Source organism: Macaca fascicularis, chromosome 8 (assembly GCF_037993035.2).
Source record: "Macaca fascicularis isolate 582-1 chromosome 8, T2T-MFA8v1.1".
Taxonomy (NCBI): domain Eukaryota; kingdom Metazoa; phylum Chordata; class Mammalia; order Primates; family Cercopithecidae; genus Macaca; species Macaca fascicularis.
In genome coordinates this window covers 129,990,380-130,567,095 of record NC_088382.1, presented here as the reverse complement: position 1 = coordinate 130,567,095, position 576,716 = coordinate 129,990,380, and the positions used below count along the sequence as shown (strand labels likewise).

General features: G+C 38.7%; 3 protein-coding genes and 1 pseudogene across 8 annotated transcripts; 3 read left to right on the top strand and 1 right to left on the bottom strand.

Annotated features, from left to right (window-relative positions):
- Positions 1-135,406: 135,406 nt before the first annotated feature.
- SNTB1 (syntrophin beta 1) lies at positions 135,407-412,124 on the top strand. 3 transcript variants are annotated; one of them, XM_015454815.4, is made up of 7 exons: positions 135,407-136,189; positions 252,901-253,117; positions 304,243-304,450; positions 374,978-375,117; positions 401,402-401,598; positions 405,120-405,310; positions 408,946-412,124. In XM_015454815.4, the coding sequence occupies exons 1-7, from the start codon at positions 135,610-135,612 to the stop codon at positions 409,036-409,038; spliced, it is 1,626 nt and encodes a 541-aa protein (XP_015310301.3). In that variant the 5' UTR covers positions 135,407-135,609; the 3' UTR covers positions 409,039-412,124. The 3 variants fall into 3 exon arrangements, with proteins under 3 accessions (XP_015310301.3, XP_073855461.1, XP_073855462.1); XM_073999360.1 differs by lacking the exons at positions 374,978-375,117; positions 401,402-401,598; positions 405,120-405,310; positions 408,946-412,124 and adding an exon at positions 336,521-341,091; XM_073999361.1 differs by lacking the exons at positions 304,243-304,450; positions 374,978-375,117; positions 401,402-401,598; positions 405,120-405,310; positions 408,946-412,124 and adding an exon at positions 266,321-266,565.
- LOC102128099 (condensin complex subunit 3 pseudogene) lies at positions 299,123-301,056 on the top strand (annotated as a pseudogene).
- A 12,479-nt stretch (positions 412,125-424,603) lies between the features above and the next one.
- On the bottom strand, positions 424,604-503,274 carry MTBP (MDM2 binding protein). 2 transcript variants are annotated; one of them, XR_012416620.1, is made up of 22 exons: positions 503,107-503,274; positions 502,152-502,232; positions 497,628-497,701; positions 497,382-497,533; positions 495,105-495,163; positions 493,458-493,602; positions 492,368-492,485; positions 489,262-489,396; positions 487,364-487,458; positions 484,516-484,585; positions 477,373-477,490; positions 460,640-460,813; positions 458,418-458,525; positions 449,897-450,058; positions 445,314-445,431; positions 440,595-441,248; positions 437,525-437,620; positions 431,413-431,679; positions 429,649-429,898; positions 428,940-429,053; positions 425,524-425,589; positions 424,604-424,942 (listed from the first exon to the last, which is right to left on the bottom strand). XR_012416620.1 is itself a non-coding variant. In XM_005564000.5 (22 exons), exons 1-22 carry the CDS (start codon positions 503,222-503,224, stop codon positions 424,904-424,906), a joined length of 2,715 nt encoding a protein of 904 aa, XP_005564057.2. In that variant the 5' UTR covers positions 503,225-503,274; the 3' UTR covers positions 424,604-424,903. The 2 variants fall into 2 exon arrangements, 1 of the variants encoding a protein (XP_005564057.2); XM_005564000.5 differs by having other exon boundaries at positions 441,093-441,248.
- Positions 503,275-503,545: 271 nt separating this feature from the next.
- Positions 503,546-552,991, top strand: MRPL13 (mitochondrial ribosomal protein L13). 3 transcript variants are annotated; one of them, XM_045398633.2, is made up of 7 exons: positions 503,546-503,626; positions 505,371-505,494; positions 516,519-516,612; positions 523,267-523,327; positions 528,833-528,919; positions 534,383-534,504; positions 552,711-552,991. In XM_045398633.2, exons 1-7 carry the CDS (start codon positions 503,600-503,602, stop codon positions 552,730-552,732), a joined length of 537 nt encoding a protein of 178 aa, XP_045254568.1. In that variant the 5' UTR covers positions 503,546-503,599; the 3' UTR covers positions 552,733-552,991. The 3 variants fall into 3 exon arrangements, with proteins under 3 accessions (XP_045254568.1, XP_073855460.1, XP_073855459.1); XM_073999359.1 differs by lacking the exon at positions 505,371-505,494; XM_073999358.1 differs by lacking the exon at positions 534,383-534,504 and having other exon boundaries at positions 552,711-552,775.
- Positions 552,992-576,716: the final 23,725 nt, after the last annotated feature.

The window sequence follows — 576,716 nt, the reverse complement described above, 5'->3', positions numbered from 1 at the left end:
TTCTGCTATCACAAATATCCTTTAAGTTAAAAGTAAAAACTCTCTTTTTGGCATTATTGTTTTCAGTAAGAACCTACAGCATGGAATGAAGGGAATTACTCAAATATTCAGTCCAGGATCTAATTCCTAAACATCGGATTAAACCTAAGGAGATGGACACTATGCTTTTGAATGGAAACCGTCCTCTGGATTTCCAAAGGAACACATCACGTCACTTGACAATTTCTCAGAATAACTCAGACTATATCATCTTTTATATTTAAAAAGATATCCAAAGATCCTAGAATAGTACTTTATACATACCAGCTATTTAGTATGTGCTATAATTGTTAAAATGGTGGGCAGAAGAAACACATTAACTGTGTTCCATTAAGTTTGCTTTCAGATCGAAAAACTCAAGTGTTTTGAGTAAGTTTATCAAACAATTCAGCTATTTCAACATCATAACCAAAATATTCTGCAATCAACGTTATGCAGCTATTTAACAATAAACCACAAGGAAAGTATGCAAAATTTTGAAGCACAGAATTGGTTATCCATTATAATTAATCATGGTTATAAATAGTCTTTAATTACTAATTTGCTTATTTGTAGTTTAGGCTTCCCACGACCCCTCAATCCTACCAGGAAATCCTAATTCCCATCTAGTAGCCAAATTGATGATGTGACACATGTTAAAGAGCCCTAAAAATCAAAGTGCTGGCCGAGCACGGTGGCTCACGCCTGTAATCCCAGCACTTTAGGAGGCTGAGGCGGGCGGATCATGAGGTCAGGAGATGGGACCATCCTGGCTAACACGGTGAAACCGCGTCTCTAGTAAAAATACACACAAAAATTAGCCGGGTGCGGTGGCGGGCACCTGAGGCAGGAGAATGGCGTGAACCCGGGAGGCGGAGCTTGCAGTGAGCCGAGATTGCGCCATTGCACTCCAGCCTGGGCGACAGAGCGAGACTCTGTCCCAAATAAATAATAAATAATAAATAATAAAAGTGCAACTCAGAAGAATGTTATCTATATTCAGCATCATCCACATCCCTGAGTGACAATTCATTGTCATTTTACACATTTCTGGTGTCACACAGAACTCTCAAGGTCGTTTCCTCATGACATGGTGTTGCTCTCACCCTAGTCTTCCAACATTAAAGAAACTCTCTTCAGCTGACACACGTGCTTAGATGACATTTAGAATAACACTGACTTAGAGTTATTCTTCTCAAAGATAATGGTAATTGTATTAGTTCATTTTTACACTGCTATAAGGAAATACCCAAGACTGGGTGATTTACAAAGGAAAGAGGTTTAATTGACTCACAGTTCTGCAGGGCTGGGGAGACCTCAGGAAACTTACAGTCATGGTGGAAGGGGAAGCAAACATGTCCTTCTTCACAAGGTGGCAGGAGAGAGAATTGCAGAGCAAAGGGGGAAGAGCCCCTTATAAAACCATAAGACCTTATGAGAACTCACTATCATGAGAACAGCATGGAGTAACTGCACCCATCATTTAATCACCTCCCATAAGGTCCCTCTCTTAACATGTGGGGATTACAGTTCAACATGAGATTTTGGTGGGTTCACAGAGCCAGACCATATCAGCAGTTGAGGAAATGGCCAGCTTTCCTCTCACCCCTAAAATCACACCATATAATCAGTCTCCTCCTCCTCTTAATGTAAACCTAGTCTACCTGTAAGAGCACTGGTATTCCAGGGAATAGCAAACCATCTAGGTCTTAACTTTGTCCTGTGATATGACCCAACACCATTAGATGGCAGCAATGGCAAGTGACTGTGTCGTCATGACTCAGTTTTTTAGGCGGACTAGAGCAGCACTTGGGAAAGTAAAGCAGTCTGTATGATGAAAGGTGAGTCAGGCTCCTGGAATAGTGTTTCAATAGACCTAAATTTTAATTTTCTCCTACCGTTCCCCATAAGATAGCTTGTTTTCGTATAGACCCTTCTGTTCTCTGGGAAAAAAATGCCTCTGGGTATTCAGTGTGTGACGATTCCTAAAAACAATGGAACAATAGGAGTTCTTAAAGTATTTTATTTAAGTTCAAGTGTTACTATTGAAAATGCCTCCTTCCCCTATTGTGACATGATGCTTGGCTCCATGTAAGGTGAGCAAACTTAAGTCTTGTTTCATGAAGCTATTTATGTCAAAGTTTGGTGAAATGCCTTGAGCAAAATGAATTAGTGAGTTACCTAAAATCATTACCTCACTTACCTTAAATCAAATCAGCATGATCCATTGCAACAGCGTATTTGCCCCAGTATTTTTAACTTCCAATAACGCTTGAACAATCAAAAGGCTGTGATACGGCAATGGAAGAACACTTTTACAACGTTCACTTCTACTCAGTTGGGTTGAATTCTCTTAGCCAACATTCTGCTGTAATTGACTAATTGTAGTTGTCCCTCTGAGAGAGAGAGGAGCATGCAAATAAAGCCTCCATAGAAACAGCTACACAGCTCCAGGCTCCTTCTCCTTTTTGAATGAACTAAGATCCACAGGTTGTTTCTGGCACGGAGGACAGCTCCTCCAGGCATTTGATGTGCTAAGCACTTGAATTATATTATCTCACTTGGCACTGCCAAGAACCCTATGTTATCATCCTCAGTCCATAGTTCCTGTCTAAGGAAACTAAGGCTCAGAGAGATTGAATAACATGCCCAAGATCCCATAACTACTAAGTGGTGGAGGACTGCCAGTTCCAAGGGAAGATACTCCTCCATGGCTGCAGACATGGTAAGGTGGGAAACGACTCACTGACACATGCTGAGGTCAGCCCAGGCCCCTGCCCCTGCACACACAAGGGACAGTTTCCCATCCTGCTCAGCTGATATAAAGGATCAGAAAGTAGATGGTGGGAAAATATGTGTCTTACCCCCTCCCAAAATCAACCCAGTAATTCTGCAACTACTCCCTACCTATACCCACAACAATTGGGCATGCTCCTTTCTGTATTTACAGTGGAGAAATCCATTTTTGTCCTACTACACTGTCTCCCTCATAGTATATTTGAGCCGCCTGCTGTTTATTTTCATTTTGAGCATCACACAGCAGCTACTTCCAATTCCAGGCCAAGCCTGGGATATACCCGCAGACAATGAACTTAAAGTCAACCTATACTCCAGGAACCCTTTTCTCCTGATTAGAAATAACTCCCAGTTTGCCCCTTGCACTCATGTCTGCAAAAAGGCCAAGCACTCTCCACCCCTGCTCTCCAATCCCCAACACAATCCCCCAACACCAGGCCCACATTCCTGGAATCTTATTGATGTATTTCAGGCACTAACTTATGGAAAAATGATAGATTCCTTCAACAAAACTTCTGTTGCTATTTATCCTCTTGTTTTACCAAATAATAATAATAATAAAAGGGATAAAGAATGTGGAAATCTCCAACAGCCTCTTCCTCTAGAGGTAGAAAACAGAGTCAGGGGTATGTAAGAAGGGTGTGTATGAAGGGTGAGCTATGTCTCTCAGCCACTCAAAAATCTCAAAGGTCTGTTTTTCTTTGCACCTGACAACAGGGCCTGGGCCCACACTTCATGTGTCTGTGTTGTTTATGCGTCTTAACCAGTTTTCTGGATAAGGAGGAGTTAAAATCCTACAAAATCCTCTTCTTTACCACACATCCTGGCAAGTCTATTTCTAATTTACATGAAGACACTGCATACATTTGTGAAGACAGCCAGTGATCTGGGCCAGCAAAATAGAAAAATAACAAAGATCATCTTGGCATGCCCAGGCACGTTTTCCTCGTTTTGTCCCACTCTTCTTCTTTAAAAACACTTTTTTCTCCTTCCTTCCCACGGCCACCCAAACCAGGCTGCGAGTGGTTCACCCATGCTCATAAACATAAGCCAGGGAGAAAGTTTGACCTTGAAAACAGAATTTGGGTTAAAAATAAAAAGATAAGAGCTCTAACATTCATTAAGATCTGCTATGTGTTAGAAACACAGGTGTTTTGCTTATTTTCAGTTTATACACAAAAGAACACCAGAAGATAACTCGCATTACCCATCTCCAACTTCAGCAATTTTCAAGAGCCTGCCAGTTTTATTTTGTCTATCCCTCATATTTTTTAAAACATCTCCCAGATATCACATCTTTTCAAGTCTAGATACTTGATTATGTGTCTTCAATAGGTAAGAGGTTGTTACAGAAAAACAATGATCATGTCATTATCACACATAAGATTAATAATTAATATATAAAATCATCTCATAAATAGGCCACATTCAAGTGTACCTTACTGGCTCAAAAATGCATTTTTACAGTTGGTTTGATTAAATCGAGATGCAATAAGCTTCATCCACTGCATTTGGTTGGTAGTCTCCTAAAACTCTTGTGATCCACGAGAGTTCCCTTTCTCCTACTTCCACCCAAGATTTTTATGTCATCTGTTTGCAAGTCAGGATGAGTTATTTGACTTGTAGATTGTCCTAAATTCTTTGTTGATTTATCTTTTGTCATATTGTTTAATTTACTATTCTATTACCACTTAATATAAACATGTAGTCAGGTCCAAAGGATGTATCTGTGTGTGTAATAAGAATCTATCATAGGTATTGAATACACTACCTATATAGCATATCTAGAGTCCCAGGATTCCTGACTGTGTATGTTTATTGACATTAGCACTGAATGGTGGGTTTTGGTGATATCTATCTGATCCCTTCCTTGTAGAGTTTGTCATTCAGTCCTTCACGGTTTTAGCAGCCATCGATGATCGTCTCCTGGATCCATTATTTCATTACAGTTAGCAAAACGGATATTTCCTAATTCTATCAGCCCTCCAGTATTTATTAGCTGGAACTCTTTAACAAAGAACAATTTTCCTCATCAATTGTTTATCTGAAAACAACAAAAGCCAGATTAATGCCTGATTCTTTCGTCTGTTTTCAGAATAGTGAGTTAGTGACCACACAACCTTCAAATGAACTTGTGGATTTTGTATATTTAACATGTTTCAAAACATTGTAGTCGCTATTTGTTTTTAAAGTATTCCAGGTTTTCCCAGTGGGAGCTCTTGTATTAGTCCATTCTCATGCTGCTAATAAAGACATACCTAAAACTGGGTAATTTATGAAAGAAAGAGGTTTAACTGACTCACAGTTCAGTGAAGGGGTGGCCTGCCCCTCCACACCTGTGGGCATTTCTCGTTAGGTGGAAAGAGACTTGAGAAAAGAAATGAGACACAGAGACAAAGTATAGAGAAAGGAAAAAATGGGCCCAGGGAACCGGCGCTCAGCATACAGAGGACCTGCACCAGCATGGTCTCTGAGTTCCCTCAGTATTTATTGATCATTATCTTTACCATCTTAGAAAAGGGAAGTGGCAGGATAATAGGATCCTAGTAGGGAGAAGGTCAGCAGTAAGACATATGAATAAAGATCTCTGTGACATGAATAAGTTTAAGGAAAAGTGCTGTGCCTTGATATGCATATGCAAACATCTCCATAAACCTTTTTAGTGCATAAAGAGCAGCATTGCTGCTAGTGTAGAGGACTACGTGTTCGCAAAGGAGATGTTCCAATAAGTCCTGCTCTTGCAAACGAAGCAGGGCGTTCCTTCCCTGTAAACAGGGAGGACAAAGGAGCCAGCTGCAAACAGCAGACCCTGGGGGTTTGTTTATGTGTAAACATCTTGAAAATCCAGAAAGTCAGGGAAAGGTCAGAAAAACAACAATGTGTCTTGTGACTTGGCAACATTCCACAAACGACTGTATAAAATAAAGCAGAGCGCGCCATTCGAGGCGGCTGCCATGTTTGTCTTGTCTTGTGTTGTCTTGTGTGTTTATTCCTTTGTTTAGGAAACACACGGACCCCAACAGCTAGCACATCCCACCTTCAGCCCTAAGACGGTTTTCTCCCATCTCAGTAAATAGAACATACAATTGGGTTTTACACTGAGATATTCCATTGCCCAGGGATGGGCAGGAGACAGATGCCTTTCTCTATCTCAACTGCCCAGAGGCCTTCTTTCCTCTTATACTAGTCCTCCTCAGCACAGACCCTTCACGGGTGTCGGGCTGGGGGATGATCAGGTCTTTCCCTTCCCATGGGGCCATAGTTCAGACTATCACATGGGGAGAAACCTTGGACAATACCTAGCTTTCCTAGGCAGAGGTCCCTGTGAACTTCCCCAGTGTACGTGTTCCTGGGTACTTGAGATTAAGAGAATGGTGATGACTTTTAACCAGCAAGCTGCCTTCAGGCACTTGTTTAACAAAGCACACCCTGCACAGCCCCAAATCCATTAAACCTTGAGTCACCACAGTACATGTCTCTTGCAAGGACAGGGTTGGGGGTAGGGTGACAGATTAACATCATCTCAAATACAGAACAAAATGGAGTCTCTTATGTCTACTTCTTTCCATATAGACACAGTAACAGTCTGATCTCTCTTTTCCCCACAGTTCAGCATGGCTGGGGGGCCTCACAATCATGGCAGAAGGCAAAGGAAGAACAAAGGCACATCTTAAATTGCAGCAGGCAAGAGAGAAATGAGAGCCAAGTGAAAGGAGAAACCCCTTATAAAACCATTAGGTCTCATAAGACTCATTCACTACCCTACCATGAGAACAGTATGGGGGAAACTGCCTCTATGATTCAATTATCTCCGACCTGGTCCCACCTGCAACATGTGGGAACTATGGGAGCTACAATTCAAGATGAATTTGGGTGGGGACACAGTCAAACCATATCAGCTCCTTAACCTGGCTCATCCATTTTATTTATCGGGCTCATCTCAAATACTTCCTGCTCATGCTAGAATCAGTCATTTCTCCAAGGAGACCTGGTTCCTTTAACATGGAAATGGCACTTAGATATAAACTTCTGGGTACTTGGAGTGATTATTGCTACTGAACTGATCACAGTTCTAGGCCTTGTCAGTAGACATGACTGATAAATTTGTAGTTTTAAGAAAAATAAACTATAAATTCATACCAATATTTCTAATTCAAAATAAGGATTACAGAGTTTTTAATGATTTTGTAAAGTTCATCTTTTCTTACTCTGAAAATTTTATCTCCTAAGGATAATTTAATTGTTTAATTGATTTATCCTATTTTAGCTATAATAAACTCAAAAAGAATGTAAATATCACCACTAAATCTAGCCAACAAAATTCAATCTAAGATGTCTTTGTACTTCTTTTTGTCCTTAGGATATATGCCCCTAAGGACATATAATCAAAATATGTGTTCTAAAGTCATTTAAAATAATTCTTGAGATCATTATGCCACAGAATTGATATATGCCTAAGTTCTTTGTTTTCAGTTTGTTTCAAATTTTTAGAAATTGTTATATTTTGATGTGGTTTTTCCTTTTGTTTTTAATCATGTAAAACATTTACACAATTTCAAAGTCAAAATAAAATAAGGCATGTGGAAAAGCATAGCTCTTCTGTATCTCCTACTCGCCTGCTTCCTCCATCCAACTATAGGTAAGCATTTTTTACTGATTTTTGTTTTATCTTGCTATTGCAATCATAAATATGTATTTCGTATTTCTTCGCCTTTCCTATCCACACTATAATACACTATAAATACAGTAATGCATTTTGCTTATTTTGCTTAACAATATGTCCTGGACATTATTGTATTTCAGGACATAAAGATAGGTTTCTTTCCTTTTCAGGGATATATTATATGACATTGTATAAATATCCCAATTTATTTAACTAACATCCCTTTGATAGACATTTGGGTTTCCGGCCTTTTGCTAGCTGGTCTTCTACATTTGTGTTATTTAGTCCTCCCTAGAGTTTGTCAATTTGGCTTATTATCCTCACGTTAAAAGGAGGAAACTGCTACATAAACAGTTAAAGACTTGACCAAAGTCTTGGAATTAAGCAGGGAGAAGGGGAAAGAAGAATTCCCCTGCTTCCATAATGTCTGTTATTTGCACAAGTCCATGTAATTCACACTACAATGAAAATGTCTGTTGACACCTTTATTTTAGAGTTGGAGGAGGGAGAGGTAAGCACGTGTTTTGCAGTAGATTGTGAAGAAAAATTTAGCCTTAAGTTCAAGGCTGGAATTTCAGGCCTGAGCCAGCCTGTGGGGAGGGTATCTGAGGGAACAGCTGGCCTTTCTGGCTTTGTCCCCAGCTAAAGGCATGCCAGACATCCACAAGCAGGTGTGTCTATTTTGGGCAGAGGGATCTTCTCAGTGTCTGCTAAATCACAACATGTCCATTCTATCACAGTGTGCTCTGAACCCTGGTGCTCCCCTAATAAATCCACCAAAACTCCCTTTGAAGGATAGAGAACAATCCATTCTCTACTGTGCCCCTTAACAGTGACTTCCCCCTTCTTCCTTCTTATCCTACAGACCAATGAACAATTATATATACCAAACCAAACACAGCAGCACAGTTTTGATTCAGTAAAAACCATTTTACATACTTTTTAGAGGAGAAATTAAGTGAGATTTGGAGGAAGCCTTAGGACAAAACCAAAAACTTTCATTAATTTTCCTTTTTCCACTCAGTTTTTTTTAAGGGAAAAGATTAATTCTGAGGGAAAATATGCCCCAATCATGTTGTTTTAAAATAAGCATCTCAAGCTAAGGCCTCATCTCAGAGCACTTTTAGCCCAATCTCTTCCCACATCCATCCTCCTCTCCAAAATCATCATTGAAATCATTGTAAGATATGAGGATCATTCACTTTTCAATTTCAAGATACAAATCATATTCACTGCACAGTTTTTAACCGAGGCAGAAGGAGACAGCCACTACATTTTAGAGATTTTGCAAAAGGGTTTAAACAAAGCAGCTTTCTCTTTCTGCCCCAGTAGTCACTGAATAGTCTTGTTAATAAAGGTTTTATTGTGTCATTGCTAAGCTTCTGAGACCAAACAGCATAAGCAAATTAGCCACAAGATCATCGCACCATAGACTGGGCAGCTGAGCACTTGGCTGACCATGTGGGGATCTGATTTCGTCACAGAGCTGAGTAGCTTTCCTAGCTAGCTGCACTCAGGACACTCCAAGCTCAGCTGCATGGACGTGCTCGGCAAAGCCAGTACTCCAAAACTCTGCTCTCCATCTAGTCAAAACAGGAAGTGTGGCATGTGAGTCAAAGGCTGGAAGTCCACTCACTCCACATATGTGAATTTATTTTCTGCCATCTGCCAGAGATGGAGAAGAGAATGAGATGGAGAAGACACACCACTCCCTTCTGTCTGAAAGTGATATAGATAAATAAAAATACAGAGAAATACTTACATACCAGTTAAGTGTTACTGTATAACATCGGGTATATTTTTTAAGCTCTATGGGCATTTATTTGTTCACTTGCAAACGAGGATAACAACAGTAACTACGTCAGATTGTTATAAAGAGTAAAACACTTACTATGTATCTGGCAGATGGTAGGTACTCCACAAATATTAGATACAATAATTAAGTGCCCCTCCCCTAAATTTAATTTAAAGCTAGATGTTCTCCCTCCCCTTCCTAAAGTACATTTCTGTCTCCCAGTGTTTAATTAATCCAACAAAACTTTAATTTAGATGCTACTCATATTTGAAGAAGAATGGCACAGAGCTGAATAGATTTATCCAAGTCATACACTTCATAGGAAGTAGACATGGAATGCAGATCAACTTGCATCAGTTCAGCCACAAAATTCCTTATGCTTTTAACCTGTACCTATGTCACTTTTTGTGTAAGAGTCAAAACCATTAGGCACAGAGGAGGGAGAGATTAATGTCAACAGGAGTTACTAGGAAGACGTCCTGCAGGAAAACTAGGAAGGCCTGCTGCAGGAAAACATAGGAGTATACACTCTTCTGCTAAAACCTTCATGGCGCCCCATTGCTTTAAAATAAAGTGCAAGTCTTTTACCAGAGGCGGAAATCCTCTCTTCCCTTTAGCATCCACATCTGAGTTACCAGCAAGTCCTATTAGTTATAACTACAAATTGTATTCCACTATGTACATTTTTTCTGTCTATTTCTACCGCTACCACCCTAATCCAAGGTACCATCATCCAGTGCTGGTTTTTCCTACTAATGATCTCCTGGGACCTCTTCTCGCCAACCTACAAACCATTCCCTACACAGCAGCGCGAGAAAGGTTAAAATGCAAACCAGACCATGGCACTCTCTTAAACTTTTTAAATAATTATCAGTTGTATTTAAAATTAAATTTAAACTCCTTACCATGGGTTTCTAAATATGCATGATTTGGTGCTTATCTTTTCAACTTCATCCCATCAATTTCTTCTCCTAATTCATTATACTGCATTAATAAAGACCTCCTTTATTTTGTCCAACAAAACACATTTTTTCCCAGCTCATGGCTTTGTACTTGCTGTATTCTCTGCCAAGGATGCCTGATATGAAAGAAGAAAGAAAAAACGAAAGAGGAAAGGAAAGAAAGAAAATAAAAGAGCAAAGAGGGAAAGCCTGAGCTAAGGCACAAAGGCCAGAAATAGAATGGTGTAAGTAGAAAAAGATAAGCACTTCGGTGATCGTTAAATATAAATACAACGATGATAAAAGAATGAAGAAACAAAACAGTGGTAGGCTAAGACCAGATTAAGTAAATATATATTGGCTGTTATTGCTGCACCCAGAATTTAGCAACTTAAAACAACAGTTTCAATCTCATACTTTCAATGGATCAGCAACTTGGCAGTAACATAGGTAGTTCTGGTTCAGAACTTTTTATGAGGTTTCCATTAAGACATCAGCCTGGACTTGTCATTTAAAGTCTTGAATGGGACTAGAGAGTCCACTCCCAAGTTTGCTTTTGTAGGGCATCTGAGTTTCATGCTATGTGGACCCCTCCATAGTGCGGCTTGAATGTTCTCACGAAATGACAACTGGCCTCCCCTAGAGGGGGTGATTCAAGAGAAAGAGCAAGGAGAAACCTGTAATGCCTTTCATGACCTATCCATGAAAGTCCCATACCAACACTTCTGTTATTTTCTGTTTACTGAGCCCATATAAGGGGGGGAGAATTAAACTCTCCCTATCAAAGAGAAATATCTTGGAGAATTTGTTAATAGGTTTTAAAACCACCTTATCCATTAAGCAACAAAAAGTGACTTAGGAAGTAGGAAGTTGTATTTTAGGTTAATCACCCTGGTGCTGATAAACTGATGGATTTGAAAAATAACAATATTGAAAGCAGACAGACAAATTCAAAGGATCCTGAAATAGCCCAGGGTGAGATCAAACAAACAAACAATAGAAAAATAGATGCATTTGAGAAATAGTAAAAAGATAAATTTGCTGTATGAGGCAGAAAAACGCAAAAATTTTATGTCATATTTTAAATTTGAATTAATTTTCAAGATAGAAAATCCATGAGAGACCAAGAGGTTGAGGAATAAGAGCATGAGTTCAGCATTGAATATTTTGAGTTTGAGCTCTGAGGTCTAGTGGATACTAATTTTCCACTACAGCATTTGTTCTTGCCTTACTCTGATAACAATCTCCTTTTTTTTTGAGGGGGATCTAACCACACCACAGGGCTGTACCCAGTGGTGTGCTGGTAAACAAACTTTCTAAAATTAAAAAAGCCCTAAGTTGTGATTTAAACATTCCCACCTTTTCCAACTTAATGCTACAAACAATTTAACAACCAGCTCAGAAAATACTGAAATGTAGTTAACAGGCTCACTCTAGCACACTACTGGTTATTTCCCTTGCTTAGCAATAAAGCACATGACCCAAGCCTAAGCCAGTCAGTGCATTGAATAACTTCTGGTCATGGTGATTGTTTCAGAGATGGGCAATGAGAGCCAATGAGATGCAAGGAAACTCTAGCTATACATCATGGGAAAATTCCTTTTCCTCAACACATAAACAAGAGGATGCAATGCAACTACTGCACCATGAGAAGTTAAAGGCTAGAGCCAACCCTGTAGAAAGCAGATCTGAGAGACTAAAAGAAAGTAAATCTAGATGACATTATGTAAGCCCTAAATCTAGCTATAGCTAAAACTAACTCTATTCATAGTTTTCATTTAAGTGAGCCAATAAGTTCCTTTATATTCTTTATGTTTGTGATTTATTTGGTGCAAATAAATTTTGCGTTGCCTTTCTTTTACATTCAGAGAATCTCAGCTGATACACTTTGTGATATCCAGATAATTGGTTATATGAATCTGAAGCTCAGTGGAGAAGTTCAGGATTATCCGAATTTAGTGAAAATTTAAACCATGAGAGGGACAAGCTCACCAAGACAGAGAACCACCCTGCTAATCTTAATATTCTTAAAATACTGTAGAATCAGAGAGCTTGGAGAAGCATTAGAGATGATCAAATCCAACTCCTTCATTCAGTAATTAAGAAAACTGTAGCCCTAAATGGTATAATAACTTGTCCAAGGTCATTTAACTGGTTATTTCATGACAGAGCCAGGACTGAATCCCTGATTTTCTGACTTCTATGTAGACTTTTTTCTAAGTCATCACAAGCTCCGAGTTATTAGGGTTTCGCTTAATAAATACATGTTCTGTGTATATTGTGAATAAAAAATTGTGTAACATTTTAGTTTAATGGATAGCACTTTGTTTCAAAGCACCTTTTATAATTTAATATTTTTGCCAACCTTGTAAAGTTGGTTAGGCAAGTGGTTTGGAGGTAAGAAAATCTAGGCTTAGAATACTCGAATGACTTTTCCAAGGTCAAACAGCCAGTGAGTAGCTACCAGTATAGAACACGTCTTCCAATGTTCTTCCTTCTGCCTCTTTCAATGTAACATCTCATTGCAAGTGCTAAAGGTGTAAATTAGCACAGCTTCTCAGGATTTGTGATGACTTCTCAGAAACTTTGGGAAAATACATTCCAAGATGTTTATACTCTGTACTATTTTTTCTTTTATTCATATTTTAATTGAAAAATAAAAATGTGTTTTTTAATATTTATGGTGTATAACATGATGTTTTGAAACATGTGTATTGTGGAATTACTAAATCGAACTAGTTAACACATACGCATTACCTCCATACTTATCAGTATTTTTTTGTGATAAGAACCCAATCTTCAAGGATATAAAATCTGCACTATTTCTACAGTTCTTCAGGCTGCTAATATTTAGAGTGCTTCGCAGTCACAGTGCTAACACAGATGGTTTTATAGGAGGTATATTTGTTTCTGGGGGCTGCTGCAACCAATTACCATAAATTTACTGGCTTGCAATGACGGAAATTTATTTCCTCACAATTTCCTCACCATTCTGGAGGCCAGAAGTCTACAACCAGGGTCATACTCCCCACAAAACTTTTAGGGAATAATTTGTTCCATATCTCTTCCAGTTTCTGATGCCTGCCAGCTTTCTTGGCTTGTGGCTACATCACACTAATCTCTGCCTCCATCTTCACATAGCCTTTTTCTCATTGTATCTATCCCCTGTATCTTATAAGCACATTTGCTATTGGATTTAGGACCCATCCAGATAATTTAGAATGATCGCCTCTTCTCAATAGCCTTAACTTAATGACATTTGCAAAGACACTTTTCCAAACATCACAACATTCACAGGTTCTGGGGACTAGGATATGAATATATCTTCTGAGGGACTGCCATGAAGGTCACTACAGGAGGCAAAGGAGAAGAGTTATTCATTCAAAGGTCAGGAGCTTAACAGGCGAAGTGAATCAAAGCTCTGCCAAAGTGATGACTAAGCATTCTCTTTCCCGGAGTCTTCAGTTTATCTACAAATTTTGAAAAAAGTCCAAGAGGTCAGTCTTCTGAAAAAATTCCCTACCATCAGCTTTGTCAGATAGCCATGAGTCTTGGGCTGGAGGGGGTGAGAATATATCCAAGAAGTTGGGCCTGGCTTACATGCTTGGGCACATGCCCTGTTTATATGATACCCTCTGCCAAAGTCAGCTTCATGCCAAAAGGCAAACTTGAAAAGCCACTGTCGAAACAAGAGCTCCTGTTTATCTCTGACCAGCATAGCAAGTTCTCTGCATCATTCACTCTCAGCGAGCCGGCCACTAGACTAGCCATGTTCTTCCTGCTGATCCTTTGAACAAAGCTTGATAGGTGTAGATTTCCAACTCCAGAGCTGTGCCTGTGATGTATCACAATCTGCAGAACTTACATATAAGGGACAGTCATTCAGGGACTAATGACACATCTACTGTATGATTATTCTTCCATGTGAAAGACACCTTCTTTTCCACGCTATTGGGAAGAAAACTAAGAAGGGAATTGATACTTACTGAGCACGACAAATCTGTTTAGTTTGCCCCAGATCCACTCTCAATCCTTATTTAATCTGTTTCACAATTCACTCCTGTGACCTTAATGGACTTCCTTACCAAATGGCTTCAAGTTAGGTTTAACCAATAGAAGACCCTGGAGGAAACTAGAGGGACGAAAAGAGAGGGAAGAAAGCTACACAATTCATTTCCCAGTTCCCCAGTGATTGCCAAGGGTTGGCCACATCTCTCCGCAAACGACCTCAGCACCTGTCCAATAGTTCGTCCTACACAGCCTTCTTAGGTTCTCCCTGGGTCCCAGGAAACACTTCTGCTCACATCTTCAGGCCTAAAGCTGGTGACCCCAGAATATTGTACTATATTTTGTAGTTTTCCTCTGCCCTGCCTACGCATTGTCCTGCTCTACATTTTCCTCAAGTTTTCCTAATTTGAATGGGCCATGTTTTCTGGCAGGACTCAGACTGATGAAGCCCCAGTTCTTTTATATCTGCTAGATGTTTTATTTCGATGATTACAACAGTCCTGTAGATACTCTTAACTCCATATTATAGATGAGGAAACTGAGGCAATATGGCCCTATGAGGTGATACTGTCCTACAAGAAACAGCTAGCAAGTGAGCAGTGAGAAGTCAAACCCAGATTTGTCTAACTTCAAAGCCCTTGGATTTTCAGTCATTTCTTCTCAATACTGAAGATATGTCTTACAGGATGCCTGGAGAAACAGGGAGTTTTAAGGCACAAAAAATGGCAGAATCGTTCAAATGCTTTATTCAAAGTTAACCTTTATAAAGCTATTCAGAGGCCCCAACTCTGTTTAGTATTACATGCAAAAAAACAAACAAACAAACAAAAAACAATCCTGCAGTTACAATAATTGAATGTAATTGATGTCTTTACTATAGTCTCCTAAAAAGGAGCCAGGAGTAGATTACATTTATAATGCAGGGCTAAACTTCTTAAAAGCCTCTTTCCCTCATCATTCTCCCTGTCTACATATGTCACATATGGCAGCTACCCACAAAATCAAACCTTTTTCCTAACCACCTCCGTGCTCTCAAGATCTCCAATAACATACTTTCGGCCTCCTAGTCCCTTTGTCCTTTCTTTTTGTTGTTGTTTTCCTCCTGCCAGTAACTCTCTGCCTTTTCCAACAAAAATCCCTCTTGTCGGGAGAGCATTAGGATAAATACCTAATGCATGCAGTGCTTAAACCTAGATGACGGGTTGATGCGTGCAGCAAACCACCATGGTACATGTATACCTAGGTAACAAACCTGCACGTTCAGCACATGTATCCCAGAACTTAAAGAAAAAAAAAAATTCCTTTCGTCTCTTCTAGTCTTCTCCACAATTTCTTTTGGTTCCTGTCCTCAACACACAACTGAAGAACTGCTTGATAGCTACCTGAGCAACATACGCATTTTGTTGGGAGAGTGGGAGTTTTGTTAATACACTAAACTATTTGTTAATATTTTTTCTGTGACGTAGTATAGATTTACTGTTATTTCCTCAAGAAGAAAAGGTGTTGGTGTCTCATATAAAATCTTTGCTAAGGATAAAATATATATTACAATTGCCTGAAGCAAGAGAAGGGTAGTGGGAGAGAGTGAAAGGACTCTTCAATTCACATCATATCCATTCCGTCAATGCCCCAGCAAACTATAGTGTAAATATTTGTTTGAACGCAAGTGTCTGGAACTCTGGACATATTTTATTTGAGAAACATCATTACAGACTACATTTTTTTATCCATTATAAATAGTATTTGCATTAAAATTATAACAATTAATAATATTTCCTTATCAATAAATTCACCCTCTGTCTTCTATGTCCCAATCTCTAGTGAGGCAATTACACAGTCAAGCTGAGCCAAGAGGAGCTCTATCTACTAGAAAGTGATTCTAGGAACCATTACATTTCACAGCTTTTCTTAAACACCTTAATTGGCAGAATTCAGTAAAAGGTAGAATAAGTCAGTACGAGCAATCTGCAGTAGTTTTTTTTTTTTTTTTTAAAGTAACATTTATAGTTTCAGAGCCGTTTATCCCAAAGCATTCTCTTTGTCAAGGCAAAACCGAGGGTAAAATATAAGAGGATGATTCACTCTCAGACTTGAAAGAAAGGCACTCACAGAAACATTAGACAATGAAGCCAGCTCATTCCAATTCTATCTATGGTTCATGGAGATGACAAGGATTTTCATTTTCCTGGTTTCAAAAAAGGCATCAATCAAACTGAGAAAGAGTCAGTTTGTTTTTTCACTTGGACCCTGTAGGGTCAGGAGTAGAGAAAGGTAGAGAACCAACACTTGCTAAGCACCTGCCCTGTGAGACATCACCAAGTAATTAATAACTTACCTTGTATCACAAAAATACAAAATGCAGAGGCTGGGAGCTGAAGAGTATTTATATGTTTGTTGTCAGACCTCTCCACCTCCACCCTCTTACTAAATTATAATATCTGTGGAAGCAAGCAGCTTATCAGTCTGTTGCTAAATCCCCAGAGCCTAACATTATTAAGTTTGTGCAAAAATGATTGCAATTTTTGCAATTACTTTCGATGGCAAAAACTGCAATTACTTTTGCACCAACATAACAGTACTTGGCCCATAGAAAGAGCTCAACAAGAATATACGGAATAAATGAACAAATGAATGAGTTCCTTCTGACTTCAAAGCCCAGGGTTATTCCACTTCATCTTGCTTGTAGCTGGAAAAATAAAACTCAAACAGTGGTTGTCCTTAGATTTCAAGATGTCTGCTGTGCAGTGTATTGATATCAGGATAGTATTTCTTCCTTTACAAACAAAATAGTTCCCCCTCCACGTAAGTTTGCATTGAAAAACCACGCAGTGACATCAAATTCAAAATGTAAATCACAATTTTTGTTAGCAAACAAACCTAGTTCCCTTAATGATGATTGACCACTTAACTTCTACCTCTATAGTTAATTTGGGAGCAAACTGGAAAACAAAGTTTAGCAGAAACAATTTCATTATAATGGAAATGCTGAGGAATATCTCATACTGTTTCAGGTTTGCTTTGGCTGTGTTTGCAGCCAATATTCAGTCACAGTCAATCAACCAATTGTTTCCTCTGCACTACACCAAAGGAGTGGTTGGCCTAATTTTTTTTCTGTGTCACTGAATTGATGAATTGCTTTGGCATTAGGTAGATCAGGTAGTCAGCTTTTATCTTGGGAAATAATCATCTTCTGCTGGGAGAGCTGTTCAGCTGTGTGGTAGTGCTTTATCATAGGCAGCGCATAAGTGGTGCTGTTTGCAATTTGATAAACGTGCACTGTAAGGCACAGAAGTCCCCAAACACAAGTCTCATATGTAAACACAATCAAATCACGCTGTTAACTAGGGAACTGAATTGTCATTGCGCATCCTCCTCTGTCTTTTTCACTCCTCTGTAAAACAAAATCCTCATACTTCATTCTGTACAAGCAAATTGAGAGGCATTTCTCAGTTGTGGGTAGTATTAAGATGAGCATCAAATATTTTCCATCTGCTTTAAACTGAATTGATTGGGAAATACCATATTAAAACAATTTCATAAGAAACTGGAACATGGGGAGTGTGGTAGCTCAAATCTGTAATCCCAGCACTTTGGGAGGCTGAGGTGGGCAGATCACATGAGGTCTAGAGTTCGAGACCAGCCTGGCCAAGATACCAAAACCTGGTCTCTACTAAAATTACAGAAATTAACTGGGTGTGGTGACACATACATGTAATCCCAGCTACTTAGGAGACTGAGGTAGGAGAATTACTTAAATTTGGAAGGTGGAAGTTATAGTGAGCTGAGATTATACCACTGCACTCCAGCCTGGGCAACAGAGTGAGACTGACTCCATCTCCAAAAAAAAAAAAAAAAAAAAAATACTGGAATACTGGGGAATATCTAAGAAATGCAGAAGGATAGCTAGTTTTTTAAAACTTTTCTTTCCCAAAGCCTTTGGAATCATAACACTTCAGGTTAGAAGAAATCAAATGTTGCATGTATATGCAACGCGCGCACACACACACACCTGTCTCTCTTCAGACACTAAGGACCAAAGTTAATTATTTTAATTATTGTTGACATTTGTGTAGTGGATAGTAAGTGCATTTTAAAAATTATGAAATTGAATCAGAAAAATTAAGCAACTTGCCATAGGTCCTGTATTTAGTAAGCGGAAGAATCAAAATTGGAACCCAGTTTTATCTCTATGTCTTCACTACTGCATGCACCACCACACTTCTGTAATATTCCTGCCAATGTATGCTTGAATTCCTTTTTTAAGCCAGTCCATGAACTCAGTTTATCCCATCCTCAGACATCTCTATTTGAATTGCCTGCTCTATGCAGTGAATTAAAAGTTGTCTTTCTATAACTTCTGCCTAGTGATCCTAGGACTGGCCTGAGGCCTTTCTAAGTGCAATCCCTCTTCCAAGTGACAAGCTTTTGAATATTAAAAGCTGGTAATCATGTCACCTTGAGCCTTCTTTCTGGAGGCTGGGTAAATATTTCCGAGTCCTTCAGCCATCTTCTCTATAACATGGTTTCGTTTTCTTGATTACTGTCTATCGTATATGTCTTCCTCTTAAAATGTGGCTCAGTGTTACTCATAAGATGTCAGCTTTCATCTGGCCTCCCTAAGAAGACCAGAAATCTTACGCCCTCAATCTATTAATGCTTTGATTAAATTAAAATTTCTCTCTGCCCCAACAACCCTATGTTTTTAAATCTATACTTTACGGGCATGCAGCCTTGCCTCAGAGTCCCCCAGACCCCACACAGAGTGTCAAATCTGTAACAATCCTCTTCTAAAAATGTAAAGCAAATCCTACATGAAATTAACCAGAGCACCCGATGGGACTCTATTTTATGAAACTTAATCCACTTTAGTGTCCTGCTACTTTCCCTAAAGCCTCATGGCCCAAGCATCCTCTATCTTTAAAAGGTCTATAAATCCTTAAGTGCCTGCCACAAATCCAGTTACTCTCCCAGGAAAGTACAGGCATATCTCATTTTATTGTGATTCACTTGATCGTGTACTGCATTTTTCACAAACGGGAGGTTTGTGGCAGCTCTGCTTCAAGCAAGTCTAGCAGCACAATTTTTCCAACAGCATGCGGTCACTCCATGTCTCTGTGTCACATTTGGGTAATTCTTGCAATATTTCAGATTTTTTCATTATTATATCTGTTTTGGTGACCTGTGACCAGTGATCTTTGATGTTACTACTATAACTGTTTGGGGGTGCCATGAACCACTACCATATATAACTGTGAACTTAATTGATAAAATTATGTATATTGTGACTGCTTCACTGACCAACCATTCTCCCATCTTGCCCTGTCTCCTTGGGCTTCTCTATTGCCTGAGATAGAGCAATATTAAAATTAAGCCAATTAATAACCCTACAATGGCTTCTAAGTGTCCAAGTGAAGAGTCATACATCTCTCACTTTAAATCAAAAGCCACAGATGATTTTTAGTGAGGAAGTTATGCCAAAATCAGAGATGGGCCAAAAGCTCATTCTCTTGCACCAGTCAGTGATCAACATTGTTAATGCAAAGAAAATGTTTTTGAAGGAAATTAAAAATGTTATTCCAGTGAACACATTAACGATAAGAAAGTGATATGAATAATAAGAAACAGCATTATTACCAATATGCAGAAAGCTTTAGAGATCTGGATAGATCAAACCAGACAACATTCCCTTGAGCCAAAGCTTAATCCAGAAAAAGGTCCTAATCTTCAATTCTATGAAGGCTGAAAGAGGTGAAGAATCAGCAGAAGAAAATTTGGAAGCTACCAGAGGTTGATTCATGAGGTTTAAGGAAAGAAGCTTTCTCTATAACATAAAAGCACAAGGTGAAGCAGCAAAGCTGATGCAGAAGAGTCAGCAAGTTGTACAGAAGGTCTGTTAAGATCACTGATAAAGGTGACTACTCTAAACAACAAATTTTCAATGTAGACAAAACAGTCTTAATTTGGAAGAAGATGATAGTCTCTCAAGGACTATCCTAGCTAGAGAGAAGTCAATGCCTGGCTTCGAAACTTCAAAGCACAGGCTGACTCTCTTGTTAGGAGCTAATGCAACTGGTGATTTTAAATTGAAACCAGTGTTCCGGGCCTTAAGAAATCTGCTGTGCCTGTGCTCAATGAGATTTTATTGTTTTGAACTTTATCTAAACATAATGGATGACAGCACATCTATTTACAGCATGATTTACTGAATATTTTAAGTCTACTGTCAAGACTTAATTCTCTGAAAAGAGATTTTTTAAAAAATATGGCTGCTTATTGACAATGCACATGGTCAACCAACAGCTCTGATAGAGATGTATAAGATAAATGTTATCATGCCTGCTAACACAACGTCCATTCTGCAGCCTATGAATCAAGGGGTTAATTTCAACTTTCAAGTTTTATTATTTAAGAAATACATTTTGTAAGCCAATAGCTGCCATAGATAGTAATTTTTCTGATGGGTCTGGGATACGTAAATTGAAAAACTTCTGGAAAGGATTCCCCATTTTAGATGCCATTAAGAACATTGGTAAGTAATGGATGGAGGTCAAAATATCAACATAAACCAGAGTTTTAAGAAAGTTGATTCCAATCCTCATGGATGACTTTGAAGAGTTTGAGACTTAATTGGAGGAAGTAACTTCAGGTGGGATGGAAATAACGAGAGAAATAGAAGTGACGCCTGAAGATGTTACCAAATTGCTACAATCTCATGATACAACTTGAACGGATGAGAAGTTGCTTTTTATGGATGAGCAAAGAAAGTGGTTTCTTGGGATGCAATCTACTCCTGGTAAAGATGATGTAAACACTGCTGAAATGACAAGAAAAGATTTAGTGTATTACATCAACTTAGTTGATAAAGAATGGCAGGGTTTGCGAAGATTGGCTCCAACTTTGAAAGAAGCTCTACTGGGGGTAAAATGCTACCAAAAAAAAATGCATATGTCACAGAGAACTCTTTCTTGAAATGCAGCAAACTTCATTGTTGTCTTATTATAAGAAATTGCCAGCCAGTGCAGTGGCTCACACCTGTAATCCCAGCACTTTGGGAGGCCGAGGCGGGCAGATCATAAGGTCAGGAGATCGAGACCATCCTGGCTAACATGGTGAAACCCCGTCTCTACTAAAAATACAAAAACAAAGTTAGCCAGGCATGGTGGCAGGCACCTGTAGTCCCAGCTACTCAGGAGGCTGAGGCAGGAGAATGGTGTGAACCCAGAAGGCAAAGCTTGCAGTGAGCTGAGATCATGCCATTGCACTCCAGCCTGGGCAACAGTGCAAGACTCCATCTCAAAAAAAAAAAAGCATATATATATATATATATCCACAGCCACCCCAACCTTAAGTGACCACCACCCTGATCAGTGACCATCACCCATCAACGAGGCAAGACCCTCTACCAGAAAAAAGATTATATCAGCAAAAACATTAAGATTATGCCAGCAACAGGATCACACCAGTAAAAAGATTAAGACTCAGATGATTGTTAGCAGTTTTTAGCAACAAAGTATTTTTAAATTAATTACGTACATGTTTTAGACATAATGCTATTGCACTTAATAGACTACAGTATCTTATAAACATAACTTTTACATGAACTGGGAAAGCGAAAAATTCGTCTGACTTCTTTATCATGATATTCACTTTATTGTGGTAATTTGTAACCAAGCCCATGATATCTCTGAGATATGCCTCCAAGGTATATCTCCAAGGCTTTTCTTAAGTTGTCATTACTGTTAAGAAGGTACAGTCACTCATTACCCTTGCCATTGCTGATGAGGCCAACCAGGGACAGGTGCGTGACTCGAGTGACTGCACGTGAACTGGTTACCTCCGGAGTGGCTATTATTAACTACAGAAAAAAAAAAAAAATCCTTCTTATCAAATGAGGCCAAAACAACCTCATCGTATATTCTTTAAATAAAAGAATGTTAGTCTTCAAGCTCCATTGTGTGAGAGAATTGTATTTAACTTCTGAACTTTATTCTTAGTGCGAGTCTCCATTTGACTGGGGATTAATCTCAGGTAATTCAAGGACTCCCTTCTTTGGGAGAAGTTACCTTTAGTTTAGTGGAGTTTATGGACTGCTAATGCTTTGCTGGGGAGAGGGCATCTGATTTGGGCTGTCGTTTATCCTCACCAGCATCTGTCAAATTGTCTTCCTCCTTAGGTCACCCGCCTGGTTTTTAGTCATTGCTGCACTTGGGTTTGGGATATGTCATCTCAACTGTTGAACACAGGCCTTCTTCTCTTGGCCGTTGGGGTTATTCTTCCTAAGTGCCTGGGATCTTTTTTTTTTTTTTTTTTTTTTGCACCATGCCACACAGAGCCACAAAAACTCAGTAAGGCTGTTTCTATCTCTTTCCTAATTTGCATTCTCCCAAATCTCTGGCGCACACACACCCTCTTAGGCTGCCTCTGAATTCCCAAAGTTTTGAAATACAAAAATCAAGGAAAGGCCCTTTGTTTCTCCTTTCAATGTGCCATTATTTTCTTGCAATGAGCTTAGAACCTCCTTTCTATTACCTAAATGGCAAAAAGAGATAGTAGGAATAAAAAATCATTTAAATTGTTATCCAAAAAACATTAGTCTTCTGGAAGCATAAATTCAGGGCACACACAAAGACAGGAAGATTCACTCAACTCCAATGGCTGCACCAAGTGACAATGGAGGGAATCTTCAGGTTTCACAAAAAATGTGCTTCACATACCATCTTAGGCCCTTGTAAACGACTCGACTGCTAACGTGACCTTTTCTTCTATCTCACCATCTATATTCTTGCAATAAACTCCTATCTTTGTTAACAATCTGTGCATGTCACTTCCTTGTGGCCCAGAAAAAAACCGACTGGCAGAATTAGTACACAACATTATAGACTCCATAACACCTCCACATATCCACACACATACACAAACACATACAAACACACACCCCTTTCTGCAGCAACACTGGTTGGTAACTAGATATCTGCAATAAGATCCAGTGTGAAAAGATGAACTGAACCAATCAGATTCTTGCTTTCAAAAGTTTAAACTGAGGAACAATCAACAGAATCAAATAATACTCATACCAGAAAACATGTATGGAGCAGACACTATGTGGGAAGCATTGTGCTACCTGATTTAAATGCATATTTCATTTAAACCTCACACCAATCATTTAAAGTAGGTATCATTACTATCTTTACTTCATAGGTGACCCAATTAAGACAGAGAAATTAAGTAACATGCTGAAAGTCATGTATCTAAAGCCAGGATTGGAACCCAATAATTCTGACCCCAGAGTCTAGGCTCTCAGCCACCTGTGTGACAAGGAACAGATGCAGGAAGAAAAGCCACATACAGTGTTAGGGTCATAGTAAACTAATATTATGAAGAAACAGAAAATGTATAGTGCCACAAGCTTGTGCAGTGATGGTGGGGAAAGGGAGGAAGATGTAATCTAATCAGAATCATAACTAGATCATTCTGAAGAAGTGACATTTGGGCTGAGATCAAAAGGTTATCTCGGAGCTAGCTAGTCACCACAAAGCGAGAACAGCACCGGCACAGCACCCCTGTGGGCCTGAAAGAAGCCCAGAATGGCTGGAGTAGAGAGAGAGTCAGGGAGACTGGTGAGCAATGACACTAGAAAAGAAAGCAGAAAACACATCATGCTGGGCCTTGTAAAGTATGCTAATAAATTTTACTGGTAATAGCCATCCCGCAAGAAGCAGCTCAAGTCCTGAGTTTCCATCACTTCTTACCTCAAGCAGTCATCAGGGATAAACAAACACGATTGCAAACGTACGAGGGGTAGAGAGTCTGATTTGTTCAACTTGGCTGAGGTATCTCCCGTTTATCCAATCAGCAGGAGGGGGCAGGGTCACATGGTCACCGGAGCCCATGAGTGTGAGGAAGCAAAAGTGGTTTACTACAAATATATGTATTAGACCACAGATTCCTGCATTCACCAGCATCTTTGAAATTACAAGATTCCCAGACATACTCAGATTTACCTGGGTCGCTGAGTTTTATTGTAAAGATAAAATGGGACAAAAAAACAAAAAAAAGAAAAGACACCCTGAAGCTGACTTAATAGGCTTGGAGCCAGATCTTACAGAAAAATAAGTTTATTCAGAAAACATCAGTAGCACTAACATCTACTACGTACAGCAACAGTTCTAGCCACTTGGTCCTGTGATTAACCTGGCAACAACAGTTGTCCAACTGGAATGCTCTGCCATTAAAGGTTTCTTGGTGACTCTATGGCTCTGCTTCTTCTACTTCCATTACTATGACTTCACTCTCTCTGTATCTTCTGTTCCAATTCCCTAAGAGCAAGGACTTGATGGAGTTGAACAGTTGCCCTCTGGTTTTAGGCTTCCCTGTTGAGGAGAATGCTTCTCAAGATCTCCAGGGATAACCTAAAGAGGGTTGCCATTGCTCCAGTTCTATTTTTCTCCAATCTGCTGAAGGCAACACAGTGGTGCTTTGAATAAAGGACTCAATCTTTGTGCAAGGTAACTACTGCCAACAGGAGTCTAGAACTGGCCACAGATATATTTGGTTTGACTTGCACAACGTTGGCTCACACAGTACTTATTTAATAATGTTTAACCATGAATGATTTTTGAATAGGGAAATTTCACATAAAAACTCAGATTTCCAGCTTTCCTTGAAAAATTAGAAAGTCAAGAAACACTAGCCACAGTCAACAGGCACTGAGTACTATATGAGCCATTAAAAAGCACCTGAGCTCTTCAGTTCACCAGAGTCCCTAACTTAGGCTACTGTCAAAGAGTTTCACTCCCTTGCCTGACCCTGTGGGCACTGGAGTTGGTGAACGCTAAGGTAAGGAGTGATGTGCAGTTACTTTAATCAAAAGGGAGTTTATGGGGATGCAGGCACTTGAAGAGTCACTGCCTATAGTACTTCACCAATTGTGATTCAGAAACTATGGCCAGTGTGGTTTCATCACTGCTGGCAGCTCCTAGAGCAACTTTGAGATAGCCTCTCAATGCTGCTAGCTAGTGTCCCTGCAAGCTGCTGCCTAATCAGCAATTGATCCTTTACTCATCCTGATAGCTTAACCCAGACTTGACCTAAGCATTTTTAAAAAGAGGCAGGGATAGACGAAGGAAGGCCTTCCAGCACACTGGCCCAATCCCATGTCACATCTTAGTTCATTCTTCTCTGCCCTAATAATGCCTATTACAAAACACAGTAATAATGGGGTATCCTTGCCAAGCTACATGCTTCTTCTGGTTATCAGATGACCCAGAGGGGTAGATACACCTCATGCTGGTAAAACTGGACACTCACATTTGTTGTTCTAGTACATTCATGCTTCTCTCTTGAGAAGAGATGCTACACAACGTAAGGTAAAAATCACTGTTTTACAGGGCAAATTGGTGTCCACCTATCTACCAGGCATATGACCCTGGGAAAGTCACTTAATCTGTTCCTGCTTCAATTTCTTTATCCACAAAATGTTGATAATATGTGTTTCAGTGGATACTCTGAGGATGAAATACAACGAAGGTGTACACTTACTTCTTCACCCCTTTAGGGTATAAAACAATCTCAAACTCAGCTGTTTTAAAATTTAAATTAAGTTAACTTCTCTCACCCTAGCCCTCATATTGTCATTGTGAGAAGCTTCTTGCCTTATTCAGGTTCTCACTCTCCTGAAGGCCTTCTTTAATGCAAATGCTTAGTCCTGGTTTTCCGGAGAGAATATCTGATCAGTCCTACCAGTGGCTGCATTTTTTTCAAACCTGCTGCAGCTGTCAATATATTAAGGTGAAAGCCATGTGGCCTCAGTGGTGAACTCATGACCAAAGCATCCCACCGTGCTGCCACATGCCCCTAAACTATGAAACCCAGGAGGCCCCGGAGCCTGCAGGCTGTGCCCAGCTTAGTGCAGCTGCTGTGGTCAGCAAACACGTATCATGAATGCAGGGAGAGGCCCTGTGGTCCAAGGGGTAGATACCACTATGGAAGCATCATCCTCTGCCCCTGCCTCATAGTTCAGCTTCTGATTTTACAGACTTTCAAGCTACCCAGCTCCTTTAACAGACACTCACAATCAGCCACTTTCACAAATCACATACCCAATCCAACACAGCCAAGTTTAAAAATGTTTCCCAACTCAAAGCACACGGTACCAGAACCATTCTCATGGGACAAAACGCCGAGGCCCCCAAAGGTGGAGAATGCCCCTCCTCTCCTTCTCAATTCCTTCCATCTCCCACCACTGGAGGAACTTGTTTCCTCCCTGGAAAAACAAGGAAACATGAACAGGCCCTGCCAATGCTCTTCTTCACCCTGCCTTGCGATTAAAGCCTCCCCTGTACCCCTTTTGGGGCCACATATGTTTTAGACCAGCTAGTGACTTACAGACAGGCTAAAATGGGGCTATCTGACAATATGAGTTTACATTTCTCAGCAATTATTTAGGACAGGTGTTGCTACGGTGCCCTGCCCTAAGGAAGACGGTAAAGCAGGTGAAGCGGGTAGGGCACAGGAGGAGAAAGAGTGTAGCAGCTGAGGATGGAAACTGATGACAGATCACCTGAGACCAGGCCTCAGTTGTGCCACTTCCTTGACCCTGTGATCTTGACAAGTCACTTAACCTCCCTATGCCCCAGTTTTTTCTTCTATCAAATGAGGCGATCACAAAGATTATAGGAATTAATATATGTAAAGCTCTTAGACAAGTCTCTGACATGTTAAAAAAAAAAAAAAAAAGAAAAAAAAAAGAAAAGAAAAAAAAAAAGCATAGTTACCTTTATTCCAGTTCCCAACAAGTTCCTCATCTCCATCTGAGACCACTTGAGTCTGGACTTTATTGCCCATATGACTATCAGCATTTTCGTTAAAGCTATTCAACTAGTCTCTAAGACGTTCCAAACTTTCCTACATCTTCCTGTCGTCTTCTGAGCCCTCCAAACTGTTCCAACCTCTGCCTGTTACCCAGTTCCAAAGTCACTTCCGCAGTTTCGGGTATCTTTATAGCAGCACCTCACTCTCTGTGGTACCAATTTACTGTATTAGCCCGTTTTCAGACTGCTATAAAGAACTGCCTGAGTAATTTATAAAGGAACCAGGTTTAATTGACTCACAGTTCAGCATGTCTGGGGAATCCTCAGGAAACTTAGATTCATGGTGGAAAGTGAAGGGGAAGCAAGACACCGTCCTCACAGGACGGCTGGAAAGAGAGGTACTGAGCAAAACGGGAAGAGCCCGTTTTAAAACCGTCAGATCTCGTGAGAACTCACTCACTATCATGAGAACAGCTTGGGGGAAACCAGCGCCATGATTCAATTACCTCCACCTGCTCGCTCCCTTGACACGTGGGGATTATAATTCAAGATGAGATTTGGGTGGGAACACAAAGCCTAACCATATCAGTTTGTTTCCCTCATTTGGGGAACTCTTGCTACTCCATTCCTGCAATCCCTCGCTCTCATATATAAGTGTAGAAATTTCCATGGAGAGGGACTAACATGGTAACACTGAAAACCAGGAGGACACTGCATACCTGGCAACAACTGAGAAATATGGCTTCCCAAATTACATTTTGCAGTCCATTAATATTAATATCTTGTTGCCAGTTTTTATATCTAACTATATTATTGGAATATGCTCTTTGTTGCTTGTTAATAAAGGGAACTGTTAATGGTTGTTAAAGTTAAAGGGGCCCAAAATAGTATTACCCTTTTTTGTTATCCAAGGTGAGACTCCAATGAAAGAGAAAGAGTTAGGTAAATGATGGAAAAAAAATATCAGGTTTAACTTAGCACAATGGTACATGCCTGTAGTTGCAGCTACTCCGGAGGCTATAGCAGGAGGCTTGAGCCCAGGAGTTCAAGGCCATAGTGCATTATGATCACACCTGTGAATAACCATTGCACTCCAGCCTGGGCAACAGAGCAAGACCCTATCTCTTAAAAAACAATGTCAGATGTAATACTGATAATGCTGATATAGAAATGCTGCTTAAGTATGCAGCTACACTGGGTTTACCCATACTGGATTGCACACTCCCAGTAACAGGCAGCTCTGATCTACCTTAGATAGGGCTTTTGCTGCTAAGATTATATTATGTCCCAGAGGAGACAAAAAATTGTGCTTTATTCAACCAGACAGATCCCAAAGACAATGCAGCTGTGCAGGGCTGTTTCTCCCCGACAGTCATCAATAGAATATCACCTCTCTCCACAGAGATGACATGTCTAAGGGACAGAAATAGGGACACTAATTCTATATGGAAATATATCAATGGGGAACAATGTTCCTCCTAACAATGATATTAACCTATGACCCTTCCCCTTTCCAACCATGGAAGCTCAATTGTGTTAATCTTTCTGAATTTCGTGACATTTTTAACAACAAAAATAGTTTTCAATTTGCTTCTCATGACTTTTCATTTCCTCCTTGGAATCTCTCAGAGGCTCCTCGATTTCCACAAATCTTCATGAAGGTCAGTATTTCCTGGGCCCCTGTTTTTGACCATCCTCTAACTCTAAGTAGACTTTTTAGGTGGTTTTAAAAGCTTGTGTGATTTCACAAAGTATTTCTTGCTCCAAATTTAATTTCAGTCAAGCTCCAGGATTATATAACTGATTTCTTAGTAAATAGCTCACTGTGACCATCCCGTCTGCTTCTCACAAAGGGCTAGATCATGGTGTCTGAATCTCCAAGTCCCAGGGCAGGACATGACACATAGCAGACACTCAAGAAAGAAAGAATGGAGGACGGGTAATTGAGAGAAGGGATACAATAGAGAAAGAAGGGAGAAAGAAAGAAAACATGGGGAAGGAAGGAAAAATGAAGGAAGGAGAGACTGAAAAAGGAAGCAAAGAGACCTGAGGAGCATTGCTTTCATTGGTAATGAAACAGAGAAAACATTTATAACTAGACATGGTTCCAGTGTGTAATAGCGTTCAGAATTGGGGGCAGTTAATTAAACTTTCTGAACTTCTATTTTCTCATTTATTAAAAAAAAAATTATTTCAATATATTAGTTTAAGAATTAACCAAGTTAATGTCTGTGAAAATATCTAGCACATGTAATAAACACTCAATAAATGTTGGTTACATTAAGGTATGCATTTTAAATCATCAAAGTACTGCCAACTGCTGAATTCTTTAAAGGCTGCGTTGCAGTTCCCTTCAGACTTGAAAACCCTGATTTTGAGTAACACACCTGGATTAGATCCCAAAGAGCCACCATATGGAAGAATTTCACTTGGGGCTCTTCCTACCAAACCACATCAAATATACAAATGTAGGCTGACTCCAATCTATCTTCAGCTGGGTGGGGCACCCACACTCACTGCTGCAATTATGTAGTGGAGTGGCTCAGTGCTTATCTGAAATCTTGATGATTATAAAAGGAGTCATATAGTCTTAAATAGCTTCTACAAAAACACTGCTGTAAAACAGAAGATGATAGTGTTTGCCTCAAAATAGATATCCAAACAGTTTCCCTTTCATGATTGAAAACATAATAGTAAATTTAACTTCCTGTCCTGAATTCCTCATTAAACTTCTCTGCAGTTGAGTGAGTTTTAGAATTTCTCCCAAGCTGCAAGTCTTCAGCGACAGGCCTGGAATTTGGTTTGGAGAGAAGAGAGGCTACAACCAGGACTGGGAATCCAGGTGCCTGCACTCATTTCCCTTAACCTAAAAGCTGGCTTGGTAGGAAGCAAGAGGCTCTCAGTATTATATGTTACCTTCAGAATGGCCAGAGGGTGTAACTCCTAGCAATATTTTAAAAGATTATATGGTGTATTAGTTCTTTCAGCACAATATTTTTTTATATGTATGTGTGTGTGTGTATATATAGATATATATATGTATACGTGTGTATATATACATATTTTTGTTTGTTTTTGAGATGGAGTTTTACTCTGTCGCCCAGGCTGGAGTGCAGTGGCACGATCTCGGCTCACCACAACCTCCACATCCCAGGTTGAAGCGATTCTCCTGCCTCAGCCTCCCAAGTAGCTGGGATTACAGGCGCCTGCCACCACATCGATCTAATTTTTTGTATTTTTAGTAGAGACGGGGTTTTACCATGTTGGCCACGCTGATCTTGAACTCCTGATCTCAGGTGATCCACCTGCCTCGGCCTCCCAAAGTGCTAGGATTACAGACGTGAGCCACTGCGCCCAGCCTTGTCTTAATATTTTTAAATCCTCACTCAATACCAGGCATAACTCCTGACACATTGTAGGTATAGTCATTGATCAAAGGAATAAAAGAAAAATCAATTGAAAGGAAGATTTGAAAAAATAGCTGAATGAATAATTGAATGATGAATAAATGATGAAAGACAGTTCAATAGGGCTTTTCATGGTTTTACTTTTACATTCAAGAATACATCTGCAGGTTTGTTCTATTGGTAAATTGCATGTCACAGGGATTTAGGATACAGATTATTTCATCACCCAGGTAATAAGCATAGTAACTGATAGGTAGTGTTTCTATCTTCACCCTGCTCTCACCTTCCACCTTCAAGTAGGCCTTGGTGTCTGCTGTTCTCTTCTTTGTGTCCATATGTACTCAATGTTTAGCTCCCACTTACAAGTGAGAAAATAAACTACTTAATTTTCTGTTCCTTAGGATAATAGTCTACAGCTGCATCCTTCTTGCTGCAAAGGACATGATCTTGTTCTTTTTTATGGTTGCATAATATTCCATAGTGTATACATACCATATTTATTTTATCTAGTCTACTGTTGATTGGCATTTATGTTGATTCCATGTCTTTGTTATTGTAAATAGTGCTGTGATGAACATGCGATGCATGTTCTTTATGGTAGAATGATCTATAGTTATTCGGGTATATACTCGATCATGGGATTGCTGAGTTGAATGGTAATTCTGCTTTGAGTTGTTTAAGAAATCACCAAACTGCTTTCTACAATGGCTGAACTAATTTACACTCCCACCAGCAGTGTGTAAGTGTTCCCTTTTCTCTGCAACCTCACCAGCATCTATTACTTGATGACTTTTTAATAGTCCTTCTGACTGGTGTGAGATGGTATCCCATTGTGGTTTTGATTTGAATTTCTCTAATGATTAGTGAGGTTGAGCATTTTTTCATATGCTTGTTGGTTGCATTCTTTTGAAAGGGGTATGTTCATATTCTTTGCCCACTTTTTAATGGGGTTGTTTTTTCTTGTTAATTTGTTCAAATTCCTTGTTGATTCTGGTTATTAGACCTTTGTCAGATGCATGGCTTGCAGATATTTCCTCCCACTCTGTAGATTGTTTACTCTGTTGATACTTTCTTTTGCTATGCAGAAGCTCTTTAGTTTAATTATGTCCCATTTGTTAATTTTTGTTTTTGTCGCAATTGCTTTTGGCATCTTCTCTTTGCTAAGTCAATGGGGCTTTTCAAAGTGCTTAAAGGCTTACAAAAGTGTCCAAATTTGGGCTTACATATTCAAGAACTACATTTTACATGGAGTGATGAGATGTGAGGATCTAAACCCATATTAACCTGATTCATAAATCAATGATTAATCAGTGTCAAATTACTAATTTACATGGAGAAAACTTAACTTTTAGCATTCAAAAATCCTTAGCCTAATTTCTGACTCACAGGAGGCATGCAATCATATTTACTGACTATTCATAATATTTAGCCAACTCAACAAATATTTAATGAGTGCACACAGTGATCCAGGCACTGAACTTAGCACGGGGGATACAGTGGTAAGTAAATCTATCATATCATGATCAGGCAAGCCTCTTTAATGGAAAAATCTCTATGGGAACTTGATAAAAGTAAAAAAAGTTTGCATGTTGCACATAAAATCAGAGAAAAAATCTTAATAAATAATTTTATTATCTGCTGGTTAGATGTTTATGTCTTTCTACCTTCTTACTGTAGTACGTCACCTTAAAAAGAGCTGGCACCAGGCACTTGGATCATAAATATGGTATCTCATACTGGGTATGCTCTTTTGCCATGATCTCTTTACCTTTGAGCAGAGGTTCAACACATTATCTCTTGTTTCTGCATCTTCATAAACCTCACTCAATGCTTAGTGCCTACTGGCCGTCTAGCACTTTATGAAAAACTATGAAATAGTGACCATACATTTCAGAGCGAAAGATATGCATGCTAATCAGTGTGAAAGATTTATGAGGATAGCAGCACTTTTGAAATCTTAACTGTCATTAAACTGGAAAAAAATCCAGCACAGAGCTACTAAAACCAGACAGATGCAAGGAAGGACCAGAGTGAGTTGTGATTCTACAAAGAAATGAAATGGAAAATAAGACAATGTTATGTGTATACCTGGATATCAATATCAATATATGTGCATTCATACACATCTAGGGCTTCTGTAACAACCTCATCAACTAGGTGACTTAAGCAACAGAAATTCATTGTCTCACAGTTCCTGAAGCTAGAAATCCAAAATCAAGATGTTGGCAGGGTTGTTTCCTTCTGAGGACTGTGAGGGAGAAACTGTTCCACGCCTCCCTCCTGGTTTCTGGTGGTTTGCTGGCAGTCTTTGGTGTTCTGTGGCTTATAGGAGCATCATCAAAATCTCTGCTTTCATATTCACATGGCATTCTCCCTGGGTGTGTTTGTCTCTATGTTCAAATTGCCCCTTTTTATAAGAATCCTCGTTATATTGGATTAGATTTCACCCTAATTAGCTCATTTTAAATTATCTCTGTAAAGACTTTATTTCCAAATAAGGTCACATGCTAAGGTACTGGGGGTTAGGGCTTCAACACATCTTTTGTGGGGACACTATTCCACCCATACAATAGGTTTGTCATTCATAGAAGATTTCTGCACAGTAATCAAGAAAATATAAACAGTGATATCTTCTAGGGAGTTAGACTATGAGATCAGGGGAATTTTATTTTTGGCTTTTCATCTTTGAATACTCTATAAATTTGAACCATGAGTACATAATATTGTCTTGATTTTCATTTTACACCAGTAATGCCTACTTGGGGCTTTCTTCATTATGTTATTGGAAATAAGCAACAAAGCATTTAGCAGAAAATGAATAGCTGCCCCAAACATTCCATGTCTGAAACAAATACTTCAGAGAGAAGTCTAGATTCTGTTTCCAGTGAACAGAGTGTTTTACTAAGCCATTTAATCTAGGTTGTAAGCTATCTGAGCTGGGACTAGTTTAATCACATTTTGGACACAATGCCCAGTATGTTTTTGGCCATGAACCTGGGCAAAAGGCAATGTCTGTGACCCATTTATGAGTCACCAGATCTTATTGGCTAATGCCAGACAATATCTCTTCTGTTCTTAAAAAGTGGATTAACGTGGAATTTTCTGTCTCTGCTAGCATCCCCCTAAAAGGAATGCAAACATGAAGCTAAGCATGACGATCAGAGGCACAGGCTCATTCCTGCTGCACGTGCACGTGGCAGTTTCCTCTAAGTGCTTCTGCAGTGCCAGGCCCCCAAGGCCACAAGTGTGCATCCCACAGGGCCGAGCCAAGGAACTTCAGTGCACGCCCTTTATCAGTCCCTTCAAGGCCAACACCACACAAAATTTATTTCAGCTCTCTCTCCATTCAGTTCTCACGTCTATAGAAAGGAAAGTCAGCTAATGGAAACCTTTGATTTCAGTGTCAGTATGAGATTGTGTTGAAAGAGGAGTTTTAATGTGTAAGTAGAGAGGGGCTATTTAATTAATCAATCAGCAACTTCTACTTTCTTTAAGCTTTTGCTGAGTACCTGGCATTGGGGCACCATGTGAGTGCAGTGATTAGTGACAGCGGCCTCAGAATCAGAAAGACTAGAGTCTGAGTATTGACTCTGTCAAATACTTACAGTTGAACCACATGATACTTCTAGTATTAAATCATCCTGAAATATAATTCACTCAAGGCAAGTAGAGGGCACATTCTTTCATAGGATAGCAAAACTAGATTATTATTTTATAAGAAATGAGTTCAATGTCATGTTAATAGGAAGAAAACTAATTTCTCATGAAAGATCAGAAAAGTTTTCCTGAATTAAAGTTGTTTTTTTTCCTGCCCAATACCTTTGAATGTCTACTCAATAATGTGGTTAGGGGCCAGGCTCTTTCTATCTTCTTGCCCCACCATCTTATCACATTACTCTTTCTTCATGATGGCTGGAGATCTATTGCACCTTCAATTATCACACTTGCTTTTCAAGCAAGAGGAAGGGAGGACGGTCCAAACCCCTCTGCTTAATGAAAGCCCTTCTCATCAGAAGTAAGCTTATATACCATTGGGCAGAGCTGTGGTATATCACCACTGCTGGCTAGGCTGTGACTGAGAAAAATGAGTCCTTCATCCTCTATCCCCTAGGTTAGAGAAAAGCAAAGAAGGTATTTGAGAATCTGTGTTGAGTGAGCCAATCCTTGACCAAGGCAGGGATGGAGGAGAAGATATCAGTTATATAATGAGTTATTTATTTGCAAGTTATTTTTAGCTTCACATTAGGATGAGGAATTAAGATTTAGAGAGGTTACAATTGCCCCAAATTTTGAGATAGGATTGGAGCCTCAGTCATCGTGTCTCCAAAGTTTTTGCATTTAAGAACTTTGCTTGCTTGGAACAAGAATCTAGAGTTTTCCTTTAAGCACCTTTGATAGGAGTAATGTTCTCTATTAAGATATAGAAGTAACAGTCAGGTTTGCAGTTGGCAATATACCTCCTTGACTGGCTTTAGGACATGGTGGAAAGAACAATTTAGTTGATTATTCAAGGTAGAGGCCAGCATACCCTACCAGGCCATTTTAGCTGCTGCTCTCTCAATATGGTAGGCAAATATACATCTATTTTGTAGTCACTGATAAGGTCTCCAATTGGATTTAAGTAACAGTAATTGTCTCCATCTCTTGTATTGGTTGAAATTGACAAGCTAATATACCTTTTACAATCCATTTTTAAGCTATAAGCAGAAGGATGTTTAAACTATTTTCTCAAAAAGCAAAAATATACGGTTCTCAGAACTTCTCCAAAAAGGTGATCAACAGGGCACTTATCAACTATGATTGCTAAAGAGACTGATGACAGATGGAGTTAGAAGGATTTAATTTGGTTTCCAGACACTGTAAACTGTGGATAATCTGATGCACAAAGAGTATGAAGTATGGAATGTTAAATAAAAAGTAAACCACAAGTGCAAAAGAGTCTTATGTCATTCAGTGGCAAGGTCTTCTGCTTACTCCAACGGCTGGTTATTTAGAAGAAAGGTTCATCTTCACAGTGTGTCACCTAATGATTAGGACTGTACCTTGTGGAATATAGAAATGTATCATTTCAAGATAATACCTACCTCTGCATCACAGCACTAGGTGAGTCATTTGCAAAAGCACAGCACTTATGTCCTTGAAAATGAAAACTGAATTGCATGGCATACAGAATAAGGTGTGCAGCTATAGCACTGGGAATGTAACAGAATCAGATAATCAACTTTGGAAACGGAACCACAGCAAATGACTCATTCATTCATTCCACAAACCTTTATTGATCACCTACTGAGCTAATAATCACTGTGACCCTATTTGGAATAATTAGAACACAGATTAAGGGAGATAATGTCCTGCTTTAGATTGAGGGCCTAGTTAGACCAGGCACCATCTCACTTATTAATGGCTACCTTGAAAACAAACCTATCTTATCACCGCTCTCGGGAGCAAGGGGGAAATGAGCACCCTATGACTGCGAGCATAAAAAACTAATTCTTACTATGACTTTAATGGGTTTTGAAGTCTTAAGAAGCAGGAACTTTTGTTAAATAATCAAAAAATTAAGAGATTTCTGAGAATCACACAGGGCTTATCCCAAAGTAAGCAAAAAGCTATTAGTCACCTACTGGGTTATCCAATTATTTATTCAATATGGTCTTTAAAGTAACCTAATGTGTATGAATTGAACTTTGGGAGATATTATGGCCATGGGGTATGACCTAGTGACAAATTTCCCTTAGTACTTTGCCGAATGAAGCATTTGAACTAGGCATCACATTCATGATTTCTTATGCCCCAACACCCATCTTACCCAGTAGCAAATTTTGTATTATATTGAAATTGTCTCCTAAACTCTACCATATGTTCTCTAAGGAGCTGAGAGTCTCCCTTATTCATCTGTGTATACTCAGCAGTTAACATAAAACCTGTTATATAAAAGATACTCAATTAATTTTTGAAAGTATATGAATATGTAAGCCATTTCTTTTTCAAAGGTAAGATTCACAACTGGTTAGGAGAATTATGTACATCAGAGGTATATAAATAACTATTCTTAAATTAATAAAAAGACAAAATAAATGGATGAGTAATTTTATTTGAAAACCTGTTGTCTTCTTGGAAACACAAACAAACACATAATCCCTTCATGTGTTCACATGAAGAGGAGAAATAGTGCCTAAGACAGTTTGGGATGCTATATCAGAATACCATAGACCAGGTGGCTCAAACAGCAAACATTTATTTCTTAGAGTTCTGGAGACTGGGAATTCCAAGGTCAAGGTGCAGGCAAATGTGATGTCTAGTGTGGGCATCCATCTTGGTTTGCAGACAGCTGTCTTCTTGTATTCTCACAGAGCAAAGAGCAGAGAGAGAGGGGTTATAAGTTCACTTGTGTCTCTTCTTTCATGAGCATTCATACCATCATGAGGGCTCCCATCTCATAATCTAATTACCTACAATAGCCCCACCTCCTAATACTATCACAATGGGGTTAGGATTTCCACATATGAATTTTGGGTGCACACAAACATTCAGTCCATAGCAAACAGTTTTCTAAGCTGAAGTCTTAAGTGTGGTCTTTGCTCCCGGTGACCCTAGCCATGTAGACATGATTTATAATTCACCCAATGTATAGGACCAAGTCCACAATATTTTGTTCCATTGTGTCATTGCTTATTTATTTGATTTTTATGCAGGTTCACACCATGACAATCAGGTCCTCTCAGTAGCTAATAATTGGGTGCTATTTCACACTAATGTCTGGTATTCATTTCATTGGGAAGGAACAAAACCATTTGTCTTTAAATAAAATTTATGCAGAAATAGATTCACTTACTAATTTAAATTCATGTACCACAGCGTCGAAATACTTTGGCAAAATCATTTTCTCTTCTCTGCAGTTCTTGTATCTCTTTTGTTTTCTTGTGATCCTTAATAAACAAGACACCTTCTTGGGAGGCATATTAAAGTGTGCAAAATTTAGATAATAAAGCAAATCCTGGGACACAGCATGTATCATGCGTTATTCAATTTTTAGAATTTCAACAAATTTTCAGCTATGCCTGAACATGTGAATCAAAACAACATTCAACTAATATAGGTGGGTGCTAACTAGGAGGCCCTTTTCTCTTTTTCCACTTGGGGAACCTCTCTTTTTTGGCAGCAGAAGGACTAATTAAGCCTCATAAGTTATGTGTGGTAGAAACCAGAGACCCCATAATTCTGATTTATTCTAAGGATAGACCCTCCTCATCCCCCAGTCTCTTACTGGATTCTAAGATGCTGCTTTTTGTGCATGCTTTTTTACTTCAATTAAGACTCCATAGAGATCTAAGGTAATTTCATACAGTAAAACATTAGAGCTTCAAAGGAATTGAAGAATTTTGTTCTACGATAATCTCAGCAGAAGCTTAAAGGAAAAAAAATAAAAGATGTTATCTTAAAGAGATTCATAGAGGTAACTTTTGTCTAGTGAAATGAACCCCAGTAAAATTCCCAGGACAGTCACAAAGGTTTTTAAGAAAAATGAGTTAGCAGAAATGCCACTAGCTTGGATTGAAAGGAACAGATACAGATAAAATGAAAAGAGGTCTTTGAAATCCCTGAGAAAACTGCACACCTGAAAATATGGCTACTTTTTACAAAAAAATAAAATAAAGTAAAAATAACTCAGAGACACAAAATAGAGACAAGAGCCTAGAAGGCAGAGCAAAGAGCCATAAGGAATTACTCTCAAGTCTTTAATCCTATTTAAGAAACTACTACCTGTGCCTTGATGATTTTCAGAGTGGCTATGGACTAGTGATTCCTATATACCTTCTATTTCTCCCTTTTTGAACAGGAGATTTTTTTTCTGTAAGTTATTGGGGTATTGGGGTACAGGTGGTACTTGGTTACATGAGTAAGTTTTTTAGTGGTGATTTGAGAGATTTTGGTGCACCCATCACCCAAGCAGTATACACTGCACCATATTTGTAGTCTTTTATCTCTTGCCCCTCCCACTTTTTCCCCGAATTCTCCAAAGTTCATTGTATCATTCTTATGTCTTTACGTCCTCATAGCTTAGCTCCCACATATCAGTGAGAACATACAACGTTTGGTTTTCCATTCCTGAGTTACTTCACTTACAATAATAGTCTCCAATCTCATTCAGGTCACTGCAAATGTTAATTCACTCTTTTTTATGGCTGAATAGTATTTCATCATATATATATTTCATCACATATATGATGTAGTATTTCATCATATATATATGATGCAGTATTTCATCTCATATATATACATATATATCTCACAGTTTCTTTATCCACTTATTGATTGATGGGCATTTGTGTTGGCTCCATGATTTAGCAATTGTGAATTGTGCTGCTATAAACATGCATGTGCAAGTGTCTTTTTCGAATAATGACTTTTTTTTCCTCTGGGTAGATCCCAGTAGTGGGATTGCTGGATCAAACAGTAGTTCTACTTTTAGTTCTTTAAGGAATCTCCACACTGTTTTCCATAATGGGTGTACTAGCTTACATTCCCAACAGCAGTGTAGAAGTGTTCCCTGTTGACTGTATCCACGCCAACATCTACTGTTTTTTGATTTTTTGATTATGGCCATTCTCACAGGCAAAAGGTGGTTTTGAATTGTGGTTTTGATTTGCATTTCCCTGATCATTAATGATGTTGAACAGTTTTTCATATATTTGTTGGCCATTTGTGTATCTTCTTTTGAGAATTGTCTATTCATGTCCTTAGTCCACTTTTTGATGGGATTTTTTTTTCTTACTGATTTGTTTGGGTTTGTTGTAAACCCTGGATATTAGTCTTGTGTCAGATAAATAGATTGTGAAGATTTTCTCCCATTCTGTGGGTTGTCTGTTTACTCTGCTGACTGTTCCTTTTGCCATGGAAAAGCTCTTTAGTTTAATTAGGTCTCAGCTATTTATCTTTGTTTTTATTGCATTTGCTTTTGGGTTCTTGGTCATGAAATGCTTGCCTAAGCCAATGTCTAGAAAGGTTTTTCCAATATAATCTTCTAGAATTTTTATAGTTTCAGGTTTTAAGTTTATGTCTTTAATCTATTTTGAGTTGACTTTGTATAAGGTGAGAGACGAGGATCCGGTTTTATTCTCCTACATGTGGCTAGCCAATTATCCCAGCACCATTTGTTGAAAACGGTGTTCTTTCCCCACTTTCTGTTTTTGTTTGCTTTGTTAAAGATCAGTTGGTTGTAAGCATTTGGGTTTATTTCTGGGTTCTCTATTCTGTTCCATTGGTCTATGTGCCTATTTTTATACCAGTACCTCGCTGTTCTGGTGAGTATGGCATTATACTATAGTTTGAAATCAGGTAGTGTGATGCCTCCAAATTTGTTCTTTTTGCTTAGTCTTGCTTTGGCTATTGAGGCCTTTTTTTGGTTCCATATGAATTTTAGAATTGTTTTTTCTAATTCTGTGAAGAATGATGGGGGTATTTGGTTGGGGATTGCACTGAAGCTGTAGATTGCTTTTGGCAGTATGGTCATTTTCACAATATTGATTCTACCCATCCATGGGCATGGGGTGTGTTTCCATTTGTTTGTGTCGTGAAAAGAATATGATTTGTAGTTTTCCTTGTAGAGGTCTTTTGAATCCTTTGTTAAGTATATTCCTAAGCATTTCTTTCTTTCTTTTTTTTTGGAGTTATTGTAAAAGTGGTTGAGTTCTTGATTTGATTGACTGCTTGGTTGCTGTTAGTGTATAGAAGAGCTACTTATTTGTGTACATTAATCTTGTGTCCAGAAACTTTGCTGAATTCTTTTATCAGTCCTAGGAGTTTTCTAGAGAAGCCTTTAGGGTTTTCAAGGTAAACAATCATGTTGTCAGCAAACAGTGACAGTTTGACTTCCTCTTTACTGATTTGGATGTCCTTTATTTCTTTCTCTTATCTGATTATTCCAGCTAGGACTTCTAGTACTATGTTGAAAAGGAGTGGTGAGAGTGGGCATCCTTGTCTTGTTCCAGTTCTCGGAGGGAATGCTTTCAACCTTTCCACATTCAGTATTATGTTGGCTGTGGGTTTGTCATCGATGGCTTTTATTACATTCAGGTATGTCCCTTGTATGCTGGTTTTTCTGAGAGTTTTAATCATAAAGGAATGCTGGATTTTGTCGAATGCTTTTTCTGTATCTATTGAGATGATCATGTGATTTTTGTTTTTAATTCTGTTTATGTGATGTATCACATTTATTGACTTGCCTATGTTAAATCATCCCTGGTATGAAACCCACTTGATCATGGTGGATTATCTTTTTGATATGTTGTTGGTGGATTCGGTTAGCTGGTATTTTGTTAAGGATTTTAGCATCTATGTTCATCAAGGATATTGGTCTGTCGTTTTCTTTTTTGGTTATGCCCTTTCCTGGTTTTGGTATTAGGGTGATGCTGACTTCATAGAATGAATTAGAGAGGGTTCCTTCTTTCTCTATCTTGTGGAATAGTGTCAAAAGGATTGGTACCAGTTCTTCTTTGAATGTCTGTTAGATTTCTGCTGTGAATCTGTCTGGTCCTGGACTTTTTTTGTTGGTAATTTTAAAATTACCATTTCAATCTCACTGCTTGTTATTGTCTGTTCAGGTTATTTAGTTCTTCCTGATTTAAGCTAGGAAGGTTTTATCTTTCCAGGAATTTATCCACCTCTTCTAGGTTTTCTAGTTTATGTGCATAAAGGTGTTCATAGTAGGCTCGAATGATCTTTTGTATTTCAATGATGTCAATTGTAATATCTCCTGTTTCATTTCTTAGTGAGGTTATTTGGATTTTCTCTATGCTTTTCTTGGTTAATTTTGCTCATGGTCCATAAATTTTACTTATTTTTTAAAGAATCAGTTCTGTTTCATTTATATTTTGTATTTTTTTTTGTTTCAATTTCATTTAGTTCTGCTCTGATCTTGGTTATTTCCTTTCTTCTGCTGGGTTTGGGTTTGGTTTATTCTTGTTTCTCTAGTTCCTTGAGGTGTGACTTTAGATTGTCTATTTGTGCTCTTTCAGACTTTTTGATGCAGGCATTTAGGACTATGAACTCTCCTCTTAGCACCACCTTTGCTGTATCCCACAGGTTTTGATAGGTTTTGTCATTATTGTCATTCAGTTCAAAGAATTTTTTAATTTCCATCATGAATTTATTTTTGACCCAATGCTCATTCAGGAGCGTGATTTAATTTCCATGTATTTGCATGGTTTCGAAGGTTCCCTTTGGAGTTGATTTCCAATTTTATTCCACTGTGGTCTGAGAGAGTGCTTGATATAATATCAATTTTCTTAAATTTACTAAGGCTCTTTTTAGGGCCTATCATGTGGTCTACCTTGGAGAAAGTTCCATGTGCTGTTGAATAGAATGTGTATTCTGAGGTTGTTAGATGAAAGGTTCTGTATATGTCTGTTAAGTCAATTTGTTCCAAGGTATAGTTTAAATCCATTGTTTCTTTGTTGACTTTCTGTCTTGATGACCTGTCTAGTGCTGTCAGTGAAGTATTGAAGTCCCCCACTATTACAGTGTTGCTGTCTATCCCATTTCTTAGGTCTATTAGTAATTGTTTTATCAATTTAGGAGCTCCAGTGTTAGGTGCATATATGTGTAGGATTGTGGCATTTTCTCGTCGGACGAGATCTTTTACCATTATATACTGTCCCTCTTTGTCTCTTTTAACTGCTGTTGCTTTAAAGTTTGTTTTGTCTGATATAAGAATAGCCACCCCTGCTCACTTTTGGTGTCCATTTTCATACCTTTACTTTAAGTTTATGTGAGTCTTTATGTGTTACGTGAGTCTCCTGAAGGCAGTAGATAGTCGGTTGGTGAGTTCTTATCCATTCTGCAGTTCTGTATATTTTAAGAAAGAGCATTTAGGCCATTTACATTCAATGTTAGTATTGAAATGTGAGATACTGTTGCCTCCATCACGCTCTTTGTTGCCTGTGTACTTTTGTTTGTTTGTTTTTACTTTATAACTTGTATTTTTGTTTTATAGGTCCTGTGTGCTTTATGCTTTAAAGAAGCTCTGCTTTCATATGTTTCCAGGATTTGTTTCAAGATTTGGAGCTCATTTTAGCAGTTATTGAAGTGGTGGTTTGGTAATGGTGAATTCTCTCAGCATTTGTTTGTCTGAAAACAACTGTATTTTTTCCTTCATATATGATGCTTAGTTTTGCTGGATACAAAATTCTTGGCTGATAATTGTTCTGTTTGAAGAGTGTGAAGATAGGTCCTGAATCCCTTCAAGCTTGTAGGGTTTCTGCTGAGAAATTTGCTGTTAATCTGATAACTTTTCCTTTATAAGTTACCTGGTGCTTCTGTCTCACAGCTCATAAGATTCTTTCCTTTGTCTTGACTTTGGATAACCTGATGACAATGTGCCTAGGCAAAGATCCTTTTGCGATGAATTTCCCAGGTGTTTTTTATCCTTGTATTTGGATGTCTAGGTCTCTCACAAGGCCAGGGAAGTTTTCCTTGATTATTCCTCCAAATATGTTTTTCCAGGCTTTTAGAATTATCTTCTTCCTCGGAAGAAGATTATTCTTAGGTTTGGTGGTTTATCATAATCCCAGACTTCTTGATGGCTTTGTTCATATTTTCTTATTCTTTTTTCTTTGTCTTTGTTGGATTGGTTTAATTAGAAGACCTTGTCTTTGAGCTCTGAATTTCTTTCTTCTAGTTGTTCAATTCTATTGCTGAGACTTTCCAGAGCACTTTGCATTTCTAAAAGCGTGTCCAGAGTTTCCTGAATTTTTTATTGTTTTTTCTTTAAGATATCTATTTCCATGAATATTTCTCCCTTCACTTCTTGTGTCATTTTTTGGATTTCTTTGCATTGGGCTTTGCCTTTCTCTGGTCCCTCCCTGATTATCTTAATGACTAACCTTCTGAATTCTTTTTCAGGTAAATCAGGGATTTCTTCTTGGTTTGGATCCATTGCTGGTGAACTAGCGTAATTTTTGGAGGGGTGTTGAAGAGCCTTGTTTTGTTGTATTACCAGGGTTGGTATTCTGGTTCCTTCTTATTTGAGTAGGTTCTGTCAGAGGGAAGATCTAGGGCTGAAAGCTGTTCAGATTCTTTTGGCCCATAGGGTGGTAGTACTCTCCCGCTTTTCTTATGGACGTGGCTTCCTGTGAGCCAAACTGCAGTGATTGTTGTCTCACTTCTGCGTCTAGCCACCCAGCATGTCTACCCAGCTCTGGGCTGGTCCTGGGGGTTGTCTGCACCAAGTCCTGTGATGTGAACTGTCCATGGGTCTCTCAGATATGGATACCAACTCCTGTTCCAGGGGAGGTGGTGGAGGGGACAATGGATTCTGGGAGGGCCCTTAGCTTTGATGGTTTAATGCTCTATTTTTGTGCTGATTGGTCTCCTGCCAGGAGGTGGTACTTTCCAGAAAGCATCAGCTGTAGTAGTGTGGAGAAGGACTGGTGGTGGGCAGGGCCCTAGAACTCCCAAGATTATATGCCCTTTATCTTTCATTACCAGGGTGGATAGGGAAAAACCATCAGGTGGGGATGGGGCTAGGCAGGTCTGAGCTCAGATTCTCCTTGGGCATGTCTGGCTGAGTCTGCTGTGGAGTATTCGGGTAAGATTCCCAGGTCACTGGAGTTGTGTAGGGGAGGATTATGGTTGTCTCTGCTGAGTCATGCAGGTTGTCAGGAACGTGGGGGAAAGCCACAGTCACAGGCCTCACCCAGCTCCCATGCAATCCAAAAAGCCTTTCTCACTCACACTATGCCCCTTACCAACAGCCCAGGGAGTCTGTTTCCAGGTGGAGGGTGATGGGCTTGAAAACTTGCCTGAGGTGACCTGCCTCCCAGCTGTGAGAAAAAAGGGCTTAGGTCTTCCCCTGCCTGTGAAATATACATGCCTAATTTGCACCCTCCCCCGAGTTCTGGCCAGGAGACTTCTCACCCCTGAACAGGATATTCTATAGCTACTATCTTATGGGAGTGGCATGATTCTATGTTGAGCGCGAGTAGAAGAAATAACTTAAGTTTTAGTTGACAGATCTTCAGCTTGAGAGAAAACATAAGCAAGGAAATGTTCTTAAGGAGTAACCTAGAAGCCCCATTCACATCTGGACCATTTAAATAAGGAGATTCTGGACTTTGTGTAATATTGTAATAGGGTGAGACTTTTTGGAGCCTTGTAAGTGGGTGAGTATATTTTGCACATGTGAGGGTTGTGAATCACTGGGAACCAGAGTGAAGATTATGCTTGTCAGGCTTTGACATGACCCTGAATGATTATTACCTTCTAGTGTCCATGTACTTATATAATCCTTCCCACACTGAATAAGGATGGGTTGTGTAACCAATAGACGATTGCAAAAATTATGGAACAATAACTTCAAGGCTAGGTCACAAAAGACATTGTGATTTTCTCCTTATGCTTTCTTAATTCACTCTTCTTCCCAAATGCACATGGAAAATTCATGAGGAAAGACTATATTTTAGGCAATGAAATTAGTCTCAATAAACTTTAAAAGATTGAAATAAATGAAGCCTTCTTTAATGACAATGGAATGCAGTTACAATGAATAACAACAGAAAATCTGGAAACTTCATGAATTTACAAAAATTAAACAACACATTCTTAATCAACCAATGTGTCAAAGAAGAAATCAAAGGAAAATGTCAAATATATGAAAATAAAAACACAGCATACCAAAACTGGAATGCAGTGAAAGTAGTGCTCAGAGAGAAATATGTAGCCATAAATGACCCCATTTGTAAAGAAGATTTGAAGTCAATAGCCTAGCCTTCTACTTTAAGAAGCTAGAAAAGCAATAACAAAGTAAGCCCAAAGCCAGCATAAAGAAGGAAATAATAAAGATTACAGTGGAGATAAACAAAATAAAGAGTAAAAAAGAATAGAGAATTTAACAAAACAAAAATTTAGTTCTTTCCAAACATCAACAGAATTAACAAAGCTTTACCTAAATTGACCAAGAAAAAAAGAGAATACTCAAATTCCTAAAGTTAGGAATGCAAGTGGGGACATTACTACAGACCTTACAGAAACAAAAAGATAATAAGAAATTGAATAACCTAAATGATATTGGCAAATCCTCTAAACACAAAAACTGCCAAAACATACTCAAAAAGAAATAGAAAATATAAATAGACCTATAACAACAACAAAAAAAGATTGAATTCGTAATCAAAATTTCCATTTATCACTGGAAATCCCAGTGAAGATGGTGTCACTGGTGAACTTCACCAAACACAGAAAGAAGAGTTAAAACTAATCCTTCACAAATTCTTCCAAAAAAAATAGAAGTGGAAGAAACACTTTCTCACTTATTATATCAGGCTACTATTAATAGCAAAGCCAGACAAAAACACTGCAAGAAAAGGAAACCACCAATTAATACCTCATATGAATATAGATGCAAACATCTTCAACAAAATATGAGCAAACAAAATTCAGCAGCATATTAAAATGATTATAAACCGTGACTCACTGAGAATGCAAAGTTGGATTAACATCTAAAAATAAATTAATGTAATACTCCATGTCAATAGAATAAAAGTGAAATCCATATAATTATCTCAGAAAATAGAGAAAAAGCATTTGACAAAAACTAACATCCTTTCATAATAAAAAAAATCGACTAACTAGGAACAGAAATGAACCTCATCAACCTGATAAAAGACATCTATGAAAAACCTCCCACTGACATCATACTTAATGTTAAAAACTTTGGCCCTAAAATCAAGAACAAGACAAGGATGTCCACTCTCCCCATTTCTGTTCAACATTTGACTGACAGTTCCAGTCAGAGTCAATTGGGGGCAGGGAGGAAGGAGGGAAGGTAGGTTGGCGGACAGGGTAAGCACCTACATGGGAAAGGAAGAAAGTAAGACTAGCTCTATCTACATATGAATCACATGAAAATGGACAAGCTGAAACTAAAATTCATATAGAATTGCAAGAGCCCTTGAATAGCCAAATGAATTATAAAAAAGAACTAAGTTGAAACATATAACTGCTCAACTCCAAAACTTGTTACAAAGTCACAATAGTCAAGACAGTATGTTACTGGCATAAGGATATTTATACAGATCAGTGAAATAGAACTGGGAGTTCAAAAATAAACTCATAGCTCTAAGGTCAGTTGGGCTTTGACAGAGGTTTGACTTTCCCCACACATTCAATGGGGAAAGAACAGTCTTTTCAACAAATGTTACTGAGATGATGGAATATCTGCATACACAAGAATGAATTTAGACTCCAACCACACACCATATACAAATATTAGCCCAAAAAGAATCAAAAGCCTAAATGTAAGAAATAAACTCTAAAACTCTTGGAAGAAAATATAGGGTTAAATATTTTTAACCGTAGGTTAGATAATGTTTCTTAAAAATGACACCAAAAACACAAGCAACAAAATAAAAAGATAAATTCAACTTCATCAAAAATAAAAACTTATGTACATTAAAGGACCCTAATAAATTCAACTTCATCAAAAATAAAAACTTACGTACATTAAAGGACACTACCAAGAAAGTGAAAAGACAATTTACATAATGGGAGAAAATTTTTGCAAACCATATGGCCTAGTATAAAGAATATATAAAGAACTCACAACAAGAAGTCAAATAACCCAATTAAAATTTGGATACAGAACCTAAATAGACATTTCTCCAAAGTAGATAAATAATTAGTCAATAAGGACATGAAAATATCCTCAAAATCATTGTCATTAGGCAAATGCAAATTAAAACCATAATAAGATGTCATTTTGCACCCATTAATATGGCTAGAATTTTCTTTTTAAATGGAAAATAACAAGTGTTAGTGAGAATGTAGTGAAATTGGAACTCATACATTGTTGGTGGTCTGTAAAATAGTGCAATATAGAGTATGACTATAAATACGTAAAAATGCCTCTGTCCCAGGTAAGATGGGTTTGACATAAGAATGGTCTGTTTCATGACAGGCCAGGCAGCCTCATAAGTAAGATAATATCTGTGCCCTCTGTCCCAGGATAATTGTTAGTCATACACCCTCTTCTTTCAAGAAAGTCCTAGAATGGACAACAAATTACATTGCCATCCCCCTCATGGAAAGAAACTTTACCCTAAGGAAAGACAGGATGAAGGCCCATCCCCTTTGCAAAGGGTTATGAATCATTAAAGCAGGGAAAGAGTAAATTTGAGGACAGGAGGCAGTGGACTTCTCGAATTGCCTTTCACCCTATACCTCACGACGTCCTCCAAGCTGTTGAGGATATTACACAAATATATTTAAAAATTAAAAATATATGTTGCTAATAAATTGAGATCCCAAGGAAAGTTACGTTTTTTCTATAGCTGAGCATAGCACAAGATGCTATAACACAGCATAGTACAAGAGTGTGTAAGAAGTATTTTCCCCATTTCAATGTTGGATGTTAAAGCGAGGAATAGAGATATCAATGTCCACCTCACTGGCAGCAGAGAACACTGGATATGAATATGATAGAAGTTAGGAAGTTAAGGCAAAAAATAAATTGATACCTAGAGATGCACACGTTTTCATTTATATGACAATTGCTTTTCTGTTTTAATGTATACCTGTAGAAAGAGGAAGGTGATTACAGAACTGAATAGTAGTTATTTTAAGATAAGGGGATTATAAGTGTTTTTTTCACTTTATTCAAAACTTTTTATATAGTTATTAATTTATGACTTTTTCATAAGAATAACTTTTATCAAAAATGTTACCAATTATATCAAGGCACAATCAGAGAAGCAAAACTACATATATATGTGGGTGTGTGTGTGTCTGTATCTGTGTTTCTATCTATATGCACATCCACACATATTATTTGCTACAGCAATTTGACTTCCTACAATTGTGAGAGCTGGTTAAGCAGTCACTGTGGGATGGTTGTCATCCTGTCTGATGGTGAAACTTCAAGTCCAGAAGGCAGACAGTCGGGAAGAGAAGATGAATGTTATATGGGAGTAAGCAAGATCAAGCTAGAACCACAGTCACAAGCCAGAGCCCACAAGCACAGACAGAAACCCCTGTCTGTTCTTGTTATAGTGGGTGTCCTACAGAAGCTAGGCCCTTGCCTCACAGAACTACACACACATCTAACCCAAGAGTTGCAAGAATTGGAGGAAGATCCAAGGGAAATTGAAATGGTTGTGGGCTGGCTCCAACCTCACACCATGGGTGAGCCTGCAAGTCAGTGACAATACGTATGAACTACAAAAGGGCAGCTGCATCACATCTGCCCGACATATCTCACGCCAAAATATCTCTTTTGTTCAATCCTATCCAGAAACATGCAAGAAATAGGGATTTCGGGAAATGTAGGTCACTGTAGCCAAGTTGACATGTTACAAAGCCACCACAAAGTCAAATTGTGCCTTTTGTCAAAAAACACCAGTAGTTTTCCTAACAAAAGATCATTAAAATCTGGACTAACATGAATCTCTCCTTTACCAGACTATCTTTAGTATTTATTCCTAAACATTTTATTTAATCTAATTCAATCTCTTCCCTCATCGTAAAATAGGGTTAATAATATCACCTATTTTAGAGAAGTTATTAATTATGAGCCATAGAAACTGACTCTAGGGTAGGATTTCTCAGCCTCCCAACTGTTGACACTTTGGGACAGACTCCTTTGTGACACAGGCTGCTCTGAGCACTGTAGAATGTCTCACAGCATCTCTGGCCAAGGCCAGATATATCTATATCGCCTCTACTACTTGTGGGTAGTCTTGCCTCCACCACAGCTGCAAGGCCATAGCAAGTACCCGGCTATGGTTATGGAACATCTGCTGCTCACCTAGCAGGGTGCCAAGTACTGTGTTAAATCCAAAGAAGTCAGAGTGCCTCAGCTTGAAGAGGTTACAATCAGCCCTATAAATAATCAAGATTTGACCTTTCCATGAGGGCCACATCCTTTAGCACGATCCTGTGTCCAGGGACAGCAAGGACACAGGATGGTGCTGGACTTTGGAAGACTTTTTGGCTTTGGAAGACCTTATCGCTGTTACTGAAAAGAACATTTTGGTCAGAGATAAATGATGGAATGTTTCCACTTTCTCGTTTGGAAAGCTATTTAGAAAAGAAGGAAGTGAGTGAGCAAGGGTTGGTGGTGATGTGATGGATGAGAAAAGGCTCCTCTCTATGCTGCAGTGGCCTAGAAAAGGCAACAGTCACACACGTAGTGCTTGTTAGTACTGATGGGAGTTGGGTCTGGCATCCAGAGAAGAACATGCCCTTGGAGTTGTGCTTCCCTCTGTGGACAAATTGACATTGAGGAAACCTTTGCCATAAATAATCCCTGCTATTCAAGAGAATATTTATCCCTTTGCTGCAAAGTGAAGACAAAAGAGTCAACGAAGTTTTCAGGAGGAGATCACAGACTCTGGGAGCTCTCTTTAGGAAGATTAAGAAAGGCACAACAGGCATCAGAACTGTAATGATGGATAAAACAAATAAAGAGGTGTTGAGTTGCTGAAACTTGCAATGGCTGTGTAATAGTCCGTTCACACACTGCTCTAAAGAAATATCGGAGACTGGATAGTTTATAATGAAAAAAGTTTAACTGGCTCCTGGTTCTTTAGGCTCTACAGAAAGTATAGTGGCTTCTGTTTCTGAGGAGGCCTCAGGAAATTTACAATCATGGCAGACAGAGCGGGAGCAGACATCTTACTTGGCAAGAACAGGACCGAGAGAGAAGAGGGAGGCGCTACACACTTTTAAACAACCAGATCTTACAATAACTCACTCACTATCACAAGAACAACACTGAGGGGATGATGCTAACCCATTCGTAAGAACTCAGACCCCGTGATCCAATTGTCTCCCACCAGGCCCCACGTCCAACATTGGGGATTACAAATCCACATGAGATTTGGGCAGAGACACAGATCCGCACCATATCAGGCTGTAACAGGTACATAATGCTAAATGTCCGGGTACAGAATGAAAAAATCAGTTACTATCCCTAAAACCTGTATTCTACTGCTTCGTATTTTATTTAAATAGAAAAAAAATAAAAATAAAACAATGAGTCAGGGTCAGAGTCCATTCAACTGAGCATTCTGTCCTTAGCAGTGCTATTAAAGGTATTTTGGTGAAGGGTAATGTTGGCCCATGTTACATAAGTGAATAAATAAGTGAGATAAGGGAGGATACATAAATCAATAAAGAAAAAGACTCACGGCTTTGCTCCATGCAGTCATTCGTGGACCCAGGCTCTTTCCATCTATCCTGACAGCCTTTAGAGTCCACCACTGGATCCTCTGCATTCAATCCGTAGAGAAAAGAAAAGAATGAATGCAGAGGACTTAGTGGGAAGTTTAGGGTACAGTCCTACAGGTGGTGTACATCATTTATTCTAATATCTTATTGGCAATAACTCATTCACTAGGCCACACCTCACTGCAATCATAGCCAGAAATATAATCTAGTGTGTGCTCAGAAGCAAAAGGGAAAATGGTTTGGTGAACCACAAAGTGCGTTTAATCTTGATCTGGTCCTTCTCAAACTATTTTCCAATTTGAAGAATCCTTTGCTTTTGTGTTTTTCTTACCTTGATAACATGACCACCCTTCCATGTAAATTCTCCAGCTCATTTATGCCTCTCACGACTTGAGATATCAGAATTACACACCATAGTGGAAGAAAAAGCAGAGATGAGAAGAGAGGGGATGAGAGGAGAAGAGAGAGCTTCTGAACTAAAAGGACCTGCAGGGCAACAAATCCCAAACACCTCATTTCACAAAAGAGGACACTAAGTCCCAGGGAAAAGTCACCTACCCATGGCAGTACACCTTTAAATATAAAACTGGGACTTCAGCCCAGTGCTCTTCATTTTCTTTTCAAGATTCTTACCAACAGTACCATTATTTCAAATGTGCACATGTTAAAATCTGTTACAAATGTGCAATAACTTTTCCAAGTAGTTTTTAATTCTCTGTAGCTTTATAATAATGTTTCATATTTTGTTGCTAGTTTTGACCCAAGAAGTACATATTTGATAAGCATGCCTCTAGTCCAAACTACCAACCCAGAGCTCCTTGTCTGAGCTTCTATCATTATAATTATTTTTCACTATTCATCAGAATGCATGTATGTACTGAACAAGCCTCCAAAAAGAAGTATTTGGAGACAATTTTGGTTTTGGTTTTAACTCCCCTTTTATTTGCTATATTAGGATCATTTCAATTGATAATATTGGAAAACAATTCAAAAAGCTTAATTTTCAAAATGGCATCATTGAATCATGTGTATACTGCAGGATTCAGGGATACAACCAGTATCATCAGAGTTATTCATGTCTAGCCATTTTTAATTCTCTTTCTTGGTCAGTCTGACTCCCTCTTCTTGCAGACAGGCTACTTCCACATGTTGGGAATGATGGCCACTGGCAAGGTCAGCCCTACAAGTTTTAACTTGAGATTCAAAGGGAAGAGAGAATCTTTCCCTCCAACTGCAGCAAAAAAGTCCCAGAGTGGATTCTAACTGGCCTGGCTCAGTCACCTGCTTTTCAATGAGTGGATTTAGGTATGGGAGCAGACACTATGATTGACAGCTCCACCAAAACCACAAGGAGTGGGTTAGGATTTCCTCCAGAAACCAGAAACGGGGCTACAAAACATGCTGAGCTGAGAAAAATAGCTGTTATAGTCCATTCTGCTTGTTGGCTAGGAAAATGATATTAAACATTCAAGGAATGGAATGCATTTTTAATGAACAACTAAAATTTCAGCCACCTGATACTTTGAAGTATATACCTCCAACCTAAGAGTCAACATGAAAATTCAGGACATTTTCCTTCCTCTCTTTAAGTTAAAAATATAGAACAGTAGATAGACAGTAAAAAATATTATCTCTCTGCCCAATACCTCCTGTTATGCATGGATATTCAATGGAAAGATCTCAGATTTGTAGTTAATTTGGTTACTTATGCAAAAATTAATCACTAAGATATCTCTCTTCCCACCCAGAAAAAAAATAGAGCTAAATATTGGGTTTGGAAAAGGGCTATAAACATTGTCTATTCCATCTCTTTCATTTTCTACATTGTGCTATTGAAGACTAGAGAAGTAATATAATCTAGCTAAAGTTACACAGCTTCCTATTGAATAAATCCTGGGTTAAAACTCAAATTACCTTCCAGGTAGTATAGTACTGTTTTCATTGTATACCATTATCCAAATTGTGTGCATATTACATCCTTTTTAAAGATTTTTTTAAATGTAGAAGCAAACAGACAATTGTAAACTAAAAAGGGATATTTCCAGGTCTCATAATCTTTCCATTTTTTTGCAACAACTCAAAAATCCTCCTCCATTCATATTTTCCAGTGCATAGTCCTATGATATCCAAAAAAACATGGTGACTTCTATGAATGGCAAGTTTCAAACTGAATGGAAATGCTTGCAAAATAATTACTGATAAAGTCAGAAGGATATGAATCATGAGGGTTGCCTTTCCAATTTGGCTTCTGAATTTTTTTCAAAAACATCTATCCTGCTGTGTCTTTATGCAATTATACACAGCATGATTCAATAGGGAAAGAGTCCCTAAATACCATGAACAGCTAAAATAAAGTTCTAATCAACCCACTTGATTTTTTTGTTTCAAAATACATCCTAGGTACTAACATGATAATCCTTAACTTTTCTTACTTTAGTAGAAATTAGTTCTGTTTTTCTTGACCAACAAAGTTTACTTGGGATAAACTCTAATCAGAAAATTCAACTTAAAATGAAATATTATCTTTTGCCCATCGGGTTAATAAATTACGATTGAAAGTACCTAGTTTAGCAAGAGTGTGGTAAAGGGGCCATCTCATACACTTCTAGGGCAGATGTAAGGCATTAATATTTGTTTTTCAGGCCAACTTGGAAATATGTATTAAGTATCATTAAAAATATTCATGTCTTTTAATCTAGTAATTTTGCTTCTAATAATCTATCATAAGAAAATTATCGAATACATACAGAAGTGATCACAACAGTATTTGTCACAATATTATTCGAGTTGGAATAAAAAGGATATTACTAAATATAAAAAAGCTGTGGTTAAATAAATTAGTGATAGCACATATGATGGAATATTTTCCAACCTAAATAACCAAGAATATAAGATTGGAAATAAACTAAATAATCACAATATAAGATTGGAAAATAAACTTTGGTGTGTTAGGATGATGAAATACTATGATGCCATTTTTTAAGTAGAAAGATTTTACAACAATATAATCCAATTCATGCAAATTTTGCAAATATTTTTCTATATACCTGTACACACACACACACACACACACACACACACACACACACACAGAGAGAGAGAAAGAGATACTTTAGAAGTACATATACCACACAAATATTAGCATATATACCAAAAATATTAGCTCGCTCTGGAGATAATATCTACTTCAAAATGTTACTGTTAGGATTCAATTTGTGTGTGTGTGTGTGTGTGTGTATCCCTATCAGAAGGCCTGGGAAACAGTAGATCTTCAGATAATGCTGGTCACCTTCTTGCTTGTACAACATTTTCTGTATGTGGCACCACTCCACACTATTCTGTATCTAACATGATTTGACTCCAAGAACAGGGATGGAGAAGAATCTTGGGAAGGAGGATAAATCAGGCAGAAAACTTAAAAGCATCTGGAACTCTTGGCAGCATCTCTGCATTTACCCTGTAAAACCAAAGCCTTAAGTTGACATCAGCTTTCACATGACAGCAGAATGACAGGGACTCATCTTGCGGTTCATGATCTGAAAGTCTACCTTTAGTGATGAACATAGACTAAGGGTAACCTCTTTCTCAGAAAGTGTTCTCTCATTACCTTTTAAAAGCATGAATCAGACCCAGGAAAAGCTTAGGTTCATTACTTTAAAATAACCATGTGAAGGAAGCCACAGTCACATGTGCAGGCCTAATGGATTTTGCCCCCTGAAAGAGGCCTAATTTTGGACTCTTCTTCCTGTTCCCTGTTGGGTTTCCATGGAAACAAGTGTCCGAGGGGAGGGGGTCAACTCTACTCATCTTGGGTTGGGGAGCTATTTGAATGGGTAAGATAGACAAAATCTGTCCTCTTTGGGAGCTAATTGGGTCTAACTATGGGTGTATACTTGGCCATAACAGAAAAGTGGAGGGCCCTGAGGTGATGAGGGATTTTAAGGCCAGAGCAGCAAAAGCTTCACAGAAGTCTGACATAATTTTCATCTTCTCCAAATTGCTACCTGGTAAGCTGTTCTCTGACCATCTTTAGTCTGCTTTCCCTTTTGTTCAAAAAAAAGGTGTAGATGACATCTTTTCAGGCTATTAACACAAAGGGAGAAAGGACTCCCAAACCCAATCCCACAATCTGATTTAATGAAAATGAAAGTCAAACTGAGTGAAACATCAAAGTATTGCTTCTCCATGAAATGAATTAAACTTCAAATTGCACAATCACCTCAACTACTGGTTAACTCATTGTGGCAAATGCGCATATTCCAGTATGGACCTCTACTCTCCCACAAAGCAACACTCATTATAATGGTAGGAGATGGCTGGACCATAATAAACAGAAACACAGACTCCAAAGTAATTTCTTTGACTTCAATGTGGACTTTTTGGCCTCAGTAGCAGATGTCACACACATCTACTAAGTTCCAGGGAGATACCAAAAACACCATTGGAGATGCTAGACGTAAGTAAGACAGAGGCACATTTCAAGACAGGCCAAATTCCAGCTAGAATTTTCTGGTGTAAATGCCAGTGAAAGGTTTGACTGAATCAAGTCCTAATCATACTATACATTTATGTATCATTACGGCATGACTACTCATTTTATACTGAGCCAATACAAATAAACTCTTCTTATCACTATGATATACAGTCTCTCAGGAAGAAGTGTTTGGATGAGAGAGAAAAGCTTTTCTCCTACTATCTCACCTATGAAAAGACCCTTGGGTTCTATTGTTGTTTTCTTATGTCAACTTCTGAAGAAAGAAAGAAAGAAAGAAAGAAAGAAAGAAAGAAAGAAAGAAAGAAAGAAAGAAAGAAAGAAAGAAAGAAAGAAAGAAAGGAAGGAAGGAAGGAAGGAAGGAAGGAAGGAAGGAAGGAAGGAAGGAAGGAAGGAAGGAAGGAAGGAAGGAAGGAAGGGAGAGACCCTTTTGTTAGTATCTACATATGCTAATCAGTAATGATAAGTATATCATGGTTATAAAGTCTCCGAAAATGAACAAAACAATCTTCAGTGGCCAGCTTGCATTTTGAGGGAAAGAAAACAGGAGTGGAAGGGATTAATATGTCAAACCACTCCCTTAAAGACAAGAAAACGTGACTTGGGAAGTTTTTGTTAGTCATTGTAGCCAAGTTCTTCCTATTCTGAATAACAGTTGCATTTACAATTTCTACCTTTGACCTTCATTCATTCAACAAGAATTCACTGTGTAACTGTGATGGGTCAAAGCCAAGGATTGGTACTTACTGACTGGTGACAAATTTTTCCTTATTATGTAATCAAATATCTGTTATGTTCTTTCTTCCAACAAGAGTCTATGTCTCTTGAGGACTTGAATCATGGCACACCTTTGTCTATAAAATAAAGATCTGAGTCTTCTCCCTCCATTATATTGTAACAACCCATCTTTCCAGCCCCATCCCCACCTTTCTCTTTCATTTCTCTCTATGACACACCAGCCATGCTATGCCCCATTGTGATATGAAGTCAGCACATTCCTGTTGGAATGCATTGGTTTGGGCAACCCCTTTACATGGATGCCCTTCTTCAAACTCTTTTCTTTAAAATGATACCCATTCTTTGGTGTCATTATCAGAGGCTATCCTGTCTACTAAGCCTCTGGAGGACCTCCAAAACCATAATCACTCTCTTCTTCCTCTGTGTTTCTGTAACACTTTTGTTTTGATCCTCTCTTTAGAAACTTCTCACATTCTTCTTATTTCAGAGCCAATAATGTCATGATTTCTATTAAATTTGAAGCTCATTACTTTAATAATGTCTTACTTATCACTGTACCCTCTATATTACATATAGAAGACAATTAATAAACATTTTAAATAAATTTATTGATACTAGCCCTTGCAATGAATGATAATAGCTAAGCAAACTCAGCCTGGAGATCCACTAACAAATCATGGCTGAAATAATTACTTTACATCCACAAAACAAAATACTATAAAGTCATGAAAAATGGTGACTTAGAAGAGATTTTCAGGCCATCACTCTTCTTTCATCCTTAGTAGCTGTTTCAAGCTATTTAAATCATCTCAAACCCTCAAACTCATGTTTCTTTTTACTCTCAGCAGATGACTTCACATCCTAATTCACAGAGCTAATAAAACAACCAGATTTGGGTTTTTTTTTTTTTTTAAAAAAAAACTTCGTAACACCAAGCATACATACTCACCTGTGTTTGTATCCATCCGGCCCTTCCATACAGTTACACTGAAAGAGGTTTTACTCATCTTGCTTTAAGACTAATTTCCCTCCATGTGCTCAGTGTTATCCCCCAATGTCTTTCTTCTTATACCCTTGCTGTATTGATTACCCCTTCAAATTTCTTTATCTTCAGTCACTTCCTCTCTATTGAGTCCTTCCCAAGGGCATTTTTAAGTGTTCATGTATTTGTACTTTAAAAAAAAAATCACCTCACATGACCCTGGATCCTGTGCATAAAAAACTTGATGAGGCCAGTTCTCAATCTGTTCCCTGAATTTCATCTACTGTGCATTCCCCTCACACTGAAATCTAGCTTCCTTCTCCACCACCAGATAAAAATAACAACAATACTTCATCAAAATCATCACTTGCCTACTTCTCACTAGAGCCTTTGAGTACTTCAACCTTTAAGCAGTTGCTCTATAATTTAGACAGCTCCTCTGTACAGTACATTTATCCCCAGCTGTCAACTGCACTTCACATGGCTTTGCTTCTGTCTTTCTTGGTTCCCCTTTGTGAGCTTCCCTTCCTCTGACATCCCTTAAATTTACGTATTTCTCAGAGGCTGCATCTAGGTCCTCTTCTCTTCTCATTCAAAACATTACTAATGAACATTTTCCTCCACCGTAACTTCAATTACCATCTTAGTGCTGATGACTCAGAGATGGGGCCTATGGTTTCCACCCAGATCACTCTCTTCAGCTCCCATCCCATACACCCCACTGCCTCACGGGCATCTCCATTAGGCTGTCCTACAGGCAACATTTCCCAGCATTTTCCTGAAGTGCTCCATTCTACCACACCCAGCATTCTCCTCTTCTGCTTCCTTTCTCATTAGACAGCCCCACCACCATCCAAGTAAGAAACCCAGATGACATTCTCATTACCTCCCCTCCTCACCTTCCACATCCACCCAGTCACCTTATCATGTAGAATCCACCTTCCACTATTTCTCAGGTTTACCAACTTCTCTCCAGGTCCACTGACACTACCCTACTCCAGGCCACTATCACCTCTTGCCAGGATTTCTGAAACAACGTCACAACTCATTTTTCCTGCCTCAGTCTTGCTACACTCTAATCTTTCCCTAGATTACAACAACCATGGCATTTCTAAAATGTACATTATCTGTGCATATTAGATAGACACAGAGCCCATGTCAAAGCTCTGGGGAAGATTATGTCCCTACTGAAAACTCTTTCAGTGCCATTGCCCTCAGAATAAACTACAATATTATAATGAACTCCTCATTCCAGATTGCTATAATATCTGCTTAGCTCCATGGTTTTTTGTCTCTTACATGCTACTTTTCTTCCTTCTCTATGCCCCTGCCATCCTGAAAATCTCTGAGCTCATCAAGTGAACCTTCTATTTCACATTGCTTAATCTTTGCTTACTCTGTTCACCTTACCTGTAAGATTCTCCTTTTCTCCAAGACCACACTCTCATACCTGTCAATCACACCTGCTAATGTCTACTCATACCTCAGATATTAGATGAGACATTGATTCATTCAGGTATCCTTCTCATGCCTACAAGTCCAGTTTGAGTACCTCTTCTTTGCTCTCACAGCATCTAGTAACCCTATTGTAACACCTAACCCAAGACATTACAGTTTCTGTTACTTGCCTATATCCTATATTATAAAATTCTTGAGGACAGACATTGTGTCAATACTGATTATTTATTGATTCAACAAATAGTATTGGAATACTAATTCTAGAATTGCAGTGGTGAGGAAAAACAGACATGTAGGTTCACTCATATTTCTTACAGCTAATTGAAAAAAAAAAACAGACATTAATCAAATGATCATGCACAAAATTAACTCTGGCAAATGCCACAAAGGAAAGTTAGGTTTTATGAGAGCCTGCAAAGAAGGGATTGGTTTACTCAAGACAGCCAGGGCAAAGAAGGCTTCCTTGCTTCTGGAAGATGTGATAACGAATGGGAGATCTGACACTGAAGGTAATTAAAGGACAGAAAGAAAGGAATGTGCTCCAGTTTAAGGAACAGCCTGTGTCAAAGCTCTAGAGGAGATTAAAGGAACTGAAAGAGATTCGATGTGATTGAAACACCAAGAGAAAAATTTAGGAGATTAACTGAAGACTGTACAAGTAGCTAAAGGTCCAGACATTCAAATTTGAATACTTATTCTACAGTCTTTGAAGGATTTCACACAAAAATATGATATAAGCAGATTTTTGCTCTGAAACAAATCACTCTGAGTGCAGAGCAGACAATGGATTGGGTGGACCCAGAAAGGAATGTTTGTATGTCTATGAGGAGACTGCTGCCATCATCTCAATGGCAGATGATAGTGATTTGGACTAGGTTGGTGCCATCGGCCAAGGAGAGAAAGGGAAGAATTTGGTAGATATTTAAGAGATAAAAGTAATAGTACTTAGTGATGGATTCAATGTAGTAGTTAAGGAGAAATTCCCTAGAGCAGTACCTGGCATTTAGTAGCATTATAACAAATATCTATTTATAATATCACTATGTAGTATATAATATTTTGATTCTTAAAAATATATACCTATGGACTAAGTTACAAATTTCAGTTCTTATACTTTTATACTTACTAACTTTGATCAAGTAACTTAATTTATTTTGTTTTTATAATTTTTTTTTTGAAACAGGATCTTGCTCTATCATGCAGGCTAGAATGCAGTAGTGCAATTATAGCTCACTGCTACCTTGAACTCCTGGGCTCAAGTCATTCTCCCACCTCAACCTTCCTAGTAGCTGAGACTGTAGGCATGGGCCACTGCACCCAGCTAATTTTTTTTCTTTTCTTTTTTTTTTTTTTTAGAGACAGGGTCTTGCTATGTTGCCCAGGCTGATCTCAAACTCCTGGGCTCAAGTGACCCACCTGCCTCAGCCTTCCAAAGTTTTGGGATTACAGTCATAAGCCACTGTACCCAGCCAAATAATTTAATTTCTATGTGATTAAATTTCTTCATCCATGTAATGGGGGCAGAGAAGGGAGCAGAAACATAACACAAATGTCATAGGGCATTTTTATGAAAATGAAATATAAAAATTGATATAAAGCATTTATCACAATATGTAATATACTGTAAATGTTGAATATATGTGAGTTTTAAAATATGTATATAACTCTTCTATAATATTATTACATAAACATGAAGAAAGTTTAGGAATCCTAACTTTAGCCGTAATAGAGATTAAGGAGGTAAAAATTCTGTACATTGAAAACTATTAAACAATAAAATAAATTGAAAAAGGTACAAATAAATGGAAATACATCCTGTGTTCATGGATTGAAAGAATTAATGTTGTTAAAATTTTCATATTACCCAAAGCTATCTACAGATTCAATGTAATCCTTACCAAAATTCTAATGACATATTAACAGAAATAGGAAAACAATCCTAAAATTAATATGGAACCACAAAAAACCTGAATAGCCAAGGCACTCTCCATTAAAAAGAACAAAGTTGGAGGCAACACATGACCTGACTTTAAGTTTTTACAAAGCTATAGCAATTAAAACAGCATGTATAGGCATATAAATAGAAACATCCGCCAGTGAACAAAATAGCCCAGAAATGAACCCACACATTTACAGTTAATTGATTTTGAAAAGGTGCCAATAGCATATAGTGGGAAAAGAACACTCTATTCAATAAATGATGTTGGAAAAACTGGATATTCATATGCAGAAGAATGAAATTGGACCTTTTATCTCATACTGTATATAAAAACCAACTCAAAACGTATTAAAGACTTAAATATAAGACCTGAAACTATAAAAAGACTGGAAAAAAAATAGGAGAAAAACTACACAATATTGATCTGGGCAATGATTTTTTGGATTTGGCACTCAAAGCTCAGGCAATAAAAGCAAAAATAGACAAATGGGATTATTTCAAACTGAAAGGCTTCTACACAGCAGAGGAAACAATAGAGTGCAGAAACCTATAGGTTGAGAGAAAATATTTGCAGTCAGTAATCTGATAAGGTATTAATAGCCAAAACACAAAAAACCTCAAAAAATAACTCAATATCCAAAAAAACCTTGATTTTAAAATGTGAAAATTATCTGTATAGACATTTCTCAAATTAAGACATACAAATGGCCAACAGATATATGAAAAAAATGCTAATCATCACACCAATTATTAGGGAAATGCAAATTAAAACCACAATGAGATATCACCTTATACTAGTTACAATGGCTATTATCAAAATGACAAGAGATAAATCTTGGCAAGCATGTAGTGAAAAGGCAATCCTTGTACACTGTTGATAGAAAAGTAAATTAGTACAGATATTACGGAAAACTGCATGAAGGGTTTTCAAGAAACTAAAAACAGAACTACCATATGATCCAGCAATTCCATTTCTGGGTATATATCCTAAGGAAATGAGATAAGTATGTCAAAGAGGTATCTACATTCCCATATTGATTACAGCATTACTTACAACAGCCAACTTACGGAATCAACCTAAGCCCATCAATGGATGAATGGATAAAGAAAATGTGGTATATTTACACAATAGAATACTAGTCAATCTTTAAAAAAAAAAAAAAGAAAAGGAATGTTGTCATTTGCAACAACATGGATGAATCTGGACATTATGCTGCATGAAAGAAGCCAGGAATAGAGAGGCAAATATCGTATGTTCTCACGTATATGTAGAATCTAAGAAAATCAAACTCATAGAAGCAGGGAGTAGAATGGTGGTTACCAGGGCTGCAGGGTAGGAGACATAAGAAGATGTTGTTCAAAGAGTACAAAGTTGCAGTTAAGAGGAATAAATGATAAATATTTAAAGTGATGTATAGATTAATTAGTTTGATTCAGTTATTCTACAGTATATACATATAACCTCGCTGTGTATCCTACAATAATATACTGTTATAATTTGTTAAAAAATAAAATTAAATAAAAATAATAATTTTTTTGAAAGAGCAGGGATTATTTCAGTGGTTTTATGGAGAAAGGAGAAAGCGAGAGATGGCCCAAAAGACAAAAACAACACTAAAGAATATATAGATGTGATTTGACCACATTTATAAATTGTTGTAAAATGACAAGTCTATATATACATTTTAAGACAAATGTTGAATATTTTTAGTAAAACTAAAACTCTTATTTATGAGTTTATCTCCTTTATGTATGGGTATTTTAAAAATATTTTCTCTAATACACATATATATGTATATATGATACTTATAACAAGAAAAAAATGGCCGGGCACTGTGGCTCACTCCTGTAATCCCAGCACTTTGGGAGGCTGAGGCAGGCGGATCACGAGGTCAAGCGATTGAGACCATCCTGGCTAACTCGGTGAAACTCGTCTCTACTAAAAATACAAAAAACTAGCCGGGCATGGTGGCGGGCGCCTGTAGTCCCAGCAACTCGGGAGGCTGATGCAGGAGAATGGCGGGAACCCGGGAGGCGGAGCTTGCAGTGAGCTGAGATCGCGCCACTGCACTCCAGCCTGGGCGACAGAGCGAGACTCCATCTCGGGAAAACAAAACAAAACAAAAGAAAGAAAAAATTAATTTTGAACTATATGTTTCACTTTATGAAAGTATGAAGTGATTCTGAAGCTTTATTCTCTTAAAACCTAATTCAAGGCTGGGCGCAGTGGCTCACGCTTGTAATCCCAGCCCTTTGAGAGGCCAGAGAGGGCAGATCACCTGAGGTCAGGAGTTCAACACCAGCCTGACCACCATGGGGAAACCCCATCTCTACTAAAAATGCAAAAATTAGCCAGGTGTGGTGGTTCACGCCTGTAGTCGCAGCTACTCAGGAGGCCCAGGCACAAGAATCACTTGAACCTAGCAGGCAGAGGTTGGAGTAAGTTGAGATGGCGCCACTGCACTCCAGCCTGGGCTACAGAGTGCGACTCTGTCTCAAAAATAAATAAATAAATAAATAAACCTAATTCAGCAATTGATGTCATCTTGTAATTTATAGTTTATTTCCCCAGATTTCATGGCACTAAGTTTTCCCTATAATTTTGCTTGTATTTCTGCTTTAAACGTTTAAGAGCTGAAATGCAAAAGAAATTTAAATATGTGTATGTGTCCAACCATAATGAAAGGAAAACAAAATTACTGAAGATGACCAAGAAAAGATACAAAATAAAGCAGACCTGTGTATTTAAGCTGGGTGAACTCAGATTTGAGAGCAGATAATAGTCTCAAGAACTGATTTATGTAACTAAATTAAAATGAATAGATAGTCTGTAATAATTACCCCTCTCTTCTAATCAAAAGTACTCAGACAACACTTCTCAAAAGCACAGTGGAGACTTGCTTTAATACTGTATTATAGAAATAAATGAACAAGCAGAGGGAGGAGAAAATTAGAAAACATACACTATTGGACACTTTGCATTATTCCCCAAAGTAGAGACGTTTTAGGTTCATTAAGGCACATCTAAAGATTATGAGTGCAAACAAGCTATCTGATTACAAAAACAATTTAGAAGAAAGAAAGTAAAAGATCTAACCTAAACTAAATGAAGGTCAAGAGAGACTAGAATAAAATCATCAGGCTTTTGAACTAAAAGGTTCTCTAAATGACAATAGTCATATTCTAGACATTGTAGCAAATGCATTACAAATGTTCTTTCACTTAATGCCCACATACAACCCTTCCCATTTTACTACAGAAAAATACAGAGGCAAAGAAAGGTTGAATAACACTCTAATTAGTCCAACTTTCTGAACTTCCTCTTTGCTCAGATAGTATAGGGGGCTGGGGAAGAGGAAGCAACTTACAGGTTTTGCTTGACAAAATCTATGCTTGAGTATAAAGGCAGAGATACAAAGTAGTATTTAGAAAAATCCACCTATGCCTTAAGACCAGACAACTTTTGAGTATTTTTTAATGAACAGATTTAGATAATAACTATAGCATAGTAAGTTTTGAATCCTCATTGATATTTGATTATGTTGATTGTATCAGTCAACGGACAGGCAGGCTCAAAAAGTTTAACTGAAGCCAGTTTAAAGAAAATTGTGAGTTGAGAGTAGGTTTAAAGAAAACTAAGTAGGTTTTGGTGATGACCAAAGGATGACTTCAGCCTTAACTAGTGTTCTGAAGAGCAGCCTGTTAAAGTCAAGTAAAGAATTTGGGGGAACGGGACATAATACATTAGCCATATTTTCACTGCAAATGTTTGGAGGGCTAGCAATGTCATCTGAATGGAAACAAATTTGGATTTGTTCCAAAAAGAATATCGAATTTAAAGCAGAAAGAGCAAAGGCTGTCCTTCTGGATTTTGGTAGAGACTGGTATGATAACATATGTTTTCCATGGAAAGATGATGTCTCCAAATGGTTATTGGGAGAGCGAGATGCAAGCACAATCTACCTGTGTTTGGGAATAATTGTTAAGCAGAAACATCTCAGAGATTGGATGATCTGAAGATATTAAGGGAACAGGAGCAAAACTCAGGAAATACTGAACTGGAACCTTTTCTCTACAGAAATATTCACCTACAATTTCTCATTTTGTGAATGAGTAAACTGGGGCTGAGAGAAGAAATGCTAAAGTAAAGCTAAAGACACATTCATAAAGCATGATTAGGACAAAAATATAGCTATAAGGACAGCTACCAGTCCACTATCTTTCCCATTAAACCATACTGTCATTACTGCTGTCATTTTTTCCATTGCTTAGGTACTAATATAATATTATTATTTATGATTGTCTTAATTGTCTCCAAACACACATATTACAATTACGTTGAATAAGAACTTGATCCATAAACCTGCAGCCCTTACATATTGCCTTCATCCTCATTCTCAACTACCAGAAAAGTAGCCTACTAATAAGAATACTAATAAAGATACAAAACAAAGAGGTACACCTAATAAGTCAATGGTGGAAATAGGATAAAATTATGAAAAAATGTAATGACTCCAAAAGAAGGCAGGAAGAGAGAAAAAAAAAACATGGAATGGATAGAACAAGGAGAAAAATACTAACACCACAGATTTAAATTAAAAATCAGGTAATATGTAAACACCGCCCCTCTCAAAAAAGGAAGATTGTCACATTGTGTTTAAAAATTAAAAATGACAATCCAACTGTATGTTATCTACAACAAATACTCTAAACATAGGTAAACAGAGTAAAAGAATGAAAAAGATATGTTATATAAACACTGATTAAGAAAGCTGAAGTGGCTATATTAATATTTCAGGACAAGAACTGAATATAATATAATATAGGAATATAAAATGATGTTATCTAATGATAAATTAACAAATTCATTAAGAAGGCATAACAATTCTAAATGTGTATACACCTAATAACAGATTCAATACACACAAAGAAAGGTTGTTGGACCAAAAGCATAAATAGACAAATCCACAATTATAGTTGGAGATTTTGAGATATTTCATTCAATATTTGACAGAGCAAAAATATAGGAAATTATAAGGATTTAGAAGACCTGTACAGTATATTGGTCTTAACTAGAATTTCTCCAACACTCTACCCAATAAAAGCATAGTACACATTCTTTGTAAGTACATATGAAACATTAACCAATGTATATCAGATGTTGAACCAGAAGAGATATCTCAACAGATTAATAAGAATTCGAATCATATAAATTATGTTTTCTGATTATAACAAATTAAATTAGAAATCAATAATTGAAAGATATCTGAAAAGTCTCTATTATTTGAAATCAAGCAACACATTTCCAAATAAACTATGGATCAAAAAGAACATAAGAAAGCACCTTGAATTGAATAAAAATAAAAATACAACACATAAAAATGTGTGGATATAGCTAAGACAGTGCTTAGAGGGAAGTTTATAACTTTAAATGCTTATATTAAAAAAGAGGAAAGGTCTCAAACAGAGACCTTTGTAAACAGAGAAATAAATAATAAAGGGAATGTTTAAATTGTTGAAATATAAAATATAAAAATAATAGAGAACATCAATGAAACCAAGAACTAGTTCTTTGATAGGATAAATGAAATTGATAAATCTCTGGCCAGATTGACCAAAAAAAAAAAAAAAGAGAGAGAGAGAGAAAGAGAGACAGAGAGAGGACACAATTTGCCAATATCAGTAATAGAAGCGAGAACATCACAAAAGACCCTACAGATATTTAAAAATAAGTAGGCCGGGCGCGGTGGCTCAAGCCTGTAATCCCAGCACTTTGGGAGGCCGAGACGGGCGGATCACGAGGTCAGGGGATCAAGACCATCCTGGCTAACACGGTGAAACCCGTCTCTACTAAAAATACAAAAAACTAGCCGGGCGAGGTGGCGGGCGCCGAGACTAAAATACAAAAAACTAGCCGGGCGAGTTGGCGGGCGCCTGTTAGTCCCAGCTACTCGGGAGGCTGAGGCAGGAGAATGGTGTAAACCCGGGAGGCAGAGCTTGCAGTGAGCTGAGATCCGGCCACTGCACTCCAGCCTGGGCGACAGAGCTAGACTCCGTCTAAAAAAAAATAATAATAAAAAAATAAAAAGTAAGTGAAAACTGTGAACATCTTTATGATAGTAAATTTAACAATTTAGATGTAACAGGAAAATAAATTGAAATACACATACTACCCAAAAGAAATTGATAACTCACATACCTTATATTCAAAAAATTAAATTTTTTCTCGAGAAACTTTTCATACAAAATTATCCAGCTCTACGTGGCTTCACTGGAGAATTCTACTAACTCTTAAGGAAGAAATAATAACAAGTCTACATGATATTTTTTAACAACTCATTCTATGAGGTCAGCATTACCCTGAAAATAAAATCAGCCAAAAGCACTATAAAGAAAACTAAGTATCAATATCCTTTAAGAATAGTGATGTGAATATTCTTTTAAAAATTTTAGCAAGTAGAATTCAGCAATATATGAAAAACACAATACATCATGGCCTAGTATTTATTCCAGGAATGCAAAGTTGATTTACTGTTTGAAAATCAATTAATATAATTTAACCTATGACTAGACTAAAAAAGAAAAGCACGTCATCTCAATATATGCAGAAAAAGCATTGGATAAAATTCAACACAAATGCATAACAAAAATAAAAATAAATTCTCAGCAAACTAGTAATACAGGGAAGCATTCTCAAATTAATAATGAGTATCTACAAAACACCTAAAAGTAACATCATCATTCATGGTGATGAACAGATACTTTACCCTGAAGATCAGAGCAAGGCAAAAATGCCTTCTCTCACTATATCTATTCAACATGTAATGGTGGTGCTAGCTTATGCAATGAAACAAGAAATAAAAATAAAATGCTTATGAATTGGAAAGGAAGAAGTAATTTTTTTTTAATTTGCAGAACAAATGATTATCTATGTAGAATATTCCAAAAGAATATGTTAAAACTAACGAGTGAGTTTAGTAAGGTTGTAGATAACAAACTTAACAAAGAAAAATCAGTCACAAATTCTGTATTCTTTCGACATTGAAAAGTTTAAAATAGGCTATTTGTAAAAGCATAATTTAAAATAATTAGAAATGAATTTTTTAAAAATGTAAGTCTTTTAATATAAAATGGTAAAATACCGCTGAGAAAAATTAAAGATCTAAATAATGGAAAGATACAGATTAGAAGACTAATTATTGTTGAGGTGCCAATTCTCCCCTAATTGATCTATAAATTCATTGCAATCTTATCCAAATTTTCAACACTTTTGTTAAAACTGGGAAGTTTATTCTAAAATGTACATGAAATGACAAAGTAGTATAACCCATGACACTGACAAAGAAGAACAAAATCAGAGGATTTACGCTGCTCGACTTTAAATCTTACTCCTAAGGCACAGCAATGGAAGCAGTGTAGTATTGGTGCCAAATAGATACATAGATCAATTAAATAGGAGACCTCAGAAACAGACACACACATATATAGTCAACTGATTTTTAACAAGGTAGCTAAGGCAGTTGAGTGGGGAAATATAATATTTTTTGAGAAATAATTTTTAAACAATTGGATATCCAAATTAAAAAAAAACCCTGAACCTTAAAAATTATACCATTTTTAACTTTCATTTCAAACCGTAGACCTAAGCATAAGAGCCAAAACAAGCATCAAGAAAAAAACATAAAAATCCCAGTGATTCTGAATTTAGTAGGATTAAATAGAATTAAGAACTCTAAAGAATGGAATATAAAAGAAAAAAATGGACAAATATGACTTCATTAAAATTTTAGCTTTTGCTCTTCAAAAGACACTGTTAATAAAAACATAATCACAAATGACAGAAAATACAATGCACGTAGCTAATAAAATATTTTCATCTAAAATATATAAGGAATCACAGAATACAATAATGAGGCAATGACCTAATATATATATGTACATGTGTATATATATGTGTATGTATATAAATTGCCTATATATGTATCCAAACTAAAACCATGAGATACCGTTATGCATCCATCAGAATAGCTAGAATTAAAAAGATTGACAATACCAATTATCAACAAGTACATGGAACAACCACAGCTCTCTTTCATTGCTAGTGAGAATACACACTTAAAAACAGTGGTAATTTCTACATAAGTTATACATATACTTTAACCATATACCCTGAAATTCCATTCTTAGGTATTCATCCAAGTTATGGAAATATTAGTACACACTTGTACTCAAAAAGCAGATTTATTCATAATAGCCTCAAATTTGAAAGAATTCAAATTTCCAACAACATCTGAATGGTTTAACAAAATGTGGTATATACATACAATGAAACACAACTCAGCAACTAAAAGGAATAAACTACTATAAAAGCAATAACATGAATAATATCAAGAACATTTTGCTAAGTGAAGGAAAAGACTGCATACTATACGATTTCATTCATGGAAAATTATTTAAAAGTCAAATAAATAAATAAATAAATAAATAATAAAAATTAAAAAGCAGATCAATATTTTCCAAAATTCAGGGGTTGGGGAGAGGGTATTGACTTTGTTAAAGCTAACTAACTATGGCCTGAGAAGGACTCCGTATTTCTGTATTTCAGTCCTTGTAGAGAAATTGCAACCTAACTTAATAGGCAGACAAACTGAAAGCCTAATTTAGGAGTATGTAGCAATAGCTGAGTCTCGGCCAATCCCAGCAGCCATCCATCAGCCACTCATACACTGCGGAGTGTTGGAATGAGGCAAACGCCAACCTGTAACCAATACAGCTGTTTATGTACCTCACTTCCGATTTCTGTACCTCAATTCCTTTTTTATTTCTTTTTGTTTGTTTGTTTGTCTATAAATCTTCCACCACGTGGCTGCGCTGGAGTCTCTCTGAATCTGCTGTGATTCTGGGCGCTGCCCGATTCAGTTCGCTGCTCAATTCAACTCCTTTAAGTTTAATTTCGCTGAAGTTTTTCTTTTAACAACTTTAAAGAGATATAAAGGAACTTCTTAGGATGATGAAAATATTCCATTTTATGATTACTATGGAGACGACACAATTGGTAATTGTATACAGTTACATATCCATATACAATTATCAAAACACAACAAATTATTGCACTGAAAATGAGCGTATTTTGTTGTGTGTGAATTTTACTTTAATAATGCTGATTTTAAAAAAACACTACAGACAAAAACGCCTATGACCCTAATGCTGTAATTGTCAATGGGAATTTCTTAAACTATGATAATTTAATCTTTTGCTAATTAATTAATTACATATGATCTAACACATGGTATAAAAATGAAACAGAATATTAAAAATACAGATTATTCTGAAGAGTTATGGTAGCAATGCCAACTGTTGAGGATATAAAGCAGGAAAAACCTTTATACACACTGAAGAACTGTAAATTAGGACAACTTCTTTGAAAAACTCCTTGCATTAACTTTTAATCCTAATCATATACATACCCTGTGGCCTACCAGTTCCATGAGTGAGTATGTATCCAATAAAAATAAGGTCTTGTGTCCCTTAAATAAAATATACAAGAACTTCATAGGTGCCTTATTTAGAATACTTCCAAACTGGAAACTAATAAGTGTCCAAAAACAAAAAATGGAGAAATAAATTGTGATATAGTCACAAAATAATCTGTTCAACAATAAAAAACTAACTACTGCTACCCACAACAATACAGATGAACTTTGTAGGCATCATGTTAAATAAACAACAACAAAAAGCCAGACCCCAAATTCCTTTCAAAGAATAGGCAAAACGAATCTCAGTTGATAGAATTCTGAATGGTGTTATTATTGTCAAGGAGTGGACATGAGGGAGCCTTCTGAAGGGCTGGCTATATTCTAAATCTTTTTTCTTTTTCTTTTTTTCTTTTTCTTTTTGAGTTAAGGTCTTGCTCTGTCTCCCAGACTGGAGTGCAGTGGTGTGATCATAGCTTACTGCCACCTCCAGTTCCTGGACTCCAGTGATCCTCCTGCCTCAGCCTCCTTAGTAACTAGGACTATAGGCACCAACCACTGCACCATGCAAATGTTCTATCTTGATGTGGGTGGTAGTAACATGGCTGCATACACGTTTTTGTGAAAATCCATTGAATTGCATACTTAAAATTGGTGCACTTTATGTAAATTACACCATAATTTAAAAATTTTTGAAAGTTTAAATCATGCTTTAAAAATGTGTGGAAACATTTAAGTGTGAATAAAGGTTAAAAGATCCTGACATGTAATAGTCTTAGAATATTAAATACTATTCTCGCTCTCTGGGTAAGAAGCTGGGGCAGGGAAAGGATGCTTTTAGAATATTCTCTTTATAAAAATCCCTGTGGAGTGTATGAGCGAATTCCCAGGATCAGCTAGAATAAGACTTCAAACCACATAAGAAAAAAACAACCTCTCAGTGTATTTAATTAAAATGTCGACACTTCTTCTTCACTCCTTCAGTGGTTATTTCTTCTGAGTTTCCCATAAGGGTTAACAGTGGACAGATGTGGCATGACTGGAAATCAGCAGGTTATATACTTTAAACCCAGTCTGCTTCTCAATAGTGGTGTACACTTGGGGTATTAGTTACCCTCCCTGTGATTTCAGTTTCTCAGCCAATAAAAATATTATTAATAGTTATAATAAGAATAGCTCCTGTCCACTGAATACCTATTGTGGGCTGGACACCATGCTGGCTACTTTCCATTCAGTATCTCCAACTTTATTTGGTAGGTCTTATTATGGAGAGGCAATATAAGAGTGTGTTCTCTGGAGTCAGACTTCCTGAGTTAAAAACCTGGCTCTGCTTCTTCCCAGCTATGTAAACTTGGGCCTCTGTTTCCTCATCTGTAAAATGGGAATAGAAAAATTGCTTTTCTCCCAGAATTGTTGCTAGAATTAAACAGAGATAGAAATAGAGATAGATATATATATAGACACACACACATATGTTTGTGTTTCTGTGTGTGTGTGTGTGTGTGTGTATCACTGAGAATTTCCTGGCATGTAATAAGGGCTATAAAATATTTTATAGGTAAAATGACAAAAATAAATTTGAAGGTGGAAAATGCAAGCCCACAGAGGCAGTAGCAGTAGCATATCAAGGATGAGGCAATGACAATGGTACACTCAAGTACAGACAAGGGGTGGGCGCGCATCATCTGTTGGGAATTTTTTAAATAATAAAAACAAGACATTTTACTATCATCATGCCCCAGCAACTCAAAACAATGTCAGAGATAAAAAACCTCCTCCTGGGACCAATTGCTTTCATGTCCTATCTACTTTAGACAACCTCGCATCAAGGTTAAAACATTTGCCCAAGGCCACACAACTGCAGGTGATAGAGCTGAGATTTAAACCTACAGCCATCAAATTTGAAAATCTATACTGACTAAACCTCCTTTAAGAACCATTCTAGCTCCCAAAACACATATCTTATAATTTCTATCTGCTGTATACAGTATCCATATCTTCTTCCTTGAAACCTTTATAATCCAAGAAATAAATAATAGCACTACCATGTCCTAGGTTCTGTTCTAGCTACAGAGGCTACAGGTGTCCACAAGAAAATGTAACTGCTGTTTCAGAGCTTACATTCTAGTAGAGTAAGACAAAGTAAATAACTCAAATACAAGCACATAACTTTCGGATGACTAATCCCTCAGCTACATATGGCTACTGAATACTTAAAATGTGGCTGGTTCAAACTGAAATGTGATATAAGTGTAAAACACATGGATTTCAAAGATTTAATGGGAAAAACAGAGTGTAAAAGACCTCATAAATATTTTTATATGTTTATTACATGTTGGTAAAGAAAACAGTGATAATATATAAAACAGCATATTTACCATTTCCAATGTTCTTTATTCTCTTAATTTCAAATTTTCAGCTGGTATTGTTTTCCTTCCAGATGAAAAACTTATTTTAATATCTTTTATAGTGCAACTCTGCTGCCAATGAACTCTCTTAGCTTTTGCTCATTTGAAAAAGTCTATTTTGCCTTTGTTTTTAAAGCTATTTCCACTGAATAGAGAATTCTAGGTTGGGCCGGGCACAGTGGCTCACGCGTGTAATCCCAGCACTTTGGGAGGCCGCAGCAGGCCGATCACGAAGTCAGGAGTTAGAGACCAGCCTGACCAACATGGTGAAACCCTGTTACCTACTAAAAATACAAAAATTAGCCAAGGGTGGTGGCACGTGCCTGTAATCCCAGCTACTCGAGAGGCTCAGGCAGGAGAATCTCTTGAACCTGGGAGGTGGAAGTTGCAGTGAGCCAAGATCATGCCACTGCACTCCAGCCTGGGCAACAGAGACTCTGCCTCAAAAAAAAAAAAAAAAAAAGAATTCTAGGTTGATAGTTTATTTTATTTTATTTTTTCTTTCAGGACTTTAAAGATGCCATTCTATTATCTTCTGGTCTACAATGTGTCAGACTAGGAGTCTGCCTATTATCATGGTTTACTTTGCATACAGTGCCTGGCTGCTTTCGAGATTTATTTTTTATCATAGGTTTCCAACACTTTTATTATAATATGCCTGGATGTGGTTTTCATTGTGTTTATCCTGCTTGAGGTTCTGTTGAGCATCTTGGATATATAGATTTACCATTTTCATCAAATTGGCAAAAATTTTTGCCAGTATTTCTTCTAATAATTTTATGTTTTAATTTATTTTTCCCCTTTTACTAAGCTTAAATCACACATACGTTGACATTCAATATTGTCGCCTGAGTCACTAAGGCTCTGTTTATTTTGTTCATTTTTTTCCCCCTATATGCTTCAGTTTACGTGGTTTCTATTGCTATGCTTTCAAATTCAGTAATTTTTTTTTCTTGCTTTCTTGGTGTTAATCAGTTTTAATCTTCTCCAGTGAAATTTTTCATTCGTTTATTATCCCATTTCTAGAAGTTCCAGTTTTAATCCTTCATCCCTCTCCTTATTAGGCTGTTTCCCTTTAAATTTTAAAGGTATTTGTAAAGCTCTTTTAAGGTTCTTTTCTGTCAATTCCATTGCCTTTGCCATGTTTTAAAATCTGTTTCTGATGACTGATGCTTTTTGTAATAGAATAGACTTTAATTTACATTTTAATTAAATATATTCATATACATAATATTTATGTTATTTTATTATAATATAAATTGTGATGCTTCTTGTAATCAATTAAATTGTTCTACTTCTTCAAATGCCTACTATTCTTCATTAGATTCTGGACATTGTACATGTTACACTGGTGAGAAAACATCTGCACAACCTCAGCTATCACTATTGCCTGCATCACCCTGGCTAACAAGGAGGTCTTGAGTCTGTCCACGTATCCAGTGCATTACTATTACAATCCTATTTGTAACCAAGAAATCTCAGAATCTATGGCACTACCCTCTAAGCCGCATCAGAGCTGATGCTGGTACCCACTCCTAGGAGCCTAGAGGGAACATCACATCCCTGGATTCCCTGTAAACACACACACACACACACACACACACACACACACACACACACACACACACAAATGTTCCTTTTTTTTATTCTAGCAAACTTTTAAGTTACTTGTTGATCACCTTAAGCTTTTCAAAGTTTTCGTATAAGCTTTGTTATAGCAGGTTTCAAGTGTCCTTTACTGTAGACCTAGTTTATTCACTCTGGCAAGGCATGACCCTCTAGTGTTTCCACTGAATCCCTCAAAGTTTTAACAAGGGCTCTTCACTATGGTTGACCAGAACACAAACATCTCCCAGCCCTGTGTGTACTCTAGAAACTCTTCAACTCGGTTTCTTGTTTGTTTTTTGCCCAGACTCATGGAGTCTCACCCTTCACAACTGTGGTTTAGTATTCAAGGGGGTCTTCATACAGATTTTGGAGCTCTTTCTCTGGGCAGCTCCTCAATCTCTGGTTTTACTTGTTAAATTCCAGATGGCTCACTCTTTCTAAATTCCAGTTGATCTCTTTCTATGTGCTATCTGGAAAGTGCTTCCGGACAGAAAGGCAGATGAACGTAATGTTCACTGATTTGGTTCAGCTGCATCCCCACTCAAATATCATCTTGAATTGTTGTTCCCATAAACCCCACGTGTCATGAGAGAAACCCAGTGGGAGGTAATTGAATCACGGCGGCAGTTTCCCCATTGCTATTCTCGAGATAGTGAGTAAGTTCTCACGAAATCTGATGGTTTTTTAAGGGGCTTCCCCTTCACTTGGTTCTCACTATTCTCCTTCCTGCCACCATGTAAAGAAGGATATGTTTGCTTCCCCTTCTGCTATGATTGTAAAGTTCCTGAGGCCTCCCCAGCCCTGCAGAACTGTGAGTCAATTAAACCTCTTTTCTTTATACATTACCCAAATCTTGGGTATTTCTTCATAGCAGTGTGAGAAGGAACTAATGCATTCACCTTACTTATTTCCCTTCTCTCATAAATTATAGCCCTGCACTGCCTGTTGTCTACTGTCCAGAAATAGTTGCCTTGTGTATTTCATCCAGTTATCTAGTTGTTTACTATGAGAGGATTAAGTCTCAGCACAGTTACCCCATTACAGTCAGAAGCTGAGGTAAGCATGTATGAAATTTGGCAACTTATACAAATAAAAATGTTTTCTTCTTAAAAAGTAATTTTTTTTTTCAAGATGGTAGATTGGAGGCATTGTTAGCATGCCTCTCCCACTTGGAAAGACAAAATAGTGTGTCGAGATTCATGCTCTGAAATTTTTTCCAAGAAGTAACACAGGATCTTAATAGAAAAACCTAAAGGAACTACAGACTCTTGGAAAGAAGCAGGAGGCAGTCACCTCCACCATGAACCAGGTGAAAAACTGTGCGTTTACATAGTGTGAGAAGGGGAGAGACTGCCTCTGTGACACACAGTCCCACTGGGGAGCCAGGCAGTCCAGGCCCTGGAGAAAACTTTTGACCCTATCCAGTGCTGGAGCTGATTTAGTGAGTGGTGGGGAGTATGTGAGAAGGAGCAGCATTAAGATATGCTTTGTGTGCAGTCCCAGACTCCAGCAGGGGTAGAGGGAAGCCATTCCTGATCCTGTCTCAGGGGACCTTGCAGAAGTCTGCCAGCTAACTCAGGCAGTGGTCACAGGTTGACAGAAGCTCTCAACTGATATTTGTGATATAATCTCAAGTGGGGATGAACCCTGATGGCCAGAACCAAGGGGAGAGCAGGGAGTGTGCTAAGAAATGGGCACAGGAGCTGGGTGCCTGCTTTGTGGATGGACTGGAAGGGGTATAACCTGAAAGCCACTGTTTCTGCCTCAGTTGGGTAGGCTTATAGCTGGGGCAGTTTTGAATTCTGAGTACGTGCTGCCTGGAACCCAAGTGTGAGACCTGTATTGCCAGATAAGTAGGAGCTGAGTAGCTGAGTGGGGCTTATTGCCACCTGCTATACCCTGCTTTCTGTGTGGATCTTTTTGTGCAGCAGGGGCAGCTGTGCTCCTCCCAGCAACCAGGGAATGGCCCTCTGATCTTTAATAGGGCCACTGCTTGTGTCCACACGTGGGAAGCTAGAGTATAAACTTGCCTGACTTAGGCCCTACCAGGCTCTGCCCTTCCACGTATGCTGGTAGTGTAACACAATGGAGAGGAATATTTGGAAGCTCCATGGCCTTACCCATCACTGGAGATACCAGAGTACTTCCAGTGGGTAACATAAGGCAAGTACAAATTCCACTGCTACCACTGCAGCTGGTGCTTTTTGGCAAGCACCAGCTCCTGGCTGGAGGCCAGCCAGCACAGCCCATTACAACATCTGCAGGCACAATAACACAGCACTCAGGAAGGAGAATACTTTTATGTAACCTCAGCTATCACATTGCTTGCATCAACCTGGCTAACCAGGAGGTCTTGAGTCTATCCATGTATTTAGTATATTACTATGACAAGCCTACTTACAACCAGGAAATCTCAGAGTCTATGGCACTACCCTCTGATCCCCATCAAGGCTGATGCTGTTACCCACTACTAGGAACATCACATCACTGGATCTCCTGCAGACATTCCCCAGCACCAGACTGGAGTAAGCAGCCCCACTGGGTGGCTAGACCCAGAGGAGCAGCAGGATTCACAGTAGTCTGGCCCACCAGGGACTGCTACTCCAAGGGAAGAGGAAATGCACCATGGACATCTCATGGGATGTCTCATGGGACATCTCAAGGGAGCATCCCATGAGACAAAAGAAATCAGGCTGCAAGCCCTGACTTCTTGAGCTTTCCACTTGTGGGAAGTTTCTTTCAGCAGAGGCACAGGTACACTGCTAGGCTAACTGGGAAAAGTCTAGTCTCAGATTTACCCCAATAGTCAGGCAGCCCTAGCACTCATGAAGGGTCTTGGAGAAGGGAACAAATGGAGGATCTGAATGAAAAAAAAATGTTTAACGAGATACATATATTAAAGAAAAACCAATCAGTATTTCTGGAAGTGAAAGACACGTTTAGGGAATGAAAATATGCAGTGTAAAAGTTTAACGATAGACTAGACCAAGTAGAAGAACGAACTTCAGACTTCAAAGACAAGGCTTTCAAATTAACCCAATCAGAAAAAAATAAAGAAAAATGACAATCCTAAATCTATGCACACCTAACTCCAGAGCTCTCAGATTCATAAAGCAGTTACTACTAGACCTAAGAAAAGAGATATACAGCAACACAACAATCGTGGGAAACTTCAGCACTCCACTGACAGAACTAGACAGATCATTGAGGCAAAAAGTCAACAAAGAATCACTGGACTTAAAGTGCACCCTAGAACAAATGGATGGAGCTAGTAGATATTTACAGAAAATTCTACCAGGAATGGCAGAATATACATTCTTCTCATCAGCACATGGAACATTCTCCAAGATAGACCATATGATTGGCCACAAAACAAGTCTTAAAACATTTTTGAAAATTGAAATTATATCAAGTATCTTTGCAGACTACAGCAGAATTAAACTAGAATTCAATTCCAAATGAAACCCTGAAAAATATACAAAGATATGAAAATAAAACAATCTGCCCCGAATGACTTTTGGATTAACTATGAAATCAAGATGAAAATTTAAAAATTTGTCAAAATGAATGATAACAGTTACCTTTGACCAAAACCTTTTTGAAGGTAACTTGACCAAAAGTCAAACTTTCCTCTTAGCACTGCTTTTGCTTTATAGCAAAAGCTATATAAAGTTCATAGTGCTAAATGCCTATGTAAAAAATTCTGAAAGATCACAAATTGACAACATAATGTCATACCTCTGCAAGGAGAGGTATCTACAAGGAGAACTACAAAATGCTGCTGGAAGAAATCATAGATGGCGCAAAACAAATGGAAATGCATCCCATGTTCATGGATTGAAAGAATCAATATTGTGAAAATGGCTGTACTGCCCAAAACAATCTACAGATTCAAAGCAATTTTCATCAAAATACCAACATCATTTTTCACAGAATTAGAAAAAAAGTTCTCAAATTCACATGGAACTTGAAAAGAGCTCAAATAGACAAAGCAATTTTAAGCAAAAAGAACAAATCTGAAGGCATCACATTACCTGATTTCAAATTATACTACAAGACTATAGAAACTAAGAAAGCATGGTGCTGGTATAAAAGTAGATATATAGATCATTGAAAGAGAATAGAGCACCCATACATAAAGCCAAATACTTACAACCAGCTGATCTTCAACAAAGTAGATAAAAACATAAATTGGGGAATGGACACCCCATTTAATAAATGGTGCTAGGAACATTGGATAACCACATGTAGAAGAATGAAACTGGATCCTTATCTCTCACCATATACAAAAATTAACTCAATATGGATTAGATAGTTCAATCTAAGACTTGAAACCATAAAAATACTAGAAAGAGAAAAACTAGGAAAAACTCTTCTGGACATCGTCCTATCAAAGGATTTATGACTAAGATTCCGAAAACAAATGCAACAAAAACAGTAATAAATACATGGGACCTATTAAACTAAATCTGAACAGTAAAAGAATATTCATCAGAGTAAACAAACAACCTACAGAATGGAAGAAAATATTTGCAAATTATGCATCCAACAAAGGACTAATACACAGAATCTACAAGGAATTCAAACAAATCAGCAAGAAAAAAACAAATAATTCCATTAAAAAGTGGGCAAAGGACATGAATAGACATTTCTCACAAGAAGATATACAAAGGGCCAAGAAACATATGGAAAAATGCTCAGCATCACTAATCATCAGGGAAATGCAAACTAAAACCACAATTAACCACTATTAAAAAGTCAGAAAACAATAAATGTCAGTGCAGATGTGGTGAAAAGGGAACCCTTATACAGTGCTAGTGGGAATGTAAATTAGTACAACCTCTGCAAAAAACAGTATGGAGATTTCTTAAAGAACTAAAAGTAGATCTACCATTCCATCCAACAATCCCACTACTGGGTACCTCCTCAATGGAAAATAAGTGGCTATATTAAAAAAGACACCTACATATATATGTTTATCGCAGCACAATTCACAATTGCAAAGATATGGAATCAACTTATGTGCCCATCAACAAATGAGTGAATAAAGAAAATGTGGTATGTATATACCATGGAATACTACTCAGCCAAAAAAATAAATAAAATAATGTCATTTGCGGCAACTTGGATGAAACTGGAGGCCATTATTCTAAATGTAGTAACTCAAGAATTGAAAACCAAATACTGCATGTTCTCATTTATAAATGCAAAGTAAGCTATGGGTACACAAATGCATACAGAGTGTTATAAGGGACATTGGATACTCAGAGGGGGTGAGGGTGGGAGTGGGATGAGAAATGAAAAAGTACTTCTTGGGAACAATGTACACTACTCAGGAGATAGGTACACTAAAATCCTAGATTTCCTCACTACACAATTCACCTATGTAACCGACAACCACTTGTACCCCTAAAGCTATTGAAATGGATTTTTTAAGTAAATTAATTTCAAGAGCATCTCATTATAAGAAATACCTAGCTTAGTACACTGATTTCCAAACATGTTTGCACAATGCAATAACCTGGAGCCCACTCACAGAGTTTTTGATTTGAATGGTCTGAGATGTCACTTGAGCATTAGAAATTTTAAAAGATTCCTTAGTGAGTTTATTATGCATCCAACTTTGAGAAAACCACTGGCTTGCTATACTGAAGTACTTACTGACTGATATTACACTAAAAACAGATGCATGAAGTGTGTGCGTGGGTGTGTGTGTATGTGGGGGTGGGGTGTTTGTGTACACACACCAACTGGGTATACATATATATGTGGAGTATACCCTCTACCTAGGTCTCTAGATCAGTACTTCTCAAACATTGTTATTGGAGCAGAAATATTCAAGACAAAACCTAGCAAAGGATATTTTCTAACTGTGAATGTGCCTAGCTAACTCTAAGGACAGAGCAGAGAATTATGTTCAAGTAACTGACGGCCATTAGGAACAGCTGTGTGTAAGTGGCTAAGGGGCTATATTTTATGGATTAACCATTTGATTATGTGCTCATTAATGTGATCCAGAATGGTTAGCAATGAATCCTACCAGGGAAGGCACCTGTTTGACATGCCAGGGCTTAGAGTAGAGCTCATGTCCCTTTTTTCCACCCTTCAGTTGTTACAGTTTTTCAGACCAAAGCCACACCTAGAGAGGTATTAACGGCTAATCTATGTCTACTAAATCAGGGATTGAATTGAAACACTTCATAGTGTAAACTGGATTTTTCTTCTCTGGATGTACTAAAAAAGAACAGAAATATGAAAGAAATGTACACTTATTGAGAACCAGGTTTTTTATATATGCCATCTGACCAATAGCATCAACAATCATATGGGATAAGATAGTCTCATTTTAAGAAGAAATCAAGGAAAATCTTAGGACCTTAGTTCTCATGATTTTCTTTGGTGAGCATGAAGAAAAAAGAGTGAAAAAATGAATTAAAGTATATCAGCTCTTGATGAAGTAGATGAGGAAATCTAAAGCCATCCCAATATCTCATTTGCTCCTCGTGCAAATTCCAGAGGCTTTTATGTGAAACTGCTAGGAGTCCCTTAAGCACAATGTGAAAACTACTTGCCAAGAAGGGCTATTCCAGGTCTAAAATCTCATCATCCTATAGGTTCAGCATCTTGCCCAGGGTAGGAAGTCAAGGAGTGTTTATAGCATCTATTTTTTTTCTTTATTTATCCCATAGTTGTATTCTTCTCAGCTAAGAACACTAGTTCTATAACTTTCCCATAAATATTCACACAGATTAGTGTTATGCAAAAGAAACAGACATTGGAGCACTGGACAGATCTGGGTTAAAAATCCCAGAACCAATTATTGCTAGTTGTATGAGGGTGAGTACGTTACATTAAAAATCTCTATAACTCACTTATCCCATTTACAACAAAATAAATGGCGCTTGGATCCGTCACGGTAACAGCAGGATACTGATGACACAACCAAGTTTGCTGATTGAAGAGAATTCGATTCAAGATCAATTTACAAAGACAAGAGTAGTTTTGGGGAACCAACGATGTGTAGCAATTACATCAAGGCTTGAAGGGGCAGGTGAAAGAACAGTGACTGGAAGAGAGCTGTATGGGGAAGATGGCTCAGTAGGAGTGGGACATTTTGAGAGAGGAATGCAGCCAACCCACAGTGACCCAGAAAAATAGATATTTCTGCCATATTTGTGGACTTCACTCTCCTCTCACCTTCCAGTTGCCTTCCTGTGCCATTAACTGAACTTCCCAGGAAGCCAGAGGAAAAGATGAAGAAAAAAGAAGGGTAGAGAGTAGAACGTGGATGGGGCAGGAGGGTATACAAATGGCATAGTAACTATACAACTTTACTCTGAGGACTACATGAAACAGTCAGCTATAATGGATGCATAACTTGAGGCAGTTCCTTTCCCTTTCCGTTCTGGCATTTATTCTTTCTTCCTCTCAGGCATTGCCTCCTGTCATTCTCCTCCTCTTTCCAATCTCTAGAATTCCCTGATCTAATTCTTCCAGAGGCCTGTCTCCAGCCCTGACCACTCCACCTTTACTACCTCCATCTATTCTTAAATACTTGCCACTCTTGAAGAAGTGAGTATCACATTCACTTACCTGGAGTTGAGTTTGTCCCTGGTTAAGCTTTCTTTCTAGTTCCCTAAAATACCGTAATTGAACTAAATGGGAAAATACATGAACTTTGGCAAAAGAGGAACAAATAACACCTTTATTAAAACTTGTTCTTTACTCTGTGGATATAAGACATTGGCTAAAATGTTAACTCATTCAGACGTCTGATTTTTAGGCCAAAAATATTAGCAGCAGCAAACAGGAAAGAAGAAATCAAGAAGGGAAAAGAAAGGAATGGGAGAAATGAAGGGGGAAGAAACAATGGCAAACACAGCAGAAAGAATGGTTGAAATCTAGACATAGAGGAAAGAGAGAGAGATAGAAACACTGAAGTCCTAGAAGTATATAGCAAAGTAAGGATGCCCAAACACTTGAACAAAGGTAAAATATGTTTAGAGTTATCTGGTTAAAAATGCAGAAAATAATATAATGTTCTAGCATATGATTTCTCAGAAAAGATGATGAAAATCAAAATTATATTAAGCTTTGCAGAGTATTACCTCAATTCCCTAGGGAATTTAGTTATGCAATGTCCCTCATTCTTATGAGGGGAGATACTTAGAAATCAATATACTGTCTTATATTAGTCACTGTTGTTTCTTATATTTGGTCTTGTCCCCTCTGCTTTTTGAGTGTAGCGTTCATAAGACATTTACTGAGTCCCTTCTGAGGCTGCCATAAATGTGGAGGCATGGTAAGTCTTTACAGTAAAAGAAGAAACAGATGTGGAGCCAGGGAAACTTGAGTTCAGATCCTACGACTAATAATATCAGTTGAGTCTGAATAAGATTGTTTATAAATTGGTCCAAACTGAAGGGCAGAAAGAGGAAGAAAATAAGATAAAAGCTGTTTTCACAACATGCCCTTACAACGTGCACAAGTCAACGCCTCCATTCACAGATTCATTTGACAAACCATTATTTTCATAAGGGCATCACTCATATTTAGAAGGGTTTGGCACATATTAGTCACTCAGTAAATGCTTGGGTACTTGAGGTTCAAAGACAAATATGGTGGGTCACTGTTGTGTAAAGGTCTTTGAAAAGCAATAAGTATATTGCTGGGTTACCTCCATTCTTTTTTCTAACCAGACTCCTATATCCCCATCTCTCCATTTATGCAAGGCTAAGTGCTAAGTCAGATTATCCGAGACCCATAGTTTGAAGTATCTCTAGGAAACGAGGCTGTTTCTCAGCAGCATCCTCAGCAAGGGTTTAAGTCTTCTCAGTAGTGAGTCAAGTTTCTCCTACTAATATGTGATGGGTACTTTCTACCAGTTGCTCCTATCAGTGGACAGTGCTACACATGTGTGATTATATTTAATGAGATAAAAATATGCTCTAAGAGATAAAATGGATTCTCTCCATTTTACTGATCATAAACCTAAGGCTAAGAGAGGTTAGGAATTTTTCAAAAGTCACACAAGTAGGATTGATGGAACAAAGATTCCAACCAAAATGTCTGCTTTTCAGATACTCAAAGGTTCATACTGCAGGCACACCAGAACAAACCACTAACTTCCCAGATAACCTCTGGACTTGGGATCTAGGCCAGACCCTTAGAGTCTGGACCAAGTCTCCAATACCTCTGTAGCTTACCTGAGTCTGGATGCTACATAAGACAACTAAGACAGTTATGGCAAGGGCAGATTCACTAGAGTATGTGAAGCCAAGCAAATCCCAAGGGTGGAATCATGATGTAACAGAAAGAACATTGCCATGGAGTTCAGACACCTGGCGTCTAGCCCCAACTCAATTAATGTTAAAGGGTGGATGACTGCTGCTTATTATATTTGTTAGAAAACTCACATGAGATAACCCAAAAAACAATCACAATAACCTCATAATTCCTTTATTTAAAAAAGTAATTGAAATTGAAGTCCTTTTAAGAGAAGATTTGATGGAAGAAGTTGAACCATTGATTAGAGTGACAGTTTTGATCTGTCTTTGTTTTTCACTTACCTCAGTTTTTATTTTCTGTCACTCATTGATATGAATCATTAAGGTCTAGTTCAGAGTCCTACCCAAACTTGTATATTCAGTATGGTGACAACTATATAAAAAATAAACTATTCATTTTTTAAAAGAAAGTGAAAGATCATCTACTCAAATAGTTAACAGTGATCATCACTTGAGTAATGTGAATATAGGTGATTTTTAGAACCTTCTTTCATAATGAATGTGTATTATTCTCCAAATGAAAAAATAATATGTGCTCATTTTAAGTGCTGTATCAAATGCGTATTACCTTGAAACAAATAAGAATGGAGAAATTGAACAAGTAAGGGATGTCTCAAAAAATGTTCTTATCTATAAACACATGATTTACTTGGAGATAAATCAAAGATGAAAGATGGTTACCTAATCATCACTGTAATTTTGCAAGCAATAAAACCAAGGGGTGCTACTGATACTTAACTGTAAAGACAGAGAACTCTCCACAGGCAATTTCAACAGTGTGAAATGTCTTGAACTATTATCCACACAGAGCTGTGGCCACAGAACAGAATAAGAAGTACTAGTTAGGTCTACAAAGCATAAATAGCTGAAAGTCCATCTGAGCCTGGATTTTCTCACGGCTGTTCATTGAGCTGAGTGATATCAAGTTGGAAGAGCACATATCTGAAAATTCCATGTATATATTCTTATTTCTTGGAATACAGGAAAGTATTCACAACTCAATTATGTGGACCAAGTTAAAAGAGTAGCCCCTCCTGCATTCCCACATGCACCTTTGTTTAAAATATACTCACATTGACTGATGCCCTAACAATCTTTTTGAAGTCTAGATGAGTTTCCTCGTCTACTCACCACCTTTTCATCAACTTCAAATATTTGTTCAGTTGCTGCCTTCCAGTTCAAGCTACTTTTCCAGAAGAAAAAAAAATATCAGTACTATATTTAAAACTAATTGCCAAACATTCTGAATGCTGAAGGTGGCCTAAATAAAGAAAGTTCAAAAAACAGGTAGTCATAAGGAACTGGAAACAAGCTTCAGTGATGCCACCACATTTGTAGACATCTCACCTTTCCATTGGAAATTTAATACCAACTTATCATTACTTTATGAGATATAAAGCAGTGTCACAATCAGTTGTCATTTTTTCAATTTGACAATTGGCTTATTACTTTTCCTCTGACAGTTGTGTTCTTCCTGATTATCATTTCTCGGCAATTGTTTTGAACAAAACACTGTCATCTGTTGTGGGAAAGAGAATTAAAAAAAAATCTGTTGACCCTTTCATCTTTAATTCACCCTCCTAAGAGAATGTGAAGTGCATGTGAGGCTCTTTTAGAAAGTTAGCTTTATAGTTACTGCCACAGTTCACTCCTGTTATTCCTTAATGATATTAAAAAATTGTTTTAAGTTTCACATAATGTTCTCGTTGAATACCCATAGGATTATAAAAGGTTATGTTTGATAATGTAAAATTACTATGGATGCTCAAGCCAGGCCTATATTTTTTTCATTTATTCTACAAATGTGTGAAATACTGGGGAGTTAAAGTCCTGCAGGTGAGGCTTGACCAGTCAAAGACAGGAGACATGAAGGAACCAACAGATAAATTCATTCCACAAACATGTGAGCACTATATGTGCCATATGTGCCTGTATATTCCAGGCACTGTACTTGCTTGGTGATATTACATGTACCTTTGTCATAGACCACATAGTCTTGTTTTGTTTTTTTTTTAATGGTGAAGAGGTAGTTTTCCTTCCGTTATCCTGGGAGCTACTAAAAGTTGAAGTTAACTAGAATATTAACAAAATAAAAGGGCTTGCATGTACAATATCTTTCATGAACAGCCATTTCATTTAATGATAGCAAGTTTTGGAAATCTTTTTTTTTTAAATTTTTTTATTTTACTTTAAGTTCTGGGATAAATGTGCAGAACGTGTAGGTTTGTTACATAGGTGTACATGTGCCATGGTGGTTTGCTGCACGTATCAACCCATCATCTAGGTTTTAAGCCCCGCATGCATTAGGTATTTGTCCTAATGCTCTTTCTCCCCTTGCCTCCAACCCCCCTCCACAGGACCCTGTATGTGATGTTCCCCTCCCTGTGTCCATGTTCTCATTGTTCAACTCCCACTTATGAGTAAGAACATGCAGTGTTTGGTTTTCTGTTCCTGCGTTAGTTCGCTGAGAATGATGGTTTCCAGCTTCATCCATGTCCCTGCAAAGGATATGAACTAATTCTTTTTAATGACTGCGTAGTATCCATGGTGTGTATGTGCCACATTTTCTTTATCCAGTCTATCATTTATTGGCATTTGGGTTGGTTCCAAGTCTTTGCTATTGTGAATAGTGCTGCACTAAACATACGTATGCATGTGTCTTTATAGTAGACCACCTCAGCCTGGAACTTATTGTTCATATCACTATCAGTATTTTTGTCAAACTCATTCAACAAGTCTCTAGGAGTTTCCAAACTTTTCCATATTTTCCTATCTTCTTCTGAGCCCTCCAAACTGTTCCAACCTCTGCCTCTTACCCAGTTCCAAAGTCGCTTCCACCTTTTCAGGCATATTTTCAGCAATGCCCCACTCTACCGGTACCAATTTACTGTATTAGCCCATTTTCATGCTGCTGATAAAGACATACCTGAAACTGGGGAGAAAAAGAGGCTTAATTGGACTTACAGTTCCACATGGCTGGGGAGGCCTCCAAATCATGGCAGGAGGCAAAAGGCACTTCTTACATGGGGGTGACAAGAGAAAAATGAGGAAGAAGCAAAAGAAGAAAGAAGTCGATAAACCCATCAGATCTCATGAGACTTGTTCATTATCATGAGAATAGTATGGGAAAGACTGGCCCGATGTTTCAGTTACCTTCCCCTGGGTTTCTCCCACAACACGTGGGAATCCTAGGAGGTACAATTCAAATTGAGATTTAGGTGGGGACACAGCCAAACCACATCAGGTATATACCCAGTAATGGGATTGCTGGGTTGAATGGTAGTTCTGTTTTTAGTTTTTTGAGGAATCACCACACTGCTTTCCACAGTGGTTGAACTAATTTATACTCCCACCAGCAGTATATAAGTGTTCCCTTTTCTCCTTAACTCTGCCAGCATGTGCTATTTTTACATTTTTTTAGTAATAGCCACTCTGACTGGTGTGAGGTGGTATCTCATTGTGGTTTTGATTTGTATTTCTCCAATGATTAGGGGTATTGAGTATTTTTTCATGTTTGTTAGCCACATACATGTCTTTGTTTAAAAAGTGTCTGTTCATAACCTTTGCCCACTTTTTAATGGGGTTGTTTGCTTTTTACTTGAGTCTTTTAAAGTAAACAAACATCTCATCTCCCTATAATTATAATATTAGGTGAATGTTTCTAATGTTTTTAGAAATGACTTGATCTCTAAGATTTCTTCTTCACCTAATATTATAGGTGCAACCCAGGAAACCTAGAGGTATCAATTTTCCTTTTTTTGTTGTTAATGAGAGGATTAAAAAGTAAACTCAAACTACCATTACCGTAATTTCATAACATAAATAACATTTTAACCCCAGTAGGAAAGAAATTATCTCAGAATTCTAATACTCTGTTACAAATTTGTGAAATCTCATTAAATATTCTAATTCTCATTTCACTCCCATTCTCGCTGCCCTGACACTGGACCCTCCAAAAAGCCTTAATAGGTGAACTCTGTCATAGACTCTGTTTTCTAAGAAACCCATGCCTAGACATTGCTCTTCTTTTATTCCCATTTTAGAGATTAAGATAAGTGAGACTTAATCAAATTTGTCCAATGTTACATAGCCTGTAAACTGCATGATTAGGATTCAACTCCAATTTGCGTAATATGTCTGAATGTCTGATTGTTATGTTATTTCTCAATGCCCCAATTTATCCATTCTAACACTGTCAAGTCCTTTGACTTAAAACAATGGCATAAAAATATTTCTTTCTTTCTCACATGATTATAAATTTTGAGAGATATCCCAGACAGAGGGCCAAAATGAAATGTATTAAAATAAATATAAAAAATTTAAGGTGAACATGACTAGATACCCACCCTATATTTAGCTTCCCCTTTTTCCTTACTAAGAGAACCAAGATTTGGTTCAGGGTAGCTGGCTTTGTCCCAGCTTCCATTGTGGCTAATGGTAGCTACATCACACAGTGTGGCTGAGGAGATGTAACTGGAAATCACTAAGAGGGGATTCAAGGAAAGCTCCGTAAGAAAAAGATACACTTAACTAAAATACGTGCTGTGCCCTTCACCTCTGTCCCTTATTCTATGTAGATTGTGAACTTGACACTGGAAAAGGAGCATTCATTTTACAATCACCAAACATTTTTGAAAATAAAAACCCCATGCCAAGGGAGTCTCTGTGGAAACACAGAAGAAACCTGGATTGCTGGGAGTGTTGTTCAGCTACAAAATTAAGTCCAAACTGCCCCTCTCAGCACTGCTATTTATAGGAAAGAGAAATAGATCCCTGAATTGTTAAGGAACCATATTTTCAAGTTCTCATGACATGGAGCAGAACACAATCCCTAACAAATCACCGACACAAACATATCTTTTTTAAAAACATAAAAATAAAAAATTGAAAATGTGGCTATACATGAAGAAATTATGAGAGTGTCAAGTAAAGAGTTTAAATGCCCAAGTGTAGGCACTAGGAATTGTCGAGAGAAACAGGTAGGATACCGTCCAAGGTGGAAACATAGAGCAAAAAGTAGAGATATGGAGGAAATCATGAATCAGAATGAAGAGGGGTGAAGAGATGGACCAGGTGCTAGGTATTAAACAGTTGAAAACACAGAGCTTCGGCCATCAATGCCTAGACTGAATTAACATCAGCGGCCGCATCCAAGGGCAGATGGAGGCTTCCCATCCAAGCTAAGCATCATAGAGTAGCATGAACTCTGCTGATAGTACACTCCACTGTGTAGAGTGCACCCAACTTCTCTTCACACTGACATAATGCTTAGGTTTAAACCAAACTTTCTGTGCAGCTGGTATGAAGTGGAAAGACTGGATCTGAAGTTGCCAATGAAGCTCTTAGAGAGGAGGTAGGGTCCAAAGCTAACACGACTCAGGGCTCACTCAGCCTTCCTTTTGTGACTTCTTGCTTTCATGTATTCATTCACTCATTTTTTTCAACAAACTTATGTTGAGTATCTAGTATGTTATAGGTATTGCTAGCAAAAAATGGAAATCTCTAAGTACTAGCAAAATATAATATTCAAAAGGATAAAAACATGACTCACATACAATGTATAATGATTAATTTATATTAACTTCAGAAGGAATTGGTGAAATCATAAAATATTATCAAAGAGCATTTAAGCAACAGACCATTTATAAGGATTAAAGAAAGAATATTCAAGTAAAATGTCTGGAAAGAAAGAAGGGATTAAAGAAAGAATATTCAGATAAAATATTCTATATAAAACTAGTAAACTGTCCTCTGCAGTTACATTTTCTACTAGACAGAAATTATTTGCATGTCTACTGGACAAAAACCTACAAGTTAAAATGTGACATTACAGCATCAGGGCTCTGATTTATAATAAATAAGATAGCAAACACAGGCATATTTGCCTCAATTACTAAACAGTTTTTGGGTAAGTCTATTATACAGTGCTTCAGAATGACACTGAAAGGACACACAACTGTCTTTGCCTTGTTTCTAAGTATTGAATAATTTTGGGAATAAGAAGCAGATTCTGTGGGTTGTTCTATTGAAACTACACTTCCCCAACTCCAGGAAAAGAAATAAAGAACTTAAGAGAATTAAGTCCTCAATGTAAACATATACCTGAAACTTAATATGACACTTCATTTGATTCTCACCCAACCAAGCAAGGTAATTATTATTAAACACATCTAAAATATTTTGTAAATTGAGGCTAAAAGCATTGCAATCACACACAAAAAGAAGGAGCTGATCTCAAATTTGTAAATGTCTGTTTCCAGCCTTCAAGCTCTTTCCACTTAGGCCATGTGGACTCTCATGAAATGTATAGATGTATTGAGCCATCCACTGACTGGTTAACTCAACAATACTTAGTGAGTACCACCTATACACCTAGCAATCTTACAGGCCCTGGCATTGCAGGGATGAACAATCTTTTCCTTCATGAAGCTCACATCCTAAGGGGCTCCAGACCTTCACTTTGGACGGCCATCATTGCAAGCATTTCCCCCAGATGTATGTGTATTTAATACTAATTTGAAGTGGTTCTATTAAAAAAAAAAAAAAAAAAGTGTGCTCCTCTTTCTGTTATCTCAGCCCAGCCACAGATGCCTGCCCCTTTTATCTAGTGGCCTCTGCCATTTCTTGCTCCCTTCCAAATCCATTTCATTCCCTGAGTTCAGAGCTGCAGAGCTTTTCTTGTAAGTCAGACAGACATCTCACATACTCCATTCAAAGGTTTCAGATGCCTACATGACCAGCAGCTGCTGTCGGGAAACCTGAGCCAGGAGACTGCTCATGAATGACCCTCCCCTGTGACTGCTGGTACAGGCTGGGCCTGAGATGGACAGTCAGCCCAGGATGAGGGTGGCTTTCACTTAGGATACATGACTCAGAAAGCTGCTCCTTATTACAACATGTTGCAACTTCATCCTATATGAGCATAATTCAGGCTGGCCCTCTTAGTGGTCATTCACAGTGGAGTATATCACTGGCAAAACAGAATTCAAAGCCCTCCTCCTCCTCTACCAGTGGTCCATGTGTGAGAGGGCCCCCTTAGGCATTCAGCAAGAATGCAAAACAGCAAGAGCACAGTCCCTTGCAGCCTGTGCAGACCATTTCCTTACTTGCTCAGAAATTGTGGTAAAACTCATTTCCTGCCTTTGAGTTGCAGTTATGTGTGATTGTGTAATGATTAAACAGCAGGCCATGAAATCCTAACCTTCTAGAGCTCTAAGGACTGTATATCATTGTATGCCCTACTCCTCCGCTTTCAGACAAGGCTACACCTGGGTCATTACATTCATATTGGAGAAATCCAACTGTAGCCCAAAGGAAGAGAAGGCAGAGGCTCTCACTATTGGCCTCAATCAACCATTGCAAGGTTTAAGAATAATCTGCTGCCAAACACATGTTTCCTGGTGCGTCAATGAAATCCCTCAAACCACAGCTTAATGGTCCGTCCTTCTCTTATTCTGTATTTGTAACGCTGTTGTAAGACTGGTCAGTATCCACTAAATTACAGTGTAACACATTGCAAATACAGTCTTCCCTTCTCTAAATATTTCCAACTCCCAAGTGTCTGGATCTATGTGGCTGTGGTGAGTGAGCCATAAAGTTGAAATAGAATCCACGCATTCATCACGGTGAACTCCCTGAGGGCCAGAAACAGGAGATTCTAACTACTCTGTGTAAAACGTAATTTTATTTCCTCTAGAAGGATAGCCAGGTCCGGTCTACTCTTATTATTCCTAGACCAAAGGTGACAAATTGAGGCCCACTTATTGTATTCTAAAGAGTTTACCATATATTTTAAAGGAATAAACCAAACTAACACACTCCTCATTAAAATACGTTCTATTGTCCTTCCTTGAAAAGTATACCTTCATAATGACAAAATTGGAAAAGATTTCTAACATCATTTATTTTAAATGACTGGAAGTCAGCATGATATCAATGAAAATATGAAAACTGAAATTTAATTCAACTTGGGGTGCTCTATTGGAAAGATGTCAATGTTAGGATGAGTTCTAAAGACATAAAATGTTTTAACTATTACATATTCCATTCACATAAATATTTTCTTACCTTTATTTCAGCACATAACTATGTTGTTAAAGAGATTCTCATAATTTGTGTGCAATTGGCAGTAAAGCCAAATTACATACACTTCTCTTGAGCCATTGTAGTTCTTAGTTTTTAAAAATTAATTTCAATTAGGAGAAATTCTGAGGCAATAAGCAATTGGAATTGTCAATGAATTCTTTAAACAATAGTTAGATTCAGAAATTAATTATTATTTTACATATGTTAAAATATTTTAATGAGGTCACAAACTATAACCACAGAAATATCATTAAAATTTTAATTTTATCACATAAATAAGGCACAATTGCATTTTATCACCTCTTTAAAAAATATTCAAATTCTGTAGTATTTCTTAAGATAAACATGTTTCATTTTTCTCTTCTAGTGAATCTTACAGCTATTGGAACTTAATTTAGTTGAAGGCATTTAGTCAGTATTCTCAGTGGGTATCTGAGAGTGGTTATGATGTCATACTTGATATGTTTCATTAAGACATCTCTCCTTTGCCTAAATCCAGAAAAAAATATGTATGATCTCTGAATTGATCCCAATGTCATTTCTATAGGCATAGTTGAGAAAATAAATCAAAAATATGTATCCTTCAGAGAATGGAAAATGTTTCTGTATTTCAGCTAACATTCTACTTTGACAATTTTTTTAATCTACCAGATTTGTGCCATTATCCTAGGCCTGCTGTCGGTGGTCTCTGAATTACTTCAATAAAGCTGAATATTTTTATTTAGTTTTTTTGAGAATTTGTTAAATTATATTAAATATTTTTGTAAAAATAAAATTATTTACAATTTCAGCTTTAGTACCAATGTAATGGCTGATGTAAAGAATTGGTATCATGCTTCACACTTGTTACATCCAGATCAGTGTTGTCCAGTAAAATTTTCTTCAATGATAGAAATGTTCTGGATTTGAACTGTCTAATATGGTAGTTTCTCTCCATATGCTGCAGTTAAGTATTCGAAATGTGGTATGACTAAGGACCTGAATGTTTTATTTTGTTTAATTTTAGTTCATTTAAATTTAATCAGATGCTTTTGACTAGTGGCTACTATATTGGACAGCAGAGATCTCAACTTACATTTGAACACATTTAAAAGTAATATGAATTTATCATATTGCAAAATATTTCTCTGAATTGATCTCAATGTTGCCAATATTGTAAGAATTTCTGAATATTGCCTTATCCCTACTTGGAAACCATGTCTCACTATGCAAAATCTATTGACTTCATGCTATCTGTAAAATTCATTAATTTATCTTATTCTTATGTAAGAGTTCTACTGGTCAATTTCTTTCCAGATTCTAATATCCATCTCCAATATTATCCCACCCAGGACTGAGATATGGAGGAGTGTTTGGCTGGGGCCTGAACTGTTTTTGTGCTAGGTGAAACTTTCTGATATGGAGTCCTATGACCAGGGTTCCTCTTATCCAAATCTAGGGTGAGGTATGTGGGGGAAATAAAAAATACTGAATTTAAAAAGGAAGTAAGGAGAAGAGGAAAGGAAATAGGATACAGTGATTTATCCTGCCCTCCTTACTGTCGGTACTTAGGACGCCCAAATGTGGGGATAAATGATAGTTGGCAGCTTCTGACCACAAATTTCTTACCATTAAAACGTTCACTATTCTGAAGAGGAGGCAAGACCTTATATAATCAATATGTTCAAAAAGTTTAATGAGTAATAATTGAATGAATGAACAAAGCACATATCTATATGCCGCTTCCCCCTTACAATAGAAGGGGCTTTCAATCAGCTCCCCTTTGGGGCCCAATAATTTGACACATTTAACTATAGTCCTTAGAGGACCTTGAAAAATGATATTACATCCCTAATATTCAATTTCATCTGTAAAAATTAAGAAGTTTGCATATTAAAAAAGACACTTTCTTCCTGATCTTTACTAGGATGTTTATATGTTCACTATCTAGATTTCTAACTGAATTGTCGAATCTCCCTTGTGAAATGATGACAAAAATGGTACGTCCAGGTATTCCTCATTACAGGAACACCATTTCCGGGACACTATATATTAGTTTGTTAGGGTTGCCGTAACAAAGGTCTGCAAACTGAGTGGCTTCAACAGCAGGAATTTACTGTCTTATAGCTTTGGAGTTTAGAAGCCCAAGATCAAGTATTGACAAGGCCATGCTCTTTCTGCAGGATCTGGGGAATGATTTTCTGTGGTCCTGTTTTCTAGTGTCTGGTAGTTCCTTGCCTTATGGCAGCATAAATCCAACTTTACAAAGCTATCTTCCTGCATGTGTGTTTGTCTCCAAATTTCCCCCTTTATTGAGGACACTAGTCATATTGGATTAGGGGCTCACCCTATCCCAGTAGGATTCCACCTTAACTAACTACATCTGCAGAGACCCTGTTTCCAAATGACCCTTTCGAATAAGGTCATATTCTGAGATGCTGAGGATTTAAGACTTCAATATATATACTTGGGGATAGGGTACATAATTCAACCCATCACACATACATTCCAGCTGGATTCCCCTATTTTAAGATATACTGCTACATTGCATTCACATTGTACTATTCTCTTTTTCTATATTCTTTATATTTTTTCTTGGTAGATTATGTATCATTTCCATTTTATAGATGTGAGGTAAGAAGAGCAGAAAGAACATAAGTGATATTCCTAAATTCACAATTCTGCTTGTATAGGCTCATAGGTGGAAAGTTAATACTCAGTGTCAACTTGATTGGATTGAAGGATCCTAAGTATTGTTCCTGGATATGTCTGTGAGGGTGTTACCAAGGGAGATTAACATTTGAGTCAGTGGACTGGGAAAGGCAGACCCACCCTCAATCTGGATGGGCACAATCTAATCAGCTGCCAGTGCAGCCAGAATAGAAACAGGCAGAAGAACGTGGAGAGATTAGACTGGTTTAGCCTTCTGGCCTACATCTTTCTCCTGTGCTGGATGCTTCTTGCCCTCTAACATCGGACTCCAAGCTCTTCAGTTTTGAGACTCGGACTGGCTTCCTTGCTCCTCAGCTTGCTGATGGTCTATTGTGGGACCTTACCTTGTGATTGTGTAAGGGGAGCCTTAATAAACTCCCCTTATATATACATCTTTCCTATTTGTTAAGAGTCCTGACTAATACACATTGTCTCAAATGAGAGTTTGGACTTGGACTTTTGGGTTAATGCTGGAATGAGTTAAGACTTTGAGGGACAGTTGGGAAGGCATGGTTGTGTTTTAAAATATGAGGACATGAGATTTGTACTGCATTAGTTCATTCTCATGCTGCTAATAAAGACATATCCAAGACTGGGTAATTTATCAAGAAAGACATTTCATTGACTCACACTTCAGCATGGCTGTGGAGACCTCAGAAAACTTACAATCATGGCAGAAGGGGGAGCAAACATTTCCTTCTTCACATGGCAGCAGGAAGGAGAAAAATGAGAACCAAGCGAAGGCGGGAACCCCTTATAAAACCATCAGCTCTCATGAGAACTCACTCGCTATCATGAGAATAGCATGGGGGAAACTGCTTCCATGATTCAATTACCTCCTACTGGGTCCCTCCCACAACACATGGGGATTATGGGAACTACAATTCAAGATATGATTTGGGTGAGGACACAGCCAAACCATATCAGTTACCAACGCTAGTTTCAAAGTATCCTACTCTCAAGGACAGTGATTTTATTCCAAGACTATATTTTGTTGCTTCTTCTGCATACATGATTTATTTTTCTAAAGGTGTCTTTATTACCATTCCTTTAATTCCCATGTAAACTGAATATTTAAAAGCTACTCAGTCTTGCCTGCTTTCTCCGCCCATACAAATTCCAACTTGATCCTTTGTTATTGTATTTGGTCTGAAGAACAAGATAAACCCTTAACAGAAATTGACCCTGGGTTCTGAGTCTTCTTGCAGACAAATTGAAAGGCTGTTGACCCTGGACCTCAAACTCTGAATTCCTCAGAGTCACAGGAGTATCCCAGGGCATCTAGCTGATGGAATTTCTGCACTTCCACGGGGGCAAACCAGAGAGTTGGTAGGAAAAGCCAAGAATCACAGGTCAAGCAGAACTTGGCTCCACTTGGCCATGCACTAGCTATAAGTAATATCTCAGATTTAGTAACATAATCTAATATAGTGGGACTCATCAAAATGCACATAAAACATTTTATAAATTGTAAAGCACTATACAAATACTAGTTCTTAGTGTAATGGAAAGTATATTTCACCACTCTCCCGCTGGGCACTTTAGCTACCACTTCTGGCCCTGCTACTGTCTCCAACCATTTAGGTGTTCAGGACACTCTCCTGTATTCCTCCATATCCTTCTCATGGAGGCTGTGTTGTCCACATAGAGTAGGTCAGAGGAAGACTGACTAAACGTGAGGCACAATTAGGTCCCATTCTACTGGATGACCAGTATGTGTAGAGAAGGCTGAGGGTGGGAGGACCTGTCCAGAGTAGATGTTCTGGGAACTGCAACTGGTCCCCATCCTGCTTCCTGAGGTAAGCTCTAGATGTTCCTTGCTCAGGACTGCATTGTTACTTTAATTTATCCATGCCACTCCTCCCTTCTCTTTCTTCTCTATACTATGAAATCTTCATCTAGTCTCAAGCGGGGAAGGTCTGGAGAAGTTACACTGGACCAAATAATCTTCCAGTTATTTCCAAGTTTTTCAAAGCTAAAGAGTCAAGAGTTTGAGTGCACTCTTCTCTGATCCCCTGTGTTGACATTCCTCTAGTTAACGGATAACGCATGTTTAGATGCCTGGTAATAGGAAGGGCTTCAGACCTCAGGTTCAAGGGAAATGGACTGGGGAAAAGATATATGTTGACTCTTAAAAGTATTATAACTACTTGAAGATCTGGTCGATACTTAATTCATAGTGGAGAAACTTTTGCTACATTATAAAGCAAAAATTGCAAGGTGAAACTCACTCTGTGTAGGTCATTTAATGTAAAATTAGTCAAAGAGGCTTCCAGTGGGAAGCAGAAACCTGGTACCACCTTACTCTGCTAGTACCAGCTGTGTAATCTCGGACTGATCCCTGAACACCAGTAGGTGGCTGAATAATAGCCCCCTAAGATATCAGGTCCTAATCTCTTGAACCTGTAAGAGTTACCTTGCATGAAACAAGGATCTTTGTAGGTATGATTATATTAAGGTTCTTGAGATGAGGAGTTTATCTTGGATTATCTAGGAGGACCCTAAATGCAATCACAAGTGTCTTAGTCCATTTGTGCGGAGACTGGGTAATTTATAAAGAAGAGAATTTTATTTCTCATAGTTATAGAGGATGGAAAGCCCTTGATAAAAGTGTTAGCAGATTTGATGTCTGGTGAGGGCTGCTCTCTGCCTTCAAGATAGTGCCTGTTGCTGCAACCTCCAGAGGGGACAAATGCTGTATCCTCACATGGTGGAAGGAATGGACAGGTGTGTACCCACTCCTTAAAGCCCTTTTATAAGGGCCTTTACCCCATTCATGAAGGCTCTGCCCTCATGACTTAATCACCCACTAAAGGTTCCACATCTTAATACTATCACATTGGTGATTAAGTTTTAACACATGAATTTTAGGAGACACAAACCATAGCAACACATATCTTTACGAAACAGAGGCGGGGGAGATTTCAGACACATGGAGAGAAGACGATGATGTGAAAATGGAGCAGAAAGTGATTCAAAGATGCTTACACTGCTGGCCATGAGATGAAGGAAGGGGCCACGAGATAATCAACAGTAGGAATGCTCACAGGCAGAAGCAGCTGGAAAAGGCAAGGACCCAAGTTGTCCCCTAGAGCATCTGGAGGGAGTGTAGCTGTGTAAATGCCTTGATTTTGGCCCAGTTCTGCTGATTTCAGACTTCTGGCCTCCAGAACTGAGAGAATAAATATCTGTTGTTTTAAATTTGTGGTAATTTGTTATAGCAGCCCTAGGAAACTAATACATACTTTTGAGTCCAAGTTTCCCATTTGCTGAATTGGAGGTGGAAGGGAGAATAGATCAGTAATTCTCAACTCTGTGTACACAAGAGACTCAGTGGGAGAGCTTACGAATTATTCTGATGGGGGCCACTTCCAGAGACTCTGATTTAATACCCTGGGGTGGGGCCTGAGTATCCGTACTTATAAAAGTTCTCCAAGTGGTTATAATGGTGCAGCCAGGCTTAGGAGTCACTAGACTATGTGGTTCTTCCCACATCTAACATGCCTAGTGGTCTGAATATGAGATAAGAGATTACTAGAGAAGACAAGACAAAAGAAAAAACACCCAGGATAAACCAAGAGAAGACTGAGTGGTATGTAAGAGAGCCAGAGGGCACCAGAGCAAATCTAGCTTCTCTCTTTGGTGTTTGCTAGCCTTTCTCTCCTGGGGAGGGTGTAATCATCTCCCCCAACAGTAAGGAACACTTTAGATGTACGTGACTTTCAGAAAAACTGCATCAAATGGCAAGTCAATTTACTTTTGTGCTCTGCCAGAATAGAAACGAAAGGACCAGCAGAAATTCAAAGAACTTTCTTTCTTAATAATTCATTCATCCATTCATGAAATATTTATTAGAAGGCTATTCAACATTCAATCCTTCAACAAATATGTATGAGGCATATCCTGTGTATCAGGCACCGTTCTAGGTACTTGAGATCTAATAGTAAACAAAATCCAGAAAGATTCTATTTTTCACAGGGTTCTGGGAAGAAACATTCTGTGATGAAAAATACATCGGGGGTGTAGAATAAGAAACGAGGTTGGGGGAAGGCATGGTAGTGCCCATGCTTGGACAAGAAGGCCTCACTGAAGATAAATTTCAGCACACCCCTTAAGTGGGGAAGGGCAAGAGCAATGGCCATCTGGTTAGAGAGCTTCCCAAGCACAGGGAACAGCAGCACTGATGGCCAATATTTTCAGTAAGTCTAGAGAATCTGCTATTCTCAGAACTTGATTAAAGAATCTATGTATTTCCTTTTGCTTTGCTCTATCTCAAAATGCTTTGGAAATGGAAAATGGAGCCTGTTTAACTCCAAGTAGAATGGAGCATAGGGAATACTGCTTTGATGAGGAATTGGTTCTATCAATAAGACTCTTCTTTACCCTTTTTTTTTAAACCAATAAAGGCAGGAAAGGGAAACTTTTCAAACAAATAACCCGAAACTAAAAGTTAAGCTATTGTGGGACTTTGGTCCCCAAAGGGCAAATTCCTCAACAAGAAGCTCAAGGGAGGAACAGTGACCAGGGTGGCCGAAGCCCTTGAGCTCCACATTGTTTTTCCTTGCTGTGATGTGATTTTCCTTTTACATTTTTGGACCAGTCCCCTTTCCAATTAGTGATCACAGCTGCTAAGAATAAAGTGGTATCTGTTTAACTGGCAGAAGGCACAATGGCCCACTCAGGCCATCAATGGGAGTCATTGTTCGAGAAATATTGCCATTGAGATTTTCAAAATGCTAATGAAATTACTTTCTCTTTCAATGTTGATTGTCACGCAGCTCCTTTTAGAAAAATGAAGGAGGGGTTTTAATTTTAATTATAGTGGACCAAAAACATTTCTCATGAAAATACAGATTCAGAATTTTAAAACTGCCAGGAACTTTTGATATTATTTGTGTAACCAACTCATGTATAGAGGAGAATGCAGCCCAGAAGGCTGAGACACTTGGTAACAGCAACACTGCTGCTGAATGGCAGAGTTGGAACTAGCACCCAGTCTCGTCCATCTCCATCCTGCTTTCTTTCCACTATAGCAGGCTGTGCCATCAGAAATATTTGTTAGCGACATCTGTAATTCACCATCAGATTTTCTTTGCCATGAATGAGTGCCAAGTAAGTATCTTCCTCCAGCAAATTTTCTTAGTGCTCAAACATGAAATCTAGGAAGACATCTCATGACCTTCTCCTCGCTGAATCAACACTACCTTTTCCACTCAAGCAAGGGATGTCCTTCTACACTGCCTAGGGGAATCAAAGGAATGTATTCCTTTGGGTAGCGGCATGTTTCCTGGTGGAGCATGTTCTGTGGCTTATGTGGACTTTAGGTCTCAAGACTAAAAGATTGATGAGTTCATCTTTTTCAGGTAACCTGATCAGCAGTTTGTTGCTGGAAAATCACTCCTTCCAGATAGCTGAGGGTGCTTTCAGTCATCTGAATGAAGTGCCCTGAAGACTGCACACACAATAAGCCTCTTTTTAAAAGAGGATCCCAGGCCAGGCCTCGTGCCTCACACCTGTAATCCCAGCACTTTGGGAGGCTCTCTTGAGTCCAGGAGTTCAAGAACAGCCTGGGAAACTTAGCAAGACCCTGTCTCTATAAAAGAAAAAAAATTAAAGAGAATTCCTCTAACAATCTGGAAAATAAAAGTACGATTCAGTCCCCACTTAGATTAAGCAAACTCTACTTTATCTAAATGCCCATAATTCTGCTGTGATTACCGGTAAACATGACCCTGGTTTAGACAGGCAGCTTTAGCACATAAAAAATTGCAATGAACTTGAAATGTAGATAATTTTTGTTTTTAAGTACTTCCATTCAGTCATTTATTCAACAAAAACATTAAGACCTACTAAAAGCCAAGCCCTGTACTAGGCAATAAGGAATAATCTTCAGCTAAAATAGATTTCCAGTTTTGCCATGATTTTCAGTGTGACTTTTGAAAAATTCATTTTCTCTCTTAGCTTCAGTTTCTTCATCTTTAAAGTGAGAAATTTTAATATTTACCTCGAGATCTTCACACACAAAATGTTAATACTTTACAAACTGTGAAAGCTTCAAATCAAAACAAAGATTTGTAAATACTGTATAATCAATCCTTTTGGAGGATGTTTATTAATAACAGTAAAGTGCCAGGCACTTGTACTAGTGTCTCAGCTTGCACTACTCTAACAAAATCCCACAGACTGGTTAGCTTAAATAATAGACATTTACTTCTAGTCTGGAGTCTGCAAAGCTCAATGTCAAGGTGGCAACCAATTTGACTCCTGGTTAGGGATCTCCTCCTGGCTTACAAAAGGCCACCTTCCTTCTCTGTCTTCCTGTGGCGAAGAAAGTGAGACAGCAGGGGTCTCTCTTTGTCTTCAGATGAGGACACTAATCCTATCCTGAGTCCCCACCCTCACCACCTCATCTAAACTTAATTACCTCTCAAGGACAACACGTCCAAATACTATCACACTGGGATTTAGGGCTTCAACATATAAATTTGGGGGGCACACTAGGATCATTTACCCCTTCCTGAATCCTCCCAGGTAGGCAGTATTATTTTCTTTAAACCAGCAGTAACTGAGACGTACCAAGGGGAAGTATTTGCCCAAACTCCTAATGCTAGGAGATGGAGGATCTGAGAATCAAGTCATGTCTGTTCACTGTTGACTCTGAAGGCTCTGATGTGAAAGTCATGCATATATGACTTCTACAACACAGACCTGACTGCCACCGAGCGGGAGGAAATAAATGGCACTGAACCTCTTGGAGTAAACTAACCCAACTGGTTCACAAAATTTCATGCACTTACAATGATGTACATCCCCTGCCCCCAGCAATAGAAATTGTCTCCCAAGGCCAAATGCCTTATCTCTTGATATAAATTCCAGAACCATCAAAAGAAATAATGGAAATCATATCTCCAGGTCAATCAGTCTACAAATTTGACAGCTTCATCAAGACATGTGTGGTCTTCACTATCAAAAAGATTTTTTTGTCTAGGGCCAGGACATTTTAGCATGATAAACTCAGATAAATAAAGTTTACCTGAGGCTCCTACAAATAATTTCAGGAATTGACCTTCTTTTCAGGCCTAAACACTTGTATTTTTTTTTCCTATCAAAAGCAAAAAATGAAAACAAAAGCCTGAAACACTAACAGTAAACATTTCTAATTCAATAACTTCTTTAGAACATTAAAATCCAAGAGGAATATGAGGATCCAAAACTTTTTGGGGTTTTCTCCTTTTTTTTTTAAGGTATCATCAGTGGTCCTATATGCAAAAGCTGAAATCAACCTCGCAGGCACCGTTGACTTTTGAGTAGGACATTTTGTTCAGTACTTGCCTGACAAATTAGTGGCCATACTCTTGTTCCCAAGTAATAATCTAAATCCTAACCTGGGGCCACCTTGCAATGTTAGTTCCATTATGTCTTAGGTAGCAGAGAGAGGTTAGGGGAGACAAATCAAGCTCTCAAATGTGATTTTCTGGGCACTGGCATTCTCCCGGAGCCTGAAACAAGGTCATCAAGTTAGGAACACAACAACTGAAAAGAGCAAAAAGCAAACAAAGATGGAAACAAAGGGCCAAGGCCATAGAGCAATAGTTGAACTCGGTTCCAAATAACTGTTCAGAACCAATGTTAACACTCTTTCCCAATTCTGAGAGTGACTTTGATTTAATTCATCAGAATAATTCAATTATGCCATTTTTAAAATTTCTATTTTTCAGATTGTTTGCTTTGCTTTGTGTAGTCCATCTGCCAAACTGCAGAGAGCCTCAGTCAGGCTCCCATCCTCACTTGGCCCTCACATATGCAGCATGTGTGTCGTATTTATCATGCCACATAGTCCCAAGTTGGATTTATACATGTTCATTACTGTGTTGTGAAATGTATAAAGATATCTGTATTTGCTTCTCACTCATAGTGAACCCTGTATATATTCTATCTTTTTCTGTTTAGCCTTAAAACAGCCTTGCAAAGTAGCTGGAAAAGATACCATCACTCCCATTTTACACATACAAAACTATTAATAAGGTTCAAGAGGTTCAGTGACTTGCATGATAAAGGCTAGTAAGTTTGGTGAGGTATTACAGGAAGAAGATAGACTCTGTAGCTGAGTGGACCTTGTACCTACCACCTACTTTTCCTTCCTCTCTTTTTCCATTCCTCCATTCTCCACTTTTCCCCAGCAGTCAATAACTACCAACTGTTTGAATTAAGCCAGGTAGACATTAGCTTCTGGCAAATTTGTGGTACTACTTCTTTTCCAATAATCCAAAAACAATAACCCCAAACCTGACCTGTGTCAAACTTGAAATTTTAGGTCCATTTCATCTTACCCAAAACCTGATCTTATCCTACATCTTAGCTACTACAGGTATTTTGCTGGCTATTATGAATAAATGTGTATGCTGTTCAATAGTATGGTACAATAATTTGTACCATAACTGTGACTGTCATAATCACTTGAGTATTCTTTGTCTCCAAGTAACCTTGAGAACAATGATTTAAGGAAACAATGTTTGGGGTAAATGAAAAGCTGAGCAGAGTTCCATATATGAGAATGACGCCCTGGAGCCTGAAAAAGGGAAGCGATAGCAGTTTCACCCACTTGGCTCCAGCAAGCCACCATTTTTTTCAGCTCCCTTACAATCCAACTACTGTTTTTTGTTGTTGTTGTCAGCAACAATGCCAACTCTTAACTGATGTCCTTAATCACATGGCCGCAAGCAAGCTTCTGACCCCCATATTCTTCATTCAGGAAGTGAAGAAACATACCCAGTTGCCTCAATGTAAAGGCTGAATGAGACTGTGTCTGAAAACAATCAGCATCTTTATGATTAATATCAGCAAAGGTCAGTGGGTGGGGAAGTGGGAGATGTAGAGAGATAGGAGAAGAACAAGGAGAAGCAGTAGCATGGGAAACCTACAAGAATTTATTTGTAAGTCAATTACTGATTTCCACATGTAGTTCCTCCTAGAGGAGAAAAAAATTAGTCTTTCTTAGGGTATGCAGAAAGACATGCTAGTTCTGCCAGATATTAACAAGGGTTACTAGAAAAAAAATGAGACCTATAATCCTAGCACTTTGGGAGTCCAAGGTGGGCAATTGCTTGAGCCCAGGAGTTTGAAACCAGGCTGAGTAACATTGCCAAACCCCATCTCTACAAAAGAAAAAGTTACTCAGGCATGGTGGTGCATGTGTGTAGTCCCAGTCACTAGGGAGGCTGAGGTGGGAAGATCCTTCAAGCCTGGGAAGGTCAAGTCTGCAATGGGCCATCATCATGCCACTGCACTCCAGCCTGGGAGACAGAATAAGACCCTGAAAAAAAAAAAAAGGAAAGGAAGAAAGAAAGAAAGAAAGAAAGAAAGAAAGAAAGAAAGAAAGAAAGAAAGAAAGAAAGAAAGAAAGAAAGAAAGAAAGAGAGAGAGAGAGAGAGAGAGAGAGAGAGAGGAAGGAAGGAAGGAAGGAAGGAAGGAAGGAAGGAAGGAAGGAAGGAAGGAAGGAAGGAAAGAAGGAAGGAAGGAAGGAAGGAAGGAAAAAAAAAGGTTGGGGGGTGGTGAGACAGGAGAGAGAGGGGGTTGGAAGGTCCAATGGTCAATACCCGACTAAATAAAATTTAAGAATTTCTATATATATGACCTTTAATATGTGAATGAGAATGGATAGACAAGATGACTACAGATATGTTGGATTTACCAAATGGATATGATTGTGGAAACATTTTCTCAGAATCTATCTCACAGAATGTTCTGTGGAACACAGTTTGCTCAGTTACATCTGCAAAGAAACAAAAAAGACAAGAACTTGGGACAAAATGTAGTTGAATTTCTCACGTTTATGTAGTAACTTACAGTTTATCAAATATTTCACTGATGTAATCTCAATATATGATGTTTTAGTCTCACTGTCCTTTGAATTTTACCTAATTCCATATGGTTTTCAGTTAAAGTGGCTCATGAGCTATGTAAACAACAGCAGAATCCTTTCTCAGTCTCCCCTCAATTTTTCTCATTCTTTCCATTCCTATTTTTTCTCCTTTTTCTTAAAGACTGGATACAGGACTGAAGGGAAAGCTACCTCCATCCTAGACCCCACACAGGTCCAGCACTTTTTCCTCTTCCAGTAGGATCCTAAGTAAGAGGAGTAAGGGGAGTGCTAGAAGTGCAGTTAGTCATTAGTTCAATGGATTTTTATTGAGAATACAGCATAATCAGAAATGCTGGGAGGGAAAAACAACAAACTAGGACTATGTATAAAGGTAAGTCCAAGTTAGATTAACATCTCAGTTTCACTCCTGCTACTGGACAAGAGATAGAGACAAAAGAGGAATCATCTTCTATTACTTTATATCATGAACATTGCTAGATCTGGTTTCACTGATTAAGAATAAAGTGGGTGAAAAAAAATCATCTGGTGATCTCTACATCATTTTTACTAAAGTGGCAGCTGTTTGTAGGAAATAGTATCTGTTGTTGTTTGCCTCCCAGTCTTTCTTTCTTTTTTTTGAGAACCATGCCTTCCCTTATTCCCTTAACTCTTGGTTCATATGGTTTGGAAGAACTTCATCCCCTTGGATCAGGGAGGATACACAGGCAGAGAACTCCATCCTTGGGTCAAAGGATCAGTTGAAGGATCAATACTTGATGTCAGCAGGTCAGAGAATGTCAACGTTTGCTGAATCTCTCAGGAAAAAGGAGTTTATGTTCTCTGTGATTGTGATCTCTATCTGTGAGAGTGAGGTAAACCTGGAAATTCTAGTGACCATGTTAACCATCAATTAGAAGTGGTTTCCTGAGAGTAAATCCTAAACTGAGGAAGACAGAGCTGAGAGAGAGAGAGAACTAGGCAATCTCCTGATGGCATTATTTGCACATCTGGATCTAGCCGTCCTGAAACTAGAAACACTTCTGAAGTTTTAAGGCTTTTATTGAAGGGTTCAGTCTTTACACAACGGTCTCAGCTACAATCTTTTGTTTCATGCGAGCCCATTTTCTCCTGAGCCAGTCTGTATGCCTAGCACCCTAGGTTACTAAGGCAAGAAGCCACTCACTCTAGGACTTGCACAGTTCGACGATATTGACACTCTCTTTTATAACTCTCTGGGCATCCGGTGTCTTCCCTTACTTACTGATAATATAAGTTACGCTTTCAAAAAATATAACTAGCACTATGGGGTGTTTTTGTTAGGAGAGTTTCAGGTTGTCTATTTGACGATATTTCCAGATATAAAAGTGTAACTATTTTTTTAAATTATGTTTTCTATGCTAAAATATAGATTGTCTTCTTTCTGACACAAACAGTCATTAAAAAGCTGTATTGCAACTGGTGACAACTGGCAGAGGGGAAATATAATTTTCCTATTGATCCTTCTTTGTTTCCCAATGTACTTGTGTTAAACTAGAGGTCTAAGAGCAGAGAACATATTTTTCTTTGATTTTTCTTTGAGCATTCTGAGTCATATTAATTAGCCCATGTTTTCAAAGTGCTTTTTGAGATGAAATCTTTATTCATCAGCAAAACCGGATTTTTTTTGTTATCATAATGATAACAAAAGATGCTAATTGGCCCACCTGCCATGAAAGAACAGCTTCACCTTTGCATTTAACGACTAGAAACAACATACCTAGGTATCCTATTTATTAATTCACAAGTTAAAACTTCATAGGCAAGAAATATACACTTTTACTGTTACAATAGCAGTGAAAATTCACCGCAATGAAGGAGGGCATTTTGGCAATGCCGTGTACCACCTGAAAATAGAATGTTGCTTATGTGGGTGCCACAAGGGAAAACCCATTATTCTCATTGTTTCCATGTCATTGTTTCTAAATATATGAGAAATATTTCCATATTTCTAGCAGTGTAGAACTTATTGAAGTAGTCCATTCTCAACACCTGTCCTATGAATATTGCTTTATGCCATTTCTATTCTATTTTTATAGATGGGAAAGAGTTGTTTGTATTTTTAGCATTTAAATAAAACCTGGCTCATATTAGGTTGGTGCAAAAGTAATTGCTGTCATTGCCGTTAAAATGAATCTAAGAAAAACCATCTAATAAAAACACAAATTCAAAAACAATATCAAAAGCCAGACTTAAAGAACATAAGTATTTAGCAATCTGAACAGTAATGAAAAGATTTCTCTCAGATTCTTTTCCATAACATGCAAAGAGAAAATATTATGTTCTCTGCATTATCCAAATATTCTTTGGCATTTTTCCTAAGTTATATTTTTATCCATGCTGTATTTTTTTGGATATGAGATGTTTGATAGGGCATTTGAAATGACTTAATTTTTTCCCCAGGAACTAAAATTATTTTTTATAAATTTTTCTTACAGAATCAAAACTATTTGGAAATCAACATTAATAGCCCTATCATCTGAGAAAACAGAGAGATCTGTAAAAAATCTATCATAGAGCACCAAGTATACTACAGCTCTTTAAGCTTTAAATCTAAAAATAAAATGTTCATGACACTTGTTTGGAAAGTGAGTTATAGAAATAAATTTAATTCAAATGCCTCTTTTTAAAAAATTAGTTTTGAAGCCTTTGTTCCATAATAGATGGCCCAATATATGTGCAATTCACTAGTTGCAAACATTTGGGGATTCTAGGTTACTTCTTTTGTGGACCAAGGTACCCTTGAATAAACTGAAATACTCATTCAGTAAAATGACACCCCAGAGTCAGAAGAGCTAAGGGAGCACTGAAAATCACCTACATTATTATTCTCAACCAGATTCTATTCCAGGCTAATCTATCTGGTTCATACATAGAATGAGTCTAACTGAAATCTTTGAAAGTCTGATGATATATATATAATGTTGAGAATCTGGCTTCTAAAGCAGTCTTACTTCTTAATTTTGAAAATAAAACAGGTTGGTTTATGAGTTTTTATACAATCCTATTATCCATAGTTTATCCGCTATGTCTAAATAAGGAATTTATAATAGCTGGGCAAATAAACTCTCTTCCATCAAAGAAGGAAGTTAGAAGTATTTTAGGGGACTTCACGTATGTCTGTAATTTAAGATTTGGAGTAAGGAAGAGGTGACTGTGACATGCCCTCTGCTCTCAATAGTCCCAGGTCTGAGGAGAGGTGGATGTGAATCTGCAGTTATGAAGCAGTGTAACAAGTGCAATGACAGAACACTCTTCCAAGTGCCTTGATGGCAGAAAGAAAGGAGTCATCAACTCCACTTGGGAAGCCCCGAGAAGACTTCCAGAGGAGATGTCTCCACTGAGATTGAAAGACAAGTAGGAGTTCTCTCTACAGACAAGAAGGACAAGGGGAGTCCCAGCAGAGATGTGAAATATAATGGCAGTTTGAGGGAACTGTGTACTTTCAGTAGGATTGGAGAGTTAAGTGTACTGAGGGAGGTGGTGGGAATTAAGGTTCCAAAGGCACACACGTACATATATTTACACTTTAGTATTTCAATCATTTTTAAAAATGTACAAATAAAAATAATGGTTTTCATATATTGATTTAAATTTAAAATTACAAATAAATAGATATCATTACAATTAATTTCACCTCATGTGGCTCCCACTTGGGGATTGCATTATACATTTATGTATTTTTATTAGGCAGCACTCTAGACTATGGGCTTCTCATTTCTGCACCTTCTGTGCCTAATATGGGTCCTGTCACATAGTTCAATACCACACCCATCAAGAAACAACAGAAGGAAACAGAAGAGCTATGGAGGATTCCATAATACAGTGAAGGCAGTTGTTATCAAATGATTTATCTCTCAACAGTGGTGTTCTTGGACTGATATGGCATGATCTGCTACTGAAAGATAATAATAGTCATCTTTTCTCAGTTTTGGCAGGCTGGGGGGTGTCAAATAAAAGGATTTTCTTTTTTTTTTTGTATTTTTAGTAGAGACAGGGTTTCACCGTGTTAGCCAGGATGGTCTCGATCTTCTGACCTTATGATCTGCCCACCTCGGCCTCACAAAGTGCTAGGATTACAGGCATGACCCACTGTGTCCGGCTGGATTTTGTTTAAGTAGTATTTTTTGCTCATGAATTTTTATTAAACCTTTATAAAATAAGGTAAGTAAGAAGTGTAGTCAATAAGAAAAATGGAAAAGAGCCCCCCTCTATCAAACACTGGGAGCTTCTTTAGAAGCAGTATTCCGGGTCCTTCTACAACTTATTTCTCAACCTCTTCCATTTCAGTCCAGTTGGCTCTCAGCTTCTGACCTTTGATTGCCTGCCTTGTTTGTGATCTTCTGCCCCTTGGACAGAAGTCAATATTTAGCTTTGCTAGCCTTGATGTTTGATGCTACTCTAGATCTTGATCGTCTTCCCCTTCTGGCCTTGGGTGGGGGAATCATATCCCAATTTGAGCCTCTTGGCCTTCCTAGCCAATTCTAAATTGTACCCACAGAGACATAAGGTGTTAGGCCAAGAAGACTTTATTGCTTTGAGCACTTTGCCTTTGAGAAGTGTGAATCATTCCTAATGAAATGGGCATCAGTCCCCATTGATCTGGGGATGCCACAGATAACACTGTCATGCTCCCTACAAGAAGACAGAAAAGTTTATGCCAAAAATTCATGGTGGTTACAAGCTTTGGAGAGTTATTGAGAATCCAAAAAGTAACGTGATTTCTGGTCAGAAGAGTGGGATGCTGAGGAAGAAGATTCACGTCACGTGGAATGCATAAACTAAAAACTCTAAGAAATATCAGTTCCCTTGTCTTTTTAAAATTCAGTTTAATTCTGATACTCTACCCCATTCTACCAGGCTGACAGAATATTCAATCTCGGACATTATGTGGGTGTCCTGTCTCCCAGGTTTTCATCAGGATATAATATACCTAAACGATGTCTTTAAAAAAAAGAAAAGATATGGCCTTCTAATCTTTACTTTATGTGATGACCATTGATATCTCAGAGTCCAAGCCACAATAGTCCTCCAGCCTCTCATGGTTGTTAACTCCTGTGCCTTTCAAGTGTCAGGAAACACTTTCTAAGGCTGGGTACCTTCATGATACAGGCCCCACCTCCCCACGCACTCATTATAGTCTTAACTTCTGAGTTCTGTATCCTCTTCAGGGAGTCATATAGCAGTTTATAGTATACACATCTATACTAGTCTGGAAACACATAAATCTTTCTCCCCTTTTCCATTCAAAAGAATTTCTCTCCATTTCCTTGCCTTCAAAGACTTCACTGTTTCATCTCTCCCTCTGGGACATGATCTTTTTAAATACCCATAGGATTTCACAAAAGACAAAAAGAGTTATTGACTCAAGGTTGCTTTTACAAAGGCTCTGGCTTCTACCAGATACCAGAAGCAAGATACGGTAAAAGAGGTAAGAATAGAAAATACAAGGAGAAAAAAAAGCATAAATGGATGTTTTAACCAACGAAGTTGAAAGGAGAACTATAAAAAACCACAGATTTAGACAATGGCTTCTTTGTGTTTTTACCCTATCTCCAAGAGCTAGTGTAGTACCTGCCTCAACAAATACAGATTGTATAAATGAATAATTGAGTGAGTGAATTCAACAAGATTTATATTGACCCACCTTTCCTAAGGCATACCAAATTTAAGCTATCTCCATCATTTTGTCAGGATGCCCACCTAATTTGGTCTATCAATCTGGCAACTATCTCAATATAAAAGAAACGGACCTTGTTGTTATGGTCTGAACCTTCAGTGCTGCATGTGTCAGACTAGCAAGATCCAATCTCAGACATTTAAAACATCTTTAACAAGCAAAAAGTTTGTGGGCCTATATTCTTTCCACTTCTGCATGAGGAACTTCGATGGCAAAACTGGTAAATCTCCTTCCAATTTTAATATGGAAAGAGTCTGCAAATGACTGCTAGGCCAAAAGCCCCTGCAAAATCAGCTTCCATGTAGAGAAGAATAAATGAAAAGATAAGAGAGAGTGTGAGTGAGGCTCTCATGCCTTCAACATGTCCTCAGATTGACAGGACTCAATTTTTGTCTTCACCCACTAAAAAATGATCTGCACTCATTACTATCCTTCCCTCCTTCAATCCCTCTTCCATATGAGAAATGTTTCCCCCCTTTTTGTTCGTTTTTTGTTTGCTTTTAACCTTTCCTCCGTCTCTGATTCCCCCTTTCTGAAAGCAAGCTCTTCTGTTTGGGATCTGTATTAATTATCTTTGCTATAATGTCAAACCCCCAAATTGCAGTGACCTACAATTTTAAAGTTGTACTTCTCAGTTGTGTGTGTGTCATTGGTGGGCCAGCTATGACTTGCTCTAGATTACAGCTCTACTGCACAAGTCTTCTCATTCCAGGATGCCGGCAGAGCAAGCAGACCCCAGGTAGAACACATCTTCTTCGTGGTAAGAGGGAAGAATAAGAGAACCGATGATGTATGTCAAGTTCACTCATATTCTTCTGAGTAAATCATGTCAAATGGCCAAGCCCAAAGTCAATAGGATGAAGATATACAATCCTCTTACAGGGAAGAAAGAGTGAATAATTTTGCATAATAATGCAATTTGCCATAGGATCCATCTTACTTCTTCTGGAATCCCCATTCAGGGATGGTATTCTCTACATTGTATCTCCAACTTGTCTTTCGCCTCACTCTCTTCTCTCCATAGGTAAGCAAGCTTGGGTCTTTTACACTAAAATAAACAACAATTAATCCTTCAAATTCAAGTTCCCTCTATCTATTAGCCAGTTACTCCTCTTTCCCCCCTCAAGATTCTTTTAAGAGCAATCAAAGTCTCCCATCTCTATTCCCTCTTCAACACATTGCATTGTGGCATTTCCTACCCTACCCACAAAACCCTGAAGTGGCTGTTGCCAATGTAACCAATACTCTCTTAGTTGCTAAGTTCAGGGAGCACTTTTTCAGTCTTTATCTTCCTTGACCTCTTTGCCAAGACGAAGTGCTGTTGACCACTGCCGAGGCTATCACTCTTAGTGACTTTAATATGTGCTCTCCTGACTTGCTTCCTATTTTTATGGATGCAAACTGTAAGTATCCTTTGAAAACTGTGTTTCTTCTTGTTCTGGGTTTGTGGGGGCCCCATAAATAATATTTTCTTTTCTTGTGACTGGAAGACAGACAGGAAAGTCAGGCTAGTGGAGATTAAAATGTAAGCTATATTTTTTGATGAAAGCTATACTGGAGATGTGGTTTAGTTGTGCAACGATAATGAATTTCCTACAACTAAAACTCAAGAGTAGATGTGTTTACTGAGTTGCAGGCAGTGGTGAAACCTCATAGGCCTCCTTATGGGGGCAGAAAATTTTTAATTGCTTCTCAAAGAGCTCTTTATAGGGAGGCAGATGCCAGATGGGATGGGGAAGAAAGGATTGAGCCTTCCCAGCTTTGAAAGGACAGTTCCTCCTTTCAAAGGTGCCAAACTGATAAGCAACTCCTCCGCCTTCTAATTGACAGGGCAATGAGAGGTCAGGCTTGTTACTCCAACGGAAGTACTGCAAGTCCCTAAGTGTAGAAATATGAGTCAGGGTGAAGGAGGCTCTGCCCTCACCCCACCCTCTGTCCCCCTCAACATCCATTTCTTTATCATCGGTGTTCTCCACATATCTGCCAGGCCTACCATAACAAAATACCACAGACTGGGTGGCTTCAAGCATAGAAATTTACTCTCACAATTCTGGAGGTTGGAAGTCCAAGGGCAAGGTGTCCAAAATTCGGTTTGGTTTCTCCTAAAGGTTCTCTCTTTGGCTTGCAGGTGGCTGCCTTCTTGCAGTGTCCTCACATAGTCTTCTCTCTGTGCTTGCACATCCTTGGCATCTCTTCCTCTTCCTTTAAGGACATCAGTCATATTGGGTTACAGATCACCCTAATGGCATCATTTTAACTTACTTACACTTTAAAGACCCTCGCTCCAAATATAGTCAGATGCTGAGGTGCTGAGCATTAAGGCTTCATTATACACATTTGCAGAGGACACAATCCAGTCCATAACACCAAGATTTCATTCACTACTTTCTTCTCTACTGTAGCTACATGTACTTGGCAGAATCTAATCTACTCATCCAGATTGAACTCTCACCAGACACTGATAACTCAAATAACATGAATTCATTCTCTTTGGGAGTCGGGGATATTTAAGGAAAAATATATGTGAGAAGGTGTGTTCAGGAAAGAAGACAACAGAGGGGACAATGAGCTTTCTGAAATCCAATCCAACACCAGGCCCTCGGCCTGACAAAAGGGGCTATAAATGAAAATTAAAGAATTTGTATGAGATTTTTGTTAAACCTCAGGCTCAACCAGTTTGGTGACCACTAGAGAAATGCTGGTCCTGCGTTAGGAAAACAGGCAATCTTTCCATTTCTTCAAGGGATATGCTGTGGCCTGAGGACAGTTAGGAGCATGTTGTCAATTGGTACTGCATAGCTTTGGGGATGCCCCAAGGTGTTAGGCGAGCAAGGAAGCGGCATTATCGTGATGAGGGCACACAGGATGGAGAGGCAGAACGTGACCGGTTCATCTCTCGTGAGACATTGTGGGAAATCTTAGACAATGTCACGTGGAGCACAGATCCGAGGAACCACAGAAATGCAAAGGGTGTCATGACCAAGAAATGTGGGTTTTAATTATAATGTAACTGTTTTTACACTTGTTTGGGATGAGGCCTGGAAGGATATGGGTTACACTGAAATGGCACACAGGCCCCACCTGCCTTTCCAGGATCCTCTAGCCCCATAACCCTTAGAGTCTACTGCCAGCCAGGACAAGTTATCTGGAACACCCAGAACTCACCTGGCTGCTTCTTGCTTCCATGTCATCGACAATCTGACTTTTGTAATGAATGCCCTTCCCTGTCTTCCCCCATGATTATGACTCCGTTTTCTTTTGAAATCATGCTCAGACATCACTTGGAGTGGGAAAAATTTTCTGAATGTCCATAAATTTAATATTTCCTTCTGACTAAAAGAAGGAGCATTCCACCCCTTTAATCAGAACTTCTATCTCTTTTCTTCTTTTATTGTTCTTCACTGATCCTCCCATGGGCAGGGAGAATCCATGGAAAAGGAAAGACTTTCTGCTTTTAACTTTATGTGGTCTGGTCGGGACCCAGCACTTCCACAGCAGTAGAGTTTCCAGTCAAGATTTGTTGAAGTGAACTGAAGAGAAATGAACACAAGAATCTAGAAAATTCCCTTATTTGCCTTTTAAAAAGATATCATGAGAGTTAAAAAAAAATTAAGGAAAAAAGTAAAAGAAGAAAAATATATGCAGCGAAGAAGGGTTTTTTAAAATGTGTCTGTGTGTGCATGCGTGACATATATTCTTTTATGTTAAGCAAAGCTCTGACCTTTGAAAAGATAAATGTCGGAATAATATAGAATGACATGAAGCCTTTCCCAGTATTTCCCATACAACCGCATAGCTTAGGAGACAACCTAAAGGTACCACTGATTTCCACACGGCAATGATTGCAAATTCTAAGGCACAGTGAAAAGACAGTAAGATAATGTTGAGACCTACCCCATAAGAGTCATTCATTTGACTTTTATATAAGGAGTACCCACTTGCTAAGAGGGAACACTATTCTCCACTATTTCACGTTTCCCACTAGAAAAGTCACCCTCCTGGCCGCCATCCCCACCCTGCGACCTCCTCTCCAGGAGAGTAGTGATATGTCTAACCGAGGAGTTTGGGAGAAGGGACAAGCCTGTTCTATTCCTTAACAGCTACAGGGAAAATTCTGCCTCTGTGAGGGGTGGGTGGCCTGTCTTGCTCCAGTAGTACTTGTGACTGAGTGGGAAATTCCAGAGTTCCGCATTAGGAAGCAACATCCTAGTTGTGGGATCCTCTAAAACTCCAGCCCTGCTACATCACGTTCACTGCGACAGCCATATGGTCTCCTCCCTCAAGAAACTCACGGTTCGCAGTAGGGACCAGACACATAAATATATAATGACAATATAATGTGGTGAGTAATGATTGAAATAAGCATGCGCACTGTGCAAGCACAGGAGAAAGTCACCTGATCCAGCTTGGGGAGGTCAGGGAAAGCACGAGCAGCAAGCTGAGTGTTCAATGATAACTAAAAGTTAGCCACCAAAATAGTAAACAGCAACTGCCGTTTATTGACCAAGTACCATGTTTCAGGATGCGTGGTAAGTCACTTTACATAACCTAGCTCAATGAATCCTCACAACAGTCTGTAAATACGTTCTTACTTGCATTAGAACGATGGGAAAATGAAGACTCAAAAGTTATTTTTATGAGCTCACACACTTTTAAGTGATGAGGATGGAGGTATGCATTTTTTTTGGTGCTTAAAATCAGGATTTGGCAAACTTTTTCTATAAAAGATCAGATAATATTTGCGGCTTTGTAGGTTATGTGGTCTTCATTGCAACTACTCATAATTCTGGTGCTGTGGAGTGGAAATAGCCATAAACTATACATAAATCAATAAGTATTGCTGAGTTATAATAATACTTTATTTACAGATAATGTGAATTTGAATTTCTGATTATTTTCCTGTGTCTTCCTGAAATCTTCTTCTGACTTTTTCCAACTATTTCAAAAGGTAAAAGCCATTCCCAGCTGTGCAAAAGCAGGCTGTATAACAACAGGTAGCAGGTCAGATTTGGCCCATGAGCCAGTGATTCTCTAGCTTTGCCTTGAGTCATTTTTATGCCTGAGTTTCTGATTCTTTCCTGCAGTTTTCCTCCTCAATTGTGATGGTTGAGATCTTTGTTGTCTTTGTTTTTGTTAAAGTATAAGTTATCGGATTTTCTTTGACATTTTCTAAGGTGGAAAATAATTTATTGTCTTCCTAGATTGCATTTAGCTCAAAGTAAGAACGTTATAGCTTATGAGGGTACCAATTAGAATTCATTACAGTAGGTTTGCCCTGCCATTAATCTGAAATATTTGGGAAAATTTTACCTTTTGTTCTTTCAGCCTTGAACTTTGTTTGGTTTCCATTTGGTTTTCCCCTCATTATTCGCCAGCACATCCCTCTAAGAAAGTCATCCCTTTATAGGAATGGTTTACAGATGAGAAAACCAATGACAAGTAAAATGATGACTTCAGAAAATGACCCTTCCGTTTCTTACATCGTGGAAGTGCAGTGCATCTGAGAACGTTCCTTAGTTTCCCAAAGATGAGAAGTTAAAAGCCCTTGTAGAAATTGTGGCATGGAAGCCTTCTTGTAGGAAAGGCTCTAATAAAGTAAAACTGTCAAAGCTCAAGTCTGACCCTTGGAAAAATTGTGAAGGGAGTGGAACTTACTTTCTCAGCACTTTCCATCCTTGCCTAGAGTCCCTATTCCTGCTCAGTATCTGCTTACCCACTCTGCACCCTTAGGCGCCCAGTGTCCTCAAAATACCCTTTGTCAGCTACTTAGATCAAAGTAATAAACAGAATAGTATTCTATCTTTCAACTCTATGGGATAAGAACTTTGTCTTTCTTAACACCCAGGAATGGGTCATTTTTGGCAGAATTGCTAGTTGCCTACTCTAAAATCCACTCTCCCCCACCACCCTTTTTTTAGTAATATAACCTTACATTGTTATCCAGTCAAGTGACTGTCTGAAATATATTTTCCCAGCATCCTTACCTGTGAGATTCCTTAGCTGTGAGCAAATGATTAAGTTCTACACAATGACATGTAAGGGGAACTTCTGTTTAGCAGCTTTCAAGAAGCATGTTTAGATATCTGGTATGCAGTCCCTCTTTCCTCTCTTTTTGCCCCATTCTCCCTGGAGTATGGATGCTGTGGCCAAAGCTCCCAATAGTCATTTTGACCATGAATATGAAGGACACATGCAAGGGATGGTGGATGGAGGGCTGGAAGGAAAGTTGGTCTCTGATTTCATACAGCCACCAAGTTAGCTCTGGACTACTTTAGATTTCTTTTATATAGGCAAAAACATAAAGATAAACCTCTATCTTATTTAAACAATTTGCGGGGGGTTCCTATTATATGGCTCCACCTAACTCTTAACTTGAATTTGATACAATAATCAAATTAGCCAAACCCATGTGGGGAGAAATATTATCTCTCTGGCTTTTTTGAGGCAGTTTAACTAATACACCATCAGGTATCCAGCGGCTGGTAAATATGAGCATGGAAACCTCCAAGGCTGGTTACGGCAATTTCCTGGCTCTTAGTTCTCAGTTCCAGGTCAATTCTCAGCTCAGTTCTGGACTTTGGGGTCTTCATCTTACCTAGAGAGACGAGGTAGGATAAGGGTCAAGAGCACAAACTCTAGACTTCCCTCGCCCATACCTGCTTAACCACTTCCTAGCTGTGTGTCTTGGAGTATACTAGTTCCAACCTCTTTATGCCTTAGTTCTCCAGCATAAAAAAGATGACATGAATAGTAACTACCTCATAGGATTATTGTAAGTCTTAAATAAGTAAATGTATATAACATGCTTATTATAAAACATCATCTAGCACAAAGGGACGCTACCTGAGTGTGTGCTATTATTATTAATGTTATTATCATTAGTATCTTTGACAATTTGGCCTTGATGTTGATAACAGTTGATATTCCTACTACAGGGTTTTGTTTTGTTTGTTTGTTTGTTTGTTTTTTCGAGACAGTCTCACTCTGTCACCAGACTAGAGTGCGGTGGCACGATTTTGGCTCACTGCAACCTCCACCTCCTGGGTTCAAGCTATTCTCATGCCTCAGTCTCCCAAGTAGCTGGGCTTACAGGCGTGGCCACCACGCCTGGCTAATTTTTATACTTTTTTAGTAGAGATGGGCTTTTGCCATGTTGGCCAGGCTGGTCTTGGATTCCTGATCTCAGGTAATCCACCCATCTCGGCCTCTCAAAGTGCTGGGATTACAAGCCTGAGCCACTGCGCCTGGCCGGTTTTTCTTGTTTATTTTACTGCTTTAGTAGTTTATTTAAAATATTATTTGAATTATAAAAAATAAACATTAACTGTTAAAAATATTCAAATTGGGTATAAGTCAATAAAGTAAAAACTAAAACCCCTTCCTGCACTGGTCTTCCCACTCTCACTCCCATTGGCAACCACTGTTAACTCTTGCACATGTATCCTTTCAGATATGTTTCATCCATGGAGAATCATACAGAGACATCAAGAGACAGAGAGAGAAATCCTTTGAGTGAGATATGTCTTTTTGTTGTTTTATACTAAAAATGTTCCTAGCATATGTGCTATTCTACTTCTTGCTTTTTTTGCTCAATATCATTTGGACATTTAGAAAATGTTCCCTTGGTATTAGGGAATTCCATAGGCATCATAATTGTTTCCATACTCTTAGTATTGTTAAAAATTGTTACAATGTACTTCCTTGTACAGTATCTTTGTGCACCTGTGTGAGTACATTTGTCAGAAAAATTCCCCAAAATAGAGTAGCTGGGTCAAAATGTATGTACATCATAAATGTTGCTATAAAGCTCTCCAAAAAAAGTGTGCAGTCCACTGATAGGGAGTTGGAGTTCTATCTCCCCACACTATCTTTAAGATTGGATGTTTCCAAACTTCTAAAATAGTTGCCCACCTGAGACATGAAAAATAATGCTTTTATTGTTTTAATTTTTATTACAAATAAAGCCGAGAACCTTTCTGGAAATTTATTATCACTTTTGTTTCTTTTTTTGTGGAATGTGTTTGATTTACGTTTTTCCCATATTTGAATCTTGCCATTCCCTCAAGGACTCTGGGTTTCTGTGCTCTGGGCAGCCTCACATGGAGACTCCTGCTGCATTTCTGGTTTCTGACATTGGCCAGTCAGTTGTCATCTTGGCCTGAGTGTCCTGGCTCCAAATGCTCTGTCCTAAATGGGTCAGGAGGGAATTGAGGGGGCAGATTTAGACACACCAATCCAGGATCTCTAGGTAACAGCATAAAACATTGTAGTTCCTCTTTTCCAAAGCTTTGGTTCCTTCATGAGGTTTCAGGATCAGTTATGTGGCTCCAGGCCTCTCTAAGCTGCCACGAGTCCTCACCCAAAGGTCCTGCGTCTCCAACAGCACAACATATCCTGGAGAGAAATGCTTGCTCTTTAGTGAGGACTACACAGAAAGTCCAACAAGTCCTACCATCCTACCGTCATCCCATGTCAGAATGGAATCCCTTCCGGAATGGTTGAGATGGCCAAAGTCCTCCAGGAAATAAGGTCTCCCTGGGGCCATGCATAGCTCACAAGATGGGAATCACCTTCTAGCAGCAACTGTAGCTCCAAAATATTGAGGATACAATAGACAAAGTGGAGTTCAGACAACCAGCTCCAGCTCCACCACCTGTTAGTGTCACACTTTGGCACTGGAATTTAAGACTTTGGGCTTAAATTCTACTTCTTCATCTGTGAATGAGAAAAGATTTGTCCTCTCTACTGCTGAGTTATTGTGGAGACCAAATGAGAGTGTATATTGTGAAAATATTTTATAAACTGTAAAGGACTGTACGATTTTTATGGCTATTGTATATTATTATTATTGTTAATAGTAGTAGTAGTCTTACCAGTAGCAGTAGTAGTAGAGTAGTAGTTCTTTACTCCATCTCCTTGCTTTCAAAGGCAGAAAATTTCCATTGGGATCCCTCGGGAGCACTTTTGGAGGGGAAGGACTGTATCTTATGCACCTATATATTAACGAGGGCCCAGCCTAGTGTCTTTGCCTGAACAAATGCATAATGCTTGTTGGATGACTAACTAATTGAATGCCTGAATGGATGAACAAATAAATAATTGGATGCCACTTGGTTTTCTCTCTGACCTTCTTGGAGCAACTTTAAGATATCTTTATAGTAGTATCACTAAGGTTTCTCCTTAGACCTTCTTTTCTGAACAGGAGGGAACATGCACGTCCACCTCTTTATGAGAGGAGCAGCAAACAACCTGTGGCTAATTTTAAAGGCCAGTTTTAAAATTTGATTTTTTTCCAGAGAAACTAAACAATCAATTTTTAGATGAAATTTCCCAGTTCATCAAACTATGCCAATCAAACAAAATATGTCTGTGGGCCATGATTCTGAAAGGTACAAAATTTGAATCACCTTTCAAGAATGTGTACAAAGCTTTGTGTTGTGAAACAAGTGTGTGTAACACCCTCAAGAGGCCCTTTAAACTTGCCTTCACAGTTCTCAAGGAAAGGCATGGTTTAGTTCACTCTTCCTGACTCAGGTGAGCCCCTTCACTATCCTCCCATAGATCTTGCAAAACCTTGCTTTTCCTCTATCCCAGGACATACCTGATCTCAGGAGATGAGGGCATTTGGCAAAAGCAACACATTCTCCTTCAGAACAAAGAGCACAGTTATAAATCCAGCTTCAAGAGCTCATCACTGTGCTATCCCTATAGATCTCCACCACCAGACAAGCCATCTGACCTCTGAGAACAACTGCATTACACAGTACCAACCTATTCTTCCATAATTCCTCATGATTTTCCAATCCATCCTTGACCTCCTCACCACCACCTGGTCTGCACCAATCCATGCCCACCATTACTTTCAAGCTCTAACTCAATAGCTCACTCCTCTGATCCTGCCCTTCTCTAAGAATGCCCAACTTCCACATTTTTCTGGGCATTTAAGTGTTCAGTCCCCAGCACAATGGGCTTCTGTGTGTGTTCGGTGAGTCAGAATGGCAAAGCGATACTCTCCAGAACTTTGACCCCCGGTTGAAGTGGGGTTGAATCCCATCTCTGTCATTAGGGCAAGTTACTCAATAGTTTATTCCACTGCCAGGTGAATAATCACAGTGGCCTGGGAGAGTTGCTGCAAGGATTACATCAGATGACATATGTAAAGTACTCAGTTCTCCGTTTAACACATGCTATGAGACCTACTTTCTTAGTTTTACCTCTATTTTCTGGGAGTTTCATCTAAATCTTTTCTTTTAAACTGCAAATTGCCCATTTTTTAACAACAGAAACTGAGACCTATTTTTTAATCCCAGAAAAGTGTCTAGTACAGGCTGTTTATGGATTAGTCAATAATTGTTTCTGAAATTACGAGAATGTTTATATAATATTGAAGTCAAAGTCATGAGGGACCTATGAATCAGGTTTAAAAGTTGATGGCCTTGGCTGGGTGTGGTGGCTCATGCCTGTAATCCCAGCACTTTGGGAGGCCGAGACGGGTGGATCATGAGGTCGGGAGATCGAGACCCACCCTGGCTAACACGGTGAAACCCTGTCTCTACTAAAAATACAAAAAATTAGCCAGGCGCGGTGGTGGGCACCTGTAGTCCCAGCTACATGGGAGGCTGAGGCAGGAGAATGGCATGAACCCGGGAGGTGGAGCTTGCAGTGAGTGGAGATCGCGCTACTGCACTCCAGCCTGGGGGACAGAGTAAGACTCCGTCTCAAAAAAAAAAAAAAAAAAGTTGATGGCCTCAACAGAATTGGTGCAGTATTGTGTAAAATGGTGATTCTCCAGACATTGAAGAAGAAAAAAAATAAAATAAAACACTGAAGTTTGACACAGAAAAACTGAGTTATAGTATCCTTGATAAAGTCTAACACCTTGCTAAGCTTTTATGTCCTCGTTAGAAAACCACCTGAGATGCCTGTGTTTCCAAGAATTGTTAAGGATCAACAGCCATCATAATATACTGTTTGAAATGAAAACATTTTCAAACAGAAATTAATATAATATAAAAACAAAAAGCCAGAGAATGACTGGATAACTTACACTTCTTGTACTTACCTAGGAAAGGAAGAAAGAGGAAGGCTGTTTCTCCTGGAAACTTCCCAGGTTCCCAGCATTGTTAGGATTTGAAGCCTTGAAATGCAGACATAATCTCATCCTCTCCAGGATGACCAGAGGTCAGGCTGTACTTCCCAAGGCTACTATGAGCCAGGTCTTCTTGCTTCCCAAACTCTACCCCTGCACCTGTGTTAAGCCTGCTGTGGCTAAAGCTAATTTCTAAAATATTAGAAACACTAGCAAAACCAGGTGCTTAACCAGAAATATTTTCCTCTGGGTTGACTATGTTTATAGAAAATTAAAAGTACATAGATGTATCAGTCCCTTTTCATGCTGCTGAAAAGGACATGCCTGAGACTGGGTAATTTACAAAGAAAAGAGGTTTAATGAACTCACAGTTCCACGTGGCTGGGGAGGCCTCACAATCATGGCAGAAGGTGAAGGAAGAACAAAAGCATGTCTTTCATGGTGGCAGACAAGAGAGAGTTTGTGCAGGGAAACTCCCCTTTGTAAAACCATCAGATTTCTTGAGACTTATTCACTATCACAAGAACAGCACGGGAAAGACTCGCCCGCATAATTCAATTACCACCCACCAGGTCTCTCCCGTGACACCTGGGAATTGTGGGAGCTACAGTTCAAGATGAGAGTTGGGTGGGGACACAGCCAAACCAAATCAGGAGAATTCCAGCATCTCTATAGATTAAAGTAAACCCAAATTTCATCTCTATCCAAGTACCATTTTTAAAGCTTTTTCCATAATGTTGTTTTGGTTTTCTTACATTTGATTCTACTGCTAGTCTGTGGAAGTCTTTGTCACTTGACAACTGGGTGTTCAGAAAAACGTGGAAAATTACTATCTGATAGTTGTTTCTTGCCTTTTTGAAAGAACCTAATATAAAAGCAGTTAGTCTCCCATGGAATCACATAGCAGAAAACAAACTGTCTGCCATCCTTATTTCTGTCGAGCGTTTGAGCACTGGTGCAGGTCTATGGAGCATGCTATCAAGCAGAAGGAAGGCCAATCAGCTCACTGCCGAGAAGCCTCCTTTGCAGGGTTGCATTAATTGTATGAGCAGGGACAGGTAGTCCTTGGAACTCAGGGACTTCACTGTATCAGAACATGAGACTGGATCACAGTGTTGAGGCTAGACTTGCCCTATGCAAACAGCCTGGAGACTCAGATAGAAATCCAGACCTCCAAATCACTTCACTTAAATTGAGAGGTACAGATTCATAATCTGAAGACCAAATCCAGCCTGCAAGAGTCTTTTTGGTTTGCTTGCCTTTTATTTTATTTTTGGGGCCAAATGATATTTTTTACAATTTGAGCCAATTTTTAAAAATCCTTTAAAAGTATATTTCTTGACTGTCTTAGAAAATTGGAAGATCTCACCCCTGTGCTTTCCTGAATGGCAGCAATGCTGGCTGGAGCTAAGTAGTGCTGCCCCTTTACATGAAGTTTGTGCTCCCTAGTTTTGCACATCTCTCACCATTTCTGATTATTCCCCAAATATGAGGCCATTTGTTATGTTACTTGCATTGTTTTCTTGTAATAGGGATATATCTCTCCTATAGTTATGACTCTGTCAAAATTTGGAAAACTGAATAGAAGGCTAGAAGGAAGATTGTTTCAAAATTGAAAGAGGACATATTTCCTTTTGAAGGCAAAGAATAAACTTCTGGCCAGGTGCAGTGGCTCATGCCTATAAACTCAGCACTTTGGGAGGCTGGGGTGAGCAGATTGCTTGAGTCCAGGAGTTTGAGACCAGCCTGTGAAACCTGGCAAAACCCCATCTATACACAAAATACAAAAATTAGCTGGGCATGGTGGCATGCAGCTGTAGTCCTCTGTACTCAAGAGGCTGAGTGGGGAGAATTGCTTGAGCCCAGGAGGTAGAGGCTACAGTGAGCCATGATCACGTCACTGCACTCTGGCCTGAGTGACAGAATGAGATATTGTCTCAAAAAATATAAATAAATCAATAAATAAATTCTGATATAATCACATACGTGATATATGTAAATATAACATATACCTACCGTCATTCTCCTTCGGTTACAAGCTTCCACATTTGCCAAAGAAGAATCACAATAATTTTTGCCTTGAAAGAATTTCAGAACTCACTGGTTTTAAAGGATGTTTTGTGACAAAATCTAAGTTCACTCTAAGTGGATTTTATTGTAGAAACCACAAAACAAAATGCTCCCTTTAAAAATAAAGAAAGATGATGAAAAAAAGAAAAGAGAGAGGGGTAGGAAGGGAGGGATCCCCAATATCCCCAAACAAATTTTTCAGTTGGTTAACTTTCTGGAAAGAAAATAAAAGGCAGTAAAATGTTTTGCAATCTTACTGAAATTTCTACTGCAATCTAACACTGATCTGACTCGGGGGCATTGGTGTTGGTGACCAAGAGGAACAGCCACAATTTTTTAACCTTTCAGGAAGCCTATGGGACAGAATTTAAAGCATAGCCATGTAAGGCTAACAGACTCACTCTTCAGAAGAGAAGTTAATCCTCTTGGGGGCTTCCCTTTAAAAATAATTTTAAAGGCCCTCACTCAGAGAACCTGGAATGTAAAATTGAGTTTCAATTAACTGAAGCCCAGTGGAAAGGGGACAAGATGTGGACTCTGTCAAACTTGAGTCTGAATTCCAGTCCTTCCGCCCACACTTAATGTGACCTTGAGCAGGTTTCTTCATACCTCTGTGTTCCAAATCTCCATTTTTGAAACTGGGATGACTTCTGCCTTACAGAGTTGATGTAAGGCTTGCATGAGAAGGTATGGCAAACTGGTTCATTGCAGGTCCTCTCAAATGTTGGTTCAGATTCTCTTTTTTGTTTCCTTTGTTTATAATAATGATAGCCACCATAGACTGGAATGCCTATTACAGTTATGAGCCACCTAATGACATTTCAGCCAAGGAAGGACCACATATATGACAGTGATCCCGTATAATTGTGTTATAATTGTCTAACATGCTATGTGAGTTTGTGGTCTAGAAATTAGTCCATAGCCTAGGTGTGTGGTACGCTACAGCATCTAGATTTGTTTAAGTACCATCTATGCTATTTGCACAACAAATTGCCTAACAATGCATTTCTTAATACATATCCCCATCATTAAGTGACACCTGACTGTATTTGCCAGACTGGCGCCCCTTACCCTAATTTCCAGTTTTCTCTGCTTTTAAAGTCTGTCCAGTCCCTTTCAAAGTATTTTAAGACATTGGTGCAGGTGTTATTCTTTTTTTGTAAATGGTCAAGTTAGAAATATTTTAAGCTTTGCAGGCTTTATGGTCTCTCTCAGGATTACTCAACTCTGCCTGCCATTGTAGCATGAATGGTAGCCATAGACAACATGTAAATGAATGTGTGTGGTTGTGTTCCAATGAAACTTTATGAAATTGAGTAGCTAGTCCATGGAAAATAGTTTGCCAACCTTCGCACTTTACTATTAAACTTCAGCATCCTGTACACATTGAAATTTTAACAATGCCTTAGGATAAAAATTTCAGTTTGTTTTAGGAAAGAGAGGGAGGCAAGAGAAAAGGGAGAAGAGAAATAGTTGAAGAATTCAAGGTGAATTTATATTCATTACACTATTATTGTAACTAAATATAGAGAAAATAATCTTTCCACTTGTCTTAAGCTATTTACTTTAACTAGGTTGTTTACCACTTATTAGCTCAATGCTCTCAGACCTAGTAAGACTAGTTAATATTTATTGATCACTTACTCTAGGTGAGTCCTGCGTCAAGTGCCTACATGCACGATTTTATTTAATCTTTAAAATAATCCTATGAGATAAAAATAATTTGGAAACACTGTTTTAAAGCCAGGTAAATGGAAGCTTAAAAAGATGACTTTTCCTAGTATCACAGAGTCAGTAAATTAAGTAACTGAAATTTATATCCAGGTAGTTTGACTTCACAGTTGTTTAACCTCAGTTTTATTATACATAAAAATAAATTATCAGTCTATATCTTACAGGTTTCTTGGAAAGATTACAACAGGGTAAGTATCTGAAAACACCTGGGTAACAATCATGGGGCACTAAATCAGTTCCATTCTCTTTTTCTAGTATACTAAGCATTCATAATTATCTAGCAATATTTTTTTTTAAAGAAACAGGGTCTCACTCCATCACCCAGACTGGAGTGCAGTGGTGTGATTATGGCTAACTGCAGCCTGGACATCTTGGGCTCAAGTGATCCTTTCTATTCAGCCTCCCAAGTAGCTGGGACTACAGGTTTGTGCCACCACATCCAGCTAATGTTTATTCATTTTATTTTTTTGTAGAGACAGGGTTTTGCTATTTTGCCCAGGCTGGTCTTGAACTTCTGACCTCAAGTAATCATCCTGCCTTGGCCTCCCAAAATACTGGGATTACAGACATGAGACACCATGCCCAACCATTTATTAAATATTTGTTAAGCACCCTCTATCTTCTTGGGTTTGACTGATCTAGAACCACTGATTCCTTGGTAGAGGAAGTTTTAATGTTGGCTTGGCAAAAGAAATTGTTTCTTTAGCCAAGGATATATGATCTTGAAGAGTCTTTGGCCTTGAGTTTCCATGATGTGTCTACTCAATCTTTCTTAAAATGCTATCTAATCTGCATCAGAATCCTGTTGATAAAATTTACATTTTCAGACACTAACTAAGATCACAATCATCGGAATGTTTTGGGGTGGGGCTCAGGTTTCTGCATTATTATCCCCAACTCTATTTTGAAAAAACAAAAAAAACTTTAACCTACAAAAAGTTGAATCATACAGCATAAACCCATTTATCTATCACTAGATTCTCTTATTTGGATCTCTTTCTCTTGCTGTTACATCCTCTCTCTGTTTCTGTCTCTGTATTTAAAAGTTAGTTTATAGTTTACCACATTTCCTAGAGAGTTCTTTTCTTTCTCCATTTGAAAGTCAGTTATAGACATCATGTCACCCCTAAACACATCAGCACATATATTTTAAGAGCAAAGACATTTCACAACCACAATACTATTATCACACTTAGGAAATTTAATTTACATTGATGCAATCATATTATCAAATATAGTCTATATTTAAATTTCATCACACACAAAAGTCCTTATAGTTTCTCTTTGATGATTTAATCCAAGATTTTGCCTTTTATTTGGTTTTCATGTCGCTTTAGTTTTCTTTCATTTAGAGCAATTCCACGATGTTTCTTGTCTTCCATAACTTGACATTTTTAAGAACCTAAGCCATTTGTTTTTTTGAATGTCCCATAGTCTGGATCTGCCTGTTTGCCTGTATTTAGATGGTAGATTAGATCAAGCATCTATATGGTACTTTGTGCACTTTTACTGGGATATATACTAAGAACAAAACAAACTGCAAAGAAATTTTGAAATTGTTTGGTAGTTTTGTTGTTGAAACAATAATTCTGAAACAATTTCCTTTTATACTGTAGAATACAGAAAAATGAATTAATCTATTGGCATTTTTGAAAACCAAATTTCTCACTTATTGGGAGATACAAATGTGAATAAGGAAAGGTAAGGAAGTACCTTATGATGTTAGGTTTGAATTGGCAATATGAGTATGAACGCTATCTGTCTTCCTTAGTAGCAAGAAGTTTACCTGGTCTCCAGATCTTGGTTCCTATGTGACCTTTCCTACTAAAAGGAATCAGGGATCTTTAAAGGAATGGCTGATGCCAGGACTAGGCAGATAAAATACAAGTTAATCCTGCCAGAAGGCAAAAAACAAACAAACAAAAAAATACTTAAGGACAAAGGGGACCTGTCAAAAGAACATAGGAGTCAGCTTGAAGAGGCTCATACTGGCCAAATTGTGGATATCAAAACAACAAGCAGAATAATGATAGTAGTGAATTATGGCACATTAAGGAAGAATCTATGTTGAAGTGAAATGTAAAAACAACGGCAGCAAAAATAGCCGTATATTGGAGAAAGCTCTTCATTACAGAAGTATGTCTGCTGATAAATGTAGAAGGAATTTAGATATGTTACTTACATTTTTAACATGCTCCCCATGTGGTTCTAATTCCCTCCAAAGTTTGGGAACAACTTCTAGATGTTACCTTGAAGTTCTTTAATTCTATAATAGCTATAAAACTTTAAACATAGTTCCTTCCTTGCATAAATAATATTCAATATAAACATATGAAAAACAGAGATTCTAGTTAGCCGCTGATAATTTGTTTTCTCCTTTATAATACTTCTGAAAGCATTTTTATTGACTCTTCTCTATACTGGTCAGTCTGGCTATTCCTGAAATTTGCCATTCTATTCTAGTATGGTCCTGGGAGAATTTTTTCCCCTCTTTACTTCCACTACAATTCCCTTCCTGTGGAGAAAAATATTTACACTCATGGAGATGGGAAAAGGAGGCAGCTGCCTCAGACTGTCTCCAAGCTCTGCATTTTGCTTGCTTTAGTTTTCTTTGTCCCTTCACCAGGCAGATGAGAACTTTTAGACATCCTGTTGCCTTCTTGGAGTTTAGTTCAGTGGACACTGTATGTAAAAGTAGTGTGTAGTGATACCTCAAAGGGCTTGAATTTTCATTTCAGATGTGAAATACAGCAATTGCCTTTTGCCTTTAAATGTGTGTTCTTCCTCTTGGCCTCCAAGTTTTACATCTAAGTAAATGATACTGTCTTAATCTGTTTGTGCTGCTAGAACAAAATATTTGAGACTGGGTAATTTATAAATAATAGAAATTTTTTTTTTTTTCACAGCTCCAGAGGCTGGGAAGTCCAAGATCAAGGCAGTAGCAGGTTTGGCACCTAGTGAGGGACCAGTTTCTTCTTCCAAGATGGCACCTTGTTGCTGAATCTTCCAGAAGGGACAAATGTTGTGTCCTCATATGGCAGAAGAGATAGAAAGGCAAAAGGGGCTACCTAGTTCCTTCTAGCCCTTTCATAATATTGCCAGTTGCATTATGAGGCCTCTACTCTCATGACTTAATCAACTCCCAAAGGTTCCACCTGTTAATACTATCATATTGGGTCTTATGTTCTGACATGAGTTTTGGGGGAACACATACATTCAAACCTTAACAGATACCTAAATGCCCTTATCTAGGCCCTCAACTATAATGCCTTTAGGCCACAACCTGTTTCATGTTCCACTATTCCCTCAAACTTGACAAATCTAAAATGAACTAACATCACCTCCTGACAAGTCCTTCCACACTCTTTCTGACTACCTAAGTTCGTGCCTAGTATATTGTAACAGTTATGAGCATAAGTTTGAAGAAAAACAGATCTAAGTTAGACTAGGTTTGAACCCCAACTCAAATGCTTATAGAAAGTGTGAACCTGTTGAGTGCAACATTCTCATCTGTAATATGTGGATGATATTACCTACCTCAAATAATTTCTGTCAGGAATCAATGGTATATGTTAAGTACACACAGAATCTAACACCTTGTAAAGGTTTAATAAAAACTAATTGTTATTTCATTGGCTTCTCCTCCTTTTCCTAGTTCTTTATCCAATAAATCATCACAAGCTGTTCAATCTTTTTTTAAAACCATCTCTTTTATTTCCACACAAATACTGATTTTTAGCCATCCTGCCTAAGCTATTGAACAATCTCCCTAAGTCGTTTTCCTGCTTCAGTTTGCCAAAGGCTTGTATTCCTATTGTGTGCAAGGAATCATGCTAAAGCATCTCAGTCTTGCCCAACTACTTAATCCTCAATCTGTCACCAGTATCTGTTTTGATAATACCTCTCTTTTGATTAGCAGGAATGAATGGCTTCTCAGTGCTTTTAGATAAATTCTATAGTAAGTTTCCAACATATCTATAGTGAAGAGCTATCATTTAGCCTGGCCCAGTCTGCTTCCAGATGTATTCTAGTGAACACATGCCTTTCTTTTGGTGACTTGCTTATCACCCCCACTCTAGCCATGAGGCTTTGGCTGTCAATCATGTTCTCTGTCTGTGTTCAGAAGGATAGAAATGTAACCCAAGCTGAGTCACCTGACTCCTCTCTTTGCTTGAAAGTTTTCTCGAATTGAGTTTAGGAGAGAAGGGTCCTTTCCTTCCTGGAAGCCAAGCTGAGTGCCATGAACCTGGAAGCTGCCAGTGGCCATGGTTTAGCCTTGTATAACCTAAGAAAATGCAGTGTGCTGGTATCACGTTCTAGCTGTACTTGAGGCTCGTTTTTCCCTTGATCTTCTAGCAGATTGGCTACGTGAACCAATGCTTTTTCCCACTGGCATTTAGTGTCAGTTGAAATGCCATCATTTGGAGCCAAGTATTCTGACTAATAACACTATCTTTTCACCAGATCACTGTCTTATTTCTTTCCCAAACCCATCCAAGCTGGTCAACCCACTGCTCAGTGAAGAAAATGCACATCCTTTTTCTTCTTGCCTTTGACCAAGTTGATCTCCCTGCTAGGAATGTTTTCTCTTATGCTCCAAAGTCTGTAATTTATTTAAGACTCAGCTCAAAGCCTACCTTTTCCATGAAACTCAATTCTTTTGCCATAAGCACAAGTCGAACATCTAAAGTTTAGATTCTAAAGTCTGAAAGTACTGAAATCATCTCATATGATTTCTAATTATTAGGTCATTAATTCTTGGATGTCTTTCCTTTCTACCAAATTATAATCAAAATTATGGGTTCAATGAAACCATCAAATCAAATTCTATCATTTTATAGTCAAGAAACCAAAGTCAAGAAGTGAAAAGAGATAGTTCCAAATCACAAAGCCACTCTAAGTAAATTAGAATTTACTTAAAGATACTCATGTATGACTGATAATAGTGAAGAATTCACTGAAAAGGAAAAGCATGTGCCAGTAGCTTAAGTCACTGCAAAATGTCTATGTTGTTAGAAGAGTGGGGGGAAAGATGAAAAATAATTTAAAGAAAGTGCTACAGTTTGTTCAATGATGAAAAATGAAAGGCCCTAAATATTCCATGATCTGGAAATATTTCTAGGCAGAAAAACTCTTGGTTTACCTTTAAGAGATTCCCAGAGCAGTAGAAGAATTTGAGGCCCTTGCCAGAGAAGGCAGTGGGATAAGGATGTGGTATTTGGGGACTATTCCAAGTTTCAGTTATAGTTAAAGAATAGAAGGAAGAGATATCCATTTAGGATATAAGAGAATTTGCGCTAGTCATACTGATGGCCTAAGAGTCCAGTACAAAGAGGTAACCAGGGGCGGGGCAGGGGTGTCTGGAAGGAAACTGCTGGAGCAGAGAGGAGTGGGTCAGGTGAGTTATAAACAAAAGTGAACTAGCAAGTTTTGATACAGAGTAAGAAAAGAAATTTGCCATTTCTCATGAATCAACGGAGGGACACAGAAATGATTCCATAAAGGAAGTAGATATGGTGGAGAAGGGATGAAGAGGTCTCCTTACATATAGACCCCGATGGCAAATGTTCTCCTAGTAATTGAATAACCAATCTCCTTTGCAATCTGAAGAGTATTAATAGTTTAGCAAGGCCCTGAAACAGTTATTTCAAATTTCTTTTCATATTATTTTAAAGATGCATATGGGTGAAACTTTGATTTCTTATTCCTTTTTACTTCCCACATCTGATATACCTACTTAGGTCCATTTGCTGAAGTTTCTAGTATGTAGTGGGATAGCTTGCTATTAGGATTTTACAGATCTGTTATGTTTGACATATCTGCCAAATGGAATCTATCATTCCACAGTTTCAAATGTATAATCCCTGAGGAAAAATGACAAATTTACACCATAGATATTAAAATACTAGTATAAAGTTTGTTTCAACAGTAGATTGTTATAGAAGAGAAGTAAAAAGAGCAGAAATCAATAACAGATGATGAAGGATAAACAACTAATTACTTTACAACTCTGCCTTAGGCTAAGCCTGAAAACGTCCTCACAATCAAATTCTAAACATAGTGAGCAGTCAAATAACTCTCACCTGACTGACTGGTTGGCTGAGAGTCTGGGTGATTGTCTATCTAGTTTACCAAGGACTTGCCCAGGTCTATGCAGGTATATGCAATAGAGGGAGTTTCCCAATCCTTTTAAAATGGTGACATATCTGCTAGCCAACTGGGGCACACCAGAGAAGAAAGAAACCACTCAGCCTTCTAATCATGTGCCATCTCCCATTCTCAGTGCTTTACCTTTAAAATAAGAATCACTAGTCTAGCACTGGGATTTGGAATCTGGAGGCTGGCTGCTTCCAGACTCATTTCAGTCTCAGCACTGCAGCTACCTAATTCTCCCTGTGGGCTCTTTGTGTACATGTCTTCTTCCTGTCTTGATCATCTTTGCATCCCTGGGAGTACCTGTCTCCAGCACCTACCTAAGTTATTTACCAAAGTATATGCTCAGAAAGTGTTGGTTGATACCTGTTTAAATAGGTAGGCCTCATCTTGGGAGTTTTGCATCTCAAGAGCCCCTCCTGCTCCGCTTTCATTCTGGTCTCTAACATACCCATAGATATCAAAGAGCTCTCCACTTCCTCTTCTCCAGTATTCACATTGTATTACTCTCCATTCTATATGCATCGGAAAAACCCCCTTTAAGATGCTTAATCTGTTATTCATGAAACACTATCAAAAGCACAGTGATCATATTTTCCAAACTGAAATATTGGAGCACATATTCTAATCAGTAGAAATTTACTTAGCAGGTAATTGAAAGTAAGTTTTAAAAACAGGACTGTTCTTCAAAACCCAAAACATATGGTTGTTGAAACTCAAAGAGGACAAGGAAGATGGTCTGTGTTATGATCCTCCAAGGCCCTAAGCTGAGGCCTGGTCCAACCTATCTCTCTGATCTCCTCTCTCACCTCTTTTTTCCTCCCATGGACTGCCCCAGCCACATTGACCTCCTTTGGGTCTTTTGAACCAGACCAGCTTGGTTCTGTGTCGGGTACTTTGCACTGGCTTTTCCTTCTCCCTGGGACCCTCTTTCCTAGGTCTTTCCAAGGCTTGCCTCTTATTATTCATGTCTCAGTCTAAATGTCACCTTTTCACAAAGGCTTTCCTTAATAGCCAACACCTCCAGTAGCTGGTCCTCAGCAGCTCTCAATTTTATGACTGTTTTTTCTTCCCAGCATTTACTTCTACATGAAAGTATGTGATGTGTTTATAGTCCGTCTCCACTTCCACCCTACCCTACAGTGCAAGCTTCACAGAGAGAGTCTTTGCTGGTATGTCCACTCCCGTATCCCAGCACCAAGAACATGGTTGGGGCACAACGAAATTTTACAGAATAAACAGAACATGGTTCTTTCTCCACGTGATACTCTTCTGTTATGTATCTGTGGCTACTGTGGGGCTGAAGATTGTGTGACCTGCTCTTCCAAGGCTAAATCCATCCAAATATCTGTAGGAAAATGCATATCTCATGGGAAAGAGCAACAGAAGGATCTCCATTTGGACTGGGTGGACAATGGAAGTCAAAGTTAGGACTGGAAGAAGATACAGAACAGGGGACAGAGCTCAGTGAAAGAAATCGGGTACAAAGGGGACTTTAGGTATAATTTCCAGAATCCTGAAGTTGGACTGTTCCCAGACTCAGCTTTGACACAAACTTATAGTGTGGCCTTGGATCCTTCTTTGCTCTGCTCTGAGCTTCAAATGCCACATCTATGAGTAAGCAAGCTGGAGGTCGCTTCAGACCATTCCAGTGACCATTCTCTGAAAGGGGACACCTAAGAGAGTACATGCTTTCCTAATTACACGCAGTATGGCCGCAGTGCAGTTGTCCCGGCCTTACTGAACTAAAAAATGAGGTCAATAAGGTATACCTTTGAGAGTCAGCATTAGCAATCAGAGGCCAGATATGTGGAGTTGTCTGAGAGGAAAACAACAAACACCCAGGCCTACTTGAGGGTACAGGATGGGAGGAGGGTGAGGATTGAAAAACTACCTATTAGGTACTACGCTTATTATATGAGTGACAAAATAATTACACCAAACCCCGTGACATGCAATTTACCTATACAAAACACCTGTACATATACCCCTGAACCTAAAATTAAAAAGCTTTTTGTTTTTTGTGGGTTTTTTTGAGACAGAGTCTCGCTCTGTCACCCAGACTAGAGTGCACTGGCACAATCTCTGCTCACTACAACCTCCGCCTCCTGGGTTCAAGCAACTCTCCTGCCTAAGTCCCCCAAGTAGCTGGAACTACAGGTGCCCACCACCACACCCAGGTAACGATTGTATTTTTAGTAGAGACGGGGTTTCACTATCTTAGCCAGGCTGGTCTCAAACTCCTGACCTCAGGTGATCTGCCTGCCTCAGCTTCCCAAAGTGCTGGAAGTACAGGCATGACCCACTGCACCTCACCATCAGTTTTTTTTTTTTTTTAAAGACAGAGTGAAGTATAACAAGACCACAACAGTCACCAGTTTCAACTTGTTAACATGTCTATAGAAAAAAATGTGTCGACTGGGGGAGGGCAGGGTGTTCTCCAACCTTGGAAAGAAGGAAAGGCCAGAGGCACCAGCTGGTTCCACCCTTCTCCATATGGTCTAGGGGAAGGGCCTTCCTCCTCAGTGTCTCCCTCCCAGTGGAAAGGCTGGCTTCAGTGTGCAGATGAACACAGGGGCTGTAGCTAACAGGCTTTGAAGATTTTCAAGAGTGTAAGGGCAACGGTTAGACTCTCGCAGCTTTAAATCCTGACTCTGCCATTTACTAATTACATGACAGGGGCAGCTTATGAAACCTGAACCTCCCCTTCTTCACCTGTGAAATGGGAATGACGGTAATAGTAAATATCCTCAAGAATTGCTGGGATGATTAGGTTAATATGTGTAAAGAACTTAGAATAGCAGCTGTAATTATGATTCCACTGGAAAGGGCATCTCTGGCTAACATACATGCCTCAGGCCTAATAACTATCTCCTCTCATTCCGATGCAACTTTCAAAAACCAACATACTCCTTCCCATGTAGGTTTGCTTACACAGAAAAAAAAAAAATGTGCTTATCACAGAGATTCTGAGAAATTCCCATCCCAGAGCCTACAGTTTCTTCTGGCAAATCGATATATTATCTGTGGTTGTGCCTGGGCCTCCCACATTGTTTGGCCACAGAGGCAAGATGCAGGCATGATGTTGATGCAGGATTTCTGGTCCAGGAGTCAATCTGTCTTGATTTGTAAATCTTCACACTGGCACTCTGTTGCCTATCTCAACCTTAGTGTATCTGGATTTCAACGCAGATACTCAGGCTCTGGTTTCACTGAAGAATGATGCACATGAGTCAGTCTCTAAAGCAAGGGGCTAGCCCCAGCTGCTTTTCGGTCCTGAGAGTGGATGGTGATACCACCTGTGTTAGCTCCTTGTCTGATTCTGCATGTCACAAAGGGCTGGAGAGCCCCTGAGGCTGCCGTCCCTGCTGTGGCCACCTTTGCATGAAAGAGTAAAGAGCTTTTTGCAAAATGGGTGAGTTAAAAATATAGGAAGAGGGAGAGCTACAAGCAGAAGCATCAATCCAGGGCACCTTCTCACCTGCAATGACTCCACCTTCTCAAGAAAACGTCCAAATGTTTTCATTTCATTCTTTGACCTGGTTGGGACTCCACTCTTTAGGGAGTCATCTGAGCTTTTAAGCCTCCTTGATTAAGTGTGAGTTATTCTAAAAGACTTAGAGAACTTTCAACGATGATACACATCAATGGGAATGTGTTCAATAAGATTTATTTCAACACCTTGCTGGGTTGGGGTTACTTCAGGAATTAACAGAACTGTGTGTTTTGTTTTGTCTTGTGTTTGGAGACAGGGTAGACCGCAGTGGGAAGGGTACATAATGGAGAATCACGAAATACCTTGAGCGGACCCTGAGACCTGCTTAGAGTTAGGGGAAAACTGGAGAGGTTCAAGGATAGAAGAACTCAGGGTTGTTCAGGTGTGACATGGGTTACGTGGGCATTTCTGGATTGCTCTGGGAAGGTAAACAACCATTATAATATTGTTACCCTGGAAAAATGCAACTTGAAATCCAAATAACTAACTTGCAAAGTAACTTTTGAAATATCACCCATTCCAACTGAATTCTTAAATGGGAGGCTTCTTATATGGGAACTCAGGAAGAAAGAGAGATCCCCAGGCAGCATTTGGTGTGGCACTGGGAAAACAAAGATAGGTCAAAAGCTTAAAGCATAGAATGAGTTACAGCTGGAAGAACATTTGTCCCTGGGGTCCGAGGCAGGCATGACCTGTTGAAAACCCCAGGCCAGCAAAGACACCTGTCCAGGGCTCCATAAAAAATATTTCCTGCATTTAAGGAGAGGAGGTTTAAGGCACTCGGGCTATGTTGAGTCTTCATTCTAGAATCTTGGGACAGCGTATTCCCTTTTAACTCCTGGGGAGTCCAGGGCCTTGGTCTGAGTTTAGCTTCCTCCTAGGAACCCGGGTGGAAAGGAGAGACAGGTAAGAACTCCGCAGAGTCAGGGAAGCCTGGGTTTGAGGAAGCAGAGGGAGGAGACCTGGATCTAGTTACAAAGGAGTTGTAAGACCCAGGGACAATTCTACGTGCTGGGTGTGAAAGGGGAGGGGGCTCAGGAGGACCGAGTGAGGGCACTGAGGCAGGACGCACGCACCCGGCGAAGGTGCGGTGTGGGCGCCCACGGAGTGGGGGAGCTGGGACGAAAGGGGGACTGCGGTGGGCTGGAGAGAAGCGGGACGGGGAAGGCGCTCGGGAAGCTGTCCCCTCGGCGTCGTGCGCTCCGGGGACGGAGGCGGGGAGGTCTGGGCGGGCGAGCGGCGTGTGACCGCCAAGGCTGGGGCGGCTGGAACAGGTGAGCGGCCGCTGGGTTGTGGGTCCCCGCCCTTCACCGCCAGCGTGCCTCCTCCCACGGACTCTCCCCAGCGCTGAGCTGCTCCGCGGCTCCCCTTGGTTTGGGGTTTTGCAACTGGCTGCTGGCTTTTTTCCCCTCCCCTGTCTCGGTCTCTCCTTCTTCTTTTAGGTTGCTCCACCCCGCCCAGGATCAGGAGAGGGGGAACCAGCCTGACTGCGGCTGCCAACTCCCGCCGAGTGCGTCTGCGAACTCCCGGAGCGGAGTCCCGCGTGCCGCCACCTCCTCACGGGGCGCACTCTCCTCGCTCCCCCGGGCCCCGCGTCCTCCCCCCGGCCACCCTTCCCCACTTTTCCCCCCTTTTCCAATCACATGGCATTTTAAGAATGCCGGAAAGATGGCGGTAGCGGCGGCGGCGGCGGCGGCGGCGGCGGCTGGGCCGGCAGGCGGGGGAGGCGGCCGGGCGCAGCGGAGCGGGCTGCTGGAAGTTTTGGTGCGGGATCGCTGGCACAAAGTTCTGGTGAACTTGAGCGAGGACGCCCTGGTTCTGAGCAGCGAGGAGGGCGCTGCGGCGTACAACGGCATTGGGACCGCCACCAATGGCTCGTTCTGCAGGGGCGCCGGGGCTGGGCACACGGGCGCGGGCGGCGCGCAGCCCCCGGACTCGCCCGCCGGGGTCCGCACCGCCTTCACCGACCTGCCGGAGCAGGTGCCCGAGTCCATCTCGAACCAAAAGCGCGGCGTGAAGGTGCTGAAGCAGGAGCTAGGCGGGTTGGGGATCAGCATCAAGGGGGGCAAGGAGAACAAGATGCCCATCCTCATCAGCAAGATCTTCAAGGGGCTGGCGGCGGACCAGACCCAAGCCCTGTACGTGGGCGACGCCATCCTGTCCGTGAACGGAGCCGACCTGCGGGACGCCACCCACGACGAGGCGGTGCAGGCGCTAAAGCGCGCGGGCAAGGAAGTGCTGCTGGAAGGTAAGGGGTTAACCGCGCGCGGGCAGCGCCGGGCGCGCACACACCTGCTCGGCTTCCCACCCGCACGCTCACACTCACACCACACTCGACCACGTGCCGACACACCCCAGGGGGCCGAATGTGTGTGTGTGGGTGGGGGAGAGGGCGGAGGAATTGGCAGCATAGAGTTTTGTCAACTTTTACCCACCCTGGGGGCAATTAGTCTCCAGTCCGCAGGGTTGGCTTTAACCCAGGAGGGGTGTATGGAAAAGCGAGGCTAGCAGGGTTTCCCAGCCGGATTGCTGCTTAGTATACGTTGTTTCATTTTTGTCTGCGAGTAATCCTAGTAGAGTGTAGGGATTGGGATATGGAATCGAGAATGAAGGGTGAACTTAGAATATTCCTACATCCAACGTTGCCAAGCAGGGCTACTGCGTAATTGCAACTCATAGTTTTCCGCTTTGGCAAAATTTCCCACTCTAAAGCCTGGGCAACCCAGCAGAAGAGGATTGACTCATAAAGGGGTGAGAGAGAGGTGGCAATATTGTGAATGCTAAAACTCCGACTATCCTTCTGGACGTTCCCCCTGCAAATGGGGGACTAGGGTTATGCCTGGAGAGTTGTGTCAGGGGCCGGGAAATTCGTTGCAGTTTTGGGGAAAATTCACTTTCCCTGCCGGGCATCTGGCCGGTCAGTCTGGATTCCAGGTTCCTCTGGGTGGAGAGCTGGTGAAGTGGTTTTTCTGGCTGCGTTTTCTGGAGCCCTTTCTGAGTGGTGTGGAAACAACTTTGCATTTGTAAACAGTTCCCCCTGCGTGTGAGGAGCCTAGAAACTACTCTCTGTCTCTCGAGATCTGATGTCCCCAGTCCCCTCATTATTGAATGTGAATAGAATAGGAACCACCTATTTACAGTTTTGCACTGTTCATGGCTATGTTGAGTTATGTCGGGGAGAAGGGCATATTGGTAGTAAACTGAATTCTCCTGTTTGGCTACAGCTGCATTTCTCACTTGTTTCTCTTCTCTTTAGTGCTGTGTACATACCTCTGTCAGCACTAATAACGTGTAATTATTTTATCTATTTACTCAGCCTAGCCTACCTATAGATTGCGGTATCTGGAGTCTTTTATTTAGCGGTGGATCTCTCTTGGAGCTTAGTTGCTCCATGTCATACATACTGAGTAAATGAATAAATGAACCTATAGCTATTGAAATAGACTATTTCATCTGAGACCATGTAATATGGTGATTGATTTAAGCCCTAAAGACGTAAGTCAATTTCCTGCTTACTTAGTCGTGGCACTGGTGTGTGAAACTGAGAAAGTTTAAAGCAAGGGTGCCAGCATCACTAGTGTGTGACAGCTGATGCAACTCCCTGGTATGTCATGGCCCACCTCCTGGCCCACAATACAGAGAAGTTCTCCCCCACCAACCTTGTTTGTCTAGAGGATTTGCGATGTCTTCATAGTCAATTACCACCCTGGACCCAGACAGTGGAAAGCTATTTGCTTTGGCTTGATGATTAACATAACAGGAAAAAAAAGTTTTCTTGACTCCAGTGTGTGTTGGTTTGTGTGACAAGGGTCAGGTGGGATCTGGGGCAAGTGTTATTTGGAATATAAACTGTTGGGCACCTGCTCAGTTTGCAATACTTACTGTAAATACCGGGGTAGGGGTTGGGGGTGGGGCGGAAGGCGGGTCATTTTATTTTAGGTACTATCCTTTATTATGTCCCTACTTTTCTTCCTCTGCTTGCTTTCAATTTAACGAATAATTACTTGGCAAAGAGGTAAAAAATATCTCTCACCCAAAAAGAGGAAGAAATTTCTCTGCAATTGAAAATAAACTTAGAGAAAGAAAAAAAATCAAGCAATTATGTGACTTTCAGTTTCTTGAAACAGAAACTGAAAAGTGAGTTTGGTAAAAACCTCTAACATGACATTCTTAGAACACTTTGTCATTTGTCATAGGCAGGACCTCTGGAGAAACACTGTGGGTCTCCTAGATATGAACATTTTTGGCTCAGTGTAGCAGCCTTATCCTCAGCCCAAGTTTTTCAAAATCAGCTGCTGTTAAGGGAAGCGGAGGCCCTCCTCAGAACAGTGTCTCTTATTCTGAGCCAAAGTGTTCGTTCTCAATGCAATGGTAGTCATCAAATACCATCAAGTCAAATATCACAATCCTCTCTTTTGTAGCTTAGCCTAATACTGGGATTCCCAGTTGAAGGGGCTTATTAGGACCACTTCAAGGGCTTTTTAAAAAGACATACCTACTTCTTCATATTCTAACATGCAGTGTGGATTCCAGAGTTTCTACATAGGAGAGGTTTTGAAGATGTAATCTGGTTACATGACAGGGCAAAGGGAAATGTTTTGAAGGTACATTTGTATAGCAAGTACACCCTTTTTTCCGGCTAGATTCCTTTTTGTTTGTTTATTGGGGGAGTAAATGGAGATTAGTTTAGTACTCCAACCACCGCCCACACGCACCCCACTGCATGACATGCGCCCCCTGGTGGAGAGCTACTACCTCTACGAGTGGAACACCCTGTAAAGTGAAACCCTGGAAAAGTTTCAATGCCTGCATTCTAGGCATAGATTCCGCCACAGAATTAACATAACCTCCCTAAGTCTCAGCGTATTCATCCATGAGATGGGAATAAGGAAACCTGCTGGACCTGCTTACTTTACAGGACTGCTGTATGGAAGAACACATTGAGAATGAAAGGTGTGTATCAAATATCTGCTGCAAGTAGTTTTACAGTTCAAATGAAATGAACATAAAACTGTCCCTTCTCAAGGACAGTCCTATCTTTTTCCTTTACTGGAGTTTATATTTCTCATTTTTATAACACTTTTTTTTTTGTACTATGGTGTAATGCTGGGAGACCATTCCTGTGGGACCACAGGAGTTAAACAGAACTGGAGAAAGAGAATCATATCAATAGCTAACATTTCTTGAGCACTTAATATGTGCCAGGCTTTACCTGTTACACTTATAGTAACTGAGGCCAGTACTATTGTTATTGTTTATTTTACTGATGAGGAAATTAAAGCTTACAGACATTAAGTTTTTTGCATAAAGTAACATAGTGGCCAGCGCAGTAGCTCATGCCCGTAATCCCAGCACTTTGGGAAGCTGAGGTGGGCAGATCACAAGGTCATGAGTTCAAGACCAGCCTGGCCAAAATAGTGAAATCCTGTCTCTACTAAAAATACAAAAATTAGCTGGGCATGGTGCCCCATACCTTTAATCCCAGCTACTGGGGAGGCTGAGGCAGGAGAATCTCTTGGATCCAAAAGGCGGGGGTTGCAGTGAACTGAGATCATGCCATTGCACTCCAACCTGGGCAACAGAGCAAGACTCCATCTCAAAAAAATAAAAAATAAAAAATATAAATATAAATAATGTAACATAGCCAGGAGCATTCCAAATCTATCTGACATAAAAGCTTATACTTTTAACCTCTAGGCAATACTGATGCTCTGAGCTTCCACTTGGAACTGTGTACTTGAACCGGTTGGAGTTATTGGGTTCAAAGCATTCTTCCGCCCCACTCCTGAAGTGCTGGGGACAAATCAGCAGGAAACAGCAATTGTGTGGGCCACTCAAAAGGGAGAGACGGGAAGGAGAAGTGAATCTTAAAAACCTAATGCACCAAGTGTCTACTGTCAAAACGAAGCTGCTGTAACATGACCCAGCCCTACCATGGTTAAACACATGGCCAGCAAGGAGACTAAATGTAATCCAAACGTGAATAAACTCTGCCAGTTAAGCCAGTGTTTAGCCAATATTCATTAAAGTTAAGATCAGAAATCTTCACACCACAAGCTCATTTCTCATTTTAAGGGGTATGGGCAGGGGCTGCACATCCAGCCATGCAGGTATTGTACCTGTAATTCCAGCAACAGCATTCACATAGACCATAGTGTCAGTGGCACCCTCTGGAGCTGGGCACAGTGCACCTGCACAAATGTCCTTGGCAGCTCCAGGTCAGGAGGGACAGAGGAGTTTTTTGCTCTTAGATTGATAGTAAAACAGTATTTTGAAATAGGTCAACTTTTTGTAACTGAAGCTGCAAGGAAATTAATTTATCCATAACTTTGTTGAGATCAAGAAGTTCAGAATCTTCTGGAAGACTCATGTTGGAGTATGGAGGTGGGGGTGGACTGAATAATCCCTTGATCCCAAAGGTCTCCTATGGAACTGGACTGGAAAAAGTGGAAACTCAAAGAAGAAAGTCAAGGACAGTTGTTGACATTACCCCTGTCCATTAGAGCTTCCCCTTCAGCAATGCTCCCCTGGAATGTTTGCCTGAGATGGTCTGGAACGTCACTGTCACAGTCACTTTCTCCAACGGTGGAAGTGGGAGTGATCAAGGAGGAAGATGGGAGCAAGGGAGGGGCAGTGATTTTCTGGAGTAAAATATCAGGATTGGAAGAAAATTAGAATTTTAAGGAATCTTACTTTATTTAGGATGTACAGATTCTTGAAGAATACCCAATACCCTGAGATTCGCGTCTTGAAACCTAGGTTTTTATCTTCTACTAGTTTCACTTTTACAAGAAATTTCATCTTTTTAGGACTTAGTTTTCTTTACTGGGAAGCATAAGGAGCTGGGTTAAGCCATCTCTAAACCTTATTCTGTCTTAAATCCTATAAACTCAGACCCGGTGCACATCACTAATAACAAAATTTTAACACCCCTCTTATTATTGTAAAGTGAATTTCACAAATAACATAGCCTAACTCTAATTTAAGTTTAAACATCCATAGAATGCCCTACTAGTAATATAAAGGAGAAATAAAATAAATTGTTAAAACAAAAACTATATTTCAATAGATAAATGCATGGACACAACTACACCAGAGGTCATAATGAAAGAGTTAGATGCTCGCACCTTTATGTTAAATCACTACCAATGCACAGCTGCACATGAAGATGAGTAGGGCTGTGTGGTATCACTTAGGAGCTAGACAAGCCTTTCACTGTGAAGGACTGCCCCAGGTGTTCCAGGATGTCCAGCTTCCCTAGCTTCCTTCAATAAATGCCAGCAGTGTGACACCCCTTCTGTACTTCATCGCTAAAAAGCCTTTGTAAGTTTCTGAACTGCCACTGGGAGGGAGGTGTGGACCCCCCACCTTCTTGAGAACTGGTGTCCTGTAAGAATGCTAATTCTGCCTCATCACTTTGTAGTGCCTAACCTTTTGCAAACTCTTTTTCGAATGTAATAATAGCGAACACATGCAAAACACTGTACCACATGCTGTTTTAAGCACTTTACACGGATCAGCTCCCTGGATCCCAATGCTATTAGTATCCCTCTTTTACACACAAGAAAACTGAGGCAGAGAGTTTAAGTCACTTGCCAAAAACACACCATGAATAAGTGCGGAGTCTTAGGTTCAAGCCAGGTCTTATAGCTTTTAATCCTCATAAATGGGCCTAGGAGATAAATAGATAAGGGATACTTATCCCCAATTTGTTGATCAGGAAAGGGAAGCTCCAAAGGTTGGAATGATTTGTCATCATTGGTCTTCTGTTTTCTTATCTGGTGTACTGGTTTTCTATTGCTGCTATAACAAATTATTAGAAACCCTAGTAAATGGAAACAACACACATTTATTACAGTTTTTAAAGTCAGAAGGCTGACACAGGTCTCACTGAACTAACGTCATTAGCAAATCTTTATTCCTTTCTGGATGTCTAAGGGAGAACCCCCCCTTTTTAAAAATCTTTTCCAGAAGATCTTAGAGACCACCCACATGCCTTGGCTATTGGTCCCATTCCATTTCTAAAGCCTGCAATAGCACCCTAAATCCTTCTCATATCAAATCACTCCAGCCTCTTTTCTGCTTCCCTTTCATTTTTAAGGACTCTTGTGATTACTTTGGTCACTAACAAACACACCGGATAATTCTCTATTTTAATGTTATCTCATTAGCAACCTTAATTCTTCTCTATTTTAATGTTATCTCATTAGCAACCTTAATTCTATCTTCAACCCTAATTCCCCTTTGCCACATAAGTTAACATATTCACAGGATCTGGAGAAGACTAGGATGTGGGTGTCTTTGGAGGGGGGGGTGGGCATTCTTCTGCCTACTAAATCTAGTTTGCTGAAGTTGTAATGGTAAGAAATGTCCAGGGTAGTCATTAGATGATGAACCGCACCTTTATAAACAATCACTTCCTCTCTCATTGCAAGAGAGTTTCTCATTGATTTACATATTTGCTCTTTTATCAAGTAATTTATTGAGTGTCTTCTATGTACTATGAACTCTACACTACTAGGATATTGCCCTCGAGAAGCAACATTCTACTGACAGATGCAGATAAGCACCATGCAGATACCTATAAGAGGGAGGAAAAATGGCTACATTACGGGTATTAGGAGATGCTGTGGTAGCCCGTGGGAAGGGTATCTGGTCTGTTCTTGGACAGGGCAGTATAGAAGGCAAATGTCTTCAGGCAGCCCAAGAAAGAGCTTGGGCCTCATCTGTAGCTCAGTGTGGCTAATGGGGCAGAATGTGACCTTCAGACTTTGCTGAGGGGGAAGAGTGGGGGAAAAAAAAGTAAGGAATTGAGGACCATGCCTTGGAGGGCTTATTACAGAATTGGATTTCAGATTGAGGGTAAAGTGTTTTAAGCAGGGAAATGTCATGCTCAGTTTTGCATTTAAGGCAGATTTCCCTCTAGATTAACATGAGGTTGGTAAGGCCCTAGTGAAATGGAAGTGCCAGAGAATAGGAAGTCACCTACTAGGTGACTAGTCACTACGTGACTTCCTACTCTCTGGCACTTCCATTTTACTAAGCCTTTCCAAACAGAAGCTGGAAATCGGGTGATCTAACACCTCATCAGGCCCATCCTGCTGTATACTACACAAACTGAAGACACTGTGAGGTGGACAAAAGGAAGTTAAAGAGGTATAAGGCGTGGCTTCTGGTTTTAGGGAGCTTCAAGTAATTGAGGAGGTAGGGCATTTGAGGCTGACTATGAAGTACTTGAGCCGGTGATGAGCGATACATGTTAGCCTTTAGCACAGTGCTTGGCACATATTAGGCTGTTAAAATGTGTTAGAAAGGAAAAAATGCTAAAGGATGGATGAATGGATGGGTGGAAGGAAAGAGGAAGGAATAAAGGGAGGGAGAAAGGGAAGGAGAGAAGGAAGGAAAGGAAAGGGGAAGGGAGAAAGAAGAGGAGGAGGGAAGGGAGAGAAAGAATTGGAAGATTAGTTGCTCGTTTTATGACTCCCATCATCCACCACTCGTACTACTGGACTATGGTGGTAAACATTAGACGTGGTATAATGAAAGCTATACCTTGCTCTGTAGAGGAGTAAAGAGTGACTTTATAGACCTAGGAAACATTTAATGTAAGCCAATTTTGAAAGATGGTTGACGAAAGAGGAGCCAGACATGATTACAAAAGGTATAGGTAATGTAATTATCCTTTTTAATGTTATACAGTATTTATAACCACCTTTCTTTTGAACCCCTATGGCTCAGGGACCCGCCAGTCTGAATATGTAAGAACACTTTCTACCTGAGGAGATGAAAACTGTCTGCTTAGATATTTTAATTGCTTCTTTTTTAAGCGTAGGTAGCAATGTGAGAATTCAGACCATTTTCCTTCCTTGAAGCTCATCAGAACAGCCCTTCAATTCCTTATTTCTGCTGTGGTTGGGTAACGCTCTTCATGTTCAGTGGTGCATTTTAGCAGTCACCACATGGAGTGTGTATTAAAAATAACTCACTCTGCATGGCTCCATATTTGTGAAAAGCTTCTAGCTGAACCTACCAGTGGTCTGGTGAAGGAAAATTATTCTGTGGTAGCTACTGGCCTACTAGGCGTTCCATTTCAAATGATGCACTTCAAAGCTGTTAATGTTTTCTAAAAGCCACAAGTTCCCCTGCATTTATATCAAGTGTTTTATATACCAAACCTCATTACCCACTTCACTGGCCTTGACCTTTAATGATGCTTGCCTTTAGCTCTGGCCTGCAGAGTTAAGACTTAAGACAAAAATATGTAATACCCACCACAAAATCGGTGCCCAAACAGACTTGTGCAAGGGAGCACCACTCTCAAATAGGGATAGACAAGATGAAAAAGCTTATGATTAATAGTGATTATGATGGAAATTAAAATGACGACCCATACTTTTTAGCTCGATATGTTTTTAAAAACGACTACTTCTACCTGTGGTTTGAAGCATCGTTCTTTGCATGTTGGTGAGTGTGGAAAGATATATCTAAACTGACTGGTTGGTGAGTATCACTGCATTTGATATATCCTGTTTATTTGCATTGCTGTTCAAACTGCCATTGTTTCTTCCTGTCACAGTTTTTATTTATTTATTTATTTATTTATTTATTTATTTATTTATTTATTTATTTTTCTCTTCTCAAAGCAGGTTAGTGCAGTGGTTTAGAGGACGGGTGTTAAATTTACTCTGCCTGGGCTTAAATTCCTATTCCATTATTTCTAACTGTGTGCAAATTACTTAACTACAACTCTCAATTTCTTAATCAGTAAAGTAACTTTCCTCTTCATAGGCTTATTCTGAGGAGTAAGGGGATTATGTACGTAAAACAGTTAACTCGTTGCCCAGAATTTAGTAAGTCCTAAGTTATATAATATGTCACATCTCATGCTTAGCTAAGTATTATTTTCCAATAGAGTTCAATCATATAAATTATAGGCTTTAATCGTATGTTATATAAAGTCGTTTTGGGGTGCAAGGAACAATTTGGGATTTGCCATATAGGGAATGGAACAGTGTAACGAATGACCAAGGCGAGGTTGTTTGCTTTGTGGGGTGAGAGTTATGATTCCACACGGGTGTTTTTTGTTGATGATTTTTAAGCAGTATCAGATGTTTTCCATCAACCAGACCACAGTGTAGGCTGCTGTGGATTTTGGTGGGCAAATATGAAATCTGTATTAAAATGCTGGTTGTGCAGAAACATACAGGAAACTGTTTTGTAAAGGGAAAGCCAACACATAAGGATTTAACCTACACAGCAAAATTCAAACTTCTTTGTAAGTTTGCATTTTCGATTACTTCAGTCTTCCAATAATTATGGAAATGTGGAAATATTATTAACCAAAAAAAACCAAAATGTTTCTTTTATTAAGACTGTTAATTTATAAAACTTCTTTCTATAAATTTACATAAGTGTAATAACATTATTGTTATTAAACCAACTTTAGTTTTTTGTTCTCTATTTAGTTCTGTGCTTCATGAAATCCCAGAGGCCATCCAGTGGAAGACAGATCATTGTTTATGTACCTTTAAGAAAGAAAAAACTGTCTTCAGTGGGGAATCTAATAAGATAGCTGATTAAAATTGGGACACCAAAGGGTTCTCTCTCCAATGCGGGGAAATGTGAGAAATAGGCTCATCACTCAGACAGGCAACTTGCAACACAGAAACTTGTAGGTCTCAAATTTGGTCCCGGTAGAAGGAAAGACAAACATCTTCCCTGAGATTTTGATTTTACAATGTCATTGTAAATTTTTTAAACAATGTTCGGATAGTGCATTTAATGTAAAGTGGTCTCAGGTGGGGAGGCCCCTGAACAAATGATAGGAGCAGCTGTGAATACTCTCTGGAAGAACTCTAGCTCCATCCAAGTCTCCAGGGATTTTAAGACGTCAGCAATTTTCAAGGACATTCTCAAAATCAGAGATGATAAAATATGAAAAAATTGGACAGATTGAATTGATTATATACGGTGCATAATAGTCATACAATATTGTGACAATTGTGAATTTTGACAATATTTGTAAGGTGAGATCTTGTTGATAGATTGAAGCAAAATTTTCTTTCCATTACAGGAATGAAATTAAACTCCTTTCCTTCTAAAATATAACAGTCTGGAGGACAGACAGGTGTAGAGTAATACATTACATTATATAAGTTACAAATAGATTTTATAAAACAATAATAAATTATAAAGGAATGAATGTTGCCACAGAACTTACAGAATGACCAGATAAGTCATTATGGATATCTGAAATTGAATGGAATGTTTCACAGAAGAGGTGAGTGACTTACATAGTAGAGTTACATTAGCTATGTAATGTAATGTAAGTGAAACTTAAAATATAGGCAATTATTTGGCTCTTTTAGGCCTTGCATTTCAAATACTTTCATCTGAAACATTCTTTCATCTGCAATGAAAATCAAGGTTAATGATTTTTTCTTGCTTGCTTGTAATATTCCTATATTTTCCTCTGTTCTCTACTTCATTTTTAGAATTTTTCTAAATCAAAATAACATATGATTATAGCATTTCTTTGCATACCTTGCTCCACACCCTCTTCTGCCAAGAATATTAGACTATATATATTCCAGAATACAAAACTTAGAATATTAAAATGTATATTCAAATATTAAAACATATATTCTAATATTTTAACCTATATTCATATTAGAATATATTTTAATATTCTAAGTAATATGCTTATACTGCTTTTTCTTGATATATCAATTCTAGGCATTATTAACTAAATCAGTCTATGTTTACAAAATTATGACCATGACAATATCATTCCATTTTTTAGCCAAGTAATATCTAGGATTAAATTTCTTGCAGTTATTAACCACTTCTTATTTTTCTGTTTGCTTAGTTTTTTTGTACTTATCCCAATTTTTTTTCTTTTGAATACAACAATAGATTTATTAAGTTTCCAGCAGTAATTTTACTTTTTTAATGTTCATGCATATCCAACAATCCACAATTTTTTTAACAAAAAAAATTAAAATTCTGGATAATTTTTTTTCCTGGAGCCCTGCTACTCTGGACTGGTCCCATCTAGGTCTGATGCATGACCATCCTCCTTGAGCTGTCCTTGGCTTTCTCCTGTGTCTATTTTCCTGGATCCATTGTTACTTTTTCTCTGAATTCCCTAGTTTCGCTGGAGCACATTTTTCAGTGACTTCCTGAGAAAGATTTTGGTGGGTAAGTATCTGAAAATGTCTTTAATCTCTCACTGGATGGATAATTTGAGTATAATATCCTAAATTAGCTGTTGCTTTCCTTCAGCACTTTCCAGAGTTGCTGATGAGGAGTTGTATGGCATTTTCATTCTCTTTTAATAACCTTTTTTTAAATCACTAATTGTCTAAGTTGTGTAAAGTTGGCATGGGGCTCTTATTAATCAATTTGCTAAGCATGTGATAGACACTAATAAGCTAAAGCCATGACTCTTACACTATGTGTGGAGGTTCCCCTGGGTACATAGGGTGCCCCAATGAACTTGCCAGGATGCCAGGGACTGTTTTACAATTTCAAGGAAGATGTAGCAAGATCTTTTGGACACCAGATAACCATAAGTTGAGTTTCAACATAAGATTGCTACATTCCTTCAATGATGTGATATATTTTAACTGAGTTTTCTGCAGTACTGTGATTTTTCAAAAAGTCATGAAAATTAGCATGGAATAGGAAATGAGAGTGGTAATATCTATTATAGTATAATTTCAAGGTTTGAAAAGTTGCATAATGCCCAGTAGGTGTCAAGTTTTTGGTACATAAATACTTACTGTTGTTTGGGCCTAAGTACTTAATAAATAGACTCATTAGGTATTTCTTTGGGCCTCAAGCGTGTCATGAAAAAATCACTAAGACATTACGGACCGTTTACCAAAAAAGTTGGGACCTCTGAACTGAAGACTCTTACACTATCTGCATGTAGAAATCCTATTAACTGAATGTTGGGCTCTCCATATTGACCCACTAATAAACTGCTTTTTGTTGCTATCTCATCGTTTCTCCAATTTTCCTTCATTTTTGTTCATTCTGGAGAATTATTAGATTTTTATCTACAACTCTTGTATTGATTTTTCATTCCATCTATCATATATCTAAGTTCCCAAACCATTTTCTTGTTCTTTCATTGTTCCTTTTTTATGTAGCATCCTCTTGTTGTTTTGTAGACACATTATCTTTGCTTGTCTGTCTGAGCATATTAATAATAGTTTTTTGAAGAATTTTTTGTACCAGTATTGACTCAGATGTCTCCAAGTTCGTTTTTCTCTACTTCATTTTTGAGTGTGCTATGCATATCTGATAATTTCATCTATTTTGGGATTTGTTCCATCTTTGTGTACCCCAAGAGACAGAATCTGAAATGAGGATCTAAGTGCAAGAAGTTATTTGGGATGTAATTCTAGGAAACACTGGTAGTAAAGTGCACACATGAGACAGTGAAGGGAATGAACCAATAACGGCCCTACTGTTAGTTGCTCAGTCCCTCTAGAGCTCAGCATGTCCCAACTGAAAGTGAGTGAGAAAGCCGGTAAAGTGGATTTACCAACTCTCCAACCATCTTTGCGTTAGGGGTTGCTTCTGGGACATTAACTCCCTGGCCAGCATCTCCATGAGGGCTGTGTGCACTCCCAACAAAAAGATGCCCTCAGGGAGAGAACTGAAGGTATTTTCTGTAAGCAAGCTTCGGCCTGTGGAGTTGAATGCAGAGGAGACATAACATGCTAACGTTAGGCTTCATCATAATCACATTCCTTATTCTAAAAGAGTTCAGAGGAAATCATGGTGGAAGGTGTATTGCACGCAGCCCTAGACACATTTTCATCTCAAATCTTTTATAAAAAGCTGGTTCAGACATGACCAAGATTGAATACATTATCCTTAGGAAGACTTGCAAGACAATATTTTGGGCCACCTATACCAGATTTTTAAAAACTTCTTGGAATGCATGGCTAGCAGAGTGTTTGTGAAATCCAGCCGATTGCCGATTGCACAGTTCCTGTGAGTACATTATGTACAAGTTAGATTCATTGAACTAAACAGGAGTACTGTGTACATCAAGGTTTCTCAACTTCGGAGACAGTGACATTTTGGACCAGATAGTTCTTTATTGTGGAGGCTGTCCTTTGTATTATAGGATGTTTAGCAGCATCTCTAGCCTCTACTCACTAGGTGCAAGTAGCATTATCTTTTTCTAGTTGTATTAAACAAAAGTGTCTTCAGACATTGACAAGTGTTTTCTGGAGGGCAGAAAGTCCCCATTTGAGAGGCATTGGTGTACAGCCTACAGCTGTGGTTCTCAAACTTCGCCACATATTATGGACACTTGGGAAGCTTTCAAAACCCTCATGATTGGATCCTTCCCCAAGAGGTCCTGATTTTAATAGTTTGGGGCCTTAGAAGGTTTAAAAGTTCCCCAGGTGATTCTAATCTACAATCAAGGCTGGTCATTAACTGTAGGGCAGCGAAACTTGCGGAGTGTAAGATAATCAGATATGGTGGGGCCTGTGTTAACCTGGGCATCTTGTTGCCATATAGAAGAGATTTTCACCTCTTACGGATTTATTTCTCTTTATTTGTGCTTTGTAGCAAACATAAGACATTTTTAGCACACCTCTCTTTTAATAGTACTATTCTGGTATGACAAGAAAACTATTGAGCCACAGAGTGATGATAAAAGCTAGGTGTGGAATAAAGGTGTACAGACCAGCTTTGTGACCTTGTGCAATCACTGCATCTGCCTGGCCTCAGTTTTCTCATTGATAACATAAGAATAGCAATAATGCTTTCCTTATAGTGCTGAGGTGACAATTAAGAGTTAATACAGAACTTAGTACAGTATCTGGTGCACAGAGGTCAGCATGTGTTGACTCTTATTACGAACTGTTTGTCTTCCTCCACTTGAATGTATCCTCCTAAGAGATCAGGTCTTATCCATCTTAAAACTTCAGTGAACTGAGCAAAATTAACCCATTGGCAATTGTCTTTTTGTCATTAGCCATGGCCTTCACATAGAAGGATTAGGACAAAAAAAAAAAAAAAAAAAAAGAAAAGAAAAACGAGTTGCTTTGGTTAATGATATTTACTGGCTGTAAAATAATGTGCATTAGTTTGGGTCAACAACTACTCGAAAATGTTGCCAGGCCATGGGCTTTTGTTATATCAACCCCTGATTGAATATCAACCCCTGAATAACAAAGCCAAAAAACTATCCCGGTCCTTACTTCTAAAGTAGAAAAACGTTAGAAATGGATTTACTGCTTTTCAAATATTATAAACACTTTACAATTTTTATACAGGTACGCTTTATTTAAAATCTTAACGTGTCACAGGATCAGTATTTCTCATTTTGTTAGAAAATGTATTCTCTGCAAATTTATCTTTGCCTCAGATATGAAATGACAGGAGACCATGTTTTTGTATGGTGTGTTTATCAATCTGTATTTATCAGGGAGAAAATAAATATAAGTTTCTACAGCTATTCCAAATGCTGAATTAAATCGTATATCCCTTGAAAATGGCCGTAGGCCTGGGAGAGCTATCTGAAAGAAACTTTTTAAAGAAGGAATCTTAGAAAATGGTTTGTAAAATTCCATTCTCAGCTACTGTATTTTGAAAAAATGTATACCTCTTTATAGATTAGTATTTGTGTGCATATAATGTAAGACATGCACACAAAATATACTTTGGGAAGGTTGAAACTTTTTCTTTTAAAGCTGTACAGAAAGAGCATACATATAAAACATACATAACACTATATGACAGCTTTGCCACATGAATGTTCAAATACTAAATGCCATACACATAGACTGAGGGAAGAATCATGAGACTTAGGAACGGGAAGGAATGCTCTCTTGCAGAGCCAGGGCCAAAAGTGGATGCAAAATAATTCATTCCTGTCTGCCCCTGCCTATTTTCATGCTGTGTGAAAACAGCATGCTTTCCCTGCAAAGCGGCTTTCATATAAGTCTCCTCATCAGCCTTTTCCCACCAGGTCATAATAGTTAGACTCTCAGGAGCACGTCCCAGGCACTGGGAACCTCCCTCTTCAAATGGACTTTCTTTCAGTTTTAAATTCCAGACCTGTGTTGTTGATTTCTGGCTCTCCTCTCCAGGCTTTCTACTTTTGCATTTTTTAATCCCTATTTTTTTGATTAACTGTATCACCCCAAAATTCATAGGCTGAAGTCCTAACCGCCAGTACCGCACACGTGATCTTATTTGGAGATAGGGTCTTTATAGAAGTAATCAAGTGTGTTAGTCCATTCTCGCACTGCTATAAACAAATACCTGAAACTGGTATTTCTTTATAAAGAAAAGAGGTTTAATTGGCTCATGATTCTGCAGGCTGTACAGGAATCCTGGCTGTGGAGGCCTTGGGAAACTCACAATTATGGCAGAAGAAGGAGGGGAAGCAGGCATGTCTTACCGTGGTGGCAGGAGAGAGAGAGAGCTCAGGGGGAGGTGCTGCACACTTTGAAACAACCTCTTGAAAACTCACTCACTATCGTAAGAACAGCAAGGGGGAAATCTACCCCCAAGATCTAATCACTTCCCACCAGGACCCTAGTCTAACCTCGGGGATTACAAATTGACATGAGATTTGGGCGGTGACACAGATTCAAACTATATCATCAAGTTAAAGTGAGGTCATTAGCGGGGGTGGTAATCCAGTAAGACTGGGGCTTTATAAAAAGGGGGAAATTTGGAAACATTCATGCACACAGGGAGGGGCCATATGAACATGAAGGCAGGGATGGGGACGATGCATCTACAAGCCGAGGAACACCAAGGATTGCCAGCAAACACCAGAAACTAGGAGCAGGGCACGGAAGAGAGTCTCCCTCACAGTCTTCGGAAGGAACCAACCTTGCTGATAACCTGGATCTTGGACTTTTAACCTTCAGAACTGTGAGACAATGACCTCCTGTTGTCTAAGCCATCCAGTTGGTGATACTTCATTATAGCAGGCCTAGGAAACTAACATCCACTGTAGGAGGATTTAGAATAAATTTCATTAGAAGTTAATAGGGAGTGTATGAAATGAGTAAATAGTAACTAAATTCTAGCATTCTAGATATTTTTTCTCTTTGTCAAATATCTAATGACACCACCTGTCTTTACTAAGTGTTCAGATAAATTCTTGATCACCTCTAGGTGTGTGGTCAGGACAGAGAATGCTGAGCAATGGCGAAGGTTGTTCAGATTTATTTGTATTTATTAAATAGGTGGGACCAGGTCCCCTGGTACATACAGCACCACTAAATTTTGCTCTCATGCATGCCAGCCTTGCTATGAGTACAGTTACCAGAGAGTAACTTCTCCACTTTCTAAAAGAGTCAAAATCTGATACCTATGCAACTGCACTAATTAACAGGTTTCCTAAAATCTTTACACGTATCATTGCTGAATAAAAAAGTTATTTGATACAAATAAATGTTAAATGTATAAGTATTTCACAAATATTGCCTGGGACATACTTATGATGAAAAATATTTGTCATTCATCTGAAAGTTAAATTCAACTGCATTTTTCTTTGCTAAATCTGGCAACCTTATTTACGTGACTTTCAAAATTATAGCCTTTCAACCAGTCTGAGACTCTGGTTTGCAGCAAACCAGGAGTCACTAGAGATAGACTAACCAGCAAGTAGAGGGTTTTAAAATGGTTTGTAAAGATAATGGTAAACCAAGAAGCTCTTCAGAAGGTATGGCCGTGGTCCTTCTCAGAAGACTGAAGAACAGCTGGTGGAAGGTGTGGTTCCTTCTCTGAAGCCCTGTCTCCTCTCACCAATTTTAGAGGAACCAGAGCTTGGAGCAGCAACTAAGAAATGGGGCAAAGGGGTAAGGAATAAGATGGCAGTAAATCTTCAATCAGTACTGACTGAATTACTAATAAAAACTAATATTACCAGCGTAACCTAAAGCACTTACCAAGTGAAAATCAAAGAATTGGTCTCTTGATGCTGTTGTAAAACTAATCAACAAGATTATCACTAATAACAGCCCCTCTTTATATATTTACCTTGTACATCGTAGTACATATTTTTATATACTTGAGTGTGTGTGTGTGTATATATATATAATAGTACATATACTACTTATATATTGAATAGTTTTCTCTAAGTAATGCAGACTTTACAGAAGTCCCTCTAGTTAGTCATTTGAAAGAAGTGAAGGAAGGGGCTTACCTTCTGAGTTTTGTATGTGAAGGTCTGAGAAATTTTAACGCTGTCATAAATTAACTTGAGCTGATGGGAGCTGGGAATACTGGTGCGGGAAGTTTAGAGAGGGAAATATACTTTAAAAAATTTCAGTATTCTAGCTGAGCGTGGTGGTTCACGCCTGTAATCCCAGCACTTTGGAAGGCCGAGGCGGGCGGATCACAAGGTCAGGAGATCGAGACCATCCTGGCTAACATGGTGAAACCCTGTCTCTACTAAAAATACAGAAAAACAAAAATAGCCAGGCATGGCCGCATGTACCTGTAGACCCAGCTTCTCAGGAGGCTGAGACAGGAGAATGGCGTGAACCTGGGAGGTGGAGCTTGCAGTGAGATGAGATCGTGCCACTCCACTCCAGCCTGGGCGACAGAGTAAGACTCCATCTCAAAAAAAAATAAAAAAAAAAATTCAGTATTCCATTCCAAGTTACTGGGTTGCGTCCTCCTTCAGAATATTGTATGGTCTAAAGAACTTCTCGAAGTCTCTGCAGTTTCTCGCTGACTGGTAGTGGAGCTTACCTTCTTAATACTGAATTTGCCATCTCTGCCCATTCCTTCAGTTTGTCTATGAAGGGGAAGGGAGCCATATGGAAAGAAAGCCTCATTTTCTGATCTCACCCTATTATTGTCATAACTAAACCAAGTGCAGGATTTTTTTTCCTTCTACAGTATAAAAAAATTTTATCACGCTTGACCTATGTTAAAAAATAAGCTGAGGCATATTTTATCATTGAGAAAGACACTGTGAGCTAGTCACACTTATAAAAGTTCTTTCATATGCTTCGAATAACAAATATATGAATATTTCAAAAACTCTTAATAATTTTGGGGTGTTCTGGCAGCAATATTAAAATTCAGATTAATTCTTGAATTGTTAATGTGCTCTAGAATCTTGTATTAAATAAATAGGATTTTTAAAATCACCTTAGGAAAACCTGTATTTGACTAGTTAGAACAATGTAGAGTTTTAAGTTTAATAGGCTGATCGGCAGTTACACAACTCCTTAGACCCCAACCACCCAAATCTTCATAATTCCGGTTCTCAGAAACCCAGGACACTGGATGGAAGAAAAAAATATTTTTAGCGGAGCTGCTTCCTTGAGTGAAACACTTAATAGACTGTATCCTGATAGATCACATTTGGGAACAGCGTTTCTTCGCGGGCAACCTGTGTCCTCTTTCTTAGATCTCAACTTGCTTTATCTCTTTAGCAGCTTGATTAGAAGTAGTTACTGCAACTGCCGTGGAAAAATCCACCAGGAGGTTATCGTATTTAATGTTTCAGAAAACTTGCATTTGAAGGCGATAACAGTATTTCTTAATCACTGTGCCTTTGGGCAAAGCACAGATGTGTTGCATACTGTTAAATCACTCTCTTCTTAGGACGCAATGTTGTTCTTTGAAAGTATTTGGTTCTCCTTCCACCTCTCTTTCCCCTGCCCTCTCATTATGCCAGATAAGGCACATTTCACAGACTTACTCTCCACACCCAGCAAGGTATTCCTTCAGAAATCCTGAATGGTTTTTTTTTTTTTTTTTTTTTTTTTTTTTTAGCTCATTCCATCCCAGTTGCATCTCCAAGCTCATGATACATGTTTCTTATTCATTTTAGGTGTGCACAGATTGAGCACCTCTTAGTATGGAGCCCTAGAGTAGATTCCAAAGATAGAAATGTATTAACAAAGCACCAACACACAGACCTATAGAGAGGCCACCTTCTTTTCTCTTCTTTCGATAGAGTTTGCCTTGAATTAGAGTCAGGGAGAATCATAATATAATAGACACTTCAATCTCAGTAACAAAAAAGGTTGAAATTATATTTCAGTGAATGTTGATTCCATTAAAAGTATAAGTCTTGAAAGGGAAATAATGGAGAAGCAGAGGACTTCTTATGTGAATCAGCTAGTGTACAACATTCTGTACAACCAGCTACCTTTTTATAAAATAAAATCCCAAACCTTTGAAATACCATCAAAACTTGCTACAATTTTAGCTTCAACCCAATTTTCCAATTTCCTAGGTTAACACTATACTTTAGCTAAATCATTCCACTTACCATCTAAAAACACTGTAAGATATGGGATTTGCCACAGTACTTGGCTAGCAGCAAGCAATTAGTTTATATTTGGAGAAGAATGAATGAATGAATGAATGACTATGAATGTATTTCTTCTGCCATTGCCATTAAAAAAGATTTAAAAGCTTTAGGGGTACAAGTAGATTTTTGTTATATGGATGAATTTTACAGTGGTGAAGTCTGGGATTTTAGTGCACCCATCACACAACTAGTGTACATTGTACCCAATAGATAGGTTTGCATCACTTACCGCCACCCACCCTCCCCTTTTTTGAGTCTCCAATATCCATTATACCTCTCTGTATGCATTTATGTACCCATAGCTTAGCCTTCACTTATGAGAACATATTTAGTTTTCAATTCCTGAGTTACTTCACTTAGAATAATGGCCTCTAGTTTCATCCAAGTTGCTGCAAATGACATTATTTTGTTCTTTTTTATGGTTGAGTAGTATTCCATGGTGTGCGTGTGTGTGCTTGTGTGCTTCTTTAGTACTCATATATATATGAGTGGTACCCACTCCTTGGTTGATGAGCATTCAGTCATTTCTATATCTTTGCAATTGTGAATCACGCTGTGATAAACATACCCATGCAGGTGTCATTTTAATATAGTTAATGTTTTCCTTTGGGTAAATACTCAGTAGTGGGATTGCTGGATCCAATGGTAGATCTACTTTGAGAAATCTCCATACTGTTTTCCATAGAGGTGTACTAATTTACATTCCCACCAGCAGTGTATAAATGTTCCATTTTCAGAACATCCACACCACCATCTATTGTGTGGGTTTAAAAAAAAAATTAATTATGTTTATTCTGATTGGGGTAAGGTAGTATCTCATTGTAATTTTAATTTGCATTTCCCTGATGATGTTGAGCATTTTTTCATGTTTGTTGGAATTTGTATATCTTCTTTTGAGAAATTCATGGCTTCAAGTATTCATGATATTTGCCCAACTTTCAATGGGATTATTTGGATTTTTTCTTGATGATTTGTTTGAGTTCCTTGTAGATTCTGGATATTAGTCTTTTGTCAGTAGTATAATTTGAAGTCAGGTAATATGTTGCCTCCAGATTTTTTTTTTTTTTTTTTTGCTTAGGATTGCCTTGGCTATTTGGGCTCTTTTTAAGTTCCATAGGAATTTGAGGATGATTTTTTTGAATTCTTTAATAAATGATGTTGGCATTTTGATAGAAATTGAATTGAATCTGTAGATTGCTTTGGGCCGTATGTCCATTTTCATGATACCAATTCTTCCTATCCATGAGCATGAGATGTATTTCCATTTGTTTGTATCATCTCTGATTTCTTTCTGCAGTGTTTTGCAGTTGTCCTGGTAGACATCTTTTGCTTCCTTGGTTAAGTAAATTCCTAAGTATTTTATTTTATTTTTTGCTATTGTAAAAGGGATTGTGTTCTTGATTTTATTCTCATCTTGGTTGTTGTTGGTGTATAGCAGTGCTGCTGATTTGTATACACTGATTTGGTAACCTGAGACTTTACTGAATTAATTTATCAGATCTAGGAATCTCTTGGAAGAGTTATTAGGGATTTCTGTTTATAAGATTATATCATTGACAAACAGAAAATCTGACTTCCTCTTTTCCAATTTGGATGCCCTTTATTTCTTTCTCTTGCCTGATTGTTCTGTCTAGGATTTCCAGTACTATGTTGAATAGGAGTGGTGAAAGAGGTTATCCTTGTCTTGTTCCAGTTCTTAGGAGCAATGCTTTCAATTTTTTCCCATTCAGTATGATGTTGGCTATGGGTTTGTCATATATGGATTTTATTATTTTGAGGTATATTCCTTGTAGGTCTAGTTTTTTGATGGTTTGTATCATAAAAGGATGCTGGATTTTATTGAATGCTTTTTCTGTGTCTATTGAGATGTTCATAAGGCTTTTGTTTTTAACTGTTTTTGTGATAAATCTCATTTATTGACTTGCATATGTTGAAACATGCCTCCATCCCTGGGATAAAACCCACCTGATTATGGTGAATTACTTTTTTGATGTGCTGTTGGATTTGGTTTGCTAGAATTTTGTACAGGATTTTTGTATCTGTATTCATCAAACACATTGGTCTGCAGCTTTCTCTTTGTTGTATTCTTTCCTGGCTTTGGTATCAGGGTGATACTGGCTTTGCAGAATGAGTTAGGGAGGATTCTCTCCTTCTCAATCTTTGGAATAGTTTCAGTATAATTGGTACCAATTCTCCTTTGAATGTCTGGTAGAATTTGACTGAGAATCTGTCTGGCCTTGGGCTATTTTTTGTTGGCAGCTTTTTAAAAATTACTGATTCAATCTCATTGCTTTTTATTGATCTGTTCAGGATGTCTATTTCTTCCTGATTCAAGCAAGGGGTAGAGGTTATATGTTTTCAGGAATGTATCCAATTTCTCTAGGTTTTTTTGTCTGTGTGCATAGAGTTGTTCATAGTAGTCTCAAATGATATTCTGTATTTCTGTAGTGTCAGTTGTGATGTCTCCATTTTCCCTCCTAATTGAGCTTATTTGAATTTCTTCTCTGCTTGGTTAATCTAGCAAGTGGCTTTTCAATTTCATTAATCTTTTCAAAGAACCAGCTTTTTGTTTCATTGACTTTTTTTTTCTTTTGGTTTCAATTTCATTAGATTCTGCTCTGATCCTTTTTATTTCTTTTTACATGCTAGCTTTGGGTTTGGTTTGTTCTTTTTTTTCTAGTTCCTTGAGGGATGACATTAGATTATCAATTTTTCATCCTTCAAACTCTCTGATAGAGGCACTTTGTGCTATAAGCTTTCTTCTTAGCACAGCATTTGCTATATCCCAGAGGTTTTGATAATTTGTGTCACTGTGATCATTCATTTCAGAAAATTCTTAAATTTTCATCTTTATTTTGTTGTTAACACAAAAATAATTCTGGAGCAGATTTGTTTAATCACTATGTATTTGCATGGTTTGAAGGTTACTTTTGGAATTGATTTCTAATTTTATTCTGCTGTGCTCTGAGAAGATACTTGATACTGTTTTGATAATTTAAAATTTATTGAGACTTGTTTTGTGGCCTGTCATATAGTCTATCTTGGTGAATGTTTTGTGTGCTGATGAAAAGAATGTGTATTCTGAAGTTCTTGGGTAGAATGTTCTATAAGGGTCTTTTAGATCCATTTGAGCTAGAGTACAGTTTAAGTCCAGTGTTTCTTTGTTGATTTTCTGCCTCAGTGATCTGTCTAGTGCGGTCAGTGGAGTGTTGAAGTCCCCCACTATTATTGTGCTGCTGACTATTTCTTTTCATATATCTAATAGTAACTGCTTTATGAATCTGGAAGCTTCAGAGTTAGCTGCATATGTATCTAGAATTGGTATATCTTCTTATTGAATTGATCATTTTGTCATTATGTAATGACCTTCTTTGTCTTTTCCTTATGCTGTTTTTGCTTTAACATCTGTTTTATCTGATATAGAATTGCTACTACTGCTTGATTTTGGTTTCCATTTGCATGAAATATCTTTTTCCACCCCCCTACCTTGGGTCTATAAGAATCCTTACATGTTAGCAGTATCTCTTGAAGACAGCAGATATTTGGTTTATGATTTTTAATCAGTTATTCCAATCTGTGTATCTTAGTTGGACCATTTAGACCATTTACATTCAACATTAATATGGAGATGTGAATGTGAATGACAGTTCTAGTCATCATTTAAAGGTTACCTAGTGACTTGTTTTCTTACTTGTCTTAGTGTTTTATAAACCCTGTTAATTTTAAACTTTCAGGAATGTCTATTCCAATGTGTAACAGCCTTTTGTTTCAAGATTTAGAACTCCTTTTAGCCTTTCTGGTAGGGCTGGTCTAATACTGACAAATTCCCGCAGCCTTTGCTCACCTAAGAAAGACTTTACTTCTTCCTCATTTATAAAATTTAGTTTTGCTGGATACAAAATTCTTGGCTGACAGTTATTCTATTTAAGGAGACTAAAGATAGGAGCCCAGTCCCTTCTAGACATCAGGTTTCTACTCAGAAGTCCCCTGTTAGTCTGATAGATTTTCCTTTACAGGTTACCTGATGCTTTTGTCTCACTGCTGTTGGAATTATTTCTTTCAGGTTGAGTTTAGATAGCCTGATGACTATATATCTTGATGATTTTCTTTGTACAATTAATCTTCCAGGAATTATTTCAGCATCTTTTATTTGGATGTCTAAATCCCTAGCAAGACAAGGGAAGCTTTCCTTCATCATTCCCTCAAATAGGTTTCCCAAACTTTTTGCTTTTTCTTCTCCTCAGGAACCCCTATGATTCATAGGTTTGGCCATTTTACATAATCCCATATTTCTTAGAGACTTTATTCCTTTCTTTTAATTTTTTTTGGTCATTTTTGTCTGATTTGGTTAATTCAAAAGCCTTGTCCTCAGCCTCTGAAATTCTTCTACTTGATCTAGTCTATTGTTAAAGCTTTCTTCTTCATTTTATAGTTCCCTAAATATGTCTTTCATTTCCAATAATTCTGATGGTCTTTCTTTAAAATATGTATTTCTTTAGAAAACTTTTCATTCGTATCCTGAGTTGTTTTTGAAATTTGCTTATGCTGTTTTTTTACCTTTCTCCTGTATCTCCATTAGTGACTTAATAATCAACCTTTTGAATTTTTTATCTGGTATTTCAAAGATTGCATTTGGGTTTAGATCCACTGCTGTAGAATTAGTGTACTCTTCTGGGGGTATTCTTTGCATATTGCCTGAATTATTTTTCTCATTTTTTCTTTTTTAGGTTGACTATTTCATCTAATTATTTTAAAATTTATTTTTGATTCAACTTTTGTAAAAAATTTTTTTCTCTTGAGGATGTGACTTTAATGTTTCTAGGTTATTGTCACCTAGCTTCAGCTCTGGGTGTTTTCCATGGTGAATACTCTGTATGAGTTTCTTGTTTATAGAGAATCCTTGTGTAATGGCTTTCTCAGATGCTGGTTGTAATAGTGATGTGTTAGGTATGTGAGCAAGTTCACCATCTCCTGTTAGGCTGGAATGGCAGAAGTCTCATGAAGCTTATCTTATTCCCCAGTGGTATGCATTTAAAAAATTTTTTTTTCCTTCGTACTTTCTTCATTGGGTTGAACAGTTTAGGCTTCAGGCGAGTGGGAGATGGCTATGGGTAAAATCTGGCTATGGCTAAAGTGGGTGGACAAACATATTACCCTAATAGTGTGCCAAGGTCACAGACTCGACAGAGGTAGGTGGGGAAGCTTTCAGTGAAACGCGCTGAAGTATTTCGGGGGAATGGAAGGAGCCACCACAGCCTCCATTCCAAGCCAGCAGGAAAGCAATCCTTCCAGTCACACTCTTGACCTGGTATTCTGGCTATTCAGATCAGACCAGTACCTCTTTTCATCTGTAGGAATGCTGATGTTTTATGTAGGGAGGGATTGTGACTCTATCTCTCATGCAAGCCTGAACCTGGAGGGTACTCCTCCTGCAGATGCAGTCACCCTGAAGTGTTCCAGAAAGGCTGTCTACAGATGTACCCATGCTGAACTCCTGTGGTAAAAGCCCCAGCTGTGTCTGCAGTGGTGGGAAAGGGGGAGAAGTCCCTTCTCTAAGACCCTTCATGAGCACCAGGGCTGCCTGACCATTGGGCTAGAGCTCCAGACTTTTCTCACTGAACCCAGCACTGCACCTGTACCTCTGCTGAAACAGACTTCCCTTAAGTAGAAAGTGCAGGGATGCAAAGCCTGAAGCCTGATTTCTTTTGCCTCACAGGGTGCTCCCTTAATGTGGTGCATGCCCTCTTCCCTAGGAGTAGCAATCCCTGAGAGTCAGACTACTGGAAATCCCTCTGCTCCTCTTAGTCTAGCCACCCAGTGGGGTTTCTGCACCCCAGAATGTTGCTGGGGAATATCTGCAGACAGTTCAGTGGTGTAACCTGTCCTCTAGTCTCCCAGCAGCAGGTACTGCGTCAACTCTGATGGGAGTAGGAGGGAAGTCACGTAGATTGTGTGAGATTTCCTTAGTTATAAATAGCCTTAGTGTATTGGCTTTCTCAAATTTCTCAAGTGCCAGCTGTAGTAGTAATGTACTGGGCACATGGACAGACTGAAGACCTCCTGGTTAGCCAGCATAATGCAGGAAATGGCAATAGCTGAGGTTGTGCAAGTTTTTCCTTCCTGAGTGCCGTGTTATTGTGCCTGCAGATGTTGTAAGGGGCTGGGATGGCTGGCTTCCAGCCAGCAGGTGGTGCTTGCAAAAGAGCGCCAGCTGTGGTAGTAACAGTGGGATTTGTGCTTGCCTTGTGTTTCCCAGAGTAGGTACTCTGGGGTCTCAGGCAGTGGGCAGGGTCATGGAGAACCCAAAATTCCCTGTTAATTGTGTTTCACTAGCAGGGTGGGTGGAGGGGCAAAGCCACATGGGGGCCAGGTCAGGCAAGTCCATGCACTGGCTTCTCATGTGTGGGCTCAAGCAGCAGCCCCAATGGGGATCAGAGGGCAGTTCTCTGGCTGCTGCAGTAGTGTTCCAGTGAGGAGCAAAGCTGCCTCCACTGTACCAAATGATCTACGTGGAGCGTGGGGAATAGCAGGTGGCAGTAAGCTGCACTCAGCTCCCACGCATTTGGCAAGGGAGGTCCGACACCCACAGTGTTCTGCTAGCAGCAGCTAGCTAGGTTCCGGGCAGCCTGTACTCAGAACCCAAAACTGCCCTGGGCCATAACCCTTCTTGACTGAGACAGAAATCATGGCTTTCAGGCCATACCCCTCCTGGTTCACCCAGGAAACAGAAATGCCCAACTTCTGTGCCCATGGCTGTAGCACACTTCCTGCTCTCTCAGTGGTTCTGGTCATAGGGGTTCGTTCCTACTCAAGATTATATCATGAATCTCAGCTGGGGGTTTCTCTAAACCTGTGACCATTGCCTGAATTAGCTGGCAGACTTCTGCAAGGTTCCCTGTGAGGTGGAATCAAGAATGGTTTCCCTCCATCCCTGCTGGAGTCTTGATGCCACTCCTTCTCATATATTCCCCAGCACTCACTAAATCAGCTCCAGCACTTAGTAGGGTTGAGGCCTTCCCCTTGGCCTGGACTCCCCAGTGTGGGGTTGTGTCACGGAGGCAGTCTCTCTCCTCCTTAAACTCTGCAGACTCAGTTTTTCTCCTGGTTCACAGTGTAGGCTGCTGCCCACTGCTTCTTTCCAAGAGTCTGTGGTTTCTTTCTGTTTTTCTTTTAAATTCCTGTGTTGCTTCCTGGAAAACTGTTGACAGCATGAATCTCAATACACTATTTTGTCTTTTCAAGTGGAAGAGGCATGCTTACAATGCCTCCAATCCACCATCTTGGAAAGAAAAAGCTGTTATTGCCATTTTTAGCATCATTTTTCCACAGCATTCCACACCAAGAATATTCCAATTCCAAATGATCTGATTAGTGTGGCTTGGGTCAGGTGTCTCTCCTTTGTCCAGACAGCTGTGTCCAGGAAATCAGGCCATGTGGCTAGATGCCCACTCAGCCAGGACTCTGAGCACACTTTCTGAGAAGTGGCTCATGGTTATGACCTGCCACATCATGGAGTAGCTTATGAAATGCAATTTATTGAGATATTATAGGGGATCCAGTACAGTCATCCCTCTGTATCTGAGGTGGATTGGTTCCAGGACTCCCTTGGATACCATAATCATTGGATACTCAAATCCCTTTAATAAAAATGGTGCAGGCTGGGCGCAGTGCCTCACACCTGTAATCCCAGCACTTTGGGAGGCCGAGGCAGGTGGATCATTTGAGATCAGGAGTTCAAAACCAGCCTGGCCAACATGGTGAAACCAGTCTCTACTAAAAGTACAAAAATTAGCTGGGCGTGATGGTGGGTGCCTGTAATCCCCACTACTTGGGAGGCTGAGGCAGGAGAATTGCTTGAACCCAGGAGGTGGAGGTTGCAGTGAGCACTAATCACGCCATTGCACTCCAACCTGGGCAACAGAGCAAGACTCTGTCCAAAAAAAAAAAACAAAAACAAAAAAAACCTGGAGTATTTGCATATAACCTACACACATTTTCCCATATACTTTAAATCATTTCTAGATGACTTATAGTACCTAATATAATCTAAATGCTATGTAACTTGTTGTTATACTGTATTGTTATTTACTTGCATTTTTAAAAAATAATTTTATTGGTAAAAAATGTTTGTTTTACCTATTTTGAATATTTTCACCTGCAGTTGGTTGAATCTTTGTATGCAGAACATACAGTTAGGAAGGACCAACTGAATCTGGAAGGGGTAGTAGGTAGGGAACAGAGTCTACTGATTGTTCTTCTTTGCCCTTGAAGTTGGACAGAGATTGAAGAAGCAGTTTCTAGAATTGGAAAGGACTAAAAGGGTTTACAAAGTGGTATTTTCAGGGGAAAGCCAAGACTCTATCAGGGCAAGTTGGAGGAGGAGAAGGGAGAATTTGAAAAAAGATGAAAAATAAGGAGAAAGGTTTCTTCCATAAGAAAACATTTCATATATTTTTAGGTTTTGTTTAGGGGTATTGACATTATTTTCTTTCATCTCATGATTAAATATGCATTTATTGAATGCATATGTGTATTCAATACAATATTCAATGTGTATTCTACATGTGTAATATTACTTTCATTTTAAACAATGCATTCCAAGTCCAAGCAGCAGTATTATAAATTTTAAAAAAGCAACCCACATTTAGATTGAGATATTCCCATGATTGTTGAATGATTCAGTAAAAGTGAGTGAGTAGGTGAAATGAGTTAGTGAAAACCAACCAACTTAAGAGTGAGAAGTAGGTGTATTTGGAAAATATCAGTGATATATAATTTATATAATTTACTTCCATGAGAAATACTTGCTATTCTGTTAGATTGCTAGCAGAACTTGTGTTCAAAGTTAACCAGAATAGTTAAGCCAAGTTAAACATATTTGCAGAAGCTTTTTAGGTTAGTATACAATTGCATATTGTAGAGGAACTATTGATTAGACACACTTGTTAAGAGACACTTTTTCTCTCTTAAACTTCCTGTGAAGATATACGTTCTTAGTATAAAGACCAGTGCATGAAGAGCTGACTGGAAATCAAAGAGAAACTTGTTATCCTTGTTTTTCTTTCTGAGTGAAAAGCAAAAGGTAAATATCATGGTCAAATGGGAAAGTAAATTGGATTTTAAATTTTCATGTGAGTTTTCCCAGTTTGAGGTGCTCAGATTTCATTTAGTGGTTCAGTTATAATTGACAAGACCTCTTAAAATGTGACATATCCACTTGAGGGTTGAACTTTTTCATGTACTGTTAGGTGAATGCTTTTACATTATTGAATGGTAACTCTGTTATATAACATTTGTTATGTTTAGTATAACATTTTACATATATATATGTGTAGGTATGTATGTATACATATTTATCCATAATTTAAATTATTATTACATTCTAGGAGATAATGTTGTGGTTTCTTTCTCCATTTTATTTAATAGAGTTTTTAAAAATAGGTAAATGTGCAGTAAATCTCTAACCAATAAATGTTGTATTTCAATTGATTTTAACTTTTAAAAAACTTTTTTAAAAAACACACTCTAAATGTTTCAGGGGAAGGCTTCAAGGATTTTGTTGTTTCCTGGTTTCGTGGGTTGAACTGTGTCTCCTCAAAATTCATATACTGAAATCTTAATCCCCAGTATCTCAAAAGGTGACTGCATTTGAAAATAGGATTGTTGCAAATATAATTAGCTAAAATGAGGTTATATTGGAGTAGGATGAGCCCCTAGTCCAGTATCACTGATATTCTTATAAAAAGGGGAAATTTGAACACACAGGCATGCATGGAGGGAAGACCATGCAAAGACACACAGCAAGAAGATGGTCTACCAGCAAGCCATGGAGAGAGGCCCAGGACAGTTCCTTCTCTCACAGCTCCTTAGAGGGAACCAATCCTGCTCACACCGTGATTTTGGACTTCTTGTCTCCAGAATAATGAGACAGTAAAATTCCATTGTTTAAGCCACTTGGCTTGTGATCATTTATTATGACCGCCCTAGCAAACTAATACATCTGGCTGTATGTCAGTAGTGGCTGCCATATGGAATGATATGATCTCTCCCATGCTAGAGACAGACTTTTTGTTAGAAATTCCAACTCCATGCCCCAGCTCCTAGGACTTTCCTTGTTCTTCTCTTTAACATTAGACATTTCTAATGTCTACTGAGGTTGAGCTGTGATATAATTTTCCAGGAGGACCTGTAGAATCATCTGAAAATTCCTGAATAAGAATGAGTCCATTCTCTGTTTTGTGAAATTCATAAAAAGAGGTAGGCTGGCCACACACGTATAATACACAGACCTAGTAGGAATGCTGGGCTCTTGCTTTGACTGTATGTTCCATGGCCTTGGGTCACTCACTTAACTTGTCTGAGTCTCAGTCTTTTTATTTGTAAGACAGAAGTTAGTCTTTTTGTGACATTGTGAGTCTAAATTCAAATATCTATTACATAAGCCAAAGTAAGTGAATATATAGTAATAACACTTAATAGTTTTCATGGTTCTTTTTCTCGCCATTTTCATGTATTATCCAAGTGAAAAATATCTTTGGTTAAAAAAAAAATGGCAAAGTACAGGATGTCTTATAATGCAAAGCACAGTGTCTGCTTCAGCCCTCCCCAGCCTCCTCAATGCCTAGCTTACTTCCCAGAGGAAACCACTTTTAACAGTTTCCATATTTAGCTCTTTTAGTGGTTACCACCCTGACTTTAATAATATGCTTATGCTACATTTCCTTGATGATCAACTCTAGACATTATCTCTTTGCTCCCCACCACTTACTACTTTTAAAGTGAAGAATCACTGATTCAGCAGACATTCCCGATTGCCTACAGGTCCACCGACCTCTTTTGGAGTCTCATTCTCTATGGATCTAATTTGAGCAAAGAACTTTCGCTTCACTCAAAGGAAACCAGGGATTAGATGATCATGGGGCATAGCACAGGACAAGAAGGCGTTTGGCTTAATTACTCAACGTCAAATTGGGCCTGAGTTGTAATGAGTTTGCTCTTAATATTTTTCTGTCTGACCACATTTATTTTAAATAAAATTAAAACAAAAGGTGAACTTAAAATATTGTATGTTACTTTTACAAAAAGGGAAATTATCTACCCTGATAACTCATTACTTTAAGAAGTACCACTTATTAAGAGATACTTAACAGGTATGGTGCTTTATTCTTCAATTTTAAACATGAACTAAACTGCCATGAAGATGTCAGTTGATCATCTGTGGTGCCAGTTTGATTTGGTTTTGCACCCTTCCCCTTCCAGAAATTTGCTACTGGTTATCCAAAGAGTAAGATATAAGAGGGAAAACAGAGTTGAAATCATTACTGTTTCTTGGAAACATGGCATTTCTGCAATTCAGATTTTTCTGGAAATGCTATAAAGTAAATGACTTTGACTTATAATTTCAAAAACCTCATTATCATCCATAATGTCAGGAAAACATATTTTAGAAAAGTTTACACGTTGACCATTTTGGGTTTCTTTGAGCACTGCTCAAAGAATGTGACACATCTGTTGCTCATTTCTAACTCCCGATTACGTTGAATGACTCACCAAAGTGGAGTCAGAAAACCTTGATGTTAATGGAGTTTCATATTTAGCTATTATATATGCCATAGTCACAGATACATATTAAAGCGTAGCTTAAGAGGAGATATTCAAGGATATGTCTGCAAATGGGGCAATCCAATTTGGCGGTGGGGTGAAAAGAAATGTAGAAGGGGTTGTGTTTTCAGCACTTCCTGCTGCATACCAGCCCTCTTTCTGGAAATTCTTTCTTGCCTTGTTGGCATCACAATAGCACTCTTTCCTGGTTCTTCTGCTCTGACACAGATCTTTATTTTTTTCTTTTCTTTTTTTTTTTTTTTTTTAACTAGATCATCATTCCTCGTATGTCTTCAATAGGCTTTTAATAAGGTGTCGTCCACTGTTACTTTTTTGCAACACATCCGCCACTTTTTCATTGGCCCCCACTGGTCTTTACTCAATGTAATATATCCAGAGCCCTACGTGGATATATTATGTTGTTTTTTGCAGACAACCCTCACATCCCTTTCTCTAGCCCTTGCCTCTATCCTGAGCTACAGGCACGTCCACTGGATGTTCCTACATGGACAACCCAGAAATCTCTCAGATGTAACACACCTCAAACCAAAACTATCATCTTTCACTCTCCTGTCAAACTCCCTTCTAGGTAACAGCCTCATGCTTTATCTATTAACACAAGCCAGAAAACTAACACTTCGGCTCCGTCCCTTCCTATCTCTCAGAGTTCATTTTACCCACAGCTTGCAAATGTTTAGTCCTCTTTTTATGACCTCTTCCCTTGTCCTAGCCAGATCTTACCCTGTTTCTAGATTACAGCAATGTCTTCTATAGTTGGGCTCTCGGTCATCAGCTTTTCTAACTCTCCACTTTAAAATTTTATTTTATTTTATTTCATTTTATTTTGAGACAGAGTCTCACTCTGTCGCCAGGCTGGAATGCAGTGGCACAATCTGGGCTCACTGCAGCCTCCGCCTCCCAGGTTCAAGCGATTCTCTTGCCTTAGCCTCCCGAGTGGCTGGGACTACAAGTGCACACCACCACACTCAGCTAATGTTTATATTTTTAGCAGAGACAGGGTTTCACCATGTTGACCAGGATGATCTCAAGCTCCTGACCTTGTGATCCGCCCACCTCGGCCTCCCAAAGTGCTGGGATTACAGGCATGAGCCATCACGCCCAGCCTTACATTTTATTTTTGGCCAGAGCTATTTTACTTAATAGAGGTGGTAATCATGTCATTTGCCTGCTCGAAAATCCTTGATTAGATCCTATGACTATCAGGATACGACTGAAACTTCATAGCCTGACATCCAATACTTTTTCCTCTGTGCCTACTGGCCTTTACTCAATATAATATATCCAGGGCCCCACGTGGAGCGTAACATACTGCAGAGGCCTGATAAATAAATGAATAAATGAACAAATGAATGATGGAGTGGATAAATGAATAAATTACTCACCAGGCATTGAGCCTGCCAAACAGGTGCATGCATCATGCTGCCAAGAAAGCTATTCCCCTCCTTCTGATGCGGGTGAAATCCTATTCAATATGTCATTTTTTTAAGTTATTTTAGACTATTCCAGTCTCAATCAATTGCTTCTCCACTTGTGATTCTGAGACATTTTATTCATGCTACAGTTGTAGCAGTTAATATATGTCAAGGTTATTTATATGTGTGTTGGGTGTTCACAGAGACAGGGACTCTTGATGGCAGTGAAGACTCAGCTGCTAGCAAAAAGCCTGATGCACTTCGGAAATCAATCCGTGTTTGAATTCCCACCACCACTAATTTCTTTCAGTCATATTATATCTTTCCTGAAGTCCTACAATAGCTTTGTAAGTGTTTTCCCTACCTCCATTCTCATCCTAAAATCTACTCCTCATTGTCCTACTAGACGAATCCTTTTGTTCTGAAAATGAAAAGTTTGCAGAAATGCCAGAGCATTGATGAAATTAGAGGTCAAGATTCCTGATTTAGAGGTCATTGTCTTCTTAAATGCATCCAAAGTTTCCACCTTTTTTGGTGACTAAAGTTGTTTTAGAGTTTTAGGCGCCCTGGGTTGCGAAATAAATAGAATATCATTTTGTGGCGTAGTAGAGATCTTTCTGTAAGTTTTTAGCTGCTTAGCCATTTCACATTATTTGTACTGCGTGAGTAAATATAGAGTCAGGAAGAAATGTTCCTGGGAACAGGAAAGAGACATATCTAAGCCTGAAGTGAACTTTATGACTTTGTGTTTTCCCTGCTAACAAGAGCCTTGGAACCCACCTGGGTTGTATCAAATAATACAATTATTGCAGTTCAACTAGGTCATGTTTGTGCGCACACAAAGTTTGGATGTGGCAAAAGTAAATGACCAGACATTGTTAACAGAGCTGTAGTTTGCAAAACAGCAAAGGTTTTCAGACTTGAGAAAGGGAGCGAGTTCAGAGAAACATCAGTCTAACCAAAGTGTTTCTGCTGCTGCTGCAGATGCCACTGTTAATTGGAATTGCTTATTACTTCAGTTACTTTCAATAGTGCTTTGGGGGATACTCTTGCCCTCATATTGTCTAAATCTGTCCCTGTCACTAGTGACTGGATAACCCAGGGCATTTTAAAAGGCATCCTATTACCTGACAGTAGGCATCCAGTTTCCCGTATTAGAAGTAGACATTTCTCCTGGGATTTAACCTTCTGTTCAAAGCTTGAACTGCTTTGGTAGGAAAAATGTGGTCCTAATAATGTTTTCCAGTCACCTGTGGCTTGCAAAGTACTTAATGCTTATTAACTCATTAATCCTCTTCATGAATCCAGTGAGGAAGGTAGATGTCAAGTTATGTTTTCCTCTTTCTAAGGGCTGTGAATGTGAAGCACAGACTTGCACAGACTGTTTGGGACATATCCGTGGCAAATTGGGAGAAAGGGACCTATCATTTTGAGATGTTCATACCCAAAATCTAGCAGCTAATTTTTAAAAATTGTAACTTCAAGGTGGCTCTCCCCTCTGTAGCTATCAATCAGAAATCCTCGGTGGGTAAATCTAGCAGGAGGCATTGGCTGAAAAATGAAGCTTTGAGAGCAATAACATCTGCTCAGTTGGGTGGGGAACAGATACTTGTAGTGTCAAGATTGTGATGCATGGTCTTGGGATTTTTCCAAGTTCAACATGTTTGTCAGTCTTTTGAGGCCCCTATGTATCCATGGGGTAAGGATTTGTTTAACCAACTATTTCCTCCTAATCCTTGCAAAAACATATATGAAGCACACAACAGCAGATGAAACCATAGTAGGAATTCTTTCAAAGGACCCAGTCTATGGTTTCTATCCTTCCCCATTCTGAATCTGAGTGGTAGAAATGTATCCTAGTGAAAGATTGGTATTAGATGCTTACTACTAAAACTAGAATGTGAATTCCTACTTCTAATTAAAAGCCCTCATTGCTGTTCCTTAGATCTATTGGTTAGGTGATTTCTTGGGTTCTGGCCAACCATAGAGGGGAACTTTAATCTGCATGCTTCTTAGAGAGCCCTGTTGCCACCTTATTATTTTCCTAATGAAGTATGCAGAGCCCAAGGACATGTAGATTGTTTATTCATCCATGTGTGCACTTACTCATTTAGGAAGTACTTTTTCATTATTCACCATGTGACAACCATGTGCCAAGCTCCTGGGGGTACTGATATGACCAGGCTTATGTGGGGGAAGCAGGTGGGCCATTTAGCAGGAGGCCTCATATTCATGAAAGGCCTCACATTAAGACTCTTGACATTGCTCCCAAATGAAGTTTTATTTTGGTTGTAAATAAGGGCTATTTGCAAAATACAAGCATTTAAAAATATGTGAGAGTTTTGGGAATCCTGCTTTGGCATTTTATAACATCAAAACGTGTCCACAGGTTTCAAAAGTAGAAGTGACCTGGGCTGGTTAGAACCTCTTGGAGTCTGTAGAAATGGTTCAGACACCCTCCTTGTGTCTCGTTACTCTGTAGGAGATCAGGCATCCTTCTCCCCAAAAAATAATGCAGATGGTACCCCAGAATAAGAGAACATCCGGAAGCAGCCATGGAATGTAAATGTTAGACAGCTGAAAGAAGCCACAGAGAGCCCCCAGTGCTTATGTGTCAGTCAAGGAAACTGACCTGAAAGAGGTGTCGGGAGATATCCCTAAGACCCACAGGCAGTTCACAGCACAGTGAGACTAGAATGGAGGACTGGTAATCTGAGGAGCTCTGCTGTTTCCTCCATAGAATTGGGCCCTTGATAAACATACGTGTGCATGTGTCTTTATAGCAGCATGATTTATAATCCTTTGGGTATATACCCAGTAATGAGATGGCTGGGTCAGATGGAATCTCTAGTTCTAGATCCCTGAGGAATCGCCACACTGTCTTTCACAATGGTTGAACTAGTTTACAGTTAATGGGTGCAGCAAACCACCATGGCAGTGTATACATATGTAAAAAACCTGCACATTGTGTACATGTACCCTAGAACTTAAAGTATAATAAAAAAAAGAGAGAGGCTGAGCGAGGTGGCTCACGCCTGTAATCCCAGCACTTTGGGAGGCCGAGGCGGGTGGATCACCTGAGGTCAAGAGTTCGAGACCGACCTGACTAACATGAAGAAACCCCGTCTGTACTAAAAATACAAAAATTAGCTGGGTGTGGTAGCTTATACCTGTAATCCCAGCTACTCAGGAGACAGGCAGGAGAATCACTTGAACCTGGGAGGCGGAGGTTGCGGTGAGCTGAGATCACGCCATTGCACTCCAGCCTGGGCAATAAGAGCGAAACTCCGTCCCAAAAAAAAAAAAAAAAAAAAAGAGAGAGAGAGAGAGAGAGGGAAAGAATTGGGCCCTTGACAAAAGAGTGGCACTTATACTGTGCTTTACCCTGTTACATGGTCCTCTGCACCACTCCCTAGGCATGGGCTGATGTCAGCTTCTTTCTGTTCCTTCCTTCCTTCCTTCCTTCCTTCCTTCCTTCCTTCCTTCCTTCTTTTGTTCCTTCCTCCTTCCCTCCCTTCCTCCTTCCCTCCCTTCCTCCCTTCCTCCCCTCCTTCCCTCCTTCCCTCCCTCCCTTCCTCCCTCCTTCCTTCCCTCCCTAGGCATGGGCTGATGTCAGCTTCTTTCCCTCCCTTCCTCCCTCCCTCCCTTCCTTCCTTCCTTCCTTCCTTCCTTCCTTCCTTCCTTCCTTCCTTCCTTCCTTCTTTCTTTTGTTCTTCCTTTCTTTGTCTACCCCCATCCTCATCACTCTCTTTTTTCTTTCTCTCTCTGTCTTTTAAATTGAGTGCATCCTGGTTTTATACTTACTGCCAGTGTCTTTTTGCTATACTCCTCCCTTGTTCCTACCAGCAATGGAGGTTGGCCCACATCAAAAGCAGAAAGTTTGGTTTTAATCAGAACAATATTTGCATTGTGAGCTTTGATCTTGACTTCTCCTGCCTGGGGCCAGAGCAGGACTTCACCGCAACAGTGAACTCAAGTCTCCATGTTCTCCTCTCTGAAGCTGGGATCACCAGGATGTGGTTAGCATGTTGCGGAATGAGTGTCGCTGGGATTCAAAGCCTGCAATGAGTTTTTTTTCAGTAAGTCCCAACTATATGAGAAAGAGAGAGAGGGAAAAATCCCATATAAAGTAAGCATCTCCCTTCTCCCCTCAAAACACAAAGAAGACAAGCTAGACCAGATTGACTATTTTCCTGTTTCATCCTGTTCTTATTCCTTTTCTTTGAGTTTTAGACAAGTATGTTATGACAAAAATTTAACTCCATATTTTCCCTGGAGTTTCAAAATTCTTTGAGCCGCCTCATGGATAGTACTGCTCAATGTGCCAAAGACTTCAAACTCAACATGACAAGCCCGAACTTAACATTTTCCCCTAGAAACCCGCTCTTCTGGCTGGGCGCGGTGGCTCATGCCTGTAATCTCAGCACTTGGGGAGGCTAAGGCAGGTGGATCACTTGAGGTCAGGAATTTGAGACCAGCCTGGCCAACATGGTGAAACCCCGTCTCTACTAAAAATACAAAAATTAGCAGGGCGTGGTGGTGTGTGCCTGTAGTTCCAGCTACTTGGGAGGTTGAGGCAGGAGAATGGCTTGAACCCAGAGGCAGAGGTTGCAGTGAGCCAAGGTCGTGCCACTGCACTCCAGCCTGGGCGAGAGAGCGAGACCCATCTCAAAACAAACAAACAAACAAACAAACAAGCAAACCCTGCTCTTCTTTGGTTTTTGTAATCTGCCACCAGGCTCCCCAGCTGGAAACCTTGAATTCATCTTACATGCCTCTCTCATTCACCACGTGCTGTCAATTCTGCCACCTAAACAAATCCAATTACTGCCTGCCTTCCACTCCATACGCCACACAGCTGCCAGGGAGATCTGTCTAAAATGCAAATCTGATTGTGCCATCCTCCTCCTTGAAAAGCTCTGTGCATTCCCCGGACTGAGCCACACATGCACACTCTTAAGCATGAGACAGCCACATGGCTCTGGCTGCAGCTTAACGAGGTAGCCCTGCTATAACCCATGCTGCAGCCACACTGGATGTCTGACCACACCTTCATGGGGCGTGCTCAAGAATGCCTCCTGCATCTTTGCTCCAGTTAATCACACCACCTGCAATATTCTTTCTCTTTCTTCCACAACTGGTCACATTTTGTTCTTTCTTCTAGATGCAGCTCACTCTCCCCACATTTAAGTCTTCCACGGCCTCTCAGGTACTTGGTTACGTCATCCTCCCACTTGGATTTGATTTACTGGAAGGAACATGGGCTTTGGAGTTTCACAAACAAGACTTAAGAACCTGTCCCACTCCGAATGTCATTGCTTCAACCATAACATAGACACAGTGCCAACTTCACAGAACTATTGAGGGAATTAAACAAAGAAGCATTTGGCTTCTGATAAATATCAGTTTCCTTTCTATAGAAAATTTTACATAGAAAATTGCATAGTGGTTAAGAGACTGTGGCCCTCAATCCAGAAGATGTGGCTTTAAAGCCTAGCTCCACCTCGTACTTACGTGAGTGACCTTGAATGATTACATTTGCTTGAGCAAATTATTCTCCTTTCAATGTCCTTATCTCTATAATAATAGTACCCACTTGATAGGGTGCTTGGGAATATTAAATGAGATAAATACAAGGTTATTGTATTTGGCACACAGTAATCACACAGTGGGTTTTGGCGGTAGTCTTTTTTTTCCCATACTTGCCCTGCGGTATCATAATTATTTGTTTACACATTGTTTTCCCTATTAACCTAAGGATTCCTAAAAGGACCAGATGGTGCCTTACTCAGACTTGTATCCTCAGCTGTTGCCGTGGAACACAGTGTAAGTGTTCGGAAGTTACTTCTTCAAATGGATAAGGCCTGGCACGTTTCATATGAAGTTTTACTTCTGGACTGTGGTCAGCAACACAATCCGAAATTCTTCTAGGGTACTACCCCATACTCACATCCATGCCAATCTCTATTTTTATTATTTATGTATTTATTTTTAATAGAAATGGGGTCTTACTATGTTGCCCAGGCTGGTCCCAAACTCTGGGCTTAAGCAATCATCCTACCTCAGCCTTCCGAAGTGCTGAGATTACAGACATGAACCATCGTGCCCGGCCTCAACCTCTCTTTAAAACCCACTTCAAAGTAGGCTTCTCTAAGAATATTTCCTCCATGTTACCCCAAGTTCATTCAGAGCTCTCTTTCAAATCTCAGTTCCAGTTGCTTTACTGATTTTTTAAAAATTATTATTTCACACGTATGTCCTCAGTGGGCTTTTTTTTTTTCAGTTCTTAAATTATTTCATTTGTTTATTTTTAATTTTAATTTTGGGGGCTACATAGTTGACATGTAAATGGTAGGGGACTGGACTACCTCCTTTCTGTGATCTGTGAGTGGTCTTGCTGCCACCAACAGTAGCACAGTTGTTGTGGGGCTTTCCATGAATAGTGTTACCTGGTCGGGTTGCCTCTCATGGTAGCATCTTTTTTCCCCATCTTCTTTTCTTTTTCTTCTCTTTCTGTTCTCTCCAAGGGCCCCTCCAGCCTTGAATGAGTGTTGTGATCCCTGTTTTAGACTAGAGGAACTTCCATTCCTGCCCTGGATCCCAGAATCCATCCATTTAAAACCTGTTCTCTCCTCTTTCCTATCTGTGGCAGGCATATACCATGTGGGTTGTTTCTCACCCTTCTCATTTCAGCTTAGCTGACTCCAGTGGTATTGGATGCCAGGAGACATCCTCCTCCTTTGCTTGTTTATTTTACACACATACACAAACACACACATACATTTTAAAAGTGTGCCCCTTGCCGGGCGTGGTGGCTCACACCTGTAATCCCAGCGCTTTCGGAGGCTGAGGTGGGTGGATCACTTGAAGTCAGGAGTTCAAGACTAGCCTGGCCAACATGGTGAAACCCCGTCCAACACAAATAATTAGCTGGGTGTGATCGTGTGTGCCTATAATCCTGGCTACTCAGGAGGCTGAGGCAGGAGAATGGTTTGAACCCAGGAGGCAGCGGGTGCAGTGAGCCGAGATCACGCCACTGCACTCCAGCCTAGGTGACATAGTAAGACTCTGTCTCCAAAAAAAAGAAAAAAACAATTGTGTCACCCTAATCCCGTATGTGAGAGACGATCTAGAGGGTTCTATACAGGAGAGACATAAAACAGATACAAGTCGGGCACAGCGGCTCATGCCTGTAATCCCAGCACTTTGGGAGGCCAAGGCGGGTGGATCACTTGAGGTCAGGAGTTCAAGACCAGCCTGACCAACATGGTGAAACCTCATCTCTACTAAAAATACAAAAATTAGCCTGGTGTGGTGGCGCATGCCTGTAGACCCAGTTACTCGGGAGGCTGAGGCAGGAGGGTCGCTTGAGCCCTGGAGGTGGAGGTTGTTGTGAGCCAAGTGTGCGCCACTGTACTCCAGCCTGGGCAAGGGGAGTGAAACCCTGTCTCAAAATAAATAAATAAATAAATAAATAATAAATAAATAAAATAAAATAAAACAGATACCAAATATGTGCTGAAACACTGTTACCCAACAGAATTCTTAAGAGCAGTATATTTTAGATTTCAGTTAGTAGGGCTAAATTCTATTACAAAGATGCTCAGAGAGCTTGATGTAAATTAAAGCTCTCTGTTTGGGTTTAAGTTTCAAAAAACAATGAGGCATGGTTTGGCTTTGTTTTAAGCATGTTTTTCTATTGTCTTCATGTTACACCCTCGAGCTGAAAGTGATTCTTGATTAGGGAGAAGACAGAAACCAATTAAGGGCTTCTCCAGTCCAAATGGAGTGATTACTAGAAAAAAGCTGCAGCGTACTCCACTTGCATTTACACAATCTTAATGCATTTGTTTTCTTAGAAAAGAAATTTAAACACTTGTGATGCAATGGAACAGAATTTTTTTTTTTTTTTTTTTTTTTGAGACAGAATCTTGTTCTGTCCCCAGGCCAGAGTGCGGTGGTGCAATCTCTACTCACTGCAAGCTCCGCCTCCCGGGTTCACACCATTCTCCTGCCTCAGCCTCCCGAGGAGCTGGGACTACAGGCACCTGCCACCACGCCTGGCTAATTTTTTGTATTTTTAGTAGAGACGGGGTTTCACCGCGTTAGCCAGGATGGTCTTAATCTCCTGACCTCGTGATCCGCCCGCCTCAGCCTCCAAAGTGCTGGAATTACAGGCTTGAGCCACTGCGAACAGAAATTTTTTAATACATTTTTCCTAAATCTTTTTCTTTATTTTCATATGGAAACAGAAATTTGTCAGGTGCGTTTTTCTTCAGAATAATTATTTTTCTGCTCTTCAGGTGACAGAAATGGTAGAAATGAAAAGAGCACACACATCTAGCATTTTCTTCCATTCTATAAATTTGGATCTTTTATCTCATTCTCTGGATTCGGATATTCTAATTATTGTCTGGGTCCCTGGACTTTTCTCTTTTCCCAAAACCTTGTTCACCTCCCTCTGGGACAGAGCAGTTTCCCTTCCTGGGATACTGAGCTGCTAGTTTTATTCTATTCCGCCCACAAATCCAGTGTTGCTGCATCTGTAAAGTCTCCTTGATCTCCTCCCACGTAATAACTTATTTTACCCTTCCACTGAGTGATCAACCTCCTGAGTAAAAAATGACAATCCAGGAAATAGATGATCCAAAGTGACTCTTCTTGTTATAGTATTATGAGATCATTATTTCGCACCTCTACCCATTCCCTAGCCTAATTAAAATGTCTGGAAACATGGGTACCAGAAATAAACTGCATAAGAAAATAAGCACAGACCATTGAAATTAGATGGTTCCATCATTAAAGGTCTGTACTTTTTGAAAAAATTTTTTGAGACAGAGTTTTGCTCTTGTTGACCAGGCTGTCCCCTTTATGAAGCTCTCAAGATATGGGCTGCCATGCACCAATCACTACTGGCTGTAGGGCGCTGGCACATCGCTGAAGTTCTGGTGCTGGTGTAGATTCACTGGGACTTGAACAGCATGAGGTCAATGCATTCCATAGGAGACTGTGGTAACATTGTGTGCAGGTGGGATAAGTCTCTTTTCCAGGTAAGATGTTCCTGGCTTAGCTGCTGTTTTCTGTGACAAGTTTTGTGGACAGGAGCAATTGCCTGCCTTTCCAGCAGTGCACTTAGAACCTCAAAAAAAACTGGCTCTTGGGCAGATCAACAACCCATTGAATGCAGTTGCAATTTAAAAATCTGAGCCACAGAAAGATACTGTTCCTTGGCTGGGTTGTGACTATCTTCCCTGGGTAATCCCTGCAGGACTTTTGAGGGGAAGAAAGAAGTGGCATCTCCCATTTCATCCATCAGAATCATCATTTAGGAATTATCAAGAATGAGAGAGAGTGAGTCTTAGAATATGCAGAAAGGTATACATGGCAGTTACTAGTGTATTAATAAAAATGTCACTGTGCTGAAGAAACAACCGAGCATGATAAAAGACTACTATGGAAAGAATTTTTCATTGTGGCACTCTTGCTATGGCTTTAGGTGTCTGATTGCATTTAAGGCTCAGAACAACCCTCTAAGGAATGATAATCTCCATTTCACAGATGAGGAGGAAGAAGAACAAAGAGGCTAAGTGATTTGCCCAAGGTCTCACAGTAATAAGTGTCAGAATCCAGATTTGAACCAAGACAGTCTGGCTGTAGAGCCTATGTTCTAAATAGCTATACCACCAGATCCTTCTACTACCTTTTTGGTTTTTTGTTGTTAACATATTCAAGGTCTAAAGAGTGTATAAGCAAGCCAACTAACTTGCACACTCTTTGTGTTATTGAAATATATATGCATGGTGTGTGTATGAACACTTTTTATACACAGTGTACAATTATAAAGTACTTTGGAGTAGGAGAGGGTTTAGAAGTTTATTTCAGCTTCCCACCCAGTGCAGGGGTCCCCAGAGAATCATCATTCAGCTTTGCTTGAACTTTAAGGTCAGATGAATAAAAATACTAAGGGTCAACATAAGCGCTGATGCTAATAATTGTTGTAACTATGGAAACAAACTAGAATACAAAGGACAAAAAAAGGTTCTTAAGAGAGAATTTTAAAAAGACAACTGAAATCCACCATAAACACACAAAGTAGTGACTAGGCTGGGAACCCAAATAAATAAATAAACACTGGAAAATGGAGGAGAGTAGGGTGAGAGAAGTATAAGCACTAGATTTCTGGCCATCTGTAAAACATAGTTAAACACTTCGTTTCCTTTGATTAAATAAATATTTTTGTGTTTGTGAAAAAAACTCTGGGATAATCATTCATATAATTAGAAACAAGATGCCTGCCTTCTAAATGGATATAGAATATAAAACATAGCCTATTTAGGAAAAGAAATAGTGGAAAAGAAACAGTAAGAAAACAAATGAACAATAGCAATGAACCCCAATGTGTAAGCTCCATGGCAAATACATAGCTTTACATTGTCCTATTAAAACATAAAATACACCAAAGTAGATTTAACAATGATATGCATGATTTGCATTCATTACCCAATGACTAAAAATATTCTAGCCAATTATAGTGCTGTACAGTATTTTGTTGGTTAACATCTTCTCTAATTACTTGGAAGATAAACTATGCCTTATTCAATTTGGTATTGCCAATGTATAATTGTTGTATGATTGGTGCTCAGATATATGTTAAATGATTTAATGAATTTTTAAAAAATGAGTGGATAACAATATAAGGAAAAAGTATTTAATGAAAAAATATTATATATAGAAGAGTGGGTGATTATAAATGTATAATTAATAGTGAAGACATAATGAAATGGAAACCCTATGTGCCAAACAGCATTGCTATAAACTACTTGGGGCAAAAACTGTTGGAAATACAAAGATAATTGGTGGTAAGAGTGTGGGCTTTGTAATCGGTCATACCTGGGTTTGAATCATGGCTCTGATATTTAGTAGGTTGGCCAATTATTTATCCTTTCTGAATCTTATTTTCATCATCTACAAAAATGAGACTAACCTCATTGTGAGGATTAAGTGAGGAAATGTAGGTAAAAGTGAAGGAAGGAGAGATGTATCCTGTTCTCAGTGGTTATGCAGCATTTGGTCAATAAATATCCCGAGAATGAGAACCCTCTTCTAGTCATTTTCACAGTTCTTTCGTGCCAGTATAATGCCTTGTTCTATTAAACATTCAAATAGATGCTGAGTATAGAATAATTTTAAAAAGAAGATCAGCATAAACTCTGCTTCCTTGCTTAAAAACAGAAATCTAACTGTAGTGGCTTTACAAATTAGAGGTTTGCTTTCTTACATAAAGCTCAGACATAGGTGATGAAGTGTGGCTCCATGAAGTTATGAAGGACTCAACCCCCTTCTCTCCTTCAGTTCAACCAACCTTAGCACTTTCTTTCCATGTTCCAGGTCACAGAATGGCTTCTGAAACTCTAACTATCATGGCCACTGCCGTGACTTGAATGTGCTCCTCAAAAAAAAAAAATGTGTTTTGGAAAGTTAATACCCAGTTCAACAGTGTTGGGAGGTGGGATCCAGTGGGAGGTGTTTAGGTGATAAGGGCTTCATCCTCATGAATGCATTAATGCCAATTATTAAAGAGTTTGAGGCTGTGAGTTCCATTTCTTGCTCTCTTGCATGCATGCTTTTTTTTTTTTTTTTTGCCTGTCTGTCTCCCACCATAGGATGATGCAGCAAGAAGGCCCTCACCAGATGCCAGCACCTTGACATTGGATTTCTTGGCCTCCAGAACCATGGAAAATAAGTGTCCTTTCTTAAAAATCACCCAGTCTGTGATATACTGTTACAGAAGTATGAAACGGACTCAGACAACCACAGTCTAGGTTATAGGAAGAGGAATGGCAACAGTCAAGGACATTTCTTCCACTTCACTTATCTCTCACAAAAACTCTCCTGGAATCCCTACCCACAAATTCTACTTATCTCTTATACCATCCATTACTCCCTATAAAGAAGATAGAGAAATGTGAATTTTTTAGTTTTTTCGGTTTTATTTTGTTTTGTTTTGTTTTTGAGACAGAGTCTTGCTCTGTCACCCAGGCTGGAGTGCAGTGGCATGATCTTGGCTCACTGCAAGCTCCGCCTCCCGGGTTCAAGCGATTCTTATGCCTCAGTTTCCCCAGTAGCTGGGACTACAGGCGCCTGCCCCCACGTCCGTCTAATTTTTTTGTATTTTTAGTAGAGATGGGGTTTCACCATGCTGGTTAGGCTGGTCTCAAACTCCTGACCTCAGGCGATCCTCCCGCCTCTGCCTCCCACAGTGCTAGGATTATAGGCATGAGCCACTGCGCCCGGCCGTGAGTTTTTTTTAAGCTGGAATCTTAGCTATCCCATATACAATAGAGGTTCTAATGTTAGGGAAGAAAGGAAGAATTGATATTAGGGAGGCAACAAAGAATCTGTCAAAATGATTGATGGTTTTCTTGGATGGGAACTTCTTGCATCACTTATTAAACTCTACACTTATGTATTTAATAATTTTCTGTCTAGTGGGTTTACTTCAACTGAGCAGGGCCTGGGGTGGGGTCCTAAAGTAACTGATAGAGCTTTCCTTTGTGAGTTTTATCTGATATATATTCTCTGAGAGATTGAATTTAGAAAGTAGGGCAATTGAAAATGGCTAGGGATTCCTGAAGGGTATTTATTAATTTATTTGACTGGTAAGACATACACCAAAAAAATCAACAGGGGCAAAACAAATACAACTAAAAAGTAATTTTTCTTCACCCTTGGTTCTCAGTTATTCAGCCCCTGTTTTTGGAAGTAACCACTGTGACTAACCACTATTTAAATTTTGTGTAGACTTCTGGATGAAGTCACTGCATATAATGCATATATGGGTATGTAATCTAGTTTTTTTTTTTTTTTAAGCAAATGAGACCATATCAGACATACTTCTGTGCACATGGAATATTTCACTTAAGAGTATTTCTTGGATATCTTTCCAAGTCATACTTGAGAAGCTGCCTCATTGTTTTTAACAGCTGGCTAGTATATCATTGCATGGATATATACCATTATTTATTCTCTTGATGAACTTTATATATACCATAATTTATTTGGCTGAACATTTTGAAGAGTCCAATATTTTGCTGTTATAAATAAGACTATAATGAATAACCTTGGAAATATGTCATTTTGTGTATGTGTAAAAGTATTCCAAGAATTAGAATTTATTCTGAGTCAAAAGGCATTTGACCTTATGACTTTGAGAACATTGCCAAATTACTCTCCATAAGTATCGTGGCAGTTTTTACTCCACTAACAGTGTACTGAGAATACATTTTTGCTCATTACATTGTGTGACCAAACACTTGGTCTTCTTGGAAAGGCCAAGGCAGGAGAATCGTTTGACCCCAGGAGTTCCAGACCAGCCTGGACAACATAGCAAGACCCCATCTCTATAAAACAAACAAACATTTTGGTGTTTGCTCATATAATAGACAAAAAAAAAATCGTAGGTTGAGTATCATATTGTAAATTAAGAGCTAAAAAGAATTCTATTTATATTCTTTGCCCATTTTTCTTTTGGGTTGGTAATTCTTACAGGTTGTCTTTATAGTTTAAGGAAATTAGCCTCTTATTAGTTGCAAATGTTTCCAATTTGGTTTTTACTTTGTTTATGGTATTTTTCATGCAGAAAAAATTTTTTAACTATTATATAGTCAAGTTTATTGACTTTTAAATGGCATGCAGATTTTACATCATATGTAGAAAAGTTAAGATCTCACATTAAGATTGTTTTAATAGGTCAATTTTTTCCTAGTTTTGTTTTTCCAAAGGGTAGCACAAAGACCAGTGTAACTACATGGTACCAGGAAGCCAATTTCAGCTCCTCCTGGAAGGAAGAACTTTTAAACAATTAGTCCAACAGTGGAATCATCCCCTTCTTGTTGTAGTTTTCTTCAGGGTTTGGTAAGCTAACCATTTCTAAGAGTATTCCGGGGAGCCTGTATTTCTTATTTCTGCAGTCCTCTATCTTCTTTCCAAGAAGAAATTTACATTTTACAATGGGCATCATTACCAGGCAGTTCTTGGAAAATAAGCACATTTAGTAATGGGATATATAAGACTCGTGATATCTATTAATACATAGCAGAAGAAATGTAATGGAAATCATATAAATTGTTCTAGAGGAAGAAGTTTTTTGACATAGTTCAGTACAGTGGTGACAGACTGAGCTTCCAAGTCAGAAAGAGTAGTTCAGATCCAAATCTGTGCCTGGCTGTGAACCTCTGAGCCTCAGTTTCCCCATCTTTAAAATGGAGATAGTAATACTACCTACTACATAGGTTCTTGTCAGGCACTCTTAAAAGTCCGAAAGTTCTATGCGTTTTTTAAAACTTTAAGTGTTCAATAAATATTAGCTATTTTGTTATTACTCTATTTGGATGCAATTCCATTGCCTAGTATTTTTTTTTTTATTTCAGCAAGCATTTATTTAGTGCACACTGTGTACTAAACACTGTACTGGATTCTGGGGCATAAACAAGAGTAAATAAGGTACCTGTTCCCAAAGACCATAGCCTTAGGTTTTACAGGGGTAAGGAGGCAGGATAATAATAAAATTTACTTATTAAATCGATAAGACCCCAAAGCACCATGCATTTGTAATCTAGAGTATGAACGGCACATATGGCAAAGTAACATGTTGGCAACGAGCCTATGAATAAATAGCAGCTGGATTGCAAAATCAAGGCGAAGCTTTTCCCCTGCCCTCCGAACCCAAACAATCCCCTTCTTTCATCAGGTAACAAGAGATGACAGCACAGGGATCACGTCCTAATGCACAGCCTTTCATGGCTCCAGTCCTGCTTTTCATTCTGATTAGAGGATAAAGGAAATGGGTTTCCTGGCTGGTCTCATCCTGGTAAACATTTTGCCTGCTTTGCAGAACCGCCACCCTATTTAAGTGCAATTTGCTGGACCTGCAGTTGGTTGAAAACAGCAGGGCCTTTGTCAGTGAATAGAGCTGTAGTGACAGGGAGGACATTTATAAAAATGCTGGTGTGTCTCATGCCCTGTGCCAGCTGGTGCTATTAGTGCTCTTTTATGTGCCTCTTGAAATACACTATAATAAATCTTTAAAGGAAAGCCAGGGCATAATGAGTAATCAAATTCAGTCGTCTGGAATGCTTTGCAGTGGTGGCTTCTAAACGTGCATATTGCCCCATCAGAAATGGAGAACTGAGAAGTTAAGCAAAACAGGTTGTTCTTGAAAGTGTATCAGAGACATTTTTGGTAAAGAATCATAGTGGCCCTCTTCCAGTGGCTTTATTTTTATTAAGAACTAGCAATCCATGAGCTGAAATACACAGACTGCTGGAACCCAGCCTTGATGTGAATCCTGCATCTTAGTCTGAGTTACTATTTTAATAAAAAAGAAACACTTCTATTAAAAGTCTCTGGGTGCTCCACCAAGTATTCTCTATCTATTCAATGTTATAATCATAGAGCTTATACCACAGTGTAGGAAAATGTCTGGGAAGTGATGACTGAAAAAAGCAGTTTTCTTCCAGCTGGTATCTACCTGATGATCACCCCATATGTATACGGTCAAGGTGCGGAAAGATCTCTCCAATTAAAAATACTTGATACATTTGGGTAATACAACGTGTTCCAAGTTTTCTCTTTTTCTTTTTCATTTTTATTGCTGTAGAATAATTTAAAATGATCAAAAATGAAAGAACTGTGGTTAGGTATGTATGTCTACAGACCACCCATTATTCTCCCTTCTGGGCAAAGTCTAGATCAATTTTTCCATTTGAGCTGGAGCTTCCTATTTGCAACTATAGAGATTAGTGTCGAATGCTTGGACCTGCTAACGTAGGAGTTGGTTAACTGTGGCTTGTGGGTCAAATCCAGCTTACCATCTCTTTTTTGTTTATTTGCCTAGAAGTTAGTCTGTGTTTATTGTTTGCTGTAACTGTAGGTGTCAGAGGCTGAAATTTCTGCTGGTGTCCTTGTTTTTGGGGGGTCCCTGTTGTCTTGGGTTTCCCTAAAGACTCCTCTATAAATAGAATCTGAGCCTTGCAGTTCTTTTCAGCTATCATCCTCTGTTATACTGGAATCCTATTGACGTGGCGCTAAAATGGAGGTGGTGGTAAAGGGGAAGCACTCAATAACCCTACGATTTGTCTCAGTCTTCAGTGACTCCATCATTATAGATTTAAGAACCTTTTAATTCCTTTCCTTGTTTATAGTCTTGCTCATTTTCCTGTTGGGTTACTTAACTTTTGCATGTGTTCTTTATAGTTTTAAGAAATTCACCTCTTGTTAGTTGCAAATCTGTTTCCTATTTGTCTTTTGACTTTGTTTATGGTATTTTTTCATGCAGAAAAATTTTTTAATATTAATAAATTTTACTATATAAAATTCTTCACAAGGTCTTCAGGTTTTTTTTCCCCACCCCTTAATAAGTGAGATGGGAAGGCTAGATGGGGCTGGAGTTGGGTATTTCCCTTCTCCCAGGTCAACTGGGCTCTCTCTGATAAAATCTTACTAGGTTAGGCTCTGGTAAAATGGTTTCCCTCGAAGACAGGTTGTGTTAAGGAGAACAGAACAATCTGGGTGTATTTAAAAATGGTTACTTTTCCCCTCCCCCTGCAGGAAGGATGAGGGGATTTTTCTTTGACCTTTACAGTGCAAACCTAGTTAAGCTTCAGCAGGTAAAACTCATACAGATGTGCCTCCCCCACCTCCCTCAGGCTGGGTCTCCAGGAGTTTTTAATCTCTGAAGCTAGGCCAGGCTCAGTCTCCAGTAATTAGTAAATTATCCTTTAAATGTGTCTACCCAATGTTGGCTCCAGTATTTCTGCCCCAACTAAGATACAATTCTTTGTATCTACGCCTCTTTTCGGTTTTAGCAGTGGTGATTTGATCTGTGACCTCACTTCTCTGATAGACCTAAGAAGAATTGTTGATTTTCAGGGTGTTTTTTGGCTTGTTTCTTATTGTGAGGACAGGAGTGACAAATACCATGATTATTTACAGAGCCAGAAACCAAAGTCTACCACCTGTGTTTGTATAGCTTGTGAGCTAAGCATGTTTTTTGGCATTACCAAATGGTTGAAAAAAATTTAAATAATTTTTTTGTGACATGTAAAAATTATATCAAATTCAAACTTTAATACTGTGTTCGTAAATAAAATTCTGTTGAAACATGGCCACTCTCATTCATTTATGTAGTCTATAGCAGATTGAGTATTTGTGACAGAGACCAGCAAAACTTAAGTTATTTATCATCTGGCCCTTTACAGAAATGGCTGCTTTTTAGTACACTCTAGACATAGGTCCTGGTTAAGTTTGAATCCCTTGACACTGTGCTTGAGTTGAAAATCAAATGATTGGGCACATGTCAAGGGCTGGAGAGGATCTTCACATTTAGAGATGAGCGAAGACATAGGCCTCCTCTCAAGAAGACTCTAGGCTTGCGGGGAACACTAGAGGGCCAACCAAATAAGAATTTAACTGGAGCAGTTCAGAATGAAAGGCTATGAAGTTCGTCTTGGGCCGTAGGGAGTCATTGGAGTCCATCCTATTTGGTAGAACAGGAACTTCTTGATGATGGGCCAAGGGCTGGATCTTTTCAGGAGTGCCAAGCTCAGGTGGACATTGATGTATTGTGCTTTCTGAGAACTGAGAAGTTTCAGCCCCAATCTTTCCAACAGTAATGGCTACTGTGGCCACTTCCGTACTATAATGCCGCTTTCAAACGCATGTTTGATTTTTTTATTTTTAATTTTACCATTGTGATTTTTTTATTCTTCAGTTACCAAGAATTATGCTAATTTGAGGAAAGAATGGACTTATGTATCAGAAAAGTATTCAAAGCAAACCATCAACCTAATTTCAGAAAGTAGAGACCAGTGAAAGTCCTAAACATTTATAAAGGGTAGAATGCTTGGACATTTCTGGGTTGATTGTGAACTCTGCCAGTAGTGTTTATCCATTTGCTCTGCCCTCTGAAGCCTGCTTAGATTTCGAGTAACGAAACCACTAAACGGTTTTTGATAAACCACAAACCATTTAGTTCATGTATATCCTATAATACATGTATGTTATTATCTCTGTAGATAATAGGAGAACTTCAGAACTTTGTCTATGGCCTGGATGGAAATTCTTTCAGTTCCTGTTGTATATTTACAACAGCTATAAGATGTCATAAATGCCTCCTTAGCTGAAGTGGGTTGGGGCCGGGCAAGGTGGTTTATGCCTGTAATCCTTGTGCTTTGGGAGGCTGAGGCAGGAGGATTGCTTGAGCCCAGGAGTTCAAGACCAGCCTAGGCAACATGGCAAGAAACTGTCTCTATAAAATAACAATAATAAATAAATAAATAAGTTGGTTGATGCTGAGGAGGGTCCATGCTGGACTTATATGATAGGACGGATGCAGAAAACGAGGAGATACACAATATGGAGTTCCTTATTAATCACACCTTCCCTGAGGTCCAGATTCCTCAGAAAAGTTAGGTGACCACTCTTGGGCCACCTGTGTTGGCCACAGTGTATTAAGATGTGCCTAGTCTGCAAATTGAGTAGTGTCCTTGAGTCTTTCTGGCTACGTCCCCAAACTGCAATTCTGACTGTACACTATGTTGTGGTTTGGCCCGGAAACAGGTATATTCCCTTGCTGCCTTATACTTTTTATCAGAGTGATTGTGAAATCCACCCAGCAGCTCTTGTCCGTGGGGCATCAGCATATTACATTGCATGTTAATGGAGCTGGAGAAATAGTGAAGCAAATAACCCATGCAAAAGTAACTAAAGCACAAATAAGGAACATGATATTGACTCTCTTGAATCTCTCACAGAGTGTAGATTTGATGAGGACCTCTAACTCAATGTAAAGTTTGCCTTAATGAAATCTGTCTCTTACTATCGTCATCCAGGCCCTTACTGAATATGTCCGGAGGTGAGGAACTCATATCCTCCCCTCAACCCATGTATGTCAGTGTTAGACACTGCATTAGTCAGGGATCTGGGGGTTGCAAGTGACACATCAATTTGTTTAAGCAAAAAACAAGATTTATTAGGTCTCTTGACAAAATTTGAAAAGGGCACATTTCAAAAGTGAATATAAATAAGGTTTAAATATTGGAAATCAATAATGAATTTTTCATCTCTTTCCCTCCTTCCTTTTCTCTTTCATATACATATATGTAAAGCTATTACAACATCACCTGGAACACAGTAAGTGCCCAATATGTATTACTTGTTGTTACCTTTATTACTTCATAGGGTTAGCAGAAGCAATAAATGAGATAATGCGTTTAGCATGGTTCCTGGTATCACCACCACCACCACCACCGCTGTTACTACTTCTCTTTCCAATTTTCTCTGTTCTTCTCCTTTAATCTTTCAGAGTCTTTCCCACTTAGTGGAAAACATGGCCATCAGTAACTTTCAAACTCACATGTCCCTGCTTCACAATTAGAAAGCATTTGGGATTTCTTCTTTCTGTTTCTTACGTTCCCCATGTTAGGGAGAAATCTGATTAGCTTAACTTTAATCCAGTGTGCATACCTCTGTGGTCACAGTGGCCAGGAAGGAAGGATGCCCTCACTAGAACAGTACAGTTGGACTAGAGGGAAGTTTTTCACAGAAGAAGGGAAGACTTGTTAAGCTGACACAACTAGAAAGCTGTTAGAGACATCTGGGGTGATTAGGAGGGCTTTCATAAATTTAAACGGAATACTTGTACTTCCGTTTAAGAGTAGTTTGCTCTTCTCCTGAAACACGAAATGAATCAGTTCTTTCTCCTTTGTGACCTTTCAGATATTTAAACGCAGCTGCCATGTCTGACTACTTGGCACATTACAACATTCTACTGACCCAGGTCTCCTGTCTCTGAGTTACTTTTACTCCAATTTTCAGCTCTGACAGGACCCTTGTAGACTTCTTGTTTCCTCCTTTTCTTTAACCTCTGTAATCGCCTTGCCATCTCTCACCCTGCTCTAGTCCCCATAGTTCCCCTTAATCGTTGCTCAGCTAGCCTGGCCTTTGCAGACCAATCACCCAGTATCATGTAGGAATGCAGTCCTTTCAGCAGCAAACAGGTTGGGGAACCCGATAGATCTGTTTTGATGCCTGTGTCTCTCCTACTGAGTAAAAGTATGACCTTGAGAAATTGACTCAGCCTCTTGCAGTGTTGTTGTAAGGATTAGGGACCAGTTATACACAGTCCTTAGCCCAAGGCCTGGCATATAGCAGATATACAATAAACAGTAGCTGTGGTTACCGTCATCATTATTCTTATATCAATTGCTGGCATCCCATAGTAAAGGAACATGTGGTTAGAGAATTTATACTCCACCCCGTGCCCATGAAGCAAAAGGCCAGGTTCTTCCTATCCTGGCAAAGCCAGCATGAAGAGGTGACTGGACCACATAGGTAAAAATTGGACCTTGGGACTTCAATTTCTTTTTCTTGCAGGCCTTAGGTGTCAGTCCCAGCACTTAGGCCACTGGGAATGTAGCAATGGCTTTTCTCTTGTTTTCTACCTCAAGTTTTAAGCCAATTGTCTTGAGGGATATAAAAGCCCCGTTATCCCAAGCTAGGGAATTAGAATGTTGATTCTGTCCAGGTCAGCTCTTAGAGGCTACATAGGTAGAGATGACTCCTGTCTGGGGGCTTTACCAAAAGTGCTAGCTCAACTCATTCAACTCCATCGAAGAAACATAGTTTTCATATTCTTACTCTGGCTAAATGTCTTGGCATTTGAGGTTCCCTACATTTTGACTGTAGTCTACTTTTCCAGCTTTAACTCCCCTTACTCTGTTGTACTCACCTTCTACCCATCCAGAACAGGTTAATTCCCCCTCCCAAAGCCCACTCTGTGAATAAGCACATCTGAATATTTTATCACATTGTTAGCCCAGTGAGTGACCTGCACCAAACTAAATAAATCCTACCCATCTTTACCACCTTAGCTGTCCATTCATTGCTTTACATCTATCCATCCATCCATTGAAGAAAATTGCTATTTTAGGCATCGAGGATACAGATGTAAACAAGACCAAGTCCCTGGCCTCATGGAATTTACATTCCAGTGTAAGAAACAGACAACAAAGATATAAATAGATGCTCTAATGCCAGGTGTATTAAGTGTTGTACTAAAAATTAAAAACAAATAAGGAAAGAGAAAATGATGTTAGAGTTAGGAAGGGTAGAGATTGACTATGTTGGATATGCTCATTATGGTTCATAGAAGGGAAAGTCATCTTGTCCAAAATGCTCCAATACCTCTGAAGGACAGCAATCCACGGAGACAATGCACTGTTGATCTTAAGAGCACAGGCCCTGGAGCTGGATTGACCTTGGTTTGAATTCCAGCTCAACCACTTGCTGGAATTCAGCTCAATGATGTGACCTTGGCTGACTGACTTACCATCTTAGAGGCTTCTTATTCCTTATCTGGCAAATGGGGATTAGAATAGCACTATTTGTTCCAGCTGTTGGTTGCTGGGAGGATTAAATGAAGTTATGTCTGTAAAGCTATTACAACATAACTTGGAACATAGTGCTTAATATGTGTTACCTGTTGTTACCTTTATTACTTCATATAGTTAGCATAAGCAACAAGTGAGATAATGTATTTGGCATGGTTCCTGGTATCACCACCATCACTACTACTACTACTATTGTGATTGTTATTTTTATTATTGTTTTCTAGTGACAGAAGACTTTTAAGATGGGAAGTTCCTTGTCTTATGAGTTTCCTTTTTTGACAGTCTGTTCACCAAATTGCCCCTTTTCATGTTGAACCCGAACGTACTTCACATAAATATTTAGTTTGTGGTCCCAGATAACCTCCAGAGCTAAGCATCCAGACCAACATAGTTTGGCTCTCCCTGATCATGACAGCCCATGGCATGCTCTCCTCCTCTGAAATCCCCAAGCCACTTTTGTTAATACCACTCACTTGACCTTACCCTTTATTGTTCTGATAGCTATTGCCTTATTATGTTAGTATTTAGTTCAATCTATACCCAGAACAAAAGTGCTCTAGGGCAGGATATTGTCCTACCTTTTCTTTTTATAATCCCCTTGGATGGAACCCCCTCTCTCTTTCTTTTCTCTCTCTCTCTCTCTCTCACACACACACACAACACACCACAGCGTAGCATAGACTCAACATTTACACAGCGTCAAGGCCACTGTGTCACTACTGTGTGAAGAACACTGCAACCACACTGGGTGACATGAGAACCAACACCATTGCCTCGGATACAAAGGTTGCTTGTGTTTCGCTGGAGCATCTATTATTATGCCAGTTTCTTCCATGTGCAAGTCAAAATTGAGTCTTTTTAAAATGTTCCTGCTGACTCATAATCTTGCTTGTCGTCTTTTCCTCCTCATTTACTGGACTCTACAATCCATAATGTTTTAAATGATGCAAGATCGCGGCCTAATATTAGGGAAGAAAAGTAGTAATTGAATTCTTAAACTCATGCACCTTTCTGTAGCCTTTGCTTATGATGTTGTTTTTGCCCTGGGCACAGACAGTACATTGAAGGACTGGCCTTCAAACCAGCTTCTCCCATTGCTTTTCTAATGATAAGAGTGAGTAACATTTATTAAACATTCACTTTGCCTTCGTATATTCTCTGCATCTACACTTCACATGCATGATGTCATTTAATCTTCAGAATCACCCTCTGAATTTGGAACAATTCTTATCCCCACTTTAGGGATAAGAAAATTGAGACTTAGACAAGGAATCTCAATCCCAGAACTAGATTTCTTTTTCTTCTTCTTTCTTTTTTGAGACAGGGTCTCACTCTGTTGCCCAGGTTGGAGTACAGTGGCACAATCATAGCTCACTATATAGCTCAAGCGATCCTCCTACCTCAACTTCCCCAGTAACTGGTACTACAGGCATATGCCACCACACCCAGCTAATATTTTTCTTGACTTTTTTTTTTTTTTTTTGTACAGACCTTTTTTCACCATGTTGCCCAGGCTGGTCTCAAACTCCTGGACTCAAGCAATCCAGCAATCCACCCGCCTTGGCCTCCCAAAGTGTTGGGATTACAGGTGTGAGCCACAGTGCCAGGCCCAAGAACTATATTTCTTAACTACTCCCCCGTATGATTCCATCAGGACCTGTGTGACAGTGAGATAATTTTTCAGGTTCTTTTCTCTGTGATGCAGCCTCTGGCCATGTGTTCATTTATAGTTTCAAGTAGAAAGTGAGTTACTGTCAGCAGGCCAGAAATAGAAGACTTTGGGAAATTTCTTTTATCTATGATATTAGTTTACAAAGTTTAGACCCTGATTTGAGTAGGCATCATACTCCCAAATTAAGATTGATGAGACAAATTAGAACAAATATATCTATGATTGCAGGATCAGTCATAGGGTTTCCTTGATACAAAAATTCTCTCCTATCTTTTGATAGTTCAGTTTGATTAGGAAAAATTCATTGCATACAAAAATTTTTAGGCATATTTCTAAGGCATAAGATAAGATATATATGTGGATCCACTGGTTAAAACATTAAATGTGTGGCTTGTTTCATCATTAAAGTCCCTCTAATACGCATTTTTTTGCTTCCCAGAAGAATTTGATCTGATCGTTGTTCTGCCAACCGCACACACCTGATGCTTCTCTGATCTTATCTGCTGCTACTCGCTGCCTTGCTTATTCTCCCCTTACTGTTCACAGGGAAAATGTACCAAGCACTGTGGGACTGAAGTTCTGTTCCTGCCCTCAGGGAACTTCCCATTTTGTTGAGGTGACAAGATTATACATACGGGATTGTTTGACAATTTGGAGCTACACAGTAGTGCTATTGAGAAATAGGGCAGGTCTTAAGAGGAGGATTTAGAGTAGACTTTTCAGAGGAGATGAAGGACTTGAACTGGAGATTGGATTTGGTTGGTGGAGTAAATGAATGGGTTTACAAGTCTGGGAGGTGGAGTAGGCATTGGAAGACCAAAGACAGCATAAAGGAAGAACTTTTTAAAGTTATCCAATTATATCCTACTATGTTTCAAACCATCTTGAAGGCATGATGCTGGGAGGAACCTAGCATGTGGGTGGACTGGTCTGATACACTTACCATTTTTCCTTGGTGTATATTATATGAGTTTCAAACAGTAGTTTAATGTGGCGCCTCAGGATTGACACAGGTGATTTCTATTCCCACACTGCCAGTGATGGCCCAACTGTGATGTTCCTCCAGGGCCTCTGAAACACCCTGTGCCATCAGGCTTAGCAACCCCAAGGAAAACCTTGGAAGGGAGCACATATTGCTTCTTTTCCAGTAAAAACAAGTCTGTTTTTTTTTTTTTTCCTTCCAACTTTTATTTTAGGCTCAGGGAGTGCATATCCAGGTTTGTTACAGGGGGAAATTGCATATTGCTGCGGTTTTGTGTACAAATTATTTCATTACCCAGGTAGCGAGTATAGTACCCAATAGGTAGTTTACCAATCCTCACCCTCCTCCCATCCTCCATCCTCAAGTAGGCCCCTGTGTCTTTTGTTCCTTTATTTATGTCCACGTGTGCTCAGTGTTTAGCTCTCAATTATAAGTGAGAACATGTGGTATTTTGTTTTCTGTTCCTGCATTAATTAGCTTAGGGTAATAGCCTCCAGCTGCATCCATGTTGCTACAAAGAACATGATTTCCTTCTTATTATGGCTGTGTAGTATTCCATGGTGTGTATGGAATAACATTGTATCACAGTTTCTTTATCCAGTTCTCCATTGATGAGTTTCTAGGTTGATTTCATTTATTTGCTACTGTGAATGGTGCTACAATGAACATAGCTGTGTGTGTGTCTTTTTCCTAGAACGATTGATATTCCTTTAGGTATATACTCAGTAATGAAACTGATGGATCAGATTCTTATGAGGATGGTCAGGGAAGTTATTCTCACTTTACTGAAGAGGAAATTGATGTTCATGTGCTAAGACACAAAGATGTGATTTTTAAAATATTACATATATAATAGGTATGAAACAATATATATTATATATGCATATATACACACACAGAGATATATTATAATGTGCTAACTTCAGCATTTCTGCAAGCTTTAACCTAGCCAAGGTGCCTGATCTGAGATCAAATTGGATTTTCATTACCTTTTGGCCTAATGAACCACATACACCTGCCCTTCTCTTAGACTTGGCTCTTGCTAATTATCTCTCTCAATTTGATGTTCTTCTCTTCTCACTGTGTATGTCATTTTTAATGAGACAAACCAGTGTTTGGGAGAGGTTTATGGGCAAGAAGAAAAATAAGACGATCACTAACAACTGGCAGCAGGTTATAATGCCAAGATCGTCTACAACATTTTAAATGACATGCTGAACTGTGTGCTGAATTGCACCATTTTCCATTAATTGCTTTCAGCTAGAACAAGATGAACAAGTAAGAATGGGTTGAGAAAGCGACCTGATCATAATGTCTGCTATTTATTGGGCACCCATTGTGTGCAGACACTGTACTCAATCCTTACATATTTTTTTTTCATTTAAACCTCATACTATTATTATCACCATTTTACAGAAAAATAAATGGAAGCCTGTAGAGGTTAAGTAGGTGGCTCAAGAAGATATAACTAGTAAGTGATGGAGCTGGTGGTCAGGAATTTATATATATAAATGTATATATAAGAGTTCACTGGAAGAAAGCTTTCATCACGAGTCAAATGCTTATGGGTAAAGAAAAATTGGAGACCAGCTGTAAGACCAGACATTTACTTCCAGTGCCAATCAATATTGTCACCATAGCAGGTATAGAAATGATTGTGGGGACAGATTTCTTGCACCAAAAAAAAAGTATCTTTTAAGATTTAATTTGTATGGCTATTTGAATGTGCAGTAATAAAAAGAAGTAGAAATACACACATAGAAGAAGTAACTTCAGAGCCTTCACAAAACCCTCCTGTCTGAAAGGATATCCTCTACCCAGTTGTCATGTCAGAAATTCTTTCCTTAGTAATTAATATCCTTGCATAGTTTTTTTTAGGTGTCATCTTAATGTGGACAACATTCATCACATATCAGATTTTGTCACATATCAGATTTCATCAAAATTGAGTTTGTCTTTTCACATTTACTCCCCCTTCTTCCCTCTCCTGAGATAACTCCACTCTTTACTTAAGCACTGAATCTCACTTCATTATCTCTCTTTCATCAGCACTTCTCCATTCTGTGACTCTCTGTTCCTTGATACCTTGTTCTCTAAAGCTGACAGTGGGTGATCACAGGTCAGTTATCAGAAGGAATCCTTTAGCCGTAGATGATATGATTTTTCTGCTTCTTAGAAGACAGTGTCATGATAGTTAAGCAGCAGGCTGATTGCATGTGTTTTCATCACCTGAATTGTAGTATATCCAGATGGAGGGTAGTTTGGGGGAGGGGGATTCTTTTAGATTCTGCAGGAGCTTTTCCCCATACTTAAATCACGGTTTCCCTTCCTAATGCATAAAGCTGATTCTGTTTGGAAGAGGGAAGCCGGCCTTTTATTTTCCACCTGACACCTCATGATAGATGGAAATGTCCCTTCCTCTTCTCTTTCTTATCTCTCAGCATCCTTCTTCTCTGAACAAATGAGCATTCGTGACCCTTGGTGAGTCAATTTCATTTAAACAGAAGGCCAGATACACCCCAGTGTATTCAATTATTTTATCATCAATTCCCTTTTCGGCAGCATCTTTCTCCCAAGAGTCAGAGATCACTTTACAAACTGTATTGGCAACATTATTGCAAGTCAGAGCGCAGTGACCTGCATCTGAGGACAGTGATTTAAGAGACAGTGAATATGAAAAGACAAATTTGATTTTGATGAATGAATGATAAGAATTTTGTGTGTTATCAACATACGGGGACACCTAGAGAAACCAGTTCAACAAGTACATCACCAGTGAAGGAATTTCAGGCAAGTCAGTTGGTGTTGGGGCAGTTAGGAGCTCAGCAATTCATTTCACACTCTCCATCAAATGATTAATTATATAAATGCACTAATTCAAGATACTTGTTGAGCTTTGGCTATCGCCAGAACCCTGGGCACAGGGTGCTGGAGATACAAAGGTTTAAGTGAATAAATGAAGGAAGCTGGCAATGGTGAAAAGGAAGGAATGAAGGAAGGGAGGGAGGGAAGTAAGGAGGGAGGGAAGGAGGGACGAAAGGAGGGAGGGAGGGATTGTTAGCTTTAGTAATTGAATAATTTGTCTCTGACAGGAAGGGTTGGCCTTGCAAGCTGAACCAAGCTTTCTTAGTACTTCTCAATAATTAAAATAATTGAGCTGTATGACTAAAAATTTGCAAGTGGAAATTTCTGTTCATGTTCTGTGATTGCTATAGGTTTATAAAGCAAAAATTTTAAAACTTAGAAAGAACCATGTTATGGCTTTGAGTCAAAGACTTGGACAGTTTTTCACCTGAAAAAACAGAATCTAGACTCATGAGGAGTTAGGTAAGTTCACAGGAATTAGCAGACAGGAATTCCAAGAGCAGCACAGACCTTTCTGTACTAATGTTTCAAGCCAACCCACATATTGCAGTTGCTGAGCCGCCTAGACTTTCAGCGGAAATGTAAAGACGAGAAAGATATTTGGCTTCTAACTTCCCCTGAGTCTGTTTCAGTTTCCTTTTTTGCAAACGTTTATCAACAGTTGTTCATAAGACTTTCTCAATAACCAAAAAACGCAACAGGCAGCCAGAAGAGATGGCCTCTTCACAGCATACAGACACAAGATACCACCAGAAAAAAATACAATAAGATACATCAGGTAGATGCATAGAGGGGCTGTAGTGGTTTATGCAGAGTACATTGATCCAACTCCTAGACATGCAAAAATCCACATATTTAAGTAGCCTCCTTAAAATAAGTTGACTTTTCAGTAAGCAGTTTGGCCAACTGCTAGCATACAGTGAAAGGAATAATTTAAGATTTAACCTTGGCCACAACTTGATTCTGCAAACATGTACAGAAGAAACAGAATGCTTTCCCTTTCCTTTTTACTGCCTCCTGCAATCAGTGGTTTGCCCAAGCAAATTTTAAAAATTGGAAAAAACGGGTCTTTGGAAGAACTAGCTAGAAATAGGCTACAGCCAGACCTCCTAACTAATCCGTTGAAGGATGTCTTCTCATTCTTTTCCAGGCTTTCCTTTGATTCAGTGTTTGAAAAATCAGGCAAACTAGAAGATTATTATTATAACCACTGTTATAAGTCATTATAATTGTTTATAATTTAGATTTACATGATTACTGATTCACTTGTATTATGTTCTTATTGGGTGCCAGGTGTCGTACTGCCTGTTGCCTGTATAATTACTAACAATAACAAAAATCACTGCAAGGTTGGTAGTATTCTTCCTATAATTTGTAGAAGAGAAACATTTAGACTCAGACAAGTGCAAATGACTTACTCGAAGTCCCACAGCTGTGAAGTTGCATGGCCAGGGACTTAAATGCGTGAGTCTGTCTGGCTGCAATGCCTGGGCTATTTCTTACCACACCATGTTTAATGAAACTAGAACACTGCCCTACACAATAAAACAAGGATATATCTTTAGTGCCATTCTAGTCTTTTGCTGGGTAATGAAGCATTAACAGCATAACCCCGGAAGAAATTTCCATTTTTTATTTTCCTTTGGAATTATCTGCCTTGAAGGTCCATAGTTAAATTGAAGGGCTTACACGTTTCTTCTTCTATGGGCAGATTTATAACATACATATTTTGCATGTTATATATATTATATACTGTATTCTGGGTCCTGTGAAGTCAAAGGCCCCCTGATCCATGAATCTGGCTTTTCCAGACAGCAAATAACTTCACCATCCCTTTCCCTCTAGTCTTTACAATTCCTGCATGAGCCAGATGCTTTAGAAAACAGATCCTTTGTATTGAATTTCCACACTGCAGTTCCCAGACCACGGAAGGATGAAGACCAAATTTTTTGTATTTTGTCATCTCTATTTATGTGGATAGATATATATTTAGAACACGTTAAAAAGGAGGGAGGAAAAAAAAAAAAGCCCACTCCAAAACAAACGACTTCCTGATCTAATACAGAGGATGCAGGAGACTTTGCCGTCAGTAGAATGGACAGGATGTCCACTGTTGCCACAACAGAGCTTATTTGAGTAGAGTCAAACTAATTTATCTGAGAGGATGCCTGGTTGCACAAGAGAAAGGGGAGTGAAAGGTTTGAGTTATTTAGAAAAGCAAACAGTTATTCTTTAGCAGGCATCAAACACTTTAACTCTGGCAAACAAGTCCATTCAAGAGCTCATCACATAGAAAATAACTAGCAATGCATAATGTATCTTTTCTATGAGGAAACAGTAGAGGAAGAAAGAAGAAAAAAATAATTTTTATATCTACCCAGAGACAACCATGTTTAAAAATTAGTACATTGTTCTAGATTATTTTGTGTGTATGCACATATGTGTGTATGGGTATGCCTTTTTTTATATTTTAATTTTAAATTTATGTTAAGTTCATGCGTGCATAGGCAGGTTTGTTTTATAGGTAAACTTGTGTCATGGGGTTTGTTGTATAGATTATTTCTTCACCCAGGTGAAGCCTAGTAACCTAGTAACCATTAGTTACCTAGTAACCTAGTAAGCCTAGTAACCATTAGTTACTTTTTCTGACCCTCTCCTTCCTCCCACTCTCCACCCTCCCAAAGGCCCCAGTATGTGCTGTTCTCCTCTGTGTGTCCATGTGTTCTCATTTAGTTCCCATTTACAAGTGAGAACATGGGCTGGGTGTGATGGCTCATGCCTGTAATCCCCGCACTTTCGGAGGCTGAGGTGGGTGGATCAATTGAGGTCAGCAGTTTGAGACCAGCTTGGCCAACATGGCGAAACCCCATCTCTCCTAAAAATACAAGAATGAGCCAGGCATGGTGGTGCACACCTGTAGTCCTAGCTACTCAGGAGGCTGAGGTATGAGAGTCGCTTGAACCCAGGAGACGGAGGTTGCAGTGAGCCAAGATTGTGCCACTGCACTCCAGCCTGTGTGACAGAGCAAGACCCTGTCTCGAAAATAAATCAATAAATAAGTGAGAACATGCAGTATTTGGTTTTCTGTTCCTGCATTAGTTTGCTAAGGATAATGGCCTTCAACTCCATCCATGTCCCTGCAAGGGACATGATCTCATTCTTTTTTATGGCTGCATAGTATTCCATGGTATATATGGGGTATGCCTATTTTAAAAATAATAATAAATAAGACCATATGATATATTCTGTATTTTAACCTGCCTTTTTTTTCTTTTTACTTAAAAATACACCATGGACATTTTTCTCTGAAAAAACAATTCATTGCTTCTGAGTATTCTGTGCCTAGATCTACAACAATTGTTGCTATGCATGTTGCTTCCTATTACAAACCATTCATAATGGCATCCGTGTGACTGACTGAACCCTTGTTCACTGCACTCCAGCCTGAGTCCACTGACTTCCTTAGGATAAATTAATTAAAGCTGCAAGAATGGACTAAACACCATGCATATTTTCAAGATGATTAAACTGTCGCTGGAAACAAGGTTTCAGTCTATAGCCTGAATATAGGAAATACCATTTCTCCCATCTCCAGTAATACTGAATGTTTATGATACTGAATAACAGAAAGAAATCATTATTTTGAAAGCTGCCTGTCTATTCATCTTGATATCATAGTAAATGGCACAATTAATCTTAAGGAAAGACTGTAAGTTTTATTTAGAAAAATGCCCACTTGGCTTATTTAGATGTGAAAAGCTAAAGCTGGGGTAGGTAAATTTTTTCCGTAAAGAGCCAAAGAGTAAATATTTTAGGCTTTGTGGGTTATAAGATCTCTGTTGCAGCCACAGTTGATCCTTGAACAACATGGGGCTTGGGGCAGTGATCTCTGCACTATTGAAAATTCACATGTAACTTTTGACTTCCCACTCACTTAACCACTAATAGCCTACTGTTGACCAAAGCCTTACCAATAGCATAATCAATTAACATTTATTTTGTATGTTATATATATTATATACTGTATTTTTACAATGAAGTAAGCTAGAGAAAAAAATGTTATTAAGAAAATCATATGGAAGAGAAAATATATTTACTATCATTAAATGAAAGTAGATCATCATGCAGGTCTTCATCCTCGTCATCTTCATGTTGAGTAGGCTGACGAGAAGGAGGAAGAAGAGGGGTTGGTGTTGCTGTATTGGGGTGGCAGAGATGAAAGAAAGTCCAAGTATAAGTGAACTTATGCATTTCAAACCTATGTCAAGGCTCAACTCTGCTCAACTCTGCAGTGGCACCAAGCCTTCGTGAATAATGAGTGTGCCTGTGTTCCAATAAAACTTTATTTACAAACACAGGTGGATTGAACCCACAGAGCTGGGGTGCACCAACCCCTGGGATAGACCACTGGGCATGGTCTGTAAGGATTAGATTCAGACCAAAACAGAGCAATATTAGGATACATGATGGAGTAACTCTTGGGAGGAGAGGCAGCAGTTAGAGGCAGTAAAGATATGGGGGCAGTGGGACAGGACTTTGGGGTGAGAGAGAGAGTGTCCAGCGTCATGGCAGCTGGTAAGGATTACAGAAAAAACCTTCCAGAGAGAAATTCCCTATGGTGTGGGTGGGTGGCTGAAGAAATTCAGCTGAGGAATTGCATCATGTCTAAAATTAATTTCAAGATATTTCCTGTTTTGCTCCAAATAGGAGTTCTCTTCCACGTTTCTAAAGCCTTCAGTAAAATGTTACTGACGAATGAGGGAGCTAGGAAGGGCTCCTCCCATGGAGTAGGTGGAAAGAGAAACATCCCCAGGAGGCGTCATGGTGAATGGAGTGTCTGAGAATTAATCTAGGTGAGGGAATCCAGACAAACTGTGACAGGAGAATGTAATTCTGCTTCTCTTCTGGAATTTTCGGAAGTCCCCCGGGGAATGCTGGCTTCTCTTCATCTGTAGGATGGGGCTATAGCGGGCAAGGTTCTGGCAGGAAATGGATGGAGTGCTGGAGTAGAGGTGTGACCCAGGTTAGGTAACCAACCACGATGGGGATGATGTCAGGGACTAGTGGCAGTGGGGAGCCATCAGCACCCCAAGCATGGGAGGCCAGAGAGGGAGATGCATCACCAGGGGCTGATGAAAGCTGCAGGCAGCAAAGACTCTCCACTCTGCCCCACTGCTAACACGTGTAGCTCTGTGCAGCCAAGACCAGAGAGGACACGTCGCTGGGAAGGACAGTTAAAATAACCACTGAGACCTCTTTTTATTCCACGTTAGTTCTTCTGCCTATGGTCCTAATGTCTGGACCAAACAGAAGTCAGAGGACAAGTGAGACTGGTTAATGGAGCCCACAGAGGTCAGTCTCTTAGGACATCAAGAAAGACGATGGATTTTGGGGCAAGAAGTTGTCATGGAGAGCAACCAGCCATTTTATTTGGATAATAAAAGAAAGCTGTGGAACTTGGGATATCTATATTATTAAAATCTACCAAATTATGGTATTATATTATTTCATGTAATATATGATTGCATTATTATTTTTAATGTGGCAACAATATTAGGTGCTTTGGACATAGAGGAAGAGACAGCGATACAAATACAAATCATACAAATGTGATTTGCAGTTGCCGCTTGTTTTGGTTTTAGGAGTCTGAAATATTCTCCAGTTTAATCCATGTGTAGTATCTATTCAAAGTTTCTTTTGTCCAGAAAAACCCTACCAACACTTAAAAATAATAAAATATTAAAATAGAAGGAAAAATGATTCCCACTGAGTTCCTCTGCAATTATAGCAATGCGTCATATTCACTGGTAAAAATGAAGTTGAATTTATGCCACGTCAAACATACTAAGAGTAACTGAAAGGTTTGCATTTGTATTCTGAGGGGGTGAGAATGATCCATCTTCTGCAGATGAATCAGCTTCCAGGGTTGGTAGAGGGGCCAAGACAAATGACAGCTCGTGATTGTTTTCTTGTGGAGCTCAAGGAATCTTTGTACATTTTTCTGTTGCAGCAAATTGCATTGCTAACATTGACCTTCATTTGCTTAAATGGATGCATTAGTTTTTAGAAGGAAATGAGAGGTGCTAGTTAATTTTTAGTGTAAGAGATGTAGATGCACTCTTCCAAGGATTGATTTAATCAGCTTCTCTTCCCAGTGGAACTGGAAATAAATCGAAGTGAAGACCTGATTTCCCCATCCCATTACCTTCTTGTATGAGAGATTCCCTTGCAAAAAAGGGTCACCCAGGCTGGAGTGCAGTGGCACAATCATAGCTCACTGCAGCCTCAAACTGCTGGGCTAGAGCGATCCTCCTGCCTCAGCCTCCCAAGTAACTGGGACCACAAGCATATGTCACCATGGCCGGCTAACTAATTTTTATTTTGTGTAGAGACAAAGTATCCTATGTTGCCCAGGCTGGTCTTGAACTCCTGGCTTCAAGCGATCCTCCTGCCTCATCTTCCCAACCTGTTAGGATTATAGGCATGGGCCACTGCACCCAGCCCCAAATTAAATTTGTATTAAAAAAAAATGACGTTTTCTTGTATTGGGCCCTGTGATATAATGGTAGTGGGCTCTGTACTTTAGTGTGAGACACACAAGTTTAGGAAAAGATTTAGGCTATTTCATTGCCACCTGCCAACACTGTAATGATGACACCCAAAAAAACCCCACACCTCTAAAAGTGCCTCTGTCATTAGACCACCTGCTTTTTACTGAATGTTTTATTCATAGCTTGAAAGGGGGTTTTACTTTATCAGGAAACAGGGAATTACTACTTCTACCTTTGCTGCAAACCAAACTCCATTAGATTTTCATCTTCCTTCACTGATGCCCAACCCTTTAAACACAGGTCTTTGCATGACCCTTTACTCAGCTTTCCATTAATATAGTCCAATCACACCCGCCTGCATTGCAGATATCAGTTAACACGAGTAATGCTGGCCACGTATCAAGAATGTCAATCAAGAAACCAAGGAAAGGGTGTTTGGTAGTTACGAAACCGTGTTTTATAATTACCTCTGTGCTATGTGCAATTTCCTGACCCCAAATGATAATAAAACACAGTCATCCAATTACACAGTCAGCCAGTCTACGAGATCTGTGTCCTTTGAAGATGTAACTTCACTAGGATTGTCCTCACATATTTGGGCCCTACCAATCAGAAGTTTCCTTGTGGAACAACTGAGCAGAAAAACCCATAAAGAAGAATTTCTGTTCTATAGTAGTCACTGACTTGCTTTCAGAGAAATGGTAGTCCCTGTGGTGGCCTCTAAAGGTCTTCCAGAGAGCGCCCTGTAGTAGACTCCTACCTCACTTCACTTTTTTCTAAAAATCTTACTTTTGCACACTTGAAAGTCTCTGTACCTCTTCTCTTCTCATTTTCAAAAATATGAATTTTTGAAATTCATATCTGGCTTTTTGCTGGTCCCCAGGAATCACTACTGGTTTCACTTGTCCCTCCCCAACACTCCCAAGGTGTGAGTTGATCTGTCCTCCCCACTGAGACCCAGAAGAGAGCCCTGGTTTAGTGTTTGGAGATGCATGCAGTGTTTAGAACCTTCTTTGTGTAAACTTCCGTATCTAAAAAATAACCTATCAGTCTGTTAATTTCTGGAAAGAGGAAGGAAATGTCTTACTATAAAGAGGCATATTCATGATTCCAATCTGTAAAGGGACCATTTAAATAAAGCTCCTGAGAGGAACAGCTGAATGAAACACTGCGCATACATCTTAGAAGAGTTCACCAACGTGAAAGGTGGAGAACTTATGCTGTACCCTCAACTGTAGGAGGAAGCTCAGCAAGCAGTCCTGAGCTGAGACAGGGATGCTCAGGTGCCATCCTGTGACTCGATCTTTTTGCTTCCCGTAAGAAATAAATCATAAATAAATCGCCTCAGACAAATCTGATGCTTTCAGTTGCTTACATCCTCCAGAACAGGCGAGCCAGTCTCCTGCCTCAGTAACTTATCCCTGAGTCATTCTGGGTTGGTACACTTTTACTGATATTTCATGAAAATCCTTTTTATTGCTTTTTGAATCAATGGAACACAACATCCAAGATAATCAAGAAAGTCTTTTTGAAAGGTACAACTTTCCACCTCAAATTTTTTTTTTTTTTTTTTTTTTTGAGACAGAGTCTCGCTCTGTCACCCAGTCTGGAGCGTAGTGGCGGGATTTCAGCTCACTGCAAGCTCCGCCTCCCAGGTTTACGCCATTCTCCTGCCTCAGCCTCCCGAGTAGCTGGGACTACAGGCGCCCGCCACTTCGCCCGGCTAGTTTTTTGTATTTTTTAGTAGAGACGGGGTTTCACCGTGTTAGCCAGGATGGTCTCGATCTCCTGACCTCGTGATCCGCCCGTCTCGGCCTCCCAAAGTGCTGGGATTACAGGCTTGAGCCACCGCGCCCGGCCTCTCAAAATGGTTTTACTTAAGCCAGGGGCCATAAGGTGGCAGGCAGTGCTTTGCTTGGCTGTCAGAGGAATTGACTTTTCTTTTTAAGTTGAATGTCTTTGCTTCTGTTCTCCTGTTTTCATGGGCCCTATTATTTCCTACAGTTGTTCATCCAGACCATTCACATGTGTATTCTACCTGCCCATCCCCTATGGATTAAACTTTTACTCTCTCAACTTTGTTTATAAAACACAATATTTACATGGCTATTTCTGTATGCCTTACACATACCCTACCTCAATACTGACCCTGGAATACTTTGGAGAATAGAGTTGAAGGCTTTGCGTATCACATACCGTCTTTACGGCATACTCCACCTCCTTCTCCCCACTTTCTCCTCTTCCTTCTCTATTTCTCCTCCTTCTCCTTATTTTTCTTTTTTACAACCTTTAAAAATGTAAAAACTATTCTTAGCATGTAGGTCCTACAAAACTAGGCCAAGAGCTGAATTGGCTATAGTTTGCTGACCACTGATACAGAGAAATGAAAGTTGAGAAGACACTTAGATTCATGTTTTAAAAAATTAGGAGGAGGTAAAATACCATACTTCTTGGGTGTTTGTGTGTGTGTGTGTGTGTGTGTTTGTTCTGAGAGGGAGTCTGGCTCTGTCACCCAGGCGGGAGTGCAGTGGCGTGATCTCAGCTCACTGCAACCTCTGCCTCCCAAGTTCAAGCAATTCTCCCACCTCAACCCCCCCGAGTAGCTGGGACTACAGGGGCTCGCCACTGGACCCAGCTAATTTTGTATTTTTAGTAGAGACAGGGTTTCACCATGTTGGCCGGTCTGGTCTTGAACTCCCAACCCCAGGTGATTTGCCCACCTCGGCCTCCCACAGTGCTGGGATTACAGGTGTGAGCCACCACAACTGGCCACAAAACACTATACTTCTAACCACATATATCTGAGTCTGAATTCACAGAACATGAATCAAAGTTGCCTAGAAATGCTTAAAACAAAGAAAGAAAATCAGTGACTAGTTGCCATGAAGACTTAGTAAACCTGGACATGAATCTCTGATATGATCATGTGAGGTTAATGTTTCATCCAAAAGGAAGAGAGCTGTATAAAGTAGAAGTGGATACATCGGACACCAAGAAGATGCATCCTTCTGTGCAAACACTGCCTGACATTAGGGTGTGGACAGGACTGATGTGATGTTATCGTGCTAGTGATTAAAATCGCGGGCTGTGGGATCAAATCCTTGCTCAACCACTGGCTAGCTGGGATGTAACCAGTCTTAAGCTCTCTGGGCTTCAGTTTCCACATCTGTGAAATGACTGTCATCATTGTAACCACTTCCTAGTGGTTGTGTGCTGTTGAGAAGATTAAAAATGCTTGATACGTTTGGGTAATAGAATGTGTTAAAGTTTTTTCTTTTTCTTTTTCAATTTTATGTGCTGTAAAAAAAAATAATAAAAAGTGATTTAAAAAAAAAAGAAGAAAAGAACTGTGTTTGGATGTGCCTACAGGCCGCCCATCATTCTCCCTTCCGGACAAAGTCTAAATCAGTTTTTCCATTTGGGCCCGAGCTTCCTATTTGCTGCTATGGAGACTGTTGTGGAATGCCTGGAGCTGCTTAACATAAGGCTTAATTACCTATGGCCTGTGAGCCAGTTCCAGTTCCCCACCTCTTTTTTCTTTATTTGCCTGGGAGTTAGGCTGTGTTGATTGTTTGCTGTAACTGTAGATGTCAGAAGCTAAAATTTCTTCTGGCGCCCTCTTTTCTTCTACCTCAAGTGCTTAAAATATGCCTGACAGATGGAAATGCTCCGTAAATATTAGTTATTATTATTGTGATTACTCTTTTTGTTTTACTGCAAAATCAATGAAAGGAAATTGATAATTTTCTTCTGAGAGATCATATTCTAGAAGAAAGATGCCATGGTGATGGAGGATCTGAACCTGGATGCTTCATTCTGTATAAAATATAACATGTACCAAGTTCTTGACTGTGTCAGCTTCATGGCTCAGAAGGTGGAGGAAGTGATGAGGGCAGCAGCTGCTATGGACCATCTTGTCTTCAGCCGAATACATAAGAGGTGCATCACTTTTCTTCCAGCTGTCCTCCCGTCACTAAAATTAAAGAATCTAAGTATCCACCCTCTGGCAAAAACAGATCATGGAAAAGAAGCACGTAACTGCTTTCCTACTCAATTTCTCTTAGGGCCATTGACTGATTTCCCCTGGGTATAGATGGGTTACTCCAAGAACATGGGGTCATGTATGGCTGTGTCATTTTTAATCATGCCAGCTCTGACTCTTCCATTAAGTTTGTAATTTGAATATGCCACATGGTATTTATGATCCTCCTCTTCCTCACCAATAAAATGGGAGTAATAGCGACACTTCCCCACCTGGGCAGAAGGGTTAAAAATGTAAAGAAGAGTTAAAAAGCACTCCCCAAGCCCAAGTGCTTTGTAAATATTTAATACTTACTGAGTAGTTAAGGTAAATGTCAGGAGAGTGTGGAGCCCACCATGAATCTTTTTGTTATGACAGCTCTTTAGATGTGTTTAATTCCCCAGTCCAAACACAGGGAACCCTGAACTTTTCTGACCACTTCCTCTTGTCTTATTTTCCTGCTTCTACTATGCCCAAATATTTCCCATCTACCATTAAATGACAGTTCATTCGAATTCCTCTACAAAAGATACTTTTAGTTTATTAGGATCCTTGATGGGCTGCTCTCCACTTTGAGTTCCTAAATGCTTGTACAGAAAAACTTAGGTTTCTTGGGAAATTCCCTTTCTGGACAAAAACACCTCTTTGTATTTGAAGAGGACTGAATGCCATTGTCTGAGAACAACCCCCATTGTTGGAAGTCCTCGCTTCTCATTAGCTAGCTCATTTCCACAGAAAGGCTCAAATAATTTTCTTTCAACTTCACAACCCTACTGGGCCCTTGAAACTAAGCAGATTTTATACTGTTCCCCTGATGAAGGTTTGCTGGTTGATAGGAGGGGTCTAGGTAAATTGAGTATAAATAAATGGGTGAAAAAAAAAGCCTTTTAAATAATGCATTGGGGTTTTTCCAGAGTAACTCTGTTTTCTCTTGAAATTACTAGAGTTTTTCAGTAAACATTTGCCTGGATACATTTTCACAGAGGAGTTTGCCACATGCTGAGGACCTCATTGGCTCCCACTGTTCATTGCTATGCCCATCTCACACCCACTTCAGCTGTCAAACAGAAGAACAATTCTTATTAATAGTGATTTGCTTTGCAGTTTTAGTTTATTTCTAAATTGCAGACATGGTTAATGACTGAAGTTGTTTTAGTGACTGTTTATTGGAACAGAGCAGAGAATAGATTCAGGAATTCTTGAGGCTGCCATGTGTATGGTGAAAAATAGAAATAAAAACCATGCCATTTCGCTTAAAAAGAAAAATCCCCAGAAACCTTAATGGTGATACATGCAATCTGAGGTTAGATAGCTTATATTTGTATTGTGCTTTGCAATTTTCTTAGGACTTTTTTGTCTTCTCAGCTTTAAAGTACTGGTTTTGAGGTTTTTGGTTGATGACCTCCAGTAATAGCTGTAGAAGATAGAGCTAGGATGGATGATTGTGAGTTATAGGGAGGAACATTGTTACATTAGGAAGGAAGGAAGGAAGGAAGGAAGGAAGGAAGGAAGGAAGGAAGGAAGGAAGGAAGGAAGGAAGGAAGGAAAGAAGGAAGGGAGGGAGGGAGGGAGGGAGGGAGGATGGGAGGGAGGGAAAAGTTCAATCACTCAGCCTCTCTAAGACTTGCTTTCCTTTTATAAAACATGAAGATAATAATAATTCTTATCCTATCTGTCCCATAAGGTCTTGGATTACCTGCAGTAGACTCCACATTAAAGTATTGCTTCATCCAAAGAATACTTTAGAAGTTTTAGTGGGTGTTATTGCTTACATTATTATGACTCAGGAAAAGTTTATGTCTTCATCTGTTCAAGATGTCCTAACAAAGTATCATAAACTGTGTAGCTTATGTACAACAGAAGTTTGTTTCTCATGATTCTGGAGGCCGTGAAGTCCAAGGCAGATTTGGTGTCTGGTGAGGGCCCACTTACAGTTTATAGAAGGTGTCTTCTTGCTGTGTCCTCATAGAAGGGGGAAGCACTCTCTCTCAGGCCTCTTTTATAACAGTACTAATCTCATTCATGAGGGTTCTGTCCCTATGACCTAGTCAACTCTCAAAGGCCTCCTTTTCTACTACTATCACCCTGGGAGTTAGGATTTCAATATATGAATTTGGGGAGGACACAAACATTCAGACCATAGCAGTTGGTCCACTCAAGATTGTTTCATTCACTGGTCTACTGTGCTATAAAGTTCCCACTTTGGGAAGATAACACACGAACTCTATAGCATTTATGGACATATTAACTGGATTGGCTCAGCCACTTACGTATTGCCTTCTTAGGAGACCTAATAAAAGTGAAAAACAGGATTATATATTATGACAATTGAAAGGGGTGGATAAAAGCTCTGAATTGGAGGATAACAGAAAAGAAATGAGGATTGCATTGCAAGGTAGGTGGAGAGTATGCTGAAGCCAGACTTGACCAAGACATACCTTGACATAGCTGGCCCCAGGTTTGCCCTCGGCCATACAAATCAATAGCTGCTGTGTTCTCCTAAGTGACTTCTGAACTCTAAGCTCTGCATATTGCTTGTGATTAGATCTTTCTGAGCTTGTTTTGGTTTTCATTTTCTTCTGTCAAAAATTGCTAGTTCATAAGATATGTCAGAGTTGTACACAGATTGCTTTTCTTTCCTCTCTTAGAAAATGCCAATAGAAGGAACATACGCTACGCAGTCATGAGATTTCTTTGAACTGAGAACAAATATCTAGCTGTCTATCACTTCTTTGGTGCTTCATAGTTGACAAAGTTATTTTTCATGCTGTATATAATTTATTTAGTGCATTAACTCTGAAGTAGGTAACCCCAGTATTTTTAGGAAAATGAAGGTAATACATACCTACCTTGCAAGGTTGAGAGGATTAAATGAGACATTTGTAAGCAACTTTTCACAGCCCCCTGGCATAGAGAAAAGTCTTATTTTTAATACCCATATTTTATGGATGAAGAAACAAATTCAAAGGATGTGTGATATGTTCAAGGTCACCGAACAAGTTGAAGATGGATCTATCACTTGGACTGCCGCTCCACCGTGCTAACATCATGTTGATGAACAGTCAAACAATTTGATACTTAAGTTTAAATTCCATGTTTCAAATTGTTGAGAAAGAAAGTGAGAGAAAGAAGGAAAGAGAGAGAGAGAGAGATGGAGAGAGAGGAGTTTAAGAACATTGATGGGCTAAGACACAGGTAAGACATGTTGAATACCTCACCCGGGGTGATTAGGATATCACGTAAAAATGATGTGTGCCCGTGGCTCAGGTGTGGTTATGTAATCGAAAGGGCTGTGGGAATGAAATGCATTTAATTTTCCTCCAGCTCCCTGCTTCTAAGGCTTCAGTGTTTGAGTTCTGCCACACCAGCCTTTGCATATTAATAGATGCTTGGCTATCCCTGGGGAGCTCAGGGTGAGGGAGAGGTCCTCTGCAATAAAATCCAAGCTGATTCAGTTGAAGGTATTTGTGAAGCCTTTTTTATATCTACTTTGCTTCTAGACCTCCCAGCATACATCACGGAAATGTTATTTCCAGCAACTGAAGCTTTGATCTCCAGCAATACCAGCTCTTGATAGAATTCGGCAGTAAGAAGGTTTATGGTCATTGGCTCCTTGTTATTCTTTTTGGCCTCCTTGCCATACTTTTAGTTCTCTTCACTGATATCTGCCAGTTGCAGAGACTTATCTAAGGTCTCTTCAGAGTATCAACTTTTGTCCTGGGCCTTAGGTATTGTATCTCCAATTTTCCATGATTCACCAGTTGAGGGGTAAATGGTTAGGCTTTGTGTCCCCACCCAAATCTCATCTTGAATGGTAATCCCCATAATCCCCACATGTCAAAGGAGAGGCCAGGTAGAGGTAATTGAATCATGGGGACAGTTTCCCCCATGCTGTTTTCATGATAGTGAGTGAGTTCTCACCAGATCTGATGGTTTTTATGAGAGGCTCTTCCCATTGTCACTCAGCACTTCTCCTTCCTGCCGCCTTGTGAAGAAGGTGCCTTGCTTCCCCTTTGCCTTCCACCATGATTGAAAATTTCCTGAAGCCTCTCCAACCATGCTGAACTGTGAGTCAATTAAACCTCTTTCTTTTATAAATGACCCAGTCTTGGGGAGTTCTTTATAGCAGTATGAAAACAGACTAATAGAAGGGGATACTTTCAAAAGAACATAGTTTACAGTAAAAATACTTGGCGAACTATTGTGAGTCACCCATGGAGCTGCTTGAACCAACCTCTTCCTGCCTCCTGCCTCTTCTTCCTCCTTCTTCGGAGAATCCAAAGATGGCTCATTCGTTCCCTGGTGTGTTAGTTTGCCAAGGCTACCAAAAAAAAAAAAATGCCACAGTCTGTGTGACTTGACCAGCAGACATTTATTTTCTCATGGTTCTGGAGGCTAGAAGTCTAAGGTCAAGATCTGGTTTCTTCTGTGGTCTCTCTCCTTGGCTATAGATGGCTGCCTTCTTCCTGTGTCTTCACATGGCCTTTCTCTGTGCACATGTAACCTTGGTGTTTCTTTTATGTGTGTCCTAATAACCCCTTATAATAAGGAAACCAACCACTCAGATTAGGGACCACCCTAATGACCTCGTTTTAACTTAATCACCTCTTTAAAGAGGCTGTCTATCTCCAAATACAGTTCAGTTCCATGGTCCTCGGGGTTAGGGCTTCAACATATAAATTTTGTAAGAGGTAGCAGAGTTCAGCCCATAACATCTCATCACCTTGCTCCCTTCATGTCTTGCTGCCTCCCTTTTCGGTTTCTTTGGTGTCTTGTTTTCCATTCTTCTGGTCTTATAAGGCTCCAGGGTCCCCTTATGGAAGTCCCTTGTGTCATCCTCCAAGCCACTCTCCTACTCTCCTGCAAAAATTTGCTGACATTCAAGCTGTCTTTGGGGTTTGTGTAAACTTTGTGGCATTGACCTTGGGTTGTCACATGGCCATAGCCTCATCTGCTGACTTGGGCTGCAGCCCTCTTCCACCAGAGCAACGACGCTTTTCTGAAGACACAAAATGGACAGACTTGTATTCTCTTTCTTTAATGCCCCTAAGTAGTTTGACTGCTTTTCCTGACTCATTATTTCTATTTTATGTCCTCTCCCTCTTAGAACTTCACAAGTTCTTTTATGGGCTGGTTTGAAAAACAGTCGAGATGTGTTCACTTCCAAAGCTTTCTTATCCACTTATAGCCAGTCATCCTTTAACTATCTGGACCCTCTCAGAAATCTCTAGGCTGGAGGGCTCTTTTACCTCTCAAGACTTTGCAGACAGTTAAAAGGCAGCCATCATCCGGTTTGGTGCAGGCCACATGACCTAGATGCCGCAATTATGCTCTCTTTCTGGAGGAGACTCCAACAACCTGTGTTTCAGCATGCATCGTAGGGCTTCATCCTTCTGGTTCGGGGGTAAATCCGAGGTTGAACCCTAGAATTGCCACTTAATTGTTCAATAACCCAGGAGCATTATTTTCATCGGTCTTAGACTCTTCATCTATAAAATGGTGATAATGACACCTACTTCTTAGTCTTGCTGTCAGACATGAAGTAAGGTGGCATAAAGCCTGGTACATAGCAAACATTCAATAAATGTTAGCTTTCATGACCATTTTGCAAATAAAACTTTTTTTTTTTTTTTTGAGACAGAATCTCGATCTGTCCCTCAGACTGGAGTGCAATGCTACAATCTCGGCTCACTGCAACCTCTGCCTCCCGGGTTCAAGCGATTCTCTTGCCTCAGCCTCCTGAGTAGCTGGGATTATAGGTGCCCACCACTGTGCCTGGCTACAATTTTTTGTATTTTTAGTAGAGACAGGGTTTCACACTATGGGCCAGGCTGGTCTCAAACTCCTCAAACTCAAACTGCCCACCTCAGCCTCCCAAAGTGCTGGGATTACAGGCATGAACCACCATGCCAGGCCTGCAAATAAAACTTTGTGACAGGCTGGAACTTCTTCGGTTATAAGCTTTCCTTCTCCTGTTTGTGCTCCTTTATTATTTGTATTAAACAAAGTATTTATTGAATATCTGTTATGTTCTAAGTACTGCATTAAGTTCTTTACATTTGTTGATCTTATTTAATTCCTCACAATAAGCCTTAAGGTTGATACTGTTACTAACAGAACTTTACAATCCTGGGAATATAGCCTTGAACAAGACAGATATTATACACTCCTGTCAGATCTTACATTACAGTGAGAAACTCAGATGTTAAACTAATAATTACAATACAATAATTATAGCAGCCTACTCTTCCTTGAGGCAGTACCTACTTCCCTCTAGTTATTACTGGATCTTGGAGTTTAAGTAGAGTTTGCCTTACTATTGCTAAGCACTCCATGTTGTGAAATTATATAATAATCAACTTTTCGCATTCCTTAGGAGTCTTATCAATGAAAACCTTGAAATCTTAGAGATGGAAAGAAATGGAAGGGATATGGTTGTTTGTATTTGTTAAGTCAGAGCTAATTATTTGTAATTACCTCATAAGCAGGAGATGCATATTCATGTTTTGTTCCTTCTTTTAGAAGGGACCAAATAGTTTGGAAATCTCAGACAACATCCTGATGAAAGGCAGTTGAAGAAAGAGAAATATTACTTGGTTGGCTTAATGGGAGTTTGGAAAAGATCTATTGCTTGGAGTTCTAGAATCACTGAGCCTGGGCCCTGTAATTCCACAGAGCAGTGTGCTGATCATAAAACCAATGTTGTATGGAGGAAAATGACACAGATGCCTATGCGTGGACCACTAACTGCCGGCCAAGGATACCTTTCGGCGCCCTCAATTAAAAACCACAGCCAGATTTTTAACATGGATAGACCTTCTTATTCATACAAAGTGAAGCCTCAAGTGTGATGACTCACTCTAGGAAGAGGAAAGAAACAGACTACTCAATGCTTTTGAAATAAATTATTGTAATATTTTTACCATTTTGTGAGTGTTTGTTAGAAAGGCTTTTGTCTACCTCATACTTGGCATATACATGATTTGTACTCCCAGTCAGGGCCTGTTGAATGAAATTAGTTTCCTTTATCAATCATCCCTATGATGTCTGTTACATGGACTGGCATTCTGGATACTATCTAATAGTAACAGTTCTAATGAACATGCTCTAATAACATTGCTCCTTGCAACAGATGTGTTTTACCCCAAAGTATAAATTCCTTAAAGCATAGACAGGCAGAGTTGGCTCATGCCTGTTATTTAGCCTATCATGTCCTTTCTTTTATTTCTTTCATTTTATTTATTTATTTATTTTAATTTTAATTTTTTTTTTTTTTTGAGATGGTGTCTCATTCTGTCACCCAGGCTGAGCTGGAGTGCAGCAGCATGATCTCAGCTCACTGCAACCTCCGCCTCCCGGGTTCAAATGATTCTCCTGCCTCAGCTTCCCAAGTAGCTGGGATTACAGGCATGCGCCAACATGCCCAGCTAATTTTTTGTATTTTTAGTAGAGACAGGTTTTCCCTATGTTGGCCAGGCTGGTCTTAAACTCCTGGTCTCAAGTGATTCACCTACCTTGGTCTCCCAAAGTCTATCATGCCCTTTCTATTGAGTAGCCTGCAAGTGTCTCAAATAAATATTTGTTAACTACTTATAGAATATTTCTTTGTTCAAAATAGAAACGATTAACTCTTAACTGAAGGAAATGATATAATTATCTGAAGAACAGAAGGGAAACCTTTCACGCTTAAGAAGGCAGAACCCACATCCTCAGAGTGAGGTTTCTGCTTTTCTGGTTAAACATGAGTATTAACTGGAAAAGTCTACTTTAAAGCATCAGCTCTGGTAGGTACAGCTAACATCATTTTGGACACCTTCGCTTTTTTTAAATCATGAACTGTAATGCTGTCTTCCTCTTGATGGTTCAACATTACAGAAATGAGTAGAGTTAACCTACAAGTTGTAGGAAGCCATTTGATGACAGAAAGACACTTGAAAAAGTAGCTGATTTACCCACAAGTCATATCAGCACTTTGAAGAAACAAACACTGCCACAGTACCCTGTTAAAAGTGTCAGTCATAAAGCTCTTTACAAAGGTATTGTGCCTCCAACTTTTAATTTTCATACCCTCATGGAGAGATAAGCATTTTCAAAAGAGCCCAATTGCCTTATAGGGCTTTCAAAGGAAGCTTCAGTTTTGAAACACTGCTCACTGCTTCTACATTCCTCCCATTTTCGTGAAATAAAATTGGCATACTAGTCCCCTTTGCAGAAGTTATACAGCATTTGGGAATACTGAATGTTTTCTGTTGAAGTTCATCTTAGAGAACTTAAAAATTCAACAAGTCATAATCATAACCCAGAATTAAGCCCATGGTATACAGCAACAGCTGGGGTCTGGGTGATAGAGAGGAATGAGTTCTGCCATAGACATCTGCAGGTTTGGCTTCTGGGTCTGGGTCTGGTACTTACTTGCTAGGTGATTCAGGGCCAGTCTTCTCTCAATGAGCCCCAGTTTCCTGCCCCTGCCATGTAAAATGAGCCTGATATCTACATGATCACCAAGCTCTTTTCCTGCACTGACATCCTATGACTCCTGGAAAGGCAGGGGAGCTCACTTTTTCTAATGAAATATTAAGCAATCAGGACTAGACGCCTTGGAAGTCATCTCTTCAAGCCCAGTCCTCGCAGGCTTTCATCAGCTGGCCCAGAGAGGTGATACTGTTCCTATTGATCCTGTTTCTAATGTTTCGCCATTGACTAGCTTTCACATCGTTCACTCTCTCTGAGTCTGAAAGTAAAGAGCTGCTGCCCCTTTCTACAGAACGTGTGTGTTTCCTGTATATTGTGGTTGTACACTGTCCTTGCTCTGACTTGTGAAAAGAAAAAAAAGAGAGAGCTAAGCATTCTTTTTCTTTTCTTTCTTCTTGAGCAAGCTGAAATAGGCAGGGTATAATTTCACTTGGGTTTATAAAATGGCAGTTTATTTATTTAACTGAGAAATACCTGTACTTTTTCTTCTTAGTTATTATTTATTTATTTGTTTAATTTTTTATTACTATATTTTTTTGAGACAAAGTCTCACTCTGTTGCCCAGGCTGGAGTGCCGTAGTGCAATCTTGGCTCACTGCAACCTCTGCCTTCCAGATTCAAGCAATTCTCCTGCCTCAGCCTCCCGAGTAGCTGGAATTACAGGTGCCCACCACCACACCCGGCTAATTTTTATATTTTTAGTAGAGACCAGGATTTCACCATGTTGGCCACGGTGGTCTCAAACTCCTGACCTCAACTGATCTGCCTGTCTCGGCCTCCCAAAGTGCTGGGATTACAGGCGTGAGTCACTGCGCCCGGCCGCTATTATTTATTAAGCAAACCCATGGTAGGCACTGTGCTAAACTCTTTCTCTCTAAAGATATAATATTTAAAAGGTTTAAATCACCATGAAAAATAGGTGTTGTTCAAAAATATTAAGTGACTTGCTTATGGTTACTAAGTGATGGACCTGAGATTCCGATTCATCCCAAAGATCCTAATCGCAACATGTTTAAATTATTTTGAAGAGACATAAGAAGGTGTAATGCTTCCATTTATAAAACAGTTTGTTGTAAAATCAAACTCATTTTGAGGTATGTTTTAAGCTTACCACTTGAATATTTAAATTTCATTAGAACTGGGCCTGGTGCAGTGGTGGATCACCTGAGGTCCAGGAGTTCAATACCCAGCCTGGCCAACATAGCGAAACTTTACTAAAAGTACCAAATACTCTACAAAATTACTAAAAATACAAAAATTAGCCAGGCATGGTGGTGTGCACCTGTAATCCCAGCTAATCGGGAGGCTGAGACAGGAGAATCACTTGAACCCAGGAGGCTAAGGTGGCAGTGAGTTGAGATTGAGCCACTGCATTTCAGCCTAGGTGACAGAGCAAGACTCTGTCTCAAAACACAATAAGAATAAAAATAAATAAATAAATAAATAAATAAATAAATAAATAAATAAATAAAATTTCATTAGAACTGTTCCTGGCATAGAATAGGTGGGTACTTAATTTGGTTGAACAGATACTTGGATTTATAAAAATGCGATTTATGTGCGGGACATCACTAAGGGGTTGTTGGCAGAATTAGCAGTGCATCTGTTGTATGTTGAGTGAGACAACTGCTTTTGCAGGCTCTGTGTTTGCAGTTGACCTGATGCCACAGTCATGTGCATGGTGGCTGTAGGGGCAGTGGTTCTGGTAAAGTCTTGGGACACACTCTGTCCTTAAAATTCACACTCTGTCCTTAAAAATACATTAGTGAAAAGACTGCATCTAACAAACTGAATGTCCTTTTGACATGTTTTTCAGTGGCATCACTATCCTGTGAGGTTGGTGGTAAATTAGGCATAGTCCCTGTTCTGCTGTATCAGCCGCTCTGAAAGCAACAGGACTCTCATTTTGGGCTCTTAGACAAACTTGGATTCATGTAGGCAGAGCATAGAGCTATTAATCAAAATTGATAGCAATTGTAATTAGAGCTACATAGGGAAATATTATTTTTAAGGTTAATTTTGAATAATCAATGCATACATGGAATAGAGAATTCAACAAGTACCAAAACTCTCACCCTCAACCCTCACTTCCATTCACCCAGTCTCTTCCAGAAGATTTCAGAGATATCTAGACATATACAAGCACATATATATTCATACATTATTTTTTCTCACAAAGAGTAATAACATATTTGAACAATTCTGTACATTGCTTGGAAAATAAGATTTTCTTTAAAGAGTGTCCAGCACATAGAGACCAGTTAATAAATATTTTGTCAAAACCACAGTGAAATACCATCTCACATCAGTCAGAATGGCTATTATTAAAAAGTCAGGCCAGGTGTGGTGGCTCATGTCTATAATCCCAGCACTTTGAGAGACCAAGGTGGGCGGATTACTTGAGACCAGAAGTTAGAGACCAACCTGGGCAACATGACTGTAGAAACCACGTCTCTAAAACAAAGTACAAATATTAGCCGGGTCTAATGGGCTTGTGTCTGAAGTCCCAGCTACTTGTAAGGCTGAGGTGGGAGGATCACTTGAGCCCAGGAGGCAGAGGTTGCAGTGAGGCAAGATAGCACCAGTGCACTCCAGCCTGGGGACAGGGTGAGACCCCATTTGAAAAAAAAAAAAAGGATCAGTAAACAACAGATGCTGGAGAGGCTGTGGAGAAAAGGTAACATTTATACACTGTTTGTGGGAATGTAAATTAGTTCAGGTGCTGTGAAAAGTAGTTTGGAGATTTTTTAAATAACTTAAAACAGAACTACCATTTGACCCAGCAGTCCCACTACTAGGTATATCTCCAACAGAAAACAAAATGTTCTACCAAAAAGGCACATGCACTCATATGTTCATTGCAGCATTATTCAATAGCTAACATATGGAATCAACCTAGGTGCCCATGGATGGTGGACAGGATAAAGAAAATGTGGTGCATATACATCATGGAATACTATGCAGTCGTAAAAAAAAATGAAATCATGTCCTTTGCAGCAACATGGATGCAGCTGGAGGCCATTATCCTAAGTGAATTAATGCAGGAACAGAAAACCAAATGCTGCATGTTCTCACTTACAAGACTTATAAGCGGGAGCTAAATATTGGGTGCTTTTGGACATAAAGATGGCAACAATAGACAATGGGGACTACTAGCCATGGGAGGGAGGGAGTGGGGACAAGGGTATGCTCAGTACCTGGGTGACAGGATCATTTATATCCCAAACCTCAGCATCACACAATATACCCAGGTAACAAGCCTGCCTGTGTACCCCCTGAATATAAAACAAATGTTGAAAGAGGAGAAAAAATAATAAATATTTTGTTTTGTTTAAAAAATAATTCACGGCTGCACACAGTGGCTCATGCCTGTAATCCCAGCACTTTGGAAGGCTGAAGTGGGCAGATGGCTTGAGCTCAGAAGTTCAAAACCAGCCCAGGCAACATGGTGAAACCCCATCTCTACCAAAAATATACCCCTATAGTCCCAGCTACTCAGAAGGCTGGGGTGGAAGAATCACTTGAGCCTGGGAGGTGGAGGTTGCAGTAAGCCAAGACTATGCCACTGCACTCCAGCCTGGACGACAGAGCAAAACCCTATCTCAGAAAAAGAGAAAAAATAATAAATTAAAGAAAAATAAAAAATAATTCACAAAAGCAACATGCAAGAGGGAAAGGGTGGGAGAAGGAATATCTGCATAGTAATACCATACCACAGTTACACTCAGAAACACTCGCCTAGGAAGCCAGGGTTCTAATCTTTCATGAATTCTTCTGGTCTAGAAGGAAGCTATATGGTATAGCAAAAAAACCATAGGGCTTGGAGTCAAACTCACACAGAATGTGTTCCATATTTATTAGCCCAGCAGTCAATGAACTGAAAATTCTCACAGGGAACCACACAGCCTGGTGCTGGGCACATGGTAGATTTTACACAGCAATGATAAAAGCTTCTGCTCTTTCATGAATCTTATCTACAGTCGTTTGGCTCAATTTCAACTTGGGTCTTGTTGCAATAGTCTATGTATGATGAAAAAAACACCTGGTGGTAGTTTTCCTCTTCTCTGAAAGCAATGGCTAGCATTTATGGAGTATTACTATTGCCAGGCACCGTACGAAGCACTGTGCCAATGTGATCACATTTAATACTCATCACGACCCTACAAGGTAGTAACTATTCTTGCTATTATCTTTAGACAAGAAACTGAAGAGAAACATAAGATAACTTACTCACTGTTTCCTCAGGTAAACAGACTCTCAGCTGGCTGACCCCAATGTGCCTGCTCCTCACAGTCCTTGCCTGCCTCTTGTCTGCATCAAATGGTCTTATTCTCCGTAGACATAACCCTTGGACACCCCAGAAGAGAAACGGAGTTGTTACCACCTCAGCTCAGTTCTGGCACACACCCCCAAAGCTGGAGGCAGCTTTTTAATGTATTACAACTACAAAGCACAGGACAAGGCAGCCTTTGACCCCACATGTCAGAGATCCCATATTATTCTTTTCTGTGTTGGCCAGCCGGCAAGAGTTTTTATTGAGGTGCATTTTCTGGCTTCTCTTACTTCTGCCTCCCAACCAAACTATCCCTGAGAACATCCTTGCCTTCTAGTCGCTTGCCATCACAGCAGGCTTCCTATAATTCCTGCAGCGTAATGCAAAAAGAAAGGGGGGGAAAGTGTTGACTGAGATTCCTGGCAAACATTATTTAAGCTGAAGAAGAGCACTGCAGATTGACTATTAGACACTATTAGACGATTAGTGCTGGTAATGCCAGGATGCTTTCTTGTCAGCATTCCAGTCTGAGATTTTTATGACTGTTTAATTACCAACACTCTCCCCCATTGCCAGGATGTGCCTCTCCAAAACCCTACTGGAAGTTCAGTGTCGATTACAACCAGCTACATGCACTTCCTACATTGCAGATCTTTAATAGCTTGCTTTATTCTGGGGCACTAGCAGAAATCATCCAGATAATGGCTCCAAATTTCCCTTTTAAATCTTGTATTTTTTCCCATGTACCATGAAAATAGAACTGTTTTCTTTCTGCTGAAGAGTAATTTTCCTGGTAATGATATTTAAGAAGGAGTCTATTTCAAAATGTCCACATTCATCTTACATGTTATCTGGAGATTCATTCGTGATTTTGTTTAGCCATTTGAATAATTGTGGGAATTACATATTTGATGTCAATGTTGAAAGAGGAGTTTAATCTACAGAGGGTGAGTTTGTCAAGAAAATGGCATTGCTACAGAAATAGGCGGTTGTTTTATAGAGAAACAAATTGAATCCTTATCCCAAAAACAGTATACTCATCAGTCAACAATGTCTCTGACAATGTCTAGGAAACTAGAGAAGACAATCTTAGTGCTAAAATAATATTCAGGTTTTTAAATGGTAGCTAACGATTTTTTAGAAATCTATGTGTACAAAAATAGATTTTTCAAAACTGAATAAACATAGTTCTTAAACAATGATGAGCAAAATAGTTTTGCTTATACGGCACCAGCAAATGGGGAAAACTTTAGTTCTTGTTGAATACATGGGAGAAACAGAAATCCTCATTGAGGCGGGAAGGGAGAGAGGCAGTCATTTCAATATATCGAGCCCTGAACACCCAGCCTTACCTCCCACATGGTTATCTGTCAGATTGATCAGATTGGTTTGTATAAAGTCAACAGGCGCGGTGGCTCACGCCTGTAATCCCTGCACTTTGGGAGGCCGAGGCGGGCGGATCACGAGGTCAGGAGATCGAGACCATCCTGGCTAACACGGTGAAACCCCGTCTCTACTAAAATACAAAAATCTAGCCGGGCGCGGTGGCAGGTGCCTGTAGTCCCAGCTACTCGGGAGGCTGAGGCAGGAGAATGGCGCGAACCCGGGAGGCGGAGCTTGCAGTGAGCCGAGATCGCGCCACTGCACTCCAGCCTGGGCGACAGAGTGAAGACTCCGCCTCAAAAAAAAAAAAAAAAAAAGTCAACAGTGATAACTTTATGTTTATGGTGGCAGTGTTCTAATTTATTATCAGTACTAATGATAATTATCAACTTCATACAGTTTGTAATGATATTGAGAATTTTTCGAATAGCAACTCTTAAGAAAGCTCTCCTGTCTGGGGAGATGAAGGAGCTGCCTTAAGATAAGAATACAGACTAGACAGTATCTTAAAAGTCCTTTTGGCCCTGTGTTATGATGATGAATATTGTGTATGGTGGAACTTTTCCACGGGCATAATTTAATCTGTCCTTTCTCTGTTGTAGATACTGCTGCTACCAACTCATTTCCTTCAATCCTCTTTTATTAGGTTGGTGCAAAATTAATTGTGGATTTGCCATTACTTTCAAAAACAAAAACAAAAGTGGCTTCCAAAGCTCAAATCTCACAGTAGATTAGAGCTTTGTACACAACATTGTGAGCTAATTTGAAGCTGAAGCTTTAAAACTTGGTGCTTCCTTTCCATCAAATTACTCGAAGTTTAGGTTCCCCTAAAAGCAGAGTCTATTTGAGACAAGGACCTAGGTACAGGTAGTTGATTTCAGAGATGATCTCAAGAAGTGGAATGAAGGGCCGAGAGATTAATTCAGGGAAGAATGGAGAGTCCTTAAAGAATGAATAGTGAGCTGGTTACCACTTTGGGCAACTGGGGAGGAATCTGACTGGGGATAATTTGAGGAATTATTCAGAATGCACTTAAAATAATGATACCCCCCACCTCCCATAAGTTTGAAGGCTGGAGCATTATCCAACAACCCCTCACCCCTCCTCTCTCCACTTACCTCCTCCTTCCCAGCCTCACATTAACTCCTCCATACTTGGCCGAGTGGGTTCTGCAGTTTTGCAGAAAGTTCTGAAGCAGAGGAGCTGAGGAGCCTTAAGACAGGAAGTCCTCACTGGTTAAAGGAACTGCTCATCACATCTGCCATTAAAATCAGATGTGGTTCAAGTCAGGAGTAGTCAAAGACTTGGGCCATGGAATCCCATTAGCAGCTGCCACATTTTTTAATTGCTTGTACTCCCCTGCCCTGCATCTCCACCTCCCAGCCCACTTCCCTCCTGCTCACACTCTGCCTTGTGCTTTTCACCCACAGTCTTCCATGGCCCCTGTAAGTCAGCTTGCCTCTCTCCTCATTCCCAGCTCCCTCTCCCTCCTGCATGCCTAGTTCAACTGTGCGATTCTGCCACCCTGGCTTTTCTTCCTTCCTCTCGAGCTAAAATCATCTTTGTTTAGGAGCCTCATCTTTCTTATCTGGCTTTCCATTTCATTAAAACAACAAAAACAAACATAGTTTCCAAAGCTCAAATCTTACATTAGATTAGAGATTTGTACACAACACTGTGAGCTAATTTGCAGCTGAATCTTTAAAATCTGGTGCTTCCTTTCCATCAAATTACTCAAACCTTCTTCCCCACTCCATGTTCCCTAAAAGGGAATCTCAACTAAAAATAGCTTTCAGTGTTTGAAAGCAGTAATGTGGTGTGGGCTGAGGAGCTCAACTTGTGCATGTGTGGAGAGAACTTTATTCTGAGAGTCTCAGGAGACACATATCCCTTACCTGGCAGGTGACACAAGATGAAGGGACTCTGTGTTCTCTTGCAGCACTGAAGTCATGTAATGGAACTAATTAAAGCAGGCAGGCCTGGGCCCATGGCTGTCACTCATCTCAAAGCCCAGACTTTGTCAGAGTGTACAAGAGCTCTGACTGGCCATATTACCCATGTGTTGGGCAGGGTCCCCTGAAACAGGGCTCCTTTGCAGAGTACCCAGGTTGAACCTATAGCAAAAAGGCTGGCACACCTCCAAAGCCTTCTGCTGTCTTCCATGGGTTTCCTCTGTAGCTTCAGAGACCGAAAAGATCTTGGCAGAGCCTGAAGTAATCTTTTTCTTTCATGGAGAATAAGCCTGAGTTTCAGACCCTCTAGCTCTAACTCCATTAAACATGCCTCTCTTGAGTTCCCAACACATTGTCTTTGCTTCAGTTGCATTGCTAATTGCGATGTAGTATAGTTCATCTTCAAATGTCTGCTGCCTTCCCCACTAGACTGGAAACACCCTGTGGCAGGAGCCATTTCCTAGCAATAACAATAGCTGCCATTTACTGGACATTCAGTATGTGCTAGGTATTGTCTTAGGGTTCTAAACATATTTCATGTTCTTTATGGTAGTATTGCTGGGCAGATATTATCATCCTCTTTTGTAAATCAGAAAATTTGAGAGAGGTCAAATATGCCCAGGGATATACAGCTTTTCAAGGACATAAGAGGAACTTGGGCCCAGCCGTCTATCTATCTGAGCCAGTGCAACTAACTGGTGAGCTGTACAGCCCCCTCACTGCTTCAGTATATGTGTCTCCTGGTCAAGAAACCAACTAGGAGTGAATGAAGGGATATACAGAGTGGGCTTAGCAAACTCAGCAAACTCTAGGCTCATCTCACACATTTATTTACTTTGTCCATTTGGAAATAATGCCAATCACACTCATCCATCTACACTGAAGAAATGCCATGTTTTTTGCCTTCTAAAAATAACTTTAATTGGCTTTTTGTATAGTTCGTAGCACTGGAGTATTGACTTTTAGTCTTTTCTAAGTATAAATCATATGTAGTATATATATGTATGTATGAATATGCAATATATATATATGTCATATATAGCTCCTTTGAACCTGCTTTGTTCATATAGCAACAACATAACACCATGAGTATTCTCCCTATTAAAGTATCATTGCTGCAACGTAGTCGGAACAAGTGTTGTGACTGGATAATCAGATTGGAAGGGAATTTTGAGGTCATTACCCAGCTTTATCTAAACTAATGGTCTCCAATGGAACAGAACAGAGGCCTCAGAAATAATACCACATATCTACAACCATCTGATCTTTGACAAACCTGACAAAAACAAGAAATGGGGAAAGGATTCCCTATTTCATAAATGGTGCTGGGAAAACTGGCTAGCCATTTGTAGAAAGCTGAAACTGGATCCCTTCCTTACACTTTATACAAAAAGTAATTCAAGATGGATTAGAGACTTAAATGTTAGACCTAAAACCAAAAAAACCATAGAAGAAAACCTAGGCAATACCATTCAGGACGTAGATGTGGGCAAGAACTTCATGACTAAAACACCAAAAGCAATGGCAACAAAAGCCAAAATTGACAGATGGGATCTAATTAAACTAAAGAGCTTCTGCACAGCAAAAGAAACTGCCATCAGGGTGAACAGGCAATCTACAGAATGGGAGAAAATTTTGCAATCTACCCATCTGACAAAGGGCTAATATCCAGAATCTATAGAGAACTTTAACAAATTTACAAGAAAAAAATCAAACAACCCCATCAAAAGGTGGGCAAAGGATATGAACAGACACTTCTCAAAAGAAGACATTTATGCAGCCAACAGACGTATGAAAAAATGCTCATTATCACTGGTCATCAGAGAAATGCAAATCAAAACCACAATGAGATACCATCTCATACCAGTTAGAATGGCAATCATTAAAAAGTCAGGAAACAACAGGTGCTGGAGAGGATGTGGAGAAATAGGAACACTTTTACACTGTTGGTGGGACCGTAAACGAGTTCAACCATTGTGGAAGACAGTGTGGTGATTCCTCAAGGATCTAGAGCTAGAAATACCATTTGACCCAGCAATCCCATTACTGGGTATATGCCCAAAGGATTATAAATCATGCTACTATAAAGACACATGTGCACGGATGTTTATTGTGGCACTATTCACAGTAGCAAAGACTTGGAACCAACCCAAATGTCCATCAGTGATAGACTGGATTAAGAAAATGTGGCACATATACACCATGGAATACTATGCAGCCATAAAAAGGATGATATCCATGCAGGGACGTGGATGAAGCTGGAAACCATCATTCTCAGCAAACTATCACAAGGACAGGAAACCAAACACCGCATGTTCTCACTCATAAGTGGGAATTTAACAATGAAAACACTTGGTCACAGGGTGGGGAACATCACACACCAGGACCTGTCATGGGGTGGGGGACGTGGGGAGGGATAGCACTGGGAGAAATACCTTATGTAAATGATGGGTTGATGGGTGCAGCGGGCCAGCATGGCACATGTATACCTATGTAATGAGCCTGCACGTTGTGCACATGTACCCTAGAACTTAAAGTATAATAAATAAATAAATAAATAAATAATTTAAAAATGAAAAAAAATAAATGAATGGTCTCAAAGTTATTTTTAACTATGACTCATTTTTTTCCTCAGGAAATCTATATAAAACATCAATAGGTAGCATAAATAAAAACTGGAATTATGGTTATATTTATATGAATTTATTTTGTAAGTACAGCTTTGTCACATTTACTCATTAAAAAGCCAGCCAATTAGAGTAATAAGGCTCGTTCAACCAGGCAGCAATGTTTAATTGGAAGTTAAGGTTGACATCTGAGGTTTTATGTAAGCCTCAGTATCTTGTCTTCATTGCATAGGAGTTGGGGGGTCATGGTCCACACAGGTATTTGTAACATCATCGTTTAACAGATGCCCCTGGAATTAGCTAAATACAGGCTACAGGAGAAGCCTGATTTCAAGTCTGCACAAAAATGAGTTAACCTTGTAGCAGCATCCAAACTTTGGTGTTCCAGCATATCCAAGTTTTATATAAGACACATTTAAATGCACAGGTGCCACTTTTTCTTACCATTTTTTAAATAGTCAAAAGTAAATTCTCATTAAAAAGTGAAATCTTACACAAATATGTGTATAATCCCTTAAAGCGCACTTTATAGAAGTCTAGGATTCCCTGACACCCTAGGGTTTTCTGAAATTCAGCTAGGAAATCACTGATTTAGCTTTCCCTAAAAGTCTAACACATTAATAAAAGCTGCAAAAGAAGGAGGCTACCTAGGCTGCCTCAGGAATACACCCAAGTATTTAAATCCCCTAATGATGGTCAGAAAATTCCTTCTCATGCCTGACTTAAGTTTCCTAAGCTGGTGCCTAAGCTTAGCATAGTATATAGAAGGCTCTTTGAAAAGACTTGTTGACTGACAGATGGAGGCTCCTGTGGAAGGGTAAGGTAGGTGATTGGCCACTCTTCTTCTCACCAAATAACTATGATCTAGTCTCCCACTCACTCCTGACTTGGTACTGTGATTACCACGATTAGGCAGCATCATTTTCTGATTAGCCCAACATCCTGCCAAAACAGTAATGACTTCTTCGAGTCACCTCTGCATAGAAAACATTTGGCTTGATACATTTTTACAGTGTGGGTTTGCAAAAGATATTGATCAATGTCTTCATAGCACTTATGTGAAGCTCTAATACTTCTCGTCAAAACTCAGTATAGGATAGAGGTCATTGCACTGGGTCAGGCAGAAAGGAAAAGTCAGTAATTCGAGTTGTCCACTTGAGCCAGTAATTGAATGTTCAATAGTTGTCTGGGGAGCTGGATTCATTTGCAGCAGATAAAAACAGGAGACGGTAGGCAGATCTGAGGCATACGGAAAAGACCCAGTTATCAGAATAGGGTCACGGGGCCCGAGAGTCAGGAGGACTTGATACTCACTGGCCATGCATTGTGCTGATGGCACATAAATCTATCCTTTCTGGCCCACATGAGACTCATGTGAGAACAGGGAGGATACTGGGCCCTCAGACAGGGGCCAAGGAGGGAGCTGGAGGGAGAGGAGAGCCTCACTGTCTGGGGTGCCAGAGAAGGTCTAATATGCTCAGGATTGGGCTGCCCCAAAGTACATATGGGAATTTTCTCCACAGTCTTATGATATAGGTTATTTATGTTGGATAGTGAGCTTTTCCTCATCTTGCTACCAGCCCCTTTGCCCTAACCCATGTACTTACTGCATCACCGATCACGGGAAGGTTTGATGGCTACCCAGGCATTTAAGAGAATTTGGAAGCTGTGCTCTAATCCTGGAAGGAAGTATAAAATTTTAATTGAACTATGTAGACAGTTTGAAATCATTTTACAAATAGGAGGGCAAGGCTTTTTGAGCCTTGTCCGCCATTCATGTAAGTGGAATTCTTCATGAGACACAGAAAGGTTAGGCTCATTCCATGGCATGAGGAATGATGTGAGCAAAGGTGAAATCTGGGAGAGTAAGTGTAGTGAGTAGAGCAGACACCAGCACACTATGTTGGCTTTTCTGTCTTCCCTGTCTCTCTTTCCCTACATCCTGGTTTGTGCTTCCTGGATTCACCTCTCAAATAAACCTCCAGCACTCACGTCCTTGTCTTGGGTTCTGCTTCTGGGGGAAGGCAAACTAAGACAGCGAGTTCAACCTTCTTCAACTGAACGTCATAGCTTTGGGGGAGAATTACATGGAGCAATGATGGATGGCAAGGATACCCACCAGATCAGCCATCTCCACCTGGGCAAGCTAGACAGACTTGGACCAACCAATCGTCCATGCCTCTAAGAAACTAGGAGTGTGCCTGAATAGATAAGGGAGTTTATTCAGTAGTATTAACTCATACAATCACAAGGTCCCATAAAAGGCTGTCTGCAAGATGAGGAGCAAGGAAGCCAGTCCAAGTCCCAAAGCTGAAGAACTTGAAGTCCAATGTTTGAGGGCAGGAAGCATCCAGCACTGGAGATAGATGTAGGCTGGGAGGCTAGGCCAGTCTGACCTTTTCACGTTTCTCTGGCTGCTTTATATTCTAGCGACACTGGCAGCTGATGAGATGGTGCCCACCCAGATTAAGGGTGGGTCTGCCTTTCTCAGTCCACTGACTCAAATGTTAATCTCCTTTGGCAACACCCTCACAGACACACCCAGGATCAATACTTTGCATCCTTCAATCCAATCAAACTGACACTCAATATTAGCCATCACACCAGGTTAATGAGTTCCTTCTCTATTCAATCCCTCTGCTGTTGGACAAACCTTTTACCTTGCTGTTTGCTTCCGAGATGGTGAGAGAGTTTGGGTTTGAAGCAGATGCTGATCAGTGACCTTCACCACACTTTCCTAGTCACAGTATCATAGTTGTTCTGAACCTACCAAGTCAAGCCAAGAGACAGCATCCTTCCTTTGTGTGTGTGTGTAGAATTGACACTCTTGCCTTCGCTCTTGTAACATTTGGAGTTTATAGGGAACCACAGAGAGAAAACATCCTCTATTTTGATTTCTTCCTGGTAGTTTTACTTTCTCTAAACTTTTTGTTTGGTTCTAGTGGCTCCACAGTGCCTCCTACTCAGCCCTCCAAAACCCAAACTTCCCACCTGTCAAACCACCCTAAGTCCTTATTTCCCTTCCCCTTCCAGAAGCAGTTAGGAGGAAGGGGGTGTGGTCAGAACCATACCCACTTCTAACATTTTCAGAGCCCAAAACATGAGTATGAATGGAGGTCCATATACTATAGGTCTAAATATGTTAACATTATCAATCAAATTTACAAACACGCAATAAAATATATTTGGCCACCTTCTTTGCCAAAGCCTAATGAAGAGAAGCTGGTGGGAGACCACGGGGAGAAGTGGCCCTGGCCTGAAGTCCATCCCCTCTTCTCTTCCCACCCCTGGTTCCACAGGCACTGCAACATGAATCCTGCTCACATGTGTGGACAGCCCAGCATGCAAGCTATATCCATGCCCTGCCCCTGTAAACGTGGCTCCCTTTGCCCTCCTGGAGCCTAGAGGTTTTATGAAAGCAGTGGCACAGTGACCCTCAGGAGGACAGGCAGGGAGGACAGATGCTCACAGGCCCTGGGCCCAAGCTTGGAGCCTTTGCATCCTTCAGTCCAATTAAATTGACACTCAGTATTAGCCATCACACCAATTAGACAATTCCAGGGTCCAGAAGGGAACATAGGCTCTAATTGGGCCTATCCCCTTGGCCTGGAGGACTCTCCCTTACATGGGAAGAAAGACAGCCAGCAAAATACCAGAGCACAGCCCTCTAAGAATAAAAGGGATGAAGGCCTCCCTAGCCTGGTTCAAAGGGCAGGACTGCTCAGGGCTGATGGACAAGACACATCTAGTACCTCTTTTCTTCCATCTCAAACCTGTCCGTGGCACTACTGAATGGCTCTTTTTTGAGGAAAGAGGGCTTTGTTTTTCATTTTATTTTTGCTTTCTCTAAATATGCCCTGCAGATCTTTCCTTTAACAGTGTGGGGACTGAACAAGCAGCTTCTGGCCCTGGCCCTGTTTCTGTATCTGGAGCAACACAATAGAACATTTGCCTTGACCCGGACTGCCTTCCATTCTGCACATCATTTCCCATCTGTGCCAGGAGAGGGGTGAAGCTGTCAATACATATCAACTGTATGGACTCCTGCCCGTTCTCTGCTACACGGGCTGGAAGCTTCCCTGTGATGAAGAAAGGCAACCTCAGTGCTTCGGAGGCTTAGCACTATTTGCCCACCCAAGAATCCATCAGGAAAACTGAAATTATAGAGTACATTGTGGTGAAGTTGTAACAAAACAGCAACTGATGAATATGAGTTTTTGTCACATTCCCTAGGCCACTGGAGTCACCCAATCATTCCTTCAGCTTCGGCTGACTCTGCAAAGGGCTCTGTGTTCTAGCTCTCGACTTGTGCAGTGGGAGAAGAGTCTTAGTATAGAGTGGCCCATTTGAGCGGGGTTCAATGGGCTGCACCACAGACTCTGGGATAGCAGGTGATATTTCGTATCGCCTAGGCAGTACTGAAAGGAACATTAAGCTGCATTTCCATTATCAGTGAGGTCCGTAGTGTCCTGAGGATCAGAATCCCAGCATTCTAATCAGTCTGCCTAATATTTTCCGGGGCAGCCTCCTAAAATCCTATGATTGGTTTGCATAGGAAGTCTGAACCACCTTTCTTAAGGGAAAACTGATCTACAAGAATGCCCGGAGCATGATGAGCCGAGGAGAGATTCAGTGACAGGTTAAAGAGCCTTGTACTATGAACAAAAGGATCACTTCTGGGGAACCTAAGGATTTCTGCAGAGAGGAGTGGCTCATTTGGCTGGAGTATTAAAATCCACGAAAACTGCTGAAAGATCAGTAAGGAAATCTCTGTTCAGAGAGGCCCAGACCCCAGTCTTAGCCTTTGCCCTCGTGTGAATTACTCTGCAGACCCCAAACCACCTAATAGTGCTAGAAAAAAATCTTCTATTTCTCATGTTAAATCATGAAATTTTATAAGTTTAGGTTGAAGAGAAAAGCAAGGACATCTAAACCGAATACCAATGTCATGCTTAGTTCCTCTGCAAGGTGCCGCCAAGCTGACTTTCATCCTCCATGGGACACCTTAAAGGAGAGGGAACTCACTGCTTGTAGCTGTGGACATTTCTGATTACTAAAAGTTCTCATTATCTATCAAAGTCCTGAACATCAAGTGTCTAAAAACAGAGACCTATATCTTAACCTCTAGCATCCTCCCCAAATGAGGGAGGATGTGTATTTGCAAAGTCAGCTGCTGGAATAGATGTCACACTGCAAGTATTGACCTTCACAAAAATAGAATATTTTGCCTAGAATGTTGGCTAAGGAATCAGTTTCGTTTTGTGTGTGGCTGTGTGAAGAAAATAACATTTTATTCTGTGAATAGTTTTAGTAGGGATACAAATTTCAGGTTACTAATGCATGAAAACACTTTAAAGTATATTTCAAGTGAAAATTATCAATAATCATGATAATAATAATAGAATTCTGCACAGAATATATTCTTCTCGGGCAGTCAGTCTGTGGCAGACATGCTTGAGGTAGGAAAATTTATGCCTGTATTCATTCATTCATTTATACATTCATCAAATATTTATTGACTACCAACTATGGGCTCAGCCCTAAAATGACTGGGATGAAAGACCGGAGTTTCTTCCCCTAAGAAGGAGCTCAGAATCTAGCGGGAAAGATGATGATGTAAACAACTCATTATGACACTGAGAAGAGATGCCAAGGGTTCTGTGGAACTGAGGATGTGCACCTGGATTAACTCAGAAGGAATTTCCCAGGGTAAATGGGACATCGCAGATTGATATCAGCTGGTTCTCTTCATTGCCTCCTCCAGAATCTCCAGTTCCTTGATGAGTTAGAGGTTTGGCTTTTTTTACTAACCTTCACTCGGATTACTTTCTCAAAACAGTCTCTCCACTCCTGTGTGAGTGGGACAGCATCATGAATAAAGGATGCACTTAATAAGCGAAACAAGGAGGGGGAAAAAAGAAAGAAAGGAGAAGAATGCTACCTCTCCTAATTACCTGTCGCTTTAACCTCTGGCAATTGGACCCTTTGGTCTTCTGTGCCAAGTAACTGTCTCAGTGTTGACATCACGTGAAATCTTCATGGAACCTTTATCGAGTCTCCCACCCTTTCACCCACTTTGTTTGTTTATCATACCTTCTAGGCATCCTCTTTTATTTATTGCTTCTTTCAAAGAGACCTTTATATTATGAAACCCAAGTCTGTTTTCTTTTTTTTGTTTGTTTTTAACCATTTATCCTCCCCAGATACACAACTCCTGGGATGTTAACTAAAATTTGCTATTGTTTTCTGGGCTCTGTTGAGTAAGTAGCCTTACTTTTTGATGAGAACCAAGAAACCTGAGCATTGGATAAAAATAAAATATAAATTCCACTGAAATACAAGCAAGTTATCCTTCATTCACAGGTAGGCGAATGAACCAAATTTCCTTCTTTCACAAGGATACTGTGAGCTTAATGAGGCCAAACAAACGCATGTTTTGACTCACTCATTTAGGCTAAATTTGCTTTGGAGAAGTGAATGGGTTAAAGTCAAGACTGAATGATCTGGAATGCATCTTTTTGAAGGAAATGGAGCTATGCATGTAGAGGAGAATGAAAATTAAGGGGAAGTTACAAAGGTTGGCTATATTTTTTTATAACTTCTGCAGTTGTGTATTGAAAGGGAATTTGACTGTGATGGAGATTTATGTCTTGAAGATAAATGAAATTTCTCCAATTTGTGCTATTATGTAGCTCATCTTTTCACAGAAATCCAAGACTACTGACAGATCAAGAGGTTTCACATTTCAGATCCTTTCAGCATTCAGCAAATGCAATAAATATCAGAGGTGGCCGGTGTTGAATGTAAGAGCAGATGTTTCTGCAGGAAGCAGGATGGAAACTTACATCTACTGGCTTGCTGCAACTTTGAGGAGACTTTCTTCTATACCTTCCTCTAAATGTGACTTGAAACCTTCTGCCGTGATATTTTAATAAACTTTCTATATCCTGATGTTTCCTTTAAGGGTATCATTCTTGCCCAAGTTACCACCTTGACAAGAGACTATCTCCATAGCCCATCTGTTAGTTCAATTAACAGAGGCTTCTGAGATTTTTGCTTGGGGACTCAGCATTTATATTTATACCTCATCCTCTAAGAGTAATTCTTGCAAATAATCTTTGGGAATGGTGGCTGATTCCTATCTAGATTTGAAGATCCTGCTTTTAATGAAGAACGTTTTTGCCAGAAAAAAAAAGGACTTAAAATATCTACCTCCATGATTCCATGTCTTTCTGGAGTGTGGATTTATTTTTTGTGGCCAAATCACCTTCTGTGAAATGAAGTATTTGTATCTTACTTATGAGGGCCAGGCTCAAGTTCTCTTGGGACAACTGAATTGCACAGCTGGCTGGAATTGACACCACAAGTTTTGACTCTTTCTGAAGACAGTATTATGGATGGCTTGCACACACTGGCTTCTTAAATGTAATCAAATGGAGGAGGGGTTCTGTCTCTGTGGTGGGCAAAAGAGAGTGTTTCAGAAATACAGGTGGAAGGTGCTCTTTGTGTCTGTGCTGAGCAAAAAAATAAATTCTGGTCTGGTAAACTGCATCCAACTCAGTTTGACCAGACAAGCCAAATTTACATGTTTCTGGTATGGAAAGACCTTAAACATACAAAGAATGTGATATGGCAGACACTAATCAATGAACCCCTTAATCCAAATATACTCTAGCCTATGACAGACTCTAGCCTCTTCGTGGCTCCAACACTCTTTTGTTCCTGGGTTTCCTCTTTTAAATAATAATTGTAAGTATTTTTATAGAGTCCTTTACAGGTAAAAATGTACATTATCTCTTGTAATGCCTACATCAAATTATTATTAATGGGAATGAACTGTAATTACACACCACAACATGAGTGAATCTCAAACATGTTACACAGTGTGAAAGAAGCCAGATGTACACAAAAAAGTACATATTGTATGATTCAATATTTTTTTTTGAGATCGAGTCTCACTCTGTTGCCCAGGCTGGAGTGCAGTGGTGCAGTCTTGGCTCGCTGCAACCTCCAACTCCCAGGTTCAAGCGATTCTTCTGCTTCAGCCTCCCAAGTAGCTGGGACTACAGGCACCCACCACTATGCCCAGCTAATTTTTGTATTTTTAGTAGAGATGGGGTTTCACCATATTGGCCAGGCTGGTCTCAAATTCCTGACCTCGCAACCCACCCGCCTCGGCCTCCCAAAGTCCTGGGATTACAGGCATGAGCCACCATGCCCAGCCTGTATGATTCAATTTATAGAAAAATATAGAAAAAGCAAATCAGAAAACAGATCAGTAGCTACTTTTCTGTGGGGTGGGGTGACTGAAAAGGAATATGAGGGAAATGTCTACACAGATGAAAATGAAACCTATGAAATGCATGTAATATGTATTTATCCAGACTGAAAGATGCATGTAAGGTCTGAGTACTTCACTGTGTGTAGATTATGCCTGAATTTTTAAAAATATTATTTCTCTCAGGTGTATCTATAGATGAGGAGGCTGAACTTTAGAAAGATGAAATAAGTTGTCCATTCTCATGCAGCTGAAAGAGAGAACTGCACCTCAGCCCAGATGATCCTAACTCTTTAGTTCAGGTTTTTCCACCTAAAACAATTTCCAGGAATGACAATATTTATATTACTCCACTATGGAGTCAATGCATTTTAGGTGCTTTTCTTCCTGGGAATAGAGATGGGTTTCTGAAACCACATGACAGGGTACTGGCAATAGTAACCAGGAGAAGACGGTGTGCAGCATGTGTAATGGTTAATGCTAGTGCTGGATCATAAAGCCTGAGTTCAAATTCCCACTCTGCCACTTATTATGCAGCATAAGAAGTTGGGTGAGTCTACCTGCCTGAGATTCAGCTTCTTCATATGGAAAATAAACTGTAGTGAGACATAAATCTGATCATTCATGGACTGTTCATAGTTGCCTATGAACTATCACTGAATGATGGCTATGATTCTTCTTCACAGTTTTGGTTAAAGGATGAATAAAAGCCCCTGTGGTACTAATAAGTTTACCATGTTATTACAGTGGCTTACAATGTGACATTTTTGTCTCCACTGAACTTTTCTAAGTTGTTACATAATTAATTTATCATCACATAAAAAATGCATATAAAATTAGACTTAATAGTGCTTCTATCCTTGACCTCCTTGTTTGGCAACAGGAATTGTTGAAAAATTCAGGATGGTGTGTACCTCATTCACTATATGAATAATGTCTCTCTCTCTCTCTATATATATATATATATTTTCGAGACCCAGTCTTGCACTGTCGCCCAGGCTGGAGTGCAGTGACGCAATCTTGGCTCACTGCAAGCTCTGCCTCCCAGGTTCACGCCGTTCTCCTGCCTCAGCCTCCTGAGTAGCTGGGACTACAGGCACCCGCCACCACGCCCGGCTAATTATTTTGTATTTTTAGTAGAGATGGGGTTTCACCGTGTCAGCCAGGATGGTCTTGATCTCCTGACCTTGTGATCCGCCCGCCTCGGCCTCCCAAAGTGCTGGGATTACAGGCGTGAGCCACTGCGCCCGGCCTGTCACATATTTCTAAGTTCTGAAAGAAAATTCATTCCAAGTGTAATTCACTTATAAATCTACAATTCCATGAATTTTCAGTATGATTCACTGAAGTATGTCTTGATGTTTGTAAATGACTGCAAACTTGGAAGGAAGCATTTCTTGGAAGTAATTAGAATATTATGTGTATGATGCGGGCGGACTTTCTTAAAGCAGAAGATTCCATTTAAAACATATGTGAGTATGACCTAAGGATTTAAAACAGAAACGCAAATGAGTGTTTGCTTTTTTATATTGACAAACAAGGTACACTACTCTAAAGGTAAAGTTTGTTTTTTGGGTTCTGCTCCTGTTACAATTGATAGCATGTTAGACTACAAATATTTTATTATGTTCTAGGGTCCTCAGAGCCTGCTTAAGTCAAAAATCCTGCATGACTTGTCCAATGAGGTCATATACTTAAATATGCATTATCTGTTGAACAGAAAAGAAAAAGGAGTGAAGAGTTTAGACCCTGACAGAAAGTAAAACACTTGTATTTTTTCGTGCAGAAATATGTTGAATTCTCTGGTGCAAAACACCTGATGGCCTGCACAGCTACTGTTTACACAGTAAACAGTCTTGCATGGAGGGAAGTGAGGCGGCCCAGGACAATGGATAATAAGAGTGTTCATCTGTAACTCACAGCCAGGATTTCCCATTTAGCTAACCCAGAGCTTTGATCCGAGGGAGCTGTGAGGCCTTGAAATGTGGAGTATACTTTGCCTTAGGGCAACACAATTTAGAGTGTAGAAAGATTTTTTAGTGATTTTTTAAATTATGCAATATTTAATGTGTTATTTACATTGAAATACTTCAAGTCCACTTTCAACCTGGAGGAAACTTAAGTTTCATACCTAGATTCAATTAACCATATCACCATCTAAACAACAACATGAATCACGGAGTGATTTGAGATTTTTTCCGGCTACTTGCCCCAGGCTTGTTAAAACTCTGGTTTTGTTTTCTGCCAGTGAATACCTGGGTTTCAATGTTCTACCACAGACAACACCAAAAAGTAGGGTTTTGTTTTGTTTTGATTTTTGGTTTTGGCACAAGCCAAAAAGATTTTGTTCTGGATTCTTCTCCAAGTGCAGGTCAATATGCCCTAAAATATTTTCTGGTGATTGTTTTGAGATTCATATCAGTACCCAGGAAGAGTTGCCTTTTAACACATTTCAGAATGTGTGCTACCTATCCTTTAATTTGATAATTTATATTGTTTTAGTCTATTTGTACTGCTATAACAGAATACCAGAGCCTGGGTAATTTATACAGAAAAAAAAAAAAAAAAATTATTTCTTATGGTTCTGGAGGCTGGGAAGTCCAAGACTGAGCCAGCAGTAGGTTTGGTGTCTGGGGAGTACCTCATTCCCTGCTGCCAAGAGAGCACCTTGCTTTGTCCTCCAGAGGGGATGAATTCTGTGTCCTCACATGGCAGAAGGCAAATGGAGAAAAGGGGCCTAAGCTAGTTCCCTCCTGCCCTTTGGTAAGGCACTAATCCATTCAAGAGGGCAGAACCCTCATGACCTAATCACTTCCTAAAAGGTTCCACTTCTTAATACTACCATAAAGAGGATTAAATTTCAACATGAATTTTGGAGGGAATGCATTCTAACCACAACAAGTGTTACCTAATTTTAATAGCAAATTTGTACGTTACATGTTATCAGGCCCCGTGAGGCTTAGAGAGGTCAGGAAATGTTCCCTGTAGCCATTTGTGCAGCAATCAGCCGCATAAGCTGGATTGATCTGACTCAAAGTCTGTGATCTTTTAGCTCAACTCTACGGGTACTCAAATAAGCCGATAAGCTTCCTGTTGTTTAGTTTGAGTTTTCCCTTCACAACACCCACAACCTCCGCCCCCTTCTTCCCTGCTCCAAGATTAGATCAGGGAACATAGATAGTGTTTTAGAATAGGAGGAAGGGTTTAAGTCATCAGTTCAACATCTATTTCCCTTTTGAGCTTTGATGTCTGCCTTTTGCCCTTTTGCTTGCCCCTGGGCTGTCTGCAGAAAAGGTGGGGGGATAGTGAGGATATGGATAACTTGCAACATAAGAAAATGGCTCTAGGTTGTTACATACCTGCCATCTCCCTCTGTCCTTGTTCTCTAGTTTTCTTCTGGGAGGTTTGCCTTGGGCAGAAAGGGTAAAGGGAACTACTATTTATGGCATACCTTTTTTTTTTTTTTTTTTAATACCAGACACTTTACATATATCATCTGGTAAAATATACACAACAACCCCATGCTTTTGGTATTATTTTCTTCTTTTTCATGAGAAGAAATCTCAGGCTTAGAGAAGTGTAGCAAGTTGTCCAGACTTTAAGGCTCTTTGGGGAGAAAAGATTCTAAATCAGATTTGATTCCAAAAGGCAGACTTTCACAGCACAGTAGGAAAGAGGAAAAGCTTTGGAATCAGGCTTGAATCACAACTTTGAGGCTGTAGGGTCTTAGGTAAGTTGTTTGACTTCTGTGTCTTCATCTGTAAACTGTTAATATAACAGTACTATCTCACAAGATGGTTGTGAAAATTAAAAGACATAATCTATGTAAAACCCTAGACATTTAGTTAGTGCTCAATAAGTGCTAACCATTACGATCGTCATGTAACATCTCCTTCCACTGGAACTGAGATGAAACTCCTTCACTGGATCTGACCATTTCCCAAAGCTTCAGACACATAATTCTGCTGTCTGTTGACCTATATCTCTTCATGGATGTTCTGTCTACAGCTCAAACCTCACATCTCCAAAACTGAAATAGTTCACTCTCATCCCAGAAGCTTGTATTTCTTCCCATATTTTCTATCCTTTTTTTTTTTTTTTTTTTTTTTTGAGACGGAGTCTCACGCTGTTGCCCAGGCTGGAGTGCAGTGGCGCGATCTCGGCTCACTGCAAGCTCCGCCTCCTGGGTTCACGCCATTCTCCTGCCTCAGCCTCCTGAGTAGCTAGGACTACAGGCGCCCGCCACCGCGCCCGGCTAATTTTTTGTATTTTTAGTAGAGACGGGGTTTCACTGTGGTCTCGATCTCCTGACCTTGTGATCCGCCCGCCTCGGCCTCCCATTCTATCCTTTTTAATGGAATTGCTGTCTACCTAATTTACCAAGGCAGTTTCCCTGATTTTATAGAATAGGAAATTTAGAACACTAGAGGGTTAAATTATTTGCTAACAACTACTCAGAAAATTAGGAACCCAGCCATGGTGGAAATTCAGGTATAACAAGTTCTAGGTGCTTTATCCTACACCTTGTTTCATTCCTCCTTCCCTCGCTCCCTTTCTCCCTCCCTCCTTCCTTTCCACCCTTCCATTTTTTCACTCTCTCACTTATTCATTCATGCATTCATTTGTTTAACATTTTTAACTTTCCAATCCTTATACATTGAATTGCTTCTTCTTGTCATTTAGCACAGCCTAGGACTTCCAGTGCAACATTATAAAGAGGGATAATGAGAGGGTATTGTTAATTCAGTCCTGATTTTCAAGGAGATGCTTACAGCATTTCCTTATTCAGAGTGCTTGATGTCAGTTTGGTTTTATTTCTAGTGGACAGTCTTTATGAAGTTAAGGAAGTTACCTTCTATTTCTGGTTTACTAAGGGCTTCTTTTGTTTACTATAACTGTTTATTAAAGTTTATAAAATATAAAATGAATTTTCGTCACTTAAGTAGTCATATACTTTTCTCCTTTCATCTGCTAATATATTGAATGCCAATAATAAATTTTCTAATATTGAATCAATCCTGCATTATTCACATAGTCCAAACTTGGTTATGCTGTACTACCGTCTTCTATATATATTGTTGGACTTGGTTTACTGATATTTTGTTTGGCATTTGGGATTTATGTTTATATTTAGGAAAATGGATGGGCAATTTTCCTTAAAAAATTTTCCATGACTTAATTTGTTATTAAAGTTATATTAGCTTCATGGAATAATTTGGGGAGATTCTTTCTGTGTCTAGTCTCTGGAATAGTTTGATTAAGATTTGAATGAGCTATTCTTTAACAATTTGGTAGAATTCACTAATAAGCTCTGGTTCTAGTATTTTCTTTTTAAACATATTCTTTAAAATTAAAGAATACATTTTAAAATTCTTTTTAAAGAATTTTCCCATTCCTTTAAGAGTTACAAGACTACCCATGCTCTCTATTTTCTTAGGTCAGTTTTGTTAAGTTTATTTTTTTCTAGGAATTTGTGCACTCCAGGTTTTCAAACTTATTACCATAAAACTGTCAAAAGTATTCTTTTATGTTTTTGAGATTATTTATTATTTTAATCTCTATTATATCTGATGTCATTTCTCCTTTTGTTTATAATACAAATTTTATGTCAATTTTTTTATTTTCATCAATGTGACAGTTTGTATGTTTTTTAGTATTTCCTGTATAACCTTTAGATTTTTTCTTTTGGCACATGTGGAATATTTTGATAACATCAATTCTGATATAATTATCACAGAGTATGTTTATTAATTTAATCCCCTTTTCCAAAATCCATAGATTTTCCCAGCATCAATAGCAATTAATTGCTCATTAACCACAGTAATCTAGCTCATGTCTTCATGTTACCTGAAGTAGATGTATTATTACATCTGTGATTATGGTGAAAGGGATTTTCAAATTAGAGTTAGAAGATGTGGGATCAAATTCCAGGTCTGGTGCTTACTTGCAGTAAGATATTTAAACTCTCTGAACCTCAATTTGCCAACCTTTTTATTGTTAAAATTTTCTATAGGTTTATTTATTAAAAGAGTTGTATCCATTCACTCATGCTCACCATCATTCCTTTCCTACCTTTTGAAAAAACAACAAAGCCCCAACTATCTTGACTGCTATGCCTCAAGTGAAGCTTCTAGAGGTTTAGCATTAAATCTTGTGAGGTTTTATTCTTCTGACTCTGATAGTCAGATCCTTAAAGCTTGCTTAGGCTTTTCCTCTGTCAACGTGATCTAATTCTTGGGAATTTACTCTCCTAAGAAAGTATGAGGCAAGGCCAAGCTAAGTTTGGCCTCTTGGAGAAAATCCAATGCAGAAGCCCAGTGGAGTCACATTGAGCTGAGTCCCAAAGGCATCAGTTTTATGGAGCAAGATGTGTTTGTGTGTGCACATATGTTTGGGGGAGGAGGTGAAATTTGATGGGGAAAGTTGTTAGGCTTTCACTCTCTGGGTCATGGAAGTCTCAAAAAAATAGACGCATAGTCAGATTCTAAAAGGCCTTGCAACTTATGCATATTTCAGATGAGGGTGACAATAAGCATGCAATGAGATTGTGTGCAAGGAAGTGCCATAAAGCACTTTCAAAATAGGAGGTATCCATAGCATTATTTAGTCTGACAGACTCTGATGTTTCAAAGAACCCCTCACCTTCTACCTTACCTTCAGATGCCTCTACAAGTACTTTAGATTTGCAGCGTATTCGGAGTAAGGTGGAAAAATGTCATACCATTCTTGACTCTACCCTTGGTAATATTTAGTTTACTTAATGTGGTTTCCTTTGGAAAAGTTTTATGACTCTGGACTTCTGTCACTGAAAAATAGCTGCAAATTTACTGAGCCCCAAGTTTGATTTGCAGGATGTTATTATGAAGCTACACCTGGAATAATAGAGTTTTATCTTCCAGAGATACCTGTAAGGGGTAAGAGAGACACACACTTCCTGCTTTTGACGTAAAGTTTCATTCACATGTGATCTTCTGTCCAGCAAGGAGTAAAAACAATATTTGGAGTTGAGCATTCAGACATCCTTTCTGCATGTGACTTACTTCCTGTCTTCAGATGTTAGAGTATAGCTGTTAAAATAGTTACTTTATTTTCCCAGGGAAGAGAAATTATGGTTAGTTTTGATGGTGAGGGCCTTGCTGGCAAATTAATCCAGGTCCTCTCAGGACTTACGGATATCCGATGAATAAATTTTAGACTACTTTTTGTGTGTATTGAATCATATTTTATAGAAATTTTGGTATTTTAAGTTTGTATACCTTTTCTGCCTGGCATGATTATAAAATTCTCAGAAGCCATAACTTGTATATCCAATTGATTATCTATCCTGCAATGTCTAGTCCCACACAATGCACAGAGTAAGTGCTTAATTTATGTGCAAGAAATGAATGAAAGAAATGATACTTTCAAGCACTTTTTATTTTGATAGTTCTAAGAGTCAGAAAAGAGACATCCTTGCAATGCATTTTCTCATTGAAATTTCATAGCCACAGTAACAGCAATGACATAATAGCAATATTTAAATTTGAGTGATAAGCATGTGCTAGATACTGTTCTAAGGGCTTTGTATACATTTTTTGAAATTATTTAATCCTTGTAACAATCCTATGAGATAGGTGCTGTTATCAGGTAAGGACACTGAGGTACAGAGAGGTTATATACCTTCTTAAGGAAGTCCACCTTGTAAATGGAAGCTTTGGGATTCCAACCCAGATGCTCTGACTCTAGAGCTCGTATTTTAAACCACTACATTATATTGCCTATCTAAGGAAGACATTGTTTTCCTCATTCTACAGATGAGGATTCTAAGACCCAGATAGCTTAACAAATTGTCCCATTGTCATACTACTACTATGTAGCTAATAAACATACAATAATGAAGAAATGTACAGCACAATTTTATGCTTGGTAATGTATCTGTGAATCGATCTCACTATATTGGAGTCTGTGGATTAGGCATCTCAATGAACCACATTCCAGAAGAAATCACAGAATATGGCAACTTGAAGAGATTTTAGAAACAATCTGCTCTTTCACAAAGTAGAATTATCTTCTGCAATGTGGCTGGGAGATAGCTCATCCAGTTTCTGCTTGAAATGTCACTAGCATAGGGAAGTCACCACCTCTCAGTCTTTTCTTATATTGAACCAAAATCTTACCCCTGTTGATTGTATTCATTGATCATGGCTCTATTCTGCAGACATACACAAAGTGAAGTTAACCCAATCCCCAGTTATTAAGTCCTGTAAATTGTTTTTCTAGGTTGAATAACTTCTAATAATTGCAGTGTATCTTTCAGTGTTTACTATCCCAAGTTTCTTGTAGATTTTTACTTATTTTGACCCATTTAATCCTCACAGCAGTTCTATAAGTGAGTGAAAGAACAAACATGTGGGGAAACCAAGTAATTTGCTCAGGACCACAGAGCTAGGCAATAGAAGAGCTTGGAATCGGACCCTAGGGTCAGACTTCAAAGTTTATGCACTTCACTCTCTTGTGCTAGTGTCTCTCATTTAATGAATGTTTTAATTATTTCCTGAGCCTTTCAACAAGCTGATCACCTGCTTTACCCTCATTTAAACATCATCTAACCTGTTAAGAGCTTCAGGTATGGGCTGATCAAGGAGGCAAAGAGAAGGACTTCTCTCTCCTTTTCTGAATGCCATACTTCTATCAGTGGAGCCTAATATCCTACTACTTTATTATGGGAATCATAGCCATGAAAATCCCTAGAATCTTTATTCTTATCAACAGCTTATAACACAGTTCTCCCTGTCCTACATGTTACAGAGATTTTTATTTTGAATATGCAATGATAGAACTTTCACTTTATCTCTATTATATTTCATCTTTCTATTTAGTGCCCATGTGAAACTCTTAAAATCTCAATTTTGTCATTGTAAGCATTAGGTAGCCCTCCCAGAGGCTACCTAGTAACTTGAAGTAATAAAAGCAACACCTATTATGCACCTCACCTATTAGATTCAACAACTGCCACCTTCAGGTTTTGAAGGAGTGTGGGCCAGTTGCTTTATAATATCTAGATGTCAAATGAGCAAGATCCCGGTAGTTCCAGCCTCTTTTTGTTCTGGCTTATCTTTTTTCTTTATGAAAACACAAGCATTGATATTTTATCAGCTTATAAGATGATGAAAAGAAAATGCTGCAGATTAAAAGTTTTTTTCTTTTCTCTCTCTCTCTCTCTTTTTTTTTTTTTTTTTTTTGACACACAGTCTCCTTCTTTTGCACAGCCTGGAGTGCAGTGGCATGATCATAACTCACTGCAGCCTCAACTAACTGAGCTCAAGTGATCCTCCTGCTTCAGCCTCCTGAGCAGGCAAGGCTACAGGTGTGCACCACCATGCCTGGATAATTTTTTAATTTTTATTTTTGTAGAAATGAGGTCATGCTGTATTGTTCAGGCTAGTCTCTAACTCCTGGCCTCAAGCAAGTCTCTCACCTCATACTCCCAAAGTGCAGGAATTACAGGTGTGAGCCACAAAGCTCAGCTAAAAGATGTTTTTAAAAACATGACTTTGAAAATTTTTGTGGTTGTACAAACAGGTTTCAGGCATGAACATTTGTATATGTGCAGAGGCAGCATCCAGGATACAAGAAAAAAGCATGGTAAAGTGATTGGAAGTCGAGGATGTAGAGCTAGACAACCTCGGTTCAAATCTCAGCACTGCCAGTTGCTACCATGTGACCGTGGGCAAGTCACTTCAGTTCTCCATGCCACAGTTTTCTTTCTTATAAGGTAGGCATAATAGTATGCCTACCTCATAGGATTGCTCCCTAATGAGCATACTTTACACATTTAGAGCCAGGTCCAACACATGGTAAGTAATCAATAATTGCTAGTCGTTATTGTTCTAAAGCTGGAGTTGGCAGACTACAGCCCATGGGTCCAACCTGGCCTTCTGCCTGGTTTTGTGAATGAAGTGTTGTTGGACTGCTGCCACACTGATGTATTTGTGTAGAATCTGTGACCTCTTTGTGCATCAGTGGCAAAATGAAGTTATGACAGAGACTCGAAGGTCCACAAAGCCCTCAGCATTTTCTCTCTGGCTTTTTACAGAAAACTCTTGCCTACCTCCATTTTACAGGATAGAATGCAGGGTTCCTGACCCTCATCTGTGACTCCTTGGTCTTGTAACCTTAGGCAAGTGACTGATATTCTCTGGCCTCTGCTACTTGATCTGTAACAAAGATTGGTTATGAGACTGCTCCTAGAGAACAACTCTAAGAAATTGGCCGCACACGGTGGCTCACGCTTGTAATCCCAGCACTTTGGGAGGCCAAGGCGGATGGAGCACTTGAGGTCAGGAGTTCGAGACCAGCCTGGCCAACATGGTGCAACCTCGTCTCTACTAAAAATACAAAAATTAGCCAGGCGTGGTGCTGTGCACCTGTAGTCCCAGCTACTCAGGAGACTGAGGCAGGAGAATCGCTTGAACCCAGGAGGTGGAGGTTGCAGTGAGCCAAGATTGTGCCACTGCACTCCAGCCTGGGCAACAGAGCCAGACTCCATCTCAAAAAAAAAAAAAAAACATCTGAGAAATTATATTATGCAGATTCTATTTGTTGTTCATTTGCTCACTAATTCCATGTTTCGTAGCCAGACATTTGTGCTAATTGCATGTCCCCGAGTTTTTATTTTGTCTGACAGTAATGAGTACTTTCTATGTGCTAAAAACACACTTCTAAGCCCTTTGTGTGTGTTAACTCATTTAATCCTCATAACCTTATAACAATTCTCTGAGGTAAGAACGGCTATGCATCCTCATTTTTCACATGGAAAAATGAAGCTATCAAAAGGGTAAGGAAATTTTCCCAAGCTTACATAGCTGGCAGGTGGCAGAGCTGGGATGTGAACTGTATAGTCTGGCTCCAGAGTCTAGAGTTTGTAAAGTAGTCACTTAACTTTGAAGACCTTATGGTTTTACTAGAGAGACCTATTATGCAAACAATTGCATATAAATATAAGGATTTTAAAAATATTGGTAAGCTGATCAGCACAGTGCCTGGTGTGGAATAAGCCATCATCACGATATTTATGGTCCTGATGCTGTTGGTATCAGTGGAAGCTGCTACAAAGCACAGCTGGTGTTTAAGGGAAGCATGCCTGGAGGTGTCAGGAGCACTTTGAAAAGGAGGTCTTACCCCAGCATGAGGTTTAAAGGATGTAGGGAGTTTTCCAGAAAGGTTTCCACATGGAGGAAACTGCATGTGGAAAGAACAGAGGCAGGAGAGAACATGGTATGTTCAGAGAATTAAACCGTACTTCTCTGTGGCTTGTGTGTGAACCATGGAGAACAAGTCAGCTAAGATTAGGTCAGGAAGTAGGCAGGTGCCAGGTGGTGAATGGCTCTGTGTAAACGGGGACAGGCTCCTGTCTTCTAGTGCATGTCACTTTCTGAGCAATGCCCTATATTGTCTGAGTGTTTAATGTCTCCACCCTATGCTGCAACAGGCACATGTGTACTGGAATGCAAGCACCTTAAGGGTGGGGAGCCAGTCTGTCTTATTCACTGTGACTATTCCAATACTCAGGGCCCTCCCTACAGCAAGAGCTCTTTAAACATTTGTTGAATTAATTAATAACTAAACCAGTCATTGTGCTCTGTATGGATGTAGGATTACTCATGAGATGGGATACTTTCTGCGGGTACATTGCCTTACTTTAGCATAATCTTGCTTTGTTGAAGAATCAAGGTAGGTCACATTGAATGAGTGGATTCGTCTAAAATAGGATAATTTTGAGATAATCTTTTCTTTGGAGGCCAAAGATTACTTAACAAATTCATACCTAGTTTATTTTACTTTCGGCTCCACATTTTAAAGCTCAGTCCCTTCTCCAAGAATGTCCTATGACTTCTTCAGAACATTTTGGCCATCCTTCAAGTGCTTCTTCCCTTCAAGATGTATTTATGCCAGGATTCAGCTGGCAGAATGGAAGTAAAATAAATATTGGTAACTGAATGAAAATAATGATTCTTCTAGATAATGCTGCCAAACCTAAGAAAAAGTAACTTGAGAACATAATCTCAATGTGGGCTTATATTCCTATTTGTCAGGTGCCTGTAGGGTTTGGTTAAAAAGTCAGAAGACACATCTGCTTAAGGCCTCTGTCTAGAATTTGGCACACATTTGAACAGGGCTATTTCTTGGTGATGACATAAATAGCAAGATGAAGTAAGACACATTTTTTTTTTGTAATATTGTCAGAAAAGGCAGCTTCCCAAGGAATCAGAGAATGCTTGAAGGGTAGGGACCTTATTTCCCTCCTTTGACAGGCAAAGAAAATGAGATCCAGACAAGGGAAGTTACTTGCCCAGGGCTGGAGAGCTAATTAGTGGCGGAGCTGGAACTGTAATCCAGGTCTCAGACTCCCAGGGCCAATTCTCTTTCCTCTGCATCATTCAGCCTCTCGAGACATTAGCTATAACTTCTGAGAAACATATTACCTCTTTCATCATTTCTTGGTCTTTTTGAAAATATTGATGATCTCTCTCTGCATCTTTCCTCTGTAAGATGACCTGGGAAAATGCCATTGAGGGTAAATCTTATATTACATTTTGTTGGCAAGTCCCACTGTCACCAGCCTGTCCCCAACTTGAACATTTCACCAAAAGTCTGAATACCCACGTTTCTTACCTCCAGCTAATCCCCTTTCTCCTTAATCAGATTTTTCAAACTGCACATTTGTGTTTACATCCTCTAAAGCAATGAATTTTTTTCCCTTCCTATAATCTGGAAATTCTTTTTTTGTTGTTGTGTTTGTTGTTATTTTTAAGAAAACTTGAATATATCAGATGGACTTTCTGGCTCCTTAGAAACTAGTCTGGTAGGAGAGTTGATTGGATTTGCCTAAAGCATTTCCTCATTAGTAGCCTGTGTGCTGCTTTTTCTTTCAAATGTCATCTGGCCAACCCAACAAAGATTTAATTGTGGCAACTTGGAGCCGTAGCAGACTTGGGCTTTACTGAATGCTCTTTTGAAATCTTCACAACTGCCTGTCCTTCAAATGAAAAACACAAACATATTGAAAGTGGCTTGGTGGATTATTGGTTTGAAGACCACTTCTTACTTCTCTCCGCCCCTTTTCTTACAACTGAAGATTGGAATTTTAATTGCTAAACCACAGCTTTTAAATCACGATGCCCAAAAAGGGCATGGTTTATTAATTAGTTCTGATTACTAGGCACCCTGAACCTGGGCCTGGCTGCTTCTAATCAGTTTCAACAGCTCTTTGCCTGAAATCACTGCCGGTAAGCACATAGAGGTGTAATTATGCAGACGCTAGTGGTTCAGTTCTGCCAGGTTAAACCCTCTATTATGAATACATATTATAGTGTCTTAAAAGGCATTTATTGAAATGCCATAGTTTAATAGTTCAAGCTTACAAAATCAAACTCTCTCATGTTACAGGCAACAGCCCCTTAATTGGATGTTTTCTCCCAGCACATAAAAATATTGACTTAAATACACGTGCACACACACACACACACACACACAATTTTTTTTTTTTTTTCAGAGTGAGAATCAGTATCGCTTCCTGATTGAACCTAAGGACTCTAGGGCCAGTCTGCCTGGATTCATCTCGTGTTTCTGCCGTTTTCCAGCACTGTGACTTTGGGCGAATGACCTAACCCCTCTCTATTGTAGTGTCTTTGGTGAAAGGGGGATGATTATAATGCCTATATTGTTGCGAGGTTCAAATGAGTTAGCACACAAAAAACACTTAGCAAAGTATATGGAACATGGTCATCATTTTTTAATTGATTGCTCTAACACATTTATTTGTATTTATGTGTTATAAAATCTATTTATGCTAAGTCCTGAGAGAATTAGGAATGCCTTCCTCTGGAAAAAGCTGAGTTGTCTCCAGATATTTATTCTCTTCATTTTCCACAGTAATAGCCACCTCTCCCTACCATTTTTAGCTGGGTGGACAAAGAGCTGTCAAGAATTAAAAAGAAAATATTTTCCACCTAGAAGTGGCCATGTGAGTAAGTTCTGGCCAATGGGTTGTGTGTTAATCCATTTTGCATTGCTATAAAGGAATACCTGGGTCTGGGTAATTTATAAAGAAAAGAAGTTGAACTGGCTCACGGTTCTGCGGCTAGACAGGAAGCATGGTGCCACCATCTGCTTGGCTTCTGGTGATGCCCCAGGAAGCTTTTACTCATGGTGGAAAGCAAAGGGAGAGCAGCACATCATATGGCAAGAATGGGACAAAGAGAGAGAAAATGGGGAGGTCCCAGACTCTTTTAAATAACCAGATCTCAAGTGAACCAACTGAGTGAGAACTCACACATTACCAAGGGGATGGTGCTAAGCCATTCACAAGGGATCTATTCTCATGATCCAATACCTCCCACTAGGCCCATCTCTAACACTGGAGATTACATTTCAACATGAGATTTGGAGGGGCTAAATAGTCAAACCATATCAGGTTGTAAGCAGAAATAGTGTGTCAGTATCTGAAAAGTGGCCTTAAAGCAAGAAGGATGGTGTGTTTTTCACTTCTTTGTCCTTCCTACTAATGGGAATTTGGTTGTGATGGCTGGAACTCAGCAGCCATATTGGATCATTAGACAGCACACCAGGGATACAGAGCAGTCAGGAAGCAGAAGCCTGCGTCCCTGACAACTTCAGGGAGCAGAGTTGCCCTAGCAGCCCTTTTCTTTCACTCTAGACTTTTGATAAATAAATAACAAACTCCTGTATTACTTAACACACTGATGTTGGCTGCCTATTGTAGATAAATCTATTCTTAGGCAACACCTTCCCTTCCCTGAATTAGATGATATCCTAACTACTTTGATTGCCAGGTATAGAAATTTTAGAACACTAACACAGAGAACCATGAAGGTTTCACACACTCTATTTCAGTTAGAGCCATTGCTTTACCACACCCAAGCATGGCTACCCTTCTTTCACTCCCTGCCTGGGGCTGCTTAGTCTCAGACCTCAACTGGTGATTGGAGACAGGAGTGCTTGGCAGTAGAGTTATGTCCACAATTGATAGCCAACCCTTGTAAAAAGACTTGGAGTCTCTTCTAGCAAGAAGGGCCATCTTGACCATTTTATTACTTCCTCTCTACCAGAAATTATGGGTTCTTGGAGAAATCCAATGGCAATCTTCTTTTGCTTTTTTTTTTTATTATACACAGTAACAAACTTCTCCATTTTCTATATGTATCAACAAAAATCAGAACTCCTGGACAAAGGGATTTTAAGAATGGATGTGTGGATGTTACTTATTCTCCCTCAGGATAGATATGAAAAAAACTACCAGGACCTCAGTATATCTTCTTTAGGAATAGTGATGATAGTCTTTTAGCCTCATTTAATTCCTTGAAATTGAAAATTTGTTTTCTGGAGATTTCAAGACTCATTTAGGGATTTTGCTAAGATTTCCTCCCAATACTAGTGAAAAGCAGAGGTGATATCTAAAGCTCTCAGAAGAAACACAGGAAAACCTAAGCCATTACCCTATCCAAAGTATAAAGAAGAATGATACCTTATTTCTATTTTTCTTGGTGGTGAAGTTCACAGGCGTTGTTTAGCAAAGCCAAATTAGGTTTCTTGAACTTATAGGTTGGTGTCTTGGCATCAGGAAAATTATTTGGCTCTGCCATATTCGCTATACCCTACCTTTCTGAGGGTCCAGTTAAACATATTTAGATTTTCTTACTTTATCCTTCACGTCTGTTCATCTGTATCCCATATTTTCCATCTTTTTGTATATTTGTGCTACATTCTATAAAATTTCTTATCTACAGTTCCCTAATTCTTTCTTCTGACATGTCTATCTGTGGAAGTTTCAATTCTGGTAATATTACTAAACATTCTGTTTGGTTCTTTTTATCACTATGTTAAATCACTTTTAAAGAATTTCTAGAAGATTCTCTCAAGCTTTCATTTGTCTCTGTAAACATACTATAGCTTTGTAGTATGTGTGAGACTTACTGCTGTCAGGCCGAGCATGGTGGCTCACACCTGTAATCCCAGCACTTTGGGAGACCCAGGCAGGTGGATCATGAGGTCAGGAGATCAAGACCATCCTGACTAACACGGTGAAACCCCGTCTCTACTAAAAAAAATACAAAAAATTAGCCGGGTGTGGTGGCGGGCACCTGTAGTCCCAACTACTCGGGAGGCTGAGGCAGGAGAATGGCGTGAACCCGGGAGGTGGAGCTTGCAGTGAACCAAGATGGTGCCATTGCACTCCAGCCATGGCGACAGAGCGAGACGCCATCCAAAAAAAAAAAAAAAAGAAAAGAAAAGAGACAGCGCTGGTTCTTGCACGTGGTACGTTATTTCCTTGTGTGCAACATTTTCTTTGATTTGTATGCCTGCTCATTGCCTTTTAAAATGATTCATAGGGATTCTTTGAAGCTTAGGATGACGTTGCCTTCCTCCAGAAAGGACTTGCATTTGATTCTTCAAGGCCTCTAGAGATTTGTCGAGCTTGAGATTTCCTTAAATCACTTTTAAGATTTAACATAAGCAGTCATATCATCTACTTACTTCCCTTCCTCCTGGCTTAAACTTTTAATAATGGACCATTTCTTATTATACCTCATGGACAGCACAGTTCTTAGCACATGAAAATTGACTGATAAGTTTTGACCGGATGAGGGAAATTTTTAAATTATCACACCTACCTTATACTTTGTCTTTATTTTCAATTGGCCAGTTAAAAGATTACTATATGCAGAATATTACTCCCAGTGGGATATCCCTTCTTCAAGGCAGTGCCATGTCTTCTCTCCTTTGGAAATTCCCCTAGTGCTGTGTCACATAGGAAATGGTTACTTGGCAAATATTTGCTTCCAGGCTAAGACTTGCTATACTCCCCATGCTTCTTCCCAGGAATGGATAAAGCCACACATTTCTGGAATTCCTCCTGCCTTATATGGAGATTTAGAGTGTTGCTTGGATTATCTCTGACAAAAACCCCTATGGCCCTGGAAATGGTGGATCTACTTCTAATCTTTTCTCTTAAGTACACCCAATCTCACCTTCCAGGAGTTCTCTCTAAAACTAACCTTTGATTCTGCCACTCTCTCACTCACAGATCACCACGACTATCACTACTGCCTGTAGAATAAAGCTCAAACCTATTAGCTTGTCATTTGCAGCCTTCATCTAGGTGGTTTGGCCAGATCTCATGAGAAAATATTATCTCTGGGAAATCAAATTCTAGCTACACCACTTACTAGCCACGTAACTTTACGTAAGCTAAAATTCTGAGCATCAGTGTGCTGATGTGTACAATAATACTAACCTATAAGAGATTACCTATGTCAAACTGCTAGTGTTCACTTGAATTAGAATAGCCCTACAAGGCATTTCTTTCTAGCAGGTCTGAAAGAGATAGCAATATTTTTCTTGTACAACTCGTGGACATATGGACGCTCGGTAAATAAAAGATACCTTATCCATACCTTTTCTAGACCTTAGTTTCCTTGTATATAAAATGAGACCTTAAATGGTCACTTGAAACTTAAAGTGGGAAGATATGTGAAGCACCTGATTCAATACTTGGCACATCATTAAGTATATTGCAAATGTCCTTTCTCTATCCTTCTTCCAAATTGAGACCCAACTTACCTTTTCTATGGAATTGAAATAAAAATTATAAAGCAGAGCATGTTACCTAAAGAAAGGATTATTATTCTTATCTCTACTTTTTAAAGTCTTAGCTACTCTTTAAAGCCAAATTCAAATGCCACCTTCTCCATGAAGCATTCCTGGATTCTCACTTCTGCAACACTCATCCCTACTCCACTCAGAAGGATAATAATGTAATCAAAGGAAAATCTTCAACTCATCTTAGCTGATACTTGAATTTTCTATATTTCCACTAGTATAATTCTACAATATACAAAGCTAAGCAGTGTTCTAGCTTCTACTAAAATGGTTTCCCAGATGAAAAAGTTCAGGATCTTCTAAAGAAGTATATTTATTCCAGCCTCAGACAGCTTAAATATGTCCCCCTAAATTTCTGCATTTGCTCATGGGTATGTCTGTGTTCCTCTTTAAATATTTTGCCCAGAAATAAATAATATTTATTAAAATACACAGTCCATGAATAATATTTCTCCTTCTGTAACTGCAACCTGTGCTAACAGGTTTGGAGCAACCATGGAGCTCTTTTCTCCCAATTGCACTTATATTCAATTAAAACCCTGAACTCTTCTTTGACAATATATGTTGGTGTTAAATGACTGCTCGTCTGTCTTGTATTAATACATTTATTTTTGATATGATTAAGTCCCTCAATAAAGGTCCATATTACATGCATCTGTGTATATTTGAACTGCTGATTAAATTTTTGTGAACCTGAACTCTTTCATGCTCCTAGATCCTTTTTTTTAATGGGTTCTTCCAAGGCATTTTATTCCTTTTATAAAACATAGCTCATTCTGCTTTGTGCCATAGTTTGTGTACTTTGTCTTATGTCCTATCTTAGGTGGGTTTCTGAGAAGCAGAGCATCTGTCTGGGTGATTGGGTAGTGACTTTGCAGCCTCTGAAGCTTAGCGACTTCTGTTGGCCCAAGATTGAGGAGCAGCTATGAGTTGTTCTCACCCAACACACAGCAACTAGGCTATAGGAAAAGGGTCCTAGATGGGACACCAACAGCATCCACTCTAGTCACCCATGATTTTGTAATGCTGAGTATGGAGTGTATTGTTTATCTCTGTAGTCTCCATAATCCTGTTCATGTCTTGCACAGGGAAGCCACTAGTTGGTGGAACCGATTCGTCAAAGATCTGGAGGAAATGCCCCCTAGTTCGCTGTGATTCCAATTCACTGCCATTTGTAATAACAAACACCTGTGAGGGACTTAGCCCAAGCTCCCCAAGCAGCAGAGAACCAGAGTATGTGGGTGACAGAGAGAAGAATATGCAAGTTTGTATTGCATGTTCCAAGAATCTCGTTGCCCTGTCAACTCAAAAGCTAAGGACCAAATGCTCAAATTCAGAATAGGCAAAAATACTCCTTAATACCAAGGCAAACATATCAAAGAGCAGAACTTCAGTCTGCTCCACTTGGCTCGTAAGCTATTTTTGTTTTCTTAAGTTATTTTTGTTTTCTTAAGCTTTATAAAGGTAATATACACATATGGTTAAACATGAAAATGATATAAAAGAGTAATAAATAAATAGTAAAAACCTATTTCTTAATTGTGGCTTTTATTTCCACTTCCCATAGCTAACTAGTGTTAACAATTTCTTATATTTCTACCCAGAAATAATTGTAGGCATATAAGCACATATATTTATGAATTTATATACAAAGATATTATAGTATATGTATTGCTTTCTCCTTTTATCCCCACTAATAATAGATCTTACAGGTCTTTCCACATCAACACATCTATCTATCTATCTATCTATCTATCTATCTATCTATCTATCTATGTAGATATATTTCATTTTTTAAACGATGATATAGATGTCTTACAATTTATTTAATCTGTCCCTGTTTAATGGATATTTACATTGTTTCTAGTTTTCAGCTCTTACAAATAATTTTTTTGCTATTACACATTTTCTCCACTACAAAATATGTTCTTATATGTATTTCTTTGTATGTTTCCTTAACACTATTAAATTGAAAACCCTATGATTGTTTCTCAACAGAAAAATGGCATCATGGGTAATGAATGTGGCCGCCATATTCCTTACATCTATGTTGAATAATGTATATTTAGCCTAAGTTGTACTTTCTCACTCTGTGCACATGTTTTCAGCCTTTTTCCCAGAATGCAAAACTTAAAATCAGAAAATGTAAAAGTTGTCACAGTTGAAAAAAGCTGGACACAATTCTCAACTGTAGGATGTCATAACAGCAAGTTCTAAGATCCACAGAGCTATATAATTTAAATAATAAGATAATTACCTTGCGTGGAACAGAAATTCGGAATCTCGTTGAGAGTTTAAGAAGTTCAGTATTAAGAGCTTATCCAATTCAAGTCTATTTCAGAAACATAATCAGACTTTCCAGAAGTTCAGCCATGATGTATTAAAAGCACTTATTATCTTTTTGCTTGCAGTGAAGTACATGCGAGAAGCCACGCCCTATGTGAAGAAAGGATCCCCAGTATCCGAGATTGGGTGGGAAACGCCTCCGCCTGAATCTCCTCGATTAGGGGGCAGCACCTCAGAAACCCCATCATCGCAGTCCTTCTCCTTCCACAGAGACCGGAAAAGCATCCCCCTCAAAATGTGCTACGTCACTCGGAGTATGGCCTTGGCCGACCCTGAGAACAGGTAAACAGGGTCAAAACTCTCCGCTGTATTGAGCAGCTCCTTGACCTCTCAGGCTAAATGGGGGCTTTCACCAGGTTGCCCTCATGTTCTGAAAACACATCATGGCTTCCAAAGAAAAGCATGAAAGGGCCATGCTGAGAATAGTGTGTGTCTGTGTGAGAGAGAGAGAGAGACAGAGACAGAGGAGAGAGAATGTATACACTGAGCACTGGTTCTGGAAAGAGTTGAAGAACTAGAATCAGTATCCTAAATGTCTTCAGGGCTCATTACCAGTCCACATGACTTAGGCCAAGTTTCTTAAACCACTTAACCTCAGTTTTGTCATCTCTAAGATGGGAATAATTGAAAGAGATGCTTTGTTGGGTTGTGAGAATTAAATTAGGAAAGCCATGTGATATAGTTTGGATGTTTGTCCCCTCCAAATCTCATGTTGAAATGTGATCCCCAGTGTTGGAGATGGGGGTCCAGTGACAGGTGTTTGGATCATGGGGGCAGATCTCTCATGAATGGCTTGCTGCCCGCCCCGACGTAGTGAGTTCTTGCTCTATTAGTTCAAGTGAGAGCTGGTTATTTAAAAGAGCATGGCATACCTCCCCTCTCTTTCTTGCTTCCTCTCTTCCCATGTAACTTGTTGGCATCCCCTGCCCCTTCCACCATGAATGGAAGCTCCCTGAAGCCCTCATCAGAAGCAGATGCTGGTATATAACCTGCAGAACCATGAGCCAAATAAACCTCTTTCCTTAAATTCCCCAGCCTCAGGTATTCCTTTAGAGCAATACAAAATGAATTAATGCACCATGTAAGGTGCTCAGCACAGGAAAACTTTCCATGAATATAAGCTACAGTAATGTTTCTTATTAATGTTAGATAGAAATAAGCAAATTCACCTTACTAGGCCTCAGTGCTGTCAACTGTATACTTGGAGGGTTAGATGAGAGTTGCTTTAAGGCTATTTTCTACTTTAAGCATCTCTTTATGCTCAAGAGAGCAAAAGGAGTGGCTTTGGTCCAAGTCTGGAATGCTGTTTCCCAAAGTCGGTACATGACTTTGCATGCCACAGGCTAGATATATCACCCGACCCATGGCAATTATAAGGAATGCAGCCAAGAGGAAGTAAAATTCAGGGTCCCTCATCCCCCAGAAGTTTTACTTTAGCTCAGTAGAAGAGAAAACGTACATTTTAGGAGGAAAATAAGAGAAATAAAGAGAGTGAGGAATTGAGCCAGCAAATGGGGAATCTTGGTGACCTTTGCATCCACATTAAAGTGCTAAAAATAGGAACCGCTCGACTGGCCCTTATTTAGAATGTGTGTGGGACAGCTGCAACCCACCCGAATAGAAAGTATTTGGCTAGGCTCAGAGTTGCTGATGGAGAAAAGCAATCGGGAGTAGGGGCAGGGAGAAAGTTGCTTCCTTGGCCCCCAGCTCAATGTCTTTTTTGTTCTCATCTCAGTTACTCACTCTAAAGACGCTGCCAGGGCCCTTCTGGCTCTGGCCAGCTGCGAGATCCTTCTACCCTGCTCTCCCTACTCCTCCTGTATTAGTTATTTCTGTACAGGGATTGGCCAGTTGTACAAGAAAGCCAGCAAGTATTGGCAAGAGGGGTAAGAGCAGACAGATTGGGAAGGACACAGAGCTCATCGCTGGTCCACACCCTGTTCTCTGTTTTGTTCCCCACAATTTCTGCAGAGTTCCTGGGCCTGCAGTCGATGTCCTGGTTATTCTAAGTCTCCTTTTCCCTGGCCTTTTACCCACCCAATAAAACAAGTCCCATCTCCCAAGGATCTAATGTCAAAGTTTTCAGATGTGATGAACTCATGATGTAGTATTGAGTGCCTATGATGTACATTATACTAATTAATGTAGACCACAGACTGCAAAGTGGCAGCCTATAGGTATACCCAGCCTACAGATATGGTAAAATGCAGGCTAAAAAATGTCCAAGGTAAAATGTCCATAAAGTAGCACAAGGAAGGATTGATTTATGTTAAAGGCCAGAGTTCACAAGCAACATCCAGTAGTTATGAATACATACCACATAACAAAACAACAACTTTTAGAAGGGAAACTGCAGAAGATGCAAGAAGAAATAGATAGAAACATACCCATATTAGGTATTTCAACATATACTACTTTCCATCCAAGTAAGGGCAAGTAGAGGACACAGGTAAATACAGTAATCCCCCCTTATTCATGGAAGGAATGTAACAGGACCCACAGTAGATGCCTGAAACCATGGAGAGTACTGACTCCTCTATACACTGTTTTTTTCCTATACATACATACCTATGATAAAGTTTAATTTATAAAGTAGGCACAGTAAGAGATTAACAACAGTACTAATACTATAGAACAATTATAACAATATACTGTAATAAAAATTATGTGAATATGGTCTCTCTCTCTCTCAAAATATTTTATTGTACTTATTTTTGGACTGCAGTTGACCTCAGATAACTGAAACCATGGAAAGTGGAACCATAAGTAAGGGACGACTTACTATAATTATTTAGAAGACCCAAACAACATGATAAATAAGGTAGATCTGAATACATTGCAAACTCTTTACCTTGATAATAGAGAATATACTTATTTTTCAAGTCCACAAAGAACACTGACAAAATTAACCACAGATCAGGTCACAAAGAAAATGCAATAAGTTCCATTAGGTACAAATAATACAAACAATAGCCTCTGATGACAGTGGAATAAAACTAGAAAATCAATAACAAAACCAAACCACACAAAGCCCTTTGTTCATGGGTTTTTAAAAGCTCTCTGTAAAATAACTCTTGGGTCAAAAGGGAACTATAAACTGACATTGTTGCATTTCTTCAAAGATAAATAATAATGAAAATAATGCATCCATTAAATATGAAGAGAAAGAAGGATAAAGAGAGAGTGTAGAGTGTGGAGTCAACTAGACACACAGTGGAATCTTAGTTCTATCCCTTATATGTGAATTTAAGCAAGAATCTCATTTAATTCAAATAACCATCCTAGGTAGTGGGAACTCTTCTCTCTACTTTATAGACGGTGATACTTAGCTGAGAAATGAGAGTTGAAGCAAACGGTAGATCTCAGATTCAAACCCAAGCCTAGCTGACCCCAAGCCCAATTTCTGAATCATCACACACATTGCCTCTAACTTCGGCACCTGGCAGAGTAGCTCGCCTGAACTGTAAGCACCTTGGCCAGGAGTTAATGGTCTCCTGGGAGCTAAAACCTGCGAACCGATGACAAATGCCACAGCATCTTGGGGCTAATCCTCTTGGTTGGTGACACACAGGTGCCTATAGTCTGATTAAAAACTCTAATGTCCAATTTCTCAAATACAAACAGCCATAGAACAGCAGGCAGGATTGCTGCTCTTTCTGTGAAAAAGGTCACCCAGCAGGCATTGAATCCACAAGAATATGTGACTGCTAGTGGCTGTCAGTAATTACAACATATTTTTATTATTCCACCTCTTAAATATCTCGTTTTTCATATTCAGCTCTTCACAGCCACTTCCCTGAACCAGGCCCACATCCTTAGGCCCTGAGAGTATTTGGGTGTTTCTTACAGGGTGTTTTGTTGGTAGTTTGCTCTTTCCCCGTTTCCCACCATGTACTCTGTACCTAGCTAGCCAAGGGAATCTGAAACACCTGAAATTTACCCCTTCCGTCACAATGGCTGTCACTTGCACTCACATCAAAACTCCTCAGTATTGCATTAAAACCCCTTTAGGCTTTAGATATTCCCTAACTGTTCAGCTCCTCTCTACCTCATCCTTTCTGTTCCAGCATCCCCTAAATAATTTGTGTACTTCCTACAATTGCCTTCCTGACAACTTCCTACTTGCCCTTTAAGCCTCAGGATAAACATTCTTCTCGGATATCAGTGTCTCACTATACCTTCTGTGTCAATTTGTTCATTATAGCATGCTTCATAATAACTTGTGATTTTTTTCTTACATGCCTACTCAGTTCCTGAGTCATAAGCTTTCTGAGCTCTGAGACACTCCATGTTTTCATTTTATTACCCCAGATATCTAAAACTTTGGCATTCAAAACTATTTTTGTTCATAAATGATAAATAGTATATTTATCTGCTCATTTTTCATATTCTTCTCTAAAAATGTCTTTTGAAAAAATCTTCCACTAAATAGTTTTGGGAATAAGGGAATAAATAAAAGCATAGTTCTCTTCTAACAGACATAGGAAGCTTAAAGAAACCAGGAAAATCCATTAACCAAGCCTGTCACTGGATTGTGAGCAGCTGTGCTACAACGGGGAGTTTATGAGGCTTTAAGTCATGACTCTTTGTACTGCTGCGTAACAGAGTCCACTGTAGATTTTCATGGTTAAATTATGGAAAGATTGACATCATCTTTCTTGGGAAACAGCGTACATCTCTATTTATGGTGCACAAATGAAACATTCACAGAAGGTGCTGTCTTGGTTTCAAATGGAAAACCTCTGCTAGGCTGCACTGTGATTCAGAGGGGTGTGATCTATTAAGTCCTGTAAGATGCCTGGATACGTTGCTACAAGGTACCCTTAGTGATGTCACCACAATCCAGTGCTTGAGTTTCAGCCACAGAAGATCAGAAAGTTGATTTAGTTGGCATAGTGTTAGCAGATCCATCTCTAAGGGGTTGACTCACATTAACCAAATAGACAAAATTTGCTTATGATGAGCAACACCATTGTCAAATAGATGGAAATGCCCACATGGGAGGATCTATATGCCCTCTCATTGTGAGCAGGCTGTATTGAAAGACAAATGTGAATATGAGCAGAATGCCAGAACCCTAAGTATTAATAACTCAAACGATGTGGACTTTCAAAGCAGAGCAATGCACTCTTTCTGAGTAGATAAGCTACACAAGAAATTATATTGTCATGAAAGTGATTTGGTGAGTGTGGAATCAATAGAAGGTGTGCTAATAGACCTTAGGAAGTATGTTTTAGACAAGTAAGCTGAAAGCCCTCCCTTCCAGGACAGGGAGAGCCTTGCCGAGGTGACCCTTACGTAAATTTCTGCTTTGCCAAGACTCCTACTCCTTTGGGCTGTACATAAATAGCTTGAGGTTTCCCATGTGGCCCTTCCCTGTCCTTTCATGGCTAATTTATCCCCTTCAATTCACATGGTTCTTTCTTCCTGTGAGCACAAAACAGTGGATTTGGGTTTTGCTTATCAAATTTAATCACTTTTCATTCTAGGCTCCTTCAAGTTGTTCTCATAGTACCCTGTTTTGCGTTTTAGATGATTGGAAGTACTTTAGTTGCACATTTATAGACAGATGGTCTTTAGTGGCTACCAAGAGAGGAATCGTTTTACCAGTTCAGCCTTTCTCCCCTTTTTCCCAGTGTTTGGGGGCACATTATTGCCCCCTCATGTCTTATATAGAACTCTCAACTGTATTTATTAAACTTTGAATACTGTTGAAACATTTCCTCCTTTAGTGCACGAAGAGTGAAGATTTATGAGGTACTTTTTCCTGTCTTTTCTCCTCTGTCTTTGTTTATGAAAAGTGCTTCTCTTTTTAAGAGGCCCACAAAGTATGTATTTTCTGAATGTAGTTTCTTCATTCTTTGTTGGGCACATCATGGTGGCTTCATAATGGAAACTATTGCCAGAACTCATGATTGACATTACATTTTGGAAACAGAAAAAAATATATATAAAGTATATGTATATGGTGCTGTAATAAGTAATGTTTTACATATGTAAAAACAGGTCCAGATTAAATGTATGCTTGTATCAGTGAATAAAACTCTAGGGTTACAGTTACTGTAGAAAATATGGGTTTAAATCCCAAGTCCGTTACTTATTCCCTTTAAGTAAATCATCCAATCTCTCTGATTTTCAGGCTCCTTCTTTGCTATAGTCTTAATGTTTGTGTCCCCCCACCCCCTAAATTCATACATTGAAACCTAATCTTTAATGTAATAATATTAAGAGATGAGACCTTTGGAGGCAGTTAGGTCATGAGGTTCATACTTCATGAATGGAATGAGTGCCCTTTTATAAAAGAGGCTAAAGGGAGCCTGTTTTCCCCTTAGACCATGCAGGGACATATAGTAGGTACCAACTATGAGGAACGCACCTTCACCACACACCAAATCTGCTGGTGCTTTAATCTTGGACTGTCCAGTCTCCAGAATTGTGAGAAAAAAATTTCTATTGTTTGTAAACTACCCAATCTAAGATATTTTTTATAGCAACCTGAATAGATTAAGAAATTGGTACAGAATTAGGGTGTTGCTATAGCAAAGACCTAAAAATGTAGAAGTGGTCTTGGAACTGGGTAATGGATAGAGGCTGGAAGAATTTTGAGGTATAATGCTGTGAAAGGAGATTTAAGGACAATTCTGGTGAGGTCTCAGAAGAGGAGAGCTGTAAAGAAAGCCTCAGTCTTCTTCGAAATTATCTAAGTGGCCATGGTCAGAATATTGGTATAAATACGGTGGTAAAGGCAATTCTGATTAGGTCTCAGATGGAAATATGGAACATGGTATTGGACGATGCAGGAAAGGCCATCCTCATTATAAAGTGGCAAAGGACTTTGCTAAATTGTGTTCATGTCCTAGAGTTTTGTGGAGGGAGGAACTTATGAACAATAAAATAGAATATTTGACAGAAGAAATATCTAAGCAAAGTGCTGAGGGCATGGCATGGCTTCTCCTGACTGCTTATAATAAAAGGCAAGAAGAAATAAATGATTAAAAATGGAATTTATAATCAAAAGTGATGCAACACTTAAAGATCTGGAAAATTCCCAGCCTGACCCTGTTGTAAATAATGAGAAAAATGTGTCCTGGAGAGAACACAAAGAGTGTAGCCAAATGAACCTTTGATAAAGAGATTAGGATGAGTAGGTGGAATCCAGATGCTATTTATTCATCAAGACAATGGAAGATTGACCCTGAAGGCATTTGGAGATTTAAGACTGCCAGGGCCTTGGGAACAGAACAATTTAATGACTCTGCTCTGTGCCTTGTGTTACATTGATCCTTGGCTGCCCCAGTTGTGGCTCAAGTGGCCCCAGGCATGGCTTAGGCTACCCTCTGGAAGGCACAGGTAGTAAAACTTGGCAGTATCTGCAAGGTGCCACTACACCAATACACAGGGTGCACAAGCAGTGAGGACATGGCTATCTCCACCTAGATTTCAAAGGATGCCATGTGGAGCCTTGGGGCCCAGAAAGAGAACAGAGGTGGGACCACCAAAGAGAATCCCCACTAGGGCAGTGCCCACTAGACCTGTGGGGCTGGTATCATCACAGAGAGCCCCCATTAAGGCAGTGCCTAGCAGAGCCATAAGGGCAGAGCCACCTCAGGGACCAGACCTTCCACCAGTAGAGCCATCAGTGTGGAACTCATGCCTGGGAGAGTTGCAGGCATGCAGCTTCAGCCCATGAGAGCTGCCACATTGACTGTGCCCATCAAAGCCATCCAGGTAGAGCAGGGCTACCTGGAGCCTGGGGGGCCCAACCCCCATCCCAGTGTGTCTGGAAGGCGGGACTTTGAGTCAAGGAAAATTGTTCTGGAGAATTAAGATTCCATTTTTGCCGGGCACGGTGGCTCATGCCTATAATCCCAGCACTTTGGAGTGCCAAGGCGGATGGAGTACCTGAGGTCAGGAGTTCAAGACCAGCCTGGCCAACACGGTGAAACTCCGTCTCTACTAAAAATACAAAAAATTAGCCGGGTGTGGTGGCAGATGCCTGTACTCCAGCTACTCAGGAGGCTGAGGCAGGAGAATTGCTTGAACCTGGGAGGCAGAGGTTGCAGTGAGCCGAGATCATGCCATTGCACTCTAGCCTGGGGAACAGAATGAGACTCAGTCTCAAAAAAAAAAAAAAAAATTCAATTTTTGCCCTGTTGGGTATAGATTTGGTCAAGACCTGTTATTCCTTTCTTTCTTCCTATTTTCCCCTTTCTCTCCTATTCCATGCCTGTTCCACCATTGCATTTTGAAATACATAATTTGTCTGATTTCACAGGCCTCCATCTGGAGGGAAATTTGCTTCAAGATGAGGCATATCTTTGAGTCTCACTTATATGTGATTTAGACAACATTTAGAGAGACTTCAGATTTTAGACTTTTGAGTTGATGCTGGAATGAGTTAAGAATTTTGGGGGCTATTGTGATGGAATGAATGTATTTTGCATGTGAGAAAGACATGAATTTGGGTGTGCTAGGGGCAGAATGTTATGGTCTGAATGTTTGTGTCTCCCCAAAATTCATATGTTGACAACTCATCTCCAGTGTGACAGTATTAAGAGATGGGGGCTGTGGAAGATGATTAGGCCATAAGGTCTCCACCCTCATGAACAGGATTTGAGGCCTAAGGGTGCCTATTTGCCCCTCCTGCTACATAAGGACACATAATAGGCACTATGAGGCTCTAACCAGACACCAATCTGCTAGTGCCTTGATCTTAGACTTTCCAGTCCCCAGAACTGTGACCAATGAATTTATGTTATTTATAAGTTTCACAGTCAGAAGTATTTTGTTATAGCAGACTAAGACATTACCTAACAGACTAAGACATTATCTATAAAATGTGGCCAATGATATAATCATGTTTGATTTTTATGATAGATGACTTAATGTTGGCATCCTCTAATTCCTGGCAGGATAACTATGGGGTAAATGTAGCCTTCAGTCAAACTATCCTCCTTGCTGGGTGCAAGAAAAGGGGATTTTTTTTTCTCTGTACTCAGAGTCCAGGAGAGAGAACTGGAAGGTCAAGCTGTCAAGCAGAGATTATTTTGTAAGACATTCTTTCACAGACATTTTTAAGCCTTTTGAGATTTCTGGCTTTTTATAGAGACCTCAGTTCCGTTTTCCCAACTCATGGGTTCTCAATGCCTTAACTATCTTTTATTTGTCAAATTCCAAGTCCTCAGCCCACCTACCACTACCTGACCCACTACATGCTACCTGTCTCAACCCCACCCCTACGCACTTTCCCAGGGATGCTTTATTATTAGCTTAAATACTCACCATTCTGATTTTTAATGCCACCCCCACCCCCTTTTGTTGACACCTGGGAGTTTCCTTTTCTTTCTTGTAAGATCAGCATTACACAAACAAGCACACTTTTCTTACTATACTTTATCTAAAAAACCCAGGTGTCAGTAGCAGAAGCATTCCTGAATTTATGTAGATCATTATTTTGCTGGAACTGGAAACCTCCTGAAACATGGCAGTGGAATTGCTTGTAATTGGCTATGTATATCAGGAACAAAAGTCACTATTCTATTTTTTCAAGTGTAATTTAACATAAGAAGTTAAACATTTACCATTCAATTTAAAATTAAAAACAAAAAACTATGAGTATTATTTTTTGGATAATTTACCTCCTTCATTTGAAATTATGGACTGCCCTCTACCACCAGAGCCATCATTTTGGTCATGCTTTTTCAGCTATCTATATACCTACCTATTTGTCTGTCTATCTATCTATCTATCTATCTATCTATCTATCTATCTATCTATCTATCTATCATCTATCTACCTACCTACCGACCTACCCACCCACCTACATACATGTCAGTATTTGCTTCTCACTTAGAGGACCCATGTGAAATACTTTGTTACTGTAGAAAGGGTATACATACAAGGAGAGGTGATGTTAGCCTTGGATTCAACAGTGTGGACCCTCTGCATTTGAGAAATTTAGGGAGTAGAATACATAGTAACATTTCAGCAGTCGTTTTAATGGTGGTTGGGAAGGAGAAGTTCAGAGAGGTTGGATTAAATTAGTCAGAAATTTGAAATAGGAAACAAGTGCTAAAGGGTTGTATTATTTTTAAGCATACATCGTGAATGAGACTAAGTGAAGAAGTACTGCCTGGTGGCACTCATAACAGACCTAACAAAATAGATCATACACTCCCTTTTTTAAGTTATTTTAAGTGAAATTTTAAATGTTATCAAAATGATAAAGGCAGATAATTTAAAACCCAAATAGATCTAAAAGATTTTTTTAAAGCAATGGGAATTTATTAATTTTATGATGTCTTCCTCTTTTTGTTATCTGTCTTCACATGTCTTGTTAGAAGGATGTTGGAACTTCTAGATTGATGTTGTAAGGTTGTTTTTTTTTCTCTATTGCTTACATCACATTTTTTTTTACTTTATTTTTTAATCCTTCTCATGAATATATTTTTTTACCTTTCACCTGTCATATTTTGGCTCTTTTTGTTTTCTGAATTTTTTTTATAGAATTTTGTTCTTTTTTGGATGTCATATTTTCTGTTAATTCTTGGATAATAGTCTCTTTTTTTTACTTTTCTTTGTATTCTTTGTTCCTCCATTTACTGTTTTCTGTTTGTTTGTTTGTTTGTTTGTTTTTATCTTTGTCTTCTTTACTGGAGGTTTTCTTAAATGTCTGGTGATCCATTGCTATCTGTTCATTTCTTGCACTGAGAAAAATGTGTTGGAACCTATGTGGGGAGTTGGGAGGGGGATGTCAACTGGTGAGAATTCACATGGAATTATTGCTTGGTGAACCAAACCTTACCAAGAGATCCCTCCCAATTCTGCAAATATCAGTGTTTAGAAGCTTTACCTGGGTCTGTTCAGTCACTTATGGGAGAATCATTCTGTCTTTTTGAGTGTGGATTGGCGGTAGATAGTGAGAGAATACCCACTTTCCACTGTTCTAAGAATCCCAACACTCAGCATACAGACTTCATTTAGGGCCTCTTTTCAGGGCTATATCAACCCCCACCCTGTCTCTGGAGGTTCTGAGCCCATGCAGGTTGTGCAGAGCCAAGGGACTCACATCTGGCTGGAATTCTCTCTTTGTGGCCCTTTAGGTTATAGGATTTTATACTCTTCTTCCACTCTGCAGAGTCAGTAACCTGGCTCCATTGCTGTCTGCCCTCCAAACATGTTGTGCCTGTCTTATTCTCTTGTGAGTTTAGACCTCCTTTACTGTCTTTTTACTGGATCTTATAAGAGGCAGAAGATCAACATGAATAGCCAAACCACTGTTTTTCCCAATGAGAAGCCTTGCATAATTTGCATCTTGGTATATAACAGAGTACACAAAAGATTCATTTTAATAAGCTTAAAAATATTTTTATAGCCTTGTTAGTTTTAAGAAAATTTGTTTTCTTCCTAGATAAACTTCAGTATTCATTCTAATTACCATACATTTTTAATCAATGTGAATGAATTAATGAGGTTTCACTGGCAATAGTAAGCTAGTTAAAAAAGGAATTTAAGTACCTCTGGTTTACCTTGAGAGACAGTTGAGGAGAGGGCTCACCAAACATGGTTCTATGACTTCACCAATACACGGCTCCTTATGAGTTAATTTTAGCCCATATCTGTACCTATCAGCACCATTCCAGGAAAATTTTAGTTTCCTATGTGCACTTTGAGAGGTTAAACTTGACCATCTGGGTGCTGAAGGATTTTTGCTAATGTTGATATATAGGGCTTGATCCTTTGCTCTTGATACATTAATTGAACTCTATTTTGCTTGCAAAAAGCTGCCCAAGGATTTTCAAGCAGAGATAATGATGCCTCTGAAAATAACTCCAGTGCTATCATGTAGGCATCCTCTATTCAAGCAGGCATAACCTAGCCTGGAGATTCTAGAGTAGAAAGGGGGGCATCACAAAGAGACCCCTGCTCTTTCTTCTTTTGACACATGTGAAATTTGGATTTCCTTGGTGGAGAATGAGTTTGGGATATAGCACTGCAGATACACTTAAAACAAGACCTGTGTGGACATATAAGGTGTGTATCTGTTGGCAGATACTCCCTTTGATCCTCAACAATACTGTAACAGGAACTTTGACATTGCTAGTATGTTGAACCTGATTGAGATATTGCTCCTTTTCTTAAATTTCAACTTTTCAATAGATAGTTTTGATCATCTTGGTTCTTTGCTGGATGTTGAGGCTGCATCAATGACAGAGTCCTTGCCCTGACATAGCTTCCCGTTAGGTAGGGAATATCTACAAGTTGGTAATTAACCAAACAATATCATAGAAAGACAATGAGGAAAGTACAGGATGCTATGGAGGCTCCCTCGCAGGAAGGACACCGAATCCAAAGTTCTGTTTTTAAAGCAGGCTGGGTGTTGTCAACAGGGAATGATTCTCAAAGCAAGTGATGTCTATGCCTAGACTTGAATAATAAAGTAAGTGTTAGCCAGGTCAAAGGTTAAGATAGGAAGACAGGGAAGGTATTCTCAGCAAAGGAACTAGTATAAGTACAGACACTAAGGCAAGAAAAAATATAGTTCGGTAGTTCCATTGAAGAATGGGAGGTTTAGTTTCTTTGGAGCAATTCATAAGAAGAATGTCTCTATACCTACTGTGTACCCACAAACATTAAAAATTAAAAAGAAAGCAAAAAAAAGAATATCTCAAGAGATGAATCTGGAGAGTTCATCATGATGAGAGCTAAGCCACTTTATGACTTGGACTTTATTCTAGGAGGGGTCTGAAGCCTTAGAGTGATGTAACAAAGATCTCTCTGGCTGCATGGATCAATAGGAGGCAAGACTAGAGGCTGGGAGACCAGCTAGGACGCTGTTGCAGCAATTTAGGTGAGAAATAATCCTGGCTTCTTTTACAAGGTTAGGGCAGTGATTCTGAAGAATAGTTAGATACATTTGAAAGATTTAAAGAGATAGAATCGGCAGGAGTTGGTGATGAAATGGGCTTGGAGGGATGAGGAAAAAGAAGTATTCCAGAATTAATTTTGCTCAGAGCCACAGTCAACCACACACCTGGCCCCTATTACCTAGCTTATTGCACTGATCCTGAGTCAATGGGACTGAGGTCAGGTATGTCTTGATGGAAGACAGGGGTAGGTGGAGGCATAGGAAAGGTTTAGGCTTTTGGAGATATTGCCTGAATTGAGACTTAGAGTATGACTGCATTTTGAGAGTTTTGTGTTCCTTACTGGATTTCCAAGCTTGTTAAGGACAGCAGCACGTATGGTTTTTCTTTTGTATCTGCCAATTTTTAGAACAGTATATAGAAATCACTCACTAAATACAGAAGGATAAATGCAGTGATATCTGTCAGGAGACAGGTATCATCCCTGAAATGTCAGCTAAAGAGCATAATGCAGGAACTATAGACAGAGGAAGGGGCCATCTTGGGAGCCAACAGGGGATGGGGAAAACACCCAGGACTTAGCACTCAGTGGCAAGCTCTTACCACCCTTGTGTTTTAGGAGCAAAAAGAGCAAGTTACTACAATCTGGAGAGGACTGTAGCCCTGGGAGAGGAACAGCGGCCCAGCTGGGGTTGGAGGTAGGTCAGTACCCCAACCTTTTTCTTCTGCCATTGAATCCCCATCGGGGCTTCTGGTTGGCCATGCATAATTGGAAGCCAGAGGTGAAGGAGGAGCCTGAGTGATTCCATTTAGCCCATAGAGGTTGAGCTCTTGGAGCACAAAGCAAGGCAAAGAGTGGCAAATAATGAATCTGGAGGCAAAAAGAAAAAAAGTCACAAAATTGTATTTACATTCTGCCTCTTTGAACATAGGTCTGGTATGTATAATACAAGTGATAACTAGTTATAAGAAACTGTGGTTAATCCATATACTTCATTTCCTGACCCTGTTGGAGAAAAATGTCTTGGGTAGCCCCAAATCAGTATTTATACCTTCCTGTTTAATGAAAGTTCTTATATCTACCTAGAGTTTTGATAAAGATTTCTTTTAGCCACTGTGATATGAGTTGGATAGGGAAGTAACAATCGAGAGGCTCAGAGGACGACAGAGTTGGTTTGGGTCAAGCTGGAAGTTGCAGAAGAGCCATGTATCAGGGAGGGAACAGGACAGCTTAGCTCTGAAATAGGGTTGGAGATTAGTTTACTCTTCTCAGAAAGTGGTCGAGGTCTACAGGGACCATGTTCTTCCATTATGACAAAACTGGAGGCTAGAGAAGGCACCAGTAAGAACGTTGTCACAATGCCAGGCTGGTTTTGATAGTGACATATCCATAAAAAGGCAGCAGAGAGACAGATGGGATATAAGGAGAAGAAAGGGGCACATTTGAGCAGTAACTATTCTCAGTGGAAATCAAAACTCTAGGCTGCAAAAATGTCTTTTAACCTTAATTTACTTTCATTTAAAATGCCAAATCACTTACCCTTTACGTGCACACTTTCACTTATAATGTGGTGGGTTTTTTTTCACCCTAGAATAAAACCCTCTCCCGGATCTCTGTTATGAAACACACAATAAAGGCCAAGCAGTGCGATTTGTTTTCATTGCCTGTATTATTAAACATTCGGACAATCAGAAAATGTTTCCTCATGTTACCTGGAAACCAAACCCTAGATCCAGAAGTTACAATTCTTGGAGTTATGTTCTCAAGCACTCCATGAATATTTTTTACCAAATCCGTTGTGCAGCCTTGAAAAGATAATTGACTTTCAGGCCAGGCCAACCTGGATTTCATTACCATCTTTTCTACTTATTATCTAGGTGACTTTTGGCAATTTACTTAACTTCTTTGAATTTTTTGAATATATGAAATGAGGATGATAGTATCTCTATGAATATACTATTTTTAGAATTAAGTAAGTTGACATCTGCCTAATGCCTGGGATATACTAGATACTTAGCAAATGTAAAATCCTCCAATTTCCCACTTAAAAAAAAATCCAGCCCTACTAAGATTATCAAAGGATTCTTTTAGTATCATGAAGATGTGTTAAGAATTTTTTAGAGGGTTTTATTAAGTCCTGGGAAAGTCGTATATTCAGTTGAAAGTATAAAACAGCCATTTGGGTAAACGAAAACCACATCATGATTTTATATACTTCCTGTCTAATCCTGCATCTGTAGTAGCTGACAGTTTGAAGAACTAGGTCAGTTTGCAAATAGCATCTTTAGATGAATTTCTCCAGAAAACACAGAGACACGCCTTGAATCACTAAGAAGATGTAGAAGCCTTCCAAGGCCATATATGGCTTTATAGAAATATTCCAATAAATTTTTACAGCACAGTTCTCTGGCCCACTGTCAGATATGTATAAAAGGAGAGTGACAAATAAAACAGGGTGCGTGAGCCAGAGTGGAAATTTGGACCACAATATTTCTGTGGATACCAGAGCAATCCCAGGGTTCTGTTGACTTCCATGTGCATCAGGTTGCAAGCCTTTATAAATCTATTATCATTATCTCTGTGTATAAAGGGTTTTTTGTTTTTTGGTTTTTTTTGAGATAGGGTCTCATTCTGTCATCCAGACTGGAGTGCAGTGGCATGATCATAGCTCACTGCAACCTTGACCCTTGACCTCCTAGGCTCCAGCAATTCTCCCACTTCAGCCTCCTGAGTAGCTGGGACTGCAGGTGCAAAAAACCCACCATGCCCAGCTAATTTTTGAAATTTTTGTAGTAGAGACAGGGTCTCACTATGTTGCCCAGGCTGCTCTTGAACTCCTGGCCTCAAGCAATTCTCCCGCCTCAGCCTCTCAAAGTGCTGATATTACAGATGTGAGCCACCATGCCCAGCTGTTTATATAGTTTTAATTGTGCCACCAGCAATTTAGAACATGTATCTTGGTCATTTTTTTCCTAGTTCTCCAGCTACTTCTGTTGTACTCTGTCCACCTTTTCTTTTGGAATCCTTCCTAGGGTGAGAAGTACACCATTGTGAGCTTTTTTCAGCTGTGGAAGAGAAAACTAACTGCTACATACCAGCATTGAGCTATATGAACTAATGAAAACTTCATTAAAAACCAATGCTCATAGCAGCTGAGAAGTAATGAACTGCTGCTCTCATAGCAGTCTGCAAGTTGTAGTGGAAAGAGCATGTGGCTTTGTAATCAGATAGTCCTAGGTCTGAATCCTGTCTCTTTGTGATCTCGAATACTTTACCTCTCTATGCCCCAGTTAATCCATATATAAAATGGGCATAATAAGATCTACTTTTCAGAACTGCCACAGAGTTTACATGCCTCTCAAAGTGCATAACTTCTTGAGTAAGATGAGTTTTACCAGGAAATATATAAAGCCACTGAATGAAAAGGTACACCTCCTAGGAACATGAATTTTCCTCTGAATTTTGGATGGATATAATTTATTGTAGAGTTCCTTTTATGACAAAGTACAACATGAGACTTCAAACAAATTTATGCTTGTAGTTATTTGAGGTCAAACTTAAGACTACCCATAGTCACAAGCTAACTTCTTTCAACAATGAGGAGTTCTCAGAAAGCTGTTAAAAGAACTTATGTATATAACAAGATTTAGCAAGTGTTATCACAGTCAGATTCAGTAAAAGATATAGAAACCAATCTAGGTAACTTCAGCAGAAAGGTATTTAATAAAAGGAATTCGTTGCCTATGCAAAAAAAAAAAAAAAAAAAAAAAATGGCACTTTGGGAGGCTGAGCTGGGCGGATCACGAGGTCAAGAGATTGAGACCATCCTGACCAACATGGTGAAACCCCGTCTCTACTAAACATACAAAAATTAGTTGGGCGTGATGGCACGTGCCTATAGTCCCAGCTATGCAGGAGGCTGAGGCAGGAGAATTGCTTGAACCCCCGGGAGGCAGAGGTTGCAGTGAGCCAAAATCGTGCCACTGCACTTCCGCCTGGCGACAGAGTGAGACTCCGTCAAAAAAAAAAAAAAAGGAAAGGCTCAGGGAAAAGACTTTAGATTGGGTCTCCATTAGTGACCTTTAGAACTCTACAAAACTGATAGAAAAGTGAAACTGGAGAACCAGGAGGTTGCCATTGAAACCATGCTACACTAGAGCAGTGATCCCCAAATTGGAAAACTGGGATGAGGGAGCTGGTACCTTGCAACTGCCTTCTGACACCCAGAAAGCTGAGGATTGGACACTAGAACTCCAAGTTGCCTGCCATGCTTCTCACAGCTTTACTTACCAGCAGTGGAAGCCAAAACATCAGGAGTATTTCCTTCTCTTCACATCTACATACCACATCTCATGGGAATATATAACATATATATCTGGCAGAACCTATTTCCAGAAGCTTTGCTGCAAGGGAATCTGGGGAAGTAGATATATCTTTAACCATTCTATCTTCTGCAGTACAGCAAGGTATATCACAAAGAAGATGCAATGAGGTAGAGTAAGTTCACAGTGTCCACTGCACAAAGTGTTGGCTACATGGTAGAAGCTCAAGAAATGCTAATTCTCATCTCTTCTCTTCTAAAGACTCAATATATGATTTTAAAGGAAACTCTGTGCCCTGACTATAGTTTGGGGAATTGTGGCAAAGATAGTTTACCTCCTCTGATCAGTATTGTGGAATTCTAGAAAGAGATTCTTTTGTGGTAAAGAGAGTAGTGCTCACCAAATAGTCCCTTTGTTCCTCTGCATTTCCAGACTTTCCTACAGTTATGTTGGGTCTTGTGGCTAATTTTGGCTAGTGAACTATGACTGGAAGTGATGTGAGCACTTCTGGGCTGAGACAGTGATAAGTATGTGTGTTCCTGGAAGTACAAGTACAAAATGACAGAGCTTCCTTTAGCCTGGCTTCTCCAGAGATCTAATGGAGCCTGTATCCACTCTGACATGTAGGACCCTTTGTGGACATATAGCATATTATTTTCATAAACTTTTGTTGTGCTAAGTGACTGAGATTTCAGGATCATTTGATACCACAGTATAAACCTATCCTATTGTAACTAATGGGGTCATCATGTAAATGTACTGAGTTCAGTCAAGCTGATTAATACTTACTGAGAAACACCAGTAATTCTCATGAAGCTTAGACTGTTTTGTAAGTGAAATGTTTTCTTTCTCTTCCTCACTTTATCTAGTTCTTAATACAGAGCCCCAAAGGCTGCCACGTTACTTCCTTTTTACTTGAAGCTATCCAAGTGAATGATTGTAACCCAGAGGTCCCAGATGAAGACCACTGGGCCTTTTCGCACTTAAAACATGTGAAAAGCATTATTTGTTACTGCAATTTTAGCTGTTGCTTTTAGAGACCTTTACCATTTGCGGCTGACTTTCTTTCTTTCTGGGTCTAAAGATACCTTTGTTCGAAAAGGAACTCTTGTCTCCGTTTGCCTCAGCAAAATGAAGTGTAACTGTAGCATAACCAAATTCTGCCACAGCTAAAATGCTAGAATGTAAGTTTGTGACATTCCTTCTGCCTTCCTAGCTTATAATTACTAGGATTATTTTAAGACAAGACCACTAATTTTTGAAAAATAAAGAATAGAGACTTGAAAACACTTTGCTCTCTTTTTTGCCCTCAGTTCTGTACCCTGTCATATTTTCATCTGAATTAACTTCTGCTACAGTAATTCTCAACCTTCTTTTTTTTTTTTTTTCAAATCTTGCCATTACAGCATTGGTGTGAAAGTCCAATGAGGCAATATGTGTTAAAGCATTTCATAAGCTATGATGCTATAAGAACGTAAGGAAAACAACAAACCTCATTGAAGATGTCCTTGCTCCATCACGAGGGCCCAAAAGAAACCCACAGCCTATTGCTGTTCAGCAACTGTGTGCTATGAGCTTTGCCAACTTGAGTCTCCATGCCTCAGCTCCTTGCATCTGTTACCATGTAGTGGTTTTACATTTCATTTTGTCTTTTCTTTTTATTAACATCTGTCTTCCTCACCAGCTCCATGAGTGAAGCAACCTTGTTTGCTTTTGCTCTTCATTCCATCTCCCAGTGTCCAACCCAGTGACTGGCTCAGAGTAGGCATTGAATAAATACTCCCTGAAGGAATGGATAGATGGCTGGATGGACTGATGAGTGAATAAAGCAAAGAGAACACAAGGGTGACCCAGGAAATAGAGATGAGCTTCTCAATTTTCCCATTCAGCATTCCTGCAGTCTACATGTTGCTATGGGCCAGGTCAAACAGTTGTTTAGAATTTCTTCAGCTATGATATTTTTTTTTTTTTGGTGCCTTGGATATTCCCCAAGAACTTCCAAGTCCTGATCCCTAAATGAAAAAACTCTCCTTTACAGTGATTGCTTCAATCAGTATAATAGTTTGCCAAACCCATGAGGCACTGCTTATGAGGGAAAATATTCTCCAACTATGGCCGCAGTACAGCATATTTATTTTTTTCATGATAACCAAAACTGTGACTTCTGTAGGCCTACTTGTGAGAGCTGCATAGCTTTAAGATTGTCATAGGTAGCCTCCCTACTTCCATGTGGCAGATATTTTAAATTGCAGTCGCAGCCTTTCAGCTTAGAACTGCTTGTCCTGAAGAGCCTTAAATTCTAAACCAGAGGGGCTGTTGACGAGGAGAGGTTGGCACGGGGGTTGCTCTTGGGAAGGACAGTGTCCCTCCCCATCCAGGAGGCCCTGGTGCCAATCAGTCATAATAGAGCAAGAGGCCCTGGTACAGGCACTTCTGGGAAACTGACAGAGTTTTTGCAGCTCTGTTGTCCATCATAGCCCAAGTAGAGAGGGTGGCTTAAAAGCACAGGAAATCGGCCGGGTGCAGTGGCTCACGCCTGTAATCCCAACATGTTGGGAAGCTGAGGTGGGCAGATCACCTGAGGTCAGGAGTTTGAGACCAGCCTGGCCAACATGGTGAAACCCCATCCCTACTAAAACTACAAAAATTAATTGGGCATGGTGATGCCTGCCTGTAGTCTCAGCTACACAGGAGGCTGAGGCACGAGAACCGCTTGAACCCAGGAGACGGAGGTTGAAGTGAGCTGAGATCACGCCACTGCACTCCAGCCTGGGCGACAGAGTGAGATTTGGTCTCAAAAAAAAGCACGGGAAATCAAAGTCTGCAGAGGCCTTTCAGGATCCAGACTACTCTTGGGCATTTTAGCAGAGAATTGAATGCAGGGAATTGGTTCACTGTTGATGAAGGACCTGAGAATCCAGCAGGAAATGATGAGGCCTCTTGGAGGTTAGCAATAGCAGGAAGCTCCACCTCTCTTAGGCTACAGAGGCAAAGTAAGAGGGAAGTTGCTACCAGCATCCAGGGTGCAGGGCCACTTTGCAAAAGCTGGAACCACAGTGGACCTGCTCAGCTAGGGGAGCCATAGAGAAGACACTGTTGCTGCTGGAGATTCTACACTAGGTCAAGTGGGGGACCTGGGGTACTATGGTTTTTCCTTCTTCCTGCCCTCCAGTCTCCTCCAGTGCCTCCTATTTGGCAGAAGCCATGTGACACAGAAGCCTCAGGGAATCATCCCCCTGTAATAACTGACCAAGCTCAGGAAAAGCGCAAGGAATGGATTTGATGGCAAACTGTCCCAGGACAGCAATAGGAAAGGATCTGATTCTTCCCTATGTCTTTACTTCCTAGTACACAATAAGTTCTCAATAAATGTTATACTGAATGGATTGAATGGCTCTGCTACTTAACTCTCTCAGTTATGTGAAATAAGTCACTTCATGCCTTTGAGTGTATTTCTGGACTAAATTAGAGATAAAATTATGTTCCCCATTCTTATCCTAACGAGTAGAGGATTCTGATCTTTGGTGTCTTTCAGGAGCTCTGTGCCATCTTGCAGAGGTTTTATTATCATTGCACAAGATTCTTATCAGTGAGTTAAATCATCCTCACCCCCAGGATTGACCCTGAAAGTCATTCTTTGGAATGAGTCCTTAATGTTTAATGACTTCAATTTGATTTGTTTATTTCTTTGGTGGAGTGTAAGAAACATACAGATTTCTGGTCCCAAGTAACTTACGTGTTGCTCTAGGGTATCACTTTAAAATGTTTCATGATTTATTCATTTATTTTCAATAAGTAACAAAGATGCTCCTCAACTTACCAATGGGGTTACATCCTGATAAACCCATCATAAGTTGACAACATCATGAGTCAAAAATGCATTTAATACACCTACCCTACTGAACATCATAGTTTAGCTTAGCCTATATTAAACATGCTCACAACACTTACACTAGCCTACAGTTGAGCAAAATCATCTAACACAGATTATTTTATAATAAAGTGTTGAATATCTCATGTAATTTATTGAATGCTGTACTGAAAGTGAAAAGAGGGGAGGTCGTATGGGTACTTGAAGTACAGTTTCTACTGAATGCACACTGCTTTTGCACCATCATAAGTTGAAAAATCCTAAGTCGAACCACTGTAAGTTGGGGACCATCTGTACATGCACTTGGTTTAATATTCAAAAGGTACAGAGGACTTGCAGTGAAAAATAAGTCTACCTTTAAGTCTTACATCCAGGCCACCTACTTCTCCTCTCAAAGAAGCAATACTGTTGCCAGCTTTTTATGTTAAAATGTCAATTTAAGACAGTAATTATCTCCCCAATCTTCCAAATGGCAGGCATATTAGTTTTCTAGGACTTCCATAACAAATTACTACAAACCAGGTGTCTTAAAAAATAGAAATGTATTCTCTCATAGTTCTGGACACTAGGAATTCAAAATCAAGGCATTGGTAGGGCCAACGTCTTGATTGCCAAAACCACAAGGTGCCACTTCGAAGCCTCTAGAGAGGAATTCTTCTTCCTTGGCTTTTCCTTCTTCTAGTGTCCTTGGTATTTCTTGGCTTGGTATGTCAATCCTTGGTATTTCTTGGCTTGTAGCTGCATCCCTGCAATCTCTGCTTCAATCTTTACTGGACTTCTCTGTATGTGTATATCATCATGTGTCCTCTCCTCTTCTTATAAGAGCACAGTCATTAGATTTAGAGTCCACCTAATCTATTATAACATGATCTCATCTCAACTAATTACATTGCAAAGATCTTCTTCCAAATAAGGTTGCATTCTGAGGTTCTGGGTAGAAATGAATTTTGAGAGGACACTATTCAACCCATTATTACAGGTCATGGGGCTTCTCAAATTCCTCCAAAAATAAGACTTATGTGGGGAGATGGGGGTTACATCAGTGGATAAAAATATAGATTCCTGGCCCCATCCCAGATCCACAGGATTGGAACCTCCAAAAAAGGGGCCTGGAAATCCATAGTTTCAACAGGTTTTCTAGGCAAGTGTAATCGTTGGGGAAGTATGAGAAATGCTCTTTTGAAATAATCAAACAAAGGCAAACATCCCAAAGTACAAAACCTGATCCAGTGGACTTGAGGTCAAACACTTGCTCTGCCTTCTACTAATTAATAACTTTGTGCATTTCACCTAATGCCTCTGGGCTTCAGGCTTTGAATTCATAGAATGGTAGTAACAGTAATGGTACATACATTGTGGGACTGCTAAAAATGGAAAGAACATTGTGTCCATGTACTCCGAATGATGAAGAGCTGCTAGGAGCAGACCTGAGACTCAAACCCAGAGGCTCTGAGTCCATGTCCACCATGCACTTTCCACTGAAATCTTGCCTCCTTTTGACTTCAAAGAGGAATTGTCCATAGGATTCCTTTAAAGATCTAGGTTCCCCCAGGGGAGTTTTAATCTGATCTACTTACAAAGCTATAATATTTGCACACTTATTAGATAATACTAAGTAAATAGAGCAATGGGTTATTTGACACCTCAGTGACATCTGCCTACAATCATCCTTTCACTTCCCTACCCACCAACCCCCAACATGTACTTCACAAGCCTGTGGTCATCCTTCAGTCCTCATACAGATATCACCTACTCTGAGCGGTCGTTTCTGTCTGCCTCCTTCAAGACCAGAGTTGTTGATATTGTTATTCTGAGAAACCCTGGCTATCATTTTTCCAGCCCCTGCTGTATGAAGACCAAGGTATTAAGGGACAGAATTGGGTTTGAGCTAGCCCTTTCTGACTTCAAAGCCCGTGTGTCATGGAACCATCATATTACACTGTCTTCAAACCCCTTCTAAAGCTACCCTAACCACATTGTATGGCTTATGGGAAAGAAAGCCTATTTCCTCCACCAAACTATGACTCCTTCTTGTTATCCATGCCGAAGCACAATCCCGCATTTTGTTTGTGTCATAAAGCACCACATAATAGGTGCTCAACAAGCGTCTGACAATAGACTAGAGGAATTTATGGGTAACAAGAAAGCTAGACCTATACTTTCTAGGACATGATACCTTTTTATGAGTTGGAAGGAATCTTAGAGAAAATTTTATACTAGATTAAAGTCAAATTGAGAAGCTTTTCCAGGCTACAACAGTGACTTAGCATCAAAATGAGACAGTGAATGATGTCTTGATGTTTTCTAGCTTCTTGCTACTCCAAGTGTGCTACCGGGACACTAGTAGCATCACATCACCTGGGGATCTATAAGTAATGCTGAGTTTCAGACCCCACTTCAGGCCTGTGGAATCAGAATCTGCATTTTAATATGATTCATTCCATTACAGTTTAACAGGCATTTTCATTTTGAATAGATCACTGAGCTTTCACCAGACTAATCTCTCATCCTTTAGTTGAATGTCCTTTTTTGTTGTTTTCTAGAGATGAAATTCAATTTCCCGGTGAATCCACATGTGTGAGGAATTTAGTAAGGAGGGGATGGTGGTAGTGAAATCAATTAAATTCATTCAGTGCCTTGGAAATAAAGCTTTAACAAAGGATCAGAAAAAGTTCCTTTAGTGCAGATGGGAAAACTGATTTGTCATTTAGAATAGCACCCACTCTGGCTCAGATCCAGGCAAAATGTCAACTGCTCCAACTCATGAAAGGTCAATAAATTGCCTCAAACATTTTATGAATTGCTCATCTCAAAGCCAGAGCCACCATGGAGATGGTTGATGGTTGTATGCAGTCCAACCCCATGATGTCATCAGTCTCATGCCCTTGTCCCAGCCTGATTTATCCCCTCAGCTTCTAGGGTGGAGCCATTTGAAGCTTCATTTTCTCCTATCTGAAGTCGAGCCAACTTTCTATTATGGTTATGGGAGTAGAGTAATAGCATGAAACAGAGAAAGTAACAGCTCATCAGCCTAAAGTATTTCTTCCCAGAGTTTTAACTTCTGCCCCTAAGTCTTTTTACTAAGGCTGCTTAGAATTAGTAAAATCATTTAGTTTGAATTTCTTATTTTCTCCAGCTGTTCATGATGCAAAATTAGTGGTGATGTTGGCAGGCGCCAGAAGAAAGGAGAGAGTACTAAAAGCATGGATAATATACAAACCCTATAATTGGTCCCTTCCAATTATCTGTATTTGTAAACTGATGCCAGGAATATAGAGACCCTTAGGGACTGATTCCTGTTTTATAGACACAGTGACTGGTACATAGAAGCTGTCCAATAAATACCTTTCAACTGACCTGAAGCAAATACAATCTAATTATCTGTCACTTAGAACATCAAAGGAAATGCCATAATGTCTTCATAATAAAGACTGTCACACTGAAAAGACAATATCTTAAAGACTTATCTGAAAAAGCATGGTAGAAGACTTCCACTGTGACCAAGATGGAGTAAAGGGAACTATATTTACTCTTCTTCCTGAAACAAACAAAAATGCAGGTAAAATGTGTGATACGACAATGCTCAAAACCTTGGACATCAGGCAATGACTCCTGAGAGATGGGAAACAAATTAGATGCCCCTCTGAGAAGTGTTCCTGTCTTGATCTCTCAAGCCATGACCCAGGGAGAGGGAACGGCAGGGGAGCCTGACAGACTCCCTGGGTTGGGAAGACAGAGCTGAGGGTCTGGAAGACCAAAACAGCCACTGTTCACAAGGCAGATACCAGTGAGGAGAGAACTGCACAGAGAATTCTGGAGATTTTGAAAAGGGTCTTGTAGTGTTTAGCTGAGAACCAATCAGTGTATGTGTATGAGGAAACTACACAGAGCCGAGGCAAAAACTACACCACAGGATGAGAAGAAACAGTGCTCAGCACTCACACAAGGCCAGAAATAATGCCTGTCCTGCCAGTGGGACTGGAAAATGTTATGATTCATGGGACATTGGGTAGAGCACACATAAGGGTCTCACCTCTATGGAAAGAGTTAGCTCCAGATGGAATACCACTCCAGTCCTGCCTAACAAACCTTAATAGCAACACCTGAAAAAACCAAACGGTTTCCAAATAACTGTGTCCCAGAAAACAAACAAACAAAGAAACAAACAAAAAACACTGATGAATATTTTTAGGATTATAAAAATATCCAACCTTCAATAAAGTAAAATTCACAACATTTGGCACCTATGAAAAAATTACCAGGGCTACACGCAGTTGTTCACTCCTGTAATCCCAGCACTTTGGGAGGCCAAGGGCAGAGGATTGCTTAAGGCCAAAGACCAGCCTGGGCAACAAAGCGAGAGCCCCATCTCTACAATAAAATAAAATAATTAACCAGGTGTGGTGCACATTTTAACTTGTGTATTAGTCTAGGACTCTGGGAAATGTTTTCTCCTGTATCTCCTTGTGTCCTAAATGAACTGTTTGAGTCCTCTCTATTCTTCCTCACATATGGATTTCCAAACACTTCTCTCCATTTCCATGACCACCAAACCACTGAGGCACGTACATTACTGGGCAGGAGAGGGGCAGCCAGGGGCCAGCTTTCCCCTGTGTGAGCTGTAGTGTGGTGGCATGCTAGAGCCAGCTGTAGTACTAGCTACTTAGAAGGCTGAAGTAGGAGAACTGCTTGAGCCCAGAGGCTTGAGGCTGCAGTGAACTATGATGATGCCACTGCAGCAAAGCCTGGGTAACAGAGCAAGACCCTGTCTCTTAAAAAGAGAGAGAGAGAGAGAGAGAGAATTACCAAGCATGCCAAGAAGGAGCAAATCTGACCCGTGATGTAGAGAAAAACTGATCAATTGAAACTGACCCAGAACTGACATGGATGTTAGAATTATCCAACATGGACCTTAAATAATTAATATAATAGGATTCCTTACGATCAAAAAGTTAAGTAAAAACGTGAAATTTAAAAAAATTAATATCACACTTCTGAATATGAAACAATGTGTGGATGAAAAACACACCGAATGGCATTCATAGCAAAAAATACCTAGTAATAGAAACTATTCCTAATGAAACATAGAGAAGATAATTTTTAAAAAATGAACAGAGAATCAGTGAGCTATGCTACAAATTCAGGCAGCCTAATACACCTATAGTTGGAGTCCACAAAGGGGAGAAGGAATCGAAAATCATTTGAAGAAATAATGGCTGAAAATTACTCAAATTTGATAAAAAACTGTAAACCCCCAGGTCCACAGAAGCTCAATAAACCATATATGCAAGAAATATGAAACTAACGACACCAAAGACATTGTAATCACAATGCTCAACACCAGTGATAAAAAGAAAAATTTAAAAAGCCACCAAAGAAAAAAAGACACATTACACATGCAAACTAATTTATAATGAGAGGAACAAAGAGGTGGCAGCTGATTTCTCACTAGAAGAAATGCAAATGAGGAGGCATTTAAGCAACATCTTTCAAGTCCTGAAATAAAAATAACTGCCAAGTAGCATTCTATACCCTGCAAAAATATCCTTCAAAAATTAAGGTGAAATAAAGACTTACTCAGACATACAAATGCTCAAAGAATGCATCACCTGCATACCTGCACTACAAGAAATACTACAGGAAGACTTCAGGCAGAAAGAAAATTACATCAAATAGAAATATGTATCTGCAGAAAAGAATAACTATAATGTTATGATGGTAACACTTCCCTCATTGATTTGTAGATCCAATGCCATACTAATCAAAATCTCTGCGGATTTTTTAATAGAAATTGGAAAACTGATTCTAAAACTCATATGGAAATGCAAAGGACTCAGAATAACCAAACAGCTTTAAAAAAGACAAAACTAGAGGACAAACAGCACTTCATTCTAGTCTTTTTATAATGTTACAGCAATCAAAACAGTGGGATATTGACATCAAGACAGATGAATTGATTGATGAAACCTAATAGGGAGTCCAGAAATAGACTCACATATATATGGGTAATTGACTTTCAATAGAAGTACAAAGGCAATTCAAGAAAAATAGTATTTTAAACAAACAGTGCTATAAAAATTAAATATCCAAATGCAAAAAAGTACTTCAATCTTTATATTATACTGTATACAAAAATTCCTTCAAATGTATCATCAACCTCAAAGTGAAACATAAAACTATAAAACTTCTAGCAGAAAACAAAACATTTTTGAATTTGAGTTTGGAAAATGTTCTAGATAAGACACTAAAAACACGATAACTAAAGCAAAAATTGATAAGTTGGATTTCATTAGAATTAAAAACCTATTATTGAAAGAATAAAACCACAAGCCAAAGATTGGGAGAACATATTTGCAAAGTATATATTGATAAATGACCTGTATCCAGATCATATATATTTTATTTATTTATTTAGAGATGAAGTCTCGCTCTGTTGCCCAGGCTGGAGTATAGTGGCACGATCTCAGCTCATTGCAACGTCCGCCTCCCAGGTTCAAGCAATTCTCCTGCCTCAGCCTCCCAAGTAGCTGGAATTATAGGTGCGTGCCACCATGCCTGGCTAATTTTTGTATTTTTAGTAGAGACGGGGTTTCACTATGTTGGCCAGGCTGGTCTTGAACTCCTGACCTCAAATGATCCACCCACCTCGACCTCCCAAAGCACTGGATTACAGGCATAAGCCACCATGCCCAGCCAGGAGCCTATATATTTAAAAAATCTCTAACCTTATGATAAAAAGGCAATCAATGCAATTTTTAAAGGACAAAAATGTATACGACACTTGGTCATAGAAGATAGATGCATACAAAATGAGCACAGGAAAAGGTGATCTACTTCATTAGTCAATGCACACATGCAAATTAAAACCACACAGTGAGATACTGCTACGTTCATATGAATCTAGCTAAAATTAAAAAGGATGGCGATATTAGGTATTGGCGAGGATGTGGAAGAACTCAAACCTTCATATGCTTCTGTTTGAAAATGAAAAATGGTACAGTCACTCTGATACAGTTTGGCTATTCCTTAAAATGCTAAAGGCACACCTACCACATGAACCAGCAATTTCTCTCCTAGCTATCAACCCAAGATAAATGAAAGTATGTGTTTATACAAAAACACAAATGTTCATAGCAGCATTATTTGCTGCTATTACTATAACCAAAAACTAGAAACAACCCACTTTCCCTTTGAAGGATGAATAAACAAACACTGCTGTATCCATGTAATGGATTACTTAGCCATGAAACAAATGAACTATTGATACATGCTACAACATGGATGAATCTTAAAACAATTATGCTGTGTGAAATAAGCCAGACAAAAGGAAGACATACTGTATGATTTTATGTCTTAAAATTCCAGGAAATACAAACTAATCTATAATGAGAGAAATGGGGGAAGCACTGTCATGGGGGGGTATGTATGTCTAAAATTATTGTGCACTTAAAGTACGTCCAATTTATTGCATATCAATTATACCTCAATAAAGCTATTAAAAAATAAATGCAGTTATAGAAATAGTCTTGCAGATAAACTGAACTATTTGCCATTCCTGAACATCCTCAGCTTTCATACATTTCTGTCCTTGGTCATCATCTTCCCACAGACTGGAATACTCTCTCTTCATTCTCCACCTGTCAAAATCCTCTTATTCCTTAAGCCCCATGTCAAATGCTTTCATCTTCCTGAAGTATTTCCTGATCCTTACACATATCATGGCTTTCCTTCCTTGGATACTCTGTGCTTCCTGAATGGCACACCTGTTCTGCCATGTATTACAATTATTTTGGTACCATCCGCCTCACTAGGCTATAAATGGCTTAGATTACATCTAATTTATCTTTGTATCCCCTGTCTTCCTATGCCTAGCAGACTCTGTAACCATGGATGGGTAATTTTTGAGTTCAGTATTTGGAGGACACAATTTCCTAAATATACAAGCATTAATTCAGAAATAAAACTGTCATAATAGAATGCCCTCCTACTCTGCTGTAATCGGATCTTTAGTATCTCAAGCATTCTCTCTTTCGCACTTACTGTGCCTCCATTATAACTGCAGAGACATTCTGGCTGGTCTCCTTGTCCCCAGTCTCTGTCTTTTCCAATGTGGACTCTCCGGCAGGATATCACTAAAATACAAGCTTGATCAGGTCATTATGCTTGAATAATTCTGTCAATGGGTCCTCACACTGCCTCCTGTTTGTCCCTTTGCTTTCTTGCCCACCTTTCCCCCACACTTCTAAGCCACTCAAGAACTACTTGTGGCCAGGTGCGATGACTCATGCCTGTAATCCCAGCACTTTGGGAGCCGAGGCAGGTGGATCACCTGAGGTAAGGAGTTTGAGACCAGCCGTCAACATGGGGAAACCCCATCCCTACTAAAAATACAAAAATTAGCTGGGCATGGTGGCACATGCCTGTAATCCCAGCTACTCAGGAGGCTGAGGCAGGAGAATTGCTTGAACCAGGAGGCAGAGGTTGTAGTGAGCCAAGATCGCACCATTGCACTCCAGCCTGGGTGACAGAGCGAGACTCGGTCTCAAGAAAAAAAAAAAAGAACTTCTTGCACATTCCATCATGTGCAATGTACTCTCATACTGATGTCTCTTCCTCAGGCTGCTGCTGTCCTTGGGATGCTCTCCCCTTGGCCTCTACTCTTCCTTTTTGGCTTAGTTAACTTTTCCTCTTCCTTCAGAAGTAAGCTTTAGGGTCATCACTGTTCTAGTCATTGTACATGTAATTCAGTCCATTTCTATCTGTAGATGAGGAAACTCAGATGCAGAGAGGTAATTTCTTTGTTCAGGGTCACTTAGCTCATAGCCAGTACATGGACCAAACCAAACTGGCTCTGTTAATGACATTCTAACCTCTGTGCTATGTGGCCTCTCCTAGACGGCAGTCATTGGGTTCTCTATCTGCTCCCCTCCAAGCCCCCTGCCACCCCCTGCTGCCACACACATACACACACACACACACACACACTTCAGCCTCTGTGGACAGTGAGCTCTGTGGACATGAAGGCCATGGCTATGTTTTCTAGCCTCAGTAACTCCAGTACCTAGCAGGCTGCCTAGCAGAAAACAAACATTCAAGGAATATTTTTGAATGAATGATTCAAACATGATTAAGGTTGTTTGTACTTGCTGCACCCAAAAATCTGACCTCTTTCAGTTTACGTTTTTGTAGAAGGTACATTTAAGTCTTACTTTCAGTCCATGCTTTCATGATAATTGATAATCACCCCTCATGCAAACTGTCCAAGGGTACACTGCTGGATGTAAAGTTTAATCGCTTGACTCACACATCTGGAGGGAACAAATGTTTGGAATGCTGTGAGGCAGAGGCAGACATCTGACCACCTAGGAGCTCAGAAGGTCTCCCTGGCGGCACACACACAGCATTCTCCTCTCGCTGTCCATGGCCTGCCCCTCTCAACCCACCCCATGCATCTTGAGGTCAAGAAGTAGAAAGTTGGCTGGGCGCGGTGGCTCAAGCCTGTAATCCCAGCACTTTGGGAGGCCGAGACGGGCGGATCACGAGGTCAGGAGATCGAGACCATCCTGGCTAACACGGTGAAACCCCGTCTCTATTAAGAAATACAAAAAAAACTAGCCGGGCGAGGTGGCGGGCGCCTGTAGTCCCAGCTACTCGGGAGGCTGAGGCCGGAGAATGGCGTGAACCCGGGAGGCGGAGCTTGCAGTGAGCTGAGATTCGGCCACTGCACTCCAGCCTGGGTGACAGAGCGAGACTCCGTCTCAAAAAAAAAAAAAAAAAAAGTAGAAAGTTTAGGGTTAATTTCTTTCATCTGTAACAATTTTTCTGTTCCACTAGTTTAATACACATTATCTTAAAAAACAGGAACTAATGAAGTCGAAACAAAACAAATCTAACCCCATAGCTTTGCTGCTTCACAGAGAGACTGTCTTTCTTCCCAACTTGTCTGGCACCTTGGCATTTACTGTAAGATGAGAAAGGTTGAATTTCATGTAGTGTGACCTTTTAAAACTTGAATTGAACATTTGCATTATTCTGATTTTTGTCCTTTGCAGAATTGCACGACAATTTAAAACTTGTCTAGATAGTTTAGATACAGATTTTTTTAAATAGCAATTTTGTGGGGAGCTGATTTATTTGTTTGTGCTTGTTTAAATCAGTCAGGTAATGAAAATGATTATTGCTATCTACAAAAGAGGTGAAAGTGTCTTTGAGCAAAGACTTCCACAGAGAAAATAATTATGAAACTGTCATCTCCATAAAGTCCTTGACAGTGAAATATCTACAAAGTACAGTGAGTGTTTAAAATACAGAAAGAGCTACTAGTCACAAATTTAGGACCAGCTCTCTGGAAAATGATTTAAAAAGTTAAAATTGCCTCCAGCACACCATGAGTTTTCTACTCCTTCCCCATTCTCTGAACATAGATAAACTTAGTTGTTAAGCAATCTGGACTTGCAGCCATAAAAAAGAATGAGTTCATGTCCTTTGCAGGGATATGGATGAAGCTGGAAGCCATCATCCTCAGCAAACTAACACAGGAACAGAAAACCAAACACTGCATGTTCTCACACATAAGTGGGAGTTGAGCAATGAACAATGAGAACACATGGGCACAGGGAGGGGAACATCACAAACCAGGACCTATGGGGGGTTGAGGGGAAAGGGGAGAGGGAACATTAGGACACATACGTAATGCATGTGGGGCTTAAAAGACTGGTTGATAGGTACAACAAACAACCATGGCACATGTATACCTATGTAACAAACCTGTATGTTCAGCACATGTATCCCAGAACTTCAAGTAAAATAAAAATTAAAAATAAAAAAGAAGAAATCTGGACTCTAGGCTCAGTAATAGTACCTGCAAGTGTGACCTTGGGTAAATAATTTCTCTTCTCCGGAAGTTAGGCTTTTCACTTGTGAAATGAGTGATTGGTTTAAATGGCCTCGAAATTCCTGTTAGTTTATTAATTGTCTTTGATCATTCATTCATTCATGCATTTAACTAGGATAACTTTGGTTTCTGCTTTTTCTCTATATGTGCATGCTTCATTTTGTTGCACTTTGCTTTATTGTGCTTTGCATATACTCTGGGTTTTTTGTTTGTTTGTTTTTGTTTGTTGGTTTGTTGGTTTGAACAAATTGAAGGTTTGTGACCACCCTGCCTTGAGCAAGTCTCTAGGCACCATTTTTCCAATACATTGTGCACAGTTTGTATCTGTGTCACGTTTTTGTAATTCTCACAGTAATTCATACATTCTTATTATTTTGTATCTGTTATGGTGATCTGTGATCAGTAACTTTGATGTTACTGTTGTAATGGTTTTAGGGTACCACAAACTACACCCATATAAGTCAGATAACTTAATGCATAAATGTTGTATGTATCCTGTCTGCTCCATCGATTGGCTGTTCTTCCCTCGCTCCCATCTCTCTCCCTATCCTCAGGTCTTCCTGTTCCCTGAGACATAACAATCTTGAAATTAGGCCAGTGAATACCTCTTTGAAGGCTTCTAAGTGTTCAAGTAAAAGGAAGAGTCACACGTCTCTCACTTATATTCAAAAACTAGAAATGATTCAGCTTAGTGAGGAAGGCATGTCAAAAGCTGAAATAGGCTGAAAGTTAGGCTTCTTGTGCCAAACCCTTGGCCAAGCTGTGAATGCAAAGGGAAAGTCTTTGAAGGAAACCAAAAGTGTACTCCAGTGAACGCAAATAATAAGAAAGCAAAACAGCTTTTTTGCTGGTATGGAAAAAGTTTTAGTGTCCTGGATAAAAGATCAAACCAACCACAACATTTCCTTAAGCTAAAGCCTAATCCAGAGCAAGGCCCTAACTGTCTTCAATTCTTTGAAGACTAAGAGAGGTGAAGATGCTGCAGAAGAAAAGTGTGAAGCTAGTAGAAGTTAGTTCATAAGGCTAAGAGGCTGTCTCTGTAACATAGTGCAAGGTGAAACAAGTGCTGATGTAGAAGCTGCAGCAAATTATCCAGAAGATCTAGCTAAGGTCATTGATGAAGGTGACTTCACTAAACAACCGATTTTCAATGTACATGAAACAGCCTGGGATTGGAAGAAGATCCCATCTAGGACTTTCATAGCTAGAGAAGAGAAGTCATTTTCTTCAAATCTTCAGGGGACAGGTTGACTCTCTTGTTAGGGGCTAATGTAGTTTGTAGCTTTAGGTTGAAGCTAATGGTTATTTGCCATTCTAAATCTCCTAGGGCCACTAGGTATTATGCAGAACCTTCTCTGCCTGTGTTCTATAGGTGGAAAACAAAGCCTGGATAACTGCACATCGGTTTATAGCATGGTTTACTGACTATTTTAAGACCACTGTTGAGACCTCCTACTCAGCAAAAAAAGATCCCTTTCAAAATATTACTGCTTATTGACACTGTAACTGGTCACTCAAGAGCTATGATGGAGATATACACGGAGATTACTGTTGTTTTCATGTCTGCCAACACAGAATCTATTCTGTAGCCCATAGATCAAGGAGTAATTTTAACTCTTATGTCTTATTTAAGACATGATCATGAGTGAAGGCATGAATCATATAGCCTTATGAAATGTATTTCTAGCACAGGAGAACTAGATACAGGCAGATGTATTTCTTAAATACACTTCATAAGGCTATAGCTGCCATAGATAGTAATTCCTGTGATGGATCTGAGCAAAGTAAATCAACGACCTTCTGGAAAGGATTTACCATCCTAAATATCATTAAGAACATTTGTGATTTATGGGAGGAGGTCAAAATATCAACGTTAATGGGTGTTTGGAAGTTGATTCCAATCCTCATGGATAACTCTGAAGACTTCAGTGAAAGAAGTAACTGCAGATGTGGTAGAAATAGCAAGAGAACTAAAATTAGAAGTGGAACCTGAAGATGTGACTGAATTGCTGCAATCCCATGATAAAACTTGAACAAATGGAGCAGTTGTTTCCTATGGATGAGGAAAAAAAAAAAAGTGGCTTCTTGAGATGGAATCTATTCCTGGTGAAAATCTTGTAAAAATTGGTGGCATCACAAGAAAGGATTTAGAATCTTACATAAACTGGGATTACACCTGTAATGCCAGCACTTTGGGAGGCCGAGGCAGGCAGATTGCTTGAGTTCAGGAGTTCGAGACCAGCCTACCCAACATGGTGAAACCCCATTTCTACTAAAAATACAAAAATTAACCAGGTGTGGTGGCATGCGCCTGTAGTCCCAGCTACTCAGGAGGCTGAAGCAGGAAAATCGCTTAAACCCAGGGGGCAGAGGTTGCAGTGAGCCAAGATCAGGCTACTGTAATCCAGCCTGGGAGACAGAGTAAGACTTTGTCTCAAATAAAAAGAATATTACATAAATTTTGTTGATAAAGCAGCAGCAAGATTTGAGAGGATTGACTAAAATTTTGATAAAAATTTCTGCAGAGGATAAAATGCTATCAAATACTATCACATGCTGCAAAGAAATATTTTGTCAAAAGAAGAGTCCATCGATGTGGCAAACTTCATTGTCTTAAGAAAATGACAGCTATGCCAGCCTTCAAAAACCACCACCCTGATCAGTCAGCAGCCATCAGCATTGAGGCAAGACCCTCCACCAGCAAAAAGATTACAACTTGCTCAAGGCCCAGATGATCATTAGCAATTTTTAGCATTAAAGTACTTTTATGTTAAGGTGTGTACCTTGTTTTCTTAGACATATTGCCATTGCACACTTAATAGACTACAGTATGATATAAACATAACTCTTATGTGCACCGGGAAACCAAAAAAATCCTGAGATTCATTTTGTTGTGATATTCACTGTATTGTCATATTTGCTTTATCGTGGTGGTCTGGAACTGAACCCACGATATCTCTGAGTTATGTCTGTATCTAGTTCTCCTGTACTAACTAAATTGCCTATGATGTTTCCTACTTCCTGAACCCAAGTTCCCTGGCTACTCTCTAGTCCCTTTATGTGATAGATTCTCTTTAAATCCTTCCTGTCCCATCCAGCTTCTGTCTCCTCTTCATCATTCTCTCATGGCCCTCTTCTCTGCTGGGTGGCAGCTACTGACAGTTCCTGTTAAAAAGTTCTTAGATACTTATAACTTAATTTACTGTCTTCTACAGGTAACGCATCTTTATTTATATAGAAACCTGAGACACAATGCCTTTATCTATATCCTTTCCCCTTTTCTCCTCCTGTACTCTCACTAAGGAAGGATTTAGTAGAACATACAACTGAATGGATGAGTGATATTTTGGTAATGGTGAAGTACTGTTATTATGTGTAAGCACTGCTAAATTCACATAGTAAATAATTGCTTTAATAATTTATTGAGAATTGAGTGATGATTCTCTGCACCTTAAATAGGTACAAATGATTCTCTCACATTAGGAATTTCTCGAGTTATTTGAAAATTTAAGAAAGCATGTGCTTGTTCAAGATTGCTTGAGTATAATCTTAGTGATTACTGAAACGGTATCTGTGTTGAGTTCTCTTCACATGCCTCCTGGCATGTCTGGCAAGTACTAGGCACTAAAAAATAATTGATAAGTTGATGAATGAAAAGGCATTTTTGTCACAATTTTGCAAATGGGTCAGACAGATAAATCTTATTATTTTACATGAAACTCTTGACATAATGAGAGATTGTACTTGAGAGATTATTAGATGAAAAAAATCCAGGACTTGATCCAAGGGTGGGGCAATGAGGAGATAAAGTGACCTATTTTTGGAGAGGTATAAGTCAAAATGCTTTCTAGCAATGTTAAGTAGGCAGTGTGGGTGCTGCCAATTCCCATTTCCATGCCCACAGCAAACATCCATAAATGATTATGACACTTATCCTAGATGAGCCTGGAATGAGGCCTCAGATTCCTTTCAAGACATCATTTCAGGCAACCACTACCATTTAATCAAAGTTGGCCTAGACACTATTCACAATAGCAGAAACTTGGAACCAACCCAAATGTCCATCAATGACAGACTGGATTAAGAAAATGTGGTACATATATACCATGGAATACTATGCAGCCATAAAAAAAGGATGAGTTCATGTCCTTTGTAGGGATAAGAAACCATCATTCTCAGCAAACTATCACAAGAACAGAAAACCAAACACTGCGTGTTCTCACTCATAGGTGGGAATTGAACATTGAGAACACTTGGACACAGGAAGGGGAACATCACACACCGGGGCCTGTCGTGGGGTGGGGGGAATGGGGAGGGATAGCATTAGGAGATATACCTAATGTAAATGACGAGTTAATGGGTGCAGCACACCAACATGGCACATATATACATATGTAACAAACCTGCACGTTGTGCACATGTACCCTAGAATGTAAAGTATTAAAAAAAAAAAAAAGTTTGCCTAGAAAATAAAACTTACATCCCATCCTAGGTTAGTCACTGCCCCAACTCTACTGAGAAAACTTGGTAACTTACAGTCTGGCTAGTTCTTCTGAAAGGGAGATACCGCCAAGATAATACTGATAAAACTTGTATACTGGGCCCTAGAGAAGAGGACAAGAGGCATCAAGGATGTTGGGTCATCCAACTTCAATTATTGGAAAGATATTGATGGCATTAAAACAAAATAACCATAGGATAAACAGACTCTTGAAGAGTAGCTTGTACATGTATATACTATAAGTCTCAGGTTATAACAAGATATCCAAATGAAAATGGAGATATTTAACCAAACTCACAATGTTTCTCTCCAAATCTGAATCATTTTCAGTTTTTTATCTTAGTAAATAGCACTGTCATTAATTTAGTTGTCTAAGCCCGAAACCTAGGCATCACCTTGACACTTCTCTCTTCCCCGCCGCCTCACAGTTAATCTATCATAACATCCTGTCGGTTTTATTTTCTATACCTTTTTCTAACTCATGTACTTTATGCCATCTCCACCACTAATATTACACAGGACATACTAATACTAAAAAATTATTCCATGTTTATCTGAAACTCAAGTTTAACTGGGCATCCAACATTTTTATTTGCTAAATCTGGCAACCCTAGTCTAAAATAATCTAATTCAAAAGAAGCAAAAGTAGGCCCTCAGACTCTAAATGGTGTGATCTAGATTGGGCTGTGGGATAGGTTATTTATCAATGTAAGTACTAAGATTATAAGACAAATGCACATTTATTTGCCCTGCATAGCACCTTGTCTATTTAGATGGCTTATTATTTTTTAAAATCAGTTGAGCAAGGTAAAACCACAGAATATTTTGGGAGGTATAGATGATATGCATAGTGAGAAAACAAAATGTTTTCTTTAGTTTTGACATTAGCTGACTTGTAAAATTAATAATGATATCATTTCCCAAGGAAAGGTCAAAGTGCTGAAATTCTTCACATATTTTGTAAATTTATGTGTCACTGAAAAACTGAAATCTAGCCAACATGAGAGATATTGTCAAGTTCCCTCAGAGCTTAGCAGAATACTATATCATGCATGACCTGTTTTTGAAATGGGATTTTGTGAAAAATACCAGAATACCTTTTCTGGTTTCTTTTTCATTAAGTGCTCACACTTTACACATTCCTTAAATGATCTCCCTGGTTCCCATCGTGGCAACCTGCTTCCTAAATCCACATTCTTAGCTGAGGATTGTAGTTTCAGGCAATAGAATCAACTGTGGTTAAGGATATTATGGTGTTCACGGATTTCCTCAAAATTTCAAAAAAACAGGCTATGGAAGCTCAACACCAACCAATCGTGAATGCTGCTCTAGGGAAAATACCCGTTGTCACCTTTGTAACAACTGTTTCACAACTCACACACTGCCTCAGCTCACACCAATGACACGTGAGATTGGCCGAGCTCTACCTAAAAATGGGGTGCCTCCTCCTTCCTGCCTTCCAGATGATGGAGTCTATGCATGTCTATGCACATTTACTTCCTGATGTTGCCCCCTTCAGAATTGCCATTCAGTGTGAGTGGTTCTGTCCTTGAGCAACAAGGAAGGCTGGGAACTTGGATTCTGGCTTCTATCTTTGGGAAGCTCAACATATAATTTGGAAAATTTTCCAAATACACAGGAAGGATATTCAAAAGATATTGAACAGCAACCAACATGAAATATGTTCCCTGCTTTTCAAATACCACATTTTATAACCATCCTGCTAGATGGGGCATAATGATTAAGACATGAGCTTTGGAGTCCAATGAACTTTGGTTCTAGTTCCAGTTTTACCTCTTACTAATGGGAAAAGGCAGGATGGGCTACCCCGCGAAGACACCATCTTCTTATCTGTGAAATAGACACATTAATACCATTCACCTCATAGGACGGTATGAGGATAAAATGAGAAAAGTGAACAAGTATGGTGGTGGAGTTTGCAACTTCACGGAACAAATACTTATCCTCATTACAAATGTGATTACTACCAATCTTTTTACCTCTTTCTTTTACATCTTGTAGTTACAACCCATTTTAGGATTTTTTAAATAATCTGATTTTTGCTTTGGTGTTATCGTTTTCACATAAGAATACTTCTTTCTACTGAAGCATTTCATCAATGACATTATTGCAAAAGGTTTACAAATATTCATTTTTTTAAAAGTTTTCTAATTTTTTCCTGATTACATTGAAAAAAAATTGGAAACTACAGAAAAGCAGAAAGGTGGAAATAAAAATACCCCAAAATGTCATGATCTAGAGTTAACCATTGTTATTTGTCTGTCGAGAAGTATTTTTCATCAACCATAGGAATTACAGATTTGAGGAACTGAAAGCGACCATAATGACCATGTGGTTTGAATTCTCTTAGATTTCCCGAATTTGCTGCAAGCCAGCGAAACTTCATCCTCCTGACTAGTTTCATCTGTGTTTTCTCCAGAGTCACTTGGAGGGGAAAGGTCACTTGAAACTTTCATTGTCAGGTTGTGAGTTGTTCTATTTATTAATTTCGTAGTAGGAGGCTTCACGTTTTATGTGTTAGCCTCATGTTTCTAAACAGGGGAAGTAGAGGATGCTGGGAAATACCATTTGACTCTATGGAAGCCTTTGAGAGAGCAAGAGGGGAAGAAAATTACTCTTTTATTGTGAGTTTTGCCAAATGATCTCTGAGAAGCTGTGATATCATTCATATGCCGTGCCAAGCTGGATTGAAACGGCTCATCTTGGCAGACATTGAGAGTGAGCATATAATTCCTTGGGGTTGGGATGGGCTGTTATCAGAAATAGTTCCATAGGCAGTATTTACATAACTGTGGTGGAGTGTGAGAATAAACACAGCTGTGGCATTGCCCTAAATATTTCTATTCAGCAGGGAATTAAAAGAGAACTTTATCGCTGAACGACAGATAAACACAATTCATCAAGCAGTGGTCAGTTCAACTGGGGAACAAAATAGGAGTTATAAAAGACTGGCCTGCTGAGAATAGCTCCAATCAGCCATCCTGACTTTATTGCTGCTTTACTCCCTCCCTCCCTCTTCTTCCCTAGTTCCAGAAATGTAGGGCTCATCAGCCAGCAAGGAAATTGTCTGGATTTTCTTTACCCCAAGAAGGAAGTCAAGGACACTGTCCTTTACTGAGTAAAGACCTACCCTGGACCAGCATGCTTTATATATGTTCCTTACTTCAGAATGGTTCCCCATTTTCTTTCTGGGCTATAAAACTGAATGTTGGTGGGAGTAAGATTTCTTGCTAAGAAGACAACTTTTTAACTCCAAAGTGAGCTAAAATGGACACGTGATTTCACAGCTCTAAATGATCTAAATTCATCTTACGAATTTCTTTAAGCGTCCATATATTTTAAATAGTAGTGCAGTCCTGGTTCTGCTATGCCCAGGAAGATAGTTACATGATGTATTTGTGAAATAGTTTTCTAGGATTGCCATAACAAAGTACCACAAACTGAGTAGCTTAAAACAATAGAAATTTATCCTCTCTCAGCTTTGGAGACCGGAAGTCTGAAACCGTAGTGTCAGCAGGGTTGGTTCTTTCTGGATGTTTTGAGGGGTAAACCATTTCATGCCTCTATCCTAACTTCTAGTGGTTGCCTGCCCTCATTGGCATTCCCTGTCTTGTGGCTGCATCACTCCAATCTCTGCCTCCACCTACACATCGCCTTCTTTTCTGCATGTCTCTCTGTGTCTTTTCTGTCTCTTATAATAGCACTCTTATTGGATTTAGGACCCACCCTAATACACTGGGTGGAATGATGAGATAATGAGATAAGGATTTCATCTGAATCCTTCCCTTAATTACATCGGCAAGGATCCTATTTCCAAATAAAGTCACATCCTGAGGTTCCCCAGGAACCTGAATTTTGGAGGGACACTATTCAATGCACTGCACATGGTGAGTTAATTGGAGACAGAGACCATGTACTCCAGTTGCCTCTACAGCACATAACACATGCCAGACACCTCATCAGTGTTCTAGAACACTTGCTAATTAGCTGTGATAGCATTGCATGTTTCTTACTCCGTTTTGTAACCCAAGAGATTTACTGGGATTTTCTGTTTCAATATGCATGCCTTGACTCTTTACTAATAGAATTTCTAAGAGAGACGTATAGGTATAGATAATATGAAAACATTATGTTCACTAATATAGTTTTTTTCCCCCATTTACTGAGTCAACAGAAAGTCTTAAATGCTAAAAACATAAGTGACAACTACTAACATCAGGTCACAAAGCGCTTTCATAATTATTACCTCATTTGATACTCCAGTAACCCTGTGAATGTTATCACCTTCATTATCATCATCTTCACCACTTTGATCATTACCACCACCATCTCAATTTTATATGGGATGAAGAAACTCAAGGCTCAGAGAAATGAAAAGACCTATTTGAGGTCAGTGTATGAGTCAGGACTTTTGGTTGTATTTTGAAAGTAGCCCAACTTGAACTGGCTTAAGAAAAAAAAAAAAGGAACATAGAAGAGCAGGTCCTTCCCTCTCGATGGCAAGATGGTCATCACAGATCCATGATTGCATCCAACCCCCCAGTATTTACAATGAGGAGGGGAAAAAGTCTCCTTAACAATTATTCCTGGAATGCAATTTCTTTACTCTCTATCACTTTCTATTATGGAATGTGCATTACACTGGATCCAGCAGAAATTCTGGGCCTGGATCTCTTTGGTTCAAATTGTTTCATACCTACAACCCTCAAGCCATCAAATCCCCCAGACCACATAGAGTGAGAATGAGGATAAAGCCTGTTACCAGAAAAGCAGGGTATGGAAATGACAGACAAACAACAGATATTCATAAGAAGCATAGTTTACAAATGACAGCTTGGGCTTGAGACAAGATGGTTTTAACCAATAGATGTATTCTATGGCCCGTCCTTCTCCTCTTCTGTTTAAATGCATTGAATACATGATAAATGCACAATGGAACAAAATTTAAAAGATACAAAGTTATACAGTTAAAATCTCCCTTCCAATTTTGTCCTCCTGTCACTCAGTTTCCCTCCTAATTGAACTCATCTCTATACCCCTCCAGGGATAGTTATAGTTTCCACATTTACAAGCATCATATGAGTTGTTTTTACATCAGTGATACATTATTCTCACTGTTCTGTCCGGAGCTTTTTTTGCTCCACTCTGTTAGGTATTTTTGGCTCTCTGACTTTAATGACTTCAACCACCCAGGCACAGTGACATTTTCACATACCGCTTAGTTTTCACTCTTGAATTTTTTTTCTGTTTTCCTTTTTCTGTCCTTCTCCCTACCCTCTTCTTACTGTGTTTCCCCATTTTACCTCCTTCCATATGTTCATTATGTAATTATTGAAGTTGAAACTACCTTTTTAAGAAAACACATAATACTAAACATTTGACCCTACAAAATGGTTATTTTGAGGTATGTTATCAGCAAAAACCTACTGAAAAAAATGAAACAATTTCTCATCTCTTTTCACCCCCAGAGTCACTGATTAGCTCAGGCTATGAGAAAGCAACAGCTAATTGTAGCTCTAGTTATGGCCACAACACTCATTAACTTGTGCCCCTCAACAGGAACCTCATCAGCTCTTTTTTGTTTTTAGAATAAAGAGGTAGATGGGTTAAAGGGTGACATGTTATCAGGTTTGCCCCAAATCTTTTAGTATCTTGCAAAAGACTCATGCATCTTTCCCTAAAGTTATTTTGTTTTCATTCCAGGATAGTAGAAAGAGCCTTTGTATAATCTTATGGTTTTTCCCGGGGCTTGCATTTTTCTTCAAATCCCAGTACTCTGGAAAGCAGTTGGACTATAGCCCACCTGCCCTGGAGGACTCTCCATGCTTCATTGGACCAATACAATTTTATTGTGCACAAATTTGGAAAGACTATTCATTGTAAACTAGGAAAACTGATCAAGATGGGCATGGCACTGTATCATCTCATACATGTTATTTCATTTTATCTTTTCGATAATCTCAATAGACAAGTATATTGAGGCATTCTACAGATAAAGAAATTGAGGCTAGGGAGTTTAAGTAACTTGTCTAATGCATCACAGCCAATAAGTCATAAAGCCACTGTGAATCCAATAAGTCACAAAGTCAGTCTGAAAGTCATAAAGCCAATGTTTATTCCAGCATGCATCTTTTCAACTGGTAAGAATATGGGCTGCTGAAAGAACTATTGCACAATCAACCAGGAATGGAATTTCTTTACTCTCTACCACTTTCTATTCTGGAACGTGCATTACACTGGATCACATTTTGGTAAAATGAGGTCAAATAACAAATTAGGTCAAAATGTGTTTATTTGAAGTTCAGTTAATGCCAAGTAGTGGGGATATATAGGTGTAAAATCACCCCATGACCTTGTTGAGAATCTTGAGTTGTCACCCAGGGATTTGAAGGACTTCAGTGATACCAAGTACCTATCGTTTGCCTTAGATAGTAGAATTCATTGATATTAAAAGAGGAAGTTTGTAGCCCTTTCTCCTCTCCCTTTGGGTTTTGTTGGGGGTGAGGGAAAAAGGGGGAATGTAAGTTGCTGAATTCTTTTAATTACTCATTGCACAAATAATTGACACCTTTTCCATGCCAAACTTTTGTCAGATCAGCCCAACAGTCCTTAGCCCACCATCATATTTGGTGGTTTCATGCTGCCCTCATGTGTGGTCAGTGAGAGGCTCTTTCTCATCTCTCCTATTGTCATTGACCCCTATCTTAAGTCTACCATATGTCTCATCTTGTAATCCAGAGTCAAAGCTTAGTTAAAAAGAATGATTTCCCTCTTTACTTGGATCTGCAAGATCTTCATAGGCTACTGGTTCACAGCTCCAAAAACTCTCCCTCTACATTTGCAAACAGGCTGTTTGCAGGACTTTACTTCATCTGAAAGCTTCTCTATGGTGGTTTTAAGATACAGATATGTCTACAAATGCTTTGGTACTCTTCCTTATATCCTAGTGGAGCTTAATTCTCCTTTTGTTGAATGTATATTGGACTTACTGACACACTTCTAACAATAAGAAGAAACCAAAACTTATGGTGTGCCTGCTGGTGGGAATGTAAACTAGTAAAACCACTATGGAAAACAGGATGGAGGTTCCTTAAAGAACTACAAGTAGAACTACCATTTGATCCAGCAATCCCATGACTGGGTATCTACCCAGAGGAAAAGAAGTCATTATATGAAAAAGACACTTGCACACGCATGTTTATAGCAACACAATTCACAATTGCAAAAATATGGAACCAGCTGAAATGCCCATCAACCAATGAGTGGATTAAAATATGTGATATACATACACCACAGAATACTACTCAGTCATATAAAGGAACAAAATAATAGCATTTGCAGCAACCTGGATGAAGTTGGAAACTGTTATTCTAAGTGAAGTAACTCAGGAATGGAAAACCAAATATCAAATGTTCTTACTTATAAATGGGAACTAAGCTATGAGAATGCAAAGGCAGAAGAATGATATAATGGACTCTGGGGACTCAGGAGAAGGGGTGGGAGGGTGGTGAGGGATAAAAGACTGCACATTGGGGACAGTGTACACTGCTCAGGTTATGGGTGCACCAAAATCTCAGAAATCACCACTAAAGAACTTATCCATGTAACCAAAAACCACCTGTTGCCCCAAAACTATTGAAATTTAAAAATCAAAGAAACAATAACAACAAACATGGTGTGTGCCTTTGAAGACCATGTCAGAAAAGGCATAGCAGTTCCTTTTTTTCTTTGGAGGAAACACCTGCCATGTCAGGAGGACACTCAAGCAGCCTTTGGAAAAGGCTCATATGGCAAGAAACTGAGGCCTTCTGCCAATGGTCATAAGAGGGAGCCATCTTAGAAGTGGATCCTCAACCCCAGTCAAGCCTTCAGATGCCTGCAACCCCTGTCAGCATCCTAACTGCAAATTCCTGAGCCAGAACCACTCAGCTAAGCCACTCCCAAATTCATGACCTACAGATACTGTGAGATAACAGATGTTTGGAATTTTGTTTTGTTTTGTTTTTGTTTTTCAGTAAGTGTCTTGCTCTGTCACCCAGGCTGGAGTGCAGTAGTGCAATCATGACTTTTACTGCAGCCTTGACCTCCTGGCCCCAAGCAATCCTCCCACCTCAGCCTCCTAGGTAGCTGGGACTACAGGTGTGCACCACCATGCCTGACTACTTTTTAAATTTTTTGTAGAGATGGGGCCTCCTTACTTGCCCAGGCTGGTGTCAAACTCCTGAGCTCAACTAATCCTCCCACTTCAGCCTCCCAAAGTGTGGGGATCACAGGCATGAGTCACTGTGGCTGGCCTGGAATTTTAAGCCAAATTTTAATTGAAGGGAATTTGTTAGTCAGTAGTCCATAGCTAACATACTCTCCAGGAACTATTTGTTGTATTACTCTTCTGGGGACAAATACCAATAGGCGCAGCTCATTAGGGGGCTCCAGCTTGGCCTCAGAGAGGCCTGCGTTGGTGTTTAATCTATATAAATTTGTGGAACATTTAAAGCATATGCCCAGGCTTCAATCTCTGGAACCTTACTCAGTATGACTGGGATAGGGTCCAACCATTTATATTTAACTGAATGATTTTTTAAAAAGAAGCCTATTAAAGGATATCTGAAGAATACTTTTGGTTGAGAACCTTGCTGTTCTTTTTGATGATAAAAAGCAACAGGCCTCTCTGCTCTGTGTCTTTTGTATTCTTCCTCTGAAAACTGATGGGGGAAGCTCAGTTCACCATTCCATGTCCCTCTCAGCCATTGGGAAGCCTGGCAAACAACCAAGCTCAGTCCTTTTTTTTTTTTTAAATGAACCTATGGCACAGCCCTTCTCAAACTTGACTAGAGTCAGATTTTCCTGGAGGATGATTGCTGGACCTCATCCCCAGAGTTCCTAGTTAAGTAGGCCTGAGGTGGGAGCCTATAATTTGCATGCAAATACTGCTGGTCTGTGGTCCCACCTTGTGAATCACTGCCAACAAGTATGGGACCTGGTACTTCAACTTTGCCTCAGAAATTGTCCTAGATCCTCCCTACACTTCAGGTAGCAACAAAAAATGATCCATTGATCCATTTTTGCCTGAGGCAAAAGTTAATCCATAGGAATTCGAATAGTGATTATATTGGAGGACAGGAGCTGGAAAGGGTATACAAAAGGGATTTCTGGGATGACTGTAATACTCTATTTCTTGATCTGAGTGATGGTGACACGAATATATTCTCTTTGCAAAAATACAGTTGAGGTGGACACCTACAATTTGTGCACTTTTCCGTCTGTAGGTTATACTTTAAAAGTTTACTTTAAAATTAATAATAATGATAAGCACTGTCAAACCCTGGAAGAAACGGGCGTCTGCATCACTAGCCTATACCTCTGTTTGCAAGTCTGCTTTATCCTAGGGCCATGCTGGCAACCCAACAAAGAAAATACTCTGTTTTCTTTCTTTCATTTTTGCTGGCATCACTTGTGTGTGTGTGATACCTGTGGAGTCCTGTTTCCCAATATGTCGTTTCTTTGAAAACAAATGCCAGCCTTCAAAAGAAAATATTGTAAATGACGTATTTGCATGCTTTAAATTCCTAGAATAATAGATATTGATAGAATAACTTGAAAAGCCAGTTGATAACCACCATTGTTGATTAAAAATAAAGTTTTAAAGAAAGGAAAGAAAAGCAGGCTGAGATCTCATCAATGCTTTTGAGAATCCTAGTTTGTGTTCTGCTATGCAACTTTACTGAACAGTGAGAACTTTGGGAGACAGTGAACTCACCCCAGATTTATTACCCATTTCTTTGAAAAGAACCTAAAAGTCATGAGGTTTTTTTTTATTGACAATTGATTCTAATTATTAAGTCTTTGGATATGAATGAAGAAGGAGGAAGAAAAAAAATCCTGGCTATTTGACAGGAGATTCTTACTCTACCCACAACCCCAATATCCATGGTTCCTTTTCTTGTTGAAGGACTGCTGCACATTATTATAGATGATAATAAGAGAACAGAAATTATCTCAGAGATTGGGGTACCCATTATTACTGTTGGTGTTTATGATGACCCAGTTGATGCAAGAAAGAAAGGACTCAAGATGGCTGAAATAAAAGTTAAGTGTATTGAAGCCAAAGAAGCTTTGGAAAATTATATTACCTTACAGGATTTTCACTTGGCATCAAAATTAAAAGAAGAAATAAAAGCATTAGAAGATGTCAAAAGAAACGTTTTGAAAGAGACAGAGCAATTTGAAATTAAAGAAGTCCACATAGAGAAGAATGACGCAGAAACATTATAGAATGTCTTATGCTGTGAACTGTTGAAGCAGATGTCCATTTCAGCAGGCATAAGTGCAGCCATGAATGGGATCATTGAATTTTTTATTCTTCCTAAGATAATACATGTTTACCCTACAGTAAGAAATCTGGCTGTTTTACGCTCGGGAGCTGCAGACTACAGAATCAGGATTTTGCATGTAACACTTTGTGTTATCATTGCAAGTTTTGCAAATTGATGATGTCACAATAAAAATAAGTGCTTTAAAGGGAATCTTTGACTAGCTGATAATGTTTGGGGTTGAACCACTTAAACCTAAAAAATCAAAGCCTTTTAATATGAAGGTGCAGAGATAAACAGTGATTGATGAGCAAGAGTCATAAAAAGTTGAAAAGGCCCTTACAGCGAAGAATGTTCTGAAACTCCTTTCTGATTTCTTAGATAGTGAGGTATCTACACTTAGGACAGGAGCCATAGAAGGACTAGCCAAGCCGATGTTCTCTGGGCTTTGGGTCAGCAGCAGGACTCTTTCCCATCTTATTTTGTAATGGTAGAGTCCTGTGACTGAAGAGGATGTTCGACTTCGACATTGCCTAGGCGTGTTCTCTCCCATGTTTGCTTATGCAAGCAGGACTGATCAGGAATGCTTTGAAGAAGTTTCTCTTCCAAGCCTGCAAACACTGGCCAGTGCTCCTGCATCTTCTCCTTTAGCTGAAATTCATATCAGAAATGTTGAGTTACTTATAGATTTGATGAGAACAAGCAGATTAAATCCTCAGGCCAAGAATTCCTAAGATTATCAGGCCTTAACAGTACATGACAGTTTGGCTATAAAAATTTGCCGTGAGATCTTAACAAGTCCATGCTCACCAGAAATGCGGGTCTCTATAAAAGCATTGAGTTCTTTAGAACTCAATAGCCATCTTGCAAAAGATCTTCTGGTTCTATTGAATGGGATTCTGGAGCAAGTAAAGGATGGGGCACGTCTGAAAGCTTTGGAGAAAATCAAGATTCAGTTGGCAAAAAGGAAATAAAGAATTTGGTGACCAGCCTGAAGCAGCACAGGATGCCAACTTGACTACAACTATTTTTCAAAATGAAGATGAAAAGAATAAGGAAGTACATATGACTCTTGTTAGGGATGTAAAAGCAACCCTGGCATCAAAATCTAGTCAGCAAAAGACTAACAGGGGACAGAGAAAAGTGACAGCTTCAGCTAGGATGAAGAGGAGACATCAGATTGCTGAGGCTGACTCTGAAAGTGACCATGAAGTTCTAGAACCAGAATCAGAAATGAAGATGAAACTACCAAGACAAGCCAAAACAGCAGTGCTGGAAAAAAGTAAACCTAATCTTGCACAATTTCTCAATGAAGATTTAAGTTAGGAAAGATGGTGGAGGTAGAGTTCTTTAAAATTATCTTCAGTTCTTTGCTTGAATAAAGTTACCCTTGTCGAAATTTTTAAAAAGGCCTTCAAAAGAAAATATTGTAAATGAAGTATTTGCATGTTTTAAACTCCCAGAATAATGAATATTGGTAGAATAACTTGAGAAGCCAGTTAATAACCACAATTGTCTTTATTTTTTGTTTTTTTGTTTGTTTGTTTTGTTTGCTTTGGGGACAGTCTCGCTCTGTCTCCCAGGCTGGAGTGCAGTAGCCCGATCTCAGCTCACTACAACCTCTGCCTCCCGGATTCAAGCGATTCTCCTGCCTCAGCCTCCTGAGTAGCTGGGACTACAGGCGCCCACCACCACGCCCGGCTAATTTTTGAATTTTTAGTAGAGATGGGGTTTCACCGTATTGGCCAGGTTGGTCTCGAACTCCTGACCTTGCCGCCTGCCTCGGCCTCCCAAAGTGCTGGGATTACAGGCATGAGCCGCCGCGCCCAGCCCATCATTGTCAATTAAAAATAAAGTTTTAAAGATATAGAAGAAAAACAAGTTAAGCTGTCATTGATGCTCTTGAGAATGCTAGTTTGTATTCTGCTCTGCAACTTTACTGAAGAGTGAGAACTTAGGGAGAGAATGGAAACTCTCACCTTAGATTTATTACTCATATTTTTGAAATATGCCTAAGAGGCATGAGATTTTTTTCCTCTGTGTGAGGACAGTTGTCACCAAAAGAATTCCCTGTTCCATCACATAAAATTTTTGGTATCTCACTGGGGAGACTGGCTTTGCAAATTCCTTAAAAAGAATACTAATTATGGCTAAAGTTCTCCTAGTGACATCCCACTTTCCAAACCTTCCCTCTTCTACAACTTATGCTTGTGGTAAAACGGTTTAGTCACTGTAAAAGGTTGGTTTCAAATGTTAATGAAGCCAAGTTGCACTGGGTCTTCTAACTCTCAAGCCATCTGCAAAATTGTTATTTTGAAACTCAGGAGCTAGGTGGAACATTATTGGGCATGGTTGTTGATGATGAATACTACACTTCACATCACTGCAGAAGACAGTGAATGCCCCCCATAGGACATTGTCCAATCTCAAGGAAAGGTATTGTGGTATAGTATTTAAATTCACAGGCTTTTGAGCCTATTTAACATGGGTTTTCATCATTCTCAGCAAACTACTGCAAGAACAGAAAACCAAACACCGCATGTTCTCACTCATAGGTGGGAACTGAACAATGAGATCACTTGGACTTGGGAAGGGGAACATCACACACCAGGGCCTATCATGGGGAGGGGGGAGGGGGGAGGGATTGCATTGGTAGTTATACCTGATGTAAATGACGAGTTGATGGGTGCTGATGAGTTGATGGGCGCAGCACACCAACATGGCACATGTATACATATGTAACAAACCTGCACATTGTGCACATGTACCCTAGAACTTAAAGTATAATAATTAAAAAATAAATAAATAAAAATTAAAAAAAACATGGGTTTGAATCCCAGCATCACCAACAGTGTGGCCTTGGGTAAATTGCTTCTTCCTCTCTCTCTCTCTCCAAAGTTCAATTTTTTCTTCCGTTAAGGGGGGGTTAATAATATCAGTCACAGGGCTATTAGAAGCATTATATATAATAATATAAAATGATTTAAAAGTTTGCCTGGCACATAGTAAATTCTCAGTGAATAATAGCATGATTATTAAGGGATGAAAGGAAGTTAATAAATGGATAATTCTATTCAGCTTTGAATTTCCAAATCCCTGTATCTTTCTAATGTAAACATGAATGAATAAATGATATTTATTGCATATACACATGATTGAATATTGGGGTTTTTTTTCTCTATGCAATTAAAAAGTATCTAAAATTTACAGATACGGAGAACAGGTTAGTTGTTGCCTAGGGACAACAACTAGGTGGGGGTGGGGGACACACGACTAAAAAGGGGTAGTTGCGGGGGAGATTAAAGATCTCTGCTTTGTGGTGATGGAGTAGTTCTGCCTTGTAATTGCAGTGGGGTTTACACAAATCTACACATGAAAAAATGGCATAGAACTATACCTTCACATTGTACCCATGTCAGTTTCCTAGTTTTGATAGTGTACTACAGGAGGTAAAATATAACCACTGGGGGAAACTGGTAAAGGGCATCCCAGACTTCTTTGTTCTATTTGTGCAACTCCATGCTAATCTATAATTACTTCAAAATAAAAAGTTAATGACATAAAGTATCTGTTGAGAATTTCCTTCTTTTACCACAATTACAGTATACAGATTTCTCACTCTGTTTCTTCAGTAATCCAATTAGAGTTCTGGCATAAGCTTTGTCGTTGAACTTTTATTTTTATTTTAGTTTATTTTAGTTTATTTTATTTGAGACTGAGTCTCACGCTGTAGCCCAGGCTAGAGTGCAATGGCTTGATCTCAGCTCACTGCAACCTCTGCCTGCCGGGTTCAAATAATTCTCCCACCTCAGCCTCCTGAGTAGCTGGGATTACAGGCACCTGCCATAATGCCTGGCTAATTTTTGTATTTTTGTAGAGACAGGGTTTCACCATCTTGGCCAGGCTGGTCTTGAACTTCTGACCTCAGGTGATCTGCCCACCTCAGCCTCCCGAAGTGCTGGGATTACAGGCGTGAGCCAGCATGCTGGGCCTGGACTTTAAATATATAATATTTTAAGTGCTCTCTCCCCGTTGTTACCCCTTCCTAAGCCAATTCACACCTTCACACCATGGGTCTGAGGATTAAGTGGACGCTAAATGTGCTACAGACAAAATTCCTAAAAGATGCAAAGTTTGGTCATCTTCGATTCTAAAATATTCTCAATTGATTAACACTGAGCAGCAGGATTAAGCATGTGGCTAGATATATTTCAATCTGTTTCCTGCCAGCACCAGCAAGGATGTGAGTATATTATTAAAATCCTCTGTGAATTAAGAAGTTAGGCAAATTAGTATCAGCTCACAGTTTGGAAGTCTCGATATGATACTACTAATCAGCAAATCAGCTGAATAACAAGAAAATCAGATAACCTTAATTTAGGTGATTTGGTGGTTGCACAGCTGTGTTCCCGGTATGTAGACCAGTACTTGGGCACCCAGTAAATATGCGTGGATGAATTAATGAGTGAATGAATGGATAGCGGGACCATTAAGGCATCCCATGGGAAACTGACAAAGTCTAAAAATAGGAGTAAAGAATTAATTCACCTTTGTGGCCCAGGTCTTGACGAAGCAGGACCTGCCAGGAAACTTTCTAACCCTTTTCTCTGTGTTCCTCTAGGCAGCTTGAAATCCACTCTCCAGATGCTAAGCACACAGTGATCCTAAGGAGCAAGGACTCAGCCACTGCCCAGGCATGGTTCAGTGCCATCCATTCCAACGTTAATGACCTGCTGACCCGAGTGATTGCTGAGGTCAGAGAGCAGCTGGGGAAAACAGGCATTGCTGGGAGCCGAGAGATTAGGCATCTTGGCTGGCTTGCAGAAAAGGTAAGAAAAATACCTTCCTCTATAATAGTCATCCTTCCCGAGATTCCCCCAGCGCTCATAACCACTAAAGTTATCTCATTCCATAGGCTGATTCTCTCATTCACAGTCTGTGTGGATTTCTTATCCCTCTCCAGCAGGCTACAGGCCTTTACATTATACAGGGGTTTTGTCTTAATTGAATTTGATTACCTGCATTTAGTTAAACATGTGGCAGATTGCACGGGGTCCAGGTTGTTGGATGATGGATGAACGAGTGAGTTGAGGATTAGTTTGATTTTAACTTCTATGTATGAAGGGAAGGGAAAATAACTCAACCTCAGAACAGAGCTGTTGCTTTGGGAGGCAAGGAAGTCCAAATTATTGCTTCAAAAGGGTTTGTGTGGGTTTTGATGAGCCTGTTTGTTAATAACACAGACACTTTTGAGATGATTCAATTATACATTTACAAGTAACAGCAAGGATTACTTGAGCAATTACTATAAGCTGGCTCTTTTCTTATGTTACCTTATATTTTATTTGTGCTGTTAAGCCAGCCGCTCTTTAATGCCATCATTAAAGAGCACCTACTTTTGTGAGGCACAGTGCGAGGCAGGAGTCGGGGAGGGAGTGAACACATAAAAAGACTTAGCCTCTGTCTCAGAGAGGACAGCTGCTATGGAAAAGACTTTGGGTCATATTAACACGGTCCCTGATTTCTTTTCCCAAGTTATGGGATATGTTAAAGATAGTAAAACTCACTTTGTGGCCATCTCTTGGGAGTTACTCTTTCTCTCTATTTCAAAGGATTGAGTCTTTGCCATTGTCCTTACATATGATTGCTGTCCCTTGAAGTTGACCTTGAGTGCTCAGGAACGCTGGACTTTGGGGATGATCTGACCTCCCAGTGACTCACTTTCTAATAGACAGTAAATGGGAATAGTGAATGTCACAATAACACGTTTCCTGCCAAAGAACTCTGTCATCTGAGAAGGCTCGGTCATATGGCACCTGGAATAATACCTGAACACACCAGTTGGCTGTTTTCCGTCATTGTGCTTTGTTTGCAGCAGATCATGCCTGGGTCTTAGCCTAACAATTTAACACCAAATGGGTTGTTTGACTTGGTATTGTCCTATCTCTCAGAGATTTCAAAGAACCAAAGGGACAATGCAGGTGATAGGAGCATCCAAATTCATAATAAACACAAACCACCCGTAGCCTTTCATGAGTTTATGTGTTAGGGTTCCTGAAGAAAACAAGACCATAAATCTGGATGGCTGATACGATTTTGAAAGTCACATCTCTATCACTCTCCACTTTCTACTCTCTTCAAATGCATGTGTTTTTATTAGAAAAGGGCCTGATAGTCAAGGATCTTTCCATTACAAGTGGCAGAAAACTCAACTCAATTTAGCCTGAGCAAAATGGGCATGCCTGGGTTCTGATAACTGCAATGTCCAAAGATAAGCTTCAGGCATGGTGGGATCCAGGGACTTAAATAATGTATTAAGTCTAAGTCTCCATCTCTTTCTTTCCCTGTCCTTTCATTAGTTTATTACCAGGCTTCCTCTTTAGTTGGCCTGACGGTTCCAGGCTTATGTTTTCTTTGCTCCTGGTTGTCTCAGTGAAGAATGGCTTCTTTGCCCCAATTGTTCCAACACAAGTCCTGAGATTATAAGTCTAATTGGGTTGACTTGGATAATTTGTTCAGTCTTAGTGCTGAAATCAGCCTCACCTAAGTCATTTGCAGTGAGGATGAGGAGGGGTGGTTCTCTAATGGAAAAAATCAGGTGCTGTGCAAGAAAAACAATCAATGGATACCAGGGAAGCAAAAGCAACCAACATTTACTGTAGAACAAGAGAAGGAGCTGATTGTGATGAAAAATGCTCTCACTTGGTTAAGGTTCTGGGGGGACTTGGAGATACAGCACTTATTTTAGGATCCTGGCAGCAGATGGATGGGAAGTTCGAAAGGGATAATTGGAAAGGATTTAATGCAGGAATAATTTATAAGGTGTAGCCAAGGTTTGGAAAACCAATAAGAGAGAGAGAAGAACTCCAGGGCCAACAGTAGTAAGAGGCCACTACCATCCCTTGACCAGAAAGGGCAAGGAGAAGCAGCAGTTACCTGAGACTAGGGAGGCTTCTAGCTGTAGAAAAGTGCCACCTACTACCACTGTGGTATTTGGAAGAGAAATGCAGCCCCTGCCAACCCCTGCCCACTGACCCCCTGCTGGTGTCTTCCAAAGGCTGAAGCTGGCTGGAAGCCAGAGGCAAGAAGCCCCATGGATGCACTCTTAAGGTGAGTCTCCCAGGGTACAGAGAAGGATGGGAAAGGTAGAGACTGGATCTGAAGGGGCAGAGGGAGGCTGGCCAACACATACAATCTTGCATCTTCCAAGTTGATGGTCTTAATTCTTAGAGGTACTTTTCTCTCATCTCTTTAAATACAAGCTATGTTTAAAATCATTACCATTATTCATGAAATTAAAAAATCTTCCAAAGGTTACTCTTTCTCACCTATAATTTGTCTCATGCCTTTTGCTTATCCCAAATTATTAGCAGACATATTATTAGACATTCTCATGGAACAGTAATAAATGTGCATATAAAGCTCTTCCTGTTTTTAGCATATGATTGTTCTTATGATGTAATTTCAGATCATCATTCCAGAGGTCTCCTTAAGGGTATTATGCAGAGTATCTGTAAGAGCAGTAATGATCATGGATAATTATGAGAAGCAAGAATGTCTTTTATTGCCTTCATTTTCACGCTTCTCAGAAGATTACCATAGATCAAGTTTAAGGGAACAAATCCAAACTGGATTTTTTTGAATAAATATTTAATACTGAATCCTGGTGTGCAGATATATGAATGGTTTTTAGCAAAATGTTACAATGAATGGCAAATCCTTAATACGATGCCTTTCTTATATTATCATAAATACCATGAATTCGCTTGGTATTTGTAAAGACATAAAATGTGATCCTATATCTATCTAGCTGTAATTTATCTTAAATTGACATTCTTTGTCTTTTCCTATGTTGTTATATTTTGATTTTGTAAATTTATCACAGTCACTCTGTGACAAGGTTGTACAGATTATATTTAATTTAGTTTCAAGTTTTTAGAAGTGGCATTTATGTGAACTCAAAAAATATGAAACAACAACTTCCTTTTTAAATTTCCGTTTAGTGCAAATCTTAAAATCTCCTCAACACTATACAGGAGGAAAATTTAGTATTAACATTATTTTTCTTCATGAGATAGTCAGGAGACTTGAAGAATGGCTTCTGAGAAATGACAGGGATTTGAGTGAATGGAGACATTTCCCTGCACTCCAAGAGAGGAGAAAGAAGGAAGGCCTGTGTTAGTATGGCTTGTTGGGGGACTGGGGGGAAAGACCAGAGACTGATCTAAAGTGAAGCGAGAGTTCATCCTGGAGAAAAGTGATAAGAGGACCTGACACCTTGACTAGAACTTGATTATGGAAGATTTTTTTTTTTAATAGACAGTGTCTCACTATGATGCCCAGGCTGGAAATCCTGGACTCAAGCAATCCTTCTGCCTCAGCCTCCCAAGTAACTGGGACTACAGGTGTGTGCCACTGCACCTGGCTACCAATTATGGAAAATCTGCTTTCGTCTCTGAGCACTGTCACCTGTAGATGGGTCATGTACATCAATGTAAAGCCCTTCCCATGTCCATATTAGCCTCAAATCTTTCTTTTTTTTTTTCTTTGAGATGGAGTCTCGCTCTGTCTCCCAGGCTGGAGTGCAGTGGCGTGATGTTGGCTCACTGCAATCTCTGCCTCTGAGTTCAAGCGATTCTCCTACCTCAGCATCCTGAGTAGCTGCAATTACAGGCACATGCCACCACACCCAGCTAATTTTTGTAGTTTTAGTAGAGATGGGGTTTCGCTCTGTTGGCCAGGCTGGTCTCAAACTCCTGACCTCAGGTGATCTGGCCACCTCGGCTTCCCAAAATCCTGGGATTACAGGTGTGAGCCAACGTGCCCAGCCAGCCTCAAATCTTTTAACTCCTTGCAAGCCCCCATGTGGCCCAAGATGAGCCACTAACTCCTGTGAATTGTAAAATGCGTCATGCCCCAAACACATTTTTCCCAATCTTTGTTTCTTAGTTCATCTAATCCTTTTACAATTATCGTTACATTTCAGATAAGAGAAAAACAAGCTAAGTTCTGACTCTCCTGCTACTTAGAAAAACAGTAATAAACAGGGACACAGCAGAATTGTTGAGTTATATTTTGTGCTCAGTTCATCAGGCATTCCCTTTGCTTTCCCTTGTTATCTCGGTTTGCAAACTATTTCTTGTCAGATTAAATATGCAAAAACACAACACAGCAAAACAAAAGCCCAGATGGGAGCTCTGAGATGCAAGTTCAGGTATCAGCTTTATTCATTTCCATTTCGTATTCTTTCAAATGGGAGCGTTTAAATAGTTGTGCCTCCCCATGGCGTTACTGGAGAAAAGGAAGTTGGTAATTCATACTTATTATGGGCAATATGCTTCAAATAATCCAAATCCAATGAGGTAAACTTGTAGTATTTGAGTAACTTTTCTAAGATCTCTCCTCTAGTATGCGGTAGATTTAGAATTTGAGCTTCTCTTTCTAACTCCAAAGTCCAGCACTTTCCACTAAGCTGACCTTATAAAGGGGCCCAGGAAACATCTGTCCTTATGAGTAATGCCTCCAACAATCCCATCTAGAGCAGTATCACAGACCAGAAGCACAGTTTCAGAGCTAAAAGACATACTAAGATAATTCAAATCCTTTTAAATTGTGAAAATAAGGGAAATTTCCATCCTGGCTAACATGGTGAAACCCCGTCTCTACTAAAAATACAAAAATTAGCTGGGAGTTGTGGCGGGCACCTGTAGTCCCAACTACTCTGGAGGCTGAGGCAGGAGAATGGCGTGAACCCGGGAGGCAAAGCTTGCAGTGAGCAGAGATCACGCCACTGCACTCCAGCTTGGGCGACAGAGCGAGACTCAGGAAGGAAGGAAGGAAGGAAGGAAGGGAGGGAGGGAGGGAGGGAGAGAGGGAGGGAGGGAGGGAGGGAGGGAGGGAGGGACGAAGGGGAAATTTGTATACCTAGGCCGGGCGACACTTACCAAGATCTTCTCATCTCTCCTATCCATATACATCCTATATCTTCAACTGCTTCCGTTCTTCTCATGACTCTAAAAGAAGAAAAACAAGGAGGAGAGATTCTCTCCTTTCTGTCCTTCTCTTCCATTCTTGACTATGTCAATCAACCAAGTCTCTCTGGTTAGGTTCCTTCTTTTATCTTCCACATAGTAATCCTCCTCCCTTTTCTTCCTTCCTAATTTTGTCTTATAAAAGTTCAAACAACAGATCCTACAGAGACTGAAATCATATTTCATAGGGCAGATTAGGGGAAGGCAATTTGTATATACACATACACACACACATCTCTATGAATTTCAGTTATCACTATTTAATTAGATATGCCAGTCTTTCAACAAATGGTTCAAGTTTCTGCTACCGAGGCATATTAACTGTGAGTAATATCACAAAGTACAGACCTTATTGCTAAGTCTTCAGTTCACAAATTCCACCATGTAACTAGCAGATGTACATCCTGACTGGTGACCAATCACATCACTTCTTTCAAAGTCTATGGGTGATTGGCCATGGCACCTCTGTTAATCACTTCACACGCAGACAGCAAAGGAGATAACTCCCTTTCCTCCCTGTCTCCCAGTGACAAATCCATATGACACTTCACAAGGATGGATCCTAGAAAGAGGGAGTTGTCCCACAAAGATGACAGTGCAGCAAAGGTACAAAAAGTGATAATACTGGAAATGAAATTTGCATCAAACGTAAATGGAATGATAGCAGAAATAGCTGCCCTTGGGAATGTTCACACTGATACTGTTCTAGATAGCCGCCAGAAGAACTTAGGGAAGGTAAACGTATAACCCGTTAGTGAAGACTGTAGCTGTGATGAAGGATGAAGATGCCCCAGAGGAGGTGACACTTGTGAAAACTTCACATTAAAGGAACTCTCAGAGATAGTTCACATCATTGAAAGTGCAAAGGATAAAATGTTGCTAGCTGATCCAAACTTAGAAAGGATGATGACAATTTGCCAAAGCATTAAAAAAAAAAGGCTCGTTCTATATTATAAGTTAGATGAGAAGACGACGAAAAGTTCTGTTCAATCCTTCTAATGTTTTAAATTAGAGATGACTAAATAAACATTTACTCTTTTTCTCATCTCCCTATGCGTATATAAACTGACAGTAAGACACTTTTTAACATTTTGATAAAAAGTTTTAAAGGTCATGTAATGATCCTAATTTTTCCAACTGATTAAGATTGCTTAGTGTGGTTTCAGCTTTCATAATCATTTTTATTACCCAGCACTACTGTGCAAAGGCAGAACTGAGCAATTTCTCAATCTCTCTACCTCCCTGTATCTATCTATTCATCCCTATCTAATTACCTATTTATCTATGTGAATATATTGATATCTCTATATATATATATACACACACACACGTATGTATATATTATAGTCCATATTCTTACATAATTTGTTAGATCACCATTAATTTTCAGTTCCAACAACAGCAATTTACTCATCCCCCCTAATTCCAGGTAACTAGAACCAACCAAGTGATTTCTTTCTCTAGCTACATTGCCCACCTACATTAGAAGAATCTCAGTGTGAATGTAAAATAGCCCTGGCCCTAGGAAAACAGGCTGCTGTAATCAAGATCTTGACAGTGTAATTAACAGAGAGATATTTTTGGAGCCCCGAAGCATATCAGCCCCACCATCTGCCTAAAAAAAATTACCTAAGTCAGAATTTCTCACTGCTTCTTCCAGGGAGAAAATAGTCTCTGACCTGAGGGAACTCCCATCTGATAAGAGAGAGAAATAGAACTACTGTCCGGGCTACCCTGGCTTGCATCATCCCTAAATCAAGACTACTGGTTATGGTAGAAAACACAGTCTGTTAATGCAATTAAGTGCTAATAGGCCTGTTGTGTTGCTTTAAAAGGGAGTCATCAAGTTCCTGAGTGAATCACCTCTGAGATGGAGCAAGACTAAGAAAAAATCTGGCAGCAGCTTGGGAATCTTCCCATTAGTCTTTTGCTACAAGTGTTTAAACTAAATGTGCCAGTATGAATTTCATTCAGATTGCCTCCATCATCTATTCTCTCAAATGAAACATCAGAGATTTTAAATTGGGATGAGTGAGTAAGTGGGTGGCAGCGGCAGTATGAAATATGCCCACTTTTCTGCATGCCTTCACAGTCATGTGAATTTAGTAAATGGAATTTAGTAAAGTGAATTGTTCTCACCAAAGTGGAAACATCAGAGCTGCTCATGTAAGAGCAGGGGTGCATGTACATTTTATTTCTTGAAGGCTGATTCATACAACTTCATATGGGCCTGCTTCAGTCTCTTTGGAGAGAACCATAGAACTTGAGATAGAAAGCCCCCTGTGCCTGGTCACATGGTGCTGTGGTTTGAACTTGTCCCCCAGTGTTCATGTGTTGGAAACTTAGTCCTTAATGCAACTGAGTTGGGATCTTTAAGAGGTGATGAGGTCTTGAGAGCTCTGCCTTCATGAATGGATTAATGTGATTATCACAGGAATGGATTAGTTATTTCAGGAGTGGGTTCCTGAGAAAAAGGATGACTTCAGACCATTTCCTGTTAGTCCACACGCAGACAACAGGGCTGCCTCAGGCACTGGAGGCCCCACATCTGTCCCAATGGGCCTAGGATTTGAGACATGGAGTCAAAGGAGATCATTCTCCATCATTAAGTCTTAATGTTGTTTTCCCTTTTGTGTTTTGGACTTAACTGGGACCAGGTACCCCTTTCTTCTTGCCTCTTTCTCCCTTTTGGAACAGGAATGTCTATCCTATGCCTGTCTTATCATTGCATTTCAGAAGTAGATAACTTGTTATCATTTCACAGACTCACAGCTGGAGGGAGTTTGCCTCCAGATGAATTGTAGTTTGAGTCTCACTCATCTGATGTAGATGAGACTCTGAACTTTGGACTTTTGAGTTGGTGCTGGACCAAGTTAAGATTCTGGGGCTATTGGGATGGAATGAATACATTTTGCATGTGAGGAGGACATGAATTTTGGGGGGAAGGTGTGGAATGCTATGGTTTGAATATGTCCCCAAAGTTCATGTGTTGGAAACTTAGTCCCCAGTGCAACAGAGTTGCATTCATGGAACCTTTAAGAGATGATTAGGTCATTGGGGTTCTGTCTTTATGAATGGACTAATGCCATTATCATGGGCATCAGTTAGCTATTGCAGGACTGGGCTCCTGATAAAAAGGATGCTTGACTCCCTTCCAGTCTGTCTCATGTGCACGCTCTCTTGCCCTTGCTTCTTCTGCCATGGGATGATACAGCAAGAAGGTCCTCACCAGGTGCAGGCCCCTCATCCTTGGACTTCTCAGTCTCCAGAACTATAAGACATAAATGTCTTCCCTTTATAAATTACCCAGTTGGCCGGGTGCAGTGGCTTATGCCTGTAATCCCAAAATTGTGGGAGGCCAAGGTGGGTGGATCACTGGAGGACAGGAGTTTGAGACCAGCCTGGCCAACATGGTGAACCCCATCTCTACAAAAAATACGAAAAGTAGCCAGGTGTGGTGGCGCACACCTGTAGTCCGAGCTACTCAAGAGGCTGAGGCAGGAGAATCATTTGAACCTGGAAGGTGGAAATTGTAGTGAGCCAAGATTGTGCCACTGTACTCCAGCCTGGGTGACAGAGCAAGACTCTGTCTCAAAAAAAAAAAAAAAAAAGCAAACAAACAAACAAAAAATTACCCAGTCTACGGTACTCTGTTATAGCAACACAAAACAGACTAATGCATGTGCCTTGCAGACTCTACTGAACCTACTTTTATTGGGCATTACAGATTGCCCTTTCTTTATGAAACAGATGTGTTCCAGAAGAGCTGCCTGACTTTGGTCAAAACATAATGATTTTCTACTAATTTCTATTATTTGATTTTTCTGGTCACCTCCTCTTTGCCCCACTGGTAAGGAAGATATTTCCCACCTGAAACAGGATGAGATGGCTGAACACACACTACTCAGCACTGGACAGATGAGATTAGCAGTAGTTTATTAGTCACATATACTCACAGCCTGGGAGGAGGACACTGCACGCCACGCAGGGCCACATTGGGGTTGCACTAGGGAGCAGAGTGACACAGCAGAAGCACTGGGAAGCATATTTTGCAGTAATAGAAGGATGAGGTGTGCCCTGGTTCCCAGGGGAGATGTGATTGGCTTCTTTGAATAATTTCGCAGGCTGCTAGGGAAATAAAACCCACTAGGTTGAGGACTAGGTGCAGTGTAGCTGGTCCAGCTGATATGAGAACTAGCTGTTTGGCGGGCATATCATGGGAGCCAGGTTAACTCACCAGTAGGCTTTTGGAGTCATGTGAGGTTCAAAGATGTCAAGGCAACACATGATGTTTTAAGCCTTACGATGACCATGAAGCCTACATTGGTCAATGTCTCTAAATTCTTTAGAAGCAGAGTCTGAGATGGAGATTCTTGGGGAGTGATTAACTGAGTAAGGCTCTTAGGAGAAACCTGTAAGGAAGTGAGTGAAGCAGGCTAGGCTGCAGAGGAAGGTAAACAAAAATGTAGTATTAGCTGAAATCTAGTTTCAGCCTGATCCCACTGGAGCTCAAGAGTAGGAATAGCAGGACAGAGCTCTCCCACTTTAAGCCAAGGGAACCAGGACTTTCTACACCCATATAAGGCAGCCATTGGCTATGGGCTCCCATAGAGGTAGAGAGAGGCCATTCCCATCAGCCAGGGCAATTCTGTAGAGAAGGAAAAGGTTAAGCTGTGACCAGTCAACATGTACATCCGGTGAGGCTAGGGTGCACTGGCCTAACAAAGGGAATTTTGGCAGGCAACCAACAATATCTACTGTAATCACTGGTGTATTCCCATGAAGGAAGGAATTCCATCAGGGATTCCTTAGGTATATGGGACCTTTAGGTGGGACAGATTTAAATATAATGGCTACTACTGTGACACGTTGAAGGTTATAGCCACCACCTAGAAATTTACTTTTATTTACAGCTGTATTCACATTCTAATAACTCACGTTGGCATTTACTTGCTCCCTTGTCCCTCACATCATGGAATAATAATTTCTTTTTAATGCTTTGAAATTCTCAAACGTCGTTTTCAGAGTTTCTTTGCATCCTTATACGTTTGGTTTGGGCTTTTTATTACTTCTAATAGAACTGGGCTGCTATGCAATGCAAATGAACACATTTCATTTTTCATCCTGAAACTCTCTCAAGTTGGTATCTTCAGGTTTGTAAGTTGAATTCATTTTCTGGTTTAGCAAGTCAGTCAATTTGAAGTTTTAAAAATATTGATTTTATTTATAATTAGGGATAGAAATATAGGTGAAGCTGTAAGTCTAGAATCTGATTTAAGAACATACATATCTACATATGGGCTGCATCAAGGTGAAAACAGAGATCCTTATGGAGCTGGAGAGGCCAAGCAGGACTCTTAGAATTACATTAGTCACTTTATCACAATGATTCAGAGAGAGAGGCCCTAAAATATTTCTCCACGTGTTTTGGCCCCGCAGCTTGTAACCCTGCCGAGAAAAGAGGCTGCTTCTTATTTAGTTCTATGGCTCCAGTGCCTACACAGTGTCTGGGAAATAGTAAGTGGTCAACTTAATGTTTGTCAAATGCATGAGTCAGTGGACCGGTGATATTAGCCAGAAAATGATTCCCTGTTGCCAGTAGACACTGCAACACATTTTCTCTGAGAATGAGGTACAATTCACATTATGTGTTCAAAGTGGCTTTGCTGGGGATGGGGTAGGAGGGAGGGAAACCCAGGCACCTGGTATGAGTCAAAAAGTGGAAGAGAACTCTGGAAAAATGAGAAAGAATTAAAGAGTGAAACCTTGGGGAGCATGAAAGGAGAAAGAAGATGGAATGATAGTTGGTTTCTGGTCATGGTGACCCATTCACCAAGCTCTCTCTTGCCCTAAGTAGAATTGACACGTTCCTTCTGTTCTGAAAAGCTTCTGAAATATAACTCATAACGCCTATTATTACACTTGTTTGTTGAACTATTTTGTTGGTGCAAAAGTAGTTGCGGTTTTTGCCATTGCTTTAATTATGCAATTACTTTTGCACCAAACTAATACTTTATTTTGGCTCACAAAACATGTGGCTGTACAGTTCATTGCACTCTCTGACCTCCCTTCCCTACCTCTCCACCTTCCCATTTCTCACTCCTTGTTCTTTTATTCTCCACTCTGCATACAAACAGACTAAATCTTCCGCGAACTAATCTTGGCATCTTTTCAGTTGCAGATTTCCTAGATACTTTACTGTATCTTCTTTTCCCTAGTTAGCTGTCCACTTATAGGGTCACTTTCCTGCTCAGTAGCACCTCCACTAGTGGGCATGAAAGAGGGAAAAATGGCCGAGCATGGTGGCTCACGCCTGCAATCCCAGAATTTTGGGAAGCCAAGGTGGGTGGATCACCTGAGGTCAGGAGTTTGAGACCACCCTGGCCAACACTGTGAAACCTCGTCTCTACTAACAATACAAAAATTAACCGGGTGTGGTGTTGAGAGCCTGTAATCCCAGCTACTCGGGAGGCTGGGGCAGGAGAATCACTTGAACCCGGGAGATGGAGGTTGCAGTGAGCAGAGATTGCACCACGGCACTCCAGCCTAGGGGAGGGAGAGGGAGAGAAAGAAAGAAAGAAAAAAGAAAGTAAGGGAAAGGAAGAGAGAAAGAGGGAAAGAGGGAGAGAAAGAAAGAAAGAGAGAGGAAAGGAAAGGAAAAGAAGAAAAGAAAAAAGAAAGAAGGGAGGAAGAGAGAGAGGGAGTGAGGAAGAGAGGAAGGGAGGGAGGGAGGGAGGCAAGGAGGAAAGGAAGGAAGGAAGGAAGGAAGGGAGGAAGGGAGGGAGGGAGGGAGGGAGATGCATATTAACCCAGTTGGATTCTCATCAGAGGCATTGGGAAAAAATGTGGTAGAGGATTCCATCAGTAGGCATGTCTGTGTATTTTACAAAGTTTCAGGCAAACATTCACTTTTTGTGTGCCTGGATCTCCCAACACACCATAAGATAACCTGAAGTCCATAGTGTCGGTGCTGAAAACAAAAAAAATCCCTGTTGTGTGTGGGGGCTGGGGGTGGGGGGAGTTGTGCATGCCTGCTGCACAATTTAACTGGCTATATATTAGCTGTTGAATTCAAACATCAAACATTTTGGCTAAGGTGAATTTGGAGAACCTAGAAATAAAATTGGGGTCAACTAAGTGCAATAAGAACTTATTGAATGAATATGTGGGAGGCAGGGAAGGGCAGTGAAGGTTGCAATACACCCTACTATAGAAGGAAGAGCAAGGGCTTTGCATGGAGACCTACGTGGATTTTAATCCCCAGTTTGTTACTTATTGGTTGAGTGACTTTTGACAAGTTTTAAAAAAATCTTTAATCCTCACTTTTTGTGTCTGTAAAAAAAAAAAAGACATTAATACCTACTGCAAAAGATAATTTTTACAACTTAATTGAAATTGTTTTTGTATAATGGCTGGCACAGGGCTGGCACATAGCATCCAATAAATTTAATCCAGCAGGTGAGGGCAGTCAGCTCTCTAGCTTGCATGTCTTGTTAGAAAAGTAGCAGTTACTTTTGGAGTATTTTTGGAGTGGAGTTTGCAATAGAAGCCTCTAGAAATCTCCAAATTTGTGAATGCTACTATACGTGTGTGCACACACACACACACATACACACACTTTCTTCTATTAGGTGCAATAAAAATGAGTTGTACTGGACTTTTTTTTACTGAAATACTGACTTACCAAATGGCTCAGAACTACTGATCCAATATTCTATTCTTTAATTTATCCCTAACTTCTATTTTCTGGCAAAGAACTATCATCTTCATAGAACTTCCATCATCAACACCGTCATTTGGCTTTTTAGGCCATTTTACAAAAATGTGTGTGTGTTTCATGCCTTCATGCAAGGGTAGGACAGCAGAGCCATGCTGACATGCCTAGAGAGGGGGTTGTCTGGGCCTCCTCCAGGTCTGAGTGTCAGCCCACACTTCAAAACTGGCCCTTAACACAATGACAAATTAGTGCAAAGTCATCAGCATTCAAGGTCACACAGAGTAAAAACTGTATTAAATATATGAAGGCCAAAGATCTACCGTAAATATTAGAGTAAAAACTGAACTTAATAAAGAATCAAAATCAATACTTAACAATAGTGCTGACAAAATTAGGGAGGGAGAATGCGCAGTGTGAAATGGGGTTTCCAAGAAAAGCTTGATGGGAAAAATCAGACTGAATAGTCTTCAAACAGGGGAAAGATTTGAAAGCTTCAAATGGATCATAGATGACCTGCTGCCTAATTTCACAAGGTCCTGAAATAAAGAACATATTACTTCATGTCTGGAAAAGAGGTCATAAATCAGAGTTACATAAATCAATCCTAAGTTCCCTGAAAATGAAATCAATCTCTCTCTCTCTTTCTCTCTCTCTCTTTCTTTCTTTGTCTTTTTCTTTCTCGCATTCTCTCTATATATGTATATGTTTCATATATATATGAATCATATATACCAATACCCCATTATGAATCTTGTAGAAGTAATTCCATGTTTACAGAACTGTAAATTATAAGAACACCTTTCTAAAGCTTATATAAAGTATTTTAAAAGGCAATTTTTAAATTAGTATAAAAATGATCTTTCAACAAAAGCATAAAATAATGTATTCATAATTGCTGTATTTCTTTTCACTGCAAGAGACCAGAAATTGAAGGAAGAAGTATTTTTAGGAATTTTAGCGTTCTTGATGGCTTTTGTAGAAACTAAACTAAACTAATACATAGATATGTATTTTATTGTTTTCTCATTTTTCTATTTAAACTTTTAACAAACTAAAACCTTAAACGTAATTGCGAGTTATTCTGGTGCATTTGAAAAAGACAGGTTTCTGGAAGCTTCAACATGGACCTTGATATTTTTCTGAGAAAACAGACCTCAGAAATGTGGAAACCAACTTCTCCTGGCTCTAGATTTTCCACCCTCTGCCCTTTTAACGTATGGTTTTTCCTCCATGCCAAGCTTCAAGGCTTTAGCTTGAATAATAACTGGGTTGAAAGGTAATTTCATCCAGCGTCCAACAGCCAGAAACCAAAATGGAACTATCACAGGAATCTATTTTTATTTATCCCTCATCTTTTAGGGATTGAACATCTTTTTGCTTATAATCAAGTGATTTTTTTAAAATATATGATTAGTCATTTGCTTATCCATTTGATAAACACTATTTGGCACCCATAATTCACTCATTCTGTAAGTAACTATTGAGCACATACAATATGTCAAGCAAGTGAAAACACTGGGACTATGATGGTGACACGTCAGACAAGTTCCTTGCTGCATTGGAGCTTCTTTCAGCAGGGGAGGTAGATAATTTATAAGAAAACAAACAATTCAGATTGTGATAAGTGCTGATAAAGAGAATGGGCAATATGAATTTAAGGGACGAGAAAATTAATTTTAGATAATTGTTTATAATAGGCGAAGCAGTGAGCTGGAGATACAAAGATGATCTCAGGGAACTCAGAAACAAATGAGGAAGACAAACATGGAACCAAAGAATTTCAAATACAGACCTGTGCATGCCATAATTTATTTCCATATTAAATCGATGGGGGCTCTTAGGAAGAAATCAGCTCATTTGGACTAAGAGTTTAAGAAAGCTTTTAAACTGAAACTTAAAAATCAGGTACAGAAAGACTTTCCAGGTTGCAGAAATAGTATGTGCAAAGGCTTAAAGACGCAAAATGCATGGCCTCGTTTAAGAATAGCCATTAATCTTGGGTGGCTAGAGCACTAAATATATATATTCAGGTGATACTGCCTTTCTTAGCAACACCCTTAGGCAGTTGTACCTTCACTCGTTTGCTACTGTATTGCATTTTTAGAATTCTTCTTTGGAATCGCCTTCAAAGACAGTATCTGAAAATCTACTTTACAGTCATGTGGGCATCCCCCTTAGTCCAAATGTATTTTCTCTCTCTTTTTCTACTTTCACCCTGATTGGCTTAACTGATCACCTTGTACCTATTCCAAGGAGAGCTCCAGTCTCAGAGCTAGGGATCTGGAGGTGAGTTCTGAGCATGGAGCGAGGTTGGACATGCTATTATGCCAACCAAGGCTGACCCACAAAACACCTCACCCAAAATGCATGAGGAAGCCCAATGCCGTAAGTTCCTTTGGAAAATAATTCAACAGCATTTTATGAGTCCCCACCACTGGGTCAGGTAGGTGTTCTATTCTATCTTAGCACTCGTTCTAGTGAGTTTTACATATCAATTCAGTCTTCACCCAGTATTTATAAATCTGTGGATTATCTTTCTTTTAGAAAGTTAGACAGACGTAGCAAACTGCTTTTGTGAAGTACAGCCTAGGGCTTTATGTATGCTACCACAGTAGATTTAGAAGTGAACACTCCAGTTTCTCATTCCACAAAAATATTCTTCCTTGGTGTCCCAACTCTAACAACCACACAAGTTACAATAGCAAAATTAAATATTTGCTTGGTGCTTTATAGAGTGATTTTATATTCGTTACTGCCTTTAACACGCTAAGAGCTCACTGATTCTACACCAGGGGTGTCCAATCTTTTGGCTTCCCTTGGCTTCCCTGGGCCACATTAGAAGAAGAATTGTCTTGGCCCACACATAAAATACACTAACACTAACGATAGCTAATGAGCTTTAAAAAATTGCCAAAAAATCTCATAATGTTTTCAACACAAATTTGTGTTGGGCCACATTCAAAGCTGTCCTGGGCCACATGTGGCCCATGGGCCGTGGGTTGGACAACCTTGTTCTACACCATTATCTGCCAGAGCACTGCTGGTTTGATGAGTGAGCACATGCCTGTGCACCAGGCTGCAGGCCTCGCTCTGCAGGAGCCACGTTCCCTTTCAGGAGGAACACAGGCATCTTCAGCAACGTTGTGTGCACCTCATGGTTGTCATGGTGCAAAGTGCTTATTGGGATTCTGCCAGAATAGATGTGATCATTGAGAATAAAAACTACTCTTTGAATTGTGCTGACAAGAAAGCTGATCCTCGGTGTCGAAATGATTAGTGTGACCTTTAATTTTTAAAGTGACTTTATGCAAATAGGAGTGGTGCATGCTGTGTAATTTTAAACATAATATTGCATTTGTTTGTTTTCCTTTTTCAAACCAGGACTATAAAAATCAAACTAGGCCTGGCATGGTGGCTTATGCCTGCGATCCCAGCACTTTGGGAAACCAAGTTGAGAGGGTTGCTTGAGGCCAGGAGTTTGAGACCAGCCTGGGGCAACGTAGCAAGAGCCCCCCATTTCTACAAAAACAAAACAAAAAAAAAAACCTTTTTTTCATTAGCCAGGTGTGGTGGTGTGCCCCTGTAGTTCTAGCTTACTGGGAAGGCTGAGGCAGGAAGATCACTTGAGCCCAGGAACTCAAGGCTACAGTGATCTATGATCACACCACTGCGCCCCAGGCCATGTGAAAGAGTGAGACCCTGTCTTAAAAAGAAAAAAAAAAAAAATGAAGCTAATCTTAAGCACCAGTGTTGAGTCAAGTAGTCGAATCTAAAATCACCAACTGCTAGTAATCTCTTCCTCATTGATCCACACTTAAAGGAAAGGAAAAATGATGGTACTACCCAAAAATGTACTATTAAATCATTATTTTTGAATCATTACTGACTTGGAGATCCTTTCCTAATATTATTTTTTCACTCCTACAAGCGTTTGTTGTCCTCCAGGAAAAGGTGATAGGAGGTGTGTAGGCACTATTTGGGTGCTGAATGATGAATTACAGAGGATCATTTAGGAGGCCCTACCCTGAGAGGAACAGTTAGCTTATAAAGAGCTACATCCAGTTAAGGAAGAAATTGGTAGGAAAGAAAGAAGAAAAGACAAAGGGAGAAGAACAGTTAGTTTTTAAAGAGCTACATCCAGTTAAGAGAGAAATGGGTAGGAAAGAAAGAAGAAAAGATAATCCTAAAGGGAAGGGAAGGAAAGGAAATGAAAGGAAAGCAAGAAAAATAAGGAAGGAGAAAGACATGCTGTAATCTTTTTACCTCCATTCGATTCAAACCGGCTTATGTTATTCAGATGGCAGAAATAACATTTGCACTTAAAGAGACTGGCTTTAAAACTTTCAGCCCTGACCTTGAGGCTGCTCACTTGGCCATCTAATGAATGGTATTTGGTTCCTGGAAATATGATAATGCCATTTGCATGTTCAGTTTTCTCCTATTTTGGTGGTAAATCCAATAAGTTCTTCATGTAAGCAGAAAGGCAAATTGATAACCATGAAGCCCTGTGGGTTCTGCAAAGGGATTTTTCCTCCCCTCAATTTTTAATGAGGCCCCATATTCGTTGTCTTCCCCAATGGCTACTTTGAGCAAGATGTGCTCAGTGTATGCTGTTGAGCTGATGCCAAGCTGCTGACCTTTGCATTCGGTGAGCCCTCAGCTGAGAGTCTGACCTAAGCTCAGACATATTGTTGGATCCGTCATGTTGATTCTTGGCTCTGATACTAATGCACAGCTAATGAGTTGCATGGTGTACATATTAACCCCAGCTCTGGTGTTGCTAATGCCAGATGCATAGTGAGTTGGAGTTGTGGGGAGGGAAGCAAGATGCCCAGTGCACCAGCATCTTTTTGTTTTTGTTTTTTTGTTGTTTTGTGTTTTTTTGACATAGTCTCGCTCTGTTGCCAGACTGGAGTGCAGTGGCGCAATCTTGGCTCACTGAAACCTTTACCTCCTAGGTTCAAGCGATTCCCCTGCCTTAGCCTCCTGAGTAGCTGGGACTACAGGTGTGCGCCACCACACCTGGCTAACTTTTTATTTTTATTTTTTTTAATTTTAGTAGAGATGAGATTTCACCATGTTGGCCAGGATGGTCTCAATACTGAACTCGTGATCCACCTGCCTTGGCCTCCCAAAGAGCTGGGATCATCTTAATAGACGTGAACAATTAGAGGAGCTGTGTTGGTGGAATGCCTGTTTCATGGCTTATGGGAAGTAATATGCAGTCTAGAGGTGGAAAAAACATACTGTCTTACCTCTCCTCTCAAATTAAAAAAAAAAAAAAAAAATCCCTCCACCTCAGAGAGGTGCTTTACGAACTGTGAAATAGGAAGAAAAGTTGAAATGTTTGAAGAGTTTGATAATGGCTTTTACTACCAAGGGGACACTGATGTCCAGCCCTGCTGTTGAGTAACAGTAGATTTAAGACCTCCAGGCATGGCCATGTGGCACTGACCACAGGCACATTGGTGACATTTCAAGACAGTGCTGTGTTATCTGTTTTCTTCAAGAGCTGGCAGGCCAGAGCTAGGGCATAGAAGGGCGTGCTACTCTGGCCTTGGAAACAAGTTTTCAAAAGGCAGTGGTGTAAAGAATTTCTAGCAGCACACTCTGAAAGACATAATATGCCAGAGAAGGAATTGTGTCTAATTTGTTCCTGCACCTGAAGTGCCTACCACTGTTTCTGGCCACTAGTTTAAGACAGATTGGTTGAACTGGTTGAGGAGTCATGAAAATTGATTATGCACTCCACCAGGCTACTAAGGATAGCTGTTTTACTTTGGACAGGGTATCTCTCTTAAATTTGTTTCAGCTGCCTCATATTACAGATGAGAAGACCGAGACGCAGAAAGGATAAATAACTTTGCACTGTATTGCACTGATTTCCCTAAGAATTTATGTTATATGAGAATGAAGGATGCCTGCTGTAATGCTGTGGATAAACAGTGTGCATGGAGCCCTAAAGAACCAATTCTCATCCTCACTGCTCTTTCAAGCTGTTTTTTTTCTTGGGCAAACCACTGACAGTCTCTCTGAACTCCTGGATCCTGCCTTGTAAATGGTAAATAATGCACGTGAAAGCACTGCATAAACTTTAGATCCCCATGTAAAGATAAGCTATTATTAATTTCCAAGACACTGCTTCCCCAGCTCTGTTACTACAGTTTAAAGGGGAGTATATATGAGAAAAAGAAAATAAATAGAATCCACAATCAAATAACTGAAAAGTCAGATGTCATGATACAAGCAAGTACATTTGAATTTGTTTACTATAATGAATCCTAAATCATTCACACCATTCTGATACCCAACAAAGATTAATAACCACTACCAGATACATGGTAATTCTCCATTTTACCCTTGTAAAGACAGAAACAAAGAATGCCACATACTTTTTCCTATATAAATGTCAGTAAACCTTATATTTATTCACTCACTGTCACTGAGCATCTGGTACACTATTGTAGTACATGATGTTGCTATATACTAGCGGTATTGTAATGTTGATCTCCAGAGTGTTGCCTGGAGAGGGGATGGTGGGATGGTGTGAATTAAAAATGCAGATTTTGTACCCATTAACCAACCACTCTTCATATCTCACTTACCTTTCCCAGCCTCTAGTAACTACCATTCTACTCTCTACCTCCATGTGATCAATGTTTTGTCTTTTTTTTTTTTTTTTTTTTTGAGATGGAGCTGCACTCTTGTTGCCCAGGCTAAAGTGCAATGGCACAGTCCTGGCTCACTGCAGCCTCTGCCTCCTGGGTTCAAGCAATTCTCCTGCCTCAGCCTCCCAAGTAGCTGGGATTATAGGCGCCCACCACCATGCCTGGCTAATATTTGTATTTTTAGTAGAGACAGGGTTTCACCATGTTGGCCAGGCTGGTTTTGAACTCCTAGCCTCCACTGATCTACCTGCCTCAGCCTCCCAAAGTGCTGGGATTATAGATGTGAGCCACCATGCCCAGCCAATATCAACTTTTTTAGTTCCCACATAAGAGTGAGAAAATGCAATGTTTTTCTTCCTGTGCCTGACTTATTTCGCTTAATATCATGACCTCCAGTTCCATCTAAATGACTATAGTTAACAATATATTATATATTTCAAAACAGCTAGAAGATTTGGAATGTTCCCAACACAAAGAAATGATAAATGTTTGAGGTGATGGTTATCCTAAATACCCTAATTTGATCTTTACACATTGCATGCATGTATCAAAATCTCATATGTGCCACAAATATGTGTAATTATTATGTATCAACAAAAATATTACAGCCAGGCGTACTTTTGTCTCTACTAAAAATACAAAATTAGCCAGGCATGGTGGTGAGCACCTGTAATCCCAGTTACTAGGGAGGCTGAGGCAGAGAAATCGCTTGAACCCAGGAGGCGGAGGTTGCAGTAAGCTGAGATCGTGCCATTGCACTCCAGCCTGGGCAACAAGATCAAAACTCCATCTCAAAAAAATAAAATATAAAATAAAATAAAATAAAAGCAGATTTGGAGACTCTACCTTAAACCTACTGATTCAGAATCACCCCAGTGGCTAGGGCTTGGAAATCTAAATTTTCAGCAAGCTCCCAGGAGATTCTGATGCCTAATAGTGTTTAATAACCATCACTGTATACTGTGTTGTGGAAGACCACATGCTATGAAGTTGGTCCCCTTGGTTCTATGACTTACTAGCCTTGTGACCTGGGCAAGCTCCTTTAATGTTTCTAAGCTCCAGTTTTCTTATCTGTGAAAGGGATGTAATAACTACTTTGCAAAGATTTTGTGAAGATTAAATGATATAATATACACAATATGCTTGTTATAACATCTGATATTATAATAAGATCTCATTCGTAGTAATGACTACTGTTAATGTTATTATAAGGACCACTACGCAAAGTGGAAATATCCGTTAAACATGATGGCTTTCTCAAAGGCTCACTGTTCAGTGCCTGTGTTAAATTTTAGCAGCTAATTGCAGACACCATGATGTGCACTACAGGGGAGACATGACTGAAATCAAATGCAAATTCAGTGACTCACTCTGTTTAGAGGGATTTGTGGAAAGCTCACCAGAGAAGAGATGTGAGTCGATCTTGAAATAGGTGTCTTCCAGGTAAGAACCAACCTCACCAATACACAGAAAAATAAGTAATACTGAGAGTACTTCCAGAAAACCCAAAGGAAATTTGCCACATGTCTGGCACTGCCTTTTTTTTTTTTTTTTTTTTTTGAGACAGAGTCTTACTCTGTCACCCAGGCTGGAGTACAGTGGCGCAATCTCAGCTCACTGCAACCTCTGCCTCCCAGGTTCAAGCGATTCTCCTGCCTCAGCCTCCGGAGTAGCTGGGACTACAGGCGCCGGCCACCATGACCAGTTAATTTTTTCTATCTTTAGTAGAGACGGGGTTTCACCGTGTTAGCCAGGATGGTCTCGATCTCCTGACCTCGTGATCCACCCGCCTCTGCCTCCCAAAGTGCTGGGATTACAGGCGTGAGCTACTGCACCCAGCCTGGCACTGCCTTCTTGATAGCTGTGTGGCATCACTTCGCATCACCTCTCGTCTCAGAGGTAATTATTCTTTCTCCGACTTAATTTTCTTCACAGACTGCTGTAGGGAATGTGGACAATGTAACTCCACAAATATGTTAAATAATTTAAAATAACAGTCCCAGTTTCCTTATTAACGGTTTATTTTCTAGAGCTTCTAATTGCTATTTTCTAACTTTTGATTTTGCTTCTTCTCCCTTTTCTCCCTCTTCTGCACTCTTGGGGGAAGGTTTAAGTGGCCACCAGCTGGCCAAAAGTGACCCTCAACAAAGATCTAAGGAATCCAAAGCTTAATGGTGGATAAACCTAACAAGCAGCATTAATTTCATATGCACTGTTTGGCGTTATCAAGAAAATTGAGCACATTTAGATTAGGCATTTGCTATAGGGTCAGACCTGCTCAGGGCTCTTATTTGGCCAGCAAGAGGCCAAGACCCACAGAACCACCGCCACCACCACCCCTGTGTCAGCACAAAGCAATTACAGAAGACTAACCTTTGTCCATTTTCCCCCAAATCTTTGGGGTCTTGGAATGCTGAGGGGGGATGTGTTACAGTAGGTAGTAGTCAGGTATGAGCAGGGCAGGAGCGGGCTCCCCACACACACACAGCAGGTGTGTTGGGCAATCATCAGGTGATGGTTAGGCCATTGTTAATTGTCTCTCTAAAGTAGTAACTGGTCACAGCTGGCACCAGGGCAAAGCCGTCGCCTAACAGAGAGAAAACACCTGAAACTGATCAGCAGCTTCCCAGTAAGATCTCAGGAGTGGGGAGAAGCAACGCAAGATCCCGGAAGTAGGCCAAAGTATAAAACCGCAAGTCAAGAGGGAAAGCTGTGCCCTTGGTTTCTCCAGTTGCCCACTTGGCCCTCTTCCAAATGTGCTTTTCTTCCTTTCCTTACTGTTTTAAAGCTTTTTAATAAACTTCCACTCCTGCTGTGGAAAACAAACAAACAAAAAAGTTTAGCCCTGCTCAGTGGGCTAAGAATGCAAACCATTTCCCTATCCTCAAGGTTTATAAGATGATTAATGAGGAAACAATCAGTTAAGAAGTTTCAAAATCGGGGTCGGGCGCAGTGGCTCACAGCTGTAATCCCAGCATTCTGGAAGGCTGAGACGGGAGGATCTAAGATCAGGAGTTCGGGACCAGACTGGCCAACATGGTGAAACGTCGTCCCTTCTAAAAATACAAAAATTAGCTGGGCACAGTGGCATGTGCCTATAATCCCAGCTACCTGGGAGGCCAAGGCAAAAGAATCGCTTAAACCAGGGAGGCAGAGGTTGCAGTGAGCTGAGATTGTGCCACTGCACTCCTGCCTGGGCAACAGAGTGAGACTCTGTCTCAAAAAAACAAAAAAGTTTCTAAATCAAATAGTGAATAATAAACTGTGTGTGCAAAGCAAAATAATCCTATGTTGATTAAACCACTGCCTATATCTTTATGTGATTAACTAGAAAAATGTGAGATCAGGAGAGTTAAGAACATTGGTCTAGCCTCATGGAGGATCCCAAAGGACAAGATTTGGGAGGAGAATATGAATGTATTAAATCTCACCTGTGGTACCCTTAGGAATTGCATGCACACCTTTTCATGAGGCAGGAGGCCTATGCTATGGTTCCCAGGAAGTGTTGGGCCATGGTCTCCTACAAAGCCTGGAAAACATCAGACAGAACAGTGGCCAACACTGCTGGAATACTTGTGTGTACTGCAATGTAATATGTAATAATAAAGTGAGACATCTCTCATTTCTCCCCCTCTCAGGCAGAAAGAGAGGTTTGACAGAGTTTGTTTTTTATTTGTTTTGGTTTTTTTAAAAAAAGAAAAAACAAAACTTAATTTTCTTTTAAAAAATAATCTGTGCTCATTGTAAAAACTATTTTCCATTTGTTTTTTCAATGTGATTACAAATTTTGTAAAGGTGGTTCTGCAGGGCTTGGCAGCGCTCCCCAAAGATACTCTCACATTGACAGGGCTCTCCAACACCCTCTAGTGGCAGGTTGGGAGGGAACTTTACACTTCACCAGCAGCAGCAGTCTCTTCTGATGGCTCAGGGTGTCCTGCCCCAGCCCCTGCTGCCTGATGGCAGGATTACTGCTGGGTGGTCATTTGATCCCCGGCATATGTTGACAATGAAAGAAAAACTCCAGCATGGACCTACGCCTGGTCTATTCATTGTCTTCAGTTTAAGGAACATAGAACATTAACACAGGAGGGAAGCGGGCAATTCCATACTGAACTCTTTCTACCTTAGAATCTTTGGCTTGTCTAGTTTTTAAAATATTTTTTCATGCCTGGTACTAGATTTATTACTTTTCCTTTGTTCTTCTCCTTTGTTTTATTTTCCTTTCTACGTATTTTCGAATAAGACTTACTATGCAGTCTCTATCTGCTCTTTTAGTTGTCATCCTTTACTTTTTTTAGATACATATGTGACCTAAAATCTAAACAGAACTAATATCTCTAACTCATTCCCCCTTAATATAAGGATCTCAGCAAGATTTTACTGCACTCCTATCTTAACATGTTATTTTGTTCAGTGTCTTATTTATCATCTTATTTTATACTCCCCAAGGTAGCAATTACTTTTTTAAAAATTCATTTAATACTCACTTAGGTTCGCACACACGTCGGTTTCTTTGCTCACCTTTGCTTTCAACATCCCACTACTTCCTTGGGAATTCAGTTTGCTTCTTCATAAAGTACTCCTTTTAGTAATTTTCTTTTTACAAGAGTCCTTTCCTTTCTTCCAAAACGCGTTCTCCTGTGTTTTTCTAGTATTTTAAACAGATTTCTAGTGTTGTCTCCATCCTTTTGTTGTATTATAGAAGCTGAATTAGTTTGCTAGGTCTGCCATAACAAAGTACTGCAGACTGAGTGGGTTAAATAACAGAAATTTATTTTCTTACAGTTCTGGAAGCTGAAAGTCCGAGATCAAGGTGTCAGCAGGGTTGGTCTGTTCAGAGGCCTCTCCCTCTGGCTCGTAGATGGCCGTCTTCTCTCTGTATCTTCATGTGTTCTTCCCTCTGTGGATGTCTGTGCCCTAATCTTTCCTTCTTATGAGGACTCTAGTCATATTGGATTAAGGCCCAAACATATGGCCTTATTTTACTTAAACTACCTCTTTGAAGACCCTGTGTCTGAATACAGTCACATCTGAGAAACTGGGGGTTAGGACTTCCACGTATGAATTGGGGTGGGGAGGGACAATTTTGCCCATAGCTGTTGTTCATGTTCTTCTAATAATCCTATATGATGTGTTCTTTAACTAGTTCTCATGGAGAATTTTTATCTTTTGTGATTTGAAGTTTCGGACAGTGAGCTCATCTTCATTGGGTGTTTAATTTGGGAATTCTGTGTGCCTGGGTCAAAGATGGGTTCCTACAGAGCAGGTTTATACCAAAGGATCTGCCAAGTGCTGCCACAGTTTCAACGACTCTGTTCAATGTTTTTGATAATTACCAAGCTTGCAGTTTCTGTAGATCATGTAGGCAATATAAATGCTAACCCCAGACCCTCATGAGGCAGAAGCCTGTGGTTGTAAATGATCAGAGACCTTTTATCCTATCCAAATCACAGCTGATGGCAAGAAAGCTTTTTCTTTTCATCCTTTCATGAACTGTGCATTCTTTTAAGGGTCCAGACTTAAGTGTGGACATCACTCACAACATTTCACCTTGCAGAAACCACCCGTGGAGTTGTGTAGCACTCAGCTATTCACAAGTAATTCTGAAACCTGTCTGGGATTATGGAGATCTTCATTTTCCCCAAGACTTTCTACCCCAGTTGGGCCATAGCAGCAACGCTGCATCACTTCCCTTTTTCTTTTTCTTGCATCAGTGACTTTCAGCTACTCATTTAAAACAATGTAAGTCAGATGTTATCCTCCACTTTTAGGTATCTTAGTACAAGAGTTTTCAAGATAACAAGTCCTTCATTGCTGGAATGAAAAGTTAAATGGCAAGTTCATTGGGATTGCATTAAATTTATAGATTAGGTGGAAGCAACAGCCTTGTAATAGTGAATATTCCCTCTCAAGAGCTGGGTATTTGTTTAGATACTCTTTGTGTTCCTGTATTAGATTTTAAAATGTTTCCTTGTGTGAATTTGTACTTCATTTTATTTTTTATTCACTTTTATTTACCTTTGACTATTATACTTGGAATCTTTATTATTTTAACTTCTACTAAATGTTTTTTGTTTATGTAAAGGCTATAATTTCCGTACACTAATTCTGTACCTACTTGTTGATTCGTTTATTTATGATAATTTTCCAATTGCCTCTCTTGGCTTTTTCAGAGATACAGTCTTCTCATCCCAAAATTATGATAATTTTACCCCTCTCATCTAATTTTTTATGTATCCATTTAATTTCTCTTGCTGGATTGATGTTTCTTAACAATGGTATGTAATTGTGGGGATAAGGAGTATTCTTATATTTTCCCTAACCTAAACAGGAACGTTTCTTGTGATGTCAAGAAACAATAATTTTTTTGTGGTTTCTTGTTAAGCTTCACATTGGCTAACTTGCGAATTAAAGTGATGGATATTTGTATAGGTCTTTAGAATTTAAAAGCACTTTTCTACACATGGTCATGTTTGAATTCTCACCACCACTTGATTTTGTGAGACCAAAACCAACTTGCTCAATTTTCTTTTAAAGACAACTTACTGAAAATTTTACCTCAGTGAATAATGACCTTCAATTGTACCTGCACATAAAAGTTTTATCCACTTTTGGTTACCAAATGTAGTGATAATACCTGCCTATTCACAAACGTCCTATTATTTGTTTCTTACTGAAACTCAAATCTGGTCTTCTTAACTAAAAAGCAAGTGAGAAGAATTTAAGAAGCTGTGTAATGATATATATATATATATATACACACACACACACACACACACACTGACACACACTGACATAATAGTATTTTATACTGACATAAATATATAACTATATATTCATAAGGTACCCATATTTATACAGTATAAATACAGTATATATAGTATAATTATATATATATTATACCATTATATATAATTATATATCATATAATTATAAGTATATAATTCTGTTATAAATATATATTCTTATATTATATATAATTATATATTGTAAAACATATGATATATAAATTATATATAGAGAGAGATACACATATCAGTATATAATTTTAGGGTAATAGCTATTACTTTAAAATGTTTGCATAAAGCACTGCAAAGACCTGGTCTGATCTGTTTATACTTACACAGTTGGTGGCATTCACTAAGGGCCACTGTGCAAGACTGTGCAGTTTGTGCATTCCACAAAGGTTCCCAGATGCAGGGACAAGTAGGGGCGAAATCCAATTGACGTTCTACTTGCCAAGCCTCCCACCTTGGCAGGGGCATGGCCCACCAGAAGAGGCCCCTTTTTGTCTGTCGCTAAATGTTGCACATGCAGGGCTGCATTTTCCCAGAAGGGGGCACCTTTTCATCATTCACTTAAAGATTCCATAAGGCTGACACCACAAGCCATGGATTACACTGACTTCCCTAAAGCCTAATTTCATGCATAGCTCACGGGAGTCACAGCACAACCTCACACTAGTATTACACTGGGGCTTTGCCCTATCTGGACTTTGTTTTAACAAATGTGAGGTCATCTTTTCAGAAGATTCCCACTATGTAAATCTCAGTTTTGAAACATATGCCATCTTCATTATCATCAACAGCAGACATCTACTGGACAGGGGTCACTGATACACAGTAGATACAAAAAGAGGTGAACACATAACTTAGCATGGCTACTTAGCAAACGCTAACCAAAGATACATGTCATGGCTGGGCTTGTGAACATACACTACTCTTGTCGCAGGTAAACTTTCTATAAAAAGCACAGTTAGACGTGGTAACATCACAAGAAACTACAGATTACCAGCTGTTAGCCTTGTAGCTACTTCTGGGGAGCTTGGTATCTCCATAGGAAATGGAGTAAGTAAAACCTCCCTTCAGAGACAAGCTGCGTATTATGGGAGCAGCACACTGACTCTGGAAAGCAGATAAATTTCCTGTGCATTGATGCACTGCAAAGGACTCGGCCTATTTCTTGCTGTTCCTCCAAGCCCTAAAGAAAGGGAACTGCAGAGTCAGCACCGCTGAATCAAATTATTGAAGTGGAAGGAATCTTATACATCATACACTCGGCATTCCTCGTACATAAAGGCACATTGGTGTAGGAATATGCAGTGACCAATTCAGGACCACACTCTTGGTAACAGGAGAGTGGAGATTAAAATATGACATGGAACTCTACTTGAGGATTCAGGATGTTACTGCTTCTAAGATTTTTCAAGTATTTTCTTTCATCTGGCAATGACTTATGAATACTGTAAGTATTAATAGTCTCTGGAACATCAATGGCTTGAAGCAGCAGCACATCTTACTGGAAACAATTGCCTGGCTTTGAATTCTGGTTTGTATCTCTTTACCAGGAATGGTTACTGAGCTATATAGTTCAGTATTTAGGTCTGATGCTTCTATTTTTGGAATAGTTGTCTGTATGAATTTAAAATGCAAAAGTTGGCTGGGCATGGCGACTCACACTTGTAATTCCAGCACTTTGGGAGGCCAAGGCAGGTGGATCACCTGAGGTCAGGAGTTCAAGACCAGACTGGCCAACATGGTGAAACCCCGTCTCTACTAAAAATACAAAAATTAGCTGGGCATGGTGGTGCGCACCTGTAATCTCAGCTACTCGAGAGGCTGAGGCAGGAGAATTGCATGAACCCGGGAGGCAGAGGTTGCAGTGAGCCGAGATCACACCACTTCACTCCAGGCTGGGAGAGAGAGGAAACTGTCTCAAAAAAAAAAAAAAAAAAAAAAAAAAGCAAAAGGTCATAGGCTTCCAAGCCATGGGCTAATTAGTGGCCTATGATATGACCACCTGAGAAGAACTGACATTTGGAAAGCCTGCAAGAGTGGGCCACTCAGCTGTGGAAGCCGAACTGACATTTGATGGAGATTCAGGTATTCAGAGCACCACCATGAGCCACATGAAAGCAGAGGACACTCACAGGCAGAGACAGATGACTATACGGATGGAGACACCAAGGGGATACCAAAAGAAGAGACAACTAATTATGTTTCTGATGGCTCTCCAGTTCCCAGGAGGCCTGGCTCAGTTTCTCTCTTGATCTGTGCATTCCATGAGAACCTTGGCATCCTCAACTTACACCTCCCTCTTTATTTGGGCCCCTATCAGTCATTTTTCCTTTTTTGTAATCAGAGTGTCTGGACAATGCTGCCTTTCACTTGCAGACACCTGGATATAGAACCCTGGAAGAGCAGGATTCCTTTTGACAAAGCCCTGGCCTGACAAGCATCTTAGTCCCTACTGAGAAGGGCTGCAGCCACCTCTTCTTCATCAGCCCTGGTCAAAACATACCTCTGGGGAGATGGAAACTTCATTCAACCACTTTCCAATTCCATTAGAAAGAACTTTATTCCTCCCAAGATTGATTAGTGAATTGATCATGAACGGAATATTAGCTCTGAACATTTTGAGGTGATTTCTGAATGAAACTTGAATCCCACGGGACCTGTGAGTGACATAGGACCCAGCAGTTTCCCCTGCTCATCCTGAAAGCATATGGGCACAGTGTCATGTCCTATAGATCAGTGTTGTTTCAACTTTTGCATGCGTCAGAATTGCCTGGAGGACTTGTTAGAACATAGATTGCTGGACTCCCCTACAAGAGTTTCTGATTCAGTAGGTTTGGGGTGGGATGCAAGAATTTGCATTTTTAACAAGTTCCCAGGCAATGCTGATGATTCTGGATCTGAATTATACTTTGAAAAGCACTGTTTTAGAAAAATTCTTGTCAAAAAAAAAAAAAAAAAAGACAAGAAAAGAAGTGACAAGTGTGGAATGACAACTAAAAATCGAGGGTAACTGGGCGTGGTGGCTTATGCCTGTAATCCCAGCACTTTGGTGAAGCCGAGGTGGGTGGATCACTTGAGGCCAGGAGTTCGAGACCAGCCTGACCTATATGGTGAAACCTGTCTCTACCAGAAATACAAAAATTACCCGGGCATGGTGGCACACCTGTAGTCCCAGCTACTTGGGAGGCTGAGGCGAGAGTTGCTTGAACCTAGGAGGAGAGGTTGCAGTGAGCCAAGATCACGCCACTGTATTCCAGCCTGGGCGACACAGCGAAACCCCGTCTCAAAAACAGAAGAAGAAAAAAATCTAGAGTTTTTTCGAGGGGGGTTGATGAAAATATTCTAAAATTATATTATGGTGATAGCCCCATAAAAATAACTAAGGATAATTGAATTGTACATTTTAAATAATTGAATTGTACATTTTAAATGAGATAATGTGGTGGTATATAAATTATAGGATAGCAAAGCTGTGTAAAAGTCATCTTAACATGACTTTTAAACAGCTATTGATGTTTAAAAGCTTTTTAAAAGTTTAATGACTTTTACACAACTTTGTTATCATATAGTTTATACACAGAATTGACATTTTAAATGACTTTTAAATGCTTTTTATCACATAATTTATACATATAATTTTTAAAAATTAATTTAATAGATTGCAAACAATATTTTTCTCTTAATTAAATAGAATAGAGTAGAAAATATTAGAATGTGTTTACATAGTGTATTAGGATTCTCCAGAGAAAGAGGAGCAATAGGATGTGTGTGTAGATGGACAGGGAGCTAGATAGATACATAGAAACACAGGGAAAGATAATCACATGATTATAGGGGCTGGCAAAGCAGAAATCTGCAGGGCGGACTAGCTGGCTGGAAATTGTGGCAAAAGATGAAGTTAAAGTCTTGAGTCCAAAGACAGTGTAGAGGCAGAATTCCTTCCTTTCGGGGGAACCTCGTTCTTTTCAGACCTTCAACTGATTGGATAAGGCCTACTCACATGATGGAGGGTCATCTGCTTTACTCAAAGTCAATGTGATTAAGTGTTCATCACATCTAAAAAATACATTCACAGCAACACCTAGACTGATATTTGACCAAACAGTGGCATACCATGGCCTAACTAGGTTGACACATAAAATTTACCATCACACAGAGTAAAAATAGCATCTTGTGAAAAGTTTGCTTCCATTTGCACACTCACCTATGTGTGAACTGGCTTGTGATTTTAAATGCCTTCATTACTGTGAGTCATAGGTTAAAAAATACAAAAGCCTCTGCTTTTCATCCTCATGTGCAGACAGATGACTGTACCAAAAACTTTATGAAATAAAACAAACAAAAAGGCCGCTTTAGTACTTTTGGTGAAAGCATACTAAATGAAATTTAATCTTTTGTTATGGTCGTTGTTGTTGGTTGTTTGTTTTGTTTTGTTTTTTGCTCCTAACTTAAAGACCTAGTGGAAGAAAGTAGTCTCAAGGTTTCTGGAGCCCTGTTTGGCTATCTGGCTCTCACCTTTATTACCGTAGACAGCCATATGCTGTGACTGAGGGCTTATAAAGCCAAGCCCAGGATGAATGAACCAAGTGGAAAACACGTGTAGGTTGGCATGCGCGTCTTGTAGACACATAGGGATGATTAATCCAAGCCTCACTGTTGCATTAACATGTGACCAAGCAATTTATTTGGAGGAGGCTGTTTTGGCATGGCAGCTTCAAAGACATAAAAATATTGCAATTTCTTAACGATTCAGGTGCAGAGCTGACAGCCGTGACCTCCCACTGCAGACGCAAGCAGGGCACACAATGAGAGTCAGGGATGGAGTGAGACACAAGAGGTAGATGAAGTTGTCTCCAATACACATTACTTTGTATTTTTTGTTTTGTAAAGGACTTTAAAACTCTGTCTTTGAATTTTTTTAGCATGAAAGATATGGTGAAGCTCTCAACTGGATTAGAGATGGGATTAGGCTCAGGTATGGGGTAAGGATGTCCATGGTGTATTTTTTGGAAAACACAACTTAAATTGTTTTTAAAGATAATTTCAAATGGTCTCATCCAAGTAAGCTGTCTCAGAATATCAGATGTTTTCATCCTCATGAGACTAATGAAATCTAAATTTTACCATCTAAATTCACCACCCTTAGGTATGTAATGAGTGCACACCGCCCCTCACCCTATGCTGACCACTCCCCCTCCCCACTAGAGATCAGTCTGAGGATGACTGCAGGAATAGCAAATCTCTCTGCTGAGATTCGGATTATTCCCCAGAATGAAAGTGTCCATCGTGTTTGACTCATCTGGATTCCCAGCAGTGCTAGCAGACAGCACCTCTTGACATAACTCCATGGGGAGCCAGCCTAGCTGCCTTGCCATCCTTTTTGCCTGGGTCTGCTGGGCACCAAGCTCTTTTACCTGCATGAGTGCGGGGAAGTGGTGTTTTGTCCTCTGTATGAGCTGTTTGCTTTTCCTTCCCATCTGAGTCTAACCAATCCCCTGTGCTCGGACTGAGTCAAGCTGAGCAAGGCTGGGCTGGACTCTCACTGTGCCCCATCTCCTCACTCAGATTTCCCAGGATGGCCCTGCTCTGTGTCTTTTGCTTATGCCTCCTTCACCCCACAGCCTTGCAGCTGTGCCTCATCCCACTCCCTTGTGACTAAGCCCAGTTTCCCCTCTTTCTCTTGCAGCCCCATCTTATGGTCAGCCTCAAACTGAACTGCAAAACGGCCCGACTGTAGAGCTACCACACTATGCTGACCGAGATAGATTATAGGTAAATTAAATGACAAATTGATACATAGAATAAAAGACGAGTAAGGAATTCCAGCTACCTATTGCTGAGTAATAGCTACCTCAATTAAATGCCTTTTCACTGGGGCAGCAGCTTAAAATCAACAGCCAATTTAACATCTCTCACAATTCTGTGGGCTGACTGGGTTTAGCCAGAAAGAACTTCTGCTCCATGTTCTGTCAGTGGGACCTTCAGTCATCTGGAAACTTCACCGAGCTGTACCATCCAAGATGGCGCACACATATGGCTGATAATTGGTCTTGGTTGTCATTTGGGAGCTTAGCTGGGATTTCAACTGGAGCACATGTGCCCTCTCTGTATGGCTTGGGCCTCTCTCGGCATGGTGGCTGGATCCGGGGGGCACAGTGTTCCAAGTACACGAAAGCAGGAGGTGCAGAATGTCTTCAAACCCAGTTTCAGAAGTTGCACGGCATCACTTCTGCTGCATCCTGTTAGTCAAAACAAGTCACGGGGCCTGCCCAGAGGAGAGAGACTCTACCTCTTGGTGGATTTGTGGCCACCTTTAAGCCACCACATGGAGACAGGTAAACAGATAAAGAAGAGGTGAACTGAAATATTCCAACTAAAATCTGGAGGAGCTAGATCATATTTTCTGTGTTTCTTGTTACTTCCCTGCATTTTCTGGTTTTTCACAATAAATAAATTGCTATTTTTAAATTTAATAAGTATAGCTCATGCATAATCCAAATGCTATAAGTATAGCTTGATAAATTTTAACCAACTGTACCTGTCCATGTCACTAGCATCCACATTAAGAAAGATAACATTAGCAGCATTTTAGAAATCTTCAATAGCTATGACTTTTGCAAAGAGAAAAGCATTTAATATTTAAAGAGAAGCATCTATCGTTCTTTAAAAAGTTATTTCCAATCTTCTATTTTTTACAACTATGACATATCTTTGACATATGTAAAGTAACTCTTAACTATTCTTCAAATTATAGATTTCAGGGTTCAACTGGCTAATCTCCAACAATTTCCAGCAAATGAATAGAAGTAGGATTTTCCAACAGCGAAGTGCCCAGTCTGAATATTTGGTGAACTCACTGATCATGTATATCCTTATTTAAGCATTTATCATTATCAAACTGATATTTAATTCTTCAGATTTGTTTTGAAATGAAGCATGAATAAATATAAAATCTGGATTTATAGCAAAAGCATCAAGCAGCAATTAGCTTCAGAAACATACAAAAAAAAACCTGCATGTGCACACAAGGTCATTTTGTCAACCTCACATTTTCTGGAGGTAATCGTTAGGTTCTGATGAGATAGAAGTCACACAATTATACAACTCACTGTTAATACAAATTATTTGTGCAGTATTTTTATTAACTTTTAATGTGTATTTCTATTTTGTAACAGCCACTGATGAATAATTAAGGACCAAGGCTTGTTCTCACTCTTTAAATCTTGACTTAAAAGTTCCCTGGTGACATTCACCTTTCCTGGCCACCTTATATAGAGGTAGCACCTTTCTTCGTGCCTGGCTTGTTTTCAACAGAGCCCTATGGCAACCTGAATAATGGTCTGTAAACATATCCAGATCCTAAGCCCTGGAACCTGTGAACATTACCCTGTATGGAAAAAGGGTAGTTGTACATATTAAAGACCTTGCCATGCAGACATAATCCTGCCTGCATTATTCTACTGGGTCCTACATGTAATCACCTGTATCTTTATAAGAGGGATGCCAAAGGAGACTTCACACAGAGGAGGAGCTGTGCGATGGAAAGCAGAATCAGAGAGAGAAGATGCTATGGTTCTGGCTTTGAAGATGCAGGGCTGAAAAAAAAATGCAGCTCTAGAAGCTACGAAGAGTAAAGCAAAGGGCTCTCCGCTAGAGGATCAGGAGGGAAGGCAGCCCTGAGGATGCTTTGACTTTCCCCCATTAACTCGAATTTCAGACTTTTGGCCTCCAGAACCGTAAGAGAATAAATACGTATTGCTTTAAGCAACTTGGTTTATGGTAATGTGTTACAGGGGCATAGGAAATGAACATGGTGCCCGCTACAGTCTGAATGCTTTGTTTGCTTCCCTGTTTTTATTCTCATCTCCCTCACTAGACTCTAAGCTCCTGGGGGTGAGACTTTCCCTGACTTCTTCACTGCTATCCACAGTTCAGTACTTGGCACAGAGTAAATGTATACAAAGTGATTCAGCCATAAATGACACTCAGGAGAAGGCTGTTTGGAGAAAGCTTGTGAATGCTAAAGGATGGAGAAAGCTTGGCCTGGCATAAAGAAGTGGGGCTGGAGTTACAGATAGGGGCACCGTTATATGCAAATGTGCAGAGATGAGGATGAAGAAGTCGTGTGGAGCTATGGGGCCCCAGTGAAGAAAAGACCAGATAAGCCCTGAGTTCCCTTGAGAAGAATGGAGACTCTTCCTGGAAGGATGACATGAGGTCAGATTGAGGGATCTTTGAAAACCCAGAGGAAAACAACAGATTGGAATGGAGAGGGATGCGTGAGAGCCAGAAGTGGGACTTCAGGCTGGATGGCTCTTGACTTGTGGGCTTATAGTTTGCCCAGTGAGCAGAATAAGCACCAGCAAAGCATCTTCCCATCCCCAAACAGAGAAAAGTTTACTCTTGAGGAATTAATGATGACTTTTGTAGCTGGAAAATCTGCCAAGAAACTCTTTTAATTTCACATATGATGTATGTTCTGTTTTAAATTTGTCTTGATTTTAGTTGGAATTATATATATAAGTCAGCAAAACCGCAACCTTTCCAGGACTTTAGACCTCTTAAGGATTAAGACTGTAAGTCGTTGGGGCTGCAGGATGGGCCAGAAGCTGGATTCATCCCTGGCCGGGGCCTGTGTCCTGATGCTGCCAAGGTGGCTCAGTTCTAGGGGAACATACTCAGTCTGCAATGCACAGATCTGCAAATTCATTGGCTCTGCCTCTTTCCATAATGCTGCTCTCGTATTCTTACTTTGTATAATTACCTGATGACTTATATCCTTATTAAGAGCTTGCCAAAATGGCAATCAATTAGCAAACTCATTCATTAGGATCCTTCTTTGTGGTTTTGTTGTAAAGGATACTCATTTTTCACTAATGTGATGTCCTGCTACTCCTGAAAACTGCTGTCCTGTGAAAATGCCAATTCAGCAGGAACCCTGGCTATGGAACAAAAGTGTGCAAATCACACATGCTTATAAAAATCCATCGCATCACTTGTGGGAGGCAGATTAATGGCTCCCTGGGGGGTGTTGTGCTAGTTTCCTATAGCTGCTATAGCAAATTACCACAAACCCAGTGGCTTCAAACAGGAATTTATTCTCTCATAGACCTAGAATTCAGAAGTCCAGAATCAGCATCACTGGGCCAAAATCAAGGTGTTCTTAGGGCCATGTGCCCTCTGGATGCTCTAAGGACAATCTATTTCTTGCCTCTTCCAGCTTCTGGTAGCCACTAGTATTCATTGGCTTGTGGCCACATCGCTCTAGTCTCTGTCTCTATGGTCCACTGCCTTCTGCTCGTCTATGTGAAATGTCCCTCTTGTGATTGCATTTAGGGCTTGTGATTGCATTTTTAGGGTTCATCCAGATAACTCAGGCTAGTCTCCCTATCTCGAGACCTCTGCAAAGTCTTTGCCATATAAGGTAGCACAGGTTCCAGGTATTGGGACATGAACATCATTTGTGGGGGGACAATTGTTCAGCCTACCACAGATGTCTATGCATTAAGCACCAAACCTCTGCATATGTGATTAAAGTTACGGACCTTGAAATGAACAGAGTAGCTGGATTATCCAGATGTGCCTAATCTCATCACATAAGCCCTTAAAAGAAAAGATGCTTTCCTGATTGTGGTCAGAGAGAGCACAGAGAAAGACACAGGAGGGATGTGAAGCAGGAGAGAGACTTTATCCACCATTGCTGACTTTGAAGGTGGAAGGGAGGGTGGAGAAGAGCCCAGGAGTGCAGGCAGCCTCTAGAAACTGGGAATGGCCCTCAGCTGACAGTCAGCAAGGAAATGGGGACCTCGGTCTTATAACCAAAAAGAACTGAATTCAGCCAACAACCTAAATGAGCCAGGAAACATATTCTCCTCTAGGGCCTCCAGAAAGGAGCACAGCCATGCTGACATCTTGATTTCAGCCCGATCAGACTCGTATCAGACTTCTGACCTGTGCAGCTATAAATCTGCATTGGGTCATGATTGGTTTGTAGCAATAGAAAATTAACACACCAATGTAAACAGTGGTTTTAATAAACAGAGGAGGTCTCAGTTTATTAAAGTTTTTGGTATCAAATAACAGACATATAGATATACTCAAAATTAATAAATGTTGATGTTCTGGTCTCTGTTTAGAGAAAATACCATGATAGATTTTTGGTTTAGTGAATGTCGACATTTCTGAACGTGTGCTTTAATGTATGTATGTTATGTAGAGAGATGCTGGAGAATGCTTTTATAGCTTAAAAGACATAAAAAAAAATTAAGAAGAGCAGCTTGTGAAACCATCCACATCCCTCTGCTTTATCCCCTGTCCCTGGGGGGTATGGATGTATGTGATTATACATATGTCATTGAACATGGGCAGGGAAGGTGGTTAACACACACGGACACACATGCATGAAGAAGCAGCTCAACATATTGATCAAGAAAGTGAGTCCAGGCCGGGCGTGGTGGCTCAAGCCTGTAATCCCAGCACTTTGGGAGGCCGAGACGGGCGGATCACGAGGTCAAGAGATCGAGACCATCCTGGCTAACACGATGAAACCCCGTCTCTACTAAAAAATACAAAAAAAAAAAAAAACTAGCCAGGCGAGGTGGCGGGAGCCTGTAGTCCCAGCTGCTCGGGAGGCTGAGGCAGGAGAATGGCATAAACCCGGGAGGCAGAGCTTGCAGTGAGCTGAGATCCCGCCACTGCACTCTAGCCTGGGCGACAGAGCGAGACTCCGTCTCAAAAAAAAAAAAAAAGAAAGTGAGTCCATTACTGGAAAGGGGTCCCAATCCAGACCCTAAGAGAAGATTCTTGGATCTCATGCAAGAAATAATTCAGGGAGAGTCCACAGAGTAAAGTGAAAGCAAGTTTATTAAGAAAGTAGGGGAATAAGCTGGACGCAGTGGCTCACGCCTGTAATCCAAGCACTTTGGGAGGCCAAGGTGGGTGGATCACCTGAGGTCGGGAGTTTGAGACCAGTCCAACCAACATAGAGAAACCCCATCTCTGCTAAACACACAAAATTAGCCACACGTGGTGGTGCATGCCTGCAATCCCAGCTACTCGGGAGGCTGAGGCAGGAGAATTGCTTGAACCCATGAGGCAGAGGTTGCGGTGAGCCGAGATTGAGCCATTGCACTCCAGCCTGGGCAACAAGAGCGAAACGCTGTCTAAAAATAAAAAAATTAGAGGAATAAAAAAATGGCTACTCCATAGACAGAGCAGCCCCTAGGGCTGCTGGTTGCCCATTTTTATGGTTATTTCTTGATGATATGCTAAACAAGGGATGGATTATTCATGCCTCCCCTTTTTAGACCATATAGGGTAACTTCCTGATGTTGTCATGGCATTTGTAAACTGTCAAGGCACTGGTGGGAGTGTAGCAGTGAGGATGACCAGAGGTCACTCTTGTCGCCACCTTGGTTTTGGTGGGTTTTGGCTGGCTTCTTTACTGCAAGCTGTTTTATCCACAAGGTTTTTATGACCTGTATCTTGTGCTGACCCCCTGTCTCATCCTGTGACTTAGAATGCCTTAACCATCTGGGAATGCAGCCTAGCCTCATTTTACCCAGCTCCTATTCAAGATGGAGTTGCTCTGCTTCAGACACCCCTGACAAGTCCACTGCAGAGACAAAACACAGTGATGTAACCCAGGAGCCTGTGCAGTCAGGCCTCAAGGAGGACCAAGGATAGTTAACATCTGAGGTGGTTTATTTTAGCCTCGGCGCCTTCTGCTTGACTCTTGCCTTCACTTTCTTTTGTGAATGTGTGGTAAAATATACACAACATAAAATTGACCATTTTAACTATTTTTTTAATTGTATGGTTCAATTAAGTACATTTGCATTGTTGTGCAACCATCACCACCATCCAGCCACAGCACTTTCTCATCTTCCCAAACTGAAACTCCATACCTATCAGTGTTCCCATTACCCTTGTCCTCTTTTGCCTTTACTTCTGCACATGAGCTATAGAAAGGGCAGACATATCCCTCTGAGGTGCTAAAACAACACGAGGAAACTCAAAGTTTGAAATAATTCAATTGAAATCATTTGAGATTTATACATTAAGACATGAGCAGCCAGGTGCCGTGGCTTTCACCAGTAATCTCAGCACTTTGCAAGGCTGAGGTGGGAGGATCACTTGAGGCTAGGAATTCCTGACCAGCCTAAGCAATATAGCAAGACCCTGTCTCTAAAAAAAATAAATATTAGTGGCTGAGTGCAGTGGCTCACACCTGTAATCCCAGCACTTTGGGAGGCCGAGGCAGGTGGATCACCTGAGGTCAGGAGTTCGAGACCAGCCTGGCCAACATAGTGAAACCCTGCCTCTACTAAAAATACAAAAATTAGCTGGGCTTGGTGGCGCATGCCTGCTACTTGGGAGGTTGAGGTAAGAGAATCAATCACTTGAACCCGGGAAGTGGAGGTTGCAGTGAGCTGAGACTGCACCATTGCACTCCAGCCTGGGCAACAAGAGAGAAACTCTGTCTCAAAACATACATACATACATACATAATAGCTCAATGTGGTGGGATGCACCTGTAGTGCCAGCCCCTCGGGAGGCTGAGGTGGGAGGATCACTTGAGCCTAGGAAGTCAAGGCTGCAGTGACCCATGATTGCACCACCACACTCCAGCCTGGGTGACAGAGTGAGACCCTGTCTCAAAAATAAATAAATAAATAAATACATGTGCTGAGCCCCTTAGAAGAGATATGTTATGTACATAATACATAACAAAAGTATCAAAGGCTCATAAAATCTCAAACGATACCGAATTGAATTGAGTGAAGTGAACAATGAAAGTCCCTCCTCTCTCCCCTGCCTGATGCCATTTTAAGAAAAATGCCCTGAAGAGTTCGGTATGTCCCCTCTTCCAGACAAGGACTTTTTGTAGTTGTGAATTTGGGCCAGCTTTAAAAATAGAATCCCCAGATAGCTTTCCAGATGAGGTGATTTATGTGATTAGGAAAAACCTCTGTCCAATGTGCCATCTCCCCAAATCATTTTCTCATTTTGCCGTTTTACGGCTGAAATCCTATCATTAACAATTCATTTATTTGGCTTAATGATTTGTCTCTTCTTAAGATGTAAATACCGCTTATAAGACTAACTCTTTAAGCCCTAACCCTCCTGTAAGAATGAGTCTATTTAAATGGAGTCATTTCTTCTTTCTCCTTTATCTCATCATTTGTTTGTTTCCTTCCTTTTATCCATCACCAGCAGAGACTCTGAGTCCCATTAGGACAAGGACTACTTGAGCTTTATTCACTGTCCACTTCCTGGGATGGAGTGACACAGGATGTATTCAATAAGTATTTGCAAGACCTTGAGATAATGGACTCAGACATGAGACCCAAGGGTGCTGAGACATAATGGAAGGCAGAAGAAATGTGGTGTGAGCATGCGAGGCTGCCCCCGGATGGCTTTTCAGCTGCTGTGCACTGCCTAGGCTTAGGGCATCTTTCCTTTCAGTGCCTGCTTCAGTGGGAGTCTGTGCCGGTTGTTAAATATTTTGAGTATCACCCCTGGCACCACGATTAAACTTTACTGACCTCATAGTTCTCTTCATGATCTACCCTGTGAATCAAAACTTTACAACTGATTCTTTTTTAAGTTTGAGAAGATGGAAAATCAAAGCAAGATAGCAGTGTCTGAGTTTTTTTGTTTTTGTTTTGTGTCCTCAAAGTTGTTTTTTCTCCCTTTTTCATTTTAACAGCTGTGTAAACATTTAGCCAACAACAACAACAAAAAGCCATGGGAACAGGGTGTGGGGAAAGGATCATATGCAAAGGAATCTGCTGTTTGCAGAAATATTTACGGAACGCCAGCAGCGTTATTCCAGGTGTATACAGCAGATTCACCGGCCCTTGTTAATACCTCCCCAGTGGCGTTTAATTCACTTATTCAGAATTAGGAATTGCAAAGACCCCAGAGTAGGAGAAAGGGAAACTGACTCAATAGAGCTCTTATATATGCCTCATGATGAATACCAACAGTTACCACAGTTTATGATATATTTCTTTCCTTATTTGATGGCTTATGTAATGCCTGTCCTCTCTGCCAGCCTAAAAGCTCCAGCTGAGGTAGAGCTTTTCTACTTCTGTTTGTCACAAAGTGCCTAGCTCCCAGCACAGTGTCTGGCACATAGCATATATGTGCAAATATTTCATGCAAATATTTATAGCATGAAAGAATACACATTATCTCATTTAGTTGGGATAGGCTGTTCTAATGGTATAAATGAATTTTTTAAAAAATTCTCTGCTTGGTCAGGCACAGTGGATCACACCTGCACTTTGGGAGGCTGAGATGGTAGGATTGCTGGAGGCCAGGAGTTTGAGACCAGCCTGGGCAATGTAGCAACAGTGTGACTCTACCAAAAAAAAAAAAATCATGGTGTGGTGGCACATGCCTGTAGTCCCAGCTACAAGAGGATGAGGCAGGAAGATTCCTTGAGCCCAGGAGTTTGAGGCTGCAGCATGCCATGATCACGACACTGCACTCCAGCCTGGGTGACAGAGCCAGGCCCTCGCTCTTGGGAAAAAAAAAAAAAATCTGCTTATTGGCTTGAAATTGGACTGTTAATTTATATTTTTAGTAGCTTTCTCTCAAAGCTTTTAGCCTCTTTCACACTTTTTAATAAAATGAAATTTATTTTCATAGATGATTTAGCTTTCTTCATGAATGGGGTCAACTGTATATAATTAGTGACTATCATAATAGAAGCAGTAGGAAAAGATTGACCCTTACTATTTCCTTTATGAGAAAGTAGTGAAAAATTAAACAGAAGTGGTCTATTTTTTATTTGTTATGTCATCATCATCATCATCATCTTTAACTGAGCTGTCCCCTTTTGCAATTTAATGAAAATGGATCTTTGTAGCCACTGAGACTGAAATGCTTGCATATCAAGGAAATCACCTTCTTTATCCTAAATCACACTCTTTGCACACAATGAGGAAAAGAGGAGAACTGAGTTTTTATGTATTGGATTGCATAGGACACCCAGGGGAACAAGGCTCTAAAGGACTCAAAAATTTGTTGGGGTGAGGTTAGTATGAGGCTAAAAGAAGAGGTGCCAGAATAGGTGCAAAGGAAGCATTTACAGAGCCATAAAAACAGGGCAGTTGTTGATACCAGCTGCAGTACATCTACTGCCCATAGCATTGTCATGGATAATGTGTTTTCTGTCCAAAACCTCATACTCCTCACATTGTGAGGTATAAAGCCAGAGTTATTCTCAGACATTCCTTCCTGGCAGAGAGCAAGGAGGTCCCAGGGTTGCTATGCATCTGTGACAAATCTATCTAGAATAGCATGTACACTTTTGACCCCTAGGTCTTAACAGGGATAGAGGGAAAAGTTGACTATGATGAAAAGGTCACCCATTCTCAAAGGGTTAAAAGGCAGGATGAAGTAGACTAAATCTCACAGAGCTTGGTAAATGAGGAACACATAAGAAGATGCTGGAGGAAGAAGTAAATTGTTAGAAGCGAAATATGAAAAGACAAAAAGCATGTTCTTGAGGAGGAGTTTGGTGTGGCTAATTTTCACAACTTGCTGATGATCCAAGGACAGAGGAAAATCTGGGAGAGAAGCATCTGAGGATCCACGATGCTGACTTTTAGGCTGGTATATGTTTTGTGTGGTACCTACTTCTGCAGATGTTCTCTCTTGGAAACTGTAATGCCTTGCAGGTATGTCATTTCAGAGAATGAGAGTGACATGTGTTAGGTTGAAACCTACAATGAGGCCGGGCGCAGTGGCTCACGCTTGTAATACCAGCACTTTGGGAGGCCGAGGCTGGCAGATCACGAGGTCAGGAGTTCAAGACCAGCCTGGCCAACATGGTGAAACCCCATCTCTACTAAAAATACAAAAATTAGCCAAGCATGGTGGTGCATGCCTGTAATCCCAGCTACTCAGGAGCCTGAGGCAGGAGAATTGCTTAAACCAGGACCCGGGAGGTGGAGGTTGCCGTGAGCCGAGATTGCACCACTGCACTCCAGCCTGGGCTACAGAGCAAGACTCTGTCTCAAAAAAAAAAAAGAAAAGAAAAAAAAAAAAGAGAAAAGAAAGAAACCTATAATGAACACAGGAGAAGCAAAGATGAGACTTAGGTAAGGATATGCTGGTAAGACAGCAGATGTCATTTCATATGTGATGGGCCCCACACAACCAGCAGGGAGTGTGGTGATTCCAGAAAGCATTAATCATTACGGCATGCACTTTTACAACACACATTCTTGCAAGTACTCTATATAATGATTACTGTGCTTCCTGCTTTGCATCTGTTACCACATTTGATTGTCACAATAATCCTATGAAATGGATACTGTTATCTACTTAAATCAGGCTGATGTTAGGTACTGGTAGGAAATTAAAAGACAGAAGAAAGCAGCTTCATGATTCAACTCCAGCAAGGAGCATGTTGGCCACCTATGTATCATTCATGGCAAAAGAGAATTTTGAGGGGGGGAAAATAAAGTGAGAGAGAGGAACAAAGCATGTCACCTCATATTTTCACAGCTACTTTTCTATTTGGAAATCACACTTACATCATTTCATTTCTGTTTGATAACTACAAAGAATTTGCCAGCTGCCATAAAGACAGCTGCATGAAGCAGATTCTTTGCAGTGTAGACTGAGCCTGTCCATGGGAATGTGAACTTGGATATTGACTGAGCCTAATGGGGTGGAGGTGGAAGACTGAGGTGTTGGAATTGTTAGAGGAGGGTGAATGTGCAAAATAAGCTGGAGCTGGAAAATGGAATTTTCTGGTTGGATATATTATCACTTCTAATAATTTTGGAGTTATTTTAGGAAATAGAAGGAAAGAGTAGATTCTGGGTAGTACAATGGACTGAATGATTGTTTCTGCATAACAATTTATATACTGAAATGCTAATCCCAATATGGTGATATTTGGAAGCAGGGCCTGGGGTGGGGGTAAGGGTAATTAGGTCATGAGGGTGGGTCATTAGGTCATGAAAGGTCATTATTTGGGATAGTTCCCAAATATCCCATATTATGGGATAGTTCCCATCATGACCTAATTCATGATGAATGGGATAGTCCCCTTCTTAGAAGAGTCAAGGGAGCTAGCTAGCTCCTTCCACCATATGAGGATACAATGAGAATATAGCCATCTACAAACCAGGAAGTGGGCCCTCATCAGACACCAGGTCTCCCAACCCCTTGATTTTGTACTTACTAGACTCCAGAACTGTGAGAAATAATGTTGTTCTTTAAGCCACTCAGTCTATGGTAATTTGTTATAGCAGCCAGAATTGACTAAGATGGATGAGCAATTGGCAATTCCCATAGCAGTACAAGTGGATACAACAAAAGTCATGACAGTGGTACACTAATGACTTAGAGTTTGGAAAAATTACTGTGAATGAATCAAATGCTCACAAACATAACATTAGAAAGAAATGAAGAAGAGGAAATCCCTGAGCAGAGCTTCTCATAGCTTGGAGGTTACTTTGGCAGATGTACCTTTATTCAGGTCAACTGATCTCAGCGAGCATTTGTGATAGTATTGTAGACACTGGCTAAATGATTAAGTAATAAAGGGCTATAATCCAGTATCAGGATGAGTTACATGGGTCAGTGATTCCCAAAGCAGGCTGCACATCAGAGTCCTCAAAAGAGGGTGTATAAATACAGATGTGTGGTCTCAATTCCTGGATACCAGGATTCAGTGACTCAGGGATTCAAGAATCTATTTATAGCAAATACCCAGTGATACAAGGCAGGGAATCCAAGGAGACTGGTCACTGGTAGAAAATGAGTAGTATATACATTATGATGATAGTGATGGTAACTGATGCTTATTACAGATATGCTCAAACAATAGTATGCAGAAGACTTACCCAGGCACCTCCCTATAGATCTAGATTTCTGTGAGACACCCACAGCACTTTTGAATAATTGGATCCCAGGAGGAGCAGACTTCTGAATTTGTAACCAGCAACCCCGCTCATTCTGAAGCAGATAACCTACCAATGAAAGTTTGAGAAACATCTTTAAATACATTATCTAATTCCATCCTCCTAACAGTCTTAGAGAAGTAATATCCCCATTTTACAGATGAGGAAACTGCAGCATGGAGAAGATGAGTAACTTCTTTAAGATCACAGTGAAAATAACTAAGCTGAGTTGCGAACTAGAAGTGTCAGATAAGATTTATGTCCTTACTACTATATTCCCTCCTTGCTGCCAGGAAGTCAGACGAAAAAAAAAATGGCTATTCCCAGTTGGGGCAGGTTTTATGAAGGAGTTTAAAGCAGGGTAAGTGGGCTTCAGAATTTGTTTGTCACTTGGTCCTTGGAATACAGTTTTACGATTTCTCTAAAATCAATTCTTGTTTGTTTTTGTTTGGTTGGTTAGTTGTAAAGCTTTGATAGATCGCACTGGAAGCAAGCATGTTGATGTTTTGTTCATATAGTAAATGGTATTATGGTGTCTGACATTACTGAATAGCCATAATGCCAGGCCATGAGTTTAGGAAATGTTGGTGTGATGTGGAGGCCAGACACTCCCTACATTTTAACATTTTCTTCCTTCAAAGAACTTCTGGTTTTCTTTTTTGACAGAAAAATAAAATGAGGAAGTAGACAAGGAAGCCCACAAACATGCCCCACCTTTTATCCTTTGAAAACAAAACACAGGATGTTGAAGCATACATTTTTTTTTCCCAAAGAGCTTGCTCTGTTTGGATTTAGCAATAATGTTATCTCTCCTTCAAAAGATAGCTTTTTTAAAAAAAAATTGTCAATTTCTGCACATCAGCATCCCTTTAAAGGGCATCTTTCCTGGAAGTTAAGGAAGTAAAGGCTGTAAGTCAAAGCTAACTTGTTTACCAAATAGAGACTTTAATTGAAATGGCCCTTTGGAGTTAATGAAAGTAAAATAGCTTTCCCCACTACATTGAGAGGAGGCTAATTTAATTATCTGTGAGCGTCACAGATTAGAAGCAGCCTTTCATCCATTTCTGGAAGCTGAGTATGGACTGCTCACACCTAATGAAGGAAAATGGGAATTGGAGCCATGGGTGGGCGAAGAAGGTCCGTGAGACAGCGCATAGATCTCAGGCTTCTGAGCGCTTCAAACAATGATGCTTAAACAGTTTACAGTATTCATTGGCGGGGGGACCTAAGGCACAGTTGACTAAGTGTGACTTTAGTTGCTCAGAGTTCAGCAAGTATCTGTTGAACACCGCTGTACTCCAGTCATTCCGCAGGGGCTAAGGATATGTAAGGTATGGAACCATGATACACAAAGGACAGGCATCCCACATAAGATTAAATTTTCCAGAGTCTTATTTTTCAGAACTAGAAGAAATTAGTAAAGGAGTGGGAAATGGATAGTAGGTTGGGCCAGAGGATTATTGTGGAGATCTTTGTAATTTGTGAGAACTGTGCCTCAAGAACTTTGAAAGGTACTGAACTCTAAAAGCTGCCACATACAATTTTCCTCCCATAAAACATTAGTTTTCTTTTTGTTATTGTTGGGTTTTTTGTTTGTTTGTTTCTTGAGACAGAGTCTCACTCTGTTGCCCAGGCTGGAGTGCAGTGGTGCGATCTTGGCTCACCGCAACCTCTGCCTCCCGGGTTCAAGCGATTCTCCTGCCTCAACCTCCCGAGTAGCTGGCATTATAGGCATGTGCCACCACACCCAGCTGATTTTTGTATTTTTAGTACAGACAGGGTTTCACCATGTTGGCCAGGCTGGTCTTGACCTCCTGGCCTCAGGTGATCCACCCGCCTCGGCCTCCCAAAATGCTGGGATTATAGGTGTGAGCCACCACACCCAGCCATATAGGGATTCTTAAAACTTACATAAAGGAAAATAAAAAACAATAATGAACCTCCAGTTTCAACAACTGTCACTATTTTATCTACCTTGTTTCCCCCATCTGCCCATTTTTAGAAGGGACAAGGGAGGGATTTTAAAGCAAATTCCAGACTTCCTGTCATTTCGCTCCATACATTATTTTTCAACTTAAATTCATTGCCAACTGAGGTAGGCACAATAACGTTCCCCACAAGGACGTCCGCGTCCTAACCCCCAGAACCTGTAAGTGTGTTGACTTACCTGGGAAAGAGAACTTTGCAGATGCAATGAAGTTTAGGATCTTGAGATGGAGAGAAGATCCCGGATCATCCAAATGGGCCCAGTGTCATCACAAGTGTCCTTATAAAAGGGAGGCAGGAGAGTCAGAAGCAAGAGAAGGCAATGTGGTGACAGAAACAGCGGGAAGAAAGGTAACATGATGCAGAGCCATGAGCCAAGGGATGTGGGGGACCCGGAAGCAGGAAAAGGCACGGAAGTGGGTTCTCCCCAGAGCCTGCAGAAGGAACCAGCCCTGCCAACACCAAGATTTCAGGATATCTGACTTCCAGCACTACAGGATAGCAAATACCACCAAGTTTGTGGAAACTTCTTGCAGCACCAATAGGAAACGAATACACTAGCTTTTAAACATAGGGAAAGTTTACATAAAAACATTCAGATTCCTGGCTTCTCTTGAAACACGGAAGATTTGGCAATGCCATGCCCACCATCATTCCTGGTAATAGTTGACTGATTCCTGAAAAGAGGTTATCTCATAAGTGAAATGGAAGTTATTTCTCTTTGTATACCTGGTCCTCTGTAATTATATGAATTTATGACTCATTTTCTAGAAGGTTCTGTGGTTAATATAGCTACTGTAACATTGCTTAAGAGATGTGTTTTGTGTCCAGTATTTTCTATCCCATGAGCTGGAAAGGTCAAGAGCCACTTAACTTCCTAGACTGCAGATATCTCAAAAAGTTTGGGAGTTGCTAATGCTGTTTCATAGTCTAACTTTGATAGTGACTCAAATGCTGTTTCATAGCCTACTGTATTCGTGTTATATGTTGTTAAACATATGATGCGTTTGATTTTAAACTGCACAGCATATTACATTGGACTTCACTCTTTTAGAAACTTGCAAATATCTGCCCTGGGGTGAGCAAAAAACACCAGCGAAAAACCAGGATTTGCTAACGTAAGAGAATCATGCAAACTGAATTGATAGAATAATGGAAATGTTTCACCTCCTTTAAGGAACAGACTATGTTTCATTTACTAGCCCTTCAATTGTGCAATAAAGAGTAAACATAAGGGACCAATTTTGCCCCAGCCACTTGTTATAAATAGAAAGGTCTCTTACTGGAACAACATATTAAGGGTTATGACTCATTTCCACCTTAGTCTTCAATTACTTTAATCAGATGTGAGGCTTGGGGAATAAAGAGCTTTGATTATTAAGAGGGGAATTTAGGAATTTGGACCAACATACTGACATCTGGCCTGAGTGAAGCCTCACATGCCAGGAGGCAGGAAAGAACGACAGAAGGAAGAACCCCAAAGAGAAGCATGTGCACTGAGCTGGGCCCGTGCACTCCAGCTGAGGAGACAGTCCAACTGAGCTCCCCACATGAGCCACATGAGTGACTTTATAATTCTAACTGCCTGTGCTTAGCCAGGACATAACCTCTCAGAACCACAGTTTCTTCTTCCGTAAATGGGGATAATCATAAATACCTTAAAGTGTTGCTGAAAGGATTAAGAGTGGTGAACTACAGCATAGTACTCAAATGCCCTTGTAAGGGCTGCCATTAAAAAGTACCATAAACTGGGTGGCTTACACTACAGAAATGTATAGTCTCACAGTTCTGGAGGCTAGAATTCTGAGATGAAGGTGTCAGCTGGGTTGGTTCCTTCTGACGACTATAAGGAAGAATGTGTTTCATGCCTGTCTCCTGGCTTCAGGTGACCACCAGATTGCTGGCAATCTCTGGCATTCCTTGGCATGGAAACGTATCACCCTGGTCTCTTCCTTCATGCTCACGTGGCCTCTTCCTTGTGTACATGTCTGTGTACACCTTTCCCCTTTTATTAGCACACCAGTCATGGTGGATTAGGGGCCCAACCTATTCCAATACGACCTCATCCCAACTTAACTAATTACATCTGCAACGACCCTGTTTCCAGATAAGGTCACATTCTGAGGTACTGGGGTCAAGACTTCAACATATGAATTTTGGGGAACACAATTTAACCCACAATAAGACTCATCAGAGTAGACTGTCATACATGTTCACTCCCTCAGCCCTTTCCTCCGTTGATAGAAAGAATTCTTTCCCTGTCACATAGATTTTTAAATCACCAGCTTTAAATGACTCAAAATCAAACATATTACATTTTCCCTAAATCTCTTTTCTCCTAACTGCTCTTCTAACTTACTACATTTTTTTTTGAGATGGAATTTCACTCTGTCGCCCAGACTAGAGTACAGTGGTGCGATCTCGGCTCACTGCAACCTCCGCCTCCTGGGTTCGAGCAATTCTCCTGCCTCAGCCTCCCGAGTAGTTGGGACTACAGGCACCCACCACCGTGCCCAACTAATTTTTGTATTTTTAGTAGAGACGGGGTTTCACAGTGTTGGCCAGCCTGGTCTCGAACTCCTGACCTCAGGTGATCCGCTCACCTCGGCCTCCCAAAGTGCTGGGATTACAGGCATGAGCCACCATGCCTGGCCCTAACTTACTACACTTTTAAGAGATCCAAAGGTAAAGCAAATCTCAAACAATTCTGACCTAATTGAATTGGCCATAATTCAATTGAAACATAATATTGTATAATTCAGGCAGGGCATGGACTTGAAAGTTGCTTTTAGACTTTGCTCAGAGAAAGATGAGCTAAGCAAACAGGTAAACAGATGAAAAGGGAATGTTTACAGGTAAAGAACAATCCATTACAACGCACTAGAAGGAATTTATTTTCATACAAAAAAGAAGCCTTCATTTTCTTTTCTTTTGTTTTTTTTTTTTTTTTTTGAGATGGAGTCTTGCTCTGTTGCCCAGGCTGGAGTGCAGTGGCCGGATCTCAGCTCACTGCAAGCTCCGCCTCCCGGGTTCAGGCCATTCTCCTGCCTCAGCCTCCCGAGTAGCTGGGACTACAGGCGCCCGCCGCCTCACCCGGCTAGTTTTTTGTATTTTTTAGTAGAGAAGGGGTTTCACCGTTTTAGCCAGGATGGTCTCGATCTCCTGACCTCGTGATCCGCCCGTCTCAGCCTCCCAAAGTGCTAGGATTACAGGCTTGAGCCACCGCGCCCGGCCGAAGCCTTCATTTTCAACAGCTGGTACTTTGAAGCTGTCCTGAGGCAATGGCTGTGTCCCCTGGGAGACCCAGGTGTTCCCAGTTGAGCCAAGACACTGAGGATGTGTGGCAAATAAATATTTTGACTCTAAATGGGATTGTTGTTGAGAAAGCCTTCTAGGAGTCAAAGACTTCTCATAAAGTCATCCCTTTATAAGAGAAGGGATGATGAGGAAAGCAAGTCTAGATCCAGAAATCTGGATCTGGGAGGTGAAAACAGTTTCACAATCATGGAGTCAGGGTTTCTCTGGAGCGAGGGAAGGGACACAATAAGCTGTCAGGGAGTAAAAACAACGTAGCCACAGAGAACGCACACAAAATCATTCACCGTGGAAATGGCAAGGGGGTACACAGCAAATCCAGTTTGTGGTCTAAGTTCATGGCCAGGATTTCTCCCAGAGTGGTGCGTGGGGCGGGTGGGAGATTGTAGTAGGAGCTGGTAATGTAATGACTCACCCTTTCTCCCTTCTTTGGCTCCCAACTGAGAACCAGAAGGAATGATGAACTAATGGGAATCAACAACAACAATAACAAGAAAACACATTAATAGCTGAGCAAGTGCCCAGTAAGCGCTAATGCCAAACTCTAGATAAATGTCAGGTTATACAGAGCATGGCCTAAGCCATGTGTCTTGCCTCCTGTGCACTCTGGAATGCTGAGGTCTACAAAGTGAGTTAATGGGGTGGACCAAACTGGCCAGTCTGCCCCAGGGTCAGCCAGGTGTGTGTGTTCTCACTGTGCAGACACAGGGACTTGAGTGATAGGGTAGTGATCACAGACACCGACTGCTGACAAATGTGACAATGCCTCCTATTAAAAGAGGCCGATGACAGTTCTTAGATCTGAACAATCAGATTAATAACGCTTCTTTCCTCGGAGGGGAGTTAAGTAGAAAGAAAGAAATGGCGGACACTCTTTCTCCCTGAAGTAATCCTTCAGCAGGGCTCCAATCGGCTTTTCCAGAGGCGAGGGAGGGTGTAGGGTGGCCACTCAGCTAAAACTTATTGAGTCACAGCCTCAGGCAAATGAGTCTGTTTCTTGCAATTTATTAGTCCAACTTAATTGTGTTTATCTTGAACGTGCAGTAAAACAGGGATGCAGAGTAACCCAAGTAGAATCTAACAACCTTTTTTTTTTGAGACCGACTCTCACTCTGTCACCCAGGCTGGAGTGCAGTGGCCTGGCCTCAGCTTGCTGCAACCTCCGCCTCCCAGATTCAAGCAATTCTCTTGCCTCAGCTTCCTGAATAGCTGGGATTACAGGCCCAGCTAATTTTTGAATTTTTAGTAGAGACAGGGTTTCACCATGTTGGTCAAGCTGGTCTCGAACTCCTGACCTCATGATCTGCCCACCTTGGCCTCCCAAAGTACTGGGATTACAGGCATGAGCCACTGCACCCAGCTGCCACTTAATAGTTTTGAACCTTAATCTCATCTTCTGTAAAGTGGGAACAGTAACACCTGTTTTTCATAGTGATTTAAACCTTTTAAATAGTTTATCTTTAGAGAAAGAGTTCAAGCGATTCTCCTGCCTCAGCCTCCCAAGCAGCTGGGACTACAGGTGTGCACCCCCATGCCCGGCTAATTTTTGTATTTTTACTAGAGACGGGGGTTTCACTATGTTGGCCAGGCTGGTCTCTAATTCCTGACCAGTTTGTGGTCAGGAGGCCCACCTCAGCCTCCCAAAGTACTGGGATTATAAGTGTGAGCCACTGCGCCTGGTCAAACTCCAATAGGAGATTTTCTTTTTTTTTTTTTTTTAGACAGCATCTCACTCTTGTCACCCAGGCTAGAGTGCAATGATCCAATCTTGGCCCACTGCAACCTCCGCCTCCCAGGTTCAGGCAATTCTCACGCCTTAGCCACCCAAGTAGCTGAGATTACAAGCGTGCGCCACCACGCCAGGCTAATTTTTGTATTTTTAGTAGAGACAGGGTTTCACCATGTTGGCCAGGCTGGTCTCGAACTCCTGACCTCAGGTGATCTGCCCTTCTCGGCCTCCCAAAGTGCTGAGATTACAAGTGTGAGCCACCGCGCCTGGCCTACCAACAACCATTTTAAAGCAAGAAGAGACATTGGAACCACTTAACTGGAATGCATTTTGGAGTGTATCCATTTTGAAATGCAGTGAGCAAATGAGGCGAAGCAATTGAAAGGCCAAGTTCATGTGGTTGACATGGCCCTGTGCTATGATGAAGCCTACACAGACCTTCCTCTGCCTTCTACCTCCTCTTCCTGCAATGCTGTAGGTAGAGAGGAGATTTAAAACCTGGGCTGCACACTTATCTCCTTAGATATGTGTGATCTGCCCTAAGGTTGGCTTCATTATGAAGTCCCAGACACCAAGGCATTACTTTTAATAGAGTCATTTAGGGCCTCTGGTAGAGTACATTAGCATCTGACCTTCTGCATGCTCAGTAAATAAGATAACTTGTAAAACATCTACTCCGTTTCTGCAAGTATGCAAAGGGAAAAAAGAAAACTGGAAAACTGACCGAAAATATAGTGGGTTTGGGCCACTTTCTTATTATTAATTTCCTGTCTTTATGCCTTAGTAGGAAGTTCTGAGGACAGGATGCCCAGGAATTTTGATAGTCTTGTGACCTTTCTGGTTTAAATAGTGCAACACCAGGCCTCTTTTGTCTCTTTACCTCCTTCCTTATCTCAATAGAAGACATATGTTTCTTTGACATATTTTTATTACAGCATTTAGAAAATTACATAAGTAGGTCAGGTGAGGTGGCTCACGCCTGTAATCTCAGTACTTTGGGAGGCCAAGGCGGGTGGATCCCCTGAGGTCAGGAGTTTGAGAACAGCCTGGCCAACATGGTGAAACCCCATCTCTACTAAAAAAAATACAAAAATTAGCTGGGAGTGGTGGCACACCTGTAATCCCAGCTACTTGGGAGGCTGAGGCAGGAGAATCGCTTGAACCTGGGAGGCGGAGGTCGCAGTGAGCTGAGATCATGCCACTGCACTCCAGCCTATGCAAGGAGTGAGACTCTGTCAAAAAAATAAAAAAAGAAAAAAAAATCCATAAGTAATTCCTATTTGTGGTTTATTTTCAATAAAATAATAAAACAAAAATTACCCAAAATTCTATCCTTTGGAGATAATTATTTCCGTGTGTAGTTTTATGAAAAAAAAAAAGTTACCAAGATGTTTCACTGTTTTAGAAGCTGCTTTTCCCAAACAACACTATATATATTTTCTTTCCCAGGAAAACACTGTTTTGCATTCTATCACTATAGATCAGTTTGCATTTTCTATAATTTTATTCAGTATGCATATTTTTCTTTTGTGTGGCTTCTCTCACTCTGCAAAATTATTTTGAGATTCATCCATGGTGTTGCATGTACCAATAGTTTATTCCCTTTTTCTGGCTAAATATTATTGTTCCATTGCATAGATACACAATTAGCTTATGCATTCACCTATTGACGGACATTTGGGCTTTTTGAACTATGGATACTAAAAACTACTAAGAATATTTCTATACAAGTTTACATATGGCCACATATTTCATTTCTCTTGGGTTAATAATATCTAGGAGTGAAATCACTAGATCAAATGGTAAATGCATGTTTAAAAGAAACTGCCACAGCATTTTTCAAAATGGTTATCCCATTATTCAGTCTCAACAATGTATGAGAATTTCAGTTTCTTTACATCCTCATTAACACTTGGTATGGTCAGTCATTTTAATTCCATTCATTTTAATAAGGGTGTAGTGATATCTCATGTAGTTTAAATTGCATTTCCCTAATGACTATGTTTGCACATCTTTTAACGTGCTTATTTGAGGTTTGTGTGTATCTTCATTGCTGAACTGTCTGTTTATATTCATTTTTGTTGAGTTTCTTTCTTATTACTGAGTTTTGAGAGTACTGTATGTATTCTGGATGTAACCACCCAAGGGGTTCACCTTGCCAGCTGCCTAGACAGAGCCGATTCATCAAGACAGGGGAATTACAATAGAGAAAGAGTAATTCACGCAGAGCCAGCTGTGCCAGAGACCAGAGTTCTATTATTACTCAAATCACTCTCCCCAGCATTCAGGGAGCAGAGCTTTTAAGGATAACTTGGTGGGCGGGGGGAAGCCAGTGAGTCAGAAGTGCTGACTGGTCAGAGATGAAATCACAGGGAGTCAGAGCTGTCTTCTTGTGCTCAGTCAGTTCCAGGGTGGGAGCCACAAGAGCAGATGAACCAGTTTATTGATCTGGGTGGGCCCAGCTGATCCATCAAGTACAGGGTCTACAGAATATCTCAAGCACTGATTTTAGGAGCAGTTTAAGGAGGGTCAGAATCTTGTAACCTCCAGCTGCATGACTCCTAAACCATAATTTCTAATCTTGTGGCTCATGTTAGATCTAGAGAGGCAATCTAGTCCCCAGGCAAGAAGGAGGTCTGCTTTGGGAAAGGGCTGTTACCATCTTTGTTTAAACTATAAACTATAAACCAAGTTTCTCCCTGAGCTAGTTCAGCCTACACCCCGGAATGAACAAGAGTAATTTGGAGGTTAGAAGCAAGATAGAGTCAGTTAAGTTAGATCTCTTTTACTGTCTCAGTCATAATTTTGCAAAGGTGGTTTCAATCCCTCCCTTTGGGTTTTATAACACCTTAATCTTAAGCTGTAGGCTATGAAGATGGGAAAAGGTTATTGAGTGCTCCGGCTTTTTCCTGCTGACAGGGGATGTAGTGGGGATTGGAGTGAACCCCAAGGTGAGAAGAGTGGAACCACTTTGCAACTGTCTGAGCAATGCATGCAGGCCTGGCTGGGCTTCCAAGGCTTGCATGGCAAAAATGTTCACACTCATTTTTTTTTTTTTTTTTTTTTTTTTGAGACGGAGTCTTGCTCTGTCGCCCAGGCTGGAGTGCAGTGGCCAGATCTCAGCTCACTGCAAGCTCCGCCTCTCGAGTGCACGCCATTCTCCTGCCTCAGCCTCCCGAGTAGCTGGGACTATAGGCGCCCGCCACCTCGCCCGGCTAGTTGTTTGTATTTTTTAGTGGAGACGTGGTTTCACCATGTTAGCCAGGATGGTCTCGATCTCCTGACCTCGTGATCCGCCCGTCTCGGCCTCCCAAAGTGCTGGGATTACAGGCTTGAGCCACCGCGCCCGGCCTGCCTGGCTAATTTTTATATTTTTAGTAGAGACGGGATTTCACCATGTTGGTCAGGCTGGTCTCGAACTCCTGACCTCGTGATTTGCCCACCTTGGCCTCCCAAAATGCTGGGATTACAGGCATGAGGCACCGTGCCCAGCCTCCAGTCCCCATTTTTATTAAAAGCAAATTCAGATAGAACTGATTTGTTTACAAAATAAACTTCAGTCTTACTATACTTGGCCTGATTATTTGCTTAAATTGCAGCAAAAATAATTATTTTTCACTTAGGCTTTTTAAATTGGCTTTGATAGAACTCTGTTCCATGAAGGATCTCAGGTAAGACTTTTTAAAAGCTGAGCCCAACCATGGGTTTATACCCTTAAATATCTATGATTGGGCAAATTCCTCTCCTCTTGAGGTCCCAAGATAACTTGGGGTTCCTGGGCCTGTTAGAAAGTAATATTCTTTACTTACCACCAGTCAGGAACCTTGTACAGGGACTCTGCATGGACAAGGTACGAGGCCAGACTCTCCCATGGGCTTTAATTGGCTCTGTAAGCTAACTTTGATTCTTTAAAGGAATCATGCCATTTCAGTGAAAGCCTTGGTAAAATAACCAATTTCTCCAATTGTGTCCTGTTACAAAAGAAAACAGATTTTTATTGCGCTTATGCAATTAACTACACTGCCATAAATTGAGAATATTCACAAATAGTTTCCAAATTTTGAAGAAATCAGGTAGGGAGAAATAAATATGCTTCAAATTTTGTTCACAGGAGTATATTTTACTCAGTTGTTAAAAGTTCCAAATGGCTCTAAACAAATAAGTTCCCTTGACTCTGAAAACAAAAGCCTTAGCAATGTTTAACACATTAGCTTTTCATGAGAGTCCTAGAAGATTGGGTTTTTCCTCTATTCCAATAGCACAATTTTTAAAGTTATCTGAGACTTGCACTTAGAGTCCTATATCTGATTATAAACTGCCTTTTGAAAAGGACCAAAGCAAAACAAAATGTCTGTGGATGACAAAAGTCTATAGCCACTATTAAAGCTATAATTGACTAGGAATTTTAGTTACTTCTGTGGCATACAACAATTTTACATAACAATTAGAATTATTAATAATATACACTAAATTATATCAATGTTATAGAAGTTTCCCATAATTTGGAACATATACTAATAACATATTTATGCAAATATAGTCCAAAGTAAACTAACCACCATTTACTTTTTTATTTAAAAGTTTTTCTTTTATTCTAATGTCACAATCTCCAGTGTTATTAATCAGAATCCTGCATTTAAGAGCACCTGTTAAATTTTATAGCTGATTATAAAGCCATCTTTTAAAGAGGACCAAAACAAGACAACAATTGTCTGTGGATGACAAAAACATTCTAGGGCTGCCACAGTTAAAGACACAATTGGCAAGGAAATTTGTTACCTCTGTGGCACACAGTCTGTTAACATAATAATTATAATTATTACTGGTAACATATACTAAGTCATATTAGAATTATAGGAGTTTTACATAATTTTGGAACATATACCAATAACACATTTACACAAATGTAGACCAAAGAAAGCCAAACACCATATCATATTTGACAATGCTTCCTGTTTGATTTTTGTAGCAAATAAGCCAAATGTCCTCGTTGGACTTTAGAGGACCTAATATTTTAGATATAGAAAGAGACATAATTTATAATTTGATTTTGGAAAATTTGTCAAATATCAAAGGTTTAAAACACTGGATATCACAAAATACAATCCCAGGTCATCATAAGTCATTCATTTGGCCAAAATAACTCCAAAAAGTTTTTTAAAAAAGAAAAACCTTTACTCTGATAGAAGAGACTTAGCTTTCCAAACAAGACCCAATGAAGATAGCATGAGGCCAGCTGAATCTGTCTTTTCCTTTTTTTCCCTTGCCATTTACCCAAAGGAAAAAACAAAACCCTTTCATTATCTATTAACATTACATAAAAATAGTCTTCATGAGAAAAGAGAAAATCAAATTTCATGTTTGCATCAGTGCATTTTTAATGTTAAAGCTAGTTTTTCAAATAAAATTTTATATCGTTATCCAGTTTTAATTAGTTTGACCATAAGGTAAGATTTTCATAAACTTTTTAGGACCCCTTACAATTATTCATCAAACATAAAAGATTAATTTTTTAAGAAAACTCTGCTATTTGGACACATGGGCCCAGATTCTGGCTCCACATCAGTGTGATTTTAATGTTTTTACTTAAGGAAAAAAGCTAAATAATTTCTTTTAAATTTTAGCCAACTTGTTTATACCCACAGAATTTTTATAAGATTGACCCTTTACAAACCCTTTTCACTTTACTTAAACCTTCTGTTTTGTTTCATTACTTTTTTAGGTTAAGACAATCTTTAAAACCCTCTGAACTAGACAGAATTATATTCCCTTTAACAAAAGCTATATTCCCATGCCTTCTTATAATCTTTTACCAAAAACACATTCCCTACACACTTTGTATGTAAAACTGTTTTTCCAGTGATCTCAATTACATGTTACAATGTTAACTCTTAGCAACTTTTATTTTTAGTGAAAAACCTGAGAGGTAAGCAATTTTAATTATGTACTAGTGGTGGAGCCTAGGACATCAGACAGAAATCCAGATAAGGTCTGACTCCTTTTAGCATAGCTAGTGGGCATGGCTTTCCATATGTTCCCAGGCCTTATCTATAATCTAATGCTCCAAAATAGGTAAATTGAATAAATTTCAAAAGCCAAAGAAACAGTTTGACCTTAAAGCATTTAGCAAATTTGATATCTGACCTAAATTTAAACCAAATATCTACATTTTAAGACATTTTGTTCTTTAGAACTCTTTATTTCCAAAAGATTACGAAAGTCATGTGAACAAAAGGCATTAAAGTTTCTACTTTTCTGACAATTTATTTAAGCGCTTATTTTTCTAAGCCAATTAATCAGAGTTCTTTTATGTATAAACATACAACACATATAAATACATAGACAGGAGATTCAGCACTTGTAAAATTTTTCATTTGCCAGTTTCTTAATTGCATGACTGGCTTCAGGGTGAAGCCCTTGGAAGAACAGAGCTGGAATAGCATGCATTTCTAGGGCCAAATAAGTAGCAATAAGCAGCTGAAGGCAAATATGGATCCTCAAAATGAAGGGTGTCATTTTATACTGGTTTGTGGATTCCCCAAAAGGAAGGAAATACCATGGGAGAAGACAGTGCAGTGGTTCTACCCTGCATTTCATTGAAAGGCAACCCAAAGCCAATCAGCCCATTTTGTAATCAGCCCATCCCTCACAGGAGTCTCATTTCCCAGTGGGGGGTGGAGATGTTTCCTTATCTTCCAGGTGACCAAGAGCATGTGTCTCTGATCCAGGTGTGCAAAGAGTCAAGAATCCCTCCATCACTACTATTAGGCACCCCTTAAAGTGTATTTCCTACCTAGTTTTTATAATGCGAAGTAACTTCTGATACCTCTAAACTCAGAACCATCAGATAACACAACGCAAAACAGAACAGTCTTTGATTTTGAAAGGGATTTATCAGCTTTTAACTCCTGGGGTTTCATGAGGAAAACAGAGGGTTTTTTCCCCCAAAACGGGATCTGTGGCACCTCCCCTTTCTCCCAAAGAGTCCTAGGCTACCGGAAATTATCTCAGGGCCTCTCGTGTGTACTAAGAGTGGCAAGACAAACAAATGGAGCAAAATAATTCAGTCGACTGAGAAGAAAAAAACTTTTTTCCAGAAAAACAAGTTTCAAGAAGAGAAAAACATAAAGGCCTTTTAAATGTATCTATAGCTTGTTTATCCACTTTTAATTAAGCTGACTTTTAACCATAGTGCTCTTTAAAACAGAAATCACTTTAAATTTCTTATTACCTGACTTTAGCCATGCCAAGTGGCTTCTGAACTTTACCAAAGGTAATCTCCTAGGTGCTTCAAAGACATTCTTTCCTTCTTTCTTTTTTTTTTTTTTTTTTTGGTACAAGATTTAGAATCTCCACAAGGTAGTTCAGAGAAAGGAAAATTCAAGAGAGGAAATCAGAAGCTAACTGTGGGGGGTGGGGCTGGGGGAAACCACCTCAATAAATGTCAAAGTTACACAAATAACAAACCAGAAAGGAATCATTCCAGAAGCCAACAACTGAACCCAGACCACCACTATCAAAAGATAAACCTTAGCTACTGAGCTATACAGCATTGAGCAGTTTCTACTGCTTTTCCCAGAAGAAGCCTAGAGAAGCCAATTTCAAGCTTGCAAGGCTTCTAACTGCTCAAGAAAAATTTTTAGGACTAACTATGACATGAACCCCAAAATTCCTGTCCTCTGGATGGTGGAAACCAAAAGAAAGTATCTCCAAATGATCACAAAGGTAAACTCTGAAGGACACAAAACAGAGAAATTTCAAACTGTATTGGTTTCAGGGACCCGTAGCACAGTTTGTAACTGACCAGCCTGCCAAGCTGGCTTAAAAGCAGGCTTATAGAGGTCCTAAACCCACGTTCTATCCCGTAATACCCCTCTCTCCATTACAGAACACAGAAAGACAAATTATTAGCACAAAGTACACTAGACAGAACACAGAAAGACAAATTATTAGCACAAAGTACACTAGATTTGCTACAGCCTAAGACTAGTCTCACACATCCTTTATCAGATATATGCTTTTCTCCCAGTCTGTGGTTTGTCTCTTTATTCTCTTAATAGCTTTAAAAGAGCAGACGTTTATAATTTTATTGACGTTCAACTTACCAATTTTTTCACTTACGGATTATCTTTCTTATTTTTGTCATTGATGTCAGAAACCTTTGCCCAACCCAAGTTCACCAAGTTTTTTTCTTGTTTCCTTCAATAAATCTTAACATTTTATGTTCTACAGTTTAGTATAGATTCATCTTGAGTTAATCTTTGTATATGATGCAAGACACAAATTGAAGTTAAATTATTTTGCATATGGATATTCAATATTTCAAGCATGATTTGTTTAAAAACTGCCCCTTCGCCACTGAATTTTTCTTATCCCTTTGTTCAAATTTTGTTCCCTGTTATATGCGAATCTATTCTGTTCTGCTTTCTCTACTCTGTTCAGTTGATCTTTTTGCCTGTCTTTATGCTAATACCACACTCTGGATTACTGCAGCAATTTAGTAACACTTCAGGTCAGACGGTGTTATTCCTTCAATTTCCTTTTTCCTTTTCAAAGTTGTCTTAGCTATTCTAGCTTCTTGGTATTTCCATGTAAATTTTAGTCAGCTTGTCAATCTCTACCTAAAAAATATATTTTTTTAAGCCTGCTGGAAGTTTTACTGGAATTCAGTTGAATCTTTAGATCATTTAGACAACTAAAATCTTAATCATATTGATCTTTCAACCCATAAATGCAGTGTATGTTTCCATTTGTTTAAGTTTTCTTTAATTTCTCTCAGCAATGTTTTATGGTCTTCAGTATGGAGGTCTTGCACGTGATTCATCATGCCTATCCCTAAGAATTCCATACGTTCATGCTAGTGTAAATGATGTAATTTGTTATTTCCGTTTGTTTATTGCTAGTATATGCAGATACAATTGCTTCTTTTTTTTTTTTTCTTTTTTTTTTTTTTTTTTGAGACCAAGTCTCACTCTGTTGCCCAGACTGGAGTGCAGCGGCATCATCTCGGCTCACTGCAACCTCCGCCTCCCAGGTTCAAGCAATTCTCCTGCCTCAGCCTCCCAAGTAGCTATGATTACAGGAGTGTGCCATCATGCCAGGCTAATTTTTGTATTTTTAGTAGAGACGGGATTTCACCATGTTGTCCAGGCTGGTCTCAAACTCCTGACCTCAGGTGATCCTCCTGCCTTGGCCTCCCAAAGTGCTGCAATTACAGGCATGAGCCACCCATGCACCCAGCCATAATTGTTTTTTATACATTGGTCTTTTGTCCTACAACCTTGCTAATCTCAGTTATTAGTTCTAGTATCTTTTTGCTAAATTCTGTCAGATTTTCTACATAGACGTTCACATTGTCTGTGAATAAAGACAGTTTTGCTTCTTCCTTTCCAATCTGGGTGCCTTTTATTTCTTTTTCTTTTGTGATTGCACTGTCTAGAACTTCCAGTGCAATGTTGATTAGAAGTGAGGAGAGCAGACATCCAGCATTCAGTCTTAGTATGATATCAGCTGTAGGGTTTTTCATCAGTGCTGTTTATCAGGTTGAAGTTTCATTGTATTCTTGTTTGCTGAGTGTTTTTTGTTTCTTTGTTTGTTTTTGAAATGAAGTCTCACTCTGTTACCCAATCTGGAGGGCAGTGGTACAATCACAACTCACTGCAACCTCTGCCTCCTGGGTTCAAGCAGTTCTCCCGCCTCAGCCTCCCGAGAGTAGAAGCAGCTGGGATTATAGGCACCCACCACCATGCCCGGCTAATTTTTGTATTTTTAGTTAGAGATGGGGTTTCGCCATGTTGGTCAGGCTGATCTTCACCTCCTGACCTCAGGTGATCCACCTGCCTTGGCCTCCCCGCAAAGTGCTAGGATTGCAGGCGTGAGCCACCATCCCCAGCTGTTCCAGTATTTCTTCTTGAATATGCTTTAGTAGTTTGTGTCTTTCAAGGAATTTGTCAATTCTTCATATATTCTGTTATCATACATTTAATGCTATATTAATTAATATTATTATTTATAAAGAGGATCTGGCTATGTTTCCCAGGCTGTTCTGAAACACCTGGCGTCAAGCAATTCTCCCACTTCAGCCTACCAAATTGCTGAGATTATAGATGAGAGCACCACACCCGGCCTTATATTTAATATCTGCAGACTATGTAGTGATGCCCCCTCTTTCATTTTTTTAAATTTTACTTTAATTTCTGGGATACATGTGCAGAACATGCAGGTTTGTTACATAGGTGTACATGTGCCATGGTGGTTTGCAGCACTGTCAACCCATCATCTAGGTTTTAAGCCCACATGCATTAGGTATTTGTCCTAGTGCTCTCCCTCCCCTTGTCCCCCATCCCTCGACAGGCCCCAATGTGTGATGTTCCCCTCCCTGTGTCCATTTGTTCTCATTGTTTAACTCCCACTTATGAGTGAGAACATGCGGTGTTTGGTTTTCTGTTCTTGTGTTAGTTTGCTGAGAATGATGGTTTCCAGCTTCATTCATGTCCCTGCAAAGGACATGAACTCATTTCTGATATTCATAATTTGTGTCTTCTCTCTCATTTTCATGGTCAGTCTGGCTGGCTAGAGGTTTATTGATCACTGATCTCAAAAAACCAGATTTTGGTTTTGTTGAACTTCTGATGCTTTTATGTTTCTTTTTGCATTGATTTCTGCACTGGTCTTTATTATTTCCTATTTTCTGCTTATTTTGGTTTAATTTTTTTTTCTATTTCTAGTTTGTTAAGGTGAAAACTGAGACCACTGACTTGAATACTTTCTTCTCTTCTAATATTGGTGTTAATTGCCCATTTCTTCTTAGTCCTGCTTAAAAAGCAACATCTTAAGGATTTTGATATGTTGTGTTTTTATTTCCCATAGCTCTCTATTATTGATTTCTAATTTAATTCCATTTTGGTCTAAGAACATACATTGTTTAACTTGAATACATTTAAACTTATTGTAACTAGATTTAATGCCCAGAGTGTGGTCTATCTTGTTAATTCTATGTGTACTTGACATGAATGGGTGTTCTGCTATTGTTTTTTTTAATTTTGTTTGTTTTTCGTTTTTGTTTTTTGCGATGGAGTTTCATTCTTGTTGCCCAGGCTGGAGTGCAATCGCATGGTCTTGGCTCACTGCAACTTCCACCTCCCGGATTCAAGCAGTTCTCTTGCCTCAACCTCCCAAGTAGCTGGGATTATAGGCATATGCCACCATGCCTGGATAATTTTATATTTTTACTGGAGATGGGGTTTCACCACGTTGGCCAGGCTGGCAAAAGTTGCAGTGAGCCAAGGTGGCACCACTGTCCAGCCTGGAAGACAAAGCAAGACATCGTCTAAAAATAAATAAGTAAAAATAAAATAAAAATTAAAATGACACCCTCTTTAGTGTCCCATGATCAGACCATATTTTTCATGCTGTACTTTTCACCTTACTTTATTTTTCATCATTATCTTAATATCCATCCACATAATGCATCACTCAATCTGTTCCTCTCCTTTTTTTTGAGACAGAGTCTCACTCTGTTGCCAAGGCTGGAGTGCAATGGTGCGATCTCGGCTCACTGCAACCTCCGCCTCCCAGGTTCAAGCGATTCTCATGCCTCTCAGCCTTCCAAGCAGCTGGGACTACAGGCGTGTGCCACCATGCCCTGCTAATTTTTGTATTTTTAGTAGAGATGAGTTTTCACCATGTTGGCCAGGCTGGTCTCAAACTCCTGGCCACAGGTGATCCGCCCGCCTCAGCCTCCCAAAATGCTGGGATTACAGGCGTGAGCCACCGTGCCGGGCCTCTGCTCCCCTCTTGACACCAATCTTAAATTCAGCAGGTGATCCAGGTACCAGACAGCTTATGAGAAGAGAGAAGTTAGTCCTATAAAGCTGAGGCTCCCATAGAGCACTTTTCTTCTTTTTCTAGCCTTTTCTCTCATTCTCCTTTGCCTTCTCTTCCTTTTCATTCTCCTTTGCATTCAGCTCTAGATGTCCTAGATTTTTTTTTTTTTTTTTTTTTTCCTGAGACAGGGTCTCACTCTGTTGCCCAGGCTGGAGTGCTGTCGTGCAATCTCAGCTCATTGCAACCTTCACCTCCTGGATTAAAGTGGGTCTCGGGCCTCAGCCTCTCAAGTAGCTGGGGTTAGGGCGTGAGCCACCATGCCAACCAGCTCTAGATGTCTTGTCTGACTCCTGATTCCTGGGTCCTGGGGATTGTTCAGGGCAAGCTGGAAGACAGCTGGAGATTTGAGTGGCCTTGCTTAGCCCTGTCCCTATGTGTCTGTGGCCACACTTAAATGCTTCTTTATCAGCCTCCCTGAAAGTTGGTGCAGGGATTAATTATCTAATGTTTGTAAAGCATTTGGAAGTCGATCAATGCTAATTATTATTATTACACTGATAGCTCGTCCTTTGTTCTAAACACCCAGCAACCTGAGGCGAAACAAACTTCAATTAAAAAGTTGTCCAGATAAACACAAGCTTCAATACAAAAGCCATAATGGCCCTTCTTCCTTCGTGAAGGTTTTCACTTTGTGTTCTCTGTCCCTTACATCTAAGCCTTCCTTCCTGCTCATTGGAGCTGGGGGAAACAGTGGGCTTGAGGTGAGCAACTGGGGCGGTTTAACATTTTGAGTACCCATCATGTAGGAAGTTTTATATATGTTGTCTCATTTGATCCTCAAAAACACGTGCATGGGAGGCCATCCTCAGCATGTGACACATCCGTGAACAAGTGCTTAGAGCGCGTAAGTAAGCCGGTGAACAAGTGCTTAGAGCATGTAAGTAAGCTGTTCACGTCCCTCAGCTGGGAAGTGGCAAAGCCAGATTTTGCAGACACGCTGTTTGGGTCTAAAGACTGTGAGCTCTTCCTGCCACGCATGCTCAAGTAGAAAATGGAATGTAAATGTGTTAGGAAGAGTGAGTTGGTAGGAAGCGAGAAAAAGAGACCCGCGTATTGCTTTTTGCCTTAAGAAAAGAGTGCACTGAACAAAGAGCTGTAAAGCAAGAATCCCAGTTGCTGAAGCAGTTCCAGCCTAGTAGCAGATAATTTTAAACTTAAAAGATGATTGGATTTTGAAGTTGAGGAGGTGGTAGCAATAATTTAGTCCCACTCCATCATTTGTTGGAGGAGGAAATTTTGACCCAGCAAAGGCGAGTAATTCTTGCCCAAGCTCACTCAGATCTTTAATCTGATGTGCACTCTACTAACCTTAATACTAAAAAATAGCTATGTTTTTAAGGATTGCCTGTCTACTGTCTGTAAGACAGCTTTGTAAATCCTATATGTGCATGAATTCATTTAATCCTTACAATTCTGCCTAAGAGACAACAGTATCAAAAAGGCACTGAAAGTTCTGATAAAACTGTGTCTTTGGAAATAATGTGAAGATTCTAGAATTTTTGTTTGTTTGTTTTGTTTTTCTCTTTTCTTTTTTGACACACAGTCTCACTCTGCCGCACAGGCTGGAGTGCAGTGGCGCCATCTTGGCTCACTGCAACTCCATCACCTGGGCTCAAGCAATTGTTGCACCTCAGCCTTCTGAGTAGCTGGGACTACAGGACATGCACCACCATGCCCGGCTAATTTTTGTATTTTTAGTAGAGGCAGGGTTTCCGCCATGTTGGCCAGGCTGCTCTTATCCTGGCCTCAAGTGATCCACCCACCTCAGTCTCCCAAAGCGCTGGAAGTATAGGCATGAGCCACTGCGCCCTGCCAGATTCTAGGTATTTTAGAAGAGACAAGATCAGTTTTCAAACTATATTCCAAAGATTGGTCGCAACCCGACTTAGAGGCATGGGTGGTGCTAGGATGAAGACATAAAGTCCCACAGGTGCCAAGATCCCCCACTGGGAGGCAACCCCATGCAAACTCTCTTTCAATTCTTTTTTTTTTTTTTTCTTTTTTTGAGACAGCGTCTCGCCCTGTTGCCCAGGCTGAAGTGCAAGGGCACAATCTTGGCTCACTGCAACCTCCGCCTCCCAGGTTCAAGCGATTCTCCTGGCTCAGCTTCCTGAGTAGCTGGGATTACAGGTGCCCGCCAACACACCTAGCTAATTTTTGTATTTTTAGTAGAGACTGTGTTTCACCATGCTGGCCAGGCTGGTCTCGAAATCTTGACCTCAGGCGATCTGCCTGCCTTGGCCTCCCAAAGTGCTGGGATTATAGGCCTGAGCTACCTCGCCCGGCCAATTCTTTTACATACTGTTCTAGGACTTGTGACTTAATCTGAACAGAGAGATCATTGAATTTAAAGAGTTTGGAAGCCACTGACCCAGATAATTTGAGAGACCTGTCTAAAATTAAGGACACTTCCATAATTGTTACCAATTGCTTCTTACCACCACCTTTCAAATTCTTGCCATTTTGTAAACCTTTCCTCTCATGCTCTGTGGAAGTCATTACAGGGACAGGATTCAGTTCACCAAAGTTGTGCTTCAGAATAATTTCAGAATTGAATGTTTTATTCCCCTGTCGCCTTTTCTTCACCTTCTTAGTTAGAAATCTGATCAGTTCTTGAGAAACTGACGACTGCAGCACTCAAGGCAGGAAGCCAGGCAAAGATGGAAATCACATCTGTTTCAGGAGTCAAGTGTTAACAAAATGCAAACAAATCTCCAAAACTGTCGTATTCACATCAGAATACTTTGGGTACCAGGAAAGCTGGATTTGTAATGCACCTTGTCACTAGAACAATAGCACCAATATTTGAGCCTGACAAAAATTCGCCTTCAAAGGTTTGAAATAATGAAGCGTATGTAGCACAAGGTATGACTTTTAAAACTCTGTTCTTCCCGAGGCGGGCGGATCATGAGGTCAGGAGATCGAGACCATCCTGGCTAACACGGTGAAACCCCGTCTCTACTAAAAAAAAAAAAAAAAAAAAAAATTAGGCGGGCGTGGCGGCGGGCGCCTGTAGTCCCAGTTACTCCAGTGGCTGAGGTGGGAGAATGGTGTGAACCCCAGGAGGTGGAGCTTGCAATGAACGGAGACCGCGCCACTGCACTCCAGAGCGAGACTCCATCTCAAAACAAAACAAAAAGATTCCTGTTCTTCAACATAATTTTTTTCCCCCGTTGGAAAGTCGTTTGTCCTCATAGACAGCCTTCTACCTCTAAGCATTTACATTAGCATTAAAATGACAGCTCTGCATACAGGAATAGTGGAATGTGCCCACTACAAGTATTCTTGAGAGGTGAAAACATGGTAGCAGCCCTCACTCACCTCCCCGGCCTCAGGGTCCACTCTGGCGGCGCTTGAGGAGCCCTTCAGCCCACCCCTGCACTGTGGGAGCCCAGTTCTGGGCTGGCCAAAGCCGGAGCCGGCTCCCTCTGCTTGCGGAGAGGTGTGGAGGGAGAGGCGCGGGCGGGAACCGGGACTGCGCCCGCAGCGCTCACAGGCCAGCGCAGTCACGGGCTTGGCGGGCCCGCACTCGGGCTGGCACTGCTCGAGTTCTCACCGGGCCTCAGCTGCCTCCCCGCGGGGCCGGGCTCGGGACCTGCAGCCCCCCATGCCTGAACCCCCCTGAGGTGGGCTCCCGCACAGCCCGAGCCTGCTCGGGGGGCGCTCGGTCCCATCAACCGTCCAGGGGCTGAGGAGTAAGGGTGTATGGCGCTGGGACTGGCAGGCAGCTCCGCGGGCAGCCCCTGTTTAGGATCCACTAGGTGAAGTCAGCTGGGCTCCTGAGTCTAGTGGGGTTTTGGAGAACTTTTACGCCTAGGTAGGGGATTGTGAATACACCAATCAGTACTCTGTGTCTAGCTCAGGGTTTGTAAATACACCAATCAGTACTCTGTATCTAGCTAACCTAGTGGGGTCTTGGAGGACTTTTATGTCTAGCACTCTGTGTCTAGCTAAAGGATTGTAAATGCACCAATCAGCACTCTGTGTCTAGCTTAGGGTTTGTAAATACACCAATCAGTACTCTCTATCTAGCTAACCTAGTGGGGACTTGGAGAACTTTTATGTCTAGCTAGAAGATTGTAAATGCACCAATCAGCACTCTGTGTCTAGCTCAGGGATTGTAAATGCATCAATCAGCTCTCTGCAAAATGGACCAATCAGCTCTCTGTAAAATAGACCAATCAGCTCTCTCTAAAATGGACCAATCAGCAGGATGTGGGAGGGGTCAAATAAGGGAATAAAAGCAGGCTGCCGAAGCCAGTAGTGGTAACTCCTTCTAATCCTCTTTGACAGGGGAGAAGTGTTAGTCTTTCACTCTACCATAAATCTTGTTGGTGGTTATTCTTTAGGTCTATGCTGTCTTTAAAAGTTGTAACACTCATGGCGAAAGTCTGCAGCTCCACGGCTGAAGCCAGGGTGACCAGGAACTCACCAGGAAGAAGGAAGGACTCCAGATACGCAGTCTTTAAGAGCTGTAACATTCATCGCTAAGGTCTGTAGCTTAGCTCTTGAAGCCAGCAAGACCATGAACCCACCAGAAAGAATAAACTGGACACACTATTTTTTAAGAACTGTAACACTCACCGCGAGGGTCTGTGGCTTCATTCTTGAAGTCAGTGAGACCAAGAACCCACGAATTCCAGACACACTCTCACAGCAGAGTTTACCATAAGCACACAGCAGTTTTCAATGAACTGTAAAATGTTTTAGGGCTTTGGGATTATTTAAACCTGCATATACCACTTGACACGTAGGTGAGTTGGTTATTACACCAGTAGAGAAGTCTGCATTATACTGTTGGTATTTATTGTTGAGTCTTATTTTGCAAACTTAATATTGTTTTTGAAGAATGATGCTTAGTTGCGTTCACATTTAAATGACCGATTCCGGTCAAAGTTAATGGATTGCATCTGACTAGGTAAGTAAGATAGTCACTTTGGGAGGATCATTTGTAGCTTCTCCAGTCCTATTTAATGAGCTGGAAAAGTAATTTACTAAGTTTAATGTGGAAGCTGGAAAAAATTTATTCTGAACTCCCCCCCAGCCCCGCCCAAAACGCTTTATGCCTTGAGACCATACTTTATTCACCTTGCAGGGTCTGGTACATTGCCTTTTCTAATAATTTATTTTGATCTGTTGAAGATGCTGCTGTTCTGTTGGAAAAAAGTCCTTTTACAAAAGCAATAAGCTAAAACTAGCTTTTAAAATATGCATAAAATGCACAAATTGAGGAATATGTCAACAGTCATTCATGTCCTAGTATAAATAGCTTTATAGCAGTGGAGTGGGGGAGGGCACTTCTTCAGAAGCACAGTTGTTGTTTGGAATCGCTGGAAGGGAGGCATTAAAATATAAAGGTGATCATCAAGCAATGAGTTCTTCCTGGGAGAACTTTGGAAAGGATGGGAAGAAAAGGTATTGAAATTGTCAGCACCAAGCTTATTCTTGGCTCGTCTTATAATTTTTCCCAAGGAAAGTCATTGCCTTGTCATAGTGATGCCATTTCCAAAGGACACCATTTTTGACATGTTCAAAAAATTGGTGTCTGACACGATTTCCCCATCTTGTGTTTTACTGAGGGTGTTACCATCTGCCAGCTACCACGCCAAGCACATTACACATACTGTCTCATTTAATCCCCACTATAGCATGATGAGGTAAGTGCTACTTAACAGGTACTTACATGATGCTTATTCTGCACTGCATTAAGCATTTCTACAAATTTTAGCTCATTTAATCTTCACAACCACCCTCTGCTATACGTACTATTATTTCTCATTTTACAGATCCAGAAACTGAGACACAAAGAAATTAGTTGAATTGCCCAAGACCCCCACAGCTAGTAAATTGGGTAACACAAATTTGTGTTCAGGCCTGCTGGCTCCCGAGTCAGCACTCAAAATCACTATTGTGTATGATATTATCCTTATCAGTAAGGAAATAGAAGCACAGAGAATATCTTGTCCAGAGTCACACAGGCAATAAATGACAGACTCACTTAGGAAGCCTACGTGTAGGACCTACAGAACTCAAGCCTTATATCATTCTGTAAATCTTCTCTTATCGCTCATTCCTCATACTAGGGTGTTAGCTTAAAGCAAGAGCTACAGACATGCTTGTATCTCTATACAGATTCCATTGTGTCACTTAAAGTAATAAGACTAGAAAGGGAAGAAATTAGCTTTATCACATATTTAGCTTACTGTCTAATTTACTTTGATTCTGAATAGATTTTTGAGTTGTGACTTGCTATGACAACATTAAATCTTGGATTAGTTGTCAGTGTCAAAAGCAATCTTAACCTCATCTGGAGCAGTGTTTCTTTAATCAGCATAGGGATTACCTGAAGATTTTGTTTAAATGCAGATTTGGATTCAACAGATCTGGATGGGCCTGAGACTCTAGCAAGCTCCCAGATGATGCTGATGCTACTGCAACATGGTCCATATTTTGAGTAGCAAGAATTGAGCATTCACTGAGTTTTTAAACTGAGCTTAAAGATGTATCCTAGGGCCCATCAAATGTCCTATATAGATAGAAGAACATATAGGAAGTTTGGGAAGGGCAAACACCAGGCCAGGGGGATGGCTAATGAGATAAGAGCTGAGCTACACAGATTCTGCAGATTAGAAGGGTTTTCAAAGATCATCTGGTCCAATCATCCTACTGATAACTTTCAGAATCCTTTCACATTCCTGTCAGGTCATCTCAACCCTTGAGTTAATAAATTATGGGTGGTGAATGGAACTGGACATTCAATAGAATCAGGTAAGTTTCAAGATGATGCCTGAATCACAGAACCAATCTAAGAGCAAAAGACTAGGGAAAGAGGCTGTGATGTCTCACTCTGTCTGGGTAGACATTTGCCACCATAGTACATTTTCCAGAGCCTTTAGATATTTATTCAAAAACTTTTTAGACCTTACCATTTCATAATTTTTAAAAAATGCTACTGTACCAGAGAATCAGCTGGAAGTACTTATTCCCCCAGGCATTTGCCTCCCACTATGAAATCAAGATTCAGTGCTGACTGGCAGGTGAGAAACAGTGACAGATGTGTGGCAGCTGGACTGCTTCTTGGCTGTCCTGACTGTACATTTCAGGGCCCTTGAGACAACAGATATTTTCAAAGATCAGGAAGGATGGAATAAAGACAAGGTTCTTTCCATTTTGATTTTGCAACCAAACCAAAAGACACTCAACGTATTGCTGAGTCCTCTGATTAGGGGAATGCCAACTTCTCATAACCATCCTTTTCTCAGGCTGTCATTTGACAGTTCTCTGCTTTCTTTTTCAGGTGCCAGGGGAGAGTGAGAAACAGTGGAAACCAGCCCTGGTTGTGCTGACTGAGAAAGACCTTTTAATCTATGACAGCATGCCAAGGAGGAAGGAAGCCTGGTTCAGCCCAGTTCACACACACCCTCTTCTTGCCACCAGGTAGCCATGGCCTTGGTTTGGTATGATGTGTTTGTAGGTTGATACTATTTTAATGAATTACAGTTAGCTCAACACGTTATATTACTGCTCACTATTGCAGCAGGGGCTGAGAGCTCTTTAAGAATATAGCCACACATTTTTAGCCACATAGATTAATGATCATTTATGGCCAAACATGAAGCAACAACACAGAGGCAAAGAACAAAAGACTCATCCATTATCAAGGAACAGTGACATCTGTGAGATGTTCCTCATCTAGCCAGCTTCCTGGGTCTCCATCTCATTCCCTTTGAAATGAACTAGGCATATGTGTTTGTAGTCTTGAAGTCCAAGTAGAATCACCAAGCAAGGGTCTTCACTGGGTGGCACAAAAGAATGTTATATGGGAGTACTCCACTGTGCTTTTTAAGGCTTGTTCGGCAGGAAATCTCGTAACAAGTTATTTCTCAGTTACATGATGCTTCCTGTGGAAGGGTGGCTGCCAGGTTCTGTTTTACAGGTCCTTCAATGCACATGTATTATTCACGTGAAATATGTCTTTAAAAAGCATTTCATTGAGGTATTGACATGCAAAGGTGTGTACATATTTAATGTATACAATTTGATAAATTTGGAGATATACATCTATGAAACTATCATCATAGTTGACACCGTAAACATATCCATCACCTCCAAAAATTTCTTCCTTCCCTCTATATTTTATTTTTTGTGATAACATGTAACATAAGATCTGCCCTCTTAGCAACCTTTTAGGTATATAATACCATGTTGTTAGCTATAGGTGCTATGCTGTACAGTAGATCTCTAGAGCTTATTCAACTTGCATGACAAAAATTTCATGTCCTTTGGCCAACACATCCCCATTTCCCCCTCCCTGCTGGAAACCACCATTCTACTCTCTGCTTTAAGAGCTTCGTCATTTTAGATTCCTCATATAAATGGGATCCTGTAGTGTTTGTCCTTACATGTCTGGCATATTTCACTTAACATAATGTTCTTCAGGTTCATTCATGTTGTCAAATATGGGAGGATTTCTTTCTTTTTAAGGCTGAATAATATTGGATTATATGTAAATACCACACTTTCTTTATCCATTCATCTATAAATGGACATTTGGAGGCATCACACTTCCTGATTTCAAAATGTATTACAAACCTATAATAATCAAAACCTTATGATACTGGCATAAAAACATATAGACCAGTAGAACAGATTGGAGAGCCCAAAAATAAATTCATCCATTTGTGGTCATCTGATTGTTGACAAGGGTGCCAAGAATACACAATGGAGAAAGGATATTCTCTTCAATAAATGGTGCTGTGAAAACTGGATATTCATATGCAAACCATGAACCCTATTTTACACCATACACAAAAATAAACTCAAAATGGATTACAGACTTAAAGATAAGATCTGAAACTGTAAAACTTCCAGAAGAAAGCATAGGGAAAATATTATTGACATTGGCCTTGGCAATGATTTATTGTATATGACACCTGCAGTACAGGCAACAAAAGCAAAAATAAATAAATGGAACTACATCAAAGTAGAAAGCTTCTGCATAGCAAAGGAAACAGTCAACAAAATGGAAAGGCAACTTACAAAATGGGAGACCTCATATATAATTAAAGGTTAACATCCAAAATATGTAAAGACTTACATTTCAATAGCAAAAAAAAAAAAAAAAAAAAAAAAAATCAAAACGGACCTGAATAGACATTTCTCCAAAGAAGACATACAGATGTCCAACAGGCATTTGAAAAGGTATTTAATGTCACTAATGATCCGAGAAATGCAATTCAAAACCACAGTGAGGATGTGGTTACGATGTGTGTTAGGATGGCTATTGTCAAAAAGACAAATGATAACGAGTGTTGTTTATCATTTGATAAATGCAAACCCTTGTATACTGTTGGTAGGAATGTAAAATGGAGAAAAGGAAATCCTTGTATACCGTTGATAGGAATGTAAAATGGTGCAACCACTCTGGAAAACAGTATGGAGACTTCTCTAAAAATTAAAAACAGAACTCTAATGTGAGCTAGCAATCCCACTTCTGGGTGTATACCCAAGGGAACTGAAATTAAGGTCTTAAAGAGGTAGTTATGCTCCCATGTTCATTGCAACATTATTCACAGCAACCAAGACTTGAAATACAGTTTGATTTTTAATTATTTATTTTTGAGACGGAGTTTTGCTCTTGTTTTTATGGGTTTTTTTTTTTTTTTTTGAGACACAGTCTTGCTTTTGTCGCCAGGCTATAGTGCAATGGCACTATCTCGGCCCACTGCAACCTCTGCCTCCCAGGTTCAAGTGATTCTCCTGCCTCAGCCTCCTGAGTAGCTGGGATTATAGGCGCCCACCACCACGCCTGACTTTTTTTTTTTTTTTTTTTTTTTTTTTTAGCAGAGACAGGGTTTCACCATGTTGGCCAAGCTGGTCTTGAACTCTTGACCTCAGGTGATCTGCCTGCCTCGGCCTCCCACAGTGCTGGGACTATGGACGTTCTTCTCAACCACTGCACCTAGCCTGAAATACAGTTTTAATGTGTTGCATCCTTGTCCCCTTCTTTGAAAGCTTATATCCCAAAAGCAGAAATGAATCAAACTCGAGTCTTGCTTTCAAGTAGCTGACATTTCCCAAACCTGACTTCTGTTGCCAGCTCTTTTTGTTTGTACTTTATGACAGTGAGCTGTTTGCATTCCTTCTATACCTCTGCTTCTTTACCTGCAAACTAGGCATGACACAGTCATATTTGTGGCCTTCCTGGCATAGTGCCTGGCAATATCGTGCCCTCGATGTCTGTTGAATGAATTATTGAACAATGTGAGACAAACACTGGAAGGAGTTTGGTCCAAGAGACAAAGCATAGTGGACGGAGGTTTTGGAGCATCTGACCTGAGCAAGATGTAGACAGAAATAAGCTGCGCTCTCCATCCTGGAAGTACTGAGCTGCCAGACGGGTTATGGTCAACGGTCAGCTGGCTCCAAGGAGGACAATGAGACCCAGTAGCAGAGCAAGAAGTAACACAAGGTTAAAATGCCAGCAGTGAATAGAGCTGAAATTCCAGAAAAATCCTTGTTACTTCCAGTCGTGATTGATAATGAAGACCAGCAGCGGGGGTGGGACCGGTGGGTAGGGAGCTAAAAGATGGAAATTGTTGGCCCCAGAGGGGAATAGAGGAGGTTTTCGGGGTGAGGAACCAAGCCTAGATCACTTTTGAAAAATAAAATTTAAAAGTAATTTAATATTTGAAGCTTTCGAACTTCAGAATGTTTGGCAGAATGGCTATTAAAGTACAATACAGCTTTGTAATAAAACTGCAGTAATCATGGCCGGGTACGCTGGCTCACACCTGTAATCCCAGCACTTTGGGAGGCCAAGGAGGGCAGATCATCTGAAATCATGAGTTCGAGACCAGCCTGGATAACATGGTAAAACCCCATCTCTACCAAAAATACAAAAATTAGCCGGGTGTGGTGGCACCCATTTGTGGTTCCCAGCTGCTCAGGAGGCTGAGGCAGGAGAATCACTAGAACCTGGAAGGCAGAAGTTGCAGTGAGCCGAGATCGCGCCATTGCACTCCAGCCTGGGTGACAGAGTGGGACTCCGTCTCAAAAAAAAACAAAAACAAAAAAAAACCCAATAATCAGAATGTAAACATCCTTAACTGCACACAAGACTCAGGCTGTGTCTTGGGGCCCATGAGAATTCGGCCCAATCGCTATTGCTTTCTGTACTTTGCATCCAGAGTCTTCATCCAATGGAACAACATTTTATCTTCAGATTCTGAGACATTCCCACAACAGAAACCAAAGAAAGATTAGACCACAGTCACTGGATTCCAGTTACTAAGAAGGAAAGTTGGACCCAAGCCTCTTGAAATGATTTTCAGAAACAAAAGTTGAAATAAGGTAGTTTCTGTGCCTCTCAGGCAACATGAAAATAAAATTCACCCTAGTACATAGCCTTGTTCTCAGAGTTTCTTGGCATTATGAACAATGGGGGCTGCTTTTTTATTCATTCTTTCATTCATTCATCAGTCAACATTTATAAATCATCTACTATGTGCCAGGAGTTATAATTGGGGCAAGGGATAAAGAGGTGAAAAAAATTCAAACTTGTGAACCTAGCATTATCTGGAACAAAGTGTGCCGACGTGCAGGAACACATAAGGAACCGTTTGCAATAAAGACAACAAAAAATGCCAAACTCTGCCTGGAGAGTGGTGGAGGACTCCTTGTAGTAGAAGTCATGTTGAATTGAAGCCTGAGGGAAAACTCACCAGAGGAACAAGGGAAGGGAGCTCAGAGAGGGGCATGGGCATTCCAGGCTTAGGGGAGATCCAAGCACAGAGCTTATGCAGTGCTGCATGGCCCAGTTAAAGCACCATGTATGGCCCTGGGGAATGAGGGAAAATGAATCAGATATTCACTAAGTACCCAGCACTTGACACAAGTTACCGTTTACAACTTGTGTATCCATTCTGCAAGGCCTGTATTAGTGTGCCCATTTTGCAGATTAGGTACCTGAGGCTCAGAAGAGTTCAGGAATCACCCCAGGTGGTGTAGTTTCTGAGAGATGGAGGTGGGATTCCAGTTCTGGAACTGTGTGTCACTTGCCTACCTGTGCCTTGGTACCACTGGGGATTGGCACAGAGGTGGGAGATGGGGAGGAAGACTTTTCACTAGTGTATCCTTTTTTGCCTTTTGAAATTGGAACCATGGTGAGTGGCAGGAGTCTTTGGTGATGATAAGAATCATAGATGTGATCTGGGTAGATATTTTTACATTTGGTGTCAAATAACAAATGTCCAAGGAGTGACTGTTGAATCCAAACAATTTTGCAGTGATCCTGATTCCATTGTAAAAAAAAAAATTCTGTGAGGACACAAAGTACTCAGCTACAGGAAGAGATAAATTGCTCCCCAGGAGTCTCCCCTCTTTTTTTTTTTTTTTTTTTTTTCAGCTTTCCTATCTTGTAACCAGGTTTAGCACTGGGACTCCAACCCTCTGGTAAGACGAGGAGACTGAGAAAGGCTCTGCCTTAGGTCTGGTTCTTCAGAAGCAGAGAAGGCAACAAGGACTGAAGTGGCAGTGAGTTCTTAAGCAAATGCTCCCAGGAGAAGCCTGGAAGGGACAGGGGGAAGGACAACCGAGAGAGGAACCAAGGAGGCTAGTATTTCAGGCAAAATCTCGGTCTCAGCCTGACCTTACAGGGGGCTTGAGAGCTAGACTGCTTAGCATGGTAGCCACTAGCCAGATGTGGCTATTTAAAATAATTAAAGTAAAATTTAAAATTCAGATCCTCAGCCTCCTCAGCCATATTTCAGCTGTCCAACAGCCACCTGTGGCTAGTGACTATCATTGTGAACAGCACAGATCTAGAACATTGCCATCACCACCAAAATTCTATCAGACAGCACTTCCCTAGAGCATGTAAATGACTCCTTCCAAGTTTGTCCCGACTCAGGCAAGTGACTGGACCTGTACATTCCTCCAGCAGTCCATGGACAGCTGAGGCTGCCTGGAGAGATGTCATCTCGCAGGCTCTTCAGGCTTCTGCACAAGCAGGAAAGTCCTAAGTGTGATTCCTTAAAAGCAAAGGCCCAGAAGGAGGGATGGGTGTGCAGAAACAGTAAATGGGACCTGAAGAGGTTTGAGTGGAGCACTGAAAGTGTCTGTTACAGGTTCACAAGAGACACAGGTGCCAGGTCTGAACCGAGAGTAAACCAGATGAATAGCCTAAACCCATAAGCCTGCAACCAATATGAAAACAGGAAATGGAAACCTCTTCAGTGCATCATTGTGGTCATTTAGAATAGAAGATGCAGGCTGGGCGTGGTGGCTCACACCTGTAATCCCGGCACTTTGGGAGGCCAAGGTAGGCAGATCACCTGAAGTCAGGGGTTCAAGGCCAGCCTGGTCAACATGGTGAAACCCCATCTCTACTAAAAATACAAAAATTAGCCAGGCATGGTGGTGGGGGCCTGTCATTCCAGCTACTCAGTAGGGTTTGGCATGAGAATGCCTGAACCTGGGAAGCAGCATTGCAGTGAGCCAAGATCGCGCCACTGCATTCCAGCCTGGGCAACAGAGCAAGACTCTATTTAAAAATAATAATAATAAGTAAATAAATAAAAAAGATAAAAAGAAGATGCAGTTAAAAAAAAAATCAGTGTCTACAATGCAACCATAAAGGGGACCCAGTTGTAATAGTTGTCCCCTCAACTCACTGTCCCTCTCCCAAATTACCCAGCCTAACCACTGAATTGCAGGAGGAAATGTTCCTCTGTGTGTATATTAGCCCTATGAGGAATGATACAATTAGGCCTGAAGGATTGCCTTGGTCTCTGGCTGGTAGTCCATGAGGCAGAGTATGTCCAGGATCTTAGGTGGCACTGGCTATTCATTCTCACTCTATCCTCTTGAAGTAGTAGGTGAGCTTTTGCCTGCTCCTGGGCTGCAGCCTGGATATGGCAGAGCTGGGAGTTCGCATCCTAGTCTTCCTTCCTCCAGATGGGTGCTTAACCCCAGCCGGATCACCCCAGCTCCCTCTTTCAGAATCCCCATCTGTGAAACACACTCACTGGAATGCCATTGTCTCCAAAGCCAAAGGAAAATATACTTTGGTATAATAGAGTTTTAACTGATCTTTTGGCTTAAGCATCAGCTACCAGAGCATCAGTCCTGATCAGCTTCTCCCCAAGACCCTGTGGATGTACCTAGAAAAAGACTTTTAGAAAGCAAACAATGGGAAAAAAATGACCCCTGCCTTCTCTGTGAGATGATGTCATGGAGATGGAGCCCCTTTGCAGCTCCAGGCTGAACTTCCTAATGAATTGTTGTAGGAGGCAGGGTCCACCCCAGCTGAAATAGAAACTCTTATCTCCTTGAGGATAAAGGTGGCTGTCTGAGGTGGGAAGCTGGGCTGATGCTGTTGGTTTCTGGTGAGTTGTGGGGGACGGTCCGTGCCAGAAGTGGTAGCATTCAAAGGGAAGCAGAATCATTCTATTGCAGAGGTTACCCCAGCACTTCCATTGACTGCTTTTTAGCCACTTATTTAAGTTCAACAAGTGACTCTTTCATTTATTTCCAATGCATTCTATACAGCGTATACAGCACCGTGCCCTTTATATATGACCACATAGGCATGTAATCTGTCTACTAGTATTATTTGTCTGTGTATATTTCTAAAGAAGAGGATCATTCCTGTTTTAAAAAATTTATTTTAAAAATCTTGTATTGAGATCTAATTTATAAATAGTAATATGCACAAATCATAAAGGTATGGTATAATTTTTACTTACGATATAGGGCTATGTTTTTAAAAAATGTATTATACTGTGCTTACTAACTAATCACCTTGGGTGATATTATCAAGAAGGCCATGGTAATATTATTTTCAAAATAGATCAAGCTGGACTGAGCACTTTGGCTCATGTCTGTAATCCCAGCACTTTGGGAGGCTGAGGTGGGAGGATTGCTTGAGGCCAGAAGTGCAAGACTAGCCTGGACAACATGGGGAATCCATCTCTACAAAAATAAAATAAAATTTAAAAAAGCACAGTTAGCCATGCATGGTGGTGCACACCTGTAGTCCCAGTGACTTAAGAGGATGAAGTGGGAGAATTGCTTGATCCCAGGAGATCAAAGTTGCAGTGAGCCATGATGGCACCACTGTACTCCAGCACCTGGGTCCAGAGCAAGACCCTGTCTCTTAAAAAAAAAAAAAAAAAAAAAAAAGTAGATGAACTCTGTAACGAAGTAGTGGCTGGCCCTTACTGGGCATAGATCAAGGCTACGTGCTTTAGGTGGATTCTATTAGGGTTTGCAAACCTTGCCCAGTATGAGGATTATCTGGATGCTTATTAAGATTCAGGTCTTCAAAACCCTGCCTTAGTTATTCTGGCTTAGGTTGGGGTTGTGGATCAGGAGAATGTGCTTTTAACAAACCAGGAAAATGTTTTTCAGGGTTACCACATTCAACCCTCACAACCCCAAAAGGTTAAGGTTTTATTCCTATTTTACAGATCAGTTAACTTAGGAACTAAGTAGTTAAGTTACTTACCCACCGTCATGCAACAGTAACAGTAAAAGATGGACCTGAGATTCTGTTTCTACCTTTTGATTCTTATCCACTATTCTGTGCAGCTTCCTAAGAGCATATCCTTATTTCCTAGAGTTTCAATGGCTCTTAGAATTTGCTGAGTGTATCATATATAAAAGTTTTCTTTCCTGACAAATAAATCACGCAGCAGGTGGCCTTTTATTCCAGCTAACAATCAAGGGAATTGTTACCCCTAATCACGCAGAGTGAGGACAGAGTTGCGGATGGAATCAGAGACCTAGAGTTTCTGGCTTACCTAGCAGCGGGAGTACCATCTGGGACTGTTAAACAAGCAAATATTCAACTCCACTCCAGACCAACTGAATCAGACACTCTGGGAATGGGACCCGGTCCATCTTTGATTTTAACAAGCCTCCAGGTGTTTCTGACACAGGCTCCAGTTGGAGAATTATTGATTTAGAAGACTGTGTGCTGCTGCTGCCTCCCGTCTTCTCAGGGGTTTGTAGTGTGTCCGAGTCCATTTGGGGCTGCTGTAATAAAATAAGTTAGCCTGGGTAATTTATAAGTAATGGAAATGCAGTTCTTACAGTTCTGGAGACTGGGAAGTCCAAGATCAAGGTGCCAGCAGATTTGCTGTCTGGTAAAGTCGTGTTCTCGGCTCCATAGATGGAGCCTTTTGCTGTGTTCTCATGTGGGTGGAAGGGCAAAAAAAGGGACTAACAGACTTCCCAAGCCCCCCATTTTTTGTTTTTATGGGTTTTTGTTGTTGTTGTTGTTGTTGTTGTTGTTTTTTTGGAGACAGAGTCTTGCTCTTGTCGCCAGGCTATAGTGCAATGGCGCAATCTCGGCTCACTGCAACCTCCACTTCCCAGGTCCAAGTGATTCTCCTGCCTCAGCCTCCCAAGTAGCTGGGACTACAGGCACACAACATCACACATGGCTAATTTTTGTATTTTTAATAAAGACACCAGCTAACTTTTGTATTTAATAGGGACACCACAACCGGTCTCTATTTTGTATTTAATAGAGACACCGGCTAATTTTGTATTTAATAGAGACACCACACCTGGCTAATTTTTGTATTTTAATAGGCCATTACATTGGCCAGGCTGGTCTCAAACTCCTGACCTCAGATGATCCGCCTGCCTCAGCCTCCGAAAGTGCTGGGATTGCAGGCATGAGCCACCACACCCAGCTCCCCAAGCCCTTTTATAAGGCACTAATCCTATCCATGAGAATGGGGCCCTCAGGACCTAGTCACCTCCTTAAAGGCCCTACCTCTTAATCCTTTTTTTACATTAGAGCTTCAGTTTCAACATGAATTCTGGGGGGACACAAACATTCAAACCACAGCATGGTGGGAGGGGAACTCTGCAGCAACGATGTGGTTCTTTTCCCTGTGATTCTTCAGAAGCGCTGTTTGGCCGCAAGCTGTGATGACCGCCAATGGATCAGTTCTAAGGCTGTCCTGGGTCCCAGCCTCACAGAGTGATCCACAGCTCCTAAAATGTGGTGTGTTGCTGCCCTTCCTTTTCACTTAGATGACCTTCTAGCGCATTTTCACTGGTGTTTTGCATTCTTTGCTAGCTTTATTTTCATGGCTGCATAGTGTCCATCACACGAATGCTCTAGAGCTTGGATTCTAGAAACTGACAACCTGGCTCCGAATCCCAGCCTTGCTACTTACCAAGCCTTGGAGCCTTGGGCAAGTTTTGTAATCTCTTTTCGCCTCATGTCCTTCATCAGTAATATGTGCCCAATATCTGTACCTGCCTAATAGGGTTATTGTAAGGATTACACTAGATCATGTAAACTGCTTAGATTAGTGCTTGACATATGGCAAGTGCTAAATAAATTTGGTTATTTTCTAATTTTTTAACCCCTCTTCTATTTTGGGGTTTAAAAATACGTTGGCTACATTTTTAAAAGAACTCCATCACACTGAAAATTTGTAACCAACTAAAATTCACAGGTCATCGTTATACCACCTGCTAAAAAAACTTTTAAAATCCATCCTGTTAGCAGAAACTAAAAATTAAGAGATAAGCCAACAAAAAGTCTCCAAAAATATCTCCTTAATAAATGGAAGATAATTGGATTTGCTGGTAGAGAGGGAAAACAGTGTTTCATCATATCAGATTTGACAGACCTGGGTGTGCACTGCAGTTTTGCCCAGGCAAGCCCCAGTTTATGACCACGAGCAAGTGACGTCTTCTCTCTGATCTGTTTCCACATCTGAAAAATAGAATCATAGGCTGGGCACGGTGGCTCACACCTGTAATCCCAGCACTTTGGGAGGCTGAGGCGGGTGGATCACCTGAGGTCGAGAGTTTGAGACCAGCCTGACCAACATAGAGACACCCCGTCTCTACTAAAAATACAAAATTAGCCAGGCATGACGTGCATGCCTGTAGTCCCAGCTACGTGGGAGGTTGAGACAGGAGAATTGCTTGAACCCAGGAGACGGAGGTTGCAGTGAACCGAGATCACACCATTGCACGCCAGCCTGGGTGACAAGAGTGAAACTCTGTCTCAAAATAATAATAATAATAATAATAATATCTATTGCAAGGCAATTATGAAAATTAAAATATGATGAACGTATTAGCCATAACAAAATACTATAGACTGGGTGACTTAAACAACAGATATTTATTTCCTCACAATTTTAGAGGCTACAAGCCCCAGATTAGGTGCCAGCATGATCAGTTTCTGGTGAGCACCATCTTCCTGGGACTGCTGCCCTGTTTTAACATTCTCAAATGACCTGTACTTTGTGTGTGCATGGAGAGAGAATGCAAGCTCTCCATTGTCTCTTATCATTTTGAGGACGCTAATCCTATCATAACAGGCCCCCCATTTAGCTTTAACCAGCTCCTCTTAGGCCCTATCTCAAATACAGTCACCTTGGAGGTTAGGGCTTCAACACATGAATTGGGTGGAAAGGGGCACAATGCCATTCATAGCAATGACCTATGTGCAGCCTTCTTTTTCTTTTTTATTTTATTTTTTGAGACAGAGTTTTGCTCTTGTTGCCCAGGCTGGAGTGCAGTGGCGTGATATCAGCTCACTGCAACCTCCACCTCCCAGGTTCAGGCAATTCTCCTGCCTCAGCTTCCCAAGTAGCTGGGATTACAGGTGTGAGCCTCCATGCCTGGCTTTTTTGTATTTTTAGCAGAGATGGCGTTTCACCATGTTGGTCAGGCTGGTCTCGAACTCCTGACCTCAAGTGATCCATCTCTTTTGGCCTCCCAAAGTGCTGAGATTACAGGCATGAGCCACCGTGCCTGGCCGGCCTTATTTTTCATAAATACACATAGTAGGGCCAGGTGACTGTCATTCCCCTTCTCTTCCCCAGAGCAGAGCTAGGGAGCTTTGTTCAGTCTTTTCTCTAGCACAAGAGGGAATGCCCAGGACTGTAGCCAGTAGGAAACAGTTTTCTTCTAAATCAAGTTATTCCCTCAAAGAGTTCATAGTTGTGTTTCTTTGCTTGGGTTTTCCTTTTTAGGCCCAGGCACATCTAATTTATATTTTTCTGGAGGATGAAAATTTGATTGTGTGTTTCATAGAAGTGGCACCAGAAATGCTCACAACATGTTCTTGGTGTCGACTGCCATGCAGAGATGTTTACGAGCAGTGATCTCTCCTCTCCCACTGCCAAACGCGGATGGTGCCCCTGTGAGTCCATTGATGGTACAATTTATAGCAGTGCACTCGGGAAGTTTGCAAACATGTTGTAATTTTAGCAATTCTCATCCCTCAGCTTTTTATGAGTCCTTGGGAGAACATTTTGTGCTTAGCCAAAGTTTATTTGATATTGCTAAACATTAAAAAAAAAAAAAAGGTATGCTCCCTTGTATGGAGTAAGAGCGTTAGTTTTTTTGTCAGTGTCGTCATAATTGGCAAATGAGATGGGTCTACAGAGAGTGAGGATTAAGGTCACATTATTTCTAGAGTTATAGAGGAGGTTTAACCCAGAAATTCTGCACGGCCAGTCCCAGTGGCTGGTGGGAGTTTCGGGAACACAGAGCTTATAAAAAGAGTGACACTTGCTCTGAGTCCAGTTTATTGTCCCGTGGGCCTAAGAGAAGGGTGTGGGGTTGGCTTGAAAGGGGAACTGAAGAATGTGCACTTCTCTACTCCCAGATTGCTTGGGAGCCAGGCATACCGAGCATTTCGGCTAAACCTGATGGGTAATCCTTGGTGCCTAAGCAACTAACCCGTTTCTTTCGTTTTCTTTTTTTTTCTTTCTTTATTATTATTATTATTATTTTGAGCGGTAGCAAGGGTTATTGTGAAGAGCGAAAGAACAAAGCTTTCACAGCATGGAAGGGTGGAAGGGGACCCAAGCGGGTTGCCCACAACTAACCCATTTCTAAGTGCTAAAAGTAGTAGTAGTAGCTGCCTCAGGCCAGCCTCAGAAATTTTAGGAATTCTTTTCACTAGAAAGTTTGGCCTATTGCATTTGTCAAACATTAAATTACAATCAGCCTATGGTTTCCATGCTAACCCTGGGGGTTATCCTTACTGGTAGAGAATATGGGGCATATTCTATGGCATTGCCTGGGGTGGCATGAAGAAATTTACATGCCCAAGAATCTAACGGCTGTCAAACTGGGAAGTGTGGGGTTTGCCTTCCACACCCAGCCATCCCATTTGTCCCCATATACCTAGTGATCTTCCAGTGTCTGGTCTCTGGTCTTCTCTCCTGCTAACAAGGAGCCCCTCAGGAGTGGTGGGTGGGATATAAGAAGAGTGAGGAGATCCACGGATTTTGAAATCAGACAAACCAGGAGTTGAATCCTGAGACCTCTACTTGCAGTGCGATCTTGGGCAAAATACCAGTCTCTCAGAATCAGAGTCTCCTCATCTGAACAAAGGGGGCGGTAATATCTTCCATTTTATACAATGATTGATAGGACTGATTGAGCTAGCATATATAAATATTAAGCATATGACTGAGACATAATAAGTGACTGATAAATGTTAGCAATTGTTAAAGACCAGATAAAATAATTGTAATTAAAGTAAGTAATGTGACATATTTGACTCTGCATTTTATCTGGGAATCCTAGTGTCTTAAATCACAGTAATTGAGCTCTAAGGACTGAGGTTAATGAAACTGTTGGCTGTTTGGATGGGTATGGGGGAGGGTAGGAGTCAGAAGACTGCAACTCCTTGGCACACACAACAGAGCTAGCTCTAAATGCTACTTGTAACAGCTCCACAGACAGGAGGCCTGCAGATGGCTTCCTCTTTGGGGCAGGAATGTTCATTTCAGTTAGAGAAACTTAATAGGCTCCTGTTAGTGGCCAACATTGTATCCAGGACTGATGGTAGGAGAATTTCTGGAAGCAGTATGAAATAGGAAAAGCTGAGTGTTATAAGAGCTGATTGTTCAGGTTATTTGCTCATGGTTTCAATTTTCCATTAAAATTGGACTGATTTTAGTCATTACCATCCATGGAGACATTCCTGAAGGCCTTTCTATACTATGTATTCTACACACACAATGGGACGTATGTTGAACTAATTAAAGCATAGTTAGACAAGAGAATATGTAAGAGTTAATTAAAAGATTCAAAAAAATATTTAAAATGTATAGCTCCAAGAGTGCTAAAAAAAAAAAAAAAAAAAGTAACTTCAAAGGAAAAATTTCCCAAGACGTTGGACCGTCATGATGTGAGAATATCCATCAGATTGTAATTCTTGTTTACCTCTGGAGGAGAGCAGCACAGGGATAAATTAAACCCATGGATGACCTGAAGTCTGCATTATATTTTTTCCTTTCAAGTTTCTTTTCTTAATTTTTCTTGTTTTTTTTGGGGGGGGTGGGAGGGATGGAGTCTCATTCTGTCTCCCAGGCTGGAGTGCGGTGGTGCAATCTCGGCTCACTCCAATCTCCCCCTCCTCGGTTCAAGTGATCCTCAGCCTCCTAAGTAGCTGGGATTACAGGCATGTGCTACCACGCCCGTCTATTTTTGTGTTTTAGTAGAGATGCGGTTTCACCATGTTGGCCAGGCTGGTCTCGAACTCCTGACCTCAAGTGATCCACCCGTCTCAGCCTCCCAAAATGCTGGGATTACAGGTGTGAGCCACTGCGCCCAGCCTCTTTCCCTTCAGTTTCCTTCCCCACCTATAGTTGGTGAGCTGGAGTTTGGCTCTTTTTGTGTGTGATAGAAAGAGTATGGACTCTGTAGTCATATAGCCCTGGGTTCAAATTCTCAACACTACCTGTGGGATCCTAAGCAGTTATTTCACTGCATAGAACCATGGATTCCTTGTTTATAAAGTGGAGCTCATAATACCACTTTCAAAGAAGCGTTGTGGAAATTAAACGAGGTAATACATCCACACAACCTTTCACGCGGTGAACATCCGCTTTTCTCTGTCCATAATACTACTGGCAGATCACGAGGGCACGAAGAAAGGTATGGAGGACAGTCACTTGTCTCCGGAAATCTACCTGGATAATGCCACTGAATAGTCAGGAATTGACTCCAAGCTGTTTTGCTGCTATTCACCTGTACTAATTTGTTCATTTCTTATAGTCAGTATCCCTCAATATCAACTTTCTGAGACATGGGACCTTGCCTTTCATCACCATATTTAGATGAAAGGAGTTTATTTATTTATTTATTTTGAGACGACATCTTGCTCTGTCACCCAGGCAGGAGTGCAATAGTACAATCTCGGCTCACTGCAGCCTCTGCCTCCAGGGTTCAAGCAATTCTTCTACCTTCGCCTCCTGAGTAGCTGGGATCACAGGTGCCCACCACCAAGCCTGACTAATTTTTGTATTTTTAGTAGAGACAGGGTTTCGCCATGTTGGCCAGGCTGGTCTCGAACTCCTGACCTCAGGTGATCCACCTGCCTTGGCCTCTCAAAGTGCTGGGATTACAGGCATGAGCCACCGCACCTGGCCCAGATGAAACCAGGTTAGAAGATATACATGAGGCAATTGATTGGCTATTCCTAGCTGGGGGAAATTATGCAGGGGGGTTAGAGAGTGTTCCTGGGAAGCCCATCTCACCTGACCATTTGGTACTTGTTAGTGATTCTTTGACCCTCATTTCTTTCCTGAAGGGTCTGTTGACTCCCAGGCTCCACTGGGGTGGCCAGTGGATGAAAGTATTTGAGACTGCCAGAACCATGTAAGGGATCTGGCCAGTGCTTCGTGTGTGTGTGTGTGTGTGTGTGTGTGTGTGTGTGTGTGTGTGTGTGTGTGTGTGTGTCTGGCTTGCATTGTGGCATCTGCTGGGAGATGCTAATTACAGCAATTAAGTAAAATGAGGATGTAACATTGCTTAGCAACCCAGTTACCTAATATGTAATTTTACTAATTTGGCTGAATCTGTGTGCTGTAATTGTTTGTGTTTTAATTAAGGATATTAATAATAATGTTTTTGTATGGAACATTTTATGCAACATTCTGTGATACCTCTCCAGAATTAAATTAATGCATAAGCATTTCTTGAAAGACAGGTTTTTGGGGATTTTTTGTTTTGTTTTGTTCAAAACTAGTCAGGCTAAGGGGTATATTTGAAGAATCAGAAACAATATGCAATCTGATACCTCAGTTGTCAGTGGAGAGAGAAACACTTGGCCTGATGTCCTGCAGGAATGAGTTCCCCAATGTCCTGGACAAAGATTTGGCCCAAAAGTGGTCCTATCATGCAGCCAGTTTGAGCCTCATGGAATTAATCACTTTGGGCATTTAAAGTAATTTAAAGACATTTTATAAATTATTTTTATCTTGCTTAGGGACCCGTTTATATACAAATCTTCAAATTGGATCCATGCTGACCATGAATGTGAAATCTTAACAACTTTCACTTTTTCAAAAAAATAGGCAACTTCTATCCCCCAGACCAAAAGAAGGTAACTCTACCTCCCTAAACAACCAAGTTACTACTGAAAACACCAGTCACTAAAGGTAGATTTAAAAGAAGAAGCAGGAAATTGATGTTAGGCTGTTCTCATAAAACATCTAATCTCAGTTACCTTTCAAGATCACTTTTTTTCAGGGCTGAATTAATCTGGAAATTAGCTTGTAGTGGACGTAAACCCAAGTTCTTTGGATTTGGCATTAGCTACTGCTTTGTGTGGTTGAAGGGTTGAGAGTGGGAGAGGAGTCATATAGTAGTCATTAATCACAAACTTCTTGGGAAACTGTTCTCTTTATATTCCAGTTATTCATTTAGTCGTTCATTTAACAGATACTGAGTGCCTGCTATGTGCCTAGAACTGTTCTAGGTGCTGGGAATACAGCAGGGAATAATCAAATAAAAATTTCTACCCTGATCAAACTTATGTTCTAATAAGAATAATGGCCATTACTATGTATTCTGTGCCAAGCACTGCTCCATGGAATATTCATTTATTAACTTATTTAATTTTCACAACACCACCATGAGGTGACCATACTATTATCCCCAGTTTGCAGTTGAGGATTCTAAGGCATGGAGAGTTTAAGAAACTTGCCAAGGTCACATAATGAGTAGTAGAGCTGGGATTTGAATCCAAGTATCTGAATTTCTGCTTTACCTCCTCCTACCTATGACTTCATTCTGTTGCCCCTCTCTGATATTATACAGTCCTATTTATTTTTTTCACTTATTCACACTCCTGGCTAATAGGAAATGTAAAACCTTTCTGTGATTTATAGCTCTGCTTCCAACCATGGGAATGTGTTTCTGAGTTTTGTAACTAACCAGTTTTATAAAGAACAAAGCATGTCCTTGGTTTTCTCAAGCAGTTTCAGATAATACTTAGAAATTGGGTGTGAACTGCAGCTTGAAACCCCGTCCCAGGGTGCCAGTATTTTTTTTCTGGTTGGGTAAGAAAGTTATCTTCTCTTGGGAGACAGCATTTTCTTGGTTGCTATAGTTTAGTTCTTGCAACAGATAAGAGACAGATGGTCATATTTTTAAGGATACACACAGAGCTTAAAATGTAAAATAATTGAAATATAAATAATAGCTATTTCAGAGCCCCCCTGAGACTGCAGATCAGGACAGATCTTTGGGAAGAATCTTGGAAGGAATGTAAAAAGGTTGTTCCTGGCAGAATGGGAAAAAGCCAGGCAGACAGATTTTAGCCTTACCTTTCCAAATGTCCAGATGACAATTTTTGAAATCTTAATGTCCAGCTGACATTTACTTGGTACTTAGTTCCCAGAATCTGGCTACAGTAATGTGTTTCCAAGTGTGATCTACAAATAAAGAGCACATTAGGAGGCCATTTCACTGGCCGTGAATGTCAGAGTATTTCAGAATTGTGTTGTGTTGTGTGTTTGTGTATGTGTATACTTTCCTTTGCAAAACTGAATTCACATGTTAAAACTTTTTGAAAAACATGTATTCATGCAGTTACCCAGCCAACATTTATTGAACACCTACCATGTGCTAGATTCCAGGGAGTTAAAGAGAGAGGAGACCAGGCTCCTACCCTGAAAGAGAGCAAGGTCTACTAAGAGAGATCAGGTGGTGATTATGAAACAGTAAGGTAAATGGATTGATAATGATGTGTGGGAATCCAGAGGAGGGATGCCTATCTTCAGAAAGAGATCAAAGAGGAGATCAGATGGCAAATGGTCTTGAGCTCCAGTAGATCACCTTGCTGTCAACAGAAGTTTGTTTTCCCCCACATCTTCTTACCCAGGAGCTGTCAACTTTGATACATGAGCAACAACCCCTACAGAGTAAATACCCAAGAACCTGGGTTGGCTGGCAGCTTAGGCAACCTCAGACTTGCTGGAAGGGCACTTACTTCATCTTGGCTTCCAAGAAGCAAGATATCTGCTCCAAGTATGGTTTTCTCTCCTAGATTATTAGCCAAGGTCCAGAGATGGTTTTGAGGGGAGAATAACATCCCTGGTGAAGTCAATAACCCATGCTTGAACACTTCCACAGATAGTGCAAACATTTATGCTTACCCTTTCCTCCTTTCCATTCCTCATACAAAATCTTCTCTTTTCCAGATAAACTCATGTTGTCTTTGGCATTGTTAGGAAACCTTTCCATATTTAGACCCTCAATTTCCCATCTAAATGACTATTTCTTTTGAATACTGTTTTGACTCCCAGTATAAACTTCCTCTCCTTTACAGTGGACATGGCCCTTTGGGGATCCTGGTGTTACTTAGAACTCAGGTATCAGGTTCTTAAGATCTTAAAGGCCTAATGCAATATCGCTGTAGCTTATCTGGAGTCTGATGTGCCTGTGAGCCATCCGAGTGGAGATGATCAGTAAGCAGGCTGTTGGATAGACAGTATCCAACATTGCATATCCAATATTATTTATTGGCTGGGAGTTGGTAATATGCCACTGCAAATTAATCTCAAGAGAAAGATTTCACAGAGCATTTATAAATTGAATTATTCCACTAGTTTTCTCTATTTCTTTCTGGAGGCGCTACTCCTATTGCCCTGGTGGCTCACATAACAAAAGAGAAAGGATCTTAATCTTATCGTGTCAGATGGCCTTGACTCATCTTTGCCATGCTATAATTTGTACAGCAATCAGCTGTCTGTTCAGTCACTATAAGGTAGTATAGTGATGAATGTCCACATTCCTATGTTTTATCCCCGACTTCTTATTGTTGATCATCAGAAGCAATTTGTTGGGAATGATATAAAGAATAAGTGAAATCTATTATTTCCAACACCTTGATAGGGATGAAATGACAAATATGTTGATGACCTTGGGATTCCTTCTTTGTCTTTGTGCCATAATCACTGATCTCCATTTTTAAAGAATTGCTTTTCCTGAAAGTTCAGATTCCCTCTCTGGAGGAAGATCTTTATAATGATCAGGTTGCTCCAGTGAGGAGGAATAATTTTCCACCCATCCACCTACCTGGCTCATATTCTTTGCTTGTCATCTACCGGAAGCTCGTTCCAACTCTCTTACATAATCCAGCAATAAGTCTCTCCAAAACTGGAGCTCAACTTGGAGTAAAGAGGCCATGGGGATTCGGAGGGGAGAGAGTATTTCTCCTTTTAAACTGTGTCTCCTGGAGGCTTAATCCATGCCTGTTCTGTTCACACTGTACCTAGACGTGAGTTTGTGTAGACTAGGTGCTTATTAGTCTACTAGAGGGACCATAACAAAATACCACAGACTGGGTGGCATCAACAACAGACAATTAGTTCTCACAGTTCTGGAGGCTTGAAGTCTAAGATCAGGGTGCTGTCAGGATTGGTTTCTAGTGAGAACTGTCTTCCTGGCTTGCAGATGACTGCCCTCTTTCTGTGTCCTCACATGGTCTTTCCTCTGTGAATACACGGAGCAGGAGAGATTTTTGGCTTCTCTTCCTCTTCTTATAAGAACACGGTTCCACTGGATTAATGCCCCACTCTTAGGACCCCCTCACTTAACCTTTATTACCTCCTTGTAGGTCCTAATGTTATAGGGATTAAGAAGGAATTATTTAGGTAGATAGCAAGGGCATGGGAGTCCTCAGTAAGGCTTTTCCTTTTAATGAAAAGCAACCCCAAATCATTTTCTAACAAAGAGCAGGCTGTAAGTTGAGCCGCAGACATAAACAAGCTGGGAGCTTGCAGGGCTGAATGCCGGCAGGCACTACCGACTAGACATTTTCAAGATGGCGGCTCCATCTTCCCTTCTCTGTCAGCCATGTGTACAGCAAGAAGCAGACAACATGGCACCGATCAACTGGAAAGTCCAGTTGCATAAGATGATTAGGGTAGGGCAAGCAGCCCTTCCCCGAACTATGTGAAAGTCATACCTGATGGAACCAATCTGTGAGTCCTGCCTAAATCAGATACCGCCTTCTCAAACTGGACTATAAAATTCAGTGCATTGGCCTCTAGCCGGCCTTTCTGCTCGGAAACCCCTTTCTCTATAGAGGAACCTGTTTCTCTTTCTCTTCTCTTATACCTATTAAACCTCCACTCCTAAACTCCTAGTGTTGTCTGCGTTCTAAATTTTCCTGATGCGGGACAACGAACCCCAGGGGCCACTTCACGATTTTCAAATACTGTCATACTGGGCTTCAACATATGAATCTTATGAGGACACAATTCAGTCCATAACAGTACTCCATAAATATTTATTGAGTATATCAGTTGGTGAATGAAGAACTCTTTATCGATTGAATGAATGAATGAATGAATTAGTGAGTGATCTTTGGTGTTCTTTTGTAAGGAAGGGAGAAAGGACTTGAACAAAGCAAGAAGCTTCTCTGTGACCCCTGAGAGTACCCCTGAGTCCAAAAAGATCCTATAACTTCAACTGGCAGGTCTCAGTATCTCTGTTATCTCCTTTGCTGGAGGCCAGTGTGTCAGTGTAAGGGATTAATGAAGCCACAAGTGTAGGTTTCATCCCACGTGGATCAGTTAACTTTATTCTGAGAAGGGCTATTCCATAGCTATAGCCTGCAGGCCTTCAGTGTTAGACTCGAAACACTTCTAATATTAAACAATGAAATAAATGTGAGTTACACATGCATTTAAGAAAGATGAATAAAAACAAGTAAAATAATTACCCAATTTTTGGTGACTCAGTGACAGCAGTCGTGGTGGTGGTTTCATTAAAGAATAAATGTTTACAGAGTAAAAACTGTAAGGAGCACCCCCTGCCCACCACGCAGGTCAAAACCAATCACAAGTGAGGCAGGCTCGCTGAGCGCTTTCAACCAGCGCTCATTGTCGTACATTTGATTATTGTAGATGTCATGATTTTTTTATACTAATTTGTATGCATTTCTTCACTCATTTTCCAACTCACTTATTCCAGTTCAGAGTCAACGGTGGCCAGATGGAGCCTATCCCAGCAGCTCAGGGCACAAAGCAGGAACCAACCCTGGACAGACGCTCACACCCACATTCACACTCATCCCAGGACCATGTAGACACGCCATGTAACCTAACAGGAACATCTTTGGGATGCAGGAGGAAACTGGAGATCCCAGAGAAAACCCAGGCAGTCATGGGGAGAATGTGCCAACTCCACACAGACAGTGGACCCCCAGGGAATCCATTTCTTTTCTCACTAATGTTATAATAAAATGATGTTGAATGGAATGAAAATATTTGAGGACCTGACGTGTATGTTTCTTAGAGAATTTTTTTTTTTTTTTTTGAGACGGAGTCTCGCTCTTTTGCCCAGGCTGGAGTCCAGTGGCGCAATCTCGGCTCACTGCAACCTCTGCCTCCCAGGTTCAAGTGATTCTCCTGCCTCAGCCTCCTGAGTAGCTGCGTCTACAGGCACGTGCCACCACAACTGGCTAATTTTTATATTTTCAGTAGAGACGGGGTTTCACCATATTAGGCTGGTCTCAAACTCATAACCTCACGTGACCACCTGCCTCAGCCTCCCAAAGTGATGGGATTACATGCGTGAGCCACCATGTCCAGCTTCTTAGAGAAAATTTTAAGCATTTTTTAAAAAGAAGACATAAAATCAGCCATAAAATTGCTCTACATTTTAATGGATTTGTTTTCAAGCTTTTCTTAACATCCTTGAGTTATATTTACAGAGCTTTTCCGTAATATAGATGCATTTTCCCACATTTACACATAGTACTTATAATTTCAAGGTGTGTAATACTGCATCCAGAGGACACGCACACATATGGATACAGCAGATAGCTGATGTATTTCACTTGAGTTTTATCTGGGAAAAGTACCCTTTTATTACAGCATACCCACTAGGTAGTGAAAAGACAATTTGCTTTATCTCAGAGTTTACATACAGTACTGTACGTTTCATTAAGCCGATATCAGCATATCCAAAAGGGCACATAATTCAACATGTCTGCTGTTCCTCAGATGGCATATCCAGGTTCTTTAATATAAAAGAGAATTTACACTTGATGAGTTGAAAAATCAATTTTCCTCTTGCCTCTTTTTATTAATCAATGAGAGTTTTATGATGAGATGAATAACACAGAACATCAACAGCCCTTCCTGTAAAACAGCAGTCCCCAAGACCTAGGCCGTGGACCTGTAGCGGTCTGTGGCATGTTAGGAATGGGACCGCACAGCAGAGGTGAGCAGCTAGGAAGCAAAGCTTCATCTGTATTTACAGCACTCCCCATTGCTCGCATTACCACCTGAATTCTGCCTCCTGTCAGATCAGCAGCAGCCTTAGATTATTGCAGGAGTTCGAACTCTATTGCTCCTTATGAGAATCTAGTGCCTGATGATATGTCACTGTCTCCCATTGTCCCCAGATAGGACCATCTAGTTTGCAGGAAAACAAGTGCAGGGCTCCCACTGATTCTACATTATGGAGAGTTGAATAATTATTTCATTATATAGTACAACGTAATAATAGTAGCAATAAAGTGCACAATAAATGTAATGCACTGGAATCATCCTGAAACCATCCTCCCCTCAATCACCAATTCCCCACCCCATCCCGAAAGATGGGGAAACCAGTCCCCGGTGCCAAAAAGATTGGCACTTCTGCTCTAAAAGCTTCCTTTGACCGGGTGTGGCGGCTCATGCCTGTAATCCCAGCACTTTGGGAGGCCAAGGCAGGCAGATCACCTGAGGTCAGGAGTTCGAGACCAGCCTGGCCAACATGGCAAAACTCCATCTCTACTAAAAATACAAAAATTAGCCGGATGTGGTGGTGCATGCCTGTAATCCCAGCTACTCAGGAGGCTGAGACAGAGAATCGCTTGAACCCAGGGGATGGAGGTTGCAGTGAGCCGAGATCACACCACTGCTCGCCAGCCTCAGTGACAGAGCAAGACTCTCTTATTTATTAAATAAATAAATACATACATACATAAATAAAAACCTTCTTCATTATTACTTCTCGAACACACTGGACTTCCCATCAAGCTCTCCCTGTTCAGGGTATCGGTCAGCTTGGTTCCAGGCTTTCTCAGACCTCGTTCCTTTCTCTTAGTAATTCCATTCCTCATACCCTGAGCTACCAAACGTGGATTTTCTAACAAATTGCATTTTCCCAGTTATTATTTATTTCAATTTTATAGTCTAATAAATATTGGTAGGAAATTCACAGAAACTCCTAGGATTCTCCATGAGAGTGGCATATCTTTTTCTCACTTTGCTTCTGCCTCTACAATATATTTATGCTGGCTCTGGATCGTGACAGACTTGATGTCCTCTGGATGGAAATTTAGGGTATGGAAAATGAGAACAAGTTAGGCCAGGGAAGGAAGAAGGGAACCAGTTTTTATTGAATGCCGACTATAATGTTCTAGATACTGAACGAAGTGCTCTGTATACTTTACTATATTTAATCCTAATCCTATGGGGTAGGTATTATATTTTTTAAATGAGGAAACTAAGGGTAGGGGTAAGAATGGAGCACAAACCATATACTAGTTTCTGTGATAGGTACAGAGCATTGGTTATTTAATCTTCACAACACAACCTTACTTTTTTTTTTTTTTTTTTTTTTTTTTTTTTTTTTTTTTTTGAGATGGAGTCTCACTCTGACGCCCAGGCTGGAGCGCAGTGGTGCGATCTCGGCTCACTTCAACTTCTGCCTCTCGGGTTCAAATGATTCTCCTGCCTCAGCCTCCCGAGTAGCTGGGATTACAGGCACAGGCCACCACAGCCAGCTAATATTTTGCATTTTTAGTAGAGATAGGAGTTCACTGTGTTAGCCAGGATGGTCATGACCTTACTTTTTAAGAAGTAATGATTCTTAAAAAGTTTAACAAATGTCAGACAGAATGGGGTTCTAATAGAGCTTCGTATGCCTGCCAAACCTATGTCCTTTTTCAGCTTAACATGCAGCCTGCCAGCCGTGATCAGCTGATATAGATGTTAAAATTTCAAAAAGGCAGGGTGAGCTATTTAATTTCTGGATTCAGAGTACAGAGTGCTCACCATTACACCATGGCACCTCACATGAGCAATTTAATTTCTTTTTTTTTTTTTTTTTTTTTTTTTTTGAGATGGAGTCTCACTCTGTCACCCAGTCTGGAGTGCAGTGGCGTGATCTCGGCTCACTGCAACCTCTGCCTCCCAGGTTCAAGCAGTTTTCTGCCTCAGCCTTCCAAGTAGCTGGGATTACAGGTGCATGCCACCATGCCCAGATAATTTTTGTATTTTTAGTAGAGATGGGGTTTCACCATCTTGGCCAGGCTGGTCTTGAACTCCTGACCTCGTGATCCATCCCCCTTGGCCTCCCAAAGTGCTGGGATTACAGGCGTGAGCCACCACACCTGGCTGACCTATTTAATTTGTTGAAGCAATTAAAGCTTAAACACTTTCAAGTCTAAAAACTTATTTTGAAATACACTTTTGAGCAAATAAGAAAACACAGTATACATATACATTCTTGCTCCTTGTAGATACCTTTTCTTAATGAATTTTTCCTTTACCCTCAGTCCCTTTAAAGCCTATGCTAGGTAGGCTTCAGAGAAATGCTTTCTGTTTTCTTTAGCCTCACTTTCATTTGAATCCTCTAGCAGCTTCTCAGTGACTCTGGCTCACTTATTACAAAATGCCCTCCTCCCTCCTGAATGAATTGGGCTTAATCTCTACATGTTAAATCCCCATGTGTGGGCACCCATGCCAACAGTCATTTCCCTTCACACTGTCCTAGACTACTCTCAATGAGATTCATGGAACTGCCATACCTTTTTTTTCTTTTTTTTTTTTGTAAGACAGAGTCTCGCACTGTTGCCCAGGCTGGAGTGCAGTGGTGCGATCTCAGGTCACTGCAATCTCTGCTTTCCAGATTCAAGCCATTCTGCCTCAGCCTCCCGAGTAGCTGGGACTACAGGTGCATGGTGGGCTAATTTTTGTATTTTTAGTAGAGAAGGGGTTTCCCATGTTGGCCAGGCTGGTCTTGAACTCCTGACCTCAGGTGATCTGCCCGTCGCAGCCTCCCAAAGTGCTGGGATTGCTGGTGTGAGGCACCGTGCCTGGCCTTTCATATCTTTAATGACTCTTTCAACCTAAAGACTTTTCAAATGCCCTTTTCCTTTGAGTTGGCCTTGCAAACCACTCCTCCTGCCTAATTTTAACTTTGTAAGTAAAAGAAAGCTCCTTCAAGTTATACAACAAACTTGTTGCCAGAAATTCAACAGGTAATAATTTGCTTTATTCTACTGATAATTTCGTTCCTGCAGTATTTAGGTTTATAAGAGAACATAAGCTTTTGTATTTCCTCTGTGCAATTTTAATCTAGTGGTAACAAGCCTTTTGCCTAAGAAAATAACTCTTGCATCCACCATGTGGTTAGACACCTGGCATTTCTCTAGCAAATTGTAAAGTGTTGCTTTCTGGATTAAAAGATGAGACTTAAAATGAAAATACCCTAGAGAGAAGTCACATTTACTAAATTAGACTTATGCTACCCTGCAAATGATTGATTTAAAAGTCTCTCCCAAAAGGAGATTGAGATATCGAGGCATAGGAGAGAGGATGAAAGATCCCAGTGTTCAAAAGCAATGAATAAGAAGTAGGACCTAGCCCCTGCTCCAAAGGTGGCCCTCAGAGCACTTTGATTCTTCCTCTTTCAAGTCTGGTCTTTCAGAAAATATTTACTATGGAAGTCACATTTTACGCTGAGTGTAAGTTCAAAAGTCAGTGTGAAAATCTTGGGTGGTAAAAATCTCTCTTGAAAATCTCCCCTAAAGTGCAGTTCCATACTGCTTCTCAAGAAGTCCAGCATTGCCAGTTCTTCCTTGAGCTTTAGCAAATACACCAGTGCTATTGCTTCAACTGAGTTCCAGCTTGTTTGTTTGCATTTAGGGGCTACATGCATGAAAAATTGCACACCTAGAAGTACATTCAATGCAGCCCGACGTTTCAAACTACAAGAGACACAGGAAAGTGAAGCCTCACCCAGGAAATAATAGATTCTCAGTCTTGTTTCATGCTTGTGCTGGGACATATAGATGCTCAGGAAAGGAATGCTGGAGAGAATTTTACACAGTATTTAATTTATTTTCTCACTCATATTTATTTATTTTTCCTTATAGTTGAACTTGCACAAATTAAAGTCATGTTATTGAACTCCCTTGCATATTCGTCCAGATGTCCAGCTCTTGGGTGCTATCTTAACCTCACGCTACCATTGGAGAGGAGATGGCAGAAGAGCAGGGTATAGTGGAGCCCTTTGATTCCAGACCAGAAAAATGAGAGCGGATCACCAATTTGGGTCTTATACAAGGTGATATGCCAGGTGAATAAACTAGTCTCCATTTTGATGATCTCTCTCTCTCTCTCTCATTCTCTCTCTCTTTCTCCAGGCTGGTCCATTCAGGTCCAGGGAAGGGATCACCCCAGGCTGGTGTGGATTTGTCCTTTGCAACGCGAACTGGTACCAGGCAAGGGATTGAAACACATCTCTTCAGAGCAGAGACCAGCAGGGACCTCTCCCACTGGACAAGGAGCATAGTACAGGGTTGCCACAATTCTGCTGAACTCATTGCTGAAATCAGCACTGGTGAGTACTGCAGTGGGCTACCGAGGACACACTGTTAGGGGAAGATGAACCCTCTACTCCACTGGGGCCTTACAGTAGTTTTCATCACTGGCCTCTGGGGATAGTTAAAATTCCAGAAGCAAATTTAAATTCTTCTACATTAAGGAAGTCTATGCCCTACTAAAATGTAACCTAAAGCTTTGATTATAAAAAGACTTACCCTATCTTCATTCAAGAAAATTTGGTAAATTGGATAGTCGGTTACAGTTCTCCTACCTGTAACCTCTGGGTGGCTTCCTGGAGGAATGAACTTTGAGGCATGAATGAGCAGTGTGCTTGGTTACAGACAGCAGAAACTGATTCTGAGTAATCTATCACAGAATAAAATTATTGGAAATATATTAGGCAGTTAATAGGATTGATCAGAAAACAGGTGTGTGAGTCTGTTTGGCCTGCTATAGAGAAATGCCTGAAGCCAGGTAATTTATAAAGAAAAGAGGTTTACTTTGGCTCCCAGTTCTACAGACGGTACAGGAATCATCATGGTCCTGGCATCTGCTTCCGGTGCCTCAGGAAGCTTCCCATCATGATGGAAGGCAAATGGGAACTGGCATATCACATGGCAATAGAAGAGAGGAGAGAGAGAGAGAGGAGAGGAAAGTGCCGCACTATTTTAAACAACCAGGTCTCTCATGAATTCAAAGCAAGAGCTCACTCATTACTGAAAGGAGGAGGGAACCAAGCTATTCATGAAGGATCCGCCCCCAACAGCCAAACACCTTCCACCAAGCCCCACCTCCATACTGGGGATTACATTTCAGCATGAGATTTGGAGGGGATAAAACATCCAAACCATATCAACTAGAGACCCAGGGCAGTAAAAAAAGAGCAGGAGCCAAAGGCATCGTGGTGGCAATAAGCAGAGCAAAGGTACAGTTCTGGGAAGAGTGACCCGTGCCCCTGCCCTGGTGTGAATGAAGAGGCAGAGGCAGAATGGAAGTGCTGAGTGAGTACAGGCCACATCCACACAGAGCTCTTTGAAAGGGCAAGTCGGTGGTAGAAACGGGAGATGTGTGTAGAAGGAAGAACGCTTCTATAGTACAGTATGTATTAAAGACCTGCTATATGCCAGGCATTTAATGTGTCGGTAGTTTCATACTTTGAAAAACAAACTTTTTTTGGGGGGTGGGGGATGGAGTTTTGCTCTTGTCACCTGGGCTGGAGTACAATGGCGAGATCTCACTGCAACCTCCACCTCCCGGGTTCAAGCAATTCTGCTGCCTCAGCCTCCTAAGTAGCTGGGATTACAGATGGGGAGGCAGTGCTATCAGTACAATCTCTGTGCCATTTTCCTTGGACATCCTTGGATGGGAGGGCTGGCAGAGGGCAGGGTTCAGGGACTGTTCCCAGAAGGAGTTATAGACCTGTTAGAGGAAAAGATGAGCGCTAGTTACAAGTTGAAAGATATCTGTAAGTCAGTCAGGAGAAAGGGCATATGTTTTAATCAGAGCTCTGATTAAAATCCACCGCATTCTGTGAGCAATGGAGATCTCTATTTCTTCCCCAAAACTTTGAAGGCCTCCCCACCTACTGTCATTATCATGAGGTAGGAAAGTTGAGCAATTCTGTGCCCAGCTCCTTCTCCACATCCCTCCTTGTCCTGAGTGCCAGACCCAGAAGGAACACAGGGCAGAGTGCAAAGAACTTGAATTTTGAAAGCCAAACAACCTGGACTGGTGACGTGTTCATGTCTCTGAGCTTTCCTTTTTCCACCTATAATATCGGGCTGTGTTCAGGCTTCAGAAGTTCAAGGCTGGTCTCGAACTCCTGACCTCAAGTTATCTGCCCGCCTCGGCCTCCCAAAGTTGGGATTACAGGTGTGAGCCAGTGCACCTGCTGGCCTTATTTAAATCAAAGTTCTGTTTTTTCTGGCTTGAGACAAGACCTACAGGGCCATTGGAAGGCAAGTACACCTATAGACCTGTGTGTTCTTAGATAGTTAGATAGGGACTAGTAGATCCCAGCAAAAGGAATTTCTTCCCATTTTTTTTTCCTTAATTCTATGGGGCTTTTAAAATTACAACACCAAAATAAATCCATTGCATGGAGCAAATGATGATGTACAGCAAGTTCTCAATCAATAAAGAAAAGAAAAGGAATTTGCTCTTATGCCTCCAAGCCCCACCCCCAGCAGGGTGTGTCCTGGTTTCCCTACAGAACTTTTAGATGTAGATCAAAACCTTAGCCAATTTACTTGTCAGGGTCTGTTAAATGTGGTGTTTTATGAAGCAAAAAAATCCAATCTGATCCGTAATAACCTTTTTCAGAACTCTTTGATCAAGAGTTTTAAACATTCACAAGTCTTCCTAAATAGGAGTTAGGATGCTGTGGCAGTCCCCGTGCCCAGCCCATAAGCTTAAAGAGCAGGACTCTTCCTAAACATAGTGAGAATCCCAGATAAAAGTTGGCACCGCACCTGCTCAAGAAGTTTTTGCTTTGTGCCTTTGGATCAGAGGGCACCATGTGGATGCCACCCCTGAGATTCCTGGATGCCACACCCAGGGTGCTCTTCATGGAAGATGCCACATCTGAGGTCTGTCAGCAATAGCAGCTTTTCCAGGATCCAAGATCATCAGGGAAATTAAAAGAGCACCCCTCTCAATTTCTAAAACGAGATTTGTTAGACTATTAAAAATTAGACTATTTCTAAACTACTCATTCCTGACTTATGTATTTACATTAGTTAACTTTGATAATATCATGGGTGTATGCTGTCTTCTTTCACCAGGTGGTAGATATAATTGTGTGTGTGTGTGTGTTGATGATGATAAGGATGGTGATTCAAAGGTGTCTTTATTTATTTAAAAATTTTTTTTTTTTTTTTTTGAGATAGAGTCTTGGTCTGTCACCCAGGCTGGAATACAGTGGAGCGATCTTGACTTATGGCAACCTCTGCCTCCCAGGTTCAAGCCATTCTCCTGCCTCAGCCTCCAGAGTAGCTGGGACTACAGGCACACACCACCACGCCTGGCTAATATTTGTATTTTTAGTAGAGATGGGGTTGCACCATATTGGCCAGGCTGGTCTCAAACTCCTGACCTCAAGTGATCTGCCCGCCTCGGCCTCCCAAAGTTGGGATTACAGGTGTGAGCCAGTGCGCCTGCTGGCCTTATTTAAATCAAAGTTCTGTTTTTCTGGCTTGAGACAAGGCCTATAGGGCTGTTGGAAGGCAAGTACACCTATAGACCTGTGTGTTAGATGGCTAGATAGGGACTAGAACACAGATAACAGTCAGTAGATCCCAACAAAAGGAATTTCTTTCCATTTTTTTCCTTAATTCTATGGGGCTTTTAAAATTACACCACCAAAATAAATCCAAATAGTAGATTTTCATGAACAATGACTATACTTTTATTTTAGTAAGAAATTTGTAGCTGATCGCTGGGACTGAGGAGGCATGAAGTGAGTGATTGGGAAAATGGATTGATCGCCATTGTTCATACTTGTCTCTTTTTCTCTCTTTCTCTCTCTTTCTCTCTCAGCTTGCACCTACAAAAACCAGGAGTGCCGTTTGACCATACATTATGAGAATGGATTTTCTGTTACCACTGAACCACAGGAGGGTGCCTTTCCCAAGACCATCATACAGTCTCCTTATGAAAAGCTCAAAATGTCTTCAGATGATGGAATCAGGATGCTGTATTTAGATTTTGGAGGCAAAGATGGAGAGATTGTAAGTGTACTTTTCTTTAGACCATGTGATTTCATATATTAATATTTCATCATGCAACATAATGCTGCCTTACTCTTATTCAGCATTTGACTGCTAATGATGTACTTGCAAGCCCATGTTTTATTTGATCCTTGAAATACAGTGATTAGGTTCAATTATTTCAAAGTTCTTTTCTTCGGTCTCATTTTCCATTAGAAGACTACATAAATATTTGAGTCAAAGGAAAGAATCCTTTACAAAGCTAGATTAAATTCTTATCAAATAGGGTCTCACCAGCTTAAAAAATGTACCCTGCAGTTTTAAAAAGTATCAAGCATCTCTTATAACCTTGGCATTGTGCTAGATGTTAGGGATGCAGTGAACTAAAATACATGGTCCCTACTATCAGGGAAGTCTCCGAGGAGAGAACAGAGAGCAAAGAGACAGGAGGGGCCAGATGAGGAGCAGAGCAAGAGGGCAGCAGGAAAATGAAAAGAAACTGATCAACTCCACTGGAGTGGAGAGAGGGCCAGAGGAGGGCACAGAAGAATGGAGCTGATGTCAAACAATATGCATCAAAATTAGCAAATTTATCCATGAAAGTAACATATGTCTCATCTCAATGCAAGTAGTCCATGCGTTGAAATTCATCATTTCCTGAGATGGTTTCTGCCTGCCATAATGAAAAAGTATATGACTTCACTTGCACAGAAGGGTGAGAATTGCACATTCTTGTACTCTCTAGCAAGTGTCATCCTTGGCATTTCAGGAAAACATAGTATCTCATTTAAGCTGTCAAATGTAGAACTTCAAAGAGGACTTTGATTTTGTAATGACTAGTCTCTGTTTAGGTCCTCCCTAGCCACTGGGTTACTCAATGAATTTGTTGGCTTTCAGGAAGAAACGGGCAGAACACACTTAACAGACCGTAGGGACTTTTTATCTCAAAATTGCAGCCCCACTCTTCTAAATGATGCCATACTTCTGGTACCAAGACAGTACCACATTTCTTGCCACGAGTGCCATAGGCAGCCATGATGGAGGCCATTCCCCGTGGCTGACACTTGGTTTGCTGACATTCACTTTCTGAGAGTTATTTCTAGCCAAGCATTTTTCTAACTTTTAAAATGGATCTACAGAATTTTTATCAAATGTTTGTTTGTTTGTATGTTTCAATCAGTAGGTTCAGTGTGAGGCACCCACTTGGAAATAAAGTAGTGACTTGAAAGTCCATTTTACTAAGAATATTTCTAATTCAGTTGCTGCTCTATCAATCACCTATCGTGTGCTTTTTCCTAAAGGTGACTACTCTCTAGCAAAGTGGAAAAGAGTAAGAATCAGTCTCCTGCTTTATTCTTGGCTTAAAAATTCAAGGCTATTTTTGCCCATGAGGAAAATCACTTATGTCTAAATTTCAGCCTTTCTGCCAGTAATTACAACCTGACTTGGAAGATTTAGGAAGAACTGATTTTTACTGCCAGTACATTTAGTTGACAAGCTCAAATTCAGACACAGCCTCCTTCCCCTCTACCCCCTATGTCTGTTTAAGCAATCCTGGAGGTGGGCCACAGACCGTCCCAGTGTGGAGGGGGAAGGGAGCAGAGATGAGCTGTAGGAAATGCAGTAAACTGAGGGTCAAGACCTGGGTTCTCTTTCTGAGTCTGCAACAAACTCACCAACTCTCTTGGGAAAGTCCTTTCATTGCTTTCTATCTCAGTCTCCCATCCATAAAATATACGGATTGAAGTAGCTAATCTTTAATGTCTCTTTCAAAAGTTTCCTTCTGTGTTAGTGACATAGAATGTTGTGGTTAAGCCCTGGCTCTGGCATTAGACAGACTTACATTTGAGTCCATGCTTTTCATTTACTGTAAGATCTATATTTCAGAAAGTTTCATAACTTCCCTGAATCTTAGTTTCCCTATATAAAAAAATGGAGATAATAACAATAGCTTCCTCATCGGGATGCTGTGAGAATTAAATAAGATAGTGGATAGAAGATATTTAGCACAGTACCTGGCTCATAATGAGTACCACCTTAACTTTGGTAGCTATAATATGCGCAGGTGGTTGTGATTCTCCAACATTGTCATCATCAGAACAAAACTGGGGACAGCAGAAGAGAACTGAGAACAGCTCTCCCAATTTCCCTAAATTAGGTCAGGTGATAAAATTCAACTTCCGAAGGACTCTCCTGCTCAGACTGTATGTCTTGCGTGTGCCAGGTTCTCAAGGAACACATCAAGAGGCATAAGACTCAGATGGTGCCTTCCCAGAGATGTGGCATACATGCTTAAACAGTTCAAGACTGAGGATGATGACCACACAGCTGCTTAGCATGGGTTCTGTGTTTTAGTTTATGAGGAAGTTTCACATATAGTAGCTCCTTTAATACTCAAATGACTGTGAATTAGTAGGACTGAGAAGAATTTTAAGAGACTTATCCAAGATTGTACGTCTGAAAAGCATCAGAACCAGGATTCAAACCTAATCTTCAGATGTGAAATTTAGTACTGCTTCATACTGTATCAAATCCAACATGAATAAATATCACTATTGTGGTACCAAAAATAAATGGCTTAGACAGTCAAGAAGGACAACATCAATATTTATGGTATTGGTATATCTAAATTTCACAGGACCTATTTTGGAAAAAAGATACATGAGATGTAAGGAATAAGTTCAAAGAGTTGTTCCTTTATCTCATTGAGGGGCAATGATTTTATTTTATTTTATTTTATTTTTACTTTTTTTTATTATTATACTTTAAGTTCTAGGGTACATGTGCGTAACGTGCAGGTTTGTTACATACGTATACTTGTGCCATGTTGGTGCGCTGCACCCATCAACTCATCAGCACCCATCAACCAGTCATTTACATCAAGTATAACTCCCAGTGCAATCCCTCCCCCCTTCCCCCTCCTCATCATAGGCCCCGGTGTGTGATGTTCCCCTTCCCGAGTCCAAGTGATCTCATTGTTCAGTTCCTACCTATGAGTGAGAACATGCGGTGTTTGGTTTTCTGTTCTTGCGATAGTTTGCTGAGAATGATGGTCTCCAGCTTCATCCATGTCCCTACAAAGGACACAAACTCATCTTTTTTTATGGCTGCATAGTATTCCATGGTGTATATATATGTGCCACATTTTCTTAATCCAGTCTGTCACTGATGGACATTTGGGATGATTCCAAGTCTTTGCTATTGTGAATAGTGCTGCAATGAACACATGTGTGCATGTGTCTTTATAGCAGCATGACTTATAATCCTTTGGGTATATACCCAGTAATGGGATGGCTGGGTCATATGGTACTTCTAGTTCTAGATCCTTGAGGAATCACCATACTGTTTTCCATAATGGTTGAACTAGTTTACAATCCCACCAACAGTGTAAAAGTGTTCCTATTTCTCCACATCCTCTCCAGCACCTGTTGTTTCCTGACTTTTTAATGATTGCCATTCTAACTGGTGTGAGATGGTATCTCATTGTGGTTTTGATTTGCATTTCTCTGATGGAGGGGCAATGATTTTAGAGCATAACTGCTCCAGTTAACACTTAAAAGCAGGAAGTGCATATAGATTCATTTAATGTGCAAATCACTCATCTACATCAAGCATTAATTTAAAATCGCTCATGCTCTCTTCTTTTTAAATTTCAGCAACTGGACCTTCATTCCTGCCCCAAGCCAATTGTTTTCATCATTCATTCCTTCCTGTCAGCTAAGATTACAAGACTGGGCTTGGTGGCCTGAAGACCGGGGCGACTTGCCTTTAAGAAAAGAAGGGCTGCAATGCCACCAGAGAACGTGACATCAGACACCATCTGTAGTGAGCAGTGCACCAGATGTAGCGTGCTACAGTCAGCTTTAGCCCTCAAGAGTCATATGTAACTGTCCCAGACTCCTCTATCAGTTTCAGCAACTACAAGGGATACCCTGCGAAAGTACCGTGAGAAATATCAGAGTAAAACTTTCTAGAACAGTACAAGGTTAAAGAGGTGAGGTGACGGGAAACACACAGCATAGCTTTGAAATAATGACAACAAGGACATGACCATTAGAACAGCATGTGCAGATCTTAATCATCCCAGTTCCTAGGTAACTGGTTCACCAGGTACACAAGGCCCAAATAGTTGAGAAATGGACATTTTTACCTACTCCTCCTAGCCCCTATGCCCAGTAACAATGATCCCTTTTTTTATTGTGATTTATTTCCCAATTCTTGCTGAGTTGACTTTCACTTGTAGGAAAAGAAATATATTTCAAATAGAAACCCACCTTCTATTTAAGTATGAAGCAGCTGTTACTTTTTAAACACGAATTATCTTTCAGTAGTGTAGAATGATTCCATTAGCATATACTGAGCAGGAATTAAATAAAGCATCAGATACTGATCTGAGCTGTAAGCTAGTAGAATCTGAGCCAAAGTAGACTGCTTAACTTGATAAGCTTTGCTAAAGAGTTGTATGCACAAAGGATTAATTCTGGGACTACACTCACACCAAGATCTGCTGTCTTGTAGCCAAGAATTACAGCTTTATTTATAGAGAGTGAATTATGGGTATTTTTTCAGAAAAGATTGTCATCTGATACACATATAAAACAACTCACATTGTTGGAGTTAACTAATTATCCCTATTTCATGGTTTTCAGTGGAAATAGTAAGCAACTTACTGACCCTTGTTTTTGCCTGTGCTTGTATGCATGCATTTTCAAGCAAGTAATAGAGCAGCCTCATTTAATTCTGGACAATGCTGGGTTTTACATATAGACTGACTGCTATAATCAAATCTATTGATAGTATCTGCAGTCCTTTCAGAATTCCAGGGAAATAATATAATGACCTGATATTTTTCTACAGGAATATTTTCAGACATAGCACATTACTGATTTAATGCTTTTGCTTTTATCTTTCAAATCAAATTCGCTAAAAATAACACCTATTGATTTTGAAGTCATTTTTCTCAAACCTTGAAAATGAGCTCTAGGATCTCTATAAACATTTCGAACACTTTTCCTGTAGTTTACACAGACAGACATCTCTTGTTAGACCTGTGTGTTTTAAAGAATCATACGTTAACAAATACCCATGCAAAGAGCTTCAAAAAGTGAAACTGTGTTAAAGGAACATGATTTTACTCACTCAGACATATTTGTTTATTGAATTGCAAAGTTTTATTTTAAATCAGCATTTCCCCAAAGAATATATCATATGACGCTAGGTTCCAAGGGGCTTGACCGAGTGGTGTTTTGCTGGGGGGAGGTAGGGGTTTGTTAATACACTTTACTGAGCTGAAAAATGTTAAACAGATTTCACAATTGCCTCCTTGAAGATTTTAAAGTTCATTGTGATTCTTCAAGGGGAAATCTGGTGAGCCATTCCTCACACTTACCTACGGGACTCCTTTCTAATGGAGCATCTTGTGAAGCTAGTGGGTTTTGTTTTGTTTTTTTAATGCTTTAGAAAACACAGCTTTAGGATATTGACTTTTTGTTTGTTTCTATTTTCAAATGCTGAAAAGTCAAGTCCCAGCTTGAATACCATAGAAAAGCTTTGATGCATTTGTAAATTATATTGCACTTTCACTATATATTTTCAAAATCACTGGAATGTTGTTATACAAGAGAATTATAATTGTGTATTGTAAATAACATATTAAAATACATATATTAATGCCAATAGTTAAATTCAACAATATGTAATCTAAGGTGCTCGGTTCTACATGAAGTATGAGTTAACTGCTCATAATTAAGTTGCCAAGATTCTATTATATATTTATAGACAAATTAAAATGATCATAATTACAAATATGATTTCCTTATCACTTAAGTTTTGGACTGATTAATATCTGCGTGGGGGTCAATGGAAACTACATTCTCTACATTTATAAACATTTAATTATTTATATTTTAGGAAAATATATTTGAATAAAATTAATGCATTTTCTGGAGTAAATTAAAATGTTATTAGCAAGAAATAGAAAATTTGACTAAGATAATTGTGTATTGAATCATTTTTCCCCCCAAGTTAAAATGTATCATAATAGAGAGGCTCTAATGAATCAATTTCCAATATTCATTTTTTTCTCATTTTGAATTCAAGTTACAATGACTTTACACTGTAGATTTTAATCTTGCCTGATGTGTGCTGGTGTGTATGACACAAACTCGTAAGTCTGCATCATGCTTGGGTACAGTCAATGAATCAACCAAGTCACTTTGAGGAATTTGTTTTTGTCCAATTTGCTCTGTGCTCAATCCCATGAATTATTAAATTTACAATGTTTGTCCCCAAATGAAAACCAATATAAATGAATGATGTTTTAATCTGTACTTTATGGGAACCGGCCTATTTTTCAGTAGATGTGGTTGAGTCCCCTGGTGCGGTGACATCCTTTTAGGCCATCTCATAGGAATTTAAAGAAGGCCAATAGGAATATAGATACTGGTTTTTCTTTCTCTTACTTGAACTAAGTAGGAGAAACCAAACCATAAACCTATTACAAACTACCCAGGCAGAGGCATTTACTTAATTCATCAACTAGTGCAATTAAAACCCTGAAAACACATGTTCCTTGTTGACTCTGCTTGGTTGAAGCAGGAAAGAGTGGTTTTGATGGTCAGAAAGTTTTAAAATTAATGGGCAGGGCCTTTCTGACCCCTGTTTTACAAACGCGTTAGATATTCCATCTTGAGGGGATTGCAATAGGAGGCTACAGTGAGGGGGTAATTTTTGGATGTATCTGGACTTTAAAAAAAAATGTGCCTATATTTATAGCACCATGAATATTATGTAAAATTTATATATGAATTAAATAAATATTCACCTCTGATTTCCAGTGCAGAAGTTTATATGATATTCTAAATATACAATACGGTGACCTGGACAGTGGTTTTACAATACTCATAGAAGAGCATGGGAGTATGAAGGCAAGTCTTGCTATTCTCTTCCATCAAGTGCTGAAGGATAAGGGGGATGCCACTAGCAACACGTTTGTGTTTTCACTTATTTTTACTTTTCTGAATTCATTTAAAAATATATAGGTTTGGCCGGGCACAGTGGCTCACGCCTGTAATCCCAGAACTTTGGGAGGCCGAGGCGGGCAGATCACCTGAGGTCAGGAGTTTGAGACCAGCCTGGCCAGCATGATGAAACCCTGTCTCTCCTAAAAATGCAAAAATTAGCCAGGCCTGGTGGCATGTGCCTATAATCCCAGCTACTCAGGAGGCTGAGGCAGGAAAATCGCTTGAACCCAGGAAGCGGAGGTTGCAGGGAGCCGAGATCATGCCATTGCACTCCAGCCTGGGTGACAAGAGCAAGACTCCATCTCGGGGGGAAAAAAAAAGTGTTTTTTCTTTTTCCCATTGCAGCAAAGTTTAACAGATCCCTAGAATATTAATATTGTCCCCAAATTATTAAGTTGAATATAGTTTTAGGATGGGTCTTCACTCAGGGCTTAGGGCTCCCATTTTTAACTACGTTTTCATGGGATTTGACACACACCAAGCTCCAAATACACAACTTCTCTGTTGTACTAAAATTTGGTTTGTGTTTAAGTTGCTTGTAATAAATGTCATGGACTGGGGTTTCAAAGTCTTTTTACTAGTTGAAACTTTAGTAATATTAAGATTAAATTTAGAACCATAGAATCACAATTTTGAAGAGACCTTAGAGGCTATCAACCATATTTTAGCCCAAAGTTTATTATTTATTTCTTTTTTTTTTTGAAGGAATGAAGGGCTTTATTGAAAACGAAAGTACACTCCACAGTGTAGGCCTGAGCATAGGGGGTCAAAGGCTCTGTTAGAGTTTTTGTGAGTTTAAATACCCTCTACTTGGGGTATGTCCTATGTAAATGAAGAGGATGAAGTAAAGTTACAAGGTGTATGCCCTATGGAGAGGCTATTTCCTGTTATAGCTGAAGTGTGAATTAGCCTTATGTTCCCTGCCTCCAGACTCTTTTCCTGCCTCATCTCTCCACTTAGAGATGTGATCCTCATAAATCTTTACGGGAGGCAGAGGGACCGATGGTGTTTTTTTCTGTAACTGCTTCGTGCTGACTTGAGGCGTAGTCTCTACCTATCGGGAATCACGGAACTCTCTCTCACGCTGCTCTATCTAGTGGAGGCAGGGTAGTTTCTTGATGGCCAGGGGCGATGTCTTCACCTGGAACTGGCTGGAGCCTTTGTTGCACGATCACCTGAAGCTTGATGGTCTCTCAGGGGTTCCAATGGGTGCACAGTTCCAAAAGTGTGGCGGGACCCTTCTCAGTTGCAAGACCACGAACCTAAAGCTCAGGGTCCCAAAGTTTTTGTTGTAGTGTGGATGGCAAGGACAGTCATCCTTTGATGTTTCCAGAAGATTCAAACTGTAAAAAGTTTTCTTTACCCTATTATTTCAGCAGTACTAACTTAAGGTATATGATTTGCTAGTAATGTAGCAACATTGTATATACATGTAAAAATGAATATAAACCAATTGGAACTTTTAAAATATAAACCAATTAAAACTTTTTAAAGTTTGTGCCACTTAAAGTCATCCCACACATACACCATGGCTCAGGTACTACATCTTTGGAAACACTGACCTTGTATAATATTCCATTAAACTCAGGAATCTCTTCATGAACATCCCTTGAAATTATTCATCCAGCCTGAAATTGAAAATTTCGAGGTATGGGAAAGAAGTACCTCATCTCCCCAGGTAGGTGATTCCATTGCTGGAAGGGTAGAGATGTTTGAAAGTTCTTACACTGTTGGAGCCAAAACATCTGGCAGAAGTGGGAGATGGTGAAAAATAAGAAAGCCCTATGGGGACAATAGGCAGGATAGGAAACTGACACACAATCAGACCATCCATTGCCTGTTGGCAGCGTGGTCAGGAAAAGGCATCCCATGGACAAAGCCCCTCCCACTGACTCTGATCTCAGAGGTGGACACACTCCTGCTCTCATGCTTGGCCTCATGGCTGTGATTCTGCCTTGGCTTGGACCATGGCCTGGGAATGTTGAAAGAAAACGTAAGGTCAGAGGATCACTTGAGGCCAGGAGTTTGAGAGTTTGAGACCAGCCTGGATAAAATAGCGAGACTCCATCTTTAAAACAAAATAAAACAAAAAAACAAACAAAACAAATTTCTATCTGCCTAACTTTCAGTCATGACCATGGTTCTACCCTAGAAAATACTGGAAGTCCAATTTCCTGTCCACATGAATATCCTATATAAAAAGACAAGTCAAGGCTGGAAACTACTAAGTAATGTAAAATGATCTGAAAATGGTTTTCAATAGGGCATTTAAAGTTCATTTTCATCTTTAAAGAACTACAGTTACCAAGATTAAAACCTTCTACAATACTTAGTGGTAAGATATCTTGCAATAATTGAGAGAGCAATTTGGCAATATCTACACAAATTTAAAAATACATGTACCTTTTGACTTGTGGGAATTTACTCTAGAGATATAACTCTATGAGTGCACAAAGGCGAATGTCTAAAGATCATCTCTGCAGTGTTGCTTGCAACAAGACCATTGAAAAAGTCAATGTGGCCATCACTAGCTAAATAAATCCTGGCACAGAAGTATGCTTGAACATTCTGCAACTGTTACAAAGAATGGCCCATCTTTAAGTGCTAATATGGACAAAATCTCTAAGTGCGAGCTCTGCGAGGTGCATATCTCCCGTTTTTTGTGTTTTTAAATGGCTCTCCAGAAGAGTCAAAGTACACCCTCCACACACCCCATGGGGGCATTTTGGAAGTCTGTGGTAATGCTATTTGGTTGTCACAATAACTGGGGGAAGGGGGCACATTATTGGCCTTTAATGAACAAGACCCAGAGTTCATAGATATAAGGCTGATGACAGCCGTACATCCAATGGAACCATTTCCCACACAATTTTTGAGTGTCCTGGGTTATTTGTGTTGGTGAAAAACCTATTTGATAATCCAAGCCTAGACCCTGACTACCTTTTATGTACGAAAACATTTTGACAGAATCAATATATTCTGACTTTTCTAGATATGCAACTACCATATATATGAAAAAAAGATTGTGTTTCGTTTTGCTCAGGTCATTATCAAAAGGTATTAACATTTTATAAAAACAAGTCTGTATGGTACTTGAGTTACAAACAACTGACTTAGCATCACTTCAGTCATGGCTAATTGGTGTGAAAGTCAAACATCTGACTACTTCATTTTGTCTTTTAGTGTAGTCATACTCCAGCATCTCCATATTGAAATGCATACTGTTTTATTATAATTACTTTGCTTTTCCAAAAATTTTATCTTATGGTTAAGAGATAGCAATTTTTAAGAGTCTATGTATGTATAGGTTAGATTACTGTATAGGACACATCCTATGTATATCCTCAGATTTCTTCAGTGCCATCATGGCGTCTCCTAAACTTCCAGCTGTTTACCCAACCTTAGGCACCACCATAGCTGGGTCTGCTTGACCTAAGTGTTTAGCCACTTAGAGCCAACCAATTGCTTGCCTGGAAATGTTGCCTCCCCTCCCATCTCTGTTTGGTGGCTGCCAGGCAGCCAGGCAAAGGAGACACATACTTCAGTTTCTGAGTTCTATCATCAATTCCAGACTTGGATGGACAGCACACTGCAGGGCACAGGAGCTGGATTCCAGAGCAGCTGCTGGGTCATAACCTGAGCAAGGCAGAACTATAGGGGATTTAAATCTTTGTGGGGTCAAACAGGAGTCAGTAACAAGGAGGAGCCAGCACAAATAAATAATCCTCTTCTTCCTTTTTTTTTTGTGTGTGTTTTGAGACCAGAATCTCACTCTGTCACCCAGGCTGGAGTGCAGTGGTGCAATCTCAGGTCATTGCACCCTTTCACCTCTTAGGTTCAAGCTATTCTCCTGCTCAGCCTCCCAGGTAGCTGGGATTACAGGCAGACACCACCATCCCCACCCAATTTTTGTGTGTGTTTTTTAATAGACACAGGGTTTCACCATGTTGGCCAGGCTGGTCTCAAACTCCTGACCTCAAGTGATCTGCCTCCCTCGGCCTCCCAAAGTAATGACATTACAGGCGTGACCCACTGCACCCGGCCTCTTCTTCCTCTTTTTATGTACTTGTGTGAGGCACCCTCTATCCTGAGAGACATCTCATGTGACTGAGAAGATGCTGACTTAGTGGTTGACTGTGTCTCTCTGGGCCTCATGAGCACTAATGTCACCTTGCCTTGCTTTCCTGCCTTCCCTGCCTTTCCCCTCCTTTTTTCATCATCTCCGTGTCTCCCAAATAAAGCAGCAGCACAAATCTTTGCCTCAGATTTTGGTTTCTAGGAAACTTGGCCTAAGACCATTATTTATGAATCCCACCTTGTGATAGCGGAGACATTAAAAGTACTGCTTATAGGCCAGGCACGGTGGCTCAAGCCTGTAATCCCAGCACTTTGGGAGGCCGAGACGGGCGGATCACGAGGTCAGGAGATCGAGACCATCCTGGCTAACACGGTGAAACCCCGCCTCTACTAAAAAATACAAAAAACTAGCCGGGCAAGGTGGTGGGCGCCTGTAGTCCCAGCTACTCGGGAGGCTGAGGCAGGAGAATGGCGTAAATCCGGGGGGCGGAGCTTTCAGTGAGCCGAGATCCCGCCACTGCACTCCAGCCTGGGCGACAGAGCCAGATTCCGTCAAAAAAAAAAGTACTGCTTATAGAAGGGGTGTTTGGGCCTGATTAGTTGAGAAACAATGGACACATATAATATGCCTGTACATGTATTAAAATGTCTGGAAAGATACATTTAAAAAGGCCTGTTACTATCAGTTACTGCTGAGAAATGGGACTGGGGATGATGGGTATGACCTTAATACCCTTCTAGATTACATGAACTTCTTAACTGTGCATTTCAAAATTCCCTTTTAAAAAAGGTTCTTTTTTATGACTAATGTTCCTATATGATGAATAATATATTTAACCTGTCTATAAAATCCTGATAATAGAACTATTTGAATGTGTGACCAGAAATCAATTATCATGTCACCTACAGTCCTCTAAATTACACTAAATTTGATTTCACTGGGGGAAGCAAGTCTAATACCTCATTAAAATGACTAAACCATGTCCAAGGAGAGTATGGAATCACATTTGAATGATAACAGAAAAGCCGCAGGAGCCTCTCTTTTGGACTTTTATTCTCTATTATTTTTTTCCTTGTACATAAATGAGGCTTTTTCTTGGAAGAGTGTAAGAGTCCATAGACGGAACATTGCTCAGTGTCACAGCAAGAAGAGCTGGGTAGAGGCGGGAGATGGTGAAAAATAAGAAAGCCCTATGGGGACAAGAGGCAGGACAGGAAACTGACACACAATCAGACCATCCATTGCCTGTTGGCAGCGTGGTCAGGAAAAGGCATCCCATGGACAAAGCCCCTCCCGCTGACTCTGATCTCAGAGGTGGACACACTCCTGCTCTCACGGCTGTGATTCTGCCTTGGCTTGGATCGGGGCCTGGGAATGTTGAAAGAAAACGTTGTTCTTCACAAGAAACAAAGCCAGTGATATTTTCAGCAACTTTCCTGTATAATTATTTGGATGAATAAAGCCTATTTACTTCCAAGAACTCAAAGGCAATTCCAGGAAACACTAAGAATAATGCCTCATTAATGAATTGTAGCTCTCCTGCTTCCTAATTCTCACCCGCACAAGAGAGTAAGGAACTTCTTCCTCTGCAAGTTTTCTGGGTCTCATGAAAAAGGGAAACGCAGTCCAAAAAGTAAGCAATTTCATTTATCTTCAACTATGGCCTTCAAACTAAGGCCTTAATAAATGAAGTTTTTGAAACTTTCTTTCTTGCACTTGGCCTCTCAATGAATTTTTGGATGTGAGTGGAAGCTAATGTTTATGTACAACAAGCTACTTCACAACCTAGTGGCTTAGAACACTGCAACATATTATTTCTCGCCATTCTGAGGGTTGCCTGGGCAGCTCTTTACTGGTTTTGCCTGGGCTCACTCATGTGGCTGTATTTATCTGGAGCATGTGCTAGGCTGAAGATCCCAGATGCCTCACTCACATCCTGGCAGCTGACGTGGCTGTCAGGGAACCTCTGTTCTCTTCCATATGGCCTCTCACCTTCTAATAGGCTAGACTAGTTCTCTCATGTGGCTCCCTTATATGCAGGACAAGGTTCTACAGGAGCAAAAGAGAAGCTATGAGGTCCTCAGACCTAGGTTCCAGCTCACAGCATGTCATTTATGCCACATTCTACTGGTCAAAGTCACATTGGCAGCTCAGATGCAAGGACTAGGGGAACAGATTCCATCTCTTGGTGAGAGGAGCTCAAAGCTTTGTGGCTATATTAGACCATATTTTACCCTCTGGACACAATTATTTTCATTCATTCCACATGAAAAATAACTAATACAGGCTAAAGTCAATATTTCATGATCATCTGGTAGGGATAACTCTCTTAGGGTGTGGCTTCTTAAAATCTACAATATTGTGACCTACAGAAACGAAGTTAACTGCCTTCCACACATCCAAAATACAATGGTGAGGTAGAGACAGGATAACTGCAAGAGATGGGACTAGTCACTAGTTCATAGTAATTCTGAAATCCAACTAGGATTGGACGACTTTATTTGAGATCTTCTGTATGTGATTTTGCTAAAAGTTGCAGTTTCCAAGAACCTACTGATGACTTGAGGACTTACTGTAGTCCAAGGATGCAACTGATTAGTTTTCTTATCCTGCTTCCTGTCCACTGAAATTTGGAGGTCTCTTTTCAGTTTGATACAATTTTCTTACAATTTTCTGAGATTTCTGGTGCCAAGAAAATTCAATGGGGGAAAGAATAATCTTTTCACTAAATAGTGCTGGAACAATAGGATATCTATATGCAAAGGAAAGAAGCTATATCCCTTCAAAAAATTAACTCTATACAAAAATTAAGTCAAAAATTAAGTCAAAATGGGTCATAGACTTAAATTCAGGAGCTAAACTAAAAAGTAAAAAACTCACAGAATGGGAGTAAATATTTGCAAATCGTATATCTGATTGGAAACTAGAATCCAGAATATATAAAGAAGTCTTACAATTCAATAAAAGACAAATAACCCAATTAAAGAATGGTCAAAAGATCTGAGTGAACATTTCTTCAAATAAGATATGAAAGTGGCCAGAAAACACATGAAAAGATGCTTAACATCATTAGTTATCAGGTAAATGCAAATCAAAACCACAGTGAGATACTACTTCGTATCATTCTCTTGTGAAAAAAGACGAGTGCTGGCAAAATGTGGAGAAACCAGAACCCTCATCCATTGCTGGTGAGAATGTCAAGTGGTATACTACTTTGGAAAACAGTCTGTCATTTTCTCAAAAACTTAACTATGGAGTCACCATGTATCCCAGCAATTCCACTCTTAGGCATATAAACTCAAGATAACAGAAAACATTTGCTCATATGCAAACTTGTACGCAAATACTCATAGCATTATTAATAATACCAAAAAAGGAATCAACCCAAATGCCCATCAACTGATAAATGGATAAACAAAATGTAGCAGATTCATACATTATTCAGCTAGAAAAAAGGGATGAAGAACTGATACATGTTACAACACGACCTTCAAAAATTTTATGCTAAGTGAAAGAAGCCAGACACAAAAGGCCATATATTACATATACTGTATGAGTCAATTTATATGAAATGTCCTAGAAGAGGCAAATCCATAGGGACAGAAAGCAGATTAATGACCAATGTCCTCACCCCACACACACACACACACACACACACACACACACACACACCCCAATGTGTGATGATGGATATGTCAGATTGTGGTAATCATTTCACAATGTATATGTATATCAAATCATCATGTTGTACACCTTGAATATGTACAATTTTAATTTGTTAATTATACCTCATTAAAGTTGAAGGAAAAAAATGTAGATTAGTGGTTGCTAGGGAATGGTGGAAAGAAAAATAAGAAATACTGCTAACAGATACGGGGTTTCCATTTGGAGTGATGAAATGTTCTGGAATTAGATGCAGGTGATGACTGCACACTTTGTGAGTGTACTAAAACCACTGAATTATACACTTTAAAGGGTGAAGTCTAGTGTATATGATTACATTTCAACTAAAAGAGACTTTGTGGGTTTTCTGTGTATTAAGTTATAGTCTAATCTATTGATGACAGCCATACCCCCCATTCTTTTCACGACAGGTCTCTTTTTATTGACAGTGTCAGGTGCTGTGAAACACTACCCTTTAGAATCTTAAAAGCCATTTTGTCTAGCTGAGAGGGTCTACTTTTAAATCATTAAGTATTTCAAATGTCTTAATAGAGGATTATATAGCCACACCTTTGGATTGATTCTTTTTCTGAGGCTATTTCTGACTTAGAAAATTTTTTGCCGTTGGAGATACTGAAAGTGGAAAATCATTTTATTTTCCAACCCAGAATATCCTAAGCCCTTCATATCTTCTCTAAATTCTGCTAGAAAACTGAACATTTCTTGAATTCGTTTATCTTTTCCTATACCTTATCATATTCAGCTAAACAAATAAATGGCCGTTGATACTTCCAACACTGTCTGGAAATATCCTTAATTAGATCCATGAGTCCATTAGGTAGAATTTCTCTCTTCTGGGCTATTTAGGCAACAGTTTGCTAAATGTACCACCACTACGTAACACATCCAAGCTACTTGGGCCCAGTGACTCCCTGCTTCCCAAACAAACGGCCTCAAATGGTTGAGGTGGTTAATGTTTGTAATCCCAGTACTTTGGGAGGCTGAGGCAGGAGGATTGCTTGAGGCCAGGAGTTCAAGACCAGCCTAGGCAACATATCAAGACCACATCTCTACAAAAAAAGAAAGAAAGAAAGAAGGAAGGAAGGGAGGGAGGGAGGGAGGGAGGAAGGAAGGAAAGAAAGAGAGAAAGAGAAAGAGAAAGAGAGAGAGAGAGAGAGAAAGAAAGAAAAAGAAAGAAAGAAAGAAAGAAAGAAAGAAAGAAAGAAAGAAAGAAAGAAAGAGAAAAGAAAGGAAGGAAGGAAGGAAGGAAGGAAGGAAGGAAGGAAGAAAGGAGAAAGAGAGAAAGAAAGAAAGAGTGAGTCCAGGCAAGGCAGTGCTTGCCTATAATCCCAGCTACTCAGGAAGCTACTTGGGATTGTTTGAGCCAGGGAGGTCAAGGCTCCAGTGAGCTGTGATCCTGCCACTGCACTCCAGCCTAGGCAACAGAGCAAGACCCTCTTCCACCCCCACCCACAAATAAAAAGAGATTTCCAAATGCATCATATAGTTGCCAAGACATGGTATAGTCTGTTTCAAAATTGTATTCATTCTAGTTGGTGTTTAGAGGCATCTTATTATGGTTTTAATTTGCATTCCTTTGATGACTGATGATGTTGGGCATCTTTTCATGTGCTTATTGCCATTCCTATGTCCTGTTTTGTGAAATGTTTTTTTTCAAATATTTTGCCCATTTTTAAAAAATTGAGTTATGTCTTATCGTTAAGCTGTAAGAGTGCTTCACATCATCTAGATAAAAATCCTTTGTCAGATATATGCATTGCACATAATTTCTCCCAGTCTGTGGGTTACATTTTCACTCTCCTAGTGGTGCCTTTCCAAGAGCAGCTTTTAGATTTTGAAGTAAAATTTATTTTTTTTAATTTTATGGTTTGTACTTTTTGTGTCCTTTCAAATAAATCCTTGTTTTATTCCAAGAGTGATAAAGATTTTTCTATGTTTTCTTCTATAGGTTTTATGGTTTTGGACTTTAAATATAAAATTATGATCCATATCATATGAATAGTTGCAAATGGTAGGCGGTTACGGTTGAAAGTAACTTATTTTTCCATATAGCTGGATATTCTCTTATTCAAGTTCAATTTTTTAAAAGACCTTTTTTCCTTCAATGAAAAGTTTGATATATAGGCATACCTGTAAGTTTTTATTCTGTCCCACTGACCTATATGCTTATTCTAATTCCAATAGCAAATTGTCTTCATTACTGTAACTTTATAGTAAGTCTTGAAGCAAAGAAACAAGTCTCCCAACTTTGTTCTTTTGTTACAAAGTTATTTGGCTACCGTATGTCCTTTTAATAAGTGGTTACATCAATTTAGTTTTTTCATGTATACTTTTGCTTTTGATCAGGTTAACTGATATAATTTACATATGCTAAATTTCAAACAGCATTACAAAAGTTTATCCAGCATATTCACAAAAAGAAATATTTTAAATGGTATCGGGCTTACAGGTTATCTTCAAACTTGTTTTAATGTATATTATTAAGTACGGCAGAAAACCAGGATCCTTGGAAGGAATAAAAACAAAAAAATGGATACATCAATACTTGCAGAGATCCTATGTTTGGATAAGCAGTGTGGTTCAAGAAATACAAGTTCTCATTCTGGCTCTGTAGTTGCTGAGCTATGTGATCCTGGATATGACATTTAATCTTGCTATACTTCAATTTCTTATCTATAAAATGGGAAATAGCTACCTAATATGGCTGCAATAAGATAATGTAAAATGATTAAGATAATGTCTGTCACATAGTGCTCAACAAATGTTAGCCATGATTATCATCTTTTCGTGATCCCTCAGCATTATTTACCCCATTTTTAGAACAGCAAATTGAGGTTATGAGAGTTTTTCTTTCCTATGACTATTACTGTGTTCCTAGGAATGTTTTCAAATTGCCTGATCTAATCTGTTGTACTTTAAAACCTACTGGCTCCTCTTATATTATAAATGTTTATTAGTCTGACTAAATAAATTTATATTTAAAAACGTGTATTGGTACAGCATTTTTTTCCTTTTGAGATAGGGTCTCGATCTTTCTCACAGGCTGCAGTACAGTGGTGAAATCATGGCTCACTGTAGCCTCGACTTTCTAGGATCGAGCAATCCTCCCACTTCTGCCTCCTAAGTAGCTTAAGATCCCTCCTAAGTAGCTGCAGGTATGTGCCACCATGTGCAGCTAATTTATTCTTTTTAGAGATAGGGTCTCACTATGTTGCTCAGGCTGGTCTCGAACTCCTAGCCTCAAGCAATCCTCCTGCCTCAACCTCCCAAAGTGCTGGGATTACAGGTATGAGTCACTATGCCCAGCCATGGTACAACATTTCAAAAGACAATTTTGCTAACCTAATAGAATCTTCGAACATTGGCTCACTCTTGTAATTCCTATGATAGTGAACAATTCAGACAAAAAGGAGCATTTCAAATCAGCAATTTCATGGAATCCTAGAAATGCTTCTTGAAAGCATTCACTTTGAATTCAACATAGGCAAGCAAAGCAGGTGATAAGCAAATTTCTTTAGTTGGAAGAAACTATAAAGATGGCAGATTTGATTACACTAAAAACTAAAAATTTCAGAATACTATAAACAAAAAGACAAAGGGCCAATATCCTTAATATATAAGAACATATATAAACAAGTAAGAAAAAGTCAAAAACAGTTCAAAATAAAAATGGGCAAAAGCTAGATATAAACAATTAGAGAGATGCCAACATGTTTAAAAAAAATTCACCCTTACTATTTTCAGTTTTCAAAAAAGGAAATGGGGACTCTGCTGGTGGGAGCACATATTGGTCTTTCAGGAGGGCAATTAAAAATATTTACAAAAGAGCTTAAGACCCACAAATTTCCCTCCTAAAAAAGCATACTAGGAAAATAGTGACATACTGGGAAGATTCATTAAAGTTTTATGTATTACAGGGAAAAACAGAATCTTTACGTCCAATAATGGGGGATTAAACAAACTGTGGCTCATTTGTATTAGGCAGTTATTTAAAAAATGGCATAAATTCACAACATATTATGTGAAAAGCAGGTTATAAATTAATACACACACAACACACACATATGCATAACAACATATTATATGATTCCAATTTTGAAAATATTTAAAAAATAATTACATATATTTTTAAAATATAGCAGTTATATCTAGACAGTAGGGGGGAATGTTGGTAATTTTTTTTCATTCTTCTTTGTATTTTCTGCATTTTCCAAATTTTCTACCACAGGAAAAGATACTTTTTTTCCTGGGAGACTGTACTTAGTGTCATTTTCATTATGCCTTATTTTCACAATTTATCTTGTTTCTTAATTTGTGTTACCAAATAAACATTAATAGCCCAACAATGGTGGCTCCAGGACTGAGGCCTGTTTGGATTTTTTTTGCCAATACTCTCTAAATCGGGAGCAGTCCAATAAACTATGTTGTTGGAACACATGGGAAAAGCCATTGGCAGTATCTTACTTACATCTAAGAAATGCACGGCCTAACTGAGTACACCTAACAACAAAGACATGAATTCCAAAAAGTAAAAAAAAAATTGTTTATTGTAATAATTAAATAACTAAGAGTAAACATTTTAAAACATATAAAAATAACTTTAACATTAAAATATAGTAACACTGTACAAAATATGTATCTAATTAAAAATACATTTATGTAGCATCCCCAAAGCTATACAAATATAGAATATATATTCATGAAATCTTTAGAAATATAACATCTATTCTTTGAATAAAGTTTAAAATTTGTTTATAATTTTCAAACTTAAAAAAGTAGTAAATAATAGCTCCATCCAATTTATAATTGTCTTAAAAGAATGATTCTGTATCATTTCTTGCTTGTCTTTTCTAATACCCATTCAATCACCTAGGAGGAGAAAAATATGATTATAGTAGATTTCTATTGAAAACACAAGTAATAGAAAAATACACTGTCAAAACTTCAAAAGAACATGGTAGAAAAGTTAAAATAAAAAGGAAGATATTGAAATCTTATACTAAAAAACACATTTTATTTTGTAATGGAAGAACATTTTTGTTGGACTTCTAATACTGAGTATAATATTGTCCTCACTGGATGAAATGAAGATTCTGCTCCATTTTCTCACCTTTATATGAAAATATGTTTCAAATGGTCAATCAAATAAACTAAACTTTGAAAATAGCTAACCAAAAATGGATTGGTTTTTCCAGCACGTCAGATAATTTATATTTTCTTTTGCTTTCTTAGCATCACTTTGGAAACTCTTTTGTCGACAGACTAACCTATTAAATACTATAAAATACTCAGCCTATATAAGCCTATTATTAAGTTTCTTAAAGAGTTTTCATAGGGACAGAGTTGAAAAAGACCAGTAACTAATTATTGCTGCATATATAATGGCATCAGAGCAACCCTGAAATAAAATACCAATTTAATTGAATATAGTTTCTTGGGAATAACTTTACCTGTACAGCATTGTTGTTTGCTGTTTTCTTCATTTCTTCAAATAGACCCCTTGAAGTTTTAAGATCCTAAACATAATAAAATACAGCATTTTACAATATGCACATTAAATTACAAAGAATAACTCATTATTATTAAATACACTTGAGATTATCCTAAATCATTCTACAAGTATCAATGTGATTAGGGACAGACTACACACACAAAAAAAATCTAAGTACTAGGTTATAATTTAGTTCCATTCTGAAATATCAAAATACTCTAACCAAAATACATACACATATACGTAAGTCCATCTCACTCTCATCTCCTATTCCCAATAGAGCTGACCTAAAATAACTCCCTCCCTCCACCGTGAGCATCCACTAATGCTGCATTACTCAAGAAACAAACATATGGTTTGTATTTATTTACCAGGTAAAAGAATTTTTTCTTCATTTTGGCTATTTGACTCCATCATAAAGAAGAATGACATACAAAAGGAAAGTGATCTCACTTTTAAAAATTTAGTGGTTATATCAAATCACAAAGTAAAAGAAACTGAACTGTATTTAAAAAGATAAGAAGCAGTTATCTGTTGTACTTCCAAGTTACGCTCCATAAAGGCAGCCACTTTCAATTCTTTCAGGTTTTTCCCTTATTTATACCTTAATGTTTCTAACTACTATGCTTATGTTGCTACTTGGTGATTAAACACTTTTAGACAGAGACTACTGATGTTAGGGAGAACAGTCATGGATTCAGGTCTCGTACACAAAACCTTCCTACTCTTCCTTTCAAGAACAGTCGTATCGCAATTTTTGATTAGTAAATAGGCAGTGTTTGCGCTATTGTATCTATGTAAATACTTTCAATTGTGTGCCAATTAATGTATTATGGTTATAATTTATCTTTCTTCCAATATTCTATTTATCCTGTTAACTACTGTTAGCTTTTTCATTTGCTCAGCTTTCCATGTATATAATTCTGGATTTTTCGTCCCTAAATACTGGCAATAAATGGGCTAAATGTACAGCAAAGTTTTTTCAAGCCCTGAAGTATATGGGATAATCTCTCAGTTCAGCTTCCTTTCTGCTTTTGGTCTTTTTAATTAAATTTTTTAAACCTGGAGATCTTTCTCCCATAGCCTCCTCTAATTTGTTCTAGTTGCTGCCTAGGCCTGGTACTATTAGGACTTGTGTTTTCCATTTTAGATTAGTTTTTGTTTTGTTTCGTGATTTAGTCCCTTGTTCTGCTGAACTTCATCGTCTAGCAGATTCCTCAAAAGGGTAAAACAAATTCTTTTTCAGATATTCCATGTTTCAGTGTATCTTCATTAAATCCTCATATCGGACTGCATTCCAGACTGGGTATAGAATACTAGGTAAGTCGCTTTCCCTCAGAAGTTTCTTTTCTTTTTTCTTTTTTTAATTCTAGAAATACACATCCCTCAGAATTTGAAAATACTTTTCTACTATCCTCTAGCATACAGTGTTACTGTGGAGAAGTCCAACGCCATTCTGATTATTGATTCGCTATATATAAACTAGATATCTCCTGGCAAGCTTTTAGAAAATGTTCTCTCCGTGCTAAGAAGTGTGAAATTCCACAATTATGTGACTAGCTGAATAATTTTCATTCATTGGTTTGGACAAGCTAGGAGGCTTGTGTCCAGTCCTGGAAAAGTTTGTTACATTTTTGAACAAGTTTCTCTCTTCTAAACTTTGGGAATAAAGTAGAGAAGATTGTTCAAAAAATGTAAAATTCATATTATTAGCATTTTGGATCTTCTGTATTAATCCTCCAATTTTCTTGTCCTGGATTCAATGTTTTTGTCATTTGATTCTAATTTCCGGTAAATTTTTTTCATCTCAACTGTTCAGCCTTTCCATTTAACTGATTTTATCATATTATTAATTTTACAGAGCTTTCATGTTTTATGCTTTTTTTTGGAAACAGCATCCTGTTCTCGTTTTATGGATGCGATTACCTTCTTTCTATGAGAATTATAGTTTTTATGAAGTTTTCTTCAACTTCCTGCTTCTTCAGAGTTCCCTTTATTCCTTTATGTTTTGGCATCAATTGTGTTAGAAGCTTTCCTCAAAGCCTCTAAGGAAGCTGTCCTTAGAGGACAGCTTCTAGTGTCCTCTAGTCATATTGTGGCTGTCTAGTCATATTTAAAAGTGAGACACTAAAAATCTGACTGGAAGTTCTGTGCAGAGATTGTCACTGGTTTCTTTTCAAGGTAGAGTGACAAGATGGCCATTTGGCTTTTCCACTGCAGCTTCCAGTATTTTCCCCAGTGACTATTTCCTGCACTGTCCCTGAGGTGGCTGGAAAAACCTATGCATGATAGACCTTGTAGTTAACATTGTGGTAGAAGGGCATGCCAAGCAAGTTGGACAATCCCCAGGTCACTTTGTAGATAGATCTTTATTTAACTCCCTTGCTTTCTATGTGGACCCTTGCCCCTGCTTTCCATGATACCTGGTGTCTTCAAATCGTGAGCACCTCAGGTTCTGTGGAATTAACATGCTTCTCACTAGTATTCCACTAGGCACCCAATTAGATTGTAACTCTTTTCACTTTCTTACACCACGCTTCCATGTGCTTTTTTGTTATTGTTCAACATGTATTAAAAACATTTCTAGTTTTTTCTTGTCCTTTCTCTTGGATATGTGATAAATCTGCAGTTTTAACCAGAAACCCACAGATAACTGATTCAGGTCAGAAACTCTTAAGGCTGGACATAATCTAACATCGTCTAAGTTTTAGAAAATCATCATCTGAGTGGTTGATGTGTCCAATGTCTTACAATTAGCTGATAATGGATCCAAAATTGGAAACTGGGTGTTTTGATATTTAGTCCAGTAGCCTTTTTACTACACAGTCATCCCTTTTGTCTCTGCGAAGGACTGATTCCATGATTCCACTGAGAATACCAAAATCCGCCGATAGTCAAGTCCCTTATATAAAATGGTGTAGCATTTGCATATAACCTATACACATTTTCCCATATACATTTTAAAAAATCTGGACATGTTCAGTACAGATGCAACATCCTTTTCTTTTTCCAGAACATTTTCAATTTGCAGTTAATCCATGGATATGGAACACATGGATATAGAACCCACAGATATGGAGGGCCAATTGTATTAAAAAATTAATAATTAAACATATTTTGAAGCTTATTACCTATAAGTCAAACACATGTTAGGGGAAACAGGATATTGGTTAAAATGTAGCTTTCTATATATGAGAACTCAAATCAAAACAAATATAAAGTATTTTGGCTTCATTTTTTCTATCTCCATCATTTAATAAATCTGGCAGCAAGTATATGCTCTCAGTATAAAAAATACTCAAACTTTTTTTTTATGTCAAACAGGAACATTAGAACATGAACTAAATTTTGCCATTAGTAGAGAAGATACTGTACCTTTAGATAGAACTTAGAGATTTCAAAGAGACGCTGGCTGCATGCAGTGAAACATTCATGGGTCTCGGTAATACTGTGTTTCTTCAGGGTTTCAGTAACTACTTCTTTCAGTATCTTGAACAGAACATAACATATGACTAATATTTCTTAGAAAAGCAACAAACCTATTATTTCAGCTTTAGAGTTCAATCCTGTGAATTACACAATCATTTTGCTGTGCTAAAAGACAGACATATTCATTAAGACAAAATGAGAAAAAAAGATATCTAACATTTACATGGTCAGAAGTGTCACAGGAATAAAATGTTAGCAGGAAATGACTAGAGTGTCTTAAGAAACGAACTCAAATCATGAGTTCTGAATTGATATCTGAGTGTTAAAGTTACACACAGCAGGGATATGTAAGCGTATATTTATTTTTTATTATGGAAAATTTCAAGCATAGAAAAGTAGAGAATATTTGACACACAGAGAATATTTTATAACAAACTTCTATCTTGATATATCTTTTAACCAGCTTCAAGTATGATTAATCTGTAGCTAATCTTGTTTCATTTATATCCCCACCTATTTTCCTATCATCCTTCTTACACCAGTGAATTCTAGACATCATTTCATTTCATTCATAAATTTTTTTAGACATATGTTTTAATCAAATTCAAAAAGACTTCCCATGTAGAACTAAGAAAAATGGGAAATAAATCTTTACCCGTGTGTGTTTCTGTGATCTTGATTCCTTAATTTGCCTTGATGTTTTTGATTCATGCACACTTTTTTGACCTGAACTGGTCTTTATAGCAAGTTTTGGAGTTTCACAGCTAGGAACTGGAACCAATGGACAAGTCACTGGTAAGGACCGCTCTGTTTGTGGCTTTCTGGCTGTCACATGATGATGATGGTGATTACTGTTACCACTTGTCTGAGAAAGAAGAGACTCTGAACTTTCAGATTTCACAAGTCTACAGTAGGGGAAAAAAATCAAGAACGTAGATTAAGCAAATCAACATCGAAGTTCACTTTCTGTCTTAAATGTTACCACTATATCCATTATGACATAAATTCAAGAAAAGCAAACAAAGTTTATTGCTATTACTGCCTTAAGTAAGCAATAAACATCACATTATAAAGTTGTTCCTTAGTTCTTTAGATGAGTAACTAAAACATAGAAGGTAATGAATAGCAAACTAGGATCTTGGCTAATAGAGAAAGTAAATATAAGTAACTATCTATCTAGCTAGCTAGCTATACTCTCTCTCATCCTCTAATTTACAATTTCTCAAATAAATCAGCTATGCATGCTGAGAGTGCTGCTATTTATAGATGTAATACTAATCTGTTAAATACTTATACTTTTCTGTTAAGATAATTTGAACAGAAACACCACAACCTGTATCTTCTTAAACACATGGAACTCCCTTGCAAAATAAGTAATAGTGTTAAAACAAATACAAATAAACTATAAAACTGGCTCATACTTCAATCTTCCTAAAATGTTTACATTTGTTCCCGACAAGACCCAAATTTTTCTCTTTACAAGATAGGGTCTTATAGCCCTCAGTTCTGCTGACCCAGAGGCCACAGTGTACTTTCCTTTTAAGAACACATATATTTTTATTAGCCACAGGTCAGAAATAAGAAATACGGCTATAAATATAGTACCCCAAATGTTACTGTTGCTCTTTAGTTTTATCAGGTATAAAAAGTACCACGAATTTATAAAGTCCTCATAAAAACGACTGAGTTCTTCCATATCAGGGTAACAGTATTCTAACTTTTTAAACTATTCAAAAAAAGATCTGAAAGTTATATTTTCGTATAGTTCATACTTTTTGCAAGGTTTAATTAAATACAATAAGAATTCAAGCCTTGCTTTAGATGCCAAGAACCTAAGTTTAACAAAGGTTCTAAAAATAACATCAATTCAATAGAAATTAGTGTTCACTACATAAACTTCTAACTTCTGTTCAAGTATCTGGACATTTTATTTAGTTAGCAAAAAAAATGCATCCAGAAAAGTTTCATATATTATATCATTATGTAGAGTTTAAAGCTATATTTTATATGTAACAGGTGTTTTAAAAATGGAACCTCATGGAATCTCTTGCTCAAGGGAACAATGCAGGCAGGACTCTGAGGGGAAAGGGAAGGAAGAGCTAACGGGAGAACTCCCATCCCCAGTCTCTTCAACAGACCAGCTCAGCAGCTTAATCTATGGGGTGAAATCTCCACTGTTCCACAGCTTAAAAACTTTACAATCCATTGTGCTAATGGACTGTATATTAGCATATAAAGCAAGAAACTGTGTTTTTTTCTAAATCATTTTTTGTAACTTATAAGCAAAATCATCAACAGCTCATAAAATAAACTTCTTGCCATGAAGAAATTAATCTGAAAGACTAATATAAAATAAAAATCTTCTAGAGACTAAAATACTTTCTGTTGAGATACTATTTATGTGCATGTAATATAACACCTTTTTCTGGGATAAAGGCAATTCAGATCTTTGGATCTCCGTTTCAATCGGGATACTTCAGTTCGAAGTTCATTTTGTAAAACTTCTCCATCAGGGACACTTCCAGGTTCTGATGAAACTGCAGGAGATGGAAGAGGGCTCAATACAGTAGGTACTGGAAAACTTTCTCTGGTGCAGGTGGTTTGAGTTTCATAACGAATAAGACGAGACTGAAGTTCAGAAAATCCTCCATCTCTTTCCAAAGCTTTTCGGTCGTCCAAGCAATATCTAAAATGAGTGAAAGAGCATTAGAATGTAAACCTCCACGAAAGCAACAGACTTTCCCCTTTCAATTAGAAAATAGCAGGACATTTACTTTGAGAGTTCTTGATTAATTTCCTAATAATTGCTGGAAGGTTGACTGGCTGGCCTATTTCCCTCCCAAGTTCAGTTTTCTTCTAGTTTGCTATATGACATGGCAAAAGATTAAAAAATGTGAAGTACAATCTGATTTCTCTTTCACTTGTGTTTCTGGGCAACAGATTAAGTTAATCCTTTGGCTTATTTTCAAAATAATACAGTTGCTGTTTTAATGCTTTTTAAAACTCTACCAACCTCTGATGTCTCAGCATGGCTGATACATGACAACATGAACTGCTGTCTTCTGTTAGAAAGGGCAAGTTTATTCTCAACACAAAGATTAAAAGGGTATAAAGGCATTCTAAACTGGCTCACCAAACAGCTTAGAACATTTCAAATTTTTTCTTTGAAACTCAGTTCCCACCTTATTAACTGATTGACAGATTTTCCTTCAAACACTTCGGCTGTCTGTGCATGTGGTTTCTAGCTGAATCTGATTCAGGGCATCAATGAAATGTTAGCTCAGTGAATGCTTCTGGACTCAAAGAAATCCTAGGTTGTTAAGTACAACAAACAAGGATATCAGGAAGATCACCTAGGAGCTGTGTGACCTTGGAAAACTCTTCACTTTCTTCCCTTTCTACAACTGCATTTAAAAAACACAAATGGCTTCACATATGTGATGGCAGCACTGTACAAATTAAAACCTTTCTCTGTGATCTGTCATTTTTACCTGCAAAAGTCTAAGATACTGCCTAAAATCAGATTTTTGTATCCAAAAGATTTTGGTTCAACTCCCAAAGAGTGTATCATTTCCTGAACATCTGACTGCTTGATGGAGGTTTTAAGAACCTTATCTTTCCCTTGTGACACTTACGTATTTGATACAGACAGATTCCATGGATTTAAATCCAGGCTCCTCTACTTATTAGCTGTGTGAACTTGGCTAAATTACTTAACTTTATCTATGATTCTGTTGCTTCATCTGCAAAATGAGAATTATAGTACTTATCTGAAAAAGCTATTGTGATAATTCCTTGAATTGTATACATAAACACAGAATCAGTGCCTGAAACATGCAAGCAGGGCAGTCAAGAAATGTATGCTACTATTATTGTTATCATCATCATTAGATTTATTTTCTAGCACAGTAAAGCTGGCAGTATGCTGATAATACGTAGCACAGCCAGAATGTAAACCCAGGTTGGTGACTTCAGAGCCTGACTGTAACCATTTTAGTATACTATCTCTATGTAAAGTGTAAGAATCATCTTACTCATGTTCAACACATGGCTGAGCATTAGAACCATCTGAAGAGCTTTTAAGAAATACCATGTGCTCATTGTTTCTGATTTAATTGGTTTAGGGTAATACTCAGTTACCAACAGTTTTAAAAATCTGCCTGGATGATTCTTAAAAAAACTACTTAAATCCATAGAAACAGAGTAGAATAGTGGTTATGGGGATGGGGAAGGTTATGGAAAGATGTAGATTAAAGGGTACAAAGTTGCAGAGTTATATAGGATGAATAAATCTAGAAATCTAGTGTGCAGTATAAGGACTATAGTTAATCATATGTACTGTATATTGAATTTTTGCTAAGAGAGCAGACTTTGGGTGCTCTCAGCACACAAGAGGTAACTATGTGAGACGATGGTTATGTTAATTTGCTTGGCTACAGTGATCATTTCACTATGCATACACACATCAAAACATCTTATTATATTAAAATATTAAAAATATACACTTTTAAAAAATCCTACCTAGATGATTCTAAAGTATAACTAGGACTGAAAAATCTCTGATCTACTCAAACAGTGTAATTTAACAGGTGACAAAACTGAACTCTAAATCCAAATGTGAGTTGGTGGCAGAGCAGGGAGTAGAACCTAGGTCTCTGGCATCTCTCTAGCTAATATTCTTTCTCTAGTCTGTTGTTTAAGAAACGTATTTCATTAAAAATCAGAAGCAACCCTAAGGGTTACTGATGAGTCCTACTTCTATCATGGGTAATTGGTAGAATCTAGAGTAAAATTAGAACCATGAATTTCAAGAGTCTGGTAAGAGGCAATATAATGCCTGATAAGCTTGAATACAGAAAATTTTTGAGAGAAAAGATGCATATTTTGATTATAAGATGAATATTTCTTTCTACGTAAGATTTTATTTCTAAGATGCAGATTTTTTTTTCTTCCAGTTTTAACATCTCTTGATCACAGCTGTTCATAATGTCATAGCTTCAAGTGAATTATGCACATTGTACATCTTGATGTTAATTGCCATTTAAAATATCTTTAGATTATACTATGATTTGTCATTGGAACAAAAATTTACTTTGTAAATTAGAGAAAAGAAACAGTGAGGCAGGAGGCAGGGTGTATATTTGATATTAGTGAAGTCAAAATTTATTGTTGGATGAATGACTACAATCCCATATTTTCTTATAAAACAATAAGCAAATGCTTTATGGGTCCTAACAAAGAAAAATACCCACAAGACGATGAAGCTGTTTTTGTTTTGTAAATAAGAAATAGACAAAATACTGCCCATCACACACTAACCAATACCAATGAAGGCAGGAGAAACTGACAAATCTCTTGGAATAGATGAAGGAAATTTCAAAGCAATGAGAGCCTGGTGTGATCAAATGATTGTCAGAGTATGACAGCAGAGTTTAATTTGCTGTTCAATAAAACAGTGCATTTTATAATTAATGGAATGTTAAATTCCAGGATAGGGTAAATAAGTGAAAAAACAAGCCAACAGTGGTTAATATTTTATTTTGCCTTAAAAAACATTGTTTTGCTCCCATGTAATTAACACATTTTTTCCAAATATTCCTTTGTATCAGAGAAAGAGCTCAAGGGTTCTAAAGGCCCACAACAACATAAGAGAACTTTCTTTGTAGTTTCATGTTTACTTTAAAATGTTACTTGAATTTGTTTCTACTCCATAATCTATGATGAACATAAATCGGCTCTCATACTATACACCCAAACTTTCTTGAAAAAGACATGTTTCGGAATTCATGGTCCTCACCTCCTACAACTTTGTCAGCCTAGTCTCAATGTCCCCAGTTTAATGAGCATAAATTTACAGTAAAAAAAAGTGAGTCACAGATAGATTTGTTTGTTTATGGGAGTAGGTAGGTAGTGGAGAAGAGAATTACTTTTTACAGTGAATCAGAATTTCATAACATTGAATGTGTATAAGTTAATAAAGCTCTGTGTAGATTTAAGCCCATCAGGGCACAGTACTCAAATAAGTCTTAATTTAATATTTTGATAAATGATCATGAAGAACATATCCTTGAAAAATTTTATAAATTTGTATATACCAAGACTTTTCTATAGTAAATTAAAAACAGCAGGAAAAAAAGAGTAGAGAGATGGAGATGCAGAATAAACAAAACTAAATTAAAATTTTAGGAAAAATAATCTAAATAAGATTATATGATGGACACTTTAGTCAGCAGTTAAAATGTAATTATTGTAGCTTATTTTATTCAAATCAGTGCTTCAGTGTGTTTGTAGGGCCGAAGAAGTGAAAAACAGATGTGTCCTGGGGTATTCTGGCCATGTAGCAAAGCGAATGTTAATACTAGTACATTTTCTCAACAGTGAACACTACTTTTCATAATAATATAAACACTGTTGACTGGTTTCAACTTTCACATTCAAATTAAATACAAAACAACTAAAATTTTTAATTAGTTTCCTTTAATAGATAAGGAGGTCCTAATATTCTTATCAAAGTGGGGGAGATACTGCTGTATAGCTGATGGAATAAGAAGGAGAAGTTTCAGTACATACATATTTAAAAACATGAAAGTAAATAGCGGAGAGCTCAAATTGAGAAGAACCACATACATCTTCATAGTAGAGTCAATATTTTATATTGTGACAGTTAAAAATATTGACATAAGGATATTTTTTAAAATGAGAGATAACCACCAGGGAAACTAAACCAAACAAATAAAATATTTTTTTTTCTAAAAACTGGGACTGCAGGTAGGCAGTAATAAGGAAAGGAATTGTTGGTTTTCCTTATAAACTTTTCTGTAATGTTTAATTTCTAGGTCTTTAATAAAATCAAAAGGAGGAACACAGAAAAATATATCCTATTAATCAAATGTTTATATAGTAGAACAAGATGTTCCCACTTACATTTAATAAACTTAGTATAAATGAAAAGTAAAATTTTGGGCCGGGTGTGGTGGCTCAAGCCTGTAATCCCAGCACCTTCTAGGGCCAAGGCAGGTGGATCACTTGAGGCTAGGAGTTCAAGATCACCTAGCCAACATGGCTAAATCTTGTCTCTACTAAAAATACGAAAATTAGCCAGGCATGGTGGTGCATGCCTGTAATCCCAGTTACTCGGGAGGCTGAGGCATGAGAATAACTTCAACCCAGGAAACGGAGGTTGCAGTGAGCCAAGATTGTGCCACTGCACTCCAGCCTGGGCGAAAAAGTGAGATTCTGTCTGAAAAAGAAAAAAGAAAAGTAAAATTGTGTAATCAAAGCACAGAAGGATATATGGCTAAAAACATAGTTTAAGTAAAAGCTTAAGCTAAATTTAAGGCTATTTGGGAAACATCCCTACCTTTTTTCATGTTAAAGGGAGAACAGTAATCCTCTCAAACAAGGAATCCTTTAGTGAAATACCAGAACTAAAAAGATGGATCAGGTGGCATTTCTTATCTTTTTATAATTTAGTAGTTATCTCTGAGTTGCCTATCTGTTCACAAAACAATTTAAAAATCTTATCTTACCATTTAGATTCAAATCAGCATTTCATAAAGGACTTCTTTTAGAAATAATTCATTATTGAATGTTATACTTCATATTGCTAATTTCAAAGTCTTCAAATTCTTTTTTTTTTTTTTTTTTTTTCTGAGACAGGGTCTCATTCTGTCACCCAGCTGGGGTGTAGTGGCATGGTCATGGCTCACTGCAGCCTCAATCTCCCAAAATCAATCGATCCTCCTGCCTTAGCATCCTGAGTAGCTAGGACTACAGACACACACACACCCCACTATGCCCAGCTAATTTTTGTATTTTTTTGTAGAGACAGGGTTTCACCATGTTGCCCAGACTGGTCTCAGACTCCTGGGCTCAAGCAATCCACCTGCCTCGGCTTCTCAGAATGTTGGGATTACAGATGTTAGCCACCGTGCCTGGACTCGAATTCTTATTTCAATTATTTTTCACACAGACAGATATTTAATGTTGTTGGATGTATCGATATTTCGTTCCTTGTTATAGTTGAATAGTATTGCTTTATATAAAATATACCATAGTTTATCTATTTTCCTGTTGATATCCTCCTAGGCTCTTTCCAGTTTGAGGATATTGAGAATTAAACTATTACGTGCATACTTGTATAAGTTTTCTCTTGGAAAAATGTCTAGTATTGAAATGTTGGGCCCTATCTAACAATTTCTGAGCAACTATAATGTAATTGGTGACCAGGAAATATTAATGTGACCCATAGTGTGAATATACATTTATAACATAGGGACCAAAACAATTTTGATTAAAATATCTAGTAGCTAATAACAGGATGCTTAAATGCTGTTAAGCTTATTAATCATCAAGTAACTTCTTCAACAGAAGACAAATTATTTTTGTATGCACTGCTTTGCTTTTTGAGGTTTTTGACATATCCTCTTGGTCTCTGTCTCAATTTATATCATTTTATTAAAGTCACTCTTTACACAAGACAGACTGTATCAACAACATACAGAAGAATAAAGTACAAATTAAAAACTTACTCAATTCCATGATAATGACATACTGAGGCTTTCTCAAAAGGTAAGACCTGAAGTTTCCCAGGACTAAGTTCTGGTGTCAAAACAAAAGTCTTTTCCCTGAAACAAAAAGTTTTTCATTTGTATTCAAAGTTTATTTACTGACAAAGAGAAAGTTAAAGAAAGTATCTTGAAACAAATCTGACTTTTTCCTCTATAACTGAATTTTACATGGGATAAAAGTTAAGGCACACCAGAAAGTATAAGAAGGAAATGAAGCAAGGTTAGGCCCTGGCTTTTGTTACTTACATTTTCTGTACTTCAAGTAGGTTATGATGTTATTTATTGCACAAAACTATTCTGAGAAATGGGTAAACAAAAGTGGAATATGATTTATAACGGAAATTTAAGAAGCAGTATTATTTATTTCTTTTTTTTGGAGTCTCACTCTGTCGCCCAGGCTGGGGTGCAGTGGTATGATCTCGCCTCACTGCAACTTACGCCTCCTAGGTTCAAGCGTTTCTCCTGCCTCCTCCTCCCCTACTCAGGAGGAGCTGGGATTACAGGCACCTGCTACCATGCCCAGCTAATTTTTGTGTTTTTAGTGGAGACAGGGTTTCACCATGTTGGCCAGGCTGGTCTTGAACTCCTGACCTCAAGTGATCCGCCAGCCTCGGCCTCCCAAAGCGTTGGGATTACAGGCATGTAATCCAAGAAGCATCCAGCCAAGAAGCAGCATTATTTCTAGAAGATTTTTTCCTTGGTAGAGTAAACTAAACTTTAGGCATTTAGTTAAATCCTTTTCTGCAGGGGAATAATTAAAGTCAACTTGAATCTTTGGTAACAATAAAAGTATTTACTTCCTACTATCACACATGTGGGACCCAGATCTTTCTTTGCCTGAGAATGTAGTCATTGACACCTACTTTAAGAGGCAGCAACTTTTTAAGTATCAGAGGGTACAGAGACTAACTGCTGATTTCAGTTCTTTTTCTGAAGTAGGTTTTCAATCAGCTGGCATGTTAGAACTAATCATATGTCGAGTTTATATAAAATATTCATGCTCAAGCCTTTCCACACCTAGAACTACAGAGATATATCAAAATCTGGGAAAGAAGAGGGTCACTGCAATTAGATTAAGCTCTCTGGGTTATTCTGATAAATCATCCTTCTCTGAGTTGGAAACCACTGTTGTAATGTAATGGATCATGGTCCTGAAGCTCAGAACTTCAGGAAATGGGGAAATTATGCAACAGTGGTCTTTAAATAGTTAATAGGTAAAATGAAATACAAGGGGCTGATCGGGCATGGTGGCTCACGCCTGTAATCCCAGCACTTTGGGAGGCTGAAGCGGGTGGATCGCCTAAGGTCAGGAGTTTGAGACCAGTCGGGTAAACATGGCGAAACTCTGTCTCTACTAAAAGTACAAAAATTATCCAGGCGTAGTGGTGTGTGTCTGTAATCTCAGCTACTCAGGAGGCTGAGGTAGGAGAATCGCTTGAATCCAGGAGGCAGAGGTTGCAGTGAGCTGAGATCACGACACTGCACTCCAGCCTCCCAAGTGACAGAGCAAGACTCCGTGCCCCCAACAACAAAAAAAATAAAAATGAAAGAAAGAAAGAAAGAAAGAAAGAAAGAAAGAAAGAAAGAAAGAAAGAAAGAAAGACCGACCGATCGGGGCTTGAGTTCAGAAGAGTTGGAAATGGTATGTAGAAGGGCAAATAAATAGTAGAGTACTAAGAATAAATTTGCTGTCACATTGCCCCCCCTATGGCATTAGTAATGAAAACTGTCCTGCCACTGAAAATTATCTAGGGTACTATGATAAGCATTTGAAATTATTACATTAAAATGTAAGATTCATACCAATTAATGAATCCTAAAAAGCAGACATTATATTCAAATGCATCCATTTAAATTATTCCAAAAAAGTAACACTAGTAAATTACAATGACCCCAGTATTTTGATGATTATTAAAATAACTTTGTAAAATGGAAATCTTTAAGTATCTAGCATTTTACTTCTTTCCTTTACCATAGTGTCTTCTCATTTCTCATATCAATCGCCCTCAGCAACCTTACCTATTTTTGTTTAATTTCACTCACAAGTTTTTCTTTCTAAAATAAACATGTTGATAAATATGTCAATGTTTATTATTTCCTTGGTATATACATGAGTCATATTTGTATTTTAACACAGCATTTTGGATGGCTTCTTGTGCAGGTAAACATTTAATAAGAGCATATAGGTTCCTGATTTATTACCATGAAAACTCATCCTTCAACTTTAATGTTAACAGAAGATACATTTGACAGCAATGGAGTTATTTACTAACACTTAAGAATCACATCAAATTTTCCTGAATAAATCACCTACAATTAGTTTCCAGAAAGAACTAACTTTGTCTCCTCTACAATGCATCTAGAAAGATATTCTGCCAGAAAGAGTACAACTTACATAAATAACTCAGTTTAGGCAAACTGACTGACTCTGCCAGTTTGTGCTTAATGATTTCAAAGGACAATAATCCAATTAACTAAATAGATAAAAACATGTATATTTCTTTACTTTCTTGATTCCCACAACAAAAGGTTATCCATCTTTCAAAGTTATGAGAAAAAAAATTACTCCAAAATTACATAATTTTTATGTCATTAAAATCATTAAATCATTAAGACTCTCAAATTTTCAAAGTTGCTCTTTATCTCTCTCTCTAGTGAACATGCACATAAAGCAATAATGTTCCAGCAATATTTCTGAGATGTAATTGCCTTCGAATAACACCTTTCCAAAATTCACCTTTAAAGGCAGTATTTATCATAGTATAATTCAAATTAAGCTTGTAAAAGTGATCAAAGTGATCTACAATTTTTAAGGGCTTTTGGAAGGTTTTCAAAATAATGAATTAACAATTAAAAAGACATTAGAGTAATGAGTAAATTATTCAATTCTCACAGGTATTTGATGTCACAATTTTATGGGCAATTTTGTCAATGTCAGCAACATGCAGCATTTATTAACTAGTAACTTAGTGAAAACTGTCTTGGAAGTCAAATTAGTTGTAAATTATTCACGTAGACACTGAATTCTTACTTGGTAATGTCATAGTTTCAAAAGCGTTTTTACTATACTTTCCTGTTCTTCAGGTGAAAGGTCATGCTTTTTGCTACTATTAGGCATGCCTGACAATGCTCATGCTGAGTAGTGGCAATATCAACACTAGAGTAACACAGAAAAGAGAACTAAAATCAAAATTTTGTAAGTCAAAATTCCAATTTTTTATTAGAAAGTATTACCTTTGCATACAAAATAGAAGTTACTGACTTCTACAGGGAATATGGTAAGTTTGCTTTTCTTATTCTTGTTTCTCATAAGAGAAATAAAAGAGAATATAAATTCGATACCACAAAACAGTAGGATATTTTGCTAAGGTAAGAAGTGAAGATTAAGGCCAACAGACAAATATTGGGATCAAACTTATAAATTTTCCCTGAGTAGCATAGGGCATCAATGAACTATGGAAATGAGACACAATTTTATTTAAAAGTAATTTTTAAAAAGTTAATTGTAAATTATAAGTTTATAACCTACCCCTTTTGAATGGGTAAAGGTTGAAGATCTCCAACGGGTAATCCATCTGAGGTAAAGTACTTCAGCAGTTCTTTAGCATCCAATAATGTGATTGAGTCCCGAGGACCCTCTTTGTGGCCCAGCAACTGTTCAGATGAATGAGGTAATGAACCACTTCTGGGAAAATAATGTTATGCAGATTTATTAAAAGTGGATTCAATCCAGAGAGAAGCCAGAGTCAGAAAAAAAAAAGTAAATTCAAATTCACCACAGTCAGGAACCAGAAACATACAACAGGAACACTGGAGAATTAAACATTTAGGAAAGATAATAAAGTAAAATATTTGCAAATCACTGAGTTTCTAACTATATTTTAAAAACTCTTTAGGTCACAATAAAACTTGCAATTATCATGTCAACAAGTAGTATTTTCACTACTTAAACAGAATTACACTATCTATTAATGATGACCTATTATTCAGTGGTGTGAAGTTACCAATTCTATAACACTTAAATCTAAATTCTCTTGTATGTTCTGAAATCCCACAATAACATAAATTTTTGAGGGAAGCAACTGAATGTTCCAATTTTCCACGAACTGGAAAGATTACTTGAAGCACAACCAGGAAATGAGACAATAATCAGAAATCTCCCCAAAGTCTCTTGTAGCCATGATTATGACATTATGAATAAGCACTGAATCATTATTATATACCTGAAATACATGCAGGACTTTATATTTTTTCAAACTACTTTACATATAATATATTCTTAATCCTCACAAGTTTCCTTGAAAAAGATGGAATAGGTCTTATCTCAAAATGAAATAATAACTAAAAATAAGTACTTTATAAAGTGAAAATCACCACGCCAAGCTTAAAAAGGAATCATTATTCCTATTTGTCAAGTAAAGATGCTAACATACAAAAGGTTATATTATAGACTCAGGGTGATACAGCTATTTAAAATGACAGAACTAGACTAACTCCAAATTAGTTACTATTTCTACTCTATCACTTCATAAATGAAAAAACAAAAACTCACAGAAAGTTTTAAATACTGGAAAGTGAAAAACTGTAGTTTCAGTTAGATGTTTCCAGTTAGAGGTTTCACTATGCACTGAATCACAGATCACCATAGCTCTGTTACCATAGCATAAAGGAAATATTTCAATGTCTATACAGAAAATTAATTTCCTAACTTTATATTAATTCAACTATTTCCTGATAATTTTATTACTCAAATTAAGCATAATTGCTGATAATGACATGATTAAAATACTGACACTACAGTTTTAAACATATTTCTATACATTAAGGGTCAATAAAATACTGATAGTGCCTCTTTCCTCTTCCTATTCTTTTGTTTTTAAAGTGAAAATATTAATCTAATAAAAACAGTCAACAAAACACTCAAATTTTCTCTGGACATCATACTCCAGCAGGGTAGGAGCTATAGAATGATTCTAATTTGTAAAGATACAGAACCATGTGCCTGTCTCAGTGTCAGCAGTGATGGCCCAGAATAATTTAGTGCTGGGTGAAGCACCAATGCTTCCTGCCTGCTGATACCCTAAAGTATGCTCTAAAGTGAAGCCTGACAAACATGCTCTACCCCGGCTCTCCCTTCTCCCAACATTAACATAAGTGAGAGACGTGGGGAACAGGACTAAACCTATGGAAAGAAAACACATGCCAACTACCTATAGAAAGCAACATGGTCCTAAATTCCTAGTTATGAACAGACAATCTAGGACCATCAGACACTGGATAAAAATTACACATAAGAGAAAAACACCAGAAGAACAAATAAAACAGTTGCAAATGAAAATGAGATAATTCGAGAAATAAAACAAGTTTAAAGAAAATTCTAATTAATATCCTTATAGTATCATCTCGAGTCTTATTAATAAAGGAATAGGTTGCTAGAAAAAATACAGCAGAATAACAAGAGAAAATTATTAGAAATTTAAAATATGACTACCAAAAATTTTAACAGAAAAGATGAAAACAAAGGTAAAGGAAATTCCCAGAACATATAGCAGAAAAGTTAAAGAGATAGAGTATTAAGAAAAAAATGAAATTAAGAAACATCAATCCGGAATGTTTAATATTAATTAAAACAGGTATTTCAGAGAGAAAAGAAAAAAATAAAATGAAGGGAAGAATAGTATTGAAGAAATAAGATATTTATCAGAGCCACAAAAAGACAAAAGACTTGAATCTAAAACATCTCATACCATGGCCTCTTGTAATTTTAGAACATTAAAGAAAATAGAAAATTGTAAAAGTTTTAGAGACAAAATAAAATACCTATTGAGGAACAAAAATCGATCTGGCATCAGACTTCTCTTTAATATATGAAATCCAAGAAAATACAGAACTAATCTAAAACATAATCAAAAGAAATACCAGGATAACAAATACGCAGGTAGAGTCAGTCAAGTTAGAGTAGGAACTCGGAGAGAAGAAAAACAAAATTAAGAATTTTATATTGCAAACAGCATAAGGTTTAGAGACAGAAGATAAAAAGGGAAGAAAAATAGGGGTGTTAATTACTCATCTTTCCCAGTGGGGAGTTATAAGATGTCATCTAAAATTGGTAGGCAAGAAATTGAGGTTCTGTTGTGGGGAACCTGTACTTTTCTCACTCTTCTTGTCTTCTTCTGCCTAACCTATAAACACCAGGGATTCTTAAGGAGTGGTCTTAGCCTCCATTTCTTTTCGCCTCATGGTCTCATCATGTGACTTACCAACCATCATGTATTTGGAAAACTCTACTGATGATAACTCAAATTGAGTGAGTTCCAGACATCCCCACAGTCCACTTGTTATTTTCACTTGGATAATTCATAGATCAAATGTATCATCCCTAAAGAAGAATTCTTGATTTTTTCTCCCCAAAGCTGTCCTCACCCTAAGTTTCCACCCATTTACCCCAGAAGAACACCACTCACTCAATTGAAGCCAGAAATCTAAGTCATCTTCAATGTTTCCTTTCCCTCTATTCCACATCTAATGCATCACAGGAAGCTTTTCACCAGCTTACCACCAACATATCTCCCAAATTTGTTCCCACTACTACTGCTCTAGTTTGAAATCAGTCATCTCTCACGTAGCCTACAGAAAGAGCCATCTGTCTCTCTGCTCTAATCTCTCCCTCCTGAAATTTATTTGCCACAAGAAAGCGAAATTTTTGCAAAATCATATCCCATCACTCTTTCATATGAAATCCTTCCACCAATGCACTTACAATGAAATCCAAACTGTGTATGGGGACCTATTTGGTCCTGTGTGACTGAATGTACTTCACCCATTTATCCATTAGGTCTCAGTTCAAATGTAACCTCTAAGAGGTCTCCCTGACCATCCACCTCATCTAAGTGAGTACTACCACTTCCCTCTCCACAACAAATAAAATTATTCCCCGCCAGTCTTTTTATTTCACTCATTACACACAGAATAATTTACAATTATTATATTTACTTGTCTAGTTACTTGTTTTGATTGCTGCTGTCATTAAAAGGTAAGCTCTAGATGAGAGGGGCAGAGAAACAGCTTGTTCTTCCTCATATTCCCAGCGCCTGACACATGGTTGGTACTCAATAAATGTCTGTTTCATGTGTATGAAACAAAGTTATAGCAAGTAATAAAATACTATCCATGGAGAAGCTAAAAATAAAAATGTGATTTGTAATATTTGGGAGAAAAGTCATGTAAGAGAGCTTAGCGTCTCCTCTTTTATTCCATCATTTAACAATTATGTACTAAGGGCCTACTATGTACTGAACCAAAATAACAAAAACAAAACAAAACAAAACAAAAAATCTTGCCTCCCATAGTTCATTAATAGGCACCGTATAAACATATATGAACGTAAAATAGGAACAAAGTGGTTCAAATGAGGCGAGTACTTCTACTTCGTTTTACATGTTCTTGTAGTAAGATTTTTTTATATCTTCATACACTGTGTATGTTTATTGGAGACAGTCTGAAAGGCTATACACCAAAATGTTCACTGTGATGACACAGACCTAGAAAGTACAAGTGCAGGGCAGAGCAAGATGAGTACTTCCTTTTTAATTGATATACTACTCTAGTGATTATCTATTCACAGTATGTATTTCTTTTATAATAAAACTATAAACTGCTCATATCTCATAAACATAATTTAACTATTTTAAAAAAGAGTTCATTCAAATTACTGAGCTATCATGTGCTTTACTACAGATTCAAATATTACCTCATTTTTTGTTTTGTTTTTTCAAAAGTTTCCAAATTTTGAAGAACATGCCTTTCTGGCCATTCCAGAGGATTGGTTTCCATTAGACTTGAGGAATTAGGTTCCACTGGACTAAAATCTAAAGTGAAAGAAATACGCATAAGTCTGAAAAGTATTAACATACTGAATTTTGCTAATAAAAATGTGTATTTATAGACACATACATACGTGTGTGTAAGTGTATCTAAAAAGGTATACTTATCTTAGGCATTTATTAAAGACCTCTCTGATGGCCTAAACTGTGCAAAAGGCCATAGAAATGTTTGTTGCAAATAAAAATAAAATATCACCTCATAATAAAAGTTATAAGCTAAAATTCACAAAATTTTCTTAGCACTATTTAGGATTCCTATGGAATAAAAGCATAACTTTGTTATTTTGGGTGAAAATAGTTCTAAATGGAAAGAAGGTAACTCTATAGAGAATATATTGGATATTCTGTGTGATTTTCATACTAGAAATAGGAATTAGCACAAGTAGACCAAAACATTCATTGTTTAAAAAGAGATTACCTTATTCTCAAAACTACAATAATAATAGATAAGTTATGATGTTCTGTTGTTCTCTCTGAGAAACCAAGATGCTTAAACATTCACACCTTCAAATTACTAACATTCAATGTTATTTTCTACTAATCAAATATTATATGTAAGAGTGTGCTTATCTTTCTAGATAATATGCTGCAGTGAACTACTATTGAGATTGCTGATAATATTGGGATTTTCAATGAAAACCTAAAGGGACAGTTTCCGGTCTTATTAGAAATTATTATTAATAGTAGTAATATATTCAAACTGTTTTAACACTGGCAAAATTACTAACTGTGCTACTTTTTGGATTGCAAAACTATTTGGTTTTAGAATTGTTTTGAACACTGTTCTAATAAACTCACTGAGAATTACTGAACATCAGCTATTTGACTATCAACATTAACAAAAATACTCATTTGAGAAAATAATGATTTGGTAAACGAATTTTTTTTTTTTTCCCCCAGAGACGGAATCTTACTCTGTCGCCCAGGCTGGAGTGCAGTGGCATGATCTCAGCTCACTGCAACCTCTGCCTCTTGGGTTCAAGTAATTCTCCTGCCTCAGGCTCCTGAGTAGCTGGGATTACAGGTACATGCCACTATGCCCAGCTCAGTTTTGTATTTTCAGTAGAGAAAAAGTTTCACCATGTTGGCCAGGTTGGTCTCGAACATCTGGCTTCAAGTGATTCATCCACCTTGGCCTCCCAAAGTGCTGGGATTATAGGTGTGAGCCACCATGCCTGGCCTGGTAAAGCAATTTTTAAACAAGAAACACAAATGAAAATGAATGCAAACTGCTATCTTACTTTCTTTTACTTATTAAACTATTTAACCTTGAATAGTTTAAAATATTTTCAAAACCTGTATTGAATTGCCCTATCTAAACACCATCCAAATACAATACTTCGCATTTTTTAGTAAAGGTGGTGAAATACTATTTTAAAGAGTAATGAACTTCATAATAAAATAACATGCTACTGAATGTCAATGTGGCTTTCTACTAAAAGTATAAAGAAAAATATCACTTGCATTTCTGCACAGCTTCATGCTATGAGTTCATAAAAGAATATAAGCAATCTTAAATAACAGTAAACATTAAATTGTTCGTAAATATTTCAATATAATATACAGCCTAAAAAATAAATTACATAGGCTAAATATTAAGAAATAGGTGGGAAAACATTCATATGTGTCATGTCTTTTGTGGAATCATTTGATACAATTCTTACAATAAAATAAAACACAATATTTCAATTATGTGGCAGTCAAGACACTGGGCTATGCTAACAGCCAAAAAACACAAAGGCTCTCTGAGAAACCAAGAACACTGCTTTAAAAAAAAATCATTTTACAGGAGAAACACAGAAATAGACAATAGAACCAACACAATAGGGAAACAGGGAAAACTGACCTATAAAATCAAAAATTACAGCAAACAAAAAGAGATGACATTATGTGATTAATGAATTCAGGCCATTATAACCTTACACACTTAAATATGAATAAATCACAAAGAAAATGTTATATTACAAATTAATAAAGCAAGAATTATAAATAAATTCCAGAAGATTCCTTTTAAGTGTTTGAAGTAATAAAATAATGATCTGATAGAATTACCTGGAAAACTTACTTATGCAGTGTGTTGATGTGCCCAATGGTCCCATGCAAAGGAGATCGTTATTGTAGTTATTGTATTATGAGTTCAGATATCACATTTGACTTTGTCAAAGTCTTTAGCAACTTTGTGACAATGTGTAAATAAATGGTTATATTAGGCATTTTCTACATAACTGACTTGTCACTTGTTATACATGCTAGAGTTTTTACCAAAAAATGAGCAGATTAAATAACTATTAATTACTAACAACTAATATGGATGCTTGCAAATGAGTCAGAATATGATATCTAATTGGCCTTAGTATTTCTTTCAGTATGTAATTTACAGGTAGACGTATTTATTCAAATCAAAGAGACAAAAGATGTTAAAAATCGCAAATTCATTCTTAGGAGTCATGTTCAAATGCATAACCTGTCAAATTTCAGTTCAGGTTCTAAAAATCTTCCAAGTTTCTTTCATTTGTTCAATAAATACAATCTTAAAATGTGATCCAATAATTAAAAAAAAAAATTACAGGAAGAGAGTATAACAGAAAACTACGGAAACTGGGGAAAGTCTGGGAAAGTCTCTTTGAGAAAGTGACATTTAAATCAAGATCTGAAGAATGATCATCAGTTAATCAGGTAAAGGCTGGAAGAAAAGAATTCCAGGCAGAGGACACTGCATATATAAAGTTCCTGAGGCAGAAAGAAATGTAATGTGTCCAAGGAAAGAAAGGACTTCCTGTGATAAAAAGGAAACAGAAATGTACTGGTACTAGAATAAGTATGAAGCCAGATATCATTTAAAGTTTTTAAAACCATATGAAGGTTGACACATTCTATGTGCAATTAGAAGCAATCAAGAAGGTCTGGGCACAGGAGTGACATAATCTGACTGTAGATTGTGTTGATTCTTTGCTCAAACCTTTTTGATTTTAAGATAAGCTCTCCTGCAGCTCAGTGTCAATCATCCTTCGTACAGGTAACTTTAAGATACATATCCTTAAACTTATATAAAAGTCTTAGCAATTATTTGAGCCCTTCCTATCTTTCAACCCTTATCTCCCATACAAATCCTCTGGTAAGCCAATCTCTCTCTTGATCTCGGTTTGCCTTTTCTTACCTCCATGACCCTGAATATGGTGCTTCTACCTGGCACATCTTATCTTCTCCCTATCTAGATCTTATGCATCATTCAAGACCTACATCAAGTTCTTTGGCTCCTAACCAGCCTTCATGACTATTCTACCCTACTTGCAGTTCTCTCCTCAAAATTCATATTTATTTAACCAGCACTTACTTTATACTAGGCAACTGCCTAAGCAATTTAAGAATAATTAATCTTCATAACAACCTATGTCATCCCTAATTTAAAGATAAAGAAGCGGAGGCATAAAGATCAGAAAACATGCCCAAGGTAACATAGCAAGTAAGCTGCTAGTCTTGCTCCAGAGTCCATGCTATACATGGAGCTATGGTCTCTCACTTATTGAACACATCCCCCATTTACAAGTAATCTAATAATGTCTCCAGCACCTTTCAGATTACTCTGTACGTTATTTAACTTGGGTACTGATATGCAATGGTGATGATAATGATAAAAAAAAAAGTAACATCTTTTTTGGTGCTTGTGTTAAGTGTTTTACAGGTATCAATTCATTCAATCCTCACAATAACCCTACTAATCCTCACAATAATCCTAATAAGTGGGTTATATTATTATTCCCATTTTAAACATGACGAAACAGGCATAGAGATGAATAACTTGCCTAAAGACATTTGGTTAGCAAGTAACAAAAGTGAGATTTGAACCCTGACAGTTTAGCTTCACAGCCTGTGTCCTTAAACAAGGTTATTCAAATTTATCACAACACTGGAACTCAGGAAAGCAGAAAGAAATACAACTAAATAATGAAATGATTTCCAGCCGTCTAAGTGAAGTCTGACTGTTCCTCCCCTACTGAATGTTAAATATGCGTCATCATATCATATGGACTTTTACCTCTATTAAATTTACTATGATTACTATGATTTACTAGATTTTGCTCTCCACACTTTATGGAAATGTAGCTTAATAGAAATTCACACATTTCAGTAGCTTAGAAAGACTAAAGAGAGGCATCATCTTAAAGTGCTTCTTCCTTTGCCCAAAAGCAATTACACTGAACACAGTTAATGAAAAAAGTTACTAGAAAATTTATAATGTTTAAATAATGAGTAATACAGTTCATCACATATACATACATACTTGCATCTATATAAGTATCTATTATTATTTAAATCAGTGAAATATATTTGGATTTGACCAATATATTTTATAAGTTTTAATAATAAATGTCATAGTTGCCACACACACACACACACACACACACACAAACACACACAGAACTAAAATTTAAAGTAATAAAAAACTTACCATTTAATATATTGAAGGTTTTAATTTTGTCCATCTTTCTTGGAATCATTTTAGGAATTACAGCATCAAAATAATCTAGAAAGTGTTTCCTTGTGAGTACTAACAGGCTTTTGAGTTCAGCAACAGAAACTGTTTCAGGCTGTTTTGCCAACTTTCTCCTTTCTATAAGACAAATAAATACAATTGACTTATTTTTTATCTGCTTTGGAGCTCATCTACTACTCTTTTGGGGAAAATATTTTCAGAAGTAAAACAAGGGAATTTCTCTAGTAAATCAACATTCCTGTTTTCAGGATTGTAGGCCTTCTTTCACTTTAATCCTATTTGTAGATAATGGGAGAATTTCCAGTTATGTGAGATAAACAGAAGTAATTCATTGATACTATAAGTTGATAACAGATAAAGGCAGGTTTACAAAAGCCTTCAGAAATATATTGCAGAGCATTAAAATGGTCTTATGTTCACGTTTATGCAGAAATAAAACTCATTAAACTTTCAGTTAAATATGGTAGCTTGGCCACTTCCATTTCTTCTTCTCAAAACCTAAAATCACAGCAAAGAAATAAAAAGGGAGAACAAAAGAAGGAATGACAAATAATGACATTTTTCAACAAATTTTGGAAGACATAAATGACAGCCGAGTGGTAAGTGAGTCCGCAAAGTAGAGGAAGAGCCGCCTTGGATGCCTGTAGAGAGGCACTACCAAGGAGTACAAAGTAGCTGGTAGTGAGATGCTGGACTGAAACAGGACTGGATGTAGCACAAGAAGTTAGAACTCCAGGTCCTTCCCCTACCCAACCCCCTATTCCTCAGAGTTAGGCACCACTGCTTGCATTTTTTTTTTTTTTTTTTGTATGGAACATCAGGTATATGAAAAGCTAGTATTGAGGCTGGGGTTAAAACTAAGGGATTAAGAAAAAGTCTATTCATTGAAAGGTTGGACTCCAAGCCCTGATACCAGAAAGTTAACATCCACAAATGCCCCACTGGAAATATCAGAGGATTCTCCTTTGGTTAAACTGAATGCTGTCAGAGAAAAGAACTCAAGATAGCAACACTGGGGTGAAGTTAGGAGTAGAAGCTCATGAACTAAATGTTGAATTGTCACTTCACCAAACTATAGTGAAGCTTGACAGATATTACATTAGAAGTAAGCATACAAAACTTCCATTTCAAAATAGGATGGAAAGAAAAGAATATCCAGACATTTAAGGAAAGGTGTTGATGGGGAGAGGCAGCTCTTTGTTTCCCTGTGCAAAGATTTGATTCGGTTAACACTTTCAGCTCCCCTCTTCCTTCCCATCACTCACTGAGCTAGTCATGAACAAAGCATGCTCTGATAGATTCTTCTGACTTTCATCTGAGTGAGCAAGTCTTCAGGACTTACTTTCTCTGCAGACTTCTGCTGCACAGTTGGTCTGCAGTTGCCTAGCTCTGACAGTCATTCAGTAGCAAAGTTCAATGCTGGGTGTATGTATGAGGAGGCCAACTTGGCCATAGATTTAAAAAGCCATATCCTTTAATACAGCTTTCATCTATAATTTCTCTCCATCTGTATATTTCTTACATTTATTTTTCAGTTGGTTCAAATGTTGGGAGGAGAAGTGGGTATTATTCATTGGAATCCCAAACTAAAAAACATCCAAAAGAGAGACTAAGGCAAACAAACAGAAAAAAGGGAGTCCAGCAGAAACAAAAGCATTATAGAAAACTAAACAAAGTTTGCTATAATTTTCTCATAGACATATGAGAAGATACTGCACCCATGAAATAAGTACAGGATGCTTTGATAAAGAAAAAAAAATCAATGAACAAGAAATGACTCTAAAATTAAGCACACGAGAGATCAAATTTCAAAAATTCCATAGAAGAGCTGCAAAATAAAATGGAAGATATTCCCCCAAAACTAGAACAAAAACATAGTAATATGAAACTAGGAATGGAAATCAGGCATTCTGTCCAGAAAAGTCAATATCTAGTAAAAGCTCTAGAGCTCCAGAGAGAGAGAGAGAGGGAGAGAGAGAGAGAGAGAAAGAATGGGAGGAACAAAATTATTAAAAGGATAAAAAAAAATTCAGATTTCAAGATATGACTCTCCCATTTAAATTGCCAATTAACTACAAAGCTCAATAAATGGGACTGGTGGGGAAGAGGGGAAAGATAAACACAATATGACTCAAAGTAAACCTTCTAGAGACAATGCTTCTGGAGACAAAGTTACCAGAAAGTGGGTAAAAACCAAACAAACCAAGATTAGATTACTACAAAGGATAGGAATTATATTTGACTTCTCAACAGAAACACAGTAAAGCAGAAGACAATGAAGCAGTATCATTGAAATTCTGAGGGAAAATGATTTTTAACCTATAATTTTATTAGTGAAGTAAATAAATTTTCAGACATGCAAGAACTCAAAAAATTTATGCTCCATGAACTTTTGCTCAAAAAATGACTGGAAGAAGTGCACCAACCGAACAAAGGCATAATCCAATAAAAAGGAGAATAAGGTGTCTAGGAAAAAGAACATTCCAAAAGAAGAAAAGAGGAAAGGGAAATCTTCAAGACATTAGCAAGTCTAACAAGCAATCAGTCCACAGTCGAGCAAAATACGAAATGCTCTAGGAAAGAAAACAATAGAGAAATAAAAAGGAACTGATGTATTTGAACACACAATGAATGTTAATGATAGGAGTGCAGCAGAAATGTTGGAGCCTCTGGAAAAACATAATAATGTTTTGTCTATACAGAAGAGTAGGCAAATTAAAAATAAGGTGATTATCAACCATAAGAAAAACAAAGAATTATATAAAAGAGATTTGATGATCATCATTTATTACATGGCTCTGCAGTAAACTTATTTATAAAATTATAATAATGTTAAAGCCAACCACTGATTTAACCAAAATTCATGACTTCACTGTAAGAAGCAGAAAGAGAATGTGAAGATTATGTGGGAAAGTGAAGTTTTTATCTTCCACAGTTAGATGTTAAGATAATGCCTGACGATTCCTCAAGGATCTAGAACTAGATGTACCATATGACCCAGCCATCCCATTACTGGGTATATACCCAAAGGATTATAAATTATGCTACTATAAAAACACATGCACACGTATGTTTATTGCAGCACTATTCACAATAGCAAAGACTTGGAATCAACCCAAATGTCCATCAGTGACAGATTGGATTAAGAAAATGTGGCACATATACACCATGGAATACTATGCAGCCATAAAAAAGGATGAGTTTGAGTCCTTTGTAGGGACTTGGATGCAGCTGGAATCCATCATTCTTAGCAAACTATCACAAGAACAGAAAACCAAACACCGCATGTTCTCACTCATAGGTGGGAACTGAACAATGAGATCACTCGGACTCAGGAAGCGGAACATCACACACCGGGGCCTATCATGGGGAGGGGGGAGGGGGGAGGGATTGCATTGGGAGTTATACCTGATGTAAATGACGAGTTGATGGGTGCAGCACAGCAACATGGCACAAGTATACATATGTAACAAACCTGCACGTTATGCACATGTACCCTACAACTTAAAGTATAATAATAATAAATAAATTAAAAAAAAAAAAAAAAGATAATGCCTGAAACTGATAAATCTAAGAAATAGCAGCATACATACATTATTTGTATAGGGGTCCACCTGGAAGAGCTGAGGATAGCTGTCTATAAACACAGGGACTGAAAGATGGGGAGGCATGGGTGGCACATTGCTGTTTGCCTCTTGAAGCTTTTTCAGTATCATTTGATTTTTCAAACTATATCCATGTATTACTTTGATAAAAATAGTCTATTTTAAAACACTTCTAGTCTAGTAACATTTTCTTCCACAATAAAATAGTAACCTAAAAGTTCATAGAAAATTCAACGCAATATGCATTTATTAATTTTAAGAGCTTACTGCCTAAAAACCACTGTACTGTGTCCTTAGACACAGAGGATTAAAGCATTATTACATTACACTACCTGAGGTCAGCACATAAATAACGCAAGGGAGTAGAATAAGGAGGAGACAACCAGTGTCAAGGTTCTACTTTAGAACATCAGCTTCACGATACAAGCCTCTGTAAAATCCTGCATCAGCAAGGTGGACGTTGGTAGGGTCCTTCCAGATCTGACCCAAGGTAACTAACATGGCTTCCACAATCAAGAACATTAGGAAGAGTAAAATGACAGCTATAATATATTCTGTCTCTATTATATCCTCTTAGTGAGAAAATCATAACCTCATTGTCTTTTTCTGCACAATCTGCTGGGAGCCATTCCAAAACAAAAAGTTACCGATGGTTTGGTTTTATCTGGAAGATGTACAGAGTAATCTGCTTCAGAAATTAGCCCCTATGTTGTTATTAATGTTAAAAATATACTCAAATCTGGTTGGGCGTGTTGGCTCACTCCTGTAATCCTGGCACTTTGGGAGGCCAAAGCAGATGGATCACCTGAGGTCAAGAGTTTGAGATCAGCCTGGCCAACATGGAGAAACCTCATCTCTACTAAAAATAAAAAATTAGCCAGGCATGGTGGTACACGCCTGTAATGCTAGCTACTTGAGAGGCTGAAGCACAAGAATCACTTGAACTCGGGAGGTAGAAGTTGCAGTGAGCTAAGATCATGCCACTGCACTCCAGCCTGGGTGACACAGCAAAATTCTGTCTCAAAAAAAAAAAATTTTTTATATATATATATGTGTGTGTGTGTGTATATATATATGTGTGTATATATATGTGTATATACGTGTATATATGTATATATGTGTATATATGTGTATATATATGTGTATATACACACACACACACACACTCAAATCTGAACCTGAACCTGACCTATATTTATTAAACCTGTCAATTATATTACTATTTGAAAAACAGAGTAAGAATCCATATTGACCTTAATGATTAAGAAATGGACAGAGAAAATAGATAAAGTTTACAAGTTATGAGTAGGATAATTTACCTAGGCAAAACATCATCTCTACACAAGTTAGTTTGCATATAAGTGGCAGATAAATATCTGAGAGAAAAACATTGGACTAAAGTCTAAAAATGAGTCAGCATAAGAACGCTATTTTCCTAAAAAAGCTAGTAATAACTAAGGATTTATTAAAGAAAAATGTAGAAGCAGAACATCTAAAGGAATCAGCAGGTTGAGCATAAGCTTTGCACTGGGTTTTATACATTTAACAAAGATGTAGGGAGCTCAGAGTAGAGACTGCAATACTGGAGCAAAATGATAATACTGCTGTTTTCATACTTATCTTGTATCATACTGAACAGTCTTTTATTTAAAAATTGTTCAGCATTCTCAAGCCTTTTCTTGAAAAATCAGTGAAACAAGATTTTTAATATTTCCAAATACAGAAAGTTCTAAATTACCAACAAATTTGGTAAAATATAAATCACAAGCTTATAAATTTTAAATATCATCATTTTAATTAAATAGTATTACATGTAATTTTCTTTTTTTTTTAATTAATTTATTTATTTATTATTATTATACTTTAAGTTGTAGGGTACATGTGCATAACGTGCAGGTTTGTTACATATGTATACTTGTGCCATGTTGGTGTGCTGCACCCATCAACTCATCATTTACATCAGGTATAACTCCCAATGCAATCCCTCCCCCCTCCCCCCTCCCCATGATAGGCCCCTGTGTGTGATGTTCCCCTTCCTGAGTCCGAGTGATCTCATTGTTCAGTTCCCACCTATGAGTGAGAACATGCGGTGTTTGGTTTTCTGTTCTTGTGATAGTTTGCTAAGAATGATGGTTTCCAGCTGCATCCATGTCCCTACAAAGGACGCAAACTCATCCTTTTTGATGGCTGCATAGTCTTCCATGGTGTATATGTGCCACATTTTCTTAATCCAATCTGTCACTGATGGACCTTTGGGTTGATTCCAAGTCTTTGCTATTGTGAATAGTGCTGCAATAAACATACGTGTGCATGTGTCTTTATAGCAGCATAATTTATAATCCTTTGGGTATATACCCAGTAATGGGATGGCTGGGTCATATGGTACATCTAGTTCTAGATCCTTGAGGAATCGCCATACTGTTTTCCATAATGGTTGAACTAGTTTACAATCCCACCAACAGTGTAAAAGTGTTCCTATTTCTCCACATCCTCTCCAGCACCTGTTGTTTCCTGACTTTTTAATGATCGCCATTCTAACTGGTGTGAGATGGTATCTCATTGTGGTTTTGATTTGCATTTCTCTGATGGCCAGTGATGATGAGCATTTTTTCATGTGTCTGTTGGCTGTATGAATGTCTTCTTTTGAGAAATGTCTGTTCATATCCTTTGCCCACTTTTTGATGGGGTTGCATATAAACAGAACCAAAGACAAGAACCACATGATTACATGTAATTTTCAAAATAAAATTAATGAAAATAAACTAATTTTAAAAATTAAGCCCTAACAAATTTTATTTCATTTTTGTGTTATTTTAAAAAACAAAGTGCCTCCATAGTGTTATTAGTGAGTACATTTTTGTGCAAATTTTTCTAGCTATTCTTTCTAATTTAGTATTAGAAAAATACTGGAAAGAGTAATAGGTCTACTCAGTGTTTTGCTGATAATTTGAGGAAATTTTTTTGAACAAGTTTTGTTTCTCTGTAAACACTATAATCTCTGTATGGATACTGAACCACTAATTTTTTTCCAAAGAGAGCTGAGCTGTTCCCATTATATTCTTTAGTTTTCGTCATGTACAAATAAGTTAACTGCATTGCTTTAAGTACTTTTCTGTTCACACTTCACTTATTTGAAAATCACTGAAGTAGACGCTTAAGACATGCTTACATTGGAAACTTTCTTTTGCTGTCATTTGCCTCTGCCTTTTGAGACACAGGCATTCTAAACAGATGCATCTTTGTCTCCAAGTTTTTAATCCAGTATTAACTCTCTGGGTAGAGAAGAGATTTGTTCAGGAAGTATTTTCATCATAAATAGATTAACTGGATCATTAATCTGAATCAAGATTTAACATTTCAGATTGCAAAATGGCCATTTCATGGATATATCCAGAGCAAGTGTCTCTAGCAGCAACTAGCTCTAAGGTCTTTTTTTTTTTTTTTTTGCATTTCTGTACCCTCTCCTGCCCTCTCACCAACTCTGCTGAACTTTTCACTCACACCTCTAGGCAGCAACCTAGTTGTAGCTGTCATATTTCCCTTCCCACACAACCAGGAGGGATGGCCCTCTTGGGGTTAAGTCTTCTCCTTTCACAAAGAAGAGATGCACCAGCTTCAGAGAGGTCCCTGCTCCTCTGATAGTTTTTCTTTTTGGAAAGGTGAGGAACAGAGGTGAAGATGAAACAGTGGAGATGTTGAAGGAACTGAGTTATAAAAAGCTGCAGGAGGCTTATGGCAAGGAAATCAGGGCCTGACGGGTTTTTGGCAGGAATAGAGCAAAGTTAAAAAATGAATAATACTGATGTCTGAAATAAACATTTTATATCCATAACAATACTGGTATTTCAGTATATATGTGTGTGTGTGTTTATGTATTTGTTGGTTATAGCATGTACTACACTTTATTAAAAATGATTTGCCTTTCTAATTACACTTTCCTTGAGCAAACATCATTTTCTCGGTTTAAAAGAAAAAAAAAACACCAATGGTTAGAGGAGCTCAAGACTACACAATTACCCTGGATTTTTACAATTGAAAAAGTTTGTAATCTTTACATGAATAATTGAGACCAAGCATTCTAAAATTATCTTCTATTGAATACGTAGGCTACTGAATTCACACTTTTAAAAAATGTTTTTAAAGAAAAGAATGATCGTTCTTATTTTATAATATATGTAATATATAATTCGAATATCTTTTTTTCTACATACAACTAAGGAGGACTCACAATTTGAATCGATTTCTTAGAAATTACATAACAATAAATAAGTTCAATTAGGCAACAAATGAATGCTTAAAATTTGTATTAAAAAATAAGACTGATAGCCAAATTAACTGTAAAAGAGAAAACGTGAAATTATGACTCTTTTCTGAATAAATCTATAATGCCAATGTCACTCAGCACATGAAATGTTCTTACTTATTATTGATGATCATTATTAAACTCTAAGAATCAATGCTCAAGGTAACACATTAATTTCCCTAAGACTTGCATTTTTTCCTATTTGTAGCATCCAACTTCTGCTACCAAAAATATATAAAAAGATATTTTATCAAGAGTTCTACACTAAACAGAAAAATAAAACTTACATACCTTTTCTAGCATCCAATTAAAAACAAATTTTGAAATACAAAATTTGCTGATGAAGTATTTTTATAACTTAACAGTGACGTACAAATAAACAGAAACATTCTGAAGCTAGTGAAAACATCTCTTCTACTCTACATCATCGCTGTCAAAAATAGTTCCATAAATAAGTAGCGTAACTAAAAGATAAACTATATAAGAAGAAGTGTGCAAATAAAAGCAGCTTATGTCCGAACAAGTCAACATTTTTAGAGTAGGATGAAATATACAAACTGTTACTTACTTAGGCATTCTTTCAAAGCTAAAACTTGAACATTAGCTAACTGTTTCTCTCTTTGTACAATCTGCTCCCCAGAAAAATGTGGAAGTGATAACAAGTCAAAAGGAAAACCTGAGCAATAAGAAAAAAAAAGGTCAACATTAACAATGCCCTTTGCCAACAATTAGTACTCAGTTCCTGGGAAATGTGTTACAGCAATGATTTAACAAAAAATAAAAACCAATCACTCACCTCTCTTGATCTTATATATTTCAAAGTAAATAATAATAATAATTATGCAGCAGAAAATAAGCATACTCAATTATTTTGCATTTTAAACATTGACCTGATTTTTAAATTGAGGGAATTAGATAGTAAAGCAGAATTCCCTGAATCACATTTTCTTCCACCTAATCAGAAATCACAGATAGGGAACGGGAGCCAGTCTCTAAAGATACCCCCAAAAGCCACTGAATGAACCACATCTCCTGTTATTCCTTTTTGTGCAGTACCCTCCACCATGAATCCAGCCTAGATCAATGTGCTGGATGGTCCCATGATAGCCTTAGCCATGTCTCTCTCCCCATTCTTCATGCCCATAGTACTCAGAATAACTGTAGAACGTACTGGAAATGTACTATCTTGAAATAGGGAGGAACTGTCCAAGATAGCTTGGGTTTTTTTCCTTTGTCCCCTAAAAGCAGGATGTCCTTTAAAGCGTCGCCCAATGAGTCACATGGCCCCTGAAATACAGAAGCCAGGTCAGGCTGCCTTTTGGGGTCCCTTAGCTGTGGTGCAAACGGCACACATGCAATCAAGACTCCATCTGCCCTGGGAAGCTTTCCCGAGCCTTGGGGGCCTGGCTTACAACAGATCCTAGGCTTCTTTCTTGCTGCCTATCTGTAAGTAATAAACCTGCTTCACATAACTTGCATGTGAGTGTGTTCTGTCACACTGGACTAGGACAAATTGGTGACCAGTACATGGTGGACCTAAATAGTAGCCCAGGGGACAGCAGAAAGATGTATTTAGACTCCTGTTACTGGTGGCTGGCATAGTGATGATCTTCCCTATTCTCCACGCTGTGGCAGTCCTCCCTTAAGATTGCTAATTATTGGACATGCTTCACACTATGTAACAAGGTAACGTAAACGTGACACTGAATGACGTCTAGCTAGGACACAGAAACCCTTGCAGCTTCACAGAACAATTGCTCTAAGTCAGCAACAATATAAGAAGTCAGCCTAGGCCGGGCGCAGTGGCTCACACCTGTAATCCCAGCAGTTTGGGAGGCTGAGGTGGGCAGATCACGAGGTCAAGAGATCGAGACCATCCTGGCCAACATGGTGAAACCCTGTCTCTATTAAAAATACAAAAATTAGCTGGGCATGGTGGCGCACACCTGTAGTCCCAGCTACTCCGGAGGCTGAGGCAGGAGAATTGCTTGAACCTGGGAGGCAGAGGTTGCAGTGAGCGAAGATTGCGCCACTGCACTCCAGCCTGGTGACAGAGCAAGACTATGTCTCAAAATAAAAAAGTCAGTGAGTCTACCCTAAGACCATGATGTTTTAAGGAAGCCCAAGCTAGCTGTGAGGAAAGGGCCTGTGGAGAGAAAATCAGACCTCATCTGTTCCAGCCATCTTAGCCCAGGTACCAAACATGGGTGTGAAGAAGCTATCTTAGACATCAAGCCCTGTGGAATCTTCAAATGACTGGAGCCATAGTGTATGTGACTGTAATCATATGCACGACCTCAAAATAGAAACATCTAGCTGAGCCCATTCAACCCACAGGACCATGAGAGATAATAATAAACTGCTATTTTTAAGCTAAATTTGGGATAGTTTGTTATGCAGCAATCAATAACCTAAATAATAAAGCCTGGGAAGAGGGAAAGATGGGCAATAAAATAGAACGTGTGGCTTGAGACAATGTAAATGAAAATGAGAAATCTAGCAAAATACATGTATTTAAAGTGGAAAATACTAAAAATTTCATTTTTAGAATTGAAGGCTGATCTACTAAATTTTACTAGGTATAATGTAAAAGGAATTTGCTCTTTGCACATTAAATTGTAAAAAAATGTCATAATATGTTTTAAATAAAAGGTAAATTAATGAGAGAGAATGGAGTTTGGGGAAAATAAATTCATTAAATTTTTAATATTTCTTCTACTTAAAGCCACATATGCTAACTACACACACAAACAATGTAAACATGTTTTAATACCTAAAGTTAACACTTACTCAATTTGGCTTCTTCTGTCTTTGTTTTCATCTTTCCGTGAATTAAACTGAGTGCAAATGAGCCATTGATCTGGTTGGCTGAGTGAATCAATGTGGCTTTACATCTTCTATTGCCATTACCTTGTAATAAGAGATAATAGCTTGAACACTCTCCTTTCACTTCAACATCTGGAACTAAACAAAAACAATTATCTTGTTAAGTATGTGAAAATTCAGCACACAACACAACAGAATCATACATTTGATCCATAGGATATAATAAAATTTTTATGTTATTTTAAAACAAGCTATTCATACATTCAGGGCTAGTAGTCGTTCATTTAATTGAGAAGGCTGTTAAGGCAAAAAATCATAACAAACAATTACAAAGCATAAATCTTTTATGTGTACTTATTCTTTAACTTTTGATATGGCTTACCAGAGTTCTACAGTATATTTCTTAAATAACCACATCAATAATGTTTATAGCTTCCATTTCTTCAAAGGGGAATAAACTGACTCCTACAAACACACATAACTTAATTGATGGAAGCAGAAGGGTACAGCTATACTCGGGAGTAGCTTTTTGCTTCTTGCAGTGGGCATCCATAATGTATTTTACAGAAGGAATGGAGAGCATTCATTAATCTGGCATGCCAGTTATGTGAAGGTCAGTTAAGACAGCATCTAGTATATTTTAAAAGCAAATCAAGTGAGGGTTATAGTGAAGGTTGAAGAAAAACTGTGAAGCCTTTGAGATTAAAAATAGAAGTAGAATCTTTTTTTGTTGAAGATGGTGAGTTGGACATAAACATTTATATTCACTATCTCCTGAAATTCCACTAAATGAGAATAAAGAAATCTTAAAAATAGCATAAATCTACAAAAAACTAATATCTGGAAGAGACAACAACTAAAATTTGAAAGCAGAAAAGTATATGAACAACTGGTAACAAACTTCAATCTCTCCGCTGCTAAGGAAGCTGAGAAAAACAGCAGAGAAAGCCCCACAGCAGCACAATTTATACATGCATCCTCAAGAGGTCTGGAATTGTGACCCCAGATGGCTCTGGAAGCAAAACAAAGCTGCAATAGGAAGAGAGTTTGAAAGTCAACTTGAGAAACAGGCCTCCTGATCCCTTATTCTATTCAGGCAAATGACTGTCAGAAGATTAGAGGTTTATTCTCTGAATAGGGTAAAACGAAGTGTCTTCGGCTTGAGATACATAATGCAGAGTTAAGGGCTGATTATCAGGGAATAAAAGTGAATGCTTACCTCTTTAAAAAGTTATCTATGTCTCTATTTCCCTTAAGTTTATTTTAGGGGCTATCAGGATGGCAGGGTGAGAAAGTCTGTGGACCCACTCCCCAGCAATACAAGCACAACTGGTGAAATGATCCTAAGGGTATATACCAAATTAAGAAACATTTATTCAGGAAAATATACTAAGATTAGGGTTGGGAAGAAGCAGGTTGGACAGATTGGAGCATCTATCCATTGAGTTGGAAATGGATTGGGAAGAAGCAGGTTGTGGCTTAGTATTTAAGAGTCCACAGGACTTCAGTCGCAGCCTGCTTCTCTCCACCCATTCCCAAAGCAGATGAACAGAAACTCCAATCAAAGTGGCTGTGGCCAAAAAGATGGGTCTTCCTCTTCCCTCGCTTCCAATAAAGGGTTACAGCATCTCATGGGAAGGAGCAGGCTGCCAGCAATTTCTCATCCCCTCATTCTGAGTTGAAAAGACTAAATTCCTGATGCGTATGATGAGAATTTGGGGACTTCTTTCTCCACCTAGCTCCTGCTCATAAGGTAGAGGTTCTACCCCAGGATAGCAAAGCTGAGAAAATAGGGACCCAAATGTCCTCACCTCGGCACATTCACAGGGCAGTTTCTACACTGGGAGAGGTACATAAAGAAGACCAGAAGCTACATGCTGGCCCAGCTACCAAAGTAGTGGCTCAGAGATTTTGCCCAGGGGAAGAGACCTCAAAACAGAAGGCCCTAAACTCTACCCAAAGAAACTGACTTCATCTGACTCAGATTGCAGTAAGTTGGAGCCTAAAGAGGGTCTCAAAAACTATGGAGACTTGGTAATAAGCAAATAAAAGGAGGCTGGTAGTTCACCTAATTAAGAGAAACAAGCAAAAGATCTCGTTCATTAGAGAGAACGGGGGAATGAGACAGCTAAGAAGCGTCATCTTGGTGTCAGAATTCAAATCGAAGAATGCCCACAAAAATGAATCAAATTTAAATGGATGTGGAACAATTTAAGCCCCAATGCATTGTCAAAAACAATAAAGCAATTAGTGAAGATGGCAATTAGTGAAGTATAAAGCAGCTACATGTGACAGCAAATGAGGCAGACAAAGAAGGTATCAGGGAAAGGGAAAGTGAGTCAGGCAGAGACCACTGGATGCCCAGGGTGAATCTGGCCACGCTGAAGGCTGCACCCTCTGAAGAGTGACACCAAAGTCAAACAGACTTCATTAAAATTCATACTATAAGCAATACAAGCCCAACTCATACAACAAATACATATACAAACAACAAGAAAACAAACCTAATAAGGGGGGAGAGAAATTATTAACCAACAACTACAATATATTACCTAAATTGTCATCTTTATCAAGAAATTATGAGACATGCAAAGAAACAGGAAGGTGTAATACCTACAAAAGGGGAAAAGCAAGTGATATAAAATACTTGTGAGAGGTCCCAGAAGTTAAATATAACAAAGACTTCAAAGCAAACATTACAAATATGTTCAAAGAACTAAAGGAAACCACATGAAAGGCACGATGACAGTCTCATCTAATAGAGAATATAGATGAAAAGATATAAAATAAAAACCCAATGGAAACACTGGAGTGGAAAAGTACAATAAACTTAAAAGGACTGAAATCATTAGTCCTTTTAGACACTAATAATTCAGAGAAATCTGGGAAATTAACAAATATGTGGAAATTAAACAACACACCAACAAAAGATATATGAAATCATAATGGAAATTTAAAAATACTCTGAGATAAACAAAAGATATAAAGTTTATCAAATACAGCTGAAGTAGTGTTAAAGATCTCAATCAATAACCTAACCTTCTACCTTAAGACACCGAAAAAAGAGGAAGCCCAGCAATTCCACTCCACTCCTAGATTTATACCAAAAATGATTTTAAGCCTGTACCTGTATATTCAGAGCAGCATTATTCATAATAGCCTAAAAGTGTCAACATTCCAAATGTCCATCAACTGATGTGTGGATAAAATGTGGTATATCTAAGTGATGAAATATTATTCAGCAATAAAGAGGATGACGTACTGGCATATGCTACAGCATGTACAGCATGGATGAACTTTGAAAACATACTAAGTCCAAGAAGCCAGTCATTACAAACTAGATATTATATGATTACACTTCTATGATATGTCCCAAACAGTCAAATCTATACAGACCAAAATAGATACATGGTTGCTTAGGGGTAGGGGGAGGAATGGGTGATGGAAATGCGCAATGATTGGTAATGCGTATGGGGTTTCTTTCCAGGGAGATTAAAATGCCCTAAACTTGATTGTGGTGATAGTGGCACAATTCTGTGATTATATTTTTAAAGTCACTGAATTGTAAACTTTAAAAGGGTAAAATGTATGGTATGCATTATATCTCAGTAAAACTGTATTTTTAAAAATTATCTTAGGAATGTAAAGTTCTGCTTACAAAAAGAAAGTTCTTGACAGTACTTCAGTTCTTTAGAGACAACCACACAGCATATAAAAGATCCTTTTATATAGTATACAGAATGTCATATATACACATATATACATCCCAAAATACTAAGAAAGTACTGTAATTTTATTACAATAGCTACAGTTTATTTCAGAGATAGGAAGATACTGTGGGTCATAGTCTATCCCCTAAAACAATGATGAAGTAACAAAAACAATTTTTACAATCAGATTGCTAGAGTGACATTAATTCTGTTCATAAACTATAGTTTTACAACATGAATTTAAATAAAGGTTATTAGAAAAGAAAAACACTTGTTGTTACCAGTTTTATTTGAAATTAAGGTTTGCCAAAAGATACAGTGACCTTAATTCATTTACCATTTTAGCTACTTGCTGATTCGACTTACATATATCTCTTCTATCTATGACATTCTTTCCACATTTATTTTAAATCTCATCACCTTTATTTGCATTTTAATCACTGAAGTTTGTAATTACAACAACCTTATTTTCCTCAAAAGAAAAATATTTACTGTAAAGAATTCTCCTAGCCATAATGACTCTGCAGTCATTTAAAAAATGTTGCTCCAGATTTGGCAGGTGTTAATTGAAGACTTATTAAATAACTTTTATGTAAATACCACAGAGAGTAACAGATTTACAATTAGCATAGTTATTCTAGCCTCATCACTCTTCCTAAATAAGGGAAAATGATTACTAAAAAAAAGTCTGTCTATTTTCAACTGCTATGTTTATTTACATTATCATTTGATAAGGTGTTGGCTTGTATGCCCCTTCTCCACCAAAAGCATACATATATTTTGGATAATACTATACAGATAAAATGGGAGAAGCAGAAACTACCAAGTGTCTATTAGTTGCATCAAAGTTTACAGATAACACATAAACCACAATAAAGTCTTATGTCTTTATTATTAGCAAAAAAAATTCTTATATAATAAAAATCAAGTTATATTCTTTGTCAATAAGTTTCTTAGTGGTTCTTAAAACCCTGTAACACTCATTTTTAACGGTTAATATGAAAACAAAATTATAACAATCTAAAGGATAAATAATATTCCACATAATAGAAGGAAAAAAAATATCCCAGGACTACAGGGGAAACAGGATATTCTGGGTAAGTGAATATTCTGACTTACTGATAGTTATTATATATGTTCATAAAGAAATGGCAAAATAATATAACCAATTATTTTAATAATCATTCCAAAAATGAAATAATAAAACAAAATCTAGTTTCCAATGTAGGCATCTTAGGAGGCTACACTCTTTTCAACAATGAGATCGCTGTTTAACTCAAGACTCAACTTTTGAAACAGCCCTTAGTGCCAGGTGGGGAGGCACAAGAAAAAAACATCAATCTAAGTACTTTATATTCATAAAGTATCTTCAAAAATGTATTTCCTAGCCTGATACCCCACCGTATTCATCAGACTAAGCTTTGAACAATTTAGCATAAAACTAGGCTGCCACTGACATTGTTCAAGAAAATGACTGTGGCTCAATTTTTTAAAAAATCTAAAATAGTTTAAAAAATGACAGTACTGGCCGGGCGTGGTGGCTCACACCTGTAATCCCAGCACTTTGGGAGGCTGAAGTGGGTGGATCATGAGGTCAGGAGATCAAGACTATCCTGGCTAACACGGTGAAACCCCATCTCTACTAAAAATACAAAAAATTAGCGGGGCGTGGTGGCACACGCCTGTAATCTTAGCTACTCAGGAGGCTGAGGCAGGAGAATCGCTTGAATCCAGGAGGTGGAGGTTGCAATGAGCTGAGATCCGGCTACTGCATTCCAGCCTGGGGAACAAAGCAAGACTCCGTCTCAAAAAAAGAAAAAGAAGAAAAAAAAAGGATAGTACTGTTGAGTAGGTGTATAACTCATTACTGTGAAAATTATAAAAACACAGGATTTATAAATTCCACCATGACTATTTTAAACAATTAAGTAATATTAGGGTCATAAACTATATACATTTCCTCTTAATTACAATATTAAAAAATACACAATTTGAAAGCTACAATGAATAGAGAAGCCACTCAGAAGATATTTCCAGATCTTATTCATTATGAACAGCAATGATTTCTTTGTTGTTTCACAGACACAGAAGCATATAAGATTGGAGAGAATAACAAAAAGCTACTGCAGAATTTAGAAAGAGTGTACCTTCCATTACCAATTTGATTCAAACAAGTTTGAGATACAGTAAGCAAGTAGTAGTAGTATCCTCATTTTCTAGATTAGGAATTAAAAGGCCTAAAGCAGTGATTCTTAAATTTTTTCTGCCTCAAAGCATCGGAAGGATTCTTCAGTAACAGCGATGTCACCTAGTGTTGGGGAAAGCACCACCTAGGGCAGAGGTTCTCAATCTTGGATACACATTTGAACCACCAAGGATGCTCTAACAAACCGCTGATACCCTAGGTCCACCCCAGAGATTTGGGTTGAATTATTTTCAGTAGAGCTCAGCTTGAGCTTTTTAAATAACTGTCAAGGTGATTCTAATTTACAGCTGGTGTTAAGAATCATTGAACTAGAGAGAGAAACAAAAACTCTGCATTTAGACTGAAGGACCTAAATGATTCTTAGAAAAAAAGTGATTCTTTAAATAACTTTAAATAACTGTCAAAATGATTCTAATTTGTAGCTGGTGTTAAGAATCATTGAACTAGAGAGAGAAACAAAAACTCTGCATTTAGACTGAAGGACCTAAATGATTCGTTTAAATCAGGTAGCTAAGTTCTCAAATGTTGTTTTTACTTTTCAAAATTGTTCTGGTCATTTTAGGTGCTTTGCAATTCCATATAAACTTAGGATCAGTTTGTCAATTTCTTTTATTTCTTTTTTTTTTTTTTTTTTTTTTTGAGATGGAGTCTCGCTCTGTCACCTGTGCTGGAGTGCAGTGGCATGATCTCGGCTCACTGCAACCTCTGCCTCCTGGGTTCAAGCGATTCCCCTGCCTCAGCCTCCAGAGCAGCTGGGATTACAGGCGCCTGCCACCACGCCCAGCTAATTTTTGTATGTATGTGTATATATATATATATATATATATTTTGTAGAGACGGGGTTTCGCCATGTTGGCCAGGCTGGTCTTGAACTTCTGCAGTTTGTCAATTTCTACAGAAAGTCCTGCTGGAACTTCGATAGGCATTGGGTTGAATTTGGAGTTCTATCTTAATAATACTGAGTTTTCCAAACTCTAAATATGGTATATATCTCCATTTACTTATATCTTCTTTAATTAATCTCAGTAATGCTTTGGGGTTTTCAGTGTACACGTCTTATACTTCTTTTGGTAGGCATATTCTTCGATATTTTATTCATTAATTTCTGGTTAATTTTTTCCTTCTACTCACTTAAGTCTTCTTGCTTACTGAGGTTGATGGTTAAATTGATTGTTGATCTTTCTTCCATGCTAAGATAAGCATTTCAGATATTCTTAGTACTGCTTTAGCTGTGTTCCATACATTTTGTTTTGTTTTTACTTTCATTCACTTAAAACTATTTTCTAATTTCCTTTTTGATTTTTTCTTTGATCTATAGGTTATTTGGAAGTGTGTTAATTTCCAAATAGTTGAGAGATCTCTCAGGTTTCTTTCTGTTGTCAATTTCTAACTTAATTCCATTGAAATTGGAGGATATCGTGTATATTATTTCTATCCTTTTAAATTTGCTGAGATTCATTTAATGGGGAGCATGTATATGGGTCTGTCCTGAAGCATGTTTCATATGTGCTTGAAAAGAATGAGTATAAAGTTAAGTGTACAATAAAGGCTGGTAGTCAAGTTAGTTGAAAGGTTTACCACTGTATTCCTAGCACAGTAACGCCTTGCACACAGCAGGCACAAAAAAAATATTTGTGGACTAAAAGAATACTTTGTCGGCTGGGCGCGGTGGCTCATGCCCGTAATCCCAGCACTTTGGGAGGCCGAGGCAGGCGGATCACGAGGTCAGGAGATCAAGACCATCCTGGCTAACACGGTGAAACCCCATCTCCACTAAAAATACAAAAAAAAAAAAAAATTAGCCGGGCATGGTGGCGGACACCTGTAGTCCCAGTTACTTGGGAGGCTGCGCCAGGAGAATGGCGTGAACCCGGGAGGCGGAGATTGCAGTGAGCCGAGATCGCGCCACCACACTCCAGCCTGTGTGACAGAGGGAGACTCTATCTCAAAAAACAAAAACGAAAACAAAAAAAAACTTTGTCTCTGTCACTAAAATTTCTTTCAAAATCCTTATCAGTCCTTTATTTCTCAAGATGAAATTTATAGGTCACTTGCACTGTGCTATTTTAGCCTTACCTGTTTCAGCCCACTGTTTTTTGAGTTTAGATTCAGGAGGTACATATGCAGGTTTTCCATAATGGTATATTGTGTGATGTCGAGATTTGCACTTCTATTAATCCCATCACCCAGTGAACACAGCATGCAACTTCTCTCCTTTGGAGTCCCCAGTGTCTACTGTTCCTGTATTTATATTTGTGCATATCCAGGGTTAGCCTCCATTTGTGAGAACATGTGATATTTGGTTTTCTGTTTCTGTGATAATTCCTTCAGGATAATGGCCTCCAGCTGTATCCTTGGTGTTGCAAAGGAAATGGTTCCACAGTATTCCATGGTGTACATGTACTACATTTCTTATGGCTGCACAGTATTCCATGGTGTATATGTACCATCTTTTTATAGCTGCATAGTAGTCCATGGTGTTTATGTATCGTTTTTATGGCTGCATAGTATCCCATAGCATACATGTACCATCTTTTTTATGGCTGTGTAGTATTCCTGGTATATATGTACCACATTTTCTTTATCCAATCCTCTGTTGATGTCAGCCCACTATTTTGAAACATTTTCACCATGGTGATTTGAATGTGAAAAAGGCACATGCTTCATTATTTCAAAACATTTTATCAGTCATTAGTCTAGTCCCTCTAAAAATATTTTTATTAGAAGAATTGTTAGTCAACAAAACAATCAGATATGATTTTCTCCAAGAGTACCTTTAACACATTTCTTTTCAAAAGAATTCCAATTTTAAAAAATGAGGCAATATTCAAGTTTAGACTTCTAAAATTATCAAACATCTAGAATTATAAAATTGTGAGATACTATTATTCTGCTACATGAGAATAAATTATTTCCACAAACATCAAGACATAAAATTGAAAAGACTAAGTTTTTTTTTTTATTTAAATTTTAAGTTCTGGGATACATGTACAGAATGTGCAGGTTTGTTACATAGATATACACGTGCCATGGTGGTTTGCTGCACCCATCAACCCGTCATCTACATTAGGTATTTCTCCTAATGCTATCCCTCTCCTAGCCCCCCATCCCCTGACAGGCCCCAGTGTGTGATGTTCCCCTCCCTGTGTCCATGTGTTCTCATTGTTCAACTCCCACTTAAGAGTGAGAACATGCAGTGTTTGATTTTCTGTTCTTGTGTTAGTTTGCTGAGAATGATGGTTTCCAGCTTCATCCATGTCCCTGCAAAGGACATGTACTCATTCTTTTTTATGGCTGTGTAGTATTCCATGATGTATATGTGCCACATTTTCTTTATCACGTCTACCATTGAAGGGCATTTGGGTTGGTTCCAAGTCTTTGCTATTGCGAATAGTGCCACAATAAACATATATGTGCATGTGTCTTTATAGTAGAATGATTTATAATCCTTTGGGTATATGCCCAGTAATGGGGTTGCTGGGTCAAATGGTATTTCTGGTTCTAGATCCTTAAGGAATTGCCACACTGTCTTCCACAATGGTTGAACCAATTTACACTCCCAGCAGTGTATAAGTGTTCCTATTTCTCCACATCCTCTCCAGCATCTGTTGTTTCCTGACTTTTCAATGATCATCATTCTAACTGGTGCGAGATGGTATCTCATTGTGGTTTTGATTTGCATTTCTCTAATGACCAGTGATGATGAGCTTTTTTTCATATGTTTATTGACTGCATAAATGTCTTTTTTTGAGAGGTGTCTGTTCATATCCTTTGCCCACTTTTTGATCGGGTTGTTTGCTTTTTTCTTGAAAATTTGTTTAAGTTCCTTGTAGATTCTGGATTTTAGCTCTTTGTCACATGGATAGATTGCAAAATTTTTCTCCCATTCTGCAGGTTCCCTGTTCACTCTGATGATAGTTTCTTTGCTGTGCAGAAGCTCTTTAGTTTAATTAGATTCCATTTGTCAATTTTGGCTTTTGTTGTCATTGCTTTCGGTGTCTTATCATGAAGTCTTTGCCCATGCCTATGTCCTGAATGGAATTGCCTAGGTTTTCTTCTAGGGTTTTTATGGTTTTAGGTCTTATGTGTAAGTCTTTAATCCATCTTGAGTTAATTTTTGTATAAGGTGTAAGGAAGGGGTCCAGTTTCAGCTTTCTGCATATGGCTAGCCAGTTTTCCCAGCACCATTTAGTAAATAGGGAATCCTTTCCCCATTGTTTGTTTTTGTCAGGTTTGTCAAAGATTAGATGGTTGTAGATGTGTGGCATTATTTCTGAGGCCTCTGTTCTGTTCCATTGGTCTATATATCTGTTTTGGTACCAGCACCATGCTGTTTTGGTTACTGTAGTCTTGTAGTATAGTTTGAAGTCAGGTAGCGTGATGCCTCCAGCTTTGTACTTTTTGCTTAGGATTGTCTTGGCTATACGAGCTCTTTTTTGGTTCTATATGAAATTTAAAGTAGTTTTTCTAATTCTGTGAAGAAAGTCAGTGGTAGCTTGATGGGGATAGCATTGAATCTATAAATTACTTTGGGCAGTAAGGCCATTTTCACGGTTCTGATCCCACCTATCTATGAGCATGAAATGTTTTTCTATTTGTTTGTGTCCTCTCTTATTTCCTTGAGCAGTGCTTTGTAGTTCTCCTTGAAGAGGTCCTTCACATCCTTTGTAAGCTGGATTCCTAGGTATTTTATTCTCTTTGTAGCAATTGTGAGTTCACTCATGATTTTGTTCTCTGTTTGTCTATTATTGGTGTATAGGAATGCTTGTGATTTTTGCACACTGATTTTGTATCCTGAGACTTTGCTGAAGTTGTTTATCAGCTTCAGGAGATTTTGGGCTGAGACGATGGAGTTTTCTAAATAAACAATCATGCCATCTGCAAACAGATAATTTGACTTCCTCTCTTCCTATGTGAATACCGTTTAATTTCTTTCTCTTGCCTGATTACCTTGGCCAGAACTTCCAATACTATGTTGAATAGGAGTGGTGAGAGAGGGCACCCTTGTCTTGTGCCAGTTTTTAAAGGGAATCCTTCCAGGTTTTGCCAATTCAGTATGATACTGGCTATGGGTTTGTCATAAATAGCTCTTATTATTTTGAGATACGTTCCATCAATACCTAGCTTATTGAGAGTTTTAGCATGAAGGGGTGTTTATTGAAGGCCAAAAAGACCAAGTTTAAAAAATTATTTTCAATGAAAGTATACATTATGTGACAAAACAAATCATGCATGGCCTTTAGATACATTTAAAATTAGGTAGAAAAAAAAAAAAAAAAAAAGGCCGGGCGCGGTGGCTCAAGCCTGTAATCCCAGCACTTTGGGAGGCCGAGACGGGTGGATCACGAGGTCAGGAGATCGATACCATCCTGGCTAACACAATGAAACCCCGTCTCCACTAAAAATACAAAAAAATTAGCCGGGCGTGGTGGCGGCGCCTGTAGTCCCAGCTACTCGGGAGGCTGAGGCAGGAGAATGGCGGGAACCCGGGAGGCGGAGCTTGCAGTGAGCCGAGATCGCGCCACTGCACTCCAGCCTGGGCGACAGAGCAAGACTCCACCTCAAAAAATAATAATAATAAAAATAAAATAAAATTAGGTAGAAATTCTAATTCCACCCTGTGACATTAGATAAGGTTCTTGGTTTCCTTGATTGCCTTATTTTTCTCAATTGTAATATAAAGGATTTTTTAAAAACCTACTTCTCAATATTGTTTTGAGAATTAAAGATAATGAATCCACAGCGTATGGCACATAGTAGGCCTTCAATATTGGGAGATAAAATTTTTTATTACTTATCTATGATTTGTTTAGGTTGCACATGATCATTCAATTTTTTGACAACTTCATAAAATATGTCTGTAAACATGGTGAGCCAGCCATTTTTCACTGCTCATCTGTCTTCTCAATAAGTTTTACATATAGACATTTTTCGTTTGAAATGTAATATGGTTGACTTAATTGCATTTGTTTGTACAGTGCTTTTGCATTTTTCCTGTATCATAGTAATTTCTGGGTATTTTATTGAATACCAATTTTAAAAGGCATTCATTTGCTATTATAATTAAACCATACTTCAAATTGGGCATTGTTTGTCTGTTTTAGTTCACTCTATGAAACTGCTGATACGAAACAATTTTTGATATTCAAAAACAACATATGGTTCAAATTAATACATATATATTTTTTATTTCATCAAAGGATGAAACTGATAAAAATTGGAGCACAAATTTTGGTTCATACTACATGGATGGAGTCCATTCAAAGTCTTTCTTTAACTGTCTGGAGAGCAGTTATTACTACCTAGAAATATATACTTCACTCATTATTTAACAAACACTTTTGAGTAACTGTTAAGTGTCAGGCAGACACACACTTAGTACATTAGACAGCATGAGTATTAAGGTAAAAAGATAAAGCTAGGAAGATGAATAAGAGGTCAGGAGAAGAGTCTGTTTGCAACGTTAGATGGGCTGGCAAAAAAGGTCCTAAAAGAGAAAAATGATTTTGGAGTAAAGACCGGAAAAAATTAGGAACTAGTCATATGGCTATCTGGGGGAAAAACTAAACCTGTTACCTCCACCATAAAATAAGCTCCATTAGGGCAAGGATTTTGTTCTATTTACTGCTGGTCCAGCATGTAAAACAGTGCTTAATATATTGTAAGTGCTCAATAAAAAGTTGAAAAAGCGGATACTTAATGCATATACAAATATGTTTAAATGCTCAATACACACAAAGTTGTTTTTATCATTAATAATAGTATAACTATTACATACCTTGCTTTTTTCATTCAGTATGTCTTGGGGATTTTTCCTAGTCAGTGACTACTAAATACAATGTTATAATAACTTCTGAATATCTATTTTCTGTAGTACAGTGTAAATTCCATTAGAGGAAGACTCAAGCCTATCTCATGGATCAGTAATCCCAAGATAACAGTACCATGCCTGATACACAATATCTGCTGTATATTCAAATAAATGAATAAAAGGTATAACTCACTAGATGCATGAATGAATAATAAAGTCACAAAGGCATAAAATCAAGGAATACTTTCAGGAAACAGTACAAAGTTAGAATGAAGATTCTGGAACATATATGTGGCAACAACAGAGAACAGTTGGGCATAATTCAGAAGACTGTGGAGAAACAGAGTCATGGTGTAGGAGAATGATCTGAGAGTCGCTATATGATTTGGGATAGTGAGAAAGGGTATTGTTAGTGATGCTAGGAAGGGATAGGAAGTTTGCCAGGTGTGAGTTATTGAAGCTTTTACATTAGCTAAAACTCAGCTTCTCTATTTTTACAAAAAAAAATTCCATCAATGGGTAAGAATTTCTCCTACAGAGAGGATTATGGGTAGAAGAGAACTGAATAATCAACTGTCCAGTTTGGTTTTATTTCTACTTCTAAGATTTTTTAAAAAATACTGTAAAGTGTCAGCTTAATCAGCCCTTAATGATCCACTCTAATCAGTAATCAACAATCTGGCTTCAAAGATTATGTGATCTGTGTCTTATTATTATTCACAAGTTACCAATATTAATGCTCAAATTTCAAGAAGACATAATTTTAAAAAAATCAAATCAAGCCACATGTTATTTTCTTAAAATTACGATGGAAATCATGCCAAAAAAACCCCACACCTAAGTTAAGAGTAAATTACCTTAAAATCAGAAGTTCCAACATAATGGTTGTTTGAAGTTGGAGAAAGTTACAAGAGGAAAAATAAATAATGAATGGGCTGCCAGAATATACTCAAGTTTATTGAGGAGATGTTAATATTATGATTAACTGATTGCATATGTCTACGTATGTTTAATCAATTTTGGACATATGTAAAGCTGAGAAATGGATCAGTATTATTCCATGATTATATGCAGAATAAGTGAAATTGACTATATTGCCACTCAGAAAATCTATTTCTGATTTTGTTTTAGCAAGCGCCAAAATTACCAAATATATATTTGTTCCCTGTGAGATGAGAATGGTTAAAAGCTGCACTTATTCATGTATTAGTATGGTGCCATAAGTTACAGTAATAATGTCTCCTCCTACAGGAAACTTCTCTTGAACTCTTAAGGCTATGTTAGGTCATACACTCTGGAAGTACCTTTCATTTTGCCTTCACAATGTTGGCTAAACAGACTTATAATTATTTTCCTAGGTATATTCCTCACTTGAGTATAAATTTCACAAAGAAAAAGACCATAAATCTACTTCCTCAAGTGTAAAAACCCAGTTTGATGCTCCTTTATTTCCTACACTTTGCACCATGCTCTTTATCAATGGTATTTTAATGCTGATGTTAATAATAACTTGCTAGGGTCTTCCAAAGATCATTTACCATATCATTTCCTAACTTTCCCTCCACTTTCACCTTACATGCAGGTACAATTTGCCCTCTACATCTATGGGTTTCACACTGTGGATTCAACCAACCACGAATTGAAAATATTCCAGAAAAAATTTTAAAATAACAAATTAATAACTGAGAAGAATATAAATTTAAAAAACCATACAGTACAACAAGTATTTACATAGCATTTACATTGTATCAGGCATTATAAGTAATTTAGAGATGATTTAAAGTATACAGGAGAATGTGCACAGGTTATATGCAACTATTACACCATTTTATATGAGGGGTTTGAGCATCTAGGAATTTTGTTATCCACAGGGGTCCTGGAACCAATTCCCAGTGGATACTGAGGGATGACTGTATTTCTAAAGACTCTATCCTTGGCTCTCTTCTCTAGCCATGTTCTTTATGTGTTGTTGTTTTCAACCATTCCTAAGTAACATTCTACATTCCTAACTAGTAGGCACCTATGGTAGACTTTTTACATTGGTGGCTTCCTATTATCCACATCTTTAGACAGGTACTTCCTCCTTGAATTTGGACTATTCTTGTAACTAGCTCTAAATAACAGAATGTAACAGAAGTAAGACTGGGCTAGTCCTGGGATAAAGCCTTTAAAAGTCTTGGTAGTTTCAAGTTCTATATGTTTGTCCTGAGCCACCATGGAAAAACTCCAGCTAACTTGCAGGAGAGATCATGTGAGAAGACCATGTGGCAAGGAAAAGGCTCTGAGACTAAATGGAGAGAGAAAGCCAGCCAGCTCCGCTGAACCCAGCCTCCACATGATTTTCAAGTTCAAAACACCCACATCAATGACCTCTGGTGAGATCAGTAGATGCTGAGGGCAGCTCAGACTGCAAAACTATAAGCAAATAAAGTGTTTGCTCTTCCAAGCCACTAACTTTTGGGGTGGCTTATTACACAATAGATAAAACTGCTGGAAAACTCAAAATCCAAATATCCAGTACTGACTATTATCTAGAGATCTGTACCTAAAATTCAAACTCTACATTTAAATTTCCACATAGATATCTTACCTACATTTGGAATTCAACATCTGCTAAAATAGAACTCAGTATCTCTCCTGTTTCTTACATGGAAAAATAGAAAATCTATACTGTATAAGCTACTGATTTTAAAATTGTATTCCTCAAAATTAAAGGGCCCTGTGGAGTATTTCTACAGATTTCTTCATAATTCTTCTGGTACACATGTCTCAATTACAGTTGTTAGTCCCATCACATTATGGGTCACAAAAACTATAAGCTAAGAAAAAGTAAAAAATTTTTGTTCAATTTAAAAAACACACATCAAAGTCAAAGTATGATGGAACACATTTCACCAATGTGACTTTGGGAAAGTAATTTTAACATTCTAAGCCACAATCACCTCATGAAATACTAGGGTTTAGACTTAATCTCTGATTTTATAACAGAAATTCTCATTTGGATAAAGACATCTTGAATATACTAGAGGAACCGAGTGGGAACACAGAGTAGTGGTAAAGAGCACAAGAGCACAGGTTCAAACCCTTGGAGAAGTGACAGAGCCATAGGTTCTGCCAACTAATAGCTTTGTCACTTCTCTAAGCTCCAATTCCTTCATCTGTAAAATAGGGATAAAAATAAGTATACGGGGTTATTACAAAAATTAAATGAATCAGTATATCTAAAATAGAATACTTGGAATATTGTGTAAGATACAGTTAAACTGTTAAATAAAAAACCTTAGGTCAGGCGCGGTGGCCCACGCCTATAATCCTAGCACTTTGGGAGGCGGAGGCGGGTGGATCACTTGAGGTCAGGAGTTCAAGACTAGCCTGGCCAACATGGTGAAACCCCATCTCGACTAAAAATACAAAAATTAGTCAGGTGTGGTGGTGGGTGCCTGTAATCCCATCTACTCGGGAGGCTGAAGCAGGAGAATCATTTGAACCCAGGAGGTGGAGGTTGCAATGAACCAAGATTGTGCCACCACACTCTAGCCTGGGTGGCAAAGTGAGACTCTATCTCTAAATAAATAAATAAATAACTTCTACTAATTTCTTCAAAAAATTATCACAGGTTTGTTTTTTTTAATGTACCATATAATAAATGAACCGCTCTTTTCACATATTTGATTCCTGAAACATCTCTAAAAAAACCCATGTTCAATATAATTAGCTATCTAATGAACCAAGAGTTCTGCCTTTAGATCACTAGCATTTTAAATGAATATGGTTAGAGATACTTTATGTTACAGTAGGTTGCAATTAAAAATCTGAAAATGATGTAGACTCCTGGTAATACATCAATATTATGTAATAGCAATAATATGAAATACTGTTTTCTCATATAGAAATGTTATCTTCACTTCAAATTTGATACATACATTAACTAGGCTGCATCATTAAAACAACTGAAACATGTAATACTCACCACTGATTGTTTTAGGCTTTTTAGCTATATATTCCTTCCATTTTCTTGAACTGAGTTGGTTGGGAGGTGGAATAAGTATGTTACTAATGGTACATGGCAATACAAAAAGAGCACCAACCTGGATAAAACAGATCGTATTTTCATTGACTGCACACTGAGATTCACTCTTGAATAGTGCCAAGTGACAATTTTCCACTCATATTTCACCAATTTAACATGCATTTAGTAATGCCCTCTCCCAATAACTCCACTATAAAAACTAAAAAGAACAATGGCCCACCCTCTGTCAAAACAAAACAAAACAAAAGCTAAAACGCAGACAAACAAAAACAGTAAAGGCATTCAATGCTACAGGCTTCCCTTTTCCACTGAAGTATACATCTCTGAAAAATTCACAATATTTGCTTCAAGTTCAGGTTGTGGATATAATTTATTTGTGTGTATACAAAACAGTGTAAGGCTGAGCTCTAGCACCAAAATATTTTGTTATATTTAACCATCATCTTATAACTTTTTGACTAGATGGATTATTGTTCTAGTTTCAAAATTAAAATAAATTTGCAGGCAATTTAGAAACTTTGTTCCTGGAAATCAGAGATTTAATGCTAACAGGTACAAACTGAGGAGAAGACAATGAATTATATGGTAGAAAACATACAGCAACTTCTGACTGATTTATGAGCAAACTCAGCTTATTCATCTTCGTATTGCCAGGGCTGGGGATATAGATGCTTATTAAATATTGGTTCAACAAAATCACCATAATATATTTAGGTAAACTCTCAGTTTATTAGGGGCTGAATAAAACAAACCACAATTCTGAAAGTTATATTTTTCCAGTTAATTCAGAAATGCAGCTACATCAATCAGCACATCTCAGTAAAAGGTATTTCATTTTAAAACTCTGGGAAAATTCAGGGAAAGCATTTGCCAAAGATCTTAGAGCTAGTGCAAAATCACTTTTAATTGTCCTATATCGATGGACTGGTTACATGAAATATTTAATCACTAATATTTTAATGTTTTGTTGCTATTTATTATTTTTACTTATACATTCTTAATTCACAGATACAAAAATAAATATTAAAGTTGGTGCAAACGTAATTGTGGTTTTTGCATTGTTGAAATTTGCCGTTTGATATTGGAATATGTTCTTAAATAAATGTGGTTATGTTATACATCATTTTAATGAGCATTTCTCGCTTTATATTTTCTTGTTAATAACTTATTACTTGCTGTTTATGTTTATTTTAGACTACGGAAATGATGTTAGACAAAAAACAAATGTGAGTAATTTTCTTATTCGAGTTCAAAATGGGTCAAAAAGCAGTGGAGACAACTTGCAACATCAACGCATCTGGCCCAGGAACTGTTAATGAACATGCAGTACAGTGGAGGTTCAAAAAGTTGTGCAAAGGAGACGAGAGCCTTGAAGATGAGTGGTATAGTGGCTGGCCATAGGAATTAGACAACAACCAATTGAGAGCAATGATTGAAGCTGATCCTCTTACAACTACACAAGAAGTTGCAGAAGAACTCACCGCTGACCATTCAGCATTTGAAGCAAATCAGAAAGCTCAATGAGACCAGGCATGGTGGCTCATACCTGTAATCTCAGCACTTTGGGAGGCTGAGGTGGATCACCTGAGGTCAGACCACCCTGGCCAATATGGTGTAACCCTGTCTCTACAAAAGATACAAAAATTAGCCAGGCATGGTGGCACATGCCTGTAGTCCCAGAAACTTGGGAGACTGAGGCAGGAGAATTGCTTGAACCCAAGAGGCAGAGATTGCAGTGAGCCCAGACTGAGCCATGACACTCCAGCCTGGGCAACAAAGTGAGACTCTATCTCAAAAACAAAACAAAACAAAAAAATAAATAAATAAACCCCCAAAAGCTCAATAAGTAGGTGCCTCATGAGCTGAGCAAAAACTTTAAAAATCGTTGTTTTGAAGCGTTGTCTTCCCTTATTCTATGCAACAACGAACCATTTCTCGATCAGATTGTGTGACGAAAAGTGGGCGACGACCAGCCTCACGATTGGACCAAGAAGAAGCTCCAAAGCACTTCCCAAAGCCAAACTTGCACTAAAAAAAAGATCATAGTCACTGTTTCCTGGTCTGCTGCCATTCTGATCCATGACAGCTTTTTGAATCCTGGTGAAATCATTACATCTGAGAATTATGCTCAGCAAATCAATGAGAGGCACCAAAAACTGCAACACCTATAGCCGGCATTGGTCAACAGAAAGGGCCCAAGTCTCCATGACAACGCCCAACCACATGTCACATAACCAATGCTTCAAAAGTTGAATGAACTGGGCTACAAGTTTTGCCTCATCCATCATATTCACCTGACCTCTCACCAACTGACTGCCACTTCCTCAAGCATCTCAACAACTTTTTGCAGGGAAAATGCTTCCACAGGAAAGGCAGGATGCAGAAAATGCTTTCTAAGAGTTTGTAGAATTCCAAAGCATGGATTTTTATACTACAGGAATAAAAAAACTTAATTCTCATTGGCAAAAATGTGTTGATCGTAATGGTTTCTATTTTTATTCATACAGATGTGTTTGAGCCTAGTTATAATGATTTAAAACTCATGGTCTGAAACCACAATTACTTTTACACCAACCTAATATGTTAGGAACAAAATAAGAAAGGTTAAAAGAAATATGCTTATTTTTCTTTATTATTATAGCCATAATCTTTTTAAAGTCAAATATATTTTATGTAGTTAAGAATTAGAAATTAAAAATAAAAATATTTAGCAATAGAAAATAATCATTAAATATAAAAAATATATCTAATTTTCTCGACATTAAATCCTAGTTCTTCTTTCTTGCATACATAAGACTCCATAGCCCAAAAAATGTGACCAGACTGTATAGTTAAAAAGGTGGACAAGGCTGTAATGTGAGTATGCCAGACTGGGTCCCAGTTACAGCTTTCTCAACATTTTAGAGATGCTAATTGCAGTTAAATGCATTACTTACAGCCTAATATAAATGCGGTGGGACCATTAGCTGAAATGGCCACACTTCTGAGACAGCCTGATATTGACTAGACATTTGCTTCAAATATGAAAATAAGTATTTCTAAATCACATAAACTATAATTCCCTACAAAATAAATTTGTCAGTTGTTTATAATGCATTCTTAATAAACTTAGGTGCTGATAACTTGCGCCCATACACTAATCATTAGATAACTCTGAGACTTGAGGATGATCTGATCTGTTCGGGCTATCATTCTATCTCTAGAATATAAACGCCAAATAACCTGTCAAATCTGACTTTCAAAATCTTGATTTTTTTTTTTTTTTTTTTGAGACAGTCTCACCCTGTTGCCCATGCTGGAGTGCAGTGGTGTGATCTCGGCTCACTGCAACCTCTGCCTCCCTGGTTCAAGAGACTCTCTCGCCTCAGCCTCCCAAGTAGGCGCGTGCCACCATGCCTGGCTAATATTTTCTATTGTTTTAGTACAGACAGGGTTTCACCATGTTGCTCAGGCTGGTCTCAGACTCCTGACCTCAGGTGATCCACCCACCTCAGTCTCCAAAGTGCTGGGATTACAGGCATGAGCCACTGCACCTGGCCTGAGTTTCAAAATCTTGATTAAGTCTTTTCAGTAGGTCCTTTCCAACAAGAGTCGTTGTAGAAATCATGTTTCTAGCTTTGCAAATTCCTCTCTTCGAAGAAATATTTCCCAGCCAGAAGATTAGTGAACATCGTAACTTCCTAACAATCCTATCTTGTCTTTTCCTAATCTAGCTTAATTATTAGTAAAATAAGCTTTACTCCAAGAAGCTTTTACTTATATTCTGGGGCTAACCATAGCTACATAGAGAGATAATTTGTTTAAGGTAAGATGCTGACTGAGGATCATACAAAGCAATAGAACTTAAGCACCCTGAAAGTTTCCTGAGAAAGAGCCTGTCCACCTTATTCTATCCAGTATTACGAATAGGCATCTGGCAGATAATAGCAGCAAAAACATTAAAAAAAAGAAAAAAACATTAATTGTTTAATAAATGAAACCCAAGTTATCTATTTATTTATTTTTTGAGATGGAGTCTCGCTCTGTTGCCCAGGTTCGAGTGCAGTGGTGCGATCTTGGTTCATTGCAACCTCTACCTCTTGGATGCAAATGATTCTCCTGCCTCAGCCTCCCGTATAGCTCGGACTACAGGGAAGCGCCACCATGCCCGGCTAATTTTTTGTATTTTTAGTAGAGATGGGGGTTTCACCATATTGGCCAGGCTGGTCTCGAACTCCTGACCTCAGGTGATCCACCCACCTTGGCCTCCCAAAGTTCTGGGATTACAGGCATGAGCCACCACACCCAGCTGAAACCCAAGTTATAAAACACTTCACTTCAAAGAACTCGTATGTAATTATACACTTTTTCAAAAACGTGAAAAATGACCGGGTGCAGTGGCTCAGGCCTGTAATCCCAGCACTTTGGGAGGCCGAGATGTGTGGGTCACTTGAGTTCAGGAGTTCAAGACCAGCCTGGCCAACATGACGAAACCCTGTCTCTACTAAATATACAAAAAAAACTTAGCCAAGCATGGTGGTGTATGCCTATAGTTCCAGCTATTTGAGTGGCTGAGCCAGGAGAATTGCTTGAACCCAGGAGGCAGAGGTTGCAGCAAGCCAAGATCACACCACTGCACTCCAGCCTGGGCAACAGAGTGAGACTCCGCCTAAAAAAAAAAAGTAAAAAACAAATCGTAACTCAATGTATAAGAAAAATAAATTACTTCATATTTAGATTTGTTTTCTAAGTTTTATAATATATGGCTTCAAAAATAATCCCTTTTGCTGCATTAAACTGGGAACATAGTTATAAAGTCGCTATTCCTTACTAATAAAGTATGTTCTAATATTTTACAGTCGTGGTTCAAGAAGAAAAAAATGATAATCTAATACAACAAATTTAAAACAAAACAACTAAAAATACATCATTAAACATTAATAGTTTAGGGTGCTTCTAGAATTAGTGTTGCCTATCTTCAATAACTAGATGGACTAATGATTATGTTACACTGTACTAAACTATAGGTACAGATCTGATTTTGACTTGAAATAGTCTCTATAAATTAGCCAGGCATGGTGGCACATGCCTGTAATCCCAGCTACTTGGAAGGTTGAGGCAGGAGAATCACCTGAACCTGGGAGGCAGAGGTTGTGATGAGCTGAGCTCATGCCATTGCTCTCCAGCCTGGGTGACAGCGTGAGACTCTGTCTTATTAAAAAAAAAAAAAAGAAAGGAAGAGTCTCTATAAGATTTCTACAAATTTCTCTGTAAAATTTCTATAAATTTCACCATACCTTCAAATTACTTAGAGAATATCTAGTGTTTTGTACTTTTAAGGAAACTGTTTCACTTATGTGTGTCAACCATTTGGGCCACATAAACTTCCAAGACAATAAAAAATTATGTAGCAACCATCATTTACAACATAATTGGTAGTTTATAAAATACATCCAATTTGGTTTTCATTACAACTCTGAAATAGGTAACACGGGGATTATGATTTCCAGTTTGCAATATGAAAAGCTATAACCCAGTGAGTGGGGCAGTTATGGCTTAAAGTCAAGCTTTCTAAAAACCATGCTCTTCCACTGAAGACTTTCTACTATACCATCTATATTTCTTCCCTCCCTTATCTGACAATATAGATGAGATAATTAATGATAAATAATAATATTCTCAATCCATACAGTGAAGCAGCTCCAAAAGATTAGGTGACTGGACAGGGTTATATAGAGAGCTACTTAGCTACCTGGATTAAAATAGAAACAGGGTATTTTTTATTCTCAGTGCACTTAAAAAATATATACTAATTCATAAGATGTCTCTGCAAATAGTTCTGGAGAAATGTATGGCCTTATTAACCTCTATCTAAAGTAGGGTCTCTTGACTTAGTCCCTATCTCAGGCTGTTTATTTCTTCATAATTCTTATTGTGTCTGCAGTTACTTATTTTCTGCTTGTCCCCTAAAATGTAAGTTCTACAAGTATAGAAGCGTCATCTGTACACTTCATTACTGGGTTCCCGAAATCCAGTATAGTACCTCACACACAGTAGAATATATGTTGGATAAATGATAAAAGATACATTTTAAAATTTCAAAATTCAGCAAATTACTTATTTTTAGAGGATGAAAGCCAGTGTAATACTGGTAAAGGCCACTTCATCAAATAAATACTTTGGTGCCCTATTCAAAGGACTATTAAATTTATAGAAAAAGAGGCTAGAAGTCAAAATCTTAAGTTAGTATATAGTCAAGTATACATCTTAAGGTCAAAATCATTTTTCCTTTACTATATCGATTTTCTATAGGAATTATAACCAAGACTTGATTATAGCACCATAGGGAAACTGCTATAATTATAAGAATCATTTTTTCCCTGCAGGATTATTTGCTAGTCTACTTGTTATTAAAACAATAAGAAAATGTTACCTAAGTACTGCCAATAAACATTGTGTGCATTAAAAATTGTTTTCCAAGAAACATAACAATTGAATAAATAACTAGAAAAAAAGCAAACTTTCATTTTTTCCTACTAAAAACTGAATTTGATTTTAAATAGATGATTCCACTTAAAATTATTTATATTGTAATTTTTTTAAAGTTAAAAATATACCAATTTTACATCATTATATATACAAAATAACTGTTAAAATAGTCATAAATCTCCTAAACATCATCAGAATTTAGAAAGAAAAATTGGAAACTCCCAAATGACAATTTAGTAAAACTTTAGCTTTTTCCACTTTCATCCCCTGCCCTAACATGAAGAAAAGAATGCAAGTATATGAATATCTTCTCATCGAATTGAAATCGCATGTTGAAGAAGTAGGTTAACAATAACAATTACCAGTCATAAAGCTTATTTCTGAAAATCTCTCCTAAAAACAAAATGTCACTTATGTTTGCAGAGTACTTTTACAGTTATTATGAAAAGTCCAAAATATCTTAATATGAATTAGGACCAAAATTATCCTATATTACAATAAAGAAACCAAGTCATTAAGCAAACAGATTAGTAAGTTACATCTATTTTCTTACACATCCTTAAATGGCAAGTATAAAAACAAACAAACAAAAAACCCCCAAGAAACCCTCAATACCTTGCTACACAGAGAAGAAATCTGCTCCAACAGCAACACAGAATTCTGTTTGGTACTGTTTGTCAATCCTCTGTACTAAGGAGTTAAAGAAATGATGTAATGGTACCTGTGAAACAATGTACTCCTAAAAATAAGTTTCATTATTTCAATTCTTCCACAGTTGCTTAAATTCATTTATTAAAAAGTTTAACTGTAGCCGTTAACAATTACTCCTTTCCCTAAGGATAATTATTTTTCCAATTATTTAATTCTGAAAATTCCAAAAATTTGTTTAATTATTTGTTTAATTCTGGATTGAATGAGGCAGAGTGGTGTCCACTGAAATGCCCACTAAAATATATGATTGTGTGGAAGTGAGAATTTGAAAATGAGGATGACAAAAGAATAGAAGGGAAGGTGCTGGTGTGAGAGGCCCTCAGAGAAGAAATGGCCAACATTTTGTGACTAATTAACTAATGTTGAATTTTACCTTTATAACTTGCCCCTCTGTAATGGGAGATAAGCCTTGTTTAGCATTATTGTTTAAATGCTAAGAAACAGTGCTACTATAAACAGCATTACTATAAACCACAAGAACAAGAAATTTATAAAAACTGTAGCTTCTAAATAAAAATTCAAAAACACTAGGCTAGTGTTTCATTTCTTTTTATACAAAATGAAATACACCCAAGAACAGAACATTTTGTATAAAAAGAAATTGTATTTCTTTTTACTATATAATTATACAATACAAATTATTTTTTATACAAAATGTTCTGTTCTTAGGTGTATTTCTAAACATTCTTATATATTTTTAAAAGAGAGTTTAAAATATGTTGAATATATTTGCAGATACATATGATACCATTTATATTTACTTAAATACATAAAATGATACATCAGCTGACTGATTCTTACGTTTCTTCATGGTGATGGCAGGAGAAACATTTAAACATTTTTTAAGTATATAAATTACTTGGTTTTTTTCCCACAGATTCCTAACATTTCTCCCTCCTCTCTACCATATACCAGGAAGTCCTCTGCCTGTTCTAAAAGCATAAATACAGTATTTGAGGGAAGATTTTTTTTTCCAAGTTGTAGAACTTTTCTTAACATAATGGTAGCAAAAAGTATACTGAATATTATGTAAAAACACGGTCAAACATCTAAATGTTGGGTGGTACCATGAAAACAGTTTACAGTATACTTTGCAAACCTTTTTGATGCAGAAACTTTTTCCAAGTGACATTTTATCTGGAAACCCAATATTTAGGGCAGAAGAGGTGCTGCTCTGGTTGCAGTAGGAGGGGGCCGAGAGCCATGCCCACTCAACTTATCTTTCAATCCCATTATCCAGAGAACCGAGTCCTCGACTTTCCTTGGAAGATGGTTTGAAAACCATTGGTCTAAGGCAAGAATCTAATGTAAGATAAATATGTCAAACAGCTTCTGCCCAGCAAGCTGCTAATAGATGAGGACAGAGAAAAGAAGGATTAATAATAGATTATATCTGAAAGTAGCATCTACAGTTACACTGCCAGGTAGAATGCTGGCTAAATGGTTCTCAACAGTAATGTACAAAGGATAAAAATTTTTAAAAACTACCTATTATACCTTTTACTACAATGTACATTACCACTCCAACTACCCGAACCTGAACTCCTCTTCCTCTATGAAAATGGCTCATCTCATGTTATCTCAACTAGTGACACCAGTTTCAACATAGGGAATCAACTGCACTCTCTGGCCTTCTCACTTTCTCGGCATGTAATAAACAAATCATGATATCGTGTTGATTTTACATCTTTAACACATCGTGTACTCTTCCTGGCTCTCCATTCCAAATGCCACTTGTTTAGTTCGAGCTTTGCTCAGGTTTCCAAAATCCTACCAGCATGATCCAAAATTTACTTCTCATTAAGCTACTGTCTGGCTTATAATCCTTGTATGATTCCTCATTATCTTTCGGATAGAATTTAACCCCAATCATGATATGTAAGGTCTTTTAGGACCTGATTAATCTGAAAAGCCTCTCCAATCTGATTACTTAGCAACTGCCCTCAACACCCCCAAACCAAAAAACGACTACTCTTTAGAGAGTCTAGACTACAAACAGTTTTCAGCTGGGTAAGGTTCTCCTATGCCTTAGTAAATGTTATATTTTCTGCAGCAAGGAATTTTCAATCAGAAAATAATGAGTATTTTGATTTAGGCTGACATAATCCAAAGTCATTCATCTGACAATATTGAGTGCTTACTACGCGCTATGATATATTGCAGTTACAGACTTCTTCAGCAGAAACATACTGAGTAAAACATAGAAGTCATGGAGATGTATTCCTGGATTTCAGGAAAAGGGAAATTCTTTCCCAAAAGCATTAAAACTATTAAAAAAATAGTAAAGTTAACAAAAGCACATAAAATATATACATGGTGATGTCTGGGCAGTGGGTGGGAAGGACAAAGTTTCAGTTAATGCTAGACTAGGTGTGAGAGTATATTAGTCCTATGTTCAAGCAGAGAACATTGTAACTGCATTAAAGAAACAAGGCTCAATCACTTCTGTATTATTTCCACAGTTCTATCCATAGAAAAGTCTCAACAATACTGAACAAAAATAAAAATGCTTGCGTAGGGAGGAAGATTTCTGATAAAATAGGTATAGGATCCAGGAGGTGGGAAAAGCAAGAACTTTCTTCCCCAGCAACTCCAACAATAAGGAGTCCAGCAGCCTACTTGAACATCAACATTAAAACAATGAATATAATGAAAAATATATATCTAACATGTATATTTACCCGACAATACCAGAACATTCTACCTGACACAGAAAATGTAATCTAAAACGAACATGTAAATGAAAGGATACAACTCAAATTCAATGTCCGACATATAGCAGGAGGGTAGATCTGATAATTTTATCATCTGCACAAATTCTAAAGCAGGGCCATAATAATGGAAAACCTAGAAAAGAAGTTAAAATTGTGTAATATTTAAATACCATAAACAAAAGTAAACAAATTAGTGATTAAGGGTTTAAAACTTTAAAATGGATCTTAAAAAGAAACTTTTTACACATTATGCATGCCTAGTATGTAATCCTCTATAGCAGACCAGAATTTCTTCAATTTCAATTCTACCTTTCAGGGTAGAGAAACAGACATGGAGATCACTTAGTAACCAGGAAGAGCTTTCACAGGAGAAAATAAGTATGGGAGGAGGTAAGCAACAGAGGACAACAGTTCTCAACTTTTGCTGTTTATCTTCAACAAGACAGACAGGTGATACAATAGGCTATAGGGTTGAAGAAACAAATTCGCAACCTACCTCTGCAGGTGGACTCTGTAGACTAAAAAAGTGAAAGAAAAGACACTCCAGGATGAACTTAGGTTGAGTGGTACACTGACATTAAAAAAAAAAAAATTCTAGCAAAAAGACTAAATAAATTACAAAGATAGTGAAGCCAGCATGTGCCAATTAACATAGAAAGCTCCATTCAGAAAAAATAAAATTTCAGTACTGTATTTCTTGGGTAAAGTCTAAAACTAAATTAGAATTTGTTATAGAAGGGCTGCTATTTCAATAGTTGGAGCCATAGTGCTTCACATGAAAGGCAAAGAAAAGAGCACACTTCTTGAAGAAGTTACACAAAGTTTTAGACTTGTAAAAAGTGGAGTAATTTCACTATATATGATTATGTGTATATATATATCTATAAACATATGTGTCTATACAGTGTGTGTGTCTATACATATACAGAGAGAGAATATGAATTTTACATTATTAAAGAAGTTGTACCCTAAGATTCTCTTCAACAGTAGCAAAAATTTGGATACATTATTCATACTTGAAGAAAAGTTGAGGTCATGAATCTTTCTATTCTAATCTTTAGAAAAGAATTTAATATTCCTGTGAAAGATGGCCACAGTTACTTAAAGTAAGCAATTCTAAACAAATATTGAGAAATGAGTTCAAGTCAGAAATTATACTCTCTGTTTGTACCACCCTTTGATTAGAAAATATTAACCATCAATTTGACATCTTTTTAACTTCATGACCACTGATTTCCACGTTCTTAAATTAGTTCTTTTAAAGTGAATTCTAAGATACCTCATATAAATATCTCTTCTTATGTTATTTCTCCAATGTTAAAAAGCCAAATAAACCTTTTCCTAATTATTGTATTTTATAATTACTTGCATTTTAAGAACAAATGTATAGAAGATATGGGGCAAAAACTGATACTTCTTATACTTAAGTTAAGCATATGTCAGGTACTATGTCAGATATTAAACTCTTACCTCATATAATCCTCATAACTTTGTAAGATACGTGTGTTACTATTGCCTCCACTTCACAAATGGGTTAATCAATCTACCCAAGGTTATAAACAACAACTTACAGGTGACACAGTCAGGTTCCAAACCCATGTTTACCTAACACCAAAACATACCCTCTTCTCACTACGTCATATTCTCTCCAAACTGAGTCTTAGAAAGGTCACATAGTAAAGTCCAAACCAAAGGTGGTTTCAGGATTACACTCATTTAGTATCATTACATATCTTTAAACATCTAAAACAATGACAATATCACCAAAATTTAATGCTGATGACACAGTATAACTTAAGTACTTAATCATATTAAAAATTATGCTAGTGAGCACACTTAAACACATATATTAGTAATATTAATTCAAGATTCAAACATATTTTATAGGAACAAAAATACACATGAATGATCACACAAAAAAATTAAACACAATTACCTTTGGCAAAATATTCTTATCCTTTGATGGTATTATCTTTTTGGCAAGGAAGTCAGCATTTAAGTTAGATGTACTAAAATTCTCAGGTGTGACTCCCTTTAAACAAAATTCAGGAAAACTAATTTCAAATCCAAACTGAAAAGAGACCAAGAAAACACAGTTACAAGTATCATGAATAATGCTATAAGATTAATACATCTTATTACAATGCAAAAGTTGAGGGGAAACCCATGTGCAAATTATTTTTGAGTCCTCAGCTCAAAAGTGTGCTTCTTACATTTAGGTATACATCCTATTTTAACTTACACATCGATTTTTCAGTTTTTCATGAAAAGCTCTCATTGGCTCTTTACCAGCTGGCAAGAGTATGTTAAGCTCATTCTACGCAGCAACAGGACCAAACAACCTCCTTTGCATTGTTCAATATCTGGCTTCCTACCAGTCTGTAAGTTATGCAAAGACAGAAGCTGTCTGTCTTGTTCCTTTTGTTTTTTTTTTTTTTTGGCTTTGAGATGGAGTTTCACTCTTGTGGCCCAGGGTGGAGTACAGTGGCACGATCTTGCCTAACTGTAATCTCCACCTCCTGGGTTCAAGTGATTCTCCTGCCTCAGCCTCCTGAGTAGTTGGGATTATAGGGACCTGCCACCATGCTCAGCTAATTTTTAGCATTTTTAGTAGAGACAGGGTTTCACCATGTTGGTCACGCTGGTCTTGAACTCCTGACCTTGGGTGATCCACTCACCTCGGCCTCCCAAAGTGCTGGGATTACAGGCGTGAGCAACCGCACCTGGCTCTATCTTATTCCTTACTAGATCCTTAGTACAATGTCTCACATAGTTTGTCTTTGATAAATGTTGCTGATAAGATCAATTACTGCAGAAGTAGTAATAGCAAGGATGCTAATAATAGTAATGGTAGCCACAACAATAGTGATAGCTAACGCTTACTGAGTGGTTACTCTGTGCTTTGAATAATTTAATCCTCACAAAAATCTATGAGATAGGAAGTATTATCATCATCTTACAGACAAAGACAAATGCAGCACCAAGAGGCTAAGCATTACACATCAGGGTACGCTAAACTAGAAAAAAAAGAGTTGGGATTTGATTGTAGGCAATATAACTCTAGAATCTATGTCCTTAATCACCATAACGCCTCTTGACTAAAAAGCTGTTCTCTATCAAAAAAAGTGATTTCAAGTTTTAAATGCTTGTATTACGTGGATGTTGTATTAGGTGGACTCTTCTAATCCTGAATTTCTATGAAGTTTCTATTTCATTTTGACGTCTCTTACTATGAATGAATGTTTGTGGGTTGTGTAAGTCATGTCCATTTTGAAATAAGTGTTCATAGTAATTTAGGTATTTAATTTATGGACATTTAATTTCCTATTCAAGAGAATAAAAGAATCTCATGAAAATAACTCTGCTATTATCTCTCTTGTATGTAAACATGCAGTTTCAGAAAACATACAAAAGCAATTCTAGCAAACTGTATCTTCCACTCTTCCACTTGGCTATGTGGGGTTTTTTGTTGTTGTTTATTGGGGTTTTTTTTTGAGATGGAGTCTTGTTCTGTCGCCCAGGCTGGAGTGCACTGGCACGATTTCAGCTCACTGCAACCTCCGCCTCCCGGGATCACACCATTCTCCTGCCTCAGCCTCCTGAGTAGCTGGCACTACAGGCGCCCTCCACTGCGCCCGGCTAATTTTTTGTATTTTTAGTAGAGATGGGGTTTCACCGTGTTAGCCAGGATGGTCTCGATCTCCTGACCTCGTGATGTGCCCGCCTTGGCATCCCAAAGGGCTGGGATTACAGGCATGAGCCACCCACCGCGCCCAGCCTATGTGGGTTTTTTTTTTTTATATCAAAACACTTGCAGAGAGAGTTCACCTGCAGATTTAACCTCTCTGAGATTCAGGATGAGCAAACATGCAAATCAACAAGACAAATCCAGCCACATTGATTCCTGTTGTCTAATCAGAGATTTTATTAAACCATTACTAAGGGTGAATTAAAAAAGAAAAAAATGTGTAGTAATTAGTGTAGCAAAACTTTAGAGGAACTCAAAAGCCTACTCATACTCCCATGCTACCCTACACAAACATTAAGAAACTTTCTTAGTTTTGCCTATTTACAAAAATACATAAATTACTATGAACACTTATTTCAAAATGGATACAACTTACAAAACCCACAAACATTCTTTCATAGTAAGAGACGTCAAAATGAAATAGAAACTTCATAGAAATTCAGGATTAGAAGAGTCCACCTAATACAACATTCTCATCTTACAATTGAGAAATCTGGGGTCCCGTAAGGGTAAAAAAATTTGTGCAAAACCTGAGGGCTGGTTAGTAAACAGCAAAGATCACCTAAGGTAGTATTATGGGAAGACAATATGCTCTAAGCAATTTTTCTAGTAGTTTACACATGCAATAAAATAAAGCAATTTGGATAAACAACATGAACTCGATTAATGTCAAATTCTATGGTTTAAAAGAACGTTACATTCAGCACTCAAAACATAATCACATTATTATGATTAAATTAAAGTAAATTAAAATCAAATAAAAATTCAGTTCATCAGTGGAACTACTCACATATAAAGTGCTCAGTAGTAATAAGTGGTTTGTAGGCTACTGTATTAGCATAGATACAGAACATTTCCATTATTGCAGAAAGTCTACTTAGATAGTGCTAGTCTAGAATATCTTTATAAGGTATATTTTCGTTAAGATTTTTTTTTTTTTTTTTTTTTTTTGAGACGGAGTCTCGCTCTGTCTCCCAGGCTGGAGTGCAGTGGCGCGATCTCGGCTCACTGCAAGCTCCGTCTCCCGGGTTCACGCCATTCTCCTGCCTCAGCCTCCCGAGTAGCTGGGACTACAGGCGCCCACAACCGCGCCCGGCTAATTTTTTGTATTTTTAGTAGAGACGGGGTTTCACCGTGGTCTCGATCTCCTGACCTTGTGATCCGCCCGCCTCGGCCTCCCAAAGTGCTGGGATTACAGGCGTGAGCCACCGCGCCCGGCCAAGATTTTTTTAAATATCTGTGTTGTAAATAAAATTGAAAGGCCCGCTTGGCAAATTGTGAATAATCCATTTACCTTTCTTTCCCATATCTGTATTTTTCCCCTCCATAATTCCTTTGAGTCAATAACATTTCTGAGATCTTCTAAAGATACAACATTAGCAGAAAGGTATTCTGCAATTTTCTGACAGTTTCTATAAAATAAAGATTGCAACAATTAAACACAGGGTTTTATATTTCACTGATTTAATCATTATAGTTAACTACAAGCCTAAAAGGCAAAATTGCAAAATTTATATTGCTATATTTTTCCTACTAATATGAAACACCCATCAAGTCAGTCTCTAAGTGAATTGCTGTCACATGTTCATTTAGTCCCAACATCCTCACAAATTTAGAGTAATTATCTTTAGTACTAAGGAGGAAGAAATAGACTTTCCTCTTACTATTGGCTTAAAGGTGTCAGATGTACACACACACAGGCACAATGTCACTTCCCTATCTTCAAAAAGAGAACTGCTCTCCTATATTGTCCCCATACAGCTTTGTATGGAATTCTATAACAGCACTTATCACAGACTATGTTGACTGTTAGCATTCCTGTTTCTCGCTGCACTTCAATGAAAAAGATCATGTCTTCTCACTTTCTTAACTTACCAGCATCTATTGCTATGCTTGCCATAAAGGTATTGCTCAATAAACATTCACTGAATGAAAACAAATCATGAAGTTATTAAATCCAATTGAATGCTTATTTAAGGATCAAAATTGTAATATACAATTAATCCTTGCTAAAATATCATAAAATACAACAGTGTATATTTATTCCTACATTGGCACATAACAGAAAACCAAATACAACATGACAAATCCAGTGTATCTATGTTCAAAAGCATACAGTGTGCTTATAGAATTAATCCTCAGTAATGGTTGTAAAACAGCATCAATATTTACTAAACACTTAAATATTTCAGAAACATAAATATAAAATATGAAACATCTAGATTCTTCTCAATACACAAATGTGCAATCATGGTATAACATACAATTTTATCTTGTCACATTAAAATAATTTTCAAATGCTGAGTCTGAAAACAGAATAGTATGTTAATTGTGAAAACAGACAATACAACACAGACAATAATCAAATATGAAGAGAAGCTTACATTTCACAATGATTTCCTGCTATAGTGATCTTCGCTGAATACCATTCTCTCAAATGTTTTAATGCTCCTACAGTAGGTAAACAGTCTTTCAATTTAGGAGGATCTTTGTCAGAAGGCAATAGTATTATATCTACCATTGCTCTACCTAGAAAGAGAAAAAGGCATTTTTGTAATTTTTAAAAAGTTAGATCTGAAATGTCTCAAAATAGTACCTTGAACAACTGAATTTTATGTTTATTTAGAAAAATGAATTTTATATTTATTTAGAAGACAAAGGAAGATTTTAATTTCTGAAATTCTTCGAAACAATACACGTCCTTAGGAATTCAAACTTTTTAAATGTTCATCATTTGATTTATAGCCATGTTATCTTGAAATAGTTAGCATATACTAGAAAACAATAAAATATATTATAACTACTTGCCAATTCTGCAGCAGTGGCTAATTACACACATTGCTCTTAAGATCATCAATGCTATTGTACTCAACAGAGAAAAAAAACCTGTGCAATTTCATTATATTTTTCTAAACATAATTTTGTTATCCAAAAGAGAATGAATTAGTGCAAAACTATAATATTCAAATAAATGATGTCTCTTTTATAAAGGACAATAAAACACTCAGAAAACCAATTACACTGACATCATCATTGGATCCTGAAAAACAATAACTTCACAAAACTTTAAATTTTATAAAATTATAAATTTCCTGAAGGACTACAAAAATCAAAATGAAACAAACTGGAGCTAAATTTGATAATGAAAGTATTCTAATTTGCCAAGGCAACTATGTAATATTTCAGTGCATCCTTTGAACTCAACACATTTCATTTTAAAAGTTGATGTGTTGGTCAACTCATTCAGTTATTTTTCTATGTGGGGCTTTTTGTACTAATATATGATCTCCTTGAATACGAGATCAGGCTGACTACAAGCTATAAGCTTCTTTATGTTAATCACAGATGCTCTATTCATCATGGCACACCTGGCTCTTAGTACAAATATTTACTTAATAATGACCTTCAATAAACAAAGTATTCAGAAAAGAACACTCTTCAAAGTATTTGTGGATGCCAACTGTACCAAATATTAGATGACAGCTACTTGATTAACACAAAGGAAAAAAGAAAAAAACAGTTTTAGGAATATTATGCTACAGTATTTCACAAAATATTCTTTCTACTATGGAAAAAAAAATATCAAAAAAAGCTGAAGAAACGCCTTCTTTTATGGTATGACATTCCATTTGCTAATGCATATAGTAACTTCACCATAAAAGAATGTTATCCAAATTATCAAGGTTAAATAATCTCTTTTTTAAAGAGCTGTTTATAGGATTAGTCTTCTACAGAACATACTCTGAAAAACAACAGTCTGTAGTAGAAAGATTCTTCTTCAGTAATAACTAAACAGAGATAGTTATTTAATTTTCGCCTAACTAAATGAAAACAATGAAAAGAACTGCTACATCTCAGTAATGTACTCTAATGGAGTACATTCTGTATCAACTTCAATTATAAATTGTTTTGCAATTTTTAATTTAAAGATTAAAGTGAGAACACTAACATAAAGAATAAATTTATCACTTATTCATAAAAAGTATAATAAGATAAGATACAAATTATTGAAAATAGTCATAAAATATTACCAGGAGCAGGAAGCTTGTCTGATAACTGATGCAAATTTTCTGCAGCTTCTTCATAGAGACTAAAATAAAAGGGTAAGTTAGGGGGAAAAAAACCCACAAATACATTTATATATAATCATAATAGGTACTATTAACTAAAAAGATTGTTGCACAGACACAAACAGGTTAGATGTATAATCTCATTTTATCTTTATGACAATTCCAGGAGGTACTACTATAATATTATTATTATCTCCACTTTAAATAACTTGCCTAAAGTTACATAATTAGTGTGTACAGAAGCTAGGATTCAAACTCTGACTACAAGTTCTTACCTACACCCCAAAAACAAACAAACAAAGGGAATAAAACTCCCTAAATTATAACTAGCATATTAAATATAAATCATAACAGACCAAACATTTTTTTGGAATCTTTTATTTATTTATTTATTTTTGGTTTTGGGGATTTTTTTGAGACAGGGTCTCACTCTGTCACCCAGTGTGGAGTGCAGTGGCATGATCACAGCTCACTGCAGCCTCAATCCTACAGGCTCAGGTGATCCTCCCACCTCAGCCTCCTGCATAGCTGGGATAGCTGGGACTACAGGCACACGCCACCATGCCTGGCTAATTTTTTTATTTTTTGTAGATACAGGGTTCTGCCATGGTACCCAGGCTAGTCCCAAACTCCTGGGCTCAAGTCATCCGCCTGCCTCAGCCTCCCAAAGTGCTGGCATTACAGGCATGAGCCACTGCACCCAGCCATTTTTCTGAATCTTAAAAGTAAGAAAATGCTAAGTGTTTAATAAAAAAGGACATGATTTTTCTCTGAATGGTATTTAATAGTCTTGACTAAAGAATATGATGCCCTCCTCAGATCCTTCAAAATGGATTAGTTTTATCTATATGATACAATTTTTTATTACATAGCATAAAGGTACTTAAATCCTTTATTATAAACCCACCATCATCTTAGAAACTTAAGGCATCTTACGTAAACTCTAGTTTTCAGGCTCCCTCTTGTGGAAATAATTATTAGGTCACTTATCAGAAACGTTTATACTTTAATAGTGGTAGGAAAACATATGGCATGATATGAGTTTTTAAGGGTAAATGAAAGCACCTGAGAAATCACCTAAAAGTACTTCAATACTTTACGGATGAGAAAACAAAGGACCAGAGAAGTTACATGACCGGCCTAAGATTGTGTAAATAAAGTCTATCTCCTTGGTTCAGTGATATTTCTCTGGTTCTGAAAGGTCTCCTTTTATTAATCAGAACAAACAAATATGATCTGGAAAAAGGAAAATGAAATTTTTTAAGTCTACAGCTACTTACAGATATAATATGTGACTACTACAATAAGAGCAGTTGTGTCATGAAATGTCATGAAAGACTAAAATAAGAGGTATTAATTATAAGAGGAGGGATATTTCAGAAAGAGAAAAATTACTATCACAACTTATGTCACCTGGATCAACTTACATATTGTACCACAATTCAAAAAAACCTAAACGTGAACTCAGTCATGTATATATAATCCTCACAAACTCTTTATGGATTTTAAAAGGTACCTGAAATGCTGCAAATACACATAAATTAAAGAAGTCACATATTTCGGCCTCAAATAGCAAAATGAAAATGATACTTTGGTATGAATGCTAGCTATTAACATTAAATAACATTTCTATTCAAGCTTTTAAAATACATTATTGGCCAGGCACAGTGGCTCACAAAGTGGCCCAGCACTTTGGGAGGCCAAGTCAGGCAGATTGCTTGAGCTCAGGAATTTGAGACCAGTCTGAGCAACATGGCGAAACAATATCTCTAAAAAAAAATATATATATACAAAAATTAGCTGGGTATGGTGGTGCACACCTATAGTTCCAGCTACTCTGGAAGCTGAGGTCAGAGGATAGCTTGAGTCCAGAAGGTCAAGGCTGCAGGGAGCCAGGACTGCAACACTGCACTGCAGCCTGGGTGACAGAGCAAGATCCTGTTTCAAAAATAAAATATTAGGCAGAATTTATCTTCAAGAAAGTAACATGTCAATTAAAATACGACTTTTTATGATTCTTGACATTATGTAAGCTTAAGAAACATGCATTTTAAAGAATGTTATTCAAATAAAAGGCCCAAATTGCCTTATGTCTTCCAAAGTGAAGAGTCGAAAATTTCAATTAACTAGAATTTCTTCAATAAAAATGCTAAAATATATAATCTTCATTCTTATGGATTAAAATAACTGTCTAATATTAAGTATTTTAATGATAATACAAAAAACATATAAGCATACTCAGCCAAGGATAATGATTCCCTGCTATTACTATCTTCTTCTTCAAAACACTCAACAGCACTCAAACATTCTTCGATATTTGTTTGAAGAACATCTTCAATTTTATCTTTTTCTGTATCGAAATGTATCTCTTGCCAATCAGAACTACAAAACTAATAAATCAAAAGATTGTATTAAATAATGGATCATGAAATTATTTATATTAGTAAAGACATTCACTAATAGCTATTTTTTAATTTATATTACCTGATAAAATCCATAGATTGCCTGCACTGCAAAGAACCACTTCTTGGAACCAGGTATACCACCCACTGAACAGGCTTGAAAATAAAATCACACTTCTTATTAGAAAGGCATACCATAAATAAGCAGATGACACAGCATATATACCGTATTTAGAGACCATATTTTTGAAACATATTACATAATTATCCAACATATATATGTGGATCTTTTAAAAATCTCTGCTAAAAATTCAAATAGAATAATCTACCTCAAGAGCAAAATTCTTTACTCACAATAAATACTTGGTTTTCGTTTGTCACAATTCAAAATCCATATTATTATTTTTTATTATTTTAATCATCATTTCACACAGATTACAATCTACCATAAAGATATTGAAAATACAGCTACTCAATTACCACTGAGTAACACAAAACCATGTAAGTCATTTTAGTGAAAACAATTCCTTCTCCAAAGACCATGCAGGTTGGTCCAGCCCAACTAGAGACAGAGGCGTTAAAGAGCAACCCCAGCCTAAAGATAAGGAAGATGCTCTTCTTGGAGAACAGAGTATTATATGAGGATATAAAATTAAGGGTCACCCCAGGGTATGTGTCAAGTAGTCACAAAGAATTTAGAGCTATGTATAGAAATTGGACTCAAAAAAGGAAGAAGAAAAGTAGTAACTGAGGCTTAACTAATGGAAGGAAGCGAGGTAAGATGCTAAATTCTTATTACCACTTTCTTCCAACAATCTCAGCAGAAGACCCCTACCACCTTAACAAAATAGAAACTATCAGGTAATAATTCCAATAACATCCTCTCAGGAAACATACAACTTAACTTGTACTCCCATTAAGTCTTTCCTCTTTCCTCCCCTTTAACGTGTAAGAGGCACTGTCCTTCCAATTCAGTGTTACCCCCCAAACCTCCTGAGACCACTGATTCTATTATCTAGTCCACTGATTATCTTTCCTGCATTTCACTCTGCTCCCTTCTGTCTGTTCTTTGTCATTGCCATTTAAATACACACAAGTGTTTCTCAAAGTATTTCTTTTTTTAAAAAGGGGTCCCTTTAAATTCATCTCTACTTCACTTTCTTAGCTCTTCCTCAAAGATAAACTTCTGAAGGTGCTGTCCACACCTGACTGTCTCCATTTCCTTATCAACTTTTCCACTTCCTTCCACATGCATTTCAATCTGTTTTTTGTCTCCAATATGCCACTGAAAGAACACGCATCAAAGTCACCAATAACTGACTTGTTACTAAATCTAGCAGTTTTTAGTGCTGTTGTTATTTGACCTCTCAGCATAAGAGAAAAATAAAAGATGACATATTTGACTACTTGCTCTTTAAAACACTTGGCTTCTGTGGCACCCATCTTTCTGGTTCCTCCTTATTCTTTTTAAAAACTGGTGTTCAGTTCTTCTAAATACTGGGATTCAGTTTGAGACTTTCTGTTCTTCCTACTATCCATAAGCAATCCCATCATTTCTCATGGCTTCACCTGACATCTATACATTAGTTCTATACTTTATATTAACTGGTGCAAAATAATTGCTTTTTTTTTTTGCCATTATTTTTGCAACAACCGAATATCTTCAGCCCTCTCCTACATTTTTAGTTCCAGACACACTTATCCAACTTTTATAAAACATTTTTACTTTTTTATTTTTACATTGTAAACATGTAAAACATTTTTACATTTTTACTTTTTACTTTGACATCTTACAGGCAACTATTAACAGGTTCCAAATTGAACATGTCATATTCCCTCCAAATCTGGTTCTCCTTTTTCACTAAATGCCACCATCATGCTGTTACCCATGCCAGAAACCTAATGTCACCCTTGATTCTTTTCTCATGCTTCCCTTCTTCTACATCATACCAATTCAACGCTAAGGTAGGTGAATTCCACCCCCATAATTTCCTTCAGATCTATCCATTTTCCTCCACCCTGGCTGCCTCTCCCATTCCTCATTTGGTCTTCTACAGAATCCCCCTATACAGAAATAGCTATACTTTTCTCTAATCCATCTACTATACTTCAGGGAGAATACTTCAAAAGCACAGACCTGATCATGTCTCTTCCTTAATTAACACTTTTAATGGCTACTGATTACCATTAGGAAAAAATCCAAACACCTTGAAACTATTTACAAAATCCTCTAAATAGACATGCCTACTTCTCCACCCTTATCCCAATTATAATCATAATGTACTTTCCGTCCCTCAAACTTGCCATATTACTGAAATCAAAAATCCTAGTATGCAGGAAATTCAGTGCAGGCAGTTTCTATTCTCACGGCTCTGATATGCACAAATTCCAGTTACTATAGCTTAAATAACACCAGTTCCCCAACAACCTGGTTTAAATTTCAGTTACCATAGTATATTAATTAACTATAATTGCATAGTTTAAGACTTCATTACAAGCTTCTCAGTCTACAAAACCACTGTATACATAAAAGATGTGTGTCATGATCAGTAACCAATCATGTTACTGCTTTTAAAGTATGTCACTGATTGGTTACTGCACAAGTGCCAGTCAGTTCACATACAGGTAGCAAAGGATGTAATTGTGTTGCCTCCCGGTTTCCCAGTGTAAATCCATGTGATATTTTAGAAAAGTGGATAAATGGATGAGGGAATTTTTTAAAAAGAGAGAGATAAAGAAACACCAAGGAAATAAAAAGTGCTAACACTGAAAGCGATCTTCAAACTAATGTAAATAGAATTCTAAAAATACTGCTGTGACAAACACCTTTTGATGAAAAAGGTGAAGATGTCCCAGAGAAAATGATGCTAGCAAAAACCTTAACATTAAAGGAACTCAGACATATTTCACAATAGTGAAAGTCCAGGTCGGGCACAGTGGCTCACATCTGTAATCCCAGCACTTTGGGAGGCCAACACAGGTGGATTACTTGAGCCCAGGTGTTCAAGACCAGCCTGGGCAACATAATGAAACCCTGCCTCTACAAAAAGTTAAAAAATTAGCCAGGTGTGGTGGCTCATGCCTACAATCCCTGCTACTCAGGAGGCTAAGGTAGGAGGATCACTTGAGCTGGAGAGGTTGAGGCTGCAGTAAACCATGATTGGGTCACTGGACTCCAGCCTGAGCAACAAAGTGGGACTCTGTCTCAAAAAAAGAAAAAAAAAATTGAAGAATAAAACATTGGAAGTTGATACAACTGGAATATGATAATTCGCCAATAAAAGAATTCATCGTAAGTTACGTGATGATGCGAAGGTGGCAAGCACTGTTCAAACTACTCTTGATAAGGCTTTTACAAAGAAATAAAACACTTTAATTCTCAATGTTTCTAAGGTTTTAAATTACAGTGTACAAAATAAATTTTATTTTTACTATTTTTTTGCTTCCCTAAAATTTTATAACAGTAAGAGAATTTTTAATGTTTTGACAAAAGATATTAAAGGTCATGGGACAATTCTAATTTTTCTGATTATTATATTAAGATTGCTTTGCACAATCAATTATAAAGTACCACACTACCACCCAAAACAAGGACCGTGTGTATAAGAAACTCCTAAATACACAAGCGGAAAGTAAAATTTATCATAAGAACCCCTAGAATACTCCCAAGAGCTCTTTTACATATACATCTGAGGTGCAAATGAAAGAAAATCTTTCCTGCAATAATAGTAGTATTGACTAAAATTATACCAACTTGAAAATTAATGAGTACTACTAGGCCTTGGAAAACAGGCTAGGGCAACGTACACATATTAGAAATCATTCCCCAACGGTATTAGCTGACACCAAGAGACAAGAAGTTCTCTAAGGAAAGAAGAGAAAGGTGCAGATTTGTACAGTCACAGGAACTACAAATTTATCAAAAGGAGCAGACCCTTCCTTGCATCGACAGAAACTTCCTTCAGTTTTTAGGTATTGGTCTGTTTTCGCATATCGATTTTCAGAACGTTTAAAGGACATTCTCCAGTAAAGGACAAGAAGAGGGAATAAAAAAAAAAGATAACTATCAAAGTCAGTAAATGCATTTGTATAATGCCAATAGAAGCTAAAGGAGGAAAGATTTTTACAAAGTAAAGGTTGGTCAAAAAAGCAAAATACTTCAAAAAGTCAAAGCAGATAAGAAGTGATTGTGTTTAGTAATTATTAAGTACTGTTAAGAGAATCAGTAACAGCTAAGAACAGAAATAAATAAATGGTAAGGAAATCAGTGTGGGAGCATTATTTACATATTTTTACTTAGGATAAAACCATCCTCATAAAGCCACATTCCCCTTACTTATACAGAACTAAGATAGGCAAGAAAATTTCATAAAAGAAGCAAAACTCAAGCTGAGAACCTAGAATACTTTTCATAACTTTATTATACTCAAGCATCAAGAAGAAAGGAGTAATCTATTTTTCAGTTTTGTACTCCTTTAGTTACCTCTGTAACTCAGTGCCTTGTACACAGTAAAGAAGTATTTCCTTGTATTCCTTAGGGTCCAAATTAATTAAGTTAATTTCCAGTACAAATGCTGTGCCAGAGAAAAGACTTTATTATACTTGCCAGGGAAAGTACTATCTTCTGGATTAATTGAAGCACTAATGCTTCTTTTCAAGAGGTGATAAACATTTGCTGCTGTGAAGTCTGAAAAAGAAAAGACAGAATAAGTCAAAGGGCTCCGACTTACATAATCTAACTTACTCCAGTTTCACCATCAGAGGCTGTCAAGACCAGTACGTTGTACATAAAAGTACTACACGCTACTCAAGATCTGTTCAAGTTTTAATACAGTAAATCTAAAGCAAGCAGAGAAAATAGAAAAGGCTCCCGATCTGTACATGCCAGCCAGTTAGCACAAATGCAAAATTCCTCTCAAAAGAATAACTTTAAAGAGAAGGGAAATTCTGTCACAATATCTTATACACAACCACATACATCTACTCCTCAAAATGCTTGTTCGATCGAAACAAATGAATACATAGAATGCAATATTGAATCTAGACGGGTGCACCAAAAAGCAGTGCAATCGCAAACAATTAAAATCATTTAAAATTCATCATTTGTTTTTAAAACTTAGTTTATATGTGGGATATCTCCTCCCATTAGACGTAAATTCTAGTACAGCAAGATATTTGTCCATCTTGTTCCTGTCTGTATTATCTGCATGTGAAACACAGGGGCAGAAATAATAAATGCATATATATATATATATATATATATATATATATATATATCTCCAAAAACCAGGAAATTCCATTACTAAGGCATAGAAAATTTATTAAGTTAAATATTTACTATGCCAAGAACTTTTAAGGGCTGGAATCTTGCATCCACAAATTTGTCCCTGTTTTTCCATGAAGATGCTATTTTTGCAGCCCTCATTAACTCTATCCCAGATAGAGTCCCAGCTTCGTGGGACAACTACATATTGATCCCTCTCCAGCAGAACTTTATCACAAACTCAAACTTCTTCCCCGCTCCACAAGCCGTTCCCGCCCTTTCTCATCCCAGCGCTTACCCGGCTGCTTCTCAGTACCCTCACCCGACGACACCTCTGGCCCATGTTCCGCCTCCCTACTGGCCGCCGACGGGAATTTTCCTTCCCCCCAGATCACCAGCAGCAGGTACCGATCCATCTCCTCAGAGATCACCCCCCAATTTTAGGTATCGGCTCCCACATCCAAACAGACGCGCGCTATGACGCACTTCCTGTTCCCTTCATTTAGGTCGGCTGGAAATTGTGTCCTCCGTCGGGTTTCCGCAGTTTTCCAGCAAACGAGTTATTTTCGGGAGTTACTCCCTAAATAACTGCATTATCTGCTCCTTTCATGACGAAATTGCTGCCGTGGGGAAGACTGGAGGAAACTCGAGGAAGAGGGAGAAGCCGACAAGTGCTGGACGGGTTAGGAACTGTCCTGCTTGGATGTTAGCGTTTCCCGCCGGGCCAGTAAGGCTGCGTCACCCGGCTTGGCTACTAAGAGAAGGACTGACGGTCTTGCTAGTGGGGAAACATGTCTAGTTTCTCTAGGGCGCCCCAGGTGAGCTCGGACTCTTATGGCTTGATGGGGTTCATTATACTGGCAGAAGGAGAGCGTTGGTTCCGGCAGATTAAGTAGTGAAGTTGGGGCGACAGGGAAGCCGAGACCCTCGGCTAAGGTGCCTTGGGAAAGCACAAGAGGGTCGTCAGTCTGGCAAGCACTTAATGTCGTTCGTTTGTTACTCTTTTCAATCTGCCCTTTTTTGGGGGAGTGGGGCGGGGGAAAGAGGATTAGGAGAGCAGGTCGGAGAGGTAATAAGGTGGATCACATAGGACACTGTAGGCCGTTGTAATATTTTGGTTTTTTACTGAGTAAAATGGGGACTTTGGAGGGTTTGATCCAAGGAGTAACGTGATCTGACCTGGTGTCAAAAGGAGCACTCTGACTGCTGGGTTGAGAATAGACTGTTCAGAAATAGAGGTTAGTAGAGGACAGAAGCAAAGAATATGTTTGGAGGGTATTACAGTAATCCAGGCGAGACGTGATGGTGCAGAGACCACGCTGGAAATCCTGTGGAGTGTATTGAAAGCGGTCAGGTTTTGTTTGAAGGTGGAGTCAATAGGACTTCCTGAAGATTGAATATAGGCCAACAGCAAAATAAGAAACAAGGATTACCCCAAGGATTTTTGGTTTGTACAACTGGAGGGTGTGTCATCAACTGAGATAGGGAAGGCTGAGATTGAACCAGGTTTCAGGTGGAAGAATAGTAGTTAGTTTGGGTTATATGGGTCTAAGATGAGTCTAACCCAGTGCCGTTCCAAGTGTGGTTCCTTCCGTGGACTGTTTGTTGCCTGTCTGTGATGAGATAAATACAGGAAGTAAAATAAAACTTTTAAAAACTTTTTTAGCAATTTGACATCGTCCAGCATTTGTATTTTTTTCATTAAAGTTTTTTGGTTTTTTTTTTCTGTCAAAGTATCAAACTATTTGTCTACAATGGATGGGGACAAAAACTGGCCTTTTTCTTATATGTAGATTAGTTTGAGGTTGTGATAAGTAAATTTAAAATAAAACCAGCTAGCCTCGTTTTATTTTTCCAGCATTGTTTAGCCTCTTGTGTATATGCATAGCGAAAGCATCTGGTGGAGATCTTTCTGGCCTAGAATTTTTAAGAATTTGAATACATTGATGACGACTGTAAAAACAATGGTCTATTCCTGAGGTAACCTAAAGATAACTATTTGAGGCAACTTTTTAAAGTTGAAATTTATTCCACATCATCCATCTGTACTTTCCCGACTACACTGTTCTATTTTCCTCTCCCCAGGAACTGAACTTCCGAATCGTCTTCAGTTTCCAATTGGCCACTCAGCTTTCAATATAATGTACCTACTAATCTATAAATGTTTTTGAAGACCTTCATAAACAGCTTCTACTTTCCTACAAGCTTCTCATTACCCCTCCAGATTCTATTATGTGTTATACAAAAATAAAAAAAAAAGGTCATAATGTAAAGGGAAATATATCTTTGGGATATTTATAGCAAAACATAAGTCATATTGCTAACAGGAAACCAGGCAGGAATAATTACTGTGTGTGTCTTTGCAGAATGATTAGAAAAAAAAAACCCTTTTCCAGAAATAGAAATGAAAACAAAAATTCTTTAGCAATAGAGTTATTTTTCAAAGAAATTGACATTAATTGTAGAAAACATGTGATATTATATAATTAATTTAATTACTGTATTTCCATTTTAATGACAATTATCTTTATTTTTTCCTCTTTTTTTTTTTTTTTTTCCAAGCAATGGGCCACTTTTGCTAGAATATGGTATCTCTTAGATGGGAAAATGCAGCCACCTGGCAAACTTGCCGCTATGGCATCAATAAGACTTCAGGGATTACATAAACCTGTGTACCATGCACTGAGTAAGTATTATTTTAGACCTGTCATTAACCACTGTAGTTTTCATGCCAGAGTAGAATCTTGGTGAAGTTTGACAGGGCTGAGTTTAAGGACCCTTTTTATTTTTCCTGAGGATCCTGTATTCCATTCTTGCTGAAACCATATGGGCGCCCTAAACTGAATTTGGCTTATTAACAGGAAAACTATATGGATCAGTTTACCCGGAACAAGCATATTTTATGCCACTGCCCAGCAAAATTATTAATAGCCCTTCTTTTAACACTCAGAAATAACCTGAATTGCCCCATGACTTAAACTTTCACTTTTATATGTGTCCTTTCACATGATGACGTGCATATGAAGAGTTTTTAAGGGAAATAATTTTGTCCTCTCTTCTAAAAAAATCATTTCCCCTAGAAAAATATATGGTGCTAGCTAGGTATGGGAAGCTTATTTTCACTAATAAGATTAATAGACTTGCTTTTCTGTATCCTTTTTCCAAAATAAAAAGTTGTTTTCATTCTAGAAGATTTCTGCTTACAGATAGTTTTTGATAGACCTCATTTACCCCAGCACTTCATGGCCAGATCCAGATGTCAGTTTTTAGTCCTCATACCGGTTGACTTGTCAACAGCATTTGCTGCAATTGATCACATTTTTATTTAGCTTTTATTGTGCAATATATTAAACATACAAAGATGTGTATATAAAAATATGTGATATTTTATAGGAAATTATCCATAGTAACAATTATAATGGTGAAATGAATACACTCAGCATTGGTTTGTTTCCAGTTTTTTTGCCATTATGTTATATTACATTAATGTTGCTATCAATATTCTTGTGCCATTTTCCTAGTACACATGGAAGAATTTTTCCAAGGTATGCCCAAAGGACAGGAATTACTGGGTTTTAAGGTGCATAGAAATTATTGAGTCTTTATCATGCCAGTAGCATGCAAGAGTTTCCATTATTCCTCATCTTCAATAACACTTGATATGTTCATTCTTCTTAATTTTGACTATTCCGATAGATGTAAAATGCTTGCTTTGTGATTTCAATTTGCATTTTCCTGATGACAAATACGGCTGGCTGAGTATCTTTTCATTTATTGGCATTTATAGGTTCCTCTTCTGTGAAATATCTGTGCATGTCTTTTGCAAATTCTTCCACTGAGTTGTTTGTCCTTTGCTTTTTTCTTACTTTTTTTATAAAAGGTTTCAAACTATCAGAAAAGGTCAAAGAATAGTACAATGAATTTCTTTATACTCTCCACCTAAATACAGTTGTTAACATTTTATCATATATTTTTTATTAAACCATTTGAAACTACGTTGCAGATGCCATTATAATTCACCCAAAATACTTCAGCGTACATCTCCTAAAAATAAAGATACTCTCTATGTAACCAAAATGCCATTGACACACGTAAGAAAATAAACAGTACTTTAATTAGATGGTCTAATGTTCAGTGCATTTTTAAATTTCTCTGGTTGTCCCAAGTATGTTTCTAATAGCTATTATTTTTTTGAACCAGGATGCAACCTAGGTTTATGTATTGTCTTTGGTTGTTATGCTCCTTTAGTCTCTTAATCTAGAATAATCCTTCTTTTATTTTCTTCTCAAGCTTTTGAGGAGTCCAGGCTAATTTTCATCTAGAGAACTTTCTTCTTGAAACACATTCTTCACTTGTTTCCCTGGGTTCACTTGTTTCCCTGTTTCTTCTCCCTTTCTTAGTACCCTTGGCTATCCTCAGCTTTCTAAACTCTCCAATGCTCTTCTCACCAAAAATTGGAAGTGCCTCAGGGCCCAATCCTTGAAGTGCCTAAGGCCCCATGCTTTAGATGATTGCATTATGTCTCATGTATCTAAAAATCATCTATATGTTAATGCCTCCCAAATTTAAATCTCCAGTTTTGACCCCTTCCCTGTATGCTAGACTCACATATACAAATTTCTATTAAGCAAATTTTTCTGGTGTCTAGTAGACATCTCCAATGAATAAGTCCATTTGGAGATGTCTTGCTTCTTGTCTACTTCACCCAAACCAACCTGTTCCTTCCCAGTTTTCCATCTCAATTAATAGCATCACTATTCTTTTTGTTGCTCTGGTTTGAAGGCATTGTCTTATCTGCAACTCCTCTTTGTTCAACCAAAAAAATAAAAAATAAAACATATATATACACACACACACACATATTTAAAAATATATTAGAAAAAAGTATATCTGAACTCTGGCACCTCTCATCATCTCTCCCTCTACTCTGATTTTAAACTGCTGTACTCTATCCTGTTTTATTCCAAAAACTGTCTCACTGTGATCTCTTTTCTTCTGCCATTGCTTTCATGTAATTTTTTCTCCATAGATCAACTACAGTTATCTTCTCCAAATGAAATTTCTGTGTGTCCTACAAGAACTTAAATAATATGGTCCCTGTTAACTTTCTGACTTTCTTTCCTTTATTTATTTATTTACTATTTAATTAATTATTTATGTCAATCCACTCAGGCCTGTGCTGTTCCATTAACTTGCCTGCCAAGCACATTTTTGCCTTATGCCCTTTTTTTTTTTTTTGAGACAGAGTCTCACTTTGTTGCCCAGGCTAGAGTGCAGTGACCCGATCTTGGCTCACTGCAACCTCTGCCTCCTGGATTCAAGCATTTCTCCTGCCTCAGCCTCCCGAGAAGCTGGGATTACAGGCGTATGCTACCACACCCAACTAAGTTTGTATTTTTAGTAGAGACGGGGTTTCACCATGTTGCCAGGCTGGTGTCGAACTCCTGACTGCAAGTGATCCATCCACCTTGGCCTCCAAAAGTGCTGGGATTACAGGCGTGAGCCACCACGCCCAGCCCTTAGGCCCTTTTCACACTCTGTTCCCTCTGCCTAGATATTCTTTACCAGATATCTGCATAGCTTATTTCTTCACGTATTTCAGATTTCTGCTCAGGCATTTATATTCAGAGAGAGGCCTTCCCTGATTCCTCTGCTCACCCTTTCACTCTGTATACCTTTTCCTTGCTTTAAAAAAAAAATAGTGTTCATGTATCACCTGAAATGTTATGTAAGTATCTGTTTATTATCTACCTTCCTTCACTAGACTAAGTTCCCAGAGCACAAAAAATGTTGCCTATTTTGTACACAGCTGTGTCCCTAGTACCTGTAATAGTGCTTGACACATAATTGGAATGTAAGAAATGTTTGTTAAGTGAATGCGCTTGCATTTATGAATTCCAGTTGTGAAAATGAAGAAAATACTTTTAGTCAGGGCTCTGGCGTTGAAGCTAAGTCAGATTTTTGGATCTGTGGAGCTAAGAGGAAGGGTATTCCAAATGATTTGATTTGGGCAAGAGCAAAGATGTATGCTGCTCTAACCTTTTTTCTCTACCTAATGAAAATTTCAGTGAGATCAAAATAAACCCACACTCTGAAATCTGTGAGTATATAATATGAATCTGAGGTTTTGTCTTGTTAATCTTTGTTTTTCAAGCACCCCCCAGTACAATGTCTGGCCCATCATAGATGCTTGCCAGAAATCGTTTGTGGAATGACACTTTCAAACAGATGTTTTGTGAGTAGTCAGTTCTTGTTCCCTGTAGTTATCCTGTAACACTGGGTTAGTGAATACGGAACCATTGCTTCTGGGAGAGATACGGAGTTAGATTCCTCTGAACCTCTGGTCACAGCATTTTCATCAACCAGTCAGTACATAACTTTGTTTTATGTGTGTTTCTGTTTAAAGACATCTTAACACTGAACTTGTGACCAACAGCAGTATAACAAGCTTATCTAACACACATATTATCTCTATAAGGCAACAACACAGCCTTCTTACATTTAGGAACACTAAATGCACTCAGTATACCAAGCTTGGGGGATATTTTAAACAGTGAAATCACTAAGAAAAGTCCACAGATGCCAGAAACTAGCACTACATAGAAAATGAAAAGGATGCTTGTTTATTTTATGAAAGGTGAAAGAAGGCAGAGCATCGCCTTATTCAGCCTCAGATGGGAACATGTGCATCAAATAACACAAATTTATTTCCACTCTGAGCATGTCCATCAATGACTGCAAAAGCACTATGAGTATTGATTTTTGGGTAACAAATTTTAACAAGTAGGCAAATTTGTAAATATGGAATCTATGAATAATGAGGTCAACTGTATTTTGAAAGTAAAAAGTGATCAGGAGACCTACACTTTAACTTATAAACCTGTTTACTTTAAAAATCTTTTTGGCAGACCAGAAAAATAGAGAATTACCAATTCATATAGTTGTTTAATTCCTTAGAACTGTAGATATTTTGTTTAACCACCTCATCTCTTCATTGACAGTCGAGTAAACTAAAATCAGGATTTCATTGCTATTCAGCTATATTATAGTACAACTGGGACTAGAACTTAGGCACCTGTTTCTCATGTAGGAAATTCCCCATTCCACTTCACTCTGGTGATACTTAACCACTTGTATTGAGTATTCCTGCTGCTTTTTTCCTTAGCAATGGTATCGGCAGATAATAAATGAGATCTCTTAGGTTGTCTCTGCAGAAATGCAAATAATACAAAATTTGAAGAAAAGTGCAATTAGTAGCAGTCACCTAATTTCCATTTCCAAATATAGCACTATCTGTCCACTCAAAGTTCTGCTTCCTTATTACCAGGTCGTCATTGCGAAAGTGTACCTTAGATATGGATGAATAGGCATTCTGCTAGGATACCAGAAGAGCTGTTGTGGCTGCCTGTTAGGTTTCTGTGAAAGTAGAAACTTATTTTTAAAGACTGAATTGCATTTTTGTTTCACTATGTGTTTTGAGACAGGGTCTTACTCTGCCACTCAGGCTGCAGTGCAATGGAGCCATCACAGCTCACTGCAACCTCCACCTTCTGAGCCTCCCAGGTAGCTGGGACTATAGGCGTGCACCATCATATCCAGCTAAGTTTTTTGTAGTTTTTGTAGAGACGGGGTTTCACAATGTTGCACAAGCTGGTCTTAAACTCCTGAACTCAAGCGATCCACTCACCTCAGCCTCACAAAGTGCTGGAATTACACATATGAGCCACCTTGCCTGGGCATGTTTCGCTATATTTAATATGTAATATATTGGCAAAACTTCTTGTGTCCACAAGATGTCACTAAAATCAAAACTTAAATTGCAAGCAATTTTCAATTTATAAATATGTTGTGTTTTAAAGAGTTCATTCTAACATTTAGTGGTTTAATAAACATTTATTGAGCAGATATTATGGGCTCATAATCACTATAAATATATTTTTTTGAAAATTGACCTACAGTTAATAATATTACAAATGATGATCATTGTTCTAGGAATGATTATAAAAATTAACAAATAATGTATCCAAACATAATGTATACAATATTTAAACTACCTTATTTGTGAAATGGATGTTTGTGAAGTGTTGTGGAAATTGACTTTTCATTATAAGGTTATTTTTTATGGAAAATGTGGGTTAAGGTAGAAAGGATGTGGAGCTAGTAAAGGAATCCCTCCTTCTAATTAGAGCTGCCCTCTTGAATTTGGGACTTGGGAACTTTCTGAACATGTTTCTGATAAATGAAAAGAAAGGTTATGTGTGATGATTAGTGGAGTATGACTTATTCTTTATGAGGATTCTACTCCTTTCACTGCCAACTGATTAATTCATTGAGGAGGACTATAGGAGTATTTAAAGGAAGCAGAGGAAAACCTTTCTTTAGCTTTGCTAAAATTAGATTACGTTAAAATATTTCTGTTCTGCATTGAATGAAATAAAAGTTGCACTCAGTTTATAAAGATTAATGTTATGAATGCTAACATACCAAACAATTCAGCAGAGATCAGATTTATGATCTAAATCTAATCTGTAGTATTCTGCCTTGTAAGTTTATGATTCTCTTCTTAAAGTTGCTTAGCTAACATATTTTTCTCTTACTATTCAGTTAAATGTATAAATGTAATTGAAATGTTAATATCACAGCATTTTAATTTTGCAATCTAAATTGTACATTTATACTTCACCTCACTCCTAGAATATCATCCTACAGAGCACTGAAGTAGATTTTTGCTTCAGGTTATATCTAGAATACGTATCTCCTTTGGAAGTGACTATATCGATATTGTCAATAAATTAAACAGTATGCCTTGTTCGTGTTACAGTATCTATACATTCAGCAGATTTTATGGTAACCTATATGATCATTCATCACCTTGGCTGTGCACAAGTTCAGGGATGCCAAAAATAACACTGAAGTAGCCATTGGGACATTTGTCCTTCCAAACTTAGAAACAAACATAAAGGCCAAAGCCAAACTTTGTTGTTTATCACTAATTCAGAATAGCTATTTTTCAAACATTTCTCAAACTAAATCTTCAAGGAAACCCAATAAATAAAAGCAGTACTGTCCTAGTTGAAGGAAGAAGAACCTAGATCCTTGTGCCTTGAGTCACCTTTTAGAAGCCTAAGACTGATCACCTGCACTTTAAAAACCACTATGCTAAAGCAAACAGCTTGTAAGGAAGGATTCAACCCTATAAAGGGGAAAAAAACAAGCTACAGACTGGAAGAAAATATTTGCAAACTACATCATCAACAAAAGTCATATCTAAAATATATAAAGAACTTTCAAAACTCAACAGTAAAATCAAACAATCTAATTAGACTATGGGCAGAATACATGAACAGATGGCAGATAAGTACATGAAAAGATGTTCAATATAAGTAGCCATTAGGCAAATGCAAATTAAAACCACAGCGAGATAATACTACACAACTATCAAAATAGCTAATATAAAAAATAGTGACAAGTGCTGATGAGGATGCATAGAAACTGGATTACTGATGCATTGCTGGTAGAAATGTAACATGGTACAGCAACTCTGGAAAAGAATATGGCAGTTTCTTCTAAAACTAAACATGAGCTTACTATATAGCACAGCAGTTTCATTTCTCTTGGACATTATCCCAGAGAAGTGAAAATTAAGTTGATGAAAAACCTGTACCAATTAATAATCCCTCCACTCTATTACTCTTTATCCTCCCATGTTCATCAGCTCCTGGCATATTGCATATTCATTTATTTGTTTGTTTATTATCTGGCTTTTCCACTAGAGCATAAGATTTATTAACAAGAATTTCTCTGTAAGGAACTTAAATTTACAAGCAAAAAACCACCCCATTAAAAAGTGAGCAAAGGACATACATAAAGAGACACTTTTCAAAAGAAGACATACATACAGTCAACAAGCAAATGAAAAAATGCCCATATCGCTAATGATAAGAGAAATGTAAGTCAAAACCACAATGAGATACCATCTCACACCAGTCAGAATGGCTATCACTAAAAGGTCAAAAAATAATAGACGTTGGCAAGGCCAAAGAGAAAAGGCCATGCTTATACACTGCTGGTGGGAGTGCAAATTAGTTCAGTCATTCTAGAAAGCAATTAGGTGATTTCTGAAAGAACTTAAAGCATGTACAGTTCATTTTAGCACTATTCATAATAGCAAAGATATGGCATCAACGTAAGTGTCCATCAGTGGTAGACTGGATAAAGAAAATGTGGTACATATACACCATAGAACACTGTAGAGTCATTAAAAAATGAGATCATGTCCTTTGCAGCAACATGGATGGAGCTGGAGGCCATTATCCTAAGTAAACTAACACAGGAACAGAAAACCAAATACTGCATGTTCTCACTTATAAGTGGGAGTTAAACATTGGGTACTCATGGGCACAAAGGGAACAATAGACAACTACTTGAGGGTGGAGAGTGGGAGGAGGGTGAGGATCAAAAAACTACCTATTGGGTACTCTGCTTATTGCCTCGGTGACAAAATAATCTGTATATTCAACCCCCCGACATGCAATTTACCTGTATAACACACCTGTACATTTACCCCTGAACCTAAAATAAAAGTTTAAAAAAATAAAAAGAAGTTTTTCAGTTACATTCATTGCTATATCCCCAGCATCAAGAATGATACATGGCATTAGTAAGTATGTAATACATAGCAAGTGGATTTGTTCATCAATGGAAAAGGGTTATAAAGTAAATTTTAAAAGAGCTGGAGACTCCCAGCAAGCAAATTGGTGTCTCTATCTGAATCTGCCCTTGCATAGAATCTGAATATTTCAAACATGGTTAAAAACGAACACTAGGGATTTTCATAAACACTTACTGTGTCTGGCAACTCTATATGAGGGATCTATAATTAAAGAGTCTGCAGCAGGGATCTAGGACCAAAAAAATTATACAAATGCTAGAACAAAGTAGAGTTCGTTATTTCAGTTGCAAAAACTGCAATTACTTTTGCACCAACCTAAATAGCATGGCTTACTTGGCACAGACAGTAGTGTTGGAAAAACTGGTAAATAAGGCTACAAAAAGTTATCCTATACTCTAGGTCTCCTTGAATCCCTAACCAAGGAGTTGATACATGGGGAAGTACAAAGATGGCAAATAACTGTAACCTGTCAGTGGTTTGCTGAGAAGGACTTCTGAGATCTTAGAATTTAGCAGAAAAGAATACGTAATTGATTAGTGAGTGATATCATTGCCTCCTTATGGCATTATAACTACCACTTTTTGCCATCTGGTTGTAGTAGACATGTAAGATCTGCCTTTGAAGTTTTACTAGAGTTGTATTTGAAGCTTAACTTTACCACTTATTAGACATATCATTTTAGCTGAGTTGTTTAACCTCTGACTCTGTTTTCTCATTAAACATTATTAAATAGTAAAAAGTGGCAGGCAGAGGGAGTACATTAGCTTTACCCAACACGATAGTTGTGAGACTTTGAGTGTTAAAAGTGACTATAAAATGCCTAGCTCAGTGCTTTGAAAGTAGAAGATATTGAATAAATATTACTTGCTTTCCTCCCAGGCAATTTTGAGGAAAAATTATGACTTAATTCTGGCTTAAGGGAGAAGATGGGCCAAAACATTGAGGCGGTATAGGACTAAGAGGTGCCCCTGATGGTGTAACCTACCTGAGACTTTAGGTTTTGTGACATGAAGCTGTTGAGTTTTCACTTTGTCTGAATTAGTTTGAATGTATTTGGCCATTTAATTTAGCACCTAGTGTTATACTGATGAGTCAGATAAAGTTAGAAGTTTAAGATTAGAATTTTTATAAATAAACTCACAATTCCTATTTCTAAAAATTGTTTACTATTATACTATTTTTCAACTTAATTTCTCTTCAGAACATCTCTTGATCAAGCACTAGAGCTATGATTTATTTACATTGGGTACATATATATTAAATGTGCAGCTTTAAGTTAAAAATTATAAAATGAAACTATTTAACTTAATAGAAATTTAGACAGAAACAATTGTGCTATATCCAGGGTTACAGTCTTACATTACTACTGACTTTAGTGTTAATGAAATACAGTTAAAAGCGTGTATTTAATTGCTGCTTAGTTTTTGTTTAGCGTTAGTAATGAATTTACTAGAAGCAATGAATTCACTGCTTCTTAGAATGAATTTACTAGAGATTTGGCATATATTATTGAGGAAGAACAATTTTTTCCTAGATTAGATGTGATACCTTAGAACTGAAAGAACATGATTTTCAGTTGCTTTGTGGCAATCTGTCTAATGCCCCATGAAAGATTTTTTTGCTCTCTATAAATATTTTTTGAGTGGCTCAAGATGCTTTACCTGTATTTAAAACTTAACAATTTAAAAGTAAATTCAGTTTTAGTGGAAAGTTTAAAGATTCAATTTTTTCCTCCAAATAGATGTTATGGAAAGAGCCTATACTTGGTATTAGGTAACTTAGTGTGTGAGCCTTTGCAAATCACTTAATCTTCTGCTGTAAATGTCTGGATGTGAGCTAAAGTAATTTCATCGTTTTTTGAGGCTGTCTGGTTATCTTCTCACCTTCTCTATTTACTCTTCTGCTGCATTTGCCCAACTGCCTCAATAGCCAACAGGGTGTCACTTTTCGGAACTTCAATCATTTAATTAAATATTGTCAGACTATTCTTTTCCATCTAATAACAGCAAGCTTCCCAGGTCTTTCATTCATACCTCTGAATTTCCTTTCACTCTAGTGATGAAAACCCACTTGCTTTATTTTCTTTTCTTTATTCTTTTCCTATATAGACTATGAACATCTCTGAAAATTCTGCCATTCAAATTTAGAGCTCTGCATAGAATCTTAAAATCTTTAGTTTTCATATATATTATACTTGTGTTTGTTATTTTTAGTGTGTTTTTTTTTCTTAAGTTTTAGAATATCTTTAGGTTTGTTTTTTTCTATTAGTAGAATAGGTGTTTTATAAATGTTTCTGATTACTTGATTTTGTCATATATAGTAAGTCATTTGAAAATGTACATGTTAACTTTTTAGTTTGTTTTCAGATGAACAGCCAAACTTAGGGATAGAAAATGAGTGCAGATACACATATTTTGATTTTCAGGTCATCTGTCCTGTCAAATATGTTTGTGTAGTCATAGTTGAGAGTAGCAGTTTAAATTTACTATATACATAGTTGGAAAAAAACCTTTCCATGGTAGTTAATAAGATCATAGCAGTCTGCTCTCTAAATTTGCAAAAAATGATCATCAATTGTAATATTTTATGTTTGTTTTCAATTTACCTATAGGTGAAACGTGCTTTTTTATGTCTATATACATATTGTTTTCATTTTCTTCACTATTTTTCAGGGAAATTTTGTATCAGACATTTAAAGGCACTTAATACAAACATTTTTACTGAAGTGTAATTATTTATTGGAAGAGTAATAACAGTAATTTGCCTTTTAAAGATGTATTGTTGTTATTGGCACCCTTATTAAATTTCTTTTACTTTGCAGTGTTGAGATTTTCCAAATGGCCAGCCAACTCTTTCTATACTTAGATGTTATATTAAAAAGTAACAGAAGTCTATTCAAGGATTTTTGATGTTGCACTGTGACTTGCTTTTTATTTTTTTAATACGTTGTTTGAACTTAGGCTTTATAAATAACCAAGGACACTTTTTCTTAAGGTTTGTATTTTTCATACAAAATCTTGTTTCTTTTTAAAATCTAGGTGACTGTGGGGATCATGTTGTTATAATGAACACAAGACACATTGCATTTTCTGGAAACAAATGGGAGCAAAAAGTATACTCTTCGCATACTGGGTAAGATAATGCTATTGTCAGGGAAAGCAGGTAGTTAAAATATATTAGTTTAAGAATACAGTTCTTCTTTCTTAAAAGAAAAAAGATATTTTTAAGAATCGGCATTTATTACTAATTTTACTCATGCCATGTATATAATTTACTCAGTTTTTAAAAACCACACAACTATACCAAATGTAGTTATTACCTGATAGTATTTGTTTATCCTAGAAGTGTTTCATATAACCTGTGAACAAGATTAATCTCATGTTTTAGTCACTCTTTTACTTCTGTATTTCTGCTTCCTACAATTCATCTTACTGCTGTTTTCAGAACCATCCCAAACACCTGAAAGTTAACAAGATGTTTAAGGAATGGTCACTCTTCTCTAGATAAAATCTTGTTTGTCAGTATCGCTCTTAAGTAAATATACTCACCTGGGTGTGTTCTGTTGGTTTCCAAATACAGCGTGACTCTCCATTTTTCAGTTAGGCAATCTTCTGTTGCAGTAGAACTTTTCTTCAAGGCCATAGTATTTCTGTGTTTGAGTTTACTGTCAGCTAAAACTCCTAAGTGTTTTTCAGGTATACTCCTGTTGAATCATGTCTCCTCCTTCCTGTGTGCTTTAGTTGTAATTTAATTCAATTGCAAGACCTTAAGTTTACTCCATGTTAAATTTTATCTCCAGCCTTTTAAGATCCTGATTTTATCATCTCATGTATTAGTTAATCGACAGCTTCAGGTCATGTGCACATTTAATTAAGTATACTTTCTATACTATTACCCAAGTTATGGTTGGTTAGAAATGTTGATTTTTTATTCTTGATCAAAATCACTATTTTATTTCCAAATGCATCTTCGCCTTTGATGTTCCCATTCGTTTCTTTTCATCTCTTGCCCCAAGTGCATCTTAAATATTTGGAACAACTGTTTTGCTTCTTTGAGCCAGCCTTTGCCCATTCCTCCCCTTAAAATACATTCATGAAATCTTTATATAAGTTAACAAAACTGAATTTACATCCATCTTTAGTAATGTCAGCTATTGGCAAATCTCTGTGTATAAACCAAGTTCTACAAAATTGAGAGGTAATTGGGAAAGAAATATTAAAAGTCAGAATAACATAATGTGATAAAAGCATAAAGGGAAGTATTGACACAAAATACTATGGAAATTACTATAGCAATAATATGTAGTGTTACTGCAAATGAAGGAAAATAACAGCATAGCCAGTAGTGAACAGCTACCATAATGTGTACGTCAGCTGGTAGTGTCCCTGTCAGTAGTGCTTTCTCACTGATAGATGAAAATTCAAACTCCTTTACAAGTCATTGGAAACCAGTTCCCACTGCTGCTTCATAGTTCTTCTTAGACAACATAATGCTATTTCATTCCTTTCTGCCTTTGCACGTGTTGTTCCCTGACAGTGAGGACTTCTCCTATTTAGCCATTAAAAATTGGCTCAGATGTCACATTTTCTGGGATACCTTTTCTATTTCCTCATCACTCAAAGAGTTGATTGCTTTTTGTTTCTGTTGACTGTTCACTTACACTTTGGACATACTACTTTATTATGCTCATAACACTATATTACAATTACATATTCAAAATTTAGCTTGCTAGTTGTAAAATTTTTAGGATATACTAATTTTAGAAAATATAGAGAAGTTTAAAGAGGCAAGTAAAATTCACTCCTGATCCCATGAGTTAACATTTTAATATACAATCAGCCCTCCATATCTATGGATTCCACATTGTGGAAATGTAAAATTTTTGTTTTGTTTTGTTTCTTGAGATGAAGTCTTGCTCTGTCACCCAGGCTGGAGTACAGTGGTACGATCTTGGCTCACTGCAACCTCCGCCTCCCAGGTTCAAGCAATTCTGCTGCCTCAGCCTCCTGAGTAACTGGGACTACAGGTGTGCACCACCATGCCCAGCTAATTTTTGTATTTTTAGTAGGGACAGGGTTTCTCCATGTTGGCTAGACTGGTCTCGAACTCCTGACCTCAGGTGATCCACCTGCCTTGGCCTCCCAAAGTGCTGTGATTACAGGCGTGAGCCACTGCACCCGGCCTGTAATTTTTTTTTAATTGCATCAATACTGAACATGTACAAACATTTTTCTTGTCATTATTCCCTAAACAATACAGTATAACAGCTATTTACATAGCATTTACATTATATTGGGTATTATAAGTAATCTAGAGATGATATAAAGTATACAAGAGGATATGTGTAGGTTATATGCAATTACTACACCATTTTATATCAGGGATATGAACATTCCTGGAGTTTGGTATCCTTAGGAGGTCTTGGAACTAGTCCTCAACAGATGGAGAGGGATAACTGTATATACAAGTTTATATCCTTTTTCATTTAATAGAAAATCTCAAAGAACCTTTTTGTAAGTATTATTTTTGGTTACTAAGTAGTAGTGCACAAAATGATTTATGATACTTGATCATTGTTCTGTTTTTTGAAATGAAAATTTTGGCTTTTATACAGGGCTGATAAACATCTTTTTTTTCAATTCTTGGGTTTTTTTTTGTTTTTTTTTTTTTTAACTTTTAAGTTCAGTTACATGTGAAGTTTGTTACATAGGTAAACTTGTGTCATGGGGATTTGTTGTACAGGTTATTTCATCACCCAGGTATTAAGCCTAGTACCCATTAGTTATTTTCCTCTCTCTACTCCCAGCATCCACCTTCCAGTAGGCCCCAGTGTGTGTTGTTCTCCTCTATGTGTTATTGTATTCTCATCACTGAGCGCCCACTTATAAGTGAGAATATGCAGTATTTGGTTTTCTGTTCTTGTGTTAGTTTGCTTAGAATAATGGCCTCCAGCTGCATCCATGTTGCTGCAAAGGACATGATCTTGTTCTTTTTTTATGGCTATGTAGTATTTCATGGTATATATGTACTACATTTTCTTCATCCAGTCTACCTTTGATGGGCATGTAGGTTAATTCCATGTCTTTACTATAATGAATAGTGCTGCAGTGAACACACATGTGGATGTGTCTTCATAACAGAACAATTTATTTTCCTTAGGGTATGTGCCTAGTAATGGGATTGCTGGGTCAAATGGTATTTCTGTCTTTAGGACTTTGAGGAATTGCCACACTGTTTTCCACAGTGGTTGAACACTCCCACCAATAGTGTAAAACTCCCACCAACAACGTAAAAGCATTCCTTTTTCTCTACAGCCTTGCCAGCATCTGTTATTTTTTGACTTTTTAATAATAGCCATTCTCACTGGTGTGAGATGGCATCTCATTGTGGTTTTGATTTGCGTTTCTCTAATGATCAATGATTTTGAGCTTTTTTTCCACGATTGTTGGCCACATGTATGTCTTCTTTTGAAAAGTGTATGTTCCTGTCCTTTGCCCACTTTTTAATGGGGTTTGTTATTTCTTCTTGTAAATTTAAGTTCCTTACGATGCTGGATACTAGACCTTTATCAGATGCATAGTTTGCAAAAATTTTCTCTCATTCTGTAGGTGTCTGTTTATTCTGTTTCTTTTGTTGTGCAGAAGCTCTTTAGTTTAATTACATCCCGTCTGTCGATTTATGCTTTTGTTGCAATTGCAGTTTGCATCTTTGTCATGAAATCTTTGCGCATGCCTTTGTTCTTAATGGTATTGCCTAGGTTGTCTTCCAGGGTTTTTATAGTTTTGGGTTTTACATTTAAGTCTGGAATCCATCCTGAGTTATTTTTGTATGTGGTATAAGGAAGGGGTCCAATTTCAATCTTCCGCATATGGCTAGCCAGTTCTCCCAGCACCATTTATTGAACAGGGAATCCTTTCTCCATTGCTTTCTTGGCCAGGTTTGTCGAAGATCAAATAGTTGTAGGTATGTGGTCTTATTTCTGGGTTATCTGTTTTGATCCACTGGTCTATGTATTTTTTTTTTTTTTTTTAACCAGTACCATGCTGTTTTGGTTACTACAGCCCTGTAGTATAGTTTGAAGTTGGGTAGCATGATGCCTCCAGCTTTGTTCTTTTTGTTTAGGATTGCCTTGGCTATTCGGGCTCTTCTTTGGTTTCATATGAATTTTGAAATTTGTTTTCTAGTTCTGTGAAGAATCTCAGTGGTAATTTAATAGGAATAGCATTGAATCTATAAACTTTGGGCAGTATGGCCATTTTAACAATATTGATTCTTCCTATCCATGAGCATAGAATGTTTTTCCATTTGTTTCTGTCATCTCGGATTTCTTTTTATTATTAACTTTAAAAAAGTTTTTTTCTCTTGAGATGGGGGCTCACTGTGTTGTCCAGGCATTTCTTGAACTTGTGGGCTCAAGCAGTTCTCACACCTCAGCCTCCCACAGTACTGGGATTACAGGCATGAGCCACTGTACCCAGCCTTCATCTCCGGTTTCTTTGGACAGTAGTTTGTAGTTCTCCTTGTAGAAATCTTTCACCTCCCTAATTAGCTGTATTCCTAAGTATTTTATTCTTTTTGTGGTAGCTGTGAACAGGAATACATTCCTGATTTGACTCTGCACTTGACTCTTGTTAGTGTCTGGGAATGTTAGTGGTTTTTTGCTAGTGATTTTTGCACATTGATTTTGTATCCTGTGATGTCTTTGTCCAATGATTTTTTTCATATATGTAGGATTATTTAAAATCTCTGAAAGTGAAATGTATTTCAAGATCAAAGGAATGGTCATTTATAGGTCTTTTGATAGGTATTTTCAATCATGAGTTTACTAAGCCATAGAAGAGCATACAAATGTTTGTTATCCTAAATCTGTGCAGACAGTATTATCTTTAAAAATAAGGCTGTTGTCTTTTGATATGCAGCTGAATATTTACATTTGCATAATAATGAAGTTTCAGTGTTACTTTATCACTTTCAATGAACATTTTATCTATTAAGATTATTAATCCACTATTTTATTTTTTACTTTTAACAAAATTTTTGTTATTTACTGTATAGTTATTTAATTTTATATTATTGGATGCCTTTTCCTTTGTAATTTCTTCTGTTTTCAGTCTCAGAAATTCTTTCTTGTTCAGATTTTCGTAAACATTTACTTCGAATTTTTTAGGAGTTGGTTGAATTGGGTGTGCGTGCACCTTGAACTTTCACATCTAAGTCTTTAGTCGTCTAAAATACATTGGCATGAGTTAGAAATACAACTTACTACTAGTTGTATCAATAGAATTTTTCAATTTTAAATAGGACAGGATTTTGTCATATTTATCTGTGTCCCCAGTCCCAGCATGATACACATTCAGTGTTTACTGAATTAATTTCAATGAAAAGCCCTTGGCTAGCATTTAAAACAAATGTTCTCTTACTCCATCCCATACTGGAGGAAAGAGTGTAGCTATTTTCTTACTAGTAAAAATCGATTGAGTGTTGCATTACTCAAGTCATCCTCCACTCAAAATTTTACATTAGCTTTCCAAATACTTCAGAATAAAGTCCAAACTTCTCAAATATATTGTAAATGGTATGTTTTAGAATTTGCCATCTCAGTTTTCAAACTAGAAAGATCATCTTTTAGCATAGAAATTGCAAAACATTTTTTTCCATGGAGAGAAAGAATGCAGGAATAGAAGTCTAGACAGGCATTTCTTTTTCTAAAACTGAGATTCCATGAAAAAAGAGAATATCAATTTTAAAACTATCTTTCTCAGCAAACTTCTAACTTTGATAAGTTTCATTCCTAAAACGTGTTTTCTTAAATCACCTTGAAAATATTTTCAAATTTTATTGAAGGGAACATATGGAAAGAACCATATTTAGGTAATCTTGAGGTTTTTTGCAGATTCCACACTGACTTTCCAATTTCTTCCCCCTTTCTTAAAATCATTTGGACTTTATTTATCTATTTAGGATAATAGAACCTTACATCTATATATGTATTGTTTTTGTTTTAAATTTCCCAGTCCCTTTCAGAAATATTTTTTCATTTGACCCAGAAATCTTGTGAGGTAGATAATATTTATTCATATGAGTAAAATTATAAGCAGAGAGGTAAAATGAGGTGCCTGATATTACACTGGGGGTCACTGACAAAACCTAGATTCCATCCCTGCATCTGGGGTATCTGGAAGCTAAGCTGCCTTCAATACTATTCAATGTATATTTTGTAATTGCCACTTTTTTCATTTTATAAAGAATAATTGATCTGAGCACAATGAAATATTATATTACTTAGAGCCAATATGTAGCACTTAGAGACCTTTACAAACTGCTAAGAGGAAACATGATTACTGGCTGTCTAAAGTATGAACTTGACTTCAGAACCAAGTGGACTACCAACATTTTCCCCAGACCTAACCCGTAGTTTATACAGTTTATCTAATTTGGTAACGAACATGAAATATTCTGGCTTGTTTCTATTTCTTTGTTAAATCAAGTAGTAATAAACTGCCCCGTAATGAGTGAATGAATTAATAAGTTACAATTCATATAGAAATATACTTATGCCAATAAGTTTTTCCAAGAAGTAGAACTTTTTATGATGTAATGGTAGTTGACCATTTAAGAGAATAGCATTTCAAAGAGCGTAGATTACTACTTAATTTTGAAAACGCTAATGAACAGCATAGTTTCCAGAAACAATTTATTAAAATAGTTTTCTTATAAAAGAATAATCAGTTTAAGAATACGGTATCAGCCTATGCCCAGTTTTAATGTCTTTGCTCCTTTTTACAGCTACCCAGGTGGATTTAGACAAGTAACAGCTGCTCAGCTTCACCTGAGGGATCCAGTGGCAGTAAGTTTCTTGTATTTTTTATTAATCATCTTTGGAAAGACCAATTCAGACACTGTTTTGTCAGTCTCCCTTCTCTTTTAATATAGTCAGCATTCAAGGATATAAATTCTTCACTTTAGCTGTATCACACAAGTTTTGATAAGTATTATTTTTATTATTCAACTCTATGTATTTTCTAATTGCTATGTATTATGTTTTGCATTTAGTCGAAGAATTCTGATGTTTTTCTTTTTAAATTTTGATACCTGCATAATCACCTAGTATATGATGAGTTTGCTGAAATGCCTTGGAAAGGAGAGAGATATATGTATGCATGTGTATACATATATTTTCAAACATGCTAAGTGTGTTCTTGTATTCTGACTTTTTTTGTTAACTCGAATATTATCTGAGTTTATTTTTATTTATTAACATCCCAATTGTAGATTTATTAATTTCTTCTTACAGATCTGTCCATTTTATTCTGGAAAAAATAGTAAAGTTCTTAAAAACATAACTACTTTCATTTTATTTTATTATTTCTTTATTTATTTATTTTTCTGGAGGCAGGGCCTCACTCTGTCACCTAGGCTAGAGCACAGTGGCACAATGATAGCTCACTGCAGCCTCAAACTCCTGGGCTCAAGGGATCTTCCCACCTCAGCCTCTCAAGTAGCTGGGACTACGGGTACGCACCACCATACCCTGCTAAAACTTTTTATTTTTTGTGGAGACCAGGTTTTCCTATGTTGCCCAAGCTTGTCTCAAACTCATGGGCTCAAGCCATCCTCCCACCTCGGCCTCTCAAGTGCTAGAATTAAAGGCGAGAGCCACCACACTCAGACTTTATTCTATTTTTAGTTTATGTTTTTAAAGACAGGGTCTTGCTACGTTGCCCAGGCTGGACTCAAATTCCTGAGCTCAAGCAATCTCCCTATTTTGGCCTCCCAAACAGCTAGGACTGTAGGCACTCTGCTTGTTTATGTTTTATTTATTTTTCTTATGTTTTTTTCCTGTCAATTTTTGCCTTATATATTTTGAAGGTTTAGTGTTAGATGAATTTAAGATTGGAATTGTAATCTTTCTAAACAATTGATCAGGGTCATTATGTACTGATCCTCTTCATCTCCAATAATGTGTCTGTTTGTTCTGATATTAAGATAGCTCCATTAGCTGACTTTTGATTAGTGTTTGCCTCATATATTTCATTGTTTAAACTTTACTGAGTTATTATGTTATAGATGTTTTTATTGTAAACATCATGTAGCTAGATTTTCTCTTCTTTCTTGCCTTCTTTTGGATTGGTTGAATTGATTTATTATAGGTCTAAAGATCATCAGTATTTTTACCTTCCTTCCAAATCAATGAAAGCCCTTAGAAGATTTTTAACTACCACTGTCCCTCCCAATCTACATGCTTTCTTTGTTCAGGATTTTTAAAAACTCTTCTGATTGAACATTCTTGTTATTGTTTTATTCTGTTACTGATTTTTTTAAATTTTCTTTTATTACAATCCCTTCTTGTAACTCGGCCTGCCTTCTAGTATCAGTTTCTTTTTCCTTGAAGTACCTCTTACTGGCATTCTTCTAGCCACATTCTCTTAATACTGAACTCACCTTTTTTGTCTGAAACTGTTTTCTTTATTTTTGCTTTCATTCTTGAAAGATAGTTTTGCTATAAATGGAATTCTAAGATAACCATTATTCCATTATTTTTTTCTCTCAGCTATTTGAAGCTATTATTCAATTGGAATTTAGCTTGTATTATTGCTTTTATAAATCAGATGTCGATTTAATTATTTCTTTATGTGTACTCTTGTCTTTTTTTTCTAGATACCTTTAAGACCTTTTCATTGTCTTTGGTTTTCATATCTTCCTACTACAGTCTTATTTATTTCGTTTGAGGACTGGTTTCTTCGGTTCTGGAAATGTGTTAGCTCTTAAATCTTCTAATATTGGGTCTCTTTATTCTCTGTTTCTTCCCTTTGGAAATCTGGTTATAATAAGAGGAGACAGTTGCATTTTATTGTACATGATTCAGTACCTCTCTTTCATACTTCATGTCTCACTGTCTCTGTGGGGCATTCTCAGTAATTTCTTCAGATCTGTGTTCCAGTTCTGTATCTTTTCACCTGTGTCTAATCTGATTAACCTTTTTCTGAGGTCCTAATTACAATTACCTTTTTTCCGTTTCTTGAAGTTTTATTATTTGGTTCTTTTTCAAATTTGTTGATCAGTTTCAATAGTCTTCTGTTTCTTTATCGTGTTTTGGTCCACTCTTATATTTCTTTATGCATATTAAACATAATTCTTAGCATTTATATCTGATTCTCGTATTTGTGGCCTTTGTAGGTCCACAATTTGTAATATCTGCTCAGTATACTTACTTGGTAGGCTCATGTACCTTGAAACTTCATCTCTGGGAATTCTTTAAGACCTGTGTTAAAAATGGCTTTCCTCAAAAAGGATTCACTTAACTTATGGCAACTACATGGGGCTATAACAACCTGAGATTTTTTTGAGCTAAACTTTAGACTTACAGGATCTTCATCCCCACAAGAAGGATGAATTTGGGGCCTCGAAGCCTTGTGAGGTCAGTTTTCATACTTTAAAAGATTTTTTTATAAACGATATTAATTAACTTCACTAATTTTTATTACTTTGTGTATTATACTGGGAGAGGTTCTAATTCATACATTAGTCACCAATATTGCTAAAGGCAAAGTCTCCTGTTGTTTTAAGATTTATTTTTCCTTTTAACTATTGATAGAACTAACCTTTCAACTTTACTCATAGGTTAGATAGCATTTTTTTCCTATTAGAGACTATTTTGTCTTTTTACTGCAATACATTAATAAATTAGCAAAATGTTAGACCTAAAAATATCATTTTTTTGTTTCCCTTAAATAATAAAAATAAATATCTATTGTCAGGATACAACCATTTGTTTGGTATAGTACTGCCTAAAATTTTCTTGGTAAGGTTAGGGGGAAGGATATTTTATTATAATAAGGCCTGACGTACCATTTAGAAGTGTCATGATTTACTATTTATTTAGTATTGTTTATATCTGTTTTATAAAAGTATGCTCAGAGTTTGCTTCTTAGGAAATATTTAATTTTTTTTTTTAACTAGTGTGTTTTTAAGCCTTACAGGTCAAAGTATTATACTTTGAATATCAATATGCTTTGTATATAATAGTATTAAAAGTTATAAGGGCTCCTGATAATATATATCACAGCTGTTACAATAAATTATATTTTTAATACTTTATAAATATTTGAAATGTTAAAATGAAAGTTTCTGTTTTATCTTAACTGTACACTAGGAGGCAGTATAGTATAACGTTCATGTTAAAAATTTAGTATTAGGTAACATTTGTAGAAATTGTTTCAAATTATTGTTTAGGAGTAATAATTGAAATGGATTGTAAAATGTTTGAGGAAGGCTTAGGAAATATTTCAGAGTTAAATCCATTTGGATTATTACCTCATTAAAGGATTTTAATTTTTTAAGTCTTAATTTTTACTATGTTTTGAAGAAGAATGTCTTGTCAAGGAAGAGATTTATTATTTACTTTTAATTCAGATGCTAAGTGTTTGTCTGGAATAGTAGGCCTCTGCCAGTAGACATAATTTGCTTATCAGTTCTTACTGTGTGTGGCCTATCAGAGAATTTGTTTCACAATGCAGCTTTCTGATTATTAGTACAGAATTGAAATTTGTGAAATATGATAATATTTAATAGTTAAATAGGTAATAGTTTGTTGAATATTTAAAATTTTTCATAATGGTGTAGATTATTCTAATTTCAAATAAATATATCAATTTAGCCCTTTTCTTATGTTCTTTTTCTCTCTGTCATATGTTGTAGCAACTTTAAAAGGCTCTATGTCCTTATGTTTTCTTCTAACATGGTTCCTCTATTTGATTTTCCCCCTTCCTATAAATAATAAGTTACTTCTGTGACACAAATGGCACATGCTCTGGGATATAGATTATATGAGGAAGGTCTTCAATATTTACTAACTTTATCTTGTTCTATCTTTTTTACTTTCTGAATTTCTTAAAACTTTACTTAATGTCTATACAGCTAGAATTACTTTTTTGCATGTATGTGTTGTTTCACGTGTATTTCTTTGTTTACGTACATTTGTATGTCGTTTTTCCTCCCTGTTAGCTTAAAATCTTTTCACATTTTCTAACTTTTTAAAATTTGAGTGTGGAGTTTGCATTTTCTAATAGGGCAAATTTTTAAAATGCCAACTTAGTAATTCAAATAAATACAACTAAATTTTTTAGAAATAGGAGAATCAAATGCCATGTAACACTACTAATACAATAAAATTGCCTTTACGATGATATTCAGAGGATATAATTACTTGCTTATCCAGAAAAGATAGTCTTAACATTGTCAGTTTCAATTTACAACTTTTAAAACATTGAAAAATTTAAACGCTAATAACTAAATCAGTGCTGTCTGGTAGAAATTTTCGCTGTGATGGAAATGTTCTGTGTCTGCACTGTCAAATGTGGTAGCCACTAGCCACATGTCAACTGACCACTTGAAATGTGTGGCTTTTGTGACTAAGGAACTAAATTTTTAATTGCTTTTAATTTTAACAACATAAATATATATATGTTTATATAAATATGTTTACATGTATATTTATATATACTTAAATGACCTCTCAAAAACATAAAGTTTTAACGCTAACAGAAAATAGAAAATAGATGGAAAATGCATATGGTATCCCATTAGCTTTTGCATGTAACGAGACTTTGCAGTCTGATTTGATGAGAGAATAAAAGTAATAGGAAGGCCTCTTACAAAGTAACCCTGTTCTAACATGTACTGTTTTAGTGGGTTTAGCTGTAACAAACATCAAATTATATTGAAAACTGAGTGCAGATGATAAAAATCAATTATTCTATCTAAAATTGGCACATATACAGGTTATTTTTATTCCTTTTTTTCTTTTTCTAAATAAACAATAAATGGAGCCAAAAGAAAATAGTAATGTACAAAGTAATAAAAGTTTCTTTTCTGTTGCTTCCACATATCCACTTAGGTCTGTTTCTTTCCTGTATTCGTGTTGAATCTAAACCCCTCATTTTCTTTTTATTATTATTATTATTATACTTTATGTTCTAGGTTACATGTACACAACATGCAGATTTGTTTTTTATATATATATGTGTGTGTATATATATATGTGCCATGTTGGTGTGCTGCACCCATTAACTCGTCATTTACATTAGGTATATCTCCTAATGCTATCCCTCCCCCCCACCCACCCCACAATAGGCCCCGGTGTGTAATGTTCCCCTTCCTGTGTCCAAGTGATCTCATTGTTCAGTTCCCACCTATGAGTGAGAACATGCAGTGTTTGGTTTTCTGTTCTTGCGATAGTTTGCTGAGAATGATGTAAACCCCTCATTTTCATCATCATCTCTAATTATGTTTACTTTCTTACAATCGCAAGTCACAATTTTCTTATTGTGTCCTATGTATATCTATTTTTCAGATTGTAAAACTAGCTATTTATGGCATGCTGCCTAAAAACCTTCACAGAAGAACAATGATGGAAAGGTTGCATCTTTTTCCAGATGAGGTAAGTCAGTGGTCATTGGTAATAAGGCTTTTCCAAAATTTTCAATTAAATGTTTTTCTTTTTAAATAAATGCCAACAGTTATTTTCAAAAATGTTATGTCAACTTCTGAAATATTTTTGTATTTTTTAAGTGAATATGTATGTATAAAAAATGATAATTACTTTTATTAATATTTTAAAATGTAAAATGAACCATCATTGGACTAAAAATTAAAAGTATCTAAATTTTTTTAAACAATTTTAATCACTGCTTGCTTTTGAACAAGGAGCTATGATCAGAACCCCTGTTAAACTGCTTGCTTTTGAACAAGGAGCTATGATCTGAACCCCTGTTAAACTGAGGTACTTGTTGATAATTTTATTCACTGTGAAAAAGTTTTAATTTAGTTTACTTTTTATGTGACCAGTAGCAAAACTTCTGTGAATCATGGATTAATAGCTTAACTTTGGTTGCTATTAGTTTCCATGATTTAACTTTAGAATCCTTGTTCATACTCATAGTTGAGTCAGCTAAAAATTACTTGGAAAAAGTATAAACATTTTTATTTATTAGTATTATATTGTTTTAAGTACTTAACTTTTCTCCTTAATATAATGCAATGAAATACTAAAGCTTCTATAATAAAATAATTGAGTTCAGTATCAAATCAGAGTGCCTGGCTTTGAATCTGTGCCCCATTATTTACTGACTGCATGGACATGGGCTCATTACTTACCTCTGTTTTCTGCTCTGTGAAGTTGACATAATAATAGTATCTATTTTACAAGATTGTTGTAAGGATTAAATAAAATACACTTGTGGATTGCTTAGAAAAGAGCCTGGCATGATAAGTGCTAATTGCTATCATTACCATGGTTATAATTGTCCTTCTTTTTCCTCCTGAAGGAATAATATAAAAATTTATTCCAGAATATCAAGTTACAATGATTGTTCAAGCTATGCATGTGCTCTTATTGTTAGCTTAAACAATACATGAATAGTTATTAATAATGAGTAAGTTTCTCATATTTATCAAAATGATTAATTTATTGTCTTTGCTGTAAATGAACAAGTAGAATAATTTCCCGCTATTCACTTTACCTCTAAGGTAGCATGTATGGGAGCAGTATCATCATCCAAGGATCACTTCATGATGAAATTGCAAGAATTTAAGAATTCCTATTTCTGATTGTATTGTCACTTTCTTTAGAAACCATAATTTCTAAAAGACACAAAAACAATATTTCATTTACAAAGTAAGTTTGAGTGTAGATATTTTAAGTATTCATGGTAGTTCAGTTAAATAGGAAATTACTTCATTTCAGAATATAAATGAACCTAGTTCCCAAAAACGAATTGATAAGTATTCAGAAGCTTGACAGTACATTTTATCAAGCCCATGGGGGAAACAGGCACACTCATACATTGTTGGTGGTAGCACAACATGGTGCATCTCATCTGGAATCCTGGGAATAATTAGGTAACATTTAACGAAAATACATACATCAGGAGATTGATCCTTGATCCAGCAATCTCATTTATAAAAATACACCTTGAAGATACACATGCACATGATTATTTTCACTGTATTCATAATCATACAATAAAAAAAAATAATGCTTATTCATAGGAAGTAAATTGTCGAGTATTGTGCAATTTTTTAAAAAAAGAATGACACATATTTTTGTGACTTGGTAGTTGTGCTTTCTAGGATATATTGTTAAGTGAAAACAAACAAGGTAAAAAAGAATGTAGATGGCATACTACATTTCTATGCGTATATACATATGTGTGTTTACATACACACAAACATATCTTTATGTGCACTATTTTTTGCGTAAAGAAGCACCGGAAGAGAAAGTTGGCAACTACTAGACTATGGGTACAAAGGAATAGGGAAAGAATGAGATTTTTTTCAGAGACTGTCTTTTAAATTTATTTTTTATGTTAATCATGTTAAAATTTTATATATTAGAAAAATAAAATGACAGCACCAGTAGAGGTGAGCACAGTTAGTTCCCAAATCTTGTTTTCCACATGCTATTCCCTACCAAAAGGAACTTAGTTCTTGGAGAACTGATTGATTCACGATCTGGAGCAAAGAACGAACTAAATTGTTATGGAGTATACACATGCACATGACTAGTATTTCTGCATGATTTATAATAGTGACATAATAAAAAGTAACAGAAAATAAGGCAGTACTCAAAAACTCATGGAGCAATATCAAGAGAACATGGAGCCAGCTTTAGGTGGTGCCCACTTTCCCACTGACCAAATACGGAACTGTATGAGCCTCAAAACACATGGTAATAATAAGGGATTACCTTGAATAAGAAAACAAAAATCTATATGGCTACAATGACCATCCAAAAATTATTTTTAATTTATTATAATGTCCCTTCTTTCTGAGGATAGAAAAGCCCTCTATAGAAGAATATCATATAAAAAATGTAGAAGGAATACTGAACTAGAAAAGCCACCATCACCAGCATATTCTGTGGCCACTGGGTAAAAGGTTATTGTGGAGCAGGATAGTTATAGTTTCCAAGTAACACACTACAGGGTATTCATTATTTGTAAAGGGAATCTTTTCAATTATTTGTGATGGGAATCTTCCCATTGCTTTTACATTAATAAAGTCTGGTGGACACCACCATAACCAAGAGATCAAATCTTTGGTCACTGTGGGGAGAAACCGACATCAGGTGCCTCCTGCTGTGAAGCACTGAACACTCAACATAAACTACATAGCCTCTTGTCAGTAATACTTAACCTGAATGTAATCATGGAAAAACAATAGTATAAATCCAAATAAAAGGAAATTCTGCAACATAACTGGCCTGGACTCTTGAAAATATTAAAGAAAAGGCAAGGAAACTTACGATTAAAGGAGACTAGACTACAGAGTAAACAACATAATATAGTAACTAAATGCAGCATGTGATTCTTGACCTGATCCTGAATTGGGAAAAGTTACATTTGACAATATGAGACCTATTTGGGAAATTTGAATATGTACGTATATTAGATAAAAAGTATTTCGTTGATGTTAATTTTCCTGAACATTAAATTTAATGTGGTTGTATAGGAAACTATCTTTAGGAGATACATGCTGAAATATTTAGTTTGAAGTATTTGCAAATTACTCTAAAATGGTTCATCCAAAAAGCGTTTGTGTATAGACAGACCAAAAGAGAAAGCAAACGTGTCCTGTTAACAGTTGGGGAACTTAGGTAAAGATTAGATTAATGTTCATTATATTGTCACAACTTTTCTGTAAGTTTAAATTTTTCTAAAGTAAAAAGTTGCAAAAAAAGTGATCACTTGACCCATGTTTCTGTTTGTTGCACTTGTTCTTTTCCTCATTTCCCCTTAGGTTAACCACCTCTCTGTGAAGAGAACTCTTAAATCCCCATAAACACCTTCAGTTAGCATTCATGGGTTACCTTCTCTGTATACACATTAAAGGAGATACTTCTCCCTCTTCCTGGTTTCATGTGTAATGCCTAATCAAAAACTTGGATTCCTCATGTTGCATTGATTTTAACCATTCAGCAAAATCCTCTAATAGTAAATAAATTTGGCTCATTCTATTCAAAATTCTATTCCATGCCGCAAACATTTGCTAGGAACCCACTATGTTCCACATGCTCTATGCTGAGTGAGCACTTAGCAGCTTTTTGAAATTGTCTTTACAGCTGATCTAGGGAATTTTATACTGGCTTTCCAAAGAAGTATGAAATATTTATACATCTTTGGAAATATCTGACAGGTAGGCTCCTTCAATAAGTAAAAAATAAGTGTCACCAACAATCTTTTCTATGTCCAGGCATCCTCTGCTTGCCCTGACTCTGTAATTATTGTGCAGATTTGAATATACTGAGGAAGTGATAACAATAGGGGAAAGGATGTTAAATATTGTTAAATGCTTTTCAGTGAAGAAGCACATTATCAATAGTATCTATTGTGTTTTGTATATGTTGATAGTGACCCAGCCTATCCAAACCACAATTTTTAAAATTCATTTAAATTGCTTAAAATATTATAAATATTTTGCTATATTGGGTTTTAGGACAAGCTTACAGGACAATAGAGCTCTGTGATCCTAAAGTTACTATAAAATTTTATCCTGATTCTTAAGACAATATGTCTTAAGACAACATGTCTTAAGAATTGGTCAAAACGATGCCTTATTTGATGCCATGTCCTTGGCCAGATATTGGATTCCCACTTGTAATAGTGCTCTCTGCAGAGAGCTGTAATTTACAGTGTGATAATCCTTTTATCGAAAATTCCTGTGCGCATACTATAAAGAGAAGAGGGAATTATATCTACTCCCCTTATAAGAATGCCTATAAGACACCTCCATATTGGTATCATTATTTAAATAGAGTTCCCAAAATTAATTTATCATCCAGTCTCACAATATAGTGCATTCTCCCAGCTGCCTTATTTCTGTGTCATAAGTACAATATAAATGTTCATTCTTTTGGTTACCCACACTCTTCATTTTTTTATTCCTCCTTAGTCTGTCTAATTCCAATGCTTGCTTCTTTTAAAACGTCTTAGATATGTGCTTTACACTTTAGTGTGCTTTTAAGTATCTAAATTCAAACTTTAAAAAACTCTTACCTTGATTACTGAAACAGCCACTTAATTTTTCTTGTCTCCAGCTTTTCTCAACTGCAGTTCATTCTGTCTACTGTTGGCAGGTCAATCTTCCAACTCTTCTCTTCGTTTTTCTGAATGTTGGATACATAATAGGGGGAAAGTGGTCCTGGTCAGGGGAATACAATTAATAAAGATATCACAATTTGAGTCTAGAGCAACACATGAAAGGTGAGGAGGTTGATTAGTCAGAAACCATGGATGTGTGTGTGGAGAAGTGACGTTGAAAAGGTGGACTAGTGGTAAGGACTGTCTAGCTAAGCAAGTTTAGCAAAGGAGTTAAAACTTTATCCTGAAAAATTTCAAGCTGAGAGGTGACTTTTTAAAAATTATAAGCCTTAAGAAGGCGTGATCTTTTTATTTTCCTTTATATGGCCAGCACCTAGCCCAATTGGTTCTTAGAAGTTCAATAAATGTTTCTTAGATAAATAAATGACTCAAAGATTTTCATTTTCAAATTTTTTTCTGGCCACAGTTGGAGCACTGATTGAAAGGTAGTGGCACTAGACCCGGAGACCCATTACTTAGACTCGTCAGAAGAGAAAGCATGAGAATGAGCCACGGCAGTGTCTTTTCGCAGTTGAAAAGAGGGAAATAAACAGCACATTTTAAAAAATAGGTGTCTTATTATAATGGGATTACTCGTATTAATCTAATGTACTTTTGGGGAATTTTTATAAGGTTTTTATTTTAAAGATTTTATGTTTTCCTTATTCTGTGAACATTCTTTTGCTTTTTTTAACACTAAGTATTAGTAATTTATTGCTAAGAAAGATATTTTAAGAAAATTAAGTCAATTTTTTTAAATGTAGGATATTCCAGAAGATATTCTTAAGAATTTGGTGGAGGAGCTTCCTCAACCACGAAAAATACCTAAACGTCTAGATGAGTACACACAAGAAGAAATAGATGCCTTCCCAAGAGTGTGGACTCCGTAAGTGTTTCCCTTCTTGTCTTTTTTTTCTCTTTTGATATCCTCTGTTTCCTCAACCATATGATTAAATAAGATCCTTGAGGACGGGAAAAGTGAACTCATTTTTCTGCTCCCTTGGGAACTCAGCAGCTACTACCTACAAATAAACTCTAGATGTAGATATTAGAACCAAAAATTTTTAAGCATTAAGACCTTGCTAGGTAAGTGCAAGGATGTTCATAGGTTCCTATAATTATCAAATATTTTGTTTGGGTTGACCTTCCTTGGACTGATGGTAGTCTTTAGGAATGATACATGAATTGTTATTAATCTGAAATGTAAGGATTCTCAGATTTCCACATTGTTTCATAAGCTAAAACTGTTATCTAATGAAAAGTCATTAATTTGGATACTTGCTGTCTTGGTTCAAAAAGAAAAATAAACAAAAAAAAACACTTTTGCTCTCTTCTGTACAGTTGCCTCTACCTAAGGCCATAAAGCTGCTAAGATGTAACATTCTTACTCCCATCTAGTTGTTTCTAGGCTTTTTTGCCAGGGATCTCCAGATGATGAAGCATTTAAGTGTAACTTCCTCAGGCAGTCCTTCCTGTAATCTTTGAACCTGGTTAGGCTCTCATTATGGGTTCTCATCGTACACTTCCATTTACTGATTTACTCTAATTTAATTATATATTTGTGTGATTATCTGTTTTCTGTCTGTCTTTCTTGCTAGACTTCATGAGGGAGCTACATGGTTGTCTTATTTAGCACTGAGCATGGTGCTAGACAAATTAAGTAGACACTCAGCCAGTATTTTTTGAACAAATTAATTAAGACAGATTTTTTTTATCAGCTTTTGTAAGTGACTTCAGGAAAGAATCTCTAGAAAATATGAAGCAAAGACCACTTTTCATTTTTTTCACAGCATTTATCACTATCTACAGTACTTTTATTTATATGTGTGTTTATTATTTGTCTCCCTACACTCATGGCAATAATAAAAATAGCAAACACTAATAAAGCATTTATTGTGTGCTTTATATGTATTAATCTACTAATCCTCACAGCGATCTAGTGAGTCAGTACAATTTTTATTCTTATTTTTTAAATGAGAAAATGTGGGCACAGAGAGATAAAGTAACTTGACTAATATCACATAGTTGTAAATGGTAGTTTAGGGATTCAAGCCTGAGTGACTAGCTGCTGTGTCATGCTCCTTACTCTGCTGGAATGCCCCTTCTTGCATTGGCATTGTCAGCTTCAAGGGGGCAGGGACATTGTCTGATTCAGCATTTACATCATAGAAATACTTAGAAACATGTAGAAATAGTACTTGGCACATAATGGGTACTCAGTGAGTGTTTTTGAAAGAATGAAGACATGAGCTCTTTCCCTAAAAATTAATTGTGAAATTGTCATGAATAGCTTAACGAAGTTTTAGAAAAATCCAAACAAAGGTTCAAATCTTGCCTCTATAGCAACTGACTCTATAACATTAAGTAAATCATCTGTCATTTTGAGCCTTAGTTTCTTCATCTCAACTCAGTTTCTTCAGTTGTAAATTAGAGCCAGTCCATACTTCTGAGAATTGCTGGAAGGAATAAGTGAGCAACTTAGCACACTTGAAGTGCTAAGTTTTTTATAGGAGAATTTTTTTGCTATTGCAAATTCTATACCATTTTAACATGCTTGCTAGTGCAGAATTTTATTGTAAATGTACTTAAGTTGATGTAGTTTGAAAATATTCAGCTTTGGTAAGTTATATACTAAAAACATTTTAAGTTGTCCTTGAAGTTTTGACAGGTTACCTTCCTATAACAAGTTCTGTAAATATATATCTGATTTTCTTACAGAAACACCATCATAAATGAATTTATATTCTGACCAAGAGGGGTGTGGTACTCTTTTTTTTAAAATTAGAAATAACAAAGATGCTGTTAAATCATGGATATGCAAATACATATTATACACTTGAAGTCATATTTCATGAATATTCTAAAGTGTATTCTAAATCAGTTAAACTGGCACCACAGTAATATAACAATTCACAAATTATATTTAGTGTTATAGTCAGAGTACTGACCAAAATTCTCATTTTGCTGAATGATTTCTGCTTTCTTTTGAAACAAATTAGAAGGTGCCTGAGTGCCTTCATTTTATTAATAGAATTAGAAAGGGCTTTTCTATAGCTATTTTTAAGGAGACTTTAGAGAAACTTAGAGCCACTTGATGCATTTTTAGTTACTACTCTGGGAATGGATTTTCCTGCCCTCTGTCTTCATTCCAGATTTCCCTGAGGCAGGAATATGCATTAGACACCAAGTTTTCCTTTATGCTTTATTAAAGTTGTGATTTTTCCTCATAAATAGTCACATACATATGTTAAGTTGTATTGTCAAAGTAATAAAATATACATTTACTGAAATGTACAGATAGTATAGGTGTACTAGTCATTTAATATAAATCATTCTATATTTCTTTCTCCCTGCACATTTGAGGTGACATCAAGTCCAGTTAGTCTTTATTATGTGAAAAGCATGTGACCAGGAAAAAAAATAGTCAAGTTTGTCTAAGAAATAGATGATCATTTACTTCAAGGCTCTTGAGTAGAACTTTCTGCAATGATGAAAAAAACTCTCAGCCTATAATCCTAGCACTTTGGGAGGCCAAGGCAGGAGGACCTCTTGGGTACAGGAGTTCAAGACCGGCATGGGCAAGATGGCAAGACCCTGTCTCTACAAAAACAAAAAACAAAAAAATTAGCCAGGTGTGTTGGCACACACTTGTAGTCCCAGCTACTTGGGAGGCTTGAGGCAGGAGGATCCCTTGAGCCCAGGAGGTTGTGGCTACAGTGAGCCATGATCATGCCACCGCGCTCCAGCCTGGACATCAGAGCAAGACCTGCCGAGAGAGAGGAAGAGGAAGAGAGAGGGGGAGGGGGAGGCAGTGGAAGAGGGAGAAGAAGGAGAGGGAAGCCTGGCGCTGTGGCTCATGCCTGTAATCCCAGCACTTTGAGAGGCTGAAGTGGGTGGATTACCTGAGGTTGGGAGTTCGAGACCAGCCTGGCCAACATGGTGAAACCCTGTCTCTAATAAAAATATAAAATAAAAACTAGCCGGATATGGTAGTGGGCACCTGTAATCCCAGCTACTCTGGAGGTTGAGGCAGGAGAATTGCTTGAACCCGGGAGGCAAAGGTTGCAGTGAGCCGAGATCACGCCATTGCACAACAAGAGCAAAACTCCGTCTCAAAAAAATAAAAGAAAAGGAAGCAAGGAGGGAGGGATGAAGGAAGGGAGGTAACTCTATTTGAGCTTCAAATACGTTAGCTACTGTTGATGTGTAGCTCTTGAGGTCTTGCACTGTGGCTAATGTGACTAAGGAACTGAATTTTTGTTAGTAAACAAAATTACCCTTGCTTCATATGGCTAGTGTCTACATTATTGGACTATGCCATTTTATAAAGTTCTATTAAATATTACATACTTTACAATTAGAATTAAAATATTTGATATGCCATGCAGTTCAATTCATGGAACATGAGGTTTTTATTATTGGAAGGATTGCCTTTATTAGAAAAAAATTTTTTGCTCCTTTTGGAGGAGGACCTTGCTTAAGATATGCTTTTGTTCTACCCAACATAGCTAAGCCAAGAATATTATCTTCCTTTGGAATGTAGTAACTGGAATTTGTTTAAGATAGATCTGATGGCGAATCTACAGACACTTGACAAACAGATGTACCTGCATTGCGCCACAAGTAAAGAGCCACAAAAGTAGCTTGCTTTGGTGTTTGCTTCCCTAGTAATAATACTTAAAATATGTTTATAATATTAAAATGTACATTTTATAATTTGAACTGTTATAAATATTTGGTTAAATATAAGTTTATTAACTTTTATATTAGAGACGAAAAGCTTCTGAGCAGCAGAAACAATTATCAAAGAACTTTGAACCCAGTAGATGATTGACAAAATTGCTTTAACCTTAATTAAAAGCTAGCATTGTTGGGATTTTATTTACATTATTTTAAATCACCTACAAAGATTCTTTCAGGCCTAGTTTCAGCATCATTAGGTTTTCTTTTGTTAGTTATTAGTTTAGTCATTAGTTATTGTCATTTTTTAAGCTAAAGTAGAAGATAGGGAATGAAATTGATCTTTATGACAAAACTATACTTTTTGAAAACTAAAAGCCATTTTATATATACTATGGGTACTATTGCCTATTCATCTCACTTCTTAAGTTAATACTTGGTGTATTGTATTTTACTAGTGGATATACTTGGTATATTATATTTTACATAAATCATGGATACATAAATTTTGTGAAAGTGTTATGAAGTTATATTTTATATTTCTTGATGGTACAAAGCAGATATGTATTTGCAATGTGCAAATGGTGACTGTGGGGTTTACACTTAAATTTTTCTTTTTTCTTTAAAGGCAAAAAATAGCACCATCTTCACAATTCTGTTGCTTGAGATTGTAGCTTTAAAATGGTCAGTTTATTTTAATACTATCAATAATTACTTACATGATTATTGCAGTTTTGCCAGCACATTTCACAACCCCAATAATCATGGAAATTAATCATGCTCATTGTAATGGAAATGTTTCAAAATGTAATCTACAAATAAAACTTGGATCATTTTAAACTTTATTTTCAATTTTTGCAAAATGATGTAGGAGAGCTTTTCCTAGGGAAAACTAGGCATGTGAAAAAATTCAACTTGAATTGCTTTGCAGTATTTTTCCTTACATGTTAATTCAGTAAGAAGTGCTTTTTTAAAGCAAAACTCTCCTTTGTAGAGAAGCTAACCATGGAAAGCCTCAGCATCAATACATGCTTGAAAACAGGTTTTTATAATAAAAACCTGTGTTCCTGGTGTTTCAGTACTCTACAGAGTGTGCTGTTAGAAATGTGCCTGCAAAGGAGAGCTGGATGGTAAGGATGAAGACGAAGTATGAGGACAACCATTACTGATGCAGAATTGTCTCTTCTGAAAGTTGGATGAGGATTAGGGAGTTCAATATGTAATCCATTCAGCTCTGTAAAAGAAAAGCTGGATTCCAGATGCTGGGAACATTAGCACTGCATTGGTGAGCATCCTGTTCAGTCTATAGCTCTAGAAGAGAGCAATAATTTAAGCTTAGTGCATATTCTCTGATATGAAAGCTGTTAATCCTAAAAACTACCCATTTTCAGATTTACTTAATACTCAGGAAAAAATTACTTTTACCTATGCCTTTATAAAATATGCTTCAGATCAGTGACTTAAAGACAGTGTAGAAGGATTTTTACCTTTTCTAATCCCATAAGTTGCTGGGATCTGGACAGCTTTAAGATTTTCCATAATTTTATGCTAGTCTAGTCATGTGGCATTTTCTCCACACGATTTAACTTAATTTGCTGCTCTTCACAGTCAGAAGTTACTAGCTGGACTTGTGGACTAAGGTTACTTTCCAACTTTCCTACCCATTTCAACCAGCTCAGCACTGACTTCAATGATAGACTTCAGTCTCTCCAGTCCTGAGTTTTGCTCAAATAGGCATTCTAAGCTCTACTGTTCTTTGGATATGAACAGATTAGGACTGGCTATTAAAAAAGTATTCTCTATTTAAACAACAAAAACCAAATCATTTATAAGTCCTAGCTGATACAGATTTTGACTAAAAATTTGTAGTTGAATGTAATGGCAATTTCTGTTCATTTTAATTGAAAAAAATCATTTGGCAAAAATTTTCAACAATCTAACAGGTTTAGTTTATTTAAAAGCATGTTGATCTGTAGGTTTGTATCTGAAAGGGAAGAAACAAAAGAATAATCAAAAAGAGATTTAAAAAAATTTTTTTAATGTATGTTGAGCTTTTTCTGATCAGGATGGTGCTACAGTGCCTAGGAAAATGAGTGCTAAGGCACCATTACTTTACCTCTCAGTATAGCTAACATCCTTAAAGAATATATGATGTCACCAGATTTCCTGAAATGGTTTATTCTAAATAATTTCATTCATACAATGGAAATGACTTAAAACTCAAACTGACCTTTTATTGCTTTTAAGATTAGTTCACCATCCAAATATTATTTTAGTCTTTTAAATGTTTCATAGAATAAGCATTATACTAAGAAATATTATTTCAGAGTGAAAAGACATAAAACCTAATGAAGAAAAAAAATATTTTTGAGATTACACTTTAGCTACGCTCAATTTCCTAGACTTACAGCTGAAATGGGATTTTTTTTTTTACTTCAAAAATAAATTATTCTTAGTAGGACCAATAATGTTAAGTGTCACTAATCTTACTGTAGCATAAGCCATGTGCTTCATAACTTGATGTTTTCTTTTATTCACAACCAAGTAAATTTTTCCTACTATTTTATAATACAAACTAAAATCTCCAAAAAGTTTTTTCCTAATGTTAAGAGGTAAATTCTTCTATAGAAATTACTCCATTTTCAGGATAATATAAATGTTTTGACCTCTGTTATTACTGAATTCTGAATTTGAATCTCTGCTTTTTTGGTATGTGCTTATGTCATCTTAATGAGTAGCGGTATTTTGCTTGTTTCATCTAATGAGTAGCAGGCAGTGTTTTGCATAGGCATGCGTATGGTAAAGAATTTGCTATAGAAAACAGAATGATGTGGCATGTAGTGTGACTTTAACTGTTTTTGAGCAGTCACAAGAACCATAGAGAATTTTCTACAACTCAGACGGGCCTTTTTGAAAGTTCTGTTTTCTCACTCAAAAAAAGTAATACTATTTTCAGACATTACTTTGTTTAAAGGCAGTTTTTGCTAGTGACAAGTATTATCTGCAAAATAGTTATTACAGAACATTTGATAGCTATGGAAAGTGTAGCACAATTTAGAGAATGAATTAAAGAAAGTTTTATGTTAGCTATTTCTTAGATGATTCAGTAATCTCCAAAGTACATTCTAAGCACATAAATAAAAGCTTAAAACTTTCAGCTTTCACTTCAAAGGTCTAAACTTGTGTATGTTTCATATATTTTTTATATATAATTTATATATAGTATACTTATATATATATATTTTATATATAAGTATTTTATTATATAAGTATACTATATATAAATTATATATAAAATATATATCATAGCTTTATTAGGTAACAATTATACGCACACATACACACACGCACACATATATAATCCACTGTTAGAAACTGCTTTATAAAGATGAGGACTAGGTCCTGCTCACTGCTTTATTCCCAGTGCCCACAGCAGGACCTGACCAGTCAATTTGTTGAATGAATGAATGCATGAATGGAATCATATCCTCCCTGAAAGGGAAATTGATGTTCAGTTGGTGAAGTGTGATAAATTCATGTTTTGGGTTTTGCTGCTTACTTAAATCTTGTTTAACTATAGGTAAAATAGACATTTTTCTTAACAGGCCTTGCTTTAGTGCAGCTCTAATATAGCCAGTTTTGGATACTTTGTATTACATGTTTAAAGAACGATCATGGCAATTTCATTAACATACAACTTATATTTCTGTCAAGGAGTAAATTTGTATAATTTACATGAAAAAAACATTGACAGGTGTTAGCTTTCAGAAATGGCATTTGAAATATCCCTCTAAAGATTTCCTGTGATTATTTTAGAATACTGTTATTATTTACAAATATACTAACCTTATGTAACATTAATGTACATTTTAAAACTACATAAATTTGTTATTTCCAACGAAACAGTGACAAAGAAGTAGGGCTAATGTATAATATACATTCACCTATCATCCCTCTTTTAAAAGATTAAGCCATTTCATTTAAGTTTCAAATATTTAAATAGTCATAATATGAAAAGTAATGTGCTAGATGCCACACTTCTTGTTTTTAAAAACTATTTAATCTAGTGAGGAAATTAGGTCATCTCAGCACAAAATAGGGAAAATATGTAAGCAACATAATCTGAGAATTCAATTCTAGTTTGCATAATGTGACCATATGTGGGTTACCAACTTTTAAAGATTCTAAATACATTTGCTGAGTACTAAAGCTACTTGAACTGCAATTTGGGAGAAAAGAACCAAGAAAGATACTGTGTATCAAATGGAGTAATCTCTAGTTTAAGAAGAAGTATGTGTGTTACCTTCTGTTAGATAGTGTTAGTAATTTCTTACTGAAGGTGCTCCTCTGTCTTATAAATAGCTCTGTCTTTGGTCTGAGGGAAACCCATGCTAATTAGAATGTGGTCCATAAACCAGCAATGCATCAAGTGGGAGCTTGTTAGGATTGGCGAATCATGAGCCCCTCCACAGAATAAGTGAAATCAGAAGCTGCATTCTCATAAGAATCCAAGCAATTTGTATGCCTGCTGAAGTTTGAGAAAGACAGACATAAATAGCCCTCTCCTCCCCTTTCTTATATTACCTTGAATTTCTTTGTTTTAGTGGAAAGAAATAAGCAATACAGAAAAGTTGTGTGTATGCTTGTTTTCATTTCTGTTTGAGCCAGAGAGAAGTAAAACCATATTTAGTGTAAAAACCTCTCTTTTTCCCCACAGGGGAACCTCCTGAAAAACATGTATCATTAATTGCCTCCAGTATGAGTTGATGTTTCCAGCTGTGCCACTATCTTAACTATCTAGTCTTTGACCATGATACTGTTTTTCCCCCTTTGGAAGCAAATTAACCATCTGCAAAATATCCCAATTATTTAAACATGAATTTGCACATGAAGTGACATTTTCAAGGGGGTCACTGTACTCTGTACTGTGCTTAGATATACCAGGCATCCACTGTGTATCGGACATTGCCCTGGCTGATGGGAGTATAAGATAATCATATCAGCGCCCTGCCTTCAGAGGACTGGCAGCTTAAGAGGCATCATATAGAATAAAATGGTGCTTGTAAGCACTGGAGTCAAATTATTTACACTCAGATTCCTGCCATCTACCTCCTAGCTGTGTATCCTTAGCCAAGTTACGGAGCTGCTCGGAGCCTAAGTTTTGTCACTGTAAAATGAAATTATTAACAGTGTCTTTCTTACAAAGTAGTTGTGGGGATAAAATAATTCATGTGAAGTCTTTATTATTCTTTGTGGCACCTAATAAGCACTCAGCATTTGTTATTTACCAGGAAGAGCCAGTATGATTAGAGAAGCATTGTAGTTTCCGGAAGTATATATTAAGCTTTCTGGCAATCCTAGAGAAAGGAGCCCAGTCTATGTTAGAAAGGAATTGTTGTGAAGAGCTGGACAGAAAATGTAACGTTTGGGGTGGATTTTGAAAGATTAGTCATGGTTGCCAGGCAGAGAAAAGAGAAAGGAAATTTCAGGTATCCAAGTTCAGAAGTGTGAAGGTATTTATCTGGGCAATAGCAAGCAGTGTAGAGGGACCAGGCTATAGAAAATAGAGTGTAGAAAGAATAACTCAGAAAGTTAACTGGGGCCACATAGTGGAGGCTCATGTGTTTAATTCTAGAGTATTTGAACTTTGAGAATGCAAGAGAGGGTCATTCAAGATTTTTAAGTGGGGCCACATGACATGGAGAAGTGGGATAGAAAAGCAGAAACCTGTGTTAGAGACCTTCCAATTTGTTCCCTCTTGCCTCAAGTTTCCTAAGAGCCAAATCCTAATTTCTACATGTCTGCCATGTCCAGATTTTATCATATTCAGAATCAACCCTCCATTCCCTATCCTGAAAAACAGCATAGCTGCATTCTTCAATCTGAAAATTAGTAATCTCTGAATGTCATTTTCTAGTAACTCTTTCCTACCATCTCGCTGGCTCCTTTCCTCTTCTCTGTCCCATTCCACCTACCTCCAAACCCAACCGTTACTCTCTTGTTTCCAAAATTCTGAACCTGACCTCTCTTTTTTCTCATCACTGCCACAGTTCTGGCAGAGCCCATACTTTTATACTTCCTCCAAAAAAAATCTGGAAACAAATTTGGGCTTCATTAGCCCTCTATTGCCTTGAGGTCAATGTCCACATTGCTTTATGTGGTGGATCATACCATTCAATTTTACTTCTAAATTCCACTGAAAGGTGGTATTGTCATTTCATTTCAATTAAATAAACCTTTTTGTGTGGAAACAACTGATGACTGTGACTAAACACATTTAATTCTATTGAGTGGAGTTGCAGACTTCTTGTGGGACATTAACTTAGATTTCTTTCCAATTGCATGACCACCACCTCCTTTGTAATTATATGAACCAGCTGGATGGGATAACAAATTGTTTCTTAAAATGTACTGGTGTCTCTTTACTAAGAACTGCTTTGAGTATATTGAGTCACATACCAAAGGTGAAAAGGGTATATTCTGGAGCTGCATGTAACTGTCATCAGATTGTTATTTCCCAGACTTTGGATGCAGTTTTTACATTTGGATAGAGATTTCACAAAGTGACAAAATTCTGCAGTTTATCTTCTTATTGTTATAGATGGCTGATATGGCAAAGCATACATGGCTAGTTTCCCAGATCAGTGCCTTTGTTGCTCAGAGTTTAATAATAAACAATTTAAAATTCTGTAGAGTTCTTTTACTTGGCTAGTAGACTGTCAGTCTTCTTAGGTAGGCTATGTGGTATCCTGTGAGTATTCAGTTTCAGAAAACATTTATAAATTTATAAATATAGAAAGGGATTAGTAGATTAAGTTGTTTTTGGGCAAACAAAGTCGTCTACTGTTTAAAGGAACTCAAACTATTACATATTTTTACAGTTGTCTTCGAAATACTTATTTATTTTCTTCAACATTTATTTTAAGTTCCGGGGTACATGTGCAGGTTGTACAAGTTTGTTACATAGGTAAACATGTGCCATGGTGGTTTGCTGCACAGATCAACCAATTGTCCAGCATCCATTAGCTATTCTTCCTGATGCTCTCCCTCCCCCAAACCCTCCTAACAGGCTCCAGTGTACGTTGTTCCCCACAACCCCACGTGTCCATGTGTTCTCATCTTTCAGCTCCCATACGTGAGAACATGCAGTGTTTGGGTTTCTGTTCCTGCATTAGTTTGCTGAGGATAATGGCTTCAAGTTCCGTCCATGTTCCTGCAAAGAACATGATCTCATTCCTTTTTATGGCTGCATAGTATTCCATGGTGTATATGTACCACATTTTCTTTATCCAGTCTGGGCATTTGGGTTGATTGCATGTCTGTGCTATTGTGAATAGTGCCGCAATGAACATACACATGCGTTTGTCTTTATAATAGAATGATTTATATTCCTTTAGGTATATACCCAGTAATGGAATTGCTGGGTCAAATGGTATTTCTACCTCTAGATCTTTGAGGAATTGCCACACTGTCTTCCACAGTGGTTGAACTAATTTACCCTCCCACCAACAATGTAAAAGTTTCTTTTCTCCACAACTTTACCATCATCTGTTGTTTCTGGACTTTTTAATAATTTCCATTCTGACTGGCATGAGATGGTATCTCAGTTGTGGTTTTGATTTGCATTTCTCTAATGATCAATGATGTTGGCTTTTTTTCATGTTTGTTGGCCTCATGAATATCTTCTTTTAAGAAGTATCTGTTCATGTCCTTTGCCTGCCTGCTTTTTAATGGGGTTATTTTTTCTTCTAAATTTGCCTAAATTCATTGTAGATGCTGGATATTAGACCTTTGTCAGATGGATAGATTACAAACATTTTCTCCCATTCTATGAGTTGCCTGTTGACTCTGATGCTAGTTTCTTTTGCTGTGCAGAAGCTCTTTAGTTTAATTACATCCCATTTGTCAATTTATGCTTTTGTTGTAATTGCTTTTGAAATTTTTGTCATGAAATCTGCCTATGCCTATGTCCTGAATGGTATTGCCCAGATTTTCTTCTAGGGTTTTATAGTTTTGGGTTTTAGATTAAAGTCTTTAATTCATCTTGAGTTAAATTTTGTATTAGGTGTAAAGATGGGGTCCAGTTTCAGTTTTCTGCATATGGCTAGCCAGTTTTCCCAGCACCATTTATGGAGTAGAAAATCCTTTCCCCATTGCTTGTTTTTGTCAGATCTGTCGAAGATCAGATAGGCATGTGGTCTTATTTCTGAGTTCTCAGTTCTGTTCCATTGGTCTATGTGTCTATTCTTGTACCAGTACCATGTGATTTTGGTTACTGTAGCCTTGTAGTATAGTTTGAAGTTGAGTAGCGAAGTGCCTTCAGCTTTGTTGTTTTTGCTTAGGATTGTCTTGGCTATTTGGGCTCTTTATTGGTTCCGTATGAATTTTAAAATAGTTTCTTCTGATTCTGTGAAGAATGTCAATGTTAGCTCAATGGGAATAGCATTGAACCTATAAATTACTTTGTGCAGTATGGACATTTTCACCATACTGATTCATCCTATCCATGAGCATGGAATGTTTTTCCATTTGTTTGTGTCCTCTCTGATTTCCTTGAGCAGTGGTTTGTAGTTCTCCTTGAAGAGGTCCTTCATTTCCCTTGTTAGCTGTATTCCTAGGTATTTTATTCTTTTGTAGCAATTGTGAATGGGAGTTGATTTATGATTTGGCTCTCTGCTTGCCTGTTGTTGGTGTATAGGAATGCTAGCAATTTTTGCACATTGATTTTGTATCCTGAGACTTTGCTGAAGTTGTTTATCAGCTTAAGAAGCTTTTGGGATGAAACGATGGGATTTTCTAGATAAAGCGTCATGTCATCTGCAAACAAAGGTAATTTGACTTCTTCTCTCCCTATTTGAATACGCTTTATTTCTTTCGCTTGCCTGATTGCCCTGGCCAGAGCTTCCAGTACTATGTTGAATAGCGGTGGTGAAAAAAGGCATCCTTGTCATTTGCTGGCTTTCAAAGGTAATGCTTCCAGCTTTTCACCATTTAGTATAGCGTTGGCTGTAGGTTTCTCACATATGGCTCTTACTATTTTGAGGCATGTTCCTTCAATACCTTGTTTATTGAGAGTTTTTAACATGAAAGGATGTTGAATTTTATCAAAGGCTTTTTCTGTGTCTATTGAGATGATCATGTGGTTATGTCTTTAGTTCTTTTTATGTTGATGAATTACATTTATTGATCTGCATATGTTGAACCAGCCTTGCATCCTGGGGATGAAGCTGACTTGATTGTGGTGGATAAGCTTTTTGATGTGCTGCTGGATTCAGTTTGCCAGTGTTTTATTGAGGATTTTTGCATCGATGTTCTTCAGGCATATTGGCCTGAAGTTTTCTTTATGTTGTACCTCTGCTAGATTTTGGTATTAGGATTATGCTGGCCTCATAAAATAGGTTAGGGAGGAGTCCCTTCTTTTGAATTTTTTAGAATAGTTTCTGTAGAAATGGTACCAGCTCTTATTTATACCTCTGATAAAATTCAGCTCTAAATCTGTCTGGTCATCGTTTTTTGTTTGTTTGTTTGTTTGTTTGTTTGTTTGTTTGTTTTTGGTTGGTGAGCTATTTATTACTGATTTGATTTCAGAATTATGGGTCTATTCAGGGATTTAATTTCTTCCTGGTTCAGTCTTTGGAGGGTTTATGTGTCTAGGAATTTATCCATTTCTTCTAGATTTTCTAGTTTATATGTATAGAGGTGTTTGTAGTATTCTTGCATGATGGTTTGTATTTCTGTGGGATCAGTAGTGATACCCCCTTATCATTTCTGATTGTGTCGATTCTCCTCTCTCTTCTTCTTTATTAGTCTAGCTAGCAGCCTATTTTATTATTATTATTATTTTTCCAAAACACCAGCTCCTGGATTCATTGATTTTTTTTTTTTTTTTTTTTTTTTTGAAGGATTTTCTTGTCACTGTCTCCTTCAGTTCTGCTCTGATCTTGGTTATTTCTTGTCTTCTGCTAGCTATGTTTGCTCTTGGTACTCTAGTTCTTTTTGTTGTGATATCAGGTTGTATTAATTTGAGATCTTTGTAGCTTTTTGATGTGGGCATTTAGTGCTACAAATTTCCCTCTTAACACTGCTTTAGCTGCATCTCAGAGATTCTGGTATGTTGTCTCTTCATTCTCATTAGTTTCAGAGAACTTGATTTCTGCCTTAATTTCATTATTGACCCAGGAGTCATTCAGGAGCAGATTGTTCAGTTTCCATGTAGTTGTATGGTTTTGAGTGAATTTCTTAGCCTTGAGTTCTAATTTGATTGTGCTGTGATCCGAGAAACTGTTATGATTTCAGTTCTTTACATTTGCTGAGAAGTGTTTTACCTTACTGTGATCAGTTTTAGAGTAAATGCCATGTGGCAACAAGAAGAATGTATGTTCTGTTGTTTTGGGGTGCAGAGTTCTGTAGATGTCTATCAGGTCTGTTTGATCCAGAGCTGAGTTCAGGTCCTGAATATCTTTGTTAATTTTTTGTCCCAGTGATCTGTCGAATATTGTCAGTGGGGCATTAAAGTCTCCCACAATGATCATGTAGGAGTCTAAGTCTCTTTGTAGGTCTCTAAGAACTTGTTTGTGAATCTGGATGCTCCTGTATTAGGTGCATATATATTTAGGATAGTTAACTCTTGTTGAATTGAACCTTTACCTTCTGTCTTTGTAAATTTTGGTTGGTTTAAAGTCTGTTTTGTAAGAAATTAGGATTGCAACCCCTGCTTTTTTCTGTTTTCCATTTGCTTGGTAAATTTTTCCTCCATCCCTTTATTTCGAGCCTATGTGTGTCTTTGTTCGTGAGATGGGTCTCTTGAAGACAGCATACCAGTGGGTCTCAACTCTTTATCCAGTTTGCCAGTCTGTGTCTTTAAATTGGGGCATTTAGCCTATTTACATTTAAGGTTAATATTGTTGTGTGTGAATTTGATCCTGTCATGATGCTAGCTGGTTATTTTGCAGACTTGTTTATTTGGTTGCTTCATAGCATCACTGGTCTGTGTACTTTAGTGTGTTTTTGTAGTGGCTGGTAGTAGTTGTTCCTTTCCATATTTAGTACTTTCTTCAGGAGCTCTTGTAAGGCAGGCTTGGTGGTGACGAATTCCCTCAGCATTTGTTTGTCTGAAAAAGATCTTATTTCTTCTTCACTTAGGAAGCTTAGTTTGGCCAGATACGAAATTTTGGGTTGGAATTTCTTGAAGAATGTTGAATATTGGCCTCCATTCTCTTCTGGCTGGTAAGGTTTCTACTGAGAGGTCCACTGTTAGTCTGACTGGTTTCTCTTCGTAGGTGACCTGGCCTTTCTCTCTCGCTGCCCTTAACATTTTCTCTTCTATTTTGACCTTGGAGAATCTGAAGATTGTGTGTCTTGAAGTTGCTCTTATCATGGAGTACCTTACTGGGGTTCTCTGGATTTCCTGACTTTGAGTTTTTGGCCTGTCTTGCTAGGTTGGGGAAGTTCTCCTGGATGATATCTTGAAGTATGTTTTCCAACTTGGTTCTGTTCTCCGTTTTTCAGGTACCCCAATTAGTCATAGGTTTTTACATAATCCCATATTTCTTGGAGGTTTTGTTCATTCCTTTTCATTCTGTGTGTGTGTCTCTGTGTGTGTGTGTCTGTGTGTGTGTGTGTGTGTGTGTGTATAAATTGTCTGCCTGTCTTATTTCAGAAAGATACTTGGTCTGTTCTGCCATTGAGACTTGTGATTGCATTATGTATTTCTCATGTTGTATTTGTCAGCTCCATCAGATCAGTAATGCTCCTCTCTAAACTGGCTATTCTGGCTGTTGGCTCCTGTATTGTTTTATCATGATTCTTAACTTCTTTGCATTGAGTTACAGCACGCTCCTTTAGCTCAGTGAAGTTCATTATTACTCACCTTCTGAAGCCTACTTCTGTCAGTTCAACCATCTCAACTTCAGCCCAGTTTTGTGCCTTTGCTGAGGAGGTGTTACAGTCATTTGGAGGAGAAAAAGTACTCTGGCTTTTAGAGTTTTCAGGGTTTTTGCATTGATTCTTTCTCATCTTTGTGGGCTTATCTATCTTCGATTTTTGAGGTGGCTTACCTTTCAGTGGGGTTTTTGTGGGGTCTTTTTTTGTTGATGTTGTTGTTACTTTGTTTGTTGTTTTTCTATTAACAGTCAGACCACTTTTCCATAGGACTGTTGCAGTTTGCTGGGGGATCTCTCCAGACCCTAGTTGTTTCAGTTTTTACCTTACTTGGAGGTATCACCAGTTAAGCCTGCAAAACAGCAACGATGGTAGCCTGTTCCTTCCTTTGGGAGCTCCGTCCTAGAGGGGTACTGACCTGTTGCTGGCCCAGACACTCCTGTAGGAGTTGTCTGGAGACCCCTGTTGGGAAGTCTCACCTAGTCAGGAGGAACAGGATCAGGGACCTGCTTAAAGCAGTCTGGCTGCTTTTTGGTAGAGCAGGTATGTTGTGTTGTAGGGGAGCCCATCCCCATCCAGACTGCTTGAACTGTCCAGAGACAACAGGCTGGAAAGGCTGAACTGGGTAGATGTTGGCCACCCCTCCTGCCAGGGGCTCCATCCCAGGGAGGCATGAGAGATCTGTCTGTATAACCCTGGCTGGAGTTGCTGAAATTCCTGGAGTTGCTGGTGCTCACTGGCACCAACTGGTGAGGAGGGATGGAGCAGGGTCCCACTTAAAGAAAAAGTCTAGCCACAGTCTGGCACAGCAGCTGTGCTGCATTGTGGTGGACTCCTCCTTGTCTGGACTGCCTGGACTCCCTGGAACTGGCAGGCTGGAATGACTGTGTCAAATGAACTGCAGAAACAGGGGCCGTCTCTCCCCAGGGCTCCATCCCAGGGAGAGATCAGAGTTCTGTTCATATGACCCTGGCTAGAGTTGTTGAAATTCCTACAGGGAGGCCCCACCCAGTGAGGAGGGATGGATTAGGGTCCCAGTTAAAGAAGCAGTGTGGCCATGATCTGGCACAGCAGCTGTGTTGCATTGTGGGGGACTCTTCCTTGTCCAGTGAACTCCTTGGAGTTGGCAGGCTGGAATGGCTGAGTTGACCTAACCACAGAACTGGCAGCTGCCCCTCCCCGCAGGAACTTGTCCATCTCAGGCAGTCTCTAGCCTGTTGCACTGGTTGGCTGGATTTCCAATCCAGTGAGGCTTAACTTGTGAGGTGCCGTGGAAGTGGGGCCCGCAGAACAAGACTGCTTGGCTCCCTGGATTCAGCCCCCTTCCTCGGGGAATTTACAGATGGATCTCCTGCCTTAACAGGGATTCCTGCGGCTGGAATCTGTTAAACTCCTGGGTCTCTGTGTGAGCCTGAGCAACTGCTCTGCCAAGACTCTGCACAGCTCTGTGTATTGGACCCAAGGCCCTGTTGGTGTGGGCTCACGATGGTATCTCCTGATCCACAGGCTGCAAAGATCCGTGGGAGAAATGTGGTTTCCCAGGTGGGGTCACACAATCACTCACTGCTTCCCTTGGCTGAGAGTGGGGGTTTCTTTGGCTCCATGCCACTCCCAGGTGGGCGATCACTCCATCCTGATTTCCTTAGTTCTTTCTCCATGAGTCGAGTTGTCCACCTAGTCAGTCCCAATGTGAGAACTTGGGTATTTCAGTTGAAGGTGCTGAATTCACTTGCCATTTTCATTCCTCTGGGAGAGCTGCAGACCACGCTTCTAATCAGCCATCTTGGCCAAAATATCTGTTTGGTTTGTTCCTAACTTCCTTCAGAAAATTCCATATGGAAGCTCAACACCTACAAATATACTCTTGAAAAGATAACAGGACAAATTGTTTGCATTTTATAGTTTCCTATTTTTAATTTTCTCTATTGTTACAATTTAATACTTCTGAAAATTTTTTTAAAATTTACTAATGAAAGCAACTCTCAGGTGTGATTAATCTTATAATCACATAAATAAGGAAAATCAGTTATGTTTGTAAATAAATATTAGAGGACTGGTGTTTATATACTTATTTTGTATATGGATCATAATGAAAATTAAATTTAGCATATGATAATATAAATAGGAAAAATCACTTATTCAAAATTTGCATTTGTACTATAAATCCGTGTCTTTGTTTGATTTTTAAACTCTTAAAGATTACAGTAATCTTTTCAATAAAAACTTTATAACAGTGTTTAAAAATGGAACAGAGACATTGAATTCAAGTTATTACTAAATACATTCTTATATAGGCACAAGGTGGCTTGTATTTATACTTTCAAAAAGACTTTGGAGTTGTCACTTAACTGTTCTACTTTATAAAGATTTGATGTTAATGGTTTTTTTTGGTCACCAAAAATTTAGATGTAGTGTTTGTAGCTATTTCTTGATGAACAGTTATTTTTATTTTAAATTGGAAAAATAATCTTCATCAGTCAGGAGAAAACGAAGTAGTGATTGATGAAGAAATATGTTGATTTTATCTTTCAGACCTGAAGATTATCGGCTATAAGAGAATAAGAATTGCAGAAAATAACAGTGAAATGATTGAAACTTTCTTCTGATGAGTTTCTCTAACCTACAGGATGGAGTAGAACAATTGCTACAGTTCAGCACCTGTTTTATGTGCCAAATCACTGGGGAAAGGTCAGGAAGGTATACTCTTCAATAAGAAATTGTCATTAAAATATACTATTTTATGGAACCATTTTTATGTAATCTGATTTGAATGTTATAGTTGATAATAATAAAATCACTTACTTTGTTGACTATTCAGTGTTGCATTTAATGATAAAAAATAGACCCTGTGTATAGAATTGCAGTTACACATTCCAAAAATGCCTCTTCATGCAGATTTTCTCAAGGTGCAGGTCACTTTTCTTGTCCCTTGTGAACAAGCTCTACCTTCACTTTTCATTTCAGTGGCTTTTTTGTTTTGTTTTGTTTTGTTTTTGTTGTTGTTTTTGTCGAGACAGAGTCTCGCTCTGTCGCCCAGGCTGGAGTGCAGTGGCGCGATCTCAGCTCACTGCAAGCTCTGCCTCCCAGGTTCACGCCGTTCTCCTGCCTCAGCTTCCCAGGTTCACGCCATTCTCCTGCCTCAGCCTCCCGAGTAGCTGGGACTACAGGTGCCTGCCACCATGCCCAGCTGATTTTTTTGTAGTTTTAGTACAGACGGGGTTTCACCGTGTTAGCCAGGATGGTCTGGATCTCCTGACCTCGTGATCCACCCACCTCGGCCTCCCACAGTGCTGGGATTACAGGCGTGAGCCACCGCGCCTGGCCTTCAGTGGCTTTTTTAATCTAACCTGTCATCCATCTAAATTCATATTTGCAGCTTAATAGGGTAAAGTTTGCCCTGAAATATTTATAAACTATTATCTTTTTCTGTGTCCCATATAGCCTCTTGGCCCCACATGACACCAAAATAAATAATGCCCATCTGCTCGTTAGAAATCCCTCTTTCCTGCCGGTGATTGTGTTTGTAGACTCTCCACACTGTTTTCCCATATCTATCCTGTTGGCTTCCATTCATGTCTGTACTGGCACTTAGATTGGGGTGCTAGGATGACTATTGCTGTAAAATATGCTCTCTAGAAATTAAGATACTGAGCCACTGCATTTGGGCATTTTTATGGTGGTATTTTTTTCTTCTCTTTCCCTAGCCAATCAAGGAATGAATTTCAGACCAACTTTCCCATTCATTCAGCAAACATATATTGAGTACTGCTATATGCCAGGCACAGTGCTAGGTCCTGGGAAAACAAATCATACAAGTCGCCCCCAACACTTCTGTGCCCCATCAAAGAGTCTGTCGTAGGATGGGAAGGAAGTATAGATAGATTTGTAAACAAGTAAAACTGGTTGTCAAAAGTGCTGATATAACTGTGCGAATTATGATGTAAACATGTTTAATAACTGCATTAAATATGACATAAGCACTTAGTATGTGCCAGGTACAACCACTTTATATGAATTATTTAATACATACTGTAATGGAGGTACTGTTATCCTCCCCATTTAAAGGGGACACAGTGAAGCAGCAATAAATTAAGTAATTTGGCCAAGGTAAATATCAGGATTTGTATCCAGTCAATTGGGTTTGAAAGCCCATGGACTTAGCCAGTGCTAGATGAGAAAAGGTGAGTATGTTTCTGTATTACAAATTCTTTAACAAAGTATGTATAACCTGGCACAGGTTAACAACTACCATTCAGAAGGAAGTCTGTTACATTTTAAGGTGTTGGACCAAAAAGAATCTCCCCTTCTTACTTTTGATGGAATAGTCTTAGGGGAGTGAGCCAATATGAAATAAGTCTCCAGTTCCCAATACATCAGCTTTAATAGGAATTTTTGCCCAGTGTCTACTAAGCACCTGGAACAGTGCTGGCACATATTTGTCAGATGGCTGAAGGACCACTGAAGAAAGGTCCTTATTTTTAACAAAACTTGAGTGTTTGAGCAAGTAAGATGATAGAGACATGGTCTATAAGAATATTGAGCCAAATCATTATAATATGAAGTATTCAATAAGAATATTGAGAATAATCACCATAAATGTCACTCTCACTTGCTGTGTGTGAGAGGGAGGGTTGCCCAATTCTGCTGATTCATGTAGACCTAAACAGAGGCTGTATTGGTGGACTGAACTGCTCCTACTGCTTGCTGTTAGGAGATAAGTCCATTTTGGATTCAGAGAAAACTGAAGCAGAAAAGTTTATTTTAAAACTTATTTTTTTTTTTCAGAGAGGCTTTGAGCCAAGACAGTGCAACAGTTTAGAAGCAGAAACTATTACACCTCCCGCTGCCTACCCATTTGCCATTGTCTGAGAGTTTAACTGCCTTATCTATACATACCCTGAAAGAATACAACCTCAAGTAGCCAAATAAAAATCACAACTCACTGTATGGGACTCAGTAGTCCAAGGGAGGAAGATAAGCTGTACCCTAGAATAGCAGCTCCTATCAAAGTAAAATGAATAGAAGCAGAACAGAACTTTTAAAAAATAATACAAATTCTTACATAAAAAAGAAACTCAAATTATTACAAACATTGGAAAGAACAAGAACGCTAACATGTTTTCTGTTACCATATGTATCCTCGATTTGCAAATTAGTACAGACAAATGAGGAATCAATCCCCAAAACCAAAATCATATTTGTTCATAAACCATTTTTCACCAGGTGACTATGCATTACACTATTGGAAAATATCAGTAAATGTGAAAGACACCATCCAACTAAGCATAATGACCTGGGAAGAATATACAATATACCTTATCTTTCTTACCCCATTTTACTCAAGTCCATTGCCCTGTGGGAAATACCCTGCTGTATTTATGTACTTTCTCAGTAAAACATGAGTAAGTGTCCTATTACAAGTGATAGGAAAGAAGAAGGCTTACATATTGCAAAGTTTTACAATAAGAGAATGTGATACTGCAGCAGCCACTGGGCCTAAAGTAATCACATTGATGAACATAGCAGATAATACTGAAGACAAACAAAGGCTTAATATTAACATCCCAATAATCATCTGCTTTCCAGAGAACTAAAAACTGACAAGCACTTGCAGGGAGCTGAAGATAACTACAAACCTGATGCAGCATGAGCACACTTTGTGTCATCCAATTTCATCTGGGGCCACACAACTTCAGTAAAGAGGGCATAATTAACAACAAAAAAGGTTGTATTTCTGTTTATAGGAAGTTTGAAGACATGAAAAACAAGATAATAGCCACCTTTACCCATTTCATTCAAAAAACTATGATTTGTATGTCTTCTTTTGAGAAACAACTATTCAGGTCTTTTGCCCATTTTTTGATGGAGTTATTTGTTTTCTTGTTTCTTGGTTGCTTATATATTTTGGATCTTATCCCCTTGTACAATGTATGGTTTACAAGTATTTTCTCCCAATCTGTGGGTTGCCTTTTTGCTCTGTTAACTATTTTCTTTGCTGTGCATAAGCTTTTTAGTTTAATGCAATCTGATTTGTCTATTTTTGCTTTCATTGCCTGTGCTTTGGGGAACAATCCAAGAAATCACTACCCAGACCAATGTCCTGGAGGTTTCTCCCTGTGTTTTCACCTATAAGTTTTATAGTTTTAGGTCTTAACATTTAAATATTTATTCTGAGTTGATTCTTGTATAAGGGGTGAAGATAAGGGTTTATTTTTATTTTCCTGCATGAAGATATGCATTTTTTCCAACACAGCTTATTGAAGAGACTGTCATTTTCCCCATTGTCTGTACCTGGCACCCTTTTTGAAAATCAATTGACCATAGGTGTGTGGGGTTATTTCTGAGTTCTTTATTCATTGGTCAATGTATTTTTATGCCAATGTCATGCTGTTTTGATTACTATAGCTTTGTAATATATTTTGAAATCCAGCAGTGTGATACCTCCAGCTTTGTTCTTTTTGGTTGATGTTGTCTTGGCTATTTGGCTCTTGTGGCCCCATTCAAATTTTAAGATTGCATTTTCTGTTTCTGTGAAGAATGACATTGGAATTTTGATAGGGATTGCATTGAATCTGTAGATCACTTTATGTAGTATGGATATTTAATGATATGCTGGGTTTTTTTGGCACAGATTGGAGGCAGCATTAACATGCCTCTCCTGCTTGGAAAGACAAAACAGTGTGTAGATACTCACACTGTGAACTTTTTTTCCAAAAAGCAATGCAGGAACTTAACAGGAAAACTGAAATCCTCAGTTTCTTTTAAAGATGTGGCAGGATGCAGCCTGCACCATAAGCCAGATGAAAAACTTTGTCCCTAGAGTGTGAGAAGGAGAAAGGCTGCCTCCAGGATATACACCGCCACTGGGAAATCTAGAAATCCAGGCCACAGGAGAAGGCGTTAACCCTATGCCATGCTAGAACTGATTTAGGGAGCGAGGGAGGGGGGGCAATATAAAAGTAGGAACAGCAGCAGGAAGAACTTTACATGCATTCCTAGTCTCCACTGCAAACCAAGGGAAGCCATTCTTTATTCTGCCTCACAGGGGACCTCATGGAGGTCTGCCTACTCAGGCAGTGGTCACAGATTGAAAGAAGCTCACAGATGAATTTTGTGATACAACTTCTAGTGAGGAGGAACACCCTTAGCCAGAAGCAGTCAGGGCAGAGGGAGTGGGGGTGGGAAGCAAATGAGAAGTTTGATGCAGCCACAAATGTAGAAGCTGTGTGGGTGGACTGGGAGGGGTATGGCCCAAAAGCCATGGTTGCTATTTCTGCAGTGAAGGCTTAATGGCCTGGGGCAGTTTTTAGTTCTGAGTGTAGACAGCCTGGAACTTAGCTCACTGCTGCTAGCAGAAAACTGCAGGTGTGAGATCTGCCTTGCAAGTGTGTGGAAGTTGGGTGCTCCTTACTCCCTGCACAAACTTCTGTGCAACAGAGGCAGCTATGCTCCTCTCTGAAACATTACCCCAGTAGCCAGAGAACCAACCCACAACTTCCACAGGGGCTGCTGCTTGCTTGTCATGCAGAGTCAGAGCATAGACCTCCGTAACTCAGCCCCCACTTGGCTTTGTCCCTTCACCCTCCCTGGTAGCTTAACACAAAGGACCGAAATTTTTGGAAGCTTAATGACCCTGCCCATTACCTGAGAAACCAGAGTACCTTCCCTGGGTAACATAAGGCAAGCACAAATCCCACCATTACCACTGCAGCTGATACTCTTTTGCAAATGTCACCTCCTGGCTGGAAGCCAACTGATACAGTTCTTTACAGCATCTACAGGTGGAATAACACAGTACCCAGAAAAGAGAAAACTTGTGCATGACCTCAGCTATCACCATTGCCTGCACCACCCTGGCTAACCAGGGGGTCTTGAGTCTGTCCATGTGACCAGTTCATTACTGCTACAACCAGCATTTGAGAACACTAATACATGGAGTCTATCTGTAACCAAGGAATCTAAGAGTCTGCATCACTCCCCTGCCACCCCCATCAGAGCTGGTGGTGGTACCCACTGCTGGGAGACTTGAGGACAGATCACATCTCTGGATCCCTTGCAAACATTCCCCAGCACCAGCATGGAGTGTGGAAGACCCAGAGGAGCAATAGCATTCACATTAGTCTCTGGCTCTTGGGGATTCCTACTCCTAGAGAAAGAGGAAATACAACACATCAAGAGAAAACCCTTTGGGACCAAAAAAAAAAAAAACCCAGACAGCAGGCCTTGAGTCCCAGATCTTTCCACTGGTGGGAAGTTTCTTTCCACAGAGGCACAATTGCAGTGCTGAGCTCAGCAGGGAAAGTGTATAGCTCTACCCCAACAAGTAGGCAGCTCTGGTGCTTGTGAAGGGTCTTGGAGATTTATTTTCCCCCTTATCCACCATTGCTGACACAGCTGGGGCTTTTCCCACGGGACCTCAGCAGGGATGCACCTATAGACAGCCTTACTGGAACACTTTGGGTGACTGCATCCCATAGGAGGAGCACCCTCCAGGTGTAGGCTTGCAAGAGAGGTAGAGTCACAATTTCTCTGTCCTTGGAACATCAGTATTCCTGCAGATGAAAAAAGGTGCCTGTCTGATCTGAATATCCAGAACACTGAGTCAGAAGTTAGTCTGAGAAGAGGATAGCTTTCCTGCTGGCCTGGCAGGGGAGCTGAGGTGACTCTTGTCCTTCCCTCTGATAAGACCTCAGTGTGTCTTCCTGAGAGTTTGTCCAGCCACCTCTGTAAAGGCTAGGACCTGTGCCCACCATTAGGTATTACCTTTACCCACCTGCTATAGCCAAAGCCAGTTTTTACCCATGAACACCTCCCCTATTGGCCTGAAGCCTATTCAACTATTGAACTATTCAACCCAGTAAATAAAATACTGGGGAATAAATAAATAGTGCACACCATAGGGGAATGAGAAGTTTCAAGAGACCTCTGCCATTCCAACCCTATAGGATACAGTGAACTTGGTGACACAGCAAGCACATTGCTACCTGCAACCAGCATCTGAGAAAGCCATCGTACAAAGACTCTATAACTGAGGAACTTATACAGAATCTTCACCTGTGAAAGCACCAAGAACTGAATTAGGCTGCAATAAACTACAAACATTAAAGACACATCCTTGAGGAGGAAAAAAGAAATTAACAAAAAACATAGTCAAATCAAACACAAATTCAAGAATAATGAGAAGAAATCATCTACCCAAATGAGGAAGAATGAGACAAGTAATTCTGGTAATATGACAAAACAGGGTTCTGTAACACCCCCAAAATATCACACTAGCCCTCCGGGAATGAATCTAAACAAAGGTGAAACCACTGAAATATCAGATACAGAATTCAAATTGGTTATTAAGCTATTCAAGGAGATATTAGAGAAAGGTGAAAAACAACAGAAATTTTCAAAACAATTGAGGATATGAACAAAATATTTCCTAAAGAGATAGATATCCTAAAGAAAACCCAATCAATTTCTGGAAATGAAAGACATACTTAGGGAATTATATAATAAAATGCAGTGGAGCATTTCAACCAGGGAGGCAGAAGTTGCAGTGAGCCAAAATTGCACCATTGCACTCTAGCCTGGGTGACAAGAGAGAAACTCCATCTAAAAAAAAAGAGAACTTCACTCTAGAACAAACAGACCTAACATGTATTTACAGAACATTCTACCCAAAAACTGCAGAATATACATTCTTCTCATCATCACATGGAGCATTCTCCAAGAGAGACCATATGATAGGCCACAAAACAAGTCTCAATAGATTTTTAAAAATCAGAATCACACTAAGTATCTTCTGAGACCACAGTGGAATAAAACTAGAAATCAGCTTCAAAAGAAAACCCCAGAACTGCAAATACATAGACATTAAACAATCTGCTCCTGAATGATTTTTGGGTTAACAATAAAATTGAGAGCATAAAACTCACAGGGTCTATAAAACAATAACACAATATAAAAAGTATCTAGGTAACAATGAATAAAATGAATGGAACAGTACCTCATATCTCTATATTAACATCGAATGTAAATGCCCTAATTGTTCCACTTAAAGATACAAAGTGGCAGAATGGATACAAAATCACAAACCAAATATCTGCTGTATTCAAGAGACTCACCTAACATGTAAGGATTCATCTAAACTAAGGTAAGGGGTGGAAAAAGATATTCCATGCAAATACAAAACAAAAGCAAGCAGGAATCGCTATGCTTATATCAGCTAAAACAGACTTTAAAGCAACAACTTAAAAAAAAAAAAAAACACAGAAGGTCATTTTACAATGACAGAAGGATCAATCCAATAAGAAGATACTATAATCCTAAATTTATATGCACCTTACACTGGAGCTCCCAGATTCACAAAACAATTAGTACTAGATGTGAAAAGTGAGACAGCAACACAATAATAGTGGGAAACCTCAATACTCACTGACAGCACTAGACAGATCAAGACACAAAGTCAACAAGCAAAAATGAACAGCCATGCGCAGTGGCTCATGCCTGTAATCCCAGCACTATGGGAGGCCAAGACGGGTGGATCACCTGAAGTCAGGAGTTCAAGACCAGCCTGGCCAACATGGTGAAACCCCGTCTCTGCTAAAAATACAAAAATGAGCTGGGCAAGGTGGCAGATGCCTGTCATCCCAGCTACTCGGGAGGCTGAGGCAGGAGAAACGCATGAACCTGGGAGGCGGAAGTTGCAGTGAGCCAAGATCGCACCATTGCAATCTAGCCTGGGTGACAAAAGAGAAACTCCGTCTCAAAAAAAAAAAAAAAAAAAGACTTAAATACACTCTAGAACAAACGGACCTAACATGTATTTACAGAACATTCTACATTACAGAACATTCTACCCAAGAACTGCAGAATATATATTCTTCTCATTATCACATGGAGCATTCTCCAAGAGACCATATAATAGGCCACAAAACAAGTCTCGATAAATTTTTAAAATTCAGAATCACATTAAGTATCTTCTGAGACCACAGTGGAATAAAACTAGAAATCAGCTTCAAAAGAAAACCCTAAAACTACAAATATATGGAAATTAAACAATCTGCTCCTGAATGATTTTTGGGTTAACAGTAAAATTGAGATGGAAATTTAAAAATGCTTTGAAATAAATGATAGTAGTGACACAACTTATCAAAACCCCTCGATACAGCAAAAGCAGTGCTAAAAGGAAAATTTATATTGCTAAATGCATACAGCAAATTTTTCTGAAAAATCACAAACTGACAGCCCAATGTCACACCTCAAGTAACTAGAGAAACAAGAATAAACCAAACCCAAAGCTAGCAGAAGAAAATAAATAATGAAGATCAAAACAGAACTAAATGAAACTGAAACAAAAAATACAAAAGATTAATGAAAGAAAAACTTGATCCTTTGAAAATATAAACAAAATTGATAGACCATTAGCTAGATAACTAAGAAAAGAAAAGAGAAGGTTCCAATGAGCTCAATTAGAAATGAAGCTGCAGAGTTTCATTTTGAGACTCCTGTGAACACTTCTATTCACATAAACTAGATAACCTAGAGGAAATGGATAAATTCCTGGAAACATACAAGCCTCCTAGATTAAGCAGGAAGAAATAGAAACCCCAAACAGCCCAATAACAAGCAGATAGATTGAATCAGCAATAATAATAAGAAGAAGGTAAGGTCAGCAGAAAAAAACCTAGGGCCAGAAGGATTCACAGATGAATTCTATCAGACATTCAAAGAAGAATTGGTACCAATCCTACTGAAACTATTTCAAAAGATTGAGAAAGAGGGAATCATTCCTAAATTATTCTATGAACATAGTATCACCAATACCAAAACTGGGAAAGGACATAACAATAACAACAACAAAAACTACAGACCAATATCCCTGATGAACACAGATGCAAAAATCTTCAACAAAATACTAGCTAACCAAATCCAACAGCACATCAGAAAAATAACACACCACTATCAATTCACCCCAGGGATGCAGGGATAGTTTAACATAGGCACGTCAATAAATGTGATACATCACGTAAAGAGAATCAATAACAAAAACCATGTGAACATGTCACTAGATGCAGAAAGAGGCATTGGATAAAACCCAGCATCTTTTTATGATTAAAAAAAAAAACTAAAAACTAGGCATAGAAGGGACTTACCTCAAATTAATAAAAGCCATATACAAGAAACCCACAGCCAACATCATACTGATTGGAGGAAAGTTGAAAGCATTCCCCCTAAGAATTGGAACAAAACAAGGATGCCCATTTCATGTTTATTCAACATAGTACAGGAAGTCCTAGCCAGAGCAATCAGGCAAGAGAAAGAAAGGGCATTCAAATTGGGAAAGAGGAAGTCAAACTATTGCTGCTCACTGGTGATATGATTGTATACCTAGAAAACTCTAAAGAGTCCTCCAAAAAACTCCTAGATTTAATAAAAGAATTCAGTCCAGGTGTGGTGGCTCACATCTTTAATCTGAGCACTTTAGGAGGCTGAAGCAGGTGGATTGCCTGAGCTCAAGAGTTTGTGACCAGCTTGGGCAACATGGCAAGACGCCATCTCTACAAAAAATACAAAAATTATCCAGGTATGGTGGTGCCTGCCTGTAGTCCTAACTAGTTGGAAGGCTCAGTTGGGAGAATTGCTTGAGCCCAGGAGGTCGAGGCTGCAGTGAGCCATGTTTGCACCACGGTATGGTACTCCAGCCTGGGTGACAGAGTGAGACCCTGCTGCAAAAAAAAAAAAAAAAAGAATTCAGGAAAGTCTCAGGTTACAAAATCAATGTACACAAATCAGTAGAACTGCTATACACAAACAACAGCTAAGCTGCAAACTCAATCCCTTTTACAGTAGCTGCAAAAATATTAAAATACCTAGGAATATAGTTAACCAAGGAGATGGAAGACCTCTTCAAGGAGAACTGCAAAACACTGCTGAGAGATATCAGAGGTGACAGAAACAAATGGAAAGACATCCCATGCTCATGGATTAGAAAAATCTATATCATGAAAATAACCATACTGCCCAAAGCAGTCTACAGATTCAATGCAATTCCTATCAAAATACCAACAACACTTTTCACAGAATTAGAAAAAACAATGCTGAAATTCATATGAAACTGAAGAAGAGCCCGAATAAGCAAAGCAGTCCTAAGCAGAAAGAACAAATCTGGAGGCATCACATTACCTGACTTCAAATTATACTATAAGGCTATAGTTACAAAAACAGCATGGTACTGGTATAAAAGTAGACACATGAACCAATGATACAGAATAGAGAACCCAAAAGTAAAACCAAATATTTACATCCAACGGACTTTCGACAAAACATACAAAAACATAACTTGGGGAAAGGACACCCTATTTAATAAATGGTGCTGGGAAAACTGGGTAGCCACATGCAGAAGAATGAAACGAGATCTCTCTTTCTCGCCTTATATAAAAATCAACTCAAGATGGATTAAAACCTTAAATCTCAGACCTGAAACCATAAAAACATTTTTCCAAGGTTATCTTCTGGATAACCTTGGAAAACCTCTTTGGGATATTGGCCTTGGTAAAGAATTCATGACTAAAACCCCAAAAGCAAATGTAACAAAAACAAAAATAAATAATGGTACCTGATTAAACTAAAAATCTACACAGCAAAATACATAATCATCAGAGTAAACAGACAACCCACAGAATGAGAAAAAATATTTGCAAACTATATATCTGACAAAGGACTAGTATCCAGAATCTACAAGGAATCAAACAAATCAGCAAAAAACCAACAATCCCATCTAAAAGTGGGCAAATGACATGAATAGACATTTCTCAAAAGAACACAAATGGCCAACAAACATACGAAAAAATGATCAACATCACTAATCATCAGGGAAATACAAATTAAAACCACAATGAGACACCACCTTGCCCCTGAAAGAACGGCCATTATTAAAAAGTGAAAAAAAACAATAGATGTTGGTGTGGATGTGGTGAAAAGGGAATGATTATACACTGCTAGTGAGAATGTAAATTAGAACAATCTCTATGGAAAACTATATGGAGATTCCTTAAAGAAGGAAAAGTGGAGCTATCATTTGATCCAGCAATCCCACTACTGGGTATCTACCCAAAGGAAAATAAGTCATATGGAAAAGAAACATGTACACATATGTTTATTGCAGCCCAATTCACAATTTTGTAAACATATGGAAGCAACCTAAATGCCCATAGAACAATGAGTGGATAAAGAAAATGTGTGTGTGTATATATATGTATACTGTGTATATATATGTATACACACACACACACATATATATACACACACACACACTACATTTTATATGATGGAATACTACTTAGCTATAAAAAGGAACAAAATAATGTCTTTTGCAGCAACTTGGATGGAGCTGGAGGCCATTATTCTAAGTGAAGTAACTCAGGAATGGAAAACCAAATGCTATATGTTCTCACTTACAGTTGGGAGCTAAGCTATGAGTACGCAAAAGCATACAGAGTGGATAATAGACTTTGGCAACTCAGAAGGGTGAAGGTGGGAGGGGAGTGAGGGATTTAAAAAACTGTATTATACACAGCATACATCTCTCGGTTGACAGGTGCACTAAAATCTCAGAATTGACCACTATATAATTCATCTATGTAACCAAAAACCACTTATACCCCAAAAGCTATTGAAATAAAAGAAATATTTAAAAACAGAAGAACTAAAAAATAAAATTTTAAAAATTAATTCTTCCAATTCATGAACACAGGGTATCTTTTCATTTATTTGTGTCATCTTTCACTTCCTGAGTTAAATTCACCCTATTTTTTACACTATTGTAAATGAATTGTTTTTTTAAATTTTCTTTTTCAGATAGGGCATTGTTAGTTTATAGAAACACTAGTGGTTTTTATATGTTGATTTTGTATCCTGCAACTTTGTTGAATTTAATTGTCAGTTCTTACAGTGTTTTGATGAAGTCTTTAGGAATTTCTATACATAAGATTATGAAATACATGATGAAACAGAGAGAGTTTCACTTCTTTCTTTTTCTATTTGGATCTCTTTTCTTTCGCTTGCCTAATTGCTGTGGCTGGGAAGCACAGTACTGTGTTGAACAGAAGTGATGAGAATGGGCATCATTGCCTTGTCCATGATCTTAGCGGAAACGCCTTCCGACATGGAAGACATTATTCTAAGTGAAATAAGCCAGGCACAGAAAGGTGAATAATTGAATAATGTGTGACCTCACTTACATATAGAAGTTTAAAAAGTCAAACTCATAGAAGTAGACAATGAAGTGGTGGTTACTAGAGGCTGGTCAGGAGGCAAGAGTGGATAGGGAAAGAAGAGACATTGGTTAAAAGGTACAGTTTCAATTAGATAGAATAAGTTTTCATGGTCTATTGCACAGCATGATGACTATAGTTAATGCATACTTCAAAACAGCTAACAGAGGATTTTGAATGTTCTCACCAGAAAGAAATGATAAATATTTGAAGTGTTGGATATGCAAATTAGCCCTATTTGATCATTCCACAAAGTATACATTTGTTGAAACACTGCATTGTACCCAAAAAAATATACACAATCATTATTTGCCAGTTAAAAATAAAGTAAAAACTATGATCTTTCTTCCACAAAGGTAGAAATTCCCCCATAGCTCACATGGGGCTACTCTTTATAGTTCAAAGCCACAATCATTCACTATAAATACCTGCACTAAGCAAATTTCATATCCCGTCAAAATTGTGTCCTACATTTACTATAGTATTCCTTTATTTATTAGGAATTTGTGATGTTTAGAATTGTGGTACCTTTATAAGACTACAAGTTTTGATGTTTCTGCCCCAATTTCCCATAGCCCTGTTATTTTTGGAACTCAAAATTCCATTACGCAGGCATTATTTTTAGAAATGCATATATCGCATTACAAGACAAACAACTGTACTCACTGTAATTATTGGTTCAGCACATCCTTCTGCTGGTCTGACTCCTCTTCCAGAGTCCTAACGGGTCACATTTCCCCAACCCCAGCAACAGAGCCATATGGGAGATACTATACTAATAAGTCTGGTGCAATCCCTTTGTCATGACTGGATTGGAGTAGGGAACGCCTCACTGTAATGCCTCCTGAGTGGGCATAGTGACACTGTTGGCAGATTCTGTTCTTATCTCCAGGCATAGAATGTCTCAGGGGTTCCATTAGGACCTAGCAGGTGGGCCAAGATAAAGCTGGGTTTTAAACTAGGTCTCTACAATCATCCTTTGCCCAGGTTTCCATCATTTCCTTATCCTAAGCCTTACTCTTAATTAGCAAGATAACGACCAAGAACTATAACAGGTGAGATTTATACGTGTCTCCTGATTTAGGCAAACTGGGCCATGTGCCAGCCCAGATGCTGGGTTAGCAGTAATGAAATAATGCTGCTGTCTTTAAAACTGATTGAAGAGCAAAGTTTCAGTTTACTTGTAAGGTTTAACGTGGATAAAGGAGGCTTTAAAAATATTCATGTAAATTGCAGTTTTTACCTGATTTCTACTACAGTTCCTCTCCTTAATCGCCAATTCCCTCCAAGCCTGATCTAGACTCTGTCACTATGCATATGGCTCATCTTTTTTCTGTGCTGCCATTGACTGATTTGTTTTCCTATCTTCTCTTGGAAAAGAGGGTTAGTACCACATTCAGCCAAGAAAAACATTAAATGTCCTGGCCTCTCCTGGCTAAAAATTTCCCCGTGGAACAGGTAGCAAGGTTTGAGTCTACAAAGCCTAGAAGCCCCAGGAGAGATTCTACTGCCAATCTCTACAGTGTGGAGTTTGAATTGGATAGAACTCTATTTAAAAAGGTCTGATCTTTCCAAGACAGACATTAAGGCTCCATTTCAACTGAAATATAAAGTCTTGCAGAGAAATGGTATTTCTCCCACTCTGTCCAAAATTCTAAAATAACAGTTGAGTAGTTTTGCAGCATCACTACTACTCGGGGCTTCACCTTGGAAGAATGTGAATCTGAGATTGGCTACCAATATAACAGAGAGTCAACTCCACCTGAAAGCCAACTTTTACTAGACTAGCTGCCCAGGAGGATAGGATATATTTTCCACATGAAGATGGCATCAACAGGACCTCTGAAAGAGACACACATTTCTATTAGTGTCATTTGGTTCATGAGAAACTCCTTGATTTCAAACAAATCTTGACTTCAAAACTCCACATTCACTTTTCAATTCCAAAGTTAATACCTATTAAAATCTTCTAACACTGGCTACTAGAAGACCATTCTGTTTGTGGTTGGACACCTGTGCTTTATAGATGCTCTAGCTCATCAGCCAAAATCATTTAGAATCAATACTTTGAAATTATGACGCCATTTGGCATCTTCTTTGGCAATCACAAAACTAAAAAAGACTGGTTATTTAGAGGAAATTCTGACTGTGAAGCATCTTTTACTTTTTGGCGAATTCACATTGTCCAAAGAAAATATTTGTATGACTTGTGAGAAGAGTATTAACAGTTATTTTACTACTAGTGCACTGTTAGCAGCATGATGTATATGCAGAGCCAGTAAATCATGGAGAAATATAAATATGTGTATTCTTCAGAAAATTTGATCCAGAGTCTAAACCTTGGGAGCAGTGATTAAGCAGCCAACTCTTCAGTCTATATAAACAAGGGATCAACTGCTATCATATATTTCATTCATTTAGCTAATATTTATGTCCCAGATGCTTGATATATAAATATTTTATATATATATATATATGAATAAAACAAATTTTTCTGCTGTCATGGAGGTACACTCTAGTGAAGGGAGGTGGATAACAAACATAATCTGTAAGTTATATTAAATATAGGTTATATACAAGTTATATTAGTAAATGTTAAGTGTGAGATTTCTCAGCTATTATTACCACAGTAATTCTCCATAACACCACCCCAAAATAATATATATATATATTTTGCTTGTGTGTGACAGATGGCTAAAAATCAGTTGATTTCTATAGCTGGCCTCAACTGGGCTTGCCTCCAAAATGCAGATTGGGTCCAGGTCTAGTCCACATGTCCCTGGCTATCCCTGGGCCATTGGCTGCCTGAGGCAAGTTCTCAGGGTGAAAGGCAGAAACACAAGAAAGTAAGCCTAACTGTGCAAGCATATTTTAGCCCTCTGCTTGTGTTGTGTGCATTAACATTCTACAGGCCAAGGTAAGTCAAAGTCAAGAGTTGGGAGGCATTTATGTAGCATGGAAGAGGCTGCCAGTATTTATACAGTGGCCTACAGTTCAATATATTATCTGGATCCCGGTACCTCTCTAATTTCACCTACAATTCTCTGTCTGCCCCTTTTTTGCCATACTAATCTTTGCTGTTCCTGGAACAGCCTTGGTATCCTCCCATTATGGGGCCCATGCTCTTCCCATTTCTTCTGCCTAGACTGTTCTTTGATATACGGTCATGTGCCACATGATGACATATTGGTCACAGACAGACCCCCTGTAAGATAGTCGTCCTGGCCAGGCGCGGTGGCTCACGCCTGTAATCCCAGCACCTTGGGAGGCCGAGGCGGGTGGATCACGAGGTCGGGAGATCGAGATCATCTTGGCTAACACAGTGAAACCCCGTCTCTACTAAAAATACAAAAAATTAGCCAGGCGTGGTGGCGGGCACCTGTAGTCCCAGCTACTCAGGAGGCTGAGGCAGGAGAACAGGGTGAACCCGGGAGTCGGAGCTTTCAGTGAGCCGAGATAGTGCCACTGCACTCCAGCCTGGGCAACAGAGGGTGACTCTGTCTCAACTAAAAAAAAAAAAAATTTTTTTAAAAGATGGTCGTCCTATAATATTATAATACCCCATCTTTACGGTACCTTTTCTACATTTAGACGTGTTTAGATGCCATTGTGTTACAATTGCCTGCGATATTCAGTACAGTGAGAGGGTTGTAGCCTAGGACCAATAGGCTATACCATAGCCTAGATGTGTAGTAGGTTAGACCGCCTAGGTTTGTTCAAGTACACTGTATGTTTATGCAATGACAAAATTGCCAAACAGTGCATACATATCTCAGAATGTATCCCCATCATGAAGGGATGCATGACTGTATAGACTCATGGCTTACTTCCTCATCTCTTTCAAGTCTTTGCTTGAATCCTACCCGGACCACCTCATTTAAAACTAGAGCCCTCGCCTTCTCACCCTCAACTCCCCCAATCCTCTTACCTTTATTTGTCCATAACACCTACATCTTTCCTATACAGTATACCATTTACTTACTTATTAGGTTTATTGTTTATTTTCTGTCATTCCCACTAGAGTACAAGCTCAAGCTTGTGTTTCAAGAGCCCAAAGCATTCCAGGAATATATAGCTACTGCTCCATAAATGCATTCCCATAGTTCAAATGTACATGACAAACCGGGCAATTGCAGTAAGCTCCTAGTGGGTCTTTTTAACTTTAATTTCTACTGTGTTGTTACAGATCCCTTCTGCTTACTATGATATCACCCAGAGCCATGGCGGACAGTTGTGAGAGTGCAGCAGACTCACCGGCACTGGCAGGTTCTCATGTCTCATGCATATGCAAGGAGCTTCTGTGTTCTGTCTCATGATACTCATGCCAAGACAGCCCCTGAGATTGAAAGTTAACACCCTGAGAAACAAGGCTCCACCACAAGGATTCAGGAATCAGTGATGGAAGGCTTCAATCTTCCACTCTCAAGGGGACAGTTCTAAGAAGCATCTTCTCACTTCTCAGAGGTCAAGGTAGAACTGAATCCCCACTGCCTACAGCTGCTGCTGATAATGCACCTTCAGATTGGCTTTTCCTTGTTCCCTGTCTCATTTGTGCTGCTTCCTCACTGTTATTTCCTTTAGTCACTTTTCAAATAAACTGTCTTCCCTGAAATCCTTGTTTCATGTCCTAATTTCAGAAGAACCAAACTGAGCCAGACTCTAGTTGATGCACATGTTGAAGCTGGGCAGATATTTCTAACATAAAGGTCTCCTCATGTCACTCTCAAACCAAAATACTTAGGGATTCCCATCACCTGGTCTGAAATCCACATACCTTAGCAGACCTACAAGACTCTGTAAGATTTTTCTAGTCTCACCTTTCCATCCTCATCTCTATCCACTCCTATTTTTGGACTTTACATTTCAGTCTCTCTTAAACACTGGTGATTCCCAAACAGTTATACTCTCAGTCTCCATGCCTTTTTTTTTTTTTTTAATACTTAGAACAACTTCCTTTAGCTCCCCTCCATCCAGTCTACTTCTACCATGTCTCATACATCTCAGTTCTTCCAAGCATCCTTAGGTATTTCTTCTCTCTTATTATCTCTATTCATTGTGCATAAGCCCATTATAACTATTTCCTTATTGTGTTATAATTGCTAGTCCCTCCATCACCAGTTGAGCTTATTGAGAGCAGAGACTATGTCTTGTTGTTGTTGCTGTTGTTGTTGTTGTTGCATACACCCAGCACAGTGCCTGGCTCATGGAAACATCTACAAGAGTGCTTGGCACATAGTAGATCCATAGGAAATGTTTGTTGCATGAGTGAGGGCAGCTTTTTTAGTTACAGTCATGCTAGCTAATATAACCCACACACACTTCTGGGTTGTTACATAATAAAAGTTTATTCCTTGTTCATGTAACAATACAATGCAGGTGTTCCTGATCAGTCACTGGCCTTCCACAAAGTCATTCAGGGACCCAAACACCTTCCATCCTATGGCTGTACCCTCCTATAAGACCCTGGAGTCCTCAGCATTCAGGTGGCAAGTGGGAAGCAGCAGGCAGAGAAGACATCCACACTGCCTAACCTCCGTGAGTCAGAAGTCACAGAGTTCATTGGTAAGAACATGTCATGTAATCATACTGAGGGACTCTGAGAAATGAGAATCTAATTTGTACCAAGAAAAAGAGAAAATAAATTTGGTTGTAGCTAGCCAGTCTCTGAAACAGCAGGCAATAAAAAATTATCTGTGAACCAGATAGAATTGCCTCTTTGCTAATACCAGATTTAGGGAGATGAGAACTCCAGACTTTAATGAGTTAAAGAAATAATGTATCAACAACTACAAACCAATATAGGTTCCTAACCTATAATAAAATAAAGTAATAAAGCAGGTGACTGCTTCCAAACACATCTGATTTTGCTGTACTCAGTTCTTGCTTTGATAGGCATAAACTTTTTAAATGAGTGTTAAGTTTCAGAAATGGTATACAAGCCACAGTCTTTCTAGTCACCAGAAATGTCTTTGTTCACTATCTAAATATGAAAACAGAAACCATCAACCTCGATATGGTTTGGCTGTGTCCCCACCCAAATCTCATCTTGAATTGTAGCTCCCGTAATTCCCACGTCATGGGAGGAACCTGGTGGGAGGTAATTGAATCATAGGGGAGGGCCTTTCCCAGGCTGTTCTCATGATAGTGAATAAGTCTCATGAGATCTGATGGTTTTGTAAAGGGGAGTTCCCCTGCACACGCTCTCTTGCCTGCCGCCATGTATGATGTGCTTTGCTTCTCCTTTGCCTTCTGATATGATTGTGAGGCCTCTCCAGCTATGTGGACTGTGAGTCTATTAAACTTTTTTCCTTTATAAATTACCCAGTCTCGGGTATGTCTTTATTAGCAATGTAAGAACAGACTAATACAACCCTATTTCCACGCTGCCAACCTCCTGGATGGATGGGCTGCTGAGTTAATGGTAACTTTTATTCCTCCTCATTATTGAAAGCTATCTGCAGCCATGCAAGTATAGCTCCAATTCCTTCAGAAAGCACCCATAGATATAGACAATGGGTAGCTATCTAGGGAGTAGAAAAGTAAACTGCCCCAAAATTGAAAAATGCAAACAAATGTTACTGTTACCTGAAGAGTCGGGTTTTGAATTGTATCCATCTTTTTACGCATTTCTGTTACTCACGGCCTCTAGAGTTGTGGCTCTCTGCTGGTTTGATAAAACAGTCACCCTTGAAAGTGAATCCAGAGATGAAGCTTGTTGGCAACTGTCCAAGAATAACAAGCAAGCAGTCAGTGACAAGGGAGATTTAGTTAGCAGGAATTCTATGTGTGGTGTCCAAATCTGATAACTAGAATGTCTGTGAAAAGAACTTTATTTGTGGAGTCCAGTCCCTTCAGCTTCCACATTTTCCAGTTCAAAGGTGTAACAGAAACAGATATATGGGGAAAAAAAAACACAGGTAAAGTGAAAATATGTCAATTTTTGAAAAGTCAAATTCTCTCCAACACATCTCTTTAGTAATTAAACACATTCAAACAATACTAGTTTCTCATCGTGAAAGTGGAGCTGGTTAACAATTTTGTGACATAATTGTTAGGGTATAACCAGGACACAGTTTTATCAGGATTCACTGAATTGAGGCCAGATGACAGGACACTGAAAAATGGAGATAAATGTCTTCAGTAATTTTACCTCTCTATTTTATCTTATTCAGTTACTTTTACTTTGTTACCATACAGAATTTTAGATCTTAAAATACATATTTTTACTGCTCTAGATTTCATTATAAAACTAACTTTAAGTTCGGTTAATAAAGTTAAATTTTATTACATTAGTTATGAATTTTTAAAAATCAATAAGATAAAATGAAATTAAACAAGGAAACAAACAACAAAATGTAGTTTTCATGCCAGCATATACTTTTTGTTACATAGTAAGATAGAGAAAAATTAAACCATGAGTAGCATTTATGCATTTATAAATGCTATCTAAACAAGAGAATCATTCCAACACTCCTGATAATGAATTTACTCTATTGCCTGTTATTCTGCTTTCAAAATTATCATTGCCTACCATCTTTCTAACTGTCAGTGACTCATTTTTATTCACTCATTCCAGATCATTAATAATTATGATGATACTTAAAGGGCAACAGATTATTTGTAAAGCAGAATTTTATTCTAAAATCTTTTATGATTTTCTAGTAAAATCTTAAGCTTCTGAGGGCACATACTTGTTGCAAAATATTTTTCAAACAATGTAAAACTTTTAAGCATTAACATTTAAGTAAAATTTACTTAATTTTTGTTGATAATAGAGTTATTCTAAAGAGTATAGACATAACTAGGACTTTGTGGCAAAGGAGTTTTCTAAACTCTGAATATGTTTAGCACAAATGAACACTTTCCATTAATGTTTCTGATGCCACATCAAATTAGAGTGAAAAGTTGTGATGTTTTTTAAACCAAATAGTTTGGTTCATACCTTGGAAACCTCCATTCTGCATTTGAACAGCCCCTTTTGTTGGGGACAGGCCCAAGGGGATTAATCCTTGTCCTGCTGTCACAGCTTAATTAGACATCTAAAATCACTCCTTTCTGTTTCATCCTTCTTAAGTTCCTATCTGCTACAAATAATGTACTTACTCAGAAAAAAAAAAAAAAAGAATCAAAGCCAACATGTCATTCTCAAATCATTCCCTCTCCCCTGCTCAAATTTCTCTCTCCCTTAATGGACTTACCATTCAACCAATCTTCCAAACTTGAAATCATGAAGCCGTTCTTTCCTTCCTCATGTCACTACCCCAGATCCCATCAGTCATCAAGTTCTGCCCAGAATGCTTCCTCAATAGTCCTCAAAGCTTGTGCTTCCTATTCTTTGTCCACTGCAGTGCTGTGGTCCAGGCTGTCACCATCGGAACGACCACAGCAGGCAGCACAGTACATATGCGGGAAGTTGCATGAAATTTGGGAACAAACCAATGGTTAGAATCCCTGCTTTGCCTCTTCTGTGTTTGTATGTGACCTTGGATGTGTTATTTACCTTCCGTGTTTCAGCATTTGCAAAAAAGGAAAGAAAAAAAGGTAATACCTCCCTTAATTTGTAAAAATCAACTTCCTATAAAGCGCCCAGAACAGAAACTAACATAGAGGAGGTCTTTGTTAAACGTCTTTTTCTTTCCTCAATCTTTTCCCACCCCAGTGTATCTTGTACATTCTATAAAAATTGTACCCCAAAATAATAACTCTAATCAGGTCACTCATCTGCTCAAGATATTCATTGCCCCTGTTCCCTCAGATAAAAATCTCAACATGGGATAGAAGACCTTTCACAATCTGCTCCAAGTCATCTTTCCTGCTTCAACTTAGAGCAGAAAATTAGGGAGCTCCTATGTCACTCTATTCATCTCTTCCTTTCCAGCACCCCAACACATGGCTGAACTCATGGCAGATCCTAGTTAAAAGTTTGATGGATGAACACATGCATGCATGGAGAGATGGATGAATACATGAATACATGAATGAATAAATTTATCAGAAGACACGATTTACATACTTCCCTTACATTATGGAACATTTACTAGATCTGAATTTGAAAGCTATAGAAGCTTATCATTCACTTCCAGGCTTTATTCCTGTCTCCCAAATTTTCTGCCTTATAACGAGAGAAAAGTTTTCCTGCTCTAAGCAGAGTATGTGATTTGGCCCAGAATACAGATGAAACTGTGCTAGGATGAGATGCTTCTTAATAGAATTCTACAAACATTTATTGGGCAGCTGTCAAGGGTCAAGCATGCTCTGATCAGTCTGAGACCCCTTAAAGAATGCACATCGTAAGGGAGAAGAGAGGTTAAAGAGTTAGCTGGTAAAGGGGGCTGCAGTGTCATAGTTGTCAAGATGGTCGTGGTGGAGTTTAGTAAAGGCTCGGCACAGAAAGCGGAGCCTCAGGTGAGTCTTGGAAATTTAGTACAAGTTTAAGCAGGTCATTGAAAGTAGGGTGGGGCAGAGAAGAGGGACTTTCCATGTGGAAGAAAAAGCATGTCGAAGATATAGAAACAAGAGAGAACAGGCACAATGAGTTCATTATGGCTCTAGTTTAGAAAGTGTTTTGTTAAGATACCTATTTAAATATACTTCCTCAAAATTAAAATACAAATTACGAAGTTGGAGAATTTGTTGACACAAAAATGAAAAAAAGGATAACAGAAAGCAAGAAATTCCCCCAGATAAGCCCATTCATTTTCCCTACCCCTACCCCATAGTCTGTAGCCTTTAAATACACTCTACATGCTGATGACTCCTAAATTTATCTCTAGCACTGATTTTTCTCCCAAGCTCCAACTTGCCTGTTAGACACCTCATGCTCAGTTTATCTTGTAAAGTGAAGTCTTAAGCCTCATTGCCCCAAATCTGTAATTCCCAACAGGATAAATATTATCTCAATCCACCCAGTTGCTTGTGCCAGAAACGTGAGTTATCCTGTTTTCCTTTCCTTGCCTACATTTCCAGTTGATTAATAAGCCCCGTTATTTCCATTATCTTAGGTCAGTTCTCCATTATCTACTACTGGTTCACTACAATGGCGTAACTAATGTTTTCTCATCTGCTATTATCCCCTCCAACTCATTCTCCACCATGCAACCAGAATGCTCTCAAAATAGTGTTTTAATAGCTGTGGCTTACGGATCACCGAGGTGCTTGGTTGAAAAATAAGAAAATGCACCTATCTAGTTCTCAACTCAGACAACTGACACAGAATCCGTGGGCATTCTTCAGAGTTCAGGGCTCTGCACTTTAATGAGCCCTACCTCTACCCCCTTTTTGCTGTTAAAATTGAAGCATCCCCAATATGTAAGGCAGAGAAATCTAGAGGTTAGGAGTGGATGTCTTGAGCCAGAGCTTCTGTGAATTCTAACTATGTGTCTTTGGGCAAGTAACTTAACTTTTGGTGCTTTCGTCTCTTTACTGGGAAAATCAAGATGATAGTGGACTAGCTCTTGGGTTGTTGGGAGGTTCAAATGAGTTAAAACATAAGTGGTAGATTTTATTGTTTCTTGCCAATATTTCTGGTTCTCTTCTGTCTCCTAGCACTTGGGAAGGCTGTATTTCTCCGCCCCATTGAATGTGGTCATGTGATTTACTTAGGCCAAAGATCCATGAGTGAAAATAATGTGTGTCACTTCTGAAGGAAGCGTGGGGCAATGAGTCTCCAAGTTCTCTCTCCTCTTGCCTTGGTGATGACTGGAGTGCATGTTGACATGGAAGTGTCCGAGGCAGAAGCAGTGTGGAACACTGAGCCCAGATGTGGCAGAGTGCTGCCCTGCTCTCTTGGGTGAGCAAGAAGGAAGTGTGTATTGTGCTAAGCTCCTGAGATGTTAGGGATTATTACCACTGTATAGCCTAGCCCAACCTAACTGATACAACTTTAAAGCTCCTGGGATAGGCTTGGCCTATAGTAACTGCACAGTGACAACTTCAGAACACAAACACAGCAGTGTGATTCCATGAAACAGCAATTTTCCCTTTCCTGACTTAAAACAGACACTTGATGGTGTCATTCCTCTGTTTGCAGCTCCTCAGTTGCTTCTAATGAAATTTATTAATAAAATAAAATGCACATCACTAACTTCACACATACAGTCCCCCTTGCTTTGCTCTTCAGCCTTATTTTGTTCACTCTTCCACTCACTCTCCTGCCAACCGGCCTGCTTATAATTCCCTGAACATGGATGGCACCTACCTTGCTGACAAAGGGCCTTTGTACTTGACAAACCCTGGGATTGAATTCATCTCCCACACCTTTTCTTATCTTCATGTC

What these genes read in the sequence shown, in the direction of transcription:
- SNTB1 (XM_015454815.4), top strand. Translation starts at nt 135,610, where the DNA reads ATGGCGGTAGCGGCGGCGGCGGCGGCGGCGGCGGCGGCTGGGCCGGCA. An exon ending in CACCCTCTTCTTGCCACCAG is followed by an intron (nt 375,118 to 401,401) that starts GTAGCCATGGCC and finishes CTCTTTCTCCAG; the next exon opens with GCTGGTCCATTCAGGTCCAG. An exon ending in CATTGCTGAAATCAGCACTG is followed by an intron (nt 401,599 to 405,119) that starts GTGAGTACTGCA and finishes TTTCTCTCTCAG; the next exon opens with CTTGCACCTACAAAAACCAG.
- MTBP (XM_005564000.5), bottom strand. Translation starts at nt 503,224, where the DNA reads ATGGATCGGTACCTGCTGCTGGTGATCTGGGGGGAAGGAAAATTCCCG. An exon ending in AAAACAAAACAAAAAATGAG is followed by an intron (nt 441,249 to 445,313) that starts GTAATATTTGAA and finishes TTATTTTCCCAG; the next exon opens with AAGTGGTTCATTACCTCATT. An exon ending in TGTCATTATCATGGAATTGA is followed by an intron (nt 431,680 to 437,524) that starts GTAAGTTTTTAA and finishes CACTCATTTTAG; the next exon opens with ATATTGCTTGGACGACCGAA.
- MRPL13 (XM_045398633.2), top strand. Translation starts at nt 503,600, where the DNA reads ATGTCTAGTTTCTCTAGGGCGCCCCAG. An exon ending in TGCATCTTTTTCCAGATGAG is followed by an intron (nt 528,920 to 534,382) that starts GTAAGTCAGTGG and finishes TTTTAAATGTAG; the next exon opens with GATATTCCAGAAGATATTCT. An exon ending in TTCCCAAGAGTGTGGACTCC is followed by an intron (nt 534,505 to 552,710) that starts GTAAGTGTTTCC and finishes TTTATCTTTCAG; the next exon opens with ACCTGAAGATTATCGGCTAT.